The sequence below is a fragment of the Ovis canadensis genome, chromosome 1 (assembly GCF_042477335.2).
Source record: "Ovis canadensis isolate MfBH-ARS-UI-01 breed Bighorn chromosome 1, ARS-UI_OviCan_v2, whole genome shotgun sequence".
In the NCBI taxonomy this organism is placed as follows: domain Eukaryota; kingdom Metazoa; phylum Chordata; class Mammalia; order Artiodactyla; family Bovidae; genus Ovis; species Ovis canadensis.
Genome location: NC_091245.1, coordinates 126,733,139 through 127,309,854, shown reverse-complemented (window position 1 = coordinate 127,309,854; position 576,716 = coordinate 126,733,139). Strand labels below are relative to the sequence as shown.

Here is a 576,716-nt window from a genome sequence, read left to right as displayed (position 1 = left end):
AGAACACACATGTTTATGATCCAATGAGGCAAGTCTGGGCCAGGCCAGTCCTTTTAAAAAAAAAAAGACCAAGCCCAGGGTAATTCTTACTGAGTTGGTCCTCTTGTCTGCCCGAGAGGTTTTGTTCTGGAAAGCACAGGAGCTGTCATTTCTGAGGATAATAATGATGACCCTTCTTGGCTTTTGTCACTTAGCATCCTGTGGCCCTTCTCTCTGGGAAATTGGTCTATTGTTCTAGATAGTTAGTCTTTGAGAAAAAGTTTCTTTTTTTTCTCAGTCTCTAGCACAATGATCCCCATGGGGAAGAATACTCAAATATGTTGGATATCACCTGGTTAGAAAAAGATAATTCCTGTGACTTATTAATTCCTATGAATTCCTCTGATGTACTGTGAAAGTAAGGTAAGTATTGAATAGTGAGTAGGGGTGGGTGGCTGGGCGGGAGGGCTCAGACTGGGCTTTGTGAAATGGCCCGAGGCCACTTTGAATTCCCAGGGTGGGCCTTGAGTTTCCCTGATGTGCAGACATGAAGGCCAGGCCTCATTTTACTCTATTGCTTGGGGTGAGAACCGATTTGTCAAATGCCTGTGTTTAAGGTGCATTCTGATTTCTAAGCTCAAACTAAGCCATTTTGTCCTGTACTTGCAGATAGTTTCTCATGAATGATTAACAGGTGAATCCAAATGTCACTTTCATTTCAATTTAAAGAATAAAAAAAGATTGAGGGCACAGACTAAGTGAGAAGGATGATTTTTTAGTTCTGTCTTGTTTGATTGCTTACTGTTTCAGCAAGGACATGTGCATGGGATAAAGGGGAGCTGGGGGAGGGGTGGGCAGGATGCTGGAGATACTACAGGCATCTTCCCAGGAACTCTACGTATGTGGTATAGAGAGACTGCAGAGTGAGGTTCTCTGTCTTGCCATGATCAGTCTGAAAAGGTACCCTTACTGCCTAAGGAGAAACTAGGGAAAGAGGTAAGGAAATGATCACCTTTACACACACACCAAAAAAAAAAATCAGAATTTTAAAAATTGCCTATTTAGTTTAAGATAGCATTTTCCTAAACATGTTTAATCACTGTCAGCTTTTCCCTGGACAGTGTTACCCAAAACAGCTGGTAGAAAATGTTTGTATAGAAATATATTTATTTCTGGGTCATAGTAATAGAATTGTGCCAGAACTTTCAACTCCTTATTTTAATTATTGAGGCTGAGTGAACTCCAGGAGGTAGTGATGGACAGGGAGGCCTGGCATGCCGCGATTCATGGGGTTGCAAAGAGTCAGACACGACTGAGCAACTGAGCTGAACTGAACTGAACTGAAAGGAATTTCAGAAGTGTGAACATTCCCTAGTATCAAGGATGATTGTAGAATGTTCTCATGTGCCTCAGGACTATCACAATGTTTTAAAGCTCAAATTCAAAGTAGTTTCAAGAAACTGAATTAAGTAAATATTTATAACTTTAGGGGAAAAATTTTTAAAGAACTGGACTTCATGTCAAGTAAATTCCAAATTTTAGAGATGGAGAAAAACTTACAATGCAAACTGAGGGTCAGAGAAAAGACATCACCTGAGTAACTGGCAAAAGTCTGAATGTTCAACGAAAGGTAACGTTGGTGGGGCAGGGGGGCAGCACAGCTATGTTCAGTCTCTCAGTAATGTCCGACTGTTTGTGATTCCATGGACTGCAGCACACCAGGCCTCCCTGTCCATCACCAACTCCAGGAGTTCACTCAGACTCATGTCCATTGAGTCGGTGATCCATCCAGCCATCTCACCCTCTGTCGTCCCCTTCTCCTCCCACCTTCAATCCTTCCCAGCATCAGAGTGTTTTCCAATGAGTCAGCTCCTCGCATCAGGTGGCCAAAGTACTGGAGTTTCAGCTTCAACATCAGTCCTTCCAATGAACACCCAGGGCTGATCTCCTTCAGAATGAACTGATTGGACCTCCTTGCAGTCCAAGGGACTCTCAAGAGTCTTCTCCAACACCACAGTTCAAAAGCATCATTTCTTCGGCGCTCAACTTTCTTCACAGTCCAACTCTCACATCCATACATGACTACTGGAAAAACCATAGCCTTGACTAGATGGACATTTGTTGGCAAAGTAATGTCTCTGCTTTTCAATATACTGTCTAGGTTGGTCATAACTTTCTTTCCAAGGAGCAAGGGTCTTTTAATTTCACGGCTGCAATCACCATCTGCAGTGATTTGGGAGCCCAAAGAAATAAAGTCATCCACTGTTTCCATTGTTTCCCCATCTATTTGCCATGAAGTGATGGGACTGGATGCTATGATCTTAGTTTTCTGAATGTTTAGCTTTAAGCCAACTTTTTCACTCTCCTCTTCCACTTTCATCAAGAGGTTCTTTGGTTCTTCTTCACTTTCTGCCATAAGGGTGCTGTCATCTGCAACTATGTGTGTGCTCAGTAGTCAAATTGTGTCTGACCCTTTTGTGATGCCATGGACTGTTGCCCACCAGGTTTCTCTGTCCATGAGATATCCCAGGCAAAAATATTGAAATGGGTTGCCATTTCCTTCTCCAAGGGATATACCTGACCTAGGGATCAAAGCAGCATCTCCTGCTTTGCAGGTGGATTCTTTACCAGTGAGCGACCTGGGAAGCCTCATACAAGGGAATATAACACAATTACTAGAAAGAAGAAGAATTAATATTTCACTGATTCAAAGGAACATCCCTTATGCATTGCTGAGTACAAAAGGAGCAAGTTTACAAAGGAATATGTGTCATATGATCTCAATTTTGAAAACAAAACAAGAAGCAAAACTATATGTGAATAAACATGTTTTGATTTTTTTTGAGCATCAGAAAAAACCTTGAAAGTATATTTCAAACTGTTGGCACCGGATATCTAGGAATAGACAAGAATGAGTTCTTTTCTTCAGTTTTTTTCCTTTAATGTGTCTGTGTTGGTTGCTTGGGGGCACTGACTCTGTATTGCATTTGTAGATAAATGGAAAATTCAGGTAGATATTTCCTATGAAAAGCACTCAAAAAGGAAGGCCTCAAAGTGTTCCAAAAATTTTTGTTAGAAAAAACTACCAGTCTTTTTCTCCCCTTTAAGTGAGCCAGGGTGACCTGTCAACTGTCAGACAGATGAGAACTTGGGAGGTTCTTGAGTGCACTTGATTTTTCCACAGGTACTGAATCTCTTCCCTGCAATGCTATTGAGATGATTAATCAACCTATTAAGAAGGAGGTGCAAAGGTGAACCTCACTGCCGCCTAAATTACATCTAAAAAGTTGCTTGAGGTGTTTTAAATGTTAAGAATAGAAATGCTCAATCAAAAGAGCCCTTATTAGAGCAATTTTATCATGTAACCAATCTACAGTATAAAAAGTGGATCAGTTACCTGATGAAATTGCTCTAATGAGGGATCTTTTCATTGGACTGATGCTTTCAAACTGTGGTACTGGAGAAGACACTTGAGAGTCCCTTGGACAGAAAGGAAATCCAACCAGTCCAACCTAAAAGAGATCAGTCCTGGGTGTTCATTGGAAGGACTGATGTTGGAGATGAAACTCCAATACTTTGGCCACCTGATGCAAACAGCCGACCCACTGGGAAAGACCCTGATGCTGGGAAAGATTGAGGGCAGGAGGAGAAGGGGATGACAGAGGATGAGATGGTTGGATGGCATCACCGACACAATGGACATGAGTTTGAGCAAACTCCAGGAGATAGTGATGGACAGGGAGGCCTGGTGTGCTGCAATCCATGGGGTCACAAAGAGTCAGACATGACTGAGCGACGGAACAACAACAAACCGATCCACTAGGGAGCATTGCTGTCAGTCCAGAGGGAAGCCAAATCAGCACCCAGCATATTGTCATTGGTCTCTAGGGGTTTATCATGGAGATGAAAAATCTAAACGCACATAAAAATTAGAGACTGTAATGAAACAAAAAATACTCTCCTCACAGTGACGTCTACCACTCTCAGTGCTGTAGACATTCAAAGATTGAACAAATGAAAAAGACTGCCAGATTTGGATAAAGGCTACAAAGAAAATGTTTGTATAATTAGAAATAAAATATAAAATAAAAATTCACATCTTTGCAAAATGTCATGATTGCTTAAGGAAAATAATTCATTCAAATAACCAGAATATAAAGGAATTGAAATTTTTTTGAAATTGTCCTGAAGGACAGCATATGCCCTTTAACCTCCTCCTTGAATTAATTGTGATTTTGAAGGTGGTTGCAAAGGTGGCTGAGTTCTTGATTTATTTACGTGTTTTCGCAGTTTCTTCTTCTAAGGACTCTGAAGGGGACCTATTTTGTAAATCTGAAAATGAGGCTGCTGCTCCAAATATCTATTAAGGAGATGTAATGATATTTCCTTGGCAATGTTTGCATCTTCAGTGGAGCTCTCAGAAATCATCTCAAGAGCTCTGTAGGCTTGCCTTCTTTTCTGGGCAGTCTTCCAGCCAGGGAAGGAATTGAAGCATTTAGTGCTCAGCCCTTCGGACATTAGTGGTCTCCCTGCCAAGGCTGCCTAGGACTAAACTGCTTCCTGAATGTTGCAATTACCTAGAGCATCGTTATTATGAATGATGGATACTCCTGTAGTCTTCTAATTTTGCAAAGTGCTTTATAGTCATGGCGCATGCTCAGTCGTGTTCAACTCTTTGCAACCCCGTGGACCATAGCCCGCCAGGCTCCTCTGTCCATGAGCTTCTCCAGACAAGAATACTGGAGTGGGTTGCAGTTTCCTCCTCTAGGGTATCTTCCACACCCAGGGATCAAAGCCATATCTTTTGCATTGACAGGTGAATTCTTTACCTCCATGCTACCTGAGAAGCCCATGCTTTATAATTGGATTCCCTTATTATTTTTTAGATGTTAATGCCTAATTACAGTATGCTTTGGCCACGCCTTAAAAGGATTGGCTTCTGGGGTGGCGGGTCCAGTCCCTTCCCTACTGGGCTGAATGCACATGGACTCATTGGTGTCAGTTCATCACGGATACCCCTAGGCCCTGAGAATAGGAAGCAAACCAAGTAAATCCTGTCCTAGGAAAAAAGACACAGATGTGTATAACGGACTTTTGGACTCAGAGGGAGAGGGAGAGGGTTGGATGATTTGGGAGAATGGGAATTCTAACATGTATACTATCATGTAAGAATTGAATCGCCAGTCCATGTCTGACGTAGGGTGCAGCATGCTTGGGGCTGGTGCATGGGGATGACCCAGAGAGATGTTGTGGGGAGGGAGGTGGGAGGGGGGGTCATGTTTGGGAACGCATGTAAGAATTAAAGATTTTTAAATTTAAAAAAATAAATAAATAAATAAAATAAATAAAAAACAAGTAAATCCTGTCCTGATCCAGGACTGTATTCGGCCTTTTTTTTCCAGGTTACCATTTCTGCTATAAGGATTGAGTACTTATTGCTTTTCTCAGCAGCAAAGACCACCTCCTTCCCTTGAATCTGACAAACATTTCTCATTTCAGTCACTAGGAAATAATTCTATCAAAAGCATATGAATAGTTTAAAGATATTTTTAATAAGATATGGAGGCGCTTATACTGTAATGTACATTGTGTCAGTAAATATATATCTTTTTTAAAACAGTGCCATTTTTTTTCTAAACAAAAATCATGCTTCTTGTCTTATTATCTATTGGCATGAATTGTCAGGACTTCACAATCCAGTTGAGCCACTGAGTGAGCAAAATATTCCCTAAAGTTTTCAAAGCATTCTAAAGAAGTTTAGAAATATAGTTAGTTTTTTTCAGTTATGAAAGAGAAGCAATTAGCTGAATGGCTCAGAACTAGAACAAAAAATTTCACAATTCATATGGAAACAAACAAACTGGAAAAAAAAATAGCCAAAGCAGTTTTGAGAAAGGAGAATGGAGCTGGAGGAATCAACCTTCCTGACTTCAGATTATACTACAAAGCTACAGTCATCAAGACAGTATGGCACTGGCACAAAAACAGAAATATATACCAATGCAACAAGTTAGAAAGCCCAGAAATAAACCCATGCACCTATGGGTATCTTATTTTTGACAAAGGAGGCAAGAATATACAATGGGACAAAGGCAGCCTCTTTAATAAATGGTTTTGGAAACACTGGACAGCTACATGTAAAAGAATGAAATTAGAACACTTCCTAACACCACACACAAAGATAAACTCAAAATGGATTAAAGACCTAAATGGAAGACCAGACACTATAAAACTCTTAGAGGAAAACATAGGCAGAACACTCGATGACATAAATCAAAGCAAGATCCTCTGTGACCCACCTCCTAGAGTAAGGGAAATAAAAACAAAAGTAAATAAGTGGGACCTGATTAAACTTAAAAGCTTTTGCACAGCAAAGGAAAATATAAGCAAGGTGAAAAGACAACCCTCAGAATGGGAGAAAATAATAGCAAATGAAACAACTGACAAAGGATTAATTTCCAAAATATACAAACAGCTCATACAGAAAAACAAATCAAAAAGTGGGGGAAAGGCCTGAACAGACATTTCTCCAAAGAAGACATACAGATGGCTAACAAACACATGAAAACATGCCCAACATCACTCATTATTAGAGAAATGCAAATCAGAACTACAGAACTACACCTCACACCAGTCAGAATGGCCATCATTAAAAAGTCTACAAACAAATCCTGGAGAAGGTATGGAGGAAAGGGAATGCTCTTGCACTGTTGCTGGGAATGTAAATTGATACAGCCATTATGGAAGACAGTATGGAGATTCCTTAAAAAACTAGGACTAAAACCACCATAGGACCCATCAATCCCGCTCCTAGGCATATACCCTTCAGTTCAGTTCAGTCGCTCAATCGTGTCCAACTCTTTGCGACCCCATGAATCGCAGCACACCAGGCCTCCCTGTCCATTACCGACTCGCAGAGTTCACTCAGACCCACGTCCATCAAGTCAGTGATGCCATCCAGCCATCTCATCCTCGGTCATCCCCTTCTCCTCCTGCCCCCAATCCCTCCCAGCATCAGAGTCTTTCCTAATGAGTCAACTCTTCACATGAGGTGGCCAAAGTACTGGAGTTTCAGCTTTAGCATCATTCCTTCTAAAGAAATCCCAGGGTTGATCTCCTTCAGAATGGACTAGTTGGATCTCCTTGCAGTCCAAGGGACTCTCAAGAGTCATATACCCTTAGGAAACCAAAATTGAAAAAGACACATGTATCCCACTGTTCATTGCAGCACAATTTACAATAGCTAGAACATGAAAGCAACCTAGATGTCCATCGACAGATGAATGGATAAAGAAGTTGTGGTACATATACACAATGGAATACTACTCGGCCATAAAAAGGAATGTATTTGAGTCAGTTCTAATGAGGTAGATGAACCTAGAACCTATTATACAGAGTGAAGTAAGTCAGAAAGAGAAAGATAAATATCATATTCTAAGGCATATATACAGAATCTGGAAAATGGTACTGAAGAATTTATTTACAGGGCAACAGTGGAGAAACAGACATAGAGAATAGACTTATGGACATAGGGAGAAGGGAGGAGAGGGTAAGATGTATGGAAGAGTAACATGGGACCTTACATTACCATATGTAAAATAGATAGCCAATGGGAATTTGCTGTATGGATCAGGAAAGTCGAACAGGGGATCTGTATCAATCTAGAGGGGTGGGATGGGGGGGATGGGAGGGAGGTTCAAAAGGGAGGGGATATCTGTATACCTATGCCTGATTTATGTTGAAGGTTTGACAGAAAACAACAAAATCCTGTAAAGCAATTATCCTTCAATAAAAAATAAATAAAATTTTAAAAAAGGAGAAGAAGCTGGATGGCTCTAGGTTTTGATGGACCCTGGCACTGTGAGAGTCCCTCGTGGAGTCTGGGGCCTCCTAGTTCAAAGTCAAAGTCCGAGTGTTGGCCTTCCATAATGGTGTCGTTGATTAGCCTTCCATACCTGGACTGGTTAGGAACTGATGGACAATATTGCAGTTCTGGCCATCTGTAATTGTCGCATTAGTTAGGGATGCTCCCATTATGAATCTCCCTATCCCTAGTTGAAGCTAAAGGCCCCACACAACTCTCTTCACACACTTTGTTGTTGGGTGAATATGGACATTGCGACATTTCCTCCTTTCCCTGAGACCGGATCCACTTGCCGTCCTCTACTGTCCTCCCAAACTTACCTACCCAATGGCCACAGCCCAGTGGAATTGGGGTGCCCACAGCGGGTGGCTGCAGAAGGATGTGAGGAACTATCTTTAGGATCTTTCTTATTGGTTTCAATTCTAGAAGAACTAGAGCAACACGTAGAAGTGAAATGAAGTGCTATTTCCCCAATTAGGATTGACTGTGGAACAGCTGTATGTTTCTAGAATTATAATATTTAATCATGTGTTGTCATTTATTCCGTCTCATGTGTAATAGTGATATCTGTGTTTATTTTTGCACTTCTTGCAAAAGGGGAGGGCAACCAAAAGGACATTCATCTCACATCTGAAAACCATCCTTATTTTGAAGAAAGCTTAAGATAAGAGGAAGCGTGGGACTTTCCTGGTGGTCCAGAGGTTAAGGGTCTGCCTTCCAATGCAGAGGATGTGTTTCAATACCCAGTCAGGGACCTAAGATCCCACATGCTGCAGAGCAACTCAGCATGCGTGTAGCAATGAAAGATGCTACAACTAAGATCCCATATAAATAAATATCATTTAAGTAAATAAATATTAAATATATATTATTTATTTAATAATTAAATAAATATTATTAGTAAATAAATAATAATATAAATAATTATTTAAAATATAAGGAAAAAAGATCAGAGGGAGCAGGACCTTGATTCTCATTAAGGAAATTTATTTCAAGATCTTAAAAAAATATTTCTTTAAAAAAAAAAGATGTTCTTATCCCATTCCCCTAATGCAAGGTTGGGAATAAGTATCTGACCAAAGCAAAGCCTACTGTCCCTGGAGAAGGAAATGGCAACCCACTCCAGGATTCTTGCCTGAGAAATCCGAATGGACAGAGTGGGTTGCTGGGCCAGATACAACTTAGCAACTGAATAAGGACAGCAAAGTCTACTGTGTTCCTCCCTCGGGCTTTGACTCTGGGGCAGTGATACAAAGTAGAGGGGCATTCTCGAACTCATCTTGTAGTGGCTGCAGTGATTTCCACTGTCTACTGGTGGTAGGGTTAGCAGTGATGCTGGAATAACATGGCCACAATAAGGTCCTACATAGAGTTCCATTGTAATGATTTTGGCTGTGGTTCTGGCCTCCCTTCATTTTGCCCACTTTTGTGCCTGGTTGATTAGCTCTGCCTGAATCTTGCAAATCACTCCCCATCCTTAGGAAAAATTGTTTTTTGCTTTGAAGTAATCAGAGTTGGTTTCCATTATATGGAACCGAGAACCCTGAACAGTGCCATCATTCTGGGACCCAGGACATTGATAACAAAGGTTAGTAGAATCTATTTGGCCCAATATCTCTTCTTAACAATAAAAGAAAGTTTTCTTTGAATTTTGGAGTCTTTGTGTCAGTGAACATTTATATTTTCAGTTAAGTCCCTGAAGCACAGAGACCTTTAGTAACTGTATTTCTATTATTCTAATATTTTGTGCTCTTAGTGGCTAATTGTACATTCCATACAAATGTTGATGGTACAAGCTTCCTCTGAATTCTTACTGCAATGGGCTCTGATGATGACTTTTGTAGATAACCCTGCTGCAATTGCCTATGAATTCATGCTCTGATGAGAAACATTTTATAAATATTCTTGACTTTAGGAAAGAAAATAATAACTTATAGAAGAGAGTTATCCAGAGTGTATCTTCATAATTACTTAGGAAATGTATTTTTTATTTGTCTTGTCCCCAAATGTTTACCAAATTCAAGAGTTAAAAACCATCTGTGTTGCCTCCCTACAAATTTCTTGCTTGTATATTTACAAATGGAATATATTTATTTGTCATTTTGGAAACTATTTTCATAGTGCTCATTTTGTATGACAGGTTTCTCACTTCATGAATGTTATTTTGGTCTATGTGACCCAAAACTCTGGAATGGTTTTTCAGGATCAGCAGTGTGTTGGCCACCTCATGCGAAGAGTTGACTCATTGGAAAAGACTCTGATGCTGGGAAGGATTGGAGGCAGGAGGAGAAGGGGACGACAGAGGATGAGATGGCTGGATGGCACCACCGACTCGATAGACATGAGTCTGAGTGAACTCTGGGAGATGGTGATGAACAGGGAGGCCTGGTGTGCTGCAATTCATATGGTCGCAAAGAGTCAGACAGGACTGAGTGACTGAACTGAACTGAACTGAGTGTGTCTATTGTATTTCATTTGTGTATGCTGAAACTTTTGTGTATTACATAGTGATTGCTGTTGTTATTCAGTCACTCAGTCATGTCCAACTCTTTCTGAACCCATGGACTGCAGCATGCCAGGCCTCCCCGCCCATCACCAACTCCTACAGCTTGTTCAAACTCATGTCCATTGAGTCAGTGATGCCATCCAACCATCTCATCCTCTGTCATCCCCTTCTGCTCGCACCTTCAATCTTTCCCAGCATCAGGATTTTTTCCAATGAGTCAGCTCTTCACATCAGGTGGCCAAAGTATTGGAGTTTCAACTTCAGCATCAGTCCTTCCAATGAATAGTCAGGGTTGATTTCCCTTAGGATTGCCTGGCTTGATCTCTTTGCAGTCCAAGGGACTCTCAAGAGTCTTCTCCAACACCACAGTTCAAAAACATCAATTCTGCAATGCTCAGCCTTCTTTATGGTCCAATGCTCACATCCATACATGACTACTGGAAAACCCATAGCTTTGCCTATAGAGACTTTTCTTGGTGGGGTTTCCCTTTACTTACATTGCAGGTAGGAGAAGGAAATGGCAACCCACTCCAGTGGGTACTCTTGCCTCAAGAATCCCATGGAGAGAGAAGCCTGGTAGGCTACAGTCCATGGGATCGGAAAGAGTCGGACACGACTGAGCAACTTCACTCACTCACATTGCAGGTATAGAATCTGCCTGGAATTTGGGAGACCACGGTTTGATTCCAGCAAATTTGGAAAACTCAACAGTGACCACAGGACTGGAAAGGTCCATTTGCATTCCAATCTCAAAGAAAGGCAATGCCAAAGAAGGTTCAAACTACTGCATAATTGCACTCATCTCATACGCTAGCAAAGTAATGCTCAAAATTCTCCAAACTAGGCTTCAACAGTACATGAACAGAGAACTTCCAGATGTTCAACCTGGATTTAGAAAAAGCAGAGGAACCAGAACTCAAATTGCCAACATCTGTTGGATCATTGAAAAAGCAAAAGAGTTCCAGAAAAACATCTACTTCTGCTTTATAGACTATGCCAAAGCCTTTGACTGTGTAGATCACAATAAACTGTGGAAAGTTCTTCAAGAGATGGGACTACCAGACCACCTGACCTTCCTCCTGAGAAATCTGTATGCAGGTCAAGAAGCAACAGTTAGAACCAGACATAGAACAGACTGGTTCCAAATTGGGAAAGGAGTACATCAAGGCTGTATATTGTCACCTTGCCTATTTAACTTATATGCAGAGTACATCCTATGAAATATCAGGCTGGATGAAGCACAAGCTGGAATGACGATTGGTGGCAGAAATATCAGTTACCTCAGATATGCAGATGATACCACCCTTATGGCAGAAAGCAAAGTGAAACTGAAGAGCCTCTTGATGAAAGTGAAAGAGGAGAGTGAAAAAGTTGGCTTAAAACTCAACATTCAGAAAACAAAGTTGATGGCATCTGGCCCCATCACTTCATGGGAAATGGATGGGGAAACAGTGGAAACAGTGTCAGACTTTATTTTCTTGGGCTCTAAAATCACTGCAGATGGTGACTGCAGCTATGACTGCTTGCTCCTTGGAAGAAAAGCTATGACAAACCTAGACAGCATATTAAAAAGCAGAGACTTTTCTGACACAGGCCCATCTAGCAAAAGCTATGGTTTTTCCAGTAGTCATGTATGGATGTGAGAGTTGGACCATAAAGAAAGCTGAGCATCGAAGAACTAATGCTTTTGAACTGTGGTGTTGGAGAAGACTCTTGAGAGTCCCTTGGACTGCAAGGAGATAAAACCATTCAATTCCAAAGGAAATCAGTTCTGAATATTCATTGGAAGGACTGATGCTGAAGCTGAAGCTGCAATACTTGATTCGATCAAGCTCCACCTGATTCAAAAAACTGACTCATTTTGGGAAGCTTAGCATGCTGCAGTCCATGGTGTCCCAAAGAATCAGACATGACTGAGTGACTGAACTGAACTGAACTGACCTTTGTTGGCAAAGTAATGTCTCTACTTTTTAATATGCTGTCTAGGTTGGTCATAGCTTTTCTTCCAAGGAGCAAGCGTCTTTTAATTTCATGGCTACAGTCACCATCTGCAGTGATTTTGGAGCCCAAGAAAACTGTCTGTCACTGTTTCCATTTTTTCCCCATCCATTTGCCATGAAGCGATGGACCTGTGTGCCATGATATTAGTGTTTTGAATGTTAAGTTTTAAGCCAGCTTTTTCATAGTGATGTGTGCATGCAAATGCTTACTTAATATTACCATATTAAACTGTATCAAAATATCCAAAATTATGTTATGAGTTAACATACAAATGCAACATGAAATGAAAATGTAAACTAGTCTGAATAAATAAAATATTTACTCAACCACTGTTTATGGTGTCATCCTACTAAATACAAGGCCCTTTGAGGACAGCAGAAGCTGATGTGCATTCTGCCTTTGAGGAATTATCTATTTAATGACAGGAAGTCCCAGTTTCATTGGGAAGCTTATACACTGATGATAACTGTGTGTTGGTAGTCAGCCACAAGTATAAACTCCTTGTTGGTGTATGTGTGCTCCTGACCAATCTTTGGAAGCAAGCATTTGAATATGGAAAGGTCATATCCTTTAAAGGTTTCAGTCCCTATACAAAAGTCTCTGATATCCCCAACCTAATATTTTAAGGCCAACTTCTATTTTTGTAGTTATACTTAATAAGATAAGGGTAAGATTTTGAAACTCTTGAGGCCTGAAAGAAAATAAAAACAGAGAGAATATCAGAGCAGTTTAGACCTAGAATGAAGCACAGATTATCTGGCTCAACCCTTAAGTTTACTAGAAGGCTGCTGTTCAACCTCTGGATCGTTAGTATGTGAGAAACGACAAGACAACTCCCTTGATCACTTTTTCCTTCTTCTTCCATCTCCCCTCCCCAACTTATTGTATTCTTCTGGAGTACTGAAGAGACCTCCCGGGAATGTTTTCATTTTGAGCAGAAGACAGATGCCAGTGCCAATTTGAAGATATCACATGACTGAGCAACTAAGCAAAACATCATGGTTTTAGGAAGGGAATTGGGACGCAGCCTACTCCTTCATTCTGAGGCAGCCTCCTTATCCATGCTGTTCTTAATGACCATAGAGCAATGTTGGAAAACTTTTTCTGCAAAGGGTCAGAATAAACATTCTAGGTGTTGTGCTCCCTTTCGTCTCTACCCAACCTACTCTGCCCTGCCATGTAGTGTGAAAGCAGCCGTAAACAATACAAATGAGTGTGGCAGGGTTCCATTCAACTGTGCTTATAGAAACTGAAGCTGGAATTTTATACAATTTTCACAGGTTATGAAATAGTAGCTTTCTTTTAATTCTTTTCAGTCATCTGAAAACAAAAATCATGCTTAGCTCACAGGTTGTACAAAAACAGGCCATAGTCAGATGTGGCTGGTGGGCCAGTTTTTCTGTCCCTTTTGTAGGGAACGCTTATGGGATGTCCCTTATATGTATACTGATGAATCTAACCTAGTCAGAATTGATACTCAATGAAAATAAACATAAGGGGGACATAATTGCCTCAACCCTAGCTGCTGTTCTTGTTGTTGATTTTGTCACTAAGTAACGTCCAACTCTATGTGACCCCATGGGCTCTAGTCCACCAGGCCCCTCTGTCCATATGCTTCTCCAGGGAAGAATACTGGAGTGGGTTGCCTTTTTTTTCTCCAGGAGGATCTTCCCAATCCAGCGATCAAACCTGCATCTCCTGCATTGCAGGCTGATTCTTCACCACTGAGCTACCTGGGAAGCCAACCCTAGTTAGGATCCAAGAATTTTAGGGATTATTTTCCTTATCTCTCTACATTTCAAGATGATCAGGTGGTGGACCAGACACATAGGATATTGCCCACCATGATCTGGTAGTCAACCTTTGTTTTATGCTTATTCAGATACCAAGTTTTGCTGGACTGTGCCCCATATTTATTTCTTATTTATTTTCCTTTCCCCTCATCTTTGGGATTCTCCACAGGTGATGTCTGCCAGTACATATGGAAGGCAGATGCCTGTCTGTCTACTGATCCCCTTGGTAATCAAGGAAGCTTCCCAGGGAAGAAGTGTGGATAAAGCTCCATATAAAGAGGTGAGGTAGTTGTTGGGAGGGCTTCAAACTGCTGAGTCATTGCTATGTCATCATTTACAAGTTGCCATTTCTCTTACAAGGCAAATGTGAGGGTGTGTGAATTTATGTACAACTTATAACATCAAATTCAGTGAAACATTTGCCAGTAGCTTTATACAGGGTGGATCAAAGTAAAGGACAGAAGCCTAGAGACTGGAAAGAAAATGAGATTAAGATTTCATCACAGCTCCAGATTTCAGCCACACCTCAAAGGTGTTTGTTCTGTTGGCTTGTTTTAAGAACATGCTTAAATGGGTTACTGTATAATTTACTTGTCAGAGTAAGGATTTTAAATGCCGTTAAACTAAAGACATTATGAGAAAACCAATTTTCTTTCTTTTTCTTTTTTGGTATTCATCCTGAGATAAAATGCAAAGGTAAATTGTATGTACGGGGCAAATAATTTCTCTTTTATTAGGACTCTTTCTTGTCTCGTTTTTGGTTGAGATCCCCAGGTAAAAAGTCTCAAACGTTCCCACATTCCAAAGTGAGCAACTGGACCCCCTAGTCGGGACTTGTAAAGGAGAGTCAAAACCCTGTTTTGTGACTCTCAGCTGGCCACCTACTCCAGGCTGGGAAAGAGACCAAGATCATGGTATGGGCAGAAGAGCCTGAAACTTGGAGAGATTTCTTTGGGAAAAGTTGGGCTTTGAGTTTCATGTTTCACCCAAAGTCTCATATTTCTCTTCTCAATCATGTGTCATGAAATGGCTGCTTCTTTTGATGTTTTTTCAACCATTTAAGATGGCAAGGCCTTTCTTAACTTGCTGGTTGCACAAAAACAATAGTGGGCTGGACTTGCTCCTTGTGCTGTGGTTTGCAGAGCTCTGACTTGGAAACAAAAACAGGGGGAAATTAGTGGGTTTTGATCATAAAACTATTTTAAAAATGATTGTTCGTCCCTAAAATTTCGACAGGAAGAATTTTTATATGGCGATGATAGCAATTGGTGTTGTTCAATCATTCATTGATGTCTGATTCTTTGTGACCCCTTGGACTGCAGCACATAGCCTTCCCTGTCCATCACCATCTCCCAGAGTTTGCTCAAACTCACATCCATTGAGTCAGTGACACCATCCACCATCTCATCCTCTGATAGTAATGATAATAACTAATACTTTAATAGTGGTTTCTATGTGCCTAATACTTTTGAAGTACTTTCCTCTATTTACTCATTTAGTTCTCATGATACAGCAATGAGTTAAATATTCAACACTATTAAATAATTTAGCCAAATCCTCAGTTTTAGTGAAAATAGCAGGGCCTAGATGCAAATCCAAGTGACCTCATTCTAGCATGGCACACTTAACTACAAGGCTGGTTTCTCACTTACACACCCAGGGAAGCCCACTGTACTGTTTCTGCTTGAGTGTTCTCCACAAGGTCTAGACAGTTTAGCAGGGTGTTCTCATTTAGAACCTGTCTTCAAGGGGGTGTCTGGAATCAGAGGGACAGAAAAATGCTGAGCAATCTTCAATATAAGTCAACACACATTTTTCAAAATTCTTGAGTGACATAATTTTAGCAGGCAAATTGATCATCCCAGGAAGGCTTCCGAAAAGTTTTTTAAAATGAGGGTGAAGAAAGAAAGCTTTATTTGATTGGGTGTGTCCACTGGGGACATGGTGAGTCTGATTGTCCTTTGGGAACTCAATAGGCCTCCAACCAGCAGAGTGTTTTACTTTCCATCTAATCTCCAAGTCACTAATCAAAATGAGGATTGTAGCCTGTAAGGAGAAAATTCGTCATGAAGGACTCCAAGTCTGTGAAAGTTTTCTCATATATGTGGCCAATTGTAATCAGTCTCTAAAGCAAGTTATGTTTTATGTGTACGTGTGTGTTTGTTGAGAAAGGGCCACACTTCATTTGTGTGGGGAGAACAAGAAGTAATCTATAAAAGCCTGTGGATTCTGCAAGATTCTAGCTGTACCACTTTTGTACTGATTAACATCTAGCAAATTCCTTTCCCTCTCTAGCAGCCAATTACTTCTCTGAAAAAAATAAAATAGCAATGATAATATTACTAAATTCACAGGATCGTTGAAAAGATTAAGGACAATAATGTATGTGCATTGCAAACTATAAAAATACATATGTTAACATCTTTTAATAAAGCCAATGAAAAAAGACAAATCAAGCTGAATCTAAAGGAACTCTATTGCTACCTGCATCAGCAAATCAAGATAAGACAGTTGCTTTTTTTTTTTTTTCAATAATTTCGAAAGCAACTAACAGTATAACCTCTATTGCAGGTAGTTTCTAAGAAAATACAGTCAGTATCACTTTAGAAATGTCTTAGGGGATAGATTTTCCTGGAGGAGGAAATGGCAACCCACTCCAGTATTCTTGCCTGGAAAATCCCATGGACAGAGGAGCTTGGCAGGCTACACTCTATGGGTTCCCAGAGTCAGACTCAACTGAATGTGCATGCAAAAAAAAAGGAGAGGAGGTAGGGTCCTAAGATGGTGGAGGAATACGACGGGAAGACCACTTTCTCCTTCACAAATTCCTCAAAAGAACATTTCAATGCTGAGCAAACTCCACAAAACAACTTCTGTAGGCTGGCAGAGGACATCAGGCAACCAGAAAAGCATTGTCTTCAAAAACAGGTAGGAAAAAATATAAAAGACGAAAAAGGAGACAAAGGAGGTGGGGAGGGAGCTCTATCCCGGGGAGGGAGCTCTATCCCAGGAAGGGAAGCCCATCCCGGGAAGGGAATTTTAAGAAGAGAGGTTTCCAAACACCAGGAAACACTCCTTGTCGAGTCTGTGGCGAGCCTTGGAAACACAGAGGGCCACATAACAGGAAGGAAAAAGTAAATAAATAATTAAAACCAAGAGATTACAAGCCCAACAGTAACTCCCTCAGCGGAAAAGCAGCACAGACGCCTGTATCCGCCACTGGGAAGTGGGGGCAGGGCAGGGACGCGCGGGAGGCGCGGGCTGCAGTGCTTTGTAAGAATAGGGTAGGAACGCCCCACGCGCAACCAGAACGATCTAACTTGGGCTAGCAAACCAGACTGTGGGATAGCTACCACGCGAAAAGCTCGAACATAAGACACCGCCAGGACCGAGCACAGAACAAAGGACAGAACAGAAAAAGCCGGCTGCAGACCATCCCCCGCCGGGGACAGGCAGCCAGAGCTGTAAGGGCTGGAAAGGGGCAATTGCAGACCAGGAGAGACTTCACTTACCAAACTGAAAACAGGCTTCTTTGCTAAGACTTCTGGGGGTGCTGGACAGTCACCATCTGCCTCACAAGGGGCGCCAGTGGTCCACCCAGAAAACTGAGCAGCAGAGGCAGAAAAGGCGGCAAGTCACAGCGATCATGCTCGCCAAACTCCTGAGCTACTCGGACCTGGGAAGGGCACAAAACGCAGTCCCAACCAAATTTGTGCCTCTGAGGGCTACCTGAGCGCCAAACCTGAGCGGCTTAAACCGGGGAAGTGCATGCAGCCTAGGGCCGGCCTCAGACGGTTCCCAGCTGATCATCGTAGAGCCGGAGCGGTTTGTGCACCGCGAGAAGGGACAGGTCCAGCGGGGCTGAGACACTGTGTGCACACGACAGCGCTATTTGTTTGCAGCATCCCCCCTCCCCACAGTGTGACTGAACTAGTGAGCCTAAAAAACCAGCATAAAGAAGAAGTTAAACAGAGGGAACCACCTTGGAAGTGACCCCACACTGCCCACAACATCAGAGAAGGGCTAGAAATATTTTTACTATTTTTAAAATCATTTCTTTTTTTTTTCTTTTTTTTTCTTTTTTTTTCTAACTTCTTTTTTAATAGTTGTCTTCTATTTCTCCTCTAATTTTTATTTCTATAACCTATTATTACTATTCAAAAAAAAAAAAAAACAACTTCTTTTTTTTTAAGGCAAACACCATAGGTGTTTATTGGTCTTTAGGTGGTTATTGGTGTGTCTTTTTTTAAAATAATTCTTGTGGCTTTTTTTTTCTTTATTCCTTTTTCCTTCTGCTTCCTTTCTTTAATATTGTATTTTTGAAAATCCAACCTCTACTCTAGATTTTTAATCTTTGCTCTTTGGTTTTTGTTGTCAATTTTGTACATTTAAAAACCCAAACTTCACTACCCAAGTTTACCTGAGAGCGAGATTACTGGCTTGACCACTCTCTCCTCCTTTGGACTCTCCTTTTTCTCCGCCAGGTGGCCTCTGTCTCTTTTCTCCCCCATCTCTTCTCTATCCAACTCTGTGAATCTCTGTGTGTTCCAGATGGTGGAGAACACCTAAGGAACTGGTTACTGGCAGGATTTGTCTCTCTCCTTCTCATTCCTCTCTCTTATCCTCCTGGCCACCTCTGTCTACTTCCTCCCTCTCCTCTTCCCTGTATAACTCCGTAAATACTTCTGAGCAGTCCAGACTATGGAACGCACATAAGGAAGTGACTACTGGCTAGCTTGCTCTCTCCTCTTTTGATCTCACTGCATCTCATTCCAGTCACCTCTAACTACCCCCTCCCTCTTCTCTTCTCCTTGTAACTCAGTGAACCTCTCTGAGTGTCCCTCAATGTGGAGAAACTTTTCATCTTTAACCTAGATGTTTTATCATCGGTGCTGTATAGATGGAGAAATCTAGAGGCTACTGTAAAAATAAAACTGAAAAGCAGAAGCAGGAGGCTCAAGTCCAAAGCCTGAAAACATCAGAGAACTCCTGAATTCAGGGAACATTAAGCAATAGGAGCTCATCAAATGTCTCCATACCAAGCTCCACCCAAGGACCAACAAGTTCCAGGACAAGACATACCATGCAAATTCTCCAGCAACACAGGAACACACCCCTGAGCTTCAATACACAGGCAGCTCAAAGTTACTCCAAAACCTTTGACGTCTCATAACCCATTACTGGTCACTCCACTGCACTCCAGAGAGAAGAAACCCAGCTCCACCCACCAGAACTCCAACACAAGCCTCCCTAACCAGGAAACCTTGACAAGCCACTGATACAACCCCACCCACAGTGAGGAAGCTCCATAGTAAAGAGAACTCCACAAATTACCAGAATATAAAAAGGCCACCCCCAAACGCAGCAATATAATCAAGATGAAGAGACAGAGGAATACTCAGCAGGTAAAGGAACAGGAGAGTTGCCCACCAAACCAAACAAAAGAGGAAGAGGTAGGGAATCTACCTGAGAAAGAATTCCGAATATTGATAGTGCAAATGATCCAAAATCTTGAAATCAAAATGGAATCACAGATAAATAGCCTAGAGACAAGGATTGAGAAGATGCAAGAAAGGTTTAACAAGGACCTAGAAGAAATAAAAAAGAGTCAATATATAATGAATAATGCAATAAATGAGATCAGAAACACTCTGGAGGGAACAAATAGCAGAATAATGGAGGCAGAAGATAGGATTAGTGAAATAGAAGATAGAATGGTAGAAATAAATGAATCAGAGAGGAAACAACAAAAACGAATTAAAAGAAATGAGGACAATCTCAGAGACCTCCAGGATGATATGAAACGCTCCAACATTCGAATTATAGGAGTCCCAGAAGAAGAAGACAAAAAGAAAGACCATGAGAAAATCCTTGAGGAGATAATAGTTGAAAACTTTCCTAAAATGGGGAAGGAAATAATCACCCAAGTCCAAGAAACACAGAGAGTTCCAAATAGGATAAACCCAAGGCAAAACACCCCAAGACACATATTAATCAAATTAACAAAGATCAAACACAAAGAACAAATATTTAAAGCAGCAAGGGAAAAACAACAAATAACACACCAGGGGATTCCCATAAGGATAACAGCTGATCTTTCAATAGAAACTCTTCAGGCCAGGAGGGAATGGCAAGACATACTTAAAGTGATGAAAGAAAATAACCTACAGCCCAGATTACTATACCCAGCAAGGATCTCATTCAAATACGAAGGAGAAATCAAAAGCTTTACAGACAAGCAAAAGCTGAGAGAATTCAGCACCACCAAACCAGCTCTCCAACTAATTCTAAAGGATATTCTCTAGACAGGAAACACAAAAAGGGTGTATAAACCCAAACCCAAAACAATAAGGTAAATGGTAACGGGATCATACTTATCAATAATTACCTTAAATGTAAATGGGTTGAATGCCCCAACCAAAAGGCAAAGACTGGCTGAATGGATACAAAAACAAGACCCCTCTATATGCTGCTTACCCACCTCAAAACAAGGGACACATACAGACTGAAAGTGAAGGGCTGGAAAAAGATATACCATGCAAATAGAGACCAAAAGAAAGCAGGAGTGGCAATACTCATATCCGATAAAATAGACTTTAAAACAAAGGCTGTGAAAAGAGACAAAGAAGGCCACTACATAATGATCAAAGGATCAATCCAAGAAGAAGATATAACAATTATAAATATGTATGCACCCAATATAGGAGCACCGCAATATGTAAGACAAATGCTAACAAGTATGAAAGGGGAAATCAACAATAACACAATAATAGTGGGAGACTTTAATACCCCACTCACACCTATGGACAGATCATCTAAACAGAAAATCAACAAAGAAATGCAAACTTTAAATAATACATTAGACCAGTTAGACCTAATTGATATCTATAGGACATTTCACCCCAAAACAATGAATTTCACCTTTTTCTCAAGTGCTCATGGAACATTCTCCAGGATAGATCACATCCTGGGCCATAAATCTAAACTTGATAAATTCAAAAAAAATCAGAATCATTCCAAGCATCTTTTCTGACCATAATGCATTAAGATTAGATCTCAATTACAGGAGAAAAACTATTAAAAATTCCAACATATGGAGGTTGAACAACACACTTCTGAATAACCAACAAATCACAGAAGAAATCAAAAAAGAAATCAAAATATGCATAGAAACTAATGAAAATGAAAACACAACAACCCAAAACCTGTGGGACACTATAAAAGCAGTGCTAAGAGGAAAGTTCATAGCAATACAGGCATACCTCAAGAAACAAGAAAAAAGTCAAATAAATAACCTAACTCTACACCTAAAGCAACTAGAAAAGGAAGAATTGGAGAACCTCAGAGTTAGTAGAAGGAAAGAAATCTTAAAAATTAGGGCAGAAATAAATGCAAAAGAAACAAAAGAGACCATAGCAAAAATCAACAAAGCCAAAAGCTGGTTGTTCTTTGAAAGGATAAATAAAATTGACAAACCATTAGCCAGACTCATCAAGAAGCAAAGAGAGAAAAATCAAATCAATAAAATTAGAAATGAAAATGGAGAGATCACAACAGACAACACAGAAATACAAAGAATCATAAGAGACTACTATCAGCGGTTATATGCCAATAAAATGGACAACGTGGAAGAAATGGACAAATTCTTAGAAAGTACAATTTTCCAAAACTGAACCAGGAAGAAATAGAAAATCTTAACAGACCCATCACAAGCACGGAAATTGAAACTGTAATCAGAAATCTTCCAGCAAACAAAAGCCCAGGTCCAGACGGCTTCACAGCTGAATTCTACCAAAAATTTCGAGAAGAGCTAACACCTATCCTCCTCAAACTCTTCCAGAAAATTGCAGAGGAAGGTAAACTTACAAACTCATTCTATGAGGCCACCATGACCCTAATACCAAAACCTGGCAAAGATGTCACAAAAAAAGAAAACTACAGGCCAATATCACTGATGAACATAGATGTAAAAATCCTCAACAAAATTCTAGCAATCAGAATCCAACAACACATTAAAAAGATCATACACCATGACCAAGTGGGCTTTATCCCAGGGATGCAAGGATTCTTCAACATCTGCAAATCAATCAATGTAATTCACCACATTAACAAATTGAAAAATAAAAGCCATATGATTATCTCAATAGATGCAGAGAAGGCCTTTGACAAAATTCAACATCCATTTATGATAAAAAAAAAAAACTCTCCAGAAAGCAGGAATAGAAGGAACATACCTCAACATAATAAAAGCTATATATGACAAACCCACAGCAAACATTATCTTCAATGGTGAAAAATTGAAAGCATTTCCCCTAAAGTCAGGAACAAGACAAGGGTGCCCACTTTCACCACTACTATTCAACATAGTTCTGGAATTTTTGGCCACAGCAATCAAAGCAGAAAAAGAAATAAAAGGAATCCAAATTGGAAAAGAAGAAGTAAAACTCTCACTGTTTGCAGATGACAGGATCCTCTACATAGAAAACCCTAAAGACTCCACCAGAAAATTACTAGAGCTAATCAATGAATATAGTAAAGTTGCAGGATATAAAATCAACACACAGAAATCCCTTGCATTCCTATACACGAATAATGAGAAAGTAGAAAAAGAAATTAAGGAAACAATTCCATTCACCATTGCAACGAAAAGAATAAAATACTTAGGAATATATCTACCTAAAGAAACTAAAGACCTATATATAGAAAACTATAAAACTCTGATGAAAGAAATCAAAGAGGACACTAATAGATGGAGAAATATACCATGTTCATGGATGGGAAGAATCAATATAGTGAAAATGAGTATACTACCCAAAGCAATCTACAGATTCAATGCACTCCCTATCAAGCTACCAGCCATATTTTTCACAGAACTAGAACAAATAATTTCAAGATTTGTATGGAAATACAAAAAACCTCGAATAGCCAAAGCAATCTTGAGAAAGAAGAATGGAACTGGAGGAATCAACTTGCCTGACTTCAGGCTCTACTACAAAGCCACAGTCATCAAGACAGAAATATAGATCAATGGAACAAAATAGAAAGCCCAGAGATAAATCCACACACATATGGACACCTTATCTTTGACAAAGGAGGCAAGAATATACAATGGAGTAAAGACAATCTCTTAAACAAGTGGTGCTGGGAAAACTGGTCAACCACTTGTAAAAGAATGAAACTAGATCACTTTCTAACACCGCACACAAAAATAAACTCACAATGGATTAAAGATCTAAATGTAAGGCCAGAAACTATAAAACTCCTAGAGGAGAACATAGGCAAAACACTCTCAGACATAAATCACAGCAGGATCCTCTATGATCCACCTCCCAGAATACTGGAAATAAAAGCAAAACTAAACAAATGGGATCTAATTAAAATTAAAAGCTTCTGCACAACAAAGGAAAATATAAGCAAGGTGAAAAGACAGCCTTCTGAATGGGAGAAAATAATAGCAAATGAAGCAACTGACAAACAACTAATCTCAAAAATATACAAGCACCTCATGCAGCTCAATTCCAGAAAAATAAACGACCCAATCAAAAAATGGGCCAAAGAACTAAATAGACATTTCTCCAAAGAAGACATACAGATGGCTAACAAACACATGAAAAGATGCTCAACATCACTCATTACTAGAGAAATGCAAATCAAAACCACAATGAGGTACCACTTCACACCAGTCAGAATGGCTGCGATCCAAAAATCTGCAAGCAATAAATGCTGGAGAGGGTGTGGAGAAAAGGGAACCCTTCTACACTGTTGGTGGGAATGCAAACTAGTACAGCCACTATGGAGAACAGTGTGGAGATTCCTTAAAAAATTGCAAATAGAACTCCCTTATGACCCAGCAATCCCACTTCTGGGCATACACACCGAGGAAACCAGAATTGAAAGAGACACATGTACCCCAATGTTCATCGCAGCACTGTTTATAATAGCCAGGACATGGAAACAACCTAGATGTCCATCAGCAGATGAATGGATAAGAAAGCTGTGGTACATATACACAATGGAGTATTACTCAGCCGTTAAAAAGAATTCATTTGAATCAGTTCTGATGAGATGGATGAAACTGGAGCCGATTATACAGAGTGAAGTAAGCCAGAAAGAAAAACACCAATACAGTATACTAACACATATATATGGAATTTAGGAAGATGGCAATGACGACCCTGTATGCAAGACAGGGAAAGAGACACAGATGTGTATAACGGACTTTTGGACTCAGAGGGAGAGGGAGAGGGTGGGATGATTTGGGAGAATGACATTCTAACATGTATACTATCATGTGAATTGAATCACCAGTCTATGTCTGACGCAGGATGCAGCATGCTTGGGGCTGGTGCATGGGGATGACCCAGAAAGATGTTATGGGGAGGGAGGTGGGAGGGGGGTTCATGTTTGGGAATGCATGTAAGAATTAAAGATTTTAAAATTTAAAAAATAAAAAACTAAAAATAAAAATAATACATTTGAATCAGTTCTGATGAGATGGATGAAACTGGAGCCGATTATACAGAGTGAAGTAAGCCAGAAAGAAAAACACCAATACAGTATACTAACACATGTATATGGAATTTAGAAAGATGGCAATGACGACCCTGTATGCAAGACAGCAAAAAAGACACAGATGTGTATAACGGACCTTTGGACTCAGAGGGAGAGGGAGAGGGTGGGATGATTTGGGAGAATGGCATTGAAACATGTATACTATCATGTAAGAATTGAATCGCCAGTCTATCCGACGCAGGATACAGCATGCTTGGGGCTGGTGCACGGTGATGACCCAGAGAGATGTTATGGGGAGGGAGGTGGGAGGGGGGTTCGTGTTTGGGAACGCATGTACACCTGTGGTGGATTCATGTCAATGTATGGCAAAACCAATATAGTATTGTAAAGTAAAATAAAGTAAAAATAAATATTTTTTTAAAAACTCTCTTTTTTTGTCAAATTAATTCACATTTAAATACAATTCAAAGTTAAATACAACTTTGTGAAAGCCAAAAAAAAAAAAAGGAGATAGATTTTATGAAAATGTTTATTTTACCTTCCTTTTAATGAGAAGTATTTTCCCAGTTTTGGTCTAAACTTTCTATGTTTTAAAAGAAAGTCGCTCTTTTCTTGCCTAGTACAGCCATGACTCACGGTCCCAAGAAGTGTGTAGCAGCTCCAAAACGTTGGAGGCTGGACAGAGTGACTGGTGTGTTTGCCCCTCGTCCATCTACCTGGCCCCACAGGCTGAGGGAATCTTTCCCCCTAACCATTTTCTTAAGGAACAGACTTAAGTATGCCCTAACAGGAGATGAAGTAAAGAAGATTGCATGCAGTGTTTCATTAAGATGGATGGCAAAGTCTGCACTGATATAACTACCCTGCTGGTTTTATGGATGTCATCAGCACTGATAAGACTGGAGAGAATTTTCGTTTGATCTACAACACCAAGGGTCGCTTTGCTGTTCATCGTATTACACCTGAGGAGGCCAAGTGTAAACTGTACAGTAAGAAAGATCTTTGTGGGGACAAAAGGAGTCCCTCATCAGGTGATCCATGATGCTCGCACCATCCGTTACCCTGATCCCCTCCTCAAGGTGAATGACACCATCCAAATTGACTTGGAGTCTGGCAAGACCACTGATTTTGTCGAATTTGACACTGGTAACCTATGCATGGTGACTGGAGGTGCTAACCTGGGAAGAATTGGTGTGATTACCAACCAGGAGAGACATCCAGGTTCCTTTAATGTAGTTCATGTGAATGGCAACAGCTTTGCCACATGGCTCTCAAACGTCTTCCTTATTGGCAAAGGCAACAAACCATGGATCTCTCTTCCCCGTGGAAAGGGTATTTGCCTTACCACTGCTGAGGAGAGAGACAAGAGACCGGCAGCCAAACAGAGCAGGGGATAAAATGATCTCTATGTGATGTGATTGGAAAAGTCTTTGTACCTAATTAAAGATAATTCCAAGTGATTAATAAAAAGAAAAGAAAAAGAAATTCAACTACTAAAGTTAGAAATGGGTGTGGTGGCCTCTTAAGAAAAAGGCATGCTATTTGATTAAAATCTCAGCTCTTTTGATAGTTCTTAGCTTGAGTTAACTAACATTCAAGAATAAATTGATGTTTTTTTCTGTTGTGTCATTTAAAACTGCCAGTGTTATCCATTCCAAGGTTTACCTTTATTGTTATCAGCCCCCTCTTCCATCACCCAAAATTAAATTGCTGGCTTTCCTCAAATTTTTCTTATTTTTGATCAGATAAAATTTGCCTTCTTTGTGGTTTCAGGATGAATAGGGTGTACATGGCCTTTGGGCTTCATGTTGACTGAAAGTATAGCTCTCTAGCAACAAGGATCTTGCTGGCTGACTTCTGTTACATGTAAACACAAGCAAAACAAAAAGAAAAATGTGTTACACACGTGTATGTGTTAGCTCAGGCTACCATAACACAGTAACAGGAGCTGGATGGTTTAAACAACAGACTGATTTCTCATAGTTCTAAAATTGGTAAAGTCCACGATCAAGGTGCTGACTGATTTGGTTCTTGATTAGGGCTTTCCTGCTAGAGTGTAGATAGATGTATTCTTCTTATGTCCTCATGCTGAGGGGAGAAAGGGAGAGAGAGGAAGAGAGAAATAGGGAGAGGGGAGAGAGAATGGGAGAGGGAAAGAGAAGGAGAAGTAAAGGGAAAGAGGAGAAGCAAGCAAGCCCCGTCGTCTTTATAAGGGCACTAATTCCATGATGGGGGCTCCATTCTCATGACCTAAGTAGTTCCAAAGTCCCCGCCTTCTAATACCATCGCACTGGGGATTAGGGCTTCAACATATGAATTCTAGGGGGAGCAGGAATCAGTCCATAGCGCTATAGAGACAGCTTCTCTGCAGCAAATCCTCAAATGGGATTGTTCTTGCTTGCTTTGGAGACAAAGCATAAACAATTAATTATTCCAAAGCTGGCTGAACAGTAGAGGAACTAAATAGAATTTCAATCAATGACTTCTGAAAACAAAGTAGTCTTAGGACTCCCCTGGTACAAGGATGATTTGAAGAAGGAATAGCTTGTGAATACTTATAAAATCTCATTTCAATAAATTTGAGAGAGATGGAAGTGGCATTGCTACATTCCAATTATATTTAAATGAAATTATATTAGAGCACAGAGGTGGTGCTACTGGATTGAATTTGGTTTATCTAAATAAACCCGGCATTGTTTTCATGTCCTGGTTTTTCCGTTTTTTCTTCATTTTCATCTCCTTTCCTCTGCACCATGTTAAGGTACCTTCCTTAGAGATATTCTTTCCCTGACCTCTAGTTCTGACAATTTCCTCACTCTCATTTCTTTTCAACCTCCTTTACTCCTCTAGGTCCCTAATATAACAATACTGATACAGTAGAAAGCACTAATTCTGAGCCATAACCATGTTTTTATTAAGCAGATCCACTGCTATGTGGACAGGGACTTGTGAACACACTGTTCTACAGGATTTTTCATTTAAAATAATTTTCTGAAACCACATCAGCAAAGTACTGCTATGATAAACTATCCCCAAAGACATGGATGTACTTTTACTAATCACAACTTTAAATTAAAATGGCATGTAATCATGGGATTCTACTTGTAATTATTTGTTCTCATGCATTTATGAAGGTAAACTCTGAGCTAGTGTTATTTGGATGTGGATTTTATGTTTTGTCCTCACCTAACCATTGAACTGGGCCTTTATGGAGTTGCTGGATCCCTTGGCATTCCATGGCAAGGCTATTAGCCTTGGTTAGAAGGAAAATTTGTGGAAAAACACACTGCTTTATGTTAAATTAGCTATTAACTACTTCTTCAAAAATTGTACCCAGTTTCTTCTGTGATAAACTTATGATGGAGTTCATAAGATCCAAGAGGCTGAATGATATCATTCTAATAGTCTGCCATTGGTTGGCTTGATTGAAGAGGTTAATATTAGACCTTGAATAATACTCCTTGCTTCTTTTCCAAAGTCTTATAAAGTGCAACTAAGACTAAAGACACAATGCAGCTGTCTCTCTAATCTTGAATTTCAGATGAGTAATACCCAAAAGCAGGGGTCCCCAACCCCCAGGCCATGGGCTCTTACATGTCTGTAGCTTGTTAGGAACCAAGCTGTGCAGCAGGATGTGAGAAGCAGGTGAGTGAGTGAAGTTTCACCTGTGTTTACAGCCACTCCCCATCACTTGCATTGACACGTGAACTCTGCCGCCTGTCAGATCAACGATGATGTAAGAAATGCAATGCTCCAGAATCACGCCAAAACCATCGCATACACACCCCGGGTCCATGGAAAAGTTGTCTTCCACAAAATCGGTTCCTGGTGCCAAAACTGTTGAGGACCACTGCCCAAAGGGGATTGCAGCATTTTATATCTTCCTGTAGCTAGCTCCAGGATGGTTTCCTATGAAGAGAAACTTGGCTCTAGGTGGGCAGTCACTGAAATCGCTGGGATGGATTTTAGCCATGTTAGTTTAGTACAGCAACTCTTAAATGGGGTTATTTTATCCTTCTTCTCCACTGCAACCAACGGCATTTGGTGATGTGTAGAGACATTCTGGTGGCTAGAATTTGGGGGAGGTGGTGTATCTAGTGAGCAGAGGCCACAGATGGTACTCAACATGTGACAATGCCCAGGACAGTCCCATACAACAAAGAATGATCTGACCCCAAATGCTAATAGTGCTGAGACTGAGAAACCCTGGTTTCAAAAAGGAGCATGTTTGGACCTTAGCAGTTAAAAGGCAGGAGTATGGCAGCCCAAACTATGGACTATAATGCAGCTACCAAACAGTGACTTAGAGCTATGTGTCTCAATTTGTAGAGCTGTTAAAGATGTACTAAGTGGATAAAAGCAGGTTACAAGTGATGATGATAATAATTATTATTATAACCAACCTTTATTGACAAGTTACTCAGTCATTACATTAAATGCTTTAATTACATCATCCCATTAAATTCTTCCTACAGTATGGGGTATACATTATTATTAATCCTGCCTTTATATACACTGACACTGAGGCATGGAGAAATTAGGTGAAGTTGCCTAAAATCACACATGTTACAGCCTCCAGAGTTCACCTGCGTCATCATTTCTTGTGTGCTGTGTGTGGTAAGCCACTTCAGTCATGATTGACTCTTTGCGACCCCACCAGACTCCTCAGTCCATAGGATTCTCCAGGCAAGAGTACAGGAGTGGGTTGCCATTTCCTCCTCCAGGGGACCTTCCCAACCTGAGGATCGAACTCACGTCTCCTACATTTCTTGCATTGGCAGGCAGGTTCTTTACCACTAGTGGCACCTGGGAAGCATCACTTCATATATATGCACAAATACAATGATATGATACTAAAGAGTTTAACACAGCAATGGTTTCACCTCTACTCCCTTTCTAACTAGGGATGTTACTCCTCAAAGAAAAGGTCTTTTAATCATTTTTGCTTTAAATCTGTTTAACTTCACAACTCCAGATAATTACTAGACTTAAAAAAATAGAGGCAACTTACTGATTTGTTTATCTCATGTTTTATTTATCTCATGTAGCTCACTCATACTATGTGATCCCCTCTCTCCCTTCCCTCTCAGCTCTCTTAAAAAAAAAAAAATATTATCATTCTACTTCTGTTGGTCACAGCTGCAACTTTGAATAACAGTGTAGTGCTTTGCTTTTATCATTTCCTAAATTGTACCACCTAGAGCCAGACATCCTGGAATGCAGGTCAAGTGGGCCTTAGGAAGCATCACTACAAACAAAACTAGTGGAGGTGATGGAATTCCAGTTGAGCTATTTTAAATCCTAAAAGATGACACTGTGAAAGTGTTGCACCCAATATGCCAGCAAATTTGGAAAACTCAGCAGTGGACACAAGATTGGAAAAGATCAGTTTTCATTCCAATCCCAAAGAAGAGCAATGCCAAAGAAAGTTCAAACTACAGCACAATTGTACTCATCTCACATGCTAGTAAAGCAATGCTCAAAATTCTCCAAGCCAGGCTTCAACAGTACATGAACCATGAACTTCCAGATGTTCAGGTTGGGTTTAGAAAAGACAGAGGAACCAGAGATCAAATTGCCAACATCCACTGGATCATCAAAAAATCTAGAGAGTTCCAGAAAGACATCTATTTCTGCTTTATTGACTATGCCAAAGCCTTTGACCATGTGGGTCATGACAAATTGATGACAAAATTCTTCAAGAGATCGGAATACCAGACCACCTTACTTGCCTCTTGAGAAATCTGTATGCAGTTCAGGAAGCAACAGTTAGAACTGGACATGGAATAACATACTGGTTTCAAGTCGGGAAAGAAGTACATCAAGGCTATATATTGTCACCCTGCTTATTTAACTTATATGCAGAGTATGCTTATTTAACTTATATGCAGAGTACATTATGAGAAACGCTGGGCTGGATGAAGCACAAGCTGGAATGAAGATTGGTGGCAGAAATATCAATAACCTCAGATAAGCAGATGATACCACCCTTATGGCAGAAAGGGAAAAAGAACTAAAGAGCCTCCTGATGAAAGTAAAAGAGGAGAGCAAAAAAGTTAGCTTAAAACTCAACTTTCAGAAAACTAAGATCATGACATCTGGCCCCATCACTTCATGGCAAATAGGAAGTGTTTCATGGGAAACAATGACAGATTTTATTTTGGGGAGCTCCAAAATGCACATGGTGACTGCAGCCATGAAATTAAAAGATGCTTACTCCTTGGAAGGAAAGTTATGACCAATTTAAAAAGCAGAGACATTACTTTGCTATTACATAACTATGTCAAAGCTATGGTTTTTTCAGTAGTCATGTATGGATGTGAGAGTTGGACTACAAAGAAAGCTGAGTGCCGAAGAATTAATGCTTTTGAACTGTGGTGTTGGAGAAGACTCTTGAGAGTCCCTTGGACTGCAAGGAGATCCAACCATCAATCCTAAAGGAAATCAGTCCTGAATATCCAGTGGAAGGACTGATGCTGAAGCTGAAACTCCAATACTTTGGCCACCTGATGAGAAGAACTGACTCACTGGAAAAGACAATAATGCTGGGAAAGATTGAGGGCAGGAGGAGAAGGGGATGACAGAGGATGAGATGGTTGGATGGTATCACTGACTCAATGGACATGAATTTGAGAAAACTCCAGGAGTTGGTGATGGACAGGGAGGCCTGGCATGCTGCAGTCCATGGGGTCACCAAGAGTTGGACATGACTGAGCGACTGAACTGAATTTAACTGAAAGTTTATCACAACACCCTCCCTATATACTCTTTGTATTTCTCCTCTCCTCTCTTACCATTGCCATAATCTTTAACATTTATGTAGTCCTACAAACATCATCAAGTGTTCTGCAGTTGTCTTGCAGTTGATGCAAGAAGTTGAAAACTATCTGCAGGCACTTCCCTAGTAGTCCAATGGTTAAGAGTCCAACTTCCAAGGCAGGGGACATGGGTTCAATCCCTAGTCAGGGAACCAAGATCCTCCATGCAGCAGAGCAACTAAAGCCCACTCACTGCAACTACAGAGTCCACATGCTGCAACTGAAGAGCCCGTGGTCTGCAATGAAAGATCTCACATTATACAACTAGGGCACAGCAGAGTCAAACAAATAAATTAACAAATATTTTAAAAAATAAATAAATAAACATTAGCCAGAGTTTACATAGCTGTGAAGGTGGGTTATTTCTGGATCACATAGGGACTAGACTGCAGTTCCTTCTCTTCAGGACCTATATCTCCAGCCTTGAGAGGAGGTAGGTGATCAAGGTACAAGGGCCAATGAATGCTGTCGTTCTGAGTAACGACCATTCTCGAATCCCCTATTTTCAACCCATTTCTCACCCCTGTTCACTCTGCACCCAGATCTGCCGTCTCCTGACTTCCAAAGAGCCGATCTCCAACTTATTATGTAGTTGGAGAACTTCTTCACCGACTTGGTGCTTTGAAAAAATGCTACTGACATACGTATTTTATCTGTTTCTGCTGATATTTTATTTGTTCACATTTTAATTAGTTTAATGGATAACAAAGTATGGATAAGACAGCCGAGATCACGGCCTCCCAGAGGGAAATTCAGATGTCCTTTTTCTCTATGATTGATGAGCCCAGCACAGCCTCTTTCAACACGTTGGAGAGTCAGTTCCTCAGGGCCCTTTTGATCTTGGAAGAAGCCTCCTTGGAGGGTTGACAACAACACTTCTAAGGTTGCTGCTCTCGGCAACCATTAAATGAAAAGCTAGAGTATTCCCTTAAGATAGCTACATATCTCTTCAGAGCACTCCCAGGTGAAGAAAATCTGGCTCTGTACAGGAAGCCTGTGCAATGAGAGCCTGGGAGTCACTGAGCATCAGTTCTGACTGTGGACCAGCCTCCATTTAACCCATGTCCTGCCTGGGAAGTGGAAGGAAATCTCACCAGGAAAGGACTCCTGGAATCTTTCACGGGTTTAATGCTCAAAACTAGAAAGGGAGGAACTTCCCTGTTGGCGCAGTGGGTGAGACTTCACCTTCCAAAGCAGGGGGTGTGGGTTTAGCCCCTGGTCGGGGAGCTGGGATCCCACATGCCTCACCCGCCAAAAGAAAACAAAATGTAACACAGAAGCAACATTGTAACAAAGTTAATAAGGACTTTTAAAATGGACAAGTATGCACTACTCTATTTAAAACAGATAACCAGCAATGGGAGGACCTGCTGAACAGCCCAGGGAACCCTGCTTAACACTGTGTGGCAGCCTGAATGGGAAGGGGGTTTGAGGGAGAGAGGATAAATGTGTTCGTATGGCAGGGACCCTTTGCCGTCCACTTGCAACTGCCATACCATCGTTAATGGGCTATCCTCTAATACAAAATTAAAAGTCTGATTTTTTTAATGGTCCACATCTAAAGCCTTAAAAAGAAAAATAGACAGGGAGACTGGAACATTTTGGTAGGCTCTGAGGAAGGAGGCTTGAGAGTTCGGCTATCCTAAAATGGATGGTTGTGGTCACGAGAAGGGACTTTATCTGGCCAGGAGATGTTTCTGTTCCTCTTCCTCCACTCCTACTTCCAAATAATGGGCCATAATGATTCGTAGGTATTCTGTCATAATTTTCCTGATATCAGCTGGCCTTGAATAAACCCAGTTGAATGAATTTACTATTTAGAAAGATTTTCCCAAAATCTCCTAGTATATAGGAACTCTCTCTTTCCTACATGAGAGAAACTGACAATGATTCTCTCCATTAGGATATAATCCAGTGAACCAGTGAGGTTGCTCAGCCATGTCTGACTCTTTGAGACCCCAGGGACTGTAGCCTACCAGGCTCCTCCATCCATGGAATTTTCCAGGCAAGAATACTGGAGTGGGTTGCCATTTCCTTCTCCAATAATGCTGGTTTACCTACTAGTTTATTTATCTAGACAATGCATAGAAAGCTGTCACAAACAAAACCAAACACAGAGAGAAACACAAAAACAGCAGTGAAATTTGCAAACAGGGCACATGGGATGTGCCGTCTCCTGTGAGGGGTGTGAGTCCTGGGAGCAGCAGGGGAGGGACTCTTGCTGAGCTGGTGGGGGGGGGGGGCAACCACTATCTTGGGGATCTGGGAATCCTCCAAAAAGACAGACAAATATCCAAGGGCCAGGTCTTCATTAGAAACCTCAACTGCTGCTGCTGCTGCTAAGTTGCTTCAGTCGTGTCCGACTCTGTGCGACCCCACAGACAGCAGCCCACCAGGCTCCTCGGTCCCTGGGATTCTCAGCTAGGGACAGTGTATTACACCTCACACTCTGATCTCGTGCCTGGTTATTACTTGAAATGCACACCTGGAATATCCTTCCACCCTCAGAACTTTCCAGAGCCACATTTATGCACCAACCTGTCTCATCTCACTTTCACTCTACATTTTCTCTCTGCTTTGGTTCTAGAACATACTCTCTAGTCACTAAAAATCCCTCTAGTGACAGAGGAAGGGGGTAGTAAAAAGTCTCTTCTTTCAAACTTAGGTTTTGCATCATCTAATTAAAAGATCTCTTACTTCTAAAAATCATTTCTCCCAGGGTCTAAAGTCCTTTTGCTAGGTTCCTAGAAAAGGAATTTTGATAGAGGCTCAGAGCAGATAGCTGCCCTAATCTCATTGAACACTCTAAGGGGAGCTTATGAGCTTTAACTCAGATTGAGTCCTGATTCCACTTCTTAATAAGACCAACCTGGCACATTCCAAAGCAATAATTTCCTGACCTGACTACATATCGAAAGGCCTTGTCGTATTTAAAAAAAAAACTAGAATATACCCAAGACCCAGACCTACTGTATCAGAATCTCCAGCCTGTGGGGTCAGGAATCTGCATACTCTCAAATTCCCCCAAATGATCCTGAAATAGCTTCCTGGTAGAGGTGTGCTCAGGTCACTGTATTAATATATGTTAATCCCTGCTAGCAATGTGTTTATAAGTCTTCCAATATCTGGATACAATTTGATGAACTTTTGAATTCTGAGGATTGGCTTTACACTTGCAGCACCCAGTACAAAGTGAGCTCATGTGCTCATGTCATTCTTCATGCTGGTGATGAGATTTTTGTATCTGCATCAATATTATTGACCCCGGCTGCACATTTGAAAATCACCTGAGTAGCTTTTTTTTTTTTTTTTTTTTTTTTGCACGTGGGATCTTAGTTCCCTGACCAGGGATCGAACCTGTGTTCACTACATTGGAAGAGTACAGTCTTAACCACTGGACAGTCAGGGAAATCCCTCAAGGAGCTCTTGAAATGTCTGGTGCCCAAGAGCAATCACTAGAGATTCTAAAAGAAGTGGTCTGAGGTGAGGATCCAGGCATTGGCTATTTTTAACAAACTGTCTGGGCAATTATGTTGTATACTTAGGGTTGATAATCACTGATCTATGCAAAGGCTTAAGAAGTTGCTGAATGTTTTGACTTGTTGACAATGCATCAGTCAGCTATTGCTGTGTAACAGACAACCACAAAAATCCCACAATAATAAGCATCATCTTTAGGATTTTAATTAGCTCAATTGGAATTCCATCACCTCCACTAGCTTTGTTCATAGTGACACTTCCTAAGGCTCACTTGACTTCACATTTCAGGATGTCTGGCTCTAGGTAAGTGATCACACCATCATGATTATCTGGGTTGTGAAGATCTTTTTTGTACAGTTCTTCTGTGTATTCTTGCCACCTCCTCTTAATATCTTCTGCTTCTGTTAGGTCTAGACAATTTCTGTCCTTTATCAAACCCATCTTTGCATGAAATGTTCCCTTGGTATCTCTAATTTTCTTGAAGAGATCTCTAGTAGAGCTAGTGGAGGTCATGGAATTCCAGTAAGCTATTTCAAATCCTAAAAGATGATGCTGTGAAAGTGCTTCACTCAATATGCAAGCAACTTTGGAAAACTCAGCAGTGGCCACAGGACTGGAAAAGGTCAGTTTTCATTCCAATCCCAAAGAAAGGCAATGCCAAAGAATGCTCAAACTACTGCACAATTGCACTCATCTCGCACACTAGTATGGAGAAGGCAATGGCACCCCACTCCAGTACTCTTGCCTGGAAGATCCCATGGATGGAGAAGTCTGGTGGGCTGCAGTCCATGGGATCGAAAAGAGTCAGACATGACTGAGCGACTTCACTTTCACTTTTCACTTTCATGCATTGGAGAAGGAAATGGCAACCCACTCCAGTGTTCTTGCCTGGAGAATCCCAGGGACAGGGGAGCCTGGTGGGCTGCCATCTATGGGGTCACACAGAGTCGGACATGACTGAAGTGACTTAGCAGCAGCAGCAGCACACACTAGTAAAGTAATGCTCAAAATTCTCCAAGCCAGGCTTTGCAATATGTGAACCATGAACTTCCAGATGTACAAGCTGGATTTAGAAAAGGCAGAGGAACCAGAGATCAAATTGCCAACATCCGCTGGATCATTGAAAAAGCAAGAGAGTTCCAGAAAAACATGTATTTCTGCTTATTGACTATGCCAAAGCCTTTGACTGTGGGGATCACAATAAACTGTGGAAAATTCTGAAAGAGATGGGAATACCAGACCACCTGACCTGCCTCTTGAGAAATCTGTATGCAGGTCAGGAAGCAACAGTTAGAACTGGACATGGAACAGCAGACTAGTTCCAAATAGGAAAAGGAGTAAGTCAAGGCTGTATATTGTCACCCTGCTTATTTAACTTCTTTGCAGAGTACATCATGAGAAACACTGAGTTGGAGGAAACACAGCTAGAATCAAGATTGCCGGGAGAAATATCAATAACCTCAGATATGCAGATGACACCACCCTTATGGCAGAAAGTGAAGAAGAACTAAAGAGACTCTTGATGAAAATGAAAGAGGAGAGTGAAAATGTTGCCTTAAAGCTCAACATTCAGAAAACGAAGATCATGGCATCCGGTCCCATCACTTCATGACAAATAGATGAGGAAACAGTGGAAACAGTGGCTGACTTTATTTTTCTGGGCTCCAAAATCACTGTAGATGGTGATTGCAGCCATGAAATTAAAAGACGCTTACTCCTTGGAAGAAAAGATATGGCCAACCTAGACAGCATATTAAAAAGCAGAGACATTACTTTGTCAACAAAGGTCCATCTAGTCAAGGCTATGGTTTTTCCAGTAGTCATTATGGATGTGAGAGTTGGACTGTGAAGAAAGCTGAGCACTGAAGAATTGATGCTTTTGAACTGTGGTGTTGGAGAAGACTCTTGAGAGTCCCTTGGACTGCAAGGAGATCCAACCAGTCCATCCTAAGGGAAACTGGTCCTGGGTGTTCATTGGAAGGACTGATGTTAAAGCTGAAACTCCAGTATTTTGACCACCTCATGTGAAGAGCTGACTCATTGGAAAAGACCCTGATGCTGGGAAAGATTGAAGGCAGGAGGAGAAGGGGATGACAGAGGATGAGATGGTTAGATGGCATCACTGACTCAATAGACATGAGTTTGGGCAAACTCCGGGAGTTGGTGATGGACAGGGAGGCCTGGCGTGCTGCGGTTCATGGGGTTGCAAAGAGTTGGACACGACTAAGCGACTAAACTGAACTGAACTGAATGAGCATCATCTATTCATGCATTTCTGAGGGAGTCTGGGCAGCCCTAATGCTTCCACCATGGTTGGCTGAGTGTGGCTTCAGGCCATGGGTTTAGTTTATCATGGGTTCATGTGACTCTCACTCTTTTGGGACCAGCAGGTTACCTGGAGCAAGTTCTCTTCATGGCAATGATAGAACTGCAAGAAGAGTGATTGGGAGCATGTGATGTCTCTTGAGGTCTAGGCTCAGCTTATCACAATTTCACTTATTCCTGTGTTCTACAAGCCAAAGTAAGTCATATGGCCAAGTCCAGCAAGACCAGGCTCTGCAATCTAATGATGCTTTTAAGCTGCTTCCCTTGGCTCTGGTGCTCCCTGGTGGTATTTTGAGCAAAAGGACAGTTGAGCATTGCTGTCCCATGCTGCAGTTCCCTCCCACACTTAAAAACTCCAAGGTAATTTTTATTTCCTCCATCTAGTGAACCTTGTAATTTAAAAATAATCTCCCAAATCACCATCTTCCTGCAGCCATCTATTCACCCTTCTTTTTTAAAGAACATTGTTACTCTGGTGGTCCAGTGGCTAAGACTCCATGCTCAGTGTAGAGGTTCCAGGTTCAATGCTTGGTTGGGGAACTAGATCCCACAGGCGGTAACTAAGAGAGTACTTGCCCCAAGGAAGATCGAAGATTACGTGCTGCCCCCAAGACCCAGTGCAGCAAAATAAATAAATATCCAAAAAGAGAAATTTAATACATGGAACCTAGAAAAGTGGTACTGATGAGCCTGTCTGTAGGGAAGGAATGGAGATGCAGATGTATAATGGAATTATAGATACAACCAAGGAAAGAGAAAGTTGGACAAATTAAGAAAGGAGCGTTCTCTTGCATGCTGGTGACCCACCATGAAAGACCATGCTCACCCACAGACCATGAGCTTGATTGTTGCTTTAAGCCTCTGAGTTTGGGGGACCATCCTGTTAATCAGCAATATTGTGGCAAGAGCTGACTAATACCTAAGATGCCTGATTATGTGAGAAGGGCAGAGTTGCTAAAGAATGTGTGTAGTAAGCTCTCATCTAAATATAGATGTGTTTGGTTGCACATGTGTGTGCTCCTGTGTGTGTGTGCACAGCAGTCTTCGGATCAGATGTTCATGGTGGTTTTCTAAGGAGATGGGATTTTCAGAAACTGTCACAACTTTCCTTGTTGTAATGTTCTGTTGTTTTAAACCAAAAAGCCTATAATGCTCTTGTGATCACACAATAAAGACTGATTTTCTTTATAAGAAAGAAAGAAAGCAGCATTGACATATACATGATCCTGTGCTAGTAAGAAGTTGCTGTGTAACACAGGGAGCCCAGCCTGGCACTCTGTGTCTGCCTAGAGGGGTGGGGTGGGAAGAGAGAGAGCATATATGTATAATATGACTCACACTGTCGCATAGCAGAAACCAACAGAACATTGCAAGGCCATTTTCCTCCAATTAAAAAACAAATTAGAACAAAAAAGAACATTTCTGTTAACTCTCTGTTGGTATTGCCCAAAGTAAATCCTGACACAAAGGAAACAGCAGTAACACTCATCCTGTTTTTACTGAACTTTGGATATGTTGTGCAACATGAACTTTTGTATTAATTTTCACTTGTTAAAGTCTCACATTCAAATGTTTTTTATTTTGATTCCAAAGTCTTGGGCTCCCTCTTAGCTCTGGTCCTGCTCTTCACAAACATCTGCCTGAAAGACGTGGCCTGCAGGGATCTGGCCCTTCTCCCCCCTCCAGAGGATGTCCCTGGATGTACCCAAGAGCTTCCTATCCCAGTTCTTCCTACAAACTGCTTTTTAGAACAAAACTCGGAGGTCTTTTCATTTGCCAAGTTGATATGCCCATGTGATGCAGCCTCTGTTTCTGTGTTGAGGTTAGATAAGACACTGTCCCTCATTCATTCCTGGCTGACCTCCAGAAGCACTGGTGTGAGCCCACCCCTGTCTCCCAGCAGTGCTTGAACCTGGGAATCCAGAGAAGTCCTCAGTCAGCTGAACGACTTCTTCATATGTCCTTCTACAGGGCACCGGGGCATATGGTAGGTACAAATTAAACACAGTAGCAACCTGGATATCTAATTATTCCCTGAGGCAAAGAAGTCAATCGAGCATGCTGATAACTCTGGGTTATATACTTAAACACTTCATTTTAGGATATCTTCATGGAAAAAAAAGGCATCTTTTAAAAAATTTTTATTGGAGTATAATTGTTTTACAATGTTGTGTGCATTTCTGCTATACAGAAAAGTGAATCCGCTATACGCATGCATATATATCCCTTCATTTTTTGATTTCTTTCCCATTTAGGTCACCACAGAGCATTGAGTATAGTTCCCTGTGCTGTACAATCTGTTCCTGTTAGCTATCTATTTTATACATAGTATCAGTAGCGTATATATGTCAATCCTAAGGTAACCCTGAGGAAGGTGACTCTGATAAATAAAGCTGTGTAGTATAATGACATAACATGGATTTTGGAGTTAGAAAATCAAGCGTTTGTATCTTGGGTCAATCAAGTAGCAGATGCATGACTTAGAAAATTTCTCAACTTCTCTGAATCTCAATTTAGAATCAACAATGATCTTCCTCTTTGAGGTACAGGAATATTTATATATACACTTGTAGCACATAACAGTAAGAGGTACCTAAGTTTCTGACCTAGAAAAAAATATTGCTGATTTAAGCCTCAGAGCTTTTAAAACAGTGTAACCCTTTGATAGAAATTCTTAAAAATTTATTACATCATTCACTTTCCTTCTTACCTAGGATAGACTGAGTTGACTTTATCTCAGTGTGCCAAGGCCAGTAATTGGCGCAGCTGCTCCTTCCTGAGCTCTGATGAAATGCAGAAGTGCCCCAGGACCTATTGATTCATGAAGGCCAGTTTGCCCTTGTGTCCACTGCATAAAATGTCAGCGTGCTTATCTGGTGTTCATGCTCTTTGGTTTTTTCCCCTGGCTGTCACAAGTCTGCTGTCACTTCTCCTTCCTACCCTGCTTGCCTCTTTTTATCTGTGAGTCCTGATCTGTGGTGGGTTGCTAAACCAGATGGTGAGCTTAATAAAGATTGTGGTCACATAAAAAGCATGACTAGGTTGTGTAAACACCCAGGGAATCCTGTATGTGATGCATGCATCTTGTGGCATCTAGTTTACAATGAGTTTGCTTGTTGGCTGAGTCCTCAACAAAGTCATGAAATATCTGGACTTTGGAAGACTGAGGTGGAATTGTAATATTTCATATTCTTTGAATAAAGGGAAGGGCTTAAATATTTTCTTAGTGAAGAGATTTGCTTCATGACAGGTAGGACTCTGTTTTGTGTGACTTGATGTCTTTCACAACACCCAGCATATTCAGTTCAGTTGCTCAGCCGTGTCCGACTCTTTGCGACCCCATGAATCGCAGCACACCAGGCCTCCCTGTCCATCACCAGCTCCCGGAGTTCACTCAAACTCACGTCCATCAAGTCGGTGATGCCATCCAGCCATCTCATCCTCTGTCATCCCCTTCTCCTCCTGCCCCCAATCCCTCCCAGCATCAAAGTCTTTTCCAATGAGTCAGCTCTTTGCATGAGGTGGCCAAAGTATTGGAGTTTCAGCTTTAGCATCAGTCTTTCCAAAGAACACCCAGGACTGATCTCCTTCAGAATGGACTGGTTGGATCTCCTTGCAGTCCAAGGGACTCTCAAGAGTCTTCTCCAACACCACAGTTCAAAAGCATCAATTCTTCGGTGCTCAGCTTTCTTCGTAGTCCAACTCTCACATCCATAATGACTACTGGAAAAACCATAGCCTTGACTAGACGGACCTTTGTTGACAAAGTAATGTCTCTGCTTTTGAATATACTATCTAGGTTGGTCATAACTTTCCTTCCAAGGAGTAAGCATCTTTTAATTTCATGGCTGCAATCACCATCTGCACCATCTGCAGCGTATTCAGTAGGTATCATTTGGTGTTGCTCAGTCACTCAGTCATGTCCAACTCTTTGTGACCCCATGGACTGGCAGCACACCAGGCTTCCTTGTCCTTGACCATCTCCCGGAGTTTGCTCAAACTCATGTCCATTGAGTCGGTGTTGCCATCCTACCATCTCATCCTCTGTCGTCCCCTTCTCCTGCCCTCAATCTTTCCCAGCATCAGAGTCTTTTCCAAAAAGTCAGTTCTTCACATCAGGTGGCCAAAGTATTGGAGCCTCAGCTTCAGCATCAGTCCTTCCAATGAGTATCCAGGATTGATTTCCTTTAGGATTGACTGGTTTGACCTCCTTGCAGTGCAAGGGATGCTCAAGAGTCTTCTCCAAGGCCACAGTTCAAAAGCACCAATTCTTCAGTGCCCAGCTTTCTTTACAGTTCAACTCTCACATCCTTACATGACTACTGGAAAAACCATAGCCTTGACTAGACAGACCTTTGTTGACAAAGTAATGTGTCTGCTTTTTAATACGCTGTCTAGGTTGGTCATAGCTTTTCTTCCAAGAAGCAAGCGCCTTTTAATTTCATGGCTGCAGTCGCCATCTGCAGTGATTTTGGAGCCCAAGAAAATAGTCTGTCACTGAATCATAGTCACTAAATAAAAATTTGCTGAATTTAACTAGATCTCATATAATACACTTGGCTAGAAAAAAAAAAAAGTAAATGACCCAAAATCATATTAACAGTGGGTTAAAAAGAAAACCATAAGTGTTTGAAGGGGACTAGTTTCTCCTTTGGAAAAATTTTTAAGAGAATTTTCTTTGAAAAATGGTTTAAGAGAAACTCTGCTTATGAAATGACATTTAAGGATGCATAGATGCCATATTTTAACCAAGGGGCTCAGTTTGCCACTGACTGTGTTACTAATGTGGAATTGCCCCAGGCCCAGAAAATTTTGAGAGCAACAGGTTGATCAAATATCCTGACCTTAAATTACCTCTTACTTATATAGGTGAAGTGAAAGTTACTTAGTTGTGTCTGACTCTTCACAACCCCGTGCAGAGTAAGGGTAAGTAAAAGTGAAATGAGCTGTTGAGTTAGCTTGGAATTCAGGTGAAATTCTATGACTAAATTTACACTAAATATACTAAATTCTATGACTAAATATACTCTTACTCCTAGAAGAGAAACATAGTTACGAGTCATCCCAAATGGAACTACTTAAATGTCTATCAATTGTGGAATGATTAAATGATGCTATATTTGTGCAATGGATTGCTATTTAGTTATGAATGTTACCTATGACATGATTGATTTTTAAAACAAAATATTGAAGAGTTGTAACAGACAATATTCACTGTATTTGCATTCATGTCAAGATAACAGACAGGTTTATGGAAACTCTTTGCATGCTCTGACCCTCATAGCTCAGTTGGTAAAGAATCTACCTGCAATGCAGGAGACCCCTGTTCGATTTCTGGGATGAGAAGATCCCCTGGAGAAGGGATAGGCTACCCTCTCCAGTAATCTTGGGCTTCCCGTGTGGCTCAGCTGGTAATGAATCTGCCTGCAATGTGAGAGACCTGGGTTTGATCCCTGGGTTGGGAAGATCCTCTGGAGAAGGGAAAGGCTACCCACTCCAGTATTCTGGCCTGGAGAATTCCATGGATGGTATGGTCCATGGGGTCGCAAAGAGTTGGACACAACTGAGTGACTTTCAGTTTGTTTGTTTGTTTGTTTTTCAGAAGTTACTCAAGACACATAGTAGGTACTAAAGCACCACTTGTTTAATATAAGCTTTCTGGTTAACCTCCTCCCTCCCTATATTAAAGAGTAATTTAGAGATGACCATGTAGCCATTATAAAAAGGCTGCCTATATTTTTTAGCTGCATTTTGTCTTTGATACCTACTTGGAGGGTGAGGGGAAGGAAAAATGTCCTTTAATTTTTCCAGCTTATGGGTCATGAGCAACCTGATCACATTGGAATTATTTTCTACTCATTGTCATTCATTATTTTTCCTATTTTTTTAATGATGTCATGGCTCTGTTGTTGCTTTGCCTCTCCAGGCAGAGAAGCTGTGCTGAAATGTGTTTATTAGTTGTTGCACATATATCTTGCAGGTTGCTTATTCCTGTTTCCACTTCCATCCTGATTAAATTCAACAAGGACTTTGGCCTTGGGTGAAAAGAGAAGCAAATTTAGCAGTGCTCCTTGAATTTATGAGACTGAGACATGATTTGTTGGTACTGGAGATTGGACACTGCTCTGGAGAGTGGGGCTGATGAAGGAAGAAGAACTTTGCCTCTGATGTCGGCCATCACATGGGATTCACAGGCAGGACTTGGCCGGGCTTCCTCTAAAGAGGCTGCGTAATGTTCCTTGGGGGGGGGGGGGGGGGGTCAGAAGGTTCCACTAATGTGGCATCTACTCTGAGATGGAAAAGGAAGTGAATCTACATTGCCTGTCATCTATCAATCTAGTCACCAAACTAAACACTGAACAGTTTATGTCATTCGTACCGAGCACAGTGAATAGGTTTTCTTTCATTGAAGTACAATTGCTTACAATGTGTGTTAGCTTCTGCTGTACAACAAAGTGAATCAGCTATATATATACAGAAATCCCCTCCCATCCCCAGCTCCCAACTCCTCTAGGTCATCACAGAGCCCTGAGCTGAGCTCCCTGAGCTACATAGCAGCTTTCCACTAGCTATCTATACTACACATGGTAGCACATATATGTCAGCGCTACTGTCTCAATTTGTCCCACACTCCCCTTCCTCTCACCCCGTGTCCACAAGTCTGTTCTCTACATCTGTGCCTCTGTTCCTGCCCTGCAGATAGGTTTGTCAATGCCATTTTTCCTAGGTCCCATATACATGCCTTGTGTGTGTGTGGCAGTCACATTAATATACAATACCATTTTTCTGCTTCCCTCACTCTGTATGACAGACCCTAGGTTCATCCACATCACTCCAAATGACCCAATTTCATTCCTTTTTTATGGTTGAGTAATATTCCACTGTATATATGTACCACATTTTCTTTATCCATTCATTTGTCAGTGGGCATTTAGGTTGCTTTCATGTCCTGGCTATTGTAAATAGTGCTGCAATGAACACTGGGGTACATGTATCTTTTTGAATTATGGTATTCCCAGGCTATATGCCTGTGAGTGGGTTTGCTGGATCATATGGTAGTTCTATTTTTAGTTTTTTAAGGACCCTCGCTACTGTTCTCCATGTTGGGTGCATCAATTTACATTCCCATCAACAGTGCAAAGGGGCTTGTTTTGGCAATAAGGAAGCAGAAGCTCAGGGAAGCTAAATAACATGGCAAAGACCACCAGCTATAAGCAAAGAAGTAGGGTGAGATCTGGAAACCACAGGTGTGATTTCCAAGCATGGGTTATTTCAATGTAGGTACCAAGAAACCTAAAGAGAAATGTGTAAAGCAATGAAATAAAGTTTAGAATAAAGGGCAGTGGTCCAGCTAACAAAGTTGCACCATCAGTGGGGATTGCGGGCAGGTCTTACAGCCAATTAGCAAGATTAAGAGATTTTCTTCAGTGTGTCTCAGAAACCACAGCCTGGATGGAGAAATGATCTGATTGCTCAAGGGCTGGGGTCTGCATCATGAGTGTGACTAAAGTTTACAAGGTGACAAATCTGAGACTGACATGAGGGCCACGATGTATACACACTGAGTCCAGGCTGTGTGCAGAGCTGACTAACTCCAGAAGGGAGAGGGGACAGACTGGGGCCATCAGGAAGGGTCTGAAGTCAGAGGAAGGGGGGACTTGGCGGAGATGGGGAGACAGGGAAAAGAATATCAGAGATGCTCAAGGGAAAGAGTAGGTGATGTCATTAAAGAGGCCAGTTTCAGGGTCGGATACAGTACAGACAGAACCCAGTACACACCTTATTCTCCAACAAGCTGCTCCCCTCCAGCTGTCGGACTGTGGGTAAGTCTAATGAGAGGTTTCCAGGGTAATCTGTACTTAAACAGGAGCCTCTTCCTAGACAAAGAAATGGGACTTAAAAGATAAAGGATGCTTCACTGATAGAATGGCAGGCTCTACAGAAAGATGCTAACAATTGTGAAAGCTAGATTTCTGGGGAGGACATCCCTCAGTACTTCCTTCAAATCTTACTACACAAGCAAGGTCTAATCTGTACTCGCTCTGCCTAAAGCTCATCCTTAGCATGGGTTTTGTTAAAAGGGTTATAGTCCCCAGTTTGGGATTTTTTTGCCACAGCCATTGGTTTCCGAGCTCTCTCTCCTGCTTTTCTCTCCAACTTCACTCAGCACTACCACCCAGGTTTCTTCTTTGTTCCTAGAACATTCCTTTCTTACTGAAAGACTTTGCTTTTACCAAGAGGTTTCCTCTTCCATCAAAGAGGTCTTCCATGGAAGAGGTCTGGAAACCTTCCATCAACTTTCAACTTTTCAGGAGGTAGCTCCTTCTCATGGTTCAGGTCTCTGCCTAAACATCACCACCTTAAGAAACCATACCCAACCACTGACCTCAAACATATCCTCCACCACCCACCCAGTTACAGCACTTATCCAAGTGGGTAATTACTGTGCCCTTTACCTTCTGTCGCTCCAACAAGGAAAGGAAGCCCCATGCAAACAGGTGTATGCTGGTATATTCTCAACATCTAGCAAACTGCCTCAGTACAATTAGTTCAGTTCAGTTCAGTCCCTCAGTCGTGTCCAACTCTTTGTGACCCCATGAACCACACACAGCACATCAGGCCTCCCTGTCCATCACCAGCTCCCAGAGTCCACCCATACCATGTCCATTGAGTCAGTGATGCCATCCAACCATCTCATCCTCTGTTGTCCCCTTCTCCTCTTGCTCTCAGTCTTTCCCATCATCAGGGTCTTTTCAAGTGAGTCAGCTCTTTGAATCACATGGCCAAAGTGTTGGAGTTTCAGCTTCAACATCAATCCTTCCAATGAAGGACTCAGGACTCACCCAGGACTGATCTCCTTTAGGATGGACTGGTTGGATCTCCTTGCAGTCCAAGGGACTCTCCAGAGTCTTCTCCAACACCATAGTGCAAAAGCATCAATTCTTCTGCGCTCAGCTTTCTTCACAGTCCAATTCTCACATCCATACATGACCACTGGAAAAACCATAGCCTTGACTAGACGGACCTTTGTTGGCAAAGTAATGTCTCTGCTTTTTAATATGCTGTCTAGGTTGGTCATAACTTTGCTTCCAAGGAGTGAGCGTCTTTTAATTTCATGGCTGCAATCACCATCTGCAGTGATTTGGGAGCCCAGAAAAATAAAGTCAGCCACTGTTTCCACTGTTTCCCCATCTATTTCCCATGAAGTGATGGGACCAGATGCCATGATCTTCATTTTCTGAATGTTGAGCTTTAAGACAACTTTTTCACTCTCCTCTTTCACTTTCATCAAGAGCCTTTTTAGTTCTTCTTCACTGTCTGCCATAAGGTAGTACAATCAGGGACGAGGTAAATAATGTTTGGATAAACAAATGAGTAAGTGATTGGTTAGCAAGCATCTCAGAGGGGCAGAAGAGGGGTAGAGGAGAGGAAGAAGTGGTTCCATCAGCTGGGATTTGTTCCTTTCACGATGAACCTTTCAACTCTTTCCTGTTGGGCAATTCTAACCAAATTTCCCAGTGTGAAAAGCTTATATAGAAAGGGACAGAAGGAGAGGCAGGGCCTTTTGGCCTGGCCCCTCGACCACAGTCTGAGGCTGGAGGTGGGCTGAGGTGTGCCCCTCTGAGCAGCCCCTCCCTGTCCTTCCCTCTAAGGAAGGGCTGGAGGGTGGCTCAGCAGCCCAGGCCTTCTGGAGTGTCCGGAGACTCCAAGGCCTCATGCCCCTATGCCTGGTGGTATGGCCATCTTCCGTGCCACCAGCAAGATCGGGCTCGCCACACTGGCCCTGGTGGTGCAAGCAGGTCCTTACCACGGTGATGTCTGAGGGTGCTGGAATACTGTGGCAGCCGTGAAGCCCCATGGTGCAGACAAGGGCGTGGGCTGCACCTTGGCCTTCCTACCGTGGGACCTTTCCAAGGTGCCTCCAAGACTGTAGGATGTGACTGATGACCAAATCCAGATGCAGAAAATACTGCAGGAGTCGGGCCTGAAGTATGCAGCCAGGGATGCCACCACCTATGGGAGACCAGCCACTGACTGGGGCCCACACAGGGACCCTGGATGGACGAGGGCCCTCAAGGGTCATCTCCAAACAGGACTTGGGCCACTTCATGCTGCCCAGCCTCACTACCAGTGAGTACAAGGGGCACAGCACCTACCCCTCCCATGAGGGCTCTGACCTCATCCAGGAGTGCAGCATCCTGCCAAACAGAGAACAAAGGAAGGGGGGCAATAATCTGGAGCCAGAAGCTTCAAAAAAACACCTGAAGGGGACAGGGGAATTTATGATTTTCTTTGGATTCCTCTTGTCCCAGGGGTGATCCTTGGTCCTACACAGGCCACAGCCATATGAACATGATTATATGCTGAACTGTGTCCCCTCAAATTCCTAAGTTGAAGCCCTAACCCACAGTACCTCAGGATGTGATTATATTTGGAGATGGTTTCCTGACACTATTAAGGTGGTCTCTAATCCACCTGGCTAGCATATTCAAAAGCAGAGACATTACTTTGCCAACAAAGGTCCGTCTAGTCAAGGCTATGGTTTTCCCAGTAGTCATGTATGGATGTGAGAGCTGGACTATGAAGAAAGCTGAGCACTGAAGTATAGATGCTTTTGAACTGTGGTGTTGGAGAAGACTCTTGAGAGTCCCTTGGACTGCAAGGAGATCCAACCAGTCCATTCTGAAGATCAGTCCTGGGTGTTCTTTGGAAGGAATGATGCTAAAGCTGAAACTCCAGTACCTTGGCCAGCTCATGCGAAGAGTTGACTCATTGGAAAAGACTCTGATGCTGGGAGGGATTGTGGGCAGGAGGAGAAGGAGACGACCGAGGATGAGATGGCTGGATGGCATCACTGACTCGATGGACATGAGTCTGAGTGAACTCCTGGAGTTGGTGATGGATAGGGAGGCCTGGTGTGTTGCGATTCATGGGGTTGCAAAGAGTCGGAATGACTGAGTGACTGAACTGAACTGATACAATTTACCAGCACTACTTATTGAAGACATTATCTTTTCTCCATTATATATTCTTATCTCCTTTGTAGTAGATTAATTGACCATAGGTACATGAAAACAGTCAGCGTCAAGGTGTTCCTCCACCATACAGCCCCTTTGTCCACTTGCTGGAAATTTTGTCCTTCTAGTGCTTAAAATGTCACAGTTTACTGCATTTCTTCCTGCAGGATGACTCAAACATCTATAAGGAACTTTCAGGAGAAAGTAAGCTAGTCCCATTTAGAAAAATAATAATGGATTTCATAGGAGAAACTCAGGAATGAATGAATTTGTCTGAAAATAAATAAATAAAAATAGAAGACCCTACTCTAGCTCTGTGGGTAAAATTTCCTTATTTTTATGTCATTAACTTTTATACTATGAATCATTTAAACTATTAAATATAGATCACCTAGCTGCAGATTGACCTGACAGAGAATGGTTGGATGGCATCACTGATTCTATGGGCATAAGTTTGAGCAAACTCTGGGAGTTGGTGATGGACAGGGAAGCCTGATGCAGAGTACATCATGAGAAACGCTGAGCTGGAAGAAGCACAAGCTGGAATCGAGATTGCCAGGAGAAATATCAATAACCTCAGATATGCAGATGATACCACCCTTACGGCAGAAAGTAAAGAACTAAAGAGCCTCTTGATGAAAGTGAAAGAGGAGAGTGAAAACGTTGGCTTAAAGCTCGACATTCAGAAAACGAAGATCATGGCATCCGGTCCCATTACTTCATGGGAAATAGATGGGGAAACAGAGGCTGACTTCATTTTTCTGGGCTCCGAAATCACTGTAGATGGTGACTGCAGCCATGAAATTAAAAGTTCCTTGGAAGAAAAGTTATGATGAATGTAAACAGCACATTAGAGAAGGCAATGGCAACCCACTCCAGTACTCTTGCCTGGAAAATCCCATGGGTGGAGGAACCTGGTAGGCTGCAGTCTATGGGGTCGCTAAGAGTCGGACATGACTGAGCAACTTCACTTTCACTTTCCACTTTCCTGCATTGAAGAAGGAAATGGCAACCCACTCCAGTGTTCTTGCCTGGAGAATCCCAGGGACGGGAGAGCCTGGTGGGCTGCCGTCTCTGGGGTCGCACAGAGTCGGACACGACTGAAGCAACTTAGCCGCAGCAGCAGCAAACAGCACATTAAAAAGCAGAGACATTACTTTGTCAACAAAGGTCCATCTGGTCAAGGCTATGGTTTTTCCAGTGATCATGTATGGATGTGAGAGTTGGACTGTGAAGAAGGCTGAGTGCCAAAGAATTGATGCTTTCGAACTGTGGTGTTGGAGAAGACTCTTGAGAGTCCCTTGGACTGCAAGAAGATCCAACCAGTCCATCCTAAAGATCAGTCCTGGGTGTTCATTGGAAGGACTGATGTTGAAGCTGAAACTCCAATACTTTGGCCACCTGATGCAAAGGGCTGACACATTGAAAAAGACCCTGATGCTGGGAAAGATTAAGGGCAGGAGCAGAAGGGGACAACAGAGGATGAGATGGCTGGATGGCATCACCGACTCAATGGACATGAGTTTGGGTAAACTCTGGGAGCTGGTGATGGACAGGGAGGCATGGTGTGCTGCGGTTCATGGGGTCACAAAGAGTCGGACATGACTGGGTGACTGAACTGAACTGAAGATGCTGCTGACAAACGAATTCTTACTTGTAATTTTCGCGTTTTTCCAGATTTCATTCATCCTGAAATTAATGGGAAAAAAATCATCTTTCAGTTTACAACTGCAGGAATTGCTTTCCATGAGTAATTTCATATTTCTAAATGTCACTGCATTTTAATTTTTGTAAACCTACACATTTGCTGTCTTGGTGTTCTTCCCTGTGGCCTCAGTTGAGCCCACGTTATTAATGGCAGGTGATGTACTTGTACATTTATAGTCGTAAGTTGTTACAGTTGATTTGGGTGAAGGAAAGAGAGAGGAAGAGTCTTAAATGACCATTGGCATCTAGAGTGGACCAGGTGTGAGCAGTGTATACCCCCGTGTAATGAGTAAACCCCTGAGATAAACAGGAGCATAATTTTACTCACTTCTCTTTAAGTAAAATCAGCTTGGTTCCTGAAAGCTCAATTCTCGTTGGTGGTTGAAACACCTACTCTTGCCACTCAAGGTGAAATCTGTCACTGCCATTTTTAAATGCAACAATTCAAGATTTAAACTTGGTCATACCAAGCCTTTTCTCCAGCCCCTTTCTCCCTTGGGATGATTTATGACAGTGGGTAGGGTTCATTGTCTTGCTGGATGGAAGAGGCAACTAGAGTCAGCCTCCATGACTGACTTCCTCTAGATCCAACTCAGGTCTCTAGGCTCCTGAGCTCTGTCCCAGAAGGCCCCAGTCCACCTTGGACAGAGGCAGGAGGCAGACAGAAAGGAAGCAGACAACTCTCGGTGGCTTTTTCCTACCCCACTCCCGGGAGCTCTTGACTTGGGCTCTCTCGGCTCATCTGCTGGACACCTCAGCAAGTGCCTATTTGGACATTATTGAAGTAAAATACAGTGAACTAGGCTGCTGCTGCTAAGTCACTTCAGTCGTGTCCAACTCTGTGAGACCCCAGAGATGGCAGCCCACCAGGCTCCGCCGTCCCTGGGATTCTCCAGGCAAGAACACTGGAGTGGGTTGCCATTTCCTTCTCCAATGCATGAAAGTGAAAAGTGAAAGTGAAGTCGCTCAGTCATGTCCGACTCTTAGTGACCCCATGGACTGCAGCCTACCAGGCTCCTCTGTCCATAGGATTTTCCAGGCTAGAGTGCTGGAGTGGGGTGCAATTGCCTTCTCCTTCACACCAGTTGGGTGAACTTTTACTCATTTTATTGAAATATAATTTACATATAGTGCAGTTTGATTAGTTTTAACAAACGCATACACCTGTGTAAACTGTATACTTAACCTTAGAATATTCTATCACCCAGAAATTTTTCTTATGCCCCTTCCCAGTCAACCCCCACCCCCAAGAAAACACTGGTGATTTCTACCATCAAAGATCAGTTTTGTGTGTTTTAGAATTCCATATACATGAAATCATGTAGTACACACTCTTTGGGGTCTGGCTTCATTTGATATACTGTAAGTTAAATACTGAGATAAAAGGCTAAGCAGCTATTGAATGTCTGATGATAGATATTAAGGTAATGAGAGGGGGGGAAATAATTGGTTAATATATGCATAAACATTTATACCAAAGGAAGAAAAGCAGTGCTCAAATTACTGTGTTTCTATCACAACTCAGGCGGGCTTGACTGGCGTTTACAGTTTCCTTCTTCCTCTCCCCATTCTAGCTGGTCCGTCAAAGGGCACAATTTTCATAAAACACAACAAAACGGAACAAACTGCTAATGCACAAAGCAACGTGATGCTGAGCGAATGAAGCCAGACCCCAAAGAGTGTGTACTACATGCATTCACTTACATGGGATTCTAAAGCACACAAAACTAATCTTTGATGGTGGAAATCACCAGAGTGTTTTCTTGGGGGTGGGGGTTGACTGGGAAGGGGCGGCTCAGGTTAAAGCATCTGCCTGGAATGCGGGAGATCCGGGCTTGATCCCTGGGTCGGAAAAATCCCCTGGAGAAGGAAATGGCACCCCACTCCAGTACTCTTGCCTGGAGAATCCCATGGAGGGAGGTAGGCTACAGTCCATGGGGTTGCAAAGAGTCAGACACGACTGAGCAACTTCACTTTCATATCAAAGTAAGAGCATGATGCAGCTTGAAAAGAAATAACATCACCTGGAGATGGATTAAGTGACCAATGAGTCTTTGTATCCTTTAGGGGATAATATGGGTGGGCCTCATCCAATCAGTTGAAGGCCTAAGCGGAACAAAAAGACTGGCCTTTTTTGTTGAGGAACTTTTGAAAAGAGGAAATTCTCCAGCAGATTGCCTTAGGACTGGGATGGTACCATCAGCTCCCCTGGGTCTCAAGCCTGCTGACAGACTGCAGATTTTAGACTTCCTAGTATCCACAATTATGTGGGCCAATCCCTTATAATAAACCTCTATATACAAACATATATATGTATATATAATAAATCTATATATACATCTATATATTATAAGTATATTATGTATATACTTATTCAGTTCAGTTCCATTCAGTCATAAGGGTGGTGTCATCTGCATATCTGACATATACTTATTACATACATAATATATACATACACATATATTCTCCTATTGGTTCTGTTTCTTTGGAGAACCCTTACTAATACACTGACCCACTGACCAGCACTCAATCCAGGCCACCTACCAGATCCCATGGAGGCAGGAGCCTGGTAGGCTGCAGTCTATGGGGTCGCAAAGAGTCAGACACGACTGAGCAACTTCACTTTCCCTTTTCACTTTCATGCATTGGAGAAGGAAATGGCAACCCACTCCAGTGTTCTTGCCTGGAGAATCCCAGGGACGGGGGAGCCTGCTGGGCTGCCGTCTATGGGGTTGCACAGAGTCGGACATGAATGAAGCGACTTAGCAGCAGCAGCAGCAGCCATACACTCAGACAATTTTCATTGGTTATTTCATAATCATCCCAAAACTCTAAGATTTTTTTATCCTCTTCTGAGATCAGCAAGCTATACTGACTTGCCTAAACCCCTCAGTTCCCAAACAGAAGAGGCTGAAATCTGTCTGCCCCCAAGAGTCTTTGTTTTTTTTTTCTTTTATATCACATTAAGGTTCAGCATTAGTATGTGGAAAACTAATAAGATTATCAATTATGTGCAATTGCATCATTTTCAAGTATATTCTTAATGAATGCGTACTTCGTATCCTAGAACACATATCTTATTTCATGTATTAAATTAGTTCCATGGCATCAGTTATCAATGTTTTGCCTCTTCTGATCACTCCAGTCCCTTACCTTCCCACTTAATCCTCACAATAACCCTGTAAATACAGTTATTATTAATACTGAGCCTCATTCTACAGATGAGAACAATGAAAATCAGAGAGGCTGAGAAATACCTCCAGAGCCAATGTATCAAGGCTAGAACTCAAATTCTATTGTATTCCAGTGTTAAAGGCCATTCGCCATGCTCTAGGTCCCCTGGGGTTAATTTCTGCCACGGGCTGGGGCTGAGGGGTGAATTTTGTTTATTTCCCAAGATGACTCATTCTTCCTCCGACATGTTCTGATACTATTTCCTCCTTCTTCTCCCTCCAGAGGCTTCTGTAAACAGCTTCTTGTTTATTTCTATGCCAATTGCTAGTTTCAGCCTCATTTAAACATTTGGAAGACTTACCTCAACAAGGCACTGGTTGAGCAAATAAAAAGAAATCTTTTAGTATACTTAAATTGTGATGAATGACACAAAATTCCATTCAGTGCAATTTAGGTCTTCTAAGACATTTCTTTTATTTTAGCCAACCATGCACTCATAACTAGATGATTTTGCTTCTAGGTATGATAAAAATCCACAGAGGATTTCATTTTGCCTTTAAACTATAGCTGGCCATTGCTATTTGAGATGTTTAAGGCAACCTGGTATATAAATAGCCTCATCTACAATTAAGGGAAAGATTATTGTATCTTTGTAATATTAATCCTGGGATAGACACAGCCTCATCTGCTATTTGCACCAGTCACCAACAACAGCTCTAAAGCAGAAAAATAAAATGGAAGAGAATTGCTTTTCAGCTCACTGCAGGAAAAGGAGAGCTACATTAGTACATATGATTCATATAAAAAGAGAAACATACACACATACACAGTGGGAGAGAAGGAAGCTAATATTTGTTAAAGGTTTAATATATACCAAGAGCTTCACATATCTTACAAAGTCCATGTGAAATACCATTTCCTATTCTTAATTTCATATTATAAAGGAAAGAATTGATCCCAAAAAACAAACTCAGCTTGATAAATCCCTCCACCCCAAAAGTCCAGGCTTTTCTCACTAAAATACATTGACTCTGTGTAAAGTCTGATGCAAATTTCTCTTAGAAACTTAGAACTTGTTATATAAGATGTCATTTACCTTTCTGCACCTCAGAATGAAAATAAAGTCATGAATCAGAGTCATAACAGCCTCTGCTCTGGTGTTTATTACCCAGTTTGCAAGCACTCTCATGCTTTAGCCTTGACAAATTTGTTCAGAAACCCTGAAGTTTATGATGAAAGTGAATAGACAAAACTGGGCTCCCATTTGAAACACTAGAGGACTTCTAGCTATCTGGAGATGGTGTCTATCACCTCACCGATTTTGGGAGCAAAGCCTGGCCTTCCCTCCTCCCTTGGGATAGAAGTTGTCTGGGGCTGATGCTTTTGACAAAGCTGTTTATCATTCAAGGTCCCATTCCCTCCCTGGACCAAGGTGAGATACACCAAAGCCAGGTTCTCCCCACTCCTACTCAAGACTCAGATTTTGTGTGGCTGCAGCTAAGTCACATCAGTTGTGTCTGACTCTGTGCAACCCCATAGAAGGCAGCCCACCAGGCTCCCCCATCCCTGGGATTCTCCAGGCAAGAACACTGGAGTGGGTTGCCATTTCCTTCTGCAATGCATGAAAGTGAAAAGTGAAAGTGAAGTCACTCAGTCATGTCCGATTCTTTGTGACCCCATGGACTACAGCCCACCAGGCTCTTCCGTCCATGGGATTTTCCAGGCAAGAGTACTGGAGTGGGGGGCCATTGCCTTCTCTGCAGATTTTGTGCAGAGAGATTCAAAGAGAGAAAACAATTGAAACAATAGATTTAACCCAAAGATGCCCCATCAACACTGCCTATCACTTCTCCAACTCTGCTCAGAGCTTGTCCTGCTTATGACTTACTTTATCCTTTCCTCTAGTTCTGTGGGCATCCCATATCTCTCCAATACATTCCCCCTTTATTAGCTACAGTCATTTTCTGCTGCCCAGCCACCGAAGTCCCTGAAATGACAAGCCATCCTAGCCGTGAACTATGGTGTGAGGCCGCAGTCACGTTCTCCTGTCACAGCCAACACTGAGCTCCGATGCGCCTTCTCTCCCGGGTGCCGGACTCCTTTTCCCGTGTTTGCAGGTGTGCTCTTCCCGTACCGATTTGCCATTTTCAGCTGAGCCCACTGAAAAAAATGGTCATGATTCACAGTAGCTCAGATTGCATCCCCTACTGAAAGAGACGTTCATTCAGTAGGAAACCCAAGAAACTAGACAAGGAAAAGTGGGACCACACATACACTAAGGAAAAGAAAGGCAAATACCTATAGAAGACTGTTCTATAAAAACCTGTTCCAGCACAATCTATAACAATTACTTCCTGTCATGTGAACAGCATCATCCCGGACAATCTGCCCCAGAATATTGCCCTAGTTTATGAAATCTCACACCCAGGGAATCTCTCTATGTAGATTCTTAATTACTAAATATTTTTCTTAAGACTACGACAACTTAGACTTGGTCACTTCCACACTCAGATGTGCCGTGCACATGTGCTCAGTTGTATCCGACTCTTGGCGATCCCATGGACTGTAGCCCACCAGACTTCTCTGTCCGTAGGATTTCCCAGGCAAGAATACCGGACTGGGTTGCCATTTCCTCCTCCAGGGGATCTTCCTGACTCAGGGATCAAACCTGAGTCTCCTGCATCTCCTGTACTGACAGGAGATAAGCCACCTGGAAATCCACACTCAGATGTATTGGGGTTTAACTCAAATTTTTTAGAAGAAAAATCTACTAACCATCTACCCTTTCACTACTATGAGCAGGTGTTATTGCAGACTACGCAGAGAATAAATTTTTGGGATCTGAGTCCATCTGCTTTATCTCCTGCTACTGGTTATCATCTTAGCCCATAGATAGTAAAATTATAGCGAACCTCCACAACCCTCACCACCTTGCAGATGTTTCATTATTCAATTAATATCTGTCCATTTAATCTGAAGGTGAATAAAGGAGTGGAGACAGCTGTATTCCCTCAGGGGCTTCCAATTAAAAAGGATTAAGAGCATATCTATACCCTAATTGTCCCCAATTTCTGAGCATAATCTTGCTTTACTCCATCTAAATATGTCAGCTACAGAACAATCCTATAAATAGTCATGTTTTCAGAAAGACTCAAATAAGATAAGAAAATATGCATTTGCAGAGTCAGATAAAAATAGTTTAGTATCAGGACACTAAGTGTTACAGAGTCTCACTTTTGTACCTGTGAACACACACCCCCTCATCTCTGCTCAATTATACTTCCCTGTCCTTTGAGCACAAGTCATTCACTTCCTCCATGAAAGCTTCGGTGGCCCACCGACCTCCTGATATATTCCCACTCCAGGGGTCCATTCATCCTCTGAAATTTCAGGAGTCTCTCAGGGCACTTAGCATAGTTGGCCATACACATTCTGACCTCAGGGGGAGCCCAAGGCTCCTCCTCTCCCATTCAGACCCTGCTAAGGTCCAGTTCAGCTGCCCAGTCATGTCCGATTCTTTGCGACCCCATGGACTGCAGCACGCCAGGCCTCCCTGTCCATCGCCAACTCCCGAGATTTACTCAGACTCATGTCTATTGAGTCGGTGATGCCATGCAACAATCTCGGCCTCTGTTGTCTCCTTCTCCTCCTGCCCCCAATCTTTCCCAGCATCAGGGTCTTTTCAAATGAGTCAGCTCTTCACATCAGGTGGCCAAAGTAGTGGAATTTCAGCTTCAGCATCAGTCCTTCCAATGAATATTCAGGACTGATTTCCTTTAGGATGGACTGATTGGATCTCCTTGCAGTCCAAGGGACTCTCAAGAGTCTTCTCCAACACCACAGTTCAAAAGCATCAGCTCTTTGATGCTCAGCTTTCTTTATAGTCCAACTCTCACACCCATACATGACTACTGGAAAAACCATAGCTTTGACTAGACGGACCTTTGTTGGCAAAGTAATGTCTCTGCTTCTTAATATGCTATCTAGGTTGGTCATAGCTTTTCTTCCAAGGAACAAGTGTCTCTTAATTTCATGGCTGCAGTCACCATCTGCCATGATTTTGGAGCCCAAGAAAATAAAGCCCAAGGTAAGGTCCAAGGACGTAATAAAGCACTGAAGCACAGTTGGGCCACAGAGCTGATTAGGGCACAGAGAGTGATGCTTTGCTGGAGGAATAAAACTGAGGTGAGTGGGATGCTTTGAGAAGGATTTCCTTCCCACGTTTGTGGTGGGAGCTAGTAAGCCTTTGGAGCCATCTTGACCTACCTCTAGTCTGTGTCCACATTTATAAGGTATAGGGAGTTCTTGAAGCTGGGTATGTTCATTCCAGACACTCAGGGGAAGCCTGGAAAGTTTTCTTGTCTTTCCCAACTCCTAAAGGTTGCCTGCCTTCGTGGATTCGTGGCCACTTCCTCCATCTCCACAGCCAGCAGCATAGCACCATCAAATCTCTCTCACTCTGATACTCCTGACTCCCTCTCAGGAGGACACCTGTGATTGCATTTAGGGCTCACCTGAGCAATCCAAGACAGCCTTCCCATCACAGGGCCCTCAACTCAACCACAACCTCAAAGCCCCTTGTGCCATGTAAGCTTAAGTCACAGGTTGCAGGGATTCAGACATAGATATTTTGGAAGGCCATTATTCTACCTACCACACTGCCTCCTTCACCTCCTTAATGGCCTACACACACACACACAAACACACACACACACACACACACACACACACACACAAGTGGCTATGTAGCCACATCACACATTTACAAAGGGCCCCAGTGCTGAAATGGAAGGGGATTTTTTTTAGAGTATTTAGCACAGCTCCCACTACAGAGGCACTGTGAGAGCACAGGAAAACCAGCACCCCCCTGCACCTTCCAGGGAGGAGTAGGCAGAGCATCCCTGCCTTATTTTTAGGGCAGCAGCCCTCAGACAGCAGCAACCTCCTCCTGGTCTCTTATACTAGGGTTACGGCTGCAAAGCTCACTGACAGTTGAAAATGTATGAATCAAATCATCATCCGTGATAAAAGTTTGTGTGAACTCTTTGGTAAAGAAAAGAATGACTCTCAATTACTCTTTGGGGCCAATATGAGCTTTTATACAAAGGATTGCTTCAAGTTGAGTGCACTCACATTATTTTATTAAGCTTGGCATCCTGCATCCCACTCAGAAAGCTACTTAGGACTTCAGCCCCAAAAATGAAGAAGCACTGGGACTCCTCCCCAGAATTGTTTAAAATAAAGGGATTGAGGGGAACAGAGGAGACATGAAGAACAGAGGAGATGAGAGGCCAGGAAAGAAGAGAAGTATGAAAAGAGTAGAATTTTCTGATAGGGTTCCCTAGGAAACAAACGGGCAAAATTTGCAGCATGTTTACCTTGGGAATGAAGTGCATTGGCAGTCAGAGGGTGGGGGAAAGGAGAGTGGAATAGAAAACACGCCAAGTAGAAAGTGGACTTTTACTTAAATAGTCCATTCTGCTCACTGGCAGGGACCGTCTCCCAATGCTGCATGGAAACTGGGACCAAGAACCAAATGAGGAAGGGAAGGAGCACAATTTATCTGCAGGCTCATTCCTGCCTCCTGCCTCTTGTTGGTCCAAGTTCACCCACATTGTGTCACCTAGCCCCTCCAGGCAGCAAATCTCATGTCATCAGTCCCTCCTCTTAGTTCTGAAGCAACAGACCCAGAACAGAGCAGTGTCCTGCGAATCTGGTCTTGACCAGCTCCAAATCCAAACTCAGTGACCCTCTGTTTCTAGGGCCACCTTTGCAGGACAGACACGGGTCGGGGCTTGGGACCACAGACTGCCCTGGCCTAACTCTTTGGTGACTACGTTCAGGGTTTCAGCTGTTTAAGACAACTCTTTACCAGAAAAACTAGGCTGTGTCTCCATCTGGTCCCTTCTTGGGGCTGTCTCTGCATCCCTGGAGCCTGGAATCTGCCCTGGCTCTTGCTTCCATGAGCTCATTGGCGGTCACAATAGCTGTGCTCTAGAGCCACAGCCAAGGTGAGCCGGGAGCCCAGAGAGCTCTTCCCACAGAGGAAGCTGTAGTCTGAGACATACTGAAAAGAAAAAGTAAAGATACAGCACAAGGGAATCTGAAACTTAACAAATCAGAGAAAAAAAAAACACACATAAATTGGACTTGATACAAACTCTAAATTGAGGATAATTTTTACATAATTCTAAATTATAACGGGGGCTTCCCAGATGGCTCAGCAGGTAAAGAATCTGCCTGCAGTGCAGGAGACACAGGCGACGCGGGTTCAATCCCTGGGTTAGAAAGATCCCTCGGAGAAGGAAATGGCACCCCACTCCAGTATTCTTACCTGGAGAATCCCATGGATGGAGGAGCCTGGAGGGCTACTGTCGAAAGGGTTGCAAAGAGTCAGACATGACTGAGCACACAATTGTAATGTGGAGACTGAACATTTTGAGATTTCAGTGGAAGGAAAAAATCCCCAAGGCCAAGGACCAAGGGTGAGTTGAAAGTCACTCAGTTGTGTCCCACTCTTTGCAACCCCAGGGACTATACAGTCCATGGGATTCTTCAGGCCAGAATACTGGAGTGGGTAGCCTTTCCCTTCTCCAGGGGATCTTCCTGACCTAGGGATCGAACCCAGGTCTCCAGCTGAGCCACAGGGGCAGCCCATCAGCCCAAAGAGAACACCATCCAAACCTAGATGTCCATCAGCAGATGAATGGATAAGAAAGCTGTGGTACATATACACAATGGAGTATTACTCAGCGGTTAAAAAGAATTCATTTGAATCACTTCTGATGAGATGGATGAAACTGGAGCCGATTATACAGAGTGAAGTAAGCCAGAAAAAAAAACACCAATACAGTATACTAACACATATATATGGAATTTAGGAAGATGGCAATGACGACCCTGTACGCAAGACAGGGAAAGAGACACAGATGTGTATAACGGACTTTTGGACTCAGAGGGAGAGGGAGAGGGTGGGATGATTTGGGAGAATGACATTCTAACATGTATACTACCATGTGAATTGAATCGCCAGTCTGTGTCTGACGCGGGATGCAGCATGCTTGGGGCTGGTGCATGGGGATGACCCAGAAAGATGTTATGGGGAGGGAGGTGGGAGGGGGGTTCATTTTTGGGAATGCATGTAAGAATTAAAGATTTTAAAATTTAAAAAATAAAAAACTAAAATTAAAAAAAAAATAAAAAATAAAAAATAAAAACTTGGGACAAAAAAAAAAAAAAAGAAACAGTTTTCAGGCTGAGCCGTGAAGGAGAGACTATAATAACAACGACCATTGTTTTGCTAGCACATGAATGCTCCAGGCACTGTACTAGACTCTTTCTATAAGCTATTCCAGTTACCCGACTGCTTTTTCCAGGTGAGATAAGTATTGTCACCTTATTACACTAGCAAGGAAAGTGACACACAGTTAGTGAAGGGTCATTCAAAGTAGCAGAAAGAGCCTAATAAGGTAGGAGAGTAGAGAGTTCATTAAGGAGAAAAGAAAAAGATACTTTTAAGAGAATGGTAACTCCCAGACTCAGGAGGGTCTTCAGAGCCAGGCTGTAGAGTTGGGCTGTTATTTGGTAGCCCTGGGGCCAGCAGGGGAGGGCCATCTGCTGAGGAATGACCTGTGTACACGTTTTCAGAAGATAATCCTTCTGTAGCCAGGACCTCCCTGGTGGTCCAGTGGCTCACACTCGGCGCTCCCAGTTCAAGGGGACCCAGGTTCCATCCCTGGTCAGGGAACTAGATCCCACGTACCACAACTAAAGATTCCTCATGCCACAACTAAGACTTAGCACAGCCAAATGAAAATAAATAATAACAGAAGAAGGTAATCCTTCTGTGGTAATAAGAAGGGTGGTGGTGCTCAGTTGCTTCAGTCATGTCCAGCTCTTCGGGACCCTCTAGACTATAGCCTACCAAGCTCCTCTGTCCATGGGATTTTCCAGGCAAGAATACTGGAGTGGGTTGCCATGGCCTCCTCCAGGGGATCTTCCTGACCCAGGGATCAAACCTGGGTCTCCGACAGTGCGGGCGGAGTCTTTACCCACTGAGCCACCAGGGAATTCCCAATAAGAAGAGGGGCAGAGACAACAAAGAGACTGTGAGACTTCTGCAGTCCATGCGGAAGAAGGCAGGGCACTGGCAGGTTTAATACCTTGACCGTGGGGGACAAGGTGGCGGAAAGAGTGAACCACGGCCCCGAGGTTCTTCTGGGAGCAAACATAGACGGCTCAGGGCCACTGATGAGGACCTCATTCCTCAGTCACTCATCTGAGCTGACTGCGCACACACAGGGCTCTGCAAAGCTCCTGCCCCAAGACCTTACTCACCCAGATGCTGCAGACTAAGGCGAGACTTTCCATCCATGGTGAGGAAGGGGCCCATTCCCAGAGGCGGAGGGCACGTGAGGCATCAAGAGCAGCCCCGCCTTGTTATCCGCCTTCCTTTCAAGTCACAGAGTGATATCACTTGGCACTTGAATTTTCAAGGAGCACTTAGCGCTTCCCAGGTGCTCTTGCTAATTACTGCAGAACCACAGGGAACTGGGAGGAGCAGCGAGAGTGAGGATGACAAAGTCAGTGCAGGCGGCTCGGCACGAAGTGGCTGAATGAAAACAGAATGCGAGTGACCTGCTGCTCAGCCGTGTTGGCCTCACCTGCCCCAGTGCAAACAGGTGAGCTGCAGATTCTCTTTCATCCGGCGAAATGAGCAACTCTTAGGAAATGATGACAAGCCTGGGATGGGAGAAAATTTAAATTCATGATAAATGAAGCATGCAACTCTACATGCAGGTACTTACAGGAACAGCAGGCTTCTGAGCGCTGTTATTGTGTGCCAAGTCGCTTCAGTCGTGCGCAACTCTTTGCGACCCCAAGGACTGTAGCCCACCAGGCCCCTCCGTCCGTGGGATTCTCCAGGCAAGAACACTGGAGTGGGTTGCCCTACCCTCCTCCAGGGGATCTTCTCCACCCAGGGATCGAACTGGAATCTCTTACATCTCCTGCATTGGCAGACAGGTTTTTTTAGCACTCTTGTCACATGGGAGGACCTTTGCGTCATTGTAGGGACCTAAATTTTCCTGGGGACCCTGACAAGGTTATCACATGCGGTTTCTCCTTATTTGCCTGTAAGGAATGGTGTCAGGCAGTGTCTTAGGCAATTGTCTTTCAGTGCAACAGGTGACTGGATGGGTCGCTGGTAGCCTTCTTGGGACCTCAGAGGGACATGGAAAGAGATGACCCAGGGAGTGAGGGAACTAGATCAAGCCCTGAGACATCCTTGGAGCCCCTGAATCCTGCTTATCTACCCTTGAGCTTTCCAGTGAAGTGCGGGAAACATTTTCTCTTTCCGTTGAGTTGATCAACTTTCGTTTGCAACTGACGAATTCTGGACTCTAAACATCCAAGATCTGGGACTTCCTTGGTGGTCCAGTGGCTAAGACTCTGCGCTCCCAGTACAGAGGGGCCTGGGTTCGATTCCTGGTCAGGGAGCTAGATCCCACATGCTGCCACTAAAGGTCCCACAGGATGAAACTAAGACCAGTGCAGCCAAATAAATAAATAAAATTCTTTCAAAAACCCAAATCCCAAGAATATAAATAGCTGACGTCTGTGAGAACAGCCTGAAAGCCAATATTCATTTGATTAAGAATACACATCATTTTGTGGTTTTAAAATTAGACAAAGAAAAAGTGAGAGAACAAAGCCTTCATTTACCTGTGGCACAGTCTCCTGTGACTTCACACCCCAGTACAGGCTACTAAGGCACTGAGCTGTTCCATCTCTGGAGCTCAAAGTCAGTGATTAAATCTGACTCCTATCAGCATCTCTAAACCATTCCTCTAGGCTTCGGGGAAATGCTGTACAAAATAATAGTTTTGTTGACATGAGAGAGCAGAGTGTACAGAACATCGAGTTAATTAGGTAAGAACATTGCCTCGCGTCCTGCTGGAAACAGGGACCAAGCCACATTCCTCTTCCCTAGAGGAACTATCTGACCAGGCTGCAGACAAAGGTATAATGATTTTTGGGGGGTTTATACAGCACTTTATGGGCTTCCCAGCTGGCCCAGTGGTAGAGAATCTGCCGGCCAACGCAGGAGATGCAAGAGACGCAGGTTCGATCCCTGGGTCAGAAAGATTCCCTGGAGGAGGAAATGGCAACCCACTCCAGTATTCTTGCCTGGAGAATCCCGTGGACAGAGGAGCCTGGTGGGCTACAGTCCCTGGGGTTGCAAAGACTTGGACACAACTGAGCATGCATGCATACTTATAGTTCATAAATGCTTTCTCATCTACTTTGTCATTCCACATCTCTAGCGGTAGGCTGGGACAGAATGGCATCCTGCCTTGTTATAGATGAGGCAACTACGGCTTGGAAAAGGCAACAGACCAAGCAGCTCTCCTTCCAAAACAGGACTCATTCCTTTAAAGCACGACTGGTGAAGCTCACTTCTGCATGTTTGGCCTCAAAAAGAGAACAATGAAGCTTTGCCTCCACTCAGCTATCTCCCAAGTCATTTATAAAGGCCTTCTCCTTTTTTGATGGGGTTGATTACACGTATAGATGACAAGGGCAGGGGGAGAAGGGAGCAACAGAGGATGAGATGGTCGGATGGCACCATCAACTCAATGAACACTGGGTTTGAGCAAACCTTGGGAGACAGTGAGATGCATGCAATTGTGCAGTAGTTTGAGCATTCTAGTCAAGGCTATGGTTTTTCCTATGGTCATGTATGGATGTGAGAGTTGGACTGTGAAGAAGGCTGAGCACTGAAGAATTGATGCTTTTGAACTGGGGTGTTGGAGAAGACTCTTGAGAGTCCCTTGGACTGCAAGGAGATCCAACTAGACCATTCTGAAGGAGATCAGCCCTGGGATTTCTTTTTTTTTTTTTTCACATATAAAGTTTTATTTTTTTTTTTCTACAAAAAAAGGAAATAAACAGATTAGGGAACACTCTCTAAATATTTCTTTTTTTTTTTTAGCATCATTGATTTTTATTTTTATTTTTTTTTTAATTTTAAAATCTTTAATTCTTACATGCATTCCCAAACATGAACCCCCCTCCCACCTCCCTCCCCATAACATCTTTCTGGGTCATCCCCATGCACCAGCCCCAAGCATGCTGCATCCTGCGTCAGACATAGACTGGCGATTCAATTCACATGATAGTATACATGTTAGAATGTCATTCTCCCAAATCATCCCACCCTCTCCCTCTCCCTCTGAGTCCAAAAGTCCGTTATACACATCTGTGTCTCTTTCCCTGTCTTGCATACAGGGTCGTCATTGCCATCTTCCTAAATTCCATATATATGTGTTAGTATACTGTATTGGTGTTTTTCTTTCTGGCTTACTTCACTCTGTATAATCGGCTCCAGTTTCATCCATCTCATCAGAAGTGATTCAAATGAATTCTTTTTAACCGCTGAGTAATACTCCATTGTGTATATGTACCACAGCTTTCTTATCCATTCATCTGCTGATGGACATCTAGGTTGTTTCCATGTCCTGGCTATTATAAACAGTGCTGCGATGAACATTGGGGTACATGTGTCTCTTTCAATTCTGGTTTCCTCAGTGTGTATGCCCAGAAGTGGGATTGCTGGGTCATAAGGTAGTTCTATTTGCAATTTTTTAAGGAATCTCCACACTGTTCTCCATAGTGGCTGTACTAGTTTGCATTCCCACCAACAGTGTAGGAGGGTTCCCTTTTCTCCACAACCTCTCCAGCATTTATTGCTTGCAGATTTTTGGATCGCAGCCATTCTGACTGGTGTGAAGTGGTACCTCATTGTGGTTTTGATTTGCATTTCTCTAATAATGAGTGATGTTGAGCATCTTTTCATGTGTTTGTTATCCACCTCCCAGAATTCTGGAAATAAAAGAAAAAATAAACAAATGGGATCTAATTAAAATTAAAAGCTTCTGCACAACAAAGGAAAATATAAGCAAGGTGAAAAGACAGCCTTCTGAATGGGAGAAAATAATAGCAAATGAAGCAACTGACAAACAACTAATCTCAAAAATATACAAGCAACTTATGCAGCTCAATTCCAGAAAAATAAACGACCCAATCAAAAAATGAGCCCTGGGATTTCTTTGGAAGGAATGATGCTGAAGCTGAAACTCCAGTACTTTGGCCACCTCATGCAAAGAGTTGACTCATTGGAAAAGACCCTGATGCTGGGAGGGATTGGGGGCAGGAGGAGAAGGGGAAGACAGAGGATGAGCTGGCTGGATGGCATCACGGACTCGATAGACGTGAGTCTGAGTGAACTCCGGGAGTTGGTGACGGACAGGGAGGCCTGGTGTGCTGCGGTTCATGGGGTCGCAAAGAGCCGGACACGACTGAGCGACTGAACAACAGATGACAAGGGAATCATGCTGGGCCATGAGTCCATAGCTGGGAAAGGCCGCTGTCCCCAGGACCCACCATCCCAGAAACTGGAGCAAGAGAGCCTTTGATTCCATAATTAGAGATTAGCTTCTGTGAAACCTGGGCCACTGGGTGACAGCAGGCAGACCCGCACAGCCTCCTTCCCCCACCTGTACACCAAACTCCCTGCAGCTTCCTGCCTCACTCCTCCCTTTCCTTCTCCCACCTGCTCCCAGTTAAAACCCTCCTACCAGCAGGAGGGTGAGTGAGGAAGAGAATAAAGGCTACAGGGCCCCAGGGGGCTGGAGTGTCTGTGCTTTGGGGAAGGTTGGGGAAAAGGAGGAATGAGCCGGGTACCCCATAGAGCGGGGGCCGCCTTCTCGCCATCATCTCATTTAATGCTGACTCAGCTTCTTGACGGAGGGTGTCCCCCTGCACTTTGCATCTACTCAAAGCCCGTAGAGGTAACATCAGTTACCCAAAGCCACAAAACCTGGATCAAAAGTGGGTCTAACTGCAGAGCTCACGTTCGATCTGCTAGACCACGTTGCCCCACACACACAGCTCCCTCACCTCACATTAGGACCTGGGGAACACGGGTCAAGAGAATTCCCAAATATAAACATCCCTCTTTCAGCTAAGAAATGAACTCCAATCAATCCTTTCGGCTTGGTTGGTAGCACTGCTAAGTCTAACCAATTCAAAGGGAGGGAGAGGGTAGATTTTGTTACACCAGAAAAGTGAAAGTCGATCAGTCCTGTCCAACTCTTTATGGCCCGTGAACTGTATAGTCCATGGGATTCTCCAGGCCAGAATACTGGAGTGGATAGCCTTTCCCTTCTCCAGGGGATCTTCCCAACCCAGGGATCAAACCCAGGTCTCCCGCATTACAGGCGGATTCTTTACCAACTGAGCTATGAGGGAAGTCCAAGCAACATGAAAAGGCTTATCTCTGGAAGAAATTAGTGTGTTTAAGCAAAATCTTAGAGCTTTTGCAGGTGCCTCATCAGCTATTGAAGAAGGCAATGGCACTCCACTCTAGTACTCTTGCCTGGAAAGTCCCATGGGTGGAGGGGCCTGAGAGGCTGCAGTCCATGGGGTCGCGAAGAGTCAGACATGACTGAGCGACTTCACTTTCACTTTTCACTTTCATGCATTGGAGAAGGAAATGGCAACCCACTCTAGTGTTCTTGCCTGGAGAATCCCAGGGACAGGGGAGCCTGGTGGGCTGCCATCTATGGGGTCGCACAGAGTCGGACACAACTGAAGCGACTCAGCAACAGCAGCAGCAGCAGCAGCAGCAGCAGCAGCAGCAGCAGCTATGCTTGCCTTGTTTCTTCCTCCAAAGCTTCAGGCTTTCAAGTAGAGTCATTAATGTTATGCATAGAGTGTCCATCAGATGGAGGTCAGCCTGTGGGCTGCAGAGTCTCCCATGTAAGATGCCAACGAAAGACACCATTTGCTTTCCAGGCAGGTTTGCGAAGGCTGGCTGAGGAGGAGAGGTTGACACTTCAAGTTAATGAAGATCGTTGTGATAACCAATGTTCTGGGGTCATCTGTGCCAAGTTCAAGGACAGCACCATTGGATAACTGGTGTCTCCGAGTGGGGCAGAAGGGTAGAGAGGCACTCTTAGAAGTTGAAGAGCCGAAAAATGGCATTCCAGCCTCATCCTCAGGGTGACTGACTCCTGCAAAGAGAAACAGGCTGTGTCCTGAGGGGCAGAGGGTAATGAGGGCAGAAGCGGAAGTCTTTCCTGAAAGGCACTGCAGGCCGGTTGCACAGAGAGCAGTGAACACTGATCTGCAGCTCATGATCTTGTTTATGTTGATTTTTTTTAATTTACATTATAGAATATTTCCATCATACAGAATAGAAAGGACGGCACACTGAACATCTGGGACCAACCACTGGGTCAATCAAATCTTAAGTCTTCCATACTTGCTCCACATCTTTTTAAGACCCAAGTCATGAGGTTGAGGCTCCCCCCAACCCTCTCCCTCTCTTCTCTCCTTCCCCAGAAATAGCCAATATTCTGAACGTTGATGGTCATTCCCATGCATGCTCCCAACTATTATTACATGTAAATATAGCATTGTTTTGGTTTCAGATTTTGCATATGGCATTGTCTTTGCTGTTTCCCTAAACTTTAGGTTTCTGAGCTGTATCCACTTTTCATTACTGTATTCTATTGGATAATAAACCAATATGTATTTATTCACTCTTGTTTCTGGACAGCTAGATTGCTTTATGATCTTTTTTTCTACAAACAGTGTTGCAATCTCTCTCTTTAGTCACTAAGCCATGTTAGACTCTTGCAACCCCATGGACTGTAGGCTGCCAGGCTCCTCGGTCAATGGGATTCTCCAGGCAAAACTACTGGAGTGGGTTGCCATTTCTTTCTCCATTCTTATACATTTATCTCTCTGCGTATCCAATGTGTGAAGTTTCTAGGGAATATTTCAAGAAGCAGGGCTGATATTCATATCTTGAGCAAGAAACATACACCTACTGGGGACAGGAAGCCTCCATTCTGATCGGAGAAGATGCAAATTCTGATTAGTGGGTGGCTTGCCCTCTGGGATAAGTCTTTCGAGTATCATCCCTGCCTAGAAGTGGATTGATTGGGTTGAAGAGCAGAAGACCTTTAACTTTGCTAAATCATTTCAAATATCTCTCTGAAGTTACTAATGACACAGTCTTATCAGTCATGACTGATAACCCCCATTTGTCCAGATCCTTGTCAACACTTGGTATTATCAGCTTTTATTTTTTGCTCAACTGATGGCATGAAGTATTATCTCATGGTGCAAGTAATTTGTTCATCCCTCATTCCTAGTGAGGTTGAAGATCCTTTCATGTCGACTAGACATTTAGCTTTCATCTTTAGTGAATCAAACCAATTTGAAAGTTTGTCCATTTTTTAGTTTGAGTTTTTCCCTCATATTGATTTGATAATTCTATATCAGATACATATTAATATAAGATGTGTATTATGACTATATATCAATACAACATACTGCATAAATATCTTTTCCTATCTTATTGCATGGTCTTCAGCCTTTAATACCTGGTGCTTTGGTTCACTCCAGCTCCTCTTCCCCCTGGCTTTCTTGCTCTCTGAAGGGGTATCAGCAAAATTGCCACCACGGGAGACCTACAAGTGTGACCTGTGACCTCTGACACACAGTCCTGCAGCAGCCTCCTCTCAGACTATTTGTTTAGAATTACTAATATGTTGAGCTTACCTTTCACCTTGATGATAAATTTTATGAAGGCAAGAACCTGGGTATAGGACCGTGTTTTTCACAGAAATTAATGTTCTTACTTCTGACAGCTCCTAAGTGAGCAGGAAGAAGCTGATCTCCTAAAAAGCATAGTTAAAAGTTGGCGAGAATAATAATTACTGTGGTGAGAGCTGTCATCACTTATTAAACACAAACATATAAATTTAAATAATCTCTTCTCCGCAACCCCACAAGGTGATCTTTTTATCCAACTTTTTGAGATGAGAAAAAAATTTTAAAGTGTGCCCTGTGAGATCATAAATGGGAGAATTAGCATTGAAACCCAGGAAGTTGGGCCTCAAGGGTCTGCTCTTGATCTTTCATTTTATTGACTCTCTTTCTTTCTTTCTTTCTTTTTTTTTTTTTTCCCCATTCCTGTCCAAATAAAATCTTGGCACAACTGGAAAAGGTTTTCCAAAACCAAGAGAAAAGCAAAGACAGATACTGTGATTACTGCTAGTCTGAGACCCATTTCTTCTCACTCCAGCTTTGCCTCTTTATGGTTTTCTCCAAAAGCCCTTTTTTCGGACAGGGAAGCAAGCCTGGGGAAGCTGTCGGCTCTAGGCATTGCTGTCCGGGTACTCTGTTAGCCCTTGGGATTCAGAGAGAAAAGAATGGTGAAATGTTTCTGATAGAGATGGTAGATAGACAGACAGACTGAAAGATATTACACTGCTTTTATATAAAGTTGCCTGTCTTTCACTGGTTTAAGTGTTAGGGTTGTGTTAAGTTATAATACGGTACATTCAATTGGTGGGCTTCCCAGGTGGCTCACTGGGTACAGGATCCGCCTGCAATGCAGGAGACACAGGCAGAGGTGAGTTCACTCACCAGGTCAGGAAGATTCCCCTGAAAGAGGGCATGGCAACCCACTCCAGTATTCTTGCCTGGAAAATCTCATGGACAGGGGAGCCTGGTCAGACACGACTGAGCAACTGAGCCCGCGTGCATGCACACACATTCACTGGTTAGCTCCCAAGGGCAAGAACTGCGCCTTTTTTTCCTTTCATGTTCTCTCTTAACAGGGGTTTCACAATGAGTAAATGTACATGGATTCATCTGAAGTAACTCACATACCTCCATCGCCTTCAAAGCAGATTCTATTCCTGTTTTGTGCGGGGACATTTGGTCAACACGGACTCTCCAGTCCTATAGGCATAGGAGCATATGCTGCTGCTGCTGCTGCTGAGTCGCTTCAGTCGTGTCCGACTCTGTGCGACCCCAGAGACGGCAGCCCACCAGGCTCCCCCATCCCTGGGATTCTCCAGGCAAGAATACTGGAGTGGGTTGCCATTTCCTTCTCCAATGCATGAAAGTGAAAAGTGAAAGTGAAGTCGCTCAGTCATGTCCAACTCTTAGTGACCCCATGGACTGCAGCCCACCAGGCTCCTCCGTCCATTGGATTTTCCAGGCAAGAGGACTGGGGTGGGGTGCCACTGCCTTCCCCGTAAGAGCATATAGGAACAAGTAAAAAAAAAAAAAACTAATTCCTTCCTTTCCTCTACCTGTTTAAAGCTGTATTTTTTATTGCAGTAATTTTGTTGCTGCCCTATTTCAGGTGGGAGAGTCCTATACACAGTTTGCAATCAGATTATAAAGAAATGGATGAGAGTCTGCCATGCTGCAGTCCATGGGGTCACAAAGAGTCAGATACGACTTAGCCACTGAAAATCAATGACAAAATAGAGCGCATTTCAGGATGAAGGATTCTAAGCAAATGTAAATTACTGTATGTGTTCACAGAGAAAAACTGTAATTGATTGTTACCTCCACCTTTACTCTAATGTGAGTCAGCTGCTTGGTGTGATGGTTAATTTCATGTATCAGTCTCATTGGCCTAAGTGGTGTCCAGGTACAGCTGGTAAAACATTATTTCGGGGTGTGACTGTGTTTCTAGAAGAGATTTGAATTGGTGAACTGAGTAAGCAGATGGTCCTCCCTGTTATGTGCAGGCATCATCCAATCCTCAGGGGGCCTGAATAGAACAAAAAGACACAGGAAGGGCATGTTCACCCTCTCTGCTTGAGCTGGACATCCATCTTCTCCTGTCCTTGGACATCAGTGTTCCTGGTTCTCTGTCTTTGAACTTGAACTGAATTATGTCACCAGCTTTCCTGGGTCTCCAGGTTGAAAACAGTGTATCAAACAACTTCTCACCTTCCATAATTGTGTGGGAAATATACATATACTTACATAATATTATATATGTGCTTTCTCAATTCACTCAGCCACATCTGATGCTTTGCAACACCATGGACCATAGCCCGCCAGGATCTTCTGTCCATGGGATTCTCCAGGCAAGAATACTGGAGTGGGTTGCCATTCCCTTTTTGAGGGGATCTTCCCATCTTGTGTCTCCTGCATTGGCAGGTGGATTCTTTACCATTCAGCCACCTGGGAAGCCCCCATTTTATATATATATGTATACACTCTTTACCATATGAGCAACCAGAGAAGTCCATATAATATGTATATAATACTTATATGTATTATATATTTATATATGTATATGATGTATTTATAACATTTATATATGTGTGTAATATATTGATATACAACATATTATATATAATATATACAATTATTTATAAATATATATAAAATTCCTATTCATTCCATTTCTCTGGAGAACCCCAACTAATACAATTGGGATAGTAGATTGGATGCCAGATCATGGTGTCACAAAGACTAAGGCAGTAAGATTCCTAAGATGGCATTTGAAACCCTGATCAGATGCCATGAGTCCACATGGCCTTCCATGCCTGGGACAGCCGAACCCTGGGCAGAGGAGGAGACTGGCTCCAGGTCACACAGTTCAGTTCAGTTCAGTCACTCAGTCGTGTCCGACTCTTTGCAACTCCATGAATCACAGCACGCCAGGCCTCCCTGTCTATCACCAACTCCCAGAGTCCACTAAGCAGTGGACAATTCAGTTGAGACCCATTTGGTGGGCAGGATCCTCTTGCAGGTTTAAACAGCCTACGTGGGAAGGAAAAGCAGGGATAGAATTGACTAGAACAGGGAAGCCTGTCTCCCTCCTGACCCCCACCCCCAGGATATTTCGTGTCCTTAGAAACCATGGAGTCCAGGAACGTCTCTGGTGGTCCAGGGGCCAAGACTCTGCACTCCCAAAGCGGGGGGCCTGGGTTTGATCCCTGGTCCCCCAGCTAGAGCCCAGTGGACACAGCTGACCATCCCAAGCGCTGCAACCTGTCACAGCCACATAAATAAGTAACTATTAAAAAAAAATGCAGAGTCCAGGACACAAGGACCAAGTCGGTGCAAGGTCTCACTAACCAAGTGAGAATGAGGCACCTCTGCAGACAGGCAACACTTCCTTGGAACTCTAATCACCTCAGACTTAAATACTTACTCTTCCTCACACCAAGGTAATTTAGAGAACAGACGACATTTGTATTCACGACACACCTCTCCCACCCCCTAACACACACACACATCTGCTCCCTTGTTTCTCAGACTCCAGAGTTCTTTTTATTTTAGTATTTAATCACGTTCTTCTGGGCTTCCCTGGGGCTCAGCTGGTAAAGAATCCGCCTGCAATCCAGGAGACCTGGGTTGGATCCCTGGGTTGGGAAGATCCCCTGGAGAAAGGAAAGGCCACCCACTCCAGTATTCTGGCCTGGAGAATTCAGTCCATGGGGTCACAAAGGGTAGGACACAACTCAGCGACTGTCACCCACATTCTTCTACCTGATCAAATTTGAGTTTGACTGATGAAACTCCCAACTGAAATCTTAAGTGGATATGTCTCTTGAATAACTCAGGTGGAGATATGGAAAAAAACAGAAGCCTGAGTGGAAAAAAAAAAAAAAAACACTGAAAAATATTTTTTCTAAAATGATTAAAAAAAAACCCTAATTTTCAATTCACCTAATTTTGTGAATTGCTTAACAAAAGAACTTCTGGAAAGCTAGTCTCCAGGCAGAAAAAATGAGTTTGACCGATCAAATGTCAAAATCTCAGGCTTGCTAGATTTGGCAGGGGATTTTTCTAAATACCTCCCGCCGTTGCCCTCTCTAAGGCCAGGACAGTGAGAAAAAAAAACACTGAACCTCAGCGATGTGGGTGTTCCACTGTTCATATACAAAAATGAAAACCCATTTCCATCCCTAGAAGTTAGAAAATGGGATGGTTCAGTGTCTCTGCCATTCGCTTTCCCTCGAGTTTGTCACTAGGCAGAATTGTCCTTGGTCAGCAAGAGGTGAGTGTTCAGAGAATGTGATGAACACACACATCCTGCTATCACATCTGATACTGACTGACTGACATAATGGAGGTGAGGGATTAAAAAAAAAGGGAGAGGTGGTTGGAAGAAGGGGTGGAGGAAAGAAGGGAGAGAGAAAATGAGAATAAGAAGGATAATTTTTGGTCAGAACACTTCTTGAGTTTGTCTTGGACCATCAAAATATACATGGTGAAAGAGCGCCCTCGTCTGGTCAATGAAGGAAAATTCAAGAACTTTTCTCCAAAAAAGGTCTAATTTCAAAGATGGATGAATTACTACACTGAAAAAGAATTGCAATCAAAGTTTAATAAATCTGTTGTTGCGCTCTAAAATAAGCTCCATAAACTAGCAAGCTGAGCTCACAGTCAATGCCCGGAAGGTGATCAGTTCAGTTCAGTTCAGTCGCTCAGTCGTGTCCGACTCTTTGCAACCCCATGAATCACAGCATGCCAGGCCTCCCTGTCCATCACCAACTCCCGGAGTTTACCCAAACTCATATCCATCGACTCAGTGATGCCACCCAGCCATCTCATCCTCTGCCGTCCCCTTCTCCTCCTGCCCCCAATCCTTCCCAGCATCAGGGTCTTTTCCAATGAGTCAACTCTTCGCATGAGGGGGCCAAAGTACTGGAGTTTCAGCCTTAGCATCAATCCTTCCAGTGAACACTCAGCACTGATCTCCCTTAGGATGGACTGGTTGGATCTTCTTGCAGTCCAAGGGACTTTCAAGAGTCTTCTCCAATACCACAGTTCAAAAATATCAATTCTTTGGTGCTCAGCCTTCTTCACAGTCCAACTCTCACATCCATTCATGACCACTGGAAAAACCATAGCCTTGACTAGACAGATCTTAGTCGGCAAAGTAATCTCTCTGCTTTTGAATATACTATATGGGTTGGTCATAACTTTCCTTCCAAGGAGTAAGTGTCTTTTAATTTCCTGGCTGCAATCACCATCTGCAGTGATTTTAGAGCCCCAAAAAATAAAGTCTGACACTGTTTCCCCATCTATTTGCCATGAAGTGATGGGATCAGATGCCATGATCTTCGTTTTCTGAATGTTGAGCTTTAAGCCAACTTTTTCACTCTCCACTTTCACTTTCATCAAGAGGCTTTTTAGTTCCTCTTCACTTTCTGCCATAAGGGTGGTGTCATCTGCATATCTGAGGCTATTGATATTTCTCCCAGCAATCTTGATTCCAGCTTGTGCTTCTTCCAGTCCAGCATTTCTCATGATGTACTCTGCATATAAGTTAAATGGTGGCTTCCCAGGTGGCTCAAAGGGTAAAGCATCTGCCTGCACTGCGGGAGACCTGGGTTCAATCCCTGCATCGGGAAGATCCCCTGGAGAAGGAAATGGCAACCCACTCCAGTACTCTTGCCTGGAAAATCCCATGGACAGAGGAGCCTGGTAGGATATAGTCCATGGGGCCTCGAAGAGTAAGACATGACTGAGCAACTTAAGCAGGGTGACAATGTACAGCCTTGACGTACTCCTTTTCCTATTTGGAACCAGTCTGTTGTTCCATGTCCAGTTCTAACTGTCGCTTGCTGACCTGCATACAGATTTCTCAAGAGACAGGTCAGGTGGTCTGGTATTCTCATCTCTTTCAGAATTTTCCACAGTTTATAGTGATCTACACAGTCAAAGGCTTTGGCATAGTCAATAAAGCAGAAATAGATGTTTTCTGGAACTCTTGCTTTTTTGATGATCCAGTCAATATTGGCAATTTGATCTCTGTTTCCTCTGCCTTTTCTAAAACCAGCTTGAAAATCTGGAAGTTCACAGTTCACGTATTGCTGAATCCTGGCCTGGAGAATTTTGAGCATTACTTTACTAGCGTGTGAAATGAGTGCAATTGTGCGGTAGTTTGAGCATTCTTTGGCATTGCCTTTCTTTGGGATTGGAATGAAAACTGACCTTTTCCAGTCCTGTGGCCTCTGCTGAGTTCTCCAAATTTGCTGGCATATTGACTGTAGCACTTTCACAGCATCATCTTTCAGGATTTGAAACAGCTCAACTGGAATTCCATTGCATCCACTAGCTTTGTTCGTAGTGATGATTTCTAAGGCCCACTTGACTTCACATTCCAGGATGTCTGGCTCTAGGTGAGTGATCACACCATCATGATTGTCTGGGTCGTGAAGATCTTTTTTGTACAGTTCTTCTGTGTATTCTTGCCACCTCTTCTTAATATCTTCTGCTTCTGTGAGGTCGATATCATTTCTGTCCTTTATTGAGCCCATCTTTGCATGAAATGTTCCCTTGGTATCTCTAATTTTCATGAAGAGATCTCTAGTCTTTCCCATTCTATTGTTTTCCTCTATTTCTTTGCATTGATGGCTGAGGAAGCCTTTCTTATCTCTCCTTGCTGTTCTCTGGAACTCTGCACACAAATGGGTATATCTTTCCTTTTCTCCTTTGCTTTTCACTTCTCTTCTTTTCGCAGCTATTTGTAAGGCCTCCCCAGACAGCCATTTTGCTTTTTGGCATTTCTTTTTCTTGGGGATGGTCTTGCTCCCTATTTCTTGTACAATGTCACAAACCTCCATCCATAGTTCATCAGGCACTCTGTCTATCAGATCGAGTCCCTTAAATCTATTTCTCACTTCTACTGTATAATCATAAGGGATTTGATTTAGGTCATACCTGAATGGTCCAGTGGTTTTCCCTACTTTCTTCAGTTTAAGTCTAAATTTGGTAATAAGGAGTTCATGATCTGAGCCACAGTCAGCTCCTGGTCTTGTTTTTGTTGACTGTATAGAGCTTCTCCATCTTTGGCTGCAAAGAATGTAATCAATCTGATTTCAGTGTTGACCATCTGGTGATGTCCATGTGTAGAGTCTTCTCTTGTGTTGTTGGAAGAAGGTGTTTGCTATGACCAGTGTGTTCTCTTGGCAAAACTCTATTAGATTTTGCCCTGCTTCATTCCACATTCCAAGGCCAAATTTGCCTGTTACTCCAGGTGTTTCTTGACTTCCTACTTTTGCATTCCAGTCCCCTATAATGAAAAGGACATCTTTTTTGTGTGTTAGTTCTAAAAGGTCTTGTAGGTTTTCATAGAACCATTCAACTTCAGCTTCTTCAGCATTACTGGTTGGGGCATAGACTTGGATTACCATGATATTGAATGGTTTGCCTTGGATATGAACAGAGATCATTCTGTTGGTTTTGAGATTGCATCCAAGTATTGCATTTCAGACTTTTTTGTTGACCATGATGGCTACTCCATTTCTTCTAATGGATTTCTGCCCGCAGTAGTAGATATAATGGTCATCTGAGATAAATTCACCCATTCCAGTCCATTTTAGTTCACTGATTCCTAGAATGTTGACGTTCGTTCTTGCCATCTCCTGTTTGACCACTTCCAATTTGCCTTGATTCATGGATCTGACATTCCAGGTTCCTATGCAGCATTGCTCTTTATAGCATCAGACCTCGCTTCTATCAGCAGTCACATCCACAACTGGGTATTGTTTTTGCTTTGTCTCCATCCCTTCCTTCTTTCTGGAGTTATTTCTCCACTGATCTCCAGTAGCGTATTGGGCACCTACTGACCTGGGGAGTTCCTCTTTCAGTATCCTATCATTTTGCCTTTTCATACTGTTCATGGGGTTCTCAAGGCAAGAATACTGAAGTGGTTTGCCATTCTCTTCTCCAGTGGACCACATTCTGTCAGAGCTCTCCACCATGACCCACCCATCTTGGGTTGCCCTGAGGGCATGGCTTAGTTTCATTGAGTTAGACAAGGCTGTGGTCTGTGTGATCAGATTGGCTAGTTTTCTGTGATTATGGTTTCAGTGTGTCTGCATTCTGAAGCCCTCTCGCAGTCAGTGCCCAGAAGGTGATGGGGTCCAACAAATCCAATGAGAAAGCAGGCTTAGATATGATCTTGTTCACAATCTAACCCTCTTCATAGTGATCTTCCTCCTGTTAAATTACAGAAAGCCAGAACAAATTTATCATCTTACAGTAAAACAACTTTTCCAAAGCATATTTCAGGAGTAAAGACTACACTTACTGTTCCAAGTGGCCAAACATCTGAGGTCGCCAGGAAGTCATGATGGCTCACAGTTAGATTTAAGGGCTGTTTATATAAATAGGAAACTTGAGGCCAAGGCTTAACAGTCTGTTTTCCCAACTATAACATGGGCAGAGTAACCTATTCAAGGTTCTCTGAGGACTGCATGAGAGAGTTTGTGAAGCGTTAGCCAGGTAGGAAAATCTTGGCAAGGTGAGGGGCCCTGCCTGTGTGGGTGGCTATCACTGAGTAAAATACAGCTATAATTAATTAAATTGTACAGCTGACATTTGTGTATTAGCTTGTCTGCTTTTACATTTAATCTGAAAAAAAAAAAAAAACTGAAGATAAACATCTCTTTTACATTTCTTTTTTGTGTAGAGTATGGGCATCTGGTCCCATCACTTCATGGCAAGTAGATGGGGAAACAACGGAAACAGTGAAAGACTTTCTTTTCTTAGGCTCCAAAATCACTGCAGTTGCTGATTGCATCCATGAAATTAAAAGACGCTTGCTCCTTGGAAGAAAAGCTATGACCAACCTAGACATATTAAAAAGCAGAGACATTACTTTGCCAACAAAGGTCCGTCTGGTCAAAGCTGTGGTTTTTCCAGTAATCATGTATGGATATGAGAGCTGAACCATAAAGAAGGCTGAATGCTGAAGAATTGATGCTTTTAAACTGTGGTGTTGAAGAATACTCTTGAGAGTCCCTTGGACTGCCAGATCAAACCAGTCAATCCTAAAGGAAATCATTCCTGAATATTCATTTATTGGAAGGACTGATGCTGAAGCGCCAATACTTTAGCCACCTGATGTGAAGAACTGTCTCATTGGAAAAGACCCTGATGCTGAGAAAGATTGAAGGCAGGAGGAGAAGGGGATGACAGAGGATGAGATGGCTGGATGGCATCATTGACTCGATGGACATGAACTTGAGCACACTCCAGGAGATGATGAGGGACAAGGAGGCCTTGCATGCTGCAGTCCACGGGCTTGCAAAGAGTTGGACACAACTTATTGACTGAACAGCAATGGCACTACTACATTTAACTTTTTGAGAAACTGACAAACTATTTTTCACAGCATCTGCACCATTTTACATTCTTATGTGAGAGTTGGACTATAAAGAAAGCTGAGCGCCGAAGAATTGATGCTTTTGAACTGTGGTGTTGGAGAAGACTCTTGAGAGTCCCTTGGACTGCAAGGAAATCCAACCAGTCCATCCTAAAGGACATCAGCCCTGAGTGTTCATTGGGAGGACTGATGTTGAAGCTGAAACTCTAATACTTTGGCCACCTGATGCGAAGAGCTGACTCATCTGAAAAGACCCTGATGCTGGGAAAGATTGAAGGTAGAAGGAGAAGGGGATGACAGAGGATGAGACGGTTGAATGGCATCACCAACTTAATGGACATAAGTTTGAGCAAACTCTGGGAGTTGGTGATGGACAGGGAAGCCCAGCGTGCTACAGTCCACTGGGTCACAAAGAGTCAGACACAACTGAGTGACTGAACTGAACTGATCCACAGCATACAACTGTTTCACTCTACCCACGTTCTTGCTGGTTATTTTCTGTCTTTCGAGTCTCACCATGCTAGCAGGTGTGAAGTAGTATCTTGTTACGATTCTGATTTGCATTTCCGTAATAACTAAAGATGTTGAGCATCTTTTCATGTGCTAATTTCACGTGCCATTCATATATGTTTTTTGGAGAAATTTCTATTCAAGTCCTTTTTCTATTTTTAAAGTGAGGTTTATCTTTTGTTGTGGAGTTGTAGGTGTTTTTATATTCTGGATATTAAAAGTTATGATTTGCAAATATTTTCTCTCATTCTGTAGTTTGTCTTTTCACTTTCTTAATTTGCAAAAACAACTGCTTTGTTGTAGATCAAGCAAAGACTCCAAGTAGAGTCTTTTCTACTCTACATAGAGTCAGTTCTATGATGAGCTGGCGAGGCCAGCACAGGAGTTTTGGACTGTAGTGGCTGGCCTGGGCCGATTCTGCCTGGAAGCAGAGTCCCACATGTAAGACAAGAAAGCTGATGTAGGAAGTGGTAACTAAGACACTAAATTGGTTTGTTGTTGGTTTTTTGTTTGTTTGTTTGTTTGTTTGTTTTTTTCAAAATTCAAGCAACTTCCCCAGCAGTCCAGTGGTTAAGACTTGGCCTTCCAATGCAGGAGGTGCAGGTTCAATATCTGGTTGAGAAACTAAGATCCTACCTGCCTCTCAGCCAAAAAACCAAAACATAAGACAGAAGTGTTACTGTAACAAATTCAGTAAGACTTCCAAAAAAACGTGTTTTACAAAAAATGAAGTTCAAGAGAAGGACTCAGTGATGGAGTGGATGACAGATACATAATAGTTGTCCAGCCTGATCAGCCCAATAGAAGGTGATGCCATCTACTATGAGGATACACGGTGGAGGAAGATAAAGTGAGGGTGGAGATAATGAATCACTTTGGGGAACAGTTTGAGGGACTCGCAGGTCCATAGCTCAAAAGGTTTTCAGATTTTCAGGCTCAATGAGCAGCACCAAGCATCACCAGTGGGGGGCTTGTGTGCGACACCCCCCAGAAGCTGTTCTAACTCATCATCACCCCCTGATTCTCATCTCCAAGGCTCTGGTCCCCAGAAGGCCTGAGTCACTGCCTCCTACCCATGAACAATGCACCCTAGCTAAACCCACACAACTCAATTACCACGTGTGCGGGCCTGGGAAATCCACACCACTGCTCATGGCCTCAGCTCCTCATCTGTGAAATAAGAGCGGGTTAGAAAAGATGGGAGAAGGCAATGGCACCCTACTCCAGTACTCTTGCCTGGAAAATCCCATGGATGGAGGAGCCTGGTGGGCTGCAGTCCATGGAGTCGCACAGAGTCGGACACGACTGAGCGACTTCACTTTCACTTTTCACTTCCACGCACTGGAGAAGGAAATGGCAACCCTCTCCAGGGTTCTTGCCTGGAGAATCCCAGGGACGGCGGAGCCTGGTGGGCTGCCGTCTATGGGGTTGCACAGAGTCGGACACGACTGAAGCGATTTAGCAGCAGCAGCAGCAGTAGAAAAGACGGCCTCCGAGCGTCCATCATAGTTCACTGAGCTCTGCTTCCAGAGTAACACTGGGCACTTCACTAATCCATCACCAGGGGGCGCCAGATGCCACTGAGTCTAAGGTCATGCAGCTCCCTGCGCAACAGGTCGATAAATGCAGAGCCGAGCTGCTGGGGACAAGCAATGTGTGCTGTGCTTAGTCCTTCAGTCGTGTCCGACTCTTTGTGACCGCATGGACTGCAGCCCACCAGGCTCCTCTGTCCATGGATTTCCAAGGCAAGAATAGTGGAGTGAGTTGCCATGCCCGATCGTAGGCGGATTCTTTACTGTCTGAGCCACCAGGGAAGCCCAAGAATACTGGAGTGGGTAGCCTATCCCTTCTCCAGGGATCTTCCCAACCCAGGAATCAAACCAGGGTCTCCTGCATTGCAGGCAGATTCTTTACCAGCTGAGCTACCAGACTTTATTTGGAAAGTCAATAGAGCGAGAAGGTGGTGGACTAGTATCCCAAAGAACCATCTTCTCCAAGTAAGAATTCACACTCTTTTATACTAAGAGGGGAGGGTGTTAAGTCTTGCCTCCCCTCAGCCTCTGGAGGAGATGTGTTAATTTCTATTTTCTGCAGCCATTACCAGGTGGGGCTGGTCAGGTTATTTCCTGTGAGCTAAACAAAGGTATTTTAGCTTAGCGCTTATTACATGGGAGGCATGGTTCCCAGAGATGGGCCATTAGGCATAATTTAAGTTTATAGGCAACATCCTTGTAGTGATTAACTTGTAGCCAAAGCAGTGGAATACAAAGGTTAAAACAAAAGGAACAGATCCAGACTTCCCTGGTGGTGCAGTGGATAAGAATCCACCTGCCACAAAGACAGAAATATAGATCAATGGAACAAAATAGAAAGCCCAGAGATAAATCCACGCACCTATGGACTCCTTATCTTCAACAAAGGAGGCAAGAATATAAATGGGGAAAAGACAATCTCGTTAACAAGTGGTGCTGGGAAAACTGGTCAACCACTTGTAAAAGAATGAAACTAGAACATTTTCTAACACCATACACAAAAATAAACTCAAAATGGATTAAAGATCTAAATGTAAGACCAGAAACTATAGAACTCCTAGAGGAGAACATAGGCAAAACACTCTCCAACATAAATCACAGCAGGATCCTCTATGACTCACCTCCCAGAGTAATGGAAATAAAAGCAAAAATAAACAAATGGGACATAATTAAACTTAAAAGCTTTTGCACAACGAAGGAAACTATAAGCAAGGTGAAAAGACAGCCTTCAGAATGGGAGAAAATAATAGCAAACGAAGCAACTGACAAAGAATTAATCTCAAAAATATACAAGCAGCTCCTGCAGCTCAATTCCAGAAAAATAAGTGACCCAATCAAAAAATGGGCCAAAAAACTAAACAGACATTTCTCCAAAGAAGACATACAAATAGCTAACAAACACATGAAAAGATGCTCAACATCACTCATTATCAGAGAAATGCAAATCAAAACCACAATGAGGTACCATCTCACGCTGGTCAGAATGGCTCCGATCCAAGAGTCTACAAACAATAAATGCTAGAGAGGGTGTGGAGAAAAGGGAACTCTCTTACACTGTTGGTGGGAATGCAAACTAGTACAGCCACTATGGAGAACAGTTTGGAGATTCCTTAAAAAACTGGAAATAGAACTGCTATACGACTCAGCAATCCCACTGGTGGGCATACACACCAAGGAAACCAGAATTGAAAGAGACACGCGTACCCCAATGTTCATCGCAGGGCTGTTTACAATAGTCAGGACATGGAAGCAACCTAGATGTCCATCGGCAGACAAATGGATAAGAAAGCTGTGGTACATATACACAATGGAGTATTACTCAGCCATTAAAAAGAATGCATTTGAATCAGTTCTAATGAGGTGGATGAAACGAGCTTATTATACAGAGTGAAGTAAGTCAGAAAGAAAAACACCAATACAGTATATTAATGCATATATATGGAATTTAGAAAGATAGTAACGATAACCCTGTATGCGAGACAGCAAAAGAGACACAGATGTATAGAAGAGACTGTTGGACTCAGAGGGAGAGGGCGAGGGTGGGATGATGTGAGAGAATAGCAGTGAAACATGTATATTACCATATGTGAAATAGATCGCCAGTCCAGGTTCGACGCATGAGGCAGGGTGCTCAGGGCTGGTGCACCGGGATGAGCCTGAGGGATGGGATGGGAGGGAGGTGAGAGGGAGGGTCAGGATGGGGACACATGTGCACCCATGGCTGATCCATGTGAACGTATGGCAAAACCACCACAATATTGTAAAGTCATCAGCCTCCAATTAAAATAGAATTTTTAAAAATAAAAAAAAGTAAAATATAAAATACAAAAAAGAAAAAAAGAGTCTGCCTGCCAATGCTGGGAACACAGGTTCGATCCCTGCTTCAGGAAGATTCCACATGCCTCAGAGCAGCTAAGCCCATGCATCGCTACTTAGCCCGAGTTCTAGAGCCCATGAGTGGCAAATTTTGAAGCCCGTGCACATAGAACCTATGCTCCTCAACAAAAGAAGCCAGTGCAAAGAGAATGTGCACACTGCAACTAGAGATAGCCCCTCGCCCCTGCAACTAGAGAGAGCCCACTCACAATAATGAAGACTCAGTGCAGCGAAAAATAAATAAAATCATTTTTTTTTAAAGAAATTCAATAGTTTCTTTTTTTTTTTTTAAGGGCACAGATCCAATGTGGACTCAGGTTTGTTTTTCCCTATTACATGGAGAGGTGCCCTCACACAGGGCTACGATGGAAGTGCCCTCATCCAGCCAGAAGACACACAGGAGGCTGCGGTGGAGGTAAAAAGAGAACTGGAGACTTACCTGGTGGTCTAGTGGCTACGATTTCACACTCCCAATGCAAGGGGCCTGGGCTCAATCCCTGGTCAGGGAACTAGATCCCACATGCTGCAACTAAAGCATTGCAGGCGGATTCTTTACCAGCTGAGCCCCAAGGGAAACTGAAGAATACTGGAGTGGGTAACCTATCCCATCTCCAGTGGATCTTCCTGACCCAGGAATCGAACCGGGGACTACCTGCACTGCAGGCGGATTCTTTACCAGCTGAGCTACATGGGAACTCTCAACTAAGACCTGGCACAGCCAAATAAATATTTTTTTAAAAGAGAGAATTGGAACGCAGTCCTTCCACACCCTCCTTACTCAAACAAATCGTTAGCTCTAAAAAAAATGTTCAATAAACAGCACTAGCAGCCAACTTTCTATTACCTTTATCAGTTTATTAAGGTGGAAAACATTGTCCTGCTCTTCACTGCCAGAGCTTAAGTCAGTTGTGTGCTCAGTTGCGCCCAACTCTTTGTGACTGCATGGGCTGTAACCTGCCAGACTCCTCTGTGCAGGGGATTCTCTGGGCAAGAATACTGGAGGGGGTTGCATTTCCCTCTCCAGGGGATCTTCCCAGCCGGGGATTGAACTCTTCTCTTCTGCCTCCTGCATGGCACCTGGATTTACCACCAGCGCCACCTGGGAAGCCCTGGAATCTGTTAGATGTGTGCACTTTCAAAGTAATTCAGCTCCAGTAAGTTTCAGTCCAATTATGTAACAGACAAGGATAAAAGGATTCGCTTTCCTGTCTGTGGTTGATACAGAAATGTAGTTCACAGCTCCACTGTTACATTAGAATCACTGTCCATTCATGCTAAGTCGCTCCCGTCATGTCCGGCTCTTTGCAACCCTATGTACGATAGCCCACCAGGCTCCTCTGTCCATAGGATTTCCCAGGCAAGAATACTAGAGTGGGTTGCCATGCCCACTTCCAGGGGATCTTCCCAACCCAGGCATGGAACCCATGTCTCTTAGGTCTCCTGCACTGGCAGGCAGGCTCTTTACCACTAGTGGCGCCTGGAAAGCCCTAGGATGCTTTTAAACATACTGATGCCCTAATCCCAACCTAGATCAAATCCCTTATGATTATACAGTGGAAGTGAGAAATAGATTTAAGGGCCTAGATCTGATAGACAGAGTGCCTGATGAACTATGGAATGAGGTTGGTGACATTGTACAAGAGACAGGGATCAAGACTATCCCCATGGAAAAGAAATGCAAAAAAGCAAAATGGCTGTCTGGGGAGGCCTTACAAATAGCTGCGAAAAGAAGAGAGGCAAAAAGCAAAGGAGAAAAGGAAAGATATAAGCATCTGAATGCAGAGTTCCAAAGAAGAGCAAGAAGAGATAAGAAAGCCTTCTTCAGCGATCAATGCAAAGAAATAGAGGAAAACAACAGAATGGGAAAGACTAGAGATCTCTTCATGAAAATTAGAGATACCAAGGGAACATTTCATGCAAAGATGGGCTCGATCAAGGACAGAAATGGTATGGACCTCACAGAAGTAGAAGATATTAAGAAGAGGTGGCAAGAATACACAGAAGAACTATACAAAAAAGATCTTCATGACCCGGATAATCACGATGGTGTGATCACTCATCTAGAGCCAGACATCCTGGAATGTGAAGTCAAGTGGGCCTTAGAAAGTATCACTACGAACAAAGCTAGTGGAGGTGATGGCATTCCAGTGGAGCTACTTCAAATCCTGAAAGATGTTGCTGTGAAAGTGCTGCACTCAATATGCCAGCAAATTTGGAAAACTCAGCAGTGGCCACAGGACTGGAAAAGGTCAGTTTTCATTCCAATCCCAAAGAAAGGCAATGCCAAAGAATGCTCAAACTACTGCACAATTGCACTCATCTCACATGCTAGTAAAGTAATGCTCAAAATTCTCCAAGCCAGGCTTCAGCAATACGTGAACTCTGATGTTCCAGCTGGTTTTAGAAAAGGCAGAGGAACCAGAGATCAAATTGCCAACATCCGCTGGATCATAGAATAAACAAGAGAGTTCCAGAAAAACATCTATTTCTGCTTGATTGACTATGCCAAAGCCTTTGACGGTGTGGATCACAATAAACTGTGGAAAATTCTGAGAGAGATGGGAATACCAGACCACCTGACCTGCCTCTTGAGAAATCTGTATGCAGGTCAGGAAGCAACAGTTAGAACTGGACATGGAACAACAGACTGGTTCCAAATTGGAAAAGGAGTACGTCAAGGCTGTATATTGTCACCCTGCTTATTTAACTTCTATGCAGAGTACATCACGAGAAATGCTGAGGCGGAAGAAGCACAAGCTAGAATCAAGATTGCCGGGAGAAATATCAATAACCTCAGATATGCAGATGACACCACCCTTGTGGCAGAAAGTGAAGAGGAAATAAAAAGCCTCTTGATGAAAGTGAAAGAGGAGAGTGAAAAAGTTGGCTTAAAGCTCAACATTCAGAAAACAAAGATCATGGCATCCAGTCCCATCACTTCATGGGAAATAGATGGGGAAACAGTGGAACCAGTGTCAGACTTTATTTTGGGGGGCTCCAAAATCACTGCAGATGGTGACTGCAGCCATGAAATTAAAAGATGCTTACTCCTTGGAAGAAAAGTTATGATCAACCTAGATAGCATATTCAACAGCAGAGACATTACTTTGCTGACTAAGGTCCATCTAGTCAAGGCTATGGTTTTTCCAGTGGTCATGTATGGATGTGAGAGTTGGACTGTGAAGAATGTTGAGTGCCAAAGAATTATTGCTTTTGAATTGTGGTGTTGGAGGAGACTCTTGAGAGTCCCTTGGACTGCAAGGAGATCCAACCAGTCCATTCTGAAGGAGATCAGCCCTGGGTGTTCCTTGGAAGGAATGATGCTAAAGCTGAAACTCTAGTACTTTGGCCACCTCATGCAGAGTTGACTCATTGGAAAAGACTCCGATGCTGGGAGGGATTGGGGGCAGGAGGAGAAGGGGACGACAGAGGATGAGATGGCTGGATGGCATCGCTGACTCGATGGATGTGAGTCTGAGTGAACTCTGGGAGTTGGTGATGGACAGGTAGGCTTGGCGTGCTGCGATTCATGGGGTCGCAAAGAGTCAGTCACCACTGAGCGACTGAACTGAACTGAATCCCAACCCAGAGCAACAGCAACCCATTCTAAAGACACAGCTCTCCCTTCAGCTGAAAGACGAACTTGGGACACATTCCAGCTCCCTCAATCACCTCTCACTCCCCCACCCCTACCTCACTCCTTCAAACTCACAGTCTGGTTGCTAAATCAAGTTCAGCTCCTCCCTTTGTTGAGCCTACAAAAGAAAAATTTGAGACCATTCTGCAGGTCTCCAGCAGGGGGCAGTGGTGTATACATGGGACATTCAAAGCTGCTTTGGCTAAAAGGGGGTTACTATAGACCCTGTCCTGTTATCAACCTTATTAACAAGATAAACCCATAAAGAAAATGCCATTGGAGACTTTAAGAGGCTAAAACATTTTGTTTGTTCCTTTTCAAAAAGCAGGAACAGTGGCTTTGATTGCTGTAATTCTATCATTGTTATTACAGCCAGTCAATGAATTTTCTGGCTGGAAATCCATGGATTTGCCTATCTGTCTTTCTTTGTGGGTTCTAATCCTGGTCATTAACACATAACAGAAAAGCTGCTAGGGTGCAAGTCATGATTCCTTTGAGCTTTCTTTTTCACTTCTAATAAAGCAGTAAAGATATCTGCCCAAACCATCTCACAGGACTTTTTGCAAAGGTCAGGCAGAATAACTAACAAGATGCTCTGAAACATATAAAACGAATGCAAATGCCAGATGAAACTACTTTAGAGGTGAAGGTCACTTCACAATATTTTATTTACAATTAGCCAAAACATAAACAACTCAAACATCCAAAATGATCAAATTAGAGACTCTCATTTTTTCCAGCAAGTATTGGAGGGCATTAGTGGTGTGACCATTCAAAAGAGATTTTTATAACCCCTAAAAAGTATATGATGTATGTATTTTTGTTGAAGTGCAGTTCATGGACAATGTTAATTTCTGCTTATACCATAGTGACTCCGTTATATATACATACGTATACTTTTTCACGTTCTTTTCCATTACGGTTTATCGCAGAATATTGAATACAGCTCTCTGCGCTATACTGTAGGATCTTGTTTACCCATTCTGTATATACCAGTCTGCATCTGCTAACCCCAGACTCCCAACTCATCCTTCCCCCAAGCCCTCTTCCCCTTGGCAACCACCAGTCTCGTCTGCGTCTCCGAATCTGTTTCTGTTGCATACATGCATGCTTAGTAGCTGCTTTGCGACCCCATGGATGATAGCCTGCCAGGCTCCTGAGTCCACGGCAAGAATTTCCCAGGCAAATTTCCCGGGAAAGAAAATTTCCCCGGCAAGAATACTGGCGTGGATCGCCATCTGTTTCATACATAGATTCATTAGTCATAGTTTAGATTCCACGTGTAAGTTATACTTTATGGTCTTTCTCTGTCTGATTTACTTCACCTCAGTTCAATTCAGTCATCCAACTCTTTGCAGCCCCATGGACTACAGCATGCCAGGCCTCCCCACCCATCACCAACTCCCGGAGCTTACCCAAACTCATGTCCATTGAGTCGGTGATGCCATTCAACCTTCTCACCCTCTGTTGTCCCCTTCTCCTCCTGCCTTCAGTCTTTTCAAGGCTCAGGGTCTTTTCTTTTTCTTTCTTTTTTTTTTTTTTTTTTGGTTTATAACTACCCTTTGATTTTATTTTTCTTGTATTGGTTTTCCCATACATCACCATGTATCCATCACAGGTATACACATGTTCCCCATCCTGAACCCCCCTCCCTCCTCCTTCCCCGTACCATCCCTCTGGGTCGTCCCAGTGCACCAGCCCCAAGCATCCAGTATCATGCATCAAACCTGGACTGGCAACTCATTTCATATATGATATTATACATGTTTCAATGCCATTCTCCCAAATCATCCCACCCTCTCCCTCTCCCACAGAGTCCAAAAGACTGTTCTATACATCTGTGTCTCTTTTGCTGTCTCGAATACAGGGTTATCGTTACCATCAGGGTCTTTTCAAATGAGTCACTTCTTTGCATCAGGTGGCCAAACGTTTGGAGTTTCAGCTTCAGCATCAGTCCTTCCAATGAATATTCAGGACTGATTTCGTTTAGGATGGACTGGTTTGATCTCCTTGAAGTCCCAGGGACTCTCAAAAGTCTTCTCCAGCATCACAGTTCAAAAGCATCAATTCTTGGGTGCTCAGATTTCTTTGTAGTCTGACTCTCACATCCATGCATGACTACTGGAAAAACCATAGCCTTGACTAGACAGACCTTTGTCGGCAAAGTAATGTCTCTCCTTTTTTATATGCTGTATAGGTTAGTCATAACGCTTCTTCCAAGGAGCAAGCATCTTTTAATTTTATGCCTGCAGTCACCATCTGCAGTGATTTTGGAGCCCAACAAATAAAGTCTCTCACTTTCCATTTTTTTCCCCATCTATTTGCCATGAAGTGATAGGACCAGATGCCATGATCTTAGTTTTCTGAATGTTGAGCTTTAACCCAACTTTTTCACTCTCCTCTTTCATCGAGAGGCTCTTTAATTCCTCTTCACTTTCTGCCATAAGGGTGGTGTTGTCTGCATATCTGACGTTATTGATATTTCTCCCAGCAATCTTGATTCCAGCTTGTGCTCCCTCCAGCCCAGCATTTCTCATGATGTACTCTGCATATAAGTTAAATAAGCAGGGTGACAATATACAGCCTTGATGTACTCCTTTTCCAATTTGGAACCAGTCTGTTGTTCCATGTCTAGTTCTAACTGTGCCTTCCTGACCTGCATACAGGTTTCTCAGAAGATAGGTCAGGTGGTCGGATATTCCCATCTCTTTAAGAATTTTCCACAGTTTGTGGTAATCCACACGGTCAAAGGCTTTGGCATAGTCAATAAAGCAGAAGTAGATGTTTTTTGGAACTCTCTTGCTTTTTCAATGATCCAACGGATGTTGGCAATTTGATCTCTGGTTCCTCTGCCTTTTTTTAATCCAGCTTGAACATCTGGAAGTTCATGGTTCACCTACTGTTGAAGCCTGGCTTGGAGAATTTTGAGCATTACTTTGCTAGCATGTGAAATGACTGCAATTGTGCGGTACTTAGAATATTCTTTGGCATTGTTCTTCTTTGGGATTGGAATGAAAACTGACCTTTTCTAGTCCTGTGGCCACTGCTGAGTTTTCCAAATTTGCTGGCATATTGAGTGCAGCACTTTCACAGCATCATCTTTCAGGATTTTAAATAGCTCAACTGGAATTCCATCACCTCCACTAGCTTTGTTCATGGTGATACTTTCTAAGGCCCACTTGACTTTGCATTCCAGGATGTCTGGCTCTAGGTGAGTGAACACACCATCGTGGTTATCTGGGTCATGAAGATCTTTTTTGTATAGTTCTTCTGTGTATTCTTGCCAGCTCTTCTTAATATCTTCTACTTCTGTGAGGTCCATACCATTTCTGTCCTTGATCGAGCTCATGTTTGCATGACATGTTCCCTTGGTATCTCTAATTTTCTTGAAGAGATCTCTAGTCTTTCCCATTCTATTGCTTTCCTCTATTTCTTTGCACTGAACACTGAGGAAGGCTTTCTTATCTCTTCTCTGGAACTCTGCATTCAAATGAGTTTATCTTTCCTTTTCTCCTTTGCCTTTAGCGTCTCTTCTTTTTTCAGCTATCTGTAAGGCCTCCTTAGACAACCATTTTGCTTTTTTGCATTTCTTACTTCACTTAGTGTAATAATCTCTAGTTCCATCCATGTTGCTGCAAATGGCATTATTTCATTCTTTCTAATGACTAATATTCCACTGTATACATGTGCCATGTCTTTTTTACCCATTCATCTGTTCATGGACATATACGTTGTTTCCATGTCTTAGCTATTGATATAGTGCCACTATGAATATAGGGGCGCATGTACTTTTAGAACTACACTTTTGTCTGGATATATGCCCAGGAAGGAGTGGGATTGGTGGATCACATGGTAATTTTATTTTCAGATTTTAGAGGAACCTCCATACTGTTTTCTACAGTGGCTATACCAACTTACATTCCCACCAACAGTGTAGGAGAGTTCCCTTAAAAAGTATGTTAGAAGATGTACCCCAGAGTTCATTGCAGCACAATAGCCAAGACATGGAAACATCCTGAATGCCAATCAGCAGAGGAACGGATAAAGAAGACGCGGTGTGTGTGTGTGTGTGTGTGTGTATATATATATTCCATATACATATATAAGGGAATTATGTATGCTTAAGTCATGTTCCATTATATTACTTAGCCATAAAAAAGGATAAAATATTGTCATTTGGAGCAACACGGATGGACCTAAAGATTACCATACAAAGTGAAGTAAGTCAGGCAGAGAAAGACAAATATTACATGATATCATTTATATGTGGAATCTAAAAATAATACAAATGAATCTTTACAAAACAGAAACAGAGTCACAGACTTGGAAAACAAACTATGGTCACCAAAGAGGAAAGGCAGTGGGATAAATTAGGAGTGTGGGATTAACAGATACAAATTACTCTCTATATAAAATGGATAAACAACAAGGAGTGACTGTATAACACAATGAATTATATTCAGTATGTTGTAACAACCTATGCTACTGCTAAGTCACTTCAGTCATGTCCAACTCTGTGTGACCCCATAGACGGCAACAACCTATAATGGAAAATATTATTTTAAAAATGTAAAAAAAAAAACCATATATATATATATCAGTTCAGTTCAGTGGCTCAGTCATGTCTGACTCTTTGCGACCCCATGAATCTCAGCATGCCAGGCCTCCCTGTCCATCACCAACTCCTGGAGTTCACTCAGACTCACATCCATCGAGTCAGTGATGCCATCCAGCCATCTCATCCTCTGTCGTCCCCTTCTCCTCCTGCCCCCAATCCCTCCCAGCATCAGAGTCTTTTCCAATGAGTCAACTCTTCACATGAGGTGGCCAAAGTACTGGAGTTTCAGCTTTAGCATCATTCCTTCCAAAGAAATCCCAGGGCTGATCTCCTTCAGAATGGACTGGTTGGATCTCCGTGCAGTCCAAGGGACTCTCAAGAGTCTTCTCCAACACCACAATTCAAAAGCATCAATTCTTCGGTGCTCAGCCTTCTTCACAGTCCAACTCTCACATCCATACATGACCACTGGAAAAACCATAGCCTTGACTAGATGGACCTTAGTCAGCAAAGTAATGTCTCTGCTGTTGAATATGCTATCTAGGTTGATCATAACTTTTCTTCCAAGGAGTAAGCGTCTTTTAATTTCCTGGCTGCAGTCACCATCTGCAGTGATTTTGGAGCCCCCCCCAAAAAATAAAGTCTGACACTGTTTCCACTGTTTCCCCATCTATTTCCCATGAAGTGATGGGACCGCATGCCATGATCTTCATTTTCTGAATGTTCAGCTTTAGGCCAACTTTTTCACTCTCCTCTTTCACTTTCATCAAGAGGCTTTTTAGTTCCTCTTCACTTTCTGCCATAAGGGTGGTATCATCTGCATATCTGAGGTTATTGATATTTCTCCCGGCAATCTTGATTCCAGCTTGTGTTTCTTCCAGTCCAGCGTTTCTCATGATGTACTCTGCATAGAAGTTAAATAAGCAGGGTGACAATATACAGCCTTGACGTACTCCTTTTCCTATTTGGAACTATATATAGGTAACCAAATTACTTTATTGTATGCCTGAAACTAACACAATATTTTAAATGAACTATACTTCAGGTTTTAAAAAAATCAATAAATATTTGTGAAATAGATGAATTGCGTCTCTGAGGCAGGCAGTGGAATCTAGTCCCATGAGTCACTTTGTAGTCTTGATGGCGGGTGTTGTCCTTTCACTCGGGCAGCCTAAGACCCATCAACTGATGGATAGAGTTTGGGGTTATTCACACAATAAAATCCAGCAGCAGCAATGTCCAGAATGTACGACTAGGACATGCAGATGAATCTCACCAACTTCGGATGAGTGAAGGAAGCCAGCCACGAAAGAATGCACACTATCTGCTCCTGTTTACGTTATGTTCAAAAGCAAGCAGAACTAATTGATGATGACAGTCTTAGTCTGTGACAGCTTCTACAACAAAAGACCAGAGACCAGGTGGTTTAAACAATAAAAACCTGTTTCTCACAGTTCTGGAGGCTGAGCCCAAGATCAAGGTGCCAACAGATTTGGTGTCTAGTGAGGGCTCCCTGCTCTGTTTGCAGATGGCTATTTCCCTACACTGGCTTGTGGGTTCTTTACCACTGAGCCACCAGGGAAGCCCCTGTACCTCTGTAGTGAAGTATTTGTATTAGTCTTGTGCCCATTCTTTCAGCCAGACTCCAGGACACGGTGAAGGACAGGGAAGCCTGGCATGCTGCAATCCGTGGGATCACAGAGTTAGACACGACTGAAGTGACTGACATGCACACACATCTTCTTGCTGGGTCTTCAAGTGGTGGAAATGATCTAGCTCATGCCTTGTGGCACTAATAAGGGCACTAATTGTATTCATGAGGGTCCCACCCTTATGACCTAATCACCGCCCAAAGGCCCCATCTCCTAAGATCATCCCGTTGGGAACTGGGATTTCAGCATATGATTGGGTGCAGGGGGTGGGGGAGAGACACACGCAGTCCCCACAATGATGGAAGTCATAATGTTGGTGACCTGAGGAAGGAGGTAGGTTTTGACTGAAAGAGATAAAGGGAACTTTATGAGGTACAGGAAATGTTCTATATCTTGCTCTGAGTAGTGGTAAAAAAAAAAAAAAAAGTGAAAGTGTTAGTCACTCAGTCAGGCCTGATTCTTTGTGACCCCCATGGACTCTAGCCCACCAGGCACCTATGTCCAGGGAATTCTCCAGGCAAGAATACTGGAGTGGGTTGCCATTCCCTTCTGCCCATGATCTTCCCAACCCAGGGGTGGAACCCAGGTCTCTGAGCAGTGATATTGCAGGATAAATATAAGAAAATCAATGGCCAAAGGACTCACTTATGTAGTGCAATTGACTGTATATCTGCTATAGCTCAATTTTTAAAATTCACTTTAAGAACATCCCTCTCCCTCTCAGAAACTCCAAGTGTGTGTCTCTTATCTAGTTCTCAGATAATTAGTAAAGCAAAACTGTTTGTCATTCTAGAACCTAACAAAGAATGTGGCCTTTTCCAGCCTGATACGGCTTTCTTTCCACCTCCCTAAGGGAATTTTATTTTTGTAATGTCAAGATTTCTTACATATAATATTCATCAAGGTAGAGTAGGGACATTTCCTAGAGGAAAGGCATTACTGTTTACTTACTTATGAAAACAAGATCCAAGGCAGAGGGTGCAGGCACACACGAAATTCCACTCCCAGAAAAGTGTTAGTAGTTCAGTCATGTCTGACTCTTTGCAACCCCCATGGACTGTAGCCTGCCTGGTTCCTCTGTCCATTGAATTCTCCAGGTAAGAATATTGGAGTGGGATGCCATTCCCTTCGCCAGGGGATCTTCCCAACCCAGGGACTGAACCCAGTTCTCCTGCATTGCAGACGATTCCTTACCATCTCTGAGCCACTAGGGAAGATATTGCGGGAGGGTGTAAGTCTTCAGAAGACAGCTCTCCATAAACAAAACCACATCATCTTTTCCAGGTTATTAGGAATAATGAGCAGAAGTGAAGTCAACTGCAATTTTTAAGACTCGACTATCAATTATAAAGTAATAATTTCAAGAACCATCAACTGATTTGAAAATTTTGGGGGGAAAAAAGTGGGGAAGCAAAGTATCAATAAAACTATGGTAGAATTCCTAAATATGTTTCTTATAAAAATTGAGTCAAGGATAGGATTTTAACTGAGAGAAATTATATATGCCCTGGATAAGATTTAGTAAGAAAAAGAAGGGAAAACATTAGTGTGTGGAATTCTCTGCATATTTGTGTTTTAGATTTCTTCATATGTGTAGAATTATGAGTAATATAAAAGTCAAGCAGAAGAAAGATTTTAGTAAATTTTTTCCTATCCTAGATAAGACAGATTGTGCAATGGGTTTTCATTCTCTTTTAACCTTAAAATCGGGGTGTATCAGACTCAGCCATCCAAATATGAATTACTGAGTAATATAGTAAGTGGCATAGGACTTTTTTGTTTAGTTTCTAAGTTATTTGCTTCTCCAGTGGATCTTCCCATAGGTTACATCCACTAATTGCTATTTTGATCAAAGCTACTGTGTTTGTTTCAAAAATCAAGTACATAAATTAAATGCACTTTCTAGGTAGCTTTTCCAATTAAGTTCTATATTAAAACTTTCTGATACACTAGTTGATCTAAATTTACTTTCACATATTGAACAGGATGATGAATAACTTTGCAAATGAATATAAATCCCTAATAAAAACATTTTCCAGATGCTTCTCTACAAAGATCATTTTTCACTTGAATTTTTTCAAAGCACACTGGTACAAGGTCATCATCTCATTGACAAATTGATATGTACATCAGGTTGACTGAGGTCCTGGCTAAGGAGAAGGAGGAAGTAGAAAGTGACCATTAACTGAGTTACAGTAGGTATTGTTAACCCACATTAGAGAGGAAACAGACTCAGAAGTGTTTGGTGTCTTGCCCAGGATGATAGGGGTGGTAGACAAAAATATCAGGGTTCAGCACACAGGCATCTGGGCCAAAATCCATCACGTTCTATCCATCCAGCTTCCCTGGTGCTCAGTGGAAAGGGAAGAGTGAGAAAGCGTGGAGTGCCCTCTAAGATAATCCCAGTTTCTCAGGCAATTGTTTTCAATTTTTTTTCACAGCAGCTTCCCAAGACAATTTTCAAAATTCATGTAACCTATTTGACATCTAAATGTTTTCCATTATTAAATAATTTCAAAGGATGTCATTTCTGGCTACGTACATTGTTTCAGCAATGGTCCCTAATGAGTCTCACCTCCCTGGATCCAAACATTTGGGCAGATCCTTCCCAACCTGCCTCTGGATTTGGTGACATGACTTGTTTTAGCCAATGGGAAACAAGTTTGTTAGCAAACAAGTCAGGAAGGGGCTTGCAAGTGGGGCTTGGCCCCCGTGCACTTTGGAACCCTGAGGCCACCACCATATGTTATAGATTGAATGTCTATGGAGAAGGCAATGGCAACCCACTCCAGTACTCTTGCCTGGAAAACCCCATGGGCAAAGGAGCCTGGTAGGCTGCAGTCCATGGGGTCGCTAAGAGTCAGACACAACTGAGCAACTTCACTTTCACGCATTGGAGAAGGAAATGGCAACCCACTCCAGTGTTCTTGCCTGGAGAATCCCAGGGACAGAGGAGCCTGGTAGGCTGCCGTCTATGGGGTTGCACAGAGTCGGACACGACTGAAGTGACTTAGCAGCAGCAGCAGTCCCACCCTCACCCCAAGCCCCTGAAATTCATATGCTAAAGCCCTAACATCCAAAGTGATGGTATTAGTAGGTGGGGCCTTTGAGAAGTGATCAGGTTTAGATTAGTTCATGGTGGTGGGACGCTTGTGAGAGAATTAGTGCCTATTAAGGGCACTAACAGAAGAGAAACGGAGCTCCCTTTGCACATGCTTAGAGGAAAGGCCTTGTTCATTGCTCTGTTGCATCGGATTCATCTTTCTCTCTCTTGTGGTGAGAAACTCCCTGAGACTTGAAATCCACCAGTTATTGCCCCTTCCCCATTCTAAAAAACAAACAAACAAACAAAAACTTTCTTTTTCCACAGTGGCTTTTTAAAAGACATCATGATTTGTTGCGAGTGAAAAAAAATTTCATCTGGCCACCCATGCCTACCGTGATTTTCTATTCATTCCCCAAACTTAAGGAATCTTGTTCTTGGAGTTGTAACCACTTTCCATCTGCTAGAATTCATTAATGAGTTGTTCGATTCTTGTCCACTTGAGACAGAGCTTGATCCTGTGACATCTCCGTTTCAACTATTAAGTCTTATTTAAACCTAAGAAAAGGTCTATACGCCCTTGTTTCTTTCAAAATGTCATTTCATCCATTAGGATGTGCTGGGAAGAATGGATTGCCCAAGCATGTCTGTGATATAAAATTGATTTTATCACCACTATAAAAGCTCAACTTTCATTTAAATCTGGAGGTAAAACAAGCAGCAGCATGTATAGGGTGAAGGATATTTACAATTCCTGGGGTTTTGAAACGGGGAGTGCTTTGATGTTCAACTCACGTTACCCTAAATACCCCAAATCCTGTAGACTAATGACCAAATATTCCAGTAAAACTGCATGTGGGCTGGAGGAAGCAGGATGGAACACAGAGAAGGTCAAGCTCACCAGGCATATCCAGCCCAAGAATCTAAATACATGCTCAGGTGAAAAAGCCAGTTTCCCACGACAAAGCTATAGGCATTTCTGTGACAAAGAGAAGACACCACATAGGAATTAGAATTTTGATTAGAAGACTCACCAGAAGCCAAACAGGTGTACAGTGTCCTACAATTCAGAAATGTGCATCAAAACCTTTCAAATGCATATAAATGTACACAAAACTATTTCTTGGACTGTACTCTATGGACATAACCGGACTCCTGCACAAAGAATATGCAACATGAATGTTCACAGTATTTTTAGTGATAAAAACTAGAATTCTTACTGTCCTTTAGCAGGGAATTGGGTATATAAATTATAGTAAATCACAGTCCATCCGTTAAGATGAATTACTATGTAGTTAGGACTCAGAGTGATACAGATCTATTTATAATGTGATAGGAAAATGCCCACAAATTATATCATAAAAGCTAAAAATCAGATTAATTAAACAGTATGAATAAAATAGTATGAACCCACTGTGTATGTGTGTCTGCATACATGTATATATTCAATTAAGATGCTAACATCTTAATTGAAAGTGAGAGTGTAATAATTAACCAATGTCTAAAGCTCAAGGCAAGGATACCAGGCAGAAAACACCAGCACAGATTAGAACACAACACAGGATGTTCTGTTTAAGATGAAGACACTGAAATTAGAAATGAGGGAGCTCTTAGGAACAGCCCAGGAAACCCCAAACGGCTCTCAGAAAAAGAGATTAAGTCCTGAAGCTAAAGAGGATGGAGCAACTCTGTTAGGATCCCACTGGATTAAAAAACCCAACTTTGGTCTGGTCTGAGTACAGAGCACATTGAAACTACATGAAAAGTCAGGGTTATGTTCTATGGTGGTTCCTGATTTTAAAATATGAAGAATCCTGGATTTAGGTTTTTAAACATGTGCCATGCCTCCCCCGTGCTGTGCTTAGTTGCTCAGTCATGTCCGACTCTTTGTGACCCCATGGACTGTAGCCCGCCAGGCTCCTCTGTCCATGGGGATTCTCCAGGCAAGAATACTGGAGAGGGTTGCCATGTTCTCCTCCAGGGGATCTTCCCAACCCAGGGATCAAACGCAGGTCTCCCACATTGCAGGTGGGCTCTTTACCACCTGAGCCACCAGGGAAGCCCAACCTGAGAGTAACTGGCTAAACAGATGAGTGCTATGTGAGCACGTGGAGACTTGAGATGCTGAGGAACTGCAATGTTTTTTTGTTCCTGTTAAAGCTTCAGACTCCACCGACAAATATCATATGATATCACTCATATGTGGGATCTAATTTAAAAAAAAATAACACAAACGAACTTATTTACAAAGCAGACTCACAGATTTCAAAAACAAATGTATGGTTACTAAAGGGGAAATGTGACAGGGAGGGATAAATTAGGAGCTTGGGATTAACATACACACGCTAAGTGTTAGTCGCTCAGTCATGCCCAACTCTTTGCAACCCCATGGACTGCAGCCCACCAGGCTCCTCTGTCCATGAGATTTTCCAGGCAAGGATACTGGAGTGGGTTGCCATTCCCTTCTCCAGGGGAATCTTCCCGACCCAGGGATCGAAGCTAGGTCTCCTGCATTGCAGCAGATTTTTTACTGACTGAGCTACAAGGGAAGCCCATAATCATAGACAATCCACAAGGACCTAATGTAAAGCATTGGGAACTCCACTCAGTATTCTGTAATAACCTATAAGGGAAAAGCAGCTTACAAAGCATGAATATGTGTATGACTGACTCACTTTGCTGTACACTGGAAACTAACACAACATCAACTATACACCAATAAATTTTTTTTTTAAGTCTCGAGCTCTATCAACACCAAAAGATAAATGCCTTTATCATCTCACGGGTATGTGGAATCTAAAAAACAAACAAACAATAAACCAAGCTCATGGATACATAGGACAGACTGGTGGTTGCCTGAGGTCGGGTGGAAGATGGGCAAAACAGGTAAAGGACATCAAAAAGTACAACTTTCAGTTGCAAAATAAGTCATGGGGATGCACTGCACAACATGGTAACTGCAGTTGATGACATTATATTGCCTATCTGGAAGTAGCTAGGAGAGTGGGTCTTCAAGGTTTTCATCACAAGAAAAAATATTTTATAACTATAGATGGTGATGATGTTAACAACTTACTGTAGTGATCAGTCTGCAATACACATATTGTGTTCTGTACCTAAAATTAACATAAAGTTATATGTCAATTACACTTCAATTTAAACATACACTAAAAACTTAAAGGACCCCCAAGCCAGCTTTCCCTTGATGGTCATGATAATTATTTAGAAAAACAAAAAGGCATCCTTAAGTATTTTCTCCCACAAACTCCATCCATCCTTCCATCCAAAAAAGCACAGGACCGTCCACTTTTCAATATTTTTTTATTGTTTGACAGGCATTTACAACGTTCCATTCATAGACCTAAAAACATAAAAATAGACCTTCTTTCAGCTTATAAAAGAAATATATAAGAACTTTTGACATAGACACGTCATGACCTTATGTACAAGAGACAATGGCACCCTCTCCAAGCACCAGACTTTCCAGCATTTTCAGACAAACCCGTTGCACTGGGACTGGTCAGTGGGCCTATTAGAAGCCTCCGCTTCAGTTTTCCACCCAGACACAATCGAATTAGAGATGATATGGAACAATGCAGTGATACAAAGGGTATAGAAACCATTCTAAAGCTCTTTAAGAAAATCAGAAGATATAGCAAAAATTTAATAGAATAAAACTCTCAAAAGATCAAGCTCAAAGCCCTGGAAACCCGAAAGGGAAGGGACACGGTGGGGAAGCAGGTAAAGCAAGCAGGGGCACAAGAGCGTGATGTTCTGAACTCTCTATTGTCTGGAAATATAAATTCATGACTGATCTTTACAAAATATAATTCCTAAAGCTATATAAAATTCAGGTCTTTAAAGTACCTACTGATGTGTCAAACACCAAATAGATATTTTCCCCAAAAAGAAAGTTTTCATATTATTTAAACCTTTTTTAGGAAGTGGACATTGTGAAATGGGGAAAAAAAAAAAAAGCTATAAACCTTTAAAAAAAAATTTGAAAGTGCTTTAAATTGTTTTTGTTCATCCTGTTTGGAAATCTGTTTAGAACATTAGTTGTTTTCTTTTTTTTTTTAGCATGTTTACCCTGTTTGTTGGCATGAAGAAAGTGTTAAATACAAGACATGTTTTTGAAAAGGTTGTTTTGTTAAGAGGTTTGGTTATGGACTATCAGGGAAGGGGTAGGTCATCTATGGATGGAGATGTAACTATGATGGGAAAACCAACGATCACCATGGCAACCCCGTGAAAAGGAGTCTCCCCTCCCCCGCCATGTGCAACAGACACACACACTGCCCATTCCGGTGTCACGTTTAATCCAACCAAGCTCCCGTCTCAAATAGAGATTCAAACATTAAAAAAAAGAAAAAGAAAAACTGCTTCTTGGGAAAAAAGCTTCTCCTAAGCATCTTGTTGGCCTTTCATATATAAATATAAAATCACCACACCTCACTCTCTCTGCAAAAGGTAAAATCCTCATTCTTTAAACTCAGAGTTACACTAACACTGTAAAAGTCTCATCTGTTTGTGCCCCCCTGCATCTCAGATAAAATACAAAAAATAGTGTTTTTTTAAAGTGATAAATTTGGATCTCTTTTCAAGGAGTTTGGCATCTTTATAATTCTATGCAAAACTAGAACTTCCGAACACCGACATCAAGTAAGACCGGCCATAGACTAATACAGAAGAGGAAAAAACGGAAGAATTTTAAAAGGCTCATCAAAACATAAAGCTTCACCCTCACCTCACACATTCTTAAAATACACAGATATTCTCAGACATTTAAGAGGGAAAGGAGAAAGAACGCTGCGAGCTGTACAGTTGCTTTGTTTTCCCAACTAGGAAGTGGCTCCTGGATTAATTTCAGATAGAGTCCTTATTAATTTTTTGTGTGCTATCCCTTAAGCTAATCTGTTGTACATAGTTCAACTTCTGGGGTAATTTGCTTTCCAGTGCTATAGAATTTTTCTTTCTTATTTTTTTTTTAAATTCTTTTAGGCCCTGATTAATTGAGAATAAATAAAAGCCCTTAGTAATAATATACAGAAGCTCAAGCTGATTTGGAATTCTTGAACAATTCTTTCCGATGTGGTTAAAAATGATCAAGTTGGGTGGCTACATGGCTTTAGAACAAAGTCAGCTGCCAAAACTGTGCAAGAGTGCGACTTAAAGGGAGCTTTTCTCCCCCCCCCCCAACCACCCCATCGTGGGTCCCGTTGGGGGAAGGGGGGGGCGGTGGAGTTGGGGGTGGGGGGCAGGAGACGTATCTACACGGACTCGCTACGGATGGGGAGAATGTGACACAGTCAGATCTCAGTGTTCAGCTTGCGGGAGGGGGCAAAGTCTTCGCGCCTAACCCAAATGACCTCCTCGCTCGTACTTTCCGGGCCTCCGTTGATGCCCGACAGGGCGGCTTGCTTCTTGAGCTGCGTCATGCGGGACGCGTGGCTGTCCAGGGGCTTCCGGCCTCTCTCCCGCTGAGTGATGGAGGCAGCCTGAAGCCGCTCCTGCAGGTCTCTGTCCGCCGCGGCACCCTTGGCCGACTCACAGAACTCATCATCGTCACTGAGGATGTCTGTCTCCTTGATGTCATCCTGCTCCTCATACTGAGCAAGATCAAACTGTTCCTCCACCCAGCGGTCAGTGTCCCCGCCACCGGGGGTCTGCTGGGGGTCTTTCTCCGGGCTGCTGGCGGAGATGGCATCGGAATCAATGGTAAACCTGTTTCGGGCCAGTCGCCGCCTCCTCCTCCCAAGAGACTTGCTTGGGGCGGACACTGCACACACACACAAAAATATAACAATAAAACCCCCACATGCTTTACATGTGATGAAAATCCAGAAAGCAAATACAAGCTAAAGGAAAGGAAAAGACTACGAGATATGCATTTGGGGCCTGGGTATCATTTGGGGCTTAGAGTCCAGTCTGTCTCATGGGGCGGGGAGGGGGGCTTTACCTGGCACAGATGTCTGGACTTAAGAGGATATTCTAGTCACTGAATGGAGGGAAAGGAGGTTGGGGGTGGTGATAGGGACGTGGGTGGGTTGTAGGTTATGTGGAAAAGGGGATTTGACTCCCTCTGAAATAATCCAATTCTCTACCAGTGCACCTGGGAGGCAGGTAATACAGATTCCTGCTGTTGTCAAGTCCACCACTGACCCTGGGATTAATTAGCGCCCTCCTTCCTGACCATGGCCTGCGGCACAGTGCTCTGAGGATCCCCGGGGGCTGTCCTAGAGTCATTTAGCAAGGATGGAGATGCTTTCAGCATTTTACTGTCTTGAGAGAAATCACCATGTTGTACCAAGGAGGGAAAAATACTGGTCCAAGTTACATTGCTTTCTGAATGTCACATTTCCTGAGGATCTTCAGGTACCTTAAGGGCGCACCGTTGTTTCTGGAGAAACTACAGAAAAGACTGGGTCTCAGAGACGTCAAGTCCTCTTTCTGACAAAACCTCAGGTGAAACTGAGGCTAAAGCAACTTTGAGCCTTAGTCCCTTCCTGACTCTGTTTTATGTATCCCCAATTTCTCTTCCACAAAGCGATTAAACTACTAGTGCCTGAGTGGAATGAGAAAGGAATAATACAACACTCAAGCTGCTAATGAGCAAAGTGCAAAATAAAGTGACTAACAGTTAAGAAAAACAAATCTCTGTATTCTGTATTTTCACCTCACTGCCCTCTAGGAAGTCAGTATTACTAAAAACAAACAAAATACGCCACCCAGTCAAGCAAATAACCACACAGACACACAGACACACACACACACACACTAAAGACACATCCTCCACAAACAGTGAAATGTACCATGTGCTTTCCCATGGGGGTGGGGAGCCTAGACACCAATAAGGAGCTGCTTTCCTGAAATCTGTGCCCCTAAATTCATTAAGCTGCTTCAGGGCTGCAAGAAGAAAGATGACTATTCATAATTACTGACAAATATAGCCTTCACTTCAAATAAAGCAGGTGCAAGGTCAGTAAGCTGGACAATGGTCTAAATTGGCTCCCATTCTGACCATCCTCTGTCTCAGATCCCTGTGTTTCCGACATCAATCCTCTCATTCAAGGTAGGGAATGAAAAGCACTCCCGGAAAAACAGAAAACAGAAAGAATAAAAAAAATAGTACTACTCCATTGGAAAGAAGCAAAAATTATTGTTCAATTTTACCTTGATATCATCACAGTGGAGTCTGACTCTCTCCAATCACTATATTAGAACTGCCTTAATTCCAAACTGGGATACTGGAAATATTTGTCAAGGATGTGCTGGCTGAAGTATTTAGGGGTAAGGAGTGCTAATGTCTGTATTCTGAAAACGTGTCAAAAGCAAGATGAGTTGATGGATGATGGATGGATATGTGGTAATGAAAATATATAAAAACATTAATTACAGACAGCAGGTAGGAATGTGTATAATTCTTTCATTTGTTCTATATGTCTAAGAATTTCCATAAGATAATGTTGAAAAACAAAAAAATTTGTAGTTGGATCACTGGCAGACATTTGGTGAAGGGAGGCAGAATGTTTGCCTTTACTGTTCTATTCAAACAAGAGCAAAAGGAAAAATAAACTAGCTGGGTGTCGTGAATCACGACAATGAGCAAAGAAGCATAAGAATCTATCCTTTACTAAAAGAATAAATAATAACCTAGCCAGCCCTATGGGGTTCCAAGAGACAATCTTTGACTTGAGTACTGCCATTATTCACTATTAAGACTGATTAGCTAGTACAGTGCTGACCCACTCAAATACCATTTTCAAATCATCTACTGTGAATGATGAGAGTGAGGAACTTCAAAAGCAAAGTGATAAAGACTTTCTTCAGCCAAAAATGAGCCATTAGGCTCTGACATCAAGGCTTTCTCTCTTGATATTCAAGATAACAGAGTAGGTTGTAGCAACTTTGTCTTCTTTCCAAAGGGATCTCAGCGAGAGAACTCCTGAGTGTCCCACAGACTACAAATGCTTAGTTTCAAAGTGAATGGAGCTCTATCTAACTTTAGGTTCATCAATTAACAAGTAACACCTGGCCAATGACAGGTGGGTTTTCCTGAGGTTGGTACACATAGTCCCAATCCTAATTAAATATATCTGGAAAGTGAAAGAAACAAATGAGATAATTCCAAGGTGAAATTCTCTGCTATGAGCTCTAAAGGGATGAGCAAAGCTATTTAATACATGAGGACTCCAGGAGAAATCGTGGATGGGGAAGTATGGATACTGGCAAGCCCAGAAGAGTGCTAGGTGTTCACCGCACCAGGTTTCCAACAAACACTTAGCAACTGATTGAAGACTAGATGTAACCAGCCCCTTTAACATCAGCTAAACTTAAGGTACTTAGAATGTAATATACCCTGTCAAGCTAGGCAGGTTTTGTCTATGAAAACCTTCAACCATTCACAGTGCCATACCTGCCTCTTCAACACAATTGAGAACAGGCAGAAAATTCACCAGAACAGAAGGCGTTTTGGCGAATGCAAAGGAAGCCTCTTTTATTGCAATGTTCCCTGCAAAATTTTGGACTGCTTCTTAAGAAAGGAGTGATAAAAATGTTAAATCTTGATGTCTTTAATACCCAAGTGTTATGAAAATATCTTTCTTCCCAGATAGATTTTAATGCCATTTACAGGTGGTAGTATTGATCTTTACTGCTTTAAAGTGATATAATAAGTCCTAAAAGAGTATTTACTCTGGGACCATTTAAATTCCAGATTCTTCTTTTCTAATAGCAGCTCAAGGCTGCCCCAAATCAACACAGAAGCTAAAATTAAAGTTGCAGGCACAGGTGAGGGTAACATCTGACGGGTCATCTGATCTACCAAACATGGCCTCCCTACTGAGAACAAGTCTGGCTGTGTTTCTGGAGGACAAAGCCACCGTGTTCTCAGAACGGTGGGCTGTGACCTTGCTGAGACATCACACACTGCTTTTTTTTTTTTTTTTTTTGCTGGACAAAGCTGGCTGTCATGCAAAGCAGCAACTCTCATTCGGCAAGCAGGCTAAGACAGCCCCTCCAAGTAGGAGAAGGTGCTTACTTCCTAGCTCGGCGAATGAGAGGGGGAGCTCACCAGCCAGGAGGAGGAGGGCAGCCAAGGGAGAGCTTGAGGGAGGGCGAAAGGCTTAAATCAACGGAGGGAGGCAAAGGCAGGGAACCTCACACCAGGGAAGAATGTACTCCAACATTAGCCCCCACAAGGCCACATCTAAGTCTTGTTCAACAAGGACGTCAGTTCTACAGTGGAGCGGGGGTGACGGGGATTTTGAATGTCTGAATCCCCACAGTACCTGCCCTGCTCATGGCCGGCCTGGCCCCTTTCAGCGCACACAACCGCTTTCCTCCAAAAGGGACATATTGCTGGGACGAGGGAAGGCTCTCGGTCTTCAGGAGCTGTCTTCTGTGCTTATCTCGCAGGATGGAATGCACAGCCTTCAGGAAATCCTTTCGGCTCTCTGGGGAGCTATGAAAAGAAGATTTACACGTGTTGGGGAAACAGCACTTAACACATGGTGAACTTCTGATGCTATCAGGTACAGTCAAACAAACATCCCGAGGACCAAAGTTAAAGATGGGAGGCCACCACTCCAATTTCACTGCCAAGGAGCATTTTCATCGCTGGAGATAAAGAACATGTATTCCTTTCCCTTTATGCTTTGTGACTCATCTCCTGCAACCAATTTGGGACAGAGCACCCCATTACTGAATAGATTGATGGAGAGATGGATTTTATGGACAGAGTTGCCAGACTCTGCTCTCAGTACTTAAGGCAGAGCCTTTCATTCTATAGCATTTTTACAGACAAAGGAACCAAGAGATTCCTGCAGCTCTGCAGTGCCCCTGAAATAATGTCCCAACACCCTGAGCTTCCTCTAATTTGGCCTCCTTGTTAACGCATTACTGACTGGGGAATTTCTACAGAACCTAACATCTGTGGCCAGTGATTTACTAGGTTGGCCAAAAAGTTCATTCAGGTTTTTCATCGTATCTTACAGAAAACTTGAACGAACTTTTTGGCCAACTCAGTATCATGTAAGCGAAAACTGAAACAACTCCAGTCAATAACATTTGGGCAACAAAAAAGACCTATTAATACATCTCTGGTCAGTAATGTTTTAAATATATCAATGCCTCCCAGGGCACATGCCAACATGAAAATATTAAAGCTACGTTGTTAAGAACTGGAAAATCTTCCCAAGTCCCAATTCCCAAAGTACATCCTAGGTCAGTTACTTTTCTTGCTAAGATCTCCATATTTTTACCCAGGTAAGTTTTACCTGGTATTCCCTATTAACAATGAATATGGCATCTCTGGGGCAGGCTCATTGGACCCTGTTGATTTAACAACAAAAACCACAAAATCACAAGTTTGCTCATAACTTTTCTTCCAAGGAGTAAGCGTCTTTTAATTTCATGGCTGCAGTCACCATCTTCAGTGATTTTGGAGCCCCAAAAAATAAAGTCTGACACTGTTTCCCCGTCTATTTCCCATGAAGTGATGGGACCGGATGCCATGATCTTCGTCTTCTGAATGTTGAGCTTTAAGCCAACTTTTTCACTCTCCTCTTTTACTTTCATCAAGAGGCTTTTTAGTTCCTCTTCACTTTCTGCCATAAGGGTGGTGTCATCTGCATATCTGAGGTTATTGATATTTCTCCGGGCAATCTTGGTTCCAGCTAGATAATGTGGTAAGGGAGCACTACACGTGGTAAGGATGGTGCTAAACCACACACAGGTTATTTGAAAACAATTTCTGTTCTAGTTCCAGCAGGTTCCCAGGATTTGGATTTATTGTTCCCTGTCATCCAACACGGACAGGTAAAGCAGAAATATAGAATACAGGCTTTGAAGTCAAACCCACTGAGCTTGAACTCAGAGTTCATTTGCTGTAAGATTTCAGCAAAGTAGCCTCTATGAGCCTTGACACCTCATTTGTAAAAATGGAATAAATACCTCAGGCTGATTAACTGAAATAATGCAGGAAAGGTGCTTAGCCTAGTTGATGTTTGGTAAATGTGTCTTCTTACTATATCAGCAGTCACACTGTAAAATATTATTAACAACCATAAAATATTTATTCTGTAGAGAGTATGGGCTGCACTTGAGAAAAGTACAATTCTCAAATTCTCAACAGCTCAAAGAAAAGGAGGTGAAGGAGGAGCAGAGGGGAATGGGGAGGGGTGAGTAAGAATAAGAAGAAATAAGTAGAAGCCCATATCATAAGCTCAGCTTCCACTCCAGATGTGCAGGTGAATCCAAGTCACCTGTGCCAGCCTCCCTAGGCTGAACTTTCTCTGCGTGATGATGAATCCCTGTAACACTCCCCTCCTCCCCGCTGACTCCCCCACCTGTTGCATCTCAGAGACGTTACAGTACAAACTGCACCCAAACCCCAAAACCAAGCGTTATTAAGACAACCATGTCCTTCTAACCCGCCAAATGTACACAGGGGAAGGATGCCCTCATTCGAATGTTGAATATGTACGAAAATTCCAATTTCCTTTTAGAAAGATACTAAATTGACCAGGTTACTGTCTGTATTCTAATAAAATTAATTGATCCAATGACTCTTACTCAATTAAGTGTTAAGTACTTTCTCAAATGTACAGGAAAAAGGATATAGCTTCTAAGGATGCACAGGCTGGTCCAGAGAACCCAGAGGGGTTGGGGACACCAAGCACAGTCACACCCCTTCCCCTGAGCAGCACAGCCCGCACTTCACAGCTCCAGGCTCACCTGCAGCACAGGTGGAAGACCCTCTCCGGCCTCCCTTCAGACTCCGACTTCACATGGACGATTTCACACACGGCATTTGCTTCTGCATCTAGGTAAATTAAAACAAGGATGAAGGAGAGTATGTTTCAAAGAAATTTATTTGCGTTTTTATAAAAGCATCTTGCATGCTTTGGTGTCAAGATTAAACAGTGCAGAGCTGCCTAAGACCAAAGCAACTTCATTCCTGTCCTGTGATCTCAAGAGGCCAAGTGATTGAGAGCTTAATGGGTGCAAAAGAAAAGAACGCTTGGAAAATTTCCAGTTGCTAAAATCTCCCTCTGGATGGTCTAAAAGGACAATCAGTCAATCATACTGATGGAAGAACTGACCCTTTAGCTTCACCGCCTGTTTGGCTGAACTATTTTAATTAAGTAATTTGTTGTTTTGGCAACAGTTGGACGAGATGGAGCCCAAGATTCCAATGTAGGCCAGTGATAAAGAGAGGCAGGCCCTTTCCATCAGCAGGACAGCCTTCCCACTGTGAACAGGCCTGGTGCCCTGGACAGGCATGTCCTGGGAATAAATGGGGCTCTTCTCTCTCAGTCTACCCATAGAGCCCAATCTGAGTGAAGCAAAAATGGTATCTGAGACGGTAAGAATAAGCTATATTTAGCAGTAATTTCTAAGTCTTTCAGTGCCTGAATATCATATTATTTTACCATGTTATTCATTATTAGTGTTTATAAAAGAGACAGTTCATTGCAGGCCCACTGAACTCTGCACATTGTGAAGTCTCATGCTGACCTAGTGGTTCCACACCTTGGTCACAACAAACCCTCATCACACCCACGTTATTTAAACCCAACTGTTCACTTTCACTTTTCACTTTCATGCATTGGAGAAGGAAATGGCAACCCACTCCAGTGTTCTTGCCTGGAGAATCCTAGGGACCAGGGAGCCTGGTGGGCTGCCGTCTACGGGGTCGCACAGAGTCGGACACGACGGAAGTGACTTAGCAGCAACAACTTAGCAGGACCCATATAAACTAAGTTTCACAAGTTCTCCCAAATACAGACAAAAATCTAGAAATTTCCATCTTCTGATTCTCAAATCCACTGGCATGCACTTCATAAGGAGATGTGTTGGCTAGTCTTTACAACTCCATGAAAATAAGCTTTCATCTTGATGATTTTAAACTTGATTTGAGTGAAAACCCGAGGATGAGAATGGAATGTCACATTCATAAAGATGGCTTTGTTTTCCAAACTTATGATCTTCACGTACAGTCTTCAAGGAAGGCAAAATTCCTGCCTGAGATGGGCCTTTATAGTATGCTGTAAACATGGGCTTTTCCAGATATAAACCAGGCACAAGGAAACACAGGAACTAGAAAATTCACAACCTAGGGTTGCAAAGTAAGACAACACTAGTATTTAAGAGCCCAAACTTCAAAATACTATAAGAGTTGTTTGTAGACTTAAGATTTCTAGGTTCCTGAAAATTCATCTGTAAATCAATTTTACTAATCAAATCAGAGTGAAAAAGCAACAGGGTAAATCTCTGGACCAGAAGGTTTGCCAGACAAATATTCATAAGGCAAATAGTCACCCCCAATGCATTTACCAGTTGTGGTTTTTGCATGAGTTCTCTTTGTGTGATGCACAAGAGCTGTGAAGGAAGCGATTTCTAGTTTAACTTGAGTGAGTAACTGAAGGTTTACCAAATACTGCAGATGGTTTGTCCTTAATACACTGGATTAGGAAAGAGTTGGTTCTATAAGGACTGAAAGTGAAAGTGATGTCGCTCAGTCATGTCCGACTCTTTGCGACCCATGGACTGGAGCCCATCAAGCTCCTCCATCCATGGGATTCTCCAGGCAAGAGTACTGGAGTGGGTTGCCATTTCCTTCTCCGGGGGATCTTCCCAACCCAGGGATCGAAGCCAGGTCTCCCACATTGCAGGCAGATGCTTTAACCTCGGCACCACCAGGGAAGCCCTCTGTAAGGACTAGAGCCAATTTTATGGCTGATGGAGGGGACAAGCGCAAACGGGGAGAAGATGAGTGATGCCAATCAGACACAAAGAACTGTGGACTCATGTTAGATGCCAGTGTGAAATGAAAATATCTCTTGCCATGTCAATAAACAAGAAATGTCATAGCCATCAGTGATTTCTGGCCTCCAAAGGTGAACGAGGGCTCCCAAAACTGCATTCCAGAGGATGCTGCCAGCCCCTACAGTGACTGCTGAGGAGCTGAGGGAATGCAAGAAGCAAGGTGGACAGGGAAACAGGGTTGACCCCAGATAGCTGAGGCGCATAGGAAAGGAATGCATTCAGTGAGCCCAGAGGCTTGCCTCTTCCCATACACAGAATGCTAAATTCTTAACCTGATACCTGATCTTTGATGTTCAGACTGCCTGCTTCTGTGGCAAACTTGTATATAGCCTGACTTCCCCTCTTGCCTCCTTGGAGCAGGTTTCTCAGAGCTACTCAGATGCTGTCTCCTGGGCTCGGAGTCCTAAACTTTCCCACCAAATAAAGTAACTTTCTACCTTCAGGCTGTGACTATACTTTTTCATCGACACCAGCAACACCAAACAGAAGTCCAGATGACTGTGCACCTGCGGAGGTCCACTTTCTCAGCCTCTCTTCACCACCAGAGAGCTGCACCTGCTGTCCAGGTGGGACAGGGATCAGAGTGTTCCAAGAGTTTCCACTGGACTCCAAAGCTGCTCCTTCCAGGGTGCGCCTGGGAGAACCACCGCTAATTGCTCCTTCCTAACGCAGCCTCAAATGAAGCCCTGGATGGGCCCCGAGTCACAGAAACACTGCTATTCTAAGTCAGTACCATGCTGACATTCGCCTCTCTTCTCATGCACTAAAGCACCATCTAATCAAGTACTGAGTTGGCCAAAACGTTCAAGACTGTCCATAGCATCTTACTGAAAAACCTGAACAAACTATTTGGCCAACCCAATACATTCATCACTGACAACTGGCTTCACTTATATTTGGGAAATAGAAAAAGTGACATTTCATGCTTATACAAAGATAAAGATTTTTAATGCTTCAGGAAAAAAAAAAGTGTATTCAATGGCTTTTTTTTGTGCTTTGGAGGCCTTTTGGGGTCTCTCAGTTAAAAGTCCCAGTAAGTTATTTACATGGGCTTCATCTGCTCACGGTCTCAAAGATTCTTTCCAGAAGTACAAGACTCACTGCTACTTAGGTGTGTCACTGTAAAGTTATTAATATATTTAACAGACTAAATAGAATTCCTTGGAACAGCAGTAAAGGCATGACGTCCATTCACTTAGATCATTTAACAAATAGTTGGGCAAATAAGAGGCAATGAAGAGATTGAGGGAAAGGAGACATAAGCAAAGAAGAAAAAGGACGGTGGAGTGGTTGGGGCCAAGACCGTGGATTCAGAGAAACAGCTCATACATAGAAAGATGTACCCAGCCCATTTCAGAGTTTACCTGCACTTGCCAAAGCGCGAACTTGCAGAGCCTCAGTAGGAATCATGTGTCGAAATCGGAAGGGGTCCCAGTCCTCATAAATTGAAAGCCTGTGTGATCCTACCTGTACGGAGAGAAGGAACCAGGTGCATAAGATCCATGTCTCAGTCTGGACCAGACCCGCACACTTTCTAAACCAGTGACGCTGCAGACACAGAACAGCCCTGCGGTTAGGGGGTGAGGAACTAGGAGTGTAGGATTAGCAGAGGCAAACTACTATATACAGGATGGATAAACAACAAGGTCCTAGTATATAGTACAGGGAGCTGTATTCAATAGCCTGTGATAAACCATATGGGACAGAATAAAAAAAAGGAGTGTCTATATGCATATAACTGAGTCGCTTTGCTGTACAGCAGACACTGGCGCAATACTGTAAACTCAATTGTACTTCAAAAAATAATAAAACTTAAAACATTACTAAAGCTAATTTTTTTTAATTTAAAAAATTAAATTGTTTTAATTTTCAAAATAAAAACAGCAATGCTGGAATCCTGGGCTGCCACCCCTACCAGGCCCACAAGCACTTCTGTTCACCCACAGCAGCAAGCCAGAGGCCAGGTAAAAATCTGCTGAGGGTGTGCAAATGAGCTTGCTAACTAAATTCAGGCAAAAGAGAGACACAAGGAAAAGGAGGGGAGGAACCCAAAACAAGGACAGAGGGGGGACAGGAAGAACACAGAGGGGATAAAACTAGTGTTGGAAAGTTCTGGCCAAGGTAGGTTCAATAGTTATTTACTGAGTTGGCCAAAAAGTTCACTCAGCTTTCTCCATGTTATGGAAAAACCCCAACGAACTTTCTGGCTAACCCAGTATTTTATGCTCTAAATGTGAGCCGCCTACAGGATGGGCAATTTCCTCAAATGCTCAGTTAGCACCTCAAAAAAAAGAAAAAAATCATAAAACATTCAGGCCTGACACAGGTTCAGAATTATAATCACACAGAGCCAACTGAGAAGCAGATAGAAAGGGGAGATGCTTTGAAACTGTGGGTGAAAGAAAAAGTCTTACAAGTTTCTTCTTCTGTTTGGTACCATCTTTATAGACAAGGACCACGGCAGTTTTGAAGACTGGAAAACATAAAATGAAGGCGGTTATGGCACGTAAGGCGCTGGGTTTTCCCCTTCACTTCAATAACTTGTGGTAACAAACACTACAGTTATGAAGAGGACAGACAGTCCCCATGAATGAGCTCCCCTTCCACCCTCCACTCCCTCAGCACATCTGAGAGACACAAAAGCCTGTTCAGACAAAATTTTCCAGGTCCCAGATAATACAGGAAGCCTCTACAGATGGAAAAAAACCCTCCTGCCCCACTGGAAACTTTGGGGGTAAATATATCTTTCAACTACGCTCTCTCTTCAAGCTTCAAACTTCAGCTTATACACATTTAACAAAAATGTACTAGTTTAGCAGCTGAAGGAGCAATGCAAACATCAATAGTAATAATAGTGCTTAAGGTAATTTCTATTTCTATAAATCAAAATGATATTACACAGTGCTTATAATTCAGAAAATATAATTCTTTTAGACCTGAATAAATAAAAATTGGTTTACTAAGAAGAATGCAATTCTACTTCTTCCAAACAGGATGAATCATATAAACCATTTCAGGACTTCTCTAGGAGTCCAGTGGTGGAGACTTAGCCTTCCAACTCCAGGGGGTGCAGGTTCGACCCTTGGTAGGGGAGCTAAGGTTCCACATGCCTCTATGGCCAAAAAACCAAAACACAAAACAGGAACAACACTGTAACAAATTGAATAGACTTTAAAAATATGGGAAGAAGATGGATGAAACAGAGAGTAGCACTGAAATATATATATTACCATATGTAAAACAGAGAGCTAATGGGAAGCTGCTATATATCACAGGGAGCTCAACCTTGTGCTCTGTGACAACCTAGAGGGGTGGGATAGGGTGGGAGGGAAGTTTAAGACGGAGGGGACATATGTATGCCTATGGCATATACATGTTGACGTATGGCAGAAATCAACAAAACATTGTAAAGCAACTGCCCTCCAATTAAAAATAAACTTTTAAAAAAGGTTTTAAAAACGGTCCACATTAAAAAAAAAAAACAACGAAGCTGTTTTTAGAAGCTAGGAGTGTGTTGTTTTATTCTTATATTCTTTGGGGGCGAGGTGGAGGGGAGGCGGTAGAATGGTGTTATGCATAATCTTCCATAGAATACCTTAAGCAACGCCAAGCACATTTAACAGTCAGTGATTCTAACTCCTCCTGGAAGAAGAACCAGTGGCCAGCACAACAGTGGTGACCCCAGTCCATCGCTGGCTCTCTGAATCAGGGTCTCTGTCTCTCTTCGCACTCTGACCCCGAGTCACAATAGGGACCCCGTCAGTCGCACAGAGGGGGCACCCTTGGGTTCCAGAAACACAGAATTCTCAGGGACAGGCCCCCGGGCTCTCTACAGACCAACCCAATCTGTCTGGTTCCCTTTTCATCCTACCCAGTTAGGACGGGTCAGGGGTGGGAAAAGAGGGGATAGGGTACAAAGAAAGGGATCCCAGCCACTGAGTCTGGGCTGCCTAAGCACCTGACTTCATAAAAACCCCAGAGGTTAGACCATGAGGTTTCCACTGACCCCAGGAGGGCACAGCAGCTCTGACAGAGGACGTGTACTAGCGCCTGAGGAGGCCCTTGGTCCTGACCACGAAACCTTCAGAAATCACAGTGGCCAGAACAGCAGGTCCCTTTAAAAGTGAGGAAGCTCCCCTCCAGGAGAGGGCAAGGGCGCCAGTGACCTTCATCTCCAAAGACCCACCACCTCCTTGGGACCAGAGCTCAGTGAAACTGCTGCCATACTACCAGCCTGCTTCGGTCTACCTGGACCATCTAGGATCATCGTGGGAGGACCAGAGTGGACCTCAGCCCGGCCTGTGAACACCTCTGCCTTGATCCCTCCCTGATCCATGGGGTGACGCTCACTCAACCAACTCCAAGTGTTGCTCATCCCTTCAGACACAGCCTTGACCTTCAAAACTCCTGGCTGCCCTGGCCAGCCTAAAACACGCGCTCCATATCCCAAAGGATGAGCATCTAACACCCTTCCAGGGTGAAGCCTGAACAGACGATGTCTGTTCTTCTTTTAAAGGTGATGATCATCAACCCTGAGCACAAACTAGCCTTCCTGGGAGTAAAAACATCAAGGTGCTCTGTTGGCAGCCGGTCAACTTCAGTTTCAGAAGAAAAGCAGCACCATTTCCTGAGATCAGAGGTTCCAACGGAAACAAGACAACCATGCTTTAACCCCAAATCTGCCTGCTCAGTGCTAATTACTTCCCTCATAGCAACTCTTCCCTGTTTCAAAAATGCATTTCTAAGGCTCTGTTAGTTCTGCCTTGCTACTTAAAAATCACACCGAAACTGCCAACATGTCACCTTTTAAGGACTAGGAATCGTAACAAAAAAATAGCTCATTATAATGACAACAGTCTGTTTATGCGTGCTCAGTAGCTCCAGTCGTGTCTGACTCATTGTGACCATATGGACTGTAACCTGCCAGGCTCCTCTGTCCATGGGATTCTCCAGGCAAGAATACCAGAGTGGGTTGCCATGCCCTCCTTCAGAGCCAAACACACACACACTGCCCCTGACCTGGGCTTGTGTCACAAAAGCCCCAAACCTTAAAACTGGCATTTTCCTGGACCTTTTCTATCACAGATTGGCAAGCTAGGGCCCACCCGCTTCTGCTCAGCCCACCAATGTGGTGCCCATTTGTTCACATACTGTCTATGGCTGCATCTGGCTACATATGGCCTCTGGGTCTGCAAAGCCTAAAATATTTACTCTGTGGCCTTTCACAGAGTAAGTTACCAACCTCCTGGTTTCTCCCACTCATATGATTTTCTTATTCTAAATCTGTTTATTTCTAACAGCAGAAAGAAAGAAAGTGAAGCCGCTCAGTTATGCCCGACTCTTTGCGACCCCATGGATAGTGGCCTGCACCAAGCTCCTCCATCCATGGGATTTTCAAGGCAAGAGTACTGGAGTGGGTTGCCATTTCCTTCTCCAGGGAATCTTCCCGACCCAGGGATCGAATCCAGGTCTCTCACATTGTAGACAGACGCTTTACCGTCTGAGCCACCAGGGAAGTGGCTCTATCAGCAGGGAATCTGTAAAATATAGGAGATAGGTATGAAAAATTTCAATGCTAACCTCTGGTATGGTTCATCTGGGTCCAGAATCACAGACAGGGAGAGAGATGGTTTAGGTCGTTTCCTTCAGAATCCTACATCCCATAAATGACCTACTAAGAAGTATCAGAAAGCTCCCAGACCTCTCCGCACAGTGGATAAGGATCTGCCTGCCAGTGCAGGGGACACAGGTTCAATCTCTGGTCCAGGAAGATTCTACATGCCAAGGAACTCCTTAGCCCACGTGCCACAAGGATTGAGCCTTCGCTCTAGAGCCTGGGAGCTGCAGATACTGAAACCTGCACGCCCTAGAGCCCGTGCTCTGCAACAAGAGAAGCCGCCACAATGAGAAACCCACACACTGCAACTAGAGAGCAGCCCCTGCTCTCCACAGCTAGAGAGAAAGCCTGCACAGCAGCAAAGACCCAGCGCAGAAAAAAAGAAATAAACACTTTAAAAAAAAGAAAGGAAGAAACTGCCATATTAGAAACAGAACTATGAAGGATGGGAAATGAACCAAACAGTATCCCTCCCCCTGCCAGAAATACCCACTCCTATCAAAAACCGCCAGCATGTAAAACTACACCACTAACTCCTTTGACTATCATACTTAGTAACATGTTTTTCCTTTACACTTATATGCCTATTACTTTCAATTAGATGGCATCAACAGCTACAATAATGGCTCTTTGGAATTTTTAGGGATATCACTAAGGTTTTCAATGAAGGCTGAAGGATCTAATTAGGAAATGCAATTAATCTTTGTATTAGACGTTCTGATTTTAATACCACTGGGATGTTCCACTTGGGGATGAGCTGTTCACATCATACAAGAAAAGAAGAGTTCAGTTTAAAAAGCAGTAAACAGAGAGAACAAGATGGCGGAGGAGTTGGTGGATGTGGAGTTCATCCCTCTCCACGGATACATCAGGAACACACCTTTCAGACACAGAAGTGCCTGCAGAACACCAGCTGAGAGCGGCCAGGAGTACCTGACCAGCAGAAAAGAATATATAGAACCATGCAAAACTCGGTAGGAGGAAGGAACTAGGGGGAAAAACAGGAGTGTTAGAAGGACTGGACCTGCCCTTGTCGGGTGGGGGAACTGAGGCAGGGGTCCAATCCCCGCATCAGGGCAATTGTCTAAGTTGGAGGAGAAACATTTAAGGGTGAGAGTGAAACAGCTGATCTGTAGCAGCCTAAATGGAATGAGAAGCAGACACTCCTTCCACAGCCATGCATACCCCAGACAGGGACGCAGGTCCCCTGGAAGGTGCAGCAGCTGGGAGCTGGAGTTTAGGGATTGTGGAGCGATCCTGCTCTCTGTGGAGCAGGGCGAGGGCTGCTGTTGACTGCGGAGAGACAGATGGAGGGGATGTGAGGGAGGAGATTGTGGTGGGAAATGCCTGTGTAGGAAAGCCAGGCAGCCATGGAAGCAAGGCAATACTGCTGAGTCAGCGTAGGGGGTTGGCCATCACCACAGCCTCTCCCCCCCAACAGGCCAGCTGCTGAACAGAGAGGCTGGCCCATCAAATGCCTGAGGCACTGAACTAGAGAGTAGGACCCCACCAAGGGTGCCTGTTTGAGTGCCTGACACACCAAACTACAGAGTAGGACCCCAGCCCGGGGGCCCCTCTATGCGCCTGATGCACCCAACAACAGAGAAGGACCCCAGGCAAGGAAACCCTCTAAGTGCCTGAACTTGTGGAGCTATGGGGAAAGACTGGCCAAAGAAGCATTCTGATCATCAGGTACAAGAGGCTTGGGAAAGGACTCTGATAGCGCCATAACTCCTATGGCAGAGGTAGTCTGTGTTCCTGCACACTTGGCGCCACCAGGGTCCCCACAAGCCAGGCAGCTGCACCACCTTCATGCTCATCAGCTCTCACCGGGGCAGAGCTGCCACAGGCAAAAAAGTCTCGTGCCTATGCACGTAGGGTCACTCCGGTCGTGTCTAACTCTTTGTGATCCTGTAGACTGTGGCCTGCCAGGCTTCTCTGTCAGGGAGGTTCTCCAGGCAAGAATCCTAGAGCGTACTGGCCAATACTGGTTTCCACACCCTTTTAGAGCACTATATTTCCTGCTGCCCACCTGGTGCTGCCAGAACCCCTGTGAGCCAAGCAGCTGCACCACCTCCACAGCTGGCCCCCATGGGGCACACCCAAGTCTTCCAGGGCAGGAGCAAACCCCAGTGGACGACCCACATGCAGAGTTGGAAATAAAACCACAATTGAAACCCAGGGGCAGTGTGACTAAGGAAGAAGACCCAAACATTCCCACAAGCTGTACAAGCTGCAGATTAAATCCACACCATCAACTAGGCAGACTCTGTGTCTATGGAATATATAAAAGGACATTGAGAGCTCCCACAAAAGAAAACGCACTAGTTCTGATAGCTGTGGACATTGGAGGGAAGAACACACAGGAGTAGGACCAGATTAGCATCTGAGCTGCCCCCACAGCAGATCCAGAGATCAGCACAGTGCTGGAGGGCTTCCTGGGGAGGTGAGGTGGACTGGGACCCCCAGCGAGGGAAAGGACTCTGACAGCAGTGACAAGAAAAACATTTATTATTCTTCTGTTTTGACTTGTTCTATTGATTCTTTGGGATTTTTTTTCCTCTTTTTCCCCCTTCTGTTGTAGCTGTCAATTTTACTGGCACTATGAAATCTAACTAAGCTTTTGAGCCTTTTTTTTTTTTTGCCACACTTTTTCTTGTTTTTATAAACTCTGCCTCTACTTTGGGGTTTTGCAGTTCTGTGGAGTTTTCCTTTTTCTCTCTTTTTTTTAATTCTTAATTTTTTAAACCTATTATTATTTTTTCTACATTTATTCCTTTGTCTGCTTTTCCTATTGTGCTTTTCACCTTGCAGTTAATCTTTAATATATATTCAGTTCAGTTCAGTCACTCAGTTGTGTCTGATTCTTTGTGACCCCATGAACCACAGCAGGCCAGGCCTCCCTATCCATCACCAACTCCCGGGGTTCACCGAAACCCATGTCCATAGAGTTGGTGATGCCATCCAACCATCTTATCCTCTGTTGTCCCCTTCTCCTCCTGCCCTCAATCTTTCCCAGCATTGGGGTCTTTTCAAACAAGTCAGCTCTTAGCATCAGGTGGCCAAAGGGTTGGAGTTTCAGCTTCAACATCAGTCCTTCCAGTGAACACCCAGGACTGATCTCCTTTAGGATGGACTGGTTGGATCTCCTTGCAGTCCAAGGGACTCTCAAGAGTCTCCTCCAACACCACCTTTCAAAAGCATCAATTCTTCAGCACTCAGTTTTCTTTACAGTCCAACTCTCCTATCCACACATGACCACTAGAAAAACCATAGCCTTGAAGGTCCTAGACGGACCTTCTTTGGCAAAGTAATGTTTCTGCTTTTTCATAGGCTATCTAGGTTGGTCATAACTTTCCTTCCAAGGAGTAAGCGTCTTTTAATTTCATGGCTGCAATCATCATCTGCAGTGATTTTGGAGCTCAGAAAAATAAAGTCAGCCACTGTTTGTACTGTTTCCCCATCTATTTGCCATGAAGTGATGGGACCAGATGCCATGATCTATGCTGTCTAGGTTGCTGTCTAGGTTGGTCATAACTGTCCATAAATCTTCTTTATCTACCTCTATTTAACTTTGCATAGCTATTCCTTTTTTCCTTCTTTCCTTTCCTCTCAACATATTTGTTAGCTTTATTTTCATAGCTTTATTCCTCAATTGGCACCGTGCTTCAGTTTTTGTTATTAATTTTTTCCAGTTTGTGCTTTGGTTAGTTTTGTTCTTAACTGGTACATATAATTTTGGGTTTCCTGTGTTCACCAGGTCAATCTATTGCACTTTACATTTGTTGGACTGTTCTGACTTTGCTAATGGGTGTATATGTATATGTAAGTTATTATTTGCCTGATTTTGTAACTACCATTTGTTTGGGGTTCATCTTTGGTTTCTCATTTTGGGGTATCTGTTTTATCTCACTCAATGCCATAAAAAACCACTTGTGGAATCTTCATTCCTGATCAGAAATCAAGCCCTGAGCCTTTGGAGTGGGAGCACTGACTCCAAGACCCTAGATTACGAGAAAACTAACTGTAGGGAGTATCAAATAGTGAGACCTCACACAAAGGAAACCACTTGAATACAAGATCCAGCATCACCCAACCACCAGTAGCACCCTGTGCAGGACACCTCATCTAAACAACAAACAAAACAAAAATACACGTCCAATCATCAGCAGACAGGATCACCACCTCACTCAGCCTTGCACATCAGAGGGAAAACAAGCAAACAAAAAAACTCAGCACAAATCTCACCCTACAGGAAGCTTACACAAACCACTGGACCAACCTCAGGAGGGCATAAATCAAAAGGAATAAAGAATTCAACCTTGAAGCCTGGGAAAAGGAGACCTCAAACACAATAAGTTAAAAAAAAAAAGAAAAGAAAAGAAAAGGCAGAGAAATACTACACAAATGAAGGAACAAACTAGAAACACAGAAATCCAAATAAATGAACAAGAAATAGGCAAACTACCTGAAAAAGAATTCAAATAATGATAGTAAAGATGATCAAAATTCATGAAAACAAAATGGAGAAAATGTAACAATCAATTAACAAAGAATTAAAGAATAAACATACAGAGACAAACAACACAATTACTGAAATTAAAAATACTCTAAAAGGAATCTATAGTAGAATATCTGAAGCAGAAGAACGAATCAGTGGGCTGGAAGATAAAATGGTGGAAATAACTTATAAAGTAAAAAGAATGGAAAGAACTGAGGATAGTCTCAGAGACCTCTGGGACAATATCAAACACACCAATATTCGAATGCAGAAGAATGCACCTTCTTCTCAAGTGCACACGGAACATTCTCCACGATAGACAGCATCTTGGGTCACAAATCAAAGTTCAGTAAATTTAAGAAAATTGAATTCGTATCAAGCATTTTTCCTGATCACAATGCTATGAAACTAGATATCAGTTACAAGGGGAAAAAATGTAAGAAACACAAACACATGGAGATTAAACAGCATGTTTCTAGATAACCAACAGATTACTGAAGAAATCAAAAGGGAAATCAAAAAATTTCTAGAAACAAATAACAATGAAAGCATGACAACTCAAAACCTATGAGATGCAGCAAAAGCAGTCCTAAGAGGGAAGTTAATAGCAATACAATCCTACCTCAAGAAACAAGAAAAATATCAAATAGACAATCTAACTTTACACCTAAAACACCTGGAAAAAGAATTTAAAAACCCAAAAATTAGTAAAAAGAAATAAATCATAATGATCTGAGCAGAAAGAAATGAAAAAGAAATGAAAGAAACAATAGTAAAGATTAATAAAACTAAAAGCTGGTTATTTGAGAAGATAAACAAAACTGACAAACCTTTAGCCAGACTCATCAAGAAAAAGAGAGAGAAGAATCAAATAAACAAGATTAGAGATGAAAAAGGAGAGGTTACAACAGACAATGCAGAAATACAAAAGATTATAAGAGACTGCTATGAACAACTGTATGGCAATAAAATGGATATTCTAAAGAAATGGACAGATTCTTAGAAAAGTTCAATCTTCTAAGACTGAACCAGAAAGAAATAGAAATTATGAACAACCCAACTACAAGCACTGAAATGGAAGCTGTGATCAAAAATCTTCCAAAACACAAAAGCCCAGGACCAGATGGCTTCACAGGAGAATTCTATTAAAGATTTATAGAAGAGCTAATGCCTATTCTTCTAAAATTCTTTCAAAAAAATTGCAGAGGAAGGAACACTTCCAAACTCATTTTATGAGGCTACCATCACCCTGATACCAAAACCAGACAAAGACAACACAAAAAAAGAAAACTACAGGCTAACATCACTGATGAACATAGCGCAAAAATCCTCAATAAAATGTTAGCAAACAGAATTCAGCAACACATCAAAAAGCTCATACACCATGATCAAGCTGGGTTTATTCCAAGGATGCAAGGATTCTTCAATAAATGCAAATCAGTCAGTGTGATACACCATGTTAACAAATTGAAAGATAAAAACTATATAATAATTTCAATAGATGCAGAAAAAGCCTTTGACAAAATTCAGCACCCATTTATGATTAAAACTCTTCAAAAAATGGGCGTAGAAGGAACCTACCTCAACATAGTAAAGGCCATCTATGATAAACCTACAGCAAACATTTTTCTCAATGGTGAAAATCTGAAAGCATTTGCCCTAAGATCAGGAACAAGACAAGGGTGTCCACCTTCACCACTATTATTCAACATATTTCTGGAAGTCTGAAGTCCTAGCTACAGCAATCAGAGAAGAAAAAGAAATAAAAGGAATGCAGTTTGGAAAAGAAGAAGTAAAGCACTCACTGTTTACAGATGACACGATACTGTACAGAGAAAGCCCTAAAGATAGTATCAGAAAATTACTAGAGCTAATTAGTGAATTCAGCAAAGTTGCAGGATACAAAATCAATACACAGAAATCACTTGCATTTCTATATACTAACAATGAAAAATCAGAAACAGAAACTAAGGAATCAATCCCATTCACCATTGCAACAAAAAGAATTAAATATCTAGGAATAAACTTACCTAAGGAGGCAAAAGAACTGTACACAGAAAATTATTAGCCTCTGATGAAAGAAACCAAAGATGACATAAACAGATGTAGAGATATTCCAAGTTCCTGGGTAGAAGAATCAATACTGTGAAAATGACTATACTACCAAATGCAATCTACAGATTCAATGCAATCCCTATCAAATTACCAATGACATTTTTCACAGAATGAGAACAAAAAATTTCACAATTCATATGGAACCACAAAAGACCCTGAATAGCCAAAGCAGTTCTGAGAAAGAAGAATGGGGCTGGAGGAATCAACCTTCCTGACTTCAGATTATACTACAAAGCTACAGTCATCAAGACAGTATGGCACTGGCACAAAAACAAATCCAGACCAATGGAACAAGATAGAAAGCCCAGAAATAAACCCATGCACTCATGGATACCTTATTTTTGACAAAGGAAGCAAGAATATACAATGGGGCAAAGACAACCTCTTCAGTAAATGGTGCTGGGAAAACTGGACAGCTACATGTCAAAGAATGAAATCAGAACACTTCCTAACACCACACACAAAGATAAACTCAAAATGGATTAAAGACCTAAATGGAAGACCAGAAACTATTAAGACTCCTAGAGGAAAACATAGGCAGAACATTTGATGACATAAATCAAAGCAAGATCCTCTATGGTTCACCTTCTAGAGTAATGGAAATAAAAACAAAAGTAAACAAGTGAGACCTGATTAAACTTAAAAACTTTTGCACAGCAAAGGAAACTACAAGCAAAGTGAAATGACAACCCTCAGAATGGGAGAAAACAATAACAAATGAAACAGCTGACAAAGGATTAGTTTCCAAAATATACAAGCAGCTCATACAACTTAATGCTAGAAAAACAAACAACTCAATCAAATAGTGGGGAAAAAGGCCTAAACAGACATTTCTCCAAAGAAGACATACAGATGGCTAACAAACACATGAAAAGATGCTCAACATCATTCATTATTAGAGAAATGCAAATCAAAACTACAATGAGATATCACCTCACACCAGTCAGAATAGCCATCATCAAAAAGTCTACAAACAATAAATGTTGGAGAGGGTGTGGAGAAAAGGGAACACTTTTCCACTGTTGGTGGAAATGTATACTGATACAGCCATTATGGAAGACGGTATGGAAATTCCTTAAAAAACTAGGAATAAAACCACCACATGACCCAGCAATCCCACTCCTAGGTATATATCCTGAGGAAACCAAAATTGAAAAAGACACATGTATCCCATTGTTCATTGCAGCACTATTTACAACAGCTAGAACATGGAAGCAATCTAGATGCCCATCGACAGATGAATGGATAAAGAAGTTGTGGTACATATACACAATGGAATATTACTCTGCCATAAAAAGCAACACCTTTGAGTCAGTTCTGATGAGGTGGATGAACCTAGAGCCTATTATGCAGAGTTAAGTGAGTCAGAAAGACAAAGATAAATATCGTATTCTAAGGCATATATACAGAATCCAGAAAAATGGTACTGAAGAACTTATTTACAGGGCAGCAGTGGAGAAACAGACATAGAGAATAGACTTATAGACACGGGAAGAAGGGAGAAGAGGGTGAGATATATGGAAAGCGTAACATGGAAACTTACATCACCATATGTAAAATAGATAGCCAATGGGAATTTGCTGTATGGCTCAGGAAACTCAAACAGGGGCTCTGTATCAACCTAGACGGGTTGGATGAAGAGGGAGATGGAAGGGAGGGTCAAAAGGGAGGGGACACATGTATAACTATGGCTGATTCATGTTGAGGTTTGACAGAAAACAACAAAATCCTATAAAACAATTATCTTTTAATTAAAAAAAATAAAATTTAAAAAACAAAATTAAAAAAAAAGTAAACAGCAAAACTTTCCCTCTTCCATCCAAAGAAAGATAAGAGAAGGAAGGTGAATGGAAATATTAATATTTGATTTCATTTATACTATTGCTCGCCTATGAATCTTCTAGGGGGAGGCTAAGAAATGACACAGCCTAAAACAAAAGCAAGAATACTGGTCACTGATCACAGCTGATCATTTTATACTCAAGAACAACACTCATGCTATGCAAGCATTTACACACAACAATGAGCCATATTTCCTGAATTATGTACAGTGGGCTAACTCGCAGTTTTTCTCTTTCAAAAAAGCATTTTCCAGTAAAACAACATGAGAGTTCTAATTGTGGCAACTACATCCATCAGAACTAGTTTATTGACAAAATAATCCTTGACTCAGGGAACTCAAATCGAGACTCTGTGACAACCTAGAGAGGTGGAATGTGGGAGGGAGGGGACATATGTATACCTATGGCTGATTCATATTGATGGATGCAATGGACATGAACTTGGGCAAACTTTGGGAGACGGTGATGGACAGGGAGGCCTGGCGTGCTGCAGTCCACAGGGGCGCAAAGAGTCTGACACGACCAGGCAACAGTCATGAACAACAACGTGGCAGAAACCAACACAATATCATAAAGCAATCATCCTTCAATTCAAAATAAATAAAAGAAAATAATCCTTCATAATACCAGTGTGACTGACAAGCACCTTACAACTGATCAAGGCACCCAGTGGTGCCAACACAGATGAGCTGAGAACCATGCCCTGAACCCAGGCATCACAAACAGCAACACAGAGTCAGGGAGAGAACAAAAGATCTCAGACTGGGGGGCTCAGATACAGAGACAGTTTTGATGTGTTGATTTTTCTTTCATCATTTTCAAATGATATTCGGAGAAGCAGCTTAAAAAACATCTTTTCCTGCCTATGTGTCTACACCCGGGTGAGACACAACACAACACAACAGGGGGGGTCACGTTGGTTGTACTTAGCTGGAAGGTGTAATTTAGTATTGGTGACATGCTAGTGGCCACATCAAGAAGACAATGCAGATAACTTACGTGATTATACTTTAATAAACTGTGTCTTGGAAAAGAAATGTTAACTTATTTCAAAAAATAAGCCAGCCTCCCTCTGCCCCTCCAAGCCCTTTGGTGACACATACCAAACGCTGCCAATTCGGGCTCCTTTTTCCACTTGCCCAGCGAGGCAGGTGGGTTTGGCCAGATGACGGTGGTATGCAACAGCAGGTCTCCCATGCTCAGATCTGCAACCTGAAATCCAGGGCAAAGCTTACTGAGTAATGTCATAAACACTCAAGATATTCATGACATTTTAAAATTCGACAGCCTGGTGTCAATATGACTTCAAGAAAAATGCCTCTAAATAATGTCTTCCATCTGGTCATCTTTTCTCCCTTTATTCTGTGTTTGCGTATCAGAATTCCAAGAGTATGGTGGCCAAAAGATACAAATAGGGCTTCTGAAATTCACTTGCAGTAAAGCTTTCAAAGGGCTTTCCTAGTGGCTCAACAGTAAAGAATCCGCCCACACAATGCAGGAGGCTCGGTTCGATCCCTGGGTTGGGAAGATCCCCTGGAGAACAAAATGGCAACCCACTCCAGTATTCTTGCCTGGGAAATCCCATGGACAGAGGACCCTGGCAGATACAGTCCATGGGGTCGCAAGAGTTGAATACAACTTAGCAGCTCAACAACAAAAGACCTGTCAAAACTGATGAATAAAATCACAGAGGTTTGGTGTTCAAATAGATAGTTACCCAAGGGGAAACAATGGTCATCCATGACAAAGATCCAGGAAACTACAGACACTGCCACCTGTGAATTTAAGTCCCTTTGGAGCAAGGGTCTTCTGGGAAGCAGTGCAATCTTTACTTCATTTCTTCTTCTTCTGACTCATTTTAACAAAGATTTCATTTCACTTTAGAGGAGGAAAAAGAAGCCAACTGAGGTGCTGGGAGATTGTTCTTTAAGCTTCTACAATGTGAGCTCTGGGGTCCTTAGAAACCGCAAGGTCTATTCTTGCAGCCTCAAAGGTCAAATGCTAAGCCATCTCAGATGGACAAGGTCCTCTTCTCCTTAGGGAAGCGTGATAATCCTCAGATTCCACCAGTGTCCGTGCCCGACAATTGTCCTGTGTGTCTTTTTCACTGGAGCTGTTGACCACTTCCACGCCTATCAAAATCCCATCCTCCCCACTGAGCAACCTAATCACAGGTACGAGGATCATCTGGTCCCTCCATGCGGCTCCCTGTGCTAACATGCCAGAGGACGAGGCTTTGCAACAACCAGAGTCCAAGGTCCATCCACTGGGCAACCCTATCAATTGTGGGGAGGGTCTTCTCCCAGTATGCCTCCCTGGAGCCCTCGCCCACCAGCCTCTCACTTTTACTCTGTGTCCATAGCAAGCAAGCCTGAGACCTTCTCCCTCAAAGCAGCAATGTGAATATTTGAAAACTTGATGTTGAATTTCTCAAGGACAGATGGCTCTGGTTTATTTTGCTGCTTCCGATCTGACCGAGTTTCTAGATACGCCAGCCACCAAGCAGCCCTCCACCGAGCATGGCGCCATTTAATCACCACTCTGGGCCGCAATGCTGGAAATGGAGCGCCGGCAGTGTACAACAGAGTGGTACTATTGCCATTATAATGATCAAGATCATTACAGTAATAATAATTACTCTAATTACTAGTGAGCTATATGATTAGTCATATGGTCAGTGGTTAAAAACATTAAGCAATTATATTACTTTCTTCATATTAAGTAACTAGTCAACCACACCCCCAGGGCAGTATCCACTAAGGGAACAATACTGCTTTCTCTAAGTGTTGCTACAGACTTATCACTGATCTTGGCGCAGGACACACTATTTCCCCAGGACCATTCTCCCTAGGGTTTTACTTTTGTGGATTCAAGATCACTCCATCCTTTCCAGCCTGAAGACCATTCTTTTCAGTGGAGAAAAAAAAGACATCAAGTGGATTTGAGTCATTTTCTCTGGGTCATCAAATGTCTTTGCTTATGATACTTCTAGCCCCCGGTAGTGGTCTTTTTCTTTCTTATTCTTCCTATAGTGCTAAGACATAATCTTCTGTTGCTCTCTTTGCATCTTCTCCAAGCTTTCATTTTTGTGATTTTCAGACATCCTACTGTTGATATAGGACTTTCCCACCATGAAATACTGGTATGTGGTCAAAGGTCCCTCCTTCATCTTTTGCACATTTTTACCCTAACAAAATGTCTGCTCACAAGAGACTGTTCTGCATAGCGCTACATCTCTTTGTTCCCTGCTGGAAAGATTTCTTACTTAGTTGACAGAATTTCATTTTGGAGGTTGGGCAGTTCCACCAAAGCCATATGCCCTTTTATAGTCTGACTTGTGAATCATATGCAGCTTTTTGCCTAAAGTCTTTGCAATCTGCTATCCATATTACCTTCTAGTCTTTGGCATAATAGTCCTTTACTCTCAAGATCATTAAAATTCAGAAATCAATTTGGAATATAATGAAATGCACTGCAATTGTTCATTTCCATGACTCAATAAAATTCACTTCTGTCAAAATGAAATAAACTAAAGTACAGGATAGAAGCCTTATAATTCCGAAGTATTATTCATAGTCGTCAAATGAAGCCAAGAGAAGTACCTGACAATAGGAATTAAGCAAGTCATTGTTCAACCACACAGTAAAATATTACACAATCACTTCAAATGATCCTTTTGAATCATTTAAAATAATGTGAAAATTAAATAATTCTTTGTTCAACATAGAAAAACTCAAGGTACAAAATAATTTCCAAAATATTCAAGAACATATATGAAATTATATTCAATATTCAAGTACATAATAAATATATATTTTTTAAAAATAAACACCCAAACATCAAGAGGTAAATTCTGTGTTCTGAGATTGTAGGTAGTTTTAATTCTTGCCTTTTTCTGTAGCCTGCTCTTTTCTTTAATAAACATAGCGCATTTTTCTTACTATAAAATTTTACAAGAAAATGAAAACAAAATCCAGAGAGACACGTCTGTCTTTTCCACATTCTGATAGATTAAATTGTCTGCCTGGTAGACAGAGAATATTCACATACTCTTTCTGCAATACCATGGTGAATAAAAATCGTGTTTCAGTGGAAAACTGAGCAGCCTTTACAGCACACCCTCTTGGACTATCAGAGTCCAACTCCGTATCTACATGTCTTTGAACTCCTTTGCAAGGTGCAGGAAACAGATAAATGTATACATTCTCTCCAGCCTGGTAGTGACTTTAATTGATTCCTCCCGCTGTGGAAAAACCAATTTGTCTGCATTTACAAGTCATCTTGCCATTTCTTCACTTTGTACATACACCTTCTATTTTGACTGTTGGGTTCCCTCACATCATCTGAGTAAAATACACATCTTCATATTTGTTCGCTTTACATCTCTATGAGATGTCATGATTTTACCTTTTTCTGAAAATTATCTTTTTACAGTCCAACACTTCTTTTGTTTCACCAAGGACATAAATGGGAACCCATTAGAGAATAACCCTTTACACCTCCAAAGAGAAGGCTGTTTTCTTTTCCAGACTGAACAACCAGGTCTTATCCCCGCCAGCCCTCTGCCTTTCCTTCCATCCAATCACGGCAAGAGAGTTTCTCTTCATAGTTTCCTGCTGGCTTGTCGCCTTTTTTGAGGCAGGAGGGAAAATGAGGACAACACTCCAATCAAACCAGGGGGCACAGCGGCACTGGTGAGTATCATTCCGCAGCACTTCGTCTGATCCATCTCAGTACTATCTACACTGCACTCACATCAGCTCTCCTCAGTGGCTCGGACACAACTTAGAGCTCATTTTACATTTTTCTCAAGCGTATCTGCTCCTGTGACTCTTTATTCTAAGCACAGTTTCAGGCAGACTTTAAAAAAAAAAAAGATTCAGAGTCATTTGAAACTTTCACTCATTCAATAAATATTCACTGAGCGCCTACATGTCAATTAGTCTGGTCTCTGGCGATACGGCCATGACCTTTAACAGTGTTTAGAGAAAGAGTCCAAGTCATGGTCACGGAAATTCACTCTCACACTTGTTCGACCAACGTGGGAATGTACATTGGTGTAGCCACTACAGAAAACAGTTTGGAGGTTCCTTAAAAACCTAAAAATAGAATTGCCATATGGTCCAGCAAGTCCACTCCAGGCACATACCTGGAGAAAACTCTAATTTGAAAAGATATGCACCCCAATGTTCATAGCAGCACTGTTTACAAAAACCAAGACACGGAAGCAACCTAAGTGTCTACTGACAGATGAATGGTAAGAAGACATGTATACATATATATGCACATGCTGCTACTGCTGCTGAGTCGCTTCAGTCGTGTGTGATTCTGTGCGACCCCACAGACGGCCTCCTACCAGGCTCCCCCGTCCCTGGGATTCTCCAGCCAAGAACACTGGAGTGGGCTGCCATTTCCTTCTCCAGTGCATGAAAGTGAAAAGTGAAAGTGAAGTCGCTCAGTCGTCTCCAACTCTTAGCGACCTCATGGATTGCAGCCCACCAGGTTCCTCTGTCCATGGGATTTTCCAGGCAAGAGTACTGGAGTGGGGTGCCATTCCCTCTCTAATATATTCACATATATACACTCATATAATATATATACTGTTCCAGTGTATTATTACTTAGCCATAATAAAGAATGAAATAATGCAATTTGCAGCAAAAATGGATGGACCTGAGGTCATCATACTAATTGAAGTAAATCAGAGAAAGAAAAATATCATATGATATCACCTATATGTAGAATCTAAAGTATGATACAAATAAACTTATCTATGAAAGAAGAAGAGACTCAGAGACATAGAAAACAAACTTATAGTTATCAAAGCGGAAAGGGGAAGGATAAATTAGGAGTCTGAAACTAACAGATAGAAACTACTACATATGAAATAGATAAATGACAAGGTCTTACTGTACAGCACAGGGCAATATATTCAATATCTTGTAATAAACTATAATGGAAAAGAATCTGTAAAAGAATATATATATGCAAACTGCATCACTTTGCTGCACATCAGAAACTAACACAATACTGTAAATAAACTATGCTTCAATCAAAAAAAAATGCCACCAACAAAAACACTATCATTGTTACTATTTTACTTATAAATAACACCTTAAAAAGAAACAAACCAACCCAGCTCTACGGACAAGCATGCTGGGCAGAAGAGGGGTCCTTACCTCTTTTTTCTCACCAGTCTGTTCAGCGATCAGCTGGTCAAACACAGCCCCAAATTCCTCATGGATTTTCTGCATTTCATTGATATGACTTGCAACCTTGTTCATAGTCTTAATGGCCACTGGAGGAAAACAGGTCATGAAATAAATGAAAAGACCATTTAAAGGTTCTGGGAGAGATGTGAACAAGGGGCAGTTCTCAGGGGCTCTTGGCTCACCATCCAGGTGGTAGTGTTCCTCACTCTCTGCGTCAGTCAGAGCAAAAAGCTCCTTCAGCAGAAGTGGATACTTAAGGATCCTCTGGATGGGCTTGATGAGGTAAGACTCCAGGGTGGACGAGTGCTGCTGCTTTGGGTTCTGGGCGTCTAGGAATGCCTTGAAAGCTGCATCTGTCTTGGCTGAAAGAGTTTAAATACAGACTGAGCAGAACATCCAAATGACTACCTTCTCACAACCTCACTCACTAATTCCAAGGTGCCTTTTCACAGGACTGAGAGTACAGTTGAGTGGTCAGAGAAGGCCTGCCCATCAGATTTCTCTGTTTATTTAGGAGGAGTGAGCAGAGCTCCAATGAGTTAGCAGCGGTCTCCAACCTTTTTTGGCACCAGGGACTGATTTTGAGGAAGACCATTTTTCCCGAGATTGGGGAGAAGGGGATGGTTTGGGGATGATTCGAGCACATTCATTGTGCACTTTGTCTCTATGATGATTACATCAGTTCCACCTCAGATAACCCCGCGTTAGATCCCGGAGGCTGATGACCCCTGAGCTGAGGGATAACAGAGTCTGTAAGTCCTACGCACGGAGGTTTTCAAGGGTTGCTGTTGCATTGTCTTCTTAATCTGATATTTTGACATCAAAGGCCTTACAGACCCGGGACAGCCTGTCCTAGAGCGAGTCAGTCCCTACAGACAGCCCAGGAATCACCTGGAACCATGCCTTTCACACATAAACCAACCAGTCCAGAGTCTCCGCCTCCATCTCTCTTCTATGAGGCTTTTATAACTCTAGGCTGATACTGCCCCTGCCCTAAGCATCCCAGAGGCAGGTCCCAGAGAACTCAGGACAGCTCTCCCACCCCAGAGCCTGCTGAGATTACTCAACTTAGCCAATCCTAGGCCCACTTGCCCTGCTTCACCCATTCCTTCCTGCAGATGCCACAACAGAGCATCTTGCCTGTGTCTTCCCTTTACTCATTCTGCCTCCTGGTGGACCCTGGTGCTTCATCTCATGGCCCTGCATTGAGTGACCCTCTCCTCTCCTCTTGGCAACCGTGAATAACACACAATCTTTCTTTTAAATAAAAAAAAATTATTTATTTGGCTGTGCTGGGATCTTTGGTTGCAGCATACAAACTCTTAGCTGTGGCATGTGGGATCTAGACCCCTGACCAGGGATCGAACCTGCTTCCCTGCATTGGAAGTGCAGCGCCTTAGCCACTGGACCACTAGGGAAGTCCCAGAAACTTCTGATGGTAATTGTCTCCTGATCTGTTGGCCTCGCCATCTCTGAATAATACAAAAGCCTGCATCTTCCAACACTGCTTACCCCAGTTCTTCTAATCTTTCAATCATTTCATTGCTGATAGAACCTCTTTTGAGAAGAGGAAGGGAAAAAAAAGCAGCAGCAGTACCTTGCAGCTGGGTAAGTGGAGCGGTGCTGGTCTCCTGCAGGGAACGCCTTTTAAGATCTGTCCTGTGTTAATGCAGTGCTACCAGCTATCAGGATTTATCTCAGAGGGAAACATACAACCAACCTAAAGTAACACAGGCAGCAATTTCCTCACGAGCTAGGCTTTTATCTGTGTCCCAGCTAGGCTGAAAATCAGCCCTGGGGAGTTGTGGGCCCCCAGACAATCAGAAAGGTATCTGCCAGTGGACAGTCAGGAAGACACGTCCTGTCTTTCCAAAGAAATGGTGGAAAGAGAGGCTGAACTGAGAGCAAAAATGGGAAGAAGAATGGACAATATATTAAAATGGCTAACTATAGGCATATACTTTTTTAAGCTTCTGATAAAATATATTTCCATCTCCAAAAATTAGGAATGCGAGCTAAGAACAAAAGATAGGGCTTCTCTGGTGGTCCCATGGTTAAGAATCCACCCTGCAATGCAAGGGACATGGGTTTAGTCCCTGGTCAAGGAAGATCCCACATGCTAAGGGGCAACTAACCCCATGGCCACAACTTCTGAGCCCACGCACTGCAACTACTGAAGCCCTCTCACCCACAGCCTATGCTCTGCAACTCATGAAGCCGCTGCAATGAGAAGTCTGCTCACTACAACAAGAGAAAGTCCTCGCACAGCAAGGAAGACCCAGCACAGCCGAAGGAAAAGAAGAACAGAAGGGACTGTAAAAGGATATCGTGAAATCATAGAGCGAGTTCTCACTCTCTTTATTCAATTAAGAAAAACAGCAGTCGTGCGGAAAGGCCTTGTAAAGACTACCATCTTCTCAGCCATTTTAAGGCCCATCAAGAGGAATCAGATTCCATGGACCCAGCCACCAAATCCATGAAGAGAAAGGACACTGGGCATGCAGTGGTTGCAAAGCAGCCCAGGCGGGTACTTCGTGTTCTCAAAGAGGTCTCTTCATTCTACCTGCACATTGGGCCATCAGAAAAATATGGGTCATACCTAACGGTTTAAGGGATGATTTTTCAGGTGCAAAATATAATGATTTTGAATTTTTGAAAATCTACAGGGGCAGAATTTAATCAAGTGAGTAAAAATAACACAAACTGCTTTAAGGACTGTGATGAGTATATAATTTTACCAGAGAGTAAAGTGCTCTGAAATTGTTAACACTCTCATAACACAGCATTCAGTTAGAGTTTAAAAAGACATACATACACAGAACTATGTGACCAGTGCAGCTTATATAAAACCACACAGCAGGACAATTTCCTTGTCATATAGCTGGACAAGGAAATTCCCAGGTTCCCTTTAAGTTTTTATGCTGAAGCAGAACTCTTTTGCATGGACTGGAACTATCATTAAGTATGTCGTTAAGTATGTCATTATCTGGGGCAGGATCTTTTGCTATCCAGAGACCTGTGTTGTATTCATCTTTATTATAATAAGTTTTGAATTAAATCAAGCTAGTTCTCTTTGGCAGCAAACACAAATGTAAGTAAATTACTTACATATTCAGCAGTTGTTTGCATGGCAGCCACCTGGTAAGGTGTAAAAGGAAGAGCAGGCTGATTTCCAGAGATCCTTTGAAACTGAACTTTCTATAGATTCTACTGTTTACCAAGGCTATATTTCTCTAGTCCCTTAACCTATCAAAGTCACACGCAGAACTATGGAAGAGAAACAGCTTTTTAGTGACTCTCAGAACACCCACCATCTTCTTAGAACACTTAGGAACAGGAGCTTGCCAATATAGAACCTCTACTCTTCTCTGTGCAAAACAGGAGTACAGCTGGACTTTTGTAAATAATTGAAGCAATTTTAGTAGTGATGGTGGTAACTACTATCACTCACCTGGGAACAAAAATCGGTGAGGGAAAGATGAAATGACACAAAAAGGTAATGAAGTGTGGTAGGTTATTATGAAATTAATGAAAATACAAATAAAGTAGGGAATTTCTAAATCACCTATGTTTTTGCATAATTGGAAAATTGACTTATCAATTCTGGCCCTGAAGAGCTGAGTCAAAACTTTCATAATAAGAAAATTGACAACACCATTAATTCAAGATATTAATGCATTTAATTTCTCAGTGCAGTCAGCGCTCCATATCTAAGGATTCTATATCCACAGGTTCTGCATTGTGGATCCAACCAACGATGAAGAGGAAATAGTTGGGAGAAAAATTCCAGAAAGTTCCAAAAGGTAAAACTTCAATTTGCTGCATATCGACAACTATTTACTTGGCACTTATACTGTACTGGGCTTCCTGGTGGCTCAGATGGTAAAGAATCCGCCCACAATGTTGGAAACCTGGGTTTGATCCCTGGGTTGCAAAGATCCCCTGGAGGAGGGCATCGCAACCCACTTGAGTATTCTTGCCTGGAGAATCACCATGGACAGACGAGGCTGACAGGCAATAGTCCACGGGGTTGCAATGAGTCGGACACAACTGAGCGACTAAGCACAGCACACACATACTATATTAGGGCTTCCCAGGTAGCACTAGTGGTAAAGAACCCACCTGCCAATGTGGGTGGAGCAGGAAATGGCAACCCACTCCATTATTCCTGCCTGGAGAATCCCAGGGACAGAGGAGCCTGGTGGGCTGTTGTCTATGGGGTCGCACAGAGTTGCACACGATTGAAGCGACTTAGCAGCAGCAGCAGCCAGTGCAGGAGACATAAGTTCGATGCCTGCAGTGGGAAGATCCCCTGGAGGAGGACGTGGCGACCACTCCAGTATTCTTGCCTGGAGAATCCCATGGACAGAGGAGCTTGGCAGGCTATGGTCCATGGGGTCGCAAAGAGTCGGACACGACTGAAGTGACTTGGCATGCATGCACATACTGTCTTAGGTATTTCAAATAACCTAGCGATGTTTGGTGGTGCTAGTGATAAAGAGACTTGGGGGTTCGATCCCTGGGTTGGGAAGATCCCCTACAGCAGGAAATGGCTGCCTACTCCAGTATTCTTGCCTGAAAACATCCCTGGACAAAGGAGCCTGGCGGGCTACAGTTCAGGGGTTTACAAAAGATTTGGACACGACTGAACAGCTAAGCACACACACATATGGGAAAATATGCATAGGTTATGTGCAAACAGTACGCATTTTACATAAGAGACTTGAGCGTCCCGGAAATTTGGTGTCCATGGGGGACCCTAAAACCAATACCCCACAGACACCAAGAGACAAGTGTACTCTCACTTGTAGCTTGCTGGAATATCTATCTGGCACAACAACGACTCTTAGATTTCCATCCAAAAGCCCCCGACCATGGTCAGCCACACAAATGTGAATTGACAATTAACATGCCCACCTGCTCCCCGGGCCTCCTAGGCCTTACCTTTCACCAGGACCTTGGGGACCTTCGTGTGGCTGGCGCAGAAGGCACTGTAGAGCTTGAAGCGGTCAGCGTAATACAGAAAGGATCCCCCCAGAGAGAACAGCACTTTCTGGACACAGTGAGAAACAGTGCAGTTAGTTTGCGGTCCTCCTCACCCAGGAACATCAGCAGGATGGGGCCAGGGGCTCACACCTGCCCGAGTCTCCCCACAAATCGGCACCATTCGCACCTGTCACCGCCTGTCTTTGCTCACTGATGGCCTATTGGGAAGTCTATGGGCTCACCTATTCGTGTAACAGACGCTGTATTTGGCTCTCACAGTAATCACAGCCAGTGTCACTGGTTTTGCTGGCTTGTGTCTTTCAATGACCTAGAGCTGGGATGTCTGACTGTTAACGGGAAAGTAAATATGGCATTTTGGAAAAGACAGAAATCTCCTGAATTCCCTCATTAGATTCTGTTGGAATGTAGAAGTGACAAACCAAATAAAGGCAAGAAATGCATAAATCCCCCCAAATAGAAAACACCTTTCCCTGATCACTAATTCCACCCTCTCCAACACCATACTCTTCTAGCAGGAGTAGATGAGAACACAGAAACAGACTCACTTATGGGAATTAGGTAACATCTCCCAGCCCATAGCCTCTGCCTGAACCGGATCAAAACTAGGTGGAGGCCTTCCCTATTAGGGCTTCCCTGACAGCTCGATTTGTAAAGAATCTGCTTGCAATGCAGGAGACCCCGGTTTGACTTCTGAGTCAAGAAGATCCACTAAAGAAGGGACAGGCTACCCACTCCAGCATTGTTGGGCTTCTTCCCTTGTGGCTCAGCTGGGAAAGAATCCACTGCAATGCAGGAGACCTGGGTTTGATCCCTGTGTCCAGAAGATCCCCTGGAGAAGGGAAAGAAAGGCTACCCACTCTGGCCTGGAGAATTCCATGGACTATACAGTCCATGGGGTCGCAAAGAGTCGGACACAAGCGAGCGACTTTCACTTTCTTCCCTATTAGGAATTTAATATAGCTCAGCTGGGATACTTTTTATCCTACACATTTTCTATAAATATATGAAACAGGCCTTAGAAAAATATCTTCTATAGGTTTCACACTGATCTAGTCTAGTTCAGAAAGAGGTACGGCTTATTTAGGTTTAGAATTTTAAAGTTGGATCCCAAGCCAAAATAAATAAATAAATAAGACTTTGGATTCAAGTGATAAATTGGGTTCCACAGAATGCAATTTATTTTAATTAACAACGTGGAAAATTCTGATAGTCTAATTAAAAGAAAACAAAGGTTTATTATGAACCACACATAATTGGTAATTAGAGGCCTAAATTCATTTCCTACATGTTCTACTTTTCCTCCTTTACTTTTTCAGCTACACGCCTCCCCAGATCTCATCCCCCTGACCCTGTACAGACAGTCATCTTTTGAACCATATCCAAAAATTAAATGAGACAAGTTGTGCAAGAAAAAGCTCTAAATGTAACCCCTCACTTTAGCCACATCAAGTCATTCATTTGTTTAACTTGATATAAATTCACTAGGCATTTACCATATAGGAAACACAGATAGAACATTAACGTGTTCATTTATTCTTCCAGCCTTAAAAAATAATCTCAGAGCACAAATATGGCGGGTGTGCACACAAAGACTGCATTTACCCTGTGTTTCTATTCAGCAGGACCACACAGAGCCTCTCACTGGCTGACAGACCCTGCAAATTCCCAAGAGGAAATTTTACCAAAACTTATTTGATCTCAGAACCAAATTTTTTTTTTTTTTTTTTTACTAATCCTGTTGTAGGGCTAGTGTTTTATGCAACACAATTTGCACCTTTTTAACAAGCTTTTTAATTTTTGGCAAATATATCATCAGGATTTAAATGAAACAGCAATCACAGAAACCAAGAGCAACAGGCTTAGGGATGAACACCGACTGAGAAATCAACTCAAAAGTGCCAGAGAGCAGCCCCGGGGCCGAGAACATTCAGTGAGCATCAACTGTCACGTCTCACAGTCAGAATGAAGACTGTCAGATTATGCAGGAAATCAGCGAAATGAAGGTCGGAGAAGAGGGTTCCACTTAAATGCTATTTACAACAGTGACTGCTCTGGAGTGAACTTGCTCAAAGGATCATGCGCTAATCCCTCCCTAGAATAACACCTCTGCTTGTGACACCATCATGTTTGTATCACAGTTCTGATAGCTAAACACACCTAAAGGGATCAACAGAATCTAAACACAAAGAACTAATGTCACAGAAAAAGCACGCCGAATGAAGACCATGAATGTTAGGTATTGTAGATTAAAACCAAGCATTTTCAGGTCTGTATGCATCTTTATCATGTTCCACAGTAAGCAACTTTTTTGATTAACTGACAAACTACTAGCCCTTATCATGGTGTTCTAACACTGTCCTATTAATTAATTTACCAACGAGCCAAGCTGTATTTCAAATGGACAGTATCACCAATCATCCTGAGGAGAGAAAAAATGAACTAACCCAAGTAATTCCACAAAAAAAAAAAAAAACACAACTATATTTAGTAGATAAAGGGGTATTACGCCTGTAATTTACTCAAATCTTTCAGGAGAAAAAATTATACCTTTTGTACACACAGACACACACAACACAACACAACACACACACACACACACATTAGGTAGCTAGAGAAAGGATAAAGCAAATGTGGTCAAATGTTAACATTTGGAAAACGTGGGAGAAGGACAGCTTAGAATTCTTTGCGCTATTCTTGTCACCTTTCTGTAAGTCTGAAATTATATCCAAATAAAAATAGAGAACTATATATAAATATAGGCCCATAAGCTTATGTGTATGAAAGTGTATGTGCATTCTAAATGACTCCTGTTGCGGAGAGGGACTGTGAAGAGCTGACACACACAAAAATATATCGAAGGATAGTCTTCCTCTCACCCTACAAACCTATCAGGGGTACTAACATGACACAGCCGGATTTCCGCACCTGTTAGAAGACAGTCGCAGAGTACCGGGGCCACACCTGAGCGGACAACTGAGCCCAAGGCAACACAAGTGCGAAAGTTACTCAGCGGAGAAAGATCGAGAGACAGTCATTTCAAAACCCAGTGCTAGAAAATTAAATATTCATATACAAAAAACTGACTCTGATTCACCCATCACAACAGATAAGAGACTAATATATAAGTCCCCAAGTCACAAAACTTCCCTAGGAGAAAACTTTATGACCTTGCTTTAGGCAAAGATTTCATAGATAAGACACCAAAAGAATGACCCAGAAAAGAAAAAATTTGAAAAACTGGATTTCATTGAAAAACAAAAATTTCTGGGGACATCCCTGGAGATCAAGTGGTTAAGAATCCAGGCTTCCACTGCAGGGGGGTGCGGATCTGATCCCTGATTAGGGAATTAAGAGCCTGCATGCCATGCAGCATAGCCAAAAAAAAATTTTTTTTAATAAAACTTCTGTGGGGAGGAATAAATTAGGAGCTTGAGATGAACATATATATACTACTACACATAAAACAATAGCCAACAAGGACCTACTACATAGCACAGGGAACTATACCCAATATATGGTAATAACCTATAAGGGAAAAGAATCTGAAAACAATTATATGTCTATGCTACGTCGCTTCAGTCATGTCTGACTCTGTGAGACCCCAGAGACGGCAGCCTACCAGGCTGCCCCATCCCTGGGATTCTCCAGGAAAGAACACTGGAGTGGGTTGCCATTTCCTTCTCCAATGCATGAAAGTGAAAAGTGAAAGTGAAGCCGCTAAGTCGTGTCCGACTCTTAGCAACCCCATGGACTGCAGCCTACCAGGCTCCTCCGTCCATGGGATTTTCCAGGCAAGAGTATTGCAGTGGGATGCCATTGTCTTCTCCTTATATGTCTATATATAAACTAAATCTGGAGAAGGAAATGACAACCCACTCCAGTATTCTTGCCTGGAGAATTCCATGGACACAGGAGCCTGGCAGTTTGCAGTCCATGGGGTTGTAGGAGTTGGACACGACTGAGCGATTTTCACTTATAAACTAAACCACTTTGTTATATACCTGAAACTAACATAACATAAATCAACTATACTCAATTTAAAAAAAGAAATCAACTTGAAAAAAAAATCCTGCTCTTTGAGAGATATTGTATGACAAAAGAAAATATTTACAAATCATATATATGGTAATAGACTTCTACACAAAATTTTCAAAGAACTCCCAAGATTCAGTAATAAGATAACAGTCCAAGATAATAAATGGGTGAATGATATGAACAGACATTTCACCAAAGAGGCTATAATGAAAGCAAATTAGCACAAAGAAAGATATTCATCATCATATCATCAGAGAAATTAAAATAAAGCCATAAAGAAGGGTCACCACATATCTGCTAAACTGGCTAAGTTTAAAAAGAGTGACCTGACCCTGCTGAAAGGAAGAGGAGGGACAGCTGGTGGAACTGCACACTGGCACAGTCATTCTGGAAAACAGTTCCGCAGCTTCTTAAAAAGTTAAATATACACTTTCCATACGATCCAACCACTCCACTCCGAAGTATTTATTCATGAGAAATAAAAGCATATATTCATGGCTCAGCTGGTAAAGAATCTGCCTGTAGTGCGGGAATCCTGGGTTTGATCCCTGGGTTGGGAAGATCCCCTGGAGAAGGGAAAGGCTGCCCACTCCAGTATTCTGGCCTGGAGAATTCCATGGATCTCTTAATACATTAATACTAAAACTTGCACACAAATGTTCACAACAACTTTACTTGTAATTACCAAAAGCTGGAAACAACCTAAATTCCCAAGAAAGGAGAAAAGATCACAAAGTATATCAATAGTACCGATACATCCACACAATGCAACTACTACTCAGCAATTAAAGAGTATGAATTATGGGTATATGAAACAATATGGGTGGAACTCAATATAATTATGCAGTAAAAGACGCCACATAAAAAAAATGTCTGGGCTATATGATTTCATTTATATAAAATTCCAGAATGCAAACTCATCTATGGTAACAGAAAGCAGACACAGTTGCCTGTGGCTGAGAGGCCAGAAGAAAAAGAGAGGAATCACAAAAGAACAGGAAAAACAAATAGGGGGTGATAATTATGCCCATTATCCTGATTGAGGTGTACACATGTCAGATTTCATCAAACTGTACATTTTAAATATAAGCAGTGTGTTGTATGTCAATTATACCTCCATTAACCTTTTTAAATGTCTGTGAGGGTGACACATAAGCCAAAACCACTGTGCATGAATCAATGAGCTTTGTTGGTTGGAAACACAACGCAGAAAATCTCTGCAAGGGGAAACCAACCAAGGAAGAGGAAGCCTGCTGTAAGCACCCTCACTGAGTGCTCTAGTCATAAATCCTCATTAAGGCTACAGGGACGCTGTGTGCTGGAAGACTGTCTTCCTCCTGGATAACGATAAGCATTTCTATTAACCAGTTCCCCAGAACAAGATAAATTAATTTGTTTATCGGAAAACCAAGACAGCTAGTCGAATTTTGCTAACAGCAAGTGTCGAAGGCCCCCACATAAACAGAACAAAAGGTAGGTGCATCTTCCTAAATAGAAGTCAGTAGATACTCCAGTTAAATGGAAATCAATGGCACTGGTTCTACCTTAGCCAGACCAGCAAGCACAGTCCATTCCCCTCTCCGACTCCCTTTAGGAACTGACCCCACTGGATATCCAATGAAGACCCAATACCACAGCAACAATGCCTCCTGTGATATGTTTTCAGGAGATTCAACTGGACCTACAGGATACCTCACTCCTGACATTAGGAGGCAGCTTGACACTATTTCAGGAAGAGACTTACCTTAAATTGATCAACTTTCTCAAGCTTTTCCAGATCAGGTACCAATCTCACTCCATCTTCCAGAGTTTTAAGGAATTCTACTTGAAACGCTACCATTTCGGTTAAATTTCCAAAGAGCACATCAAGCTGGAAAATGCAAAACAATGTCATCAACCGCCTGTTTCACTAGTGTGTGGATCCTTCATTTGCTTCTGATTTAAGTTTTTCTACCCATATGGTAATGCTCCCACCATCAGAAGGTGAGCCAACTCTTTCCTCTTGGAGTGCATGCCAAGAGCTCGCCAGGCAATAACTTGACCTATTTATTACAACTAAATGAATTCAAAATGCTCAGTATTGTGTGAGGTCCTCAATTCTTCCCCATCACCAGGTCAAGTTACAGTTCAGATGATGGCCACCGTACCTCATCCTGGGTGAGAAACGTTTCTTTTTGAAGAGGTTTTAGGTATCTCTCCATGAGACAGTTTAAGTCCTAAGGGTTGAAAGAATATCAGATTAGCACATCTGAAAGTCTATAAAGAATCTAAAAGAAAAAAAATTATGTCCCAAAGGCTAATATTTCAGTCTTTAGGTCACTGAGGTTCACTGAAGCAGAAGTGAGCCAACCTCTTCTGAAAATATTTCAGGCTTTGTAGCCATATGGTCTCTGTCACAACTATTTAATTCTGCTGCTGCAGCAGGAAAGCAGTATAAATGATACTGGGTTGGCCAAAAAAATGGCCATGAGATGTTACAGGAAAACCCAAATGAACTTTTTGGCCAATGCGTGTGGCTGTGTTTCAATAAAACTTTATTTGTAAAAGCAGAGAGCTGGATTTGGCCCAAGGGCCATACTTGCTAACCTCTGACTTAAAGACTAAGATAGATCATTAAAAATAGATCACACAGTTGAAACATAGACTCAACATAACTAAATTATACAGAGGAATATGTATAATTATACAGAGGCATATGTATATGATCATACAATGATCATAGTTAGGTTAATTATATCATTATAGGAATATATTGCAGATTATATAGTGTTGAAATAACTTTCTAAGCCCCAGATGGAGCCTCTCTTGCCTGGGGTGCCATGTCAGTAAAGCAAAATTTAAATGATTTTTATGTCCCTGTCAATACACCACTTGACCAGAAATGTAGTATATATCTATCTAGTCAACCAATATCCAAACGCCAAGCCAATTCTGGGTCTTTCCACCCCAACCAAGGTTGACTTTGTGGCCCTAGCCAATTAAATATTTTCTACTTTTCTCTTCCTTGTTCTTGATTCTTTGTTATAAAAGCTTCTTGCCTTCTGCCCCATCTTGCAATTCTACAAAAGAAGACTGTCCAATTCATGAATAAAGTTTTAAATAAAGTTTGTTTGTATCACTTACAAGCTGTCTTCTTTAATCATTTTTAAACAACCATTGTATATATTATAAATTATATAGGAACACAAGATCTAGTTCCGAGAGTATAACTAAATGTCAGAACAAATTATAACACAAAAGAGACCTGATACCCTTCTGCCTCGACTCAAAGCAGATTGTGAAGATACCACTACTTAAATTTGTCAAAACTGAATTCAATTTTAGTATGAGCTCAACAGCCTATTTAGAAAGGTCAGAAGGTTCACTTAATATTCACCATTATCTCCTTTCAGAGTCAATCAATCAGCTATTTCCATCAATGAATTGCTGTAAGAATAGGCATGCCTCCCTAAAACACGGAAGGAAACTGTAACATTCAGAATCAAGGCCAGTTCCATAGGAGAGACAAGACACCCTTCATGGCCGTGGACTGGCTTTGTCATCAGCCGACATCCGTGTATAAACACCCAGCACGCATCCCTCAGTGACAACAGGATGCACGCAGGAGGGAGAGCGGGAGACGCACCTTCACGTAGGTGCGCTCTGTCTCCAGGAGCTCGCAGATAACCTTGCGCAGCTTATCGGCGTCCGTGAGCTGTCTCATGGCGGCCAGCTGAGGCCCAGTGGAGTCCTGGGGGGACGGGCTCGGGTCAGAGGGCTTCATCTCGTGCAGACTGCGGCAGAACGCGGCCACCTGTTCCGTGCTCTTCAGAGCACAGTTGGAAAGGCAAGACAGACGAAGTCATTCCTCACCGGAGACACTTGCCTGACACCTGTCCTTCTGACGACGTTCAGCCTGGTTAACGAACTGCCACTGATGAATCGCAGCGCCCATTTCCCCAGATTGCTCCACACATCTGAGCATTCACTGAATGCTCCAAACAACCATCATAACAACTCCTGGCATAGACTGAGTGATCATTGCCTATTAGGCACTGGTTTGATGCATTTAATCTGCTCATAAGTAAGGGCTGTGATCATACCTACTTAACAGTTGAGACAAGGGAAGTCCAGAGTAGTTAAGTAACTCATCTAAGAATGCACAGCTCAGACCTGAAACAGGCAGCATGGCTCAAAGTCTGTGTTCTTAACTACCCTGCAAGCTCACCAACCAGAGGAAGATACAGCCAAAGGCATTTCACCCAAAATACAAGGCTAATTCATTACCGGACTCTCAGTTCAGTGCGCTATACATATTTACGTTGCAAAGCTGGAAGATGATTTGATAAGCCTGGCGTCTCCCTGTCTCTATTAAAAACTGAGATGGAAGCAACTTTATACAGGCGCTTTACTGTCTGAGCCGCCAGGGAAGTCCAAGATAACCATAGATACTCGTATGTATGTATTTTAAAGCTTCCATCTCTCCAGCTTCTCCAAGGCAGAAAGATTCCACAACCAACCCCACTACTGCTACCAGCACCCCCTGCCTCCCCACTCCTCCAGCTTAAACTAAGGGGCATTGGGCCCTGAACAAGACCTCCACAGCTCAGTCCCCACCCAATTGTCCAGGATGGGTCAAGCAGAAGTTTGGGATTCTAGAATTCGAAAATTCCAAGTTTCCAAGTTAGGCAAAACAGTTCTTCAAAGCAAGGGCCGAAGACGGAGCACTGAAAACCCCAGGGCATCAGTAGCTCTCCACCTTGGCTGCTGGAGGAATCACCTGCGGAGCTCTTAAACCGCTCCCAATGCCCAGCACACCCTCCAGATCAATTCAGAGTCTCTGGGGACTTCTCTGGTGCTCCAGGGGTTAAGAATTTCGCCTGCCAAGGCAAGGGACACAGGTTTGTGCCCTGGTCTGGAAAGAGCCCACACTCCATGAGGTGACTAAGCCTGTGTGCTGCAACTACTAAATCCTGAATGCCCTGGAGTCCGTGCTCCACAACCAGACAAGCCACTGCAATGAGAGGGCCAAGCACCGCACCCAGAGAGTAGCCCCTGCTCATCGCAACTAGGGAAAGTCTGCGTGTAGCAGCGAAGACCAAGCGCAGCCAAAAATTTTGTTAAAAATCAGAATTTCTAGGATGGGATGTGCAAGTGTTTGTATCTTTTAAAGCTCTCCATGGTATTACTCTACAGGCTATTGTTTTGTAGCACAGAATCTATTGATAGTTTATTAACATTTGTTCAAAATGTACCACTCTAGAGATGTTTGATGCATATCTCTTTGAAATTGGTGGTTGCCTTCTTGGACTTCTCTTTCCTGCTTCTCTTGTCCAGTTTACCCCCAGGAAATACAAAGTATTTCCAATAGAGCAAATAAAGAATTACTTTTTCTATCACCCATCTACTCACTCCTAAGAGTGAACATTCTGAGAAGAACATGCTTCCAAAAACGACCATGGGTACACAGAGCTGAAAGTCATGGTTGGCATTTTGTGGAGAGCACAGGAGCCAAACCAAGTGTATCCCATGGAGGCAACATCACTCATTATCAGAGAAATGCAAATCAAAACCACAATGAGGTACCATCTCACGCCGGTCAGAATGGCTGCTATCCAAAAGTCTACAAACAATAAATGCTGGAGAGAATGCGGAGAAAAAGGAACCCTCTTACACTGTTGGTGGGAATGCAAACTAGTTCAGCCACTATGGAGAACAGTGTAGAGATTCCTTAAAAAACTGGAACTAGAACTGCCTTATGACCCAGCAATCCCACTGCTGGGCATACACACTGAGGAAACCAGAACTGAAAGAGACACGTGTACCACAGTGTTCATCGCAGCGCTGTTTATAATAGTGAGGACATGGAAGCAACCTAGATGCCCATCAGCAGACGAATGGATAAGAAAGCTGTGGTACATACAACACAATTGTTAAACATAGAGAAAGGCTACAGCAGCTAACATTAACCTGCCTTCCCCTCATTAGCATCCTGCCTTTGCCTCGTTAGCATACTGCCTTCCGCTTATTAGCACAGCCCAACGGGAAGGAAGCCCGAAATAAAGACAGGACAAGGACATGGGAAATCGGAACCTAACAAGGATGCATTAGTAGCAATGTCGTGACAGGAAAGGGCAGAGCCAGGACCCAACTCCACGTGATTATTGATCCAAATCTCTTAAGGTTACACAGCTTATTTATTGATAGCACAAACTCTGGTCCTACATGCCAGGATGTATCAGTCACCTGTCAAGGGCACTATTAAATGCTTCCTATGGAATCAATGTTTCCAACACTGAATATGCCCCAAAGCATTCTCCCTTTGGTGACTGATGAAAAGCTCATCAAAATGGGCTGAACTCTATGACATGTGAATTATAGTCTAATAAGGCTGTTAAAAAAAGAAAGACTACTAGTTTTTCATCAAAGCCTGTTTCAGTAGAAATAAAGTTTTATCTAGTTATGTTAGGATTTTACAAACTCAATGTCATCATTAAATATTAACTGTAAAATATGGATTTGTCTTAATAATTAAAAAGGAACGAGTAAATCCATTTTGACAAAAATGTCCACATCTTTGAGATAATCTTATGGTAACTGTAATAGGCAATTATAATAGGCATTATAACACAGACATTATGGAAGGCGGGAGGGTGCGCCTCACTAAAATGAAAATTCCATGGAAAGAGAATGATCACAGCTGACAGTTTAAGTACCATGCCCTCCAGCTGATCCCAAACTCTCCTGTGTCACTTTGATTTGTCACTGGCCAACACAACAAATGTATAACTGGCACCTTCGCTTTCACAATGCTTTTCTAACTGTCCCAGCTCTAACTGCAGCTGCCTGCTATTTACATGCAAATTAATATCCTAGCTATTATTCATGATATGTAAATCCATCACCGTATTCCCATCAGAGACATGGTAGACCTTTCTGCAGTTTAATCATTTAGACAAGTCGTCATGCAAAATCCAATGTCCTCATCAATTATACCAAGGATGCCCCAGGCCTTAAGATGCCCCATGCCAAGTTATAACCTGGGGACTCTGACACACATCAAAAACAGGACACTTCCCTTGGTACCCCCAATTCACACCATGCAGACTTGCCATTCTTAGCAATATTTGGTTATAATAACGAAAAGCATGACATGGAGTTTCTGGGTTTTCATTCCCTCCGCTTCTTCATAAATACTCAGAGGTTTTCATTTTTAGGAATGCGAGTTTAAAGGAGGGTCGGTCATCCAGGTGTTGACTGCTTTTCAGAGAGCAGAACAGCATACTTTGTCCTCACATCTGAGTTCTGTGGGGGCCCAGGTTGCTTGAATTCCTTTCTCTGCTGCTAGGAGATGGGTCAGCTTGCTCATACCAATATGGGAACTGAGAAGATGAGAGTAGAAGTGATGAGCCTGCTGCGGCTTTGCTGGTTGACGGTAGAGCTGACCGAACCCCAGGCTCCCTGGGTCCCAGGTCTGCAGACCCACTGTCAGCAGATCATCGGAAGACACACGTCTCACCATTTAGACCTTCTGTAACCTGTACCCTTGTCTCTCTTCACTTCCATCTCCCTTCTCAATCCCATGGTCCACACTCTCATGATAATCTTCTTTTCATGAAAAATTGACTTTTTTTGTGTGTGAAGTTGCTCAGTCATGTCTGACTCTTTGCGATCCCACGGACTATAGCCTACCAGGCTCCTCTGTCCATGGAATTTTCCAGGCAAGAGTACTGGAGTGGGTTGCCATTTCCTTCTCCAGGGGAATCTTCCTGACCCATGGATCGAACCCAGGTCTCCCACATTGCAGGCAGACAATTTACCATCTGAGCCACCAGGGAATTACATTGTGTTAGTTTCAGGTATACAGCAACTGATTTAATTATACATATATATGTGTGTGCATGCATGCTAAGTCGCTTCAGTCGAGTCTGACTCTTTGCAACCCTATGGACTGTAGCCCGCCAGGCTCCTCTGTCCATGGGATTCTCCAGGCAAGAATACTGGAGTGGGCTGCCATACCCTCCTTCAGGGGGTCTTCCCAACCCAGGGATTGAACCTGCTTCTTGTGCGGCTCCTGCATTGCAGGCAGATTCTTTACCGCTGAGCCACCTGGGAATCCCATAGTTCCCTGGGCTATACAATAAATTCTTGCTGTTTATTTTATATTAAAAAAAAGAAAGAGTGTGAGTAGAGGTCCTGACTTGGCCTATGTCAAGTTTACCACCTCTAAGGCTTGGTACCCTGAGTGTTAATCAAGCCCATTGGGGAAGCTCTGGTCATGTAGGCCAGGGCTTTGGTGCTCTACACCTAGCCATCTCCTACCAACATCACCTCAAACAGCCAGCTTCCTCACCTTCCTCCTGACACACCCCTCCTGAGCCAGATCCTGGGTTGTAATAGGAAAGGAAATACCTTTAGCATCCCAGAAGACACCTCCAAATTTCCTTGAGTTCTCTTCTGAGAGTTCAGAGCCTTAAGCGTCCCTTCCTTATAAGACACTTTCTTTCTATGCTAAGACAGATTTATCCACTGGAGCCTTTGAAGTTGACTGCAGGGGGGAACGGGGACAGTTTCTCCACTGGCAACCCTATTCTCTGATTCAAGGTATAAACTCTCAGGTTTCTCACAAGGAAATGGGTCAACATAGCCATACGACTCCAGGTTATCTAACTAAATAATAAGTTTAATAAAATAAACTTAAATAAGAACACATAGACTAACCAGCTATATTGTACATATGGGCTTCCCAGGTGGCAGTAGTGAGATATTGCCAAGCAGTGTTATTTATAATGCTCTTAGTGAAATTTTTGCTTGGAAACAATTATTTTCAAAGGATGTCATCAAGTTTGAGAACTCTGTTTCACTAAAATATTACCCACTCTCCAAAAAAGCCTTAGAAGGAAGTATGAAATGCAGGTTGTCTATGAAAGTGAAAGTTGCTCAGTCATGTCCGACTCTTTGCAACCCCATGGACTATACAGTCTATGGAATTCTCCAGGCCAAAATACTGGAATGGGTAACCTTTCCCTTCTCCAGGGGATCTCCCCAACCCAGGGATCGAACTCAGGTCTCCCACATTGAAGGTGGATTCTTTACCAGCTGAGCCACCGGGAAAGCCCAAGAATACTGGAGTGGGTAGCGTATCCCTTCCCTTCTCCAGTGGATCTTCCCAATCCAGGAATCAAACCGGGTTCTCCCCTATTGCAGGTCGTCTTTAGAATACCTCTAATCTAGGGATTTCTTTGGAAGGAATGATGCTAAAGCTGAAACTCCAGTACTTTGGCCACCTCATGCGAAGAGTTGACTCACTGGAAAAGACTCTGATGCTGGGAGGGATTGGGGGCAGGAGGAGAAGGGGACAACCCAGGATGAGATGGCTGGATGGCATCACTGACTCGATGGACGTGAGTCTGAGTGAACTCCAGGAGATGGTGATGGACAGGGAGGCCTGGCGTGCTGCGATTCATGGGGTCGCAAAGAGTTAGACACGACTAAGCAACTGAACTGAACTGAATCTAGGGATTTTCCACATGGTGGCCCAGCTCTTAAGTCTCCCTGTCCCCACACTGGGGTCAAACTTCTTTGCATCAAACTCTGATAGGACCTTCTCCAGAAGGTAGCTCAGCCAGGACACAGGAGGCAGGAGGAGTCGGATGCGGTGCTTTCCCTACTCCACTGCTAAGCGCTACGTGGCATCCTGATCATTTATATATCAAGCTCTACAGCCCAGAAAGAGAGCTGCCAGGTGAGGTCCTCAACACACCCCTAAAGTCCAAGTTTCCCAGAACTGGTACAAGTAGTGAAAGAATTGCTGGAAAGAAGACAGACATGGTTTCTCTGAATCCAAACCTGTCTCCCCTGCTTGAGGACTGCCACCTTAGAAACGGAAAGCTCTTCTGGGCATTTCCAAGCTGCCCGTTTAAACCTGTTAAAGGGTGGCAGAGCCATCCCCACTGTCAGGACGAAGAATTATCCACCCAAGGTACGAAGATGAACAGGACAGTGGCAGGAAGAAACGGGCTACTTTCCTGAGGTCTGCTTGAAGTGCAGTGTTTATAATATCTCTTTCTTCCTGTGGGAGATGAAAAGAAAGTACAAAAAGAGGGGGTAGGCTTTTAAGTGCACACTATCAACTTGGGCTACCCAGCTGTTAAAGCTCTTCCTGTTATGCAACCACTGAAGGCAATTTCTATCTCAGGATGAGTTCAGAGTTCTAAAACTGTCCTTTGAGTCCGCCTGATTTAACACTCCCCACAGGTTTAAAAGGGGCCAGGGTGGCCTAAAATCTTGCAGCCTTATTTAAGCTTTCGTGACAAACAAACACCAAAGTAACATACTCCATCATTTCAGAGACCATCATATACAATGATAGTCCCTCGAGTTCTCTGTTACCTCTTCCGTCTTTTGAACAAACTCTGAAGAAGAAAAATTCAAGAAGGTGAAGGCTTATTTGAGTAAAGCAGCTGTACTCACTGTCCAAGTTCACATTTCAGTACGTGACACAAAATCTAACAGTCAGTAGGCTCTGATATGAATAGTAAACTATTACCATGCTTGATCTGATTTTAAGTTATTCCTCCCCATTAACGCACCAAAACTATTTATTAAAGAGGTAAGGAAGGGTGGGATAAATTGGGAGACTGGGATTGGCATGTATATACTACTATGCATAAAACAGATAACTAATGAGAACCTACTATATTACACAGGAAACTCTACTCTGTACTGTCTTGACCTAAATGGAAGGAAATCTAAAAACCAGGGTGGATATATATGTATGTGTGTGTGTATATAACTGATTCATTTCCTATACAACAGAATTGACGTAACACTGTAAAGCAACAATACTCCAATATAAATTATATTTAGAAAAGAGGCAACAATTACCATAGGAATTGGCATACACAATATAGGTCAACTGATGTTAAATCATTAACACATACCCTGAGCCAACACCAATAAATCCACCTCCTTCTCGAGTAAGCAGAAATAGTCAAAATCGCTTAAAATTTTATAGGAGACAAACTAAACATCCATCTTCTAGAAATGCTTGCTGAATACTTAGGCTAACTTATGGGGGGCAAGGGGGGAAAGGGAGACAAACATCTTCAAACTCTCAACATCCAAAAGAAAGAGGGAGCAATTGAGATCATTACGAATAATAACAATCCATCTTTCCATCATTTAAAAATGAAAAACCAGACACACGGAAAGATTCCAGGCAAACTTGACTTCACACCAACTACTGATGCCCCACCCCCATGCTAAAATAGATAATTCTCTCTCAACAAAGGGATCTAAAGGGCAGAAGGATGAAGGATGCAGACATGGGACAAGCGTATCACCATCATTCGAACTGGGAAACAGACCAGCTAGAAAGTCGTAACATAAACAAAGGCTGGCAAGAAAGCCAGAATTCAAACAGTGCTCACCAGATGAAGCGTCCGGTATACAGAATCTCTGGACTTGCCATTGTTTTCAATCCTGGGCTTGCGCTTTATTTTCCACAATGCAGACATCATCAAGAAGGTTTTCTCATGATAATTCTACCTCCTGACACGTTCAGCAAAGAGACAGTAGTTTCTTAAACGCTTGGAGAGTACCTAGTGCCTTCGTGCTCCCGAGCAAGCATCCTTCATCCAGACAGCCCATGCCGGCTCTGCCACGAGGACCTACCTACAGCTGCATCTCTTTACAGAGGACAGCAGCAGCGCAATCCCAGCAGCAGCTCCCGCTGCCCAGCAGTGCCCTCTGGGAGGGTGACAAAGGCTACCCGATGGATAAGAAAGCTTTGATTTCACCTGGCTAAACAGCAGAAGTTCCAGAAATGGAGAGCCAAGAGGCAAGAAAACAATGGAAAAAAAAAAAAAAAGCCTCTCTGGCATGTGAGCATCTCTACTCTGCAGACTGAGATCAGCTGATTGGCCAGCAGCCTGCACTGCACAGGAATACTAAACCCGCCCGGTTCAAACAACTTCGAAGACACCCCTCGGAGAGTCAAGTCAGGAGCAGGCACTAAAACCCCAATTTATTATTTTTTTTTAAAAAATTGATGTTTTCATGTTTTCCCTGAATGCTTTGTTACAAAAGCAAACATTTCCAAGACAATCACACTGTGAGTTAAAAAGATAAAAGAAGGCTTTCCCATCGGAAATGCTCTGAAAATGAATGACTCTCATACATCAGTTACTAAATCGCAGCTGCCAGGGGTCTGGAATGCAGGACGGGACTGCCCGGAGCTAATTAGCATTCATTTCAAGGGACAAGAGTTTTTGATTAGAAGCAGGGAAAGAAGTGGGGGGCAGAGGTGGTGGTGAGGAGGCCCTTTGAGGTTGTCACCCACAGTCACAAGAGCAAGCAGGCGTCTTACAGAGAGAAAGGCCGCCAGGCTGCCCCTGCAGTGTGAAAGTCCCACTCCCCCTCCCCATGGATGTGACATTCCCCTGTTACCACCGCTCAACAACAAAACTCACAATTACCTATTTGCTCAACCCCAAAAGACCACATATAGCAATAACTGCGATCAGAAAAATGTGTAAAAACAAAACTCCAACACGCATTCTCCTTATCCTGCCCACTTTTTCATTAAGACAATTCACTTAGGAAGAGCAGCAAAAATGAATCAACAGCCTTCATGTATTCAGCCAGAATTTTCAAAAAATGATTACTTGTTTCATTTCACTTGTTCGTTTGTTTGTTTCTCTTTACTTTTCTATTCTGCACCCATTCGGGAGCATTCAAATTAAGGCGAAGTTGTCCTTCCACTTTTAGGCAGCTTACAACTTATATTTTGATGCTTTTGAATTGTGGTGTTGGAGGAAACTTTCGAGAATCCCGTGGACTGCAAGGAGATCAAAGCAGTCATTCCTAAGGAAATCACTCCGGAATATTCATTGGAAGGATGATACTGAAGCCAAAGCTCCAATACTTTGGCCACCTGATACGAAGAGCCGACTTGCTGGAAAAGACCCTGATGCTGGGCAAGACTGAGGACAGAGGATATACTGGTTGGATGGCATCACCAACTAAATGGACATGAATCTGAGCAAACTCCAGGAGACAGTTTGAAAGGGAGGGGATCCTGGCATGCTGCAGTCCATGGGGTTACAAAGAGTCAGACACGACTGAGCAACTAAACAACAACTTAAAAATGAATGTTCGCTTTTTTCTCAAGAAAAATCACACAATGATATAGGAGCTATATTAAAAGAATATTTAACCTTAATCAAGAAACTTAAAATATACACTTGCTGTTACTTTAAATCATGACAGAAGATATTCACAAAGCTTAATAAGCATTAGAAAAATACTTAAGTGGCTAATGAGTATATAGTTGACTCTTGAACAACTGAGGGGTTAGAGGTGCCAAACATCTTCAAAGTCAAAAATCTACATATAACTTACATTTCCCATCACCCCCATAAACATAGTTCTTACATATCCATATTTTTCCTCCGGGTTCTGCATCTGTAGATCAAACCCTGATTGGTAGTACTATGGACTATTGGAAAAATATCCACCTATAAACAGACTTTCCCAGTTCAACCCTGTGTTGTTCAAGGTTCAGCTGTATCTAAACTGGCTTATTAATTAATTACTTCAGCCATTAACTACTTCCTTCATTTTTTGAATCCTGGTATTTACTAGCAGACCATGCCCATCTGGCCAGGAGGTCATTTCAGCAAAGCAGTAAAAAACACAGAGCCATGTTTTGCCCTCTCAGAGCTGTGTGACCTTCAGTAAGTCGCTTAACCTTTCTGTTCCAAAATCATCATCTATCAAATAGGGGGCATAACAGTATCTCTTTCTCAGGGGTATTCTGAGGACGAGATTGGTTAATACAGAATAACACCCAATATATACAAGATAACTGTAGACGGTAGAGAATCTGCCCACAATGCAGGAGACCTGGATTTGATTCCTGGGTGGGGAAGATCGCCTGGAGAAGGGAATGGCAACCCGCTCCAGTATTCTTGCCTGGAGAATCCCATGGACAGAGGAGCCTGGCGGGCTACCGTCCATAGGGTCGCAAAAGGTCAGCACAACTGAACAACTAGCACTAATACACGTAAGTATTGTGTGTCAGCCACTCAATTGTGCCCGACTCTTTGCGATCCCATGGATTAGCTCTCATTTATTACTAATAACAAAACTGTTCAAATAAAGATAAAATCTGAAATCAACTCCACACTAGGAAGTAGTATTTTCAAGTACAGAATCATGGTGCTTCCTACACCCAACCTGGAAAAAAAGGACTATGATCCTAACCTCTGGTGTCAATGAGGCCACTGTGTGATCTTTAAAAATACTCAGATCATCACCCAAACTTGTCAATAACTTTGAAGAAATTCTCTTTTATGAGCGCTGACTGTGCCTTTCTACAGTGAACTCCAGGAATAGCATCTCCTGCTGCTTTATTTGACCCTGTCTGCTCCAGGCACGTTCCAGGGCCTTGCTCTCAGGAGAGAGAGCCATGAAGCCAGAGAGGCACCTGGGATGAGGCGACAGAGCCCTGGGCCTCTTCCTTCCTCCCTGTTGCCAGGACCTCATATTACAGAGGGTCCTGCTAAGGCCTCCGTGACTCACTGCATTTAAAACGGAAACAGTCTCTTAAAATCCACAAAGCAGGGGAACACTGGGCTACTGGAGCGAGGTAAAAGCGATCCCAGTTTAAAAGTCTTCAAAAATGAATGTCTTAGATACAGGAAAAATAACTGTATTCCCAAATCAGAGACTGAAAAGAACATGTTTAGCTTAATAACAGAATGATTTAATAAAGAGCCTTCAAAATATCTTGCATGGAAATATCTATTTCTCTCAAAGGCCATCACCCTCCCCCCACCTTCCCAAGAAAGTAGGTGAAAAGCCACATAAATAAAAAGGAACTATAAACAAGCCTTTGTCTGTGTTTTTGGCTTTAAATGAAACATATATTTCCGTTCTCTGGCTTTTTAATTAATAACTGACAACATAAAGGCTTTCAGCCTATAAATATTAAGTTTATAAATGTTACAATTACTTTCAAATACTAAAATTTACAGTGTTCGATCCTAGGATGGCAAAAGAGAAACATACAGGTAAAACAAGATACTCAAGAGAGTCAGACACAGGCACTCAAGAAAGTCCTCTATATGGATGTGGGACTTATGTATACCTATTGGGACACACGTATACTTATGGCTGATTCATGTTGAGGTTCAACAGAAAACAAGTTCTGTAAAGCAATTATCCTTCAATTAAAAAATAAATAAATTTTTTAAAAAACGAAAGTCCTACAAAGATACATGAAGACAAAAAGAGACACAAACATATGCACACAGAAATGCAGGTTTTTAAAACAATCTTTCATATTTGAAGTCTAATTCCATCAACAGTATCAGTTATATTTTTTGACCCACTGCATCATCCAGTCACTGGACAAGGGCAAGAAGCACCCTGATATTGCAGATGAGAAAAAAAAAGTATAATTTAAAGTTACATGATTTGTTCAGGTTAATGACTGGTAAACGTCAAGCAATATCAGATAAGCAAGGGAACCAACATAAATACATCAACTACATTCTCAAAAAAAAGGTGAATAAATACGGACATAATCACACACGCTTTTTGCTGCAGAGGCGTCTTTCGGCTATAGGTAATAGAGGTTTTAAAATGTGACACTGTGATGAAAAGAGGTTACTGACACATGGAACTCTTTAGGAAGTGGAAATAAAGCATGATGAATTATGGAAAACAAATTCATAGCAGCACCCAAGAGTCAGAATAAGAACATCGTCACGGTGCTCACCCAGCTGAGCACGCTGTATTTGGATGGACAAATCGATGGTCTCTTTCCCTTTAATGTAGAAGATGTTCACCCTTCACAAGAGCTAAACGGAGGCCACGCAAATGCAGTTCCTTATAGAAACCCTGAGTAGCAGGAAAGTATAACTGACCCAGTTACACTCATTTTGGATGCCTTTTCCTCAGACAGAAAGGGAGGACATAAGAAGGAAACAGGATGGACACAGACTTCAGTTCATTAAGAGTGAGCTCTGGCTTATACTGTCACATCTGGGTTTGTTCTCACGGCTTTCATTAGGATGCCATATCCTATTTAGTGACCTCTCAGAAGTAGAAACACTTCTGTCCCATGGAGGGGCCTTCCCGCCACACACAGCTGCAGAGGTGACGTGTCAGCTGTGACTCTTTAGTGGTTCGAGACATGGGATGTGAAAATGGAAATCTCTCACCTTGCTGCTGTGATCAGTATCATCTGAGGATTCCAAGTCCGGCCCTTCAGCCTCCTCCGGAGCAGCCTCAGCACTGCTGCCTTGCTCGCTGCAGAGGCTGTGGCCTGCAAGATGAAATCAGAAGGACACACGGGTCAGCACATACAGCCACCGCTACAAGGGCAAGGAAGTGTGGCATCAAGCTCACGTGTGCTCAGCGTGTTCCACTCTGCGACCCCATGGACTGCAGCTCGCCAGGCTCCTCTGTCCATGGGATTTCCCAGGCAAGAATAGGGGAGCAAGTTGCCATCTGTGGCTCCAGGGAATCTTCTGACCCATGGATGGAACCCGCATCTCCCTGGCACCAAGCCAGCTGGAGAGCCTTAAGCTTATGATGTGTCCATGCATTGTTAAACCCTCCAAGTACAGACGCCATGACCTTGGTTCATTACATGCTAGTTTAGCTATCTTTATCGTTACCACTATTATTATTACTTTATAATACATTTTTATTATTTATAATATATATTTTATAATACACAATATTTGCTACGGACTGAATGTTTATCAGCCCTGAATATTCACTGGAAGGACTGATGCTGAAGCTGAAACTCTAATACTCTAGCCACCTGATGCAAGGAACTGACTCATTGGAAAAGACCCTGATGCTGGGAAAGATTGAAGGCGGGAAGAGAAGAGGATGACAGAGGATGAGATGGCTGGATGGCGTCACCGACTCAATGGACATGAGTTTGGGTAAACTCTTGGTGATGGACAGGGAGGCCTGGCATGCTGTAGTTCATGGGGTCACAAAGAGTCGGACACGACTGAGTGACTGAACTGAACTGAACTGAATGTTTACCGCTCCACCCACCCCTGCCAAATTCATATGTAAAGCCCTAACCCTCAGTGGGACTGTATTCGGAGATGAGGCACTTGGGAGCTAAGGAAGCTTAAAGGAGGTCTTGAGAGTGGACCTCCATGATGGGATTAGTGTCATTGGAAGAGAAACCAGAACTCCCCTCCTCTCCTGTGAGGACACTGAAAATAGCCACCTGCAAGCCAGGAAGGCAGCCCTCAGCAACAAGCCTGGGCTTGGACTTCCCAGCTCCAAAACTATGAGAAATAAATGTCTGTTGTTTAAGTCACTCAGTCCAAGGTGTCTGTCACCACAGGCCCAGCTAAGACAATATAATATATACACATGCATGGTAAGCTGCTTCAGTCGTGTCTGACTCTTTGCGACCCTATGGGCTGTAGCCCAGGAGGCTCCTCTGTCCATGCGATTCTCCAGGTAAGAATACTGGAGTGGGTTGCCATGCCCTCCTCCAGGTGATCTTGCTAAACCCAGGGACAGAACCCATGTCTCCTGGAGCTCCCGCACTGCAGACGGCTTCTTTACCACTGAGCCACCGGGGAAGCCCATAACACATACAATAAAACTTAAATAAAATTAAATTAGGTGATTTGATTGATTTATAATCAACAAATTAATTGTCGGATCAATTAATTGCTAAGACAACTGAATAAAGCATTTTGAGAAGAACATTTTAAAAATAACTGTTTTGGGGCATCCCCGGTGGTTCAGTGGTTAAGAATCCACTTGCCAGTGCAGGAGATTCAGGTTCAGTCCCTGGGCTGGGAGGATCCCACGTGCTGTGGAGCGACTGAGGCCATGCGCCACAGCTACGGAACCTGCGCTCTAGAGTCTGGGAGTGGCAACTACTGAGCCCACGTGTCATAACTAATGAAGCCTGCTCGCCCTAGACCCCATGTCCTGCAACTAGAGAAGCCACCTCAATGAGGAGCCTGTGCCCTGCAATGAAGAGCAGCCCCCACAGACTGCAACTACAGAAAAGCCGTGCAGCAATGAAGACCCAACACAGCCAAAAATGAATGAACAAAATTATTTTAAAGACGAATAACTGCTTCACAGACATTATCTGGCAGACTTCAAACATAACATCCACTCTTTCCTCCATAGTCCATGCAAAAGTGCAGGCAACTTTCTTTCCTATTTTACCGAGTCCCGACTCCAGTATTCTTGCCTGGAGAATCCCATAGACAGAGGAGCCTGGCGGGTTACAGTCTATGGGGTTGCAAGAGTCGGATACAACTTAGTGACTAAACCGTTGACTACAGTGGTTGGCTATGGTAAGCCCTGTGCTGGGGAAGAGAACATTAAGATCACTTTCCTCTGGGAGGCTTCTCAAATTTAAAGAGCGTCTGAGCTGCCTGGGGATTTCTGTCATGCACATTCAAACAGAATAGGGTCAGAACTATGATTCTGCATTTCTTACACACTCCATGATACCAATCAACACTGCAGGTCCATGGACCAGACTAGGAGCAACAAGTCTCTCAGATATTTACAAACCTCTACTAGTCTGATAAGAAATTGGTTTGATGACTATTAGAATATTCCAGGCACTAGGTAAGGGACTATAGCACCACACCGTAACCAGAGAAGAGAAAAGGGAAGAAAGAAGAAACATGGGTAGAAGGAGCCACTTTCTGACTCCTGGGATGGAAGCGTCAGTCTGAAAAGAGGCTACCTTACTCCAGTGACACCATCGCAGTCATAAGCCTGTGTTGGGCATCACATTCAGATCAGATTCTAGGTTGACTGGGAAACTAAGGGAAGATGCCAATCCCTGAGCTAACCTTGCTCCAGAACTGCATCCTATGGTCCCCTTCCCTTCCTCTGGAAGGGGACACCAAGAAAGCGGAGCTTGCATGGTTTGTACGTTGCTATCTGTGCCCACCCTTCCTGCGCCTTTGCTCTGTCTCTACGATTTTCCTGCACTTCTTTTAATCACTAACTCACTATAAATCCCATGGAAGGAGGCGCCAGGGGGCTACAGTCCATTGGATCGCAAGAACTGGACACCACTTAGCAACTAAACCACCACCACTCAATAACATGGTGGAAGCTGCCAAAGAAAGAAGTTCAATTAACTTGGTGGACATCAACGATGTCATACTGTCACCACGAGAGTGGGGAAAAAATCGTGATTGAATACTTGAAACGGGGGCAATGATCTAGATGCTGGGGCTAGAGAGAAGGGGAAGATTTGAACAGCATTAAGCTCTGAAATGGCAGGAACCATGGCTCCCTGAGCAGCAAGCTGACAGTCAGGCTGTAAGACACACAAGGTCACCTTCGTGCGGCAGTCTGCACAACGGCAACCCCCATTCTGTACAGCCAGATGCCGTGACCCTGCATGCTCCCACTGCACATTATAATGCCTGGGGTCAGAGGACGCCCACAAAACAGTGGGGAAACGAATGACAGGGTTTTCACTAACACAGGCCAGCTATCCTGAAAAGGAAGCAACCCCCCACCCTAATTCTACAGAAACACTTACAAATGCTAAGTAAAATAGAACAGAATCCTTTTTATTTAATTTTTATTATTATTATTTTTTGCTCACACTGCATAGCACGTGGGCAGTTCCCCAACCAGGGATCGAACCTGTGCTCCCTGCAGTGGAAGCAGGGAGTGGTAACTACTGGACCACCAGGGAAGGCCCCTGAATCCTTTTCAAACGTAAAACTGAGCTCTAAGAAACTATAATCACTGCAGCCATGAAATTAAAAGACGCTTACTCCTTGGAAGGAAAGTGATGACCAACCTAGATAGCATATTCAAAAGCAGAGACATAACTATGCCGACTAAGGTCCGTCTAGTCAAGGCTATGGTTTTTCCTGTGGTCACATATGGATGTGAGAGTTGGACTGTGAAGAAAGCTGAGCGCCGAAGAATTGATGCTTTTGAACTGTGGTGTTGGAGAAGACTCTTGAGAGTCCCTTGGACTGAAAGGAGATCCAACCAGTCCATTCTGAAAGAGAGCAGCCCTGGGTGTTCTTTGGAAGGAATGATGCTTAAGCTGAAACTCCAGTACTTTGGCCACCTCATGTGAAGAGTTCACTCATTGGAAAAGACTCTGATGCTGGGAGGGATAGGGGGCAGGAGGAGAAGGGGACGACCGAGGATGAGATGGCTGGATGGCATCACAGACTCGATGGACGTGAGTCTGAGTGAACTCCGGGAGTTGGTGATGGACAGGGAGGCCTGGCATGCTGCAATTCATGGGGTCGCAAAGAGTCGGCCACGACTGAGTGACTGAACTGAACTGAACTGAACTGATAAGACAGAAAACAGGTACTGGGTCAGTACAAGTCAGAGAGTTAGAACTAAATCTCCCACGTTCATAGGGTTCTCTAGAAGGGCTATACTCTCACCCCGAAAAGACAGAATTGTAAGAAGTGAAGCTGAAACTCTAATACTTTGGCCACCTGATATGAAGAACCGACTCACTGGAAAAGACCCTGATGCTGGGCAAGACTGAAGGCAGAAGGAGAAGGGGACGACGGAGGATGAGACGGTTGGATGGCATCACCGACTCGATGGACATCAGCCTGAAAAAACTCTGGGAGACAGTAAAGGACAGGGAAGCCTGGCGTGCTTCAGTGCATGGGGTCGCAGAGAGTCAGACACGACTGAGCGACTGAACAACAAACAACAAATGTATGGAACAGGTACAACTGACAAGAACATACTGTATAGCACAGGAAACCCTACTTAATGCACTGTAGTGACCTGAGTGGGAAGGAGACACACAAGGGAGGGATATGTCAACATGTTTCTGGATGGCTGCTTCACTGGGCTATACAGCAGAAACTAACACAACACTGTGAAGCAACTATATTCCAACAAAAATTTAAAAATAGATAAAAAATTAAAGAAAGTGCTCACATGTGAAAGAGAAAAAAGAAAGACAAAGAGGCTGATCTAACTCTGCCTATATGCTGGGATACAAGAGCAGGGAGAGAGAGAGGCTTCTTCTTGGAGATGAGAACCACAGGCTGGCCCCAGGGGTGCTGGAGATTCAAATGTACACTATGTCCTCCATTCTGGAGACTCCGACATCTTTGTCTACTCAGGCCAGTGTAACTAAGACCGCAGACTGGGGGGCTTAAACAACAGACAGTGATTTGTCTCAGTTCTGGAGACTGGAAGTCAAAGAGCAAGGTGCCAGTGGATTCCTTCCATGGCGAGGCCCTTCCCCTGGCTGCCACCTCCCCGGTACCCACACAACCTCTCCTTGTGTGTGCAAGGTGAGAGGGGTGAGCCCTGGTCTCTCTTCCTCTTCTTACAAGGACACTAATCCCATTATGGGAGCCCCAGCCGGTAACTTCATCTGAACCTAATTACCTCCCAATGGCTCCCAACTCCTAATAAACCTCCCAATGGGGGTTAGGACTTCAATGCAGGAATTCTGGCAGAACGCAAACATTCAGTACATGATACTCAAGATGAAAAACTGCCTTAAAGTCTCTCTGAATTTGTATTCCAAGAGCATCTGGCAAAAGGCAAAAAACAAGTCTGTTCTGGAGGGAATCACCCTTAATGATGGTTTCATATTAATGGTCAGGCATAAGCTTGGTCCAACAAGAACCACAATCCATCATTACAGAACACAAGGAGAACCAGCTCCCCATGATGGAGACGCAGCAGCCACAACAAGGAGAAGGAGATTTCCTAGGAATAATACTGTAATTTTCAGATTGTCAAATGAGTATGCTTCAAAAAAAGAAAGAAAGAAAGAAAGAAAAAGGAACAACAGAAAAGAGACTTTCAAAAAAGATTAGGTAAATTTGTAAAATTTTTAGAAATAAGAGCTATAAACACTGAAATTAAGCACTCAGTGGATAAGAATAAAACTGAAGAAAGACATTTGAAAGGCCTATTTGAAGACATTACCTCACTAAAACATAGACATCCTCAAATTCTCAAACTGTCAACATAAAACTGACATAATTTCAAGTCAAAATGGTATTCAAGAAGAAAAATTTACAAGAAACATTTGACAAAGAGTGAGAAAGCTTACTAATACAGAACTTTCCTTAAAAATTCTCTAAAGGATGTATTTTGGGTGGGAAAATATGTATACACACACACGTATAATCTGGTAGACAAGGTGAAATGATAAATAAGAGCTGATATACACACAGGACATGCTCCAGGAGATGGCGAAGGGCAGGGAGGCCTGGTGTGCTGCTGTCCGCAGGGTCACAGGGAGCTGGACACGACTGAGCGGCTGAACACCACAATACAAACAGGCAAGTCACAACACTTCACACATACACCCACAAGGCATTTGTTCCAAAAACACAAGATGAAACTAAAGCAGTGGTGGGTGACTGTATTTAAATCATTTCATGATCCTTTTATGCTTCAGGAGACGTTAAAATTTTAAGGGAAAAACCAAAAATTAAGGGCAACCACTGAATAGAATATAATTAGATTGTATAAGTTGAAAGGGGAAAGTGGAATTTAGAAATTCAACCCAAAAGAGGCCTAGAAAGGGCAGGAAGGATAAACAAGATCAAGACGGCAAAATATGGTGAGAGTAATGAGCCAGATACATGGGTCTTCTAAATAAATGTGATGTAGACTAAACTCAATATTATACTTCATGTTTAGATAAAAACCGAAATAATGTCACACAAAGCCTCACCTACATGCTATACATAAGAAATAGACTAAACAAAAAAGACAAAGAAGGCTGAAAGTATCAGGGTAGAAAATCAGGCAAATGTAAAGAATGCTCTCCAAATGCCAGACAAAATAGACTTAGTCAGACTACAGAAGCGGCAAACATCAAGAATTATTGAGCCTGGCCCCCCAGTGTATTTTAAACCCTATGCACAAGAATTTGAGGATGCATGTTTTTTCCAAAGATTAGCAGTGTAGGCAAACAGGCCACATATGAGGCTATAATATAAATCTCAACAAATAGTGAGGGATCTGAATTCAGACAGACCACACTGGCAGCGTTATTTCTGGAACAAAATTTGCTATGAAAGAGCAAAAGGCCAGTAATACTAAAGACAGTTTTAGAGGGGTGGGGCGGGGAAAGAAAAAGCAAGACTGGGATACTTTCCCTACCAGATATCAGAATGCATTTAAAGTTAACAGTAATACAAAGCAGTGCAGAATTAGCAAGAAGACAGGCTAACAGAACAGAGAGTCCCAGAAACAGCCCCACCCATGTGTGGAAGTGTGATGCACAGCAGATGTGGTACTGCAGATCCGGGGGAAAAGAATGGAACATTTGACAATGTAGCTAAGACAGCAGACTACCCACGTGGGGAAACAAAGAGCAGGACCCTAACTCCCATCATTCGCAAGAATCAGTGCCAGGGAGGTATGAACCAAGAAGGGAAAAGTTCAAAATATAAATCTCTCAGCAGGAAATAACAGAAGAAAATGTTTGTTATCCAGGGGAGAGAGAGAAGGATTTCTTAAACAAGAGAGAAAAAAGCACAAATCCTAGGAAACAGAAAATCAGATTTTACTAAAATTAAAAACTTTCCCTTGTCAAAAGGCAACACGAAGGCAACAAGATACACTGTACACTGCGAAAGGTTATCTTCAACACATATAATTGGCAAAAGTATGAATATCTAGAATAGAAAAGAAGTCCTGAGACTCAATAAGTGTGGGTCTATCTGATTCTAAAACATATATTCTTTTTTACCCCGTTGGCTCTGCTTCTGCCCTTAACTGAAGATAAGAATTAATAAAAGAGGAGAAAGGCAATGGTTAGACAGTCGGCAAAGACGACAGTGATGATTCTTCCTGCTCCTTTAAGCCTGGATCTCTGTGTCTCTCTCCACACCCCATGAATTTGGGTTGTGACTTGATGTGAACAGCAGCATGCGACCCAAGTGGTGATATGTGAATTCTGAGCTAAGGTCTTACGTGGCTGTACAGTTTCGGGTCTGATCCCCCAGGAATGCTGGACCATCATACGATGAAACCCCCAAGGGAGCTTCTTGAGAATGAAAGACCTCAAAGAAAGAGGGGTCCAGCCAACCAATCACCAAATATGTCAGAAAGGCCAGTTTAACCCAGCCCCAGTCAAGCCCAAATGGCACAGCCCACGAGAGTGACTGAGGCAAGGAGAGCAGAACAACCACCCAGCTGAGCCCGGCCCAAAGTGCTGAGCGCAGTGAGCAAATTAAATGGTGGTTTCCTGCGGTTTGTTACAAGGCAGTAGATAACCAATACGTGGTTAGTGGAACTTAAGTCATCAAAGAAAGCCAGAGAGGCAGGAATTGATAGTGGTGCCCTTTAAGAGAGCTGAAGAGAGATACCAGCATGGCAGGAACAGGGAATCAGACCAGGAAAAGCCACGTTCTTGCTCCCACACTTCAAGGCTTTCTCTGAACACCTCCCAGAGGAAGAGGTTTATAGAACACCATTGTTGAGTTTCTACGCAACCCCATACAAACAGAATTTTGCAGCTTCCTACTCTAGCTTCCTTCACCACAAGAGACTTTTCCTCTAACAGCGGACACTGAAGGAATTATTTACTTTGTCCCCATTTACTTACCAGTGCACATGCAGACAGCTCCAGAGAACTGAAGATAGGCTAAGAGCGAGTTGAAGAAGCAAGAAGAACATGAAACTGCCTGTCCCACCTCCACTCTCCCCAGCACCCTGCACATCACTACATGGCACAAAGGAGATGCCAGTGATACCTGGAACCACAGAGACGGAACAGGGCCAAAACTAAAGAGACAAAGGATGAGCGGGAGTAGGCAATGGAGAATTATTCAGCTATAAAACCAAAGGACGACAGAGGATGAGACAGTTGGATGGCATCACTGACTCGATGGACATGAGTTTCAGCAAGCTTCAGGAGCTGGTGGTGGACAGGGAAGCCTGGCATGCTGCAGTCCATAGGGTCGCAAAGAGTCAGACACGACTGAGCGACTGAACCGAACTGACCTAAAAACAAAAGGAAATCTACTATTTGTATGAACATGGGTGGACCTTGAGGGCATTATGCTAAGTGAAATAAGTCAGAGAGAGAAAATACTGTACGACCTCATTTATATGTAGAATCTAAAAGCAAAAGCCCTCACAGACACAGAGAATAGATTGAAGATTGCCTGAGGTAGGGGGTGGTGGGACAGGTGGGTGAAATGGGTAAAAAGGTAACAATGCATAGTTATAAAAATAAATAAGGCATGGAGACATATAACATTTGTTGTTGTCCAGTCTCAAAGTCACGTACAACTCTTTGCAAACCCCGTGGACTACAGCCCACCAGGCTCCTCTGTCCATGGGATTTCTCAGGCGAGAGTACTGGAGTGGGTTGCCACTTCCCTCTTTAGGGGATCTTTTGGACCCAAGGGTGGAACCTACGCCTCCCATGTCTCCTGTATTGCAGACGAATTCTTTACTGCTGAGCCACCTGGCAAGCCACACACACATACACACACACTAATTAATAATACTGTATTGTATTTTAAGAAAGTAAACCTCTCTCATCATCAGGAAGAAAAAAAAGGAAGTATGTGTCCTGGTGGATGTTAACTAGACACAGTGCAGGTCATATAGCGATGCATACAAACGTAGGCTCGTCATGTTGTACTCCTGAAACTAATGTTATATGTCAATCACACCCCACTTTTTAAACACAGGATAAGCAGGGCGGGTGGCTCGGTAAAGAATCCGCCTGCAATGCAGGAGATCTGGGTCGGGAAGATCCCCTGGAGGAGGGCACGCCAACCCACTCCAGTACTCTTGCCTGGAGAATCCCATGGACAGAGGAGCCTGGCGGGCTGCGAGAGTTGGACACGACTGAGTGACCGAGCACAGGGCGGCCTCAGAGAATGGGGAACCTCAGGGCAGAGCTGAGCCCAGCAGGACAGAACCCGTAGGCCATCCCAAAAGCTGCCATAAATAACATCCAATGTCGTGAACAGGTGTGATCATTTTTCTGCTTCTTAAAATTATTTTCACATCATAATGGAACTGTTTCTGTAACCAAGGAAACCTCTGCTGCTAGCACGTCCCACTCACCATTATCAGGACAGAAAACAATGAGCTTAGGAGAAGAACAAACACATGCGTGTAAGCTTACATTTCTATTAATTTACTCGGATGAGGTACATTCACTCAGGTTCCATTCAAGACCATTAGAGACTTAACAGAGGAAGGCAAAAAAGATCTTTGCCTTATGAGATATATTAACAATGTTTGTTGAACTAAGAGATACTCCAAACATTTCCAAAGAAGAACCAATCATAACTGACTTTTGAAAAGTCTTTATTAACACCTGAGTTTCGATCTGTGAGTGAAAAACAACTGAGGGGAAGGGGAAAAGGAAAGGTTAGACATGGCCAGTAAAGACACTGGGGCTTCCCAACGCAGGAGACATGGGTTCTGTCCCTGGGTTGGGAAGATCCCCTGGAGCGGGAAATGGCAACATAGTCCAGTATTCTTGTCTGGATATTTCCATGGATGGAGAAGCCTGGTGGGCTACAGTCCATGGGTCGCAGAGTCAGATGCGACTAAGTGTGCATGTGCACCCATGCACACACGCGTGCGCACACACACACACATACACACACACATACACACACATACACACACACATACACACACACACACACACATACACACACACACACACACATACACACACACACACACACACACACAGTAAAGACACTGAGCTGGAACCCAATCCTTATGCTATGATTTTGCTTTGCTTTTCAGCCACTTTACTGTCATATAAGAATTCCATAAAAACACTCATAATATATAAGATCAACATAAATACTCACCCCTCCCTCAAGCTAAGAAAATAAAATCAAAACAATTATAAAGGGGGAAAAAAAAACCCTCAGGAGAGCTATATATACTCTATAAGGCAGGGGAGGAAAAACACTACAATTTTAACTTGAAAGACAATTTCTTTCCAACCATGTTTCACAAAATCCCAGAGTCTGTTTCTCTACACAGAACAGTTTTTTAATCCATAAAAACTGTACATATAGTTCCTCCCACCCCATCAGCTTGTTGTGAAAGTCAAACTATAATCCACTAATGTTCTTTAAAATTATACAAATGGAGGCTTTTAATCTCCGAAGCAACCCTGTTTTTCCACACTCAGGACTTGATGGTGTCATTAATCAGAACCAGCAGGAAGGCAGGACTAGGCGTTGGGGTTTCCCCAGCAGGGCCCTAGGGAGCGAGCCCTGTGCTGGGTGACAGTAAGCATCGCACACAGCAGTTTACAAAACGCACACGGTTCCACATTTTCCCAACAGACACCTAGAAGGCCACATGCACCTGGCTATCTGGGAGTCTGGAGAACGCGACCCTGCCTGTCTGCGGGAACAGGTCTGGGCAGCTCCTCTCTCTATGTGGCCCCTCCCGACTGTCTGCAGAATGGAGCTGCACACAATGTGCATGGAACGCCAACCAGAAACGGAACCTTGCGTTTCACGGGCACAGCAGGGAAGCCTGCACTGCTGGGCCAATCAAAGATCGGCTTCCCCCACTCTGACCGAGACGCCCTGACTCTCCTGGCTATCACAGAAGCCTTTCCTGCTACAGCAAAGGCTGCTTAATCTACCTCCTGCAGGTGGGCGACCGGTGCCCACCAGAGATGGCCATCTTTCCACTCAGCTTCGGACCCAGGGGGCTGACTCTCCAAACCCAAGGCTCACCCTAATTGCCTTTAATGGGTAGGGGCTAGGGCGGGCCACAGCCACTTAACCCACCCAGCTCAACTTCTGGAAAGGCCATTTTTCAAATTAGAAGCAATGGCAGCCCACTCCAATATTCTTGCCTGGAGAATCCCACGGACAGAGGAGCCTGGTGGGCTTCAGTCTACGGGGTCACAAAGGGTCGGACACGACTGTGTGACTAACACTTTTAGTTCACTGAGCTTTCATCGTAACTGTTGATTAGTCGCTTAGTAGTGTCTGATGCTTTGCAATCCCATGGACTAGAGCCTGCCAGACCCCTCTGTGTGTGGGATTCCCCAGGCAAGAATACTGGAGTGGGTTGCCATTTCCTTCTCCAGGAGATCTTCCTGACCCAGGGCTTGAACCCATGTCTCCTGCTTTGTCAGGCAGATTCTTTACCATCGAGCCCCCAGGGAAGCCCTTCATTGTAATATCATAAACTATTTGCTGATCTAAGCAAGGGCATCTGTTTTATGCCAACTGGTCAAGTGAATTTTAGGGATGATAAAGCCAAGCTGCCTCCATCACAAAAGTCAAATGTACTTGAACCTTAAGGACGGAACTTAAAGTAAGAGAGACAAACAGACGTTTTGAAGTCCTGGAAAGACATCAATTATGATTCTTATAGCTGGCATGATATCAGGGGCTTTTGTTTTATCGAAGTTATTTCAAAAATTATTTTAGCTGGCATGATATCAGGGGCTTTTGTTTTATCGAAGTTATTTCAAAAATTATTTTAGATTAGATTTGCTTTCCTATATTGATGTTCATATAATACTTCGCTGAGGAGTGAAGGTATACATTCTAATAAACCAGGCCAGTGGTTTCACCTGGAAAGATTTCACCCTGGAAGAACATTTAGCAATGTCTGAAGATTATTTTTGATTAACGCAATTTGGGGAAGAGGGTTATGAGGACTAGTTGAGAGTGGTTTGTTGGAAAACTACTAATATCAAGGCTGAGAACAGCCCACCACAACAAAGAATTTTCTGGTCCAAAATGGCAGCAGCACCAGATGAGATCATAATTCAAAATAAATCACACAGGAGCATGAGAGAGGCTTTCTGGGAAGCTCAAAGAAACTACAGTTTTGCAACTTCCTATGCCAGCCTCCCCTTTACTTCAAGGCTCTTTCTAAAATAAGAGCCACTGAAGCAACAAGCTTTCTGTCTGGACCTCCTTCCCCCATTTTTGTACCGGTATGGACCTCAACAACTGTCAAAAAAAAAAAAAAAAGATGAAGAATAGCCCCAGGCAGATTTCCACAAGGACACATGGATGGCCAATGGCCAAGAATGGAAACTGAGTCTTAGAGGGAACCCTGAGGATGGAATCTATCTTCCAGTCTCTGACATTCCAAACCAACACAGCAACCCATACTGGGAAGTGTCCTTCCCATACTGAGGAAGAGGAGGATAAAGATCACCTAGCAGGCTGTCATTACAAAAATCTCAATGAAGCAGACAACAGAAAGTTATCCACAAACACCCCAGTTATGGTCTGCATGGGACCGTACCATTCCAATCATCTTACCATTTCACCCAGACAAAAAACAGGACCAAGAACCAAGAAAAGAGCTGGTGACCTAAGAGAGCAACCTCCCATGTTGACTGCACATTAGAATCACCTGAAAGTTTTTAAGCAACCACACACCCTAAAAAATGCATACCCACGCCCTGCCCCAGACCAAGGGAATCACTATTTCTGAAAAGGGGCCCAGCGGTCTCAGCATCTAGACAGTAGAATCTACTTCTTTCTACCCAGGGAAGGAAACTGCTTTCAGTATACTTCATAAACTTAGTTCAGACAATACTCCTGGTGTAGACAGAAGTGGAGTGTAGTAGTAAGGAGAATAACACCCAGCAGCCCCTGGTTACAAGTCAGAGAACCTTCCCGTCACCGTTAAGACACTGTGCTTTGAATGCATATTCACTGAGCACCTCCTAGGACTTATTCTGAACACTTTAATTACTCAATCATTCCTCACAACAGCCTCATTTGATAGCAGCGTGGCATGATCCCCACTGTAGGCATGAGGTCACGGAGCACAGCTTAACCATAATCTGTTTAAAGTCATGAAGCTAATAAAGATCAACATGGGACTCATTCCCAAGGAACCTGGTTCCACAGCCCACTTAAGCCATTAGGCAGTGAGGTTTCTACATCAAGGAAACAAACCTCTCCATGAAAAAGGCTTCAGAAAGAATCCAGCCCTGAAAGTTAATCACATCTTTCCATCAGAACTCTCAGGGCAGGATCAGGGCCAAGCTCGAAGACTTGGACTTGCTACAAGGGGCAATTCACCGGGTAAAACCTCCTGCAGAGAGGCACCAGCCGGGGTGCCTGTGGACATGGCCAGGCCCTCTGTCCACGTGGCCTCACATTCACTATGACCACCTTAAAATGGTCTCCGCATCAAATCTCAAATCTGTCACTCAGCATGCTTCTTATTTTTAGTTACTTCTAAATTTAGACTAAGGCTATAGTCCAGCCTGCCCATTGTACACAGTTTCTCCGTTGTTTTCTATCGTCACTGCAGCTGCCTGTGGACACTGCTTTATCTCTGCTTCATTGTGGACCATCTTTCAGGTTGTTTTATCCTGTTTACTTGCCCCCTCTTTTATCTTCCACTGTCACATGTGGACAAGGAAATGGTAACAACCAGAAAGCAAACAGGCTGGGACCCAGGTGGGGGCCTGAGTGTCTTGCTTCCCTCTGGCCAAGGGGATGGAGCTACAGCTGCTGAGAGCGTTTGAGAATGCTTCTGGAACTTAATAATGTTGAAACCAATTTAGAAAACATCCAGGAAACCCACACGGTGACTTTACCTTCACGCTGTATTTCTGAACCAGGTTGATTATCTAACTTGACCAAGCACACTTGATTCTGAAGGGTTTTTGATCACTACAAAATAGTAAAAGGTGAAGCAGTTAAAAGAACAAAGAACTACACTAGAATGTTAAACCATAAGGACAGAAGCATGTCACAGTCAACAATATAACTTTCAGCAACCAGCTTAATTATTAAGAGCAAATACTTAAATGCTGATTCCAAGACATGATTTGTTTGTGTGTGTGTTAGCCACTCAGTCTTGTCCGATTCTTTGTGACCCCATGAACTGTAGCCCTCGGGGCTCCTCAGTCCATGGGATTCTCCCGGAAAGAAGACTGGAATGGACTGTCATTTCCTTCTCCAGTGGATCTTGTCAGTTCAGGGATCGGACCTGGATCTCTTGCATTGTAGCCAGATTCTTTACTCTCTGAGCCACCAGAGAAGCCCAGTTATGATTTGGAAACAAACAAATAAATCATCTAAGAATGATTCCAAAATAAAAAAGTTTTAATGGGTTTAAACAACATTTAGGTTCAGTATATTTAGCACACAGATTTCAAAGGCATCTGGTCTGAAGGAGGATGTATGGGTCAGCTGTGGACAGGGTAAGGCTGTGTACCCAGAATATACCCAGATATTCTCAAAACAGGCACCTATGTACAAACACATCTTTAAAATAAAAAAATTTTTAATGAAAAGTCTTAAAACTTCGCAAACTATGTATATGCATATACACAGAGACACACACAAATCTTTTCTCAAAAGAAAGAAATATATCAAAACAGTGACTGTGTTTAAAGGAACAAATCATGAGCAATGTCAATCACACTTTATATGAGAGGTCTGTAAAGGGCCAGATAGTATTTTCAGCTTTGCAGACCATGCATCCAGTCATAACTACTCAAATCCGCCACTGAAATGGGAAAGCAGCCAGAGGCAAAACATCAATGAATGGGTGTGATGGTGTTCCAATAAAGCTTTATTTATAAAAAGAGGCCACAGCCTGGATTTGGCCAGTGCGTCTTAATTCGCCAACCCTTAATTTATACCCATAACCTACAGGGAAAACTGAGACAGGAGAAAACATCCAAAAAATGGTTGAGCACACACTGTGATTTGTAGTATGTACACCCAGACCTTATAAAACCCTTTCAATAACCTAATGTAACCCAACATGCCTCACTTGGGTCATTTTACAGAAACCACCGTGAACCAAGTTTTATGGGGTTGAGCCTGCCATCTTGTGGTCACGTAAAAGAACAGCCTTGCTGGTATTCACTCCCTATCATTTACGCATACACAGCTCCCCGGTCAGAAATAGAAAAACAAACGCCACTTGATATCACTTATATGTGGAATCTAAAATACGATACAAACGAACCTATCTACGAAATAGAAACACAATCAGGGACAGAGAGGAGACTGGTGGTTATCTTCCACCAGGGGCGAAGGGTGGGAGAGGGTAGGAGCAGGTGTTTCAGACTAGCAGATGCAAACGGGCATATGCACAGTGGATAAACAATAAGGTCCTACTGTAGCGCACAGGGCACTATATTCCATATCCTGTGACAAGCCACAACGGGAGAGAATGTGAAAAAGAATATATATACATGCATACGTTATATACATATACACACATGTATATGTGTCTCCATATATATATGTATGTTGTTGTTCAATCACCCAGTCATACCCAACTCTTTGTGACCCCAGGAACTGCAGCACGTCAGGCCTCCTATATATTTACATTTCCCAAGTGGAGAAGGCAATGGCACCCCACTCCACTGCTCTTGCCTGGAAAATCCCACGGACAGAGGAGCCTGGAAGGCTACAGTCCATGGGGTCGATAAGAGTGGGACTCGACTGAGCAACTTCACTTTGACTTTTCACTTTCATGCATTGGAGAAGGCAATGGCACCCCACTCCAGTGTTCTTGCCTGGAGAATCCCAGGGACGGGGGAGCTTGGTGGGCTGCAGTCCATGGGGTCGCTAAGAGTCGGACACGACTGAGCAACTTCACTTTCACTTTTCACTTTCATGCATTGGAGAAGGAAATGGCAACCCACTCCAGTGTTCTTGCTTGGAGAATCCCAAGGACGGGGGAGCCTGGTGGGCTGCCATCTGTGTCGCACAGAGTCGGACACAACTAATGCGACTTAGCAGCAGCAGCAGGAGCAGCAGCAAGTGGCCCCCATGCTAAAGAATCTGCCTGCCGATGCAGGAGACATGGGTTCAGTCCCTGAGTTGGGAAGATCCCCTGAAGTAGGAAATGGCAACCCACTCTAGTATTCTTGCCTGGAAAATTCCATGGGCAGAGGAGCCTGGCAGGCTATATAGTCCATGGGGTTACAAAGAGTTGGACAGGACTAAGCACTCACACTAAATATATATATATATATCTGAGTTACTTTGCTGTATAGTGGTAAGTAACGCAACACTGTAATTCAACTATACTTCAATTAAACAAACAAAACGGGACACAGCTCCCTGGAATGCTTTCCTAAAGATATGATGGGCATATGGGTACTACAATTCATTGGGATTGATTCTCTCAAGACTCAACTTGTCGAATTCTCCCAGGGAACCACTCAATAAGAGGATGAACTATCAGCAGGCATCTGGTGTGATATATTCTTATTGACCGAGCTTCAGAAGGGACGTTGCAAAACAAGAATACTCATAGTACCTACACTCAGAAGTGGGAAAGGAAGACCTTTTTTAACCCAACTTTTAAAAATAAGTCCCCAGTCCCAGCTTACTAAAAGCCACCCCAGCTCTGGAACAGATCACGGCGAGATTAAGCAAGAGCCGTATCTATTCACCTGTGGGCTTGTTCCCAGATTCTCCTGCTGAACAAGAATGAGCACCTAAAAGTGAAGAAGCTCTTAGCCCAGTCCCGGGAAACAAACTCAGGAGATGGAGAGACGCAAGCAAGAACAGTGTTGCAGGAAGAAAGCCCACGTGAAAGATGTCTGGGGAGCCAGAGGATGGAGCTCGGTGGGGGTCCCAGAAGGCTTCCTGGGGCAGGGAGCATCCAAGCTGCTCCTTCTAGAGTGAGCATAAGGTTGTCAGAAGGAGTGGAAGGAAAGGTATAAGCAGGAAAAACAGCAGATGGAGCAGGGGAGGGGTTTCTGCCAATGGGCTCATCTCCAGACTCAAGGTCAGAAGAGCCCCAGGGAAAAGCAGACCAAACACCAGCTCTGGGCATATGTCCACTCCGGGCTTCTCAGTCCACATCCTCTCCCCTTCCACACAAGGAGACACAGGACCGGGGCGACACAGGAGATATGCCATGGAAGCAGGGGCAGGACCAAAGCCCAGCATCTTCAGTCACTCCTGGCACTTCGGCGTCTCTGCATCTCCGCCCACAGTCAAGAAATAGTGGGCTCCATCTACCTATCTTTCCCACAAAGGGCAAACAGTAGCAGCACGACAGAGCTTTCCATTGCAGCCAAGCAGCAATTCCACCAGCATGTAAGTTCCGGCCCCTTTACACCTCAACATGGGAGCTCAGTAATCTGTTCATCTTCCTCAGGCATCTCACAGGGGCAGGAAATCCACAGAAAGACGCAGGCCGCGAGGGGCAGCCCCAGGGCACCGCCATACCTGTGTCGCTGCTGAGAAAGGCGAGGGGGCTCTCGCCGAGGTCGGCCGGGCCGTCCAACCGATGGGGCGGGTTCTCCAGCAGCTCTGCTCCTCCCTCCAGCTCGGGGCAGGTCCTCACCAGGAGGCCCAGGGACGGCTGTGTGAGGAAATCTCTGAGCACAGAGGAGTTCAGGGTGCCTGCAGCCCGCTTATTGATCTCGAGAATCTCATCTCCCGCCTTCAGGCCTGCCAACGCGAGATGGAAAAATGTTTAATCTCTCACACACACATACATACATAAAAGCAGCGGCAGCGTCGAATCAGATCTCAGCAGCAGAGGAGCCCGGCTTCTAAAGGGCACACCGAGCTTGCCTGTTAGAGGTGCCGCTGCTGCACACAGGCTGGCGTGCGCCAAGGGGCTCCTCGGGTGACCACGTGGGCTTTGGTTCTGGAAGGTTCTAGACTGGGATATCACAGCAGGCCTGAGCTGCCCTGAACACACTGACCAAACAACCGTATCCTTTCTTGAATCTATGTGCTCTCCTGTCAGCCTCTCAGTCCTGTCTGACTCTCTGTGACCCCATGGTCTGTGGCCCGCCAGGCTCCTCTGTCCACGGGAGTCTTTGGGTAAGAATACTGCAGTGGGTTGCCACGCCCTTCTCCAGGGGATCTTCCCAACCCAGAGATCGAACCTGGGTCTCCTGCACGGCAAGCAGATTCTTTACCGTCTGAGCCACCGGGGAAGCCCATGTGTTCTATCCTAGCTATTGTCCCCCCATTTTGAGGGGAAACGTGGCAATGCGCCCTGATTTCAGCAATGTGTGTGCCATGTACATGCTTGTCTACTGTGGACACGTGTGCACAGTCAGCTAAAGCCTAAAAATCGTTGCTATGGAAACAAAATGCGGGCTTCTCCTCCGCTACAATCACTGAAGGTCATCTCATTCGAAATACATTCAGGGATAAGAGTTTACAGAACCAAATGCAATCATATTTGCTCCCCACACCCTGTCCCCCCCTCCAACCACCTTTTATACAGGCTTCCCAGCTGGTGCTAGTGGTAAAGAATCCACCTGCCAAAGCAGGAGATGCAAGAGACTCAGGTTCAATTCCTGGGTCGGGCAGATCCCCTGGAAGAGGAAATGGCAATCCACTCCAGTATTCTTTCTGGAGAATTCCATGGGCAGAGGAGCCTGGCAGGCTACAGTCCATGGGGTCACAAAGAGTCAGACATGACTGAGGGACTGAACCACCACCACCACCTTTTATATAAAACTACATCAGGAACTTGGGGTGAGTGGCCTTCTGAAGGTCCCAAAAGGTTCTGCTACTTTTGCAAAGCATTCTGGGGAGCTGCCAAAGCTTGGGACCCAGAGGAGTAGCCGTGAACCAGTCTAGCCTCGGAGAACAGGAACTTGTGACGGACTCGGGGCAGGTCTGCCTGACATTTAAAGAACTTTGCAGCAGTGTGAGAAAGGGAGAGGTTAGGGAAGAACGGGAGACAAAATACGGGGTCCTTTCAGCTAAGAAGAAGAAAAGAGGTTGATTCTTATTTTCTAGACTAATGTGGAAAAACAAATCTGTAAAAAGGGTGTGACCGAAGGGCAAAAAGGCAAAGGATGATCTTCACCCAGTGTGAAGCCACACAGCCCCTTAGGCGTCCGCAAGTCTCACTCTGATTCCGCAGAGAAGTTCTCACTTCCCAGCTTCCCCGGGTCACACCTCTAAGGCCAGCTTTACTCAGGTTTCCAAAACACTTGAAATCAACTCTCTGTCATAAAAATACTCGAGGAAACATCACAGGTGAGAAGGCAATGGGAGAGAAACGAAAGTTTCTCTCCATGCCAGATGTGGAATTCTAGGAGACTAACCATTCCACTTCAGGGTGAAAGATTCCGGCATGACAACATTTGAACTGAAAATACCAAACTTCCACATGTGAAAGGCAGTTGTCATCTTTGAAGTCTTCTCTTGAAGACAACTCCTTTGGTTAGGCATCAGAGGCCGTAATAGAAGGAGAAAAAGAAGAAAGGACAAAAACTACAAACATCTGCAAGTTTTGTTTTGTTTTTTAAAATGAGTCGCCAGGTTGGCTGGAATTCCCTGGTGGTCCAGTGGTTAGGACGCCACGCTCTCACTGCCAACGGCCTGGGTTCAACCCCTGGTTGGGGAACGAAAGCCCACAAGCCGTGCAGCCAAAAAATAAATTGATTTCTTTAAATAACTTTTAAAAAAGAATTTCTAGGTTTGTATGACTGTTTGAATACGAGTGTATAGTGGGTTAAAGGGCAACCCCTGAAAAAGTATGTCCGTGTTCCGGAACCTTGGAATGGGACCTTATTTGGGAACAGGATCTCTGTAGCTGTATTTCAGTAAAAGCTCTTGAGATCAGACCATGCTGGATTATCTGATGGGTCCTAAACCCAGTGACAACCATCCTTGTGGGACAGACACAAAAGAAAGACACAGAAAGTAGAGGAGAAAGGCAGGGGAGGATGGAGAGCGAGTGATGCTGCACACAGGCCAGCAGACACCAGAAGAAGGAAAAGGCAAGAAAGGGCCCTACCCACCGACGCCCCCCCCAGAGCCTCCCAGGGACCCCAGCCCTGCAGACACTCTGGCTTCAGACTCTCCTCCAGAACTGTGGCAGAAAACAGTTCTGTTTCCTGAAAAATGTGTGTTAGTCGCTCAGTTGTGTCCGACTCTTTCAACCCCATGGACTGTAGCCCGCCAGGCTCCTCTGTCCATGGGGATTCTCCAGGCAAGAATACTGGTAATGGTTTAAATGAGACTAAACGAAATAATCCATGTAGAACTCCTCATGTTGCACTTGGCATGTTGAAGATGTTCAACAGACAGTAACTCTCATTATTAATGTTTGGTAGCAGAAAGAGGAAAACTTTGTTTTTCATTTTGAACCTATTCAAAAATACTCCCCACTTGCCCATGGGTAAAAGTTGTGAAATGTCCCATCTGTCTAGAGAGTTCTAGAGCAATGCCTTCTCAGCCAGGTTCTGTCTTAATGGACATCCCTCTTGCATCGGTAGAGAAGAGCGTCACAGCAATAAAAGATGCCCGATCCCAACCTCAGAGGATTCCAAGAGCAGAACAATGGGCCCAAGATGAACAGAGACACGGGTAAACGCACTCTGATTTCAAAAGTCAATTCTACAAGGACAGTCGATGTGAGATCCAACACAGAGCAGAGGGTGAGAGAGAGAGAGAGAGAGAGAGCAGGAATATGGGAACTAATCGTCAGCCCATTCCAGGCCAAAAGCCCATGGTGGCTAACAATAATAAAGTGTAGACTCAGTGACTGACAGAATATTCAGTTCTAATTAGGCTGCAAGCCACCAACCAGACTCCCCTTGGTGTGTACCACATTCTGGACATTTTAAAAAACACTGGCATCGGGATGGTGTCCACAGGGCAATGACCAGAGTTTACTCCACCTTCTAATGAATTGTTGAAGGATCTGCAAGGGTCAAATTTGGAAAAGACTTAGCAGCTGTAACACAACAAATATCACGAACTCCTCTGGCTGGCTATAAAGAAGGAGGCTAAATGGAGAATGGAAGCTGAAGGAGAAGGATGTTTTATCATCAGAGTCTGTACAGTCCACCAGGAGCTCTCCAGCACTGGGGAGCTCTCCATCACCTTCACATAGAGGCTATGCTTTAACATCAAAAACCCCAAGTACCACAACAGCATCACTGACTCATGGGACATGAACCTGAGCAAACTCCAGGAGACAGTGAAGGACAAAGGAGCCTGGTGTGCTGCAGTCCCTGGGGTCACAAAGAGTTGGACAAAACTTCACAATTGAACACCAACACAACCCCAAATCTCTCTCCCAACACTGTCCTCTGCAGGCCGGGTATTGGGATGGTTTGTTACCCACGTGGGCGAATGGACATCCCTCTTGCATCGGTAGAGAAGAGCGTCACAGGGGAAAAGGGGGTTGCAGCACTCAACCGTTGTTTTCATCTAACACCAGGGTTCTTGGATTCAAAGGACTAAAACAGGATGTGACTGAAACCAGGGCAGAGTATTTCCCCACCCCCGCACCCAGCACAGTCACTGCAGGGCTGAAAGAGATAAAAATCAGTTTGGGGTTCAAAGGGGAATAAACCCCACCACCTCTGCTCTTAGCTGAGATACCCTCAGTGAGGGAACCAAACTGGCTGCCTCTGGTCTTGAAGAAAAATGAAGGAACAGTCACACCCGTGGCAGTTAGCAGCGGGTACATTACCTGGACTTTATTTCCCATGGGTTACACCCTTGTCATCTCTGTGCACAGCCAAGACTGCAGGGAGTGCTTCTCTGATGCTGACAACACAGGGCTAGGTCAGCAGCACAGGGGCCTTGCCAGCTGAACACCCAGAACTAAGCTGCCCCAGCACGTGGAAGGAGGGAGAAAGGTCAGTCTGCCTTCCATCCATTCCCAGCTGCTTCCTTCAGCCATCCCTGAGCAGAACTAGACACAGGTATCACGTCCAAGCAGAACTGACCGAGACACGTTTAACTTGTACATTCAGTGGGTATGAATTTGCCACTGCCTGAAAGAAGCCAAAATTCCATAGCAAGAAGAATGAAATGAAGGTGGAGTTTAAGCCCTACCTACCTGCCCAATTCATTTACAATGAGCATAGTGACTTGAAGAAAAAGCGAGAAGAAAGTCACTCTGTTGTTTCTGACTCTTTGCAATCCCATGTACTGTAGCCTACCAGGTTCCCCTGCCCAAGGAATTCTCCAGGCAAGAATCCTGGAGTGGGTTGCCATTTCCTTCTGCAGGGGGTCTTTCCGACACAGGGACTGAACCCGGGTCTCCTGCATTGCAGGCAGATGCTTTACCACTTGAGCCACCAGGGAAGCCCAAGAATGTCTCCCCAAAATGTCATGTCCACTCAGAATGTGACCTTATTTGAAAAGGGGGTCTCTGCAGGTATAATCAGGTCAGGATGAGGCCATACTAGAGTAGAGTGTGTCCTAAACCTAACGACTGGTGAATGTCATCTGAAGAAAGGGAGACACGCAGGAAAGATCACCCTGTAAGGACAGAGGAGGAAATCAGAGTGATATGGCTAGAAGCCAAGGATGCCCTGGGCTATCAGCAGCCAGCAGAATCTAGAGAGAACCATGGAAGAGACTCTTCCTGCAGGGTCTCAGAAGGAAATGACCCTCTCAATACCTGGATTTCAAACTTCTAGCCTTGTGATCTGTCTGAGAATACACTTCTGTTGTTTTGAATTACCCAGTTTGTGGTAATTTGTTCCTGCAGTCTTAGGAAACTAATATAGGAAGCCAAAAAAAAAAAAAAAAGAAAATCTAAGAAGAAAAGATTTTCTCAGTAGAAAAAGGATGGAGTGCTGGGGTTCTACAAGTAGCCTAGACAGACAGTACTACGAGCTTTTGTAGAGGGGTAGGCAGGTATAGCAGACAAGAGCTCTCTACGGAGGGCAAGAAGCCTGGATCCGGAACCCTGAGACTCTCAACTTCTACAAAGATCCCCCCATGAATGGCAGCAACAGAACATGAAGGAGCTTTGCAAGCTAAGGTGAAGATCAGTGTCAGCTTTGAGCAGTGTGCACCAAAGCACAAAGGGGTCTTCCCGAGCAGCTCCAACCAGACCCCCAAGACCTTCATTCCACCCCAGATGGTAGGGAAAGACAACCCCTTCTGATTCGAAGGGAATTTCCCACCAACCCCATGGAAATGGGCTCCGAATTAGATTGAAAATTCAGGAAGGCAACATTCCTTGCACAATTGAGCTGATGGAAAAAACACTCATATTCCCTGGAAGTGTTTTCACTGTGACAACATTTAAACACTCTTCAGAGGTGAACAGTAGGAGCTGATATTTCTCATTCACCAACCAGAGAAATCCAAAAGGGAACTGAAGACAGACAAGTCAAGACAAGATGGTTAACAACTTACCTTTCTTGGAAGCTAAGCCAGTTTCTTTTACACTATTCACATAGAGCCTTCGAACACCATCCTCTTCCACAGAAGAAAGTGAAAACCCTGGGAAACAGAGACAGCAGGGTGAGACAGCAGGTAACACTCATACCCTCTGAGTGTGGAGCAAACACAGACAGAATCTGGGGTGAGCCTGGCATGCTCACTGTTTGGGGTTATAGTCTTTCCTTGTTTGTACTGTGTCACAAAGCAGAAAAAAGTATTTTTAGACAACTCTAAACGAAGCCACAATAAAAATTAATATTACCAAGTACATCTATCTCCATATAACCAACTATCAACTCAAGTGGAAAAAAATGACCTTGTTTTTTGCCTTGCTTGATAGCTAATGCCAGTTTTGCTTTTTTTGTTACTGTTCTCTCTGCCACACAAAAGAGAAACAGTTAGCTTATCTCATTTGGGTCCCCTTGACCTTTTTTTATAGTCAATCTATGTCCCAGGACATGTCAGAACAGAACACCTGTACAGCGTGCGTTCACCTATATAGTGCCATGTGGACACTGCTTTAATTCAGTAAAATTCAGCTAGCACCAAACGGGGATAAGTAGTGACACATTTTACAAATCCTTTTCATATTGAAACTGATGGATCGCACATTCTCCTAGTGTCAGATCATAAGATTATCTTATACTCATCCAGGCTTCCAGAGCTCAGTTAGTTAATTAACCTTGGGCTTTGTGACATCCTTCAAAAAATAAGGCAGAACAAGGCCCTGAAGTTCTAAGTGTTCCCAATCCCATGGCTACAAGCCTTGGTCACTTCTGTTTCTCATATAAAACTCTTTCTGATCAATCAATGGAAAGTCCACAACCAAAACCTACTTTCCCTCAGGATAAAATACTTTGCCAGATAAGCCTAAAAGGGCAATGGAAATTAATGCAACTGTAAATATCGGACATGGTTTCTGCTCTGGGAGAAAAATAAGGCTTAGGCAGAGAAAAATATAGTGGTTTTTTAAAAAAGCAAAGAACAAAATAGAATAATTAATTAAGGGACTGGGGCCCAGGGATTCACTGAGACTTCTCAGACTGTGTCAAATGAACACATGTTTTCTTTTTGTACCATTCACAGAAGCAGGAAATAGATACCCACAGGCAGGCAAAACTGCCGAATGCCATCACCCACGGGGGGACCATAACTCCCTCAGATAGAGAATAAGACAAGCTCACCCCTGAGGACTTTGCAGAGTCTTTATTTTAGTCTCGTATTTAAATTCCATTCTTACAGCAACTTCTAACTTTCAGAAGACTCTTCAAGAAGTCCCACTCAGGGCTTCCCCGGGGGTCCAGTGGTTAAGAATCCACCGTGCAATGCAGGGGACATAGGTTCAATCTCTTCTCTGGGAAGATCCCACATGCCTCAAGGAACTAGCCCTGGGAGCCACAACTGCAGAATGCTGCTTGCCTAGAGCCCATGCTCCACAACAAGGGAAGCCCCCCAGTGAGAAGCCTGTCTATCACAACTAGAAAGTAGCCCCACGCTCCAAAACCAGAGAAAGCAGCTGAACAGCAGCAAAGACCCAACACAGCCAGAATGAAAGGGAGGAATGTTAAAAACACTAAGTTCTCCTCAAATAAAAATAATTTTAGACATGAGCCATTTAGATGACATTAGCCTTAACACAGTGGTATTTATGTGCACTTCCACACTTTTCCTTTTATCTGTAAGAATAGATACTGAATCAAGGACTGTATCAGGGAAAGGATGACTAGAACCCATTAAAATACAGGCATTTCCTGTCTAACATGCTATCATTATATAAAATGCTGAGACCAAATTTTTAAATTATACTTCTAATTCAAATTTTCTTCTATTAAATATAAAATGAACACATTGTCTAGAGGGGTGATGTGCTGAGAGCCTACAGCAAGTCACCTTAAACCAGAGTCAGAGCAGAAGGCTGAGGTATTCACTTGTGGCTTTCTTTCTTTACCACTAAAGGTGTCAAGAGTCCCAAGGAGCAGTCTCTATTTCAAGATGTCAGCAGTCTGCACACTGAGGGGTAAGTGGGCATTTTAACCATTTCCTCCAGTAAGAAATATGTGTTCATTTGCATCAGCTTTTAGATCCCACATACACGTGATATCACATTGTATTTGTCTCTCTCTCTCTGACTTATTTCACGAAGCATAATATTTTCTAGGCCCAGCCATACTGCTACCAATGGAAATAGTTCGTTCTTTTTCATGGCTGAGTATTATTTCACTGTATCTCTATCCTATTGTAAATACTGCGGCTATGAACACTGCCGTGCATGTATCTTTTTGAATCAGAGTTTTCATTTTTTTCAGATATACATAACCAGGAGTGGGATTGCTGGATCCCAGGTAGTTCAGTTGGCAAAGAATCCACGTGCAATGCAGGAGAACCTGGTTTGATTCCTGGGTCAGGAAGATTTCCTGGAGGAGATGCTACCTACTCCAGTATTCTTGGGCTTCCCTGATGGTTCAAACAGTGAAGAATCTGCCTGCAATGTGGGAGAGCAGGTTTGATTCCTGGGTTGGGAAGATCCCGCAGAGGAGGACATAGCAACCCACTCCAGTATTCCTGCCTGGAGAATCCCCATGGACGGAGGAGCCTGGCGGGCTACAGTCCGTGGGGTCGCAAAGAGTCCAACACAACTGCACAACTAAGCACAGCACAGTGCAAGGTAGTTCTATTTTTAGTTTTTATGGATAGCAACAATCTAATTCCGAGAAAACACATGTAATACCGTCTAAAACGACGGCCACAGGAAACGGAAGGAGTTAGTCCATGTAAAGCCAAAGCGCCCACCCCACCGAAAAGCTCAGAGTTACAGAGACCAGGAGGCACCATGCGTGACATATGGTCATGAAAATGAAGGGGGTGATTAAAACCAAGTGAAGAAACCAAAAAAGACAGACTCATTTCCTGAATAACCAGAAGCTTCTTCATACTGAAATTGAGGACCAAAGAAAAATCATGACAACACAGTAAACAAAACAGATGGACTCAAAACCAGATCCAGGACACAGTGAAATGGAGAAAGTGAGAAAAACACAGACTCCACTGACACAGAGAAGGGGGCTCCCGGGTGGCTCAGTGGTAAAGAACCTGCCAGACAATGCAGGAGATGTGGGTTTGACCTCCGGTTGTGAAGATCTCCTGGAGGAGGAAATGGCAAACCACTCCAGTATTCTTGCCTGGAAATCCCCATAGACAGAGGAGCCTGGTGGGCTCTAGTCCACGGGGTCTCAAAGAGCTGCATATGACTTAGCAACTGAGCAGGCATGCCTGCTGACATAGAGGGGACGCAAGACCAAAAATCTAAGTCTAAGAAGTCCCCAGAGAAAAACAAATACTCAGTTGCTGAAATGATGCATTCTTCCACTTCAAGGCTGCCTAGACGATCATGCTTAGTCTATTACAAAACTATGTGAACTGACTTCAACAACAAGGTCTGAGAGAGTCCTGAGGGCTGAGGTGGAGGGAAGGATGAGAAATTAGGCAAGTGCTAAATCTTTCCATTTGTTTCGTCAGTGGGATTATTAAGTCATATTTTCCTCCCTGAAATGTTCTACAATAGAAAGCGGTATCTGGTTTGTATGCTGATGTGTGCTAGGAACTTACATACACTGAAACTGATATATAGGAGGAAGCTGCTCTTAGATGCAAATGTCGGAGAAAGATGGGCTGACTTTAGACTCCTGAGTACCTTTAGGACCGGGGGACTCTTTAACTTCTGTGGAAACACCTAAGCCAACATGAACTGGGCACTGAGAGTAAATGGGTTAGCTGAGCTTATTAGCTATGCATCTTGAGAGTCCCTTGGGCTGCAAGAAGATCCAACCAGTCCATCCTAAAGGAGATCAGTCCTGGGTGTTCACTGGAAGGACTGATGATGAAGCTGAAACTCCAATACTCTGGCCTCCTGATGCAAAGAACTAACTCATTGGAAAAGACCCTGATGCTGGGAAAGATTGAGGGCAGGAGGAGAAGGGGACAACAGAGGATGGGATGGTTGGATGGCATCACCGACTCAATGGACATGAGTTTGAGCGAGCTCCGGGAGTTGGTGATGGACAGCGAGGCCTGGCATACTACAGTCCATGAGGTCACAAAGAGTCGGACACGACTGAGCGACTGAACTGAACTGAACTGGAGGCTGTCCAAGGTGAAGTCCAGGAATTAGTACAGACAGGATGCAACCGACAGCAACATAAGGATGGAAAGCAAGACTAAGCATCAAGAAACTCCTCGTTTGATACCACCACACCCTCCAAGCATGGGACTTTGTCATTTACAAAAGCAGGGGAGGTCCAGGACAGGACCCCTGCTTCCTTATGTCAGGTCATGTGAGAAGCACAGCTGACAATACCTTCTGGGTTGATTTCTGATGCCCTGTAGCCCCTTCAGCGTGGAAATGGAAACAGGTTCTGTAACTATTTCAGTCACTTTAATAAAAAGTATAGGGACCTCCCAGGCATTCCAGTGGTTAAGACTCTGCACTCCAACTACAAGGGGCGTGGGTTTGACCCCTGGTTGGGGAACTGAGATCCAACATGCTATGTGGCAAGGCCAAAAAAATAGAAATAACTTTAAAGAAATAAAATTTTTAAAAATATAAAAATATGGGCTGCCCTGGTGGCTCACTGGTAAAGAATCTGTCTGCCTGCACAAGAGACATGGGTTTGATCCCTGTTATGGGAAGATACCCTGGAGAAGGAAATGGCAACCCACTTCAGTATTCTTGCCTGGGAAATCTCAAAGACAGAGGAGCCTCATGGGCTATATAGTCCACGGGATAGCAAAGAGTCAGACATGACTTAGCAACTGAACAATAACATAAAAATATAGCAGTTTTAGGCCGTTTCTGTTTTGGAGGCCCCCAAACCAGTCCGTCTCGGAGTTTGACTCCAAGAACTTTGAAACTCAGATCTCTTGCTTTTTGCTATGTTCCTCTCTTACTCAAGAGAAGTCAAATAAACCAGAGAGAAAAGAGTAACTGACATGGTGCATTTCAGTTCGAAGGACCCAGACATTTATTTGTAGCACTGCTACCGATTACTGCTTTTACTACTGAGGTCACACTTCTGCTACAATAATAGGCCTTTCAGACACATTTATCCCTTGCCATCAAAAACATCTGCTAGCTTGATGATGTCTTTCGTTTTAAGGTCAAGAAGTAAAATAGCATGGAGGTATAACTCAAGTGGCCAGGGGTTGGAAGTTAGGTTTTCCTCATTAGGACAAAGTACTTGCCTAGTAAAGGGTCTATAGATTTTCAAATGCTAAAAAGCCCAATAAGTTAATTCAGAGAGAAATGGTAAGCAAGCATATGCCCAGTAAACTTTGTATCTTTTCACCAGGTATTCTGTTGTTCTTCATTGCTAAGTCCTGTCTGACTCTTTGAGACCCCATGGACTGCAGCACGCCAGGCTCTTCTGTCCTCCACCATCTCCTGGAGCTTGCTCAAACTCATGTCCACTGAGTCGGTGATGCCATTCAACCATCACATCCTCTGTCACCCCCTTCTCCTCTTGTCCTCAATCTTTCCAAGCATCGGGGTCTTTTCCAGTGAGTCAGCTCTTCGAATCATGTGGCCAAAAGTATTAGAGCTTCAGCACCAATCCTTCCAATGAATATTCAGGGTTGATCTCCTTTAGGACTGACTGGTTTGATCTCCCTGCTGTCCAAGAGACTCTCAAGAGTCTTTTGCAGGACCCCAATTCAAAAGCATCAATTCTTCAGCACTCAGCCTTCTTTATGATTTTCTAGTCCTTCTCTTTTTTAAAAAAACATGCATATCTTTCTTTGGCCACACTGGGTCTTTCTTGCAGCAGGTGGGCTCTCTAGCGGCACACAGATTTAACTGCCCTGTATGTGTGGGATCTTAGTTCCCCGTCCGAGGATCAGACCAGGGTCCCCTGCATTGCAAGGAAGATTCCTAACCACTAGGAAACTCCCCTAGTCCTCCTTCTTTCCAGCACCCTGTAGGCCTACACTTCTCTGCCTACCCACCCAATCCCTGGCTCCAGTCACTTGCTTTGAAGAGCATACTGGGAATGAGCCAGTGGCTGGTTCACCACCTCCCCTCTTTGCCTTCTGCCAAGAAACTGACAATGTCCCAGGTGGCAGCTGCTCCAGGCCTAGGTCCTGGCATGAGAACAACAGAGAGAAAGGGTCACGGCCAACCCAGAGGCGGCAGGGTGAACAGGAGAGAGAATTCCACTGTTTGGACCCAGAGGGCTTCGGTGACTGCCACTGCCTCAGCTAACCTCGCCCCGCCTGGCTAATCTACCCCGACAGAGTATGGGCTTCCCTACGTGTTATACTCAAGCAGCAACTCTTCTACGGTCCAAGTCATCAAGGGTAATGCTAAGCAGACCGGTGTTGAATCCATGGGAAATATTCCATTTTTAACAACACCAGAATCGGACAACTGAGTAGGAAAGCCCTGACGGAGAGGGCCTGACTGCTGCTCTTTGAAAAAAGGCCTGCTTACAACTTTGACTCCTGCCTGAAATCTGAGAACTTGGATTTTGGGAGGGTTCCCAACACCCTGATGGGGCTCATTGTGTCTAAAAATCTGTATAGACACTGTGGGTTATGCCGAACACCTGCTTTCCTCCTGGAAGGCTGGAATCCTGGTACATGCGAGGCAGAGGGTGCCTAAGTGACCAGCCTCCTAACCAAAATGCTGGGCACTGAATCCCTAACAAACCTCCTACTAGACAGTGTAGCTCACATGCATTGTCTCAGCTCACTGCTGAGGGGACTGTGGACTTGCCGTGTGACGGGGCTGGATTTTTGGAAGTTTGCACCTGGTGTCCGAGCACCTCGCCCCACATGCCTTCCCTCTTACTGATGTTATTTTGTAGAGTTTTGCTGTAACAAATCGTGGCCATGAACACAACCGTAGTGTGGTGAGTCTTCTCAGTGAATTGGCAAACCTAAGGGTGGTCTGGTGCTGCTGCTAAGTCGCTTCAGTCATGTCCAACTCTATGCAACCCCATAGACGGCAGCCCACCAGGCTCCCCCATCCCTGGGATTCTCCAGGCAAGGACACTGGAGGGGGTTGCCATTTCCTTCTCCAATGCATGAAAGTGAAAAGTGAAAGTGAAGTCGCTCAGTGGTATCTGACTCTTAGCGACCCCATGGTCTAGGGCACCCCAACTCACATCAAAGGAAGTTCCTTTAACATCATCTGTGAGGGATGGAGAACAAGACATTTCTGGGGGATAGAGGTGCGAAAGGATAATTTCTTCGTTACCTGTTACTGTTGTCCAGTTACTCAGTTGTGTCTAACTCTTTTGCGACCCTATGGACTGTTGCCCACTAGGCTCCTCTGTCCATGGGATTTTCCTGCCAAGAATATTGGGCTGGATTGCCATTTCCATCACCAGGGGATCTTCCTGACCCAGGGATCAAATTCATGTCTCCTATACTGGCAGGCGGATTCTTTTACCACTGAGCCACCTAGGAAGCCCTTCTTCATTACTAGGCTACATTATAATATAATCTATTCTCAATAAATCCACTCCTTTTTTATGACAGGAAAACCAAGAAGATTAAAGTTACAAAATTTAAAGCTGAAATCTTCATCATATGGAGCGTAAACATCTTTTTTATGTCCCCCCTCAGTTTGGCTGAGCTGCAAAGCACAGAAGCCAGATGGGTTATCTGTTTTAAATGGTCCCCAAAGGTTTTATTGAATTGTAAATAAGTACATGTTTATGCAGGAATTGTTTTCACGTGAACAACACCAAAGATCAAAGAAAAATAAACATACCATAATTATCACCAGCTGTATCTGACTTCTCAATCTGGATGTTCTGAGTGACTTTTGGACAAATTTCAATTTCTTTGTACAGCTGAAAATGACAAAGAGAAACCTAATTAGGACTGCATTATAAATAACTTATTAGAAACAGTCATCAATTTGTAAATCTATTTTTTCACAACTGACACTTGACATCAAATTCTCATCACATCCCAGTACTTTTCTTGAACTGACACCATTAAGACTTACCGTGGAAACTTTTAAAAACTTATATTCCCAAATTTAGCTACAGTTCCAGTTCCTTGGCATACTTTGTATATACAATTTTTTCCCACCCTATGTCTATCACAGACCTGAAAAATAATGCTAAGGTAATCAAAAATCTCCAATACTAGGGAAAAACATTAACATCAAGAAGAGGTTATAAAGATCTTGACATGGAATCCACAGAAACAGGAGAAATCCCTGTGCTTCTGTTCATATGCCACTTTTGCTCAAAAAATCCACAACATGCAGAGAAAAATTACAGCACTGAAACAGACAAAAAAATCATATAAATGACAATATTCTCCCCTAGTCACTAAATTATAGAAAAGTATTGAGAAAACTTAAGTATATAAATCAATCAAACCTCTTGGAAACCCAAGAAAAAACTGGGAAAAGAGATAAGAGAAATTGGTGGTTTATTAAGAAATTTTATTTCAATTAATTTAATTGAAACTTCCCATTTCGATGGGCTTCCCCTGATGGCTCAGCTGGTAAGGAATCCGCCTGCAATGTAGGAGACCTGGGTTTGATTTCTGAGTTGGGAAGATCCCCTGGAGAAGGGAACGGCTACCCACTCCAGTATTCTGGCCTGGAGAATTCCATGGATTATAGTCCATGGCGACACAAAGTCGCACGACTGAGCGACTTTCACTTCACTTCTTTTAAGATTGACTGGTTTGATCTCCTTGCTATCCAAGGGACTCTCAGGAGTCTTCTCCAGCATCACAGTTTGAAGGCATCACTTCTTTGGCTCTCTGCCTTCTTTAGGGTTATCTAAACCATAAATGGCTTTCCTGGCGTCTCAGATGGTAAAGAATCCACTTGCAAGGTGGAAGACCTGGGTTTGATCCCTGGCTTGGGAAGATCCCCTGGAGAAGGGAACAGCTGCCCACTCCAGTATTCTGGCCTGGAGAGTTCCGTGGACTTTATAGTCCATGGGGTCGCAAAGAGTCGCACAAGTGAACAACTTTCACTTTCACATTTCAGTGTGTGGACTTAGCATCATCATGGGCCATAACTTACGGAGGTTTTGTTTACCACGTGTTCTCACCCTTCACATGTTCTCTATGAGACAAATGTGATCCCTGTTTTACAGAGGAAGAGAAAAAGGCGCAGAGAAAGTACTTTCCTAAGACCAGAAAGCCAGCCTGGGCGGAGCTGGGATTTGAATGCAGGTTTCACTGTCTAGAACTGAGGGCAATGGCACCCCACTCCAGTACTCTTGCCTGGAAAATCCCATGGATGGAGGGGCCTGGTAGGCTGCGGTCCATGAGGTTGCTAGCAGTCGGACATGACTAACCAACTTCACTTTCACTTTTCAGTTTCATGCACTGGAAAAGGAAATGGCAACCCACCCCAGTGTTCTTGCCTGGAGAATCCCAGGGACAGGGGAGCCTGGTGGCAGGCCGTCTATGGGGTCGCACAGAGTCGGACAGGACTGAAGCAACTCAGCAGCAGCAGCGCTGAAGTGCTCCCGGCTACACTATAATGCCTCGCAGACTGCCTCCTGGTGGAACTCAGGGGTACCACAGTCAGGGGTACAAGCCTTACTTCCAGGAACGAATTGGGAGTGCAGCATTGACATATACACACTACTGTGTGTAAAACAGATAGCTGGTGGGAAGCTGCTGTGTAACACAGAGCTCAGCTCGGCGCTCTGTGATGACCTCGGCGGGTCAGAAGGGGGGTGGGTGGAGATATGTGTACACATATGGCTGATTCGCTTTGCTGCAGAGCAGAAACCAACATAACACTGTAAACCAATTATATTCCCCCATACTCCCCCCCCAAAAATCTTATTTCTTAGGTAAGCAAGTAGTTGTAGTGTTAGTCGCTCAGTGGTATCAGACTCTTTGTGACCCCATGGACTGTAGCCAGTCAGGGTTCATGGAACTCTCTAGGCAAAGATACTGGAGGGGGTTGCCATTTCCTACTCCAGGAGATCTTCCTGACCCAGGGATTGAACCTTGGTCTCCTGCACTGCAGGCAGATTCTTTACCATCTGAGCCACCAGGGAATCCCAAGGTAAGTAAGCCAAAAGGCCATCTCTGAAAATTTATGATAGAAGTTCCAAAACAAATAAATGTGTCAGAGGCTCATATGGAATTTTTAAAACTGTCATTTAATTTCCAAAGGAAAATCTCTTTTGGGCCAAAGTCAATAAGAGAAAGCTCTTCTTGAGCACTGAAGAGAAGTCTCAGTGATTATTTAAACTTGCTCCCATCTTAGTCATTTGTCCAGGAATAATTTCATTCATGCCAAGTATGAAAAAAAAAAACAAACCATAGGTTTCTTTCTGTTCACTTTCTTAGGGCAGTTGACAGGTAGGAGAGGTGAGCTGAATGCTTAGGAATCAGGAGCCTGGAAACAGGCTAAGCCAAGAGGCTGGGGTGGGAGAGGGGCTGGAAATGTTGACCCAGAGCCTCTAGAACACCCTAATTCAGTGCAACTTCCATCAACTTCCGTCTCTATACTTCAGAAAAAGTTCCATACCAATGCATTCTGCATTTAGAAGACATCAGTTCTAACAACTGATCTTTAGTTCAGAAAATACAGTCATCAAAATTACATATTACCAAATAGAATCAATGCTATGATATATTTTACAGTATCATGGAATGGTCAATAAAATGTTGTGAAATGTACTTATTACTTCAACTTCTTTGGAACCTGTTTGATTTTTTTCTATTTCCTTGAAAGCCAAACTCTCCCCCCTAGGTGGCACTATATCACCATTTGTTTTAGTCATCTCCAAAAAGTTCCAAAAGGCTTTCTACAGATCCAGTGGGAATTCAGCTTCGTAAATAAGCTTTCCTATTCTTTCATAATATTGCCTCCTAGTCTTCTTTGTAATTGGTGTGAAAATCTTTGCATTTTTTTCACCAGTCTCAGACAGTAATTTCATATAATACTAGACCCTTCACTGTGTGGTCCTTAGGCCAGGTGAACAAAAACTGGATTTTTTAAATCTCTAAAGTATGTATAATTTCAAGAAGGATCTGCACTTTAAAATACATTTTTGATGCAATTAGAATATCTGACACCAGAAATTTTGAAATCCCACAGTTTTAGCAAAAAGTATCACACACATTCCCTATGCTATTAAATCAACGATGATGCATATTATCCTTCTTTTCAAAAACCAGATTAAAGACCATCAGATGTTAAAAAATGATCTGATTACCCCGGAACTTGAGTTGTCAAGTGAATGTCACATTCATTTCTTACCAGGTCTTCTTGGGATGCCTGGTCCAAGCCACTATCGCGCATTGCCTAAACAACAGCTTACCAGCCTCCTGCTCTCCCAGCCCCTTCCCCAAGGCTCACGGGCCACAGGTTAGCCACAGTGAGCCTATTAAGACAGGAGTCAAATAAAGCCCTTGTCTCTTGGGGTTTCACCTCTCACTTGGGCCTGACAAGCCCTCCTGCTCCCCTTCTCCCTCACCTCCTGAATTCAACACCCCCTCACCACCACCCCCCCACTCACCGTCCCCACTGATGCTACTCAAACGCAGTAAACCACCTCCACCACCACCCCCTTCCCCTGCCAGGCCTTACCCGGCTTTGTTCTCTGACCCTAGATCACATTCCTCCAAAATCTCACCTCACTCACCACCCTGCTCATACATCACGTCGAAAAGGAGCAGTATGATCACTTTCAGATGTCCATTTTTCTCTATCCATTTATGTCCTAACCTTTTCTTTCCCAGCACTAAGCATCCCCGGAAAGACTACCCATTTACCTGTTTTTGTCAACATATTTACCTGTTTTTATATCTGTCTTCACAACCTGGATATACTTTCCATAAAGAGCAGAAACTTTCCTGTTGCTCTCAGTGCCTAGAACAGCTAGCAGGGTGCCAGGCACACAACAAATGCTAAATAAATATTTGCTGGATGAATCAATCAATCAATTGATCAGGGTTGTTGCAAACTCTATTCTTACTTGTCTTTTTAAGAAAAACATATTTAATTATGGGTTTTCCAAAAAAACCCAGTGCCTCCATATTCATTATCAGTCTACAGATTGGACCCAATAACCAACTAATTATGAAAAAGTAGCCAAGCAGGTACTGCTTATATTAAAACATAATTAGCAAGTGAAAGCAAAAGTCTCTCAGTTGTGTCCGACTTTATACAGTCCATGAATTCTCCAGGCCAGAATACTGGAGTGGGTAGCTGTTGTTCCTTTCTCCAGGTCATCTTCCCGACCCAGGAATTGAACTGGCGTCTCCTGCATTCTAGGTGGATTCTTTACCAGCTGAGCTACCAGGGAAGCCCACAATTAGCAAAGCAGGTAAGTATAATACATAAGTAGAGGACTGACTATTCATGGCTTTTCTTAAGCAAAGGAATCCCCAGTCCCAGAAAATAAAGCTACCAGATGCCCCCCCAAAAAAAGATCTTTAAAATATAGTGCACACTTTTGCTAATAACTATTGATCTTCTAACTCAAGAATTTTTGACAAAACAATGGCAGAGAACAAGATGTTTTGGGACAGTCATCTATGAATGAGTCACTTTTCAGGACAGGACTCTAAATGTCTGTGAGTTTCATTCATCCATGGGAAATACAATGGAGGCGGGTTATGGAAACCAATTAGCCATGAGTGGTCTGATGCTTGTTCAGTAAGGGTCGATAAATAAAATATCTGTAAAATCTCAAAAAGCATCTAGAACATCGTGTGTTCAAAAACCCTCTGCCCTGGAATGACATCCCGCCCAGCTTAATGGCCAAAAGCCAAGATTGGAAACCATGGATGTACGGATGTAATTCGAGGGGTCTGTGAACCGGGAAGCTGAAAAAGCCTGAAATTTTTATATTCACTAACCTGTAACTGAAACGTAGCATTTCCTTCAATTATTAACGAACGGAAGCAACAAACACGGCAACATGAGCAGTGTGTCTGTGACCTTGTCACAATCAGAAATCTCAGTTATTTTTACACCACATTCTAGTGGCTGCTAATATCTCAAAATATTATTTATGCTCATCACTACTTCAGAACAGTGGCAGGTGTCAGACCAACCACTGTCTGATTATTTAATGAGCTATTAAGTAAGCATGTGTATTATCTATAATTTTTAAAATATCTTTCATAACTAATTCAACACAATTAGGCCATAGGTAATCCTATGTATTCCATTTCATGGAACTGAAAACATTATTTTCTGAAATGGGATCCGCAGGCTGTACCAGGCTGCCAAAGATATCCTAAGAACGAAAAGTTTAAAATCTTGGTAAAAATAGAGCTGCCCATTAGCAGTACTCACTCGCAGTCTGAACAACAGAGTGAGTAAGAGTGGCATTTGCTTCCTCAGGAATCTCATAGCTGGAGACTTTCTGCAACTGGGCAAGAAAGAACACCATGATCTTCCTGTATTTCAGGGTTTTGTTTTTAAATGGCAATTGTAATATGTACATAGCAGTTGTGGTTAACAAACAGTAAGCTTGTTAGTCTCCTATACTGGATGAGACCACACAATGGCCAAGACTTAAAAATAATAAGGAAGTCAATATAATTTCAAAAGATATGTCTTCAGCATTCTCCTGGGTATAAGATATGAAGGACATGGAAGTTCCTTAGGCTTGATCCCTGTCATTTAGGATATAAAAGATTCATTAACTCCAAGATACAAACTACATGATCTAACAGCTATTTCAGAGTTAACAGCAAAGCACTTTCCTTTCTTAAGTAAGAAAATGGGTTTTCTTTCTTTTACTCATAGAGCACAAAGTCAGGGCTTTCCCCATGCCAGAGAAAAAAAATAAATCAGCCCCTGTTAAAAGTACCTTTCTCTGCATTAAACTTTATGATTTAAGTGATGGTTGAAAAATGGTCATTTTGTTCTTCTATTTCATAACATGGTAAGAATGCTATAAAAAGCACGCCCTCTCTTATGTTTCATTAAAAACACTTAAAGGGACACAAGGGGAATTTTTAAGATGACAGAAATATAAATTATGACTGTAGTGGTGGAAACACAACAGTCTGTATACATTTGCCAAAACTCACCAAACCATGTGCTCAGAATTGATGTTTTATTGCCGAGAAAGCAAACCTCAAGAAAAGTTGATTAGAAACACAATTCCCTACTAAAGGGACTAAATTTTAAATCACGCTTCCCTTTTTCAAAAGGAGACTTTTCAGGTCTAAATTTTCAGTCCTGTTTTCCGTGGTGAAAGGCTGTCTGAAGTCATACTGTTATCATTCACAGACCCATGGCAAGCAGTTCGGTGACCCCCAGAGAAATGACTAAGTACAGGAAAGAACAAACTCCAAGAGAAGGGGCCTGGCTCTCAAAACGTTTTTTTTTTGGAACTGAAAAAAGCACCCCTCGACTAACAAAAAAAGAACCATGACCACCGTTTATTGAGCATCTACTATGTGAACCATGATCTTTAATCTTTGCAAAATCCTACCAAGTATTAGTCACCACATTTGTTGAGGGTGGGGGGGTTGGCCAAGACCACATAATTACTAAGCAGCAGAGCCAGAATAAAAATTCAGATCCAGTTCAGAACCCAAATCCCATCATGAAACTCAAACCTATATAAGTATGCCTAAGAAGCTACAGAAATTCCAGAAGGCCAGGACATATAGTTAGCAGCTTTTTTTCACCTAACAGGATTTTACCCATCAATTTGAACATGCAGGGGGAAGTCATTCGAAATCGGAGGTAGGACTTTTTCTCTGACAACAGCCAGCTCATCTTTGAGTCACCCATTTAAAACAAAAGACTGTCAACACAGCAAGGAAAGCTAGGAACAGTAACTAAAATTCTCTCTGAGAGTCAGTTCTGGATTTCAGTTTTTCATGGTAACACAGAACTGTTCCTTGCATAAACTAAGGTGGCATTTCCACTCTGCAAAAAAAATACTGTGATAGGTTAAGGCCATCTCCACAAATATAAGAGCATGGAATGAGGCTCATTTATTTTAGAATTTGTTCCACTCCACCAACCACAATTAGCATGAGCATACATATAATTTAAAAATAGTCTCCTACAGAATGTACGTGGACAACAGTCATAAACATTACCAGCTCATAAATGTCCTCCTCAGGCTTTGGCACGTAGTACTGCATTTTGTTTTCTATTAGAAATTTCAGGCGCAGGTAATGAGCAGAATGATCCAGTTTATGTGCCTAGAACCAAAAAGACGAGAAGAGAAAATGTCTGTTCAATAGTAAATAGATATGATTAGTCCTCCACTGACATATTGTCATGTATCCCTGAGAATAACAGGGATTGATTACTGGAGGGGGAAGTAACATTTCCGTATTTATTAAAATGTTTATATCCCAAACCCAAATTATATTCATTGAACATATTAATAACATCTCATGAGTATCTTTCATTCACTGGAAATAAATGAGCCACATATTCACTTCTGCTTATCTGATTCATTCCGTTCTTCAACACCGGGTTTGCAAGAAAATGTATCAGGTCCAAAAGGCTTTTAAACATAATTTTCAATACTCATAGGTGATTAGGGGAGAAAAGGAACAAGAAAGGCCAGAGAGGATTTACCGTGACAGAAGAAAGCTGTGCCCAGGCAAAGTTGTTTTCTTAGCCACATGGGGACCCTGGGGATAGTTGTTAACAGTTCATTTGCAAGCCAGTCAGTGTATAGACAGGCATCTGGATTCAGTCTTATTTATACACACCCCAAGTGAGACTCCCTCCAGGCACTGCAGACAGGCGTGTGTCCAACTCGGGAAACACCCTGGATGACTCGCCCAAAGAAAACAATTCTAAAACAGATCGAATTTTCCAGGATCGAAATTTCCAGGCCTCCTGTACTGGTCAGAATGGGTCAAATCATTCTTCTCTACCTAGAAAGTCATTCGTGAATGAACTTTGTGAAAAAGGCAATGGTAGCTCTCTGGTTTTATAAATAACATCCTCAGTTCACATTCAAGAAGATGCGAAGGAAAAAGAGGGGGGGGGGGGAATGTTCTTCAAAAGTTACAAGGCAACATGAAAATGTATTGCTAGAGAGAAAATGCTTCCCTCAAGTCTTTCTTTTTTAAAGCATCCTTATCTTTTAGAGATTTATCTGAAAGTACTACTAGTACATAAAGATAGGATATCTGGAATTTGCTTCCCAAACCATCCAAAGCAGGGGGTGGGAGTCAGTGAGTAAATGGATGAAACATAATTTGATATTCTAGAACCCAGGAGTTAATTACATGACTGGCTACTCTTTTGTAAGTCTGAAATTTTTCATAAATACATCATCTCTTCACAACAGAAATTCAACCAAGGAGAATTCTTTCAAAGTAAGTGACATTAATTTTTCACTGGCTTAATACTCTATTTACCTTCTCCCTCAACCAAAATTTGCTGGGAAAGATTGAAGGCAGGAGGAGAAGGGGACGACACAGGATGAGTTGGTTGGATGGCCTCACCGACTCAATGGCCATGAGTTTGAGTAAGCTCCGGGGGTTGGTGACGGACAGGGAAGCCTGGCGTGCTGCAATCCATGGGGTTGCAAAGAGTCGGACACAACTGAGAGACTAAATGGAACTCAACCAAAACTTTAAGGCCAAAGTAAGAACATTTCTGATATTTATTCCAATAAATATTCAATTACACCCAACAAACTCTGAAGTGTGCCAGACACCGTGAGAAGCAATGCCAATAGGGCAATTAATAAAACATAAGTGCAGTCATCAGGAGTGTGTGAAGGGGCACGCAGAACATAGGAGGTGGGGACACTGGTGGCTTCGCTTCGTAAATAAATATACATGCAAGACATCGATCCTGCATCGTCAAGAAAGCATAGTTACAGACAGTAGGAGGGACTCTGTGCTAAACACCTAGCCAAATGTTAAAGATGTTTTCTACAGTGATGCTTGGGAACCTCCAATGTGCATCCACCTAGCCAAATGATAAAGATGTTTTCTACAGTGATGCTTGGGAACCTCCAGCATGCATCCACCTAGCCAAATGATAAAGATGTTTTCTACAGTGATGCTTGGGAACCTCCAGTGTGCATCCTCCTCCTATAATGTGATGATTTGAAACCACAGCCTGTACACGCGTACCACGGAGCCAGCACCTTCCATGTACAGGCTTTTGGGCTCTGCTGTGGGTTGTCGTTGTTTAGTCACTCAGTTGTGCCTGACTCTTCTGCAACCCCCTGGACTGTCGCCCACCCGGCTCATCCGTCCACGGGATTTCCCCAGGCAAGAATCCTGGAGTGGGTTGTGCCATTTCCTTTTCCATTGCTGTGGGTGCTGAAAAGCAAATGCTCAATGACTCCCAGACCCAGACTGTTCTTGCAAAATAACCAGGGTGGACGGGTAAACCCAGGAAACAAAGGCAGGGGAGCTTCAAAGTGTGTTAGCTACTACTTCTCAGAGAGCCACAGAGTTAAACAACAAAGTAATAATACTTAAGAAAGCTGTGATATGCAAGAAAAGTTTACCTCACAGAGACAGAAGCTGCAAATGCTTCCCATGGACCAAGACACCCACGGAAATCTTTAATTATTAATAGAAGCAAAATATTTTGCTTCACCATCTATTTCCAACTGAGGTGGGAGGGAAAGAGAAATAAAACTTCATGGGGTCTTGATCAACAGGAACAAACCCACTGGGAAATCTTACCATCATCATCAATATATATTTTGTGGACATTCCCAACAGAGCTGCCACTTAGAGAGTCTTCTGGAAACCAGACCCGAATAGCAACCTCATCCAAGACTCCTGAAACCTCAGCGTGAGAGATAGCCCACTGGCAGACACCAAAGGTCTTCAGGTGGTTTCGATGGAGACACCATTCCTTAAATACTACCATGCTGAAAACATGTATACAGTTGCACAGAGAACAATAAACAAGAGCCCACACTTTGAAGTGTTTAACAAAGAGAACAGAACGATGGTAAAAGGGTGGTTCTTACCACCTTCCCTCCTCCACCGTATTTTCAAACTTCTTTAAGTCACAATAACGTCTTGATAACTTAGAAAGATAAAAGTGAGCACGCACAACAAACACAAAAATGATAATGGTCTTACTTGTAACCCAGGAGTCTGTGGTTCGATCAGTAAATAGTTACCCTAAAAATGGGACTTTCAATCAATACACCAGTGTGTCTTCTCATTTTGGGAAATGTTTTTCAATTATGAGCCCTAGTGAGTCATGGCTGGTCTAACATCAAGAGAAAATCTTAATGAACTAAGATTATCAGCACTCTCAAGAATTTCAAGATCCTCCACTATTTGCAAGTCAATATCAAGGTGTTTTAAAAAAAAAACAAAAACTTACCGTGTTTGTAACACATCTATGTGCAAGAATTCCAAATATTAATGAATATTTTAAGACAGTAATTCTAAGATGTGGCCTGCACTATTTGTTGTTGTTTCTCTTCAGTCACTAAGCCGTGCCCTGTATTATACTCGTAAAATTTTCAAGAGAAAACTTCCTAACTTGGGAGAAATTCAGACAGGAAATAATTTAAACAGTCTGGTTTCCAGAAGACTCTCTAAGTGGCAGCTCTGTTGGGAATGTCCACAAAATATTTATTGATGATGATGATAAGATTTCCCAGTGGGTTTGTTCCTGTTGATCAAGACCCCATGAAGTTTTCCCACATTTACTTACTTAAGTTACTTAGCATGTGATTCATTTTGAGACAGTGAAACCACAAATTATACCATTATTTAGTGTAGTTGGCATACTTCTTAAAAATTTACATGTTTCTATGACTCCTCCGAAGGATGAAATATACAACATAAGGTAGGTATTTTCAATAAGTAATCTGAGCCCATTAACACAGATACCATACTCTTCAAATCCATCAACGTTTGGCTCTTTTCTGCTCATATTCTTCCATTTCAGTCAAACCTCTCCAGAAAACATAAATGCATGCAGTTAGGACATACAGAGATCCATGCACGTGCGTGCACACACACAGAGCTACTGCAGAATTTCCAAGGATATTTATTCTGCCCTTCAAGATGATCTTTCTATTTTTTTTTTAATGCCCACGTTCATTAGGAAAAAGTCACAGGTCTACATGGTAAAGGCATGAGAAAGATGCCCACGGTCACACGTGAATAGTAACAGCTGAGTATGAATGAATGAATCTCTTTGTAATTATTTGAGTGATGGCAATGATCAGAATATATTCACAACCCACAGGCCAACATGCTTCCTGCTAGATTTAGTGACAGTCACTTTCATAACATTCAAAGCATGAACTGCACATGAAATGTAGATCTTGAAACAGTTACTGTACCAGAACTGGACTGGTGCTCGGATGGCAGATGACAGACTGATGTGGAATGATGTGGATCAGACAGAATAGGAAAGAGAATGAGCTGAATGCGAGAGACAGAGGAAAAAGATTGATTATTAAATATTAGCGAGAGCACCCACCACCAACACCGAGAACAGCAATAAGGAAATAAAAGACAGACAATTCCGACAATCACCGTTGTTGTTTGGACCCTCCTCTGGTGGGGGCGGGGACATCACTCAATGTTAATTAGATCATTAATAACATGTGGCACTGTTTTCCCTGTTATCTCTTTCCGTCTGAAGAATAAAATCAGCTCCACTAACTGCAATAAAGTGTCTCCTAAAGAAGCATTCAGCTTTAGAAGGCACCTGGCTCTGGGCACACTATATAATTTACCCTACACAAATGCTTTTCTGGGGACCATCAATTTCTTGAAGTACACACCAAAGTTTTCTGTTTGTAAACTCAAGAGATGTAAGAGTGTTCCACACCATATTGCTTTTATCTCTAGTTCTATGTTTTTTTGGGGAAAAAAAAAATCTGAGGATTTAAGAAAAACAATAAAACCCTTTTATTGTTAGAGAAAGGGATATATGTCACAATGACACCATTAAAATCCCATCAAGTGATAAAACCCTTTATAAGGGCAGCTGGTCTAACTCATTAATTAAAGATGGTCTCTAAGTTGCCCTGACAGTTGTCCTTCATTCCCTTAGTTTCCATCAAAGCAAAAGCTTGAAAAGTACCTAAAATCACTATTTTCCCCACTGTTTAATTTTTCACCAATATTTATTGCTAAACTCTAACACACCCTCCAATTCCTGATGGAGTCTAATGCCAGTGCATACAGGAGGTGCCAGAGCAATGCTACTCTTTGGAAGGCCCCTCCAGAGTTCAGCTAATATGAAAAACCCAGAGTCCTACTTCTGACACCTTCAGCTGCAGTTCTGAGAATAACTCCCACAGCTCGGCAGAATATTAATGGGTCTCTAAAGAATCGTGCTAATCTATAAATAAAAGGATGCAGAAATCCTCAATAGACTAATTTTGTTAAGTAATTAAAATAAAAAATGTGAACAGAAATGCCATTATCTTTAAAAAGCTAGAATTCGTGTACATGAAGGAAGCGAAGCATGCAATGGTGTATCATTTATTTTTAACACCCATGTGGGGGCTGATTTTCAGCTTTGCCCTGAAACAAATGGTCCTTCTACTTTTCCTCCAGAGAGATGATCTGATACGCTTATTTGAGCCACAGTGTTCTATTTCTCCTTCACATGAAGCCAGATTTTTCCCTTACCAAGTCCTAGTCATTTGTACTTTTTGTTAAGTACAAAAATTGCTGATGGCAGAAGAACTGAGTTGCTAGTTGAGATAGCGAAAGTTATTCCGTATTTATAAACCACTTGTATTGATAGAGGGCTTCCCAGGTGGTGGTAGTGGTAAAGAATCTGCCTGCCAATGCAGGAGACGTAAGAGAGTTGGGTTTAGTCCCTGGGTCGGGAAGATCCCTGGAGTAGGAAATGGCAGCCCACTCCAGTATTATTGCCTGGAGAATTCCATGGACAGAGGAGCCTGGCGGGCTACAGCCCACAGGACTCTACAGTCCACAGAGTTGGACACGACTGAAGCGACTTAGCACACCCATGTTGAATGAGAAGGTTCAAAACATCATTGGATTCATCCAGCTTCTTCTAGGATAAAATTATGACAGGGTTTCCACTTTCCCTCTAGTGGTCTCAGAGAAGGCAATTTCACTCCCCTAAGAATATTCCATGGTAGCTCAGAGGTTAAAGCATCTGCCTGCAATACAGGAGAGCTGGGTTCAGTCCCTGGGTTGGGAAGATCCCCTGGAGAAGGAAATGGCAACCCACTCCAGTATTCTTGCCTGGAATATCCCATGGACAGAGGAGCCTGGTGGGCTATACTCCACAGGGTAGCAAAGAGTTGGACACGACTGAGCGACTTCACAAGAATATATTCTAGGCTCTTCCACCCCTTATGGACCATCCTTCCAGATGACTGACAGTTCTTGCAGCCATCTACTTGGCATAAAGGAAGCCATCCAAGTTTGGAGCGGCCAGATAGAGATTAAAAACCTCCTTTCCGGGCCTCCCTGGTGACTCAGTGGTAAAGAACCCACCTGCCAAAGCAGGAGACACAGGTCTGACCCCTGATCTGGGAAGAGACCACATAGGCTACGGAGCAACAAGGCTGAGGCGCCTCAGCTACTGAGCCTGTCCTCTAGCGCCTGGGAGCCGCAATCACTGGCCCAAGTGCCCGAGAGCCCCGCTCCGCAACGGGAAGCCAGTGCAATGAGAAGCGTGCACACTGCAACTAGAGAGTACTCTCCGCTTGCCGCAACTAGAGGAAAGCCCAAGGAGCAACGAAGACCCAGCACAGCCAAACAGCAAATAAACAAAAGTACTGAAAGGGGAAAAAAAAAAAGGCTTTCTGAGCCTCACCTTCTCATCTATACAATGGGGACGTACCATTTCTTCTCAGACTCGACATGACTACCAAATAAGATTATGAATGCTGCTAATTAGGTAAAAGAAAAGCCTGACATTTAAGAAAAGTCCCGTTCTTTCCTCTTTCCCTTCTCTCACTCAAGGCAATCCAGTTCATCTAGCTGTCACTCAAGGAGGATCAAAAAAAAATGAAACTGGGCTTACCGTGAAAATGATCACGAAGTTTCTATAACTTAAGGTGTAAGCAGAGGAAGGGAGTTCAATCACTTGACACTTTAAAGGAAAAAAGAGGCTAATTGTGTGTTCACAGGAAGGAGAATTTCTCATCATGGACTGCAAATTTGACATCTATTTCAATGTTTTCCTACCCTAAAGATGCCCATGGTGTATTAGAAACTGTCAAAGAGCAGGTTAAAAATAGTGTACGTAACCGAGTGTTGTGTTGATCTCTCAGTCATGTCCAGCTCTTTGCAACCTCATGGACTGTAGCCCGCCAGGCTCCTCTGTCCATGGGATTCTCCAGGCAAGAATACTGGAGAGGGTAGCCATTCCCTCCCCCAGGGGATCTTCCTGACCCAGGGACTGTACCTGGGTTTCCGCATTGCAGGCAGATTGTTTACCATCTGAGACACCTGGGAAGCCCTGTGCACATAATATGATGCCACTGAATACATGTATGTGTGCTTGTGGCAAACACCAAAATGTTCACCGAGGTGACTTGTGAATTTTGTGAGCAAGGGTGCCTTAATTTTCAGCTTTGTTCTTTACCTAAACTCTCTACAACTTGTGCGATGAGCACGTAATAGGCTTTGCACAAATCTATCAAGAACACATGTTGCAAGAAGCTACTAAGAGAATCCCTCTCCTCCTAGAGTGGAAGAATTCATGTCCATCCATTAAGCATATTATCACAAAGGGACCCAACACTACTCTGGAATGAAACGAAGGTGTTCTTTCAAGAACCCTCCCCTGCCACCCGCAGCTGAGTGTCCGTGGAGTCCTCGAACGCAAACAACCCCAAGTGGCCTCATACCTTGCAGATCAGCTCCAGGGTGTCCCGGGCCGTGTCCCCAGGCCGGACAACCGTCAGGGCTGGCTGATTGTTTGGTAGACAGAACCAGGACGGGGTGAAATACTCGTGGACCCAAATGTCACAGTCGGGATTGTGCTGGTGGACGGCGGGTAAGACCATTTCTTTCTCCCTCTAGGATAAGAAATAAAGTTAGCAGAGCAGCAAGTCAGTCTCTGGGGATCTCAGACCCCCTGACAGCACACAGGGATTATCTATTCTGAAGAAAAGGGCCCGGCGGCAGAAGTGTGGTGGCAGGAGTGAAGGATAGAGGGGACTCTCAGAGAGAGGAAGAAATTATAGAGAAAGGAGCTTTCTGGGGGTGGGCGAGATGTCTCAGGTGAGACGCAGACCTCACACCTGACCCATGGCATCCACAGGTGGGCACTGCATGACTGAGTGGGTATCAAAGTTTGGAAGAAAGAAAGAAATGGACCATCCATTCAGTTCGGCTTTCTTGCTATGATTTCTTCCACTACAAATTTAGAGCTGAGAGTCCTCTGGCAAGACTCTGTACCCTGATGAGCTATAAGTTTCAAAGGCAACCAGGAGGCTCCAAGGAAATTCTTAAAGATGGTGTTCCAACACAAGCTATTGACAACCAGCATCATTTCTGTGCTTACATTTAACCTCTGGCACAGCTCTGGGAGGGACAGAGAGCTACATTTCCCTTATGAGGTGCAGAGAACTCCACAGGTGAGCTTTCTGCCTTTTCTCAGGTGGTTGCCATCAGTCCATCTCTGAATCGGGGAATAGTATCAAGTTTCCAAGAGTGGGAGGAGCCATGCCCTACCTACATACTCAGCAGCTGGGTTATAGCTAAGCCAGCTAAACAGCTAAAGCAAAAAACATTCCACAGGTTGATGAAATATTAGGAATCTAGTCTCTCTGGAGTAAGCAAAGAAATAATTTCTTTAGATTTTAGCAAGGTAAAAATAATGCTGATGCTCAACAGGTGGTAAGAAATAAGCCTTGAATATTGGTTTATATCCATGGATTGGTAAATATGTACCCATAGATTACTGAAAATGTGCTGCCATCAGCAGATTATAAGAAGAAACAAGTTTCCGAACGGAAGCCTGAGAGGTGGTAATGTAACACCTTCTGTATGTAAAAAGATCAGATCCCAGAATAGGGGACATGTTTCTGTAAAGGCTACTAACCTAAATTCTTCAATGAAGAAGACAATTTCAGCTCTGCCTTTGAATGGCTTGGCTTTCACAGATAAATTGAACCCCAGGGAAGGCACTGTCAAAATGCAATAAACTTGCCCAAATCCCATTAATTGTAATTGGAATTTTCCCACTCTGTCCCCACGTGCCACCTTAAAGAAATGCTCTTAGCACTAGATCAGCCCAAATTTTGCATCTAAACTGCTCTTTGAGTATAGGGCATTCCAGCCAAGGAGTAAAAATAAAGGGGTATCTCGGAAAAACGAAGAGTGACAGAAATCCAATGGAACAGTTTTTGCAGTTTCTGGGATCCATGTGCCTAGGGAAAATATCCCTACATTAACAGTGCACTAATTATGATATTCAAGATGAATTACGTAACTTCAGACATGAATACATGAACACAGAAACTGTGCTTGCATTGCACGTAAGGACAGTGATTTAACTTCATGAGATTTCATCAGAAAGAGACAGCGGTTATTGATGCGTATTTCCAAGGACAGCTATCTTGATATCCACAATGACATAATCCAGGAGTAGTTAGGCATCAAAGGGAGAAAAAGGTCCCTCCGTGACCACACTTCTCCCCACTCCCCGCAGTAACAGAACCCTGATTTCAGAGGCTCGGCTCTATCTAGAACATGGGACAAGCCACTGCTTGGTTGCATGGCAACTGAAAGCTGAACTCTGTCATGTTGATTCTGAGTCAGGGAATGGAAGGATCATACCAAGGTCACATTATCAACATCAGCACTCCCACCCCTTCCCCCAACAAAGAGCCTGTTGGTATCACCATTAGGGTCTTTCAAATGAGGGGTGTCCATTCATTTAGAGGCTGAAAATAGCAGCCTAGGGGAAAAAAAAAATCAATATTCTTTATGGGCTTTCAATCAGAGCAGTTTGAAAGATCCTTTTAAAGCCAAGCACAAGGTTAAACCAAGTCTGGAGATTTATAACTGGATGCTTGTCTTGGGAGGCAAATGCACGTTTTATTTTTAAAAGAACATTCCATTAGAATAGTACTTTGAAATTAATTGAAGCAAAACAGCATGTGTGGGTAGACAGGGAGACCAGTACAAACTCACCTCTCGAGAAGGAAGTTGTTTACGAGAGGAACTTACAATGGAATAAAATATTCTGCTACCCAGAACCCCACTCTCCTCCCTTCTTCTAGATGGAAACAAACATTCAAATGATAATTACTGAAAATGTGATGTCAGCGGGTGAATGTCTTACTGTAAAGAAGTTTTCCATCTCTTCTGACCAGTTACATAATTTTAAAGGACTGATCATTTCAGTTTCTAATACTGAGTCTACTTAATTTTAGGATCCCAAGAAACCATTGCACTGTGGAATGTTGAGGTATTTGTGGTACTTTTAGAAAAGGAACATGTGTTTATTTTTACCTTGCCATCTGGAACAGTGTCATCAAATATTCCCTCTAAAGATTTCTTTACAGCCTCAGTTCCCTCACCGAACACCTGCATATACAAAAGTATCATCTTAAAAAGGAATTTGGGCAAAAGAAGCATGAGAAGGGGATGGAAATGGGCATGGCTATTAGAAAACATTACAAAAATTTCACATGCTCTCACATCAAACTCTCAAGTAGGTAAAACAATTCACAGGCTAGCAGACCATGAAAACCATTCCTCTGTTGGGATCACTCCCCAACTCTCAGATGATTTTTAAAAATTGGCTTATTAGAGCTAGATTCTTTTCTATAAATTTAGATGAATTAGCTTACAAATGCAATGTACCGGATTCTTTCACAATGAAGAATTTCAACTACAGTGCCACACACCTAATCAGATATTTACCAATAATAATTAGTTTACGTTTTAATCCTCAGAACTAAGGGGTCTTCCCTGACAGCCTAGCAGTTAAGACTCCACACTTCCAATGCAGGGGGCATGGGTTTGATCCCTGGTTTGAGATCTGAGGTCCCAAATGTCATGAGGTGTGGCCAAAGAATTTAAAAATAAACAAAGACATCAATAACAAACTTAAAAATCCACAAAACCTGAAACATACATTTAGAATTATATTACCGCAACACCATGGAAAAGTTTCTTATTTAAAAAATAGAAACTTGTCTACCCTTGGAAATTTAATGAATTCTACAAACTTAAAGATATGACTGTGAATTGGGAGATGAGGTTTGACATATATACAGTACCATGTGTGAAAATAAATAGCTAGTGGGAAGCTGGCATATAGCGCAGGGAGGTCGGTTCAGTGCTTTGTAATGACCTGGACGGGTGGGATGAGAGATGGATGGGAAGGAGGCCCAAAAGCTATACGTATGTATATAGCTCCATATGTATCTAGATGATTCACTGCACTGCACAGCAGATACTAATACACCATCGCACAGCAATTATAATCCAACTGAAAAAGATATGACTAAAACCACATCAGGGTACCTATGCCACGAGGTGGTCAAAACCTGAATACATCAACGTGAGAAATTTTATATACTGGCTCTCAACTGATGGTGTACTGTTGGTATAGAGTATATAATTAAGAAAAAGGTTTTGCTCCAAAGCAAGTGAGATACATAGACACATACAATTTTTATCTGTTTCAAAGTCCTAAATTAACAAGTCAATTTCTGTTGGTATGCTTATGGCTAAGAGGTTTTTTAAAACTCTTACGATAAGAGAGAATAACAAGAATTGGTTATATAACACCACATGATCCTTTGATTAAAAGAAATAGCTAAACTTCTTTTGGATTCGTTTAAATTCAGGCATATATTTCAGCAGCAACGGACTATAAGATAAGTGGGCACCCATAAAGGAGAAGCATACGAATGAACTAAAGCTCCTTTTTTAAGGTATTTTTTTATTTTATTTTATTTATCAGCTGCTCGTATGGCATGTGGGATCTCTGTTCCCAAATCAAGGATCAAACCCACGCCCTCTGCAGTGGAAGCACCGAGTCTTGACCGCGTCCCTGAAATAAGGCTTTTAACAGGAGAGAAATGCAACTCGAGTTGCCAACTGCAACTCCTGGCATGTATTTATAGTGATGGTCTGAGTCACCTGTAAGGCCAACAGATGCAGGTAGAACGAGGCGAGAAATGCTGACTGCTAAGGTCACCTTTTTGCACGTTTAATCAAGAGTCATCAAGTCTTATGTGTGATTTTTTTCCGCTGAAATATTGACTTTCCTCCAGTTTATTCTTCGAATTTACACAGAAGCAAGACCCCAGGCAGCCAACTTGACGCGCCTCTCTCCCCAAAGACCAGAGAACAAACAGCAGGACTGCTCAGGCTCTCCCCATCTGCTCATTGTTTCTACATCCCAGGTAGAAACGATGAGCATGGTGGGCAGCTAAGGACTTAGTATCTCGGCCTTCAGGCCTGATTTCACTTTTAAATGTCATTCCTAAGTAAACTAATGGCTGAACTAGCCAAATAAACAAGATCTTTTTTTTACTGAGTCAGTCAATGGGCCTGTCTCATTTTGCATAAGGGCTCAGAGTGAACAGGTCAAATTGGCAATACTAATCATGATCTCAAAATGCACAGTGCCTCTGCAGCTCACAGACTGGATATTCTCCTCCTCTCCTATGTCTTTCCATGCCTATCATCAAAGCGGCTCTGGGGCAACTTGTTTTCCAAAGCCAAAAAGAAATGACAATGGAAAGAGAGTTCCCCAGAAGTAACTCTGGCAGGAAAGTGGTCTTTGATAGTCAAAGTCAAAGTGATGAGGCCAGAGCATTTGGGTATTAGAGACCCACTGATGCTGCACCATAGGGGGTACCACTCAGGATGCACTGAGACAGGTTTCCCTTCAAGCCCTGCTACCTCGGGAGATGGATGTCACGGTGGTGAGTAGGCGCTCTCAGATGCCTGGTTCCTCACATTGGTAGGTACCCATTTTAACATCAACCCCAAACAGTCAAGGGCAAAGAAATAACCAGATTGCCCTGGAGGCGGCCTTTGATCCAAAGCCAGAGGAGGCATAAAAAGACCGTCAGGTGCCCACGTGGCTTCATCATCAAGCCCTGCTTTTTTCCGGAAGACTCAGAAAGAAGTGCACTTTCCGTACGTCTGTAATTAAGCAAGGCTTAGAAAGGATGCAGGTGGGGACGGCAGCTTGGTGATAGACTAATAGCAGAGTTCAGCGTTGTGGGTGTACATTATCTATTTAAAGCACCTAGCACAACTAACTTCTTTGCTTCAGCTAGCTGAAATGGTGTAACACTGGGTATCAATCAAGGAACAGCACACACGTGCATGCACATCCCAAGTGACGTGTCCGTGGAAGCAACCTACGCTTGCTTCTCATCCACCCTGGAACCCACCTGATTGATGCTTGGGCGTCCCTGCTTCTTTTTAGAGGTAGTATCCAGACCCCAAAGAGAAGAAAACCTGCTCCTTCTCTTGCTTGCGGATCGGGACATGGCCTGAGTACGTCTTCTGACTCCAGTTTCACCCGTGCGGGCGGCCACCTGAGGACGGCAAGAGGGGCCATCGACAAGAGGTAGTCAGGACCACTGACCTGTTCCCCAAAGTCCCCACTAAGCCCCACCCTCCAAGAGTCTCATGTCAGCCAACACTGAGCCCACCAACCACAGCATTCCATCCATAACTCACATATACAGGAACTGTGAGAGTCCTTTCTAGATTCAAACTATAACCGAAAGCTTGGCAAACTCGATCGCTGTCTGAAATAATCAGTTGCTGTTGCTGTTCAGTTACTAGGGCATGTCTGACTCTTTGCAGCCCCATGGACTGCAGCACACCAGGTTTCCCTGCCCTTCACTATCTTCCATACTTTGCTCAGACTTTCATCCATTGAGTCGGTGATATCCCGCTATCTCATCCTCTGTCACCCTCAATCTTTCCCAGCACCAGGGTCTTTTCCAACTGAGTCGGCTCAGTAAAAATACATAATAACAGTAACAGAATGTATACCAGGTTTCCAAGGCATCAAATATCCTTCTGGTCACAGTCCCAAACTCTAGCATCAAGTTAAACTAACCATACTTTCTTGAGATTCTCTCCAAATGATACAGAGTTGTTTCTATACCCTAACAAAAAACAGTGACCGAGTGTCAGCAAAAACAGTGAAAACAGCACATTTGGGTGCCTGTGATTTCGTACTGAATCTAAATTTACCCATCTCTTCTACTTTGTTTTCTCAGAATTACATAAAATTACATTCCTCATTAAGCAAGTGATGGTTGTCCCCCAATATTAATCATTCCTTGGCCTTAGTCAGAGAAATCTCAAAAAAAAGTTGAGCATCTGGCTGCCCCAAGTGGACTTATTTTCCTTGTAGCAGGGTGTGGGATACTGATGAAGTTCTGGTCAAAGGGAAGTAGAAAAGTGATTTATAATTTCCAGGAAGGATCCTCAAAAGGAGGGGGTTTTCCATTATCCTTCACTCCCCTCTTTCCGGAAAGGTCATGTTAGCTAGTTCAGGACATTTGGATGGAAGCATTTTCAAGGATTACAAAATAAGATGGAAGGGATCCAGGGTCCATGAAAGATGGTGAAACCACATTATAGCCTTCATGTCCTATGTTTAGGTGAAAGAGGAATAAGAGTTGTATTTCCTCAATCATGATTTTGTAAAATATTTAATTTCAAACAGGCATAGAAAAGGCTAGAAGACATTTTCCTCCTTATTTTTATAAGATATATTTTACACAGCAAAAGAGAGAAAAAAAATGTTTCCCAAAACATTAAAACTACCACTGTTAATATCTGGTTACATCCTTCCTGACTTTACTTCCAAGCAAACATGTGTATCATCTTTTTACAAAAATGGAAACATACTAAATACATTTGGCAATTCTTTCATCTACACTTAAAATATGATACTCATCTTTTTATTAAAACTAACTTTGGAGAGGAAAACGTATTTTCATTTTTATTTTTTTTTAAAAAGAAGCTAACCTCCATTGAGATGTTTGCAAGGTGCCAGCGTGCATGCTCAGTAATTCAGTTGTGTTCACTCTTTGCAACCCCTATGGACTGTAGCCCGCTGTGGCCCACCAGCCTCCTCTGTTCGTGGGATTTTTCCAAGCAATAATACTGGAGTGGCTTGCCATCTTCTCCTCCAAGGGGATCTTCCTGACCCGGGAATTGAACCTGCATCTCCTGCATTACAGGCGGACTCCTTACACTTGAGCTACCAGCCAGGAACCCAGACAAATACTTAAATGTTCAGAAAGGGGCCACACCAAACCTACATCCACTGCTGTGATCGCCTGCATCAAGCAATAGGTGCAGAAGCTCTGAGACTTTACGGATTTTAAAATCCATAAAGTCTTTGCAGGCAATCTTTTGGGCTTGAACTTTATCCCACAGGTGGTAAGCAGAGTCCCAGCAGAAGCCAGGAGGTCTCAACAGGCCACCCACGGGCCCTCCTTTCAAACAAGGGAGTGCCAGGAGGTACAGCAAGTTGGGCTTGAAATGAAACTTCCCCACCCACTCTTTGTTGCTGGAGGTAAATATCTCAGAACCTACTTGTCATAGATTCCCACACGGGCAACTCCCCATGTGATAGCTGCCAACTGGCCGCCTTCTCGCGGATGAACAATGTTGGGTAACACCCGGGGGCCCCCTCAGCAGTGAGTACACTAGCTACAAGGCACACCTTCCTGAGGTTTTCAGCATTGACAAGGTAAACACTCTGGAAGCCCCAGTGAGTATATTGGCAAAGACCCCGACGTCCATCAGAAACAAGAATCAAAACACCTTCTCTGCAACGGTATTAGGGGGAAAGTTTTGGTCCCAAACAAAAAAAAGAGGAGGGAGCTTGAAAGGTCTTGCATTTTCTCAGCTTCAGACATAAGCAAACCTAGGCAGGGGCAGGTAAAAATGTGGCACTCGACACAATGGTGGAAAAACTCCCCCAGAGAGAGCTCAAGGTGTTAGGGGAGCAAAAGTCACACAACCATAAAGGACACATTCTTATGTTAAATATGCAAACATTTCTTCTTCATTTGATCGCTTTCTAAGCTAAAGGTAAACAACTGTTGTAAAAGGAATAAGTGATAATGTGCTAACATACAAAGATGCTCACATAACTATGTCAAAATCAGCGAGGCTTATGGGCACAACATGAGGCTTAGAACCACTGAATAAATGGTATGAAAGGTAAAAATTTTAGAGAAAAAAAAGTTCACGTGGTCTCACATTTATAAAGATATATATACGGACATATACAGGCAGATACACATGTATGGACACACACAATTGTCCATCAGTATCCATGGGAAACTGGTTCTTTAGGACCCCCAAGGAACCAAAATCCTCCCATGCTCAAGAGCTTATATACAATCGCATAGTACTTTTATATATAACCTACATACCATCTCCTATGTATTTTAAATATCACTAGCTTACTTATAATACCTAACATAATGTATATTCTATGTAAACAGGTGTAAGTACAATGTAAATGCTATGGAAATAGTTGAGCAAATTTGTTTTGCTTTTTGGAACTTTCTGGAATTTACTTCTTGAATATTTCCAATCCATGGTTGGTTGAATCCCCAGATGCAGAACCTGCGGAAATGAACGGTCAAGTCTGTGTGTGTGTGTGTGTGTGTGTGTGTGTGTGTGTGTGTGTCTGTGTGTGTGTCTGTGTGTGTGTCTGTGTATGTCTGGTGTCTGTGTGTGTGTGTGTCTGTGTGTCTGTGTGTGTATGTCTGTGTGTGTGTGTGTGTATGTCTGGTGTCTGTGTGTGTCACAGCACCCATCAATATCTGAACTTTTGTGTTTATCTGGTGTTGCTGTTGAGTCGCTAAGGCATGTCCAACGTTTGTGACCCCATAAACTGTAGCCCACCAGGCTCCTCTGTCCATGGAATTTCCCAGGCCAAAATAACTAGGGTGGGGTGCCATTTCCTTCTCTAGAGGATCTTCCTGACCCAGGGATGGAACCCACGACTCTTGGGTCTCCTGCACTGCAGGCAGATCCTTTACCACCGAGACACCTGGGAAGCCCTTGTGTTTATCTGAGTGCTTAATTATTATCCATCTTTCCCACAAGAATATAAGCTCCAATGGGACAAGAACTCTGGATTTGTTTACCGCTATAACCCTAATCAGAGGACAGTACGGACATATGCCAGGCACTCACATTTATTTGTTAGCTGAATCAATAAATAAACAACAAACAAACAAGAAAAAGCAGAAGCAGAGATCCTACATAACACAGTTACAACAAGTGAACAGCAACTCTAGTTTCTAATTTTGGACAAACAGAGTCCAGAAGAAAAACCTAAATAACCATAAATGTGTTCAGTTCCCAGCTGACCAGTTGGTTTAATTCTGTTTAACAAATGGACTGTTTCATTTAAGGTTCTGATAGTAACTACTCTAAACTGTTGGGGACCTCTTAAACTGCGAAAGTTACTGCTACTCCCAAGACAATAATGACTCAAAATGAGCAAAGAGATTTAGATGGAAGGGAAAAAAAAAAAGCTGGCAAAAGAACTGTTGGACAAGAGCGCAAGAGTTTCTCAATGATCTTTGCTCACACAATGTCTCTCTTTGTGGCCCGTACCTGATTACTCTATCATTCTGTTCATCTGTGCAAACAAGAACAATGATAACCTTTCAAAGAGTACAGTGGGGACCCTTCAGTTAATTACTGAAAATCACTGAGCATGATGCGAAGTCATCCTGGTCAATGGAACTTAAATTGTGCTCGAATCTCCTCCCCTAGCCCCGTTGCCCTGACACCTCCTCCTCCCATGCTCCCCACTTAAAAGAAAGAAAGAAAAAAAAAAAGTCTGGACAAAGGCTAAATTGAAGAGTGTTTCAACCCCAAGGGAAAAGAACATTCTCTGGGGTCAAAAGACAAGGAGAGAAGGAAAAAAAGTAAGTATCCAATAAATGAGACAGTAAAAACTCCCTGCCCAGAACCTTCTATAAAACGTACAGCAACAAATAGGAAGAGATACCCAACAGGCTTGCTTAACTGGTCTGGTCCCACTGAAACCCCTCATGGAAAAGAGAAGTTTACAATGACACACAAACACCCAGATATACGAGACAGACGTAGCTAGCAAAAAAAAAAAAAAAAACAAAAAACAAAAAAGGAACCGAGACTGGCACATATGGAATTAAACATTCTCCTTTAAAATCATGGACTGAATAGAGCTAAAAGTCACTAACCCTTCCACTCCCGTTGTCAGCTGGTCAGATTCTAAAAGCCTGCCCATCAAAAGGAAAGCACACACAAATCATAGACATCGAGACAGAGGAGATTAGAAGGTCTGGAGATAAATTACGGAAGGATAATTTAGTGGTTTTTATTTCATCATCTCATTTTAGAGGGACGTTCCAGGTGGCGCTAGTGGTAAAGAATCTGCCTGACCAATGCAAGAGATGCAGGTTTGAACCCTGAGGGGGGAAGATCCCCTGGAGAAGGAAATGGCAAATTGCTCCAGCATTTTTGCCTGAAAAATTCCAAGGACAAGAGGAGCCTGGCGGGCTATAGCCCATGGAGCTGCAAAGAGTCAGAGACAGCTGAGCAACTAAGCACACACAGGAAAGGTTAGCTTCAGTGGCTTTGAAGAAAATAATAGAAACACAGAAGTTTTAGGGAGACAGCAAGCTTATTTTCTCCAAAGGTTATCAAGCCCAGGAGAAGGAAACAGCCATTTGGATGGCTTGGGATTTAGTATTGGGTTGGTTGAAAAGTTCATTAGGGTTTTTCCATAAGAACTCAAAGAAACTTTTTGGCCAGCCCAGTAATAACACTGATGCACCATCATGGGTATCAAACTTCCTACACAAGAAAGTGAAATCTAGTGTTAGTTGCTCAGTCCTGCCCCAGTCTTTGCAACCCCATGACTGTAACTCGCCAGGCTCCTCTGTCCTTGGAATTCTCCAGGCAGGAATACTGGAGTGGGTAACCATTTCCTACGCCAGAGGATCTTCCTGACACAGGGATCGAACCGAAGTCTCCAACATGCAGGCAGATTCTTTAGCGTCTGAACCACCACGGAAGCCCTTTCCTTAAAAAGACTGCTCCTTCAATTGATGACATTCTCACAGTGTGGTAAACAAGAATTTTTCTTGCAATTATTTTGCAGAACAAGCAAACTAAGATTTGGTTAAGTTACAAAGCAGGGTCCAGGTCTCACAGAAACAGACCAAGAGCCACAAACTGAAGACCGTTTGCAAAATTAATTGATCACAGCCCTTGGACCCAGTGCCACTAAAAAAATAAGACTTAATAGCTGTATGGAGAGGTGGTAGCCAGGAGACCGAGAGCTGAGCTGTAATTAGTAGAACAAATCAGGATGCCAGTTCTAATAACTCCAGAAATTGGTTTAAGACTTCTTTAAAAATGTAAATCTACCCTAATTATCTGAATGATGATGCTAATCTATTTATAAAGAACACAAACGCCTCTGAGTGAATTACAGCTCTGAATCAATTGAAGAGCACAGCTGACACAGCGAGCCCAGAGCCCCACAGGAAAGCTTCTCCAAGGCGGTTTCTGGAACCTGGGACTTAACATTCAGTTTCACAGTAAATGTGCTAAGGTGCAGTACATTTTCAGTGGGTGTTCATTTGGATAGGCAAAAACCGTGTTGCTCGCATAGCAATTTTTGAGAAGAAAGGAACCCAAAGTACATAAAGCTGTTTGCAATTTAGCAAGTACATGAAATTACAGATTGCAAACATACAACTACACAATCTGCCGCTCTGGAGGTCAGATGAAAATTCTCTTCCCCAAGCAACGACCTATGTCGGGCTGAGAAACACAGGAAGGTCTTGACCTTCTACAAAAGAATCAGGTATTTATGGTCACCCAAAACTATGATGGGGGCTTCCGTGGTGGCTCAGACAGTAGAGAATCTGCCAGCAGTGTAGAAGACCTGGGTTGGATCCCTGGGTTGGGAAGATCCCCTGGAGGAGGGCATGGCAACCCACTCCAGTATTCTTGCCTGGAGAATTCCATGGAGAGAGGAGCCTGGGGAGTCCATGGGGTCGAAAAGAGTCAGACATGACTGAGTGACTAACACTTTCACTTTCAAAACTATGATGAAAAAGTGAAAAGGAAGATTTTTAAAGAAATCTACTCAATATGTGGTGTGTGTCTTCATGTGAAAAACTGAGAGAGAAACACATTCATGTTTGAGAGAACAAGCTCTCCACTTATCATATCCACAAGAATAACAGAAAAAATACATACTGGGGTTGAAAGCATGACACCACCTAAAAATGACATGAGTTATCCACCAGGACCCCATGCAAAGAGCTCTTGAGGTAATACCTTTCATGTTTTCTTTGCACAATAATTTAGGCCCCATTTAAGACCAGCTTAGTAACAAATGTCAAAAGAGATTCAAATGAAGATTTGCATCCACGGCTGAGAGAGGACGTATCAGAAAGCCACACAGTAAAACTGGAAAACCACTTCAGAGACTCTTGTCAAGTCGTGCTCAGGATTAATAGTCAAGATGAATATTTATCAAAAACACATTAGCGTCTACTTACCAGGGCATGAAAAGATGACACAGAAAAAATTCCAAGGCGGCCCATTGCCACTTTGGTTGGTCGGCTTGCAAAGGCAAGTAACCTTTTAGGGTTGGGCAGCTCCCCACCTTGGAGGCTGGCTAGGTAACAGCGGTAGCGAAACAGGTCCATTTGGAACTGCTCAAGATTCTGCTCCCAGACAAAGATCTACAGTGGTGAAAACAGGGAAAAAGTGAAAGAAGAAAAAGCGAAGGCAAATGTTAACATTTTTATTCCACGTAAGTGTGACAAGTCCACATGTTGCAAAGGTATTAACTTTAATCCTAAAAGGTAAACAGCAGGTATCCTACGTTTCTTAGGTAATAACAAGTCCCATTTTGCTGTTGCCATAGCTGACTTGTTTTTCTGCGCGCTAACGTCATACATTCAGTATGACACACAGAACATACAGCCTTAGTTGCTCTGCTCCCTTCCATCACAGATTCTGCGTTTGCAACCGGGACAGACCATCAGCTCCAGGCTCAGAACCACAAACCTGATGGAGAAGAAGTGAAAAAGCAGAGGAATTCCAGCCCTGGAGAAGTGTATGACTTACCTAGGGGTGGTTTTTCAGAGGAAGATAGAGAAGAAGAAAGGCAAAGTGATTTCCAAATCAGAGACAAATAGGCCGAGAGTTTTGGGAGCAGGTGGGCAGTTGAAAGTACAGGATGGGACCACGGAAAATACTAATGGTGAAGATCCACATTCTGGAACACATAGTTTCAATCACAGAATAGATTCAAGATGTTTCCACATTTTTCAAAGTGGCAAAATAATACCCACCTCCTGAGGCTGATGTGATGGTTGAATAAAGTAATGAAAGAGAAAGAGTTGGAACAGGTATATTGTGAAGGCTTGGGGATCTTGGCTGTGATGTGGATATTAATCGGTGGTTGACAGCTACCTTTTTACTTCAGCTTAAAATACGGTGTTAGTATGAACACATATTCATAACACTATTCACAACAGCCAAATGATGGAAATAGCCCAAATATCTATCAAAAGATGAATGGGTAAACAAATTGTGGTATAAACACACGATGGAGTAATATTCATCCATAAAAGGAATGGAGTGTGCATACCACAACGTGGACCAGTCTGTAAGATATTACGCTAACTCAGAGACACTGACACAAAAGGTCACATATTATGCTACTCCATTTATACAAAACATCCGAAACTGGCAAACCCAGAGACAGAAGGCCAGGGGCAAAAGGAGCAACAGCTTAAAAGATACGGAGCTTCCTTTTGAGGTAGACGGTATTTGGGACTAGACAGAGAGAATGGTTACTCAAAAGGAAATGGCAACCCACTCTAGTGTTCTTGCCTGGAGAATCCCAAGGACGGGGGAGCCTGGCAGGCTGCCATCTATGGGGTCGCACAGAGTCGGACACGACTGAAGTGACTTAGCAGCAGCAGCAGCAGCAGCAGCAGCAACATTACACATTTACACTTTAAAGTGGTTAAGTTTGTGTTATGTAAATATCACCTCTGGTTAAAAAATACAAAGAACAGGGTAATCGAGGGAAAGAACAGACAGAGGGGAATTCAGAATGTCATATGCTGATCAATTATTTAAGGTAAGGTAAAGTCACTCAGTCGTGTCTGACTCTTCGCGACCCCATGGGCTGTAGCCTACCAGGCTCCTCTGTCCATGGGATTTTCCAGGCAATAGTACTGGAGTGGATTGCCATTTCCTTCTCCAGGGGATCTTCCCGACCCAGGGATCGAACCCGGGTCTTCCACATTGTAGACAGAGGCTTAACCGTCTGAGTTCACATACTTATTTCCTACATACTAGGCAAAGTTTCAAAATGTTGCTAAATGGCAATCACTTTAATTTTTTTTTTTTTTTTCCTTTTTGGCAATACCACATGGCACGTGGGATCTTAGTTCCCTGACAGGGATTGAACCAGTGCCCTCTGCATTGGAAGGGCAGAGTCTTAACGTCTGGACCCCCAGGGAAGTCTATCACTGACTTTAAAACAACTGAATAGAAGGCAAAATGTCCTCTGTTATCTCACTAAATCTTTCCTTTTTAGCATGAAATACACTTACCTGCATATACATTAATTATACACATATTGTTAAAGCACACTCTACCTTTACTAAATATAGAAATTTAACTTTATTGAGGGGTCAGGGATGAAGTTAGACCCATCACAGTTGGGCACGCAGTCAACCTGATAACACGGGGAATGAAATCGCAGACATGCCAATTACCCAGATCCCTGAGAACAGCTTGCCACTGGTGGGAGCAGGAGGGCTCCTCCATTAGACTTCTGTTTTTCCTCCAGCGTAACACTGTTCCCTTCAGCTCATAACAATCAACTGTGAACAACTGGTGAGGAGAACTGACAGCCAAAATAAAGAGCCAACAGCCTGGGCGACAGGCCGACAAGGAGGAGATAACCAAGGGTGTTTCTCGGTTCCAAGGCAGCAGAAACACCCCTTTCAAGGCCTAAGGATTGGCCCACGTCTGCACACAGGAGAACAATTACCTGATCTAATATAGTTTTCTTCTTCTTTGAATCTGTGACGGAGGACAGCTGCATTTCGCCCATTTTCTTCATCTTCTCATCCATGTCGATCTTCTGCTCCAGTTTCTTGATCTCCGACTTCAGCAGCCGGAGTGTGTCCTCTTTGTGGTGGTGTCTTGCGACAGCGGCCGCGCAAGCAGAGTGGATGGCAGTGATCCAGTTCTCTAGCTCCGTCTGGCTGGTGGTCTGTGAGGGGTGGGGCGGGGCCCGAGAAGAAACAGGCACCACGGAGGTCAGCAGAGAAGAACCGGTGTGCATTTCCAGGCAAGCCCTGGCTGGGGGGTCAAGCAGACGGCTCTACACACCCCCTGGGGAAGGCTAACCTTTCTGACCGCCTTGCTCAGAGAGCAGATAAAACAAGGGCGTCTCAGGTCAGACACCACTCCACCCAGCCCTCACTCCCAAGGGCTGTCGGGAATGAGGCCACCGTGTCAGCTCACTCATGTACTTATGGAGCTCACTTGTTGCAACGGACTGAATGGTTGTATCCAGCCCCCTGCCCTAGATTCAAACACTGAAAACCTAACCCCCAGTGTGATGGAGCTGTGCGCCCAGTCGTGTCTGACTCCTTGCGACCCCATGGACTGAAGCCCACCATGGAATGTTCCAGGCAAGAATACCAGAGTGGATTGCGATCTCCTTCTCCGAGTGTGATGGTATTAGGAGGTAATGAGGTCATGGGGGTGGAGGCTTCATACAGGGGATCGGTGCCCTTATAAAAAGAAGCCAGAGAGCTAGCTAGCTCCAGAGCTCCATAGACTGCCACCTGTGAATCAGGGAACGCGCCCAATCAGACCCCAACCATGTTCCCACCCTCATCTCACACTTGCAGCCTCCAGAATGTTTATAAAGTCACCCAGTCTGGGGTGGTTTCTGACAGCAGCCCAAACCAAAGCGCTGGCATACGTGACAATTCCATCGGCCACTGTCGTTTAATCACTAAGTCGTGCCCGCCTCTTTGTGACCCCACAGACCGCAGCATGCCAGGCTCCTCTGTCTTCCACTGTCTCCTGAAATTTGTTCCGATTCATGCCCACTGAGTCTGTGGACAGTTCTATACAGACAGCTTAGTTTGGGTTTCTTTTTTAACTTCTGATTTTTTTAAATAATGAAAGTATGATAACACATTTACGGGAGACTGGGAAGATATAGAACAAAGTGACATACAGTTCCACTATATTATTATTTTTATAAGTAGACAAATTAAGGTTTTTAGCAGGTGTTTCAGATAGCTTGGTTTCTTATTGACAGTTGCTATGAAGCAAAAGGTCAGTTCCCAGAGGGGATGGGTCAGTTCAGAGGTGACAATGAAGCCAAGGGATATTACAAGGAAAATTCGATAACCCTGTCTGCAGTGAACCACTGTGACCCCAATCCTCAGGAGCCCTGCCTGAGCCAAGAAGCCATAACATAACTAGGGCTGGGATGGAGATGCAGGAGCTAGAAGTATTACCAACTCAGGAACACAGGGGAGAGTCCAGAAATAGCGACCACCTAGGAGAACTCCAGCCACTAAGAGCGACCAGGTCAAGGGGCTTTAAAGACAATTCACACTGGCGGGAGACACCCGCCAATGAGCAGATACCTTCAAAGTGGGCTTGCTGTAACTCCGGGTGCTCTGAAAGGCAAAAGCTGGGGGTGCAGCTCATGTGTCACCATATGCTATGATTAAGTCTCTAGGAACACAATCGATGAGCATCTCCTTAGAGAAGTTTAGTAAATGCTCAGAAGTTAGCTCAGAACCCAACCATGCCTCAGCCTGAACAGAGGATCTCTTTGGCTACTTCAGTATTAAACTGGCCAACAGCATCATTTTTCAGTCACAAAACATTGTTACTTTTTTATTTTCTCTCTGATGCATCTTCCTACTTTTCTCACTCATTTGAGCCACGGTTTGAAAATATATTCTTCTAACAGGACTCCACCCACAAAACTGAAACTTAAGTGAAGGCACCACCACTAGAGTTTATGTTATTTCGGAATCTCATCAGATTCATATCCCATAAAAGAAACGGCATCAAATGTTACAGTGCCTGCCAGCAGAGACACCACACACCAGGCTAACCTAGGCAATCTGGCAGTTGTTATGTTTACAACAAAACACTTGCCTGTATCTAAGGAAGACTTCAATAAGCTAGATATTCTCGTAAAGAAACAGCACCTGATAAAGCAAATGGAATCATCTCGGTGGGAAAAGAAGAAGAGATAAAGATACTGGAAGTCAAAGGTAAATACTTATAGGTAGGGAAAGGGAAAAATGCAATGTGTGTACATGAGATTCATCTTTCTATTACCTACCTAGGACTTAACCATCTTATAAATGCAAGCTTGTAACTGACTACCTTTCTCCATTTTACTTCCCACTCCCCCCTTTAATTCTTTAAGAGTTAAAGACTGAGCTGCAAATTTTTTATCTTTAATCTCCTCTTAGAAAGCAATTACCTTCCATTTTGTCTTTATGTATCACTTTAAAGTTATTCCAGAAAAACAGAGCGTAAGATCTTCCCACATATAAAACCACCATGCTTCCCATGCCTAGCGCAAATGAAATGTTTGCTGTCTCTGGGTTTCTCAACCTCAGTGGGTAATTTGCAGGTGCAGTTATCCCCCCCACCCCACCCCTTTAAAACATTTTACTGGAGAAGGCAATGGCACCCCACTCCAGTACTCTTGCCTGGAAAATCCCATGGAAGGAGGAGCCTGGTAGGCTACAGTCCATGGGGTCGCCAAGAGTCGGACATGACTGAGCGACTTCACTTTCACTTTTCACTTTCATGCATTGGAAAAGGAAATGGCAGCCCACTCGAGTATTCTTGCTTGGAGAATCCCAGGGATGGGAGAGCCTGGTGGGCTGCCGTCTATGGGGTCGCACAGAGTCGGACAAGACTGAAGCGACTTGGCAGTAGCAGTAGCAGCAGAGACGGAATCAGTTCAGATGGGAAAACAATCAAGTAAGGATGCTTTTCGAAAAGAAACATTTCCAGGAAGAAAATACCAAGTATTGGCGAAGACATGGAGCAACCAGAATATTCTTATGAGCTGCTGGATGCTAAAGTGGTGTAACTGGCTTGGAAAACGATTTGGTGCTACCTCCTAATGTAGAAGGTCTGCACACCTTGTGACCCCCCAAAACGCACTCGTGGGGATGTTCTCAAGAGAAATGCATTCCTGTGTTCACCAAAATGTATGTCCTGAAAGGTTTACAGCAGTTCAGTTTGCAAAGGACCAAACTAAAAACTACCCCAACACCTGTCAACAGGAGAATGAAGGGAACACATGGACAATCACACAGTGACACACGACACGGGCATGAAAGACCGGTGACTACACGCTGCAATACGGGTAAAGTTCCACACGTGCTGTGCGCTTAGTCGCCCAGCCATGTCCACATCTTAGCGACCCCATGGACGCAGCCCGCCAGGCTCCTCTATCCAGGGGATTCTCCAGGCAACAACACTGGAGTGGGCTGCCATGCCCTCCTCCGGGGGATCTTCCCAACCCAGGCATCAAACCCATTGCAGGCAGATTCTTTACTGTCTGAGCCGCCAGGGTAGCCCCACATAAGATTGAGGAAAAGAAGCCAAACACGAAAGAGTTTCAAGACTCTATTTATATAAAGTACAAATGCAGGAAAACTAATGCACACTGTGAGAAGTCAGAAGATTTCTTTGATGGGAATTGGGGGGCGGAGGGGAGGTAGCACAGGATGTCTACCTACCAGGATGTTTGAAGGGAGCACAGGGTGTCTCTCGGGTGCTGGCCATATTCTGCTTCTTGATCTGGGTGACAGTTATGTGAGTATGTCACGGGTATGCCCATGAAACATCATCAAAAAGAGTCCTTTTCTGTGTATACGTTATACTTTTTAACAGAGAGATTTTAAAGGATCCTTCCCAGATATATCACCCTAATATTGCAGTCTAATTTTTCTATAACTATTCTAAAAATGTCACACTTCCAATTCTTATTTTTCAGGAAAAAGTGTCACTGGAGGGTTGTAACGGAAGTTCCCAACAGCATGACCTTTTCCAGCATCACCTTCTTTGTCCTCCAAAGTGCCTGGCAGCATCTGATGAACAGCTAGTCCCTTGAGCCAAAATATGCTTTTCCCCTTTGTACGCACAGCTCAATGGAAACAAGGAGCTTTCAGATGTGAAGGGAGCTGGCGTTTTAACCCATGTGAAAAGGATATTGTGGGGCTCTTTCAGATGGAATCCATGCAGACGTAGCACGTGTCACTGAGGAGGACAGGACATGTCTCCAGTAAAAACAGCTGGTGCATCAGTGCTCTCTGAAAGGTCAGCATCTATTCCCCCAGGACCATCTTCATCCATCTCTGCTTCCCTTCTCCCACCCCAGAGGAAGAAAAGCAAATATCTACAACCCTGACATAATACCTAATGAACAGTGAGAAACAGCTTAAAATTCCTGATACAAACTCTGCTAAATCCAGTTACAAACCTTACTTTTTAAAATAATATATTCATCCAGAAGGGGGTCTGTGGGATGATTTTACAGATGAAGAAACTCAAGCCTGGTCGAAGAAGGGATGACACAGTCATTTATCATAAACCCTGATCTCTTTCCATCCTTTTTTTTTAAAAAAAAAAAACATGCTACATACACCACTCCAGACCCCTTCAGCTCTCACCAATTGCTCTGAGAGCCTAGCTGTGGGGTCTTTGCTGTTGCGCACTTATTTTGAGCTCTCCTTAGGGACACCGGGGGGGATGGAATTTTCCTGCTGCCTTTGAAGTTAGGTGTGGTCAGGTCACTTGGCTGGATCTGAGTAGAAGTGAAAACAGTACAAGCCCCTGTGCCCTTGTCTTTTTGTTCTTTTTTGTGGTAGGTAATCGCTTTACAATATTGTGCTGGCCTCTGCCATACATCAGCATGAGTCAGCCACAGGTACACACCTGTCCCCATCCTCCTGAACCCCTCTTACCGCTCCCACCCCATCCCACCCCTCTATGTGGTCTCACAGCACTGGGCTGGGCTCCCTGTGTCGCACAGCAAATTCCCACTGGCTCTGTATTTCACACATGATAATATGCATGTTTCCACGCAACTCGGCCCACCCTCTCCAAAGTGAAGTCACTCAGAAAGAGAAAGACAATGACTGCATATTACCGCATGTTACTTCTTGGAAGAAAAGTTATGACCAACCTAGATAGCATATTCAAAAGCAGAGACATTACTTTGCCAGCAAAGGTCTGTCTAGTCAAGGCTATGGTTTCTCCTGTGGTCATGTATGGATGTGAGAGTTGGACTGTGAAGAAGGCTGAGCACCGAAGAATTGATGCTTTTGAACTGTGGTGTTGGAGACGACTCTTGAGAGTCCCTTGGACTGCAAGGAGATCCAACCAGTCCATTCTGAAGGAGATCAGCCCTGGCTGTTCTTTGGAGGGAATGATGCTGAGGCTGAGGCTCCAGTACTTTGCCCACCTCATGCGAAGAGTTGACTCATTGGAAAAGACTCTGATGCTGGGAGGGATTGGGGGCAGGAGGAGAAGGGGATGACAGAGGATGAGATGGCTGGATGGCATCACGGACTCGATGGACATGAGTCTGAGTGAACTCCGGGAGTTGGTGATGGACAGGGAGGCCTGGTGTGCTGCGATTCATGGGGTCGCAAAGAGTCGGCCACGACTGAGCAACTGAACTGAACTGAACTGATGGAATCTAGAAAGATGGTACTGACGACTCTATTTGCAGGGCAGCGATGGAGACGCAGGGCCTTCCCAGGTGGCGCCAGTGGTAAAGAATCTGCATGCTGATGCAGGAGCCTTAAGAGATGCAGGTCCAGTCCCTGGATGCGGAAGATCCCCTGGAGGAGGGCATGGCAACCCACTCCAGTATTCTTGCCTGGAGAATCCCAAGGACCGAGGAGCCTGGAGGGCTACAGTTCATAGGCTCACGAGGAGACAGACACAATGGAAGTGACTCAGCACTGTAATGGAGATGCAGAAACAGAGGCGTATCCTTGTCTTTTGAAGTAAAATGCTGACTCAAGAGTTAATGATTGGGAAAGAGGAAAATGTAGAAATAAAGAATAGCCGTTTGGCTGGGGAAACTGGTAACAATTTAGACTAAAATTCTGCCACAGGACAGAATCACCCAAACTCCCGGTTCCCTGAAATATCTAGATAAAGGCCTGACACACATTCCTAAGTTGTTTTTACAGGAAGCAGACCCTCCCTCCAGATGAAAATTGCTGACACAAAAACACAAACCCAAGACTGGCTGAAACCAGAAGACTGATGCTGCTTAAAACTTCACCTTGATATATCAACCAATCTGAGAACTGTCCACGAGCTAATCACACCCTGCTCCTTGAACACTATAAAACTCCTCCTCACTATCCCCCTCCCCACCCCAGGGTGAGTCACACAGTCTCGAGGCAATTAGCCCCCTGTGGCCCCCTTTGCCTGGCAAAGCAATAAAGGCTCCTCTTGTACTTCACCCAAAACTCTTGTTTTCCATGTTCCTATTCGGCAACAGTGAGCAGAGGCTGAGTTTCGGCAACAGAAGCAACATTGCTAGTAAACGTGTTACTAGTAAACAAAAGCCTGCTTCACCCAATTCTGGTGCCTTGGCCTACAGTCCTGGAAGTCCTGGAGGAACAAGACGCAGCTATCCGCCTGGGTGTCTAAGTGCCTAGGATGAGAACAGCGTCACAGCCAATGTCTTATCACACAGATGGCAGGAGCAAAAAGTTATGGTAAAAGATGTGAGGGTTGCTCCTTACTGCAGTATAACCTAACCTGTCCTGACTGATATACTAGCAAAGTAAGAAATTCATTTTGAAATAAGTGATGCTTTTTTTTTTTTAATTTCTTATTGGAGTTCAGTTGCTTTACAATGTTGTATTAGTTTCCACTGTACAGCAAAGTGACTCGGCTATATATCCCCTTTTTTGGATTTCCTTCACATTTAGATCACTACATATGGTAGGTTCTCATTAGTTATCTATTCTTTACATAGTATCAGTAGTGTATATATGTCAATTCCAATGCTTTTTTTAAGAGTCTGTATCATATACTCCAAGAGGAGCCATAGGTTGATATGCAGTTTTTCACTTTCTCCACTTAATGAAAAGAGAATCCCATCTTCCTTCCACATGTGAGATTCTCCATCAAGCTCAGTCAAGGGCAACACACTCCATTCTCACGTCAGAGAGTTTATGTCTGCCTCCCAGTTAAGAGGTAGAAATGAAGGAAACTGACACCAACTGATGAAGCCAAACATCCTTTGAAAGGTGTATATTTAATTCTGACAAAGCAGCTATCCTGGAATTAATTTATTTAAAAGAAAGAAGATGGTGGTTGCCAGGGGTTCAGGAAAGGGGAGTATGGAGAGTTCAGCGGGTACAGAGTTTCAGTTCTGCAAGATGAAACGAGTTCTGGAAATGGATGGTGGTAACGGTTGCAAAACACTGTGAATTACCTAATGCTGCTGAACTGGGCACTTGGAAACGGTTGGTATGTTCTGTGTATATTCTATCACAACCGAAGTGCTTTTCTAAAAAAGACAAAATTTTTAAAAAAGGGGAAAACCCTACCAAATCTCATAATCTAGAGAAAAATGTTTAGAAAATGCGATCACAGCTTTATGAAAAATTTAACAAGCAGCCCATTAAACTATTAAAAACGCTCAAGCCACCAACCGCTTTTGAAAGCTGTCAGAGATGGAAGGAAGCTCCATTAGAGAGAAATTTTGCTCCTGCTGTCCTGTCTAAATAAAACAGTGGTCTCTGCCATTCTCCATCATTAGGACAAATCAATTTCTAAGAAGGACAATCACTCAATGAGCTTTTCAGCAGAGTCTGTCCCTGGCAGTGGCATACACAAGGCTACATGCAGAGGAGAGGGTGGGCACAGACCACGCTGACCGCTCTCAACAGCAAGTTAAGTAGAGTAAGGAAATGGTTTCTGGCCATACTACAGGCTGAACATTTCTGACTTGATCACAGCAAACCACTCACTTGATCCAATGTTTTCCAGTGTGGCCACGCCAGGATCTAAACTCTGACATGCTAGAAAAACCTTTCCAAAGCTGCTCACTTTGCATCACCTTCTTGAACCAGGCAAGTTTAATCGGGGACACCAGGTCCACTTGAGAGCCCTCCATCAGAGGCAGGAAGGAGACCCTCGAGTGGTACCCTCTCAACTCCCTCCACACACATCACCTCTCATTAAACAAACGGCAGCAGACAGGTAGAGAGAGGGAATTGTGTGCTTTGAAACTTTGCCTGCTGGGGATGCTATAAATACTGTATAAAGTTCAGTGAAGGAAATAGTAGAGTTCTTGCCAAAAGAGGAATACAATCAACAAAAAAATGCATTCTGCATAAGAGCCCCGTTTGAGCACAGAGTTAAGATGAAGCTCAGGGCTTCATTATGTATTTAAAAAGATCCAGCTTCAATTATCCAACTGAATGGAGGATACTTTGTGATTTCAGATAATCAATGGTTTACGTGAGTGGCAGGAAAAGAGAAATTCATTCTAAACAAGAGAAGGACTAGAGAATATACGCCAGGTCTAGGAAACTAACATTTCACATCATTTGAGTGTATAGGAGTGCGGGAAAAACTGTAAAGTAGGTTGAACTTTTTCCACTTTAAAAGAACAAAAAGGAAAAAGAATAAAGTTACATATTTTTAAGAGGCTAATTGGGAACGAAGTTCCTGTGTGAGTTCCTAAAAAGTCTTTTTTCTCATTGATTTTTCTGTTTAACACATTTTAGAGTTTTATTATATAAGGGTTCATTAAAGTATCATTGCTAATACTTATAAAGAAAATTATAGATATCACCCCATAATTGTAACCTGAGGCTCATCTCATCTACTGGAGAAAAGTCATGTAACCGGGCAACCCTCCCACCCAAGGTGAACTCTTTAAAGAAGAAAGGCTTCAGGCCCCAGGAAACCAGACCCCAAAAGACAAAGAAACTAACTGTTTACTGCAAAACAGAGGAATACCTGCAAACCTGACCCAGTGAATGGCCACGGCAGGATCCATCTCTGGCCAACTGAGTGACCCCCAGGAAAGGCCAACAAATATTGTAACCTGGGACCCCCTTCACCAAAAGCCTCCCCGTCTGTTCATGCTGCAAAAGCCTCCAGGAGGTGTCAACATGCACCAATGAGACCCAAGTGCTTCTTTGGTACCTCGTATTTAAATGTGACCAGACAACTAAGGATCACGTGATGAAAGCCTCCAGCATGCAAGGCAGACACTGAAGCACACGGAAGGGTTCACACGGTGACTGGGACGCATGGGGCCTTGAAAGAGACAAGACTGGAGCAAAAGGACCAAGTGCTAGGGGAGGGCAGACTCCAGGGAAAAGCCCAGCATTCATCAGCTACCCAATAAACTGGAGAATTTTAAAGATACAGTGAAGTAACCAAAAAATAAGCAAATTAAGCAGAAAAAGAAAGACATTCATCAACTACAAGCAAACAAATAAATAAAATGACAGTACACTATTTGGCTCAGCAGCTAATACTATTTATATGGTCATACAGCATGGGGACGTCAAAAGAGCGTAACAGGGCGTAAAAGAGCGTAAATTCAGCGTACTGACTGAATTCTAAATTTTCATGTAAGGAGGGATAAGAAGAGAACTTCACTGTAGGTCTTTTAAGGTTAACTGAATTCTTCAAAAATATGCATTCAGAACAGAAACAGACTCACAGACAAAGAAAACAAACTCATGGTTATCAAAGGGGAAAGGCAGGATGGAGGGGAGAATAAATTAGGAGTCTAGGATACAGACTATTATATACACAAACCATCTATACCAAATAAACAACAGGTCCTACTGTGTAGAACAGAGAACTGTAGTCAATATTGTCTAATAAACTATAATGGAAAAGAATCTGGAAAAGAATACATATATATACATATGTATACCTGAATCACTTTGCTGGCACTCAAAATAAATGCAACATTGTAAATTAACTATGCTTCAAATAAATAAAGTTATCTGTTTGTATTAACTTCACACAAATTTAAAATGTTGTAAAAAGGAAGCGGAACATGGTCAGTAACACATTCCTTGGACGATACATAATAGTATACTAGGCTGCAATGGAGCTCGGTCACAACTGCACCTCTCCTCTGTGCTGTTAACATGTGGAGAAACCTCTGAACACACTAACAGCGGGGCATGCACTGTAAACAGTGGCCAGCCTGTGCACTTATTTTGCACCTCAACACCCGTACTCTGCAACAATACTCTCCTTAGAGCTGGGCCAACGGGTCCTCATGCTTTGAAAAGGGCCCCTCCCCAGGGCATAAAATGGGTAGGGTCCAGCAGGCACCCCTTCAGGGAGCTCTATGACCCTCTATCCCAAATGGAGCATTAATAAGAGGCCCTAAGGAGCAATGGCACCCCACTCCAGTACTCCTGCCTGGAGAATCCCATGGACGGAGGAGCCTGGTAGGCTGCAGTCCATGGGGTCGCTGAGGGTCAGACACAACTGAGAGACTTCACTTTCACTTTTCACTTTCATGCATTGGAGAAGGAAATGGCAACCCACTCCAGTGTTCTTGCCTGGAGAATCCCAGGGATGGTATAGCCTGGTTGGCTGCCGTCTATGGGTCGCACAGAGTCGGACACGACTGAAGTGACTTAGCAGCAGCAAGGAGCTCTTGGACATGAGTCTATGGCTCAGATCATACCTGCTATTTCTTCTTTTCACCAGATTTCATGACATTGAGCCACCAGAATAGTACTGACAAGCTTATCTGGGTTGGGTCCAATCCTTCACCGAGATTCAAAAAATTTGGCATGGGGATCCACAGATGCTAGAAGTGACCCTTTGTCACAACGAACCTATGCCAAAACCAAAGGGAAGTATTCCTAAAGTGGCTGGCTAGAGGTAGGAAAATGATCTACAGCGGTGGCAGAACAGGACTTAGCTAGAAACCAAGCCAACACTTAACGAAGACCAAACTTGGAGTCTGTCATATCTGCATATTTTAACTCAAAGTTAAGAAGGATATAAACACCACAGAAGATCAAATTAGCATCCTAGATGATTTCATTCGGAGGACAAAAACCACAAAGAATTCTGAAGAACTAAGTTTAAGTTCTGCAATTTGGAGTTTACAGAAATCTATTAAAATAAGATGACAAGGATCTTGTCACTGAGGGTTTATAGACCACAAGCTGGGTATGAGTCAACGGTTTGTTGTGGTTTCTAGTAAATTAAGGAATTGACACCAGCATCATGGAAGAAATGAGACAGCAGGGACTGAAATGCAAGAGGCACAGGGCGGGCCTCACGAGGACAGGGTGTGGGGTCCTGGGTCACAGTTAGGAGGAGAACGTTCAGGAAAGGAGCTGGACCACTGGCAGCCTGGCTTGGAAACCTCTGGTAGGGACCTAAATAGGAGACATGGCACTGGGAAATGAGAGCGGTTTTCAAGTAGTTAGACAGTTATCAGGAAGAATAAGCATGAAAGGCTTACTTAAAACTCTGGGCGAAAATATGGAATCAAACAGAATGGCAAATGTCGCCAGAAAGAATGTATCATCACAACACGATGAAGAACTTTCTAGAACGTGGAGCCAACTAACCAAATAGATGGGCGCTTCCCAGGGATGGTAGCCGTCCAGACTGGCCAGACTGGCCAGCTGTCAGGAGCCTTGTAGGAATGGTACCAGCCTTGAGAAGGGAGCTTGATGCCAATCTGCTGCTGCTAAGTCGCTTCAGTCATATCCGACTCTGTGTGACCCCAGAGACGGCAGCCGACCAGGCTCCCCCATCCCTGGGATTCTCCAGGCAAGAACACTGGAGTGGGTTGCCATTTCCTTCTCCATCTACTCAAGTCCAAATACAAAGTCCCTTCTACAGGCTCTTCTAACAAGTCCACTTGATGCTCCTGGTGAAAGGTAATTTCCAGATCATTTTCTAACGTGGTTATCCTTGTCCAGGGCATATGACACTGATCTTCACTGAGTCTGATACACAGAGTCACATGGGGCACTTGAAGGTAATTATTGCTCAGAAGCTGATCAAACTCAAAGTTTTAGTCTTTCCTCAGAGAAGCCACACTCAACTTCTGTAAAGATACTTATTTTAGAGAAGTACAAGGAACTAATCTCTTTTTCTTCTAGTTAAAATGCTAACTATAACATTTAGTGAGCATTTGCTACCTATCAGACACTTGACTTGCATTACCACATCTAATACCCAATTCAACATAAAGGTGTAAATACTATTTTTTTTAAGTCTTTTTAAACTGTGCGTGCTTTATAGGTTAGGAGTTTGGCATCAAAAAAAAATATATATATATATGCATGCTATACATGAGACACTATAAATGCTGAGAAACTTTCTATGGAAAGGCAATGCCCCCTTAGAGACAGTATTTCCCACACTTCTTTTTTTGTTCGTTCAGTTTTTGTCTGTTTGCTTTTGGCTGCGCTGGGTCCTCGCCGCACTGCACGGGCTTCTCCAATTGTGGCACATGGGCTTAGCTGCCCCTCGGCACGTGGGATCTTAGTTCCCCATAAGCGGTTGGACCCACGGCCCCTGCATCGGGAAGATCCCCTGGAAAAGGAAATGGCAACCCACCCCAGTATTCTTGCCTGGGAAATCTCGTGGACAGAGGAGCCTGGCGGGCTACCTTTCACGGGGTCACAAAGAGTCAGACACAACCGAGCAAATGAGCACCCCTGCATTGGAAGGCAGATTCTTAACCACTGGGCCACTTCTTCAGATACATAATTGGAAATGATTTTCTACCCAGTCAGGCATCATTCTTACTCTGTCTGCTAACTATGTTCCCAAGGCACTGAATACAGAAGTTGAAAACTAATATTAGGATATGTCACCATAAAAGTCACCAAGGTTTTTGGAACGGTATGCAATATCCTCCAGTAATGGATGAGGAAAGGGCCGAGAGGAGACTGTGCTTTGTATGTAGGTGATGCTGCCGATTCTGGCTTCCAGTTGGAGCGAAGAACACTAATAGAAGTATCAATAGTTGAAATTTAGAAGCTCTAGCTTCCCCTTTGTAAACAGCATAGCACCTATATAAACTCTAATGTTCATGTCCATTCCCACGCCCGTCCTGGACACAAAACCCCTTTTCTACTTCTGCTGGTAGCACGAATCTCTTTTCCATGGGCAGCAAATCTGAATAACAGCATCAGGTCAGCAGCATACAGGCTCTGGAAACTGTGTGCACTGATTTGAGCCCCGGGGCTGAAATAACCTACAAATTATTTCCATAATCATGCTCCCTCTCCCTCGCTTTTGCCTCACCCCCTGCACACAGGTTCCTTTCAAATTTAGCCCCTCCAGAGCCATGTGGATTACAATAAGTAGAAGGTGGAAAATGCCCTCATGGATCCCAAAGAGCAGTAATTTCCTCTGAAAAGGTTCATTCTGTGCTCTGTCCCACGTAAGCAGCATAAAAATTTCACCAAAAACAAGAGGACACAGTGGTTTTCATGAATAAGGTCCTATGCTGCCACAAAAGAATTTTATTCAACGTGACCTATTGAGTATTCAGATTCTAATAGCAATTTTACGGCCAGGAAAGTCCTTTCAAAGGGAATTCACATGAGAAGTGTGTAGGTAAAATAGAAGAACATCCTGAAATCAACCAAATTATCACCTAACTTGTACGGTGAGGCAAGGATGGCCAAAATGAAGTTACAACTTTCAAATATTCCAAGTAAATGGCTTAATTATAAAAAAGAAAAAAAGCCACTTTTTATCATAATCACTGATTCTCGCCCATGTTCTTCTGAGCATAAAAAGTAATAGTAATGGGATAAGTAATATGCTTAGACAACAAGGGGCTTTGGGAAACAAGAGGCTTGGTTTGAATCCAGCCCCAACACTCAGTTACTATGAACTGGCATCCAATTATCAGCCTTTGTAGCCTTAGCTTCCACAGAGGGGGTACACAATCCGTAACAACTGGTTAAAAGATGGATACTGCTGTAGGACTTAAATGGACTCACACTGTAAAACATATTCAATGTGGTGGCATACAGTAAGGGTTCAGTAAATGTTTGTTTACTGTTGTTATCATGAGAGCAGTTAAGCATTTTATCATTTGCAAGATATCCAATTAATTAATAACAAGCTATTCCAGATTTGGAAACACAATGGTTTATAAGTTATATAGGAGACTATGTTCATGGGACAGAGCATGGAAATTTTTCAATAGGATACATAAAGAACTCCCCACTAGTTCCCTTCCACCTTGAGGAATGAGACTACATTAAAATTAAAGTTTTGATTTAACAAAGAATACCTTTAAGAGAGTAGAAAGCAAGCCACAGGGAGGAAAAACGACAATTGGATGCATATAATTATGCGTTTGAACTGTGGTGTTGGAGAAGACTCTTGAGAGTCCCTTGGACTGCAAGGAGATCCAACCAGTCCTTTCTGAAGGAGATCAGCCCTGGGATTTCTTTGGAGGGAACAATGCTAAAGCTGAAACTCCAGTACTTTGGCCACCTCATGCGAAGAGTTCACTCATTGGAAAAGACTCTGATGCTGGGAGGGATTGGGGGCAGGAGGAGAAGCGGACGACAGAGGATGAGATGGCTGGATGGCATCACGGACTCGAAGGATGTGAGTCTGAGTGAACTCCGGGAGATGGTGATGGACAGGGAGGCCTGGCGTGCTGCGGTTCATGGGGTTGCAAAGAGTCGGACACGACTGAGCAACTGAACTCAACTGAAATGAATTAACAAAGAGATGATGTACAAACCACGTAACGAACTGCTGTGAATCATCACGAGGAGATGGACACCTCAGTAGAGAAGTAGGCGAGACACTTAAAAACTTCACAAAAGATGATACTGGAATGGTCATTAGACCCAGAAAAAGGTGCTCAACTTCATGCTGATAGCTTCAAAAAAGAAAAGACAGAGATCTAACAGTAACACCTGTGGACAAGGATGAGAATGAACTGGAGTTCTCCCGGGCTGCTGATGCGAGGAGGACTATTTCATTCATTTTGGAAACGGACAGTATCTAGTACACCTGACTGTGTGCACGTACCCCATGACCCAGCACTGCCGCTCCTGGGTATACACCAAAAGAAATCCAGACAAATGCATCATGAACACAGACAAAAGAGATGACGTGGGTTCGATCCCTGGGTTGGGAAAATCCCCTGGAGTAGAAAATGGTGACCGACTCCAGTATTCTTGCCTAGAAAACTCCATGGACAGAGGAGCCTGGTGGGCCCCAGGTAAAACAACCTATTACTCTCTTCCATGCCTTTATTTCAACTCTCTCTCACATGGCATATCCTCACCATCAATTTCACTGAATTCATCCCTGTTCTTCCTTTAACATTCACAGTCAAGGTTTACCACATCATAAAGTTCCGTGTATTCCAGTGTCTGCCTCCCTTATTATATGTGAACACTTTCAAGCACAGGGACTATGCTAAAATCTTCTTGGTATTTTCCATATCACTATGCATAGGACGTAGGAAGCATGGAATAAAGGCTTGAGGACTTCCTATATTATTCCTAAATTATAAAATGGAGAAAGCTTACCTAACGCACTAACACCCCAAAAAGTATATCACAACTGACCTAATTCAAAGGATTCCCTATAAAAGCAAATGTTCACCCTGAAGTGATACATAGGTTAGTATGTTTTAATACAATTAACAGTCAGAATTCGATAACTTTAAGTACAAGTTTCTGAAAAGATGAGGAAGAGAAACTGGTTGGGAAGAGACTATTTCCAGGATGTCATCGTTTTACTTTATGAGTAATATTAGAAGAGAACATATTATGATAAAAAATTTTGACAGCACAAATCAGGTCTAAATTAAGGAATTCATGATCCTTGCTCTAAAGTGCTACACAAATCATATCAAGAGTTCAGTGAAAAATCCTTCAATCTACACCCCTCCCTCGGGCTTCACGGAGGAGACCTCTAGGTGAGTTCAGTCATTCCTGGAACTCAACAGAGATGTTTATTCTGTCATTCATTATGGCGACTCAATGGACATGAGCAAACTCTGGGAGACAGTGAAAGACAGGGAGGCCTGGCGTGCTGCGGTCCATGGGGTGGTGAAGAGCACAGCACCTATTGCTTCTACAATGTGCAAAAGCTAGGACCCACCCCCCACCCCCGCCGCCACCCACAACCCAACTCAACAGGAAACAGGATGAAATACTCAGGCAGGAGAGGAAGGTATCTGACAAGCGATCTGAAACGCTCTGCAAAGGAGGAGCCACACACCTGGAAAAGGAAGGCATCGCCCAGGGAATTGCTGAGGCAGAAGACGAAGTCCTTCTTGGGGTGCTCAGGAACTGCCTGTACAATGCTGTTCTCCACCCAGACTGCGTGCTTGGGGACGCTGTTGTGGTCTATCCCCGACCTGCCGTCGCCCTCGTAGAAGAAGAGTGTGCACCCTGGGAAAACAAAGCGGCGTCTGCGTGAGTACTTGGTGCAACAGAAAGTCTGCAGTGAAAACTGTGGCTTGCGTGCTGTTACTAGGAAAGGGCTGGAAATCAGCATGGAAGAGAGGAAATAAAGAGAAGGGGGCTATGCTTGTACTAAGCCTTGGATAGGCTTGTATTAAGAGAAGATCTTTCTTTTTTTCCCCCCTAATCGAAGTATAGCTGATTTACAATGTTGTGCTAATACTTTTTTTTTCCCCCCAAGTCTTCCTGGCATTTGTTACCATATTGCTTCTGTTTCATGTTTTGGGTTTTGGCCCAGAGGTACCATGGGATTCTTAGTTCTCCGATCAGGGATGGAACCCACATCGCCTGCAATGGAAGGCAAAGTCTTAACCGCTGGGCCACCAGGAAGTCTCCCATTAAGACTCAAATCTCAGTGTCATCACACATGCCCTCCGGTTCTTCGCGATCTTACTTTCCACTTCAGAATGTTTTATTCCGGGTACCCTCAGAGGCATGCGGGGATCTGAAGGCTCCTCTGACTAGTACCATGTACCACACGCTTGGTCGCTCGGTTCTATCTGACTCTGTGGTCCCAGAGTGGCTGTAAGTTCAGCTCCATGGGTCCAAAGAGCAAGCAGTGCTGAGTGAGGCCTGGCAGTCGGGACTGTCCTGCTACAGCCTCCTCCCAATATCTCTCACGGCAAATGCAACCAGGAAACACCATCTATCGGGTTTCTTGACTGTGCCCTTGGCGAAAACAGAACACAGCACTGACTTCAGGTGCTTTCAGGATAAGGAAAGAAACGATGGACTTTTGAGTCTCAGATCTTCTCTATAAAATGCTTTCCTAGAGATGAGCCAAGTGCTCGTTCCTCCTGGAAGAACAAACACACGATACACGCATGAAGGCCTAGGGGAAGCTGGAGGCCTGGGCCACGCTTAATTAAACTACGAAACGAGTAGAAACCTGGCCGAGATTTGTGGCCAGCTGGGTTCCACAGATACCCTCCAACCATGGCCTGCAGGTCAGGTGCGCTTTATTAGTAATTACTCACTGAGGACTTACTCTCAAGTCATCAAATTCAATTTCACGGGAGGCCGGGGCCCAACTTTCTAATTCTTTTAACTTCAATATAAGCCACTTGGTCAGTTTTCAACATCCTCCTTACCACAAGCAAGGGCCACCGCTGATGTGACTCACAAAGCCCTTCCAAGTACCATCTCTTAGGCTGCAATATGAACTTCCGCAAAGCAAATTTCTAATTGACAGTGTGCAACTAGGGGGATCAATTGAAAAGTCACACGAGTGCGAACGCCGTTTTTCCTAGCCCTTAATATCTCACAGGACAGCTTTCTTGCTGGCTCAGCAGTAAAGAAATCTGTCTGCCAATGCAGGAGATGCAGGTTCCATCCCTGCGTTGAGAAGACGCCCTGGAGGAGGAAATGGCAACCCACTCCAGTATTCTTGCCTGGAAAATTCTGTGGACAGAGGAGGCTGGCGGAACACAGTCCGTGGGGTTGCCAAAGAGTCAGATACGACTGAAGAAATTAACCTAATATTTCACAAGAGCATGTAACAGCTGCTGGATGTAGTGCCTCCAGCACAAAGGCACACCACACACTGGCTGGCAAGCCCTGCTGGTTTCCCGGTGCTTCCTGTGGTACTGCCTGACCACGAGCTCAGCCAAAGAGTCTACTGCGTGGTGCTGCTGAACATCATGATTTTATAACTGTCGTCCTTCTATCCATAGTTCAAGAGTTTCAATTCTCCCTCTAACCCATTCAAGCTATATTCACCTTTCCCCCGCCCCCGCCCCGAGGATAAAGCCCTATGTTTTCTGTGACACTTATTGTTGGAAATACACAGTGTTATGTAATTTTAGTAGGGTTTTACTTTGGTTTTATGTTTTGGGGGTATAAGTTACATACATATAATTTAACTACAGACCTATTACCCCAACACTATATATATATTTTTTAATAATCCCTCTTATTTTGAAGAGCTCATGTTTTTACAGGAACACAGAGCTCACATTCAGAAACATCTGAATTTCCTCTTTCCACGTCTTAAGCTAGCATAGATTCAGAGATAGAGAAGAAATGGAAAGAAGAGGATATTTTCTTTGAAATCTGAGGTTTCCGAGGTGGGGACATTTTTGCTGAATGAGGGACCTTTGGTGAAGTCTAGAGACGTTTTTGGTTGTCACAACTTGGGGGTGGGGGACAGAAGCAGGTGGGTAATACAGGGGTCCCCAACTTCCAGGATCTAAAGCCAGATGATCTGAGGTGGAGCTGATACAATAAAAGATATAAAGAGCACCATAAATGTAATAAGCTTGAATCATCCCCAAACCATTCCCCCCACCTCCCCATGGAAAAACTGTCTTCCGTGAAACCCGGTCCCTGCTGCCAAACAGGCTGGGGACCACTGACTGGACGAGGATGCTGTCTAACATACAATGCCCAGGACAAGCCTCATGACGAAGAATTATCCGGAAAATGTCAGCAGTCCCGCTACTGAGAAACCTTACTCTAAATAATCCTTAGGACTAATATTACGCTAATGATGAACAGACTCTTAACAGAAAAGGGACAGTGCAGCTTTACTATAGTTACAACAGAAACCGAAGCCTGTGGATCATGGATGCGCAACGTCCACACACTCATGTCTCCCCAAATTGCCATTTCTATCATTTTTCAACTTAGGTTTACAATAGCCCATGACAGTGGGTGGTTGAAAATCAGCTTCTCCTCAATTATCGATGTGTTTCAACTTTAAGACTAGCATGAAACAGCAAGGCTGGGCACTATGCGCTCCCTGGTAACATCTTCTTTACCTTCATCTTGAACGTAATCTGTTTTTCAGTCATGGATGGAGACACTCCAGAGTCTAATTCTTAAACTTTTAAAAGCTTAATTATTCTGTCGAACGAGAAAGAATCTTTGAAGAATTCTCTAGCCCACAGTTTCCAAGTACCCTGCTTTTTATTTCTCCATCTCCAAGCCCGAGTCAGCAGCGAGCCCTGCCTGTGAGTGGCAGGGACAAGCCCCGAGTTTGTCAATCTATAATGGGACCCCTCATGAGCCAGAAGGAAAAGACTCGGCAGCTGTGTGTTCCCGTCTGGATCCTGACAGACTGTGTCATTCAGATCTGGGTCATCAAGGAAGTGAAGGCTCCCTCCTCTAATGGGCGTGTGGGCTGGGCTCCTGAGAGCCCACATCCTGCCTTCCTTGATCATTTATTCTCTAAAGGAGCAGCAGAAACAAAACAGCCCCCGCTTCCATGTCCCAAGTAAAAATAAAAATCACCTAATTATTTTTATCCTATGCCATTAACAGTGTTATTCTCAAATTGAGTCTAAGCATCACCTGGGAACTTTGTTTAAACCACAGATTCAGGGCCTGTCATGGGCTGAATCCTATCCGCCCAGGTTCCTAGGCTGAAGTCATAGCCTAGGGCCTCAGAACTTCGCTATATTAGGAGACAAAAGACAAGGGCTTTACCAAGGTAATTAAAATAAAAGGAGGTTGTTCAGGTGGGCACTAAGCTGCTGTGACCACTGTCTTTATAAGGAGGAGGAATTTGGACATAGACAGGTACAGAGGACACAGAGAACACCAAACCTGCTGCCACCCTGACCTCAGACTTTGAGGCTCCAGGACTGTGAGACAATCCGTTTCTTTTGTTGAAGCCACCCAGTCTGTGGCACTTGGTTACAGCAGGTCCAATACAGGGATTAACACAGGGCCCCAGCTCCAATACTTTAGCCACCTGATGTGAAGAACTGACTCACTGGAAAAGACCCTGATGCTGGGAAAGATTGAAGGTGGGAGGAGAAGGGGACAACACAGGATGAGATGGTTGGACGACATCACCGACTCAATGGACATGAGTTTGAGTAGCCTCCTGAAGTTGGCAATGGACAAGGAGGCCTGGCATGCTGCAGTCCATGGGGTTGCAAAGAGTCGAACACAACTGAGTGACTGAACTGAACTGAACCACCTTCAGACTTTGAGATTCAGCAGGTATGGATATAACCCAGGAAGCGACTCAGGCGACTGTGATGCAGGTGGTCTTCTAATCATGTTGTTAAAAACTCAACGTTAAGTAATAAAATGAAAGATAAGACAGGCTGCTAAAGGGAACAGAGGCTGCGGGGTCCAGTGCTGTGGACCTTTGGGGAGGAGAAGGAGGTGGAAGAAGGGGTCTTTCTCCCTGATGTCATCTCATCCCACCCCCCACAGCAGGACAGTGGATACGATCCAGGGCCCCTTAGACATGACCTTCAAATTAAGCCGAGGCAGGTCTCATGCGAAAAAGAACGGTAGCAGGTCTCCAAAATGCTCCCACAGGAAGAACAACTGTGTTTCACAAGCAGAACCACAACATCAAATAGCCTTTTCGCAATTCACAATGGGAAATGAAAAGCAAAGTGTGCTCTGTGTATGTGTCTGTGTGTGTGTGTCACCCAATAAAATTAGCTCAAATCCAACGTTCCTGTGTTTTGAACACAGATACTTCACATCTGTGTTCAAAATTTTATATGCACTTTATGTAGACTATAGTATGGTATCCGATTCTGCATAGACACCAAAATTCAAAGTTTAAAATCAATATTTTCTGAGGTTTTCCACAGACGATACTATGGGTACCAGAATTCCACATCTAGTCAAACTCTGAAACCACTAAGGCAGACTTTCAGAACGAGAAGAGAACATGAGAAAAGAACCCGTGGCTGACTCATGTCGGTGTGTGGCAAAAACCACCACAGTATTGTTAAGTAATTATCCTCCAATTAAAATAAAATTAATCAAAAAAGAAAAGAGGAAGAACCTGACTCTTTCCGAGACATCCTTAGTAGTGGAGCAACAAGATGTAATAACCCAACAAGTCTTAAAGACTAAGGAGCATCCTATGCTAAACATGCAGGAACATTCGACACACAAGCTCTGGGCAGAAAGGAGGGGGAAACTGCCCTGCACTGGCTGACAAGTGCAGAGACTCCTCTATGGGACAACTGGTTGTTTCCCAACATGCCCAACCTCCTTCCCTCTGCAGTAATAGCAGCCCCAGGGCTTGGCTGAGTCCATCCCTGCCTCCCTTGCAGCTAGGGTGGACTCATTTCTGGCCTATGCAGTGGAAGCAGAAGAGATTCAGTCAACTTCCAGGCTGTACTCTCAGTGCAGAGGGAATCGCCCTCCACACCTCCATATTTCCACTGGAACCGGACCTGCTGGTGAGCTCTCCTGATCGTTCAGATGAAAACAATGCTCTAGGTACAGTTAAGCAGTAAGACCAAAGGAACCCTGGCTTCTGGATGATGTCACAGAAAAGAGTCACCCCATCACCCTTAGAAGGCCTACCTCTGCTAGGTGGGAGGGAATTTAAGTCCTGGCTTGCTTGAGGCTTTGTCACTATAGGTCTCTGTGATGCGCAACAAGACCTACAGCCCAATTAATATGCTCCCTCCCTGTCTGGCCAGGTATTGAAGCAACAGTAGGCACCACAAGCAATGCAACCCAACCAAACCCTACACAAGGGTTGACCTGCACATCACTGCACAGAGCTCTAGGCTGCTGTGTGCCTCCTGGACTGGTTATTCCACACCAGCCACAGATGATAAAATCCAGTATCAGATGGTGTAATGGGTGTACCACACCAGGTAAGCTCAGGCTTCTTTCTCTGGGACCCATCCTTCATGCTTAGTAACCTCTCTAACCTCTCTGGCCATACATTAACCTGCTTCAAATCCAGCTTCTGTTAAAGATTCTAAGTGGGCTTAAGAAGTGTCTTTCCTTTGAAGACACAGAGCTCACAAATACGTTCCAATTTGTATACCATCAAGACATGCAGACATGGACAAAAACACACGCACAAACTTCCAAAATGTATGCAAACCATTCATGAACAGCAGCACATCAAAGCATTGTGCTTATCAATGAAAAGGCAGCGCATATATATACATGCATGTATACATGTACACACACACACTCAAGTATTCAAAGTGTGACTGCAGAACAGTGACTTTTTCACAAACGTAGATGGCTCAGACATCCCATTAAACACTAGGTTAAATTCTATGAAATTAACAATATTCCATCATTCTTTATGAAAAAAAAAAAAAAGTCAATTTCATAAGATTCAAACTACTGATTTTTCCCTCCAAAACAGTTACTCTGGGAGACACATTTTTGGGACGATTTCAAAAAAATATTTTCTGGAACTCAAGGCACTGAAACTGTCACCACAACGAGCTGTACATAAGAAAACAAGGCATGAGAGGCTCTAATAGCTTACATGTGAAAAAGTAAAGACTATAAAGCATTGACGGGAAAAGGAATGGGGAATGACTATCAAGCGACATAAAGTTTCAGCTCAATAAGATGTTCTAGACATGTGCTGTGCAACCGTGTGCCTTCATCAACTACACTGAAACATACACCTAAAAATGTTTTAAGAGGGTGTGTGTGTGTGTGTATATGTGTGTGTGTGTTGTGTGTGCGTGCATGCTCAGTCATGTCTAAGTCTTTGCAACCCTATGGACTACAGCCCGCCAGGCTCCTCTGTCCATGGGATTCTCCAGGCAAGAACACTGGAGTGGGTTGCCACTTTCTCCTGAAGGAGCTCTTCCCTATCCTGGGATCAAACACATGTCTCCTGTGTCTCCTGTATTGGCAGGAAGATTCTTTACCACTGTGCCACCTGGAAAGCCCAAGAGAGCAGGCCTCACGTTAAGTACTCTTACCACCATAAAATAACAATTTTGAAATTAGCATGAGATAGAAATTCCATGTAATTAAAAGCCATCACGTGTAAGGGCTACCACGGAGCACAGGGTTACCCAGCACAGCAGGAAGGATGCTCTCTTTCTCTCTCACCTTTCAAGGACACCCAGTAGTGCTTCCACTTCCTCCGCGTGGCTGACTCCACCTTCTTGTTCTTCTTGTGCACCAGGAAGTTCTTGACGGCCAGGGCGCCGGCCTTGCGCACCGTGCCCTGTGCGGCCGTGAGCAGGATGTCGGACTGGCCCGGGGAGCTCAGGGTGCCGCTGCTCTGCTCGTCGCTGTGTGCGGAGCCCGCCTCCTCCAGGCTCTCGCTGTTGGTGGTGCTCATCTCCAGCTCCCGGCGAAAATTCTCATACACCCCCTGGCGGGCCGCGTCCCCCGTGGAGCTGCTGCCGCTGTCGCTGCCCACAAAGGCACGGCCGGTGGGGGGCGAGTAGCTGGAGTTAGTGGCATTGGATTGTCGGGACAGGAGGTCCGTGTCGGTGGTGGCCCCTTCGATCCCGCTGTCGGCAAACTCGCTACCCTCACCTGCGTTAACATCCTTAGTAGCCGAAAGGGAGAAGAAAGAAGACATGCGTCACACAGAGAAGTAACCCGGGGCTCCTGTCGCTCCGGCCGGGAGCTGTGGAGCTGCTGGCGACCTGCAGTGTGTCACTGCTCCCCACCTTCCAGGGAGCAATTACCCCTCAACCTCCAACCCCTTCAAACCCAACTTGCCTGCTGAGCAGCTCAGGAAAACCATGAAGCCACCCCAGTATGAATGTCAACAATTCAGAACATTCAAAATACACACACACACAAAGCAAGAAACATTTCAAAGAACTTATCAATGATCTGACTTAGATAATTAAGTAATGGGCAAATCAGCTATTCAGAATCCCCCCCACTACCCTGCTGAGAGAACTCAGCACCCTGGTCCTCATCAGCCAGCCTGGCGCTCCAGGAAACTCTGCTGGCTGATTAGGTAGTTTATTCCAGAGGGAGGGGGTTCCAAGGGAATAATGACATCTGTGTAGCTCATACTTTCAAAAAAAAAAAGCAAATAAATAAACAAAACGCTGAGCTAGGAGTCTAATTTATGATCTGGTGACTAGAAAGATAACTAGCATACCACCCCACCCACTCACCCAGCAAGGACCCTGAGCCCAGGAGCAGGGGAGAGCCCTCATGCTCCAATCCGCTTTGTTTCTTGAAAACAAGCAGCTTCTCACTCTGCACTTGAGCTGAACAAGTCTGTGGGGCCCACGGCTCCAGTGTAGACTCTCCAATTACCCTGCGCTTTCAAAGCTGGGATGCCAGGAGCCGGAGCAAGCTACTCACTGCCCCGGGGGCCAAGTGACAGCTCGGGGCAACTGCCAAGATGTGGGGGGTATCCATCCCTCGGTTAAAAATATCTGGCCCTGCTCTCAGGCTCGACGGGACACAGACAGGTCTGTTCTTAAATCACAATCTGGATTGCTCTCAAGTGCTAAAGGCATTTCCACAAACAATAATTAAAGAAGGGTAGTCCTCAAAGGAGAATAATGAAAGCAGAATTTAACAGGACAGCTCAACAGTCTCAGGGATAAGAAATGGGACTGATTTTTCTCCAAGGGAAAGGATGGGAACGTGAAACTGACATGCACATAATACATGGTTTGGAAACCTAACCGTGTTTTAAGCCTTTAGTCTCATAAATAGTTCATTACGGATTGAAAATGTAAAAGCTAACAGGATATTCCAATTGCCATATAAATGATTTGAATGCTGTGCTTTCAAATCTCTGCTGCCAGGTAATGGGGCATAATGAACCAAGCCACAAACTATTGGGTTGGCCAAAACGTTAATTCCAGGTTTTCATACGATGCTACAGAAACACCAGAACGAACTTCTCAGCCAAGGCAATCACATTGTCCTGCATGAGGCCCAAACAGGCGCTGTGCCCTCATCTCTGCACATCTCACGTGGTCAATTCTAAGCCAAGGTCTTTAGAGTTCACCTTCATCGTGAATAGGTCCTAAGTTAGCAACTAAACGATGGGCAGGGCCAGACACGAAAACCATCATGGGATGCACAGAAAGACAGATACTGTCGGATTCACTTCTATGTGGAATGTAAAAACGCCAAACCCACAGAATCAGAGAGTGGGATGGTAGTTGACAGACTAGGGGACTAGGGGAAATGCGAGATCTTGGTCAAGACTACTCATTTTCAGTTACAAGATCAATTAAGTTCAGGGGATCTGATATACAGCCAGATGACTCTAGTTAATGATACTGTATTGTATCCTGGAAATCTGCTAGGAGGGTAGATCTTTAAGTGTTCTCACCACAAAAAAAGAAAGAAAAAAAAAGGAAGGAAGGAAGGGAGGAGGGGAGGGAGGAAGAGAGGAGTGATTACGTGAGTGATGGATGTGTCAATTAACTTGATGGTGGCAATCATTTCACAATACATACATACATTACACTCCGGGAGTTGGTGATGGACAGGAAGGCCTGGCGTGCTGCAGTCCATGGGGTCACAAAGAGTCGGACACGACTGAGCGACTGAACTGAAACCACCACAGTGTACATCTTCAAAAACACAAAAACACACACAAGGAAGTACAGTGTGCAAAGCACAGGAAGTTGACACTGGAGACACTGGCCGAGGACTATCTCAACCAAGTGCTCAAGGTTAACTGAGTGCAGGGTACACGGGGACCCTTTGTGCCATGTGGCAACATTTGCTTGATTCTAAAACTGTTCTCAAATAAAAAGTTTATTTAGAAAAAAAAAAGAAGAAACAAGGGGGCGGTGAGATGGGAAGACAGTAGCAGGAAGTTCTGAAGCAAGTTTCTAAGGACCAATAACACGTGCAATGGAGTCTAGGTCCCTGGGATACAGAGGGACTCAAGAGGGTCAAAGAAACCAGGGATACAGCTAAGATGCAGACCCTGTGACTGTCATCCTACCTGCTGGCCTGCCTGTTACCCACCACCAACGGTCATCAAGGACGCACACATGGAAGGCATGCGATATATATATTGTGCCACTGAGTGAGCATGCATACTCAGTCGCTTCAGGCACGTCCAACTCTTTGTGATTCCATGGAGCCCACCAGGCTTCTCTGCCCATGGGATTTTTTTGGCAAGAATATTGGAGTGCGTTGCCATGCCCTCCTCCAGGGGATCTTCCCAACCCAGGGATCCAGTGGGTAAAAAAAACTCCCCAGTACAAACAGGAGAGCGCTGTTACCAACCCACGTTTCTTCCTGGCAGGAACATTTACCATATGTCCCTTTTGATGATAATAAGTAAAGTCAGTCATCACCGATTATTCAAGATAACCATGGGTGGTGGGAGATGAGGAGTTTGTATGAATCTCCCCAGTATCTGGACTCGTTTTCACATTTCAGTCCTTCTCTGGGAGACGGGACAAAAATCAGCCACAAATTTGCCTCAAAAATGAAAAATGATGAGCTGCTTCTCTGTAAGACAGGGAATGACCAGCTACACAGGGGTAACCTCCCTGGGTCCTAAGAAAAAGAGTTCAGAACAAAAAAGGAGACATTGATAGCAGGCACCTGATAATTTCCAGAGCTGGGGAACAGGAAGGAACCTTGCAAAACCATCCCCTTGGTGAATGTTTGGGGATGCTAAGGCTCAGAAAGTCAACGGCCTGGTGGGTGGCAGACTGGAGGTGAGAAACCCATGCCTCCAATGCCCTCTTCTACTCTGACAAGGCGTCCCCATGGCTCAGCTGCAGGCAGCACCTGATAGGGTCCTGTCTCAGCAGTCAACACCATGCCTTCCCCTCTGTCTGCCAACAGTGTCTCTTCTAGGGTTTCCCAACAAAACTGCATGAGTGGGCATCTGTATGCCTTGACTTTCCAGCAAAGAGTTCAAACTCCAAAGTGACGGGAAGGGGAAGGGGGAGATGAAAGAATCTGAGTGGAACAAGCAGCGAATGGACAGGCATGTCTCTTATCTACTGGGCTTAGCTGCTCAGTCGTGTCTGACTCTTTGCGACCCCATGGACTGTAGACAGACAGGCTCCTCTGTCTGTGGGGTTCTCCAGGCAAGAATACTGGATGGGATTGCCACTCCCCTCTCCACTTAACATCTACTACATCCCCACAAACCATGAACCCCTACAGAACGCCTTGACATCCCTACTGGAACTGAGAGTTAAGGACTCGATAGACACTCCCCTCTTTTTCATACTTAAACACGTGCTCATGCCAACTCATGCTGCAGCTCTGCAGTGGCTCAGGCTGTGCATGTTCAACTCTGGGACAGTCACTGAACTGAGCAGTGATTTCTCCAGGTAACAGGCCTGCTGGCCCCAGATGAGCTGGCATACTTTGGGAGAGTAACCACCAGGGAATGCTCCCCATCTGTGACCCAAGGCAGCTCCACCTTGTCTCCACAAGCAGCTAAGTAGGCTCAGTGGTACACATCCCCCTTCTGATATGTGACCCAGCCTGCCCGGAAACAAATGCTGCCTGTCCAGCCCCAGCTTCTATATGACCATGAAGCATGGGATGTTCCCAGATACCCAGAAATCCTTGCTCTAGCACCGTGGAAAATGATGTCCCCCCAGCCAGAGGCATCACTCAAGACCTGAATGGTCAACAGGACTCCACGTCCCCTATACCGGCCATCTCCAACTTCAATACAATGAAGGAGTCATCTACAATGGGGCTGTTTTATCCAGCTTGCTCCCTGGAGGAAAAGCAATGACAAAACTAGACAGCATATTAAAAAGCAGAGACATTACTTTGCTGACAAAGGCCTATATATTCAAAGCTATGGTTTTTCCAGTAGTCATGTATGGATGTGAGAGTTGGACCATAAAGAAAGCTGAGCGCCAAAGAATTGATGCTTTTGAACTGTAGTGTTGGAGAAGACTCCTGAGAGTCCCTTGGACTGCAAGGAGATCCAACCAGTTAATACAAAGGAAATCAAACCTGAATATTCATTGGAAGGACTGATGCTGAAGCTAAAGCTCCAATACTTGGGCCACCAGAAGCAAAGAGCCAACTCATTGGAAAAGATCCTGATGCTAGGAAAGATTGAAGGCAGCAGGAGAAGGAGAGGACAGAGGATGTGATGGTTGGATGGCATCACCGGCTCAATGGACATGAGTTTGAGGAAGTTCCAGGAGATAGTCGACAGGGAGGCCTAGCGTGCTGCAGTCCATGGGGTTGGACACCACTTAGCAATTGAACAACGAACAACAAAGTGCCACACAACAGTTAGAAGCCTACAGGTCACAGAAGCTCTAGAAGAAACCAAAGTCAGATACACGGATACAGAGGCTCTAGGTTCACACACTGCAAGACCACTCTGAGGGTGCATCCCAAACACCCAACCTCCTCAAATGCCAGGTGCATACACTGCCCTGTGGTTTCCAATCGCACAGAAGACAGACAGCATCACTGCAATGCAAATGATCCGGGTGCATTTTTTCAAAGGGCTCCTCCTCCGACTACCTCCATCTCAAGGACACTTCATGTCTGAGAAATCTGATTCTCCCCACACTCAAAAGTGTCTGTGAACCACCCCCATTCTTTTAGTGGTCAACTTCAGGGAAGAGTTCCATGGGAGCACAAGAGTCTTTATTCCCAATGCAAGCTATGTTCCTTCTTATCTAGTTAGATGCCTTAGCATATGATCAGTGCCAGAATATCAAACCAAATGTACTGAAATTTAAAGCAAAAGTCAGAGGCGATCAAGGGAAATAGTAAGACCCTAGCTAAACAGAGAAGTAACTCTCAGCATGATGCATGATCTGGACAGAGATTTCCTGAAAATAGCTCAAAATAAACTCCTCGTGTTAGAACCACTCCACTGAAGAGGCTTCCAATTACAAATAACATTCATGGAATATAGAGGCTCTTAAGCCCTGCTCTTCCTGGATGAATCCTCCCAAGCCGGATTTTTCACTCATCAGCTTCCATTCCACCAGCCGAAATCAACGCATGCACTTTCCCACTGGAAGTACAAGTGGCCAGCTGTCGCCCAAAACATTCAACCGTGCAAGTTTTCTTAGTCATTTCAGCCAGGCAACAAAGCTTAAATGAGCTCTGGTACTAAAGCAGAGGCGGTGAGAGGCAAATTCAAAGCCTGTTTGCATGGCCTTGAAAACTAGAGGGTCCCCCAGCATGAACACGGGCTAATGACAGATTGTGGCAAAGCTCACCTCGTTTCCACCAGGGACTCAGAAATACCCAAAGGAACAGGTTTGCTGTGCTAATGATGTGTGGACACAATTCTGAAGAGGTCATTAGCCACAAAGTTCAAGGGCCCTGGGAGAAGTTTTAAGTCGAATGCAATTAGAAACTGTTATGTTGGTCACTTTCTTTAATTTCCCTGATGAATGCAGCTTTGCGTCAATACACCTGTATAGAGATGGTAAACACAGTAGAGGAGAGTTCAAGGGATTTCAGCGACGGGAGGAGATTCTGACTTGTGGTGGTGATGGAGGTTGAGTTGCTAAGTCATGTCCGACTCTTGCGACCCCATGGATTTTAGCCCACCAGGCTCTTCTCTCCTCTGTCCACAGATTTCCCAGGCAAGAGTACTGGAATGGGTTGCCATTTCCTTCTCCAGGGGATCATCCCAACTCAGGGATCAAACCCAGGTCTCCTGCATTGGCAGGCAGATTCTTTCCTGACCATATGATCAAGCGATCCCACTCCTGGGCATATATCTGTGGACCTGTGGAAGCCTTGAACTGGAACAATTTCTGACTTACTAAATTTAAAATATTCCTCCTGTGGTTTATCATCTTCTTATCCCCCAAATCTGAGTACCTCCACCCCCCAATACATGCATACACGTATACAATGTCTGTGGTTTCCAACACTCTCTCCATGGTATATCTCAGCACAGCAACTATCATGTCCAGGCATGTCATTCTGAACCAATCCATGCCTCACTTTCCTCAACTGTATAATGGGAATGGCAATAAAATCTACTTTGTAAGACACATTGTAAGATATGATATAGAGTTAACTCACTTTTCTAGAACTCTGCCCAGCACACAGCACTTGCACAGATCATGTCCATCTCAGCCCAAGGAGGGAAGTCACTGCCTGACCTCACTTCCTAGCTTCCTGCACTAATACAGAAGAAACTGTGTTGCTGAGGAATGTGGGAAAAACAAGGCCTTATGGGGAAAAAGACAGGCAGACCAAGGTTGGCGTGAGCCAATGCAATCCCTCTGAATCCTCTTCACATTCATAACACTGCATAGTAAATGAAGAAAATGATGCTCCCCATGCTGCAAGTAATTGCTAGACACTGTTACAATAATCACCTTTCTTGATTTACAGAAATACTGCAGTCTCCGTTTTCCATTATTGTAAGATTCCCCTCCCAACTCTATAAACAAATGTCCAGTGCCTTTTTGAGTTCGTGATTCAGAAGTTTGTCAATTTCAGCTCCTGGGCCTCCTTCTCTTCACCCCTTTACACCTGTCGTGGCTCCATCTGAGACATTTCTAAAAACCAGCTCCATTTCCCACTTCTTCCTTTCCCAAGGCAAAGACTCCATGCCCTTTCAAGTTTCCAGCACTCAGTCCCATCCTCGCTAATGATTCCCAACAGGGGTGACTCAAAATTTCTCTCAATTACAACCGCTGGAAGTGAATTTCTTATTGCTGCTCACAAGGGACTCAGAAGTTGTCTAATGCTTGAAATGTTGCTCCAGGTAACTTCAGACTGGAGCCAGCACTGTGCTGAGGTCAGTGAGTCATCTTCTCTCCTTTCATCTGTTTTCCTACGTGTGTGTCTCAGTCCCTGTTCTCACTCCCCACCCCCTCCCCCACCCCTCATCTCACATCTCCAGTCATCAGCTCTCTTTTCTAACTACCTTCCTCCCATAAGCCATCCTGTACAGTAAGTCTCCCAGCAACAAGGTGGAGGGCTCCTGAGGCTGTCCATCAAGGCCCTTCACTGGTGTCCAGCCTTAGCACCAGACTTTTGGAGGCACCCTGCCACCAGTGAAACTGAAGGACTCCTGCCAGTGTATGCTCCCAGCCCTTCTTGCTTCTAGGAATTCCAGGAATACTGATCCTTCGAGGCTCAGCTGGAAGCCTTCTTTTAATCTCCTTTATCCCCATGAAACTTCTCAACACCCACCCCACCACCACCCCAGCCACACTGGCCTCTTTGCTCTTTCTCAAAAGTGCAGAGCATGACCCCAGTTTCCAAATCAATGGTCGACTCCCGTCTCCCCTTCCAATCCCCACCCAAGCCTGCCCTTTCTAGGGGGCCTGCGCGATCTGGAGTTGTCACCACGTCCACCACTGCCCACTCCTCCCCATCTTGCTCTCTTTCTCCCATAGCATGTCCTGTACTTGTTGTGCTAATTGTTTGCTGCAGACACACCGGCACTTCACCCCTAAGCTCAGCAATCTTTTCTTGACACCTCCCAAGAGCCAAGAATAGTGCTTGGCATGGCATAGGCACTTTAAAAACAAACAAACAAAAAAAAAAAACCCACACTGTTGAACAACTTCACTGCTGTTCATTTTCCACCCTCCTCTCACAACAAGAAAATCATTTCTCATGGAATACACTTGAGTTTGATTTAAAGATCTAGTTATTTGCAGGCTCAGCTCACGATCAACTCCAGCTGAAGTCACAACTGGAAAGCCTGACTTCGCCACCTTCCAGCAAAGATCCGGGTTTATGATGTCTTTTATGGAGACAACCAGAGCTCATTTACATGGCTTTTTCTTTCATCTTTTTAAAAGGAGAGAAAGTGAGAAAGACATATTGGGCTATTTTATGGCCCACACTAGATATTCTGTCAACGGGAGGTTCAAAGCAAATGGGGCCCCAACCACAGAGTGAAAAGCTTGTGGGTGTTCCCTGCCCCGGGCTCCGTGGAGACGCTCCCAGGGCTGCAAGGCAGGCTGGTTGGGAGACTCCAGGCTCCCATCACAGCACTTTATCCTTCCCAGTTACACTGAGAAACCAGTAATTAATTACAGAGCATTGCAGGACACGATTTATGTTGAGGGACACCTACTCACCTCTCCTCACGGACTAAATAGAGAATGTGGTTTTCAGAGGTTTGGACCTCCCCAAGCTATATTAGCATAAATGAGCTGCTCTCTGAGTGGGGATCGGGGTTCCTTAAATAATTTCAGGGGGCTCCTAAAGCCCTCCCTTTTCCAACTACCTATTCGAAGCAAGACTTTCCCCAAATAGTCCAACAAAAGAGCATATCACAAAAGCGTGAAGGCAGAGCAGCTGCAGGACTCCAGTCTCTTCTGATAGGTTAGAAATTGTAGACAGTTGCAAAAATACAAAAAGGGACTTCCCTGGTGGTACAGTGGATAAGAATCTGCCAGCCAGTGCAGGGGACATGGGTTTGATTCCTGGTCTGGAAAGATTCCATGTGCCATGGAGCAACTGAGCTCAGGCACCACAACTGCCGAGCCCAGGAACTGCAACAAGAAAGGCCACTGCAGTGAAAAGCCCACGCACCCAACACAGTAGCCCCTGCTTGCGACAGAGAGCCTGTGCACAGTGGCAAAGACCCAGCGCCACCAAAATGAATTTAAAGCAAAGAAACAACGCCCTTCTTCTCGATCTTTCTCTTAATTTTAGAAGACAAAATTTAACAATTAAAGTTATTTATGTGAACATGTAATGCTTTATTGCTGCTATTTTAAGATGAATTAACAAGTATTTTTTACATTTCTGGTTCAATTCCTAATGTGATAAATATTTATAGATATAAACATGAATAGAAACTCCTTGGAGTCTATAATACTTTTTAAGAGTACAAAGGAGTCTGAGAACTGCTGATATAAGCCATCTCTTGGCTACCTACTCCCACTCCTCAAAAGAAGATCTTGGCAAAGGAGATGGATATTCATGTTGAAAATGGATGGGCTGTTTTTCAAAATAAATATCTCATTGCTTAACTTACGTGCCAGAAAAAGAAAGATAAAAGAAAAAAGAAGCATCAAAAAGGAGAAGTGAAGGAAGAGGTTGTTTTAAGTGGACTGTATATAAAAATATTTTGTTTCATGAAGAATTAACCTGAGGTTCTTAATCAGAAGCTTCTTGATAGATGCTGGAGGACCCATGGATTCCCTGAAATGATACACAGCGGGGTGGTTCCTGTGTTTGACCCAAAAAAATCCATTTTTTTCATCTGATTCTCAAAGGAATCTGTGACCAAAGGTTAGGAATCTATTGGAGGCTGATGCCAATTCTCAGCTAAGGGAACATATTATCTTTGAACCATTTAAGCTAAGTATAAGACAAAATCAAAATTTTAAGCATCAACACAGTTTATTATGGGAACTCAAGATCTCTTTCTGACCATGCTGCACCCTCTATCTGGCTGAAATCACCAATCCTATTACCTGTTTCTCCAAGCAAGAAAGTTTTATCAGGGATAGAGCCTTCGAAAGCCATCTTTGTCATTTCTCCAAAAAGAGACATACAGATGGGCATACAGACATACACATACAGGTATGTGAAAAGATGCTCAACACCACTAATTATTGCTGCTGCTGCTGCTAAGTCGCTTTAGTTGTGTCTGACTCTGTGCGACCCCATGGACGGCAGCCCACCAAGCTCCCCCATCACTGGGATTTTCCAGGCAAGAACACTGGAGTGGGGTCCCATTGCCTTCTCTGGCCACTAATTACTAGAGAAATGCAAATCAAAACTACGATGAGGTATGACCTCACACCAGTCAGAACGGCCATCATTAAAATGTCTACAAATAAAAAATGCTAGAGAGGGTGTGGAGAAAAGAGAACCCTCCTACACTATTGGTGGGAATGTAAGTTCATGGAAAATAGTATGGAGGTGCCTCAAAACACTAAAAATAAAGCTACCATATGACCCAGCAGCCCCTCTCCTGGGCATGTATCCGGATACAACTATGATTTGAAAAGGTACACGCACCTCTATGTTCAGAGCAGCACTATTCACAATAGCCAAGACACGGAAAACAAGCTAAATATCCACTGACAGAAGAATGCACATAGAAAACGTCGTGTATGCACAACGAAATACTGCTCAGCCGTGAAAAAGAACGAAATAACGCTACTTGCAGCAACATGGACAGACCTAGAGATTATCCAACTACGTGAAGTAAGAAGGAAAAAGACAAATGCTGTATGATATACGAGGAATCCAAAATATGGCATAAATGAACTTAACTACAAAACAGAAATAGACTCATGGACACAGAGAACAGAGTTGTAGCTGCTGGCATGGGGGGCAGGGGGCAGGGGTGGGGGGTAAGGCCTGGAGTGGGAATTAGGAGTTAGCAGTGTAGACTGTTATATATATGATGGATAAACAAAAGGTCCTACTGTGCAGCATAGGGAACTATATTCAACATCCTATGATAAACCATAATGAAAAGAATTTTAAAAAGAATGTGTATATAAATATATACACACACATAATATATAACTAATATGTGTGTGTATGTGTGTGTATATATATAACTGAATTACTTTGCTGCACACAATGGCACCCCACTCCAGTCCTCTTGCCTGGAAGATCCCATGGACGGAGCAGCCTGGTGGGCTGTAGTCCATGGGGTCTCGAAGAGTTGTACACGACTGAGCGACTTCTCTTTCACTTTTCACTTTCATGCACTGGAGAAGGAAATGGCAACCCACTCCAGTGTTCTTGCCTGGAGAATCCCAGGGACGGGGGAGCCTGGCGGGCTGCCATCTGTGGGGTCGCACAGAGTCGGACATGACTGAAGCGACTTAGCAGCAGTAGCAGCAGCAGCAGAAATTAACTGTAAATCAACTATACTTCAATTAAAAAAATATTAAAATGAAGTCATCTTTGGTGATCTCTCTCAGGAACCACTCTTTTGGGCCATGGTAGTAGAGAGTTACTTTTTTTTCTTTTCAGCCCACCACCCCTTTGGGCTTCTGTACCAGAACTGAGGGTTTGTATGTTAAACTCTGAAGGCACAGGAGCTAAAACATGGGGAGACAGTGTGGTGTCTACTGTCTACTCTGGACACCATGGGGCAAATTCACACTGAGATGTGACTTCTGCTCCTGCACATCCATGTCACAAATTCTGGGCAAATTGGAAGAGTAATGGGAGAGAATTCCTGGAAGCCATCACCATACAAGGACGGCTACTGCTGCTGCTGCTAAGTCATTTCAGTCGTGTCCAACTCTGCGCGACCCCACAGATGGCAGCCCACCAGGCTCCGCCGTCCCTGGGATTCTCCAGGCAAGAACACTGGAGTAGGTTGCCATTTCCTTCTTCAATGCATGAAAGTAAAAAGTGAAAGTGAAGTCACTCAGCGGTCTCCAACTCTTTGCAACCCCATGGACTGCAGCCCACCAAGCTCTGCCGTCCATGGGATTATCCAGGTAATAGTACTGGAGTGGGTTGCCATTGCCTTCTCTGGACAAGGATGGTTAAATACAGCCTAATTAGACACAAAATCTATCCCCCATATCCAAACTCCATTGGATGTCAGACTGGATGAAGCACAAGCTGGAATCAAGAATGCCAGGAGAAATATCAATAATCTCAGATACACAGATGACACCACCCTTATAGCAGAAAGCAAAGAAGAACTGAAGAGTCTCTTGATGAAAGTGGAAGAGGAGAGTGAAAAAGTTGGCTTAAAACTCAACACTCAGAAAACTAATAAAGTCATGGCATCTGGTCCCATCACTTCATGGCAAATAGATGGGGAAACAATGGAAACAGTGACAGACTTTATTTTGGCGGGCTCCAAAATCACTGCAGATGGTGACTGCAACCATGAAATTAAAAGATGCTTGCATCTTGTTAGAAAAGCTATGACCAACCTAGACAGCATATTAAAAAGCAGAGACATTACTTTGCTGACAAAGGTCTGTCTAGTCAAAGCTATGGTTTTTCCAGTCATACATGGATGTGAGAGTTGGACTATAAAGAAAGCTGAGTGCCGAAGAATTGATGCTTTTGAACTGTGGTGTCGGAGAAGACTCTTGAGAATCCCTTGGACTGCAAGGAGATCCAACCAGTCAATTCTAAAGGAAATCAGTCCTGAATATTCATTGGAAGGACTGATGCTGAAGCTGAAACGCCAATACTTTGGCCACCTGATACGAAGAACAGACTCATCGGAGAAGATCCTGATGCTGGGAAAGATTGAAGGCAGGAGGAGAAGGGGATGACAAAGGATAAGATGGTTGGATGGTATCACCTACTTGATGGACATCAGTTTGAGGCTCCAGGAGTTGGTGATGGACAGGGAACCTTGGCGTGCCGCAGTCTATGGGGTCGCAAAGAGACATGCCTGAGCAACTGAACTGAACTGATTAAATGCAAGACATTTTGCCAGGAGTTCTACATTCCATGTATCTAACCCTCACATTAGCCTTATTCAAGAGGCACTGAGATCCTTCTGGGTTACACAGCCAACAAGGAACAGGGTTCCAACTTGCAAGCTCAGACCTGCCAGACTTCAGAATCTCTTCTTTGCAGAACAGCAGGCTGCCCCTCCTCTATCCTTTAACCATAGAGAGTATAGTTTAGGCCAAGAAACCAAAGAGGTATTCATTAAATCAAGAGGCAATCTATTGGGATGTCACAGCAGTCAATACAAATAAACTGTTTTACATAGTCTGGGTAAATCCCCTCAACAAACGAGCAGCAGTCTGACTCTCAAGATACTGTCTTACGCACACGGCACACACACATATTCACATGTACTGAATTCAACAGGTAGAATTCCTCAGCACTTACTGGGTAGCAAACCCATGAAATGTGCCACTTTTTAAAACCGCAATGTGAACCCCACTGCCTTCAGATCCATAGCTCAGTAACATGTCCAACTACTACTCAAATACAAAAATAGGAAGAATGGCTCCAAACTCTGTTTTGATCATTTGCAAATAAAAATATGTTCTTCATGTTTGTTCAGATAAAACATTGTCCCCCAGGCTCAGAGGCCAGGCCCTTGGGCCAAATGCCTGCCAGGAACTCTTTTCTGAGGAGAAAAACTGCTGACAAGACTATTACAGATTCGACTACGTCACCAGGGCAAACAAGGAGACTGTTAATATCTATGATCCAAACTCACGGGAGAGGGCCCCTGGGTCAGAAACTTTCACCAACAAAAGAAAACGAAAAAAGAATTACTTTCAAAGAAGCCTCCACACCCACTGTCTCTTAAAATACACTGTTTGGAACATAGTGGGTTCTCAAAAAATCGCGTTGGATGAACACGCCAAACTTAAGATGAGGAAGCGTGGGTGGGTGGATAGTGTTGTGCATAATTCTGGGGTTTGTTTCAAGTCATTAAAGATCCTCACTCAACACGTAATGTTGAGACCAAAATAAGACTTCCGTTCATTTTATAGACTCTGCAGAAGGCTTCTCTGTATGGAATCCCACTTGGTTCTCCTCCTGGCCCCATCGGAGGCTGGTGTCACTCACCCTGGACAGACAAGGAGCCAGTGATGAAATGACTCACCTAAGGTCATTGGCCAATAAGGACTGAGCCAGAAGCAAATGTGCTTCTCAAGATTCCCAGTCCCCTGTACTCTGTGCTACGTTAAGCTACTGGAGTGCTTTATGAGACAGCACTCTGAGATGATCTCACTTCCATATATTAACAATTTCAGAAGGCAACAAGCCAGAGTGGAAGTGGCATGCAACAAGTACACGTGAGGACTCCCCGGGATACCAGCAGTGCCCCTCTCCTGGGGGCGGCCAAGGCTCAAAGGCTCACAGTGCCATCAGTGAGGGGTGGGGGAAGCAGGAGTCCAACTGTCCCCCAGGGTTGGAGACAGACAGCCAGAATGTCACCCAGCACCCCCCTCAAATCTTATACAGAATGGATTCTAACTTAGCATTGTTCCAGGTAAAAGTGACAGAGGCGAGGTTTCTTTTAAAAGAGTCGCGATCAATGGAGGCTGGTGAGGCTGCCAAGCCCATCTCTGCAAATCAGGCCTGCAGTGCCAATCTGATGATGTCTAAAGGACAAAGCCTGTGGTGCCTTTCAGGGGATCCTTTAACAGGACCTCCATCTCACCTGTGTCCTGACCCATCAAGTTGCCAGTGCAAGCAGAGTCCTGCCCAGGGCAGGCAGAGGGACCACAGCAGGGTTATTTCTATCATTACAATCATGCTTCAGAAAAGAGACAGGTCAGGACTCCCCCGCGGGTAGTCCAGAGCTGAAGAATCTGCCTGCCAATGCAGGGGACACGGGTTCGATCCCTAGTCCGCCAGGAAGACCCCACATGCCTTTGAGCTACTAAAGCCCAGGTATCACAACTAATGAAGCCTCCCCTCGCTGCAGCTAGAGAAAGCCTGCACACAGCAACAAAGACCCAGCACACTCAAAAGTAAATAAATTAATTAAAGATACTTTTTAAAAAGAAAAGAGATGGGTCAAAATTCAAGGAGGGCATCTGAATGCAATATCCACGCTCACCTTCTCACACCTCTGAATCAGCCTTTTTTACCATTTTGTTTCCAAGACACAAAGTTTGATACAAACACCAAACTACCTGGGGTCCTCAACTCATAGAACACCATTCAGGATACTGAAAATCACAAGTAACAGACTGTCCCTTACCAGTGGCTTCTAAAGTACCAAGCACTAGCCTTTACCTTCCATTTCCTCAAAAATCTTATTACTTTGCCCATTTGCCAGATTAAGAAACTAAGGCTTCGAGACTTAAAAAATTGTGCCCAAACTAACTCAGGTAAAAAGAGCTTGGACATCAGCCAAACTTGTCCTTCAACAAATGAATGGCTGGGGGGCGGCGAGGTGGGGGCCGCTGTTTGGGGAGAGTGAAGTGTTAGTGGAATATTATTCAGCCTGAAAAAGGAAGGAAATTCTGACACCTGCTACAACATGTGAATCCTGAGGATATCAACCTAAGTGAAATAAGTGAAAGTGAAGTTGCTCAGTCGTGTCCGACTCTTCGAAACCCCATGGACTGTAGCCCACCACGCTCCTAAGTCTGTGGGATTTTCCAGGCAAGAGTACTGGAGTGGGCTGCCATGCCCTTCTCCAGGGGATCTTCCCAACGCAGGGATCGAATCCCGGTCTCCCACACTGCAAGCAGATGCTTTACCATCTGAGCCACCAGGCAAGCCCATGAAATAGGCCTGTCACAAAAAGACTTCACTTCAGATGAGGTATCTAGAGTCAAATTCATTGAGACAGAAAATAGAACGGCAGTTGCCAGGGGCTGAGGAGAGGGTAAAAGGGGAACCACTGTTTAAGGGGGATGAAGTTTCAGTTCCACAAGAGTTCTGAAGATGAAGCACAGTGATGGCTATAGGAACCATGTGAATGTATTTTATACCCCTCAACCATGCACTGAAAAATGGTCAAGATGACCATCTGCCCATTATACTTAGACACCCTTCTTCCTAAGACAACTGAACCTCACAATACACCCTGACCAGCACGGAAGCAAGACCAGAGGCGCAACATCACCCCGCTGGCCAGGTCAGAGCACACCTGCTGATTTCCAGCTGATCTCAGTGGTATTCACTGCTCACTCTGGGGGCCAATTCACCTTTCAGGGCAAAGGAGCCCCACCTGGATTCCTGATCTGAAACGCCATCCTGTAAACTACCAACCCATCCTCAACATGAGCCAGGACTCCTGGAACCCTGCTCAAGGACCAGAAAAGGACTGACGCAGGCAGGATTACTTGACATGTCATTATCCTCATGACACTGGGTTGGTCACAAAGTTTGTACAGGGGTGACCAGACCCCCGAATGAACTTTTTGGCCCACCCAATAATTATCAGTAATGATTAGGGAATGCGAGGGCAGTCTTCGTTTCATTAGCAAGACACATTTTAAACCTTTGAAAACACTTTCACACACACACTGTCATGCCCCAGACCTTGAAGCAGGTGGGTCAAGCATCTTCACCCCAGTGTTCCGAAGAGCACCTGGAAGTCAGGGTTTTGCCCAAGGTCAGAAGCCAGTTGGCTGCAGAGCAGACCTGGAACCCACCCATGTTATTCCTTGCAACACCTCCGTCCAGAGAGAGAGGGCTGGCCAGCATCGCAAAGGAACAGGAAATTGAAATAGCTCCCGGGAAGGCAGTTAGCCTGCCAACCTCAGACAGAAGCTGACAAATGACCAGAGCCGGCCCCGAATCAAAAAAGGCTTCCTCCAAGGAGCCGCCTGCCGACTAACCTCTTCCCACCTGCGGCGCGGAAGAAATAAGCTCCAAGAGTCCACAGCCCACCATTCCCATCTGTCCAGGGAGAGAAAGCCACGTTAGGAAGGAAGCGCAGAGCCAGTGAGATGCTGCTCAGAGCTGAACTGGAGAGGCAGTTTCCCGATACGAACTTATCAGCTTCATTCCCATTCCTGTCACCTCACCCACACACACACACACACACACACATACACAGAGGCTTCTTCCTGAATTCCCACCCCTTCAGCAACAGAACTGCAAGAGGGGTGAAGCAGCAGACAGACGAATCTTCAGAGAGGCCAGCACCCACCAGGGAAAAGCTGTGGTTAACACGCAGCTGCAAGATGGGAACCTTCTAAGAGCCCAATCATGCATTTCGGGTCATGCACCAGTTTCCAAAAAACCAAAACAGATTCCAGGCACTTTACCTGAGTGGTTTTTGCTCTTCTGCCTTGCATGCTGCTGCTATGGCTAATCTGTGGGTTGGTGGCACCTTCAGAGAGACAATGAGATTTCCTACAGGGGAGTGTGTTATAATTACTGTAGGGGAGAGCCTCTTCAGCTGCAGCTGGTGGCATCTTATGGTTCGCGAGATCGGGGATGTCAGACACCAAATTCCGACAGTAGCCTGCAAGTTTGCTCCTGGGCCCCCCGTTTGCCGTCACCCCAGAGTTCTTCTGAGCGTACAAGTCCCCCAGGGAATTGGCCCGTTGACAGGCACTGAGCTGCCGCGGACTCGCCCGGGTTTCCATCGCCGGAGCCTCCTCGCAGTCTTTCTCCTCAGCGGAACCCAAGATCTCTTCGTTGCTTGTTAAGTGTTCTTGGCTCAGATCAGACAGTGAGAATTCCAGGCTGTCCTCCCGCCAGATGTCTGCGGATTTGGAGCGTTTCTTCTTAAAGCTCGCCGTCTCCATGAACGCGGGCCCATTGGAGGCATAGGGGCGCTGCCGCCTGCCGCCCTCCGCCAAGTACGTCGCGTCATCCCTGTAAAGCCGGCTGTCTTCCGAGTCTGGCATGCTCTGCACGGAGGCTGCTGTGAGGACGATGCTGCTGTCCACGCTGGGAGCGACGGAGGAATCAGTGTAAGACACGGGTCTCAAGCCCATATCCACTCGGTCCACCCAAATGGGGCTCCCGAAGTCCTCCAGGGTGCCTTCCTGGGAGAAGGGCTCCAGGCCATTTTCGGCCAGGGACTGGGGGATGCTGGGGGTGCTGCTGGACCGGGTACTCACTTCGGAGTTCCTGTGGATCACCTTGCCGGAGGAGGCGTGCCTGGTCCGCCGCGCCTTATGTGACAGGCGCAGGGATCGCGACGTGTGCTTGCGCCCCAGGACGGCGTGCTTGTCTCCATAGAACTCATGCACGACATTTTGACTTTCTGCGTTTCCCATGGTTTTATGGTCTGTAGCAAGGAAAAAAAAAAAAAAAGGAGAGGATCACTGAGTCACCCATGGGTACGGTACCTACGGAGGGCAGACAACTTGGCAGGTAACAGCCGGCGCCTATATGCACCTGGCAGGCGCTTGGACTCAACGCGGCAGCAGGTGAGAACTAACATCACCTTCTGAGACTACTCCTGCGGAGATGGGAGATAAGAACATAAATAAGGTCATGGGGGATGACAGGGGTCTCTGCCCGGGGAGGGGAGCAGCGCTCCAGGCATGGCACAGACTTGCTTCCCTAAAGCTGGCAACATCTGCTTTCTTCTCCCTAACCTCTAGAGTTGTCTATTTAAAGCTCTACGCCTCTCCACCAACTAAAAACTCTAAAAAGTACAAACCAAGGTGTCTGCTCCAAATGAGTAACGTTCTGTTTGAAATGACATATTTCAAAAAACCAGGTGAAATTCCGAGGTGCCGTGGATAAAGGCGCTTCCTCTCCATAGGTTTCCGTTTCATCCTGACTTCATCTACACTTCAAAATCAATCAAAAACCACAAAGCTCAAAAGGTGACGTCCAATCAACTCTTCCTGATAAAGTCAAAAAGAAAAGGGGCTTTTTACCTTCGATGCCACAGCTTTCTGAAAACCTTAACAGGGAAGGGGAGGCAAAGTGGGAGGGGGAGAGGGAGATGCCCAAAACAAAACAGAAACCCCACTCTCTGCCCAGCAGCAAACTAATGGGTTCATTTCTGGGAGCAAATCCAACCCAAGAACATTAATCTGGTACAGAGTGCCCTGCACACAGAAATTCACATGATGAAATCACTAAATGTGATTCAGCCTTTTGGAGCTACCCAGGTTAATTCAAGTCCTTTCCTTAACATTTTTCCGGTCTCTCTCCTTGGTCTGAGGGCTGTTACCCACAGTGAGAAATTAAAATATCCTCAAAGCTCGACAAGTATGACTCTGTTTAGCCTTATTCTCCTTGCTCTGCAGTGAGGTTTCTCTAGACCATTTCAACTGTATACACTTAGGATACACACATGAATATGGTCAGAAAGGAGAGAAGAAAAATAGAATAGCTGAGCGCATCCCCGAGTTGATGTGTACAATCATCTACACGGTCATTCATTCGGAAAATATATATACTGGGACTTCCCTGGTGGTCCAGTGGCTAAGATTCCATGCTTCCAATGCAGGGGGCCCGGGTCTGATCCCAGGTCAGGGAACTCGGTGGCTCAGATGGTAGAGAATCTACCTGGCAATGCAGGAGACACTGGTTGGATCCCTAGGTGGGGAAGATCCCTGGGAAGAGGGAATGGTAACCTACTGCAGCATTCTTGCTTGGAGAATCCCCATGGATAGAGGAGCCTGGAGGGCTACTACAGTTCATGGATGGGTCACAAAGGGTCAGACAGGACTGAACAACTAACGCTTTCACTTTCACAGGGAACTAGATCCCACAGGTGGCAACTAAGATCCCATATGCCAGTAACTAAAAGATTCAGAATGCCAAAACTGAATACCTGATGTACCCAAATAAATAAATAATTTTTTTTTAACAAAGAGGTGGGGATGGAGCCCCGATGCTCATGCAAGCTTCTGCCTTGACTGGCTGGACAATCTTGAAAACTGTTTAAAAGAAGAAAAGAAAGAAAGAAAATAAATACTGCATAGCTACCATGTTCCAGAAACCAGAAATACAGCAGAAAAAAAAAGATACACATTCTCCACTCTCATGAAACTGATACTCCAAGCCAGGGAAGGGATACAATAAACAAAAAAGCAAAAGGTACAGAGGGAAACAGGAACAAATTTACTGGACCCATTACAGTTTGAAACCCCCTGCAATATAATATATTCCTTCCCAATGCTCCAGGACCACTCTACAATCCTACTCTTCGGTCTTAAAGGCTGCTTTAACTCCTACAAGCACATCTTTACTGAAATGAAATTTGTGGCAACAAGAAGGGAAAAACCTCCATTGAATGTTCCGATGAGTTCAGAGGTAACTCATACAGACACCAGATGTGAAGCTATTCCCATACTGGAATATTCCCTACCAGGTCACACATCATATGATTCTGAGAGCAAAGTTTCCAAGAAAGAGAATCGTCCTTTTACTAGTAGCAAATATACTTCAAAGCAATAAGTTCACACCTCTCTGGCTGGTACCTTTAAGAAGCAAAAAAAAAAAAAAATAGAGACTCAACTCAGTACAGGGAAAATGGAAAGATTCATGGTCCATGTGTGACCACTTATGTGATCTATATTCCTAAGAATATCATGTGCTACATTTTTACAAGTGAAATATTTTAACAAGCATCTAAAGTAAGGCTAAATGCCATGACCAGTGTTTCAGGGTTCTTGATTTTTTAAAGGTACAGCTTTCCTGATAACTCAGTTGGTAAGGAATCCGCTTGCAATGCAGGAGACCCTGGTTCAATTCCAGGTTGGGAAGATCCCCTGGAGAAGGGAAAGGCTACCTACTCCGGTATTCTTGCCTGGGAAATCCCATGGACAGAGGAGCCTGGCGGGCTACAACCCATGGAGTTGCAAAGAGTCAGACACGACTGAGTGACTTTCACTTGAAGATACATAGATGGGGACTTTGCTGGTAGTCCAGTGGTTAAGAATCTGCCTGCCAATGCAGGGGACACGGGTTCCAGCCCTGATCCAGGAACTAAGATTCTACATGCAGCGGGGCAACGAAGCCTGCATACCACAACTACCGAAGCATGTGTGCCTTGAGTCCGGAAGAAGAGAAGCGCACCCCCCACTCAGCGCAACTAGAGAAAGCCTGAACACAGTCTAAAGAAGACCCAACATAGCTGGGAAAAAAAAAAGAAAGATACCTGAATGTGTCTATGGATCTATATGTTTTGCCAAGGAGTAATTAAAAGTTTAGAAAAAGTATTAGCCACAGTCCCATTTTAAGAATCACATAGATTTAAACTCAAAAGAGGGAAAGAATGGAGGTGACAGAAACCACAGTGTACAAAGGCAAAGCTGTCACCCCAAATATGCTCGAATGGACCCCCTCAATATGCTCGGATGGAGCCCCCCTTCTGCTGTATACAAAAGTTTGCAAATAGAAATTGACAGACATATTCTCAACAACAAATTTCTGGTTAGGCTTGTTTCTGCCAACAGAAAACTAATCAAGTTAAAAGCCTCAGGAGCAGTTTCCTAAAGCAAATGGCCCCAACCTTCAAGAATTACAGCGTTCCCTGCATCGCTCTGATGGGTCTGTTATATTAATAGCATTTTTAGTAGCAAGATTCTTTTCAGCCAGCCAAGGTAGGAAAGAAGCCATTTTTATCTTCAGAACTAGAATTTAGAGATGAATGCCAAATCTCTTAAATCCTACCAAGAGCGATTCTCAAGGGATGATCTAAGTCGAGTCAGCAGGAAGTTTGAAGCAACTCAAGTTAGGAGAAAAATGTTCCTAGGGACTGCCGAAACACCCCTTCCTTTAAGAGCTTTCCCCCAAAGGTCAGTGAGACTCATGAAGGCCCATGTGGGGGGGTCAGTGGGGGGCCCTGAAACAACACAAGCATGAAAAATGAAAATTGCTCACTGCATACAACAGACACAGTCTCCCCTTTCAGGGACAACCCCATCCCACAGGCAACCCCCAGAACACTAGTGACGTGAAATCCCTAATCCTCTCCACACACAAATGGCAGATGCCAGCTACTTTCACCATCTTCACGCTCCCCCGCTCTCTCCTACCTAACCCTTATCATTTACTTATAACAAACCAAAACAGCCCGGTTTATACTTTACATTTACACAGTCTTTCTTTCTCTGAGTCTGGAAGCAACTTTGGGCAGAAAGTAGCTTACACTTCTTTTTTGAAGCCTCTATCGAGAGGGCTTCCCTGGTAGTTCAGAAGGTAAAAGAATCTGCCTGCCTGGTAGTTCAGAAGGTAAAAGAAGACCTGGATTGGATCACTGGGTTGGGAAGATCCCCTGGAGAAGGAAATGACAACCCACTCCAATTATTATTCCCTGGGAAAATTTCATGGACAGAAGAGCCTGGCTGGGCTATAATCTGTGGGGTTGCAAAGAGTCAGACACGTCTGAGCGATGGACACTCACACTCATAGAGACTAGAAGTGTTCTATGCATAAGGAGTCAAAAAATGCTCATGCACTTTAGAAACAAAAGTACGAGGTAGTGATCAGTACTTGGCCAACAGAATCACCACACAGTCACTAGAAAAGAGGGGAAAGATTAAGCAGGGAGAGGACAGGCTGAAATGCAAAAACTGGGCTGGAAATGGACAAGCAGGGACTTCCCCTGGTGGTCCCGTGGTTAAGACTTTGCCTTCCAACACAGGGAGTGGGGTTTTGATCCTTGGTCATGGAGCTAGGATCCCACAGGCCTCTGAAGCCAGAAAACCAAAACATAAAACAGAAGAAATATCGTAACAAATTCAAGACTGTAATAAACTCAATTTGTAACAACTTAAAAAGCAGAGCCTCAGAATACAGGTTCCATGATGGCAAGCTAGAAAATGTTCCCATTTTTAAACTCATTCAACTCCCTATTGACTTCCTTATGGAAAATGTGAGTGGCCTCAAACAGCTTGTACTTGCAGAGGGTAGTTAGTGGGAGGCATATTATTAAGCAGGAGGTGGTGGGCAAGACTAATACAGGAACAACCGTCCCAATTTAAACCTCAAATCTTAAACTTTCTTTCCAGTCCTCTAAGATACAGCTTCCTGGCTTCCCCACAGCCTTTGTTCATGCTCTTTCCTTGGCCTCCAACTCTCCAACCTTCAGGCATCTACACCTGGCTCGCTCTTTCCAGATCTTACTCAAATGTCACCTTCTTAAAGAGATCTTTGCTAGCATCTCTATCCAAAATGACCCCTCAGAGCTCAACACTTACCACCCGTCTTCTTTGCTTCCCCCCGCTCCCCGGCTCCTTAACATTTGTCATCACTGTCTCAAAAAATGTTTTTCATTTACTTATTTTTTTTTATTCTATATCTTTCCCCACTAGAACCTAATTAAGCATCAGGGAGGCAGAAAGTTTGTCCAGTGTATTGCTATATTCTTGGTGCCTAAAACACTGCCTGAAAGGCACTAGGTGCTCAGTGGGGAAATACAGAATGAATGAATGACAAAATTTAACCTAGAATGTAAAGACACAGACTCACACAACTGCAAGAGAAAAGCGATGAGGGTGTTAGCATAATGTGAACTAGAGAAAAGATACACTGGCCTCAAAAATGCCCGCTCTCCTACATGAGAGTGCCTAGAAAATGCACCCGTTTCCAGTCTGTGTGCTGGTCTCCACCTGCAGACTGGTGTAGGTCCCTCAGCCCAGGCCACTGGGTTTGGGATCACCCTGATTCTGTGAGCTGAGTTGATGGGTTTGGCCTGCCCTGCTCCACTGTTCTCCCCAACCTTCAACCACCTAGGCAGAGACTCATGGCCTTGCCTTTGTCTCATTTCACTTAATTCCTACATCCCTCCTCCTTTTGGAGGTTTAGGAAAGGGGGTTGGAATTGAGAGACTACCTCTCCTCCGTGTCGGGGTGACAGCTCAGGACTGGGCAGCCTGAGATAATTCAGAGAAAATACAGGCAAAGGAGACATAGCGACATGATGGGGAGGCATCATTTGAAAGTAGAAGCGGTCCAAAAAAAAAAAAAAAAATCAAGAGATTCTTAGGGTCAGAGACCAAGGACAGGAGAGAGAGGATGAATTCTCCATTCTTCCCAACACCATGGCCTTTCTCCTTAAGTCACGAGTTAAACTTTTCATAGCAACTTCCTTTAAATCCTATCAAAGGAAATACACATCGAAAGAGTAAAAAAGTACTCCCATCAAAATAAATGCACAGTGAAAGTACTTAAAGGAACTTTATCAGGCAGTACAGGCAGCACTGTGTGCAAGAGACAAGACATGGAAGCAGGCGCAAGTTGCACTCACAGAGGAACGGATAAAGATGTGGTGGGCATGTACAATGGAACACTGCTGCTGCTGCTGCTAAGTCGCTTCAGTCGTGTCCGACCCTGTGCGACCCCACAGACGGCAGCCCACCAGGGTCCCCCGTCCCTGGGATTCTCCAGGCAAGGGTACTGGAGTGGGGTGCCATTGCCTTCTCCGACGATGGAATACTACTCAGCCATAAAAAGGAATGAAATAATGCCATTTGCAGCAACATGGACAGACCTAGAGATTATTATCCTAAAGGAAGTAAGCCAGACAAAGACAAATGTTATGTTATTGCTTATATGCTGGATCTGAAAAAAAGAACATACAAATGAACTTATTTACAAAATAGACCCACAGACACAGAAAATAAACCTATGGTTACCAAAGGGGAAAGGAGGGAAAAGATAAATTAGGAGTTTGGGATGAATATATACATACTACTATACATAAAATAGATAACCAACAAGGACCTGCTGTATAATACAGGAAACTATATTCAATATTTTGATACAACCTTTAAGGGGAAAGAATCTGAAAAGTAATATACCTTTACCACTATGCTGTACACCCTAAACTAACACAATTTAACACACACCCAAAAAAGTACAGTCATTAGGGTGGTTTGTAGATACATCAGATAGGTGATTCTCAGGGACCGCTTTTATAGATTTATTAGCCTACTAAGCCTTATGTAATAAAATGATATAGAACTATTTACACACTTTGAAAAGAAGTGTCAAATCCATGGCTTTGGTAGTTTGTGGAAATTAAGAAAGATGCAACCATTAAGGGAGGCTAGGTGAAGAGTATGCTTACTCTGTTCAATTTCACGTGGATCTATAGTTATTTCAAAATAAAAAGTTAAAGCTGTCACTCACTGGGAGTTTCTGGTTAAGGGAAATTTTTGTTTAAAAGTGACGATGCTGCCAAATGAAGCTTTTCTGAATCCTCTTTTTCAACAAATTATGCAAAAGAAAATAAGCACTCACTGGGCATTATCTAGCACAATGTCCTCAGGAAACAGACAGCAAACACAAAACAAGGGTCCAAAGAGGGATTCACTAGAGAAGTAGGGTTGATTAACTAGGGACAGGGCTTCTGTCTTTAACACAGTAGTGACCAAAACTGAAATACTATTTATAGTACCTGGTGCCAGCCAGGATGAAGTAAGACACGGTGGCTGGTCTTTCTTCCAATGGTAAAGATTTAAAAACCCTGAACCAAAGTAAAAAGCAACTACCTGAGGATTCCAAAGAGTAAGCAAAAGCAGATAAGTTGGGGATGGGAATCAAAAACAGAAGAAACAAAAGGTATTCCCTGGTGCTTCAGTGGTTAAGAATCCACCTGCCAATGCAGGGAACATGGGTTCAATACTGCTCTGGGACGATCCCACGTGCAGAGAGGCAACGAGTAAGCCCCCACTTGTGGAAACTAGCAATGAAGCCCCAGTGCAGCCAAAAATAAATAAACAAGCAAATAAAACTGAAGAAGCCACTCTAACAAGAGTGGGTTTCCCATTTCGGTTTTTATTATTCTCATTTCTCTTCCAGCCTTGCATGGAGGGTGAGCACAGAGTCCGTGCATGTATACTGGGTCACTTCAGTCGTGTCCAGCTCTTGGCAGCCCTGTGGACTGTAGCCCACCATGACCCCATGGACTGTAGCCCGCCAGGCTCCTCTGCCATGGGATTCTCCAGACAAGAATACTGGAGTGGGTGGCCATACCCTCCTCCAGGGGATCTTCCTGACTCGGGGATCGAACCTTCATCTCTCTGTCTCCCACGTTGGCAGGAAGGTCGTTTACCACTGGCGCCACCTGGGAAGCCTGAGCACACACCTCGCTGTGACAAAAGCAGCAAAAACTCACAAGACAGGCCCTGTCCTTCTGGCCAAAGACATCGAGAATAGTGATCCCTGCAGGCCAGAGTGAGGGCGAGCTCTGAGAAGACAGAGCTGGAGGGAGCAGATCAGCTAATGTCGTGTATAAATCTACCCAAGTCCCAGGCGCACTCCTCAGGTGCATGTGCCTGGGACTGCCCCAGAGGAAGACAGCAAAGGCTTGGCGAACTGAGCTGCGACATAAAACACAGCTCACCTCTCAGTCTAACTCCTAGGTGGTGCATGTGTGGACAAAGCCACAACTCTGGAGCACAGGCTTTGAAAACTGAACTGACATCAGACCTACCACCCACAGGAGGTCAGACAGAACTTGCCATCTGAACCTAGCCAGGTTGACTGCTTACTGAAATAGGAAAAAAAGAAAATTCAACATTCTTCAGATGATTTGAACAGGACCTAGATTCTCCCAATGTAATACTCCAAAGTGTCCACAACGCATTCCAAAGAACCAGGAAAATCTAATCAGTTCTCAGGGGAAAAGACAATCATAGATGCCAACCCCAAAGTGGCCCAGATGTTGGAATTATCAAGCTTTTAAAGCAACTAGTATAACTGTGTTCTCTGAGTAATGGTAAACACTCCTGAAATAAATGAAAATTTTAACTCCTTGAACATCCATGCAAGATCACCATGAACATCAATTATTGTGCATGAGTGGAGAAGGAGAATACAAATTAAAAAGACAGGTAAAATATTTTTAATTTGATCCAAAATACAAAACAAGCTGCATTTTTTAATCATCAGATGTGAAGTTTTCTTGGTATTGCATGAGAAAACATTCGAGTTAACAGAAACTCACCCATGGTCAAAGTCTCTGGGCAGAGGGAACAAAGAAAAACACTCCTATAACTACAGATTGTTCAGAGGAAAAAAGGGGGAAAGAAAGAAGATACAAGGGAAACAAGAAATAACCTCATCACTTTGCAGACTAAGGAGGTTATAATAATATTTTTATGGTTTAGGATGTCTAATCCTCTAGATGAGACCAGAAGTTCAAGCGGTACTCCAGACAGCAAAATGCCCCACCCTTTAGCTGAACAACAGGAAAGTTCCACATGATTAAAGCCCAGCCTTGTGGGTCAGCTTGCTGGGGCTTGCCCTGTTCAGAAGTAGATAATCAAAAAGATAATTATATTATTAGGGGCAATCACCTCTGGAGCAAAACTCTTATTCTTAGGAAGTAAAAACTTACATTTGAGATGCATATCCAAGATACTGGCTTTGAGGAGATTAAAATTCTAAAGATGTTAATATTTTACCTTCTTTTTCTCCCTCTCATAAACACACACACACACACACACGAAGAGGGAGGGAGGGAGAGAGAGAGACACACACACAGAGAATATATAGACCTGTGTAAAAATTTTTAAAGTTAGCATCCTAGATAGAGATTATGGGGTAATTTAATTTTCAAAAGTATACTTTGCTTTTCGTATTTTCCAAAGCTACTACACTAAAGCCGTAATTCACTGTTTTGGCCATGCTGCATGTGAGATCTTAGTTCTCTGATCAGGGATAGAACCTGCACACCTTTCGGTGGAAGCACAGAGCCTTAATCGGCTGCCAGGCAGGTCCCTTACCTAGAATTCTGTTACGGGAAAGAAAAGAATAAATGCTTTAAGTCCCCAGGTTTCTTGGATAACTCTCGGAGAGTGAGGATGGGGACACCAGGCTGACAACTGCAGCAAAAAAGCACCAAGCCCAAACTTAAAGCAGATGACTTGGGAAAATCACCCAAGATAAAGAAGAAAATAGTACAGAGCTTGGATTTAACCCTCCTTTCTCGACATTCCAATGGCACTCTGCTTGATCTCCTCCCATTCCATCTGTGGCATGGTTATTTGACACACTTATCTTTCTTTGCATGAACCCCTTCTTATTTTATTACAGTCTCCCAATGGCAGGGACCGTGCCTTACTCATTATTATATTGGCCATCTAAGTGAACTGAAGTTTTAGTACTGCTTTTTTTCAATGGGATGCTCATCTCTCAGATTGTCTATAACAAGAATATTTCAAAAATATAAAACATTAGAGCCCATAAGTGGGCACAAGATGACCCAACTTATATTCAAGTCAAAGTTAACTATTAAAACAAGGTTTCTCTTATTGGTAAGGGTGCTGTAGAATATGAACAGAAGGCATCTAATGATGTATACAAATTATAATTGTTAATAAAATTTTTCACTCCCTCCTGAGGTATTTAAGAACTTATTAAAATAAACGTAATGATTACCCTTCTATGATTTGAAAACAGACCTCCAAAATTGCAGGAGAAAGGATGAAATGTATTTATTTCAAAGTTAAATTTGAAGCAAAAATCACAAGACAACAGATTGCAAATTTAAAATTAGATTCTAGTGGGAGGGCTTGGTTTCAAGCCTGTTTTTTCGCTACTGGAGGCTGAGCCTGAAGATAGGGTAAGGGGGTTGGGGGGAGACGGGGGGAGGAAAGCTAAGATTAAACTGAGACAAAGTTCTGAAAGTTTTAGCTAAATCTTTACAAACCCATGAAAAGCGTTTTGCCAAGTCACACACAAATACCCCTAACACAGGAGACTAAACAGGAAAGTTTTGCAACAAATAAAAGATGATCTTTGATTTAGAAAGATTATTATTTTGACTGCATTTATTTTGCTTTTTAAGAGATTATCCAAACCAGAAACAAAACATATCATTGTTCTGAAGATTTTTGAAGCCGGGTTTACCTTTTGCAAACATAATCCCATCTAAAGATGGTAAAGCTTGGGAATAAATTTCAAAGATCCCTGAGAGCCATTCACAGAGGGAAAAAGACAGGTACCTGCTTTTTCTTTCCTTTTTTTTTTTTTTTTAAGTTTTAATGTTAATACGTTTGACTTGCTAGATGGGCGTAACCTTAACGCAAAAAAGGGAGTCCAAATTCTTTTTCCCACAAGCTGCATACACCATGGCAACGCCATGGTACCTGTCTCACCACCTCTGAAGCATTATGTTTAATTCATGGAGGTATACACAGGCTCAAGCACACATTCACAAACTTACCTTACAAGGCAACAAAGGTTCCCAGCCCAACTTGCCCCAAGAGCACTGTGGCATTGAGATATGGAGCCTGGTGATGATGTCAGGATGAACAGTGACGGTGGCTGGGAAGTGTCTCAGCACCTGCCCCTAGAGCTGGCCATCACAGTCTCATCTGCGTCTATGCAGCTGTGCCAAAAACCTGGAGAGGGCAGAAAAAGGAAAGCCACTATTCAGCCAGAACACAGGAAACAGGAATTTTCCATCAAAACCATTTACATAAATTCTCCAACATCCATTTCATGTGAAATAGCACACCCCAGATCAAACAACGCAACATTCAGCTACAGATCTAAAATGACAGGCATAAATCCCTAAATATAAGCATGCTTACGTTTACAGTAATAAACCACTCTATAAACTCAGTAATATTTTATCATTTTATTCTGTCTCTACAGATGAAAGTATCAGGTAACAGAAATCAATTCCAGTAGAACGATTTCATGGTTCTCTCTTCTTTTTACAGTGTTATTGGAGTACAGGTGCTTTAAAATGTTGTGTTCGTTTCTGCTGTAGAGTCATGATCAAAAATGTACACAAACAATAAATGCTGGAGAAGGCGTGGAGAAAAGGGGTGTTGGTGGGTGGAAATGCAGACTGGGGCAGCCACTGTGGAGAACAGCAAGGAGCGCCTAAAACTAGAACTTCCATACCCAGCAATCCCACTCCTGGGCAGAGACTTGGAGAAAACCGTAATTCTAAAAGGTACCTGCACCCCTACACTCGTGATTCCCTTTGAATCTTTCAAACGTCTCAACAAACAGAAATGAGTGGCAGGATATCAGGGAGTCTCAGTTACTCTCAAAGCAGAACTATAGCTATCACAGAAGTTGAAGAAGATGCTAAAAGACAGTAAAACAAAAGACCGAATTCAATATGATAGACCTTCTCATCGTATACACAGGGTATTGCTGAGAATTCATGCTCACAAATTCTCATGTTTTCAAAATAAGCTCCACGAACAGGCATTGTGAGTGGTCTTTGTTTTCCAAAACCTGGCTTCTGGTGAGACTGGAGATGCTAAGACAGGAGAGGGGCTTCTAATGTGGCTCAGCCGTAAAGAATCCACCTGTCAGTGCAGGAGATGCAGGTTCAATCCTTGGGTCCGGAAGATCTCCTGGAGAAGCAAATGGCAACCCATTCCAGTATTCTTGCCTAGAAAATTCCATGAACAGAGGAGCCTGGTGACACCTATAGTCCATGGTGTCGCAAAAGAGTCGGACACAACTTAGTGACTAAACTATAAGACAGGAGGAAGCCCTGAGGGCTTCCTGGGGGTGGCTGCCTCTCATTCCTCTCCTACAGATCATTCCTGTGGGGCTGCCCACGACTAGCACCTATAACTGGTAGCCTCATTAAGGCGGAACTCAAGATGACAAACAGCTTGCAGAGAAACACAGGGAAAAGTGCGTACTGTTGTGGAAGGTGGTCACATCAAGACAGTAAATAAATAAATATCCATATCAATATAAGATAGCATAGGAAGTGAAGTTACCGTTCACCCTATCTTGGAAAATATGCTACTCTGCCGTGAACCTGGTGACTCACGCTTGCCAGGAGAGGAACACCAGTTCTCAGCAATATGCCATTATTACCCTCCAGTACATGTCCTCGCCATAATTCCCCCAACTGCTGCTTTTCCCAGGCATCCTCCTTAAGCTGCTCTCTGCAAAGTTTAAAATTTTCAAAGCGATTCCTGAATTGCTTAGGAACTGGCAGAAATTAATAAGCAACAGCCCATTTACATTGAAATGGACTCATTACGGTGCCAGCTGCCAATAATTTGCAAGGGCTGGATTCTTGCTGGCAAACCAGGCCTGCGGGCGGCTGTCCTCCACCTGCACATAGAGGCTGATAATACATTTTTTATACTTGAAAAAAAAAAAAAAGTACATATTCTGCTACCAGAACTGAAATGTTTCTCTATTATAGTCTTCTATTCCCTGAGCAGAAAAACGCTATGGGGAAGAAAGTGAAAAGTTGTCAGGCATTGTTTAAAAAATATGTAGGAAGACAAAACCCAGTCTATCTGGGATCTGGGATCATTTTTTCTCCCCCTGATTCTGATGGAAAAACTATTTTGACCTGTGACCTGTAGAACTGACCCCATGATGTAAAACAGATGAAGAGAACATATTTGCTCTTTGTGATCAGCATATATGCTAAAGTTGCAGCGAGTCACCAAGGATTCAATCTGTATCAAGTGTTCACAGTGTACTGACTAACTCCACCATGGCCTTAGGAATATACACCACAACAACCTGAGAACCATCGGGATTCCAGATTTTCCTTAAGAGCCACAAAGAATCCACCTTCAACAGGAGGTAGACAGGCTTCCCGGGTGGCTCCGTGGTAAAGAATCTGCCTGGCAATGCAGGAGACACAGGTTTGAGCCCAGGTCTGGGAAGATTCTTCATGCCACGGAGCAACTGAGCCAGAGCGTCAAGACTTACCGAGCTCACGAGCTGCAACTACTGATGCCTGCATGCCCAAGAGAAGCCACCGCAAAGAGAAACCCGCACACTCCAAGGAGGAAGGAGCCGCTGCTCACTGCAACCAGACAAAAGCCCGCGCAGCACCAAAGACCCAGCTCAGCCTAAACAAATAAACAAGCAAGCGGCAGGGAAACAGCTAACTCAGTGATGGGAGCTTGAGCCTGGAGTCCCACTACATGCGTCACCCAGGTCAAAACTCAGCTTTGTCACTTACTTGCAAGGTGATTTGCGGCAAACACTAATTATCAGTTTACCCCTCTACAAATAGGGACAAGAACTCCTAAACCATTCTATTGAAATAAGCGTTAAATGACACCATCTATGTGACATGATTATTTCAGTGCCGACTCCTTGCTCAGCTCTCAATAAAAACACTAGATTATTAAAAACACTAGATTATTTTCACTGTTATGCAACACTTGTAAACCATAAGGAAGATGCGACAAGAAGGGCCACTATGAAGGGGAATTCCTTAAAACATGGTACCTATCTCACTGAACTGGGTCTACAGTCTAAGTTGGATGAAACCAATCGCCTCAAATGTGCCATGAGACCAAAGGGGAATTCATTAACCCAGCTGGAAGACACGATTGACTCAATTTGCCACAGTGCACGCATACACGCAAACCACGCTGACAAAATCTGGCAGGACCGGTTGGACAGCTTGCATTGCATTAAGATGACCCCCAGTGAGGTGAATGATAAGTGTGCCAAGTTTTACAGTCTCCTTCTGATTCATCTCAACTCATAAAGTCAATTTCTGCATCAGGTGTCAAATAACCAGTTTTCACAGGGAAGTGTCTGTGCTGGAGAAGGGGAGGGAATTACCAAGCTAATCCCAGGCTTCAAATACCTCAAAAATAGACAGGGCTCAGAAGTTTCATCACTCCAACCTGAGACGAAATAGGACAGCGTCAGAAATACTGTGTTCATGGCAGTTAATCCATGGCTTTCCCTAAAGTGTCTGCCACAACAGAACTTTCTTTTTCACCTCAGAAAACACTCATGAGAGGCATCCTGTCACTTTTAAGTCCTTGCAAGTTCCAGGAATCAAAGTGTACAGAGAAAAGGATATTGTACTTGCCATCAAAATACCCACATCTACACCCCAAGCTCTATCACTTACTAACTTATGTGATCTTGGGCAAGCAAACTACCCATTCCAAGACTTAATAGAAAAAAGAAGGATGCATAATATTATCTGCTTTACTTAACGTCTACCTGAAAAGGTTGTTTTAAAACAGAAATTTGAGATTCAACAGGAAACACTATAAAAGACTACAGAAGGACGTTCATTCTTACTCTGTTCATCGTGAATAAGTGCCCCCAAAGTGTTTCATAATTACTAAATGAATGAGAATCAGAATATCTCCCTTCACCCTGAAACTTAAAGTGGGAAGGGAGTAGTAGTTTTGGGTCAAAATTCTAAATGAATCAGAAATCCTGAATATTTTTTATATGCAATCAGCACTGAAAGAATGTAGATTTTAATATTGACATTTAGTCCAAAAATCAGCCTGGGGTGAATAGATGGAGAGATGAATCTAGGACACTGAAAATTTATTATTGGTTCAGAAATTACAGTTAAAGAAAATTCATCAGTCATTTTGTTTTGCTGACGGTTCTTAACTATTATCATGTTAGAGAAAAGACTTAGCAGTGACTTCCAAAGATGCATGTTCTAAAATCGAATAGGAGACATTATCACTGGAAAAATAAAAGGACCCAAAGATTGAGACAAAGTGCTAGGGAACAGAATAAGGGTAATGAACGTACCTGGGTGATCAATTTACCCAGCTGGCTCAACTGGACTGTAAAGTTTTGGTAACAGCCAATCAGATGGGTAAAAGAGTAGTTGTAAGACTCACAAGGTCCTAATCAACTGTCAGAAAAAGGACAAACATTGCAGGTGCTAAGATCAGACAGGAACTTCCACCAGTGGCCCTTTGAGACCACTGTGATACAATGAGCCATGGGTTTCGGTTTTCGGTTTTGGCTGTGCTGGGTCTTCGCTGCAGCGTGTGGGCTTTCTCCAGCTGCAGCGCCTGGGGGCTTCTCCCTGGGGGTTTCTGTTTCTCTAGAGAGCAGACTCTAGAGTTCTGGCCAGCGGGCTGAGATGCTCCCACACCCTGTGGGATCTTAATTCCCTGACCAGGGATCAAACCCTCGTCCCCTGCGTTGGAAGGCAGATTCTTAATCACTGGGCCACCAGGGAAGTCCCTGAGTCAGATTTTTAGAACCACATCCTTTCAAAGACAAACTTCATATGACTGTTTCTTGTCTTGATAATTGATTCAAGGAAAAAAAAAAAATCACAGTTCAGGGACAGAAAGGCTGAAGAGGTATGATCCTGCTAAGTTGCAGCAGCTGCTTACCAGGAAAATCTCTTGGGATGCACACTTGCTCTCCAGAGTACTGGGCTGAGGAGGGGTAACTTGAGGGAGATGGGGGCCCGTGCCCAAATGTGGCTGGTTGCTACTGCCACCTGGCCACCCCTCATCTGGCATAAAGGGACAGTTCCATCGGGGGTGAGCTTATCTGAAAACTGAGACTACGACAAGCACTCCTGAACAGAGAGGAGGAACCCACCTTCCCTATCAGGTACACCATGTGACTACTGGGTGCCTGGAGCAGGACCAGGATTCTCCATGAAAAACTAATCCCTCCACACAGATGGGAGGGCTTCCCAGGTGACACAGTGGTAAAGAATCCGCCTGCCAACGCAGGAGACCGGGGTTCGACCCCTGGGTTGGGAAGATCCCCTGTAGCAGGAAATGGCCACCCCCTCAGTATTCTTGCCTAGAGAATTCCACGGACAGAGGAGCCTGGCAGGCTAGAGTCCATGGGGTCACCAAGAGTCAGACACGGCTGAGCACACATCTCCCCCCTCATCTCAACAGAGATGAATGAATCGTGACAGGGTTTCCAAATTCCTCCTCCCTAAAGCTTGGATGAAATGGTTTTAGCCCAACCATGTTTTCCAAGGCGAGTAAAAAATAGACATCCAAATCGGCCAAACAAAATTCCTGAAAGTTCCCCTATCCAAAGACTGCCCTGATTTTGAGCAACTTCTCAGCATATCCAAATGCATCCCAAGGTAACTGGGAAAAACATGTTCATAGAATTGATATTCTTAAGCCAGCTAAGTCAGTTGGGAAATTTCCCCTGAAATGATAACTTTAATTTTAGAACAGTGAATCTTTGGCAATACTTAACCAACAGGTTCAGCTGGAACAGACATGACTGTGGTTTCCTAGGAGTCAAGGCAGTGCACTGCAAAGTGAAGTAATATATTCTCCCCCGGCTCAGGGAGATCTACCATTTATGGAATGCTTACTATCTGGCTGGCACCATGTAAGTGACTTTAGACCAAAATACTACTCTCTAAGTTTCCCTTGGTTCTTGGTATTCATCATCTTGCGACTATACTTGGACACGGACAACTGCCAATGCGTACAACTCAACTCCAGCATTGCATCACCCACTACGAAGTGTTTGGAAACCACCAGTCCCAAAGGGCAGAGTTACACAGCTGGTCATCAGATCTTTCCAAACGCCCCCACACAGCCTGGCTCTGAAAGGGGCTCCAATGAAGTCCCAGCTTACTGAAATGGATCAGCTTTTTCAGGACAGACCCCAAGAATCATGTAATTTTTCAAGATTCTAAGCAGCATCATTCCTACTCAGAAGCCATGAAGCTACTGAACCCTTGAGAATTCCACCCAACATTCCAAGAGGAGTGACCACAGGACTTGAGAGAGCTCAACTCCCGGCTCCCGGCTCAATTTCAAGTCTGAGTCACATCAAAAAAGCACGCCCAGGTCATTGTAAGAGAGCACGGAAAAAAACTGATCTCAAAAGAAAATGGGAATGGAGCTGCCTGACTGCAGCTAACTTCTACTGCTGAAATCCTTCTTTCACGACTTCACCATGTCGTGGCTTAAGAGCTCCTAGTGAGAGAAGGAGGTCATCCCATAGAAGACAGTGAGAGGGGATGGTACTCTGTTGAAACTGCTTCTGTAACTCCTGCCCAATGTATCAGACTGTTTCACCTTTAAACTGCACTCCCCAACAATCTTCTTGAAAATACATCAATGCCTGAGTTTGGAAGAGATTGCAACATACAATCGCATCACCAACAACATCTTTTCCAAGCCACTCAGCAGACATGACCCCCATATCCCCATCAGCCTCTCCAGGCACATTTCCTGAGACCCCCACACAGAGTGGGGGAGGGTAGCTACTCTTTCACCATCCAAGACAGAAGCTCAAGGGGAGAGAATCTGGTTTTCAAGGCAAAAGTTGAACCTTGAACAGAGACGGGGTGTCTCCATCTTAAAGGACACGGCCTTGGCCTTGAGTGAGCCCTGCAGAGGAAGGGCACCACCACAAGGGTAAGGATGGTTGCACCCAGCAGCGGCTGCCTGCCTCCAAAGACTCTTCCCCAGGCTCATTCAAGAGGACCCAAATGTAGGAAAACGGCCATTTCCGTGACGCTCTCCAGCCCCTAACAACCTGGCCTCTCCCTTCACCTGTTCTCCAGCAGCCAAGAAGGAAGTCTTTCAGACCAAAAGATGATCAGGACGTCAAGCAGTCCTCTTTTTCTTCATCATGAAGCAGAGTGGGACCCGATCATCCCGGCGATTTCAACCCTTCGCCACCGCACAAGCCGCCGCTGTGCGCCCAGGAGCTGCCTTTCCCACTAAGAATGGGAGGATCACTCTGTGAATCAGACAAGAGCTCCCTGGACTGAGGCCACGCATGCAGGTGGCTGGTGTGGCAACTCTGCCTGCCAGCAAGGAGGGCTGGGACTGTCTTTGTCAGAGGACAGGGGAGAGGCCACCAGGCTAGGGTGCGTCCGACTCGTGCTGCTGATCCCTGGCACTCTGAGGCTAAAGGGCCCCCAGAGGGCATCACGCCCCCTCTCCCCCGGGATGCCTGCTCCATCCTCCTTGGGTTCTGTTCCTGCCACTGTGGGATCTGTGTTGGCGGAAGGTATATGCGAGATGGCAAAATACTCCAGGAGAAAAGGTTACAGAGAGAGCTGGTAGACTGGATGCTAAGGAGGGAGAGGAAGGAAGAACAGCTAGAAACGATAAGTTTGTGCATACATGTGCCTCTTTGATAGCAAGTGGACTTAATAACTAAAAGTCAAGGAGCAAGTATGACAGCTGGAAAACAGAGCCACCAGACCTAAAAACGGAAGCTGTAATGGGGTCCCCTGCAACACTGTTGCTAGGGGGACACTAGGAACTTCAATTTCGGTATGTGTTTAGGTGGGAAGATAGGATTTGCAGGGGGGCGTGGGGGGGGCGGGGTGTGGATAACTGCTTTACAGTGTGATGTTACTTTTTGCTGTATGACAAAGTGAATCAGCTCTGTGTTTACACACATTCCCTCCCTCAAGGGCCTCCCTCCCATCCCCAACCCCCCCACCTCCTTCCTACCCATCTAGGTCATCACAGAACAACACCCAACTGAGCTCCCCTTGCTTTATAGCAGGTTCCCATCAGCTATCTATTTCACACAACAGTTCAGTACAGCCGCTCAGCCGTGTCCGACTCACATGGTAGTGTATATATCTCCCCATTCATCCCACCCTCCCCTCCCTCATTGTATCCACGTGGTACAGAGGAACCTATTTGCTGGGCAGGAAGAGAAATGCAGACAGAAAGAACACGCATGGGAAGACAGGATTTTAATCAAGTTTCAATCTTCCGCTGATAGAATCGCCCGCTTGAAAGTCAAATAAAATCATTTTTACAAAAATGTTAAAGAAATTCCTCCCAAAGATGTTCAAAACTGGGATGAATCTCTACGTGTTAAGTCCTCGTCTTTTCAAACAAAAGAGACTAAGTCTCAGTCATAAGCCAGAATGACAGCCCACGGTTCCCAAGTCAATCCCCGAGTACTTCACCCAAAACACTCCTTTACGCTCTCCTCATTTTATAACGAAAAACATCTTTTAAAGTGATCTCAGTTTTATATTTTCAAATCAATTCAAATTGTTTTCCAGTTAGGCATTCAAGACTACAGCTCTAACAGGAAAAACACAAGTCCTTATGTCGCTGACTCTAACAAATACATTTTTCATGTTGAATGTCTCTGAAGTTGACTATATCTTAATTGCAAAGGTGTGATGAAAATTAGCACCATTTTCTTTCTTGGTTGGTGGCACATAAGAGTGGTTTGTCTTAGAATGGTTAGCAAGTCATGAAAGAGAGGATATAAAAACAGATTTTTAAATAGATAGTCATAACTGCTTGGTGAATTACAGGGGTACAGCAGAGTGTCTACATAAGAACCTACTGATTGTTAACAATTCAGTTCAACTCAACTATTATTTACTGAGCACCCACTTTATGTTTGGGATAAGGAAACCAGATAGTTCTTTATATCCCCACAACCTAAGAAAATGGTGGACACTTTTCCACTCTGAGATAGGGTTGTAAAGGCTAAGCAGACTTTATTAATAGTGAATGACAGGGGAGGGGATGAATTGGATATTTGGGATTAACAGATACACTCTACTATATATAAAATAAACGAGAACCTACTACACAGCACAGGTAACTCCATTCAGTGTCTTATAATAACCTATGATGGAAAACAATCTGAAAAAGAGAGTGTGTGTGTGTAGCTGAGTCAATGTGCTGTGTGCCCGAAACATCGTAAATCAACTGTGCGCTCTGCTCAGGCATGTCCCACACTTTGCGACCCCATGCACTATAGCCCACCAGGCTCCTCTGTCCATAGGATTTTCCCAGCAAGAATACTGGAATGGGTTGCCATTTCCTCCTCCATATAAATCAACTATATGTCAATTTTAAAAATAAACAATTTTTAAAAATAGCAAATGATGGAAAGAAACAGATGAATTCTGCAAGGGGAGCTATGGGTCCAATCTGGTTCTGAAAGGTTCATTGGATTTGGCTTGCCTTGTGAGGATGGGAGGAAATGAACAGGGATAGGAGAGAGCTTGCAAAAAAAGGGCAGAATGTTCCAGGAAAAGCGCAAAGACTCAGGCATGAAAGCATTAATCCAACGTCGTACAGAAGTACATGGAAAGGGGCTGGAGGTGATGGGGCTTTTAGAAAGATAGGCTGGGGTTATGGATGCAACACAGAGAAATTAGATGTTATTAAGTGTAATGAAGTCTGTGATAGGATTTGATTAGGGGAGCCACATGATCAAATATGTTCTCCCCCAATCCCTCCCTACCCTCTGGGGTAACATGAAAGAGAAGGTGGAGGCTTGTTGCAACCAAAGCATCAGGCAGTGCCTGGAGAAAATAAGGAGTTGTTGTTCAGTCCCTAAATCATGTCTGATTCTTTGTGACCCCATGGACTGCAGCACGCCAGGCTTCCCTATCTTTCACTATAACCAGAATTTGTTCAGATTCATGTCCATTGAATCAGTGATGCTATGTAATCATCTCATTCTCTGTCGTCCCCTTCCCCTTCTGCCTTCAATCTTATCCAGCCTCAGGGTCTTTTCTAAGGAGTCCGTTCTTCGCATCAGGTGGCCAAAATATTGGCGCTTCAGCATCAGTCCTTGCAACGAATACTCAGGGTTTATTTCCTTTAGGATGGACAGGTGAGCCTTGGGATAAGAAATGAGGCTGCTCCATATCCCATTGCTCAGTCACTCTGTTCTATGAATGGAGTCACTAGGACTTGGTGACCACACATATCCCTGTGAGAAATAAGGAGGCAAGGAGAAAAAGAAGGAAGAGACACTCCTGGCATTTCTGGTCTAGTAACTGACAAAAGAGAAGATGACAATAACACCTTCCACTGTGAGAACAAATGGAACATCCAATTCAAAATTACACACTTGAAAGGCCGGAAGTCCCTGCCAGTGGTCCTACGGGAAATTCGGTGTCCATTCCACACAAGGCCTCAAGCCCAAAGGAACTGAGTTTGGAACACACCAATGCAGCCATAAAAGAAAGTAAGAAAAATATCCTCCCAAAATGCTTAGATCAGGAAGGATACCAAAACAGAGACACAAACAGTGGCCAATACTACAATCAAAGACCTTAAAATCAACAACAACAACAACAACAAAAACCACATATCTCATAACCTATGAGAGGCAACAGGTTAAAAACACTATCACACTATACTTTTATTGACCAAGCCAGGATCTGTAATAATAAATGGATTCATAGACAATTTCACACAAAAGTAAAAGCTTGATGCTTCAGGTTTGGTACCACAAAATTAAAATGTAAATCAGGTTTGAGTGCAGCCCCCAAAACTCCCTAGGGCTGCAGGAACACCCATTATGCTCCCTACTCACACCTTGGGATTGGGGTTATAGTTTAAATAAGATCACTGACTGCAACGCTGACGTTCCAAAACTGTACAAAAACCACAGTGGAATGTGCCTGGACTGTATAAATAAGTGTGGCTGAGCACCACTTCCAAGAAAGGTAGCATTTAAGGACAATCCCTTCACCTTTCTGTGAGTGAGTGAGATGAGAAGCTGACAGCTATGAACATCAGGTAGATTTCAGGTGAGGTTCCAAGTTACTTACGCTCTGCTAGTGACCATGATAAAGATGGCGCAAGTAGGGCACATGGCAAAGGGGACAGAGGGATGGCAGGAAAGACAGACACTAATTTGTTGTTCAGTCACTAAGTCATGTCCATTTTTTTGAGACGCCATGGACTGCAGCACGCCAGGCTTCTCAATCCTTCACTGTCTCCCAGAGTTTGCTCAAACTCATATACATTGAATTGGTGATGCCATCCAACCATCCCATCCTCTGGCACCCCTTCTCCTCCTGCCTTCAACCTTTCCCAGCATCAAATTCTTTTCCAATGAGCCAGCTCTTTGCATCAGGTGGCCAAAGTACTGGAGCTTCAGCTTGAGCATCAGTCCTTCCAATGAACTGTGGGGCTACTAACTTTAGAACTCGATCCGACTTTACTAAGAGGATCATTCAGAAGTTTTTACGGTCCCTATACTTAAAAAGAACTGCACAAGTCTTTAAGTTGCTTAAGTCAAAATCCATAAATATCATAATGGGAATCATCAAGAGATTTTCTCTGCTGGGCATTCTTTTTACAGTAAATAGGTGATTCAATTAAGGCAACAAGTACCAGTGAGACAAACTCCAGAAATTCAAGATGGAAAACAAATCCTTACTTTATCTTCTTTTTAAGGCTTATTTACTAGTTTGTTTTTGGTCATGGTGGCTCTTCATTGCTGCACGCAGGCTTTCTCTAGTCTTGACAAGCGAGGGCTACTCTCCAATCGCACTATGTGGGCTTCTCAATGTACTGGTTTCTACCCCACTCCAGCATTCCTGCCTGGAGAATCCCAGGGACGGAGGAGCCTGGTGGGCTGCAGTCCATGGGGTCGCGAAGAGTCGGACACAACTGAGCAACTTCACTTTCCCTTTTCACTTTCATGCATTGGAGAAGGAAATGGCAACCCACTCCAGTGTTCTGGCCTGGAGAATCCCAGGGACGGGGGAGCCTGGCGGGCTGCCGTCTATGGGGTCGCACAGAGTCAGACACGACTGAAGCGACTCAGCAGCAGCAGCAGCAGCAGCTCAAGGGCCTGAGGGCTTCAACAGCTGTGGCTGGTGGGCTCTAGAGCATTGGCTCAGCAGCTGTGGTGCAAAGGCTTAGTTGCCTTGTAGCAAATGGGACCTTCCCAGACTAGGGACTGAACCTACATCCCTTGCATTGCAAGGCGGATTCTTAGCCACTGGACAAGCAGGGAAGCCCCCTAATTCTGAGTTTAAAGGCTGACTCAAGATCTTTTTGGCTGAATAATGACTAATATTCATCCCAGCCAAATAACAAATTGGAAGCGAAATATAAAGCAGCCAAAGTCATTGCACACTGGATTTCTGAAAGCAGAAGAAAAAGAATTTAAAAAAAGCATGTACGCCCCTCCCTGAAGTCATAAGAGGATAATCAACATAAAGACGGTTCCTGGGAGGTCATGAGAACATTTCTAAAACAATGATACATCAAAGTCCCCAGAAAAAGCCGATACACACAATCACAAAGTGAATCTGTTCCCTGTATGACAGCAACCAGCTTAAAAAGCTTGACAGTCACCGCCAAGTAATATCTATGAGACCACACACAAGGCGAGTGAGACACACACCAGGCCGCGCCTTGTAAGAATTAATGAGGACGCTCCTATCCAGGGCTGCTGCTGCTGCTGCTAAGTCGCTTCAGTCGTGCCCAACTCTGTGCGACCCCATAGACGGCAGCCCACCAGGCTCCCCCGTCCCTGGGATTCTCCAGGCAAGAACACTGGAGTGGGTTGCCATTTCCTTCTCCAATGCAGGAAAGTGAAGAGTGAAAGTGAAGTCGAGTCCAACTCTTAGGGACCCCATGGACTGCAGCCCACCAGGCTCCTCCGTCCATGGGATTTTCCAGGCAGGAGCACTGGAGTGGGGTGCCACTGCCTTCTCCCCTATCCAGGGCACTAACGTGTAAAAGGTCTAATGGGAATCCTCATCCAGTGAAACCATTCCGACCACGCCCCCCCAAAACAGAGTGAGTGTGTGTCGTCACTTATTTAATCAACACATAAATTACATGTATGTGCTCTTGTGCAAATACGTTATGCACATTTTAAGTTTCTATGTATGTTTATCATTTTCCTCATTTATTTGAACTTAAGTACACAGAAATTGAAATGCATAACAGAGAAATTCTGAAATTCCCTTCCTACGCCCTCAGGAAATCATCTTGCAAATATACCCAGTAGCAAAGACCACTGTTGTGGGACAGGGAAAGCCGATCTGGAAACTAAGAAAAAATAAGGAAAGACAGTGGAAAACGCATAGGGATGCCTCCTGAACTTTACCGACATCTCAGGCTTACTGTGAAGCAGTAGTATAGCAGTGTCAAAACCTCCCAGAATCTTCAAGAAGGGAATGCAACCATTCAGAAGACCAAGTCAGTAGACACATAGGGAAAACTGATGCCTGCTCTGAACTTGTCTGCTGACAGCACCAGCTCTACACGACCCATTAAATTGTGTTTTCACAATCAAGACAGTTAACAATATCCCTTCACTAGTCATCAATAAAACAATGTCATGTGCAGAAAAAGAGAATGATATAAAAAGGAAGATCTCATTTTTGCAACTTCCTCATCCCCAATCCCTGGAAGACAATATAACGATGGGCCAAGAAGCAGTAAGCAAAAACACATTTGCAACCATCACTGCATTGTTCAGTGTGAGTAATCTCAGACACAGCCAGGGTAAGGAGCCAAGAAATTTCAGTTATATAGTCTGGAAGAATAAAGGCTAGCAATAACACATGCAAAGGAAAATTATTTTAAAAAAGGTTTTGGTGAGTCTGTTTCTATTTTGTAAATAAATTCATATGTATCACTTCTTTTTAGATTCTGCACAAAAGGGAAGTCATATGATACTTCTTCTCTGTCTGACACACTTCACTCAGTATGACAACCTCTAGGTCCATCCACGTTGCTGCAATTGGCAGCGTTTCATTCTTTTCAAGGGCTGAGTAATATTCCTTTGTATATCAAACGTATGGTTGCCAGGGGGAGAAGGGATACACGTACTGGCAGTTTCAGATCAACAGGCAGACACTGCTATATTTAAATGGACAACCAACAAGGCCCTACTGTACAGCACAGAGAACTCTGCTCAGCGTTATGTGGCAGCCTGGATGGGAGAGGAGTTTGGGGGAGAATGGATACATGTCTACGCATGGCTGAGTCCCTGTGCTGTCCACCTGAAACTATCACAACACTGTTAATCTGTTGTACTCCACTATAAAGAGTTTAAAAAAGAAATGAATGAATGAATTGTTGAAAATATTTTTAAACAAAATTTTCATCCTGAAGTGGGAAATGCAGGTTTCCTCTTCTGGGAGAAATTCTCTCTCTCTAGCTTCCAATACAAGTAACAAAAGGAGTTCTCACTGGGGGCCCTTCATCAGCATTAGACCTTGCTGATTTCTTCCCCTAAAAAATTAAAAAAAAAATAAAAACCATGCTGTCCACCTGCAACTATCACAACACTGTTAATCTGTTGTACTCCATTATAAAGAGCTTAAAAAAGAAATGAATGAATGAATGTTTGAAAATATTTTTAAGCAAAATTTTCCTCCTGAAGTGGGAAATGAAAGTTTCCTCTTCTGGGAGAAATCCTCTCTCTCTCTAGCTTCCAATACAAGTAAAAAAAGGAGTTCTCACTGGGGGCCCTTCATCAGCATTTAACCTCGCTGATTTCGTCCCCTAAAAAATTAAAAAATTAAAAAAATTTTAAAAAGTAAAAACCATGCTCCCTCCCCGTGGATTCCCTTATATAGTTCTCACATGTCCTCCTCACCCCAACTGTAGTTTCTACCCTCAGCCTTCTACCTAACTCTCCAGACCAAGTACTTTCCTCTTTAACAGACTTCTTTACTTCCTTCCACAGTGTCGTCTACCTTCATCTCCATTTTAGTACAAATCCCTCTTCCTAAGCCCCTCTGGACACCTCCATAGGGTGAGCCTGTTGGATGAGCCATAGGGTGAGCTCAAATCTAACACACCATTTAGGGTCAAAACTTTCCACACTGACGATCCCTCCCAAAAGGCAGCAAGATTCATAAATGTAACAGAGTTGAGATGCAGTCAGAACCAGCCTTCATCTGCTCATTAACGTCCCCACGACCTTGAATGAAACAATAAACATCCCCATGGACCACCTTCTCCAACTGCAAAATAGGAAATCTACCTTGTAGGTCTGTGCTGGGGACGAAATGAGGCCATGAGAGACATCCTTCTGTCGTATTTACTTGCGCTCCCCTTGTGGCTCAGCTGGTAAAGAATCTGCCTGCAATGCGGGAGACCTGGGTTCAATTCCTGGGTTAGGAAGATCCCCTGGAGAAGGGAAAGGCTACCTACTCCAGTATTCTGGCCTGGAGAATTCCAAGGACTGTACTCCGTGGAGTTCCATGGGGTTGCAAAGAGTCGGATACGAGTTGTACTTACTTAGGGCTTCATACATGTTCATCTCTGGACTTGCCTGGTGGCACAGTGAGTAAGAATCCACCTGCCAATGCAGGGGACATGGGTTCGATCCCTGGTCCAGGAAGATTCCACGTGCCATGGAGCAAGTAAGCCCATGAGCCACACCTACTGAGCCTGTGTGCCCAAGGGCCAGACACTGCAGATACTGAGCCTGGGTGCTACAACCATGAAAGCCCACACACAAGACACAATCAGTGTCCCTCAAGAACACCACTGCATCGGTCCTGCACTGCTAAATGACATGCACACACCCCTGGCACACCCAGCAGACACGAACCAAAGGACTAAAGAACAACAGGCACAAGAGTCGGTTTTACTCAAAGATCTACTCAGGAGGTTAGGGAGAACAGGAGCGTTGGGGTAGATTAATAATGGAATACAGACTGTTAATGTGCGTGATTTTCTATAGGAAAAAAATAGACTGGGAAAGACTAGAGATCTCTTCAAGAAAATTAGAGATGGCAAGGGAACATTTCATGCAACAAAGTGCAAAATAAAGGACAGAAATGGCATGGACCTAAGAAAAGCAGGAGATGTTAAGAAGAGGTGGCAAGAATACACAGAAGAACTATACAAAAAAAGATCTTCATGACCCAGATAACCACGAAGGTGTGATCACTCACCTAGAGTCAGACATCCTGGAATGCAAAGTCACGTGGGCCTTAGGAAGCATCACTACGAACAAAGCTAGGAGAGGTGATGGAATTCCAGTTGAGCTGTTTCAAATCCTGAAAGATGATGCTGTGAAAGGGCTACACTCAATATGCCAGCAAATTTGGAAAACTCAGCAGTGGCCACAGGACTGGAAAAGGTCAGTTCTTATTCCAATCCCAAAGAAAGGCAATGCCAAAGAATGTTCAAATTACTGCACAACTGCATTCATCTCACACACTAGCAAAGTAATGCCCCAAATTCTCCAAGCCAGGCTTCAACAGTACGTGAATCATGAACTTCCAAATGCTCAAGCTGGATTTAGAAAAGGCAGAGGAAAGCTGAGATCAAATTGCCAACATCCACTGGATCATCAAAAAAGCAAGAGAATTCCAGGAAAACATCTACTTTTGCGTTGACTACACCAAAGCCTTTGACTGTGTAGATCCCAACAAACTGTGGAAAACTCTTAAAGAGATGGGAATATCAGACCACCTGACCTGCCTCCTATATCCAGGTCAAGAAGCAACAATTAGAACCAGACATGGCACAACAGACTGGTTCCAAATTGGTAAAGGAGTACGACAAGGCTGTATACTGTCACCCTGCTTATTGAACTTATATGCAGATACATCATGAGAAATGCCAGGCTGGATGAAGCACACGCTGGAATCAAGATTGCCGGGAGAAATATCAATAACCTCAGATACGCAGATGATACCACCCTTATGACAGAAAGCAAAGAGGAACTAAAGAGCCTCTTGATGGAAGTCAAAGAGGAGGGTGAAAAAGCTGCCTTAAAACTCGACATTCAAATAACTAAGATAATGGCATCTGGTCCCATCATTTCAAAGCAAATAGACAGAGAAACAATGGAAACAATGACAGATTTTATTTTCTTGGGCTCCAAAATCACTGCAGATGGTGACTGCAGCCATGAAATTAAAAGACACTTGCTGCTTGGAAGAAAAGCTATGACCAACCTAGACAGCATATTAAGAAGCATACACATTACTTTGCCGACAAAGGTCCATCTAGTCAAGGCTATGGTTTTTCCAGTGATCATGTATGGATGTGAGAGTTGGACTATAAAGAAAGCTAAGTGCAGAGGAATTGATGCTTTTGAACTGTGGTGTTGGAGAAGACTCTTGAGGAGTCCCTTGGACTGCAAGGAGATCCAACCAGTCCATCCTGAAGGACATCAGTCCTGGGTGTTCATTGGAAGGACTGATGTTGAAGCTGAAACTCCAATACTTTGGCCACGTGATGTGAAGAGCTGACTCATTGGAAAAGAGCCTGATGCTGGGAAAGATTGAAGGCAGGAGAGGGGACGACAGAGGATGAGATGGTTAGATAGCATCACCAACTCAATGGACATGAGTTTCAGCAAACTCTGAGAGTTAGTGATGAACAGGGAAGCCTGGGATGCTGCAGTTCATGGGGTAGCAAAGAGTCAGACACAACTGAGCAACTGAACTAAACTGAACTGATGATTTTCTAAAACGAAATACCCGTCTTTCTCCCAAAATAAAATGGCACATGGAGTGGTTAGAAATCAATTCTCTTTTTGTGGAGCATTTTATTGCAAAATTTTGCAAAGCTCTGTTCTTTCAAGATATGCTTCATCAGTCTTCTCCTCTGAATCCCTGTAGTAATCAGTTATTTGAAAACTTGTCTTAATCCTCTCCTCTATTAGGATGGGAGAAGGCAATGGCACCCCACTCCAGTACTCTTGCCTGGAAAATCCCACGGACAGAGGAGCCTGGAAGGCTGCAGTCCATGGGGTCGCTAGGAGTCAGACACTACTGAACGACTTCACTTTCACTTTTCAGTTTCATGCATTGGAGAAGGAAATGGCAACCCACTCCAGTGGTCTTGCCTGGAGAGTCCCAGGGACAAGGGAGCCTGGTGGGCTGCCATCTATCGGGTTGCACAGAGTCGGACATGACCCAGGAGAAGAATCCTTTCATTTTAGAGGACCTCAGTCTACTTTTAAGGTCTTCAAGTGATTGGATAAGGCCCACCCACATTATGGAGGATAACCTGCTTTACTCAATGTCTGATTTAAATGCTAAACCACATTTTTTAAAATGCCTGGTAAAAGAAAACAGTGAGGAAAGAAGGAAAAGAAAGAACAAACCACCATATGATCCTAAAATCCCACCCCCGGGGATGAAGAAACTATACTTCAAAAAGACACACGCACCCAATGTTCAGTGCAGCACTGTTCAAATAGCCAAGGCTTGGAAGCAGCCTCAGGGTCCATCGGGCCTCCCTCGTGGCTCAGACAGTAAAGAACCACCTGCAGTGCAGGGAACGTGGGTTCCATCCCTGGGTTGGGAAGATCCCCTGGAGGAGGGAATGACTCCCCACCCCAGCATTTGTGCCTGGAGAATCCCATGGACAGAGGAGCCTGGTGGGCTACAGTTCACGGGGTCACAAGGAGTCAGACACGACTGAGTGACTAGCACATTAGCTCCTTTCAAGGAGTCACCAACACAAGAATGATGCGGTACACGTAGAAAATGGGGTACTACTCAACCATTAAAAACAGCAAAATAATGCCATCCGCAACACGAATAAACCTACAGATCGTCATACTGAGTGAAGTTAGACTGAGAAAGACAAATGTCATATAGCACCAGTTACATGTGGAATCTTAAAAAAAAAAAAGTACTCACGAGCGTATTTACAAAACAGAGACAGCGTGCCAGATGTAAAAACCAAAATTGCGGTTGCCAGTGGGGAAAGAAGCGGAAGGGATACATTTAGAGCTTGGGATTGACATATACACACTCCTATATGTAAGAGAGGTAAGTAATGAGGACCTACTATACCGCACAGAGAACTCAACTCAGTACTCTGCAGTGCCTTACAAGGGAAAAGCATCTACAAAAGAGTGGTGTGTGTACATGGATCACTGATCCACTTCGCTGCATGCCTGAAAGGAACACAATATGATAACGCAACTACATGCCAATAAAAACTGTTTATCAAAAAAAGCACATGAAGAATGCCTGGCGTACAAAACAAACAGACCTCGCAGCAAACTGTGAGGTATTTAACCAAATAACTGGGCACCACAGCCAAGTTCACATATAATATTAACCACCCCGTGTCCCGGGAGAGTTTTTCTCTAGTACCTAGTAATGGCATCAATACCAGCCAAAGGAACAAAAGGAATAAAACATGTTGCCACACAGAATGTTTACAACAGAATATCCAGCAGGTGTTTAGACAATCCAGTCTACAATTCTACTTGATTTCAGCCCTAGGGGAAAAAAAAAAGGTCTTCTTGGGGTGTTAGTGGTAACTGCAGGCTCTGGGGGCATCAAGGGGTCATGGAGAGAGTGGTCTGACTTTCCAGATGTCATCTTTACCACTTATTTCTCGGGGAAAGCACCCCTCCAAGCTTAGGTTTCCTAGCAGCCAACATCATCAAGAGTTGTGGCTCTCTTTTACGTTATGGAAAACAGCGTCAAAATACATTTGAAGATTGGACAATACAGGTACAGCAGCCGCCCCCCCACCCAGCGTTAGTCCTCCCCCACCCCTCACACATATACACAAATAAGGCATCCTAGGCACACAAGCGTCCCTGTGGCGACATTTCTGCTCTAGCCCTGGATCTGAAATTACCACCCTCTCCCACCTCTGAGCCAAGATTTCAAGCACACAGCAGGGTGGGGGTGGGGGGAATGTCCCCAGCAAGTCCTCAGTTCCGATGCAGCTGGGCTTAAAATTAAGCTTGCAAGCCCAGGGATGGAGCGGGGAGGGCAGAGTGATTGTTCAACACCCTCCTACACTCAGCTCATGACTAACGCATCACAATGGGAAAGCAATTCCTCCCAGCTAGCTGGAAGCGACAAGTTCACATTTAAACCAAACCAGCCCCCGGAAGGCTCAGTGCAGCCTTCCCAAGCCCAAAGTGTACCCCTTTCTGAAAATATTCACCTTGACAAAAAACAAACAGAGAGATGAGGCTTAGGAGTTCTAATTCTGAATGCTTCCCTTCAGCACTTGTTGGTGTTCAGTCGCTAAGTCATGTCCGACTCTGGAACCCATGGACTGCAGCACCCCAGACTTCCCTGTCCTTCACTATCTCCCGGAGTTTGCTCAAACTCATGTCCATTGGATGCTATCTAATCATCTCATCTTCTGCCGCCCCCTTCACCTTCTGCCAGGGAGCTTGAATTTCCAAGGACAAAATCAAAAAACATGCCCACTAGGGAAGCCATAGGTATTCCCCTTTGAGCTCCCTGAAAACCTGTTAACTCGGGAGCAAATCACTTCATTTCTCTGTGGTTTCAGATTCTTCCTCAGTAAAATTCAGCACGTAGTCAGCACTTTCAAAAGGTAGAAAACAAGAGCCCAAAGTTAGGTGTGGTATGTCACAGGGAGAAAAAAGGTACTGTGTACATCATCGATGCAGGGATTTGATATCCTATTCAAAATAGCATCCAGGAGAAGGAGGAGGAGCACTAACCAAGTGTATTCACTAAACAGAGCTCAGTGATCAAAATAACATCAGCCTTCTGCTTCTGCTGATGCCTCGCTCACACGAGCACAGCAAAGTGTGGCCCGAGCTGGCGCTGACGACAGGGTGCCAGCTCCCGAGCCACCTGTTTGCTCTGCTTCACTCCGTCCCCACACTCTCAGGAACAGGGTGCCATCTGTGCTGTGCCAGCTCAGCCTGGCTCTCCATAAAGGTAAATAAGATCCTGACGTTGTGTTTCATCTAAAAATTAAAAAATCCCTTCAATTTTGGCTTCCAGACCTCACTCTCAATTTAACTCAACCCAGCTCAACTTCAGTGTGTGCAGAGCACCTTCTCGGTGGCTGGCTCCACCCAAGATTCCAAGAGGATTCTAAGACAGGGAAGGCTCAAGGCACCGTAAAGAGTCTTAAGGATCTTGGAGGTGGGGATTTAAGATGAGACCAGGACCCCCAAAGATGTACTAAAAGACCCAAGAGTGACCAGGCATCGATGATGAGCTCAGAGGGGTATGAAATGAAGGGTGCAAGTCAATGAAAATTTAATGCTAAAGCCTGCTGACACAGCTAATACTCTTTACAATGAAAAATATGCTCTTAACAGGGCAAAGGCAAAAATATACATTTAGATGACAAGAATATGCATAGCAGGACAAGATGGCAGATTAATTTGACTATGATTTTTTTAAGCCATGCTTACTCAGGGAAAAAGTATAATGACCGTTTCGGCACCATTTAATGGGGATTAATAATGGGTATTTGAAAATAATTTTGTATAAAATCATGGTATAGAAGAGAATGTTCACTCTAACAAACTCATGCATTCCAAAGGCTTTATTTAAATAAAAACAGGTCATTTCAAATTTTAGGCTATTTAATTTTGAAATACATGCTATTTTTCATCCTAAAAGTTACAGGGGATTTCCCCAAAAGAGCCTCATATCAAGAGCCACCATTTTAAGACAAGTAGAAATGATGAAATATTAAGTTTAAAAATGTGCATAAATCTAGATAATAAAGATATAATACCTAGGTGTTGGAACTCATGCCTCTCATATTTCAAACACTGATTTAAGAAGCAACAAAGGGCTCTCTGCTTGTCAGCGAGAGCCCTGGGTCACTTTAGTTCTTATCTGAGGACGGACAAGATTCTTTTCCTAAGCTTTTAAAAATGTATTTATCTTCAAGTTTTATTAAGATATAACTGACACACAGCACTGTATAAGTTTAAGGTATATGGCATAAGGATCTGACTTATATACCGCATGAAATGGTCACAGTAAGTTTAGTGAACATCCATTGTCTCATACAGATACAAAATTAAAGAAACAGAAAAAATTTTTCCCTCGTGACGAGAACTCTGAGGATTTACTCTACACAGTTTCCTTATATAAGTGCAACGCTGTTAATTATATTCATCATGTTAATTATATTTAGTACTTATTGATCTTATAACTAGAAATGTGTACCTTTTGATTGCTTCAAGGATGGAATAGACTCCTGATCAGCTTTTCTTAAAGGCACATCCTTAGAAGACCCTCTCCTAAAATTCTGGGTGCTGCCTAGCACCAGGGGCACTTCCCTGGCAGCCCAGCGGTTAAGACTCCACGCTTCCACCGCAGGGGGCACAGGTCCGATCCCTGGTCAGGGAACTAAGACCCCATTTGATGCATGGGGCAGCCACGTGATTCATGCTGATGTATGGCAGAAACCAAGAGAACACTGTAAAGCGCTTATCCTCCAAGTTAAAACAAACAAACAAAATGGCATCAAGGGTGAGTGAATTAGGAAAATAAATTCTCACATCATAAAAAAAAAAAATCAGAGGATATGCCTGAAGATACTATGCTAAGTCAAACAGGACAATACTGTATGATTCCACTTACATGAGGTACCTACAATAGCCATTGAGAGAGAAAGTTGCCCGGTGGTTGCCAGGGGCTGGGGGAAAAGGACGAGGTGACGTTTCAGTTTGGAAAGAAACAAGACAGAAGTTCTGGAGATGGACGTTGGCAATAATTGCAAAACAATGTACAGAACATGGCAAAACATTAGCCATTAGCAATATACTTAATGGCACTGAACTGTACACCTAAAAATGGTTAAAATGATAAATTTTATGTTATATATATAATATCACAATTTTTAAAGTAGAGGCTTCATTTAATATTTCTGGAGTGCTTCAAATCTGAAAAGCATCTCTGTGTGCATTAGATCATTTGAAGATCACAGCACCTTGGAAGAAAGCTACGTGTATAAACTCTTATACTTGTTTCTAAGTGCCATGCTTGTTGTCTAGTGGGTGGACGAGTGGCTTGATCCAAACCCAGTCCTACATTCTTCATGTATGCGTGCTAAGTCGCTTCAGCGGTGTCTGATTCTTTGTGACCCTATAGACTGTAGCCCACCAGCCTCCTCTGTCCGTGGGGATTCTCCAGGCAAGAATACTGGAGTGGGTTGCCCTTCTCCAGGGGATCGTCCCGACCCAGGGATCGAACCTGTGTCTCTTAATCTCCTGTATTGGCAAGCGGGTTCTTGACCACTAGCGTCACCACTCCCCCACATCCTTCATACATGTACTCAATTCTCAACCCCACGTTGTATTCCACTATTTGTACACATTCCGGAAATACACAGGGAATATTTATAGATGCTTTAAGTTGGAAACTCCAACTCTTTCAGTCAAGAAGTGGATTTCATTTCATATATGACATGTTTCAATGCCATTCTCCCAAATCAGCCCACCCTCTCCCTCTCCCACAGAGTCCAAAAGATTGTTCTATACATCTGTGTCTCTTTTGCTGTCTCGCATACAGGGTTATCATTACCATCTTTCTAAATTCTATATATATGTGTTAGTATACTGTATTGGTGTTTTTCTTTCCGGCTTACTTCACTCCGTATAATAGGCTCCAGTTCCATCCACCTCATTAGAACTGATTCAAATGTATAATATCTTATATGAAATGAATCGCCAGTCCAGGTTCGATGCATGATACTGGATGCTTGGGGCTGGTGCACTGAGACGACCCAGAGGGATGGTACGGGGAGGGAGGAGGGAGGGGAGTTCAGGATGGGGAACATGTGTACACCTGTGGCGGATTCATGTTGACGTATGGCAAAACCAATACAATATTGTAAAGTAATTAACCTCCAATTAAAATAAATATATATTTTTTAAAAAGAAGTGGATTTCACTTTATTTAACCCAGTGTTTCCCAACTTTCTTAATCGTGCAACTTTATTTTGCAGAATATCTGTGCGTAACCTGTGAGAAAGTGAGTATTTGATGTGTTACTACTGTATGAACTCACCTAATGAAATGCACTCATTTATATCGTATTCAGCCGCCTCACAGAAGAAAGAGCCAAGTAATCAAGCTGTTTACTTAACTGGCAATTCCAAGTATCAATATCATCACCAGCAGTATCCTCATCTCATAATGCCCCCTCTCTAATTTTTTATCTTCCCTCATCCAGATCTTTCCATTAACCATAAAAGTACAACAAAGACCATGAGAACGAGAATAATGACTGACTGAGCACTGTCCTTGGCTCTCAGACTTCCTACTCACTGGGCCCGGATCAGAACAGCATGGACCCATTTGAAGGTCATGTATAAGTGTATGAGGGGTGGTGTGTATAGGCATACATGTCTATGTGTATACATGATAACTGGAATGCAAGCTTCAAAAAATTAAAACTATAATGATATACATATACCCAGCCCCAATTCTTCTTTATAAGTTCTGGTATAAATGAGTCATACAAAGAGACAAACAGCCACTTTACATGCAATACGGTTTTATATTTTATACAGCAACAATACTTCAACTTGGAGTTTAATGTACCACATGAGTGGTTTCTTCCCATTCATTAAAACAAAAACATCAACAACCACGAACCAAAATCTCCAATCATAGGTTTGGTGTTTCTATTGTGTTTTTAACACAGAACTTCCTCAAATCTTTAATAGTAACGAATTGTTCAAAATTAACTTGTAATATGTTATGCATATTTAATTCTCAGAAAGAGGTCACTATCTCCCTCTGGGATGCAATCAAAACTAAATCTCCTCCATGCCTTTCAAAATGGAGGAAAATACAGCCAGGCTTTTAAGGAGTAAACCTGGTCACGTGACCACAACACCACCACCACCTCCCCCACTCCCATGATATTTCTGAGAATGCAATTAACCACTGACACTGACCCAGGCTTCCACAGAGCAAATGCTAAGCCTGCTGACTGTCAGTTCTTGTTGGGGCTTGTGCAGTGTGTTACGTAGGTTCAATTTATAATGGGAGTTCGTCAGCTTCTTTTGGTTGAACTTGACACAATGGGAAAAGCCCTTAAGGGTTAATTAATTAATCTCACAATGAAATCTGAAACAGATAATGAATAGGTCTTGAGCAACTGTGAACGTCACGCAACAGCATCAGCCAAAATAAGGGCTGTTCCCAGATCAGACTCACCTCAAACTCAACTGCATTTCATTGTTTCATTTGCCATCAAATGGCTAGGACTCAGAGATTAGGGCTCTGAGTGCTGGAGCCAGACAGAGCTGGGTGGGAATTTTGCTCCTGCTACTGAATACCCAAATCACCAGTAAAGTTACTGCACATCACATAGACACAGTGTGCTCACTGGTGAAAATGGGAATAACACCAGTAAATGGAACAATCCACTGGAAACCAGGCACGTTTCCAACTAACCAAACTGTCTGAGCCAAGGAAATGATCAATAAAGTATACCCTCAGGGACAGACTTCAGACAACACTACAAAGCTACAGTAATCAAAACAGTATGGTATTGGCACCAAAACAGACATACGGGTCAGCAGAACAGAATAAAGAGCCCAGAAATAAACCCACACACCTACAATCAATTAATCCTTATCAAAGGAGACAAGATTATACAATGGAAAAAAAGAGTCTCTTCAGCAAATGATGTTGAGAAAGCTGGACAGTGGAATGTAAATTGACAACGTTAGAACACTCTCTCACAACCTATACAAAAATAAACTCAAAATGGCTTAAAGACTTAAACAAGAGACATCACACCATAAATGATTCCCTGGGGGGAAAAATATGGGATCTTTCATTGCATCTAAGTATTGATTAGTAATTACAATCTCCAGGATTGTGTATCACTATTAGAAGCTTTCCCAAAAAAGTAAGAAAAATAAAATTAGTGAAATCAGTGCTTGAATTTATGAAATTTCTTTTCTTATTGAACATGTATGATGCCTTCACATGGAGTAGGAAGGCACAACTTATAAGGGCAGTATCCCTGTTGGGGGCATCTGGTACCTTCCTTCAATGATAAAGTATAAGGATGAGAAGTGACAACTCAAAAGACCATCGCTTTGTAAAATAATACACCCACTCTCTTCCTCTTGTATGCCTTTGCAAGCTTTTCGAAAAGATTATTGTTCACAGCAAATGTACCTTCTAAATATAAGTAACCATGTTGATTAAAGATAACCAGAGGCAACACTTTCAATATCTGGGAAAGAACACTGCCAATGGTAAAACATTATTTATTACCCCAGAACCTGTCAGGAAGGCACGAAGCAAATCAGACTTACTGAATAAAAATACAATGAAGTATAGATATACTATTTAGATTTAAAAGATCACAGTTTTGAGGGATAAAAACCAAATACCTGTTATCTCATGGTAGGAGGTGCCAATAATAAAATGTGTTGGCTGCTAAACTGACTCAGAAAAGCCAGCACCAAAAGTATGACTCACATGTTTGAGTAGAAACTCTTGAGTTATGGTTGGAAGTAACAATAAGGTAAGATCTGCGTTGTGAATTTTAGAGCAGAGTTCATCTAGAGAGTGAGATTATACAGCAAGATCACTGTTTGTTAACAAGCGTAAACAGAAGTTATTACATCTGAGACACTCCATGGTTAGCACTTAGGGTTGGGAAGAGGTTGGGGTGTCCGATGAACTCTGACCCCCATGAGCCCAGGCCTGGAAATGAATGTCCTGTTTCCACAAGGCCTCAAGAGCTACACTAATTCAGTGGAATTTAACACGACATAATAAAACCCCTGGGTTCAATTTCTTATTCTTCTCCAGACTCTTACTATACAACCCTTAAAACTATGGAATACAGAAAAGGGCCTTAACCCAGGACACTGTTAGAACTGAGAAGCATAAAAAGGAAGATCAGATAAGAATTATCCTCTAGGTAAATTCATCAAAGTATGCCAGACATATATAGTTGATCTGTTCTTGCTATCCAGGCAGGATAGTAGGCTCAGAGAACAAAAACACTGTTATTTAACAAACAGTTGAGATGTCAAATAGCTCGCAAAACTCTCCATACTCAATTTTAAGTGACTCCTGGATTGCAGAGCAGCATGCCACAGTCGTCCCAGTTATTAGCATCAAAATGATTTATAATTGTTAAAACAAAAAAACGGCCTTAAAAAAACACTCTCTGAGGAAGAATGACTAGAATAAAGCCAAAAGCAAATGATATAGTGAATATATCTGACACTCTATCCCAAGGTACGACTCACCAAGAGCAATGAAATGTAAGACTTCTGTATGGTGGGATTCCTGAGAGTTTTGACCTCTATTTGACTGTGAAAACTACAGATGCGTTCATGTACTCTATATACTCCTCTAAAGCAAAGAAAATGTCCTTTTTTCCATTTCCTCAGAAACTCTAAGCCAACCTAAAGGTCTCTTATCTAAGTTATTAGTATGAGAAATGGTAAAAAGCAACCATGGAGATAATAGCAGGCTGTGGAGTGAAGGAAAACAGAGAAGACGAAAAAAGAAGAAGAGAAATCTCGGAAACTTAGGGCTCAAAAGGAATCAGGATACACCGACTAAATCCCAGTCTTAAGTTTCAAATGTTCTTTGTTTCTGGGAAGCCATCAGGAGAATTTATTTTTAAGAAACTTACCAGCCTGAAAACTGGGTTGTAACTCAGCCAAACGATTACCATAGGTTAAAGGCAAGAATGATGTTCTAAAATGAGAATAAAGAAATGATTTAATGGGGGTGTGGTCACTGAAAATTAAAAAGGACCAAGACTTCTCCAGTCCTAGCAGATTTTAATAACAGATTGGAAGATGATATCTAATAGTCCAATAATTAATATAAAGTATATCCCTGACATGTTGTGAATTTACCCAACTCCTGCCACAGGTAAGTATCTTTCATCACACTGGGGTGTGTGTGTGTGTGCACACACATGCACGTGGATTAAACAGGGGAGGGGGGAGGCAGAGAAGACATTCATAAAATAAACAGTATAAATTTTAAATATTTTACGTAACAAGGAGGTGCAACTGAACATGTGCACACTAATCATCATTTCATTAAAATCTCGCTTTAAAACAGACAATTTTTAAAAATTAAACTCGGGGCCAAGCATTTTAGTTGATGATTCTGAGAGTGGAAAGTTCAAGGAAGTCATACAGAGAAGTGGCAACAAGTGAGTGAGTGGATCTCCAGCTGAGGGCAGGACTGGGCAGTGTGGTTGAAGACAGCAAAGTGGAGGAGAGCTCAGGAAGGTGAGATGAGCACAGACCATTTAAAAAAAAAAAAGAGGTTCTCATTCTTTCCCCTTCCTTCCATAACCTTGCGTGCATGTGAGCTCAGTCCATTCGGTCACATTCCACTCTTTTCAGGCCCATGGGCTATAGCCCACCAGGCTCCTCTGTCCATGGGATTCTCCAGGCAAGGATACTAGAGTGGGTTGCCAGGCCCTCTTGCAGGAGATCTTCCTGACGCCGGGATCGAACCTGGATCTCCGGCACTGCAGACACATTCCTGACCCGCTGAGCCACGTGGGAAGCCCCTCCAGTACCATATGTAACAGGTTCCTCTGTGAGCTGCCACAAACCTCCTTGAGAAGCTGCCCTTCTATCACCTTGGAAGTCCTATCAACACTCGGTAGTGCAGAAAAAAATGATAACAGTTTCAAACTTGGGTTTTTAACATGACTGAACTGCTCCTGCGTCTTTCAATAATTTGTATAAGAATGTGCCTGGAGGCACGGAAGCTCCCCTTCCACGCCAGCTAAAATACTCAGGCCCCACTGGGATTTTTTGCAGTTTAGAAACAAAACCAATTCTCCCCTGAAACGTTCATCTAAATGTCTATAGTATATCAGCCCCAAGTTAACCTGAGAGAGATGTGATATTATCTGATATTTGTCTTTTCCCGTACTTCACTTAGTGTGATAATCTCTAGGTCCATCCTTGTTGCTGCAGAGGGCATTATTTCATTCCTTTTAATGACTGAAGAGTATCCCACCGTACATGTGCACCACATCTTCTTCATCCATGTCTTAATCGATGAACATCTGGTTTGTTTCCATGTCTTAGCTACTGTAAATAGTGTAAATGAACACAGGGGTGCATGCAGCTTTTTGAATTATAGTTCTGTCTGGGTAAATGCCCAAGAGTGGGATTGCTGGATCATATGGTAACTCTATTTTTAGTTTTTTTGAGGAACTTCCATTCTGTTTTCCATAGTGGCTGCACCAATTTACATACCCACAAACAGTGTAGGAGGGTTCCCTTTTCTCCATACCCTCTTTGGAAATATACTTTAAAAAAAAAAAGAATTAAAAAAAGAAAAGATATCGACTCATGGGAGTGGCCTGGCACGGGGGGGTTTTAGAGACCATGCAGGTCAAGTCGGGGGACAACAACAGAAAGAAGCATCCAGGGTGTCTCAGAGTCCAGCCAGAGTGAGAAAGGGGACATAAGAGCACAGAGGAGCACCTCTTGGAGGGACCCCGACAGATCCAACCAGGGAAGACCTGAATATCAACATAAAGACCACCACTAACAGATTACCAGTGTTAGTCCCTCAGGCGTCTCCGACTCTGTGACCCCATGGACTGGAGCCCGCCAGCCCCCTTGTCCATGGGATTCTCCAGGCCAGAATACTGGGCTGGGTAGCCATTCCCTCCTCCAGGGGATTTTTCCAACCCAGGAATCGAACCTGGGTTTCCCACCTTGTAGGCAGATTCCTTACCATCTGAGCTACCAGGGAAGCCTAACAGATTATAACCACTGACTAAAATAGGAAACCATGAGTCCTTGTAAATATAAATAAACTCAAAGATTGATGAGAAATGGGGAATCTACATCAAAGGACCTCTCTATAAAATACTAATTACAAAAGGGAAAAAAGGGAAAAGAATCACTTCCCAGGAGGGAAGGCTGGCAGGAGCCATCTAAACCAAGGGACCAAATGAGTGAGCATCATCAGAAATGGGACGGGGTCGCACCAGGAGGTCTCAGCGAAGACACAGTGGGAGGCTCACGCCACCACCATTGCGGGTGTCTGCTGATGACTCGGAATGTGGATCCGATCTCAAGAACGCACCAAGGAAAGCCACACTGAGGGACACTCAACAAAACAATGGCCTGGGTTCTTCCAAAGAGTCAGGGTTGTGACTCTTGATGGGCGGCTGTTTCTGAACGAAGAAATCTGAAGACACATGACAACTCAGAGCAACACGTGCGGCTTGCTGGAAACACCTGTTATTTGAAATGGAGCTAGGGACAAGTGACAAGAGAGTGGGAGAGGGTGTGAGAAGGAGCTGGTGGTAAGGCATCATGATTTTGAGCCCTGTAGAGCGGTTTCGTAGAAGACTGTCTTTGTTTATGGGGGAAAAAACCCACTCATGCCTGAGGGCAATAGTAATTTACTCTCAAATGACTTAGAGAAAACAATCTTCTTTGTACTATAGGGCCAACTTCTCCAGAAGTTTGTGACAATTTCAGATTAAAAACTAAATTTGTGGCCTGCTCATTTCTTTATTCTAAGTTACATACACAGGTGCAGAACCATTATGGATAACATGTACAAGGAGACATCCTTTAGCAAGTGACTCCCTATATCAAATATGAGAATTCATAAAAGAATAGATAAAATTTGCTAGTTTCAGCTTAGGGGTAAAAAAACACAAAAATCAAACAAAATCCCTTAAGCCACACGCGTACAAGGGCCCTTCTGGACTCACCAGAATCCGTGACTCCTCAGTCAGCAGGCTGTGTGAGCTCGAGCCCTGCTCGGTGTTTCCATGCCAAGCCGCCCCTACGACTGTTTCCACCACTCCGAGCACACGGTACACTCAGAAACACATCCCGCCAGCCAGCACCCCGCCAGGAGCTAAGCAACCAGACCGAAATAACTGCACACGTGTCTGCTTTCAGAGTCCACATCACCAGAGACTCAGGAAAACAACGGTTCTCGTCTCAGATCCTCGCTCAGCTCTGTGATGCAACCACACCGGGCCTCGGCTTTGCCACGTGGAAAACGGGGAGACGGCACGACCGTCTCTAACGCTGATGGGTTCCACCAGCATTTAACACGGGCCTCCCCAGCCCTGGCCCCAGCCTCAAGGAGCTCCAATAGAGGGGTGCGGGAAGGAGGGTGTTGGACAGATGGAAGGGGTAATGACCTCATTTCTGAGCACAGATTTCACTCTGTTCAGGAAAGGGACAGTATGACACAGGGGCATGTCACAGGACGATGTTGAGTCTCCACTGCATTTTAAGCAGAGAAATGAGGGACTATCCCGAGTAGAATGAGTGGCTGGAGAGGGGATTTACACCCATGACAGTCTGGCCGCTTGTCAACACTGCACAATGGGTAGCTGTGGCACCCCCAAGCTGTGTGACTTTGGCCAGCTTACATACCCTCTGCATCTCCCTTCCCCATTTGTTAAAGGGAGAGGAGAACAATTACCCAGCCTGTCCTTGAGACGGTTAAATGCTTTAATGTAGCCATATGCCCATAAAGTTATAGCTAATAATAATAATTAACTTAATTACACTTAAATACACTTGGGCTTCCCTGGTGGCTCAGACGGTCAAGAATCTGCCTGCAATGCAGGAGATCCCAGTTCAATTCCTCGATTGGGAACATGCTCCGGAGAAGGGATAGGCTACCCACTCCAGTATTCATGGGCTTCTCTTATGGTTCAGCTGGTAAAGAATCCGCCTGCAGTGTGGGAGACCTGGGTTTGATCCCTGGGTTGGGAAGATCCCTTGGAGGAGGGCATGACCACCTACTCCAGCATTCTTCCCTGGAGAAACCCCACAGACAGAGGAACCTAGCCAGCGACAGTCCATGGGGTCGCAAAGAGTCGGAAACAACTGAGCGAATAAGCACAGCATGATTATTAAAATATTAATATGTGACATGTCATGTGTGTGTGCTCGGTCACGTCCAACTCCTTCTGACCCCCCAGGACTGTAGCCCACCAGGCTCCTCTGCATGGAATTTTCCAGAATACTGAATTTCCCAACAATACCCGAGTGGGTTGCCATTTCCTACTCCAGGGGATCTTCCTGATCCAGGAATCTAACCCATATCTCTCGCACCTCCTGCATTGGCAGGCGGGTTCTTTACCACTGTGCCACTTAGAAAGCCCATGTGATATGTAATAGTATATAGTAATAATAGCTATTTTAAATATTTAATATTTTTATCTATATTTTGCATACTCTAAATGCTTTGGTTCCTTGGAGGGTTTAACACTTTAATATATTCTACAAAAGACCGTGGCACATAAGTACTCAATTAACTTTCACTGATATTTATTATGATTATATGATTTATGAAGATTATGACTTGGTGTGGCTCAGAAAGAGGGTGCAGTGTGCTCTGTGATGAAGGTGGGGTTGCTGCAATTTGTGCAACCAGCTAGGACCAGATGAGCCGGCTGCCAAAGACTGTAGACGGTGAGATGAGGAGTTTGAACTTGACTCTCTGAATAGTGGGAGTCTCTCTGTTGTAGTCCTCATTAAGAATCTATTGATTCTCAATTTAACACGCTCAGTTATCCGGCTTGACAGCCAATAGTAAACTAAAGGCAGAGAGTCTGTGAGGAGGAGGAAGGAGGGACAGAAAAACACACCAGATGTGCCGGGAGGAAATGAAAGCAACTATGAGAAAAACGGAGAGGTTAGCTCCACGGCCTCACCTTTCTGGGCCTTCCAACCTCAATTAACTTCTAACTGACCGAATCCCACTTAGGAGAAAAAAAAAATTTTTGACTAAAAAGATCCAACCATGTTCAACATACTGTGTTGAAGATGCTGGGGAAAGTATGAAATGTTTTAAATGCTTCCAAAATTATTATTAAAGATGAAAGCTTTGGGATTTATAGGGGGAAAGATCTCCTAGAAGGAAAAACTGCATGACTGCAATTCTACACCCTTGGACAGGAAAGTCTGACCGGAGTCCTCCTGAATCCAAGAGACCTGCTTCTCAAAGGAGGAAACACGACAATGTGGCCTTCTAACCCTGAAAACTCAGGGCAAAGTGAGGTACAAACATGGACGTCAGGGAATCTTGAAGTCAGCACAGATCCACAGAGGAACCATCTAAAACACCCAAGTCTGATTATAACTAGATTGCACCGTGCATGTTTTCTTTGTTTAATTGCTCAGTCGTGTCCAACTCTTTGGGACCCTATGGACTGTAGCCCTCCAGGCTCCTCTGTCCGTGGGATTTCCCATGCAAGAATACTGGAGCGGGTTGCCATGCCCTTCTCCAGGGGATCTTCCTAACCCAGGGATCGAACCCACATCTGTACTGCAGGAGGTTTTTTTTTCACCACTGAGCCACGAGGGGGACATGCATCAGGCATGACCAGACATTAATTCTGGATCTTTAGGTAGGCTATAAATACATCATCAGGCAAAAAAGGAAAAGTACCCAGTGCAGCACTTCTTTTAAAAAAAAATTCCCTTCTTTGCCATTTGTGGGAAACTCGTGAACCCTAAGGTAAAAATGAACCTAGAATTCAGAACAAATACCTAGCTACCAAGTCAATCCCCTGTCAAGGTCCTCCTAATAGACACACTCACCTTCAGAACCCTTAAGATTAAGCTTATAATATGCAACTGTGGCAGAGACGTTACATGGGTTCCTTTCTCACATGGGAAGTTAGGAAATGTAGCTTTTCAGCCCAGTCACACCTATATGGGGGCCCCATGCCTGTGTCACCACCAATAGAATACAAATGCTGGCCACTTCCAGAATCTAGCCCTGACACGTTCGTGGAGACCCTCCTGTCCTCCCCCTTCTCTTCCCTACACACCAAGTGCAGAGAAGCCTGAAGACAAGCAGGTTGAGCAGCCCTGGGTCCTTGAATGATCTTGTAGAGAAAGAGAACCTACAGGAGACTGACAAGGGCAATCGTAAACCTCCCAGTACACGCAGCTGCTTAAATCTGGGGTTGTACATGAAAGGGGTGAGCCTATCTCGATGAAAAACTGCATTGGGTTAAAGAACTTTGGGGAGAATCTTCTGGAGGGTCACAAAGCCACCAGCTCCAAAAAACCCAAAAATCTTGGAAACTTACCATCATGGAGGTTAAATTAATTTCACAGGCTTACAATCGAGACGTACTGGATTCCTGAAGACCCAGACTCATCAGCTACCTTTCAGAATTGGAAGTTAACCACTTCCACATGGAAACTCCAAGCGACTGCATTCTCTCCTTACAATTTCAGTTCAGTTCAGTTCAGCCGCTCAATTGTGTCTGACTTTTTGCAATCCCATGGACCGCAGCACGCCAGGCCTCCCTGTCCATCACCAAACCCATGTCCATTGAGTCGGTGATGCCATCCAAAGATCTCATCCTCTGTCGTCCCCTTAGCCTCCTGCCCTCAATCTTTCCCAGCATCAGGATCTTCTCCAATGAGTCAGCTCTTCGCATCAGGTGGCCAAGGTATTGGAGCTTCAGCTTCAACATCAGTCCTTCCAATGAACACCCAGGACTGACTCCTTTAGGATGGATTGGTTGGATCTCCTTGCAGTCCAGGAGACTCTCAAGAGTCTTCTCCAACACCACAGTTCAAAAGCATCAGTTCTTCGGCACTCAGCTTTCTTTACAGACAATTTAGTTGACACCAAAATGACAAAGCCAAAGAAAGTGATATCATGAGCACAGCCAACAACCTTAAAGCAAGGGCTACCCAACAATGTAGGGTGTGAGATGGAAGGAGAATGATATTCACTGAAAGAAAAACCTGATAAAGGCAGTATGTCAAACTGTTTTACTTCTACAGCAAAGTGAAATCTGCATTTTCATACACTGACATGTAGCTTGGTGACTGGCACAGCTCGATCCCTCTGACAAAGGGGAGCATTCCAACCTTTCTTTAGAGCAAGACTTAACATGTCTTCACAAGTCAGCAACACCTGCATCAGCTTGGCAGGCCGCTCAGCATATGTAAATAATGAACCGCCATACGCTGAGGCTGGAACCAAGGAGGAAAACCTGGATGTTTGCAATGTTGGGAAATGTTTTCAGACACTGCTTTGTTGACACAGTAAGAGGAACAGCATCAAAAATTGCTCACTCTCGGGAATTAGCATCCTCCAGCATGAGACAGGAGGTCCTGAATTGAATTGCCAGTTTCTTAAAATGGGGAAGGACCTCACCAAGAGAAACGACAATATTAGTAAGAAATTCTTTTCTCTGATTGTCTAACGACACTACCCAGTAAAAGATGGAAGCTTTAAACACGGAAATTAAATCATTCCAAAAATGCCCACCAGGATTCCCTGGGGACTTGAGATGGCAATTTTGGCCCAAACAGCCACCGGAGGTGGTTAACCATGACCTTTCACCCAACTTGGTGAGTAATTTCTTAAAAGACTCATCCTCCCACACCTGGGTCTATGCGCCTGTTTCATAACAGGTCCATTTCCACTGTATTGGAATGTATCAGTATTTGAAGGACAGTCCTTGACTGGGAAGGTAGGAGAGACACCGTACTCTTGACCAAGCAGTCTAAAGAGCTCAGTCCATCTCTTCATGCAGAAAGAGAGGACTGAACAGTGATTGAGAAGTTAGGTTCAAGGGCCAGGAAGACTATGGACTGATTCTCATAACACCATGGAATTTCAAGTTTCCATCTGTGAATGAAGCTAAACTACCATCCCATCCCCAAGTGAGCGATGATGATTCAATGTAATAAACGCAAAAGCACATATTAGGCTTAGAACATAAAAAATGATCAATAAAAGTTATCATCACTAGCATCTACCACTCAGCATGTAATGTCAGAGACCCTGCAAATAGTAGGGAAACTGAGAAATTTCCAGGTGGTACAGTGGTAAAGAATCTGCCTGCCAATGCAGGAGACACAAGAGATGCAGATTGGATCCCTGGGTAGGAAGATTCCTGTGGATGAACTGGCAACCCACTCCAGTATTCTTGCCTGGGAATTCCCTTAGCAGGCTCCATACAGTCCATGGGGTTGCAAAGGGTCAAACACAACTGGGCATGCATGCACACAATGAGATTTCAGGGCTTCCAAGAAGACCCTCCTTGTTCACAAAATATATTTCCTACCCAGCTGAATAATAATAACAACAACAAAAATCTACAGTTAGTTGCTGACTTTTAATTATTTCTCTGCAACACATACCTTTCAGGGAAGTAAGCTTATCAGTATAAAGTGCTCACTGAAGCCACAGATAAGAGACCCCTTTTAAAAACAACAAACCAAAGCTCAGAGAGGTCAACGTTGTTGCCCAAATTCCTGAAAGTAGCTGAGTGGCAATGCCAACGTAGGTCCATTTGACACTAGAGATGTCTTTTCCTATAGAATTCTGCCAGATACTAGTAACTGCATTCCTTCTGACAGGAAAGTTTTTATTGCTAGAGAGAGTGAAAGGAAGAAAAGAGAATGTGAAAACATTATGTAAATAGAAGGAATGAACAGGGCAGGGTATGGAAGAGAAAGCAGAGTCAGGAAGCATTTTAATGACGATAGGCTGCCCTATAAGAGACAGCTCAGCAATCCTCACAAACCCACATCACGCACAACCTTTAAATTACAGCAGCTACTCACCGACCTGGTGCCAAAAAGAGTATTTATATGCATAGAGTATGTCCTATATATTATTTTAAAAGACACCACAAGGTTTAATTTGAATCTCCTCACACTACTCTAAGAGTGGTAGAGAAGCAAGATTTTCATGCATGAATTATCTCTTCTAAGAATTTGAATACATTTATTTGCTTTGAGTATTGCTGATAATTCTGGAAATTCAATAAACTTCTTTAAGATTAACACAATACCTACAAAAGTACTTCTGAGGGGGAAAAACACCAGGAAAATCACTTAGCTCTTCTTGTGAATTTTTTTTCTTTTTACCACATTTACTTTATAACAGAATCTGGCAATTGAGTTTTAATAGTATTCTGAGTTTTCGTGGAGACTCCATCTGGGTTCCAAAAAAATCAACATATGCAACATTTGTAAGTGAACAGAATGTTGATTCAAAATATAAAGAAAGAGGGATTGTTCTCTTAATGTTATTTATGATGAGAGGGGGCTAAATAATTTATACCACAAAATGGAGTTAAATAGACTAGATTTAAAAAAAAAAAAAAAAAAAAAGATTAGATAGACGCTTCTGAAACAAGAATATTACCACACCCAGAGCACTCTTCTGCTTAGTAAATGTAGCCTGAATGGACTGATTCTAAGAAATTCTAAGAGAAGTATAAAAAATAATTCCCTTACAGTACACCAACAATTCAACAAGACTTCTGAGAGTCCCTTGGACTGCAAGGAGACCCAACCAGTCCATCCTAAAGCAGATCAGTCCTGGGTGTTCATTGGAAGGACTGATGTTGAAGCTGAAGCTCCAATAACATTGGCCACCTTGATGCGAAGAGATGACCCATTTGAAAACACCCTGATGCTGGGAAAGATTGAGGGCAGGAGAAGAAGGGGATGACAGAGGATGAGATGGTAGATGTCATCACCGACTCAATAGACATGGGTTTGGGTGGACTCTGCCAGTTGGTGATGGACAGGGAGGCCTGGTGTGCTGCAGTTCATGGCGTCACAAAGAGTCAGACACGACTGAGTAACTGAACTGAACTGAACGATTTAAGCTATGCATTCTATCTATGTAAACTCATAACCTTCCCAACAATCCTAGAAGAAGGAAATTATCATTATCCGGATCATTTCACAGATGAGAAAACCAAGTTTAAGGAATGTTGTCTAAAAGTAGAGATGTGGTGGCCTGGTGGGGATCACACTGATTTTTACTTATCTGGAAAGGAGGAAAATTAAATATAAAGAAAAATCATGAGAGCCTTCAAGAGCCAGATTTAAGTTTATTTTCACAACTGTGAATAAGTGATGACTTGGGATAGACTGTTAAGACATTAAAATGTTAGTGGAACCAGTGGACTCTTGGACCATTTTTTAATAAGGAAGAAAAAGGGCCAACACAGTCAAAACAGACCATGAAAAGAAAGCATGCATTTCTTTAAATTGCTCCCACTGCCCTAAATATAAAGTAAAACAAGCAGAGCAGACATCAGTTTTCTCAAACAGGGACCCATATTTTTCATCTCAACTCAGTATATGGACATATAGCCTGGTTTCTTTTCCATTCCATTCCATTGGTTTGATAATGCTGGCTCCAAACTACTAACATTATTTCATAAATCCCAAAAGGGTCTCAACCCTCAGTTAAAAATCACTGCCCAGATGGAAATTATAAGTTTCCACATGAAGTTATTTGTATAGTTTTTAAACATTCATGCTTGTAAAGGGCAGGGGACATACAGTCTTGCTCACTTTAGCAATTTCACATAGGCCCTGGGAGTAGACCCAATACAAAGGTGCTCAGCATAGGGTCCCTGGAGAACTTTCAAAGGTCTTAGAACCTTCTGGAATTAGAGACAAAAGTGGGTACACAGGCACACCTGCATTTGTGTAAAAAGCAGTTCTGTGGCTTTTTCCAGTAGTCATGCATGGATGTAAGAGTTGAACCATAAAGAAAGCTGAGCGCCAAAGAACTGATGCTTTTGAACTGTGGTGCTGGAGAAGATTCCAGAGCCCCTTGAACTGCAAGGAGATCCAACCAGTCAATCCTAAAGGAAATCAGTCCCGAATATTCACTGGAAGGTGTGATGCTAAAGCTGAAGCGCCAATACTTTGACCACCTGATGCAAAGAACCGGCTCACTGGAAAAGACCCTGACGCTAAGAAAGATTGAAGGCGGGAGGAGAAGGGGTCGACAGAGGATGCGATGGTTGGATGGTATCGCTGACTCAATGGACATGAGTTAGGGTAAACTCCTGGTGAGCCTGGTGAAGGACAGGGAAGCCTGGCGTGCTGCAGTCCCTGGGGTCGCAAAAAATCGCACAAGACTGAGAGACTGAACAATGGCTTTTTTACCAGCTTTTCAAATGAGTGGGACCTACAGAAGTTTGTATACGAATACATTTATTCTGTGAAGGTCACCAAACTTGGCAACAAAATTATATACAGTTTCTCCCATTAATAAATAAAATGTACATACCAGCAGAGCAGATCATCGCCACCGAGACGGCCACGAAATGCGTCACAACACACAGTAGCCACTCAGCAGAATATATATTTCATTCATTTATTCCACAAACTGAGTGCCTACCAAGGAAGATTAACCATATTAAGATTCTGAGTCTTAATTTAGGAGAGGGGGTGAAACTAGAGGGGCTCTGATCCCCCCTGGTGGTGTCCTGGTGCTGAGACACTAAGATTCTAAAAATTTACAAAATTAAAGACTGTCACCTACATAAGGAGGGAGACCCAGGGTCGATCCCTGGGTTGGAAAGATCCCCTGGAGTAAAAAATAGCAACCGACGCCAGTATTCTTGCCTAGAGAAGCCCAGGGACAGAGTCTGGCACAGGGTCACAGAGTCAGAAATGGCTGAGCATGCTCGCTTGCACGCACGAACACGTGCACTTACCTACATTTCCTGTCCAACAGACAACCGACGGGATGTTAAGCTAGTTACTTTCAAAATCACTGGCTTTATCATTGCTCATTGCTAGTTTAAAAGCCAAAGTACTTTTAGAAAAGGTTTGCACTGATTTAGACAACCGTGAAGTGTAGCCGCTCTCAGATGAAAAGGGGTGTCCACATTTCACAAAGGGGGGTATTTTATGGGGAGTAAACATCTAAATGCCTATTAAATAGACATAAACATGGCCTTCTATTCACCGTATGGTAGGGGCCAGAATTCACCATCTTGCTGAAAAATGAATCAAGACTCTGAGTGGCTCATTTTACCAGATCAAAGGTTGTAAAAGAAATGTGTTCTGGAACAACAATAGCATTCAGCTTGACGGAGCATGTGGGCCACATCCCTGGAGAGGATCTGTGTACAGTAAGCCACAGAAAAACCCCTGGCTTTGCTGACCGCTCGGACCGCTCTGGCAGGGGCAGAGTCACTCACTGGGTTTGGGGGAATGAGCCCCGCAGGCTTAACTCAAGTCTGTCTCTTCTCTCTCTCTCTTGGAATCTTCCAGGCCCATGGAGAACCCAAGGTCTGACCCGCTCTGGATCATGTAGCAGGTAATTTTAGTAGAGAGGATGCCTACTGGTGTCCAGGGCTGGGTCTGCATAGGGGGGCGAGTCGTGCCAACCTGATCAGACAACTGTACCACATATTCCTGTTCTCAAGCAGCTCCCAGCCAGCAGTGAAACCAAAACCTGGAACCACTAACCCAGTTTCAGAAAGGATTTCAGAGAGAAGGTCCGTTTCTTTGGGTTAATGCCCAGTCACAAAACAAATGCCAAGGCTGCACAGTGGAGTTAAACCGGAACTTGAGCTGTTAACAGCTCCTAGGTCTTTGTAGAGTGTACTTCATTCTATAATTCAAAGTGAATTTCCGGAACAACAAGTATTCAAGTGTGAGTATTCTGATGTACCCACTAAAGCTTTAAGTTCAGGATGAATTATCAATGGCTAATAGGTGGTCAAGAGACTCAACCCTGGGACTATGGAATAAATATCCATGAACTCAACTGTTCTAAGCAGATTTTCTATTCTCAACTGTGATTAGCAAGACCTATCAATTTCGTTATGGAACATTTAAAAAAATTTAATACTTGGGAAATAAATCTCTGGGGCTCCGGGGCTGGAAGAAAAATGTTCTGTAGATGAATCTTCTTGACATTATTTTATCATTATCTCGACAATGTTTTTAGACAGAAGAAATCTGACTCAGCGTGGATTCTCCTTCAAAATGTTTCCTTTGTGTCTTGATGTTACAAGATGGCCTCCGTGGCTGAGCCAAACTTTCCGTGTCTCTAGGGCTTCGGTTTCAATTAACATGGCTTGCATTACGTGGGTGGGATTTTTTCTGGAGTTCTAATTTCTGCTCATTTACATACTAAATGCCCAGATGGCAACATAAATAAATCATCCTTAGCAAAGATTAATTGATACACAATAGTAACAACATATATTCAAAGGAAGCTCAGTTGGTATACGAGTATGTGTTTGTATGAGTCCCTATTTTCAAATTCTTGGGACACATACCTAGGAGCGGAATTGCTGAATCATATGATAATTTTATGCTTAACAATTTGAGGATGCATCAAACATTTTTCCACAGCAGGTGCACCATTTTGTATTCTCAAGAGCAATGCACAAGGTTCCAATTTTTCCACATGGTTCCAATTTCTCCATATACTCATCCTATTTTCCTTTTTTCTCTCCCCAATTATAGCTACTCTAGTGGGTGGGCAGTGATCTCACTGTGGTTTTGATATACATTTCCCAAATGACTAATGATGCTGAGTATCTTTTCATGAGCTTACTGGTCACATGTAAGTCGTCGTCAGAGAAATGTCTCTGTCTTTTTTTGTCATCAGGTTTTTTGTTGTTGTCATTGAGTTGTATTTTGATTCAATGCTTAAAGCAAGACTATTCACAACAGTCAAAAGGTGGAAATATAAATGTCCACAGGCAGATTAATGGATAAACAAAATGTAGTATGTAGAATATATATATACTGAAATATTATTCAGTTAAAAAAAAAAAAGAATTTCTGATGCATGCTACAACAGGAATGAACCTTGGAAACATTATGCCAAGTAAAGTATACCAGTCACAAAAGGACAAATATTTCACTTACATGAAGGGCTGACTATCTGGAATAAGCAAATTTATACAGACAGAACATAAAATAGAAGTTGGGGGTGGGGTATTATTACTTAATAGGTATAAAGTTTCTGATTGGGATGATGCAAAAGCTTTGGGAAAAGATGATGGTGGAGGTGGTGCTTTCCCTGATAGCTCAGTTGGTAAAGAATCCGCCTGCAATGCAGGAAACCCCGGTTTGAATCCTGGGTTGGGGAAGATCCTCTGGAGAAGGGATAGGCCACCACTCCAGTATTCTTGGGCTTCCCTTGTGGCTCAGCTGGTAAAGAATGCACCTTCAGTGTGGGAGACCTGGGTTTGATTCCTGGCTTGGGAAGATCCCCTGGAGACGGGAAAGGTTACCCACTCCACTATTCTGGCCTGGAGAATTCCATGGACCGTATAGTTCATAGGGTCGGAAAGAGTCGGACACGACTGAGCAACTTTTATATAACATCATAAATATACTCAACTTGGCTAAATTGTTCACTTTAAAATAGTAACTCTTTTGTTAGATATATTTTACCACACACACACAAAATCAGCTCAATTTTGTTCACCTCATGTGTCCAAATATAATTTGGAAAAAAAGGAAAAAGTCAAGACATAAAAGAAGGGTAGTTTTAGGTGAGGATGGTGGAGCCAGAGGGTCCTGAGGCACTTGGGAAGAAGAAACAGCATTCAGGTTAGGCGGTATCAAGCTCGTAACACTTACAGCTCTACCCTGATCCATGCGCTATGGTGTGTGAATCCTTCAGCCTCTCAGAGCCTCCTTAGTTACACAATCAAAGGCGAGGGAGTGGTGGGCATTAACCTCAGATGGTTACTGCAGGGATACAGGAAGAAGTGGAGCTAGTGGTGAAGAATCCACTTGCCGGTGCAGGAGATGCAAGAGACACGGGTGCCATCCCTGGGTCAGGAAGATCCCCTGGAGAAGGAACGGCAACCCAGTCCAGTATTCTTGCCTGGAGAATCCCATGGACAGAGGATCCTGGAGGGCTACAGCCCACGGGATCCCAAAGAGTCGGGCACGACTCAGCGCCGAACACCCAGGCAACTATTTGCCTGAGGGCCCAGTGCAGGGACAGACCTCGGGAATACTCAGTAGGTTCAGCAGGCTGCACCCCCCCGCCCAAGACTGCAGTCTTCTCCACATGACTGGAGCCCACTCCAGACACTGCCCTCTCCATGTTATTCTCTGTGCTCTTCTGTGTCTTTTAAATATTTCATGACAGAATTTTAAAAGCAAGTAAAAATTGCTCCTTATATAACACACTGATGTAACCAAATTGATGGAATTAAGTGTAGGGAAACATTAACCCTCCCTGACATTCTTCAAAAAATCCACTCAGCAGAAGAGGAGAAAAGAAGTCTCAAAGGAAATAAGCTACATGCTAACCGTGGGTACCTCTGAAAGCAGGTCAAGGGGTAGGTTTTGATTGTTCTCTTTTTGACTGTCTATATACTACTATTTTTCTGTAATAAATGTGCAAGGAAAAGAGAATAAAAGCCTGGCTCAGAGTTCAACTTCTCTCAAGTCTTCCTTGCCCCTTCCTCCCCTCTGCCACCAGAGGCCATCACTCACATTCTGTGTATTCCATCTTCCTTATCATGATACAGACTTCCCTCGTGGCTCCATCAGTGAAGAATTTGCCTACAGTGGAGGAGACCTGGTTTCAATCTATGGGTCGGGATCCCCTGGAGAAGGGAATGGCTACCACTCCAGTATTCTTGCCTGGAGACAGAGGAGCCTGGCAGGCTACAGTCCACAGGGTCACAAAGAGTCAGACACGACTGAGCAATTAACACATCATGATGTGGAGAACGGTCCTAGCTCACATTTGCAGGAATTGTACCAGGGCTGGGCCCTCCTCTGAATCCTGACACATGTCAACCAATTCACTACTTGCAATAACTGGAGTTGGTGGGTACCATGATCCCCCATCTTACAGGGGAAGAAACTGAAGCCCCAAGATCACAATAATTTGCCCATAGTCACTCCCATCATCTGTGATGAAGTTGGTTCCGCACCCAAACAGCATGGTTCCTGAAACCACACTCTGCCTCGACACTCTGCCCTCTCCTAGGTGTATTCCTAGGGCGGTCACTGCCTTTCTCGTTGTCTACAAGCAATGACCTTCCTGTCTCCTCTGCCACACTGAAACAGGAGCTACGTCCGATGAATCTCGACCTACAATATCCATGCCCTACTTGGTTCTACTGTTGAACCATCAGCTGAACTTGTCAGTCTTCGATGCCACATCCCAAACCAAATGGAATTTTTAGGCTATTTACATATAACACATACACCGCTACTCCTATTTAGATGAGGGTGGTGAGCATCACTGATAATAAGAGCAAAGCGTGACTCATCTGTCCCCTCACATGATCCCCTCGGCCAGGAAGCAGTTAGCCAAATTTCTCTTCAGGAAACTTGGGTTCCCCAGTAAAGCTCACGTTTGATTGCTAGGTGCACTTCTGACCCTCACAGCCAAAGGTAAGAAACACGAGCCTAGTCGTAGGGAAGATATGAAAGGTAATGCTACAGACGCATCACGAGAGAAGGCGGAAAACAGGGGCCCCGTGGAGACTTCACCCCTCGTGATATCCACCTACTGCAGCTAATGAAGCTCCACAGGCAGGAAACTGAGGGAACTGGCTTAGAAATGGTTAAGTCCAACACAGGTTTAGTAGGAGAGAAAAACAGAAATCTTTTTAAAACCCCAACATTACTCATTTAGTTCCAGGCTCAAAGCAGAGAAATGATGGCAACAATAAAGTTGATAATTTGGAGAGACCAATCATAACTCTGGGCTTCCCTTGTAGCTCAGTTGGTAAAGAATCTGCCTGCAATGCAGGAGACCCAGGCTCGATCCCTGGATTGGGACGATCCCCTGGAGAAGGAAATGGCAACCCGTTCCAGTATTCTTGCCTAGAGAATCCCATGGACAGAGGAGCCTGGCAGGCTACAGTCCATGGGATTGCAAGAGTCGGACGCAACTTAAGAGACTAAACCACCAACACCAACCATAACTCAGACGGTAAAGAATCTGCCTGCAGTGCGGGAAACCATAGGTTTGATCACTGGGTCAGGAAGATCTCCTGAAGGAGGGATGTGTTCTTGCCTGGAAAATTCCATGGACAAAGGAGTATGGCGGGCTACAGTCCATGGGGTCACAGAAGAGTCAGACACGACTGAGCAATGAAGGACCACCAAAACTCAGAGGTTTCCCAGGGGGTACTAATGGTAAAGAACCCACCTGCCAATGCAGGAGACACAGGAGACGGGGATTTGATCGCTGGGAAGGTTCCCTGGAGGAGGAAATGGCAACCCACTCCAGTATTCCTGCCTGGAATTCCCATGGACAGAGGAGCCTGCTGGACTCTGGAGTCCATAGGGTACAAAGAGTTGGACATGACTGAGCATCTGAGCACAACCGTAACTCAGACCCTGGAGAAATATGGCGGTTTAGTTGCTAAGTCACGTCCGACTCTTGTGATCCCATGGACTGTAGCCTGCTAAGCTCCCCTGACCGTGGGACTGTCCACGCAAGAATACTGGAGTGGGCTGCCATTTCCCTCTCCAGGGGAATCTTCCCGACCCAGGAATCAAACCCAAGTTTCCTGCACTGCAGGCAGACTCTTTACCAACTGAGCTATGAGGGAAGCCTATTACCCCTCTTAACAGGTTTAGAAGGAAAGTACTTACCCCCAATTAAATGAAGCAATCCAAAGCACAGAGATTTTAAATGACTTATCCAAGGTCACAAGCCAGTAAATGGTAGAACTGTGATTTTTATTCTGAGTGTATCCTTCTTTTCTCTCTCTTTCAGACAGCTACCTCAGAATTCTAGGATTCCATCCACAGGGCTCTTGACATGGCCAGCAAAGAGATTAACTATCCAACTTGAAAGTGTGATTTTTAGACTGAAGGCAAAGATTTTTGCTTATTTTGGCTTCTAAGCAATCAAGTGGATTTATAAGCCATTTCTCTGCTAAAATTACGTATGCATTTAAAAAATATTCCAGTAATGTCGACACCAACTAGAGCTCCCACAGCACATGGAAATCCCAAAACCCCATATTAAGAATGGATGATCTTTCCATTACTGCTCCACCAAAGTAAACAAAGACTATACCAACACTTCAACAATTAAAGGAAAGAACACAAGCATTTTTGATAGTTCAAAAGGATTCAAAGACAATCATGGAAACACATGTTCTTTTAGAGGGCGTGCTTTCTGAATTTACTCCAAAGGACCTTCATCTACAATAATACAAACGTTTATCTCTTACCTATGAATGGGTCTTTCTAATTTTTTGATCATAAAAATGGAAAGAAACCAGGAATCAGTGGGTTGGAGGTATCACATGGAGGGGACATTCAAAGAACACACACTTCTCAATATTTTTCCATCATATTGTTTATTTCCACATGCAATTCTAAATAAGGCAAGAATACTGGAGTGGGTATCCATCCCCTTCTCCAGGGGATTGTCCCTAACCCAGGGATAGAACCCACGTCTCCTGTATTGTAGGCAGATTCTTTACTATCTGAGCCATTAGGGAAGCCACATAAGGCAACATTACATTATAAAATTAATAACATATACTTTTTATTGGCATTTTAGGGAAGGAAATGGCAACCCACTACAGTTTTCTTGCCTGGAGAATCCTAGGAACGGAGGAGTCTGGTGGGCTACAGTCCATGGGGTCGCACAGAGTCAGACATGACTGAAGCGACTTAGCAGCAGCAGTAGCAGCAGATTCGCATTTGGGAATCTTTAAAAATAGAGCCAAAGTCTCTTTTTAAAATAAAAAGGACCAGTATATCCAGACAAAACTCTAACCCAAAAAGACACATGTACCCCTGTGTTCACAGCAGCACTATTTATAAAAGCCAAGATATGGACACAATCTAAAAGTCCATAGACAGATGAATGGACTAAAAAAGATGTATACATGCACACAATGGAATACCACTCAGCCACAAAAAGAACAAAATAATGCCATGTGCAGCGACGCGGATGCCACTAGAGATTATCATCCTAAGTGAGATAAATCAGAAAGACAAATGCCACTCAATTATCACTCACACACGGAATCTAAACTACGACACAAACGAGCCGATCTAGGAAACAGACACAGAACTGCAGACGTAGAGAACAGACTGGTGGTTGCAAAGGGGAGGACGCTGGGGTGGAAGGCTGAAGTCCGCAGACGTGAGCTTTATATAGACAGTGGATGAACAGCAAGCTCCTACTGTACAGCACGGAGAACTGTCCGCAGCACTCTGTGAAAACCATCATGGAAAAGATGATTTTTTTAAAAAGAACACACAAACATACACACACACACACACACAAACACACACACACACATATGCAGCAGAAATTAATACAACATTGTTAACCAATCACACTTCAATTTTTTTTAATCAAAAAACAAAGATAAAAATAAAATAACTCCCCTCCCTCTGCCTGTGCATCTCACAGCACTCTCATGTGCTGTCAAGGCTTGCCTTTTCCACCTGCCATGCAGCATCCCCTCGTGGAATGACCCCTTCTCTGGCTGTGCCTATGAACACCCTGATCTTGGCAAGAGCCAGATCTCTGCTTCCCTCCTACAGGTCAGCAGCTAAATTCCCCACCCATCGATGACATGACCTTAACAGGCTCCCATTTGGGTTTTCTGTTGTTGTTCTGTTCCATCTTTTAAACCAATGTCCTCATTCATCAGGAATGAACTAAAGCAGCTTTTTCTGGAGAAAGACATGGCTCTCTCCACTGCCCTTCTGTTAACCCAACTCACTTGGGAAACTTTCCGGAGGAAGAAGGTAAAGGTGAGGGGGAATGTCCCAGGCTCCTAAATGAGAATTAGGCTCCTAAATGAGAATTACCCATTACCCACTTGGAAGGCAGCTGACATTGAAAAACGAAGTCGAGTGAAGTGCAAGTCGCTCAATCGTATGTAACTCTTTGCAAGCCCATGGACTAGACATTCCATGGAATTATCCAGGCCAGAATACCGGAGTGGGTAGCCTTTCCTTTCTCCAGGGGATCTTCCCAAGCCAGGGATCGAACCCAGGTCTCCTGCATTGCAGGCAGATTCTTTACCAGCTGAGCCACCAGGGAAGCCCAAGAATACTGGAGTGGGTTGCCCATCCCTTCTCCAGGAGATCTTCCCAACCCAGGAATCAAACCAGGGTCTCCTGCATTGCAGGCGGATTCTTTACCAACTGGGCTATGAGGGAAAGCACCACCTTTACCACCATCTTTTCCCAAAGCTATCAGGGAAGCCATTGATAAGGAAACTCCCTATCTATTAGAATACCAAACCAAAAAGATGCGAAGAAAAGCAGACAGCCTTATCAGTCAACTCTGCTTCAGTCCACACTGTGAGATTCCAGACAACACCTGAACTAGGATAAAGGTCCTCTGAAAAGACAGTACTGAAAAGCTAGGGCAGATTCCCCACAGCCCCCTCCCTGGAGAAGTGCATGACAATACACTGCCCACCAGGTAATACTTGCCAAGGATTCAAGATGCTAGAGGAAAGGCATTCAGGAAATGCAAAATGCCTGTGATTGTGTTGGGCCCAGAGGCTGTCCCTCTAAGTTCTCTGCAGAGGTGGCTCAAACCGCAACCTCCGCCCCTTCCCTACCTAATGTGCACCTGTGGTTTTAAGGTCCCTAAATGAAAAAGGACCAGATGTGAAAGTTATTACCATTCTGTTCAAAGTACACGAGTAAACTAACTGTGGACAAGTTCAAGTTCACCACATGCCACTTGAAATGGACTAACAAGGTCCAATAACAAAAAATTAGGGTGGGATTTTTAAAAGAGATCCTCCAATGTGTTTTGGGCCATGAAGAGGAAGGTAATACACAGGACAAGTGGTTCACCTTTTTAAGACCCAAAACATGATCAGACCGAACCAAAAAGGGGTGTGTGAACTGCAAAGGCGAGTCGAACCTGATTACAGGCAAGAAAGGCGCTCGCAGAGCAAAACAAGAGCTAAAGCAGGGAGGAGGAGTCTTCTGTTTTGGAGGGAAATGGATCAGACTGCAGAGAACCCTAAATGATCCTCGAACATTTCTCGGGCACTCTAGAACTCATCGTGGAATTCATCAGCTAACTATCCTGGCACGATGAAAATCCATTTTCTCATCGACTATAAAGAAAAATATCTGCACCTAGAGAAGCAGAAAAAAAATTTATTAATAGAGACCCAACAGCACCAGTGGGATCAGGGACTGTGTGAGCCGTTACAAAGTCTAAGCACTGTTCAGATATCAGGATTATTGGCCACAAGGGTGAAAAGAAGGCTCCTGACTCAGCCTCAACGCTGCAGGCAGAAGGAGCCTTTTAAACCTCCATCAGGGACAACCACTATGGCGGTCCAGCGGCTAAGACTCCCAACTCCCAATGCAGGAAGCCTGGGTTTGATCCCTCATCCAGGTACGAGATCCCACATGCCACAACTAAGAGTCTGCTTGTCACAACAAAGATCTGCTGCAGCCAAACAAACAACACATACTTTTAAATAAAAAACCTCAATCGGATCATGTCTCCCACACACTATCTCTCAAAGGCCTCCCATCTCAGTAAGTCCTACCAGCTCCTCCCCTGATCATACTCACCCCCTGGAGTCTCCCTGCTTGCTCTCTCCAGCCAGGCCCCAGGGGCCTGGGCGCTCGACCTAGATCACTCCCCACCTCTTAACAAAAGATCTCACCCTCACCTCCTCAACATCTTTGTTCCAAAGCCAGCCGTGCACGGAATTCCCCGGCTGCCCAGGGGCTAGGATTCTGCACATCCACCGCAGGGGACACAGATACAATCCCTGGTCTGGAAACTAAGACTTCGCACGGCATGTGACACAGCCCAATTAAAACAAAACAAAGTCACCCATGCAGTTGTTGTTATTTAGTTGCTAAGTCATATCTGACTCTTTTGTGACCCCACGGACTGGAGCCCACCAGGCTCCTCTTTCCATGGGATTTCCCAGGCAAGAATACTGGAGTGGATTGCCACTTCCTTCTCCAGGGGCTCTTCCAGAACGAGGGATGGAACCCATGTCTCCTGCCTGGCAGGCAGATTCTTTACCACTGAGCCACGTGAAATGTACAGTGTCATGTAATTGCCATTAAAATGATCATAGCGAATAGTTTCACCGCCCTTAAAATTCTATGCTTTACCGATCCGTCAATGCCTCCCTTCCCCAAGCTCCTAGCAACCAACAGTCCTTTTATTGTCTCCACAGTTTTGCCTTTTTCAGCAAGTTATACAGTTGGACTCATACAGTATGGAACTTTTTTAGATTAGCTTCTTTCACTTGGTAACATGCATTGAAGCTTCCTCCATGTCCTTCATGGCTTGAAAGATAGTTTTTAGCCCTGAATAATATCCCATTGTCTAGATACTCCACGGTTTATTTACCCATTCACCTACTGAAGGACATCTTGGTGGCTTCCAAGTTTTGGTAATCGTGAATAAAGCTGCCACAGACGTCCATGTGCAGAGATTTTGTGTGGATGCTTGTATGGTTTTAATAGCATCTTACGAGGAGAGAAAAGTAAAGTATAACCTTCATGAGCTGAAGACAAAATAGGCTTCACACTCTCTAAGAAAGTCCTTCTTTCTAAGAATATTTCTGAGAAGCTAAATTTGTCAAAGAAGGCTGGTTTTAGTTTTATAAACACATGAATCCAATTCCAACACTATGGTTTTTTTCATGCACTTCAAATGGATCATAAACTCTGAAACATTTTGAATATTTTCTCTTGTTCCTATTAATAACGCTTCTCCGTGGGATTTTGTCATCGATTCCATTACACTTAGCCCACTACCCACAACTGGTACCACCAGCCCCTGAGTTCTGTTGGAGCATCTACCATACCCGAAGCACCCATCCATGCCTGAATCCCGTGAGCCTGTCACCAAGACACATAGCAGGTGCTGAGAAGAACTGTTAACTGGAAAATGCATTTGAACATCCAACCAAGCATTCAACCAGGACTGTGACAAATTTCAAGACAAAGACTCATAAAAGTCCCCTGGGACTTCCCGGGCAGTCCGGTGGTTAAGACTCCAAGCTTCCAACGCAGGGAACACGAGTTTGATCCCTGATTGGGGAACCAAGATCCCACACACTGAGTGGCGTGGCCAAAAAATGGAAGAGAAAAAAGACCCATGACAGTCCCTGGACCACAGATACAGAAAGAAAGTGGACGAGCATTATTCACTCAACCATGTCAAAATCGACACACGGACTGTTACACAAAAACGAGAGGAAGGGGGACACCTCAAGTCAGAGACCCACCTCTTTAGAAAAGGGGAGCTCCCCACCTCCAAACAGACCGCATGCAAGCTCAACAGCCCTCGGGGCTCGAAGGCCCACCAGTCACAGCAGGGTGAAGGGGAAACATGAGGAAAGATGATGCCCAAGCGCCCAAACGTGTTTCAAGCCATGAAACACTAGAAACCATTTCTATAGTCAAAATCCATTCTCAACAATTTCTAAAATCAAAATGTCTCCCTAGTATGGAAAACCCCACACAACCATACCACTCAGGACTGAAATCCTGGACTGTGTCGCACCAGGTTTAAAAGCTCAAACTGAAGGGCATCCCTGGTGGTCCAGTGGCTAAGACTCCAAGGTCCCAATGCAACAGGCCAAGATGCAATCCCTGGTCAGGGAACTAGATCCCACAGGCCACAACTAAGACTTGGCACTGCCAAATAAATATTTCAAAATTTATTTAAATAAATTTAACTAACTTAATTTTAAATTTAAAAAAATTCAAACAGAACTACAAGGTATTTCAGAAGGCCATCCATCTCACATTTGTAAATGCAGACGTTTACAAAATGTCTACTCAAGGCTGACATTCTGCACACGAGTTCCCCACATCCCGTATTTACCACATTCGAAGTATTGTTGGTCCCTCACACCCACTACCACTCCTGACCTAAAAAGAGAACCAGAGAGGAGTCCAGGTGGATAAACAGACAGGGGTCACCTGAACTAAGGTGAAAATTTTCAGTCTGATTTCAATTATAGACGTAGAGAAGGCTGGCGATTTGAGTTTAAATGCCAACTTGATGTGTTCTTGAAAAGACAGAAATATTGAACATTTCGATCTGCTTTTTTTTTGCTTTCTGTTAAACCATAAAGTCCCAGTGAAAAAGTAATCCATGTACAATATATCCATTTACTTGGAAAAAATAGGCAAGCACTCCCATGTTCCCTTGATCTAACAACAAAATGGTGCCCTTTCCCATTTTGGTTAATTTCTCCACCGCTGAAAATTATTTCCAGGTCCAATCTCTTCTTTAGTTTTCATTTTCATCCTATATGGAACCCCCTAGAGAAAAAGACAGAAGAGAACACACAACCAGAAGATAACACAATACTTTAAACACCAAAATCGTAAAATCCAGCTGTAGCATCTGGGTCTAAACAAAAAATGTCTAAATAAATAATGCAGTTGCTGCTGCTGCTAAGTCACTTCAGTCATGTCCGATTCTATATCCGATTCTGTGCGACCCCATGGAATCCCAGGCTCCACCGTCCCTGGGATTCTCCAGGCAAGAAAGAACACTGGAGTGGGTCACCATTTCCTTCTCCAACGCATGAAAGTGAAAAGGGAAAGTAAAGTCACTCGGTCGTGTCCCGACTCTTCACGACCCCATGCACTGAAGCCTACCAGGTTCCTCCATCCATGGGATTTTCCAGGCAAGAGTACTGGAGTGGGCTGCCACTGTCTTCTCCTAAATAATGCAGTAATATGAAGCTAAAAGTTGAATCTTGATACATAATACCTCTAGTATAGGTCTTTATAGTCAAAGCTATGGTTTTTCCAGTAGTCATATATGGATATGAGAGTTGGACCATAAAGAAGGCTGAGTGCCAAACAATTGATGCTTTCCAACTATGGTGTTGAAGAAGACTCTTGAGAGTCCCTTGGACAGCAAGGAGATCCAACTAGTCAATCCTAAAGGAAATCAACCCTGAATATTCACTGGAAGGACTGATGCTGAAGCTAAAGTTCCAATACTTTGGCCACCTGATGTGAAGAACTGATTCATTGGAAAAGACTCTGATGCTGGAAAAGATTGAGGGCAGGAGGAGAAGGGGACTTAACAGAGGATGAGATGGTTGGATGGCATCACCGACTCTATGGACATGACTTTAAGCAAGCTCTGGGAGATGGTGAAGGACAGGGAAGCCTGGTGTGCTGCAGCCTATGAGGTCGCAAGAGTCGGACACAACTGAGCAACTGAACAACAATATAGACAGAAACTTCTGTACATCACAAGGAACCCCAAGGGTAGAATGTGCTGCCCCAAGCAACTGGCTCGCTCACCTAATGTCCAAGAGACAGGGAGCGCTTAAGTAAAGAAGACTTGGGTCTCTTCACCTCTAACCCAGTGTTCCTTTCATATTTTATTGAATGAACACTAGCAAATAACAATGATAATCATTTTGTTTAAACACAAATTATTGAGCTTATTTACCTCCCTCACCTAGTTTTTTTTTTAAAATTAAAATGACCATTGATTTTTAAGGGCCCAAAGAGAAAACTCGCTAGACCCTAGCAGGAGATCATTGTTAGCAATGTCAACACTGACACTGAAACCATCCAGAGAAAACTTTCGAACCACGACCAAGAAGCTGAGTAATAAAAACTCCCACATTCATACTCACGCTCTTTATACGATAATTAGAATCACCCTCCAAAGGACCTAAAACATCAGTAGGGTAGGTCTGTTCGTGACTAAATGACCCATCAGGCATTCACACTAAACTAGATGCCTCTAAATACTGAAAAGAGTGGAGCAGAAACCAAGTGGCCAAATTGGTTGTCTGCCGCTGACTCTTAGAAATATGGAAGACTGTTGCAGAGACACGGAAAGTCAGAACTGGGAAGAACCACAGAGGCTTGGGAGAGTCAGGCATGCAGGCTGCCCGTGTGTCCGCCTGGACTTGCTGTGCATAGCTGTGTCCCTCTCTGTCTCTTTGCCTCATTTTCCTCACCCGTAAAGCTGGGCTTTCCTAGTAGCTCAGATGGTAAAGAATCTGCCTGCAATGCAAGAGACCCAGGTTCAATCCCTGGGTCAGGAAGATTCCCTGAAGAAGGAAATGGCAATCCACTCCAGCATTCTTGCTTGGAGAATTCCACGGACAGAGGAGCCTGGCGGGCTATAGTCCATGGGGTCGCAAAAGATCCAGACACGACTGAGCGACTAACACACACACAAAACCAGGATGATAATAGATCACTGGGTTATCGGACAGATTAAAGGCAAGAGTCCATGTTAAGCGTTTAAAACTGAGCCAGGCACGTGATATCCCTGGTGGTCCACAAGTTACAACTCCACACTCCCAATGCAGGGGCACTGCTTTCATCCCTCGCTGGGTAATTAAGATCCTGGATGCAACATGACGTGGCCAAAAATAACACTGTGCCAGGCAGAGAGTAAATACTTAATGTGCGTGTGTGCAAGTCACTGCAGTTGAGCCCACCTCCTCTGACCCAGTGGACTGCAGCCCACCAGGCTCCTCTGTCCATGGACTGAGTGGGTTGCCATTTCCTTCTCCAAAGGATCCTCCCAACCCAGGGATCGAACTCAGGTCTCCTGCATTACAAACAGATTCTTTTACTCTCTGAGCCACCAGGGAAGTTGGGAATTGTATAAATGCATTAGAAAAATAAATAACAACAGTTATAACCTAGAGGCTAGAACAGGAAAAGCTTTCAAACAACCCTTGTGGCTTTTGCCTTTTCCACTCGGATTGAACTCCATGCTTGGTTTGCATGTAGGCAACTGTAATTACCTCCACTGTTCCTTCCAAAATTAAAACCATGAAGATCTGTCGACCCTTGATTTTCCTTCCAGGCGTGACTCTGCGGCCTCATGGCCTCCCTGTCTGGGGGTATCTTTGTTACCGCGCTTCCCGTTTCCATCAAAGCCTTCAGTCCTCATCACACAGATTGATGCTGTTTGACCAGCAAAGAGTCCCACGGGTAACAGGGCCCCAACTGCTCCATCTGGACTCCCCTGGAATTTCAGAGACTTTCACCTGCACCTCTAGCAAAAGATAACCCAGGTCTCTGGAATGAACTTCTAGTTCTGAAAGTAATTAACTGCAATCTTCTCTCTCTCTTCAGCACCGCATTCCCACCCCACTCCATTCCCATTCTCATATTAAAACGGAACTCCGCTGAGCATCAATTAGGAGCAGAGGGAAAATCCTGTGCTTCACTGGTTTCTTCCCAAACTAAACACACTTCTGTAAACCTGACTCGGTTGCGGTCCAGCCTGCACACGTCTCAGGGCACCCAGTGCTTCCGGAGTTGAGCTTTTGTTTACCCACTGTTAAGTGGGTATTTCCCAGCCCACCTCTCCTCCCATGGAGACTAGTGGCAACCACCCGGACCCCCCACTCAGGCAACCAAATGTGACATCAAAGGAGCCCCCGAGTGGCCATCTGTCCCTGCCACGCCAATGTTTATGCAATGTGGGCAGGAGAGGGACAGGACGATCAAAGAATCCAGGGCATCCGGCTCCAACAAACCCAAGGCAGCAACACCCCAGGCCATGTGAGCTACCGAACAGGACAGTGGTGAGAAAGCCCCCCGTCTAGCTACAGAGGCTCCTTCTTCTTAAAAAGATGGCTGCAACTACCTTTTTAATGGTTACTTTTTTTTTTTAATCGACAGATAGTTGCTTTACAATACTGTGCTGGTTTCTGCCATACATCAACATGAATGAGTCTGCAACTGTTTGACTTTCTTTCCTGATGGTGTGCAAGAAACGAGCTGGATACATCTCACCTGTGGGCAGGCAGCTAAAAATAAAATCAGCTCCCTAATTTGGCAGTAATTTTGTGATATTTTTCAAATATTACGCATCCTGCCAGAAAGTTTCACTTCAGTATGGTATCTCACGCTGTGCTGACATTACCAGACTCATGAATGGTGAAGTGCTAAGGGGAACTGGCTAAGGCTGAAATGCAGAGATCAGACACCAACCTGGGAGTTTCAGAATTCTAGAATCCTCATCTAAGTTAAGTTAAGTAGCTCGGTCGTGTCTGACTCTTTGCGACCCCATAGACTGTAGCCCACCAGGCTCCTCCGTCCGTGGGATTCTCCAGGCAAGAGTAACGCCTCTGCTTTTATCTAGAATGGCAGGTCAAGACGCATGGGAGCAGCCACAGATGTAAAAGTCAGACAAAGCACAGTTCAAGTCCAAGGTCACCATGTCAGGGTGAGTTTGGTGAAATCACATGGGTGCCATCAGCTGGACTTGGTCAGGATGCCACATCCAAGGAGGTACTGAGGTTCGATCATGGACTCTGTTGAGAGCACTGAGCAGAAAGCAAGGCACACAGCACATGCTCGATGTATGTGGACCCTTCTCTGCAGCATCTTCGGTTCCAGCCCCGTCCTCTCTCTGGGACCTTGAGGTGAGACACACCCAGGAGGCAAAGCATGTCTGAATCTCTTTGCCAAAACGGAGAGGTCACTGTGAACAGTGGGGCTGACCACCAGCTCAAACTGAACATACAAACTCTGCTGAAGCACATCATTATTATCCTTCAAATGGGGGAGAAAGCACGTCAAGCGCTTTCACCTACCATTTTCATGAAGTCTGTCAAACCACATCCCAAGAATTGGAAGAGAGACCACATTATTCATCACATAAATCTGCTTCCATTCCCCCAGGGGGGGAAGACGGCTAACCACCGTGACTGAAGCCAAGAGATGATCCATCCACCCTGTGATTCAGCTTGAACAGCTGCAGCGTGAAAACGCAACACGAGCTCACCCAAAAGTGGGCTGACGATTTTTACATTTGCCCCTCACTTGTCTTATTTTTTTCAAGTCTGTTCCTTGACCTCAACTTCCCTTCATTCATAGAACCGGGAAACAACCGTGGCATTTCTCTGGACAGCGTGGGCCAGGTTATGATACATCCCCGAAGAATCAGGTCAGCACACGCTTACTCTGTGGTTCCCGGCACCATCGCAGCACTCAAGGATTTACAGTTGAGTTGGGAGGAAAAACAGATTAAAAAGGCAACATCTGACTAGCAATATGGGGCTCTGAGGGGGGAAAAATGACTCAGGGTTGGAAGAGACTGGAAAGGCAGCAAGGAGGAGGTGGGCTGACACTGATTCTGAAAGAGCTGGTGGGAGGTCACCGGAGGGGGAGATAGAATGGACACTCGCCTGGAGACAGGACTTGGTAAGGCTGTTTAGAGGTTAGCTGGGCCGATAAGCCACTCATCAAACAAGGATTTACACAACAGCCTGTGGCAGTCCAGAGAAGGCAACGGCACCCCACTCCAGTCCTCTTGCCTGGAAAATCCCAGGGACGGAGGAAAATCCCAGGTGGGCTGCAGTCCATGGGGTCGCTGAGAGTCGGACACGACTGAGCGACTTCACTTTCACTTTTCACGTTCATGCACTGGAGAAGGAAATGGCAACCCACTCCAGTGTTCTTGCCTGGAGAATCCCAGGGGCAGGGGAGCCTGGTGGGCTGCCGTCTATGGGGTCGCACAGGGTTGGACACGACTGAAGCGACTTAGCAGCAGCAGCAGCAGCAGCAGCTGTGGCAGTCACTCTAACCCACAATGAGGCAAATATACAGAAGAGGACGATCGGCCCTACCTTGGAGAGATACACAGGAGCCTTCGGGGAATCGGGCAGCTGCGGTTCAAATCCTTTCTCCTCCTTTCCTAATGCTGTCACTCGGAACAAGTTCCTTAACCCAGAGATAAGAACTCACGCTTAAGTTACTTAGTGGAAGCAGTTTCACAGAAAACCAGTTGGGGAGTGGGAGAAAGAGGCCACCAGAGCTCTCTGGAGACAGGACAGGGAAAACCTCAAGAGTCTGCCTGAAATACCCACACCCAGCTCTGGCTAAGGATTGCCTCAAGGGACAAGGACTCCATGGTCAAAGGAGCCTCAAGACTCGAGGCTGGCTCGCCAACAAAGAGAAGGGAATGCTGGCCTATGGGGTGAAAGCAGGTGGGGGGAAGCTGATTTGCATGGAAGACAACGTGGATCCAAACAGACAGGACAGGGCACAGGCGGCATGTGCCTCAGGGGGTTCAATGTTGTTTTCATTATTGTTGTTCATATTATTTACCCCTTAATAAAAAGCCAGCAACCCAACCAAGACAATGCAATGGGATTCAAAAGAGAGAAAGAGCCCTGTGCTAAGGCGGCTCGTCTGGATCCAGGTGTGGCCAGAACAGGTAGGACAGGAAGAACAGGTCATAGCAAGACCTGCATAGGAGGTGCTGGTGGGGAGTAAACTGCAGGGATCAGGAGGCAAAAGTGCACAGCCATTACAAAAGAAGGAAACAGAACGAGCAGAGGATCCAGCAACCCCACATCTGGGTATTTACCCAAAATAAATGAAAGCAGGATCCCAAAGAGGCATGTTTACTGCAGCATTGCTCACAGTAGCCAAGATGGGGACACCACCCAAAGGGCCAACAATGGAGGAAGGCGGGGAAAAGGCAGTAAACACACATGTGCACATGTGCATGGGCGCAGGCGCACGCACACACACACACACACACACGAATATTATTCAGCCTTAAAAAAGAAGGAAACCCTGCATATGCAACACCACGCTGTGTGAAATAAGCCAGTCCCAGAAACACAAGTGTTCCATGCTTCCACTTACATGAGGTTACCTAAAATAGTGAAACTCGTCATGAAAGCAAAGGCTAGAATGGGGGTTGCCAGGGGCTGGAGGGAGGGGGGATGAGGAGGTGCAAATCAACGGGTATTAAATCTCAGGTATGCCAGATGAGCAAGTTCTAGAGACTCGCTGTAAAATACCGCACCTACTGCTAATACTGTACTGAACACTTAAAAATCTGATCAGAGGGTGGATTGCGTGCTGTGTTCTTATTACAGTAAAAAAAGAGAAAAAAAATTTTTTTAATTGCAGGGATCATGCCTCAGGAAGCATCGGTGATTCAGCCTCTCCATCAAGCTGGAAATCCCTTATTTGTTCAGATCCTAGATCAACTGGCATAGGACCCAAATCTGATCACTGTTAAATGGTAGAGCATTATGTCACTTATTAACAAGGCTTGAGTGGCTATATTCATGGGAGGAAAGCAAGCTTGTTTGCTTGTTGTTTCTTGTGTTTGTTTGTTGTTGGCCATGCCATGCGGCATGTGGGATCTTAGTTCCCCAACCCAGAATCGAACCCAAGCCCCTGCCATGGCAGCATGGAGTCTTAACCCCTGGACTGCCAGGGAAGTCCCTGGAAGAAGGCAAGCATGGAAAGAATAACTATACTTGTATAGTTAGAAAGCCCCCTTTGGTCCAAACCATCCTCGCCCAGTGACGTTAAGTGGGAGATGTTGCTCAGGGCAGACAACACTGTCCCCACGTGGCAGAGGAACTTTAGAGCCACAAGTCCCCTTTCGCTGGACTTCCTAGAAGAGTCTCAGGCCACACATGGGAGGCAGGAAATTCTGTTCCACGGATTTCTTTTCTCCGAGTGCCTGTTAACCAGACACTCTTCCCACCTGGATCCTTCCAGCAGGAAGCCCCTTGCCTCTCAAGCGATGATGGGACCCCATCTGGGCACAGCAGTGAAGGCCACGTGAAGTACCCCACTGCAACCGAACCTACTTCCCAGTTCAGGCAAAGAGTCAACCTCCCTGTTCCAAGGAACCTGATCTCATGTACAACAGCCCCAGAAAAAACCCATCTGCTACCAAGCTTCCCCCGCTGCTCTCCAAATCGATTCTTTCTTCCCCTTTTCTGGTGTCACGAGGGCAGGCAAAAGAAAAGTCAGGAAAACAAAGGTAGGAAGGCTATCTCGGAAAGTCTCTAAAATGATGTAATCTGAAAATCAGTGGGAACCTTCTTCCTCACGACTCAAGGTGGAAGGAATCAGTGCATATGTATGGAGGCTCCCAAAGGGCAGACCCACCCAGCTCACGGTGGCCCTGACTTGGGGTGCACCCCACCACCTCCTCATCAAGCCCGAAAGATTGGCCTGTCCATGCGGACGACCCAAGAAGAAAGGGCCCCTAAGTGTCCCAGACAGTAAAGAATCTGCCTGCAATGCAGGAGACCCAGGTTCAGTCCCTGGGTCAGGAAGATCCCTTGGAGAAGGGAATGGCAAACCACTCCAGGATTCTTGCCTGAAGAATCCTGTGGACAGAGGACCCTGGCAAGCTACAGTCCAGGGGTCCTTGAGTCGCCAAGAGTAGGACACGACTGAGCGATTAACCCTTTCACATTCAAGCATCAGAAAGTTCCCAGGAAATCGGTTTCAAAGACTCAGTTTCTGAGCAGGTAGAATCAGAAGCCCTCTTCTCATCAAAACAGTCACAGATAATGAAACTTCTGTTGTCCTGAATAGCGGGATTTAAACGGATCCTAAGACAAGAAGGACTTTAAAGGCTGGCCTCCTCACGTCCCAGCCTTCTGCAAACACTCCACTTACCCCATCCCAAACAGAAGAGGCTTCTCAAGATCTCCAAACGTGCCATCCACAGGGGCAGCTCACGTCCTAGGTGAGAGGCTAGGACCCAGAGCCATCACACCCCAAGGAACCAGCCCCCCTGCTCCTGGCTTTGGGTCTAGAGGGTGGGGTTCAGTCCACTGAGGTTCTACCCACAAGAGCAAGGGGTTTTTTGCTCACCTTTCATATTCTTTTAGAGGTTACGAGATCCTCCTCGGAAACCTCACTGTGATAACTTAGGAAAAGTACCTCATATGTTGTAGACAGGCTTCCCTCATAGCTCGGTCGGCAAAGAATCTTCCTGCAATGCAGGAGACCCGGGTTCGATTCCTGGGCTGGGAAGATCCCTTGGAGAAGGAAATGGCAACCCACTCCAGTGTCCTTGCCTGAAGAATCCCATTAGCAGAGGAGCCTGGCAGGCTGCGGTCCATGGGGCTGCAAGGGTCAGACTTGGCAACTAAACCACCACCACCACCGTGTTATAGATACTCAATAAATCAGTATTTAGTATTCATAATCTAACTAGCAATTTGTATTTGAATAATCAAAGAAGCATCTGCGTGTATGCTAAGTCACTTCAGTTGTGTCCAACTCTGTGCAACACTATGGACTGTAGCCCACCAGGCTCCTCTGTCCAAGGAATTCTCCAGGCAAGAATACCGGAGCAGGTTGCCATGCCCTCCTCCAGATCTTCCCAACCCAGGGGTCGAACCTTCATTTCATACGTCCCCTGCACTGGCAGGCAGATTCTTTACCATTAGCACCACCTTCGCTTACCAGGCCCTTATACCACTATGATGCTGCTGCTAAGTCACTTCAGTCGTGTCCGATTCTGTGCGACCCCATAGACGGCAGCCCACCAGGCTCCCCCGTCCCTGGGATTCTCCAGGCAAGAACACTGGAGTGGGCTGTCACTGCCTTCTCCAATGCGTGGAAGTGAAGTCGCTCAGTCGTGTCCGACTCTTAGCGACCCCATGGACTGCAGCCTACCAGGCTCCTCCGCCCATGGGATTTTCCAGGCAAGAGGACTGGAGCGGGTGCCATCGCCTTCTCCGTCATACCACTATGGCTTCATACAAAGCCCTTTGGCCATGGTTATTCTTGCCCACCAAAATCTCATAATTTATGAAAGCCTGAATTGTCAAACACCAGAGCAAACGAGTCCAAGGTACCACATGAGGTGCTATGACCTAGCTCAAGATCTTACAAATCCATCCAGAACAATTCAAAAAGACACTTTCCAAAAGTGACGACCTCTCACCCTCAAGTTTCACCAATGAATGGTATGCTAATACTTTGTTTTCAAGCAAAGGAATCAAAATAAACTAGGGAAGCAGTACTGCAAAACACTTAGGAAGACTATGGGCCCTCTTGTTCTCCATTCTCATAAAAACACCAACTAAAACAAACAGCAGCTCCGGTGCTATTACTCAGCCCTCGGGGTCATAGCAGACAGGCCAGGTCAAGGGCAGCTGGTTAATCAATCTGCTGACTTGAAAAATAACCCCATGGTGAAGGCCAATTCACTCCGCAAAATGTAAACCGAGACTCGCTCCTTGGGCAGAATAGCAAATGATGTTGGCACCACACCATAAAGCCTTTCTCCAGCTCACAATTCTCCATGCCCAGCTCAGCCCATCGCAACACTGGATGCCTAAATAAATCTTAACTAGTTATGCCACAGATTCTCCCAGGATCTATTCAGAGGAGAAACCCCAGGGAGAACAAACAGCTTGAGTTTGGAGACTTCAATAATGCTACAGTCCTTTGTGCAGGAATATTACCCAGCCAACCTCCTCCGCCCTTTGCTCTTCATTTCCCTTCTTGGTTAAGAGGTCAGCAGTAGCACTCAACGATCCCTATCTCCCCACAAAGCATGGACAAACTCCAAGCCCAGGAAGAGGATGCCCAGAAAATGCGGTGGAAAAAAGAAATCAATGTGGCAATCAATCCCAAGCATCTCCCAGCTAAATTCTGTAGTAAATAAAGTTAATAAACTTTGCCTTCAAAGGAGCAACCCCACTGACTTACATCCCAAGTTCTGAGCTTTGTACCCATTTCAATTGTACCCTGTGTGTGTTAGTCGCTTAGTCGTGTCTGACTCTTTGTGACCCCATGGAGTGTAGCCCGCCAGGTTCCTCTGTCCATGGGATTCTCCAGGCAAAAATACTGGAATGGGTTGCCATTTCCTCCTCCAGAGGATCTTCGCAACCCAAGGATCAAACCCAGGTCTCCTGTACTGCAGGCAGATTCTTTACCATCTGAGCTACCAGGGAAGCCCCGATGTGTACCCTAAAGACAGCCCAAAAAAGGCAAGAAAGAAAGGGAGGGAATTAGAAGAGAGCAGTGAAACTCTCAAGGGGGTGAAATGAACTGAAGGCAAACATACAATAATCCCAGGAAGGTGGCGATTGTGAGAGCTGCACAATGTGTGTGCACTTGGGGCCGCTAAACAGTGCCCGTGTGGCACGCTAAGTTGCTTCAGTCTGTCTGACTCTTTACGACCCTCAGAGATTATAGCCTGCCAGGTTCCTTTATCCATGGGATTCTCCAGGGAACAATACTGGAGCAAGCTGCCATGTCCTCCACCAGGGAATCTTCCTGACCCAGGGAGAGAACCAGAGTCGCTTACGTCTCCTGCACTGGCAGGAGGGTTCTTTACCACTAGTGCCACCTTATAGTATAGATATCAGAAACTGTGGTGGAAATACAAAATCAGTGTAGGGTTCATCAGCCCCAACCATCTCCCACCATATTAAAGGAGTATGTTGTAGATTATGTCACTTTTTTCACAACTAAAAAAAATTTTTTTAATTAAAAAAAAAAAGTGGAGGGGGAAATGTACAGTCAGTTTACCATCAATTCACTGGGATAAGATGAAAATATGGGAAGGGACTCTGGTAATTCCACTTGCCTGGAATTTTAAAAAAAAAAAAAAAATGACAGAAGTGGTTTTGTTTCATGCTACTGCAATACCCGTTCACATTTCTGGAAGGAAGGCACCGGCAAAACTGTGACCTTGCACAACGGGAGCAGAGGAAAACACTCCACGGACTACAACTGACTACCTACTGTGTGCCAAACCACGAGATGGGTCCCTCACATGAAAACCCAGAGAGATCTCACGAAGGCCCCCCGAAGTAGTTTTCATACCTCTGTCTCACAGTAGGGGACCCACAGGCTCAGAGAGGTTATGCAATTTCCCCAGGGCCACACAGCTAAAACTGAGAGCAGGAATTCAAACCCAGCTCTTTCTGACTCCAAAGTTATTGCTCTTACACCACCACCACATACTCAGAACGGTTTTCTGAGGAAACTCTAAAATGCTAAGACTCATGCATTAAATATGAACCAAACCGAAACATTTTTCCTCAGTTATTACAACAAATTTGCTCTGTCTCAGTACAAAGTAAACCTGTATTGTTAAGTGGGTTGAAATCACCTTCAATTCACATTAAATTATCAGTAAGTCTTGGGTGAATTCTAGTAAGATGTTTCCAAAACAATTTCACAGGGTGTGTCCCAGTGAATATGCAAAACCCCCCCACAACAATTTGCTCCAACAGGTATGATACTCAAGAACACAAGGAATGTTTTAATAAAACTGGAAAACATTACGTCAGACACAAACATACACAGTATCTTCCTCCATACAACTAAGAGACTCAGTTATTTAGTTTTAAAGGCTCTTGAAATCTTTTTTGACAGAGTTCCATAGGGCACAATTTTTTAAATGCATGTAAACTTATAAGAAGTTGTTTGTTTATGCTTCATTTAAAATATAAACAAAACCAAAGTTAGGTCTTTCAAAAATGAATAAAACTGATAATACATTAGCAAGGTTGATCCAAAAGAAAAAAGGCACAAATAACCAATTCCAGAAATGAAAAAGGAAACACTTCTACAGATGCTATACTCTTGAAAAATATTATGAAAGGATATGTGTAACTTTATATAAGTAAGTTTAAGATGAAATGGGAAAATCTCTATTAAAAAGAAAACAAAACTAGTTAACTAAAAATAAGATCATCTTAATAGCCTTACTTCTACAGAATAAACTGAACTTGTGATAATAAAAAAATAAAATCCAAGGACTCCAAGGAAGTCGATTAAGACTCCACAGTACCAATGAAAGAGGGGCAGGTTCAATCCCTGGTCAGAGAACTGAGATCCCACATGCCCAAACAATATAAACAAATAAATAAAGAAGATAAAATTCAAATATCCAGAGCCCATCCAGGTTACTTATGGGTGAGGTATACAGACCACAAGAAAACAATGATACAGAACAATGATACAGAAGTTGTAACGCCTACAAGGTCATATAGCATAATCAACACACGTTTCAAATAGCTTCATGATGATGTCCCCTGGGAGTCCCATGTGACAGTGTCTAGGAACCTTTCTGAATAATATATTCCCCTTCCCTAGCCGAGGATTACTGTTCCATAAAACTCCACAAACAAGGGTCTATTAGTCAGTTCTAGCAGCACTATCACGAGATCGAGTCTGGTGTCTTTCCTGTTGAGTAAGTTACTAAAGGCTCCTTGGCGGGGTAGGAGGAATCAGCATCAAGTTCATCCCACCTGCATGTTCTTCCTTGAGCCCACAACAAGCGAGAAAGCAGGGCTCCAGCAGCCCAGACCATGCCTCCAGTTGATTTTCCCTGGCACGTGTGCGTGATCATGCCTGGTAGCTAAGTCATGACTGACTTTCAACTCCGTGGACTGTAGCCCTCTGTAGCCAGGCTCCTCTGTCCGTGGGATTCTCCAGGCAAGAATGCTGGAGTGGGTTGCCATTTCCTCCTCCAGGGGAATCTTCTCCACCCAGGGACTGAATCCCAGGTCTCCTGCATTAGCAGGTGGGTTCTTTACCACTGAGCCGCCTAGGAAGCCCAGCATGTGTCTAGAATGGTTTAAAAGTAATTTCATTCTACTTCTGTATCATAAACTTCGAGCAAGCTAGAGGGTGAAAGTAAACGAAGGCTAAGACTGTGGGGACAGCATCCCATCCCCCAAGCCCCAAAGTTCTGATGGAAGGTGGGCTAGGGAAGTCAGGCTGGTCCATTCTGGCATTAGGAGAACAACAGAATCAGCTGCTAACATCCTCCCAAGTCACACCCACCCCAGAACTTGGAGAAGCCCTTACAAAATAAAACTTGGTTTTCTATAAATATAATAAGATCCACACATTCATTCGCCTTCACTTCTGGCCCAGAGAGTAGGACGATTCTCTAAAAATTCTTACAAAAGATCGGCTTACAACACACACACACACACACCTCCCCACTGCTCTGTGCAAACCTGTTGATCAGATATGAAATAGATGACACAGATAACAGTTAACCCCCAGGCCTCCACCTAACCAACCCCACAGTAAGGAACCGCTGCTGCTGCTGCTGCTGCTGCTGCTGCTGCTGCTGCTAAGTCACTCGTGTCTGACTCTGCGCGACCTACACAGGTCAAAATAAAGCTCCCTGCGAGGCTCAAAATAAAACCTAAAGAATGCCCACATTTGTCCAAGTTTATCCTCTGCTGAGACAAGTGAAGCGTCTCTTGCAATCAACCCAACCTCATGCCACCCTCCACCCAAACTTCCTCTCCCCACCCCACCCGAAATCGACTTGGGCAATCAGTCTAAAAACAAGTCAGCTGCCACAGAAAACTAACATTTTTCAAGGAAAAAAGTTCCACATAAATAAACAGCACCTCAATAGCCAGAAACCCTGGAACTGTACTCACTCAATCAGACAGAATTAATGAGAAACGTAGACTTCCCAGGCTTCACTCCAGAATTCCCACCCAGGAGCCTGTTAGCACCACAGCTTCGGAATATTCCTTCGGAAGTTTTTGTCACTTAAAATCCCGAGACTTTCACGGGGTTCGTTTTCAAAGACGTGGACACTGAACGTGCGGCAGGGCAGCCTGAGACACGGCGCATCTTTGGTGGATAACAGGATGCCACCATCTCCTTCCAGAGCCCAGATTCAGTGAGATCCTTGGTATACAGAAGCGGCGCGCTCGGAAGGAGTTAGGGGATGAAGCGTTTTCAAAACCCCGAACCCCTTTCCCCACGAACCAGCACCCACTTGGGTGGTGTCCCCGGGCAGCCCCAGCGCAGCGCGGAGACGCGCCCCGCCGATCCCGGGCGCACAGGTCCCCGCGCGGGAGCTGCGGAGCCCGGGCTCCCATCCCGCCTCTCGCCGCCCAGGGCTGGCCCACACCTCCCAACACAAAGAAATTTGCCGGTGAAAAGAACCGGGTTTGAAATTCAAGCTCACCGCCGCTCAGCGAGGCACACATGCCGCTCGCGTCTTGCTTCCCATCTCTCAGAACTTCCAGTAACAGAAATGAGGAAGCAGCCAGCCTTCCCCGGGCTCCAGGCGGTGGGAGTGGGCGTTACCTTGTGAAGTTTCGCGCTGGGATGAATCTGGTCATTTGGGTGTGTGTGGCTCCTCCCCGCACACCGTCGCCTCCCTCCTCTCCGCCTCCTCCAATTCAAGTCTCCCGTTTGGTGTGCGCAACGCCGTGGACTCCCCAGCGCCCAGCTCCTCGCATCCTTCAGTTCAGTTCAGTCGCTCAGTCGTGTGCGACTCTTTGCAACCCCATGAATCGCAGCACGCCAGGCCTCCCTGTCCATCACCATCTCCCGGAGTTCACTCAGACTCACGTCCATCCAGTCAGTGATGCCATCCAGCCATCTCATCTTCTGTCGTCCCCTTCTCCTCCTGCCCCCAATCCCTCCCAGCATCAGTCTTTTCCAATGAGTCAACTTAGGGGAAATAAATTCCTAACAGGTTTTACCCATTTTACAGACGAACCTGGTCGCCCTGCAGAGTCTATTTTTTCGAAAGCACGTGGCAAAAAAGCAGTGCCTCTTTTAGGATTTAAGAGGCTATAAATCTTAAATAACTGCGCAGTACCCGCTCTTCCCCCGCAGGAATATGGGTAGTTCAGCAAGTGGAGACCTAATTTTACGAGTATCTAGTTTAAAAGAGCCGAGGACAGGAAAAGAAAAAAAAAAAAAAAAAAACACTTTCGGCTGCTTATTTTTCCTTTAAAGCCTATTACAAAATATTTCAGGTATACAAAAACATATTTGAAAATAATATAATGAACCAGACAACTTAAAAAAATTAAAATTCCCAATCTTGTTGAAGCCATCTGTAAACTCCTCCCTGAAATGCACACCCCCCCCCGCCCCTCCTCTTTGAAATAGAACTGCTGTAAATTTGATCTCCCATGAGCAACTTCTACATCACAGTTTCTAAAAATTCTAAAGGACACAAGCCAACAAAGTTCACGTGAAAGCAGTCCAGTGGTATCTTTCAGCTGAGCTTGTTCTTGGTTCCCAAACAAAAGTTCGCTTAAATAAAACTTTAAAAGGACCACACATGAAATGAAGCCTCAGGTGGCCAGTTAAAGAGAAGGAAAGAAATCACAGTATAAGAAAATAGGATATCTGGAATGACAAGCAAGAGGCCCTATCTGAAAGAGTTGAAGCATTCATGGATGAAATTGATAGATTAATAGCATATTATCATTTTACAAGGTTAAGAGCTGTGTTAAAAGCCAAGGATACTGACCCCCGCTGCAAGGGACTTTTTTCAAACAAACAGGCTACAGAAATAGAAACACAACATTCATCATTAAAGAGGTCCTAATGGCTCAAGTGCCTGTCAGAGATACCGGCTGGGAGCAATACTCAGAAAAGGGAATTTTCAAGATAATCATGATAAAAATCAAAATGGTAAAAACCACGATCCATTCAAAACTGATTCAAACATTAGTAAGAAGTAGATGCCTAGTTGATGTATATGTTCCCAGTACCTTGCTGAGAAGCTAGCATAAGTAAACACTGAAAGACTGTCTGATACATGAAGCAACCAACCAAGAGAATGCTCACGTAGACTTCTGAAGGAGCAGAATGAGAAAGGAAGGCAGTGGTCCTGGATAGGGGATAGTGGTTTTGGTCCTGAATTTGGATAATGGTCTTTAACAAAAGGTGACTTTGCCTTGAGGGGATGTTTAGCAGTACCGGAGACACAACTTGGGGGTGCAACGAGCGTCGAATAGGTGACAGGGATGCTGCTGAGCACCCTAAAATGCACAGGAAAGCCCCCTTCAACAAAGGGTTCTGCAGCCCAAGAAAACAGCAGTGCCGCTAGTGAGATACTCTGACAGCGGTCCTGCTATCCACTGTCACTTAACGGACATTCCATCTATGATCACCGATATTATAAAGAGACTCTCCTGGGACTTATGACAATGCAGAACAGCATTTCTCCTTCCTTCCCATTGTGCAGCATCTGATGACCGATGGCCGTCGCGTGAGCTCAGAGGAAAATGGGCACTGGGGTCAGATCGGGAAAAAAGTTTACCGATTTGGGGTTCATGCAACTCACAAAACCAACTTCTGTTGAACCTGGATGAAGATAATCAAGAGAGGGTTGAGAGGAAGATGACAGAAAGCCAGGGAATTCTCAGCCTGAGAATCTCTGCATGGCTGGGCAAGGAGGCATCGGGCGCAAAGTGAAAGAGTTGTGAAAGACACACAGGGTCGGGCTTATCCGGGTCACATCGGTCATCTCTCTATAGGCAGTCAGTAGCTGGAGACACTCCACCGAGAACAGGAAGCATGTTTAATCTCATTACAGCTTACCGAAAAGCAAGTTACAAGTCACTTACAGGAAAAAGAATGCAAGCATCACAAAGTCTACATCTTTCCTACAGGGTTTTCTGGTCTCATCATTACCTAAGAAGTATTGAACACTTCTTTTAACAAGGATGCCGTGTGTATTTTTTCTCCTTTCTTGAATAAGAAAGAGATTCGTTGTCGTTGTTCAGAGGGGTAAGGGGCGGGTGCGAGGGGGCAGCGGGTTTGCTCATTTTGAACCCCCCTTAAAACCGACCAGATGGTAGGTTCTCAATAAACGGACGTGGGATTAAACTGAAGGAGTCCCCACTTTACTACCGACCTCTCAGGTCAGAAAAGAGAGTCCCCTATAGTTGCTTCTGGCAGAAATCCACAGGGCTCCAGGGGGTTCAAGAGTTTGAATGATCTGACAGCACATGAAAACTCTGCTGCTTGCATTCAGTGGCTGACAGATTGCCAAAAACAGGCGACAAGGGCTAGCCTGGACCAAGATCAGAAACCAGGCGGCTCCCAAGCGGCGGCCACTGGCCTCACAGAGAGACGTCTCTTTGAACCAAAGCGCTTACTCCCATAACAGAAGGAAGAGTGCCCAGCTGTGGGTCCCCTCCACAAGCCACGTGACAGACTGATGACAAGGAAGACACTTGAGCCCTCCTTAAGGTACCAACTTCTGAACCTGCAGTTTCTAACGACATGAATTTAGGAAAAGGACAAGTCAGCACGGTTATGAGCCCTGCCACAAGCAATGAACTCAGGCATCAACATGCAACACTTCTGTAATGGAGAAATACAACCAGTAGAGGGCACACAACTGACTTTTGTTTGCACCAGTCATCTGGGATCAGGATAAACCTGGAGACGATATTAAATGAAACAAGTTAATCAGAGTAATCCTCCACTACCACAAGTGGGAAAAAAGAAAGATTTACCTGAAAACCAGTTTGAAAAAAATCTACAAGCCATGACACCCTTATATGGTGTTTATACTGCTTATGGATATTTATACAAGAGGTAGCTAAACCGACATAATTATAATTAATTAATCAGTTAATACATGTTGGGAACAATATTTGATATGTGGGGAAGAAAGCCACAAAGGGTTAAATGTCTCTCTTCTTTGTCAGCTGAATTTACATTCAGAAAAAAACTAATTTTTTCTTAATTTTCCCCAAAGATTTTCCTAGGTCTTTATCTTGCTATTTCGCTTATTAGACCTATAATAGCTGGCTTTTAAAATTCCTTTGAAATTGTGTTCTCAACAACATAAATGCCCTTCTTAAACAAGATTCTTCTGGATGACCTATTCATCCAGAAAGGTCTTCAAAACCAACTTACTCAGGAATCAAAGCAGCTTAACCCCAAATCATTGTAATCAGCTGAGCTGAAAAGATCTGCAAAGTTGATATTAGTGGCTGCAGTGAGCCCCCTGCTACTCTCCCCACTCTAAATCTGGAGCTAGGAAGCAGGGCTAAGGTACCAAGTGCTCACACCAACATGCCGTCACCTGTATCACCCTGAGTCAGCAACAAAGCTGGGGAGAAAGTGCTCCTTAAGTGAGGTGAAGCCCAACTGGGGTGTTAATTAACACCGTCAAATATTCTGAATCCAAATAAAACGATTCCCCAGCATAGGTACAGATCTAAACACGGATCCAGTTAATCCTATGATGTCACTAGGGAAATTGAGAACCTTATTCACAAATACATTTCGCAGTTGACTGCCATCTGATTGCCAAAATCAATTTTTTATGTTCGAAACTGGTTGAAAGTCTAAATATGGATCCATCTCACCCAGCCCGCTTGGTGATCTGAGGATGTGTTCAGGGACACTGACATGTTTGAAAACCCTTGACTCAGCCCTGGACGAGCAAGGCCTTCCTTCTCTCTGAGAAGAAACCAAAGCCCACCCTTTCAATGCCTTGTCTTGTCTTGATGTGCAAGTGAAAGTGAAAAGTGTTAGTCGCCCAGTTGACTCTGTAGCCCACCAGGCTCCTCTGTCCATGGGATTCTCTAGGCAAGAACACTGGAGTGGGTCACCATGGCCTCCTCCAGGGGATCTTCCCAACCCAGGGATGGAACCCGGGTCTCCTGCATTGCAGACAGATTCTTTACCGTCTGACCCACCAGGGCAGCCCATGATGTGCAAAGCCCTCATTACACTTGATTTGATAAAAGAATGTTTTATGACTTTACACTTTGCACCAACCAAACTTTGAGCCTCTTTCTTTCCTTTTAGTCTTTCTTGAAGTGCTTACATTGTTGTTGTTGTTTAGTTGCTAAATCATGTCCAACTCTTTTGCAACCCCATAGACCCACCAGGCTCCTCTGTCCATGGGACACTCGAATGGGTTGCTATTTCCTTCCCCAGAAAAACTCTTAGCATAGTTTTCGCTATTTGAAAATGAATGCAAAATCAATAAGCGGAAATATTCCTGAAAAATACACCATCTTCTGAAAGAGGCCATGCAAACTCTAATAGCCTTTAAAGGCCACCTCCAGTGTGGCAAGTTCCTTGAAATCCAAAGGCTTCATTTTCCTCAACCATATAAATGATGGTGTTCAAATTAATTTTCTCTGACTTCCCAGCTCTAGCTTCCAATTGTATGTTTCCATGACTTTAAAATTCCCATTGGCTTTCATTGCCCCAAATTACGTTTCTTTACAGAACCACTTTTATCTCACACGCTCAGGACTCCAGTGGTGATTGACGTAACTGAACCTGGACTTGTGACTGGAAGGGTGAAGGGGAAAGGGGAGGAAGGGCAGCCAGCGGAAAGAGGTAACAAGGAAGACAGAGGATGAGCCCATGAACTCTCAGCCCCTATTAGCGTCACCCACATGGAGCCCAATGCTGTCCCGCCCCGACACACACTGTGAGGCAGTTGGTTCCAAGGTCTCCAAGCGCCTTGCACAAGATATGCATGTGGTTCGTGGGGGCGAGAGCATCTGGGTTCTCACTGGTGTGGGATCTTTTAGGCATCTCTCTGCTCAATAGCAATAAACAATAACAATTATTATTGGCACAAAGAGTCACATCACGGCTGAGTAACGAATGTAGCAAGACAAGAAGTCAAGCTGTAATTTCAGTCCTGCTATCTTTCCAAAGAACATGCAGCCAAGATAACCTTACCATTCAGTACGATAGCCTCCTGCAAAAGCTGGGGCAGGGAGTGTTCTCACTGGGGAGGCCTCCTTTGCTCACAGGAGGTGCAAAAAATAGGCAATAAGAAGACCTACTTCAAGTCCAGGCTCCACTAACAAGCAGGTAAGTGACTTAAAGCAAACCCTCCAGTTTCTTCGGTAAAATGGGAAGTTGACATGGATGCCTTTGACAATGGGTGGGATGGGCTAACAGGCTTTGTACAAGCACATGCCTAATATTTTCCCTAAACGGTACAGGACACAACACAGGTCAAGATATGTCAGTCAGGAAATAAGCCAAGCCTGCTTCTCAAGCTATTTTAGTGTTTAGAATGTTTTCGATGTTTTTCTGTTGATACTGTTATTTTGGTCATGGATATAGATAGTGCAGTTGAGACATGAGCTTCCCTGGTGACTCAGCAGTAAAGAATCCACCTGCCAACGCAGGAGACACAGGTTCGATCCCTGGGCAGGAAAGATCCCCTGGAGAAGGGAATGGCAACCCACTCTAGTATTCTTGCCTGAGAAATCCCATAGACAGAGGAGCCTGGCGGGCTACAGTCCAGGGGTTACAAAAGAATCAGATACGCCTCAGTGACTAAACAACAACCAGCTGAGACTAGTCACATGCTGAATGAGACAGTGGGGCCCCTTCCAAGAGCCCAGGTCCACAGAGACCCCTCTTGAGCCCTTCCTATCGAGCCCCTATTACGAGGAAGCAGCACGTCCCCTCATGAGGGTCACCGCAGTGAGTCACAGCAGCCTTGGGTGCTCACCAAGGACAGCCAATAAAGTAGTATTAGGTTTCGTTTTCCATAGGGAAGAGGAGCTTTTAGCTTTATTTGACATTACAGGAGAATGGTAAATGTCATTTCACAATTTCTGCATTACCCAGAACATATCCAGGTGAAGCTGGGGAGAAGGACACACCTGGCACTTGGGTACAATGGCAAAGAGAGAAGGACCACACCCATAGGTACCTTCCTAACCCCTGACATCTGACAGAGTTCTCTGCTAGTGAAAGGAACATAATCAATTCAAATCAGGGGACCTGTAATGCCAGGAACTTGCTAATGGGAATCCGCTCCTTTCGCTTTCCCTTCCAAGCACACAAGCATTGGATTTTATGGTCTCTAAGACCACACAGGGCCATCTTCCCTAGACACAGATCCAACATGCAAAGATTACTTTCAATCAGGAAATGCAACAAGCTTATATATCAGAAGAGTAAGTGGCCTGAGGTAAGGCAACAGACTCATGAAGAGTCACAGACCAATGTATATAAGAGCCGAAACAAGGGTGGCGATCTTGCAGGTCAGAAAGGTTAAGGGACCTGCTCAGGCTCACAGAATAAAATGATAGCAGATTCAGCCTAGACGCCAGATTGATTGAAACCTGCTGTACGTTCCACCAACTTAGCTATTACCTCCTTAAAATAATTCCCTAAAATAAACATTAAAGGCAGCATAAAGTGAAAGTCGCTCAGCTGTGTCCCACTCTTTGTGACTCCATGGACTGTAGCCTGCCAAGTGCCTCTGTCCATGTAATTCTCCAGGCAAGAATACTGGAGAAGGTAGCCGTTCCCTTCTCCAGGGGATCCTCCCAACCCAGGGATCAAACCCAGGTCTCCAAATTGCAGGCAGATTCTTTACTGTCTGAGCCACCAGGGAAGCCCAAGAATACTGGAGTGGGTAGCCTATCCCTTCTCGAAGGGATCTTCCTGACCCAGGAATCGAACCAGGGTATCCTGTATTGCAGGTGGATTCTTTACCAGCTGAGCTACCAGGGAAGCCAGGTACCCCAACACAGTACAAAAGGCATATATAAATTAAAAAATGATATACATTGATCCCATCTACAACTAATAGCAAACCATAATAACTGGATGCACAAGAAACTTCTAGCAAACAAGAGGCTCAGAAACTTAGGATGGAAGGATGCAATTAAGCCAGGATGGCTGAAGGCAGGCTGATTCACCAGCAGCCAGCATCCTCCCAAACAAATTACAGTGGTAAGCTTGGCAAGAAAATGGGGGAAGCCTGGTAAAGACATGGGACACTCATACATGCCCAAGGGTCAAGAGGGCACCCTGGTCAGAGACAAGGATCCCCCAGTTTGAAAAGTCCTACACGTAGAGTCCCAAGAAATTAAAATATATCTCCACAGATGATACAAAATGGCATCATTGCTAACTTGCACATGAATATTCAATAGAGTATTATTCACAATAGGCAAAAAGTGAAAACATCCGAGGTGTCCATCAGCAAGTGAATGGATAAACAGGGTGCCGTCTGATAAACACAGTGGAATATTACTCAGCCATTAAAAGGAATGGAGGATGATACTTGCCACATATGGATGAACCTTGAAACTGTCAGGTTATAGTGACAAGGTCAAAGCCCACTCACATGAAACACCCTGACTAGGCAAATTCATGGATAGAAAGAGAGAGCGGAGGTTACCAGGTGCTGAAAAGCAGGGGAAAAGAGGATTTACTGCTTAATGGGTACAGTGTTTCTTGGAGGTGATGAAAACGTTTGGGACATAGACAGTGATGGTCATTGCACAATCTTGTCAATGTAATTAGTATTACTGAATTGTAAACACAAAAATGGTTAAAATGACAAGTTTTATGTTACATTTTTTACCACAATTTTTTTTTAAGATTCAAAAAGAGAATTTATTGCTTTCTAACTATTGGTTCAGGTACATGTAGCTTTTCACAATACCACTGTTAAAAAGTCATCAAAACTTTAAGTGTGTTAACTAAGCTTTAATGTGTGTCCATTCTCCCTGTCACATCACCATGACCTCGACCTAGCAGCATTTTTCTCTGACTGTAAGTGGTAAAATACGATTGTCCAATCTGTAAAACTAAACCTCTTGTAATCACGAAGATAAAACGAGGCACACCTTTGCACATCAAGAGCTTCCACGGGAGCCAGGAGTCACACCTGTAGGGAACGTCTCACTCCATGGCTCCACTTCCACCAACCCATCCCAGTCCCAAATTTCACAGCAGAACATGAAGCCAGAAAGGGTGGGATCTGAGCCCAGAACAGTAAGAGGAGAAAACAACTCAAATTCAAATTATCAAATGAAAATACTAAATGGCACACTGTGTTTTTGAGAGTGATAAACAGTCTTTTATTGGGTTTGGTTCAGTTCTAGGATGAAAGAAAATATAGCCATGGAAAATGTGTTATATTCCTAGTGTTCACTGTTTCACATTTCTATTTAATTGAATATTGGCTGTTTTTTATTATTGAAACTTTATATTCTTCTTCTTCTCTACTGCTTTATTAATATGCCTTTTAATTTTTACAAAGCATGTTTTATGCATTTATCCCACATAGCAGACCTAGACTGGCCAGGAATTCCTTTTCTAGTCACAGGCCTACTTTCTAATTTTTGTAAAGCCTCAGTTCCCCATCTGTAAAACAGGTTATAATGTGGGTTGGCCAAAAGTTCCTTCGGGTTTCTCTGCAACATCTTACAGAAAAGATGGACGAAACCCACACAATATTTCACTCGTGACGCAATGGGAGGCCGGGGGCACAGAGAAAATTTATGAAGACCTCCGTCAAAAGCAAAGGACTGGGGTCTGTTCATCAATCTTCGTACCTGGTCCTCATACAGCGCAACAAAGTGCTAGACCCATTTAACCAATAAAGAGACTTGAGGCGCACATGGGTTACGTGAATTGCACAAAGCTGTTCAACAGGAGGAGGCAGGGCTGAAATTCTAACTTGGTCTCACAGAGGCTGGGAGCCTGGCTCTTCCCAACCTCAATGCTACACTTGGCCTGTAGCCTTGTCATTCATCGTTGACCTGGGCAGCCTCACGTGCACGGCATTTGTTTCTACTGTCCTCATCACCTCCAGAAGTCACTGGTTCTCATCGCCTCACAAAGTCACAGAGCTGAGTCTGATTCCTGAAGCCTGTGCTTACTCACAGGACACCTTGCCTCCTTCCCAAGACCAAATGGAGCGGCAAGCCACATACTTCAGGGTCTGACATGAAGTCGCTGGAAGATAATCATCACTCTATCTGAGAAAGATGACCGAACAAGGTATCTAAGGTGAGCAAGTTCAACGGGGCAACAGTCAAAGAATGTGCATAACCCACATGAAGAAAATTCATCAGTTCAGGTCAGTCGCTCAGTCGTGTCCGACTCTTTGCGACCCCATGGGCTGCAGCACTCCAGGCCTCCCTGTCCATCACCAACTCCCAGAATTTACTCAAACTTGTGTCCAAAGAGTCAGTGATGCCATCCAACCATCTCATCCTCTGTGGTCCCCTTCTCCTCCCGCCTTCAACCTTTCCCAGCATCAGGGTCTTTTCAAACGAGTCAGTTCTTCAGATCAGATGGCCAAAGTACTGGCATTTCAGCTTCAGCATCAGTCCTTCCAATGAATATTCAGGACTGATTTCCTTTAGGATTCAAAGTGTCCTTTTGCAGAACCAAGGTCCCCTGCCAGAGGCAAGTTCTAGGTCCAGGTTGAGATAGTTAACCATTGGGTGGGTATTTTATACTAACCTATTTGCAGTGTTGGTTCCCAGTCAAAAGAAATACATGATGAACAGAATCTTGCTGGCGCTCAACCAGCTCACACTCTCCCAGACTTCCCACTAAAGCACAGCAGGTGAGTCACAGGATGACACACGGCTCTTGGCGTAGGTGCCAAGAGTTACCCGTGCCTCCTGGTCAGAGTGGAGGAGGCTTCTCTGCAAGCGGCCTGACCAAGGCCTCACCAGACAGCTTGGCTACTGAGAAAAGGGACTTCTCAGCATCGGATTACGACAACGCCCAACCTGCCATGCTTTGAGATCTTTGCAGAAGGCTGGTGATGACCAAGATAAGCCATCTCAGCTTCAATGGGTTCACACACTTTGCTCAAGCTTGGGTTTATGACTCAGACTCCTCCCTCCTCCCAAAGCCCTGTGCCCTGACAGCCTTTGTTCTTCTCTGCTGGCCACAGATGAACTCAGCCCATTGGAGAACAGCTGTAATCCCTTCCCTGCTGAACTTTCCATCAGCAAAAATTAGTCAGGTCGGCTGGGTGTGAGGTCAGCTGTTTCCTGAAGGAACACCCACCAGAGAGTTCCCTTTCCCACTCAAAAAGAAAATCAAATATAGCTCTTAACCAGCCTTAGAGATGCTACTGGCACATACATGTAGCCTACTCGACTTCAATAACCAAAAACAATATTCTTGGCTTTTGGCATTAGCATGGGATTTTGTTTTCATGGGAACATGGTGCCAGCTCATGCTATTTGCTCCGGTGGGAGCGTGCATTCATTCTGAGTATACATGGACCCTAGATTTGAGCCCTTTATTCAAGGTACCTTCTCTGGGAGGTCCTTTCCCCTCCCTCATCTTCTTTCCCACTTCCCTGCTTTATTTCTTCCTCCTTTATACACACAGAATATGTTAACACACAGGCACTACATCAACAAGAAAAAGACCAACAACCAAATAGAAAAAAGTCAAGTGATTTAAACAGGTCGTTCACAAAAGAAGATATTCCAAATGGCCAAGAAACCCATGAGCAGGCATTTAGCCTTCATTAGGAAAATATAAATTAAATGCAGAAAATCCCCTTATTACCAGAACAGCTAGAATGAAAATGAGTGATAATGCCAGGGGTCCCCGAGAACACGAAACATCAGGAACACTTTTACATTCTCAGGGAGAGTGGAACTGGCTCAACTTCCTTCTTTATTAAAGATGAAAAATCAGCAATTCCACTCCCAGAGATAAACCCAAGAAATGCATGCAAGGTGCACTCAGGAAGCTGTCCGCAGACATTCTCTGCAGCATTACTCAGAGCAGCCAAATGTTAGAACCAACCCATTTTTCACCAGCACTAGAATGGTTGGATCAGTTACACTCTGCTTATAAAATGAAACTGTGAAACAGTACAAATGGACAAATTAGACCTACACACAAGAGAGATGAATCTCATTGTTTAAAAAGTGAGGAAATGAAACCATACCTAAAATAGTAAATAAAGAATGGTGGCTCAGATAGTAAAGAACTGCCTGCAATGTGGAAGACCTGGGTTGGATCCCTGAGTTGGGAAGATCCCCAGGAGGAGGGAAAGGCTACCCACTCGTCTTCTTGCCTGGAGTCATGGACAGAGGAGCCTGGCGGGCTACAGTCTGTGGGGTCTCAAGGAGTCGGACACAGCTGAGTGAATTTCACTTTAACTTGAGCTTCCCTGGTGGCTCAGCTGGTAAAGAATCCGCCTGCAAAGAGGGAGACCTAGATTCCATCCCTGGATTGGGAAGGCCCCCTGGAGATAGGAATAGCTACCCACTGCAGTATTCTGGCCTGGAGAATTCCATGGACTGTATAGTCCCTGAGGTCATGACTGAGCCACTAACACTTTTCACTTTCTGCTCATATAAGATTCAAAACTAAACTACAGTGCTCGAAGAGACATAATTGAGTAATAAAGCTGAAAAAAAGCACAACCATGATTGCATAGAAGTCCGGCCCACTGGTTATCTTCAGGAGGTGGGAGGAGATCGTGATTGACCACAGAGGTCTTCTGGCAGAGCTGACAACGTTCCATTTCTTGAGCTGGTGATGACCACACCCACCTTAGAGTGTACATTCAAGTGTGCTACTCCAAACGCGGGGCCCGTTTCACAATTCAAAAAGAGTTTAGAAACCCCCTCCACCAAGAAAATCCACATGAAAACTATCTTGGAGAAAAATATCTTTCGTCAAATATTAAACCCCTTCCCAAATAAGAAAGCCTCATATTTTTAGGCTACAGATATAAAATACTATATAAATAGTGGTGCTTCATAAAAAAAATAATCTCTGAAAGAAAGTTCAATGACTAAGACAGTTAATGACACATAAGATAACATTCTTGTTCTAAAGGGAATATTTAGTGCATGAAGCCATTCTTCTCTACTAGCCATTTAAATTAAATTAAATCTACTAGCCATTTAAAATACTAGTAGGTCACATGGACATAGATTCCAGTAACTCTTTTCTTTGAGGACTATTGTCATAAGTGTGACTGATTAGAAAAAGACCCTGATGCTGGGAAGGATGGAAGGCAAAAGAAGAAGGGAGTGGCAGAGGATGAGATGGTTAGAAAGCATAGACAAGAATTTGAGCAAACTCTGTGAGATAGTGGAGGACAGAGAAGCCTGGTGTGCTGCAGTCCATGATGTCAAAAAGAGTCAGACACAACTTAGGGACTGAATGATAACAACAGATAAGATCTTCCCAACCCAAGGATCGAACCCAGGTCTCCCACATTGCAGGCAGGTTCTTTATCATCTGAGACACTAGGGAAGCCCAAGATATAGACAGACAGACAGATATGATGTATATATTATTATGTACACATATACGTACATGTTTATGGATTATAGCTCAGTCAGTAAAGAATCTGCCTGCAGTGCAGGAGACCTGGGTTCAATGCCTGGATTGGGACGATCCCCTGGAGAAGGAAATGGCAACCCACTCCAGTATCCTTGCCTAGAAAATCTCATGGACAGAGGAGCCTGGTGGGCTGCAGTCCATGGGTTCACACAACTGAGCGACTAACACTTACTTACTTACTTACTTATGTATTATATACAGCCAGCATAAGAATATGCCATTCGATATGCACTCAATATGCCAGCAAATCTGGAAAACTCAGCAGTGACCAAGGGACTGGAAAAGGTCAGTTTTCATTCCAATTGTTTTATTGAAGAATTGATGCTTTTGAACTGTGATGTTGGAGAAGACTCTTGAGAGTCCCTTGGACTGCAAGGAGATCCAACCAGTCCATCCTAAAGGAAATCAGTCCTGAATATTCATTGGAAGGACTAATGTTGAAGCTGAAACTCCAATACTTTTGCCACCTGATGTAAAGAGTTGACATTTGGAAAGAGCCTGATGCTGGGAAAGATCGAAGGCGGGAGGCTGGATGGCATCACTGAATCGATGGGCATGAGTTTGAGTAAACTCCAGGAGTTGGTGATGGACAGGGAGGCCTGGCGTGCTGCAGTCCATGGGCTCGCAAAGAATCGGACACGACTGAGTGACTTAACTGAAGCATAAGAATACACCTCTTGTGAGGACTTTAAGATGAAAGAAGCATGCAACAGTGGGCTCAGCACACTGACTCTCTTCCCTACTTCTTCTAGGGAGTCACTGGAGGTATGGACCTCATGCTTACAACGTGGAAGCCCCAGAAAGAAAGCACAGAAGATGCAGTGGCCAGCCCCTCACTGATCCCAGAGACTCAAGCCATTCACCCAGTAGGGTTTGCCCTTGTCCTCATGATGAATCATGGAACCATTATCCTTGAATGTGCTATAATTTTTTATTTTTAAGAAATGCCCAAATGACCATTCATCTCTTAGAGCACTCTTTCTTACCCACACCATGAAAAAGTTAATTTCTTTATGTTCTGACAAGTAGCCAACCTATAAACAGGAACATCAAGCTCTGTGATGTCTTTTTTGCCGAGGAGTAGCTGCAGAGACCACTCCTTTCCTCCTTTATTTGTTACTATTTTTCTCTACATGCTTCACCCTTTCTTCTTCCTCCATCCCCAGACACAAAGGGTGGAATAATCATTAAACCCCAAGCCCATGAACACAGTCATTGGCCCAGAGGTGGGTTGACCATCTATATTAACCAACCAGAGAACTTCCTTGGGAATAATTTTTTTAAACTGAGGAAGTCAGCCTAGAGCTCCTGGCAGCCAAGTCTCTGCTATGTTCAAGCTAGACAGAGAAAAATCTAATTCAACTCAGGGAAAAATGGGGATGAAAGACAGAGACCCCTGATGTGCTGACGCCCCTGGGTCTAACTGTCCCCCAAACACAGCTTCACCCTGCTCCTTACAGGGTCCAATATTTCCATTTTGACCTTCTTTAAATCAACTTGTGTTGTTAGTCACTCAGTCGTGTCTGACTCGTGATCTCATGGACTGTAGCCCAACCAGGCTCCTCTGTTCATGGAATTCTCCAGGTAAGAATACTGGAGTGGGTTGCCATTTCCTTCTCCAGGGAATCTTCCCCACCCAGGGATTGAACCTGGGTCTCCCACATTGTAGGCAGACTCTATACCAAGTGAGCCACCAGGGAATCAACTTGAGTTTCTAAACCTTGCAACACAAAATTCTAATATTACTGGGATCTCATTTTTCTTTCTAAATGGTTTTATTGTTGATGTTGCTACTTTACTGATGGAAGATGCAGAAATCTGCCCCAATGACCTACAGCACACCTCCATACCACACATGTGTGAAAAAATCATTTGTGGGTCCCTAAGCTTACTCTCTTTTTTTTAAACTTTTATTTTATATTGGAATAGAGTTGATTAACAATGTTGTATTAGTTTCAGGAATACAGCAAAGTGATTCTGTTATACATATACATTTATCTATTCTTTTTTAAATTATTTTCCCATTTACATAATACTGAGCAGAGTTTTCCCTGCTATACAGTAGGTCCTTGTTGGGTGTGAGTGTGTGCGTATGTGTGTGTGCTCGCCAGCACTCACGAATGCGCTAAGTCGCTTCAGTATACGGGCTGTAGCCTGCCAAGCTCCTCTGTCCATGGGACTCTGAAGGCAAGGATACAGCCGTGGGTTGCCATGCCCTCCTCCAGATCTCCCCAACCCAGGGACCAAACCTCAGTCCCTGATGTCTCCTGCACTGGCAGGCAGGTACTTCACCGTAAGTGTCGCCTAGGAAGCCCCCTTGTTGGTTTTCCACTTTAACTGTAGCAGTGTGTGTCCATGTCCATCCCGAACTCCCTAACTATCCCTTCTCCCCACCCTTCCCTCCGGGTAACTAAGTTCCCTCTCTGAGTCTGTGAGTCTGTTTCTGTTTTGTAAACGTTTGCTATATGCAGAATCTAACTGTCTCTTTTTACTTCTTTTAAAACTATACCCTGGATATGTTCTTCTCCCTATTTTATTTATTTCTTATTTAATCTTGATTTTTTTTTTCTTTTCCCAATGTTGAACGAAACGTGGCGAATATCTTGGATTTTTCTCTGTTCCGTGAGAAGGGTGACTGCCCCCAAATTAAGACCTGAAAATGGAGCTGCGGCTGTAGATGCTTTTGCAGCATCCAGATTACAATCTTAGAACTCTTCCCAAAGAAACCTCTGTAGCTCTGAGGAAACTCCACGCTTGGGGCAACCAAAGGAAGTGCCTTTGCAACCACACAACATGCAATGGAACCACAGAAAGGAAAAAAAAAAAAGCCACTTCCGGTATATTTTCTGAAGCATTTCGCTTAAAAGGAGATCAAGAAAGAAACGAGGAAAAACACAGGGCAAAACAGCTCCTTGACAACAGAGGAGACTGTTCAGGGCTGCAGGGGTAATTTGCATGGACTTCATACACGTCTCCATTATCCTGATAATAAAGGACATAATTTCAGCATTTTCTAAGAGGGCAAAAATGCATTCCTCCTTTCCCCAGCCAACAGCTTTCTGAAGTAATTCCACGGTGGGCTCATAGGACACCCCCACCCCCGCCCCTGCCCTCGCCCTGCTTCCTGGGGATGGATTAAAGGCCCCAGCACTGCATAGTTTTACATTTCTCTGAACCACAAAAAAATTTAAAAGGATCCCAGGTGGAGTAAGCTTGTTCAGCAAAGAACCACGTAAAAGTGAAATCGCTTCTAGAGAGCTCTCTCAGAGCTTAATGAATGGGACTCCATTTCACAATCGAAAATTCTGATCAAATGGGAAGCCCTTCAGAGATTCCTGCTGAAAACCCACTCTGCTGGCCTTGCAACCAGGAGCTGGAGTGGAGTATTGGGGAGCAGAGGAAGCTATGTTTGACAATGGAATAGTGGAACTGAGAAAAAAATGGAATATGAGCCACAGATGGAGAGTAAAGCACAGCTCAACCTACAGGAATTGCTGATATGAGTTGGGCTTATTGGTAAAGAATCCGCCTGCAATGCAGCCGACCCAGGTTCAATCCCTGGGTCGGAAGATCTCCTGGAGAAGGGAATGGCTACCCATAAGTACTCTTGCCTGGAGAATCCCACGGACAGAGGAGCTTGGCAGGCTACAGTCCATGGGGTCAAAGAGAGTCAGCCTGAACGATTAACACTTTCCAATTCAATACCATCTATGCTCTATAAACGTATCTTGGAGCAGCTAATACCATGGTGGCCGAAAACCCCCATGGGTGGATGGATGGATGGATGGTTGGACAGACTAAGAAGAGGATGGCGACAATTACAACCACCAAGTGAGTGTATACTGATGGAGGGGAGAAGGAGGACAGGCAGATCACATCAAAATCGCTGAGCAACGGCCTGGACCAGAGTGGGCAGGCTTTTTCTATGAACAGCAGATAGTTTTTTAGGCTTTACAGATGTTATAGGCTTACCTCAGTTCAGTTCAGTCGCTCAGTCGTGTCCAACTCTTTGCGACCCCATGAACCGCAGCACGCCAGGCCTCCCTGTCCATCACCAACTCCCGGAGTTTACCCAAACTCATGTCCACTGAGTTGGTGATGCCATCCAACCATCTGATCCTCTGTCGTCCCCTTCTCCTCCTGCCTTCAATCTTTCCCAGCATCAGGGTCTTTTCAAATGAGTTAGCTCTTCGCATCAGGTGGCCAAATTATTGGAGTTTCAGCTTCAACATCAGTCCTTCTAGTGAACATTCAGGACTGACTTCCTTTAGGGTGGGTTTACCTGGATCTCCCAAAATTCCTACGTTCTAACACTGGGCTTCCCAGGTGGTGCTAGTGGTAAAGAATTAGCCTGCCAATGCAAGAGACTCAAGAGATACAGGCTTAATCCCCACATTGGGAAGATCCCCTGAGGAGGACATGGCAACCCACTTCAGTATTTTTGCCTGAAGAACCCCATGGACAGAGAAGCTTGGCAGGTTATGGTCCATAGGGTTACAAAGAGTCAGACACAACTGAGCAACGGAGCAGACAACCCTCGTACCTCAGAACACGACAGAATATGACAGTATTTGCAGACAGGATCTTTAATGAGGTAATTAAGTTAAAATTAGCTCAAACCAGGAATTCCCTGGCAGTCCAGTGGTTAAAGCTCCATGCTTCCCCTGCAGCGGGTATGGGTTCAATCACTGGTCAGGGAAATAAGATCCCACATACCGTGCTTCACGCCAAAAAAAAAAGAGCTCAGATGGGTGGGCCCTAATCCAATAGGACTGGCATGCTTATAAGAAGAGGAAATTAGGACATAAAGCGTCACAAAAGGCAAAGCCCGTGAGGACACAGGGCAAAGACGTTCATCTACAAGCCAACCAGAGAGGCCTCAGAAAGAATCAACTCTGCCAACGCCTTGACCTCAGACCGCCTACTTCCAGAACTTAAACAAGGAAGAAGGAGAGACAAGGAGGGAAAAAGGAAGAGATGAGTGGCAGGAAGGAGGACCCCAACTGCGTACGTCAAGCTGGTTCAGCCCACCTACCCCACCCCTGATGAAGAGACTCAACAGAACTGGGGGCTGTAAGCGCTAGAAACAGCACAGAGGGGCACAGAGCTTAAAGACCAGGACATCCCTTCTCTACTTCAAGGTCGGTCAGTTAACTGCTAGATTTAAAATCAAGTCACAGTAAGACTTAGTTTCCTAGTCAGCAGAATGGAACTAGATGTACCAGGCAGACAGATTTAAATAGCAGAATACATTTTTTTTTTAAATTCACTAGCTACTCATTTTAAATGGCTTTGTATTCTTTTTCTTTGTGGAGAAATCTCCATAGCAACAAAACCTGAATACCTCGGGTATTCAACCCAAGCTTACCCGCCCAGTGAATTTGGCAAGAACGGTTTCTTCTCACTAAAGGCACAAAACAATTAAGGGTAGCTAGAAAATCTGACAGACCTCATGTATGCTTCTTGGAGCCAGGAACAGACAACCAAGAGACATCCTCTCGCTTCTCAACCAAGGTGGCAACGTTCAGACTCCTCATGGTGCAGCAACAAAAGCGTTGATCACCGTGCTCCGAAAGACCAGCTCACTGTTCACGTTATTTACACATGTGTCCTTGTGCTGGTTTCTGCATCCTTGTGGGCCACTATAATATTTTACTTTAAATGACATCTTATTTGGAATCATATGATCAATATAACTTTATCAGTCATTGCCTTTTCTGAACTGCTTCAACACCACAAATGAAGGGGGCCTAAAGAACAAGATCAGATGCCAAGTTCCAAGTAATCAATCTGCTAAACCCCTCAAACAGGCCACCTATAAATTACCACAGAAAGTTCATCTCAGTTTAGACACTTCATGCAAATATTCATATTATAAGAATTAACTTTGAAACACTTTTTTCTGAATTCAAACTTAGCCATACGTATTAACGTTCAAGGAACTTGTACCAACCTGATGGTCAGCTGGCAAAAGAAATCCACCGATTATTTTAACTTCACGGAAGATTTTCAGGGAAAACATGTAAGGCATATTAATAACTCCCTATTTTGTATCTTAGGCTCCATTCTTAAAAGACCTTTATTATTTCAAAATAATTGGTTTTAAGCTTTCCAAATAACCTTTCCTAAAAATCCAAGTGAATCGCTTCCGCAGTTTATTACTGTTTGTAGCGCAACAGATTACTCACTCGAGCTGAGCCATACACATACCATTTTTAATTAGCGTGTCACAGTGTGCCTTGATTTCAAATCCAAAATATTCTAATCCAAAGTGATTTTTGTAGGCTTCCTATTTGCTGCCAGGAGCTTGAAAAGTTAAAAATAGCAACCAAGTTTTCACATCTTAAGGCAGCACAGAGCATTTCAGGAAAGCATACAGGCTTCAAACAGGTCTACAAAGAGATCCCAAATGCCAGCTATCGGTTGGTAAGACCTTAGATCTGATTATCCTCCCCTACACTCATAAGGAAAAAAGGAAGCTGGGCAGACACTGAATAGCATCCTACTGCTAGAAGGAAAACCTTATAAAGCAGGAACTTGTAGTTTAAACTCTTCAGTAGCAGGAGAAAAATAAGGCAAGACTGCTAAAAATACAAGTATATAGACTCTTCGATACTATAAAACTGAAGATGCTGGCTTTGCACGCAAATTTTGAACAAATCCGTAAGGACTCAGCCAGCAAACTCCAGAAAATGGGAAACCTGACAGGTCAAAGACTTAAGTCACTTTTTTTAAAGTTTATTTACTGGAGTCTAGCTGCTCTGCAATGTCGCATCAGTTTCTGCTGTACAGCAAAGTGATTCAGTTATGCACATGTGCCCTATATTTTGCATTTCCTTCCCATTTAGGTCACTCAGAGACTTAAGTCACTTTAATTCATAACATGAAAGGGACAAAAAGAAAGCAAGAGAGAATAGAGGGGAACTTATTGATCACATGACACGTAAGACATTATCCATCAGTGGTAACATAGGCGTGCAATTTGGATCCTGATGTAAAAAGATAAGACATTCAAAAACTATGAGCCAGGAGGATAAATTTGAAAACTGACTAGATATTGGATAGTGTTAATGAGTTACAGTCAGCATGGTTTTTCATGTTATCTTTTTTGCAACATATATTGATATATTTACAGAGGAGACGTTATGGTATCTGGGATTTGCATCAGAATAATCCAAGATCTGCATGTGTGTGTGTGTGTCTGTGTATGGCAACTGTAGAGGAAAGCAGGTTGGCCATAAATTGCCAATCCCTGAAGCTAGGCAAAACAGCTTGTAGGGGGCCCAATATACTATTCTCTTGTGAATGCTTGAAATTGTCAATTTAAAAAAATATAGTATATACAAGAAATACTGTGGTCTGAATGCCCAGAAAATGCCTCTGGGTGGCCTGAGGGTGTGTGTGGCCTAAAGACATATTTTGTTTGAATTGCGGGACTGTTTTTCAAAAAAATTTTTCTTTTTTCTTTTCCTTTTTGATCCAACATTTAAAAATGAGAAGACTTCAGGATTTCCAACTTCTCTGAAAACACAGGAACGATCTGGCAACCCGGGGCCACAGCAGCAAGGCCTGGAGTGTGGCCCGTGCCGCCCCCGTCTCCCTGGCACTCATGGACTGGTAACAGCCTCCCCTGGTCTGCGATCAACAGAGACAGATCCCACGCACAGTGCTCTTCAGAGCCTTGACACAGCACCAACCTGAGGCCCAGGGCCTTCAGAATTTACATGTTCCACCGATCTGCCCAAACCACTCGAGTTCTGTTTTCTGACCAGTAATCAAAAGGCCCTGACAATAACTTCAAGACAAGCGCCTGGAGAGTTTCAGTTTATATTGCACAAAGCCATGATTGGAAACATATGGACAGTCAGGATGCTGTGAAAAAATAACTCTGGAGTTCTTAGTCGATTGGGTTTGGGGACTGCCCCCCTAGCCAGCTCAGCCGGCCTGCCCTATGCTGAGGACAAAGGCCTGGCTGCTGTCTTGCTCCCCAGGCCCCCAGGAAGGAGTTCCTTACTTCCCCCCTCATTTTACAGCTGAGGGTGCAGCCAACAGAGGGTGAGTCATTCACCCAACTCTTTTCCAAAGGGTCATCAGAGGGAAAGGATGGGGAATGAAAAGGTCCTCGAGAGACACACTGCAGAGTTCCTGGATGACTGTTTGTTCCTGCATGTTTTGAGTCCCTTTAAAATATTTTCCCAATGTGGTATATAGAATGGATAAACAACAGGTCTTATGATATCTCACTGTATTCAATATCCTGTCATAACCATACGGGGAAAGAATATGAAAAAGAATGCATGCACGTGTATAACTGGATCCCTTTGCTGTAAAGGCAGAAATCAACCACATTGGACATCAGCTATACTTCAGTAAAAATACAAAATACTAAAGAAGAATACAAAAATAAAAATTTATTTCCATGGTGACAATGGAATAAGTACAATGTTTCCTTGTGGGGGCAGGGGAGGAAAAAAGAAAAGACCTTGAACCTTGAAAAGAACCAAAGATTGAATCACCTGGGTTCTGGCCATGCCTGTTTAACCAGCCTACGAGGGATGATCGTTAACAAGATCTCCGAGCAACTGACAGACATTCCTCACTTGTCTTCTCATCTGGCAACAAAACAAATACGGTAAGTCCTTCCAACTCTTCAGGTTCTCTGAAGACTCAGATCCCAGATTCTCTGTGAAACAGGCTTTCAGATTCATTCACCGCTTGGGCCCAGCTTACCACGCTGAGTCAAAGGCAGCTCCCAAGGCCCAGACAGTGACTGTCATATTTTCAGATCCAGCCATCTGTGACCTTGGGTTCTTCCCAAAGTAAGCTTCCCAGTTAACAATAGACTCTTCTCAAAATTTGACTAATTCAACTGCTGACATCAAAAGCAAGAAAATCAAAACAACCTGGGGAGATATGTACATGAGTTATGACTGTGGTGGACAAGGAACTCTCCCAGCTGTCTAAGGAGGGGATCCCGTCATCCTTTAGTAATACCCCGTAGGTGTTTGTTCACTTTGTTCACCATCTCGTAACTTCCAACATACCTAAAGGTAGCAACTCTTTGTTCCCCATTGAAAATGCAGGAAACACCATCTGGTGTTGCCATCTGAGGTCAAAAGGCGCCGCAGCAATCACTGGCTGGGGTTCCTTGGCATCTGAGCATGAAGACTTGAGGAAATCCTTTAGGACACATGATCAGTGGTTCTATGACATGAGTCTGATAAACACACAGGTTACAACACATCCTTTGCTCACCACCCCTGTAAGAAAGGTCTGAACTCAACCCAGTGAAACATGGAGGTTTGGGGGATTTAACGGGTCATCTGTTGCTAACCCCTGCTTGACCGGAACTTGAGAGTCACGGAGGGTGGTGGAAGAACGTCCATGGCAATCGGTCTGGCAAGAAAAGGCAAAAGTCTAAACTGGGACAGAAGCCACAGAGATGAAGAGAAGGGCTGAAGGGAAGAAGGAAGGAGAAGGGGAGGAGAAGGGCTTGAGAAATTAGGTAGCTAGAGACGCTTCAAACCAAGACAACAGAAAGAGAGAACCAACCTTTATTTTATTCAGATAGTAAATATTTATTGAGCACCTCGTCTGTACTGTGCAAAACACTGAAGATACCACAGGGAGCAGAATAGAATAAGTAGGGAATGTAGAAAGAGAAGCAGGAGGATGTCTGGGTCTTTTTTTTTTTTTTTTTTGAAAGGGAAAAGCAGAGATGAGAATGTCAGCTCATTCAGAGAGATGTTACATTTGAGGCAAAGTCTAACAGGCTGAAATGACTTGGGTTAATTCAAGGAAATGACTGACTTTAGACATTCACTTCATAAACATGTTTACTATTATTCTCCAACCTTCTAAAGTAAAAGCCCCAGGACTTTCCTGATGGTCCCATAGTTAAAACTTTGCCTCCCAATACAGGAGGTGTGAGTTTGACCCCTGCTTAAGATCCCACACACCTCGGGGCCAAAAAAAGATCAAAACATAAAAGCAAGACTGCAACAAATTCGATAAAGACTTTAAAAATGGTGCAATCAAAAAAAAAAACTTTAAAAAAGTAAAGTAAAAAACCCTTATCTGGTGCTACAAACCCCTCTGGCTATTGCCCAAACCCTGCCCGTGACAGCCACGGTCACAGAAGTAACAGGTCCCTCCGGATGGTCTTTCTCTCCTCACTCTTGCTTATTCCAAGCCAAGGTCACCAGACACACACCCAGTGGTCCCTCTGAAGGGTCTTCACCTTCCCCAACAGCTGCAGAGCACCTGAGAGCATCAGGAAAGCCTCTTTACATCAATTCCGCAGCAATTACAGAAAACTCAGTGTGAGCTTCAGGCCCAATCAGATCAGCACTGCGAAGCATACCAACGCTGGGAGTAGCATCCCTTCCTCCCCAAATTACACAGTTAGTGTCCCATTGTGGCGCCCTAAATGGAAAATCTTAAAAAGAAGGGCTAGCTTTGCGGCTGGAAATTAAGATGGCGCCTGGCAGAAGAGATAGGGGCGTGGTCTATGTTTGTCAAAGTTTTTGATTGGCTCTCTTGATTTCCATACACGTGGACAGCACGTGATCACCATAGACTCCTGTTATAATGAAGGCACATGACGATTTGACCTTTAATGTGATTGGTGCAACTATGGAAAGTCCCCCGCAAACCACCCCCGCCCCGCCCCCGCTTGCCTATATAAGCCAAGAGCTTGTGGCAATAAAGGGGAACTGCTTAGATGGAACCCCTGTTGCGTCTGATTGTCTCTTGCTCGCCGAGGGGCTGGGTTGGCGGACAGCAGGCTCACCTCTCCTCAGGACCCCTCGGCGTTGCTGAGGGAAGTTCCATTGCCTCTCTCTTTCTGCGGAGCGCCCCCCGCATCCCATGAGCAGGGCTGGCTCCCCCAAACCATGTGCTGGGTGCTGGTCTGAAGAAGGTGGGAAATGAACAGTGCGTAGACAATCAGAAACTGTCCACTATAGTGTCTGTGCTTTCCCTCCAAAGCTCGGACAATTTCTTCTCCAGCTTCTCTTAGCTTCCTTTCTCTGTACAGCTAGGTATACAGAGTATTCTCTATGCATACATCTACATGCCCATTGGAAGCCTCTCTTTTCTTGCCACACTGATAGCATCTGGGGAACTTTCAGGACCTCACACGTACACTCCATTCCATACTGAGAAGGCAGAGATGGACGAGGACAGAGATGGGGAAAGGACGCTGTGTGTCTTGAGACTCCCAAGGACATTCTGATCCAGGATCTGCATGTCCCAGCACCCCTCTGCCTCTGATAAGAAGCCCATCCTGTCAAAGCACTGCTGCCCAGGAAGGAAAACACTAAGTTCCCAGCAAGGAGAAGACGTTCCCAAAGTTACGGAGGACAATAGCTGATTCCTGCAGTGTATTTATTCAACTTTAAGACCAAAGCCACAATGAAACAGCTGACTGTTTTGGAAAATACTCATAAAAGAAAAACAACTACTCATGATTCCTCTTCTCCTTTAGCTATTTTAAATATATTTATGCTTCCCCCACCCCCACAAAGACTGAAACTGTTTGGAACCATTAAAAATTTTCTTTGACCTAGGTTTAAGTGGCAAGGGAACAAGAAGAAATTTAGCAACAAATGCCAGAGAAAGGGTGAAATTTCAGGTCTTCAGAAAATCACGGTTTATACTTTATTAAAACTGGCATAATAAATGTTTTAGTTTTCAACCTTGAACCAGAACTCTATGCTTTCTACACAAGCAAAGAAATGTGCCTGCTTTTGAACCATTAATTTGGGCTCTTTATTCTTTACTATTAATAACATCTTTAGAAACATCCATTTTGGGGTTGAATTTAACCAGTATTTCAGATAAATAAAATATCAAAAGCTCAATATTTAACAGAAAAGGTGACTTCAAATTACTACCAACATATTAAAAGTCACTAAAATAGCATAATCACCTATATCCAGGTAGTTGAGGTGATTGTGTGAAAAATGGATAACATTTCTGTGTGTATATGTACATATCAATATATTACATGTGTGTATGCCCACATAATAAAGAGAATACAAAAAATATCACACTATAAGCATGATTGATATGGGTGGGAATAGACAATTATTTCCCCTTCCTCATATTTTTCTGCCTTTTCAAACTTTCTACCATAATCACTCATAAATATATAAAAGAAAAAATAACTTCGTCACATACATGAAGATATATGTATTTACAACATACACTTATCTCCTTAGATCAAAAAATCCAGGCACTAAATTTCCCAAGTTTCACAAACCCTCTGGCTCCAAATTAACCCACACACTTAGAAAAAAGAAAAGAAAAACTCAGCTTCATTTCTAAAGTAAATCTGTTCACTGAGCAAAAGAAACGATAGCCCTTTTGTATCAATATTGCTATCTGTATCCTTCAAGCGCCTTTCAATTTCACAGCTGAATGTTAATTCTCTATCTCATAAACCGAATGCCACATCCCTCCCTTTGCTTTTTTTAGCGCTCTTGTTCTGTTTCCTTAATTGTGCTTCCCCCGCAGAGTTGATAAACGCAGCACACTCACACGTGCCTGCAGACACACACCTGCGAGCACGCCCAGTCCCGCATCAATCCTCACATACGAGTCTGAGTCTCTGATCATCACGGGGATCAGCAAGAGAAGGCTTCTCCCCGAAGCACAGGGCTCCCTCAGAATGCCAGGCCTTTCCCGCAGCCCGTGATGTGCAGGCGAAAGCAAGCCTCCAGCAGCATCCTCTCTATTTCACTTTTTCACCTGAAAGTCCATACAGTGTTGAAAGCAAACTCCTGATTATGCACCCTGATGAACACAAACACTGATGTAGATGCATGCTCAGCTCAAGATATCCCTAACTGCATTTTGCCTAGACTACCATCAGAATCAGTTAGTGTTCCCCCAAAACACATGTGCAGCAAAAGGAGGATACAATGACTAGAAGAATTTCTAGGTGATGGAGAAGCTGACTGAAATACAAAACAGGCCTCACATAATGTAAGCAGAAAAAAAAAACGTTTCATATTCGCAACCCTGAGTTGTGCACGTAAAAAACAACATAGACCAAGTATGTTTCTCACACAACTACCATCTACATACTACATTTCCATGTCGCCCAAAGTTACTGCCTGAATGCTGACTAACGTCATGATCAAATAGTATCAAAAGTGCAGAGGAAACTTAGAATGCCATCTATAGATATAGTATCCTGAGTGGAAGCAATACAGGCACATCTAGAAAGCACAAAATTATAGCCACTCCTTACTTTGTGTCTAAATTTTTTTCTTTGGTGGACTTAAAAGATGCCTCTCTGTAACTCCTATCTGCTGGAGACACCAAACGAAATTTCTATCTTTTGTGTATGCTAATATTTCAAGCAGCAGAAGGAAGGAAGTCTTGTCTCCTTTTTACTGTTTCCGCCAGCCACGTGTGCTTCTCTGACTTCATTATCTCAAAGGTGTCCTTCCAATGCTGGTCAAGGAGCAGCTGACCTGATGAGCAACCATGGGCCCACAACATGCCATTTCCCTTGGCCCATGACGAGGTCATTCATAGCTAGTAACCACATCACCCTCCCCGACACACACGGTTACAAGTCCTGGCTTCCCTGTCGCATCTGTGTACAAGAGTGTCTTCTACTTTCTTCTTTCCCCTAAACCCAGGGAAGGACACCACATGTCCTGTAAATGCTTTTTTAAATGATTTCTCACAGGTTCTACCTGCCACCCTGGGCTGCTTAATTTATTCAGAGTTCGTACTGAAGACCCTACAGGTCTTCTGTCTAGATGTAATATTCAGGTTCAGAACCTAGCGGCAGTCAGGTTTTAGCCATGTCAACTCAGGAACAAGACAAAAATACTTTCCAGGTAGTACAGTGGTAAAGAATCCACCTGCAAATGCAGAAAGCAAAGACCTAGGTTGGATCCCTGCGTTGGGAAGATCCCATGGAGAATGAAATGGCAACTGGCTCCAGTATTTTGCCTGGAAAACTCCATGGACAGAGAAGCCTGGTGGGCTACAGTCCATGGGGTTGCAAAGAGTTAGAGTCAACTGAACACACACATACACACAGGAGAGAAAAAAAGACACAGATTAGCAAAAACAAGGGAAACCAAGTGGGCCAGGGAGTCTAGAATCCTAATGACGTTCACAATGGATATAATCCCTAGACATAAACACAACTACCAAATAGTCTAGGAGGTACCCTGTGTCTTCACAACACCCATCTCCTTAAGAAACCAACACAAAACAAACTTATGTCATCTTGAGTTGATTTCTGTTACTTACTAACATGAGTCCTAGCTAACAAAGCGGCTTCCCTGGTGGCTCAGACAGTAAAGAATCTGCCTGCAATGTGGGAGACCTGGGTTCAATCCCTAGGCTTGGAAGATCCCCTGGAGGAGGGCATGGCAACCCACTTCAGTATTCTTGCCTGGAGAATCCTTATGGACAGAGAAGCCTGGCGGACTATAGTCCATGGGGTCACAAAGAGTCAGACATGATTGAGCAACTAAGCACAGAACGGTACAGCTAACAAAGAAACTGTATTCTCATACAACAAGTGAGCATCCCATGTAAGTTACCATGCCAGGTATTTTTCAGGTATTGAGCAACTTGTGGTATAAACTACAGACATCCTCCCAGTACAATGATGATTCATTAAGGAACATTTTAGTGTGTTCCAAGCAGCTTCAAATCCAGCCCACATGTATCCCATGCTCTACCCAGAACACCTGAACTTTTAACCCTCACAGCTTTGTAACTGTTTTAGTCTCATCTTCAGCTGGCTTCTGCTAGTCGGTGAGACTTCTCCTTCTCCCACGCATGTTTTCATCCATACAACCTGGCTAATAAGTTGAGGGTAAATGAAGTAATGAATAATTTCTGTTTCCAAAACACCACGCCATGCCCTTGGCCAAAGAATCACCCAAAGCCGGACTTTAGACAAGTTAGATGCAACTCAAGAGGCAATTCTAAATTAATAATAGTAAAAGAGGCAGGAAAAACGTCAACCCCAGCACAGGTGTGACTTACCTTAGAAGAACACACACACACAGATCTATATTTAAGTCTGTTTCACATGAAAAGACGCACACTCAGCATTAGCCGTTAAGGGAGCAAAAATCAAAACCACAATAAGATATCACTCCACACACTCGAGAACGCCTGCAGTGAAAAATGTAGATAATAATAAGTGTTAGCAAGGTTGTAAAGAAGCTTCATATGTCGTTGATGGAAATGGAAAATGGTTCAGCTGCTTTGGGAAATAGTCTGGTAGTTCCCAAAAACAATAAAAGAGTTACCATCATTGTCGCTGTTCAGTCACTAAGTCCTGTCCGACTCCTTGTGACTCCATGGACTGCAGCAGGCCAGGCTTCCCTGTCCTTCACTATCTCCTGGAGTTTGCTCAGATTCATGTACATTGAGCTGGTGGTGCCATCCAACCATCTCATCCTCTGCTGCCCCTTCTCCTTTTGCCTTCAACCTTTCCCAGCATCAGGGTCTTTTCCAATGAGTCAGCTCTTCACATCAAGTGCCCAAAGTATCAATCACATCAGGAGCATCAGCATCAATCCTTTAAATGAACAGTCAGTGTTGACTTCCTTTCTGATTGACTGGTTCAATCTCCTTGCTCTCCAAGGGACTCTCAAGAGTCTTCTCCAGCACCACAGTTCAAAAGCATTAATTCTTTGGCACTCAGACTTCCTTGTGGTCCAGCTCTCACATCCATACATGACTACTGGAAAAAACCACAGCTTTGACTATACTGACCTTTGTCAGCAAAATGAAGTCTCTGCTTTTTAATATGCTGTTGGTAAATGATAACATATGTCCTCATAAAAGCTTGTGCATGAATGTGTCACACTAGCTAAAGAGCAGAAATAACCCAAGTGTCCATCAGTTGATGAAAGGATAAATAAAACATATGAGTCCATACAATGTAATATTACTTGGCAATAAAAAGTAATGAAGTGCTGATACATGCCACAACATAGATGAAACTTGAAAACATTATGCTAAGTGAAAGAAGCCAGACACAAAAGACCGTACATTATACGATTCCATTTATTCGAAATGTCCAGAGCAGGCAAATCTGGAGACAAATTAGGTTAATGGCTGCCTGGGGCTGGAGACGGGTTGGGAACACTTGGGGGAAGTGAGGAGCAACTGGTAATGGTACAGAGTTTCTTTTGTTCTAAAAATGACTGTGGGAATGGTTGTAAAACTCTGTGAATATACTGAAGGCTACTGAAGTGTACACTTTAAATGGATCAATTGTATGGTGTGTAAATTCAATTCAGTTCACTTCAGTTCAGTCGCTCAGTTGTGCCCGACTCTTTGCGACCCCATGAATCGCAGCACGCCAGGCCTCCCTGTCCATCACCAACTCCCGGAGTTCACTCAGACTCACGTCCATCCAGTCAGTGATGCCATCCAGCCATCTCATCCTCTGTCGTCCCCTTCTCCTCCTGCCTCCAATCCCTCCCAGCATCAGAGTCTTTTCCAATGAGTCAACTCTTCGCATGAGGTGGCCAAAGGACTGGAGTTTCAGCTTTAGAATCATTCCTTCCAGAGAAATCCCAGGGTTGATTTCCTTGCAGTCCAAGGGACTCTCAAGAGTCTTCTCCAACACCACAGTTCAAAAGCATCAATTCCTCGGCGCTCAGCCTTCTTCACAGTCCAACTCTCACATCCATACATGACCACCGGAAAAACCATAGCCTTGACTAGAAGGACCTTAGTGGGCAAAGTAATGTCTCTGCTTTTGAATATACTATCTAGGTTGGTCATAACTTTTCTTCCAAGGAGTACATGTCTTTTAATTTCATGGCTGCAGTCACCATCTACAGTGATTTTGAAGCCCCCAAAATAAAGTCTGACACTGTTTCCACTGTTTCCCCATCTATTTCCCATGAAGTGATGGGACCAGATGCCATGATCTTCGTTTTCTGAATGTTGAGCTTTAAGCCAACATTTTCGCTCTCCTCTTTAACTTTCATCAAGAGGCTTTTTAGTTCCTCTTCACTTTCTGCCATAAGGGTGGTGTCATCTGCATATCTGAGGTTATTGATATTTCTCCCGGCAATCTTGATTCCAGCTTGTGTTTCTTCCAGTCCAGTGTTTCTCATGATGTACTCTGCATAGAAGTTAAATAGGCAGGGTGACAGAATACAGCCTTGATGTACTCCTTTTCCTATTTGGAACCAGTCTGTTGTTCCATGTCCAGTTCTAACTGTTGCTTCCTGACCTGCATACAGGTTTCTCATGAAGCAGGTTAGCTGGTCTGGTATTCCCATCTCTTTCAGAATTTTCCACAGTTTATTGTGATCCACACAGTCAAAGGCTTTGGCATAGTCAATAAAGCAGAAATAGATGTGTTTCTGGAACTCTCTTGCTTTTTCCATGATCCAGCGGATGTTGGCAATTTGATCTCTGGTTCCTCTGCCTTTTCTAAAACCAGCTTGAACATCAGGGAGTTCACAGTTCACGTATTGCTGAAGCTTGGCTTGGAGAATTTTGAGCATTAGTTTACTAGCATGTGAGAGGAGTACAATTGTGCAGTAGTTTGAGCATTCTTTTACATTTCTTTTCTTTGAAATTAGAATGAAAATTGACCTTTTCCAGTCTTGTGGCCACTGCTGAGTTTTCCAAATTTTCTGGCATATTGAGTGCAGCACTTTCACAGCATCATCTTTCAGGATTTGAAACAGCTCAACTGGAATTCCATCACCTCCACTACCTTTGTTCGTAGTGATGCTTTCTAAGGCCCACTTGCTTTCACTTTCCAAGATATCTGGCAGAGCGTGGTCCACTGGAGAAGGGAATGGCAAACCACTTCAGTATTCCTGCCTTGAGAACCCCGTGAACAGTACTAAAAGGAAAAATGATAGGATATCAAAAGAGGAACTCCCCAGGTCATTAGGTGCCCAATATGCTACTGGACATCAATGGAGAAATAACTCCAGAAAGAATGAAGGGATGGAGCCAAAGCAAAAACAATACCCAGTTGTGGATGTGACTGGTGATAGAAGCAAGATCCGATGCTGTAAAGAGCAATATTGCATAGGGACCTGGAATATTAGGTCCATGAATCAAGGCAAACTGGAAGTGGTCAAACAATAGATGGCAAGGGTGAACGTTGATATTCTAGGAATCAGCGAACTAAAATGGACTGGAATGGGTGAATTTAATTCAAATGACCATTATATCTACTACTGCGGGCAGGAATCCCTTAGAAGAAACAGAGTAGCCATCATGGTCAACAAAACAGTCCAAAATGCAGTACTTGGATGCAATCTCAAAAACGACAGAATGATCTCTGTTCATCTCCAAGGCAAACCATTCAAATCACAGTTATCCAAGTCTATGCCCCAACCAGTAACACTGAAGAAGCTGAAGTTGAACGGTTTTATGAAGACCTACAAGACCTTTTAGAACTAACACCCAGAAAAGATGTCCTTTTCATTATAGGGGACTGGAATGCAAAAGTAGGAAGTCAAGAAATACCTGGAGTAACAGGCAAATTTGGCCTTGGAATGCGGAATGAAGCAGGGCAAAGACTATAAGAGTTTTGCCAAGAAAATGCACTGGTCATAGCAAACACCTGCTTCCAACAACACAAGAGAAGATTCTACACAGGGACATCACCAGATGGTCAACACCGAAATCAGATTGATTATATTCTTTGCAGCCAAAGATGGAGACGCTCTATACAGTCAACAAAAACAAGACCAGGAGCTGACTATGGCTCAGATCATGAACTCCTTATTACCAAATTTAGACTCAAACTGAAGAAAGTAGGGAAAACCACTAAACCATTAAGGTATGACCTAAATCAAATCCCTTATGATTATACTGGAAGTGAGAAATAGATTTAAGGGCCTAGATCTGAAAGATAGAGTGCCTGATGAACTATGGAATAAGGTTCGTGACATTGTACAGGAGACAGGGTTCAAGACCATCCCCGTGGAAAAGAAATGCAAAAAAGCAAAATGGCTGTCTGAGGAGGTCTTACAAATAGCTGTGAAAAGAAGAGAAGCGAAAAGCCAAGGAGAAAAGGAAAGATATAAGCATCTGAATGCAGTGTTCCAAAGAATAGCAAGAAGAGATAAGAAAGCCTTCTTCAGTGACCAATGCAAAGAAATAGAGGAAAACAACAGAATGGGAAAGACTAGAGATCTATTCAAGAAAATTAGAGATACCAAGGGAACATTTCATGCAAAGACGGGCTCGATAAAGGACAGAAATGGTATGGACCTAACAGAAGCAGAAGATATTAAGAAGAGGTGGCAAGAATACACGGAAGAACTGTACAAAAAAGATCTTCACGACCCAGATAATCATAATGATGTGATCACTCATCTAGAGCCAGACATCTTGGAAAGTGAAGTCAAGTGGGTATGTAAATTACAGCTCACTAAAGTTGTTTAAAAGAAAAAGTCCATTAGAAGGTAATCCATCCCATTACCAGTCATGATATAAAGAAAAGGAATGTTCTTGGTGCCATAGCTTTTCTAGCTCATTAAAATGGTCCAGATACTAAAATTAACATATACATTGTTTTCATAAAACAGGCTATGCATTAAATTTAAAACATCTCGCATTATATCAGATTGGGTAGGAACAGGGGCTTTGGAATCAGAACTAGTGTGTCTCTCAACTCCACCACCACTCAAAAGCTGATTGACCTTCAATGCTCCACTTAACCTCTCCAAGCCACAGTTTCCCTACATGTAATGAAGGAAGTAATAGCGCCTCTCCCACTGGGTTATTGTGAAAGATAAATAACTCATATAAATTTCTAAGCAAGGAACTGGCATAGGGTACCTCTCTAAAACCAGCTTTATAAATACACAAATACAAAAAACCTAACAACAAAACCCACAAGCTCTTATGCGCCATGTGCCAAGCCTTTCAAGGGGACAAAGATAACATAGTCCCCTTCTTCGATTATGATACCAAGCAGCCCAATAAAACTCTATGAGATGAGATTTGTGCAGGAGACATTGAAACTAGGTAATTGCAAACTCCTGACTCAGAGAGTAAAAGGGAGGAAGGAAAAGAACAAAACGGTAAGCATCTCTCACAGGCAACGCTTTTGTGAGCTCAAACGCAAACACCGGAGACCCACACGGCTGGAAACCTCAGCACTCATCAGTAAACTACGTGTCTGTATGCAGAGCCACAAGCAAGCGTGAAAGCCACTGGCTGAAAGCACAAAAGACACAGAGCGTGACTGTGCAGGCTCATACCCGTCCAGTGCCAACCTAACAGCGGGAGGAGATGAACAGCAGAAAGATCAACTATATATTCTGACAAAGTCACACTGGTGAATCAGATGCATAAAATTTCCAATCTCAACATTTCCGACCTCTAGCTATCAGGCTGGTCTGTATCTCATTAAAGAAATTTTAAAAAGAAAATAAATTGTCACAAACTTTAACAGCCTCCTGACGGCTCTGTGGCTTCTTTTTTCCCGATTACAATATAACTCCGAAGGGTAGCCAATGAAAAGAATGTAGTATGCAGAATGACACAGACTTGAAGCATCTTTTCATGCTATACAAAACAAAATCTTTAAAAACTGGCAGTCCATTGATGATACTTAAAATGAGATAATAAAAATTAAGGTATTTCCCTATGACTTCACTGGTGAATTCCACCAAGTATTTAAAGAATGAATGTTAACTCATCCCAAACTTTCAAAATATTGAAGAGGAGGAAACACTTCCAAACTCATGAGACCAAAATTACCCTGATACCAAAGTCAGATAAGGACACTGCAAGAGAATTACAGACCAATATCCCTGATGAAACACATAAAAGTCATCATCAAAATACTAGCAAACCAAATTCAATAGCACATTAAAAGTTTCAAAAAACATAATCAGGAGAATTTATCCCTGGACATAAGTACAATTCAACATATGCACATATGTGATATACCACATTAACAGAATGAAGGGGAAAAAACTTACAATCATCTCAACAGATGAAGGAAAAGCATTTGACAGAATTCAATATCAGTTCAGTTCAGTTCAGTTCAGTTCAGTTCAGTCGCTCAGGCATGTCCGACTTCTTTGCGACCCCATGAATGGCAGCACGCCAAGCCTCCCTGTCCATCACCAACTCCAGACTCACGTTCATTGAGTCAGTGATGCCATCCAGCCATCTCATCCTCTGTCATCCCCTTCTCCTCCTGCCCCCAATCCCTCCCAGCATCACAGTCTTTTCCAGTGAGTCAACTCTTCACATGAGGTAGCCAAAGTACTGGAGTTTCAGCTTTAGCATCATTCCTTCCAAAGAAATCCCAGGGTTGATCTCCTTCAAAATGGACTGGCGACTTCATGATAAAAACTTTCAATGATTTAGGCACAGATGGATATCTGACAAGCCCTCAGCTAACATCATTTTCAACAGTGAGAAACTGAAAGCTTTTCCTCTAAGACCATGAACAAGACAAAGATGCCCATTCTTACCAGCTCTATTCAACACATTACTGGAAATCACACACAAAGCAATTAGGTAAGAAAAATAAATAAAAAGTATCCAAATCAGAAGAGAAGCAGCTAAATCCGCTCTACGGATGAAATGATCTTATATACAGAAAACTCTAAAAACTCAACAACAACAAAAATGTGTTAGAACTACACACATAAAAATCACTTGCATTTCTATAAACTAACAATAAGCTATCCAAAGTAGAAATTAAGAAGAAAACAATCCCATTTATAATAGCACTAAAAGGAATAAACTCCTTAGAAATAAATTTAAGCAAGGAGGTGAAAGGTCTGTACTTGAAGGCTACAAAGTCTCGATGGAAGAAACTGAAGAAACAAATAAATGGAAAAATATCCTATGTTTTAGTAGAATTAATACTGTTAAAATGTCCCATAACTATTCGATACAATCTACACCCTCAGCGCAATCCCTTTGAAAATTCCAGAATTCTAGGCATTTTTCACAGAAATAGGGGAGAAGAATCTAAAATTCATATGGAACCACAAAGGATTCCAAATAAACAAAGCAATCTTGAGCATAAAAGAATAAAACTGAAGACATCACATGTCCTGATTTTAAAATATTTTACAAAGCTACAGTAATCAAAACAGTATGATATTTGCATTAAAAGTGGACATATAGGCCACTGGAACAAAATAGAGGGCCCAGAAATAAACCCATGTATGTGTGGTTAATTAATTTATGACAAAGGAGCCAAGAATATACAATGAACAAAGAATAGTCTCTTCAATAAATGATTTGAGGAAAACTAGATATCCACATTCAGAAGAATGAAACTGGACCCTTATCTCACACCATATATAAAAATCAACTCAAAACTGATTAACAACTTACATATAAGACCTGCAACTGGAAAACTCAAAGAAGAAAACATGGGGAAAAAACTTCCTTACCTTGGTCTGGGCAATGATTTTTTTGGTCTGACACAGCTAAGACAAGAAAAAATAAATAAGTGGGATCACATCAAACTAAAAAGGTTCTGTGTAACAAAGGAAACCATCACTAGAGTAAAGAGATGACCTATGAAGTTTTAAGAAAATATTTAAAAATCATTAGCAGAGGTTAATATTCAAAATATATAAAAAACTCAATACCAAACAAACAGAAGATATCCAAAATTTAAAGTGAGCAAAGCACCGGAATAGTTATTCTCAAAAGAAGACATACATAGGGTCAACATTCATATGAAAAGGGCTTAATATCACTCGTTATCTGAGAAATGGAAATCAAAATCACAATGACTTATCGCCTCACTTGTTAGACTGGCTATTATCTAAAAGACAAAAGATAACAAGTGTTGGAAAGGATGCAGAAAAAAGGGAACCCATGCATTCCAAGTGAGAATTTGTAAAGCCATTATGGAAAACACTGGGGATATTTCACAACAAATTAAAAACAGAAGTACCCTATGAGTTAGTAATCCCACTTCTGGTTATACATCCAAAGAAAACGAAAGCTGGGCCTTAAAGAGATGTGCATACTCCCAAGTTCACTGCAGCATTATTCAAAATAGCCAAGATACGGAAATATGGAACACCCTAAGTGTCCAGCAGCAGATGACTGGATAAAGGAAATCAGGTTTTATATATGCGAGAAGGGAATGGCTGGCCACTCCAGTATTCCTGCCTGAGAATTCCATGGACAGAGAAGCCAGAAGGTGTATGGGCTTCTCCAGTGGTGCTAGTGGTCAAGAACCCACGGCCTTTGAAGGAAATGTAAGAGATACGGGTTCAACCACTGGGTCAAGAAGAGCCTATGCAGGAGGGCATGGCAACCCACTCCAGTATTCTTGCCTGGAGAAAATCTTGTGGACAGTGGAGGCTGGCGGGCTAGTCCATAGGGTTGCAAAGAGTCAGACACAAGCAATTTAGCATTGCACAAATGGTATTCAGCCTTGAAAAAGAAGGGAGCTTGGTCTTGAAAAGAAGGCAGTTGTATCCTTTGCAACAACATGGATGAACTTGGGGACGTTTATATGCTAAACTGAAAAAGCCAGGCACGGAAAGACAAATACTGCATGATCTCACTTATGTGGAATCTACACGAGCTCAACTCAAAAGAACAGTAGAATGACGGTTGCTGGAGCAGGGGTGGCGAATACGGGGAGATGTTGGTCAAAGAGTAAAGTTTCAGTTATACGGTATGGTAAGATTTGGATATCTAACATACAACACAGTGACATAGTTAATAATATTGCATTGTATACTTGAAATTTGCTAAGAGAGCAGATCTTAAGTATCTGCACCACCATCAAAAAAGAAAAAGAGGTTCCTATGTTAGGTGATCTATGGTAATCGTTTCACAATGTAGACATAATATATATCAAAACACCATGTTGTATACCTTAAATATATACAATTCTTATTGGTCAATTATATCTCAGTGAAGCTGGGGAAAAACAAAAAGACAAGGTATTTGCAATAAAAAGCATAGGAAATAAACTTGAAAATTAATAAAAGTGTATGATTCAAAATAATGTAAAATAGTAAAATAGTGATCCATGCAACATCTTCAGTTCAAGAATTATGCTTCTGTCTCTTCAATACAGAAAACTAATCATTTTCACCTTTGTGAAGTATTATAGTACACTGTGTACCTAAGCCATATTTCTCGTATCATAAACATCTTTAAAAAGTGTGGATAACCAACAGGGACCTACTGTATAGCAGAAGGAATTCTGCTCAATATTTTGTAACAACCTAGCTGGGAAAAGAATTTGATAAAGAATAGATACACGTATATGTAAAACGGAATCACTTTGTTGTACACCTCTGACTAACACAGTTAAGCAACTATACTCCAATACAAAATTAAAAGTTTAAAAATACGTAACAACCTTTTCAATAAACTTACAGAGTAAAATGTTTGTTTCTTTGTTTTTTCAATAAGATGTTTTAATCCTAGCCTGCCAATCAAAACATATAGTGATTCTAAGAGCCATCAAGAGCCACTGAGGAGTACAAAGACTTTGCAGAACGACGTTTAGTGAACACCTATTTTGTGCCTGAGGCTGGGGTATATGTAACTCCTCAGGAACTCAAAAAATTGGTAAGTGCACCCTGTATCCACACCTCTTCACACACCCAGTTTTCTCACTCTGCCTTGCAAACAAGCTCCAAATGTGTGTTCACAGATCCCCCCAGCTGACCTTGGACCTGTCTGGATTCATCCCTTCCTAGTTCAGGCTGTCCTTCCCACTGGCAGCTCCAGGTATGCCGAGGGAAACAGCAGTTCTTATATCCACATTTGATTGCATGCATCATATTGGATGTGTGTGTCTACATCGTAAAGTTACACACCAACAAGCTGTATCCCTGCAAACAAGGAATGCATGTAAACTAGACAACTCAGAGAACGTGACATCATTTGGGGCCTCTGACTTTGTTAAGACCAGCTTAACTCACTGGAAGTTTGCATTTCCCAGAATGGAAATCGGGAACGGAAAATGAAAAGATGTTCCAAGGTTATGCTGTAAAACCTCAGAAAGATCTGGGTCAGTGGACAGACAGGTTTCCTGATCTGACAGCTGCTCCTCTATCTGCTGGGACCTGCCATTTCAAAATTATCATCTGCAGTTGAATGCCTAAAGAGCAAGCTCACCAGGGATCGTACATCCTGGTGTGTTCACAGACGTGCCCTCAGCCTCTAGCACAGCACAGCACTAGACACAGGAATTCCGAGTTGAATGAATGGACCAAACTGTTACGATACTCAAGGAAACAGAGAACATCCAAAGAGGCTTGGGAAATAAAAATAATCAAAGAGACGCATCAGCAAATGAAAAAAGTGTCCAAGATTAAGAGGGAAGAAGGTGCTTACTTTTTTTTGTTTTTTTTTGTTTGTTTGTTTATTTGTTTGTTTCCTAACTTTCTCAAGTTATTCTAGATCTTATTTTGTACTTCAGGGCTATTTGAGTTTGTTTTAAATATAAAAATCAGAATCAGCAAAAGTCCATCTCGACTGCTCACTTGGATAGTTGCCGGTGTCTCTTATGCCTCAATCTCTTTACCTATAAAATGAAGATAATAATTGTATCTACATCACAGAGTTATTAAAGGTTAAGTAAACTGGAAACCAGGGAGCACTATATAAGTGTTATCCATCAATATAATCAAACATCCATTCATTCATGTATTAGAGAAAAGGAGATGGAAGGAGGGGCATGGGCCGCCGGCAGCATGTACCTGCTCCCACTAAGCAGGGCTCAGCAAATACTTTCTGCAAAGGGACAGAGAGTAAATATTTTAGGCTTTCCAGGACATATGGTCTCTGTCACACCTACTCAACTCTGCCACTGCAGCGTGAAAGCTGCCAGAGGCAATACATGAATGAAAAAGCATGGCCGCATTCCAATAAAACTTTATTCATGGACACTGAAACTTGAATTTCATACAGTTTTCTCCCACAGCACAGTATTATTCTCCTTATGATTTTTTTCCGGCCAGTTGAAAAAACATAAAACACACTCTTAGCTTAAGGGACTAACAAAAGTGGCAGTAGCCGAGATGTGGACTTTGGGTCCTCGTTTGCTTACCCCTGTACTAAGCACGAGGCATACACACTTTGCCCAACTGCATTTTATAGTCATCTGAACCAGCCACTGACGATCAAAGTCCCTTGCCGTGGACGACAGACATTTAATCTCTTATTTCCAACCTGCAGAGAGAAAGAGAGATTTGAACCAAGATTTGATGAACTGTCCAACCTACTTAATGAGAACAAGCTTCAGTTTATCTATGTTAGCGCTGGTGTTCCTCTTTATAAATCAATTCTTAAAGTACACATTTATAACCATAAACGTCAGGCCTCCACTCTGAGTTTCGGGCTCTTCATTCTGTGCCCCACCACGCACTACATCCAACATGACAAATTTATTTCATTACTCTGGTAGTTAGGAATACTTCTAGCAGTGGGGGTGGTGGCGGGGGGCGGAGAAACCCTGGAACAGATCTCTTTTCTGTACAAGCTTCCTCATCTTAGATCCTTTTTATTATCTTATCAGAAACATTTTTTTAGAAGTTTCCCTGTCAGTCCAGTGTTTAAGACTTTGTGCTTCCACTGAAGGGGACATGACTTCAATGGCTGGTCAAGGAACTGAGATCCCACAAGCCGTACAACACGGCCAAATTTTTTTTTTTTTTTAACTCAGAACAAGAGAAATTACTTTATAGTCTTTGAAACAAACACTTTGCAAAGCAAGAGAGAGAGAACTGGTGAGTGAGTCCTCTGGTCTTGGTGGGAAGTCACATTACCCAATCTGAGTACCCAGCTCTCTACATACAGTATTCAGTTCAGTTCAGTCGCTCAGTCGTGTCCGACTCTGCAACCCCATGGACTGCAGCAAGCCAGGCCTCCCTGTCCATCACCAACTCCTGGAGTTTACTCAAACTCATGTTCATTGAGTTGGTGATGCCATCCAACCATCTCATCCTCTGTCATCCCCTTCTCCTCCCACCCTCAATCTTTCCCAGCATCAGGGTCTTTTCCAAATAAATGAGTCAGCTCTTCCCATCAGGTGGCCAAAGTGTTGGAGTTTCAGTTCAGCATCAGTCCTTCCAATGAATATTCAGGACTGATTTCCTTTAGGATAGACTGGTTGGATTTCCTTGCAGTCCAAGGGACTCTCAAGAGTCTTCTCCAACACCACAGTTCAAAAGCATCAATTCTTCGGCACTTAGCTTTCTTTATAGTCCAACTCTCACATCCATACATGACTATTGGAAAAACCACAGCTTTAACTAGATGGACCTTTGTTGGCAAACTAATGTCTCTGCTTTTAATGGACACTATATTTTCCATCTTGATTAAATAACTCATGATGTAAAAGCAAAGCACTGCTTTAATACACTCGAATCACCAGGAGAACAGCACCGTCCACATATTGCCAAAGTATTTTGAGACCTTCACTAATTTTGTAAAACCTTTATACTATTATTACCAAAAATGACAAACTCTTCACTCTTCTACTTTTTAGAAACACCCCTTCCAGTTTAAACTTGACCTTGATTTTGACTATTCCTGTGTACTGAAATGAGCTCATCTCATGAGAATCCTCTTCAAAGCAAGAATTAAGAACATGGGAACATCTACACAATCACAGATGTTGCGAGCATTAAGAATACCATTAAGAAGATTCCTGGAGGTGAATCATTACATTAGCTCAAAGGAAACTGTAATCCCTGGGATCCAATGCCACGAGTTAGTTTTTAGGCAACAACTTCATTACAGTTCCTGAAAAGTGAAAAAAAAAAAAAAGACAAAAAACAAAGCAAAAAGACTTCCATCAATGTCTACTGCAGTATCTGATCAAGTCTAGAGCTATTTAAAAGAGACTCTGCTGGGATACAATGACAACCACCTGATAATAACAACTTTTGAACTGCATGCTGCCAAGTTCCAATGAATTTAAAAGTGGGTGCTTCTCAGTCTACTTTCATTACGTGAAAAGTGATGGCTAACTTTTAGGAGAGGACAGAGGATGAGATGGCTGGATGGCATCACCGACTCAATGGACATGAGTTTGAGTAAGCTCTAGGAGTTGGTGATGGACAGGGAGGCCTGGCGTGCTGCAGTCCATAGGGTTGAAAAGAGGCGAACACAACTGAGCAACCAAACTGAACCAGACTTTTCTAAGATCAAAAGCAAAGTGCAAAGACTCCAGTAGCAAAGATTCTGGATCCTTTTTTCCAGAATCATCTCTAATACCAGGCAAAGGGCCAGACGTGGGTACTCACATCAGAGGGCCTCCTCTGACCTCCATCGGCAGCCATGGATGGATGCCAGTCCCAGCCCTCTCCAGAACACACCCAGTTACCCGGGCCCTACTGCAAATCCCCTTTGAAGACTTTCCTACTCCTGTCCCACCCAGGGTGGGGGCAGAGACTGTGTGCTCTACAGGGCACACAGCAGAGCAGGGCAGCCATCCACGCGGTTTGCAGAGGGAGCATGTTTATGTAGGTTGTGATGGCCACGGTCCAAGAAGGAGCCGGGGTGGGAAGGTAATGATGGGCCATGGGCCGGAGGCTGGCTGCTCCTCACCTCCAGGATTCCCCCCGGTATGTCAAGGAGTCGAATCTTTCTAAATCTGAACCCAAGTTTCCTAGATCATTATGAAAGCTTATTTGTCAAGGGAGGAGACTAAAACATCTTTTATTTTATAATTTATTAGCATGACTTACAACTTTTTATAAATTTCTATACTTAGACATAGGTTATACAAGCCTTCAGAGAAGGCAATAGCAACCCACTCCAGTACTCTTGCCTGGAGAATCCCATGGACGGAGGAGCCTGGTAGGCTGCAGTCCATGGGGTTGCTAAGACAGGAGTGAGCGACTTAGCAACAGCAGCAGCAGCATCCAAGCCTTCACGTGTCCTCTTGCTATGGACCAGCTCTTTCACAAAATGGAACAATAGATATTTAAATTTTTTAAAAAGTGGCTAGGTATATAGGCCCACTCACAGAAATCATGAAAAGATCGTTTTTAGTTGACTTATGGTTTGTTTGCCTTGCTAAAAATGAATAACGAGGGAATCCCCTGGCAGCCCAGTGGTTAGGGCTCTGTGCTTTCACTGCCGAGGGTCCAGGTTCAATACCTGGCCGGGGACTAAGATCCCACATCCCACAAGCTGTGTGGTGCCGTCCAAACAAGAAAAAGAATAATGAGGGCAGATTAAAAAGAGATGATTTGTGCACACGTGCGCGTGCACGCGCGCGCGCGCGCACACACACACACACACACACACACACACACACACACTGGAATATTACTCAGCCATGAAAAAGAATGAAGTCGTGCAACATATAATATCACTTAAACATGGGATCTAAAATACAACACAAATCTACAAAACAGAAACAGACTCACAGACAGAACAGATTTGTGACTGCCAAAGGGGAGGGGGGTTGGCAGGGGCATGGGTTGGGAGTTTGGGATTAGCAGTTTATATATATACACACACACATATTTAGGCTGACCCGGTGGCTCAGCAGCAAAGAATCCACCTGCAATGCAGAAGACACAGGTTCGAACACTGGGTCAGGAAGATCCCCTGGAGGAGGGCATGGCAGCCCACTCCAGTATTCTTGCTTGGAAAATCCCATGGACAGAGGAGCCTGGAGGCTTCATTTAGAACATTCACGAGAAACCTGTGAATGTTCTTTAAAATATATATATATAAAGAGGACAACGAAAAGCAATAGGATGCCTGGGTCAACTTATATCCTCTTCTGGAGCTGCTATTCAGGTGTGGCTACTCCACGAGCCCTCACCTCGCCAGCAGCAGCCACTACTCCAGCCAGGAGATACCCAGGAGAGACACACGCTCCTACCACCCCAACAGTGACATCAGGCTTTATAAAACATGCATGCAGCCAATCCCCTGGGTTCCACATGGATGATTCCCCTTCACCAGCCCTAAGGTCATGGCTAACGCATATCTGGATTCTTTACAGGGGAGAATTTCAGTACCTGAAGATCAGCTGCTCAAGGGACTTCCAAATCAGCATTCTACAGAGCTGACAGTGTTTGTTTGAATGTTGATTATCATAAAAAGTCAGCTTGAGAAGCAATTTTCATGGAAACTGAGCCAGCATTTAGAATGCCCCTATCTTGCCTGTCTTTACCACTATTTAGTATAAAATTACCATGTGTCCTACATTTTCCAAGATGGCTCCAATCTCATGTGTTTTATTATATTAAATTAATAAATGGGCTTGTACTGAATTTTTAAATTTTTCTTCTTTTTTTGATATTTTTCAAATGGTATACCATCAAGCACCTCAGAAAAAATAAAACTTCCTTTAACATATATCAAGATATGTATATATTACATCCACATAAAAATCTGCTCATGAATGTTTCTGGCATCTTTATTCATAATTGCCAAACCCTGGAAGTAACCAAGACATTCTTTACTATGTGACTGGATAAATAAACTAGGGTACACCATACAATAGAATATCATTCAGCGCTAAAGTGAAATGAGCTATCAAACCACAAAAAGACACAGAAGAGCCTGAAATGCATAAAGCAAGATGATAGGAAAAGGCTACATACCACATGATTCCAATTATATGACATTCTCAACGTGAATGTGAAGTCGCTCAGTAGTGTCCGACTCTTTCTGACCCCATGGACTGTAGCCTACCAGGCTCCTCTGTCCATGGGATTTTCCAGGCAACAGTGCAGGAGTGGATTGCCATTTCCTTCTCCAAGGGATCTTCCCAACCCAGGGATCGAACCCAGGTCTCCCACATCATAGACAGACGCTTTACCATCTGCGCCACCAGGGAAGTCCATATGACATTCTGGAAAAAGCAAAACTACAGGGTCAATAAAAAGACAGAGATGGCCAGGGACTGGGGAGGAGACGGGTAGTTAGGTGGAGCACAGAGGACATTCAGGGCAATGAAACTCGCCTGCAGGATACCATAACATTCTGCTGGATACAGAACATTACACACTTGTCCAAACTCCCAGAATGTGGAACACAAAGAATGTACAACAATGGACTCTGCGTGATAACGACGTGTTGAAACAGGTTCACAGATTCGGGTTCACAAATGTACCACTCTGGGGCGGGGCATGGAGGGGAGGTGTTGATGTGTTGATGATGAAAAAGGCTGGGGATTAGGGCAGCGATGAGGGGCAAGAGGTGTGTGGAACTCTCTGAGCTTTCTGTTTAGTTTTGCTGTGACCCCAAAACCACTGTGAAGAAATGCAGTTCATTCACACACACACGAGTCGATTCAGGGCTCACCGTGTCAATGACTGGGCCGCCAGCACTGGGCAATCACCCCTCCACATCCTCACTTTGTAAGCCTTGGGTTTCTTCTTCCATGGTGTGGAGTGATCCCAGTTCTTACCCACCAGCTACAGACCTTATTTGCAAACAAATAAGACTGAGCTGTCTGTCTGGAGATGGCCCTACTTCCAGCGAAGTAACAATCCAACACAGATCACCGTTCACCTCCAGAGCGAAGCTGGTCCCTGGGGCAGGGATGCAGGTGATGTGTCGGTAAGAAGGGCTTTCTCAAGAACAGCAGGGAGAGGCAGGGGTTATCCAAACATGGCAAGTCACCCAAGATGCCAAAGAGGCAGACAGGAGATCCTTCCTTGTATTTTCTAGGACAGGAGAAGTGACTCTTCAACCCAACTGAAAAAGCAAATGTGATAACATCTCTCTACATAAATGAACTTACCGAGAGGATAAGAGGGTAGTAAAAGGTGGTAGACAGGAGAATAAATACTGACTGAGACATCCACCTTGGGGAGGGGACACGCGTTCCCTTGGTTGTCAGCTGAAAATGTTTGCTATCCGAATTTGAGAGGCTACCAAAAGGACGCGGGATGCACAGAATTCATTAACAGCTATCTGTGAGAGGATGTCCTAATTAGAAAAACAACATGTTACATGCCTGCATCAGCTTGCCAGCAAAGAGGGCCTGGGCAGAGGCGGGGAGCCTTATAAACTGAAGGAAAATTAGACAGACGAGTGGAGTGCAAATAGATGGAGCATTCTCCCCTCTGTATTTAAAATTCAACAGCAATATGCCTTTTTTTCCCCCCTCTCCTTAACGGCTGTGAAATTGATTGGGATACAGGCTAATAGAGGTCCCCAAGGTGCTAAGTGAAATTAGAGGAAGTCCTATAATTACAGCTAGCAGTTAATTATTATATGATGGGAATTGTAATCAAAGTAACAGATACACTATTATTTTCCATCTTCTCTGCAAAACACGACTAACGGAGTCTCTTTAGAGGAGGAGAGAAGCCAGTTTTGTACTTAAAGTATGTCGCTTACTGTCAAACACAAATAAAATCCAAGCAAGAAGTTCCCGCAGGTGACGGGCCCGTGGCCTCAACCTCTATTCTTCCACGCCTTTCCCACACAAGCGCTTCTAGTCCTTCAACCCATTGCTAGTTCCCTATGCCCTGAGTGGAGGTAACTAAGCCCAGGCACCAGAGAGAAGCCTGCAGACAGCAAACAGGAAAAGCCTGCACACCACAAGAAAGACCAAGACCACCAAGAAAGAAAAAAAAGATCGATATAAAATCAGGCAGGGTCTGTGTTCCATCCAGCTAAAGATCTGTGACGCTACAAGGAAAGGGTGATAAATGGAAGCTAGGATCGTTGGGGTATCTTCCATGCACTAGGCGGAGTGTTTGCCTTTTAAGAGATATTATCGCTCAACAAAGCACTATCATGCTTGCTTCTAAATGTCATTTAATATGACAAAAACTAAGGCAGGGAAGTTGGCTTGGCCAAAGCCACACAGACAGGACCAAGTTCTTACACAGGTCTTTTTGCATCAAAAAGCACTGTTAAGAGGATGTGGAAGAAAGGGAACCTCACACACTGTTGATGGGTATGTAAGTTGTAGCTGATGTGGAAAACAGTACAGAGATTTCTCAAAGAAGCAAAAACAGAGCCACCATATGATCCAGCAGTCCCATTCCTAGATACATGTAAAAAAAAGAAAAGAAAAAAAGAAACACACACACACCCCCAAAACACTAATACAAAAAGATACCTGCACTCCAATGCACGTGGCAGCATTATCTACAATAGCCAAGATACAGAAGCAACCCAAGTGTCCACCAAGAGATGAATAACTGAGCAGACGCGGTACATATTCACAACGGAACATTACTCAGCCCTAAGAAAGAATGAAATCTCACCGTGTGCAACAACAGGGGTGGACTGAGGAGCATTATAGTAACGGAAGTAAATCAGACAGTTTTAGGAAAACAAATACTGGATGACATCACTGATAGGCTGGGCCTAAAAAATACAACTAACAAATATAATAATAAAAAGGAAAAAGACTCACAGATGTAGAGAACAAACGTGGTTACCAATGGGATCAAGAAAGTGAGGAGGAGCAAGACAGGGATGGGGAATTAGGAGGAACAAACTATTATGGATAAAATAAGATATAAGGATACACTGTACAACACAGGGAATATGGCCAATATTTTATAATAACTATAAGTGGAGTATAAACTTTAAAATTGTGAATCTCTATATTGTACACTTGCAACTTACGTAATACTACACATCAACTATAGTCAACAAAAAGTTAAAATAATTTGTAAAGCATTGTTAATGGTCCATGCATTAATTTTTTTTTTTTGCTTTCTTTCTCTCTTCTGTTTTCCTCCCCCTTTTTTCCTTTCTTTTGGAAAAAAGAAGTAAAGATCAATATATAAACATCTTTATACCTGCCACCTGAAATGAACACATTACATTTTGTCAGATTTGCTTCAATTAGCTTTTTTTTAAAACTAGAAATTAAGTCGCTCAGTCGTGTCCAACTCTTTGCGACCTCGTGGACTATGGAGTCCATGAAATTCTCCAGGCCAGAATATAGGAGTAGGTAGCCATTCCCTTCTCCAGGGGATATTCCCAAGCCAGGGATACAACCCAGGTCTCCCACATTGCAGGTGGATTCTTTACCAGCTGAGCCACCAGGGAAACCCAAGAATACTGGAGTGGGTAGCCTATCCCTTCTCCAGCAGATCTTTCTGACCCAGGAATGGAACCGGGCTCTCCTGCATTGCAGGCGGATTCTTTACCAGCTGAGCTACCACTGAAGCCCAAAAATTGCCCAGAAAGCTCAATGTCATTTCCTCTAAAATAAATCAGAAATCATATTAACCTATCCTCTTTGTCAATGTTTAGACAAACAAAAGGTCAGCAAGCGGTCTTACCACTTGTAAAACTATACCAATGTAAAAATTTAAAGCACTCCTTAGCAGCAATCTGGACTCATTATTCCTACTCTTCAGAACACCGTGTGAACTACCCGAATACCTTCGGCTCATACTGTAGATCTCGACACAGTGTCTCGAATGTAAAGTAGTTTGATCACATGGACCAGAGTAGCTTTGGGTTTCCCAGAATGTCCAACATCCCCTGCCAGCAGTGAGGTGACAGGACCAAGACTCGATGAAACCTCGTTCGAATTACAATTTATGACTCTTGCATGGCTGGGCGCCAACACTCCACGTTCTAAATCTGTTGAGGGAAGTCTGACCCGTCAAAGGCAGCTCTGTGTAAAACAAACCTCTCCCTACAGAAAGAAACTCTTTCATTCCACTCCAGAAGTCAGAATGTGAAGATGCCGGGGCTGCTTTCTGGCAGGGAGAGTGAAAATCTCTTGGAAGGAAAGGACCCGAGAGGTAGATCAGAAGAGGCAGAGGCAACAGGTTTCAACAGACTCTGACTCGGAACAAAGGGAAGGCAGGCTTTTTTCACTGCTGACTTGCAGAGTAAAAGCACCAGAAAGTTCCTGATAAACCTCTAAGCAAGCTCCAGCCAGTGTGCAGATGGAAACATATTCTGAGCCCCTCCTATTGGCCTGGGAGAGCAGTCACCAATGTCTCTTCTTGCCCCGCCATCCCCCCACCAATCCCACCCCCACCTAATGCCCAGAAAGGGGACCCAGGGTCACAGGAAGTGCCCAATCTCTGCAAGCGAATGTCAATTTTCAGGGAAAAGAGAACGTCTTTGTTCTTTAAAACCAGGGTGGAAACTGGGTTGAAATGACAACATACATTCACTCATTTGAGCCCACAAAGGAAGCACCTGTTTTCACGATGGCCTGGAAATGTTCTAAACAATCTTACTTTTTAACGCTGTCCTTCTGAATGAGTAACTATTGGGGGAGGTGGGCCTCCGAGAGTCTGGGGCTGCCTTCCCACTCAGGGGGAATGGTTTACGTGACTGGTGGAAACGTGCAGATTCTTTAAATAAACCAGCATGTAATTTTAATCCACTTAAAAAATGAAAACAAATACAGCCCTAGGAAGAAGTCTACATGCTTCCGATTCTCTCTCACATCCAAACACCTAAGCCTGTGGCCGGCACACAGGTAAATGGTGGAAGTGTCCTCACTGCTAAATTTTTGCTGCATGTGTGCGTGGCGTGCTGAATCGCTTCACTCATGTACGCCTTTTTGCAACCCTATGGACTGTAGCCCGCTAGGCTCCCATGTCCATGGGATTCTCCAGGCAAGAATACTGGAATGGGTCACCATGCCCTTCTCCAGGGGAAACTCCTGACCCAGGGATCATACCTACATCTCTTATGCCCCCTGCATTGGTATGCAGATTCTTTACAACTAGGGCCACCTGTGGGCGTGCTCACTCACTTCAGTCGTGTCTGACTCTTTGCGACCCCATGGACTGTAGCCTGCCAGGCTCCTCTGTCCATGGGATTCTCCAGGCAAGAATACTGGAGTGGGTTGCCATTCACTTCTCCAGGGAGTCTTCCTGACCCAGGGGTTGAACCTGGGTCTTCTATATTGCAGGCAGATTCCTTATCCCTGAGCCACTGGAGAAGCCCAGATTCTTGCTGAGGCAACTTCCAAGCAACATTCACTGTTCCTAGGTCTGAAGATTACTTGGTGTTGCCTCAGTGTAGGAGAAAAGTTGTACCAATTACAATAACCAGGGCATTAGCCATTTGGGATAACTCGGTGTGATGTGAAACTATGGAGCTGATCACTTACCCCATGTCACTGACAAAGAAAAACAGAATCAGAAACATCAGCATGTCTTGTCCCCAAGCTCCATCTTTTCTCCAACAATTAAAGACACTCTGCTAGTCATTGCGAAGAACTAGCAAAGCCAACATTAATTCCACGAGTTGGAAGTGGATGCTCTCCTCATTAATACTTTCTCACTTCCCCATTAATACTAAGTCTGCTAATAAGTACTTCTTGATGTCGTTGAGTCACTAAGTTGTGTCCGACTCTTCTGCAACAGCATGGACTACCTCCCACGAGGCTTCTCTGTCCATGGGCTTTCCCAGACTAGAACAATGGAATGGGTTGCCATTTTTGTCTCCAGGGGATCTTCCTGACCCAGGGATAGAACCGAGTCTCCTGCATTGGCAGATGGATTCTTTACCACTGAGCCACCAGGGAAGCCCAATAAAAAGTACTAACTTTCTATTATTATAGATCTTTTAACATTTTAGACATGACATTGATATGATATGTCTATAAAACAATGAAATTATTTTTTATACTGGCTTAGATAAGAACTGTCTTTAAAATTTCAACCAGCATATCCTTAAATTCTTTGTACCATTTCAAACTAGAGTGGATTTAGGGTATATAACAAAATGCAAAACAAAGAATAAATTAAAGTTTAGGTCAACTAGATGAAATCATTGTATCCAATATATTATTGCTTCAAATCCCAAGGCAAAGAAAGGAAATTGCTTCCTCTGACAGGGAGAATGACTTATTTGGATCCACTAGGGGAAAGAAAATATTTCCTTCCATCTAAATCAGCCTGCATCCAAAAGTTTCTATTTCCCATAACAAAGGTTGCAAAATGTGAAAGTCTTAAAAAATAGAGGATTTTTATGTCTTGAGAATGTGCTACACAGCCCAAGAGAAGAGTAAAGCACAGCAATTAAAAAGAGGTGTTATCTGAAATTGTCCAAACTTAAATTCACCATGACATTCAGGGTTATTAAAAGCCATTATGATACTTAACTTTGATTTTATAAAAATAAAGTGAGTTGCCCCCTGCACAAGTAGGAATGTTCTTTCCCTGGGTCATCAAAGACAAGATACCTGCTCATAAAGGTCTCTCACAAATTTTATTTATCCCCTGAACTCAAAGAAAGCTCATTTAACTTTTCCCTTGAAATACAGACCTTTATCAATACATGCAGACACATTTCATTGACTTTTAATGGCTTTTGATCATGTTCTCACATACGTATGCATTCAAATACCCTGGTTTACAAAAGACAGGTAAGTCCACATGCCTGCCACACAGTATTATTTGTAATACGAATTGGAAATTCCAAATGTTTAGAGAATTGGAAAAAAGGTAAGGAAACCACTCTTTTTTGACTTCTAAATTAGAGAAGTGACAGCAGGTACTAAAATATAAGCTCCAAGGGGCAAGATCTCAATGAATTTCACTCATCTATCCTGAGTGCCTAAAAGTAAAAGTGAAGTTGCTCAGTCGTGTCCAACTCTTTGCGACCCCATGGACTGTAGCCTTCCAGGCTCCTCAGTCCATGGAAATTTTCCAGGCAAGTGTACTGGAGTGGGTTGCCATTTCCTCCTCCAGGGTATCTCCTGACCCAGGGATTGAACCCAGGTCTCCCACATTGCAGGCAGACGCTTTACAGGCTGAGCCACCAGGGAAGCCCACAAATACCTTTCAAATAATATAATAATACTGGATGATATAAAATTCAGTTTAATTCAGTATAATTCTACTTCTGCTTTATTGACTACACCAAAGCCTTTGACTGTGTGGATCACAACAGACTGTGGAAAATTCTGAGAGAGATGGGAATACCAGACCACCTGACCTGCCTCTTGAGAAATCTGTATGCAGGTGAAGAAGCAACAGTTAGAACTGGGCATGGAACAACAAACTGGTTCCAAATCGGGAAAGGAGTATGTCAAGGCTGTATACTGTCACCCTACTTATTTAACTTATATGCAGAGTACATCATGCCAAATGCCAGGCTGGATGAAGCACAAGCTGGAATCAAGATTGCTGGGAGAAATATCAATAACCTCAAATACACACATAACAACACCCTTATAGCAGAAACTGGAGAAGAACTAAAAGGCCTCCTGATGAAAGTGAAAGAGGAGAGTGAAAAAATTGACTTAAAACTCAACATTAAGAAAACTAAGATCATGGCATCCAGTCTCATCACTTCACGGCACATAGATGGGCAAACAATGCAAACAGTGACAAGCTTTATTTGGGGTGGGGGGCCTCCAAAATCACTGCAGATGGTGACTGCAGCCATGAAATTAAAAGACACTTGCTCCTTGGAAGAAAAGCTATGACCAACCTAGACAGCATATTAAGAAGCAGAGACTACTTTGTCAACAAAGGTCCGTCTAGTCAAGGCTATGGTTTTTCCAGTAGTCAATTTATGGATGTGAGAGTTAGACTATAAGGAAAGCTGAGCGCAGAAGGATTGATGCTTTTGAACTGTGGTGTTGGAGAAGACTCTTGAGAGTCCCTTGGACTGCAAGGAGATCCAACCAGTCCATCCTAAAGGAGATCAGTCCTGAATATTCATTGGAAGGACTGATGCTGAAGCTGAAACTCCAATACTTTGGCCACCTGATGTGAAGAACTGACTCATTAGAAAAGACCGTGATGCTGGGAATGATTGAAGGCAGGAGGAGAAGGGGACGACAGAGGATAAGATGGTTGGATGGCATCAGCAACTTGATGGACATGAGTTTGAGTAAACTCCTGGAGTTGGTGATGGACAGGGAGGCCTGGCGTGCTGTGGTCCATGGGGTTGCAAAGAGTCGGACATGACTGTGCAACTGAACTAAATTCAGTATCAATTTGATATCAAATTTCATGATATAAAATTCAATGAGATGTTATATTGAATAATATAGATATGTTCAATATGTTATATTGAACATTAAAAGATGGATGTTTTTCTTACTCCATTTTACAGATAAAGAAACTGAGCTTCAGAGAACCAAGTTACCAAGGTCATGCAGCTAGTTAGTGGGGAAATGTGGCCTTCCAGCCTTTGCCCTCCCCTTTTCTCCTTCTTGCCATTCTGTCGCTGTACCCTTGCCGTCCAAAGACCTCAACAATCGAAGTTCTTGGCCCTAGAACTGGAATCGCTGAACAATCAGTATGAATTTTTTTTCAAGTCTAAGTTAGGAAAACAAAAAGTAAAAAAGGGCATATAGAAAGTCAAATTCAAATGCATTCATTTCATTCAAAGGCATGAATTAAAATACTTCTTAAGGTAAATATTGATTGGCCAGGTATCCAACTAGCCCTGGTTTTAATTAGTGTTACAACCAGCTCTTCATTACCTACAGACAAACTAGCATTTCTGTGCCTCTTCCTCAGTCGGCTGCCTCGACCTGAAACTTCAACTGGGAAAAGCTGGAGGCTAAGACAAGTCCAAAAAGGTATGGGCTCTACTTTCATAATGCAACAGAGAGCCAAACAGATACAATGGTGAATTGTTCCTTGATTGGGATATGGTAGCCCTGCCAATCCCTGCCTCCCACCAACTCCACCTTCTAGAGAGCCTGCCTGGGCGTGTCCTGGGCCACCCAAAGCACAAATGATCCCAGCATCCCAGCAAGAGCCAGGTAGACCAGAGGTGCAAACATGACCCCACATGGCCCAACAGACTCCAACTTAAAAACCTGGAATTGAGACACTGGGAGAGTCTGCAAAGCCCTGAACGGGAGCAACACTGTATTAAGCCAAGGCCGTATGACTGTCAGTAAACCTGAGAATCAGAGCAACCAGATCAAGCAAGGAAGTCACTCTGCTAGTAGAGGTTTAAAATAAAAAAAAACAGCAGAGCCTCGTAGAGAAAAGCAAAAATTACAGACTACATGGGCCTCTGAAGAATGTGAGACTGGCATCCCTTCCTGACTTTTCTACCACCTTCCTTGGCTACCCCGTGGCATCTTCTCATAGCTCTGCAGTAACACCAGTTTCTTTGAGAACTTTCCATTTCATTATAAGCAAATGACCCCCAGGGGCTTTCCTGGTGACTCAGACCATAAAGACTCTGCCTGCCGGAGACGCAAGTTTGATCCCTGGGTCGGGAAGATCCCCTGGAGAAGGGAATGCTACCCACTCCACTGTTCTTGCCTGGAGAATCCTATGGACAGAGGAGCCTGTCCTCTGGTGGGCTACAGTTCATGGGTTCACAAAGAGTCGGACATGACTGAGCAGCTAACAGTTCCTCTTCAATGACCCACAAGACATAGTACTTTGCCTCACACTTGCTGCCCATTTAGGAAAGGTGACTGAAAACCTTATTTTTCCATAGGTCTCAAAGAACACAAGGCTCCACAGCCTTGGAAAAGCCAGAGCCACAGACCCCTGCCAACTCCTTTTAAAAGCCCGACTCCCAGAGTCAGTCAGAAGAATTTTAAACAATTTCCCCAGGTGTTAACAGTGAAGCACAAAAGATGAGTACACTTTTTCGAAAATCTTTCTACTATAGGGGAAAAAACAAACAAAACTTTCCACTGCTTTCTTGAAGAAAAACAAAACATCAATGGAGCTCTCAGGCAGTTTTCATGCTGTCCCAAGAGAAGTTAGGCCAGTCTGACTCATGATGGCCCCAAATTACACAATAATCTATCAAGGATTTAGCCTTACGGGTTTCAAATGTACATACATGCAAACAGATGGATGCATGGAGAAAGAAATGAGACTGGAATGAGGAATAGTCTGGAAGCTGCTAGAGGCAGAGGAATACAGATCCCCCATGCTCTAAGCATTTTGCTTGTTCTGGGGAGGAAAAGTCAAAAAATGTGTGCAGTGCTTATTCAGTTTGCCACCCCTTGGACTGTAGCCTGCTAGGCTCCTCTGTCCAGGCAAGAATATTAGAGTGAGGGGCCCTTTCCTCCTCCAGGGGATCTTCCCGACCCAGGGATCAAACCCGCACCTCTTGCATCTCTTGCATTGGCAGGCGGATTGTTTACCTCTGGCGTCACCCGGGAAGCCCCCATATTAGACAGTCCCTGACGGCAAAGAATTCCTAGTCTAGTTGCGAAGACAGGCACCTCCACAAACAGCTCAGATCTGGGCAGATAGTGTCAGAGGCTAATTGGATTCTCAACAAAGCGTGATGGGATCACGGAGGCAAAAGCACTTAATCACAGCCAGCAGACAGTTGACATTTAGCCCCAGCCTCATCCGGGGCTGTCATCTGAAAAGTAAATCCACTCTAACAGTTATCATGAAATTGCATCCATGATCTTTGAGTCCCATCAGTCCATACATTTTATCTGATTAACCAATCTCTCCCCCACCTTACCAGAGATGACAACATCTGTTTATCATTCACTTCAGGAGCTCTTCATATGACACAATGACCTTGAACTATCCTTTATCTCTAGAAAATATCCTGCCTCTGTAAAGACAACAAAAAATGAAGCTAATATCCCCCCAAAGAGTTCAAGACCATAAATGAGAATAACCAAATGACTTGGTTCTTATTCCAACACTCAGCTGCTGGAATTCACATTCCATTCAACTGTTTGCTGAGTTAACAACACTTTAGGCGAACAGCGTTCAACTAAAAAGCATGTGTCTATAAAATATTTATTACAGTCTTAGTCAGAGGTTCTCCAGCCTAGCAAGAAACACTGGTCAAATTATATACACTAAGTCCCAACAACAACAACAAGAAAAACCAGTACACATAAAAGCTAATGAAATCCCAGTATGGTCTGTAGTTTTGCTGATTGTATAGGGCCAAAATCAACTTCCTGGTTTGGATAATCCACTGTAGTTAAGTGAGACATCACCAGTGGGTGGTAGGTACACAGGACCACTCTGTATTATTTTTCAGTTTCCTGTGGGTCTGTAACTATATGGGTTAAAAAGAAAAGCCATTTATCACATTAACAGTGAGTTTTGCAGGGCTTTGCCCATATGAAAAGTTTCCTTTTCTTCCTGGCTTCCAACACTCTAATATTAAGACTCAAAACTTGCAGATGCAATTCGGAGAACATGTGGCCCCAGTCCTGGCAGTGGCAGCCAGCAAGGGGAGGCCCCACTGGAGTTTGTGCTCTCTTCAAGAAATCCAAGAAAGTTAACTTCCTCAGCCTAACCCCACCATGTACTAGCTCCCTACCGACCTCCTGGCTTTGCTCTGCCACTAACATCCGCTCCCCAGACTACTCTCTCCAACACACACACACACACACACACACACACACGCATACATGTGGGCGCGCACACAGACACACACACACACACACACAATAGAGGGACAACTAGAAAATGATTAAGAAAAGTAAAACCAGCAACATTTCTCACCCACAAAATTGATCTCCATCCTCCCAAGACTGAACCTGAATGAGCCTCAGCTAGTTTGGCTCTAAGAGTCTAAAGAACTGACTCTGATGAAATTCAAAACACAAGAAGCACTCAAAGAGCCTGTCATCCTAAACTCTTCTCCAAGGTACACACAAGCACCCCCTAGAGATCACCGCCTTAGGAGCTATTTACATAGCTCATTTTCTACCTCCAGCCCACCTCAAAGTGTCAGGTAACACAAATTGAGCTCCCTGGCTTAAGACTTACAATCTTGCATGAAAAGTTTATGGCCTCTAATACTGACATTCTTGAGCAGTTTCCAAGACAAAATACAGGCATCTCTATAATGGGGCAGATGGTAAAGAACTCACCTGCCAATGCAGGAGGCATTAGAGATGCGGATTTTATGCAGGGGTTGGGGAGATTCCCTGGAGGAGGGCATGGCAACTCACCCCAGTATTCTTGCCTGGAGAATCCCATGGACAGAGGGGCCTGGTGGGCTACAGTCCACCGGGTCGCAATGAGTAGGACACAACTGAAGTGACTTGGCATGCACGCAATATAATCAATTAGATTTGTGAGAACTTTAGTTCTGGGTCTTCAATCCAACGATTAAGAACAAAGAACTGGATGTTGAAGATCCCTGTAGCATCTCCCCGGATGCATGTCCTACCATTTACCACCCAAATAACCTCCAGCAAGTTACTGAAAATTTTCTGTGGCAGGTTCCATCTGGAAAATGGAGATAGTAATAGGATTAGAATCCTGCCACATGAGATTCTCTTGAGGATTCAAATCAGTTAATACATATCAAGGGTTCAGAACAGTGCCTGCCATATAGCAAGCACCCTTCCAGGGTGTTCTGTTATTATTGTTGTCATTGTTGCTGCTGCAATAATTTTATACTGAGCGCCTAAGTCCCAAACGTTACGAATCTAAGCTAAAAAGAAGGCGCTACTATTATTCTGCAAGGATCATATATTACCAAATATGGGGACATAGAAGGATGAGACCTTGCAGGTGTTCCCAGTTCAAAGAAACACCTTTCTTGGCTTTTAGGCTGAGTGCTACCTACAGAACCCATGAGTCACAGATGGTGAAGGCCCAAGATTGAGAAATTAAAAGCTCTGGACAAATCCCAGAAGGGCAGACTTGTGAAAATCATGGGGGTATGTACCACCATGCCCTTCCCTTGTTCACCTTTCACCTTAAAATCAACAAATTTCCTCAAATGGTGCACAGTCTCTCATAAAACCTGGGCTGTCAGACAAGTTCTTCAGGTTCTGAAGATGATTTTCTTAAAACACACCCCTAGAACACTGAAAGACCTAGTCATGCTTTTTCCAACTTGGCCCTCTTCCTCAGAGGACACATTTATGGTCCTCCACCATCAGCGTCCCTGTGATGGAGAGACATTCCTCATAAAGGAAGGTCTCACATGGGGCAGAGTTCGGACCCATACGGGCAGGGTTTGCACGACACAATTCTGAGAAGCAGGGATCCCCAGGGTTTCTGACACATTGCAAATCACATAAAGGAAGGCTGATGTATGATTTTCAAGCTGGTTTTATGAAAAGAACAATTACAAATCCCTAAGTGTGCGAAGACAAAATTGTAAATACTTGCTAAAATCCCTGGAGCTGTCTCATATTATTTATTATGATTCTTCCTGGCACCTCAAAAGTGGGCTCACAGAGCCCCTGATTAATTTACACACCATCAATGGGGTTCACAGATGGTGAGACCCACACATGAAAAGACTGAGAGCCTTGGCCGAAATCCTAACAACGTGTAAATAAATACAGCTTGGAAGGACCCAGAATGTTACTCAGTCACAAGCTGTATTGCTACCACCAGGGCTGAGGCAGGACCAGGCGAATACCCAGGGTAAATTCAAAAGTCAATGGACTGAGTCATGAAGAAGCAGGCTCCAATTCTAAGGTCAAGGTTTTCAATGCCTTCCTTTTCAAGGGAGTCACCTGCACTCAAATTAATTCTCATAAGGGCTTATAAGGACTCAGTGGGTGACAGATCCATCTAATGTGAACAAAGAAGGAATTAAGAGATCTTCTCAAAGTTGCACATTTGCTTTTCAAAAGGCTTCTGGCAGTTTTGATATGTCCCTCCCTTAAAGAAAGTAGATCCTAATTTAGGCCACACACATCAGTTCTTTTAAAGACCTAGAGTCTCCACCGAACGTGAGGATCATTTTAACAGTGCTAACTGAACAAATAAGAATAGAGAATGATTGCTACCCTGTAATATGCCAACCTTTAACAAAATAATTATAATTTTTAGTACCTGCAATAAAAATTTTTTGTTAACTTTTATATGATCTTGAGGCTGAGCTTTTATATCTTCATGGTGATACTCAACTGCAAAATTTGCTTCTAATGAAAACTGATTTTAAACATTTGGGACTCAGCCAAAATGTATATTAGATTCATTTCCGAGATTATACAGAAAACTTGCAGCACGGTGAAGCTACATGAAGTACAAAGGAAATGTATCTGTGGGTCAGAGTGAAGGATGCAATTTTACTGAATTCCCAATAAATTATCCTCAGCTCAGGAGAAAAAAAAAAAGGGGGGGGGGGGGGCCTAGAGTTTATTCCAGAACAATCCAGGGTATTTTTGAAGCATACAGCTATACTGTTTTTTATGTATCTGATGGTTTAGCGCTTTTTTCTTTATATTTTAGATGTCTTTACACTTGTGTACAAATCTTATACCAAGTATGTTATATTCAAAATTTTAAAAAAAGAAATGAGAGTCTGTCAACTGAAAATGTGGTCCTACTGACACCCAATGGTCTTCCTGATATTGAGACGACAAAACCAGACAGTGAAAGAAGAGAGCCACTCAGACCCTAGAATTACCTTCTTTTATAAATAAAAGTTCACATGAGGCACTCTCTTTACTGAGTCAGCTAAAAGGATTCAAAATTAGAAAGAGCCAAAACTCAGTTTTGAAACACTCTTCCTGTTTATAGTGAATATATTCCCCAAATGCAGAGAGGAATTAGATTTTAATGAAAGTCTCTACTAGCATGTTCTTGCTCAATAGCATTTTGGCAAAACTAGCTTAACTCTTCCTAGAATTCAGTTCTGACACAATGATCAACCAGATGGGGACAAGCTACTGTGCTTAAGATACAATCAGCTTTATTTTCCATCTTATAATCATATCTTAGTTTAGTTCTATTCTGTAGATACTAACAGAATTCAATGGGAACTATTGAAACAGAGACAGACTTTATTTTGGGGGGCTCCAAAATCACTGCAGATGGTGACTACAGCCATGAAATTAAAAGACACTTGCTCCTTGGAAGAAAAGCCATGACAAACCTAGACAGCATATTAAAAAGCAGAGTCATCACTTGGCAGACAAAGATCCATCTAGTCAAACCTATGCTTTTTCCAGTAGTCATGTATGGATGTGAGAGTTGGACTATAAACAGAGCTGAGTGCCGAAGAACTGATGCTTTTGAACTGTGGTGTTGGAGAAGACTCAAGAGTCCCTTAGACTCCAAGGAGATCCAACCAGTCCATCCTAAAGGAGATCCGTCCTGAATATTTATTGGAAGGACTGATGCTGAAGCTGAAGCTCCCAATACTCTGGCCACCTGATGGGAAGAACTGACTCATTGAAAAAGACCCTGACGCTGGGAAAGATTGAAGGCAGGAGGAAAAGAGGATGACAAAGGATAATATGGTTGGATGGCATCACCAACTTGACGACAGGAGTTTGAGCAAGCTCCGGGAGATGCTGATGGACAGGGAAGCCTAGCATGCTGCAGTCCACGGGGTTGCAAAGAGTCAGACACGACTGCGTGACTGGACTGAACTGAACAGATCTCACCATGTCTTCCACACTTAAGCCAGCAGTTCTCCACGTGTGGTTTCCAGAACCACAGCAGCAGTATCACCTGAGAATATGTTCTCTTTTTCTTTAAAGGAAAGGGAGCTATTTTTTAAGTTATAATTTTATTTACTTATTTATACTTTGGCTGTGCTTGGTCTTCATCACTGCACGGGCTTTGCTCTAGCGGCAGCGAGCTGGGGCTATTCTCTAGGTGCACGGGCGTCTCACTGCAGCGGATTCTCTTGTCTCAGAGCATGGGCTCTAGGGCACATGAGCTTCAGTAGTTGCAGCTCCTGGGCTCTATAGCACAGGCTTAGTAGCTGTGGTGCAAGGGCGCAGCTGCCCCCGCAGCATATGGGATCTTCCCAGATCAGGGATTGAACTCCTGTCTCCTTCAATGGCAGGCGGAGTCTTTACCACCAAGCCACCAGGGAAGTCCTGGGAACTTGTTAAAAATGAAAATGCTTGAGCCTCCACTGGAAACCTGTTGCTGTTGTTCAGTTGCTCGGTCATGTCCGACTCTTTGCAACTCCATGGACTGCCGCACTCTCCTGCCCATCACCAACTCCCAGAGTTTGCTCAAACTCATAGCCATCGAGTCAGTGATGCCATCCAACCACCTCTTCCTCTGTCATCCCCTTCTCCTCCTGCCCTCAATCATTCCCCGCATCAGGGTCTTTTCTAATGAGTTGGAAAAGTGTTTGGCCACATCAGGTGCAAAGTATTGGAGCTTCAGCTTTAGTCCTTCCAACGAATATTCAGGACTGATTTCCTTTAGGATTGACTGCTTTGATCAATTCTTCAGCGCTCAGCTTTCTTTATGGTCCCACTCTCACATCCATACATGACTGGAAAAACCACAGCTTTGACTAGACGGACCTCTGTCAGCAAAGTAATGTCTCCATTTTTTAATGTGCTGTCTAGGTTGCTCACAGATTTTCTTCCAAGGAGCAGGTGTCTTTTAATTTCATGGCTGCAGTCACCATCTACAGTGACTTTGGAGCCCAAGAAAATAAAGTCTGTCACTGTTTCCATTGTTTCCCTATCTATTTGCCATGAAGTGATGGGACCAGATGCCACGATCTTAGTTTTCTGAGTGTTGAGTTTTAAGCCAGCTTTTCCACTCTCCTCTTTCACCTTCATCAAGAGGCTCTTGAGTTCTTCTTTGCTTTCTGCCATAAGGGTGGTCCACTGGAGAAGGGAATGGCAAACCACTTCAGTATTCTTGACTTGAGAACCCCATGAACAGTATGAAAAGACAAAAAGATATGACACTGAAAGACGGACTCCCCAGTCAGTAGATGCCCAATATGCTACTGAGAAGAGTGGAGAAATGGCTCCAGAAGGAATGGAGAGGCTGGGCCAAAGGGAAAACAACACCCGGTTGTGGATGTGTCTGGTGGTGAAAGCAAAGTCAGATGCTGTAAAGAGCAATATTGCACAAGAACCTGGAATGTTATGCCCATGAGTCTCGGTAAATTGGAAGCAGTCAAACAGGAGCTGGCAAGACTGAACATCGACATTTTAGGAATCAGTGAACTAAAATGGACCAGAACGGGCAAATTTAACTCAGATGACCATTATACCTACTACTGTGGGCAAGAATCCCTTAGAAGAAATGGAGTAGCCCTAATAGTCAACAAAGGAGTCCAAAATGCCGGACTTAGGAGCAATCTCAAAAATGACAGAATGATCTCTGTTCGTTTCCAAGGCAAACCATCCACTATCACAGTGATCCAAGTCTATGCCCCGACCAGCAATGCCGAAGAAGCTGAGCGGTTCTATGAAGAGCTCTAAGACCTTCTAGAACTAACACCAAAAAATGACATCCTTCTCATTATAGGGGACTGGAATGCAAAAGTAGGAAGTCAAGGAATAACAGGCAAGTTTGGCCTGGGAGTACAAAATGAAGCAGGGCAAAGGCTAACAGTATTTTGTTAAGAGAACACACTGGTCACAATAAACGCTGGAAACCTACTGAATCAGAAACGCTAGGTGGGAGGGGGGGTTCATGTTTGGGAACGCATGTAAGAATTAAAGATTTTAAAATTTAAAAAATAAAAAACTAAAAAAATAAAAAATAAAAAAGAAACGCTAGGGGCAGGGTGGTCTTGGGTTTAACAAGGTGATTCTGCCCCATGCGCAAGTTCGAGTACCAGTGCTTCAGGCCATGGAAACCCCCTTGTATGTGTCACTCAAACAGCCCCTAGGCTTCAGCAGGGTGGTGGTCCTAAGGATGTCTCAGACATGTCACCACCCCACTCACCCACGTCCATCACCCTCCTTGCAAATGGCAGAAACTCAGACTGTCCCCTCTCTTAGGTCTCTCTGGAAGTCTCAAAATTGGTTGCCTCTCACAGACCACCTCTGCGCCAGCTGCTACTCCCCATCTCTGTGGGATGATGGAGGTCCCACAGGCCACCATCACTCTGCACTGACTCTGTATGCTACTCAGATACCGAGCACAGTGGTCCTCTACCTGTGGGCCACCATCACATCCCACTCTGAGCGCAACAGTCCTTTTTTTGAGAGTGCTAAGCTGCTCAGTCGTGTCTTACCGTTTGCAGCTCCCTAGCCCATAGCCGGACATGCTCCTCTGTCCATGGAACCTCCAAGCAAGAATACTGGAGTGGGCTGCCATGCCCTCCTCCAGGGGATCTTCCTGACCCAGGGATCGAACCCACATCTCTTATGTCTCCCTCACTGGCAGGCACATTCTTTACCGCCAGCGCCACTGGAGCTGCTCACTCCATCCTGCAGTCACACCTCTGCCCCGTGCCATCTCTGAGAGCCTTGCTGCTGTCATGGGCCAGAGGAGACAGCCACCCTCACCAGGCCTCCTTCTCCAGCAGGGGCGCCCCTGCTAGCTTCCTACCGCTGAAAATAATAAACCAGGTGCCAGAAGCCAAGAGGGCCAGCTGGGGGAAGATGAAGAGGTAGGAAAAGTTTTCTTTTCTTTTTTTTTAAAAGCAGGATTAACAAAGGCTAGTGGCACCCCACTCCAGTACTCTTGCTTGGAAAATCCCATGGACGGAGGAGCTTGGTAGGCCGCAGTCCATGGGGTCGCGAAGAGTCGGACACGACTGAGCGACTTCACTTTCACTTTTCACTTTCATGCACTGGAGAAGGAAATGGCAACCCACTCCAGTGTTCTTGCCTGGAGAATCCCAGGGATGGGGGAGCCTGGTGGGCTGCCGTCTATGGGGTCGCACAGAGTTGGACACGACTGAAGCGACTTAGCAGCAGTGATTCCTGTGAGACAAAAAAGGAGATGCAAGTCTTCTCCAGCACTACACAAGTACGAGAAATGAGGAACATCCTGTCCTGGGAATTGACTGAAGCAGAGTCTTTAGAGTCACAGAGAGGAACACTGAGGGTGTAGGCGTGAATATGTGTGCACAGGGGAGACAGAGAGAAAAACTGAGACAGAGAGAGAGGAGACGGGCTGGGGCTCTTCCCTGGTGGTCCAATGGCTAAGACTCAGAGCTCCCAATGCAGGGGGCTCAGGTTCGATCCCTGGGGAACTAGATATCGTATGTTTGCGAGGAAGATGGAAGATCACACTGCGACTAAGACCTGGAGCAGCCAAACAGATAAATAATTTGTAAATGCAAAAATAAATAAATAATAAATAAATGTTACCTCTTTGGAGAGAAGAAAGAAACAGACGTAGTCCAAATGAGTTCCCCCTGTCACTGGCAGGCAGAAAAGTTACCAGATGGTCTCCTGTGTCTGATGGTAACTTACACAAAAAGCATGAAAGCAGCAGGAGCAGAGAACAGTAAGAATCACCTCACCCCTGAGAGAGGGCACCAAGACCCCGTGGAAAACTTTCAGCCGCAAACAAAAACAAAAACCAGGTAGGTATACAGGTCTCAAAATGAGGGTGCTCTGGACACAGAGCTGGGCAGTCCTACAGTCTGGGGGCTGTTTCAAACCATTTCCTGCCCTAGCACCACAGTGATGGCTCCCAACTGCAAAAGCTCCTCCCACCCCATAATTTCAAATATGTTCAGGAGGAAAACAGCACCCCACCGATGCTCTAAGTAATCTAAGAGCTAAGGGGAGAGGAAACCTGTGAAGTACAGGGAGGCCTGGCATGCTGCAGTCCATGGGGTCACAAAGAGTCGGCACGACTGAGCAACTGAACGCAACAAGACGAGAGGGGCAAGGAGGAGCTATGAGTTGAACTGAAAATAGTAAAAAGCAGCAAAAGTCAAAAACGAGAGATTTTAAATACAGGGCGATGTCTTACATTTTTCTGTCTAGATAAAGGTGGATAAAGAACAAAGTTCAGCAACTTTCTATAAGAAAACAGGATGGAAATCTTTCAAGCTTTGGGGTCCATTTCTTCCATCAATTCTGCCATAAAAAGCACACATGCAGCTGCTGAAATGAAGGAATGGGCATGGCCATGTTCCAATAAATTTAATTTACGAAAACACGTAGTAGGTCAGATTTGGCCTGCCAAGTATCAAGTGTATGTATGTACATGTGGAATGCTGAATTGGGCAGCATTAAAAAGTGTGTTTCATTTGCCCCTTTTAAAAAATAAGATGATGATCAAGACCATAATATTCCTTCCTCAGACAGTCCTGTGTTTGGCTGGTACAGCTTGCCCTCATACACTAATCTGTGCCCTTCATTTGCACACTCATCATTCTCCCTTGCATCAAGCCCTCATCTCTGTGCCCCTGAGAAAATTGTGCACATGTTCAGTCATGTTCAGCTCTTTTGTGACCCCCATGAACTGTACGTAGCCCACCAGTTCCCCCGATCCATGGGATTCTCCAGGCAAGAATGCTGGAGTGGGTAGCCATTTCCTCCTCCAAGGGATCTTCCCCACCCAGGGACTGAACCTATGTCTCCTTCATTGCAGGCAGCCCTTGAGAAAGGGATATTATAAAACAGATTATCATCCTGCTTCTTCAAAATAAGCTGATGAAACGTACTGTCTGGAGCTGGCAAGTTCCCTCATCACACGTGCTTACACTTGACGCCAGGTCCAGAGATCGTTTTCAGGGACGGCACGGGCTAAAAACCAACAGACCAGGCAGCACCATCTCCCTCCACAAGGTTCCTGCCTCTAAATGCAGTGGAGACTGAATCCCAAAGTCATGAGCATGACTCGGCCGCCTCCCCGCCCCGCCCCGCCCCCACAACACCAGCTGCGGTTACATCACCTGCCTAAGGTCAACATCTGGAAATCCACAGAAGGACCCTGGTGGGATGGATGGAAGCAGGGATCAGGGAGCCCTCTTCCAAGTTCATGGGGACTGGAAACAAAACACTGGACAGATGGCAAGGCCTCAAACAAGAGCTCTGATCTGGCTGCTCACCTCCACCCTTCAGCCCATATCAGCTACCTCCTCTCCAGGGCAAAGGTCCCAGGAGCCCACGGACAAGAGAGAAAATTCCAGAGCCGCAAAGGAAAAACTCTGACAAGCCTCAAAAATGGTCAGGATTCATTTGCTTGGTAACATTAGGAGGTGTGATCTGAGAATCCCAAGGTTCAGGCTCCCTTCTTCATATGGATTTCCTTAGCAGCCAGGGGAACTCGTGAGTGTCCATAAGAAAAGCATAAATCGACCGCCGATGTACACATGTTTGGCTCAGATGGTTTTCATCAGACTTAAAAGAGAAGCTGTCCTTTTTCTTCTCAAATCCAACAGTGAAGAAGCCCGAGGGACATGAAAAGGTCTCAGAATGAATCACCCACACACAGGAAACGCTTCCTAACAGGACCAGTTACAGGCGGACAGAGGTGGGGAGAAACAGCTCTTCCTAGGCGTCCAGAAGAAGCATCTTTGGGACACACAGCCTAAAAGAGCAGCCCAGGTCAGCCAGGGACCCTCCCCCGCCTCCTCCTGTCTCTTGTCCAACTTGATGACTTCCAGAACTAGGATATAAAACATCTCTGCGGCAGGAAGCGACACCACGCAGAACAATACAAGCCTCCGAAGGACAGGTGTCCTCGCAGTTGGACCTGAACCACAGAAAAGAGAAATTCTCTCTTCTCTTGCCACCAGTGCAGATGGATGGGATCTGAGGATCATTTCCTCAGCAGGCAAAAGCCCAGGGAAGAGGAACTGGGAAAGGTCACGTCCAAACAAATCTATCAACTGGACTGAGAGGGCCCCGGAATGTGCAAGCGGACACGCGCATCGCCCCCGAAAGGAGGAGAGAGTGAACCCTGGCATGCAGGGGCCATCTCCTCCAGGGAGCCTTCCTGCAAGGGAGAGAAAAGCCCGACTCGGTCAGCTAGTTTCACAGACAGCTCAATGAAGGCAGAAAGCCATAAGAAGGGGTGTAGCCCCCGCGAGATGGGGAATGTCCTGGGTGACTCTGCCAGCCACGAGTGACTCCCTCCATCCGTGAAACTAAAACTCATGTGAAATTAACACGTGATATGAAACACGTGGGAGAGCTTCAGTGTTACAAGGTCTTTCTGATTCAGAAGCGTGTTACAAGGAGTGAGAATCCTGTTTCATCGAAGACATCTCCTTGTAACACGCTTCTGAATAAGCAGAAACCTGGGAACTGTTAGCAAAGTTTGCTAGAATTTATGCCATATTACAGTTATGATTATCATATTAACAACACCAGTACTAATATTTGTGGTTGCCGCCAAAGCATGCGTTCTTCCCAGAGATGAACACTCATTCATGGTTAAGCAAACCCATTGAATTAGTCAACAAATAACTTTCGAGGCACACCGGTCGGTGCCGGGGGCTTGAGAGGCAGGCGCGTGGGTCGGGCAGTGAGGAGTGAAGACGGGAGTTAATGTTTAATGGGGACAGAGTCTCAGTTTCGGAAGGCGAAAAATTCGGGAGACGGATGATGGTGAGAATTGCACACAATGCGGATGTACTTAGTGCCGCTAAACTGTACAATTAAATATGGTTAAAATAGCATGTGTTTTATTATGTGACTTTTACCACAATAAAAAAAGAAATTTTTAATCACTTACTGCAATCATATCCATTGAAGATATTTTCTCAAAGTCCACACACCTATGTGTAAAAATTGGAATTTATCCTGGTCAGTACCCCTGCATCCTCCCCTCTGCAGAGATCTCTTGAGGAGCTGCCCCCTTCACACCCAGATTTTAAGTTATGACACGCCCACTCTCCTGTCAACCTTCTCACCCTCAGTCTGTGACCCAACAAGCCCCCTTCCGCAACACCAGCCGTGGGGTTTTCCTTTCCTGCCCTCACCTGCAAGCAAGATGAAGAGGAGCTGTGTGACTTTGGACCAGTGGCTTCTCCTTTCTGAGCCTCAGTTTTTCATCTACACAGTGGGAGTAGTGGGGATGTGCGGGTGAAGGATGACTACGGAAGAGGGCAGGCCAGAACCTGGCCCATTCACAAGGTTCCAGTTCTGATACTGAAAATCACATATCCACCCACATATGACAGGACTTCCCTGTAGCTCAGATGGTAAAGAATCTCCCTGCAAAGCAGGAGATCCAGGTTCAATCCCTGGGTCAGGAAGATCCTCTGGAGAATGGCATGGCAATCCACAGCAGTATTCTTGCCTGGAGAATCCCATGGACAGAGGACCCTGGCAGGCTACAGTCCATGGGGTCAGAGAGTTGGACCAACTGAGTCACTAACACTATTACCCATGTGTTACCCTGAACTGCAAGCCACTGCTTACTCCAGCGGTGAGTGAAAGTTGCTCAGTCGTGTCCGACTTTTTGGGAGCCCATGGACTGTCCATGGAATTCTCCAGGCCAGAATACTGCAGTGGGTGGCCTTTCCCTTCTCCAGGGGATCTTCCCAACCCAGGGATCGAACCCAGGTCTCCCGCATTGCAGGCGGATTCTTTACCATCTGAGCCACAAGGACTCCGGCGGTACATTTTGTCAATAAAGAGTCACTGACAGGTTTAAAAAAAGTTTCTAATCCAGGAATGAGGGATGTGGATGATCAGTTATTAATGCTAGAAACCAGTGTAGCTAGAATGCACCACCTTGCCCACTCCCAGGTTGCTTTTCTTGGTACCAAGACCTTCCCTCTTCCATCACACGGGGAAATGATGGGATTGCCACAGGCTCTTCTGGGTTAGACATTCTCAGTGTCTCCTCCATGTTCTCCACGTTGCTTTCCTTTCAAGGGCTCTGTGACTCGTTTTACTGCCCGTGAAAGGGAATTTGGTGTCTTAAGCTCCTGAGTGATTTAGGGAGAATGTCAGCCTCTGGCTTTGGCCACGACCAACAGGATGCTATCTTCACATCGCCTCTCCCACCCATCCTGTCCATGTCTGGCCCTTGGCCACCGCCCAGGCCAAGCTCACCTCCCACCGAGCTCCTAACAAGCCTCCGTTGTCACTCAGACCTTCAATGGCCAACCAGCCTTCCAAGCACTACTCGAGGGATTTCTCTACAAGACGGATGATGAGTGTCATTCTCCCCTCCTGAGTGACTCGCTGGAGGTTTTTATTTTCTGCTAGTACTATTCAAACTCCTTGAGAGTGAAAGTGAAAGTCACTTAGTCATGTCCAGCTCTTTGCCACCCCACGGACTATACAGTCCATGCAATTCTCTAGGCCAGAAGACTGCAGTGGGTAGCCATTCCCTTCTCTAGGGAATCTTCCCATCCCAGGGATGGAACCCAGGTCTCCCGCATTGCAGGCAGATTCTTTACCAGCTGAGCCACCAGGGAAGCCCAAGAATATTGGAGTGGGTAGCCTATCCCTTCTCCAATGGATCTTCCCAACCCAGGAATCAAACCGGGGTCTCCCGCATTGTAGGCGGACTCTTTACCAACTGAGCGATGAGAGAAGCCCTTGCCATCTTTAAAAGGCCTCCACAACATGATCCCCCTCTGAACTTTCCCTTTCCCCTCCACACTGGCGCCCACAAACCCTGTCCACTAACTGCACAGGACAAGTCCCCCCCTCTCCACTGAGGCCTGCAGCTCACAGTCCATCACTGCCCCGGCGCTGTGCCCCCCAACCCTTGCTCATCTTCTACTCACCCCACAGGATCCACATCAAGGGCTGTGCCTCCCACAAAGGGATCTTTAGTCCCCAGAAAAAAGGGGGCCCCTGCTCAGGGCTTCTGCCCCACTTTGCCTATACTTTGATGCAGATTCATTATGTTATAATAACTGATCATCACATTCATCTTCTTTGGCAGATTATAAACCCCTTGACGCAGGGATCATCCCCAGGAGGCACAGCACCCACTCTGCTGCTTCACAGTAAACGAGCAATGGACACAGGCCAAGATCGGAAACGCAATTAAACCACTGGGGAAGGGACTTCCCTGGCAGTCCAGGGGTTAAGAGTCCATGCTCGCAATGCATGGGACACAGATTTGATCCCTGGCTGTAGAACTAAGACTCCACATGCTGCACAGCACAATTAAAAAAAAAAAAATTTTTTTTCAAAAAAATGTTTTTTTAAACACTGGGAAGAACAGGGAGTCTAAATGCACCCTCCACTTTACCTTGGAACCTGATCAGACCCACTGTAAACAGCTGCTTGGAGCAGTAAGGATTTTCTTAGCCATCCACCAGCCCCTGGGATTCATAAAGCAATGTTCTCATTCGATTTGACACCTGGACTCCTGAACCAAGGAGTACTAACCTTCTGAGGGTTTGCAAGGCTTAGAGATTTTCCATAAAGCCGAGATAAACTGAGGGATTTATTTAATACGTGTCTCACCACTAGCCATCACTAATTAGTTAAATTCCTACAAGCGGACTTAACAGCTTGAGTGGGTCTCACAGCTGAAACTGGAGGGCTCTCCGGACATGACTGGAACTTGGGGGACTAGTTGGCAACAGCTGGCAGTGGCCTCCAAAGTGAAGCATTAAACATTAAATATGACCCAAGCAAAGGCTCCAATCAGGGGCAAAATCGCCACAACAGATTGAAATTGTGGAATGGCCTGAAACTCAAGAATGAAACAGGAATGGTCTCTAAAAGAGACTCTGCCAAAACCTGCAAGACAGCCTCCTGCCATCAAAGAAGCCAGGAACAGGCGCATCTGTGCCAAAACCCACGCAGGTTGGTCCACCTCCACTCCCTGTGGACAGTGCAGACGCTGCCAACACTCTCAGCCACGTTCTGCCTACAGAGTCAGAGATGCGGGGGACACACTCACGATGGTTTTCAATGGGCTCAACTGGGATAAGAGTCTCACTGAAAAGGAGATGCAACAGACCCACATCCGCAGGGCTGGAGGGCACCCCATGTGGTTACTAGGGGACGAGGACTCCACGGAGAGAGAACAGCCCGGATGAGGGCTTTGAGGCAGGGGTTTGCCTGGCATGTCTGAGCCATGACCGGAGTGGAGGAAGCTACGGGAGAACCACAGAGGGAGAGGGTCGCTCCTGCCAGGCCCTGAAACCCCTGCAAACACTTTGGTTTTGATACCTCGCAGGTTGCGGGGTGGGGGTGCTGAAAAGCACAGGAAGGTTTTGAGCAGAGCATCTGATCTAACACCTGCCCGCTGGATACTATTTGGGGGCAGATCCTGGTGGCTCAGTGGTAGAGAATCCACCTGCAATGAGGAAACACTGGAGACGCAGGTTCGATTCCTGGGTAGCGAAGATCCCTTGGAGAAGGAAATGGCAACCCACTCCAGTGTTCTTGCCTGGAGAATCCCACGGACAGAGGAAGCAGGCGGGCTGCAGTCCAAGGACTGCCCTATGGTCGCTAAGAGTCGGATACGACTGAGCACGCATGCTAAGGTGGGAGGGCAGAGAGGCCAGTTCTAGAAAAGTCTCCACAGCATCTTTGCACGGACCATACAGCTGTCATCTTGAGTGAGGGGTTTTGCACCAGCTACCAACATGGATTTAGGAACAGCCAGGGGTGTCCCCCTCCCCCACCCCAGCGGCTCCAGACAGAAGCACCAGCACGGCCCTGGCGAGGGAGAGCGCGAGACTGTGGATGAAAGGAGAGGTCCCCGCAGCCCTCTGTGCATCACACGGCAGCTCCAAGCCGAAAGGAGGGCCGTGAACTCGGTGCAGCTTTAAACCCGGAGAGCTGGAGAGGTCACCCCACATGAAAAGGAAACCGAGACCAACCTTTTTACGGGAGCTCGCCTGGAAACATGGAGAACATACACACCGCCAGGGAAGAAAGGCAGCCGCCAGTCCGACGGCACAGGACTCCACTCAGAACTCGGTCTCAAAGAGCAGACATTCGGAGAGAGCTGTACAGCGAGACCTCTTAGAACTGGCCCTTCTTTTCCTGCAGCTGAACAAAAGAAAGGGGATCAAGGTTACACACTCAGGTGCCTTTGAAGTCCAGCTGTCTCCCAGGCCTCCCGCCTCTCCACAAACTCACAGCTGAAGGTACAAGCAAAGCGCGCTCTGCACCTTCTCCCGTGGTCTCCCCCAGACTCAGCTGGTACCCACGGCATTCCCTCCAGGACTTGCCCTAACCCTGCAACCAGCTCAGCCCCAATCACATCAGAGTCCTCCAGCAAGTCACTGAATGCCTCTGGCCCTCTCCTTCTTCCCCTCTATGAGAGTTCAGTCAGTTCAGTCGCTCAGTCGTGTCTGACTCTTTGCAACCCCATGGACCGCAGCCTGCCAGGCCTCCCTGTCCATCATCAACTCCCGGAGTTTACTCAGACTCACGTCCAGTGAGTCGGTGATGCCATCCAACCATCTCATCCTCTGTTGTTCTCTTCTCCTCCCACCTTCAATCTTTCCCAGCATCAGGGTCTTTTCCAATGAATCAGTATTTGGATCATGTGGCCAGAGTATTGGAGTTTCAGCTTCAGCATCAGTCCTTCCAATGAACACCCAGGACTGATCTCCTTTAGGATGGACTGGTTGGATCTCCTTGCAGTCCAAGGGACTCTCAAGAGTCTTCTCCAACACCACACTTCAAAAGCATCAGTTCTTTGGCGCTCAGCTTTCTTTATAGTCCAACTCTCACAATCCATATGTGACCACTGGAAAAACCACAGCTTTGACTAGACGGACCTTAAGTAAGTAAGATCACTCATACAAAGAGCAGACTCATTGGAAAAGACCCTGATGCTGGCAAAGATTGAGAGCAGAAGAAGAGGGCGATAGAGGACGAGACGGCTGGATGAAAAGCACAGATGAGATGGACATGAACTTGGGCAAACTCCGGGAGACGGTGTGAGGGAGAGAGAAGACTGGCATGGGGCAGTACATGGAGTCGTGAAGAGTCGGACACACTAGGCGACTAAACAGCAGCAAAGATCATTCATGAACGCAACCTGTACCTGGATGGCACAAATAGGAAGAATCATTCTTGGGGTTACTTTTGCTAATTCTCTTAACCTGTCCATGCATACATGACAAATTTATTTATTGGCCAACTCTGTGTGACCCCATAGACGGTAGCCCACCAGACTCCCCCATCCCTGGGATTCTCCAGGCAAGAACACTGGAGTGGGTTGCCATTTCCTTCTCCAATGCATGAAAGTGAAAAGTGAAAGTGAAGTCGCTCAGTCGTGTCTGACTCTTAGCGACCCCATGGACTGCAGCCCACCAGGCTCCTCTGTCCATGGGATTTTCCAGGCAAGAGTATTAGAGGTAAAACAATGAGAAGATCCAAATAAGCTGGCACCAATAAGAAAGAGATGTACAGAATGGGACTTTCCTGGTGGTCCAGTGGCTAAAACTCCATGCTCCCAATACAGGGGGCCTGGGTTCGATTCCTGGTCAGAGAACCAGATCCCACTTGCTGCAACCAAGGCCCACAACTAATTAAATAAACATTTTTTAAAAACAGGATGGTAACACATCTTATGTAGTAATGTGATCTGCTTACTTGCTCAGTTGTAAACAACTCGTTGCAACCCATGGACTGTAGGCTCCTCCCCCTAGGCTCCTCTGTCCATGGGACTTTCCAGGCAAGAATACTGGAGTAAGTTGCCATTCCCTTCTCACAGGTCTCCTGCATTGCAGGCAGACTGTTTACCATCTGAACCACCAGGCTGTTGATGGGCCCATGTATATACTGAAAGGAAGACCCACCTTCCACAAGATCTTGACCCTTAATAAACGGATAAACGTCATCTGTACTTGCAAGGAAACTGTTAGAATGAGCACACTTAGACACTGATATAACAGCATTTAAAACACTCCTTCCGGACACAAATGCAGCAATAAAATGCATTAGACGCATTTAAAAGTTCACACCCTTGGACGCAGTAAATCTGTGTCTAGATTTTTTAATCTAGAGGTATAATAAAAGATGCAAAGATTTACACATAAGGAAGTTCACAGATCCTGCAACTCAAAGTCAGAAACTGGAAAACTAAAAGTGGAACCAGAAGAAACAAGTTAAAGCAGGTCACAGCCTTAAAAGAAAGAAAATAGGCAAATTTTAAAAGGGTGACTTTAGGAAAAACATCTACAGGGAAGCTTGAGCTCCCTGAGAATGTGGTAAATGGATTAGAATGGATTAGAAGCACACACTTGACTTTGTCACGTAACAATACATCATGGTACAGAAAACAGGCTTTGAAAGGAAAAAAATTCCTTGCAGTCAAAAGCACAGTCCAGGCTAGTGACATCAGCCACTGTCCTTGGACAGACCCCGGGGTTAGTTCCTCCTACTTTGCTGACACCCTCTCTGGATGCCAGTGAACTCAAGCTCCAAAAATCTCTAGCAACTGAGTGCGAAAAACAGTTAGTTCAGGGAGGCTTACTAAAGGGGTATTTGTGAAAGAATTTTCCAGCATCCTATATGCAAGTCAACTTAAAGATTATGAAGATAAACAAACCCAACATGGGCTCTCAGTAAAGCATGCAAGGCTGTTTACATGTTGCACCAAAATGCTGCACCAATTTAGAATTGAAGTGACCACCTGGCTTGTTTTGTTGTTGTTGTTACTGTTATTGGTGGAAGTGCATTTGACCAAATTGTGACCAAATACTTCTCAAATCTTTGACAATGCAGAATTGCCTTCACGACACAAACTTCTATCTAGTTAGTTACATGGTGTCCCTGAAAATTCACAACCACCTAATTATGTCCACATAACTCCAAAAAGTGATCTTATTAGGGCAGGGTCTTTGCAGATGTTATAAAGTTAAGATGAGGTCACGTTGGAGTAGAATGACCCTAAATCCAATGACTGGTAACATTAAAAGAAGAGAAGACACACAGAGAATAAGGTCATGTAAAGACAGAAGCAGAAACTGGTTGGTGCAGCTACAAACTAAGGAATGCTAGAGACTGCCAGAAGAAACCAGAAGCTAGGAAAATACAAGGAGGGGTTCTTCCCTAGAACCTTCAGAAGAAACATGACTCAGCCAACACCTAGATTTTGGACTTCTGGCCTCCAGAAATGCAAGAGAATGAAATTCTGTTGTAAACCATTAAATCAGTGGTAGTTTTTTCATTTGTTAAGACAGCCCTAGTACTCTAATACAGTGTACAAGCATAAGTCCGAAAGACAACAGAAGATAAACACACAAAGAAAGGATTGCTATGGAATGAAAATAGTCATTATTTGTTGTATCCAACTGTTTGGGACCCCATGGATTGCAGAATGCCAGGCTTCCCTGTCTTCTCTATCTCCCAGAGTTTGCTCAAATTCATGTTCTTTGAATCAATGATGCCATCCAACCAGCTCATCCTCTATGCCCACCTCTCCTTTGGCTCGCAATCTTTCTCAGCATCAGGGTCTTCACATCAGGTAGCCAAAGTATTAAAGCTTCAGCATCAGTTCTTCCAATGAATATTCAGGGTTGATTTCCAGGATGGACTAGTTTGACTCCTTGCAGTCCAAGGGACTCTCAAGAGTCTTCTCCAATACCAAAGTTCAAAAGCATCAGTTCTTCAGCACCCAGCTTTCTTTATGATCCAACTCTCACATCCATACACGACTACTGGAAAAGCGATAGCTATGACTTTAGGAGCTTTGTCAGCAAAGTAATGTCTCTGCTTTTTAATATGCCATCTAGGTTTGTTGTAGCTTTTCTTTCAAGGAGCAAGTGCCTTTTAATTTCATGGTTGCAGTCACCATCTGCAGTGATTTTGGAGCCCAACTAAAGAAAGTCTGTCACTGTCTCGAAGCACTAATCCCCAGTGTGTTGTTATTTGAAGGTGAGCATTTGGGAAGGTGATTAGGTCATAAGGGTGGAGTCCCATGAATGGGATTAGTGCCCTTATAAGAAGAGTAATGTGAGAATCTCTCTGCCATCAGCAGATACAACAGAAGATGTCCCTCTCTAAGTCAGGAAGGTGACTCTCACCAGTGCCTTGACTTTGGACTTCCCAGGCATCAGAACTGTAAGAAATAAATATGTCTTGTTTAAATCACCCAGTCTTTGATGCTTTTGTTATAGCTGCTCAAGCTGACTAAGACAGGATCAACAGAAGGAAAGTGTTCTTAGGACATACATTACTTCACAGCTCCATCCTCCTGGGCATAGGAGCTGGGGGATAGTTATGAAGAAAACTTTATGAGCAGTTATCTTGTTTCTCAGAGCAGTGATCCCTAAGCATCTGTGTGCATAAGCATTACCCAGCAAGAACATTAGAGTGCAGATTCCTCAGTCCCCTACCCCAGACCCTGATGCAACTAATCTTGCACTTGCCTGGTAGGTTCAGGTGGTAAAGAATCTGCCTGCAATGCAGAAGACCTGGGTCGGATCCCTAGCTCAGGTAGATCCCCTGCAGAAGGGAATGGCAACCCACTCCAGTGGTCTTGCCTGGAGACTTCCATGAACAGAAGAGCCTGGGGGTCTACAGTCCTTGGGGGCTGCAAAGAGTCAGACCCAACTGAGCAACTTTCACTTTTCACTCACATTCTGACAAAGCTGGATTCCTGATCATACTTAGAAAGACTGCCAGGATTCAACATGACATGTAACAGAAACATCCTCTCTGGAGCTTCCCATCCACCTACCTCTCCAGCCTGGCATCTCAAGTCTCTCTCCAACAACCCAAGAGCACAGGAATCCTTTAAGTCTGAGCTCACACCATCCATGACTGCTGCCAGGAATGTCCTGTACCTCCATCTGCATCCACCTTTGCCAGGCTACTCCTGCACAGCACAGACCTGAAGGTCTCCAGGAACTCTTCCTGACCAGGAAGTGACCACTCGCTCATTCCTTCACCGTTCTCTAGAGCTTATGAAGAACCAATGTTCTTGGTACCAAGAAAAATGAGCTCAACATTATTGATCTTCTTATTGGTAAAGACACAGCACACACATAATGGCTAGGAGCTGGTCTCTGGAGCCAGACTGCCTAGCCCAAAATCCTAGGACAAGCTGTAGCCCCCCTTGGGGCTGCTGCCAGGGTTCAGCCAGTGGGTACTTGCAAGAGTGCAATAAAAGATCATTTCTATTCGATAAACAAGATAAGTTCAGATTCAGATACATACAGTGATAAGCAGGGTACCTTGGCAGAGTGACGTGGTGCTCTACCATGGGGTGGACACCATGGGGTTAGGGAGGATGATTTGGGGTAAACCTTGAAGACACTGTGTCATGAGGCTTGGCCAGTCTCAGGGATCTGACAGGTTCATTTCCAGGTGACGAAAGTCTCAGATGTCAGAGAGCCGTTCTCCAGCATCTCTGCATGCAACATGCCCCTTGGCAAGGACTTAGCTATTCTCACCATAAGATTCGAGTAAAACAGTTCTTCAAGCAGATATTAGAGCACGTGACTGATAGATGAAAGCACAGCAAGATAAGAAGCACAAGGCAGACACTCGTGTGACCAATCATGATCAGCCTTGGATCCATTAGACGCCATCCTTTGAGAATCCACGGAAATTCTGAGAGATGCCACAGGCAAGAGCTCCACAAGCCCAGGTAGGAACAAGGATGACAATGGTCATTATCAATTCCAAGACAACTGCACGGAATCCCCATGCGGGGGATGCCTGCTGATGCCTGAACTCTTAAGTCTGCCGCCCTGGGCCACCTCCCTGATTATGGTGCAGGGCACTCCAGCGTGGAGATGCAGTCGCTGAATGCACACAAGCTACAGCTACCAGCGTGCAATAAATGCAGTGATGGATGAATAAAGGATTGCATCTCTTTGCACCGATTGCCTCAGTGGTCCTGGATAAGAATGCATTCAAACATAACACAGTTGGGACCTCCCTGGTGGTCCAGAGGTTAAGAATCCGCCTTTCAATGCAGGGAACACAGGTTATCTCTGGTTCATAATTAAGATCCCACGTGGCACAGAGCAAGCAAGCCCTGGCAACGCAACTAGAGAGAAGCTGTGCGCTGCAGTGAAAGAGCCCATGTACCACAGCTAAAACCTGGCACAGCTAAATAAATACATAAAGAAACACTTATTTTAAAAATATAACACAATATGTGCTTGAAACTAATACTGTAAATCAACTTTACTACAATAAAAACATGCACTATGATGGTTAGATTGCCTGGAAATGATTAAACGGCTGGACCTTACATGGCACAACATTTTTGATCACCGTGTAGAATCCTAGATATCAAGGTAGGTGATGTATGATGAAACAGGCCCTAAAGCTATGATGGACTGGCCTATAGTCTCACATCTATTTACCAGGCATGACAGGTACTATCCATAAATGGCAGCTCACAGAATCCCTCTCCACCTATAGTTTGGGCCCAGAAAAACTTTATGCCCTGCAGCTGATGGCTCCACTCAACTTCTTCCTGCCTGTCTCCCAACTTGCTATGTTCCCATGTCCCGGTGAAGTTAAACGAGCGGCTTGATCCTTCACTACTTTCAAAGCTCTGGGGCCTTCAGCACCAACACTGCAGAGGAGACAGCTTCCTGCAGAGGATTCTGGTGCTATCTAGCAAAGCCACTGGAGGATATGCCACCTTGTGCTGAGTCACATTTAGGAGAGGGATGCAGTGGCTGCCCCAAATGGGGGTGAAGGTCCTCTGAACCAAAGGATGCAAACCTGAGACCTGTAGGATAAAGCTGCTAACATTTGCTTCACAACCCTCCCTGCCTCCTTCCTTCAGCTGGTCCCCACACCATAGCCACACCAGGCTCCTTGACGCCCCATTCCCGAAGAACACTCCCAGTATCTTTACATGTTCGCTCATGACCTCTGCTCAGAATGTCCTTTCCCTCCACGCACATGGAGCCTCCCAAAGACATTTAACTCGTCTCTCAGAATTCCATTCAAGCATCACTGCTGCTGCTGCTAAGTCGCTTCAGTTGTGTCCGACTCTGTGCGACCCCATAAACGGCAGCCCACCAGGCTCCCCCGTCCCTGGAATTCTCCAGGCAAGAACACTGGAGTGGGTTGCCATTTCCTTTTCCAATGCATGAAAGTGAAGGCACTCAGTCATGTCTGACTCTTAGCAACCCCATGGACTGCAGTCCACCAGGCCCCTCCGTCCATGGGATTTTCCCGTCAAGAGTGCTGGAGTGGGTGCCATCGCCGTCTCTGTCAAGCATCACAGTGGCTCCCTAAAGAGTCCCTTGAATGCTTTGGGGAGGTCCACCCAAGCTCCAGCACCCACAGTCCAGACTCTGAACCATCCATCAGCGTGGTTGGCCATCTGCCCTGTGATAGGGTAAGCTTCTCAAGGACACAAACGGGGTCTCATTTTCTACCACAGCATCATCACCAACAGTCACATAGTAGACCCTGACAGGAAGGATGCCCCCTGTGAGCTCTGTGGACAGAAACCATCCTGAAGATGAGGGCATTGAGTCAGAGCTCCCCTCACCTTCTACCCAGTATACCCTCCAAAGCACCTGAAGTTTCTCCAGTACAGAACCCAGTACTTTGTGATTAACATCTGTGTTGAAATTCATTTAATGCCCATCTAGCCCACAAGACAGAATGCTCTTTAGAGCCAGGGGATATGTTGGGTATTTCGTGCTGTGTCTTCAGCCCCAGTCTGACAGCTGGCTCTTGGCATGAGGAGAAATATGATGGCGATAATAAATGAACCCCTCACATGTGAGATTAGTTGACACCTTGGAAAGCTACACACAAAGTTTGCAAACGTTACGCTGGGTGATGCTAGTCACAAAAGGTCACATATTTATGATCCCACTTATATGAAACATCCAGAATAGGCAAATCCACAGAGACAGAAATAGATTAGTGATTGTCTAAGCTGAAATGGGGGCTGGTCGGGGGCAGGCTGGAGGGAAATGGGTGGTAACTGCTGATGGGTACAGGGGTTCTTTGGAGGATGACAAAAATGTTTGGAAATTGACCATTGCACAACCTTGAGAACATGGGGGGGGAAACACAAGTTTATACACTTTATGTGGTAAATCAAACAGTATACAAATTATATCTCAATCAGTTCAGTTCAGTTCAGTCACTCAGGCGTGTCCAACTCTTTGCAACCCCATGAACTGCAGCATGCCAGGCCTCCCTGTCTATCACCAACTCCCAGAGTTTACCCAAACTCATGTCCATCGAGTCAGTGATGCCATCCAGCCATCTCATCCTCTGTTGTCCCCTTCTCTTCCTGCCCCCAATCCCTCCCAACAGCAGGGTCTTTTCCAATGAGTCAACTCTTCGCATGAGGTGGCCAAAGTACTGGAGTTTCAGCTTCAGCATCATTCCTTCCAAAGAACACCCAGGGCTGATCTCCTTCAGAATGGACTGGTTAGATCTCCTTGCAGTCCAAGGGACTCTCAAGAGTCTTCTCCAACACCACAGTTCAAAAGCATCAGTTCTTCGGCACTCAGCTTTCTTCACAGTCCAACTCTCACATCCATACATGACCACAGGAAAAACCATAGCCTTGACTAGATGGACCTTTGTTAGCAAATGTCTCTGCTTTTTAATATGCTATCTAGGTTGGTCATAACTTTCCTTCCAAGGAGTAAGCATCTTTACAATGTTGCGCTGGTTTCCTGCTGTGGAGCAGAGTGAATCAGCCATACGTATACAGGTGCCCTTCTTTCTCGGGGTCACCACAGAGCACTGATCAGAGCTCCTGTACTATGCAGTGGGTTCTCATCAGTTACCTATTTTATACAGAGTCGTGTGTGCGTGCCAGTACCAATCTCCCTACTCACCCCACTCCCCTTCCCGCCTTGGTATCTCTGCATCTGCGTCTCTATTTCCGGAAAGCATCTGAATCCCTTACTTTTAAAGTACGGGAAACTGAGATGCAGAAATTCAGTAATCTGTCTAAGATCTCACATCCAGCTTGTAGTAACTGGAGGTCCAAACTCAATCACAGCAGCATCAACCCAAAGATGGAAGCAACCCAAGGGTCCAAGGATGGATGACTGGTTAAATAACCAGTGATACATACATACAAAGGGATGTCACTCAGCCTTCAAAAGGAAAGAACCATGCCACGCGCTACAGCCGGAATGGACTTGGAGACATGACGCCAGGAGAAAGAAGTCGGACACAGAAGAGCAAATACTGTATGATTCTGCTTACGTGAGGAACCGAGGATACTTAAATCTATAGAAATAGAAAGTAGAATGGTATTTATTGAAAGCTGGGGGAGGAAAAACTGCGGAACTGTTGTTTGATGGGTACAGATTCAGTTTTGCAAGATAGAAAGGGTTCTATAAACTGATCACACAACAATATGAAGGTACTAGGGCTTCTCCGGCGGCTCAGTGGTAAAGAATCCGCCTGCAATGAAGGAGCTGCAGGAGATTTGGCTTCCATCTTGGGTCGGGAAGACCCCCTGGAAGAGGGCATGGCAATCCACTCCGTGTTCTTGCCCAGAGAATCCCATGGACAGAGGAGAGGAGTGTGGCGGGCAACAGTCCATGGGGTCACAAAGAGTCAGACACGACTGAAGCCACGTAGCAGGCACGCACATATCTTATCACAAATTTACAATTTTTTTTTTTAAGAGAGAGCTCCAACCTCAAGTTTGCCAACACTTATCCTAACCACACCCTGCAGCATGGCGCTCTCAGACCCAGCAGAATGACTGGATGAAAAGTAGAAAAAGCCCATTCTGATCCATCAGACTTCACAACGGAGAAATGAAAGTCAATCTCTCCAAGAGACTGCTTCCGAGGAACTTCAGGAATTTTAACAAACCTCGGCAGCTCCAATCAATACACAGATCAATAAAATAGAGTCCACTCCACAGGTCTGAGTGTTCCCCAGAACAAAGCCCTGCCAGAAGGTAAGCTGGTGATGGCAGAGCAAATCAAACAGCATTCTCCAGGACAGGGTGTCTCAGACCAAACTGAGCATAGAATCAACCAGAGACCTTGTGAAAATGCCGGCTCCAGTTCACCGGGGTGAGGCCTGAGAATCTGCATTTGTAATAGGTGCCCAGATGACCGGAGTATGATGCTGGTCCCAGGGAGCACTCTTTCCCACTTGGAGTGGCCAGAATGCAGATGAAACTCCACACCACATTCCTCTCCCCAGACAAGAAGCTATCTTGGTGGGCTGAAGGCTCCATGGTAACACTCCACCTTCAGCGGAAGTACGTACCCCCATCACAAGCCAATACATTTCACTTCATTTCAGTCTGAGTTAGAAAACCCACGTATTTTGTGGTTTCTGAAAATGCAGGTTTGATTTACACTCAAACTGAGTCAGTGGGTTGACTGCTTGATTGTTGGTAGCATGGGAAAGAAACGAACTGTGGTCCATTCTTTAAAGGGAATATCAAATATGACTTAAAATTCCAAAGTCAATGCAATGTGGTCTAATATCTGATTCATAAACGTGCCTTGGTAAACCATACTGGAAAAAGCCACAACACAGAGAGAGCTCAAACATTCTGTTCTACACAGGGTCATAGACAACAGTGGGTTTGTTTTTGTTTTTCTTAAGTTTTTTAAATTTTTATTTATTTATTGACAGCTGTGCCAGGTCTCTGTTGCTGCACAGGCCTTCTTCTAGCTGTGGCGAGAAGAGGCTGCTCTACTTGCAGTGACTGGGCTTCTCACTGTGGTGGCTCCGCTTGTTGCAGAGCACGGGCTCTAGAACGCTCGGGCTGCAGTAACTGTGCCACAGGGGCTCAGCAGCTGTGCGAGACGGGTTTAGTTGATCCCCGCAGCATGCGGGATCTTCCCAGATTAGGGATTGAACCCATGTCTCTTGCATTGCCAGGCAGATTCTTTACCACTGAGCCACAAGGGAAGCCCTACAGCATGGTTTTTTAACCTTGATGTTCATGAAGTTTTGATTTTCCTGCCAGTTCCCAGTAGAAATGGACAAGGAAGGAAACTCATCTACATAGAGACAAGAGGTCTGTAAGGACCGGAGCCTATAAACATGAGGACATATGTTACAAGCGCAAGACAAGAACCAACAGAAATGAAAATGACAGATGATGTTTTCAGGATTAGAGGTTACCAATTAAAACTTAAAGTGTTCTTACAGAATACGTCTCTTAAAAAGAGAAGGCAAAAAATTGACTCCTTGCAATCAGAAACTGTCCCAAAATACTCTACAGCAAGTCTGAGACATGACTTCTGAGAACTTTGCAATTTGACACCAAATGAGCTTCTAAGGTTCACTGGCCTTGCTAATACCCATTTCAATACCCCTGTTTCAACTAATTAACCCTTTCACTTTATTGCTGTTACAATTAGAAGTCCCCAAAACAGGAGAGGGTGGTTTACCTATTACTCACAAGATCTACTAAGTGATTCAACCTTGAGAGACCCAACTGTCACTAGTCTTTATTTATTGCCAAGTCATTCAAACTTAAAAAAAAAAAAAAAGAAAAGTTCATCTGAAAGGACAGCTATAAACAATTCAAATGAAAACCTCAAGACATTAAAGGAGAAAGAATACAGTAGTCAGGATAGGCCGCAGAGCAGTCAGAGAAGACGCTTCATCCGCTGTCCTGCTGGTGTCCCCGGTACAATCTTATTGTGTAAACTGGCAACATATGCTCTCTACAATGTTTAGACTTTTTAACCTAACGATTCCTCTTTTGATAATCTATTGTCAAGAAATACTCCAAAATACAGAAAAAGCACCGGATGGATATAAAGACATCCTCTTGAGTACTTCGTCACAACAGAATGAGCACCAGAGATGAGCACTGGGAGGCATGAGCCCTGTCGCTGGAGCTAAGCAGGACCTACACTTCCCAGATTCCACTCTCCTAGGAACGACTTGTTTAGAATCAGCCATGAGGGGAGTTTCCTAAGGCTCTGAAAGCCCATTTCAAAGACATTTGAAATGACATTACTTTGAAAGACATTACTTTGCCAACAAAGGTCCATCTAGTCAAAGCTATGCTTTTTCCAGTGGTCATGTATGGATGTGAGAGTTGGACTGTGAAGAAAGCTGAGCACCGAAGAATTGATGCTTTTGAACTGTGGTGTTGGAGAAGACTCTTGAGAGTCCCTTGGACTGCAAGGAGACCCAACCAGTCCATCCTAAAGGAGATCAGTCCTGAATATTCATTGAAAGGACTGATGCTGAAGCTGAAACTCCAATACTTTGGCCACCTGATGCAAAGAACAGACTCATTGGAAAAGACCCTGATGCTGGGAAAGATTGAAGGAGGGAGGAGAAGGGGACTGCAGAGGATGAGATGGCTGGGTGGCATCACCGACTTGATGGACATGAGTTTGAGTAAACTCCAGGAGTTTGTGATGGACAGGGAGGCCTGGTGAGCTGCAGCTCATGGGGTTGCAAAGAGTCAGACGTGACTGAGCGACTGAACTGAACTGAACTGAACTGAACTTGAAAGCCCAAGTGGAGAAGCAGGTAGGGTCAGGGTGGGGAGCTCTGTATGGCACGGCAGTGGGGACAGACCCTGGAGCTCCTGAGCCAGACAAACATGCAGCACCGAGGTCAGGGGCAAGCCTCTTCTGCAAGTCACCCCGTGTCATCATCAAGGTGGGAGGCAGGGAAAAACTTGGGCCTCAGTGTGTCCTGGCTCTTCCTCCTACTCCTGCGGCTGTTTTTCCTGAACAGCCTTTAGTAGACTTCCTCCAGTGCCCACAAATACACGGAGTCAACTTCCCATGAGGAACCCCTATTTCACACCCATCATTGTGATGGTTAACTTTATCTGTCTACATGACCAGGCAAACAGATGCCTAGAGAGTCGGTAAAAGATTATTTCTGGATATGTCGGTGAGGGTTTTTCTGGATGAGATGAGCATTTGAATCAACAGACTGAGTAAAAACTGATCATCATCTCTAATATAAGTAGGCATCACCCAATTCACTGAAGACCTGAATACAACAAAAAGGTGGAGGAAGGGAACTCTCTCTCTCTCTCTCTCTCTCTCTCTCTCTCTCTCAGCTGATAAATCCATCTTCTCCTGCCCTGGGACACCGGCACTCCTGATTCGCAGCTTCAGATTCGGACTGAACCACACAGCTGCTCTCCTAGGTCTCCAACCTGCAGACAGTAGGCAGCACAAGGGAATTCTCTGGAATCATAATTGCATGAACCAAATTTCAACAATAAATTTCAGTGCCCACAGGCCCTTTCACATAGACATGTGTGTGTGTGTGTGTGTGTGTGTGTGTGTGTTAGTTGCTCAGTCATGTCTGTCTTTGCAACCCCATGAACGACAGCCCACCAAGCTCCTCTGTCCATGCAAGAATTCATCAGGCAACAATACTGAAGTGGACTGCCATTTCCTTCTCCAGGATATCATCCTGACCCAGGGATCGAACTCGTGTCTCCCACATTGCAGGCAGATGTTTTACCACCTGAGCCATCAGGAAAGCGATCCAGGTAGACAGACAAATAGATAAATAGATAGATTCTATTGGCTTGTTCTTTTTCTCTGGAGAACCCTAATACACTCACCAAACCTTAACTGGTAAATACTCAGTGCATGCAAATGAGATTCCAGTAAACCTCAGAGCAACATTCCATAGAATGCTAAACATTTGCTAAAACAGGTATTTACAAAGTACTTAAGCATATTTGCAACACAAGGATTTTTCCCAGTAAATGAGAAGAAATAACATGCTAGAATCTAAATTAATTTATTACACATACTATAAATAACAAACAAACACAAGACAGAGAAAAATACTACATCAAAATACAACTGAAAGGTAAAGAGTTCAATCTAGGTTGTATTAGAAACTGGCCTTTGTTTCTTTTTTAAGCCTTCTATGGGTTTTCTCTATTTCTTTAGAATTAAAATTAAAATTGTGTGGAGAAACAAAAGACCCAAGATAGCCAAAGTCACATGGAAGAAGTAGAAAAAAGTTGGAGAATTAACACTACCCAATTCAAGACTTTCTACATTACAGTCATCAAAAAGGTGTGGTATCTGCAAAAGAAATCACATAAACATCAGTGAAACAAGATAAGAGAGTCCAGAAACAGATCTGAATAAACAGACAGAATGGATCCTTGACAAAGGAGGAAAGAAATACAACCGAGAAAATGTAGTCTTTTCAACAAATGGTGCTGAAACAGCTGGCTCAGTCCAGTTCAGTTCAGTCACTCAGTCGTGCCCGACTCTTTGCGACCCGATGAATCGCAGCACACCAGGCCTCCCTGTCCATCACCAACTCCCAGACCAGAGTCCACCCAAACGCATGTCCACTGAGTCGGTGATGCCATCCAGCCATCTCATCCTCTGTTGTCCCCTTCTCCTCCTGCCCCCAATCCCTCCCAGCATCAGAGTCTTTTCCAAGGAGTCAACTCTTCGCATGAGGTGGCCAAAGTACTGGAGTTTCAGCTTTAGCATCCTTCGTTGCAAAGAAATCCCAGGGTTGATCTCCTTCAGAACGGACTGGTTGGATCTCCTTGCAGTCCAAGGGACTCTCAGGAGTCTTCTCCAACACCACAGTTCAAAAGCATCAATTCTTCAGCGCTCAGCTTTCTTCACAGTCCAACTCTCACATCCATACATGACTACTGGAAAAACCATAGCCTGACTAGACGGACTTTTGTTGGCAAAGTAATGTGTCTGCTTTTGAATAAGCTGTCTAGGTTGGTCATAACTTTCCTTCCAAGGAGCAAGTGTCTTTCAATTTCATGGCCACAGTCACCACGTGCAATTTTTCTTCCTAAAATTGGGAAAGGAATACATAATGCAAAATGCCTGGCTGGATGACTCAAGCTGGAATCAAGATATCCACACACAAAAAGAAGTATCTAGATACACACCTTATGCCCTTTACAAAAATTAACTCAAAATGGATCACAGACCTAAATGTATACTTGTAACTAAAAAAATGAAACTACAAAAGATAACATACAAAAATATTTAGATGACCTGGCCTACCACAATGACTTTTTGATACAACACCAGAAGCATTATCCATGAAAGAAAGAACTGATAAGATGGACTTCATTAAAATTAAAAACTTCTCTTTTACATAGCACAATTTCAAGAGAATGAAAACACAAGTCAGGAGCTGGGAGAAACCACTTACAAAAGACACATCTGATAAATGGCTATTACCTAAAATATACAAAGAACTCTTAAAACTCAATGATAGGAACACTATAAGAAGAACTCTTAAAACTCAATGGTAAGAACACAAACCACCCAGTTAAAACATGGGCCAAAGGCCTTAATAGGAACCTCAACAAAAAAGATACATGGATAGTAAATTAGTATGTGAAGAAAGGTTCCACATCAGATGTCTTCAGAGAAATGAAAACCAAAACATCAGTGAGATAGCACTACACACCTATTTGAATGGCCAAAATCCATAATGACGACAATACCAAATGTAGACAAGACTGTGAAGCAACAGGAATTCTCATTCGTCATTGCTGGGAATGCAAAACAGTACAGACACTGTGAAAGAACAAATACTGTGGAACATTCCTAAAGAGACAGGCATACCAGACCACCTGACCTGCCTCTTGAGAAGCCTGCACACAGGTCAGGAAGCAACAGTTAGAACCGGTCCTGGATCGATGGACTGGTTCAAAATTGGGAAAGCAATACATAATGCAAAATGCCTGGCTGGATGACTCAAGCTGGACTCAAGATCGCCAGGAGAAATATCAATTACCTCAAATACGCAGATGACACCACCCTAATGGCAGAGAGTGAAGAGGAACCAAAGAGCCTCTTGAGGTGAAAGAGGAGAGTGAAAAAGCTGGCTTAAAACTCAACATCAAAAAACAAAGATCACAGCATCCAGTCGCATCACCTCTTAGCAAATAGATGGGGGGGAAATGGAAACAGTGGCAGATTTTATTTTCATAGGCTCCAAAATCACTGTGGACAGTGACTGCAGCCATGAAGACACTTGCTCCTTGGAAGAGAAACTATGACCAACCTAGACAGCATATTAAAAAGCAGAGACATCATTTTGTCAACAAAGGCCCATACAGTCAAAGCTGTGGTTTTCCCGGTACTCATGTATGGATGTGAGAGTTGGACAAAGAAGGCTGGGCACTGAAGAATCGATGTTTTCAAACTGTGGTGCTGGAGAAGACCCTTGAGAATCCCTTGCATAGCAAGATGATCAAACCAGTCAATCCTAAAGGAAATCAACCCTGAATATTCCTTGGAAGGACTGTTGCTGAAGTTCCAATACTTTGATTACCTGATGTAAAGAGCCAATTTGCTGAAAAAGATCGTGATGCAGGGAAAGACTGAGGGCAGGAGGAGAAGGGGGCAACAGAGGATGAGATGGTTGGATGGCATCACAGACTCAAAGGACATGAGTTTGAGCAAACTCCAGGAGATAGTGAAGGACAGGGAGGCCTGGTGTGCAGCAATCTATAGGGTTGCAAACAGTTGAACACGAATTAGCAACTAAACAACAGCCACTGTGGGAGACAATTTGGTAGTTTCTTACAAAACGAAACATACACTTACCATAAAATTCAGTAACCACACTCCTTGGTATTTATCCAAAGGAGCTGAAAGCTTACATACACACAGAAACTAGTACATAGTTATCAACAGCAGTTTTACTCATAACTGCCAAAACTTAGAAGTTCAAGATGTCCTTCAGCAGGTGAACAGACAGATAAAACTATGGTACACTCAGACAAGGAAACAATATTCAATTCTATAAAGAAATGAGCTATCAAACCAAAGACATGGAGAATTAGAAAGATGGCAATGACGACCCCGTATGCAAGACAGCAAAAAAGACACAGATGTGTATAACGGATTTTTGGACTCAGAGGGAGAGGGAGAGGGTGGGATGATTTGGGAGAATGGCATTGAAACATGTATACTATCATGTAAGAATCGAATCACCAGTCTATGTCTGACGCAGGATACAGCATGCTTGGGGCTGCTGCACGGTGATGACCCAGAGAGATGTTATGGGGAGGGGGGTGGGAGGGGGATTCATGTTTGGGAATGCATGTACACCCATGGTGGATTCATGTCAATGTATGGCAAAACCAATACAGTATTGTAAAGTAAAATAAAGTTAAAAAATAATAATAATAAAATTAAAATTAAATAAAATTAAAACAAAAGAAAGACATGGAGAAACCTTCAATGCCTCTTGCCTGGAGAATCCCAGGGGCGGGGGAGCCTGGTGGGCTGCCGTCTATAGGGTCACATGGAGTCGGACACAACTGAAGCGACTTAGCAGCAGCAGCAAGGCAAAGAAACCAGCCTGCAAATGCTACATACCGTACCATTCCAGCTATACAACATTCCAGAAAAGGAAAAACTATGGAGATAGTGAAAGAAACACTGGTTGGCAGGAGCTTGTAAGAGGGAAGCAAGATAATCAGAGGATTTTCAGGTCAGTGAAATGACTCTGTATGATAATTACAGTGGTAAAAACATGTCATTATAAGTGGATCCAAACCCATAAAATGTACAGGACCAAAAGTGAACCCTAACATAAGTAGGGGCTTTAGATAATAATGATATGTTAATGTATGTTTGCCAATTGTAACATATGTACCCATCTAGTTGTGAATGCTAATGAAGGGAAAGGGGATATATGTGCGCAGGCCATGCGTACATGGGAAAATCTCTGAACCCTCTGCTCAATATTGCTATAAACCTAAAACCGCTGTTTAAAAAAAAAGGCTATTACACTTTTTAATTAAGAATCATTAATAATAAAAATAGTAAAAATTAAATTCTGAATTCTTTATATTCTTCCTCCTTTCTGCTCAGCTTATGTTTCAAACACATCACAAAAAATGTTTTTTCTAATTTGTAAAGGGCTCTGTTACTCTGTATATATTCAACAGAATTGCAAACCTGCTCTTATTTCACTTCACTGCCACAAAACCATTCAGTTATTTTCCAGGAGAAAAGCCAAACTTCTCAGCAAGATCTGGCCACTGATCTCACCAGCTTAGCTCATCTTCTGACCCTGATATAAGAATAATAGTCATAAGGACACAATGACAATAATAATTGTGATCCCAGGAGGGGACCAAGTCCTTCGATTGCTCTGCACTTTTGCACCTGGTTCTTGTTCAGTCGCTAAGTCATCGCTGACTCTTTGCAATTCCATGGACTGCAGCCCACCAGTCTTCCCTGTCCTTCACCATCTCGAGCCTCTCAAACTCACATCCGTTGAGTCAGTGATGCCATCCAACCAGCTCATCCTCTGTCACCCCCTTCTCCTTCTGCACTCAATCTTTCCCAGTATCAGGGTCTTTTCCAGTGGGTCAGCTCTTTGCATCAGGTGGCCAAAGTACTGGAGCTTCAGCTTCAGCATCAGTCCTTTCAGTGAATATTCAGGATTGATTTCCTTTAGGATTGACTAGGTAGACCTCCTCCACGTCCAAGGGACTCTCAAGCGTCCTCTCAAAACCATCATTTCTTTATGGTCCATCCAACTCTCACATTCATACATGACTACAGGAAAAACCATAGCTTTGACTATGTGGACTTTTGTCAGCAAAGTGATGTCTCCGCTTTTTAACATGCTATCTGGGTTTGTCATAGCTCTTCTTCCAAGGGGCAAGCATCTTTTAATTTTTTGACTGCAGTCACCATCCACAGTGATTCTGGAGTCAAAGAAAATAAAATCTGTCACTCTTTCCACTTTTTCCTCATCTATTTGCCATGAAGTGATGGGATCAGATGCATTACCTTACTAGCATACGGAAGGAGTCCAACTGTGCAGGAGTTTGAACATTCTCTGGCATTGCCCTTCTTTGGGACTGGAATGAAAACTGACCTTTTCCAGTCCTGCGGCCATTGCTGAGTTTCCCAAATGTGCTGGCATACTGAGTGCAGCACACTCACAGCATCTTTTTCAGAATCTGAAATAGCTCAGCTGGAATTCCATTGCCTCCACTAGCTTTGCTCGTGGTGATGCATGTGGCTTTCTTGATAATGCTCTTCTTCTGGCCTTTATTCATCTCAAGAACAACCACTCAACGATTAAGACTTCACTCGAACATCATTCATCTAAAGGCCTATCTAACTCTCCAAAGGCATTAATTCTAACTCCCCAGTTACTCTTTGATACACGCAATGTGCTTTCAGGGACGACAACCAGACTGTGGTGAAAATAGCCTCCCTTCAGCTTCAAGGGGAGCTTGGTGGGCTGTCGTCTCTGGGGTCACACAGAGTCGGACACGACTGAAGCGACTCAGCAGCAGGAGCAGCAGCTGGAGAGTTTACTAAAATTTACATTGTTAGGCCCGGCCCCCAGAGTGTTGATTCAGCAGGACTGAGTTAGGGCCCAGGAATGAGCATTTCTAACAAGCCCAGATGGTGATGATGCTGCTCATCTGAGGACCACACTGTGAGAGCAGCTGAGTTAGCACTATGAGACCCCTTGATGGTAGGGCCTATGATTTATTCACCCTTGCATCGCAAAGGCTCAAACACAGTCCCTGGTACATAGCCGTGTTTGGACTTGGAGGGCACGGCAACCCAATCCAGTGTTCTTGCCTGGAAAATCCCATGGACAGAGGAGCTCCAGTCCCTTGGGTCGCACTGAGTCAGACACGACTGAAGCAAGCTAGCACACACGCAACCTTATTTATTTTACATTTTTAAATAAAGAAAACCCTGATACAGAGAACAAACTAGTGGGGAGAAGGAAGCAGGGAGGGGCAACATAGGGGTAAGGGAGTAAAAGGGACAAACAATTATTAAGTATTAAATAAGTTATAAGGATATACTGTACAACACAGGAAACATAACCAACATTTGATAATAAGTGGGGTATAATCTCTGTAAATTGTGAATTGTTATATTGTACACCTGTGACTCATATATAAATAACATTATAGATCAATGAAATTTCAACAAAAATAAAGAAATAAAAATACACCTTTCCCCTACACGTGGCTAACCTCACTAACATGCGATCGGACATGACGTGCAGTTGTTACATAGAATCTGATGACTATTTTTTGTTTATACCTTTGTGAAATCTGGAAACCTTAACAAATACAAGGTGAAAATGTGAAAAATCCAAGATTTTTTTTCCCCCATACACACTCTTTGTGAAAAGCTCTCCACATTTTACATGACCACTGTAATTTCTCTGTTACTCCAGGCAACAGGAAATGAAGCCAGAAACAGGAGGAGATGGACAGAAGATACTTGGCTACTCTTTGGCTCCCAAGTTTTCAGTGTTAAAAGACGAGATCATTTTCCCTTCAGGCCTGTTAACTCTCTCTCTCCTATCCACACAATGACAGGCTGGCCTGGCAGTGCTAAACCCAGGAGCAGTACCTGGGTCACCTGACCTTCAAGGCTTACTCATGACCTTCCTGGAACAGTGACCATCACCTTCCCAGGCACACCCTCAAACCAGTTGGTGAGAACGTTATTGGAATCCAGGCAGGAGAAGAAGCAATTCCACATGTCAAGGTTGGGAAGATGTCCCAACACACATGATTTGGGAGGGCAGGGTGCAGGGAGAAAGAATCTCCAGGGCAACAAGGGAAGCAAACACACAGAGGTATTAAAATACACAGCATGTCCCAGCGACAGTGAGAGCCCAACAGGAAGAACATAACGTGTGATGGAGATATACCCGGAGGAGACTCTGGGGTCTGAAACACCACGTCACAAAGATGGGTCTGTAACGTGGACACAGTAACTCCTGTCACAGGGGAGTGACAGTGATCAGATCTACATGTTGGGTACCCATTCTGGTGGCTGAATGAATGATAAGGAGATGCTAGTGTGGGGAGGGGGCTTCCTTGGCGGTCCAGTGGTTAAGACTCCGTACTTCCATTGCAAGGGGCACAGGTTCAATTCCTGGTTGGGGACATAAGATCCCACATGTCACATGGCACAGTTAAAAATGTTTTTCTCTTACTAAAATAATAAACAAAAAAGGAGGCGCTGGAGGAGATGTGCTCTGTGTTACTGATACGCAGAGAAATGTCAACTGAACCTGCAAAGGAAACATGAAGCAAACTGCAATTTAAACACCAGTATGCACGATGGTGTGATCACTTACCTAGAGCCAGACATCCTGCAATGTGAAGTCAAGTGGGCCTTAGGAAGCATCACTACGAACAAAGCTAGTGGAGGTGATGGAATTCCAGTGGAGCTATTTCAAATCCTGAAAGATGATGCTGTGAAAGTGCTGCACTCAATATGCCAGCAAATTTGGAAAACTCAGCAATGGCCACAGGACTGGAAAAGGTCAGTTTTCATTCCAATTCCAAAGAAAGGCAATGACAAAGAATGCTCAAACTACCGCACAATTGCGCTCATCTCACATGCTAGTAAAGTCATGCTCAAAATTCTCCAAGCCAGGCTTCAGCAATACATGAACTGTGAACTTCCAGATGTTCAAGCTGGTTTTAGAAAAGGCAGAGGAACCAGAGATCAAATTGCCAACATGCGCTGGATCATGGAAAAAGCAAGAGAGTTCCAGAGAAACATCTATTTCTGCTTTATTGACTATGCCAAAGCCTTTGACTGTGTGGATCACAATAAACTGTGGAAAATTCTGGAAGAGATGGGAATACCAGACCACCTGACCTGCCTCTTGAAAAACGTATATGCAGGTCAGGAAGCAACAGTTAGAACTTGACATGGAACAGACTGGTTCCAAATAGGAAAAGGAGGACATCAAAGCTATATATTGTCGCCCTGCTTATTTAACTTCTATGCAGAGTACATCATGACAAATGCTGAGCTGGAAGAAGCACAAGCTGGAATCAAGATTGCTGGGAGAAATATCAATAACCTCAGATATGCAGATGACACCACCCATATGGCAGAAAGTGAAGAGGAACTAAAAAGCCTCTTGATGAAAGTGAAAGAGGAGAGTGAAAAAGTTGGCTTAAAGCTCAACATTCAGAAAACGAAGATCATGGCATCCAGTCCCATCACTTCATGGGAAATAGATGGGGAAACAGTGGAAACAGTGTCAGACTTTATTTTTGGGGGCTCCAAAATCACTGTAGATGGTGACTGCAGCCATGAAATTAAGAGACGCTTACTCCTTGGAAGGAAAATTATGACCAACCTAGATAGCATATTCAAAAGCAGAGACATTACTTTGCCAACAGAGGTCCATCTAGTGAAGGCTATGGTTTTTCCTGTGGTCATGTATGGACGTAAGAGTTGGACTGTGAAGAAAGCTGAGCGCAGAAGAATTGATGCTTTTGAACTGTGGTGTTGGAGAAGACTCTTGAGAGTCCCTTGGACTGCAAGGAGATCCAACCAGTCCATCCTAAAGGAGATCAGTCCTGGGTGTACTTTGGAAGGACTGATGCTGAAGCTGAAACTCCAATACTTTGGCCACCTCAGGCGTGACTCATTGGAAAAGACCCTGCTGCTGAGAGGGATTGGGGGCAGGAGGAGAAGGGGACGACAGAGGATGAGATGGCTGGATGGCATCACTGACTCGACGGACATGAGTTTGTGTAAAGTCCAGGAGTTGGTGATGGACAGGGAGGCCTGGAATGCTTCGATTCTTGGGGTCGCAAAGAGTTGGACACGACTGAGCAACTGAACTGAACTGAACTGAACTGAACTGATGCCTTTCTTGATCCAACTGTGAAGTAGAGGCTTTTTATATTATCTTTCCATTCTATCTCTCATTTCAGAAATAACTTAAGGCAGGTAAATAAGTAATTGAAGCAATAAGGACCAAAGAAATCAAAAGCTAGATCTCTTCAGATCAAGGGAGCCAGACAGTGTTCGGAGGTTTGATGCTGACCTTTAAAGGTAAGAGAGCCTTCACCAGGAGGAGCAGTGCCATTTATAGTTATTGGGGTCATGAAGCCTTTGCAGAAGAGCTCAATTTACAGTGCTCTTTAACAGCCAAAATCTTCTGAAATGCACTTTAATCCCAAATTAACAATATACAAGGGATTAGCCTGAGCAAACTGAGTAGAAAGAGAATGAACACACGCATCGGTTATGCCACAGATAACCTCAACCTCTGAAAACAGATCAAGTAATGTGATATCCGGGTTTCCCTGGTGGCTCAGTGACAAAGAATCCACCTGCCAATGCAGATGTGGGTTCCACCCCTGAGTGGGGAAAACCCCCTAGGGAAGGGAATGGCAACCCACTCCAGGGTTCTTGCCTAGGAAATCCCATGGACAGAGGAGCCTGGCGGGCTACAGTCCATGAGGTTGCAAAGAGTCGGACACGACTGTACGGCTGAACAACAACAACGATTTGGTATCTATTTCAACTGAGATTAGGTTTTACAGTCCGTACTTTGAGTTCGAAGAAACAATTCCTACTAAACTTTCAAAACTCAAGCCTTTCAATAAGAACACTTTCTCAACACATAGGAAAAAGAGGCAGCAAATTAAAAGAAAGAAATTGATCCCCAAATGGCTTAGAAGAGAGGTTTTAATTATGCTTTAAGATGATGGTGATATAGTGAATAAATGTATGGACACCAAAAGTGGGGAAAGGGAGGGTGGAATAAATTGGGAGATTAGGATTGACATATATACACTCCTGATTCTATGTTTAAAATAGATAACTAATGAGGACCTACAGTATAGCACAGGGAAGGAAATCCAAAAAAGAGGGGCTATGTGTATACGTAGGGCTGATTCACACTGGTGAACAGTGGAAAGTAACACAACATTGTATAGCAGTTATACTCCAATAAAAATTTAAAATAAAAAAATATGAGGAAGATAACTGGCTTCTATGCTGATCTATCGTAAGTCCAAGATCATACATAGAAACAAATTAATTATCAACCAAGATTGAAAGGGAACATGCTACTCCACATATGTGAATTGTCTCTGTTAACTGAAGCTTAATGTTTTTAAATAAGCAAAGTTATTTTAATTTCTTAAAATCTATTTTGAAAGGGAAGGAAAGCATTGTTAACTGTTACACAACTTCTACATCCAGCCAAGATGAAATAACAGACCAGATCTATAAACCCAAATGAAACCATTTTTTTAAACTGAAGTATAGTTGATTTTCAGTATTGAGCTCATTTCAGGTGCATAGTACAGTGATTCCGTTTTACATATATTTTTTTCAGTTTCTTTTCCCTTACAGGTTATTACAAAATACTGAGTATAGTTTCCTATGCTATAAAGTAGGTCCTTATTGGTTATCTATTTTATATATAGTAGTTTATATATATTAATCCCAACCTCTTGACCGGTCCTTCTGGACCTCTCTTTCTCCTTTGGTAACCATAAATTTGTTTTCTATGTCGGTGAGTCTATTTCTGTTTTGGAAATAAGTTCGTTTGTATCTTACTTTTTAGGTTGCACATAAAAATGGTATCATGCACTTTGTATGAGAATCTCTAGGTCCATCCATACTGCTGCAAATGACATTACTTCATTCTTTTTTCACAGCTAAGTAGTATTACACACACACACACACACACACACACACACATATATATCACTTAGGTTGCTTTCATGTCTTGGTTATTGCAGGTGTGCGGCTATGAACAGGACCAATGGGTGCATGTATCTTTCCGAATTATACTTTTCTCTGGATATATGTCCAGAAGTGGGACTGCACAGTCATATGATAACTCTATTTTACCCATTCTTAAAAATGGACAAAATATATGAAACCATGGTTCTGAGACCTGGGACAGCAGCAGCTCCATCAGGCTGCAAACAGAGAAGGTGAACCCAACGACTCCCAGGAGAGGGAGCCCAGGAGGAGCCCAAGGTCTCCCAGGGTGGAGGAGAGGAGCTGAAATAGATTACATGCCACGCTGCCATCTGAAACGAGCGTGGCAAAGAGTTTCCCGAATGCAGAACCATTCGTTTTCTTGATGACCAATGCTCACCCATTATTATGTTGTGAAGACTGTGAAGACCATGGTTAGGAGCTAGAAATATCTCTTCTCAGCACCACTAAAGTCTTTAAATTCAGGCATGCTCTTGTACTGGATCTGCTCTCTTCCTAACAGGTTGCTAACACCCCTAACACCAGCCCTCAGATGATGCACTTTCGTTGAGGTTATAGTTCACTGCACCTTCCATTCTTATGATTCCCAAACCCCAAAGTCCCCAGCGGCGGGGTCTGTCCCACATCCACAGCGATCCTCCAGAATGAAGCCAGGAGCACTGGCGCAGGGACTGCTGTGGTGTCTGGGTGAGCAGTTTGGTCTCTCGGATGGTCTGTGTTCTGGGTGGTACTGTTTGCCAGACAGGTGACCGCCACCTAGTCCCCAGTGAAGAACTGCTGGATTCATCTGTTCATTCATTCATTAGCAAATGAATGACTCACCAGGGTTAAAAGTCTCAAGTACCTTCTTTTCCAAATTTCTAATCTATTCATGATTAGATCAGCCTAACCAGACCAGTCAGACATCCTTCTCTACCAAGCAGATTACTTTTTTGCTTCCGAAGAGCAATCTCCAACGTTCATTACTGGGCCCCTCTCACTATACTGAATCCATTGCTAGAGGAACAATGGAATCCATGGTTCCACAGTGACGATTTCAGATTTCAATCTGAAAACAATCTCAGTGTCTAAAACTAACATCCAACTTCATTCAAGTCAGCCTCTGAAAGGCCCTTAGTCCAAGAGTTTAAAGCAACCAGGTACGGTTCTTTTATGGTCCTAGGAATGTAAACGTTACTCTAAACATATGTGCCTCTAAGGCCAAAAAATGCCTTGTCGAGCAATGTAAACAAATTGTAATTAACTCATGGAAAATGACCCATCTAACTGTCATATAAAAAGGACCAATGGGAAGAAAGCCCTGAGTCACATACTTCTGCTCTAAGTAGCATCACAATTTTATTAAACCCATAATAATAACTTTCATTCACACACCAACTTACAGATTATGGGACAGAACTGCTCAGCAACTCCCATTCCTCATTCAGAAGTAATTTTATGAAACAGATGGACTTATCTACCAAATCAGAAATAGAGATACAGAAACAGAAACCTTACAGTTACCAGGAGGGAAAAGGGGGGCAATACATTGGGAGATTGAAATTGACATATAAACACTACCATATATAAAACAGATAATTAATAAAGACCTACTGTATAGCAAAGGGAACCCTTACTCAGGGCTCTGTGGTGACCTAATGGGAAGGAAATCCAAAAAGAGGGGATATATGTACATGTGAAACTGATTCACTGTGCTGTAGAGCAGATATAACTTTATAAAGCAACTATACTCCAATAAAAAAAAATTTTTTTTTTTAATTTTAAATCTGGTCTGGTGTTTCTCAGCCCTTCTTTACCTCATAAACTCCTACCATGGCATCAAGATCTTCTCACATGCCACCTCCTCACTGAAGCCTTCCTTCCTATCTATTCTGCCTGCTATTGTCCCAGAGAACTCTATTTCCATCCCCACATCAGCACCTACACCACTACAGTGCAAGGCAGCCATTCATTTCCTGGCCTCTGATATGTCTAGCACCATCTCTGGTGGTAGCAGTCACTTGATAAATAACCTTTATCTCAAATGATGTATTCAATTATTTTAAACACAGAAACTTCTAAATACTTGCAGCCAACTTTAAAATATGTACACTGAATCCACCTGCCAATACGGGAAATATGGGTTCAATCCCTGGGTCAGAAGATCCCCAGGAGGACATGGGAACCCACTCCAGTATTCTTGCCTGGAAAATCCCATGGACAAAGGAGTCTGGTGGGCTACAGTCTATGGGGTCACAAAGAGTCAGACACGACTTAGCGACTAAATAACACCAAGCACAAGCCTACCTTAAGCTTACGTGTCAAGCTGTAAATGCTTTCTCTCCTTTTCTTCCAGATATCTTACTCTCTCTCTCCCAAGTTCTCGTCTATAAACTACATCTTACCCCTGACTAACTGTTCAGAAATCCTCCAAAGATCAAGCCAGGGCTTCTCCAGGGAAGTCTGGCATGCTGCAGTTCAAGGGGTTGCAGAGAGTTGGACATGACTTAGCGACTGAACAACCACCAGCACCACTTTGGCACCGCTGGCCTTGGAGCTGGGTTAAGTCTTTGTCATGCGGGGTGGAGGGGTTCCGTGCATTGTAGGATACTGAATTTAGCAGCATCCCTCACCTCTACGCACTAGATGCCAGCAGCAAACCACATATTGGGAGAACGAAAAATAACACCAAACAATGCCAAATGTCTCCTGGAGAACGACTCACTCTCCAGCTGAGAACTGATGACCTAAATCAATCATTTAGTTACTTGATAACAAAGGCAGGCTCATGGTCACCCAGAGTTGAAACCTAAGCGTCAACTAATTCGTTATGATCAATTGGAAGTACTTGGTTGATGTCATACCCCCCGGACAGTGCCACATTGTTTAGGGATGTCCGCCACCAACTGGGAAAGGGCAATTTGCCATCTTCAGTAACTCACCAGAAGCAGCTGGACAGAAGGAAGTAATGGGCGCCGTGTTTAAACCTGGACTTGGCTACAGAGAGATCGGATGTCATCTTCCCTTGACTCCATAAAAGGAGTAACAGAAAGCTTAAAGGCATTCTATTCTTTCTCTTGATGTATTACTATTTTTTAATTTTGGCTGCACTGAATCTCCAACGTGGCACACGGGCTTTCTCCAGATGTGAAGCACCGGCTTCTCTTGCTGCATCAGGTTAGCATGAGTTAGTTGCCTCGCAGCATGTGGGATCTGAAGACCCTGACCAGGGATGGAACCCACGTCCCCTGTGTTGGAAAGCAGATTCCCAACAACCGGAGCACCACGGAAGTCCCTCTATTCTTTCCAATGCATCTGACTGGTAATGTTCTCTGAAATGACCCATCAAAGAATTTATAGTTGGCCAGTCATTAATATTTATAAGCTTCTTCTGCTATCTGAGCACACTGTACACCATCGAAGGCTGGAAAGAAATAGAGCTGACTGCATCCACAGTCTCAAAAAGCTGGCAGTACTGAATGCTAACCCAGAAACCATAATTTTCATGAAAGGAAATGGAACCACTCGCTTCTGTACCATATAATCTATGTGTAAAAAGAAAGAGAAGAGTAGGCTTTCTCCAAAAACCACTGGTTGTTCAAGAATATAATGGCTAGTGCAGAACAAACCAGGCTGAGAATGAACAAAACCATGGATTACGTCTCCTTCTGATTATCAACAGGTTTTGATTACCCACAATGTAACTTCAAACGATTACTGAACCACCATATGCCTTAGTTTCTGTTTCCTGCATCTGGTAAAACCTCCTCGTGTTGTTAGGGTGAGGAAATAAGATCACAACAAAGGCCATATACTAAGGTTTTCTTAGTTGATATTGCTTGGGGTGTGTGTGTGTGTGCACGCATGCATTCAGTCATGTCCAGCTCACAGTGATCCTCTTAGACTGTAGCCCACCAGGCTCTAGTGTCCACAGGATTCTCCAGGCAAGAATACTGGAGTGGGTTGCCATTTCCTCCTCCACGGGATCTTCCCGACCCATGGACCGAACTTGCATCTCTTCTTTCTCCTGCACTGACAGGTGGATTCTTTATCACCTGTGCCACCTAAGAAGTCTGATATCATTTTCAGTATTGAATTCAAACTAGAAGGTAGCCACTAGCCTCTCTCATATTTGCCTGTAACTTAGCAACTGATGATGTTGAGAAATTAGAAACCTCAAAAAGTACTACCCAAAGCCTTTGTACTCACAATCCAGTTTCTCTTTACAATTGCAACTTGCTCAAAGCATATCTCATGCAGATCCAAATGTCTCTTCTCACTCCACTAACTGGGCGGAGTTAAGTAAAACTGATCACTATGCTTTCTTTCCCTAACCCCATGTCTGCTTTTAGTATAATTTATGACATAAAATAAACCCAAATCCTTGGTCTTTTTAAAACTCACAACATAAAGGACCAAGTCAAGAGCAGACCCTGTCAGAGTTTTCATGGTCCCAGTCTAATCAGAAGAGATTAGGACAACCCTAATGTCCATCTAGTCAAGGCTATGGTTTTTCCAGTGGTCATGTATGGGTGTGAGAGTTGGACTATAAAGAAAGCTGAGCGCCGAAGAACTGATGCTTTTGAACTGTGGTGTTGGAGGAGACTCTTACGAGTCCCTTGGACTGCAAGGAGATCCAACCAGTCCATCCTAAAGGAAATCAATCCTGGGTGTTCACTGGAAGGACTTACGCTGAAGCTGAAACTCCAATACTTTGGCCACCTGATGTGAAGAGCTGACTCACTGGAAAAAACCCTGATGCTGGGAAAGATTGAAGACAGGAGGAGAAGGGGACGACAGAGAATGAGGTGGTTGGATGGCATCCTCGATTCAATGGACATGAGTTTGAGTGAACTCCAGGAGTTGGTGATGGACAGGGAGGCCTGGCATGGTGCAGTCCATGGGGTCACAAAGAGTCAGACACAACTGAGCAAATGAACTGAACTGAAACAAATGTCTTCAGTGGGTTTAAAGAGACAAGCCATCCACTGTCGCTAGCTCATAAGGAAAGCAGGCATAGCTCTTGCACTCTGCATTCTGGTCCCCAGCACCCCATTATCTAAGGGGCTTGTTGTTGTCTAGTCGCTAAGTCATGTCAAACTCTTGGGACTCCATGGACTGTAGCCCACCAGGCTCCTCTGTCCATGGGATTTCCTAGGCAAGAATACTGCTGTGGGTTGCCATTTCCTCCTCCAGGGGCTCTTCCCAAAACAGGGAGCGAACCCTGCATTGGCAGGCAAGTTCTTTATCACCGAGCCACCTGGGAACTCCCATGTAATAAAGTATTACAGGGAAACACCCTGGTGTGTTCCATGAAGCGGAAGAGCTGCAACAAGATGTTTGTGGGGCCACTGGGAAGAAGGGATGACAAAATCAGTTGATCTGAACAGGTCAACATGCATTTCCAAACCTAGAATACAGGCAGAAAAATCGATTACTATTGTTCAACTCCCCTTTTCACTTGCTTGCATTTATTTTTTTGGCCTTGTAAAAAGGAAAAAAAAAACTCTTCTCCCATGAAAACTCTTCTCCCAGCACAAGAGAAGCATAGACTATCAGGGCTGGGGAACATTTAGCAACAATTGTAGAAAGCATTTCTCAAAGTGTGATCCAAGTATCCCCCTACATCAGAATTACATGCAAAGTGTTTAAAATGCAGATTCATGGGTTGTCGTTCCATAAATTCATTCTCTTTCCCTCAGGCTTATATTGCCTCTGGTTTATATTGCTCTCCTTGGAAGAGAAATGTGACCATGTGACTTGATCCTAGCCAGTGGAACGTGAGTGAGTGAAGAGATGAGCCTTCAGGCTTTTTGCCCTTCCATGACTTGACTCAGGTGACAATGTGGAAGGTACTGATGGAGACAGCACAGCCACAATAAGGAAGGAGCCAGGGTCTTAGCTAAGGCAAAGAGTTCCCTCTTAGACATTAACAGGATGAGAATCCAGAACCTTGTTAAAGAAAAAGTTTATTCTGACACTTTTTACAACAGTAAGAAAGACCTAATTCAAGACTATTATGGTAAGGGTATAATAACAGAAGACAGAGATCAAGTTCAATCCTGAATGCAAGGAGGACAAGTGGGGATTTATGGCCAGGGTGTAGGGTGAGGAAGTCCAGTGGATATAAAATTACTAAGAGGAAATATCAAGAGTAGGGGGATTCTTGCCAAACTTGCCTAACAGGATTCTTGCTAAAGACAGGCCAAGGATACAGACATCAAAGGTAGGGGATGAGGAATTTGATCAGATATCAAGAGTGGTCAGATATCAAGGGTAGGGGATAAATGAGCAGGATATTTCGCTAAGACTGGGCCCAGCTGGCCAAAAAGAGAACCAGAGGCCAAAGACGATTCCTAGCTGAAAAGAGGGCTCAGAGGAGCCTGACTAAACTTTGGTCAAGGAGAGAGGCTTTGTCAATGGAAGGTCTTGGAATTCTGCACTTTACCAATCTCAGAAAATAAGCCACAGGAGAGATACTCTGCACCAGGCCATACAGGCAAATACTGGAAAGAGCCAGGACTAGAAGTCTCCAAGAGATCTGTCTCCAGGTTTGATCCTGTGTTTCAATGAAATAATAACTAAATAACAAGTTCAAAGGTATCTCTATACATATACTTTATCCAAGATTGAAACAAACTTTTAATGATCCTGGAGCAATGTAAACAGAAAGCATCCCTGCCTAAAATAGAGAAAATACAGTCTCTCATCTTTCCTTTCACAGCTCAAACTCTGAAAAACTAAAGAAAAAAAGGCTGGGAAGGAATGGGTTACCGAAAAGCCTAACGAGGGGCATGGCCAGGCCTGTCAGATTCCCCAGCTGCCTGCAGTCATTGGGAATAATTAAGACCTGCTAGCTAGTAACAGGCAAGAAATAATGAAGAGAGAACTCAGGGCCAATTCCCCAGACATTATAAAACTACAGGAAGAGGGGTAGGCAAACTTTTCCCCAAAAAACAACTGCCTTAGAGATGCAAAGATGTCCCCATGGTCCCAAACACTGTTTAGAACTGGGTTCAGAGTCTATTCACGCTTAAACAAAGGACCTGGTTATTCGGAAAGAGATTTTTTAAAAAATAATCCGGCAGGACTTCCCTAGGGGCCCGGTGGTGGAGAATGCCCCTGCCAACGCAGGAGACACAGATTCGAACACTGGTCCGGGAAGATATCACATACCACGGCAACTAAGCCCACGTGCCGCAAGGACTGAAGCCTGCACCATGCAGCTGTTGAAGCCCACATATCCGAGAGCCCATGCTCTGCAACTGGGGAAACCACCGCAGTGAGACGCTCCCACACTGCGACTAGACAGCAACCCCCGGCTTCCACAACTAGAGAAAGCCCACACGCAGCAACCGAGACCCAGAGGGGTCAAATTGATGTATGGCAAAACCAATACAGTACTGTAAAGTAAAAAAAAATAAAATAGTGTTGAAGCAAAAAGAAAAAATTCTTCCAATCTGAAAAATTCTGAAAACAAACAAACAAACAAACTCAAGGCAGGGTTTAGTTAATATTCCTTCAGTTCACTCCTTCGTCTAGCCTCTCTTGCCTGACCTGGCAAATCTGCTTCTTGAAGCCCTACTTGATCATCAAGCCCCATTCAAATGCCCCCTTGGAAGAAATCTCACTTTCCCCACTGGCCCAATTGTTGGAATAAAATCCCCAGATCTGAGATGCCTGTGGTCCAAGCTGTGAATCTCTTTTAGCATCTGAAGTATCATTTCTGATATGTTTATTTGGAATCAAAAGAATCATATTTTATAAACATGGTTTTACGACCCTTGAATTATTCTGGTTTTCCAAGTCTTCGATCTCAAGTCAGCTAAGAGGATCCCCACCCCTCTGGCAAATCCCAGTTTGGATTGCATTGCAGGCAACATAAACCTGACCAGTTATGTAACACAGAACATCAGATAGCGCCAACTCCCATGCCAGTCATTTAGAGCATATTTCATAAGAGCTGGACTTCATGGAGTGCAGCCTCCCTACAGACAAAGAGAAGGCACAGTCCATAACTTCCTCATCCCTGGACCCTCCTCAGTCGCAAACTTAAATACCTGGAAGGATAGAAATTGATGAGATTTCATTAAGTGAAAAATTTCATGAAAGTCAATTCTAACCTCTTTAGCTCCCAGCAGTGGGGCCTGTGTTTATAAGGACAGCACTGAAGACAAGCTCTCCCAAGAAAATGACAACAGGAGTGATCAAACAACTTTTCACACTCTCTGAAAAACAGGCTATGATTTAGAGTTTGCATTGGCTTTCCCGTCACTGAAAAGCATCGTGCTGAGTCAGCCTGCTCATAGGCAGCTAAGGAATATACAGCTGCCTGACTTACAAATATTAATAAAGGTAGGTTTCCACTAACTTCCTTATTGCATTAAATTTCAGAGGATGAATGGAAGTATCTACAATGCCACAATGGTTTTAAAAGCATGAGGGATTTGGATTAATGAATTTATTTCATGCTTATGTTCTGGGAATTTACAAGGGAAAAATTCAGAATAGATGACTAATTGCTGCAATATTAATTTCATATTTACATTCCCCAAACGCACAGAAGTGAAATTTGTCAGCTGGAGGAAAAAGAGGCTGGGCTATTTATCAAGACCTCGGATAAATGATGATCTAATATCTGAATGAACTGGAGACTGCCATTAAAAATGCAACAATAAAAGAAATATGTCAGCAATCCTTTCTAAGAATAAGAGGATGCAAACACAACTACCGCTTCTGCTGTAGACAATTTTATTGACAGTAAACAGGTATCATTTCCATGGGAAATGTCACGCGGCATATGGGATGTAACACCAAACAAATGTCACAGGCTAAAGTGAGAGACGGTCTACGGTGATGATGGTGATGAATGAATCTTTGAGCAAAACACTTAATCCAGGGCCTCAGTTTCTTAATCTGTATCCAGAAAAGCTTGAGTTCATTTTACCGCTATACCCTGCTGGATTTCACATTCTGTAACACCATGATAAACTTTACTCCGGGTAGTACAAGTCTTCTAGAAGGTTCTTTAACCACAGTTCTTTCTTACTACATTTGGGTTTTGCTGAAGGAGGTACAGTGCTCACTCCAAAAAGACTCCTTCGTGCAACATTAAGTTTTGTGGAAAATAATCTGACAAATCAAGACGTAAAGCTTCCCCCTTGTCATTCCGGAAGTTGGCTACATTCGCAATTAAAAGAAACTCAGGCCCTTAGCAACTGCACAGAATTCTGGCTATTGTCACAAAGGCTGCCCCACCACAGCCTACCTGGCTAAGATCTCAGACACTCAAACTCCTGGCAACGTCTGAAAGCCTGTTCTCTTCAGAGGAGACATAGGATATCCCAGATTCTTGTAAACTCCAAGAATTAATTTAAGACTACCATCCATTGCTTCCTGAGTCAGAATACACCCACTGAGAATTTATCATCTAGCCCTCCTGATACAGGGAGAGGAACACAGTCTTAGGGAAGCTGGGAAGAAAGGGGAGACTGGGGGTTTTGTTAGTTGCACTTCTAGTTGGGGTTTGGGGGAGGGTGGTTTGGGTGCAGTGCGTATTATTTAACTCAGCCTTTAGCAGAAATTTCTGCAGCTGACAATTAGAAGCAACCTCTGGTGCTATTATCTACTGAAAACCACTATGTGAGGTCTGGCTCTACCATCTCTCATGATGCAGACGCCCGTTCAAAGGGCAGAGGTGACATGCCCCACTTCTGTCCCATGCTCACTCTCAGAGAGCTCACCAGGCCTCTGGTCTGCACCCTGGCTTTCATGGTGCACAAGGGCCACACAGGACTGCAACTGTCTGGGTATTACTGGGTGAAGACCAGGGCATAAAGAAGTATGAATCAGAAAGGTGCCAAGAAGGCAAAGGAAACGGCAAAGAAATGCAGAGCAGCCCAGCGGAGCAATGGGAGGCCATCACTGCCCACAGTCGGGAAATGAGACAGCGGAGCAATGGGAGGCCGTCCCTGACCACAATCGGGTAATGAGACAGTGAAGGGCCCCACGGCGGCATCCCGGCCACTCTCCACCAGTGCACAAGCCTTTTCAACCCAAACTACAACCAGTGCTCGTCTTCAATGAGAACAAACACAAGGAACGGAAAAGCGGCAAACCCTGCAGTAAAATCAAAGCAAAACAGTTCCGTTCGAAAGGAAACCATTTATTCAGCATAAAACCTGATGTTTAAAAAAAAACTAGATTTAATTTAAAGAAAAAGAAAAAAGACAGGGTGGCTGGAGACATTCTTGGAAATTCCAGACTGGACTTGAGAGACTGGTGGATTTGTTTGTTATGAAGAATTTCATGTTAAAACTAAAGATATCAATACTGCCCTGGACCTCACGAACCACGGTTCTTCAGGTCATTTTGGATCCTAGCTAGGATAACAGTAAGAAGGGAAAGCAAGGAGTGGGGAGGAAAGAAGAGACAATGATTGGGAAAAGGCAGAGAAAAGGAAGAACGTAGACCAAGGCAGAAGAAGTTCTCCTTAAGTCAGTGAAAAATTACTGGGAAAGGAGGAAGACTGTAAGAAGGAGCTGCCTGTGTTAAAAACTGAGCTGTGAGTTCAGAGATAAAGAACAAAGGAAACCAAACAGAAGTAAAGACTACGGCTCAGACAGGAGCTGTAGCCAGATGGCTGCTGATCTGACAAGTACGGAGACAGGCAGAGACCCGGGTCGGGCACTTATGTCGGGCCGAGTTCCCGAGAGACGCAGGAAGAACACACACACACACACTCACACACACACACACACACACACTCACACACACATATATGCCTCTGGCAAACGAAGCAGATGTTAAGCTTCCCTTTGCCTTTCTGGAAGTTGTCTATATTTACAATTAAAGGAAACCCAGACCCTCAGCAACTGCAGTGTCTCTACAGACAGATACACAGAGAGACACACAGGGAGACTGTGTGAGGAACTGGTCCACCTGCAATTGTGAAAGCTGACAACTGCAAGGTCTGCAAGCGGCAAGCTGAAGACCAAAGAGCGCTGAGGGTATAGCTCCGGCCCAAGGTCAAAGGCAGACGGGGAGGCCAGTGTCCCAGCGCGGTGGCAAAGCCAAGCAGGAGGCATTCTCCCTTTATGGCGAGAGCATCAGCTTGCTGGTACATTTAGGCCTTTGACTGGTTAGACAAGGCCCACCCACACTGGGTAGAGCAGTCTGCTTCATTCAGAAACATCCTCAGAGGGAATTCCCTGGTGGTCCAATGGTTAGGACTGCGCATTCTCACTGCCAAGGGCCTGGGTTCAGTCCTTGCCTGGGGAACTAAAATCCCACAAACCATGCAGCATGGCTGAAAAAAAAAAAAAAAAAAAGGACTTCCCTGGTGATCCAGAGGTTGAGAATCCTCCTGCCAATGCAGGGGACACAGGTTCACTCCCCAGTCAGGGACGATTCCATCTGTGGCAGGGCAGCTGAGCCCATGGGCTGCAACTACTGAAGCTTGCGTGCCCTAGAGCCCGTGTTCCACAACAAGAGAAGGCACCACAATGGAGGCCTGTGCAGCACAACTAGAGAGTGGGCCCCACTGCTGCCCACACCTACAGCAGTGAAGACCCAGCACAGCCCAAAAGAAATGGCCCCACTGCTGCAACTAGAGAAAGCCCACACCTACAACAGTGAAGACCCAGCAGAGCCCAAAATAAATAAATAAATAAATAAATAAATAAATAAACATGTAGCCCAGTCAAGATGTCACATAAGAGTAACCATCGCAACACTCAAGTGTCAACAGGATCCAACATAAACCCATGAGAAACACTGGTAACTCCTAAAACATCGACGCTGGCCAAGATTCAAGGACAGAATCTAAGCTAGAAATGCAAAGTGGAGAAGCCCCAAAACAGGGGCCAATGGTGGAGGTGTTTTATAAACTCACCCTCAACTCCGCCTCTGACCTCAGTCTGCAACTTCCGTGTGGCCCAGGAATCTGAGAAGACACGGACACCTTCTACAAGAGGGGCTGGACACCCAAGTTTTGGGCACGAGTTTTCCAGCTCTACCCAGGTAAGTCCCCTGACTTTTACTCTGAAAAACCCCTGTGACCAAGGTACGTGACCTCACCTGGCCTTGGTTTTTCCATCTGTAATAGCAAGTGAGCCAAGAGCATTCACCTGCCCAGACTGTTCTGAACACTCCAGGAAGCAATGATGTTAAGGACTCAGTCCAAGGCTGGACATAGTAGGTTTTAAAAAAGTAGTAGCTGTTATTTTGCTTTGCTTCTTAATTGACTGCTAGTTCCCTCCACAACAATTCCACAGAAAAATACCAGCTACCTCCACCGTGAAAACTGCCAGGCAGTTGTTACAACACAACTCCCTTTTCTTTCTTCGGTAGTACTGGGTTTGGCATCAGGGCAACCTACTATATAAAAGTACCAGAAGCGCTCCCTGCCAACTGACCAAGACTGGGCAAAAGATGCCCACACCCGGGCATAATTGGATTAGGCAGAAAAGCAAATATCTGGCGGGCTGTAAAAAAAGAGAGGGAATGTGCATGGGGCCCGGGACTCCCTCTGCGCCACCAGTCTGGAATCAGGCAGCAACCACACAACCAGCCTGCTCCCTCCGAAGAATTTATGAGATGATGAGAGGAGATGCCCGTGGGGAAAGCCGCTGTGGAAGGCAGGACGCCCTGGCCCGCGGGGAGCAACACTGCCCTTTTGCCCACTGGCGGTGGAGGAGGAGGGAAGGCGGAGGACGCGACTCCCTCCCTCCCAGAATATAAACCCAACTCCATATCCAACCCAACGAACTGGAATCCTCCCAGACCACCTCCTTTCAAAGAGGCACATACAGGCCTTCCCTAACACAAGCAACCAGAGCCTCTCTCCTATTCCAGAAAAGCGAGTCCAAGATACTCCTCCCACGTGTCTCCTGGGTCCCCACGTAACCACGGAGGTCCTTCCTCTAGACCCCCTGTTAGGAAGAGTGGCTTTTTCTCACAGGCACCCTACTTGCCGCCCAGATCTAAGTTTCTTCAAGGCAGGACTGGTGCTTTCTCTCTGCATGTTGCTTCCCAGGGCTTAAGAATGTGTGCAGAGCACAGAGCAGACAAAAGACCCTAACAAAGAAGAGTGTTGACCCACAGCAGGACCAGGGGGAGAGGACTATCTCTTCCCCTTAGAGAGTCCATCAAAAGAGTCCTGGTGGGCCTCAGACATCGTTGAACAGCACCTAATCCATCCAGCAGTCAATTAAGTTAAGAAGCCAAACTGAGAAGTTAAGAGGAAAAAAGTTCCCACAAGATGGATAGGGCTGAGGCCCCACAAGCTAAGACAGGCCTTGTCATCTGTGTTATACCACACGGTGATTTGTAGCTCCGAGGTAAGCATAAATCAGGCCTGGAGCAGCAGGCGCAGCCAGTCGACTGGGCCACAGGCATCCTGGCGCTGCCCATGCATCATGCCTGCTGATATCTGGGGTACCCAACCCCAGGCGGAGCCAGCCAAAGGGACAGGCGCACCCGGTGACTGCCAAACAGACAGCATGCATGATTTAATAGAGCATATTTTTCTCATGCAGTTTTAAATTCAGATAATTCACCCCACATTACTTTAATAAAAAATATATATATGCTCTGTGAACAGGGACCTTTGCCAAATCTATCCATAGTTGACTAATCCAATTCAAGTGACCTTGAGGAATCCGACACAAAGCCGGGGTGGTAAACACTAGGCATTAAGTAGGGCTCAGAGAAAGGAGTGATCGGGGGGCTCGTGGCTGTGGGGCAAACGGGTGAGGTGGAATCTGTTTGAAAAGAATGGAAAAGGGGAGCTGAGGACATTATAAGAGGGACAGACACACTCTGAATGCACAGGGTGAAAACAAGACAGACATCCTCAGAAAATGAGACAGCGAAGCAACTTGCTCTTCAGGAACACGTTGGACAATTAGGCATACACCAGACTCTATGAGAAATGAAATACCAGAGAGAGAGAGAGAGAGAGAGAGTGTGTGTGTGTGTGTGTGTGTGTGTGAGTGTGTGTGTGTGTGTGTGTGTGTGTCACAGACACAGAGGGAGAAATGAAAAGGACAAAGAAAAAGAGGTGTCAGTGTTAACACTCAGACTGAAAATCGGTGGCTGGGAGACTAGTGCCCACACTAACAGTTACCTGCAAAATGGTGAGTTCTGGCTTCGGGGAGAACTTTCCTCACAGTGAGGCCCCAAACACCCTCACCCCTGTGCCAGCCCCTCCCCTCCACTGTGGGCGGAGCCTGTAACTGGACTTTGACCAATGGAATATGAGAGCAAAGGTGCTGGGATGCCCCCCACTGACGACAGTTCATTCCGAAGACCTTAGCAGGCTGGGCCTTTGAGAAGAAAGCTCTCCAGGTTTCGAGCTGCCTGAGGAGGGGGCCGCATGGTGGGGACAGAGGGCAACCCCTGGGCACTGAGTGACCTCCAGCTGACGCCTGTAGCAATGCAGGCTGCTCCATCCCACAATTGAGAGGAAATAAACGAATTCTGCAGCACAGGGAAGAGCTCGGGGCAGTTTCTTCCCCATCTTAGATGAGAGTGCAGCCTTGATGCCAGCCTTGCCAAACTGTGCTCGCCACTCGGTCGCATCCGACTCTTTGCCGCCTCATGGACTGTAGCCGGCCAGGCTCCTCTGTCCATGGGATTCTCCAGGCAAGAATACGGGAGCCAGTGAAGCTGCTCAGTCGTGTCCGACTCTGCGATCCCATGGACTGTAGCCTACCAGGCTCCTCCATCCATGGAATTTTCCCAGAGTACTGGAGTGGGTAGCAATTCCCTTCTCCAAGGGATTTTCCCAACCCAGGGATCAAAAGCGGGTCTCGTGCATTGCAGGCAGACTCTACCACCTGAGCCACCAGGGAATAGCCTTGTAAGACCCACTCAAGTGCACGTTGACTCCTGACTCACAGGACTGTGAGAACACAAGTGTGTATTAAGACCCTAAATTTGTGGGGGTTTGTTGTGAATGCCCCGGAAACTGGAGCAACTGGGCTGAAGATCAGTAGAGAGATCAGGTGTGGACATAAGTCCATCACAGGGTGGATAAGAGCCCACGTGCTTGTACCAAATGGCCTGGGGCTGAGCCCCACCTCTTCCTAGCTCTGTGATTTCTGTATTCACTCTGTATTTCAATTTCCTCATTCATAAAGTTTAAAAAAGAAATAAGAGTACCTATCATCCAAGGTTGCTACTTATGATTAAATTAATAACTGTTCAGCACTTAGAATAATACCTGCTCCAGGGTAAGCACTACTGGGGGAGGGCAGGTGGATAAAATTCTCAAAGGCAGAAAGTGCTAAGAAAGGCGAAGCAAAAACCAATAAGCAAGCAGGGGAAAACAGATGGACCGGGGCAAGTGAAAGCAGAGTCAGACAGGAAGTGGCCAGGTGGAGGAACAAAATCATAGTCCAAAATCTCTCTCCTCACTCCTCAGGACAGCAGAACTTCGATGGGGAACGTCAAGACATATAACAAAAGGGGGGACCAAGGAAAAGTCTTCAAGTGAAAGAGCGATAGCAGAATGCAGACATTTCCATCAAGGGTGCATTTGGAGTCTCTGAGTTTTAATTTAGAATATTACAAAGTCCAAGTATCATAAATGGCTTTCAGATTTGGAGTTTAAAATATAGCTGTAGAAGTGGGTTTGATTCTTTTAGACGTCTCATAAAATGAAACTTGGTATATGCTAATGTATTGATGTAATAAAACTGAAACAAGATTACTCTCCATTTGAAATTTTTGGAGAGCTTAAAAATGCTTCCATATTTTTTGCTCATCTTGTGGCACTGCAGAACTTTAGTGCAGAGCTTATATTTAGCTGAATTGTTACGTTAATTAAGAAGTGCATAAATCTTTTATTCTTAATAATTGTAATTCTAAATAAACAGACTATGAAAATATATATACATTTTTTAAAGGGGTCCACTCAAAAAACAGGAGGGGGACATTAACTGGCCTACAAAGACTGAGTGCCCTGGCCCCCGGGCCTCCCTGCTCAGACTCACAGGGTTACCCCCTCCTCAAAGCCTTGGCACTGGTTCTTATTATTTCTTCCAGAATGTTCTAGACACACACTTCCTTTCAGTGTTTGCCCAAAAGCCCCTTCTCATCAAACAAGTCCTGACCAACGTATTTTAGACGGTACCCCAATGACCTTGCACGCTGCTTTTACCTATAGTGTTTATCCCCTTCTAACATTCTATAAGGTTTAGTGTTTCTTACGTTTACTGTCTTTCTGTCTCCCCTGCTAGAAGCTCCAAAAAGACAGATTTTCATCTCTACTTTTTCCTGATATACATTTCCAGAGTTTAGAACAAGACATAGCTCAGAACAGGCACTCGGAAACATGACAACAGAATGCAACATCTCATTTGGAATTAGATGCTTTGGCTTATAAAGGATACTATGAGAACAAGAGCAAAAAAAAAAATTGATTGGAAGGTGGGGTGGAGGAAATAAAATTATTTCAGGCTAAACTCCCAACTTTCTGAGACTGCTTTAAAAAAAATTTGCATTTTAAAAAATTAAAGAGATAAAACTCTAACATGCTGGTAATAACCCCAAAAGACCAAAAGGATCCTCATCATTTTATTATAAATGTTAAGTATTTCTGCAGATTAACTTACTTACAAAACCGAAAGAAACTCCCAGACTTGGAAAATGAAGTTTTGGTTGCCAGGGCGAACAGACAGTTAGGGAGTGTGGGAAGGTCATGTACACGCTGCTGTATTTAAAATGGATAACCATCAAGGACCTACTGTATAACACATGCAACTCCGTTCAATATTATGTGGCAGCCTGGATGGGAGGGAGGGTTTGGGGGAGAATGGATACATGTACATGTGTGGCTGGGTGCCGTCACTGTTTCCCTGAAACTATCACAACACTGTTAATCAGCAATATCCCAGTACAAAATAAAAAGTCCCAAAGAAGCAAATAAGTATTTATACATTTCTGGAAAAGGTGATGAAGTCAATGAAATGGGAAAGAGTGAAGGACAAGAACGTTCATTTCTATTAACACTCCGCATGGCTTTTACAAAGAGCATATGTTACTTACATAATATTTTAATAGTGAAATGTACATGGGGAAAAAAAAATAAGCTGGCCCACAGACCATTTCTGGGAGGGAGCAGGAGGGATGGAGGGACAATCAGGGAGGAAGGCCCTTGGGTTTCCTTCCCAGAGGCACCACAGCTCCCCAGGGACACTGCAGGGTCTCTGCTGGCACACAGAAGGGGGGGACCTGGTGGAGTCCAGCAGCCCAGTGCCCACAGAAAGGCAGCCTGCCAGCCCAACTGCTAAGGACAACTCCCCCCAGCGCCCCTTCCCACAGCTCAGCAAACTAGAGAGAGCCTGCAGGGCTCAGAAGACACTCCCGAAGGTAAGATGTTCAAATAACACATGGTTCATGCTATTTATAGTTTTTGTCATTGCAAAGAAGTTAATAATTTGCTGAAATCGATCAACCTGCCATTTAACTTACTATGGAAAGTTGTCTTATGAGGACATCATCCCCATGGACCCATAATCCAATTGAACTATTCAATCTTATTTATACACACACACACACACACACACACACAGAGTTAGTCCATTCAAATCAACATACAAGCAGGATCCACACACTGCAGTGGGTTGACTGAATTCTTTGGTTCCTTCATCAGGAATTCCCCTTTTCTTCCTCTTTTTATTTCCTTTACGCTGTTTTTCTCACCATTTTCCCATTTCCATTCAATGGCCACACCGTTTAAAGCACTCCTCTGTCCGCCCTTTCTCTGACCTCCACCCCCTAATTTCCTCCTGGTTCACTCTTTTTTAATTGAAGGATAATTGCTTTACAGAATTTTGTTGTTTTCTGTCAAACCTCATGAATCACCATGAATCAGCCTTAGGTAAACATATGTCCCCTCCCTTTTGAACCTCCCTTCCATCTCCCCCCATCCCACCCCTCTAGGTTGATACAGAGCCCCTGTTTGAGTTTCCTGAGCCATACAGTAAATTCCCAGTGGCTATCTATTTTACATATGGTAATGTAAGTTTCCATGTTACTCTTTCCATACATCTCACCCTCTCCTCCCTTCTCCCATTGTCCATAATTCTATTTTCTATGTCTGTTTCTCCATTGCTACCCTGTAAATAAATTCTTCAGAACCATTTTCCTACTGGATCACTTTTTAAATTTATTTATCTGACTGTGCCTCGACATGGTTGAAGGATGCAGGATCTAGTTCCCTGACCAGGGAAATAACCAGGGCTCCCTGCCAAGCTCTCTGACCAGCCTAGGACAGACGCACTACGTTCAGGCTCCAGCAGGGAGCTCACAGGAGAGATAGGAGCCCCTAGAGAACTCTGCCTGGAGAAGGCAATGGCACCCCACTCCAGTACTCTTGCCTGGAAAATCCCATGGCCGGAGGAGCCTGTTGGGCTGCAGTCCATGACGCGACTGAGCACCTTCACTTTCACCTTTCACTTGCATGCATTGGAGAAAGAAATGGCAACCCACTCCAGTGTTCTTGCCTGGAGAATCCCAGGGACGGGGGAGCCTGGTGGGCTGATGTCTATGGGATCAAACACAGCCGACATGACTGAAGCGACTTAGCGGCCCCCTATCTAAGCCTCCATGATTCGGATCACACCAACACACAAGATCTGATATGGAGGGATTTCCCTGATGGTCCAGCAGCTAAGAACTCTCATTCCCAGTGCAGGGGATCCTGGTTTAGATCCCTGGTCAAGGAACTAGATCCCACATGCCTCAACTAAAAGCCAGTGCAGTCAAATAAATAAATAAATAGTTTTTTAATTTTTTCTTTTAAGATTGGATAAGGAAGCTGTCTTGGTTTAGTTTGGTCACTGAGATAGGACAGAACACATCTTTCTGAATCTCAAATATTCCCTCAATGTAGTCACCTTGGAAAACTATTTATAAGACACTCTCTACCTGAAGAATCCCCCTGCATAGCAGACTCGTCTCTGAATGAGGGGTATGGCAGTCTCTGACTGAGGTCATGGGCCACCGGTGACCTTGGGAAGGACAGGTAAAGAACGCGCCAGTGAATGAAAAAATTCTGAGGGCCCTCATTCTATCATGAGACCAGAGCAGTGAGACAGGGGTTGCTGATGGAATGGGCAAAGTATATAACGAGGGGCTGCTACTTCATATTCAATTCTCAGGGAGGCTTGCTCAGGAAGGCAACATTTGAATCTTTACTGAAAAAAAAATTTTTAATAAGAAAAAGCATTTTTAAGAAAGAATTTTAATAAAAACTAAAGCCATCCAAATAAAGGGAAAAAGAGCTATTGATGAAGATATTTCAAACAATACACTCCAGACTCTAAAAGCTATTTTCAAAAACCAGTGAACCAGTGAAGTTGCTCAGTCATGTCCAACTCTTTGCGACCCCATGGACTGTAGCCTACCAGGCTCCTCCATCCATGGAATTTTCCAGGCAAGAGTACTGGGTGCCATTTCCTTCTCCAAGGGTCTTCCCGACCCAGGGATCAAACCCAGGTCTCCCGCATTACAGGCAGACGCTTTACCGTCTGGGCTACCAGGGAAGACCCAAATGTCTGAACAGCAGGAGTCCCCTTCAAATTAAGTATACTGGGCAGTGCTGCCCCCTCAGACCCGTACCTCCAAGGTAACTCTTTCAAAAGATGAGCTCTGGGGTGACTGTTTTGACCTCAGCCTCTTTACAGAGCTAACCTCTCCCAACAAGCTGGGCCTCAGGTATTCAGCACCAAGTGCGGTGAACAGCACCCACCACCACCACAGGTCTGAGAAGAAGCCTAGATATGGCGGGAAAGGAGGAGCAAATAAAAGCTTAGCTCTAGCAGAGAACAGATTTGTAGTTGCCAAGGGGGACTCGAGTGGGAGTTGGGGATTGTTGTTGCTGTTTAGTCCCTAAGTGGTATTTGAGTCTTTGCGACCCCATGGACTGAAGCACACCAGGCTTTCCTGTCCTTCACCATCTCCTGGAGTTTGCTCAAACTCATGTCCACTGAGTAGGTGATGCCATCCAACCATCTCATCCTCTGTCATCCCCTTCTCTTCCTGCCCTTCAACCTTTCCCAGCGTCAGGGTCTTTTCCAATGAGTCAGCTCTTTGCATCAGGTGGCCAGAGTATTGGAGTTTCAGCTTCAACATCAGTCCTTTCAATTAATATTCAGGACTGATTTCCTTTAGGATGGACTGGTTGGATCTCCTTGCAGTCCAAGGGACTCTCAAGAGTCTTCTCCAGCACCATAATTGGAAAACATCAACTCTTTGACACTCAGCCTTCTTTATGGTTCAACTCTCACATCCATCTGGGATTAGCAGATATAAAATTACATATAGGATGAATAAACAGCAAGGGCCTTCCTATCATATAGCACAGAGAACTCTAGTCAATATCTTGTGATAAATCATCATAGAAAAGAATATTTTAAAAAAGAATGTCTATTTGTGTATAGCTGAGTCACTGTGCTGGACAGTTTGCCCTACAGCAAGGATTGGCACAACATTGTAAATCAACTGTACTTCAATAAAAATAAATAAATTTTAAAAGCTCAGGTCTGCCTGGAATGTTCTCTCCCAATGCCCTTATTTCAGTCTTTGTATGATCTCATCTCCCAATCCTCGGGGAACTAACTGCCCAGCCACAGGGAAACTGAGGTCTAGGCTCTGAGTCTGGGAATCCAACACCTTCCCCTATTTTTCCTGGTGGTGCTTCCTCTTGGACTCATCTCTGGCCATCTCAGCAATACGACCCTCCAGGCCACATTAGGGGATGGTTCTAGAAAAGCTAAGGAGGTTTCTCAGCCTTATTGAAACATAAACCCCAGGCCAACCATCCTGGGGTTAGTGGCAGGTCCACCACCTGGGCAAAAAGGTCCTCTACCTGGTCTATATCAACTCCCCAGGAAAGTACCCTGTGATCTGAGCTAAAGCCACAGCCCATATTAAAGAGTTTCTCTCTCCTCTTCTCCCTAATCAACAAGGCAGTAGGAGGCTTATGGTAAAGCATTAGAGGACTCTCTGTCCTAACCCTTCCTCTAGTAAGTATCTCTCTCTACCACACACACACACACACACAGCACTTAAAAAGGCAGGCAAGATGCTACAATCTGCACAGATTCAGAAGTGCTATTGTAGGAACTAATTCAGATATCACCACTTCCTAAAAGGTTCCCTGCCCACCCAAGCTTAAGCTTCACACTTCAAAGAAGGATTGATAATTACACATTATGATACCAATTATTTCCAAATGTATTATGAAACAGGAGTTATGCTAAGCAATTTTATTGTTTTAATTCTTTTCTTCATTTTTAATAATTACACTCTGGTTTTTAATATGTTAAGATGAAATGAAGGGGAAAAAAAAACTCCTTTGTATTTTAAATCTATTTCCTTTTTTTTTTTTTACACAAAGAATTTCAAAGCCATCCGTAATAATGTAGCATACAATATAGCCAAAACACAAAAGGAATAGCTTAGAGAGGCAACTTTGAGCTCACCAAGTAGACAACATGAGCAAAGCTCGCCCTCCCCACTTGAAGAAACTTATGGACAAGAAGTTATCAGTGAAATTAAATGGTGGCAGACATGCCCAAGGAATATTGTGAGGATTTGATCCCTTTATGTATCTTGTGATAGATGACTGTGTGGAGATGGCCAATAGTGAGCAACAGAGCAATAATGAGTGGTGGCAATAGGAGGAGATAGAGTCTTCACGTTAGAAGCCCTGGAATGAGTGTGGACCATGGCTGTGTTCACCAGAGAAATCAATTACTTTCATGCATCACCTCTCCATATTTTACTATGATGAAAAATGGGTGGCGTACATTCTTACTGAACTTTTTTGTTAAATAAATTCTTATAATCATCAAAAAAAAAGGAATAGCTTAGATAAAACTAGCTGAGTTCCATTTAAGGGAAAAAATGCAAGTCTACTTATTTTGAAAACTTTTAACATGAGACATTTGCTGAAAGGATACAGAATTCTTCCTCATACAAAGGCAAAACAAACCACAAAAGAGTACATTGGTAGAAGAGAAAGCTTTATACTAGCTAAGGAAGAAAGAAAGAAAGCATAACAAATCAAGAGTCAAATGCTGAATGCAGAGATTATTAATAATCAATTATCTACCCGGTAAAATCACACCACTCTTTAATGCAAACCCACCCATGTTGAATTAGATTTCCAAATAAGTAGAAGGATGATGTCATCTAACGGTTAGAAAAATGAACAAAAAAAAATAAAATTATTTTAACCACTTAAAATCTGTGAGCCATGGAATTTCACATTCACAGGTACTAAGGCTGAGTGACATTTCAGTGATGAGGAATTATTTTTGTTTGATCCATAGGCTAAAGCCTTCTCCTCTGCTTTCCTTCCAGCCCAGAGGTCAGCAAACTTTCTTTTTGTAAAGGGCCAAACAGTAAATAGTTCAAGCTTTGTTCAGGCCAATGCTCAACGCTGCCGTTGCAGCACTAAAGCAAATACCAACAATCCATTAAAAAACAGGCATGGCTGTGTTCCAGCACAATTTATTTACAAAAACAGTATCGCGGGCTGTGATTTCACCTCCTCCTGTTGTCATCCTCATTGCGCTATAAGAAAGGGGGGTGAGACAGAGCACGCTTAAGGCGCTCTTGTAAGAAACGGCAGGAAGGGACTTCCCTGGTGGTCCAGTGGCCAAGACTTCACACTCCCAATGCAGGGGCCTGGGTTCCATCCCTGGTCAGGGAACTAGAGATCACGTGCTGCAAATGAGTTCGTACGTCGCAGCTGAAGATCCCGCACACTGCACAACTAAGGCATGGTGTAGTCAAATAAGTAAAATAAATAAATATTTTTTTAAAAAAAGAAAGAAAGAAATGGCAGGAATAATTAAAGACAGCAGGTAGATCTGAAACTACCCACCAAGACATTGAGCACAGCCCCTCATACTCAAGAGTATTTTCAAGACCAAATTCAAATCTCGATACACGAGGTAGGAATCTCTCAGCAACCCTTGTTCTCAAGCTACAAGAGTTCCCCCCTCACTGAATTAGCTTCTACCCTACCATACGGCTGGTCTTCCAAAATGGGTGACAGAATATGTTATGCTATCATGTATCAACTATTCTGGACCCAAAATTTGAACCTAAATCTGAGCAAGGCTTTAGTTTACAGGACACTTTGGGGACAATGAAACATGTTAAATGACAACACCAGAATGGGGGCAATAAAATCTACACTGTAAGAAGCCACATAGATCCAGATTCAAAAGACTCAAAAGATCTAGCTGCTTTGACCAAATATATCACAAGACAGGACAAGAGAGGGACACGAAACCTGAGTATTAAAAGAGACTTCAAGGACTTCCTGGTGGTCCAGTGGTTAAGAATTCACATTCCAAAGGAGGGGACAAGGGTTCGATCCATGGTCAAGGAACTAAGATCCCACAAGCCTTGGAGCAACTAAGCTGGCTCACCACAACTAGAGAAACACCTGCCGCAATGAAGACCTAGCATAGCCAAAAGAGAGAGAGAGATTTAAGAGACATCAACCAAATGCACTCTGTGGACTTTGTTTAAATCCCTCGGTTGCTCTAAGGTATTTTTAACTAACTGTGAAAAGATATTTCTTAGACAATCAGAGAAATCTGAACATGAATATTCAGTGATATTAAGAAATGAGTCACTGTTCATTTTTTATGTGTAATAATAGTATTGTGTTGCTTTTTAACAAAAAGAATTCCTATCTTTTCGGAGAGTCATATTGAAATATGTATAAATAAATCTGATTCTCCTTTTAAATCCTCATCCTGAAATTCTTCTTTCACAAATCTGGTTGTTTTGATCCTGCAGAAGTCACTGCTTTTCAAATATACCCATGAATGGAGTGATGGAGAAAGAAAAGAGGGTGAAAATCAATACATATGAGAGACAGACTTAGGGCTAAATGATAGGTAAATTTAAAAGACTAATATATTTATGTATCCTTAATGGACCTAGAAGGTCCTTCAGAGCATATATACCATGTGGAGGTCAGGCTTCTGATAATGTTAACATCTGGAAAGCAGCTATCAATCTAGAAATTTTAAAAAAAGACTTCTGAGTGATAAATAGCTTTCACAAAGCCCATGCATTTTATTCCATGAGAGAAAAAGAAGCACATCATTTATAAAACTGTATCAAACAAGGCATCAGAAAGAGCTAACTCCAAAGAAAAGAAGCAAGAGACTTAGAAGAGAAGAAGCGGGGCAGTGCAAGAGTTCATAAGACAAAGACAGAGTCCACACAGCAAAACCCCAGGGCATCAGCCTATCGTAGCCTTCTACAAGGAACCATACCCCAGAGTTGGCAGTGCAGGCTCATACAGGTTCAGAGTCCTGCTAAAGAAAGCAAGAAGGGCAACATAGACACTGCTTAAAATTACCTTCATTAAGATGGTTCAATTTAAGAAGCTAAACTATTCACTTAATGGAGAGATCAGGTTTTACAAAAAGGCAGAATTGAGGTCAATGAGTAAAAGCGAAGACAGACTTTGAGCCTGAAATGGAGGCAGAGCTTCTCAACAATGAAAACCAGCCCCCAAGGGAGTGAATCGGGCTCCTCGATTGCTGTCTGGAGGTGCTGAACCCCTCAAAGTGAGCTCCCTGTGGGTCTCGACACTGGGTGAGGTTGGACCAGAGGTCCTTCAGATGATCCGGAGCAATTTCAAGCGTTTCTAGTGGGTAAAGTTTAAGAAAAAAAACTACTCTGATGCTTGTTAAAATGGTAAGACAGACTTTTTTCAGAGCTATTGTAAAATAGGAGGGAGATGAGGCTCAACTCAGAATGTAACAAAGACAGCTGAGGATTCACAGCAAACAGAGCGAGGTGGTCAGTAGTCAGAAAATTACTAAGAGGAGACATCCAGGTAGGGAGATGCCCATTAAACAAACAAGCCATAGGATTTTTTGCTGAAGGCAGCCCTGGGTGACCAGATATTGAGGATGATCTCACACCAAAGCGGGGCGGGTGGCCCCACGTTCCTTTGTAGACTGACTTCAGATTCTTGCTAAAATGGGACTAGGCAGACAAAAGACAGGACAGGGACCAAGGTCCAGATCCAGACAAAAACAGAACTCGGAGGAGCCAAGTCTGCTCTTTAATCCCAGACTGCCCAGATCCAAGCTTGGTGACATCACTTACACCCACAGCCTCATAACAATGCATGACACTTTTTAATTTCGCAGTTGCTTCTTCATATAATCTCTCTGCTTGTCAACTCCAGAAATGCTCATTTCTATACATCAAGCTATCTTAAGATAGGGGGAAACTACCTTCAAAAATAATGCCTCGTGAGTAATTGATAGGCAATCCTCTGTGACGCTGAAGCAGACTGCTTCATCATCATGAGGCAAAATAAGCCTTTTAAAGCAGCCTTGAGGGCTACAGTCCATGGGGTTGCAAAGAGTCAGACATTCACTCTCTGTAATAACAGGCATACAAATAAAATAGAGGAAAAATAAATGACTGCATTTCAAAGCATCTGAAAAGAGCAGGAAGCTTCCAATCCCTAACAGGATTACAAAACCTCCATAGCACGAGCTCAGCAATTTTCCAAGATGCCCAATCCCCAGGGAGAGTGTTCACGGATGACAGAGCCACTTCCTGCTCTCTCGAAAGTACCATCTACAGGGTAAGTTATTTACCAGGTGTAAAACAGATAGCTAGGAGGAACCTGCTATAAAGCACAGGGTGCTCTGTGATGACCTAGATTAATGGGATGAGGGTGGGGGTTGGAGGGAGGTCCAAGAGGCAGAGTATATACGTATCATTTCAGTTCAGTTCAGTCGCTCAGTCGTGTCCGACTCTTTGCAACCCCATGAATCGCAGCACGCCAGGCCTCCCTGTCCATCAACAACTCCTGGAGTTCACTCAGACTCACGTCCATCGAGTCAGTGATGCCATCCAGCCATCTCATCCTCTGTCGTCCCCTTCTCCTCCTGCCCTCAATCCCTCCCAGCATCAGGGTCTTTTCAAATGAGAGTGTCAGCTTCAACATCAGTCCTTCCAGTGAACACCCAGGAATGGTCTCCTTTAGGATGGACTGGTTAGATCTCCTTGCAGTCCAAGGAATTCTGAAGAGTTTTCTCCAACACCACAGTTCAAAAGCATCAATTCTTCGGCGCTCAGCCTTCTTCACAGTCCAACTCTCACATCCATAAATGACCACAGGAAAAACCATAGCCTTGTCTAGAAGGACCTTAGTTGGCAAAGTAATGCCTCTGCTTTTGAATATGCTATCTAGGTTGGTCATAACTTTTCTTCCAAAGAGTAAGCGTCTTTTAATTTCATGGCTGCAGTCACCATCTGCAGTGATTTTGGAGCCCAAAAAAATAAAGTCTGACACTGTTTCCACTGTTTCCCCATCTATTTCCCATGAAGTGATGGGACCGGATGCCATGATCTTTGTTTTCTGAATGTTGAATTTTAAGCCACCTTTTTCACTCTCCTCTTTCACTTTCATCAAGAGGCTTTTTAGCTCCTCTTCACTTTCTGCCATAAGGATGGTGTCATCTGCATATCTGAGGTTGACATTTCTCCCAGCAATCTTGATTCCAGCTTGTGCTTCTTCCAGCCCAGCGTCTCTCATGATGTATCTGCATAGAAGTTACATAAGCAGGGTGACAATATACAGCCTTGACATACTCCTTTTCCTATTTGGAACCAGTCTGTTGTTCCATGTCCGGTTCTAACTGTTGCTTCCTGACCTGCATACAGGTTTCTCAAGAGGCAGGTCAGGTGGTCTGGTATTCCCATCTCTTTCAGAATCTTCCACAGTTTATTGTGATCCACACAGTCATGTATACATACAGCTTATTCCTTCAGTTGTACAGCAGAAGCTGACACAACCTTGTAAAGCCATCATACTCTAATTTAAAAAAAAAAATCTGAAGGGCAACAAACTAAATATCCTCTGGTTACCCTTTATATTACTCCCCATCTTCTTCCACTCGTTCTGTGTCCTAAGAGTAAAGTGAGGTGAAAGCCTTAGTTGCGTCTGGCTCTTTGTGACCCCGTGGACCATCACCCACAGGCTCCTCTGTCTAGGGGATTTTTTCAGGCAAGAATATGGGAGTGGGTTGCCATTCTCTTCTCCAGGGAGATCTTCCCAACCCAGGGATCGAACCCGGGTCTCCTGCATTGCAGGTGGATTCTTTACCACCCAAGCCACCCGGGAAGACTGGGGTGACCTCGATGACAGGCATCAGCCAGGCTCCCGGGCCCTCTGGCCCCTTGGGAGGTACCAGGAGAGCAGGTGCCAGGAGAGAGAAGGAAGGAAGGGGCATTCATCCCCTGGTTTCTTCCCTGCGGGGTCACCTGGAGGCCTCCCCAGCACAGGCCACTGCTTCTCCCGGTGGCAGTCTGCTTCTACCCTGACCTCCAGGGGTTGCAGCGTGCCACAGACTTCCTGTTGTTGTTCAGTTGCTCCGCCACATCCAGCTCTTTGCGACCCCACAGACTACAGCCCACCAGGCTCCTCTGTCCTTCACTATCTCCCGGAGTTTGCTCAAAGTCATGTCCACTGAGTTGGTGATGCTATCTGACCATCTCACCCTCTGCCACCCTCATCTCCTAATGCCTCTTGCCTTCAGCCTTTCACCACAGACCATACTCTCGAAAATTCATAACGTGAATTCTGTTATGCATTCAAGGCACCAAGCCAGAGGGGTTCCTCTCTCCTCACAGTGTTCTTTCTGCCCCGTTCTTCTCCTCAACACCCTGACACACCTTTATTAAACTCTCTCTGTCATGATTTTGAGTATGATGTGCATTGGGTTGGCCAAAAACCTCATTTGTGTGTTTTGTAATATAACAATACCCAAACAAAATTGTTGGCCAACCCAATATTTCCCAACCTCGTTCCAACTAACAATGGAATGAGAAGGAGCAGAGAATCAAAATTTTCAGTGTCCATATTTACCCTCAACTGGGGGTAGGGGAGGGGCTCAAATTTTAAGCTAGATTTCACAATGTATGTATGTTCAAGGAGGCTCTGCATATACGAGTCAGAAGTTTAGTACAGAACTTTGTAGACGTGGACATTTTTTTCCGAAAAGAGAAATCCAGAAAGCAAAGGGTCAAATTTTTAATTGTATTCTACAAACTGAAGTGAAGTAAACTCGCTCAGTCATGTCCGACTCTTTGTGACCCCGTGGACTGTAGCCTGCCAGGCTCCTCTATCCATGGAATTCTCCAGGCAAGAACACTGGAGTGGGTAGCCATTCCCTTCTCCAAGTGATCTTTCCAATCCAGGGATCAAACCAAGTCTCCAGCATTGCAAGCAGACTCTTTACCGTCTAAGCCACGAGAGAAGCCTGAATTCTCCAAAACTGACCTAAAAATGGAAAGTCAATGCTCTAAGAGAAAAACAGCACAGAAACTGCCACCCAGGAGAAGAAAAATGACCAGGCTGACGGCACGTACCCATGCCAGCTATGGGAGCAGGGCGCAGTCTCTGAGTGGCCGGGCTGGAGAAGGGACCCCCACCTCCCCTGCGCCCAGCATCACCCACCCCACCCCAGGCAGCTGGGATGGCGTGTTCCTGAGAATCACTCACAGCTCCCTCCCAATAGTCAAGTGAAATTTCAAAAGCTCATTAGCTCAGCAGGTGCTTGGATGCAATAGCAATAGCAAAAAAAAAAAAAACACCAGTTCCAGGCTATGGAAAATCCTGTCCTGCTGTTCTGAGAAGCTCGGAGTATGGAAGCCAGAAAAGCGTGGAAGCAAAGTGTGTGCGACAGAACAGTAGCAGAGAGAGGGGCAGAGGAGCTGAGCCGACCCCACAGGAGATGCCCCAGAGCTGGGCAGGGCTGACCCCCACTGCGCTGTCAGCCCCTTACTTCACACACGCGCATTGCAAGCCCTGAGCCCAGCGCTGCCCCTCACCTGCTGTGCAGCTGAGGATATGTGCTCACCCTCTCTGCGCCTCACAAACTTTCCCCCTTTACCCTTCAGAACAGGGAAGCCCGGTGGCTCTTGGTAAACAACCCGCCTGCCAACGTAGAAGATATAAGTTTGATCCCTGGGTAGGGAAGGTCCCATGGAAAAGGAAATGGCAACCCACTCCAGTATCCCTGCCTGGGAAATCCCCTGGACGGAGGAACCTGGGGGGCTAAAGTTCACAGGGTCACAAAAGAGTCAGACACAACTGAGTCACTAAACAAAAACAAACAAACAAAAAAATGCATTTCATAGAGGTGCTGTGGGGCTCAAAAAGAAAATTCCTCTTAAACCCAGGAAATGCCTTCCAGGGTATATTATGCCTTCTGGGTAGGGTTTAGGATTCACACCAGAGCTCTTATCCGTTTCCTTGACTGAGGAGGTGATCTCACCTACAAACAAACAGAAGCATATAAAGGACTGATTAAAAAAAAGAAAAATCAACTTCAGATTCCATAACAGGACAGGTGCCAAAAGGGAGTGACGATCACTCGGGCAAGGGCGCCTGAGAGCATCCAGAGCCTCCACCCCGTACAAAGCCCGTGAGTATCCATTTCCTCTCCCGGCTGTGCCAGGGGCCTTAGCGCAGAGGAAGAGCCCAGAGACCGCTTCAGCCAGCGCTCAGCCTTGCCATGTACTGCCTGGGGGACCGTGGGCAAGTGAGACTACCCCACTGACTCAGCTTCCTCATCTAAAAATCAGGAATGACCATAGTCAGAGCACCCATCTTTCTGTGAGCATTTTAAAAACTCACGTAAACTTCTTAGAACAGGGTATGGCACACAGTTGTTGCTCAGTGGCTCAGCCGCATCCGACTCTTTGTGGCCCATGGACCGCAGCACACCAGGCTTCCATGTCCCTCACTATCTCCCAAAGCTTGCTCAAACTCATGTCCATTGAGTCCGTGATGCCATCCAACTATCTCATCCTCTGTCGTCCCTTTCTCCTCCAGCCTTCAATCCTTCCTAGATTCAGGGTCTTTTCCAATAAGTCGGCTCTTCCCATCAGGTGGCCAAAGTATTGGAGCTTCAGCCTCTGCATCAGTCCTTCCAATGAACATTCAGGGTTGGTACACAGTGGTCACGCAATAAAGGCTGGCTGTAGTGTCGCCCTGTACATTTCAGCTTGTTACCAGGCCCGTCTCATAAGAAGGCACCTGTGCTCTGAAGAGCAGTCAGACACGACCACCACCAGGGCCCACGAGCCACATACATCCTTGATTCCAAGAGGAGTTGTGTATTTTAGCAATCCCAACATCACAATATACATGTACTGTAGTGGATTTTCTCATCTGAAAAATAGGAATAGCAACAGCACCCAGCTAATAGTATGTGTAAAATGCTTTAAATAGGGCTTGGCATCAGAAATTGTTCTCTAAAGGTATTACCCTCAGTATTATTTTTTATTTAGTATTTTTTTATTTGGCTGCCTCAGGTCTTGGTGGAGGCATGTGGGATCTAGTTTCCTGACCAGGGATGGAACCCAGGCCCCCTGCATTGGGAGCACAGTCTTAGCCACTGAACCACAGGCAAGTTCCCCTTGGCATAACATTAATGATCTGACCTGGACTGCAGCCACCAGGCTCCTCTGTCCATGGGATTCTCCAGGCAAGAGTACTGGAGAGAGTTGCCCTTTCCTTCTCCAGAGGATCTTCCCGACCCAGGGATCTTCCCAGCTTTCCCACATTGCAGGAAGACTCTTTACGGACTGAGCCACCCACTTGAGGTGGGGTGGGGCCCTAATAAACCCAAAGGACACGCAGAATTTCAGGTAGGTGCTTGATTTTTACCATCCCCTCAGCTTCATACATCTGATTACTTACACAGCATCGTTAAGAAGTTGCTGAGTGTGGTTCTGGGTTTATTGAGGCTCCTTTCTTTTGCCCGTTGAGTAAGGTGCAGGTCAGAGTGTGGACCTGGGGTCTCGGAAGGGCCCCTACTCTCTCATTCAGCATGTAACTAGCATCTCAACTATGTTGTTGTTGTTGTTGAGTCACTAAGTCATGTCTGGTGTGCAACCCCATGGACTGTAGACCGCCAGGCTCCTCTGTCAATGGGATTTTCCAGGCAAGAATACTGGAGTGGGTTGCCATGCCCATCTCCAGGGATTGAACCTGCATCTCGAACGTTCTCCTGACCCAGGGATCAAACCTGCATCTCCTGTGTTGGCAGGCAGGCTCTTTACCACTGAGCCAGGAGGGAAGCCTTGGGGTGGACTACCGGGAATCAGATCCTGACGCCCCCAGTCATTAGCTGTGTGGCGCTGGACCAGTGCCCTAGCCACTCTGGGCCTCAGTTTCTTCATCTGTAAGATGAGGACGGCAGTAGCTAAGAGGAGAGTGAGGCTGACAGGAATTACGAGTACACGCGAAGCTCCTGGAAACATGCTGGGCCCACAACAAGCACCCACAGACCGCGAGCCACCATCGCTCTATGGTATCTGAGCCCTAGGAGCCATACCGGGGGGAACCCGGTTCAGTGAAACTGGGGTATCAGGGTGGGGGCGTCTTTGCCAGCTCCCCGCACCAGTGAAGGGCTTCCCTGGTGGCTCAGACAGTAAAGAATCTGCCTGCAATGCAGATTGACCTGGGTTCGATCCCTGGGTTGGAAAGATCCCCTGGAGGAGGGCATGGCAACCTACTCCAGTATTCCTGCCTGGAGAATCCCATGGACACAGGAGCCTGGAGGGCTACAGTCCCTGGGGTCACAAAGAGTTGGACACGACTGAGCGACTAAGCACAGCACACAGCACCAGTGAAATGGAAAGCCGGCTGGAGACAAACAGAACAGGACTCCAGCAGCAGCCACCCCACGTACAAAGTGATATTCTCTGAACCTCAGCATGCCCACCAGATACACGGGGTTTAGCTTCCTCAGCTCTCAGGGTTTTGTAAGAAATGAGAACACAGTGTGTAGGCACCAAATAAATGGTACTTCTTGTCATCTCTCCCCCTTCCCTGGAGAGTGAAGAAGGCAGCGGAAGCCAACACTGAGACCCCGTGGTCGGGACAGTGAGTGAGGTTTTCCTACCAACAAAGCCAGACATTTCCTTGCACCCCACTTAGGTCGCCCACCTCCCAGCACTAAGAGGTCAGCCATTTCCCACCAAAGGCCGAGAGAGCAGGATTCAGGGCCAGTAAAACCCTGCAGAGAGGACTTCCCTGGTGGTTCAGAGGATGAGGATCCGCCTGCCAATGCAGGAGACGCGGGTTCAATCCCTGATCCGGGATGATGCCACGTGCTGCGGAGCAACTGAGCCCGGGCACCATAACCACTGAGCCTGATCTCCAGGGTCCGTGCTCCGCAGCAAGAAGTCTGCTATGTGCAACTAGAGAGAGCCCTCACAGCAACAAAGAATCATGGAAACCAAAAAGACTTTTTTTTTTTTTTTAATCCCTGCAGGAAAGGGGGAAAAGGCCTAGGTTTTGGAAGTCCTCCTCAGGGAAAAACCTCTCACCAAAGGTTACAGGGGCTATTTGACAGCTACATCAGCCTGAATCATTAAGCAAGGGCTAGAAACATCTGAGAGATAGGGTGTAGATAAATGTCAGAAAACAACGCCCAAAATGGTTGCATGCTACTTGCTTACGCAGCTTTTTCCTTCTTCAGACAAATGATGAAACATCCACGTCTGAATATAAATCAGCTTCAATTAAGACACGGCTGTTGGAAAGCACTTTTGGCAGGACACACGAAATATTTGCCACCGTTCTCCGACTTGGAGTTTTCAAGGTTGGCAGGGCGATTTATTTTTGTTGATTAAACAAAATACCAATGGAAAGGACCTAAAAATTGATTCGCCAATTAAACTCAATGATTCTGAACAATGAAATGTGCTCTGTTCACTTTGCCAGAGTGATAAAAATGCCTCCCAGCTTTCCTGCCGCTTCCAAGATTTACACCCTTGATGTTTGTGCTGACAGAAAGATTAAGGAAGGGCTGCATGATGCAAAAATGTGTCTTCTCTTTCACTGGAACGGAAGGGAGAGAAACGATGAAGGGCCTGGGTCATTTCAGAAAGAGCATCTGCCCGGCAACCGTAATTCTTGAAAAAGTGATTTGGGTTGAGTGAGGGAGCCATTGTCATAAGGTTGTGTGTGCTTCTTTGGCAAATTACAGAGTCACTAATAGGGGACAATTGGTTGAGATGAAAACAATCACGAAGATCCAAATTCTTCATTTTCTTTCACTTTCCCAAGGGATGAGAGTTCTGATAGGCAGCCAACCAAATGATGAGTGTGCTGGAAGCTTCTGAAAAAAAACAGACCCATGCACAGAGGAGCGCCAGAAGCCAATTTCAATCCAGTACAAAATTTTTCTAAACTGCAACCAGGAGATCCAGGTTACAGCTGCCATCAGTTCACACACAGTAGCCAGAAAGCCAGGCCAGCAGAACACTCACACTTCCTGGTGGTCCAGAGCATGGATGTCACAGGCGGCTATGCATTTTTAAACTTGATTGTACATAATTGTTCATCACTGACCCATTCTCCAACCCTCCTGGGCTGGAACGGGTTGCTAGGCAACCAATTTTGCTCTAGATACATTCCGAAGGCTAGTGAGGCAACAACCAAGTATCAATTAAGTGATAGTGATGCTGCTGCTGTTGCTGCTAAGTCACTTCGGCTTCAAATAAAACAGGATGTCTGGGTTCTTGAAAGCACGTCCATCTCATGCTCTTTTCCTTATGTAGACACCTATTTCCCATATCTTCCAACTCATCAAATAAGCTTTCTTAGGTTGAATTGGATGAAATTGTGCTTTTGGTGGGTAGCTCAATTTGGCGATTCATTTGGTTCAACCTAGAAACTTAAAAGAATTTCATGTAGTCTGTAAAACAGAGGAGCCATAATCCTCGGCTATTATAATCACAATTGTGCTCTGGATAGGAAACATATCATTTACCTAGTCCTCACATCTCTGGAAACTGCTTTTATGGGAGACAGCTGGGAGAGGCAGCCTGCACCGCAAATGCCTGAAAAAGCAATCATATTTCTTTTTCCATTTTAGGCTATTTCAAACTGATCTGACGATCTCTCGTACAATAATCCACACATTCCCTGACTTTTCCAGTGCTCGGGGCACTGATTTGGGACTCAATTTATTTTTCCTAATTTGAGATCAGATATACCAGGGGACATCCTAAAGGACAGAACTGACAACTACAGAAGAGAAGTTACTTTAAGGGGAAAGAAATGGGAAGGCAGGATCACTGGTATCACAGAACAAGATGCTGCTCCAGGAAACTCAGTGAAATAATAACCGGTGTGTGTGCTAAGTCGCTTCAATCGCTGTGTGACCCCATGGACTGTAGCCCGCCAGGCTCCTCTGTCCATGAGATTCTCCAGGCAAGAAGACTGGAGTGGGGTGCCGTGCCCTCCTCCAGGGGATCTTCCCAACCAAGGGACTGAATCCCAGTCTCGTGTCTCCTGCATTGGCAGGCGGTTCTTTACCACTAGCACCACCTGGGAAGCAATAATAAACGGTACAGAAACATACATATGAAGGTAAAGGTGGGAAGTTTTCTCCTTAAGTCATAACTGCCCTCATTTTCACTGCCCGAAGGGAAGTGCCAATTTGTTTACATGTATGTATGGTGGCGGGAAGCAGCGGGTGCCCGCTCACTTCCTGAGTCGTGTCCGACTCTTTGCGACCCCATGGACTGCAGCCAGCCAGGCTTCTCTGTCCATGGGATTTCCCAGGCAAGAATCCTGGAATGGGTCGCCATTTGCTCCTACAAGAAATCTTCCTTATCCAAGAATCGAACCCGTGTCTCCTGTGTCTCCTGCATTGATAGGCAGTTTCTTGATCGCTGCGCCACCTGGGAAGCCCACTTGTTTACTTGCTTTTAACAAAAGTGGCATCCTGGACACATCCCAACATCTTAGATTTTTCACTCAACATTACAACATAAAAAGCAAGTTCTAAACAGAGTCCTCTGGAGTATTCAACTCACCAGACCATCTGTCCGCAGTTTCAAAATAAAGCTTCTCAGATACTAAGAGTCAGCCTTCCTCACTCAGAGCTGACAATTCAAAGACCAGCAAGGAATACAGCCAATATTTTATAATAACTATAAATGGAATATAACCTTTAAAAATTGTGAACCATTATGTTGTATACCTGAAACTTACATAATATTGTACACCAACTACATCTCATTAAAAAGAAAGAAAATAGAGACCATCAAAGCAGTATCAATTATTTATTTCCTAAAATCTCCAAGACAGACTTCGAGAAGCCCAGGAAAGAGGGAAAAGCTTTTCAGATCTGTAGCTATCTCACCGGAAATTCAGCCCAACACAAAGGGGGCTCCCAAGAAGAGTCTGGTTGGCACCACAAATGGGGGCCTTGAGTTGGAGTCTCCAAGGAGGTGTCTTGATCACAAAAACAGAGAGACAAGTGAAACCCAGCAACATCAAAGACTGAATAAGTACCAAGATCCAACTACTAAATTAAATTCTGAAGCCCACTGCTACAAACGGGAAGAAGACTGCTCCAACGGGGACATTCTGAACCACCTGCGAAGGAAGTTGTGAACCTGCTAAGAACCAGCAACTGTTGAGACAAGAAGCAACAAAAACAGTTTCATGAGCAATAGGACTGTCACAGAAAAGTACAGAGGGACAGAACTCGGCTGTGTGCATCAGGAATTCCACGTTGTCCCAACTCAGGAACTACCCAGTCACATCTGAGATTATGAAGCAGGGCAAAGGCTAACGGAGTTTTGCCAAGAGAACACAGTGCTCATAGCAAACACCCTCTTCCAACAACACAAGAGAAGACTCTACACATGGACATCACCAGATGGTCAACACCGAAATCAGACTGATTATATTCTTTGCAGCCAAAGATGGAGAAGCTCTATCCAGTCAGCAAAAACAAGATCAGGAGCGGACTGCGGCTGAGATCATGAACTCCTTATTGCCAAATTCAAACTTAAATTCAAGAAAGTAGGGAAAACCACTAGACCATTCAGGTATGACATAAATCAAATCCCTTATGATTATACAGTGGAAGTGAGAAATAGATTTAAGGGACTAGATCTGACAGAGTGCCTGATGAACTATGGACAGAGGTTCAAAACATTGGGATCAAGATCATCTCCATGGAAAAGAAATGCAAAAAAGCAAAATGGCTGTCTGAGGAGGCCTTACAAATAGCTGTGAAAAGAGGAGAAGCGAAAATCAACGGAGAAAAGGAAAGATATAAGCATCTGAATGCAGAGTTCCAAAGAATAGCAAGAAGAGATAAGAAAGCCTTCTTCAGCGATCAATGCAAAGAAATAGAGGAAAACAACAGAATGGGAAACACAAGAGATCTCTTCAAGAAAATTAGAGATACCAAGCAAATATTTCATGAAAAGATGGGCTCAATAAAGGACAGAAATGGTATGGACCTCACAGAAGCAGAAGATGTTAAGAAGAGGTGGCAAGAATACACAGAAGAACTGTACAAAAAAGATCTTCACGACCAAGATAATCACGATGGTGTGATCACTCACCTAGAGCCAGACATCCTGGAATGTGAAGTCAAGTGGGCCTTAGAAAGCATCACTACGAACAAAGCTAGTGGAGGTGATGGAATTCCAGTGGAGCTATTTCAAATCCTGAAAGATGATGCTGTGAAAGTGCTGCACTCAGTATGCCAGCAACTTTGGAAAACTCAGCAGTGGCCACAGGACTGGAAAAGATCAGTTTTCATTCCAACCCCAAAGAAAGGCAATGCCAAAGAATGCTCAAACTACCACACAATTGCACTCATCTCACACGCTAGTAAAGTAATGCTCAAAATTCTCCAAGCCAGGCTTCAGCAATACATGAACTGTAAACTTCCAGATGTTCAAGCTGGTTTTAGAAAAGGTAGAGGAACCAGAGATCAAATTGCCAACATCCGCTGGATCATGGAAACAGCAAGAGAGTTCCAGAAAAACATCTATTTCTGCTTTATTGACTATGCCAAAGACTTCGACTGTGTGGATCACAATAAACTGTGGAAAATTCTGAAAGAGATAGGAATACCAGACCACCTGACCTGCCTCTTGAGAAACCTGTATGCAGGTCAGGAAGCAACAGTAAGAACTGGACATGAAATAGACTGGTTCCAAATAGGAAAAGGAGGACATCAAGGCTGTATGTTGTCACCCTGCTTATTTAACTTCTATGCAGAGTACATCATGAGAAACACTGAGCTGGAAGAAGTACAAGCTGGAATCAAGATTGCTGGGAGAAATATCAACAACATCAGATATGCAGATGACACCACCCTTATGGCAGAAAGTGAAGGGAACTAAAAAGCCTCTTGATGAAAGTGAAAGAGGAGAGTAAAAAATTTGGCTTAAAGCTCAACATTCAGAAAACGAAGATCATGGTATTTGATCCCATCACTTCATGGGAAATAGATGGAGAAACAGTGGAAACTGTCAAACTTTATTTTGGGGGGCTCCAAAATCACTGCAGATGGTGATTGCAGCCATGAAATTAAAAGACACTGACTCCTTGGAAGGAAACTTATGACCAACTTAGATAGCATATTGAAAAAGCAGAGACATTATTTTGCCAACAAAGGTCCATCTAGTCAAGGCTATGGTTTTTCCTGTGGTCATGTATGGATGTGAGAGTTGGACTGTGAAGAAGGCTGAGTGCCAAAGAATTGATGCATTTGAACTGTGGTGTTGGAGAAGACTCTTGAGAGTCCCTTGGACTGAAAGGAGATCCAACCAGTCCATTCTGAAGGAGATCAGCCTTGGGATTTCTTTGGAGGGAATGATGCTAAAGCTGAAACTCCAGTACTTTGGCCACCTCATGCGAAGAGTGGACTCACTGGAAAAGACTCTGATGCTGGGAGGGATTGGGGGCAGGAGGAGAAGGGGACGACCGAGGATGAGATGGCTGGATGGCATCACGGACTCAACGGACATGAGTCTGAGTGAACTCCGGGAGCTGGTGATGGACAGAGAGGCCTGGTGTGCTGCAATTCATGGGGTCGCAAAAAATCTGACACGACTGAGCGACTGAACTGAACTGAACTGAACTGATCTGAAATTATATTTTCTTTACTTAAGGAAGCAGATGCAGACTCAAATTCTGAAGCCAACTGTCTTAACCTCAATTTTACAAGTCAACTTTAAGAAAGTCTATTCCTCTCTCCAGGTATCAGTTTCTTGTCCTTACAATGAGAAGACCTGACTAAGGGAACTCAGAAATCTTTAACATGACTTATTCTGATGATTCTGTTTGGTTAAACTGTGTTTGTGGATGGATGGATGGAAGAATGAATGAATGGACAGATGGATGGATGGACAGAAAATGGAGGGATAAATGGGTAGATGGGTGGTTGTGCAGGTGGAAGGACAGATAGATGGATGAATGGATAGATGGGTGGATGGACATTGAGTGGATGGATGGATGAATAAATAAAAAGGATGGGTGGATGATGGGTGTATTAATGAATGGATGGATGATAGATGGATGGATCATTGATGAATGAATGATGGGTGATAAATTGATAATGAATGGAAGGAAAGCAGTTCTCTACTGAGTGGGACTTTACAGGCTTCTAACTAATTGTTACAAACTTTTCTAAGTCTGTGGGCCAACTGAGGTTCTATTGATAGTTTGGAGTCAGTCACAGCGGGATTATTTACACCAAGGAAATTGGCAAACGTTACAAAGTAGGCCTTCTCATTCACCCCTGAATTCTCTTTACCAAAACACAAAACACTAAAGGAGTAGACAGAGGAAGGAAAATAAGAGGAAAAAGGAGACAACAGAGCAGTTCCTGTGTGTACACTGCTTCCCAAGTGGGCTGTCCCCCCACTCTCTCCATGTTGATACACTTAATTTCTTCACCTCCACTCAGCTTTGCCTTAATACCTGGAGCTTGCCCAAAGCTCAGCTCAAGCATCACCTCTTTTGGGCGTGAGGATGCTTTAAGGAAAGGCACTGCCCTACCCCTGCAAGTTCTCCCCAGATGCTGGAATGGCCTCCCTCTGCCATCACAGGGAAGACCTACAATACAGAGACAGCATCACAGACTCAATGGACAAGATCTGAGCAAACTCCAGGAGACACTGTAGAATAGATGAGCCTGGTGGGCTGTAGTCCGTGGGGTTGCAAAGAGTCGGCCATGACTGAGGGACTGAACAACAACACTGTCCATTTAGCCAGAAAGAGAATTCCAGAAAAACATCTGTTTCTGCTTTATGAACAACACCAAAGCCTTTGACTGGGGATCACAACAAACTGAAAAATTCTTGAAGAGATGGGAATATCATACCATCTAAGATGGTATGAGAAATCCGTAGGCAGGTCAAGAAGCAACAGTTAGAACCAGACATGGAACAATGGACTGGTTCCAAATTGGCAAAGGAGTACATCAAGGCTGTATATTCTCACCTTGCTTATTAAGGGGTGACATATATGCAGAGTACATCATGTGACATGCCAGGCAGGATGAACCACAAGCTGGAATTAAGACTGCTGGGAGAAATATCAACAACCTCAGATATGCAGATGACACCACCCTTATGGCAGAAAGTGAAGAAGAACTAAAGAGCCTTTTGATGAAAGTGAAAGAGCAGAGTGAAAAAGCTGGCTTAAAGCTCAACATTCAAAAAACAAAGATCATGGCATCTGGTCCCATCAGTTCATGGAAAATAGATGGGGAAACAGTGGAAACAGTGAGAGATTTTATTTTCTTGGGCTCCAAAATCACCACAGATGGTAACTACAGTCATGAAACTAAAAGTCGCTTGCTCCTTGGAAGAAAAGCTATGACAAACCTACACATATTAAAAAGCAGAGACATTACTTTGCTGACAAAGGTCCATCTAGTCAAGGCTATGGTTTTTCCAGTGGTCATGTATGGATGTGAGAGTTGGGCTATAAAGAAGGCTGAGCACTGAAGAACTGATGCTTTTGAACTGTGGTGTTGGAGAAGACTCTTGAGAGTCCCTTGGACTAAAAGGTGAGCAGACCAGTCAATCCTAAAGGAAATCAGTTCTGAATATTCATTGGAAGGACTGATGCTGAAGCTGAAGCTCCAATACTTTGGCCACCTGATTCGAAGAACTGACTCATTGGAAAAGACCCTCATGCTGGGAAAGATTGAAGGCAGGAGAAGGGGATGACAGAGGATGAGATGGTTGAATGGCATCAAGATTCAATGGACATGAGTATGAAGAAACTCAAACTTGAGTTGATGCTGGACAGGGAGGCCTGGTGTGCTGCACTCCATGGGGTCTCAAAGAGTTGGACATGACTGAGCAACTGAACTGAACTGAACTGTCAGCTAATTCAGAACAATGACTATGCATTGTAGTCCCTGGTGTTCAGTGCCCAGCACAAACCAGGCACACAGTCACCATCCAATGAGTACATTCTAAACTAAAGCAGCAGCTATAATCACAAGGCAGAGCAAAAGTGTCTGCTGTAAAAGGTTTTAGCCTCAAAAAGCTGCACTTACTCTCTCCCAGTCATAATTGGATAATTGGAAATATTTCAAGGATTTAAGCTTTTCAAGTCCACTTTTCCCTAGATTGTGGTTTTCCATTAAATCAGTTAACCTACATTTATCACAAAACAGTGCAGTGTGTCACTGACCCACTTTGTTTCATTTCTTTGCTAGTCAATGACATCCACATGTCACTATGAATTGCATTTTTAAATAAAGATTTAAGTATATTTGCCCTGGATTTACCCAACCAAGCTCTGAGAGCATTGGGATTCACCCTAGGGCCCCACTGCCTAATCTACTAAAGTGGCTTCCAGCAAACTGTGTAAGCTTTCTCATCCTTAGCTACCCAATCCATTAACTGGAGACAGAAGACTAAATATAACACAGACCAGAAGCTACCACCTGCCCTATGACACCATAAAGGCAGGCTCACCAACCCTGACCTCAGCGATGGCCAAGAGTACTGCAAGCGGAACTACACACAGCTGTCACCATCAGAAGAAAGGAAGTGAAGCGAACTGAAATTTGGTCCGTCATGTCAGACTCTTTGCTATCCCATGGAAAAGTCCATCGAATTCTCCAGGCCAGAACACTGGAATGGGTAGCCATTCCCTTCTCCAGGGGATCTTCCCAAACCAGGGATCGAACCCAGGTTTCCCGCATCTCATGCAAATTCTTACCAGATTCTTACAAGCCCAACGTGAAAGTGAAAGGCACTCAGTCATGTCTGATTCTTTGTGACCTCACAGACTAGAGAGGCCATGGAATTCTCCAGGCCAGAATCCTAGTGTGGGTAGCCTTGCCCTTCTTCAGGGGATCTTCCCAACCCAGGGTTTGAACACAGGTCTCTCGCATTGCGCGTGGATTCTTTGCCAGCTGAGCCACAGGAGAAGCACAAGCGTCTTCATCTGCCTGCTCAGACACTCAGTCGTGTCTGACTCTGTGTGGCCCGATGGACTGCAGCCCGCCAGGCTCCTCTGTCCATGGGGTTCTCCATGCAAGAGTACTGCAGCGGGATGCCATTTGCTACTCCAGGGGATCCTCCCCACCCAGGGATCGAACCCACATCTCTTATGTCTCCTGCACTGGCAGGCAGATTCTTGACCACCAGTGCCACCTTGAAAGCCACTTCATCTGCTTGGGTTGCCATAATAAGGCACCATAGGTTGGGTGACCTAACAACAGTAATGTATGGTCTCACACTTCTGGAGGCTGAAGTCCAAGATCAAGGTGCCAGCAGGGTACACAGACAGAGAGGACAGAGCTCTGGCGGCTGTTCCCCATGTTATAAGGACATTATCCCCTATTGGATTAGGGCCCTACTCTTTGGGTCTCATTCAACCTTAATTATCTTCTTAAAGGGGCTTCCCTACTGGTAGCTCAGTGGTAAAGAATCTTCCTGCAGTGCAGGAGACCCAGGTTTGATTCCTGGGTCAGGAAGATCCCCTGGAGAAGGAAATGGCAGCCCACTCCAGTATTCTTGCCTGGAAAATCCCATGGACAGAGGAGCCTGGTGGGCTACAGCCCATGGGGTCACAAAGAGTCGGACACGACTGAGTGACTTAGCACACACACAAAGGGAACTAAACCCCACATGCCGCAATTAAAGACCCTTCATGCTGTAACAAAGATCCCATGAGCCATAGCTAAGACTCAGCCCAGTCAAAGAAGTAAATAAAATGAAGATTTTTCTTAAAAATACTATTCTTCACAAAGGAAAGAATCTTTCTTCACTCTCCTGGAATGAAAAAAAAAAAAAAAAATCAACCTCCATTCTGGGTTGAACTATGTTTCCCACCCAAATTCACACGTGAAAGTCCTGACCCCCAAAACCTCATAACATGATCTTATTTGGGAATAGGGTCACTGCAGATGATATCACTTAAGATCACGCTGCAGTACGGTGGCCCCTAATCCTTATGAGAGAGTTAATTCTTCAGTTCAGTTCAGTTCAGTCGCTCAGTCACATCTGACTCTTTGCGACCCCATGGACTGCAGCGCGCCATGCTTCCCTGTCCATCATCAACTCCCGGAGTTTATTCAGACTCACGTCCATCGAGTCAGTGATGCCATCCAGCCATCTCATCCTCTGTCGTCCCCTTCTCCTCCTGCCCTCAATCCCTCCCAGCATCAGGGTCTTTTCCAATGAGAGTGTCAGCTTCAACATCAGTCCTTCCAGTTAACAACCAGCACTGGTCTCCTTTAGGATGGACTGGTTGGATCTCCTTGAAGTCCAAGGGATTCTAAAGAGTCTTCTCCAACACCACAGTTCAAAAGCATCAATTCTTCTGCGCTCAGCTTTCTTTATAATCCAACTGTCACATCCATACATCACTACTGGAAACACCACAGGCTTGACTAGACGGACCTTTGTTAGCAAAGTAATGTCTCTGCTTTTTAATGTGCTTTTTAATTCTTAGGTAGGTTGATAAGGAGTCCAGGGTCCTCAAGAAGAAAGGGATCCAGGGCTCTCAAGGAAGATAAAAGGACAAACTTTTTTTCTATATTGCTTTGTCTTAGACACATAAGATTTTTTTTTTTTTAACTCTGAGAGCTGTTATGACAACAATGTCTAAGACTAACTTTCTTTAAGCTTAGAGCTAATGATTATACAACAAAACAACTCATCTTCCTCAAGGGGATGTTTTTCCTTAAGCTCTAATAAGCAGTGACTCAGACGGTAAAGCATCTGTCTACAATGCGGGAGACCTGGGTTCGATCCCTGGGTCAGGAAGACTCCCTGGAGAAGGAAATGGCAACTCACTCCAGTACTCTTGCCAGGAAAATCCCATGGATGGAGGAGCTTGGTGCAGGCTACTGCCCATGGGGTTGCAAAGAGTCAGGCATGACTCAGCGACTTCACTTTCTGTACTAATGATCTGCAGATGGTGACTGCAGCCATGAAATTAAAAGACGCTTCTCCTTGGAAGAAAAGTTATGACCAACCTAGATAGTATATTCAAAAGCAGAGACATTACTTTGCCAACTAAGGTCCGTCTAGTCAAGGCTATGGTTTTTCCTGTGGTCATGTACGGATGTGAGAGTTGAACTGTGAAGAAGGCTGAGCGCTGAAGAATTGATGCATTTGAACTGTGGTGTTGGAGAAGACTCTTGAGAGTCCCTTGGACTGCAAGGAGATCCAACCAGTCCATTCTGAAGGAGATCAGCCCTGGGATTTCTTTGAAAGGAATGATGCTAAAGCTGAAGTTCCAGTACTTTGGACACCTCATGCGCAGAGTTGACTCATTGGAAAAGACTCTGATGCTGGGAGGGATTGGGGGCAGGAGGAGAAGGGGACGACAGAGGATGAGATGGCTGGATGGCATCACTGACTCGATGGACCTGAGTCTGAGTGAACTCCGGGAGATGGTGATGGACAGGGAGGCCTGGCGTGCTGCGATTCATGGGGTTGCAGAGTCGGACATGACTGAGCGACTGAACTGATTATATAACAACAATGTATCTTGCTCAAGGACATGTTTCTCCTTCTTAAGAAGAAACTTCTAACTAATCCTGTTACTTGAGAGGCATGTTGTGGGAGTGGGTATGGTGAAAGTATATAAGTCCTTGATAAGACTAGCAAGTGGGGCCCTCTCTGTCCCCCTTCTGATGTCTACGTCAGAAGCTTTCTCACTGTCCTTTTTCACTTCAATAAAAATTCTGCCATACAAAAGCTCTGAGCAATCAAGCATGGTCCCTGATCCAGAAGCTAAGTCTTCTTCAGAGATCACAAATCCGACACCACCCACTGTAAGCTGTCACTTCTAAAAAGGGGGATTTTGGACACAGACAAACACACTGGGAGGACATCATGTAAAGATGAAGGCAGAGATCGAAGTGACAATTCCACAAACCAAGGAACACACGGTGGTTGCTCGGAAACTGCCAAAACCTGGGGAAGAAACCATGAAACGGGTTCTCCTTTGCAGCATTCAGGAGAAAACTTGACCTTGGGCTTTTGGCTTCTGCAACTATGAGACAACAAATTTCTGTTGTTTCAGCTACCCAGCTTGATATGCTTTGCTATGGCAGCCGTAGGAAACTAATACAAGCTCCTTCCACATCCCCTAACTCGTTCCTCCCCCAAAAGAAGAGGACTCTGGCAGACTGGGCTGGGCTATGCATGTGCGCAGTCCCCCAGTCACGCCTGACTCTCTGCAACCCCTTGGACTGTAGTGTTCCAGGCACCTCTGTCCATGGGATTCTCCAGACAAAAATACTAGAGTGGGTTGCCATTTCCTCCTCCAGGGAATCTTCCCAACCCAGGGACCGAACCTGTGTCTTCCTGGGTCTCCTGCACTGGCAGGAAGGTTCTTTGTTGCTAAGACATCAGGTAGACTGGGAGAAGATACGAAACACATGATGCTTGACGCCTTCTGGACTCTGTCTTCTGGAACTGATCACTTTCAGGACATACCACTTTCTTCTCTGTCCTGTTCTCACGGTTGACCAGCCCTGCAAGGGAAGTGAGCAAGTTCATTAGGCCCTCACCTCTAAACCAATTCTCAAACCAGCTTTCTCCTGTAATAATGCTGATGTCCTGACCTCCCTTTTGTCTGAATTCTCTTTTCTACTCATCAACTGGTGCTAAACACTGGGGTGAGAAGGGGGGCTATTAATTACCATCCTTCAAGCCTTGACAGTGCCCTTCACAGAGCTCCATCTCCGAATTCTCATGACACCCTACTCTCTTACAAACAAAGGAAGCAGCTGAGACTCGTGAAGGTTTCTTTTCTGGACCATAGTTCCAGGACTACTAGGTAGGTAGGGAGCCAGGAGTCCAACCCACATCTTCTGACAGCAGAGCCCAGAATGGGTTTCAATAAGAACCCATTTTTGGACTCATTACAGCAAAGCAAGTATTCAACAGCAAGAAGAAAAAAAGTAGAAGTCTTTGCTAAAGATCTTAAGAAAAAGAGAAGAGAAAATCCAGTTGGTTACCAATGAGAACTAATAAAAATGACTAGGCCTGGGTTCTTGTAGCCAAACAGTATTTAGTCACCTACTAACGTACCCAAGAGGAACATCTTTTCCATGCTGAGGGGAAACTGACAATTTTAGGCTTATTAGTAAGACTGGTTCAAGTATAGTTCCACTTAAATATCAAGCCAGAATTACTTGAACACAATGTTGGCCTGTGCACTCCAATGAGCTGCCATTATTAAACACTCATACACACACATTTAGAGAAGAACCAACACCTATCCTTCTGAAACTATTCCAAAACATTTCAGAGGAAGGAATATTCCCAAAGGCATTCTATGAGACCACCATCACCCTGATACCAAAATTAGACAAAGATACCACAAAAAAAGAAAATTACAGACCAATATCACAGAGGAACACAGATGCAAAAATCCTCAACAAAATACTAGCAAATGAAATCCAACGACATATTAAAAAGGATCATAGACCATGATCAACAGGCTTCCCTGGTGGCTCACCAACTCAATGGACTTGAGTTTGAGTAACTCCAGGAGATAGTGAAGGACAGAGAAGCCTGGAGTGCAGCAGTCCATGGGGTCACAAACAGTCAGACACCACTTAGCAACTAAACAGTAACAACTGGTGGCTCAGTCAGTTAAGAATCTGCCCACAATGCAGGAGACCACATGCAATGCAGGAGACACGGGTTCAATCCCTCAGAAAAGGGAATGGCTACCCACTCCAGTATTCTTGCCTGGAGAATCCCAGAGAGGAGCCTAGCAGGCTACAATCCATGAGGTCACAGGAATCGGACATGACTTAGCAACTAAGCCACCAGAGACCGTGATCAAGTGGGATTTATCCCAGGGATACAAGGATTTTTCAATATCTGCAAATCAATCCATGTGATACACCACATTAACAAACCGAAGAACAAAAACCATATGATCACCTCAACAGATTCAGGAAAAGCTTGTGACAAAATTCAACACCTACGTATGATAAAAATTTTAAAAACTTCTCCAGAAAGGGGGCATAGAAGGAACATACCTCAACATAAAAAAAGACCATATATGACAAATCCATGGCTAAAATCATATTCAATGGTCAAAAGCTGAAAACATTTCAAATAAATCTGATTCCACAACCATCTAGAAAACAGAAAGCTCAAGGAGATGACTGTGTCATGTGGCTGCAATTAAAGCTAGGAAGGGGGCACCTCCCTAAGCAGTCCAGTGCTTTAGACTCCACGCTTCCACTGCAGAGGCTGGGGGTCGATTCCTGGTCAGGGAACTAAGATTCCACATGCCGGTTGGTGCAGCTAAGGTTAAAAAAATGGTAAGCTCTGGTGTGAGTGTTTTGACATCAACCTCTTTACAGAGCTAACTTCCCCCAAAAGGCTGGGGCTCAGACCAAAAAAAAAAAAAAAGTTTTTTAACTTTTTTTTAAAAAGTTAGGAAAACTTATAAGGAAGAAGGTTCTTGATCAAAGTTCAGTTGGAAGAACGGATCAGCTCTAGAAAACCCAACTCACTTCAAGGAGGTCTTTGATAGTCTGGAGAACAACCCAGAAAAGACAGTAGAAAGAATCCTGTGTGGCCTAAAAACAAAGCCCAAGGGATGAGAGTGACAGGAAAAGGCAAAGTTTAACTGGAAAGAGAGATAAAAGGAAAGACACAGCAATAGTCTTCAGATCCTTGAGGGCTCTCATGCCAGGTGAAGGCATCGGAAGAGGGTATTTCAGCTCAATATAACTAAAATTAGAGATGCCTCCCCAAAACACAGAGACTGTTCAGTGACAGAATTTTGATCTCTAGTAACATTCAGGGGACAGAGAGACACTCACAGATCACAGATGTTCTAAAAGCAGACCCTCCGATAAGACTGGGGCTTCCCTAGTGGCTCAGACAGTAAAGAATCTGCCTACAACGTGGGAGACCTCAGTTCGATCTCTGGGTTGGGAAGATCCCCTGGAGAAGGGAATGGCAACCCACTCTAATATTCTGGCTTGGAGAACTCCATGGATTTAAAGGAACTTGGCAGGCTACAGTCCACGGTGTTGCAAAGAGTCGGACAAGACCGAGAGAGTAACCATTAAGACAAAAGTGAGTTTGGATGACCACCACTGTCCTTCTCAGCTCAACAATAAAATCCAACCCAGACCCCAGGGCGATACTTGTTTGCTCGTTCTTATTTTTGGCTGCAGTGGGTCTTCGTTGCCACCCAAGGGCTCTCTCTAGTTGCAGGGAGTGGGGGCTGCTCGCCAGTAGTGGCTCAGGGGCTTCCCACCATGGCGCTTCTGTCGCGGCGCACAGGCTCTAAGGCACGTGGGCTTAGTAGCTGTGGCAAATGGGCTTCGTTCCTCCACAGCATGTGGGATCTTCCCAGAGAAGGGATCGAACCCACAGCTCCGGCACTGGCTGGCATATGCTTAACCACTGGAGCACCAGGAAAGCCCCCAGGCACTGTTGATACCTCCAACTTCAGCCATAAGCTCCTTGTTGGGGGACCTCCTGGTTAATCACGCACCTGGACTTGCATGCAAACCTAAAGATATGTCCTTCCAGTCACCTGGGGTGTACGTGGCATGAGGAAATCAAAAAAGAGATTCTTTTTAAGAACCTATACTCTCAAGTCTCGTTTCTATCTGGTGATGCTGGGAGCTAGGAGAAACAAGTGCAGGCAGGAACACAGAAGCGCCTCGTAGGCTGACATTCGGGGACTCACCCACCTGCCAGCCCGAGTTCATCTGGCCAAGTTCATTTCAGGCTCACCAGTCCCTAACCAAATCAGAAACAACCCCAGGCAAGACCACCCTAGGGCTGAAAACATTGTGGGAGACCTCGGCAGTGACTCAGTGCAAGGTAAGGACTATACCATTAAATTATAATAATAATGGATATCATTTATCAAGCGACTGCAGTGCCAGTCTCGCTGCAGGTATAATCTATAATCATCAGTGTCAAACCAGTAAAGAAGGTGACGTACCAATATTAAAATGAGGGTACAAAAGCTCAGAAGCTAAGTGGTCTGCCAAAGTCAGGCCGTTAGTTAATAAAGAGAGATATGAGGGCTTCCCTGGTGGTACAGAGGCTGACTCCATGCTTCCAATGCAAGGAGCCTGGGATCGATCCCTGGTCAAGGAACTAGATCCCCATGCCACAACTAAGAGTTCGCATACTGCAAGGAAGATTAAAGATGCCATGTGCTGCAACTAAGATTCAGAGCAGCCAAATAAATAAATATTAAAAAAAATAATAATAAAGAAAAGCTATGAACCCATATGTATCTGGCTCCAAGGCCATGCATGGTCCTGACCTCACACCAGACCATGTTGTCTCTTATGCCAGCTCCTTTCATTAAGTTTTTAGACTTACATTTAGACAAAAGTCCTTTTATAAACATAAATGAAGATAAGAAATGGAAAAGAAATGCAAAAAAGCAAAATGGCTGTCTGAGGAGGCCTTACAAATAGCTGTGCAAAGAAGAGAAGCGAAAATCAACAGAGAAAAGGAAAGATATAAGCATCTGAATGCAGAGTTCCAAAGAAGAGCAAGAAGAGATAAGAAAGCCTTCTTCAGCGATCAATGCAAAGAAATAGAGGAAAACAACAGAATGGGAAAGACTAGAGATCTCTTCAAGAAAATTAGAGATCCCAAGGGAACATTTCATGAAAAGATGGGCTCGATAAAGGACAGACATGGTATGGACCTAACAGAAGCAGAAGATATTAAGAAGAGGTGGCAAGAATACACAGAAGAACTGTACAAAAAACATCTTCACGACCCAGATAATCATGATGGTGTGATCACTCACCTAGAGCCAGACATCCTGCAATGTGAAGTCAAGTGGGCCTTAGAAAGCATCACTACGAACAAAGCTAGTGGAGGTGATGGAATTCCAGTGGAGCTATTTCAAATCCTGAAATATGATGCTGTGAAAGTGCTGCACTCAATACGCCAGCAACTTTGGAAAACTCAGCAGTGGCCACAGGACTGGAAAAGGTCAGTTTTCATTCTAATCCCAAAGAAAGGCAATGCCAAAGAATGCTCAAACTACCGCACAATTGCACTCATCTCACATGCTAGTAAAGAAATGCTCAAAATTCTGCAAGCCAGGCTTCAGCAATACATGAACTGTGAACTTCCAGATGTTCAAGCTGGTTTTAGAAAAGGCAGAGGAACCAGAGATCAAATTGCCAACATCCGCTGGATCGTGGAAACAGCAAGAGAGTTCCAGAGAAACATCTATTTCTGCTTTATCGACTACGCCAAAGCCTTCGACTGTGTGGATCACAATAAACTGTGGAAAATTCTCAAGAGATGGGAATACCAGAGCACTTGACCGGCCTCTTCAGAAACCTATATGCATGTCAGGAAGCAAGAGTTAGAACTGGACATGGAACAACAGACTGGTTTCAAATAGGAAAAGGAATACATCAAGGCTGTATATTGTCACCCTGCTTATTTAACTTATATGCAGAATACATCATGAGAAATGCTGGGCTGGAAGAAGCATAAGCTGGAATCAAGATTGCGGGGAGAAATATCAATAACCTCAGGTATGCAGATGAGACCACCCTTATGCCAGAAAGTGAAGAGGAACTAAAAAGCCTCTTGATGAAAGTGAAAGAGGAGAGTGAAAAAGTTGGCTTAAAACTCAACATTCAGAAAACGAAGATCATGGCATCTGGTCCCATCACTTCATGGGAAATAGATGGGGAAACAGTGGAAACAGTGGCTGACTTTATTTTGGGGGGCTCCAAAATCACTGCAGATGGCGATTGCAGCCATGAAATTAAAAGACGCTTACTCCTTGGAAGAAAAGTTATGACCAACCTAGACAGCATATTGAAGAGCAGAGACATTACTTTGCCAACAAAGGTCCATCTAGTGAAGGCTATGGTTTTTCCAGTGGTCATGTATGGATGTGAGAGTTGGACTGTGAAGAAGGCTGAGCACCGAAGAATTGATGCTTTTGAACTGTGGTGTTGGAGAAGACTCTTGAGAGTCCCTTGGACTGCAAGGAGATCAGTCCATCCTAAAGGACATCAGTCCTGGGTGTTCTTTGGAAGGACTGATGCTGAAGCTGAAACTCCAATACTTTGGCCACCTCATGCAAAGAGTTGACTTATTGGAAAAGACCCTGATGCTGCGAGGGATTGGGGGCAGGAGGAGAAGGGGACGACAGAGGATGAGATGGCTGGATGGCATCACTGACTCGATGGACATGAGTCTGAGTGAACTCCCGGAGTTGGTGATGGACAGCGAGGCCTGGCGTGCTGCGATTCTTGGGGTCGCAAAGAGTTGGACACGACTGAGCGACTGAACTGAACTGAACTAAAGATAAGGAGGAGTTTGCTGACGGTCCAGCTGTCCAGACTTGGCATTTTCACCACCATCACCCCAGGTTCAATCCCTGGATGGGAAACTAAGATACTGTAAGCCTTGAGGTGTGGGCAGAAAATAAAAAGAAATGAGGTAGACGAAAGGGATTCCCGGGTGGCGACTGAAGCAACTTAGCATGCACACACACAAACAGACCAAAGCCAGTTAAATCCAAAGCAAACGGCACTGCAGACCCCATCACCCTGGGGGCAAACACCATCCCTCTCCACTGTGGATGAAGCCGGAGGTCTTGAAAAGACACACACGTCACTACACCACATGTTTCCACCCGCAAGAGTCAGCGTGTAAGTGGTGGAGTGGGTCTGGTGCCAAGAAGCAGGAGCTGGTTTATTTTAGTCTCAGTGTTAAGACAGCCAGCACCAGGTTGAGGCTGAGAAATGCTCCTTCTAATTAAAACTTTATTTTCAAACACATGTCACAGTTGCAACATGGTGAGACTCATTTCTGGCTTTGTGGACGCCTCCGAGGAGAAGCAGCTTCCCTGTGACAGCCTCTAGCACTCGTTCGGGAAGGCCAGAGCAGACCCGGGGGCAAAGGCTCCCGGTGACACCCAGGGCACTGGCACAGGGGACCCTTCCATTACTCAAGAGGGTGGCAAAATCAAGAACGGGCAGAGGCGACTGTAAACTAGTCAGCAGTGCGAGAGTCTGCACGCCCCGCCGAGGAGCAGCCCGACAAACACGCACGGAGAACCAGAATCAGTCTCCTTGAGTCCCCAGCAGGCGGGCAAGCTGAGTCCAGCTGGAGAACTTCCAAGCAGAACTGGGGCGGCCGTGGACAACGGGAGTGAAGCAGCTGTTACAGACCCTTGATTCCTGTTGAAAAAGGAGTTAGGAAACCCCGCAAGCACACTGCATCCCAACCCCCGGGGTTTCCTGGTGGCTCAGCAGTAAAGAACCCACTTGCGGTGCGGGAGTGCTAAGTGCTAAGTCACTTGAGTTCATGTCCGACTCTTTGTGACCCTATGAACCATAGCCCACCAGGCTCCTCTGTCCACCGGATTTTCTAGGCAAGATTACTCGAGAGGGTTGCCATTTCCTTCTCCAGGGGATCTTCCCAACCAAGGGATCGAACCCACATCTCTTGTTTCCTGCATTGGCAGGCGGGTTCATTACCACTAGCACCATCTGGGAAGATGGCTTGCAGGAGATGCAAATTCAATCGCTGGATCAGGGAGATCCCCTGGAGGAGGAAATGGCAACCCACGCCAGTATTCTTGCCGGGGAAATCCCATGGACAGAGGAGCCTGCAGGGCAGGCTCCAGCCCACGAGGTCGCAGAGTCGGACACGATGGAGGGACTAACGGCAGCAGCAGCATCCCAACCACCTAACTCTCTCCATGGCCCCACAGACTCCAGCAGGAAGCTGCCAGGGCAGGGACAGGGCCTGCTTTAGTTCCTGTTCCATCCACGGGCACATACCCAACAGGTATGAGCCTGATACGTTAAGACTTCAATACCTGCTTACTGAAGTGACACTGCAGAGCGGGCATCGTGGGTGGCCTCCAAACCCAGCTGCTTCTGACCGAGGACCGTCCGTGTACAGTAGCTCCTCTGAATCAGTGTGAAAATCAGGGAGAGGAACAGAAAGAAAGAATTCGCAGAAGTCTGGAGGTTTCAAATCCTTCATCCACTGCTTTCGACATGGGATTCCCTGGTAGCTCAGGTGGTAAAGAATCTGCCTGCAATGCAGGAGACCCAGGTTCAATCCCTGGGTCAGGAAGATTCCCTGGAGAAGGGAATGGTTACTCACTCCAGTATTCTTGCCTGGAGAATCCCATGGACAGAGGAGCCTGGCGAGTTATAATCCCGGGGGTCGCAAAATTGGACATGATTGAGTGATTAACACAAACCCACTCAAGGCCCAGCTATCAGTCACACCATGAAGCTCACAGCGCTGTGTGTCCTGAAATTTCAGATTTCCACTCACCCAGGATGGGGACCATACAGGCCATGGAGGACCCTGACACCAGCCAGGAGCCAAGGCCTTCTCAGGAACAGCCAGGTCAAGAGCTAGAAAATGATGCTTCACTTTTCATGTATGGCAGCCCCAGAACAGAGCCTGCAGGTAAGACCATTTCCACAAGCTAGAGAAGAGACTACAAGGCAGGCTGTGTGCCTTGAAGGCCTCCCTTGGGGTGAAAAAGCCACAGAGAAACAGAGAGTCAGGACCAAGTCTAGGACACCAGGCTGCCTTCCCAGCCTTCCTTTGTAACCCACGGGTATTGCCACTGGTCCCAGGAGAGCAGCCCCAGGTGTTTCTCAGACCGGGTCATTCCAATCCTCACATCACTTATGCTGAGACCATGCCAGGATTCAGACGCCAAGAGGTTGTGCTGTTGAGTGAACATTTCACAGCTCATTGAGGCATCTTCTAGGAGCCTATGAAATTCAGATGGAAATCTCGAGACAAAGAAGCAGAAGTGTTCAATATCACTGTTGCCTGACAGTATGGAAATGGGAGACCGGGGGAAGCCAAAAGGCTAACTGTGGAATTACAAGTCAAAATTGAGATCTCAAGATGTGAAGAGAAGGGAACCCTTGTACATTATTGGTAAGAATGCAAATTGGTGCCGCCATGATAGAGAACAGTAGAGACTTTTCTCTAAAAACAGAACTATCATATGACCCAACAACTCCACTCCTGGGTATATATTCCAAATTTAAAAAAACACATTAATTCAAAAAGATACATGCACCCCAATGTTCACAGCGGCACTGTTTACAACTGCCAAGATACGGAAGCAACCTAAGTGGCCATCGGCAGGTGAATGCATAAGAAGATGTGGTATATACTGTGGAATGTTACTTCGTCGTGAAAAAGAACAACATTTTGCCATTTGCAGCAGCATGGATGGACTTGGAGGGCCTGAGTGTGAAGGGCTCACAGATTCCAGTGAAATAAGTCTGACCGAGAAAGACAAATACTGTATGATATCACTTATGTGTGGATTCAAAAAAAAAAAAAAGATACTAGTGAATAAAACCGAAAAGAAACAATAGAGAAGGAACTGTTAGCGACGGGATAGGGCTGTACCCGGACACAGGACTGCGGAAGGAGGAGGGACAAACCACTGGGTGTAAGACAGGCTTAAGGATGTATTGTGCAACACAAGGGATATAGCCACTATTTTGTAATAACTGTAAATGGAAAGTAACTTACAATAATTGTATAAAAACACCCCACTGACCCCCTGAAGGCCATCTGTGTCACTATCAATCCACCACTGAACTGGGAACCACAGATGGGTGGAAGGACACCCTTCAGGGTCAAGACAAGAGGGACCGAGGAAGCACCCACACCGAGATGTGCCGAGCACTGCACGGATGCTTGACAAACACTGGGTCCCAACCTCTACCCTGCGCTCAGCAGTGTGCTTGAACCCTGCAGCGTTCCATTAGACAGCTCTTCGTGATTGCACTCAGCAGTCTGGCCAGGCTCTGGGCGGAGAAGGGGATGGGTTGGCTCCCTTCCTGGGAGTTCCAGGACCATCAGAGCCGGATGGTCTTTGATCTGGAGGAGTTTGGGAGCAGCAGCCCCGTGAGCAAAGGTGCCTTGCCCACAGCCTGGGACAGAATGGGAGCCACATCACTGCTGGGGGGACCTTCCTGCTGTGTGGTCCTTCACCCAGTGATCCGGGGGTGGGGGGGTGGGGGGAGGGGGCCAGGCATCTCGACCTGGAGCTCAGAAAGGACAGTGAGAGAGTTAAAGCTGAGCCAGTCCAGACCCCTTTAGGGAGGAGGTGAACATTTTAGCTCATGCTTTCCTGAAGCCATGTGCAACAATCCTGCCTGAGAACTGGCCTTTCTTAAGGAGCTAATGACCACACAGCACAATGTCTTACTCACGGAAATGCTTTGCTTAGACTCCATGTTAATAATTATTATAACTGTAACAAATCTTGCCTGGGAACCTATTTCTCAAGACTTGTACCCCTGATTACATAGCAACAGTATATCTCACCCAGAGCTGGCGCCCTGGAACCGTTCTCCCTGGCTAATCTTGTGCTGGAGTTATCTCAGGATGTATGCCTTGGGAAAGGGTCTGGCGGCACTTTTACAAACCCTGAGGTATTCTTTGTATCTATTTTCAGCAGCCAGCAGAAAAGTACACAATGCCCTGCTTAAACTAGTGAGGAGGGGTACCCTCCTACCCTCTTCTGATGTCTATGTCCGAAGCTTTTTCTGTCACGTTCACTTTAAATAAAAATCTACCCAAAGCTCTGAGCGACTGAGACTGTCTTTGGTCCCAGAGTTAAAGCTTCTTGAGACCACGAATCCAGCAGCACCGTTCACCAAATGCCGTAAGCTCTCACCAGGCAACCAGAGGGCACAGCCAGGGGCAGGTCGTTCCTCCGATTCCAAGACTGCTGGATCTTGCAGCTTCAAACCAAATGCATAAGAGCTGTTCGGAGACTGAGGAAGGAGGCAGGCAAACCCTGTGCCCGACCTTCACGGCTGCACATCCTGGTAGCCCATCAGTTTTGTTCCAGGTGCCCATGGGCAGTCCCAGGTGACAAATCCTGAGCAGTCAGCCCAGTGGGTCTCAACCCAAGGCGATTCTGACGGTGCCTGGGGCTGCGGGGAGGGATACTACAGCCTCCCCTGCAAGGCAGGAGACAGCCTCTCACCGCAAAGATATATCAAGCCTGAAGGTCAATAGTGCCAAGGTTAAGAAACCCTGCTCTATGCTACCCAGTACATCCTATCTTCCTTTGCCAGAAACTACGGTTTTCAGCCCTGTTTTACAGTCCCAGTAGTCTGGGTTTTGTGGAAAGGTGTGATGGCATTTGATCACTGAGATAAAAAGGAACTTCAGCCAAAAGACATTAACACCAGCACCAGACTGAGTGCTTCTCGGAGATCTTTACAATGAGTCATCAAATAACCATCGTCCCCTTTTACAGACCAGGAAACTGAGGCACATAGAGATCACACACTGTTCAGTCAAGGCCTGTGGTCCAATCAGTTCAATCCCAGACAGTCTGTTAACCAGGGAAAAAGTATAACATTGTTTATCTGTATTCTGGGTGATCCTCTTTATGTGCTGATTTTTAAAGGGGTAGGGGAGGGGTGGAAAGAGAGGAAGGAGGGAGACAGGACAGAGATGTATGAGCAAAAGGACCGAAATGTCAACAGCAGCTCTTTCTACGAAAGTGATGAAACTCGGCCGACTTCTTTCCTTCTGTTAGTGGTGGTGTCATTCAGGAGCCCAGTCGTGCCCGGTTCTTTGTGACCCCGTGGACTGCAGCACACCAGGCTTCCCTGTCCCCCACCGTCTCCCAGAGTCTGCCCAAGTTCATGTCCACTGCATCGGTGATGCCATGTAGTCATCTCATCCTCTGATGCCCTCCTTCTCTGTACCTTCCTGCATTTCCACATTCTCTACCACAAAAATGCCTTTAAAGGCAGAAAAGAAACAACAAGGAAAACAAAAACTCCAGCCACGTATACATGTCAAGATGGCCGGCAGCACCAAGTTCACGCCCATCCATAAGGTAACAATCCCTGCGCTCAGGGAAAAGACGCAGACCCCCGCCTGGCGGGACGTGTGGGCACACCCTGGGTCGCTTGGGCCCACGGCAGCCTTGATGACAACCTGTACGGGGAAGCCATGCCCCAGAGGCCTTGCACACGCACACCTGCAAGGGATCCGGCACCCTGAGTCTGAGACAGCTTGTCAGCTCCTCATCCATCTCAGAGTGGAAAGGGCCCAGAGATAGTGAGCCAGGGACCACCAGGTCAGATCCCCCTCCGCCACGCCTGACTGTCTCCATGCTCGAAATACTCAAAGACAGCTTCGGGAAAAACAAGCTTTCCAGATCATTAAAACTTCCATTCAACAGTTTTATTAACTGGTAGGAATGAGAGAAAAAGAGGATCTTTTTTTTTTTTTTAAAAACCTAGGGCCTAATGTGAAAGATTGTGAAAGCCTGTTTTAGGGGGGGAAAAAGGGAAAGAATCCTAAGGAGCACTGAAAAGTTCATTTTTCCTATTTTTTTCCCATAGAATTTGTATGCACATTATCTTAAAGTCCCTTTCCACCATAAAAAGCCTACACAGCGCACAGATGCCCAGTATCTACTGCGTGTTTTTGTTATCCTTGGTTGTTGATCACTCAGTCGTGTCTGACTCTTTGTGACCCCATGAACTGGAGCGGGTTGCCAGCCATTCCCTTCTCCAGGAGATCTTCCTGACCCAGAGATCAAACCCAGGTCTCCCTCATTGCAGGCAGACTCTTTACCAGCTGAGCCACAAGGGAAGCCCAAACATACTGGAATGGGTGGCATTTCCTTTCTCCAGGGGATCTTCCCGACCCAGGGGGAATCGAACCAGGGTCTCCGGCACTGCAGGGAGATTCTTTACCAGCTGAGCTACTAGGGAAGCCCCTGATAGCCTTACTGTTATCTTATCCTTGCTATCCTTGAAGTGAAGTGAAGTCGCTCAGTAGTGTCTGACTCTTTGCGATGCCATGGACTCCATCCATGAGATTTTCCAGGCAAGAATACTGGAGTGAGTTGCCATTTCCTTCTCCAGAGGATCTTCCCAACCCAGGGATCGAACCCTGGGTTTCCCGCATTGCAGGCAGATGCTTTATCGTCTGAACCACCTTGTTATCCTTACTGTTAACTAAAAAAAAGGCTGGTTATTCTATCCCCTCTCATGATAACACAGGGATAATCATGAGGCTCTTTCTAACTCCACCTTGTGTAAAATGATTAAGTAGTTCGATAGCCATAAAAAGATCTTACATATCACCTAAATTTTCATGAAGATATCACACTCCAAATGCAGAGATTCAACACATCCAAATGTCACCATTGGGAAAGACAAGAAGTAATTTTTAAGGCCATCAGCAGGCCTAACTCTATCTTTAAAAATTAATAATAATAAATCCTTAGTTGCTATCCCAAGAACCACGGCTGGGTGCCTCCCTCCTGGCCAACAGAGCACCAGCTGCTCAAGGTCACCATTCTCAGGCCACTTGGACTGAAGAATAGCTTTCTCCAGCCTGAAATAGGCCTGACATGAAGCAGTCAGGTGCATCCTACTCCTCCTTGCCTGTGATTGGGTTAAAGCAAGACATGTGACCCAGCTGTAGCCAACAGAACAAAAGGTGACATCAGCAGATCGGGGAAGTTTTCATTTCCTACGGGAAAAAAGGAAGCTGGAGGCAATGCCTATCATTTTTTACCAAGGACTGCTGTGCTTACTTACCATGTTGCAACTCCAGATGCCACCCCTGCTACTGTTTAGAAATAAGCCCTGCTACTGTTCGACTCCATAGATGGCAGCCCACCAGGCTCCACCATCCCTGGCATTCTCCACGCAAGAACACTGGAGTGGGTTGCCATTTCCTTCTCCAATGCATGAAAGTGGAAAAGTGAAAGTGAAGTCACCGAGTCATGTCCAACTCTCAGTGACCCCATGGACTGCAGCCTACCAGGCTCCTCCGTCCATCGGATTTTCCAGGCAAGAGTACTGGAGTGGGGTGCCATTGCCTTCTCTGAGAAATAAGCCCAGGATCAAGCAAATAAAGCAGGTAAAGAACCTGCTTGCCAGTGCAGGAGACACGGGTTCCATCCCTGGGTTGGGAAGATCTCCTGGAGGAGGGCATGGCAACCCACTGCAGTATTCTTGCTTGGAGAATCCCCACGAACAGAGGAGCCTGGCTGGCCACAGCCCATGGGGTCACAAAGAGTCAGACATGACTGAACAGTCAACTTAGCATGCACACACAAGCAAATACACTGAGGATAGTGAAGCAGGAAAATGGAACCAAAGAACTCAATTCTGAGGCCAGCACTGAATTGCTGAATTAACCTTGAAACCATCATGTGAAATACTAACCCCCGTATTGGTTTTTTTGTATGTTGTTTGCTTGATTCTTTTCTTTGGAGTATAACTGCTTTACAAGGCAATTATATTTCTGCTATACAACAAAGTGAAACAGCTACAGGAGAAGGCAATGGCAACCCACTCCAGCACTCTTGCCTGGAAAATCCCATGGATGGAGGAGCCACTTGTAGGCTGCAGTCCACGGGGTCGCTAAGAGTCGGGCACGACTGAGCGACTTCACTTTCACTTTTCACTTTCATGCATTCGAAAAGGAAATGGCAACCCACTCCAGTGTTCTTGCCTGGAGAATCCCAGGGATGGGGGAGCCTGGCGGGCTGCCCTCTCTGGGGTCGCAGAGAGTCGGACACAACTGAAGCGACTTAGCAGCAGCAGCATACATATATGCCCTCCCTCTTGAGCTTCCCTCCACCCTCCCCTTCCAAGTTTCAGTTGCCTTTTGTTTCTAACAATCAAAAACATCCTCACTGATAGATGCCTACACCAAGGCTCACTAAGAGTTTGAGGTCCTACCAATTCCTCGAAGCTGAAAGAGAATGTGTCCAGTGGTAGGGATGAGATCCACAGCAAGACATTGGGAGGACATGTGACTGGAACCTTTATAATGACTTCTTGTCAATTACCAATCCGTGTCCCAGCTCTGCTCCCTCTGCACCCTGACTGTAACTCACCGCAGCAGAAAGTTAAGCAGCTGATATCCTTTGAGACATACTCAAGAGGTAGATAATGGGTGCGCTAGGATGAGAGGAGTAAGGAAAGTGCGGATTTGAACGCATTTATCTCCTCTGCTCTGCTTTAGCAATTCACAAAGTACCAGCTGTTAAAAGGCTTCTCCAAATTTAGACTTTAAATAAACTGACTCATGAATCTTTAAGACTTGCGGAAAAGAAAACTTAACAAGGCAATTTTTTTCAGGAATGGAGGCTGGTGAGAGGCATAAGCCATAGATAATAGTACTTAAATCATCTTGTTCAAGATGTGAATTTCATGTGAGGTTTTCTATTCTCAGAAAACAGACATATAATAAACGATAACACCATCTCATTAGACAGAAGGTCTCTCTTCTATCTGCCTGCAGGTTTATTCTTCAAGAACTTGTTTCCTGTAGGCATTAAAAATAATTACCTTTAAATGTATAATATGAAATGTTAAGTGAAAAAAATCCATGCATCACATTACATATATACTGATTCCAAAAACAGTGCACGAGTGCTCAGTGAGAAGACAAGCAGTGACTTTGGGAAGATAAAGATCCTTAAGATGTGTTTTAATGAAGTTGCCTTTTGTATGAAGTTAAGTAGCTGGTGAATATGTGTATATTTTTAATGAAGTTTTTACGTTGTTAATGAACATATGAACATCCTCAGACATCCATAATTACAATTTTTTAATTTTTCTCTTTTTTGGCCACACCAAAAGGCTTGCAGGATCTCCGTTCCTCAACCAGGGATTGAATCCGAGCAGTGAAAGGCCAGAATCCTAACCCCTGGGCCAGCAGTGAATGCCTCTCTGCAATTGTAAGTTTACCAATACCACTCAGGGACCTTTTTCCTTTAAAGAAGGAAGATCAGTCCTGCAAATATCTGAAAGCCAACTGCATGCCAGGTGCGGTGTAGGTCTGAGGAGAATTCAGCTAGGTTTCGGATAGAGCCCAGGTGACCCTGAATTCTTTGTAGAACATGGAAAGTGAGAGATGGGAAGGAGGATGAAGTGAACCTGTTAAGAATGTGTAATCTAATCAGAAAGAGAGAGGAGTATAAGAGGGGTAAAAACACAATTATATAAAGCACACAACCAATGATGAGAAAGAGATATGAAAAAAAAAAGAGATAAAATGACAGAAGTCTTTAAAAAAAAAAAGAGATCTTATTGAGTTGAGAATTTCAAGAAAGGCTTCTCAAGAGAGGTGTCACTACAAGGGGCTCTTTAAGAATGAAGAATTAGGTAGATGGGATTTTCAGATAGTTGGAACAGCTTAAGCAAAACCAAAAAGAAAAAAAAAAAAACTCCAAGAATTCCAAACTGGGCTGAAATGACAGGTGCATGAGTGCTCAGGCGTGTTCGACTCTTTGCGACCCCATGGACTGTAGCCTGCCAGGCTCCTCTGTCCATGGGACTTCCCAGGCAAGGATACTAGAGTGGGTTGCCATTTCCTGCTCCAGGGGATCTTCCCAACCTGGGGATGGAACTTGCATCTCTTGTATTGGCAGGCAGATTCTTTACCACTGAGCCATGTGGAAAGTCAGAAATACAGGGTATGCACAGACCAATCACGAGTTAACAAACGAAAAATGGACAGTGAGACCTGGTGGGGCTTGACGCCAGGCTGACGCACCTGCCTTGGTCTAACAGGCAAGGGACGGTGGGGTGAAGTAGGGTTTGGCAGTGACACACTGGAGGTGCACTTTAGAAAAACAAATCCGACAGCCCTGGGCAAAGAGGTCTGGACCTAGGAGAAGGTCGAGTGAAGACCTCTGCACTAACTCGGGGCAGAAGCACAGTGTATAGCCCGAGGACTGGCAGCATGCCTGCGTGGAGTGGGCAGCTCCACAAATCTCTGTTAAACTGAATTAGACCTCTTCGAAGGGATCAGATAGGTCTGGTGTTTTTCTGAGCTTTTGACACTCTCCTAACGCACATTTAGGCATTAAATAATGATGCCAACTGTCCCCTAAATGAGGCTCCCCCTGCCTCTGTCTTCTGCTACAAGTGATCCAGTCCAAGGAAAGAGAGATAAAGCACCAAAGATCAAGAGAAACACTCTCATCTTCCCATTCCCGATAAAGAATGTTCTCTGTCCCAGAGCAAACATTAGGAAAGCACAGTGGTCCCTCGGCTTCCACGGGGGACTGGCTCCACGACTCCTACAGACAGCAAAATTCACAACACTCAGGTCGCTCACGTGAAACACCACAACACACTCAGCCTGCCACATCCAGGTTGGGCATCCTTGGAGTCAACCAGCTGCACATTAGATTGGTTGAACCAGCAGATGAAGAACCTGTGGATATGGAGGACCAATTCTACAAAAGATCAGTACAAACTACAGGAAAGGCAGAGTGGGGAAGAGCTACAAATCCAAGAAAGAACACCTCATGGGCACAATATGAAACAACATGCTTTATCCTCCTACACTCCGACTGGCCCTAAAAATTAACAAAAACGTATGCCCATATAATCAACCAAAAAATCAGACGTGGAGAAAAGTGCAGTTAAAAGTACAAAGTGATTCTCAGAATAGATGGTTCTCAGAGTATACGAAAGGGTACCTGCATTATTAGGGAGGACACATTGGATGTTGAGGCAAAGAGACAGGATGCTTCCAACAGACTCTCAAATGGATCACGAAAAAAGTGTGCGTGTGTGTGTGTATAAAAGTGCTTAGGTATATACATGTATATATGATAAATGTGTGCAGATGTAAACGTGTGAAAAGATATACACATGGAGAGAGAATTATAAAAGCAAATGGGGCAGAATGCAAATCAGTGCTAAATTTTGGTGAAGGACCAATGAAAGTTTCTTATACCATTCTTGCAACTTTTCTGTAACTTTGAAGGAACATCAAGACAAATAGCTGTTTATATGCGTGTATGTGTGTGTGTGGGTGGTCAGTCGTGTCCAACTCTTTGCAACCCCATGAACTACAGCCTGCCAGGCTCCTCTGTCCGTGGAATTTTCCAGGCAAGAACACTGGAGTGGGGTGCCATTTCCTCCTCCATATAAAAAGTCCATGTTGCCCAGCATTCAGGACCTTACTTCCCAGACCAGGAATCAAACCTGTGCTGTCTGCACTGGGAGTGTGGCATCTTACCCACTGGACCACCAGGGAAGTCCCTCGCTCTTGCTGATCATAAGCTTTTGGCCTCTTCCATCAACTGGGAAGTTCCTGCAGAATACAGGACCCAGATGTCTGGGCCCAAACACAGCTGCCCAGGGCCAACCTCATCCTCCCCTGGGTAAGGAGGATCCTGACCCCTGGCCAAGGTGCTTGTCATTTGCACTCCAGGGATGCCAGGGGCCCTCTTAAGGGACTCACACAATACAGGAACTGCTGTCTGATCCAGTGATTGGAACTCAAGAACCAAGAAGTGGATAGAAATGTCCTGCCCACGCAGGGTGTCCAGAGAAGTCCAGGTCCCAGCTGGGAGTTTTCTGAGAAAGTTATCTTATAAACAGCACACCCACCAATTGCCCCAGGGTTCAAGTTAGGAAGAGCATGTCAGGCAGGCACTGTGATGTGTATTTTATCTTCTCAGTTGAAGTTTATTCTCCCCAAAGCCCTGGGAGGTAGAAAATTTTCCCTGTCTGTTTTAGTTGAGGAATGAGACTCAGAGACATGAACACACAGCCAGTAACAGGCAGGGCAGGGGTTCACATCCAGATGTCTTTCTCAAGTCACTGAAGATTTTTTTGTCATAAAGTGTTTTTACATTTTACTCTGGTCAGGCTAAATATCAATAACGTCAGATATTCAGATGACACCACACTTATAGCAGAAAGCAAAGAACTAAAGAGCCTCTTGATGAAAGTGAAAGAGAAGAGTGGAAAAGTTGGCTTAAAGCTCAACATTTAGAAAATTAAGATCATGGCATCTGGTCCCATCATTTCATGGCAAATAGATGGGGAACCAGTGGAAACAGTGACAGACTTTATTTTTTTGGGCTCCAAAATCACTGCAGATGGTGACTGCAGCCATGAAATAAAAAGACACTCCTTAGAAGAAAAGTTATGACCAACCTAGACAGCATATTAAAAAGCAGAGACATTACTTTGCCAACAAAGGTCCGTCTAGTCAAGGCTATGGTTTTTCCAGTGGTCATGTATGGATGTGAGAGTTGGACTATAGAGAAAGCTGAGCGCCAAAGAATTAATGCTTTTGAAATGTGATGTTGGAGAAGACTCTTGAGAGTCCCTTAGACTGTAAGGAGATCCAACCAGTCCATCCTAAAGGAAATCAGTTCTGAATATTCATTGGAAGGACTGATGCTGAACCTGAAGCTCCATTACTTTGGCCACCTGATGGGAAGAACTGACTCACTGGAAAAGACCCTGATGCTGGGAAAGACTGAAGGCAGAAGGAGGAGGGGACGACAGAGGATCAGATGGTTGGATGGCATCACCGACTCAATGGACATGGGTTTGGGTAGACTCTGGGAGTTGGTGATGGACAGGGAGGCCTGACATGCTGCAGTCCATGGGGTCGCAAAGGGTCGGACACGACTGACCCACTGAACTGAACTGAACTGACTTGGCCAGGCTTCCCTGGTGGCCCAGTGGTGAAGAATCCGCCTGCCAATGCAGGAGACACAGGTTTGATCCCTGGGCCAGTAAAACCTCACTTGCCGCGGAGCAGCTAAGCCTGTGTGCCACTCTCGAGCCTGTCCTTTAGAGCCTGGGAGCTGCAACGACTGAGCCCCCGTGCCGCAGGGCCCGTGCTCGCAGCAAGAGGAGCAACTGCAACGTGAGCCCACGCAACGCAGCCAGAGAGGAGCCTGCACACAGCAACAAAGACCCACACAGCCAGAAGTGAAGGAATAAATAACATTTTTAAATTTACTTTTGTCAAAGTAATACACAGAGCTAAACAAGCACCAGGTACCCCTGAAAGTTTCTACAAGACAGTGGCCGTGTTAGCTTCCCCTGGGAGGGGAGTGAACTAGCTGGGAAAAGACACTGCACAATAACTCCTTTCAAATTCTGGCCCATATGAACATACTAGCTATTTTAAAATAACTAAATAAAATCACTCTAAATGTAGATTAAAAGTTGCAAGAAAGAGGAAATTATATATTGATAAGATCTTTGAAATCCACTGTTAAATGAGAAAAAAAAAAAAAAGACCCAGAATGGGATAAATGGAATGTTACCATTTGTATAAAAGGCAGCGAGGAGAAAGGGGAAGGGGAGAGAAATATATAGATTATAGACATAGACGGGCTTCCCTGCTCACTCAGATGATAAAGAATCTGCCTGCAGTGCAGGAGACTTGGGTTCGACTCCTGGGTTGGGAAGATTCCTGGAGGAGGGAATGGCAACCCAGTCCAGTATTCTTGCCTGGAGAATTCCATGGACAGAGGAGCCCGACAGACCACAGTCCACGGGGTCTCAAAGAGTCAGACAGGACTGAGCAACTAACACACACGTGTAGACACAGATAGATATGGATATGCACACATATGTGTAGCTATCTCTACATATCTGCACTGACATATAAGAACTGGAAACATTTGGAGCTTCTCTGCAGGAGGAATACGGTAAAGGGAAGTTCACATTATAAACTCACGTATTTTTAATTTTGAACTATGTGAATATATTACCTATTCAAATATATAAATAAACAAAATACAAGTGCCTTTTAAAAAGATGCTAAAGGAAAATAATAGGCCAAGCATATGGTTTGGGGTAGCTCAGAGCAGAGGGACACAGAAAATGGAATAAAGACCACCTGGCAGGGTGCTGCCCAGATGCAACCCCACAGGCCGCTGTGCTTGGAGAGCTGCCTGTTTAGAAAGGAGTTGTTCCAGACCAGCAGAGCTGGGGGCTTGGAAAGCACGTGCTATCAAGTTGCAGCCTAAATTGGATAGGAATTTCCCCTAAAATAAACTATGTAATTTACTTCCAACAGACAATTCCCCATTGCCCTGTTCTGCACATTGATACTGCTCATTCTAATATTTAATTATCTGGCACACAGTCCATCTGTCCGGCATCTGACCACCACAGCCTGCAAAGCCCTGGTGAACAGCTCCAGCAGCTGACAGAAACCCGCTGCTCAGCAGGACGTGACCAAATATAAGCAACATCCCACCACCTTCATCCGCAAGGCGCCCGCCCTTGGAGATAATGCCTACAAGGCATTCACAGGTTGTGTCACTGGAAGGAAAGGCAGTCTGGTTTGGGGGGTTTTGTTTTTATTTTTTTTTAATGGTAAAATACACAGAACCTAAAACTTACCATCTTAACCATATTTAAGTGTACAGTTCAGTACCAAGTGGTGCTGGGAAAGATTGAAGGCGGGAGGAGAAGGGGACGACAGAGGATGAGATGGTTGAATGAGATGGTTGGCTGGTTGGAGACTCAGTGGACATGAGTTTGGGTAAACCCCAAGAGTTGGTGATGGACAGGGAGGCCTGGCGTGCTGCAGTCCGTGGGGTCACAAAGAGTCGGACACAACTGAGCAACTGAACTGAACTGACACTCACATTGTTGTGTTACCAACCTTGTAAACTCTTCATTCTGCAAAAGTGAAACCCTGTCTGTCCCCACTAAACAACTCTCACGCCCCAAACCCAAGCAACTACTATTCTACTTCCTGGCCTATGAATCTGACGCCTCTAGACACCTCTCCTGAGTATAATCACACAATATTTGTCCTCTTGTGTCTGGCCTATTTCATTTAGTGAAATGTCCTCAAGGTTCATCCATGTTCTAGCCTCTGCCAGGACATCTGTTCTTTTCAAGACTAAAGAACATTCCACCGTACATGTATACCAGGTTTTGCTGAGCCATTCGTCTGCTGAGGGACACTTGGGTGGTTTCCGCTTTCTGGCTCTCGTAAGGCTCTTAAGAACATGACGCCTCTTTGAGAACCTGTGAAAAGATTCTTGCACCTATGCGATATTTTTAAGACTTTCCAAGGTGCTCATCTAAGACTGCAGAGGACAGCAATTCAGAACAGGGAAATGGAGCTTCCTACCTGTCTAGACTCAGCCCCTGTTAAACTTCATGGGGACTGAGCGAGTTCTCAGACAACAGCAGAAAGATAACAACCTCTAGGGAAGCCAGAAAAAGAAGGTACCTTCCAGAGCTCACCTGACTTTCTGGCTATCAGAACACCAGGCAGGGGACCCCTGGGCACTTCTATCTCCCTTAAGGAAACACACAGTTGCTCTCAGAGCCAAGACCTCGGCTCCACTATCCATTCAGTCTCTAGTACGGGGGCGGGGTGGGGTCGGGGGTTAGCATTTAGGCGGGCACATCTATTTTTGCTGCTTGTGTCTGAAACTGCCACACGAACTGTGATGAGAAATGTAACAGATACTTGCATCTGAAGGGAAATAGTAAGAAAATAGGACAGGGCTTCCCTGGTGGCTCCTGGGAAAGAATCCAGCTGCCGATGCACGAGTCACAGGTTCCATCCCTGGTCTGGGAAGATCTCACGTGCCATCCGGCAACTCAGTCCCTGAGCCACAGCTACTGAGCCTGTGTCCAGTGGCGCCAACTACTGAGCCTTACAGGCCCTAGAGCCTGAAGTCTGCAACAAGGGAATCCAGCGCCATGAGAACTCCACGCAACACGACTCGTGAGTAGCCTCTGCAGTTGGCAACTAAAGAAAAGCCTACTGCTGCTGCTGCTGCTGAGTCGCTTCAGTTGTGTCCGACTCTGTGCGACCCCATAGACGGCAGCCCATCAGACTCCCCCCGTCCCTGGGATTCTCCAGGCAAGAATACTGGAGTGGGTTGCCATTTCCTTCTCCAATGCATGAGAGTGAAGAGTCAAAGTGAAGTCGCTCAGTCGTGTCCAACTCTGTGCGACCTCATGGACTGCAGTCCACCAGGCTCCTCCGTCCATGGGATTTTCCAGGCAAGAGTACTGGAGTGGGGTGCCACTGCCTTCTCCAAAAGAAAAACCTACGCAGCATCAAAGTCCCAGGAAACCCAAAATAAATTTTAAAAAGAAATTTTTTTAAGCAGGACACAAGTGGAGTTAAAGATCGTTCTGCCCCAGAACTTTAAAGATAATGGACTAAGGAACTCCCAGTCTAATGGAGGGAAACGAACTCTTATTACAAATAACGCAAAGACACACATATCCGTCCACCTGGAGCCCTACTTCTGTGTCTTAAGAAGGCATGTCCACATGTAGGTGATCACCACTAACTAAAACGGGCACACTGTTAATCAATTATGCTCAAAAATAAAAAGGTAAACAAAGGCAGGTGGAAAGAAGGCAGTTAAACACAGCACATGGGAAGAGCACCTGGCTGCCAGAAACCTGGATTTCAGCCCAGCACTCCTTGACAAGCTTGTAGGTGACTGGGCCGGTAACATCTTCTGAGACTCAGTTTCCTCATCCATAAAACGGAAAAAACTACACCTACCTGCAGAACTGAGCTCACAGTGAAATTAACTTCACAGGTGAAACTGAAAGTGCCTCACAGCGCCTACCATGGGAACAGACCCCTGGCCGACAAAGCTTTCCTCTCCTTCTGTTCACATCAGACTCAACACACAAAGCTTTGGTTTGGGGAGGGTGGGCTTCCCTGGTGGCTCAGACAGTAAAGAATCCTCCTGCAGTGCAGGAGACCTAGGTTCAATCCCTGGGTGGGGAACATCCCCTGGAGAAAAGAACGGCTACCCAATTCAGGATTCTTGCTTGGAGAATCCCATGGACAGAGGAGCCTGGTGGGCTACAGTCCATGAGGGTGCAAAGAGTCAGACACAACTGAGCGACTAACAATTTCCAAAAAGGGTATGTTGTTTTCAGAGGTGGGAATAATGTGTGTACAAGCTGGGAACACCAAGGAGGACAACGGGCTTGGGATGAGGCACGGAGCAGATTGTCCCAAAGAGCCCCTTGGGACACCCACCTTGGAATTCTAGCCTCCAGATGGATGAGAGAATAAATGGTGTCTTAAGTCACCTAGTTTTGTTACTTTGTTGCAACAGCCCCAGGAAAGGAAAGTTATCCTCCTTCCCTCCATCCTCTTAAAGGAAAAATGAAATTTCTGACTTGCCGGAAGAAGTAGGACACTTTTAAAATAAAAATAACATCCCAGGAAAGGTACTTTTTGGTAAAAAGCCTCTGCAGAAGAAGGAGAAATACGAGAAATTCAGAGGCGTCTTACTGGTCTTCCTTCTCTTTTGCCTCCCCTTCCTCTCTGCCCGCTCCTTCTGGGAGCAGCCACCATTTGGGGTTCCTCATTCTTCCCAGAGGGATGAAGACACACTAAGAATGACCTTCTAACACAGTCCAGAAGGTCAGAGCGATGAACCCTCACCACTGCACAGGCAGGGTCACACCCCACATACTTTCCACCTCCCCAGAGACCTTGAAACACGCCCCCTCAATAAGACTGGGGACCATGTTTTGTGGCAAAGAGGAGGAGTGCCTGGATTTTTTTTTTTTTTAATACAATCTGCTGGCAGTCGACCACAGGGATGGAAAGAAGACAAAGACGAGTCAAACCAAAGCAGCAAATCACTTTCTAAATGCCTACGTAGGGATTTCCCCGGCAGTCCAGTGGTTAGGATTCTGTGCTCCTGATGCAGGGGGCACGGGTTTGATCCCTGGTCAGAGAAGTAGGATCCCGCACTCCACATGGGGCAGAAAAAAATCTTTTTTTTTTTTAACATTTAAAATAAAATTTTTAAAGTCTATGTAGCTAGAAGGAATAGAAATGATGCCCGAGTCTGGCTTAACCAACCCACGTTAGCCAAGCGCAACCCCCTCTTTGGTCTTTCCTCGCTACGTGTGGTCTGACCGTCTGCGTCACCTCAAAATTCATCGTGAAATCCTAATGCCTAAGAGGGTGATGTTAGAAGACAGGGCCTTTTGAGAGGTGCTTAGATCATGGGGGTGGAGCTCTCCTGAGGGGGATTAGTGCCCTATAGAGACCCCCACGGAGCTCCCTTGGCCCTTCCATTAGAGGACACAGCAAGGCGCTGGCAACTTTGCAGCCCAGAAGAGGAGCCTCACCAGAACCCCGAACCCAGACTTCCAGGCTCCAGAACTGTGAGAAATACATATCCATTGTTCTGAAGATACCCAGTCTCTCGTATTTCTCTACAGCTGCCCAAATGGACTGAGACAACCCTACTATTCCATTAACACCAATGGTATTCTCGCTGGAATCCACAAAATCCATTCTGTGGTTTGAACCAGGAACAAAGAAGCCATGTGTTCGGATATGGGCGTCCAAACTCCCATAACTGGCTACAGGCACGGTTATCAGCCATCTGATAAAATTCAACCGGAGTGAAACTAGGAGCGGGCTCAGCTCTGACCATTGTTTCTCTTCTTCTCCCTTCTCTGTTCCACCAGATTTTCTAGCTTTCCCCTAGCTGTCCTGAGGGCTTAGGGGAAGTTTCCAGTGTCAAGGAATGAAACTGCAGTAAGTAATGACTCCATAGTGCTGGTTCTAATAAGGTCACCAAACCAGTCCACCAAGTGGCATGTCTTAGAACAGTGAAGGGAGAAATACCAGATGGGACACTCTGGGACCCACAACCCCAGCCAGGAAGCAAGAAAGAGGCACTGATTTCTTCCTCAGCCACCAGACTGGCACCACCTGAATCCAGGGCAGCACCAAGCGCGAGGGCAGGAGGCAGAACGAGGGGTAGCGTTCCCGCTGGGGGAAAGAGGAAACCATGATGCTGAGATAGCGAGTCAGGTGAGAGGAGACTCTGCTCAGTTCAGGAAGCTGCCTTACGATGCTTCTCACCCAGATCATCGTCTTCGGTTTCCCGGTTCACCCGGGCGTGCACCTCTGATGCATTTCATAGCTTCCCTTTACACTCAGATCTTAATTATTCAAGGGTTGCTAATCCAGGTGGCAGAAATCTCCAGCTCTGGCTGCCTGCCATTTCTCTGCTAGGGAGCATCTCCACGTGAGGGAGGGCAAAGGAAGCTTAAGGAAAAGCAATCAGTCAAGCAAGGAATCCTCATATTCAAACCCCTTAGTGGAGTTAGGATGATGAATTTGCCTTGGCAGGAACCAATTCAAAATGGGGGGGGGGGGAGGGGTAGGATTTGAAAGAAGAAAAGAAAGATCTCCAAAAGAAAATTCCAAGAATCTTACAACCTGAATATTGCCTTGCTAGAGATGATCCTGGACTCTATACTTGTTCATAAGAGACACGCGTTCGATTCCTGAGTTGGGATGATCCCCTGGAGAAGGAAATGACAACCCACCCCTGTATTCTTGCCTGGAGAATCCCATGGACAGAGGAGCCTGGCGGGCTACAGTCCATGGGGTCACAGAGAGTCAGACACGACTGAAGCACACACGCAGAGACAAGAGCTCTGGCACTGAAAATGACCTCAAGTCGCAAAAACGGTTCCTGTTGGCCTTCCCCGGTGGTCCAGTGGCTGAGAGTCCGCTTGCCAGTGCAGGGGGCATGGGATTCAACCCCTAGTCCAGGAAGGTCCCACAGGCCATAGGGCAACCAAGCCCATGAGCTGTAACAAGAGAAGCTACCACAACTAGAGAGGAGGCCCAGATTGCCACAACTAAAGAAAGCCAGAACGCAGCAAAGAAGCCTTAGTGCAGCCAAGAAAATAAAATGTTCCTGCTCAGCGACTGATCAGGCCTCCTTCCCCCAGCAGGCCACTCCGTACACTGCTCCACCTGCGAGGTGAACATACAGGTATGACAGGAGGCCTGCTCACAACTCAGGACCAAACTCATGTAAGGTGAGTCTTTAAAAGACAAAACAAAAATCGGAAGAGGCTTTGCTAGCTGTGGTCCACTGTGTGAGTACGGGAGCCAGGTCCTGATTACATGCATTCAGGGAGGGGGGCAATGAGGTCAGTTATACTGCAGAGTCTAACACTGAGCTTTGAGAGATCAGACAGGCCCAGTGCCCATGGTCCCGGCAGAGGCACAGACCTTGTCTTGAGGGTTCACACCCCAAGGCTATGCCCTCACACCACCAACCTCCACCAGGCTTGCTCTGCAGAGTCTTGAATGAACAACTCCACACATCACCCTAAGAGGACCAATCCCAGGCTCTGGGCAAGATACCAAGATCCACTGAGCATGAAGCAGATGTGAACAGTGACCCAGGGGTCTCTATGGGTGATGACCTGCAGCTTAGTCCTTTATCATTTGAATCTTATGCGTATGCCTCTTGCTTGACCACCACTCCAAGTTTCTAGAAAGCTGTCTTTCCATCTCAGTGGCCTCACTCCAGGACAGATGGCCCATAACCTCAGGGAGTGCTCGCTCCAATCTACTCCCATGATAGAACTTGTCTCGGTCAAACTGCCGGAGAGCTGATGTTTTGTCAACTATCAAATGTGAAAGCTGAAGTGGCCCCTTCCATCTCTAAAACACTCATGACGGTTCAATGCACCAAGTGCTCCAGGTATTCCGATGAAGGAGTTTGGATCAGCCCACCCATTTCCCAGAGCAGATCTCTGATTAATGCCTACCATGTATCATTTGCAAATGGATAAAAGATTCAGTGTCTCTCCTCTTGATCATGCCCAATCCAACAGCAAACAAGAATCTGAATCTTCCAAAGGGAGCTTGACTTTGTTCCAGGTGAGGTCTGAGCAAGCTGATGGTTGGCCTGCTGTCTGTCTTGACTTGCCAGGGGAGTTACAGGTCCCTGCTTGCCTACCAAGGCAAGACAGGGCAACCTGGAATATCAGCATACAACTGTGTTTGAGAAACCGATCAGCCTGAGATTAGTTGTGTTTCACATACGTGCCCAGTCATATCCAACTCTTTGAGACCTCACGGACTGTTGCCTGCCAGGTTCTTCTGTCCATGATATTCTCCTGACGAGAAAACTGCAATGGGTTGCCATTTCCTTCTCCAGGGGATCTTCCTGACCCAAGGACCCAACTCTCTTCTCCAGCATTTGCAGGCAGATTCCTTACCACTGAGCCATCTGGCTCAGTTGCATGAGTTGCATCTGCAGGCAAAGGAAGAGCTTGATTTAATCTTCACTGAGAAGATTAAACCAGCACATCCGGAAGAGTGGGCAGGTCAGCTGAGAGCAAAGAATCCACTCCTTTGGGGTAACTCACATTCTTATACTTTCCAAGGATGGGCTATATTTTGGCAAAGAGAAGACGGCTCCGAGCAGGCAAGATCTCTACCAGAAGCCGCCACACTAAGAACAAGCCCCATCCCTCCACGTTCAAAAATGCTGGTTTGAGAAAAGAAAGCAATATGGGTGGCTAACTTATATGCAGAGTACATCATGCAAAATGCCAGGCTGGATGAAGCACAAGCTGGAATCAAGATTGCTGGGAGAAATATCAATAACCTCAGATGACACCACCCTTATGGCACAAGGTGCCATAGAAGGTAGCTTCTCTTCTCCCCAGAAGCTAAGAACCTGACTACTGCATTCCGCTCAGCACAAGAGCTATTCCTTCCCTGACACAGTGAGACAGAAATGATTCTTCTTTTTTTTTTTTTTTTTTTTTCGTGGAGCTGTACAGCTTATAGGATCCTAAGTTCCTTGACCCTAACCCTAGTTCCCTGACCAGAGATCAAAATTCAGGCCCCAAGTAAGAAAGTGCTGCTGTCCTGCTGACTAACCACTGGCCTGCCAAGGAATTCCCAGGAATGATTCCTCTTAAAGAAACTAGAAAGTACCTTCTAAAAACTTCTGTTAGGTACTGACAGGCCTGTACTAGAGACCTCAGAAGGACCAAAACACAAAGATAATGGCCCTGCCATCCAGGGACCTGGGACACAGAAGGGCTGGACCAGCCTAGCGCAGTGGGCATGGCATGCACACAGCTCAGAACAAGCCAGGGGCAGTCACAGCGCAGCCACTGCCCCGCTGGGCAACCGCGAGCCCAAACAAGCTCCTTCACCTCTCACTTCCCATTATCCACAAAACAGCAACCACGAGTCCGCGTCACAGTGCTGACATAAGGTTCCGATGACTGAATCCATACAAAAAGCGTAGCTATATACAGGAGTTACTATGATCAGCATAAGTTATTAGAATCCAAGAAAACCAAGAACTACAAATGTTCAAATAAAGATAAAAGGCCAAGGAAATTTTGGGGGGGGTGTTTATTCATTTTTAAAAATTTCTCTTGGAGTTTAGTTGATTTACAATGTTGTGTTAGTTTCACGTGTACAGCAAAGTGAATGTTAGACATATACATATATCCCCTCTTTTCTAGATTCTTTTCCCATATAGGTCATAAGAGAGTACTGAGTAGAGTTTCTTGTGCTAAAGGGAAGCAAAAGACTTAGTCGCTCAGTCGTGTACGACTCTGCAACACCACGGGCTCTGCAACGCTCCTCGGTCCACAGAATTCTCCAGGCAACAATACTAGAGCGGGCTGCCATTCCCATCTCCAGGGGATCTTCCCAACCTAGAGATGGAACGTGGGTCTCCTGCATTGCAGGTGGATTCTTTACCGATGAGCCACCAGGGTCCTTATTAGCTATCTATTTTATATATAGTAGTGTGTACATGTCAATCCCAAACTTCCAATTTATCTCTCCTCTCAGAGGTCTCCCCCCTGGTAACCATAAGTTTGTTTTCTACATCTGTGAAGGAAAATGTTAAAACTAGGCAACATGAAACCTGGATTGGAGAGAAGAAAAACTCAGAAAAAATTAAAGGTGTTCTTAACCAAATGAAATGATGACATTAAAAAAACCGGAGATTCTTGACCAAAACATGATTCCTTCAAACTCGCTGTCTGAAGCCAGTAGGGTCCGAAGAGCCCCCATCGAGTGTAGACATTGCAGAGAATTGTGAAGTAAGGGAAAAAAAAAAAAATGAGTGACTCAGTGATACCTTGTTAGATGCTTCAAAACTCTGAAGTTTTCTGAGCTGGAAAGATGCGCAGAGGTTACTGTGCCAGCTCCCTTTCAAAGCAGATGCCCACAATGGGAAACGATTGATTTGCTCAAAAATCCCACAGCTAGCTGGAGACAGAGCTCTGATTACAACCACAGGCATTGATAACTACCCAGACGCTTTCCCCTCAGTCCAGCTTTTCCTCTCAATGGGCATTCACCAGCCCCTCTGGCTGCTTTCCCATTCATCTCTCCCTTCCTTTCCTCTGGAACATTCTTCAAACCCACTCACTCTTTCACACACACAATCCATGCACAGAAATGTGGTTTGATTTGGGCTGTTTAACGGGTTTGTTTTTCTTTTTTTTTCCATCCTTCCATAACATTTTGCACATGTGCAGGTGTGATAAGCTACACAGAACATTATGTATCAGGACTGTCCTGGGGGTCCAGCGGCTAAGAATCTGCCTACCAATGCAGGGACACGGGTTCGATCCCTGGTTGGGGAAGATCCCACGTGCCTTGAGGGCAACTAAGCCTGTGCACCACAACTACTAAGCCTGTGCTCGAGAGCCCACAAGCCCAACGACTGAAGCCCTGGAGACTGTGCTTCACAAGAGAAGCCACCACAATGAGAAGCCCACGAACCACATCGAAGAGTAGCCCCTGCTCACCGCACCTACAGAAAGCTCGGACGCAGCAACGAAGACCCAGAGCAGCCAAAAATCAGCCAACACTAAAAAATGTAGCACCTTCACCAATGTTTTATTTCATTTTTCATTCACTGGGTTTTTTGGAGGGGGGCTGTGCTGGGTCTCCCCAGCTGTGCAGGCTTTTCTCTGGTTGCCGGGAGCAGGGGCTACGCTCCGTTGCCACACACTGGATGCTCACAGCAGGGGCTCTTCTTGCTGTGGACCAGGGGCTCCTCTTGCTGTGGACCAGGGGCTCTAGGCACGGGGCCTCCAGTAGCTGCGGCACCTGGGCTCAGTAGTTGCAGCTCGAGGGCCCTAGAGCATGGCCTCAGTAGTTGTGGCACACAGGCTTAGTTGCTCTGAGGCATGTGGGATCTTGCTGAACCAAGGATCGATCTCGGGACAAAGGTTACAATCATTCATGAACTAAAGTTGTGGTCCCTTGTCTTGATAGGGGACCAGTCTAGTGGGACAGACAGGAATCAGATCTTGGACAAATATCTGTATTTCTCCCGAGGTGAGTACCATGCAGGATCTTTGGAGAATGTGTATGTCCTCCAGAAAGGCACAAAACTGAAATGTCCAGACAGAAGTGTGCTTTTATCAGAGGCTTGACGAAGCAAAGAATAACAACAAGAGACATTTAGCAGGGAAGAGTAGGACAAGGGAGTAGGGGAGAGACACAATCAAAACAGTGATCTGGGGGACTCCTGTGGCCGCCCAGTGGTTAAGTCTCCAGGCTTCCACAGCAGGGGTCCGGGTTCAGTCCTTGGTTGAGGACCTAAGATCCCACATGCCACAAGGTATGGCCAAATTAAAAAACAGAAAGAATTAGGTCAAACAAAGAGGGAACAAACAGACAATAATAAAATCGATGCAGGCAGCCGTGCCCCTAACATCAATCAAATGGGAAGGCATTTCAGGATGGCAATGCAACGGGAGTGGTGGGGGGGTGTGGAGGGTCCAGTTGTGTCCCCCGCAATATATGCTTAAGTCCTAACCCTGGTACCTAGGAATATGATCTTATTTGGAAATAGGGACTTTGCAGATGATGACATCAATCTGCAAACTGTGGAAAATTTTTAAAGAGATGGGAATACCAGACCGCCTGATCCGCCTCCTGAGAAACCTGTATGCAGGTCAGGAAGCAACAGTTAGAACTGGACCTGGAACAACAGACTCATTGCAGATCGGAAAAGGAGTACGTCAAGGCTGTATATTGTCACCCTGCTTATGTAACTTACATGCATAGTACATCATGAGAAATGCCGGGATGGATGGAGCACAGGCTGGCATCAAGATTGCCGGGCGTAATATCAATAACCTCAGATATGCAGATGACACCACACTTACGGTAGAAAGCAAAGAAGAACTAAAGAGCCTCTTGATGAAAGTGAAAGAGAAGAGTGGAAAAGTTGGCTTAAAACTCAACATTCAGAAAACTAAGATCACGGCATCTGTTCCCATTACTTCATGGCAAATAGATGGGGAAACAATGAAACAGTGAGAGACTATTTTGGGGGGAGGTTCAAAATCACTGCAGAGGGTGACTGCAGCCATGAAATTAAAAGGCGCTTGCTCCTTGGAAGAAAAGTTATAACCAATCTAGACAGCATATTGAAAAGCAGAGACATTACTTTGCTGACAAAGGTCGGTCTAGTCAAGGCTATGGTTTTCCCCGTAGTCACGTATGGATGTGAGAGTTGGACTATAAAGACAGCTGAGCACCGAAGAACTGATGCTTTTGAACTGTGGTGTTGGAGAAGACTCTCGAGAGTCCCTTGGACTGCAAGGAGACCCAACCAGTCCATCCTAAAGGAAATCAGTCCTGAATATTCATTGGAAGGACTGATGCTAAAGCTGAAAGTCCAATACTTTGGCCACCTGATGTGAAGAACTGACTTGTTGGAAAACACCCTGATGCTGGGACAGATTGAAGGCGGGAGAAGGAGGGGACAACAGAGGATGAGATGGCTGGACAGCATCACCGACTCAACGGAAACGAGTTTGAGTAAGCTCCCGGAGTTGGTGATGGACAGGGCGGCCCGGCGTGCTGCAGTCCATGGGGTCACAAAGAGTCGGACACGACTGAGAGAATGAACTGAACTGAACCCAAAACTAGGAAGAAGCTACGGTGGATTCTTTCCTAGGGCCTCCAGAGGGAGCATAATTCTGCCAACACCTTGATCTCAGACTTCTTAGCCTTCTGAACTGTGAGAATAAATCTGTACACTGTTTTAAGCCCCCCAGTTCAAGATAGCTTCTTACTGCAGCCCCTGGAAACTAATACAGGGCAGAATGTGGAAAAAGCCCCAGACTGGAATTATTGTGTGTCTTTTCTTGGGATGTGGAGGGGAGAGAAAGAAAAATAAAGAGGTAAACTTTCATCTCGAAATTCCTATCCAAGTACCCAGTTATGATCCAGGCCTGCTTACCTTAATCTCAGTTTCCAAATCTGATGGATAAGTAGGTGCCTGCGTTTCAATACCCCAGGGTAGGGGGCGGGACCTCTTCCAACCACTTCACCAGGGGCGATTCCAGAGTCTAAATACCAGAGGGAACAGGGACACTCCTGGCATGCTCCAGGTATGACATGCTGAGGAAGGGTTAGCAAACAGGGTGAGTTTGATCACTCCCCTCTCCCTCCAAGGTCTGGAACACATATTTCTAGTGGAGTCAGGTGCTGAGCTGAGCCCCACCTGGTGTTCCAGATGGTACTCCAATCTTCCCAAGCTTTATGTCTGAATACACTTGGGGTATATTTGATGGAGATCGCAGGGATGGAGAGCACTCCCCACTACAGTTTCCAAGTACAGTTCAGTCACTCAGTCCTGTCTGACTCTTTGAGACCCCATGGACTGCAGCACGCCAGGCCTCCCTGTCCATCACCAACTCCGGGAGCTTACTCAAACTCATGTCCATCCAGTCAGTGATGCCATCCAAACATCTCATCCTCTGTCAGCCCCTTCTCCTCCCACCTTCCATCTTTCCCAGCATCAGGGTCTTTTCCAGTCAGTTCTTCCCATGAGATGGCCAAAGTATTGGAGTTTCAGCTTCAGCATCAGTCCTTCCAATGAATAATCAGGATTGATCTCCTTTAGGATGGACTGGTTGGATCTCCTTGCAGTCCAAGGGATTCTCAAGAGTCTTCTCCAAAACCACAGTTCAAAAGCATCAATTCTTTGGCGCTCAGCTTTCTTTATAGACTGACTTTCAGGACCGCCACGAAGGCTTGCCTGCAAAGACAGGAGTGCCCGCAAAGAGAGTCTCCTTGGGGAGCCACGGAAGAGCAGCAGGCAGCGCCCCTTCGTGCGACACGGAGGATGCTATGGGATCCCCAGCCCGGAGGAGCACTTCCGGTTCTGCCACCGTCCTGCTGGGCCCCCAGGGCCACGTGAGCGCCAAGTCACCTGCCAGGCACGGGCACCACCTCCCACCCGCTCCACCAGCGCCCAAGTGTTCCAAGCACCCGTCATCGCGCCTCCTCTGCCACTGTCAACACAAACGCCCACACCCAGGAAGGAAGCAAAAAAAATAACCAGGCGTCTCAGAGCGATGCCTCATCCCCTTCCCCAGGGGAGCTGAGAGCCTCTCCCATCCCCTGGAGGGCCTGAGACTCCACAGAGCGGGGAGGAGGGGAGCAGAGGGGAGGGGAGGGGCCGGGACAAGGGGAGGAGCGCCAAGGAGGGGCGGGGCCGGGAGGGAGCGCCAGGTCCACGCCCAGGGCTTTGTCCGCGGAGTCAAAGGCAGAGCATCTTTGGAAGGGATAAAGTTGGAGGCTTTTCGAAATCAGTGAAGGCGGCCCTGTGTGTCCCTCTCCCAGGAGACCTAGGCTGACAGCTCCTGCCACTAGCAAGTTCCCAGGTGCCTCTAAAGCCCGCAAACTTGGAGGATGAGTCAGACAGCCTCTGCCTTCTGCCTCCAGGGCCCTCCCCTGCACAAGAGGCGTGTTTATTTCTCTCAGGCAGATATATCAGTGCTGAGCTGGAAAGAAGCCAAAAGCTGCCTTTCCATATAATCCAAGCGCAGAACTAGCATCCTAAGGTAAAGAGTCTCCCTGCAATGCAGGAGGCCTGGGTTCGATCCCTGGGTCAGGAAGATCTCCTGGAGAAGGGAATGGCTACCCACTCCAGTCATCTTGCCTGGAGAATCCCATGGAAAGAGGAGCCTGAAGAGCTACAGTCCACGGGGTCACAAAGAGTCAGACATGACTGAGTGACTAACCCTGGCATTGTGGGTTCAACTGTGCCTCCCAAAAGTATGCTGAAGTCTTAAGCCTCATGCCTGTGAATATGACTGTATCTGTCCTCTAAGGCTGTCATAATAAAGAACCATAAGCTGTGGGGCTTAAATGGCATAAATTTATTTTCTCACAGTTCTGGAGGCTGGAGGTCTGAGCTCCAGATGTCGGCAGGGCTGGTTTCCCCACGGCTTGTCAATGGCCACCTTCCCACCGTGTCTTCCTGTGTCCATGCATCTCTGATGTAAATGTGTCCAAATCGCCTTTTCTCAGAAGGACACCAGTCAGACTGAATTAGGCCCCACCTAAGGGCCTCATGTTAACTTTATTACCTCGAACTTGGGTAAGATCCCTGGGTCGGGAAAATCCCCTGGAGGAGAAAGTGGCAACCCACTCCAGCTGAGCTACCAGGGAAACCCAAAGGTGGGGGACACACAACCCCAATCCAGCCCGTAACAGTGACCTTATCTGTAAATCATTTACATTTTACAGTTGGGTCTCTGCAGCAGTAGTGAATTAAGATGAGGACATACTGGAGGAGAGCAGGTTCCTAACCAGTGTGATTGGGGTCCTTCCAACAGAGGCAGAGTTTGGAGTGACGGACCGACAAGCCAAGGGACACCAAGGACTGTCGGCAACTTTGCATCTAGGAGAAAGGAAGAGATTACCTAGACCCTTCAGTAGGAGCAAAGCCCTGCTGACCCCTTGACTTTGAACCTGTAGCCTCCAGAACTGTGGGAAAATAAATCTCAGGGCTTTTGGGGGGGGGGTCAGGGGGCAGTTCATGAAGTTTATTTTAAAGCACAGAAGCTTTCTCTATTTTTTTAAATTTATTACTTTGTTTTTGGCTGTACCGGGTCATTGTGGCAGTGCCTGGGCTCTTCGTCGCTGGCTCGGCCTTTCTCTGGTTTCGGTGTGCGGGCCTCTCATTGTGGCAGCGTCTCTGGAGCATCAGCTCTACGGCACTCAGGCTTCAGGAGTTGCTGCTGACAGGCTTAGTTGCATGTGAGATGTGGCACGTGGGATCTTAGTGCCTCCACCAGGGATCAAACCTGTGTCCCCTGCATTGGTAGGTGGATTCTTAACCACCAGACCACCAGGGAAGTCCCCTCAATCTGAGTTCTTTGAAGTCACCCAGTCTGTGGTACTTTGTTAGGGCAATCATAGGAACTAAAGCATAGGAGCCCCCGCTGGCACTGAAGGTTTAGACCTCTGAAGCCACTTAGCAATAAAGAGAAAGCCTCAACTGAAATTATTAACTTTCTAAATCAACTAAACTTCAGTTCAAACAATTAGCTTTAAGAGCTTTCCCGGTGGCGCTCGTGGTAAAGAACCCACCTGCCAATGCATGAGACTTAAGAGACATGGGATCAATCCCTAGGTCGGGAAGATCCCCTGGAGGAGGAAATGCAATCCACTCCAGTATTCTTGCCTGGAGAATCCCATGGACAGAGGGGCCTGGTGGGCTACAGTCCATAGGGTCACACAGAGTCAAACACAATGAAGCAACTTAGCATGCATGCAGCCCACCAGGCTCCCCCGTCCCTGGGACTCTCCAGGCAAGAACGCTGAAGTGGGTTGCCATTTCCTTTCCAAAGCATGAAAGTGAAAAGTGAAAGTGAAGTCGCTCAGTCGTGTCCGACTCTCACAACCCCATGGACTGCAGCCTACCAGGCTCCTCCATCCATGGGATTTTCCAGGCAAGAGTACTGGAGTGGGGTGTCATTGCCTTCTCCGAATCAGTTCAGTCAGTCACGTCCAACTCTTTGCGACCCGATGGACTGCAGCACACCAGGCTTCCCTGTCCATCACCAATTTCTGGAACCTACTCAAACTCATGTCCACTGAGTTGGTGATGCCATCCAACCATCTCATCTTCTGGCGTCCCCTTCTCCTCCTGCCTTCAATCTTTCCCAGCATCACTGTCTTTTCCAAAAAGTCGGTTCTTTGCATCAGGTAGCCAAAGTACTGGAGTTTCAGCTTCAGTATCAGTCCTTCCAATGAATATTCAGGACTGATTTCCTTTAGGATTGACTGTTTGGATCTCCTTGTACAAGTTAGCTTCAAATAAAATTCAAAAATTGATTTACAATCAGCAGAGTGACTGTCAGCACTGTCTCTATAGCCAGAATGCTTGAACTTAGATCCCTGCCCTGTCACTTACCAGGACTCAACCTTGGCCAAGTCATACCCTTGGGGCCTCAGTTTTCCTCATCTGTAGAAAGGGAATGATGGTGATGATATCATCTAGTTTGTACTATTATGAAAATCAAATCAGTCAATATTTATAAAGTATAATATGCCTGGTACAGACTCAAAGCTGTAAAAAGGTTTGATGGATCCTCACAAATAGTTATGCCACCAAAACTTCTCTCAGTTGTGTGTGACAGTCCTAAAACTCTTGGATCAGGCCTCCCGGACCCTGGACTGATCACATGCAACATCAAAAGTCACCAAAGTTCCAGGAAGAGAAGAGCAAAATGGAAAAACTTAACACTAAGGAAAAGAAAAAATTCGAAAGTATTAAAACCCTAAACTTAACATCTGGTTGCTAGGACAAGGAGAAACTATTTTAAGAAAATCTCATTTGAGAAACCATGCGAAACTGAGGGGCAGTTCAAGCCGACTGGCAGAAATAGACACGAGACACCGTGCTGGCAGGTGCAGACAAAGGAGGACCGTGAGTTGGGGTCTAATGGGAAACCCGGCCCGCCCGGGCATGCAGCACAAACAATGTCTCACACAACGCCGACTCCATCAGGTGGGCTGCACTGAAACTGCTTTTTCTACTTCAGTTCTTTAATGTCATCACAACTGTCTTAAATAAACCAACAAATACTCTATAACCCACTGTCGGGAAACCATAGCAACAACCCTCTGCAAGAGTCTTCCGGCGCTTTCTTTTCCCACACTATTTAACGTCAGGGACTAGATTCTGAGGAAACCTCCTAGTGCCTTCTTTGCTTTTCCAAAGTCTAAGATAATCACAGAGAAAACATGAATGTTCTAGAACAAACTACAGAAAAAACTGGACGTTGCTTTAATGGAGTTTCAGCTTCAGCATCAGTCCTTCCAATGAATAGCCTGCAGAGTTTCGAGCGGGCTACGAGCTCTGTGCTAAAAAGTCAGAAAAGTGTATCGTTAACTTTTTTCAACACTATTCTTATGTCCTAGAGAGCAATTTACTGTAATAAACATTTATACACATGTGCCATATACATGTTCCATACATACACGAGCGCTTCCCTGTGGCTCAGCGGTAAAGAATCCACCTGCAATGCAGGAAACCTGGGTTTGATCCCTGGGTGGGGAAGATCCCCTGGAGGAGGGCATGGCAACCCACTCTAGCACTCTTGCCTAAAGAATCCCACGGACAGAGGAGCCTGGCAGGCTGTAGCCCATAGGGTCGCACAGAGTTGGACACAACTTAAGGAGCTAGGCAGCAGCAGCAGCATACATACACATGTACCAGGCACCAGACACTATTTTAAGCTCTTCACAAATAACTCATTTAACCTCTATGATTATCCTGTGAGATAGATGTGTATTATACCCATTTTACAGATGAGGAAACTAAGGCCTGAGCTGTCACTTAACTTTGGACATGTGATTTCTCAGGTTCTTAGAGCTGGAATTCAAACCCAGGCAACTGACGTCCTCACTCTTCCCCACTAGACCATGCAGTTCAGATTGCTCTCCTCATCAGTTTTCTCACCACTTCAGTTGCCCGTGTTCATCATTAAGCAGATTGCTTTTTGAGTTTCAATGCTACCATCTTGCAAAAGGCTAACTTGCTTTACTCATTTTTAGTTGAAGATGGCATCATCAACTTAGGCTTCCCTGATGGCTCAGACGGTAAAGCATCTGCCTGCAATGCAGGAGACCCAGGTTCGATCCCTGGGTCAGGAAGATCCCCTGGAGAAGGAAATGGCAACCGACTCCAATATTCTTGCCTGTAAAATCCAATAGACAGAGGAGCCTGGTAGGTCCATGGGATCGCAAAGAGTTGAAAACACGACTGAGTGATTTCACACGGTCACCAACTCAATAGACATGAGTTTGAGCAAACTCCAGAAGATAGTGAAGGACAGGGAAGCCTGGCATGCTGCAGTCCACCGGATTCAAAGAGTCAGACACAACTCAGCAACTGAACAGCAAACAATTGAGACATAATTGAATACAACTTTATTATATTAGTTTCAGGTGTATATCTTTAATTCCGTGTATGTGTATATTGCAAATGATCCCCACAACATCCATCACCACCATGCAAACTCTGAATCACTACAGCTCAGCCACCAAGAGGGCAGGTGACCCACAAACTGTCACCCTCTCGGTACTAGTCATTCCTTCCATGTTTTTTAACAGTGGAATCAGACTGTCAAAATAAGCTCCTTAGAAACCCGGACACACCTTTCTTGAAAAAGTTAAATTCTGAATTTGTTTTAAAGGCGTCTGTCTCTTATACAGGGATCATGCCTGTCAGGTACTATCTTTACATCAAACCAGATCTGCTTGTAAAAACAATGTTCCAGCACACTCCCCCAAAGGTCTGCAACAGAGGGACATTACTGGGGGGTGGTGGGGGGAGGGGTGTATGTAGTGGGGAGGATGTGAATCCCCTTGTATCTCAAAAGCTGTTCTGACAGCCCCCTTCTTTCACCCCATCCCCCAATTCCTTCCACCTCATAATCAGAGAGCAGAAATGAAAAACCGACTCCCCCCTCCCCGCCACTGTAGAATCAAAGATGTCTGCCCCCAAACATAATACAAACCCAGGTCTCAAGAAAGTAAAAACTGCTTTCAACCGAGAAGGCAATTATCCAACCAAACAGGTTAAACAAGGAACTTTGCAAATTCCAGGTTCTTGCTTCTGGGGTTCTAAAGGTGAGCTACCAATACACAGGGTCAGGAATGCAGACTGAAAGTGTTACAAGGTAGAAAGAAAGTAAAAAGATTCAGTCTTGATGCAACCACAGTCCCGGAACCCTCCAGGATGTGAAATGCATAGCCCTTGCCTGTAGGTCTCGGTGTGGTCCCCACCCCCAGGGCTGAGCTGCCCACTCTGAAAGAAACAGGCCTCCTGGGGCCTGAAGCTGGCAGGGGGTTGGGGGGGAATCACAGAACAAAGCTGATTTTGTTCAAGTGGAAAGCTTGTGTCCCATGTCGGGAGAGATGGAAAGCGAGATACAGCCACATCATTTCTTGCTTCCAACCCTCATTACTCGTATCACACGTGTACCTGCAGAGCCTCCAAACCCATTTCGAGATACTGACACAGAAGTGGATGGAATGACCTCGTCAGGTTTGCCAACAGGCACTTAGCTTTCCGCAGACATGACTGCACTTTTACAGAAACGTAAGATCCCTGTGCCCTCGAACAAAGAAAAAAAAAAGACCCTTCAAGGGGTCTACGCTGGCTCCAAGGGCACAGGAATTTGTTTTCAGTCTTTGCATCTTCATGCCTCACCCACGGGCCACCCTTCCAAAATCATGACCTGGCATTCCATTCCCTACCCTGCCACACACACCGCGCTTCCCTGGAATGCCCCCTCTTCTTTTCTCCATCTAGGAAAATCCAACCCATCCTTCAAAGGCCAGCTGAACTCCTTCCACCTCTGGGAAGCCCTGCTGACCTCCAAGCTGAGTTAGACGGTCTGTCATCCATGACTCCCATGCACAGTGGTTCTCAAAGTGTGGTCCCTGGATCAGCAGCATCAATATCAAAATTCTTGCCCTCCACCCCAGACCTGCTAAATCACAGTCTCTGAGCCAGCAATCTGCTTTAACAAGGTCTCTTATTAAATCAGGCTCGATGCCCATTCAACCTTGGCTTCCACTGCTGTAGATTACGATCAACGCTTTATTCCACCTCTACACACTTAGCACTTCTGGAGAAGGCGATGGCACCCAACTCCAGTACTCTTGCCTGGAAAATCCCATGGACGGAGGAGCCTGGTAGGCTGCAGTCCATGGGGTCGCCAAGAGTCGGACACGACTGAGCGACTTCACTTTCACTTTTCACTTTCATGCACTGGAGAAGGAAATGGCAGCCCACTCCAGTGTTCTTGCTTGGAGAATCCCAGGGACGGGGGAGTCTGGTGGGCTGCCGTCTATTGGGTCGCACAGAGTCAGACACAACTGAAGTGACTTAGCAGTAGCAGGCACTTAGCTTAGGAGTTCCATTGGCAAGCCCCCCAGAGCCTGGCATGCAATAAACACCCGCTTGTTCAATTAACCTAGGGAACCGCTTCTAAAATCAGAAGAGACAGTGTGAAATCAGCAACTCTACAGGCTATCAAACCTCCGCCACTGCATACATTCAGGCACGTAATGCGAGCAGCGCCCATTCCTACAGAGTAAAACTAGAACTGGAACTGGGAAAATCTCCATGAAGCAAGTGATTTAAGAAAAAATGAACATTGAGCTCCCAATCATGGCCACAATCCAAGGTAAGCTTCACTGAGCAGGGGAAAGCATATTCAGGAATGCTGGGAAAGACACGGGTTTGTGTCCCACAAGAGGTCTTCACTGGCTCCACTGAAAAGTCCCCGTGGGTGTCAAAGGAAGGGAACTACTAATACCCAGGTGTGATTAACCCATGTCTGACATCGTGTCCTCTTGTCTCATCAGAGCTATGGATCCCAAGCTCAACCCTGCAAAACTCAACACACTATTGGTGCCAACATAACTTAAGTCCTCCGTGATTGAAAAAGAAGAAGAAAAGATGGACAGGGCTTCCCTGGTGGCTTAGTGGTAAAGAATCCGCCTGCCAATGCAGGGGGCAAGGGTTCAATCCCTGATCCAGGAAGATCCCACAAACCGTGGAGCAACTGAGCCCACGTGCCCCCCAACTACTGGGCCTGTGCTCCAGAGCCTGGGTGCCGCAACTGCTGAGCACGCAGGCTGCAGCTACTGAAGTCCGCGAGCCCTAAAGCCTGTGCCCTGCAACAAGAGAAGCCACTGCAATGAGAAGGCCACGCACCCCACCAGAGTAGCCCCCGATCATCACAACTAGAGAAAAAGCCTGGGCAGCACGAAGACCCAGCCCAGCCAACAACAAATTAATTATTATTTTTTTTATAAAGAGGGGTTATTAGAATAAAACTGAATGAGAGACAGCAGAGTGTAGCAGAAAATTACTGGAAATACAGTAAGCTATCAGGTACTGGGCTCCTGTCTTCTGCCAGGTACTACGCCAGAGGCTGAAATAGTCACAGGGTGGGGGTTAAGGCCACAACTGTTCCCTGACCCACCCTGTGATCTCAGATGACCCGTGTAAGAAACTTTAAGACAGTCCCAATCACACAAAATCACTGGTGGAGAATACCGTTACTATTTTTGCTGATTGTGGAAGGCTAAAAAATGTCCCCTTAGACAGTCCCAAACCCTAATCTCCAAAACCTGTGAATATTACCTTACATGTCAAGAGATATAGTTGAGGGTCTTAACCAAAATGCAGTCATGGTAATCCTAAAAATATGGAAACTCATAGGGAGATTCGTAGCTGCAAGAAGAGAGAGTACACAGAAGCAAAGATAGGAGTGATATGGCCACAAGCCAAGGAATTCGGGCAGTCACCTGAAGTTGGGAGAAGTGAGGTACCGGTTCTCCCCTAGAGTCTTAGAGAAAGCGTGCCCAGGACCAACAATCTTGAATTTTACCCAGTGAGCCTGATTTTGGATTTCTGGTTCCCAGAACTGGGAGGGAGATTGGTGATGTTTTAAACCACCAAATTTGTGGCTTAAGAAAGTAATCCACTGATTAATCAGTTCTCTCCTTTGCCCCCACAACAGTGCATGCTAGCAGATATTATCCCCATGTTATGGATGAGGAAACCTGGGCGTGGTGGTGTGGGACAGTCACAGGGAAGGAGCAGGGCCAGCTGCAAACTCCATCAGTCTGATCTTCCCAGCATGCCTTACATGTGAATTGACATGTGGGTTCCCTGGTCCTTAGGGATGGCCTGGGAAAGGCAACCCCAGAACATTGTCTCTATAAAAAATGCTCTAAAGATTCCAAAGAAAATACAAAAGGAAGTTTAGACCCACAGGAGAGAAGGGTGTGCTCACCCCACAAACACTATTCTCTATTTAGAAATCAAGGCAATCCAATTAACCTGTTCATTGAAGGGTCCGAGTTATGAGGTCAGACACATCACAGACAGGCTGTCTGCAAACCTTCCAGGCATCTGGATCGAAGGAAAAATTAAAACTTGTCCTAAGACCCCTTCCACTGCAAAATAAACCTCAGAGCCTTCACTTGGAATCCAGAAGAACATTTACCATGTGCAGGGGCCCGTGGTCCTACTGACAGATAGCTGCTAACATTCCAGTGATCTTGGCTTTCCTAAGGAGAAGAGTTTGGGGTGGTGAAAATCATCACGAAATACAGCACTAACTGGGTGGGTGTGCACTTTTGCTGCAAGTCTAGACCTATTGATGATGACACTTGGTGGAAAATACAGAGTATTTCAAACATAGTTTTGCACAGACTCTGATGACACTCTGGGGGAAAAAAAGAGAAATGCCAAAGTAAACACTTGGAAGGATAAACACTAACAATAATATTGTCAAATACTAATAATATTGTGAACACTAACAACACATGAACATATGCTCAACATCACTGATTGTTAGGGAAACACACATCAAAATTACAATGAGATATCACTTCAGAAATCAGACGCCTTGCGCGCTGCTGATGGGAATGTAAATTAGCGCAGCCGTCGTGGAAAACAATGTGGAGTTCCTCAAAACATTAAACAGAGAATTACCATGAATGATCCAGCAATTCAGTTCTGAGTACCTATCTACTCAAAAGGACTGAAAGTAGGGACTCAGACAGGTATGTGTACAGATATGTGTACATAATGTTCGTACCAGCGTTCGGCACGCACAGGAGTCAAGATATGAAAACAAACTGTCTATCATCAGATGAATAGGTAAACAAAATGTGATATACACATACAATGAAATATTATTCAGCCCTGAAGGAAGGAAATGATGACACACGCTACAACACAGATGTAATCATGCTAAGTGAAAGCCAGTCACAAAAAGACACGTGCTATGCAATTCCACTTACATGAAGTATCGAGAACAGTCAAGCTCATAGATACAGAGAATAAAACGGTAGTTGCCAGGGACTAGGGGGCAGGAGAAATGCAGAGCTATGGTTTAAGGGGTATGCAGTTTCCGTTTGGGAAGATGAAAAAGTTTTAGAGATGGATGGTGGTGCCGGATGCACGACAGTGTGAATGGAAAAGGTTAGAAAGAGTTAACACGGTAAATGTCACATCATTATACAACACCAAATAAAAGAAGAAAGAAACACTAGCAAAAGCTATTTAAGAATAATGAGTTTGGACTTCTCTGGTGGTTCAGTGGATAAGAATCTGCCTGCCAATGCAGGAGACACAGGTTCAAACCCTGGTCTGGGAAGATCCCACGTGCTATGGAGCAACTAAGCCTACGGGCCACAGCGACTGACGCCTGCACCCTCGAGGGCGTGTGCACCACAAGAGAAGCCGCTGCAATGAGAGGCCCAAGTACCACAGCAAAGAACAGCCCCTGCGTGCGGCAACAAAGACCCAGCCCAGCCGAAAGAAAATAAGTAAATAAAATCAATTATTTTTTTAAAAATCAAGTCAAAAAAAGAATGAGTTTAATACATAACTTTATCACTTTGCTGAAACATTGGAAATCAAATATACTTCAATTAAAAAAAAAAGAATGATGAGTTTGTGGGTGAAGTTTTATTTCGTCTTTCTTTTGATTTTGACCTTTTCATTCATGAAATTTTTCTTTAAAAAAAGGTATGCGTGGTATTAAATATCAAAAAAAGAAGAAAATGTGACCATCCTAGGGCAAGCCAACTCATTTCGGACCCACCACTTAGGGGGTTTTGTGGAATTCCCGTGGGAATGACCTTTCCCACTTCTGGAATATGAATGATCACAACGAGAAAATCCAAATCCCTACCCGTGTTTGTGAAAGCCATTCCTTTCAGAGAGCTGAAGCGACAGAGCGAGCCAAAAGCACTTCCCAGCCGTCCAACTAGAGATTTATATTGCACATAGACATAAAGAAACATTATGTAACATAAGCTGTGGGGCAGGAGAGAGAACTCTGGTCTTGGAACCAGAAGATGAATTCAAGATCTGCTTCACTCACCAACTCCCTGCACTGGACCAATTAAAAAGTCCCCAGGCTCCTGCTGCCTTTTGCATGCCTGAAGGAACACCTGCTTCATCATGAGACAATAAATCCTGGAAAGGACCCACACGGTACTAACACCAGGGGTGAACACACAGGATGAGAGAGAACACAGCCCACCACAGAGCAGGCGCTTAATAAACGATGCATGCCTGCTTCCTCTCCTTCCCAAACTACACGAGCGCACACATCAAAAGGCTTCATGCTTGCTTACTCCTGAACTTCTTAGGGCTCTTCTACCTCACTTCTGCCACCATCTCTGAAAAAGAAACACTCGTTCTAAAATTATTACTGAGGCTGGCTTTCTATTTTATGGTCAGATAACCAGAAATAAGACAAAGTTAGCAAAATACCAAGCTGGAAGTCTTAGTCTAAATTAGCCCCTTTTCCCACCCCCACAAAAAAAAAAAAAAAAAAAAAAACCGTTTCTAGAGTTTTTCTTAAAGTTCATATTCTGGAATTCCAGAAAATAGAAGGCTCCAGTACTCAGTTCTGTGTGACCTTGGGCAAATTACCTGCCCTCTGTGAGCCTTGGCTTTCACATCCCAAAGCATGAGCATGATGTGAAATACAAAGGGAAAAAAAAAGCAAAACAACAAAAAAAGAAACACAAAGGGCAACTGAGCCTCTAAGAATTAAAGGTGAGTAAGAACTCTAATTGTTAAGAAATTAATCATTTAACTCTAATTGTTCAGAAATTACTATTTAACTCTAATTGTTAAGAAATTAATCAGTTTCACAATTGCTATAATTCCCCATCCATCTGTAGAACAAATTTTAAAATTTTAGCACATACTTGATCATTCTCAGTAGACCATCACCATTTAGGGTTTATACAGCATTGTCCTGGCGCCCAACATCATCTTTCTGAACAGCAGTAACTCCTCTGCAAAGTAAGGGTTTCCTTTTCAACTTTTCTCACCCTACCAAAAGGACCAACCAAGGGAACTAAATCAAATAAAACATCTGTTATATTTATTTTCTTTCTACAAATGTAATCAAACAACAGGACTACAGCACCAAGACATAAAAAAGGGCACCCTCAAACTTTCACAGGTGCAATTTTCACTAAGTATAGCTTAATGAACTGAATGGTTCATGAACTTTTGCAGAAAAAATTCTAAATGGTGCAATTAAGAGACGTTTACAGGAACACAATGCATTTCTTCTCAGCTAAGGACAAGTCACATGAACCATCCAGTTAGACTCCTTCAAGGAAAATATCTGAACTTTGAAAATGAGGGGGAAAGACCATTATTTCACAGCAAGGGCATGAAGGACTCTGGGACAACCCTGGACACAGTCCAAAGAGCTTCTAGGCTAACTGTGTGACTGTGGGCAAATCTCTGAACCTCTCTGTTCACCAATAAAACAGAGACAGTAATACATACGCAGCTTCCCATCCTGGCATCCTAATTCCCATTGCTCAGATGAAAAAACCTAAGACTCAGGGTCAAAGTCCATGGCAAGTCAATACCGGAACCAGGACTCAAAAGTCGACTCTGTCCACCTCCACAGCCCAGTGCTCTTCCCTTGCTACACGGCAATGAGGGCCAAGATTTCCCTCCTTTCGCTGGTGATGGGTTTGATTCTGAGAGCTTTCCAATAGGAAAATGGATAATCCAGTGTAAAATCATGAAATAAAATCAGAGTTCATTCTCTGCCAAGATTAACAAGCAAACGGTCTAAAATGCATTGAGCCCACACTCTGCCCAAGTGTTTTATACTCCATTTGATCCTGTAATGCCCTTTTAGGTAATTCATTAGAGCAAAAACTTACGCACCACTTAAGGTCCGTATCTGGGAGGAGTCATTTACTCCCCCCAACAATCCTATTTTACAGATGAGCCAACTGAGGCAGAGTCAAATGACCTGCCCCAAATCACACAGCTCGCAGTCATGGCGCGAATTCAAACCTGGGCAGCTTGGTCCCAGAGCTGTGCTCTTAATCCCGACTCCCGACACCAGGGACTCATCACCACCCATCTTCCTGATGAAGACAGAATCTGAGGGGTGGGATGGTAAACAGCTCACCCAAGTGATCCTGGTGGGCCTGACCTCATCACCTGGTAACTCTGAACCTGGTCTGCCTGACCTCATCACCTGGGCCCTGACCACCAAGCTGAGCTTTTAGGCCCAGCTGGCAGAGGTGACGCCCACGTGCTACCACTGGGCCCAGGCAGGTGAGTTACCAAACAGGACCAGATCCGTGTTCTCGCAGCAACAGGCTGAAGGAGGAAGGATGGGAAGCCCCTGGTGGCAGAGCAGAGCAGGGAGCACAACCAAATGAGCTCAAAGGCCCAATCAGCTGTTTCACTGACTCTGCTGAATGCACGGGGTATCACAGAAACTTCTAGAACCTTCTAGACCAGCCGACAGTTAACTATTTTGTCTGTGGTAGGGGGCTCTAAGAGCCGAGTTCATTTAGCAAAATAAAGACCTTCTGAGCCTGTTAAGTCAACGGGAATAGAGACAGAACTGCTTACTAGACCACCTGGCAAGGAAGTCCTCCAGGGAAGGCCCATGACTGCCCTTCCTTCTCAGACAATCTGATGACGCTTCTCAGACCTCGAGGCCATAGGACGGAATCCTTCCGATGAGTCTGGGGGTCACAGAGCTCATCGTGTGCTTCACCTTCACAGCATCTCTGTGGGGATCTCAAAAGCTTTGTGGTCTCCGCATCTCTTGATCTTGACCTTCCATCAAGCCTTTAAGAATTTCCAAAGATGTCCAGGCCACCCGTTCAGGAGGAGACACCTGAGAAGCAGGCTTCCGCGCAGAGAATCCATTTGACACACTCCAGCTCAGATGAAGTCACCCTGGAAGAACCTCAAGCTCGAAGCTCTCCCCAGCAATACACACCCACCCCCTAAATTCCTCACACCTCCTGCTCTTGTTAACCCGGAAGTCTGGTGTCCCTGGCCTCACTTTCAACTGAGACTCCTCTTACACCCACTGGGATGATCTTGTGCTGACAGAGGCATTTTCTAGAAAGCCAAGTCTTCCTAAAGGGAGGGTGGGTGTAACCTAAATTATAAGCCTCTTTCGGAAGGCTACCTGCCTCTCAACGTTGGCAAGAAACTTACGCCATATTTACAACCTCTAGTGGAAAGTTTTAAAACTAAAGGGTCTTGATGAACTCCTGGCAGAGGCAATTTAAAGCTACAGTTTATTATTTAAATAACAAACAGTTATTGAGAAACTACTAAGAGCAAGACAAAGAGGAACAAAGCATTCCAAGAGCACGCAGTGTACACATTGCTGTATTTGAAAGAGAGAACCAACACAGACCTGCTGCATAACACAGGGGACTCCGCTCAGTACTCTGCAGTAACCTAAATGGGAAAAGAAATTTGAAAAGGAATAGATCTATGTATAACTGAATCATTTTGCTGTACACCTGAAACTAACACTTCATGGGCTATGCTCCAATACAAAAGTTTAAAACTAAATTAAAAAATAAAAACAAAAAGCATGCAGATCTCATAAGCAAACAGCAAGCATTTCTGCCATTTCCCCCTTTACCCTGATGGATCTCAGAGCTGACTCGCCCAAACCTTAGTCATTGACTCCTGGGCAAGTGCAGACACTCCCAGAAGGAAACCACTTTGTCAGTGACCTATCCCCACCACTGCCCCACCCTGCCCCTTATCACAAAGCCTGAGGATACCAAAATGACCTCAGAGGTCACCAAGCCAAATCCCAAACTGAAATCTCCCCTGTCCGGCATCTCCCAGTTTCCACCCTCTTAAGCTCCTGGTGGTCCACACTCTCCCATTGCCCAAGTCTCTGACCAAACCCATCACAATCCTTCAGAAAGAAATCCTCCCCCAAGGAAATGTCTCCATCGCCTGTACAAACAGAGTTGAAGCTCCTCTCTGTTCATTCAACAGCCAGGGGGGCTGTGGTTGATAGACACACGGCAGGACTAATCTAGCAGAGACGGGGCAGCCCCAGAGACAACGAAGCTTCCCAGCACACAAGGAACTCTGCGTTCAAACGGGTATACCGTTCCTTTTCTCCTTTGCCTTTAGCTTCTCTTCTTTTCGCAGCTATTTTCCCTAGACAACCTTTTTGCATTTCTTTTCCTTGGGGATGGTCTTGATCACTGCCTCCTGTACAATGTCAGGAACCTCTGTCTATAGTTCTTCAGACATTCTGTCTATCAGATCTAATCCCTTGAATCTATTTGTCACTTCCACTGTATAATCGTAAAGGATTTGATTTAGGTCATACTTGAATGGTCGAGTGATTTTCCCTACTTTCTTCAATTTAAGTCTGAATTTGGCAATAAGGAGTTCACGATCTGAGCTACGGTCAGCTCCTGGCCTTATTTTTGCTGACTGTATAGAGCTTCACCATCTTTGGCTGCAAAGAATATAATCAATCTGATTTCAGTATGAACTATCTGGTGATATCCATGTGTAGAGTCTTCTCTTGTGTTGTTGGAAGAGGGTGTTTGCTATGACCAGTGTGTTCTCTTGGCAAAACTCTGTAAGCAAACCCTGCTTCATTTTGTACTCCAAAGCCAAATTTCATGGCTCAGATAACCATGATGGTATGATCACTCACCTAGAGCCAGAATGTGAAGTCAAGTGGGCCTTAGGAAGCATCACTATGAACAAAGCTAGTGGAGGTGATGGAATTCCAGTTGAGATATTTCAAATCCTCAAAGATGATGCTGTGAAAGTGCTGCACTCAATATGCCAGCAAATTTAGAAAACTCAGCAATGGCCACAGGACTAGAAAAGGTCAGTTTTCATTCCAACCCCAAAGAAAGGTGATGCCAAAGAATATTCCAACTACCACACAATTGCACTCATCTTACACACTAGCAAAGTAATGCTCAAAATTCTCCAACCCAGGCTTCAACAGTACGTGAACCGCGAACTTCCAGATGTTCAAGCTGGATTTAGTAAAGGCAAAGGAACCAGAAACCAAATTGCCAACATCTCCTGAATCACTGAAAAAGCAAGAGAGTTTCAGAAAAATATCTACTTCTGCTTTATTTACTATGCCAAAGCCTTTCACTGTGTAGATCACAGCAAACTGTGGAAAATTCTTCAAGAGACGGGAATACCAGACCACCTGACCTGCCTCCTGAGAAACCTATATGCAGGTCAGGAAGCAACAGTTAGAACCGGGCATGAACAACAGACTGGTTCCAAGTCGGGAAAGGAGTACGTCAAGGCGGTATATTGTCACCCTGCTTATTTAACTTATATGCAGAGTACATCATGTGAAATGCTGGGCTGGATGAAGCACAAGGTGGAATCAAGATTGCCAGGAAAAATATTAATAAACTCAGATACGCAGATGACACCACCCTTATGGCAGAAAGTAAAGAGGAACTGAAGAACCTCTTAATGAAAGTGAAAAAAGTGAAAAATCTGGCTTAACACTCCACATTCAAAAAACTAAGATGACGGCATCTGGTCCCATCACTTCATGGCAAATAGATGAGGAAACAGTGGAAACAGTGACAGACTTTTTCTTGGAGGGGGACTCCAAAATCACTGCAGATGGTGACTGCAGCCATGATATTAAAAGATACTTCTTGGAAGGAAGGTTATGACCAACCTAGACAGCATATTAAAAAGCAGAGACATTACTTTGCCAACAAAGGTCCGTCTAGTCAAGGCTATGGTTTTTCCAGTCGTCATGTATGGATGTGAGAGTTGGACTATACAGAAAGCTGAGCACCAAAGAATTGATGCTTTTGAACCGTGGTGTTGGAGAAGACTCTTGAGAGTCCCTTGCACTGCAAAGAGATCCAACCAGTGATCCTGAAAGAAATCAGTCCTGAATATTCACTGATGTTCAAGCTGGTTTTAGAAAAGGCAGAGGAACCAGAGATCAAATTGCCAACATCCGCTGGATCATGGAAAAGGCAAGAGAGTTCCAGAAAAACACCTGGAGGCTGAAGCTGAAACTCCAATACTTTGGCCACCTGATGGTGAAGAACTGAGGCACTGCAAAAGACCCTGACACTGGGAAAGATTGAAGCCGGGAAGAGAAGGAGACGACAGAGGACAAGATGGCTGGATGGCATCACCGACGCATGACTTGAGTTTGGGTGGACTCCGGGAGTTGGTGATGGACAAGAAACCCTGGAGTGCTGCGGTCCATGGGGTCGCAGAGTCGGACACGGCTGAGCGACTGAACTGAGCACACAAAGGGGTGGATGAGGCCTCAGTATTTAGACACCAACAGTCATTCACTCCAAGAAATAGGTAACTAGGGAGAGTAGGGATTGAAGGGGGAGGTGGAATGAGCAATGATCAATAAAGATATTTTCTCCAGAGTTGGCAGGAATAACAATGCAATAAGTATATCAACTTTTAGTTAAGATATTTCTTCAGATAAAATGTCAGTAATATTCTGGGAATTTCCTGGTGGTCCAGTGGCTAAAGATTCCACACTTCCACTTCAGGGAGCATTTGTTTCATCTCTGGTCGGGGAACTAGAACCCCACAAGCCCCGCAACTACACACACACACACACACACACACACACACAGAAAAAGTTATATTTATCATGTCATTTTGGGAAACAGGAAGAATATGCATTATGGAAATTAAACTCCTCTTTAACTCTTCAGCCAGGTATTTATTGAGTCCAATCATGGTGGAAAATAGTCTTGAACTCTGTTCTCGAAGGGTCCTCAGGATTAGAATTAGGGAGAGAAAACAAATGCACATAAAACAATTAGAGATCAATTATAGGCTACTTGGAGTTCCAAGGGTAAGATTTCAGAACCTGAAGGAGTGTGGTCCAGTCACCAGCTCATCAGTACCTTGACTAGAGCCCGAGTCAGGCAGAGGAGGAAGCTGTCAGCAAAACATTCTCTTCTTTATCTCACAGTGTATCTTCTCTATCAGCAAATGGATTTCCTTTCAGCCGGTCTAAGACGTTGTGGGTCAGGGCCACCTGCCCAGTTCAGGCCAGAAGGAAACAGAGGAAACAAATTAGGTCACCCATCCAACAATGTTCCTCTCCCCGGAATAGTTCCTCTTTAAAGGACAGAGTAACAGGCATTGCAAAACCGCTCTGCGGACGTGTTTATAAACTCTACACCTATAGCCTCCAACCTGGTCACCTTTCCTCCTGCAATTCCATGGAAAGCCTCTTCTGGGCCTCTTCCTTCTCAAGGGAGCACCCACCAGAGCCAGGGCAAGACGCTCTCAGAGGGCAGATTCGACCCTCTGCGGCCCCAGGCAGTTTCACACACCCCCGTCATCATTTACTGGTCAGCATTTTTGCTTAAGTAAGGACCTGTCACTGCCTTCGTAAACCCCCAACAAACGTTTATTTACTCTAGTATGTCGGAAGGCAAGAAGATAATTTGGCAATGAAGCAACCATATCAGAAAACTCAACTGTGAACCTCCATCCTGTGTCATGCTGGGAAAGGCTGAGGGCAAGAGGAGAAGGGGGCAAAAGACGAGGAGACGGGTGGATGGCATCATCAACTCAATGGACATGAGTTTGAGCAAACTCAGGAAGACAGTGAAGGACAGGGAAGCCTGGCGTGCTGCAGTCCATGGGGTCACAAAGATTTCAGACACGACGTAGCAACTGAACAAGTCCTGCGTCGGCCCCACTGGGCCTGATGTCACCATTTCTATCCCAGTTCTTGTCTGGGTCAGTGCCATCTCCCTGGGCACCCTCACCTGCTGGGGTCGCCTCTGAACTCCTAATAAAGAGGTTCTGAAGATGATCTATGCTTAGTTCAGGGACACTAAAGACTTTCGCAGCTGAAGTCCACTCCCAAGCAAAGGTCTCTATCTACATCTCTTTAACCTTCTGGGGCCGTTTTGCAGATAAGGAATTTGAGGCTGAGAAATGAAACAACTTGGCCAAAATCACAGAGACGTGAACAGACATCTCACTTCCCAGATCGCTGCTCTTTACCCTCGAGGCAATCCTGTTTTCCACCATAAGAGTGTAGTTTGGGGGGCTTCCCTGGCGGTTAATATAATCTGTACTTCCGCTGCAGGGGGCTTGGTTGGGTTCAATCCCTGGTCGGAAAACTAAGATCCCACGTTTTTTAAAAAAATGAGTGCAGGTTTTCAAACTGGCAAATGGAAGTCGGCTCAGAGAACTAAAGCATCTGTGTGTGATTACAGGGCTCCTAGGAAGCAGCAGGGCCATGAAGGCTGGAGAACCATAAACCTACTAACCGTCGGGTACCCCAGAGACCGACCGCAGGATCCCTCCTGGTGGACACACACCCAGAAGCAGGGCACGTCTTGATCCACACTGAGCAGGCAGCTGCCCCCACCAGCTGGTCAGCCACACTCCAGTTCCCAGACCCAGCCTCCAAGATCTTGGACCCCTGGCCACCCTCGGGGTCCAGGGCGTAATAAAATGGAAGCAGATGGGCAAAGCAGTTTGGAGGAATACCCTTCTTATCAGTTTACCTTTAAGGCTGAGCCTTATAAACACAGCAGGACTGGCCCGACCCCTGAGTCATAAATTCAGGGGTTAAAAAAATAAACGATTACTACTATCAAGAACAAGAAACAGAACTTCACAGTTCTGGCTCCAAGTCAATTACCACGCCACTGACTTACGCCCCACAGAGCGTGCTTCCAATGGCTAATTTCTCTCCAGATGGCGGCTTGTACTTTTCCAGGCAGAATCTCATCTCCCCAAGCCTGGCCTCACCTTTCCACGGCTCCGTGTGTTTTCCCAACGTCCTCTGTGTGCAGAGGGCTTTGCAACACCTCCAGGTTTGCCACCACCTCCAGATTTAATTAGCGGACTGTTTACTCCCCCTTCACTGTTTGGAATATCTTAAGTAAAACCAGGCCTCCATTGAGCCCGTGGGGACTCCACCCCGGGCCTCCTTCCAGTCAGCTCCCTGGTGCATTACTGCTTGCCCAGCTCCAAGCCTGGGTCTGGCCCTTGTCCAAGGCTGTGCTGTGAGCCAGCCACTGGGTACCACGTGAGTGCCTTCCAGCCCTGGGGGCTGCCTTAGCGCCAGGAGGCTATGCAGAAGGAAGGGCAGAGGTGGTCAAATAAAAAATAAATAAAGTGACACTCAGTGAAGGCGAGGCTTTATTGTTTTGTGTGTGTGTGTGTGTGTGTGTGTGTTTTAAGGTGCAGACAGGCCATCTGAACACACATTTTTTTAGGACTTCTCCATGTGACCTATACCTTAGAAGAAGAAAAAAAAGCGAGGAGAGAAAGGGTGAAAGAAATGGAGAGGGCAGGGCCAGAAGGGGAAACACAGACGAGAAGCCAAAAGAATGATCTGCCTTTTTTTTTTTTTAATGAACCACTACCTATAGCCATTAACAAACTGAATATGTATTTTCTGTTCAACAACACAGGATTTAAACATGTAAAACGAGGTCTCTCCTTGCAAGGATTTTGGCATCCATCAGAGGAAACAAATCAGCAACGGGCAGCAAGGGAAACAAACATGAAACCAATGGCAGGCCATGTAAACAGGCATGAAGTTCATTTTCTAAATGCGGTTTAATGGTGCAAGGACGAACCAATTATTCTGGCGATGGAGCAGGGGCAGAGATGAGAGAAACATCTCTCTGGACCAGCTACAACCAGGCACAGCCCAGGAGGCCCCCCGCACGAACAGCCTGATACTGATGGACCATTACGGTTACAACAAAGCGACGCATGAGATCTCATCTCCCCACGCTGTACCCCCCTTCCTTTTCTACCGCTTCCAGGCTCTTGATTAGTTTTTCTGAAACTATTTTAGGGTTCCTGTGATTACTCTTCTTTACTCTTAAGCTTTTAGAAGGAAGTCAGGCAATTAAATGTGCAGAGCTATTATTATTCATAAGAGGTGCTGGTATCGTGTCTACCTGATCATCTGTATTTGCCTTAACTAATCCTGCCACTGAGAAAATTCCTCTGTCCTTCTAGGGAGCTGGTTATGAAAATGCACTGTTTGTAAGTCACTCTCCCTTCAAACTGTCATTTTCCCCACACCCTGGCTGCAAAGCACACTTCAGACAGCCCATCAGCACTAAGAGATTCCTTAAATAAGAGAGACTCCACTTACCCTGGGCTTCCCTGGCAACTCAGTAGGTAAAGAATCTGCCTGCAATGCAGAAAACCTGGGTTTGATCCCTGGGTCAGGAAGATCCCCTGGAGACGGAAATGGCAACCCACCCCGGTATTCTTGCCTGGAAAATCCCATGGACAGAGGAGCCTGGCAGGTGCATGGGGTCGCAAGAGTCAGACACAGCTTAGCAACTAAACCACCACCACCAACACCTATTCCAGCAGGTGGTCCTGGAAGATAAAGGAGAACCCATTCCTTCCACCAGGGCTACTCAATAAAACACATGATTTTAAATTCTCTAGTAGCTACATTTTTAAAAAGTAAAAAGGTTAAACATATGATAGTCTCCAGGTCCATCCATGTTGCTGCAAATGGCATTATTTCATTTCTTTTGATGGCTGAGCAGTACTCCATTGAACAGATATACCACCTCTCTTTATCCATTCATCTCTTGATGGACATTTAGGTTTTTCCCATGTCTTGGCTATTGTCAATAGTGCTGCTGTGAACATAAGGGTGCGTGTATCTTTTCAGAATTAGAGTTTGAGGGTTAGAGTCTGGGTATATGTCCAGGAGTGGGATGGCTAGATCATACATGGCAACTCCAGTTTTCTGAGGAACCTTCATACTGTTTTCACAGTGGCTGTACCAATTTATATTCCCACCAACAGTGTAGGAGAGTTCCCGTTTCTCCACACACTCTCCAGTATTCGTTATTTGTAGGTTTTCTGATGATGACTGTTCTGACCAGTGTGAGGCGGTACCTCACTGTAGTTTTGATCTGCATTTCTCTAAAAATTAGTGATGTTGAGCATCTTTTTCATGTACCTGTTGGCTATCTGTCTGTCTTCTTGGGAGACATCAGTTCAGCTCAGTCCAGTTCAGTTGCTTAGTCATGTCCAACTCTTTGCGACCCCATGAATCACAGCACACCAGGCCTCCCTGTCCATCACCAACTCCAGGAGTTTACTCAAACTCATGTCCATCAAGTCAGTGGACATGATGCCATCCAGCCATCCAGCCATCTCATCCTCTGTCGTCCCCTTCTCCTCCTGCCCCCAATCCCTCCCAGCATCAGAGTCTTTTCCAATGAGTCAACTCTTCTCATGAGGTGGCCAAAGTACCGGAGTTTCAGCTTTAGCATCAGTCCTTCCAAAGAAATCCCAGGGTTGATCTCCTTCAGAATGGACTGGTTCGATCTCCTTGCAGTCCAAGGGACTCTCAAGAGTCTTCTCCAACACCACAGATCAAAAGCATCAATTCTTCGGTGCTCAGACTTCTTCACAGTCCAACTCTCACATCCATACATGACCACTGGAAAAACCATAGCCTTGACTAGACGGACCTTTGTTGGCAAAGGTTGGTCTCTGCTTTTGAATATGCTATCTAGGTTGGTCATAACTTTCCTTCCAAGGAGTAAGGGTCTTTTAATTTCATGGCTGCAGTCACCATCAGACTACCCATGCTTCAAGAGCAGTAGCCCCAGTGGCTAGTGGCCACCAGAGTGGGCAGTCCAGCTATAGATGCTCTATGTGTGCCCAACTGGGAATGAGGTTTAGATAAAAAATTTCTGAAGTATAAAGAATTCCTGATCTCTTAAATGCCTAATCACAGGATATGCTGAACTTTTCTTTCACACAGCCCCCATTCAAGGGCAGACATACCCTTTGTTCTATCAGAAATAGCCACCCAGAACCAGGAGAACCTCTCCAGGATCCTGGATTTCATATCCACAAACCTAACACCCCTCAATAGAACAGAAAACTCAAGGTATTTATTGAGTACCCCTAGCTACCGAAAGCACAGTAGGGGCTAAAACAAAACATGTCCAAACTCGCTATTAACTTCTAAGCACAACAGGCAGGCCAGGAGGTTTTTTCCTTTGTGGATCTCCAGGCCTTATTAAAAAGTCATTAAATCCTGCATTGAGAGAAAGCAAGCATCTTTAACTACAGGAAATTGAGCCCCCTGTGTTAATAACCAGCTCTGTTGTAAATTCCAGGACAACACAAAGTATCCAGAATCAGTAGTTAGTAATCTTAATTTCTGTCTGCCCATCACTGAGTCTTCACCATCCAAAGAATCTTAAAAGAACAATCGCTGTCAGGGCATCTGCAGTGCATGACACTTTCTCAGGGTAGTTTCTGCTTTAAGTTACTGTAGGAAGTTCTTCTTGACCCAATTTTTTTTATATCATCTTAAAACTGAAGCATATTTAAATTAGTTTTGATTCCTTAAAATTCCTGAAAGGTATGAGTGCCAAAAAATTGATGCTTTTGAACTGTGGTGGTGGAGAAGGCTCTTGAGAGTCCCTTGGACTGCAAGATCAAACCAGTCAATCCAAAAGGAAATCAACCCTGAATATTCATCGGAAGAACTGATGCTGAAGTTGAAGCATCAGTACCTGGCCACCTGATGCATAGAGTCGCCTCACTGGAAAAGACGCTGATGCTGGGAAAGATTGAAGGCAGGAGGAGGAGGGGACGACAGAGGAGATGGGTTGGATGGCATCACTGACTCAATGGACATGAGTTTGAGCAAACTCTGGGAGATAGTGAAAGACAGGGAAGCCTGGCGTGTTGCAGATCATGGGGTCACAAAGAGTCGGATGCGACTGAGCAGCTGAACAACGACTGCAAGCTTCAGGGAGCTTCGTGGGAAGATGACCCTATTTGAGGACCTGTGAGGCCGGGAATGAGCCTGGCCCACCCACTGAGAGACCTGGGTCCCTGCTCACCCCAGCTGCCACTATCACCCAGGTCAGCATCACAGGGTGGCCAAACCCTCAAGCATCCCATGGCCAGTTCTTCAGTGGAATGCTGTACAAACAACCCACGGGAAGCAGGACTTCGCTGGTGGTCCAGGGGTTAAGACGCCCCCCAGCCACCGCAGGGGGCACGGGTTTGATCCCAGGTCAGTTAGGGAATCAAGATTCCACAGGCTGTGCAGCATGCCCCCCACAAAAATGTAGGAGGAACAAGATAGACAGCCCAGAAATAAACCCATGCACCTATGGGTGCCTCATTTTTGACCAAGGAGGCAAGAATATACAATGGGGCAAAGATATCCTCTTCAATCAATGGTGCTGGGAACACTGGACAGCTACATGCAAAAGAGTGAAATTAGAACATTTCCTAACACCATATACAAAGATAAACTCAAAATGGATTAAAGACCTAAATGGAAGACCAGACACTATAAAACTCTTAGAGGAAAACATAGGCAGAACACTCGATGACATAAATCAAAGCAAGATCCTCTGTGACCTACCTCTTGGAGGAACGGAAAAACAAAAGTAAACAAGTGGGACCTGATTAAACATAAAAACTTTTGCACAGCAAAGGAAACTATAAGCAAGGTGAAAAGACAACCCTCAGAATGGGAGAAAATAATAGCAAATGAAATAACTGACAAAGGATTAATTTCCAAAATATACAAGCAGCTCATACAGAAAAACAAATCAAAAAGTGGGGAAAAGACCTAAACAGACATTTCTCCAAAGAAGACATACAGATGGCTAACAAACAAAGACATGAAAAGATGCTCAACATCGCTCATTATTAGAGAAATGCAAATCAAAACCACAATGAGGTATCATCTCACACTGGTCAGAATGGCCCTTATCAAAAAGTCTACAAACAAATGCTGGAGACGGTGAGGAGAAAAGAGAACAGTCTTGCACTGTTGACGGGAATGCAAATTGATACAGCCACTATGGAAGACAGTATGGAGATTCCTTAAAAAACCGGGAATAAAACCACCATATGATCCATCAAGCCCACTCCCAGGCATATACCCTGAGGAAACCAAAATTGAAAAAGACACACATTTCCCAATGTTCATTGCAGCACTATTTACAATAGCTAGAACATGGGAGCAACCTAGACGTCCATCGACAGATGAGTAGATAAAGAAGCTGTGGTACATATACACAATGGAATACTACTCGGCCATAAAAAGGAATGCATTTGAGTCAGTTCTGATGAGGTGGATGAACCTGGAACCTATTATACAGAATGAAGTAAGTCAGAAAGAGAAAGATAAATATCATATTCTAATGCATATATACGGAATCTAGAAAAATGGTTCTAAAGAATTTATTTACAGGGCAGCAATGGAGAAACAGACATGGAGAAGGGACTCATGGACGTGGGGAGAGGGGAGGAGGGTGAGATGTATGGAGAGAGTAACATGGAAACTTACATCACCGTATGTAAAATAGATAGCCAACAGGAATTTGCTGCATGGCTCAGGAAACTCCAACATGGGCTCTGTATCAATCTGGAGGGGTAGGGTGGGGAGGGAGATGGGAGGGAGGTTCAAGAGGGAGGGAATGTATGTATACCTATGCCTGATTCATACTGAGGTTTGACAGAAAACAACAAAACTCTGTAAAGCAATCATCCTTCAATAAAAAACTAAATTTAAAAAAAAACAGAAGCAATATTATTAAAAAATTCAATAAAGACTCTAAAAATGAAAAAAAAAAAAATGTAGAGAGCACTTCCAGAGCATGAATTCCCCTTTTCCAACATTCTATTTGACGTTTCCCCTTTTGCCCATTTTTCTCTATGTCCCAATTTTCAAGGAGTTGGACTCCTCGTAAGATGCACAGTCATGAAGAGCTGTTCATACGGACAACCACTGACAGCACGTATGCCCACCCAACCCAGGTGCAAAGTACCCAGGACACTCCACCTTCCTCACTCAATGAGCCCTGCAAGGAACCAGCCACAATATGCAGACTTCGGGACAAAATGTTTCTCTTTCCCACCAATTTCTTACAGCCACCCAGCCATTACTCATCACCTGAGCGCTGCAGTCCAGTGTGACCATCAGAGCTCCTGATGATTAATGCATATAAGGCAGTCATTTTAAAAACTCAAGCCAACATAATAAAAGTTCGTTTTGGGGGAGGGTTTTTAATTTAAAAGTAAATAAAAATAGGAATTTTTCCGGTGGTCCAGTGGTTAGCATTCTGTGCTTCACTGCTGAAGACTTGGATTTGACCTCTGGTCATGGAACTAAGATTCCACAAGCACGGCAGCTTGGCCAAAAACACACAAAAAAAATGAAGACCCAGGTCTCTGAGATCCCACAGGAGCTTTGGGATGGTGGCAAGTCGCAGGCTGGTTCTCTACCCAGATTCTTCCTCCTTCCCATCACCCTGATCTCACTAGAACTTAGATGCTCCCTGCACCTTCTCATGGGCAGGTAAGGTGCCCAGGCAAGGATTTTCAGCTGGCATGAGAGTCTGAAGTCCAGCCCTGGCACAATCCAGTGTGTGACACTCAGTTCAGTTCAGCCGCTCAGTCGTGTCTGACTCTGTGACCCCATGAATGGCAGCACGCCAGGCCTCCCTGTCTATCACCAACTCCTGGAGTCTACCCAAACTCATGTCCCCTTCAGGTCGGTGATGCCATCCAGCCATCTCATCCTCTGTCATCCCCTTCTCTTGCCACCAATCCCTCCCACCATCAGGGTCTTTTCCAATGAGTCAACTCTTTGCATGAGGTGGCCTAAGTATTGGAGTTTCAGCTTCAGCATCAGTCCTTCCAATGAACACCCAGGACTGATCTCCTTTAGGATGGACTGGTTGGACCTCCTTGCAGTCCAAGGGACTCTCAAGAGTCTTCTCCAACACCACAGTTCAAAAGCATCAATTCTTCGGCGCTCAGCTTTCTTCACAGTCCAACTCTCACATCCATATATGACCACTGGAAAAACCATAGCCTTAGACTAAAGTAATGTCTCTGCTTTTGAATATGCTGTCTAGGTTGGTCATAACTTTCCTTCCAAGGAGTGAGTGTCTTAATTTCATGGCTGCAATCACCATCTGCAGTGATTTTGGAGCCCCCCAAAAAATAAAATCTGACACTCTTTCCACTGTTTCCCCATTTATTTCCCATGAAGTGATGGGACCAGAGGCCATGATCTTAGTTTTCTGAACATTGAGTTTTAAGCCAACTTTTTAACTCTCCTCTTTCATTTGCATCAAGAGGCTTTTTAGTTCCTCTTCACTTTCTGCCATAAGGGTGGTGTCATCTGCATATCTGAGGTTATTGATATTTCTCCCGGCAATCTTGATTCCAGCTTGTGCTTCCTCCAGCCCAGCATTTCTCATGATTACTCTGCATAAAAGTTAAATAAGCAGGGTGACAATATACAGCCTTGACATACTCCTTTTCCTATTCGGAACCAGTCTGTTGTGAAACTCAGGGAGACTGTCAAATCATTACTCATTGTTTTCCCGAGAAAGCGCCAAACTGAAGACTTCGAGGTGCCAGCCCCCATGCTAGGAACAGGGATGACCAAGGTCTGCACTGGACCCGCCCTCAAGAACTCCATAGCCTCAACATAGACACACAAACAGATGAACAGAACACGATGGATTATTATGCAAGCAGAGAAGATCCCAGAAGGCTTTCTAGAGATGGTGATGCCTGCTTTGAGCCTTAAAAAGTCAGCAAGAAGAGAGCAGGAGAGAAATCCAGCTCAGCAAAAAGTTTTTTGAGCTTTTATTAAAGGCTAGGCCCCCTGGCTTTCAAATTGCGGTTTTGGAGAAGACTCTTGAGAGTCCCTTGGATAGCAAGGAGATCAAACCAGATATCTCTAGGAGATCAATCCTAAAGGAAATCAGCCCTCAATATTCATTGGAAGGACTGGTGCAGAAGCTGAAGCTCCAATATTTGGGCCACCTGATGCGAAGAACTGACTCATTAGAAAAGACCCTGATGCTGGGAAAGACTCAAGACAGGAGGAGGCTGGGCAGCAGAGGATGACATCATGGACTCAACGGACATGAGTTTGAGCAAACTCTGGGAGATAGTGCAGGACAGGGAAGCCTGGCATGCTGCAGTCCATGGGGTTGCAAAGACAGGCAGGGAAGCCTGGCATGCTGCAGTCCATGGGGTCGCAAAGAGTCGGGGATGCCTGGGCAACTGAGCAACGAAAAGAAGTCAGAATGGGGTACTGTCTTTTGAAACAGTACACAATTTAGAATACACACCTTTCTTTACCTAAATACAGAAATCTGCAAGGACTCATAAGAAACCAAGAAAAGTAGTTAGCTGACAGTGTAGGAAGAAGGGAACAGGACGTACATGGTAGTCCAGCGGTTAAGACTCTGCCTGCCAGTGCAAGGGACACGGGATCGATCCCTGGGCCAGGAAGATCCCATACACTGCATAGCAACACAGCCCAAATGCCAGAACTGCTGAGCCCATGCTCCAGAGCCCATGCTCCACAACTGGAGAGTAGCCCTCACTTGCCACAACTAGAGGAGGCCTGCACACAGCAACAAAGGCCCAGCACAGCCAAAGGGAAGAAAGAAAGAAGCAGGTGAACAGAGGCAGGGCAAGAACACGCCTTCTTCCTGTACCCTTCACTATGCTCTACGGGTTAGAAACCGCCTGGACTGAAGTGCTGTTAGAGGGGTGCTGACAGGAAGGGGCCTGAGGATGGTTTTGGGGTCTCAACACATTCTGACCCTGGATCTGAATGCTGGCTATACAGGTGTGTTGTTTGTAAGAACTCATCAAGCTAGACACTTAACATGATGTACATTTTTCGACATACGCATTACATTTCAATTTTTACACTTTTGGAAATAGCACTTACTTTTCAAATGCACAAATGTTGTTAAACAGCTTCCTATCTGTTCAAGGGAGCAGAGATCACCCAGTGTACAGCAGTTTTCCTGGCTCGATGATAACGATAATTCTAAGAGAGATGACACAGAAAGCCATTCCAGACAAATCTAATGTCATGGAATTTCACCGGATAAAGTCCACATAATGTGCTTTATTTATTTTTTTAATATAAATTTATTTAATTGGAGGCTAATTACTTTACAATATTGTATTGGCTTTGTAATGTGCTTTAAAAATCATCCTTTTTTTTTCCCTAAAACCAATGTGAAGACAATGTTTTCACTAGTGCTTTCTTTGCTTCAAAAGGGAAGCAAAAGGGTCCCCTTCGTCAAAGGCTGAAAGGTTGGGGAGGGGAGCGGTGAGGAGGAGGGTCTCTGAAAATATTTTTATGCTTTTCTCACTGAAACAAAACACCAAGAATGGATTTTCCATGAGAAGTGGCAGGAGAAAGGGCATCGGCCTAAGCTTAGGAGCTGCAGAGAGCCCCTGCCTGGCCACCAGCTCCAACCACCTACCAGGCCCCCGAGTAATGGAAACACCAGATTTAAACAGGTGTCACAACACTGACAGGGCCCCGTAAATGGGAAATGCAGAAGGCTGGAGGAGCTGCACAGCTGGCGCGGGGGTGAGACTTAACAACACCGCGTGGTCCCCAGGCGCCCAGAGTCTGCGGTCCTTCATCTCACACACACTTAAATGTCCAAATGCCTCCGCGAGCACACACACAGCACCTACATAAAACCTCTGCACAGGAAATCTCTGCCATTCTTAAATGGTCTGGCCCAAATAAACCACCTCTGACAGAGTGCTCTGAGCGACTGGATTGCATTAAATGAGAGGAAAAAACGAAAGTGGGGTTGGTGATTCCACAATCAACAGTCTGCTCGGTGGAGCAGGTCACGTGGGCACCCTGGCTTCTCCGAGGAGGGGGCTGGGGGATGTGGCGGACTTGATAGAGGAAGAATTTTGGGGTGAGGGGGTGGAGTCAGCCTATTTCCACCCCCGTAACCACCCAGATGTTGTCACTGGCTGATGACCACAGATATCCGTGGATCCGTGAAATCTGCATCGCCTGGCCTCGCTCACGTCATCTCCCTCTGCTTCCGGACTTTCTGATCTGCCAAATGGGAGGGCAATACCCACCTTGCAAGGATTCTTTTCCTTTATTACTATTATTTGTTTAAATTTTTATTTTATATGGGAAAGACTGAAGGCAGGAGAAGAAGGGGACAGCAGAGGATGAGACGGTTGGATGGCACCACCGACTCCATGGATATGAGTTTGAGTGAGGTCCGGGAGTTGGTGATGGACAGGGAGGCCTGACGTTCTGCAGTCAATGGGATCGCAAAGAGTCAGGCATGACTGTGCAACTGAACAATAGCTGATTTAGAATGTTGGGTTAGTTTCGGGTGTACAGCAAAGTGATTCAGTTATACAGACATGTGTCTATTTTTCAAATTCTTTTCTCATTTCGGTTTTTACAGAATAGAGGGACTTCCTGGTAGTCCAGTGGTAGGGACTCCACGCTTCCACTTCGGGGGCATGGATTCACTCCCTGGTCGGGGAACTTAGGATCTTATATGCATGCAGCGTGGCAAAAACAAAAAGAAAAAAAAAAACAAAACAGAATATTGAGAGTTCGCTGTTATAATCAGTAGGTCCTTGCTGGTAAGGGTTTCTTAAGGTGGTGTGTAAAGCAGCAAAAAGGCCCAGCACAAAGGTAATGATCTATCAAAGGTAGCCAGTCTAAAGGTCATCATCCTAAACACACTTACAAAACTCTTCCCTGCAAAAAAGTGACTCTTTGTTCTTTGCCCAGAAGAAAGTATAAGATAGTGCTCGCTTCGGCAGCACATATACTAAAATTGGAACGATACAGAGAAGATTAGCATGGCCCCTGCGCAAGGATGATACGCAAATTCGTGAAGCGTTCCATATTTTTTAAGAATTAAAGATTTTAAAATTAAAAAAATAAATAAATTTTTTAAAAAAATTAAAAAAAAAAACTATTAAAAAAAAAAAAAGAAAGTATAAGATAAAGGACAACATTCAGTCTGAAAGTTTCATTAATTCCCCAAAGGAGCTCAATACGGAAAGTGTAGAGGGGCTGCAGGAAGACTCTGAAAATGCAAAGAGGCGGGAAGACCAGGGTACAACTGAACTCTCAGGCTGCCGTAACAAAGCGCCACAGGCTGGATGGCTTCAACAACAGAAATGCACTTACTCACAGGCTGGGGAGGCTGAGATCAAGGTGCTGACAGGTTAGCTCTCCTGAGGCCTCTCTCCCAAGCTTGCAGACGGCTGCCTGCTTGCTGTGGGCTTGCCTGTCCTTCCTGTGTGCTCACCTGCCCTTCCCGTGGGCTTGCCTGCCCTTCCCGTGTGCTCACCTGCCCTTCCCTGTGTGCTCACCTGTCCTTCCCGTGGGCTCGCCTGCCCTTCCCGTGTGCTCACCTGCCCTCCCTGTGTGCTCACCTGCCCTTCCTGTCAGCTCAGGTACCCCTGGCGTCTCTGTTTGTGTCCACACTTCCTTTTCTTAAGGGACACCAGTCCGACTGGACTAGGGGCCACCCTAAGGACTTCATTTTAACTTATTTCCTTATAGGCAGTCACATTCTGAGGTCCTGGGGGTCAGGGCCTCAATATATGAACCTGGGGGGACAAAATTAAACCCATAACACTTCCTTATACCATAATCTGAAATGCTGAATTGGGTGTTCACAGAACTAAAGAATCCATGTGATGAAAAGAACTCAAGGGGCCGTCAACAGACAAACGGATTAAAATGATGTGAGCTACATACCATATAGATATATCTATAGGTATATATAGATATACAGATATCACATATATCATGAAATATTACTCAGCCATAAAGAAGAATGAAATATTGATATGTGCAGCAACGTGCACAGACCTAGAGAATATTATACTTGGTGAAGTCAGACAAAGACAAACATTATATGATATCACTTACACGTGGAATCTAAAAAATAAAATAAATGAATCTATTACATAAAACAGAAACAGACTCAGATCAAGAAAACAAACTTATGGTTCCCAAAGAGGAAAAGGAGGGGAGGAAGGATAAGTTAGGAGTATGATAGATGCTAACATACACACACTACTATACATAAGAGACAAGGAAAGGACCTACTGTATAGCACAGGGCACTATACTCAGTATCTCATAATAACCTATCATGGAAAATAACCTGAATGTATGCATGTAAATGAATCACTTTGCTATACACCTGAAACTAACACAATACTGTAAATTAACTATATTTCAGTAAAGAGGAAAAATGAGGTGAAAACAGAAAAGTCTTCCTATTTTTTGTTAAACTGACTTCTCTCTACTAAAAAACACTTATGTTTAGATGAGGAGGAGGAGAATCCATGTGATATGAGGGACACAAGAAGAAGCAAAGAATTTTTCTTGGAAAGAGTTTCTGCAGTGAGGTGGGGGGAGGCATACAGCCAACCGCAAATGGTTATGGGCCAGAGGGGGCTGACTTTATGCCCCAAAGACAGTGCTGGCATCAACGGGAGGAAGTTTCAGGACGGCAGACCTCCATTCCCTGCAGGGAACAACTTTCTCACAATTCACTTGCTCAACCAAGGACCAGACTGACTGCCTGATGCACCTTCTTTTGGTGTTAGCAAAGGCCACCCCATATGAACCCTGTAATGTGGGAGCAGGCACGACTTCGCATCACTCCACACAGAGACCGCCAGTCTCAGAAAGGGCAAGTGACTCAGCTAATCCAAGTCGGTGCCGGGACTGGAACCCAGACCCTTGGCCTCTGAGCCTTCTGTTCTGTCAGCCCCATAATGACAACTGCAACAAAGGCTCATGTGCCATTCCTCAGCCAGGGTGTCACAGAGAAGATTCCTGGGTTGGGAAGCCTTCATCAATCCCTCTGACTCTAAAATCCCAATCTAGAGGTGATCCCAGTAGAAGCCAGGGAATGAAAGGAAAGACTCCTGAGCAATGACTCTTAACAGTGACATCAGCCTCCTCAAAACCAGCCAGAGCTCAACTACATGATATACTGGAAAAGGAAAGTCTATGGCAATAATAATAAGATCAGTTGTTGCCAGGGGCTGGGGGAAAGAGAGATGAAAAGAGAGCACAGGGGATTTTTAGGGTATTGAAACTACTATACGATACTGTACTACACGTAGGTACACATCACTCAGCTCAGTTCAGTCGCTCAGTCATGTCCGACTCTTTGCAACCCATGAACTGCAGCATGCCAGGCCTCCCTGTCCATCACCAACTCCAGGAGTTTACCCAAACTCATGTCCACTGAGTGGGTGATGCCATCCAACCATCTCATCCTCTGTCGTCCCGTTCTCATCCCACCTTCAATCTTTCGCATCATCAGGGTCTTTTCCAGTGAGTCAGCTCTTCACATCAAGTGGCCAAAGTACTGGAGTTGCAGCTGCAACATCAGTCCCTTAATGAACACTCAGGACTGATCAATGAACACTCAGTCCATCAATGAACACTCAGGACTGATCTCCTTTAGAATGGACTGGTTGGATCTCCTTGCAGTTCAAGGGACTCTCAAGAGTCTTCTGCAACACCACGGTTCAAAAGCATCAATTCTTCGGTGCTCAGCTTTCTTTACAGTCCAACTCTCACATCCATACATGACTGCTGGAAAAACCATAGCCTTGACTAGACAGACCTTTGTTGGCAAAGTAATGTTTATGCAACAACCAGCGGCAAGCCCTAATGTAAACAGTGGAATCTGAGTGATGATGAGTCCGTGTAGGTTCATTGATTGTAACCAACACACCACTCTGGTGGGAGCTGTTGACCATGTGGGGCTGTGCACATGTGGGAAGAGAGGACACATGAAAACTCTCTGAGCTTTCAGCTCCATTTTGCTATGAACTAAAACTGCTCTATAAACTGAAACCTCTTAACAAAAAGCCAAAAACAAGCCACAACAGGTCATCTACAGCCAGTTCATCAGTCCATGTATCAGAACACTTAATGTTGTATCCCATTCACCCTTTAAACTTTGCATTCATCAACTCTAAGCTATGGACATTGAAAAGGCTAGAAATGCCCTCAGAACAATTTGTTTCTACCTCAATATCTCACAGATGAGGAAGTCAAAAAAGTTTTTTCTCATTCTATCTTATTTTTCTCCAGGGAATGTAAAGGATTTAAGAGATAAGGCAATAATTGTGTTTTCTAAAAGCTTGAAATAATGTTCAAAATGATAGACACAAAAAGTTCGGTCTACCTGAAAAGCAAAGAGAGAGAGACAGATTCTTTATGATTGTAATAACAATAACAAAATTAAATTAAATAATTAAGACCCAGAGCAGATCAGTCATGGTGAGGTCAATACATTCATACATAAGAACTGATCAAGACTTTTTAAAGCAGGTTGGCAATTCAAAGCAAGAACTTTTTTTAATGTCATATTTGAAGCAGATATCACATTCTGAGAATTTAGCCTGAGAAAAGCAAGTTTAAAAAAATAGTAAAAAAGCAAAATATGCATCAAGAACTTCAAAGGAATCTTAAAATAATGGTTAAAAAAGAAACACAACAAATACTCAGTTACAGGAGGGTGGTTATATAAGTGGTCAGCTCACTGGAACATGTGACCACCATACACAAGCATGGGCATGATAAGGCTGCTTTATTTTTTAATAGATAAACTTACTTTAAAAATGAAAAGAAAAAGTCTTGAAACAGATACCACACAGTTATTATCTGGTCTCCCTACTGATCTACAGAGGTATTTAAGGAAGGGAACTAGATTAAAAACAAAGATTAACCCCAATAGATACATTAACATGTCGCTTTACAAATCTGATTTGCAGGAAAACTGGTTGGTTACCTAGTTTTGTTGGTGGTTTTGTTTTTGCTTTTTGCTGATTCTTTTTTTATTTATCAATTTGCAGATACATTGGAGAAGGCAATGGCACCCAACTCTAGTACTCTTGCCTGGAAAATCCCATGGACGGAGGAGCCTGGTGGGCTGCAGTCCATGGGGTTGCTAAGAGTCAGACACGACTGAGAGACTTCCCTTTCACTTTTCACTTTCATGCATTGGAGAAGGAAATGGCAACCCACTCCACTGTTGTTGCCTGGAGAATCCCAGGGACAGGGGAGCCTGGGGGGCTGCCGTCTATGGGGTCGCACAGAGTTGGACACGACTGAAGTGACTTAGCAGCAGCAGCAGATACACTGCTGCCCTAGTAACCTTTAGTGGCAACCAGTGAGGTTTGTCATGAAATTCTACATATCTGGTATGATTCAATGAATTGTATTATAACTAATGTTCTTTTCTGAAGTCTAACTTTTCCCACTAGTATTTTTTTTTAATTTTATTGAAGTACAATAATTGATTTACAATGTTGTCTTTAATTGCTACACAGCAAAGTAACTCAGTTATACACATATATATATATTCTTTTTCGTATTCTTTACCATTATGTTATCACAGGATACTGAATATAGTTCCCTGTACTATATAGTATGATTTTGTTGTTTGGCCTAGTTTTCAAACTAATCACAAAATCCATTTTCTTAATGGTCCAGACATTTTGCCAATTCTTCCAGCTCAAAAGAAGTTCCACTGATCTCCCATTTACTGCAAACAACAAATCTCACTTCAGTTTATCTCCACTGGGAGTTTGTACCGGTGGACCCACAGTTCTTTTTACCTTTGTCCATATAGTTACTTTATAGAACTGATGTAATGTCAAAGAAAAGAAGATACAAATCTGTAGCTCTGCAAGAATTACAAATAAGTTAAAAGGGCATGAAAAGATGGATAAGAAAGAACAAAGAAAAGCCAGAAGCAACAATGTGCTCCTATAGTAGCAACATGCAGAATATTTCTTTTTAAATATACTTGATTGTTCTTACAATACATAGTTGGGAGGTGAAACCAACTATAGTCAGTTTCAACTATGGCTTGTTTCTTACAACAAATAAGCAGTAAATAAAAATATACTTTAAAGAGTAAGTTGATCCATGCAACGCAAAGTTCCTTTAATAGCCTCGTGCATGCTAAGTCGCTTCAGTCATGTCCGACTCTGTACAACACCATGGACTGTAACCCTCCAGGCTCCTCTGTCCGTGGGATTCTCCAGGCAAGAATATTGGAGTGGGTTGCCATTTCCTACGCCATTTATTAGCCTCTGCTGCCCTCAGCTAGGGCTTCCCTGGTGGCCTGGTGGTAAAGAACACGCCTGCCAGTGCAGGAGATGTTGATTCAGTCCCTGGTCTGGGAAGATCCCCTGGAGAAGGAAAAGGCCACCCACTCCAGTATTCTCGCCTGGAGAACTCCATGAACAGAGCAGCCACGGTCCATGAGACTGCAAAGAATACAAGGCCTCAACTAGCAAATAGTTTAGAAATGCCATAGCAGAGACTTGGACCCTTATCTAATCTCAACCAGCAACTTGCGACTGACTGCACTTTCCCTAGAGCCAGTGGCCTTCATCCCTCGCTCTGCGGTCATCTGCAATTAATGCTCCGGTCTCAACACTGCACCTCCCACATGCTACAAGTCATCCATCAAGGAATATGCTTGTCCCTAGTCTCTCCTGAGTCCAGACCTTTCACCTTGGGTTTCTCATCCCTTAGCGACAGCCCACCATCTTGGCAAAGAGCAGAACACCATGCTTGTATACTGATTGTGGAATGTTATAAGTTGGGGGCAAATGTATCCTAACATTCATCAAGTTCCTCCACAGAGATGCTGTGGGCAAAACCAATATCAGTTTGGCTGAGATCCTTACTTCAAGAAGGATGGGTCCTTCCATGAAGAACCTCTTTCCCATGAGGTCCCTCCCATTGTGGGCTGGTTTCACCTCCCAACTACAGTGCATTCTCCTGAGAGCACGGAACTTCCACCTCCTGCTATTTCTACCAGCCCACATCCCTCACTAGACAGTGAAGGACAGGGAAGCCTGGGGTGCTACAGTCCATGGCATCACAAAGTCAGACAAAACTTAGCGACCGAACAACAACAAGCCCCTCACTGTCACTCTTGGGCTCTTTCATTATTTCCTGCACAGTGTCCAGGTATAAATTCCTGCCCTGTCCATCTGCAGGCTGCATCCTGGGCTGCTTTGCCCCAAGCCCCCAGGAGCCTTTACAAAGTCCAGGTGCAGAAAAGCCCACCTCAGCATTAAAGACATATTGGGGCAATGCTCATGGACTTTTTCTTTGTTTTCTGGTTCCTGTTTATCTGCTGGCTCCAAACTGTGTGCCTGACTGTACATTTATCACTATGGACTGAATATCTGTATCCTCCAAAAACTCATACAGTGAAGCCCTAACCTTTGATGTGTTGGGGGTAGGGTGGGCAGGAAGGGAGGTAATTAGATTTAGATGAGGTCAAGACAGTGGAGGCCACATGATGAAATTAACATCCTTATAAAAGGAGGACCAGATGAGAGTGCTCTGTGTACGCATGCACCAAGGAAAAGCCCTATGAAATCAAAACAGGAAGAAGGTTCTCCGACAGAACCTGACCATTCTGAGCACCCTGATCTCAGGACTTCCGGCCTCCAGAATGGTGAGAAGTAGATGTTAGCTGTATAATCCACCTGCTCAAACTAAGACACCCACCCATCTCCCCCCTCTGAGGGCAAGCTGTCTCACTTTGGCTAATGCTATAGCACCAACTCCATTCTGGCTGAAGGCTGCTCCCAGCCAGTGGGGTCCTTAGGGAATATGCTTGTCCCGAGTCTCTCCTGAGTCCAGACCTTTACCACCTTAGGTTTCTCATCCCTTAGCGACAGCCCACCGTCTTGGCAAAGAGCAGAACACCATGCTTGTACACTGACTGTGGAATGTTATAAGTTGGGGGCAAGTGTATCCTAACGTACAATGAGCTCCTCCACAGAGGTGCTATGGGCAAAACCACGATCCATTTGGCTGAGATCCTAACTGCAAAGTGTCTGCAATCTAGGGTCAACCCTACCTTCATGCCCTCTCCGTATATCCCAGAATCCATACATTTTCCCAGGAAAACTAGGCAACTGTTCTGTCTTTGGGGCTTCTCTACTGGGAATGCATGACGACCTCTGATTTCCAGCACCATGCTAACAGCTTGCCATTTGGAGCCTGAAGACTTAGTGAGATTTCCAGCTGGGCCTCCCCACTCGGTTTCCTTGGGCTAATCATGAACCTTTCCAAGCCATGGCTTTCCTTGGCTATAGTGCACTTAGGAGCACCTTTCTTGAAGTGACTGTGAAATCCAAATGACATTAAAGTTTTGAGAAGACTTCCGGGGGGGGGGGGGGGAATAGTGCCTACAGTCTAGGGAACAACGTGAGTCAAACTATGATAACACTCCCATATAAAAAGCCATTAAGGACTTCCCTGGTGGCGCAGTGGCTACGAATGGACTGCAGGGGTCCAGCTACAACCTCTGGTCAGGGATCTAAGATCCTGCAAGTCTCACAGCACAGCCAAAAAATAAAAATAAAGCACCGCTAAACACTAAAACATCGAGGAAATGACATAAAGATGGCTGATTTCGACCAGTCCTGGAAGAAGGGCTAGCAAAAATAGGAACAGTCCATAGCTAGAGACAGTGTGGTCGCTAAGAGTCGGACACGACTGAGCGACTTCACTTTCACTCTTCACTTTCATGCACTGGAGAAGGAAATGGCAACCCACTCCAATGTTCTTGCCTGGAGAATCCCAGGGACCGGGGAGCCTGGTGGGCTGCAGTCCATGGGGTCGCACAGAGTCAGACACAACTGAAGCGACTTAGCAGCAGCAACAGCAGAGACCGTGTAACCATATACAAGAGAGAATGGGATATATTCCAGAGCAAAGAGGACTCCTGTGTTACTGGCTCTAAGCCTTTGAGAAAGGAACCCTGAGAGATGAAGTGGGAAAGCAGGGCTGGGGCCAAAGGGCTAGACAGAGTCTAAAGCACATGGTCATATCAGGGAAGCTCTAAGAAAGTCACGCTTCTTAGCAGTAAGTACACACCTGTGTTACGCATTCTCAACTGATTGTAGCAGGCAGTCTAATGGAGTGGTCGGCCGCACACACTTGTGGGCTGAGTGGTGTCCCCCCAGAATATATGTTTAAGCTTTGATCTGTAGTAACTATGACTATGATCTTAATTGGAAATTCGATCTTGGCAGATATAACCAAGTTAGGGTGACATTAAATAGGACTAAGATGGACCCTACATCCAATAGCTAGTGCCTTGACGAGAGGAGGAGATTCAGAAACAAACACACAGCCACAAAAGACGACCATGAGGAGGAGGCTGAGACTGCAGTGAGGATGTCAGAAGCCCAGGAATGCCGAGAGCCAGCACAGGCTGGAAGAGGCAAGAAAACATTCTACCCTGGAACCTTTGGAGGGAACGTGGCCCTGCTGCCTTCTTGATTTTGAACTTCTAGCATCCAGAACTACGAGAGAATCAGTGTGTCTTGTCTTAGGTCATCCATCCGAGGCACCTTTTACTAGTAACCCTAGAAAATGAATGCAAATATGAATTAAACTGGACTTAGAAATAATCAAGATTCTAGGACCTTCAGAGAAGATGGGATAGTACGTGAACTAGGAGGTGATCCTAGAGAAACACTGAGATCACGAGACACAGCCATGACTGGAAGTGGGTGTAAGAACACCGCCTAAGGGGAAAGGAGTATAAAGAAAAGGACGCAGTCAACCCTCGAAGGTCAACCACTTTCTGATAATTGAAGGTCTGGGTTCAATCCCATCCTGAAAAGATCAGTCAACAATGGGGCTAATCCATCCATTGACATTTAATCACTGGACTTCTTGGCTGCCCCCCGAGGGCTTTCTCATCTTTGTTCATTCCAGGCCAGAATCCACAGTCCTGCAGTTCTTACTTTTCAGAGGGCACTTTGCTCTTTAATCCCCATGTTTAAGTGGATTACAAAAAAGTACAACTTGGGAGATGAAGCTTCTACTAGTCACCACCTACCCAAAGATGAATGTGGATTTAATCAATATAATTTTTCTGATTATACAAGTAACCCCTAACGATTATAAAATCTTTCAGTTTGAGAAAATTATGCCTAAGAAAATAAGATTCCCCCTAACTTCAACACTAAAAGACATTCATTGTTGCTATTTGGCTATATTTACCTGATGTAATTAAGAGAAATACTTTATAATTAAAGAAAAAAAATTGAGGATGGGTTATTTGGGAAGAATCATCCAGATAAAGAAAATGTGAGGGAAAAGAACCCCACAGAACATCTGAGAAAAATCAACAGTGAGCCACGTAATCAAAGGCCATTAGCCATTTTAACACTGCTAGAGGTCAGAGCGGAGAAGGCAATGGCACCCCACTCCAGTACTCTTGCCTGGAAAATCCCATGGACAGAGGAGCCTGGTGGGCTGCAGTCCATGGGTCACTAAGAGTCGGACACGACTGAGCGACTTCACTTTCATTTTTTACTTTCATGCATTGGAGAAGGAAATGGCAACCCACTCCAGTGTTCTTGCCTGGAGAATCCCAGGGACGGGGAAGCCTGGTGGGCTGCCGTCTATAGGGTCGCATAGAGTCGGACACAACTGAAGCGACTTAGCAGCAGCAGCAGCAGAAGTCGGAGAGATCTGATTCAAATAAAAAGAGGAAATTCAGAAACATGACTCTCACAGCATCCTTAAGTTAGTTATAATGTTCAAGGCATTAAACTATTCAACTTGACTCCTTATTAAGCTCTTCAGTTCAAAAATCTACCAAATAACTTTTCCAAGATGGAAACCTTAATGTTTAAGGTACATTAAGATCTTTTTGCAAGAGTTCCATTTTTTTCCCAAGTTAGGGTTTCCTAGCAACCATAACACAGCAACCAAGAACTATATCTTATGGCCTTGGTACCAGTCTCCTCAAGGCCTATACGTATAGGCCTGTACATGTAACCCTTGGCTATCTCAGCTATGGCTGGGCTTTGGAATGCCGGAGGGGCTGGGTCCATATGCTATAATAGACACTATACACTGCTGGTTGCTAGCAGGCCCATAAACTCACTTATCCTGACGTAGATGGGATTCAGAACTGCTGTATCACAGGCTAAGAAAGCAGAGATTAACATTAAAATTAAATTAATTAAAATTAAAATTTAGAGGCTATATGTAAGGAATCATTTTAGCCCTCCTCACTCACATAAGCTCTGTTAACTAGTTTCAGTTTCAAGAAAGGCTTGGATTTCTAAAGATTCAGAGGTCCTAAGACTAACCTAACAACATCAAGAAGTCCAACTGGTTTTGACCTCATTTCTTCCAAGAAAGAGGAGGTCATTTGGGTGCTTTCTTATTTGAGCTGAAATCATGCCGCAGGCACCCACAAACCTTTTCTTTAAAGTAATTTAAATGGTTTGATACAATTGGTGAGAGGTCACAGGACCAAAGTTGCAGGCATTCAGTCCCCAAATTAAAGCAATTAACTGTCACGGAAGTGAAAAAAAGAAAAAAAAAAGGAAAAACAAAACCACTGGGTGAATTTTTAAAATCTACTTTAAAATTGTTAAATTGTTTGGTTAAGTGAAAACCATAGTTGGGAGGCTGTAATTTTTCAAATGACAATGAAATGTTAAAGTTCAATTGATATAATTGTAGAACTGAAATTATTTCTAATCATAAAGATTTCAAAGTGAGATGATTCCAACATTCATAAGACTTTTCTATAATAAAACTGTACAGTAGATCTTGCACTGCACTTGGAACATTTTTTTCTAAAAATTTTTCATGCTCAATAAATTACTTACGAAGAGTAACATTATAATGATCAGCCTGCAAATATTTTTCCTCCCATAACATGAAGCACAGCAGAATTCAGGATACAGTCATTAGCAACATCCGGAAGTCATTAAAAAGATGAACCTAAGCACAGAGAAGCCCCAAATGCCTGAAATTGTTATCCAATATCTTAAAACTCTCTATCCAAAAAAAAAAAAGAAAGATACTCAAATCTAATTTTCGCTAAAATAGGACCAAAATGTTTTAAATAACCAAAATAATCTGATGTCTCAAGATAGTTCACTTGCAAATACCTAAACAACACAGGCAACTATCCTAAGTAAAGAAACTTAAATGTGTGGCTCTAATAATACTTGTGTCTTTTGAATGCAGTGTCACTCAACCTCAGCACCATGGACTATGGACCAGAAATTCTTTGTCTGAGGGACTGACCCCTGCGTTGCAGGATGTTAGCAACATCCTTGGCTTGTGCCACCCAGATGCCAGATATCTCCTTGTGTCTAGGTAGATGCTCAATACTTCCCCAGTGCTGCACTTAGTCGCTCAGTCGTGTCCAGTTCTTTGCGACCCCACGGACTGTAGCCCACCAGGCTCCCCTGTCCATGGGAGTTCTCCAGGCAAGAGTGCTAGAGTGGTTGCCATTTCCTTCTCCAGGGGATCTTCCCAACCCAGGAATAGAACCCATGTCTCCTGCATTGCAGGCAGATTCTTTACTGTCTGAGCCACCTGGGAAGCTAGGTAGATACTAGATACTTCTCCAGTAGAACAACCTAAAATATCTCCAGACATTTCCAAAAGTCACCCGGTGGACAAAACTGGCCCCAGTTCTTAACTAATATAAGAACCTAATATAATACAGTGATAAATATTTCAACCAGCAAAAAAAAATGTATGACCCAAAAGTTGACACCCAAGACAGCTCCCTTCAAATTACTTTGCAAAAATATACCCTTCTGCAACTTTGGTAAATAAATAACTGAGTCATTCACACAGTTTTTAAAGTAAATGAAAAAATTGCTCTTTTTTAATATTAAAAGTGTTCCCAGTATTTCTTTTCTCAATCTATCAGTTAAGGCATTCCAGTATAACTACAGAAAATATACAACCTGGAGTACAAACTTGACTTACTGTCAGAGTCATAACTGAGCAAACATCTTTACTGACCTTCGGCTTTTCCAAAGCAAACCATATGTAAAAGATGCCGTCAGAAGAGTGAAATGACAACTCACCGAATGAAGACAATGTTTACAAATCATGTATCTAATAAGGTACTTTTATCGAGAATATGCAAAGAATCCTTATGATTTAATAAAGAGACAGAAACCAAATTTTAAAATGAGCAAAGGGTCTAAACAGACATTTCTCCAATGTCTATTTCTCCAATGTTCAATTGTCCAATACACAATTCACCAATGAGCACTTGAAAAAATGCTCAACATTATTACGTATCAGGGAAATACAAATCAAAATCAAAAGGCGGTATTTCCTCTCACCCACAAAGATGACTAAAATCAAAAAAATTAATAATAAATGCTGGCAAGGATAGGAGAAATTAGAATTCTCATTCATTCACTGCTGATAGGAATGTACCACTCCTAGGTATATACCAAATTCCAATCAGTATTTGTACACTAATGTTTACAGCAGTAACTATGCACAATAGTTATGAGGTAGAAACAACCCAAATGCCCATCAACTGATGAATGGATGTAAATAAAGTGTGATACATCCATACAAAGAAACATTATTCATCAATAAAAAAGATGGAAATGCTGGGACTTTCCTGGTAGTCCAGGGGCTAAGACTCCAGGCTCCCACAGCAGGAGCCCAAGTTCAATTTCTGGTCAGGGAACTAGTCCCACATGCCGCAACTAAGATCTCACGGGCTTCAGCTAAGATCTGGTGTAGCCAAATTAAATAAATAAATATTTTTTAAAAAACAGAATGAAGTACAGACATGCCACAACCTGGAAGACCCTTGAAAACAATATGCTAACTGAAAGAAGACAATCACAGAAGACCATACATTATATGACCCTGTTTATACGTAATGTGCAGAGTAAGCAAGTCTATAGAGATGAGCACAATAAAGGACAGAAACGGTATGGACCTAACAGAAGCAGAAGATATTAAGAAGAGGTGGCAAGAATCCACAGGAGAACTGTACTAAACAGATCTTCATGACCCAAATAACCATGATGGTGTGGTCACTCACCTAGAGCCAGACATCCTGCAACGTGAAGTCAAGTGGGCCTTAGAAAGCATCACTACGAACAAAGCTAGTGGAGGTGATGGAATTCCAGCTGAGATATTTCAAATCCTCAAAGATGATGCTGTGAAAGTGCTGCACTCAATATGCTACATATTTGGAAAACTCAGCAGTGGCCACAGGACTGGAAAAGGTCAGTTTTCATTCCAGTCCCAAAGAAAGGGGATGCCAAAGAATGCTCAAACTACCGCACAACTGCGCTCATCTCACATGCTAGGAAAGTAATGCTCAAAATTCTCCAAGCCAGGCTTCAACAGTACATGAACTGTGAACTTCCAGATGTTCAAGTTGGATTTAGAAAAAGTAGAGGAACCAGAGATTAAATTGCCAACATCCGTTGGAGCACAGAAAAAGCAAGAGAATTCCAGAACATCTACTTCTGCTTCACTGACTATGCCAAAGCCTTTGACTTTGTGGATCACAACAAACTGGAAAATTCTTAAAGAGACGGGAACAGCAGACCACCTGAACTGCCTCCTAAGAAATCTGTATGCAGGTCAAGAAGCAACAGTTAGAACCAGACATGGAACAATGGACTGGTTCAAAATTAGGAAAGGAGTACATCAAGGCTGTATATTGTCACTCTGCTTATTTAACTTATATGCAGAGTACATCATGTGAAATGCCAAGCTGGATAAAGCACAAGCTGTAATCAAGACTGCCAGATGACACCACCCTTATGGCAGAAAACAAAGAACTAAAGAGCCTCTTAATGAAAGTGAAAGAGGAGAGTGAAAAAGTTAACTTAAAACTCAACATTCAGAAAACTAAGATCATGACATCCAGCCCCATCACTTCATGGCTAATCGATGGGGAAACAATGAAAACAGTGACAGATTTTATTTTCTTGGGCTGAAAAATCACTGCAGATGGTGACTGAAGCCATGAAATTAAAAGACGCTTGCTGCTTGGAAGAAAAGATATGACCAACCTAGACAGCATATTAAAAACCAGAGACATTACTTTGCCAACAAAGGTCCATATAGTCAAAGCTATGGTTTTTCCAGTAGTCACGAGTGGATGTAAGAGTTGGCCCATTAAGAAGGCTGAGCACCAAAGAACTGATGTTTTTGAACTGTGGTGTTGGAAAATACTCTTGAGAGTCCCTTGGACTGCAAAGAGATCCTACCAGTCCATCCTAAAGGAAATCAATCCTTAATATTCATTGGAAGGACTGATGTTGAAGCTGAAGCTCCAATACTTTGGCCACCTGATGTGAAGAGCTGACTCATTGGAAAAGACCCTGATGCAGGAAAAGACTGAAGCCAGAGGATATGGGAACGACAGAGGATGAAATGGTTGGATGACATCATCGACTATACGGACAAGAGTTTGAGCAAACTCTGGGAAATGGTGAAGGACAAGGAAGCCTGGCGTGTTGCAGTCCATGGAGTCACAAAGAGCCAGACATGACTGAGCGACTGAACAACAACAACAAACAGAGACAGAAAATACATCAGTGGTTCCTGGAGACTGGCTGGATGGGTGGGGAAGGGAGGTAAGTAGTAACAGGAATGGGTTTCTTTTGGAGGTAATGAAAATGTTCAAAAATTGATGTCTGCTCAGTTCTGCAAGTATACCAAAAACCACTCGATTGCATACTTTAAAGAACTGAATTGTTTGGTATGTATTATTGTTGTTCCATCGCTAAGTCGTGTCCAACTCTTCGCGACCCCATGGGCTATAGCCTGTCCATGGGATTCTCCAGGCAAGAATCCTGGAGTGGGTTACCATTTCCTTCTCTAAGGGGATCTTCCCGACCCAGGAATCAAACACACACCTCCTGCATTGGCAGGCGAGTTCTTTAGCTCTGAGCCACCCGGGAAGTACGTATTGGTTGGCCCAAAAGTTTGTTTGGGTTTTTCCATAAAATGTTACAGAAAAACCCAAATGACCTTTTTGGCCAACCCAATAAATCATATCTTAATAAATCTGTTATCAATAAAAAAATAGAGAAAGCACAGAAAACTTCATCATCCTTATCATGCTTACAGAACTGTCTTATCCACCCTGACATCTGACAGAAGCTAGAGGTAAAACAGGAAGAGGAGTTGAGAGGAAAGGCAGGTCAGGACACTGACATCCTCATTTCACAAAGGGAAAGGAGGCAAAGGGCACTGCCATTGGTTGATGGAACTAAATTAGTCTATACAAGCAACAGAAAGATGGAACCATAAATATAAGCATCAAAAATCTAGAGAAGAAAGGAAATAAGACACAGTAAGTAAGCTAAACTGTCTTTTATCATAACAGCCAGTCAAATGAAAATGGCATAAGCAGATTATATAGCAATATAATTAGTAGAGGAACTGAAAACAAAAATGAACAAAAGTGATTTATTTCTGGAGAGTACAGGAGTGGGTGGGGAAAAAAACAAAACAGAACATGTTTTTCACAACAAGCTCATCTTTTCCCCTAGGTTGCTAATACGACAGGGGATTATCATTTTGCACATCGTTTTTAGAAACAAATCGAACCTGGCATTACTTGAACAGAAGAATCCACGTGAAAGAAGGAGTGTGCTTGGCATCAGGAAGGATACTGTGGTTGATCACCATCAGTGAGTGAAACTGACTCAAGTTTTATAGCCAAAGACTGCATCCTTAGTTAGGCAATTTGGAAATGTAACATGTTAGACCCTCAAGAGAATAAGAAGCACACACAGAGTCCCTACCCTCTCTGCGACAGTTAAGAAGCATGATTAGGTCAAAGCTTCACCACAGCAAGAGTATTTTAAAAGCCCTAACAACTTCTGGATTACCCGATAATTCAAACAGTAAGAGTCTGCCTGCAATTGCGGGACCCCTGGGTTCGATCCCTGCATTGGGAAGATCCCCTGAAGAAGGAAATGAGAACCCACTCCAGTACTCTTGCCTGGAAAATCCCATGGATGGAAGAGCCTGGCAGGCTACAGTTCGTGGGGTTGCAAAGAGTCAGACACGACTGAGCAACTTCACTTTCAACAACTTCTGGATCCAAAGACATCTTAGGTGAGAGAAGGCACGTGGGGCATTATTCTCCCTGCACAGCTTGAAGGCACTTATTTAGTTTTTTAAATGGAGTATAGTTGCTTTACAATGTTGCGTTTGTTTCTGCTATACATTAAAATGAATCAGCTGTATCTCCCTCCTTCTTGGACCTCCCTCTCCCTCTAGGTCATCACAGAGCACCTGCATTGTGCTAGCTGTCTGTTTTACACATGGCAGTGAAGGCATTTTAAAAACCAAAAGGTGAGTATGGAGGCTGATGCCACCAGAATAGAGCAGGATTTGCCATCTGGGAAGTACAATCCACAGTTACTTAAACATACTCACGGTGACAACTCTTGACGCTTGGGACTCTGGATTCCAGGCAGCCACTCCGGGGCACTTTTGAGAATGGCAGGTGGCAGAATCAGCCATGACGCCAGGGACCAGGCATGACCAAGAGTGACCAGGGTACCCAAGCAATCTAGGGGCCTTATAGGCATAGAAAGCGACGCTGTGGTTATCAGATCCCAGCGGGCTACAGCACGAGCAAGAATTTGACCCCCATGTTCCCACTCCAAGGATAACCTTGTGTATGTGAGAAGATCAGGAGGTACATTTCAGGGACTCCCGTGGTGGCCCAGGGGTTAGGACACCACCCTGTCACTGCTGAGGACCCAGGTTCAACCCCTGGTCAGGGAACTAAGATTCCACAAGCCATTCCTGGTAGCCAGAAAAAAAAAAAAAAGAAAAACTAACACATTAGCTCAGTAGTTGGGTCAGACTCCTGTTAAGTCCAAAAATGAAATGCACATCTGAATGTCATGATGAGACTAAGCCCACAGTTCTCACCTTCTCAAACACTGTCCTAAAAGCAAGTGGGAACCAGCTAACGAGGTCCTGACTGTTCTAGACGGTCCAGCTTGAAATCTTGTGCCCGGAATGCGAAGAGCTCCCTCCCCACCACAGGAGAGCCATCTGGGTCAAGAGAGATCTTGTCAAGAGACAGCCTGAGATGGTCAGGCTTTGGGCTGGAATCTCTCTCCCAAAGACCTCTGGGGGTGCGGTGGGAAGCTGGGGCAAGGCAGACTCCCCCCCCCCACCGCCCCCGTTAAAGGCCCTTCAGGCTCAACCTGCAGACCTCAGGCCCATCTCCTCTTCGGAAAAGCAAGCACTGGGGACTTCCCTGATGGACCACTGGCTGAGACTCTGTGCTCCCAAGGCAAGCTGCCCAAGTTCGATCCCTACCAGGCAACTGAGATTCCCATGCACCACAAGTGAAGATCCGCATGCTGCAACTAAAACCCAGTGCAGATAAATAATAAATATTTTAAAAAAGAAAAGAAAAGCGAGCATCAGATAGAAAAAACCCCCACACACTCCATTTCTGTGGTCCTGACAACTCAACAGGGAAGATTCCCAGACTCAGGACTCCCCTTGACTTCCTCTCCTCTGGGGCCGACCTGGTGACTTTTTCTAGCTCATCATCCCTGCCATAGATGGCAGAGGAAGCCAGGAGCAGGAACCAGAATGAATCTGAGTTTAAAAGGTTAGCCCCTCCTGGCCCAGGAGGCGGGTACTCGGGCGACAGAAGGGCAGCCACTGAGAAGGCAGGATATCCTGCCTCCTCCCATGGCACAGAGAACAGTGTTTGGGCTTTTTAAGGACAAGCAACTGAATCTCCTTCACCTAATTCCCCATCCACTCCTCACCCATCCCAAGCCACACTCGGTCCCAGGTCCACAGTCTCCCAATCACTTACCTCCTCACTCATCTGTTTATTCATCGATATACTTATCCTTTAGTCTGTAATAAAATTCTGCTGTAGAAGCTGGAAATATATAATCGGGGCCGGGGGCGGGGGTGGCGTGCGTTGTTTCGTATTTTAACCAAAGACAATGCCCCCCTCCCTTTCATCTCTCCTCCTTCAAAACGGCAGAGCCAGCACACACGTGGCACCTTCCTGCTTGGCTCCGAACTGCTACACCCAAATCTCTGTATGGAAAGAAACCCTGTGACGGCGCCAAAACTCGGAGGGCCTTGGGCTATTCAGACAGTGCTCCACTAAAAGCACCTTTCCTCCCACAGGGCTGCTCACTGAATCATCACTCTTTGTTCAGCATCCTTCGGATGTACACAACTGACTGGCTCTTAGACTGTGCCAGGGTTTTGTTCTGGTTGTGTGTTGTTTTTCTCCTTTCTTGCTGCTATTTCAATGAACTGACGCCCCACTTGCAGCCAAATGCCAGGCTCTAAACTCAGCCTCAGCCCACTGAGGGAAGAATCTCTCTCTACCTAGCAAGAGCTCCGACGCCTCCTAGAAGAATCTCACACGAGTCTGGGAGGAATCTCTGTATACCCACAGTCTAGGCCTTTACGGATGGCTTAATGAGCTCCCTGGAGACCATAGGAACAGCAAAAGTCTTGTGCTGGAGGGGTGTGGAGGTTGGGAAGGGGATGGAAGGGAAAAACCCGCCTGCTAATATTTTGTACCTTTTACACTAGAGCATTGTTTTCTTTTCCAAAAATTCTGTTCCTGCCTGAGTACTGCTTTATTTTTTGAATGCCTCCTTTATTTACTTTTTTAAAAGTTTGTTTAAAAGTGATTGGCCTACAATGATGACAGAAAAAACACTTTAATAGGAATTACTAATTACATAAAACCAGATATTTAGAGATGAAATGTGAATCGTGAAAAACCGAAGGATTTATGCTGGGGACCTTGCAAATCTGTTTTTCTCTCATCCTATATGGAGGCGGGAAAAAAGGGAGGACGTAATTCAGAACCATTCTACCCATTTGCTAAATTTAGAGAAGAAAATGAGTATGTATATATGCGTGTATGTAATACATACACACACACATAGCCAGTGAAACACTGTTTTACATACAGCAGTCCACACTGACATATATACACTATCATGTGTAAAATAAATAACTAATAGGAAGCTGCTGTAAAAAACAGGGAGGCCAGCGTGGTGCTCTGTGATGACCTGGAGATGAGGGATGGGAGAGGGGAGGGGGGATGGGAGAGGGGAGGGAGGCTCAAGAAAGAGGGGATTTATTTATAATTATGACCCATTCACGTTGTCATGGGGCAGAAAAAAACATTGCAAAGCAATTATACTCCAATTTTAAAAATTTTTAATAATATTTTTAAAAAAAGATACAGGAGTCCAAACGACTGGACAGAGTGAAAACAAGGATCTTTCTCAACCACAAGCCCAAATCTGTTGGGATTCAGGAATTCCACAGGACTCTGCACACTGCTCACAGGAACCAAATTCTCTCTCTGTCTGCTCACCCTCGTGCCTTGCGTACTCTCAGGCAGACGTTCCCCTCCATCACTGGCTTTTCGGCAAGAATTGGATGGGATTCCCACCGGGCGCTCTTACCTGCTTCTTCATTTGGGAAAGCACAGGTTTGAACTTCACCATCTATTCAAGTGCTGTCTCATAGGCAGTAAGCAAGCTCCTCGCAATGCGGAAAAGGGAGAGGGGCTAACAGGCACAGCTAGCTGGCGCTCAGCAAAGCTCAGGGGATAAATTCCTGCCCCAGCGCTCCAGAAGGCCTGAGGTTCCATCTGCTTGTCCACAGAACTGCAAGAATTTGCGGGGGGATGGAGGGGGGCTTAGGCCAGCACCAAGACTCCTTTCTGGTTGGGGTGGGGGGCACTGGGAAGAGTGGGGAGCAGGGAGAGACAACTGCAGGGGACAGGAGAGGAAGTCTTTGTCCTAACTCTTTGGATGCACATGAGAGTGAAGTTGAATTGTCAGCTAATGAGATTTCCTAACCACGTGTTCCCTTTAAAGTCTAGGCCCCCCACTGATTTGATCCCCAGACAGCAGCAGGGGGCAAAGCTGCCTTCATGCATCCCTAAGGGCCAGAGAATTCCCAGAACGAGTGCAAGAAGGGTCAGAATCATTTCTGCAAGTGGAATTTCAAATGGGTTATAACATTTATGCCTTGGCATCTAGCAATAATGCCACACTCCTACATCTGCTTAGGGTGACGGAGGCAGGTCCAGGGGGCAGAGGTTGTGAGGAACATTCCATGTGGGCTTCTGCCCCCACTGGACAACCTGCAAGTCCCTCTCCCCCTTAGTTTTTGTTTGTTGTTTGCTTGCTTGCTTGTAATGGCCCCTGGGATCTACATTCAAATGAGGTGTTATGGCACCCAGCTCAATAATTTGCCCCAGCAGGCGAAAGTGTGTTGAAACCAGAAGCATTTTTTTTTTCCATTATCTTATTCTGTAGCCAAACCCGAGATTGTTTTCTTCAAACTATTCATTCATCTGATTATGGACAGGTTTTCCCTTGTTTTTGTTTTTCCCATACACAGCGGCTTGTCTCTTTGCCTGGAGGAAATCAGCAGAGCTCAGCTGGTGGACCAGAGGAAAACAAGTCAAAACACATTGACAGCATTTTGCAGATACTCAATGAAATCAGTTCTCCTCTTCCACATTCCCAAGTCAGGCAACAGCCTCCTCCTAAGGCAGGTATATTTCTCTTCCATGCAAAGATAATTACCTAGCAACTTCGGTGTTTACCCCTCCAAGACAACCTGACTGGCAGAATTCTTTACAGCAGGGTACAAAAGAGCATGCTCCAGAAACTAGCCGTTTACCAAACTTCTGCTACAAGACTCCGCTCAAATTTCACTTCTACCAGGAAGTGTTCCTCCCTGCCTCCAGGTATCTCTTTGTTCAAACCTCCCTCCATCCGGGTATTATAAACTTTGCACAGCGGCCATTGGTTTAGCAGCAGACACTTCCCACTTGGTCAAGGTTTCCTCCTCCAAACACAGGCCTGGGTCTCAGCATAGCCTCAAGGAAGAAGGAAAGAAGAAGAAACAAGTAAAAGCTAATGGAAAAAAATTTTAAAAGAAAACCTAATGGAAATGCAAAAAAAAAAAAAAAGCCCTAAGGGATTAGATAAGTAGAGTGAAATCTAAGGTCAAGTAGAATAAGCCCTGTTTGAAGCTCAAAACGGCAATCCTACATACTTTTAAAAATAAAATAGGAGTTGGAAGAATGGAAAACTGAAGCAAGGGTGAGAGATGCGGGGCCGTCCTCTGCAGTAGAATCCCTCTAATAGGGACAATGTTTCCAGTGTCTCCTCTGTGGCCGTAACTGCCAGTTGATTTATACTGTCCTTTAATCCTCACCCCACAAACGTGGACACTCATTATCCCCATTCTACAGACCTGGAAACTGAGACGCAAGGAGACTAAAGACGCTCGGTCTGGAACAGATCACCCTGCTCGTGGGTGATGCTGAGCAGGCACTGGAAGCCAGGTTTTTTGTTTTGTTTTGTTTTTTAACCTCGGTGCTCAGGCTCTCAATCTCTGCTCCAGCTCAAACAAAGTGGATGCCAAGTCAGCACGCGTGGGTAACCCGATCCGGACTGCTATGACATAAGAATGCCCCACAGCTGCTCCGCGGGGCCGCGTGGGTACCACTGAAACGGGCACCAATTGGCCAGCGTCCCCAAGGGCTCGCGCGTCCTTCAAGATTTGCCAACATGCAGGAAGAGGGAGACTCAGAATCAACCTGGGCCGGCTCGGGGATGAAGCCAGAGGATGCTACTGGAAGGGAAGGTGAGCTTGGCTCCATCAGCGCCCCGACGGAGGCCAAACTGAGAGGGCCTCTGGTGTAAGGGGGCCTGGGAGCGCCGTGCGCAGCGGGGACAGGGCATGAAGGCGCCGTCTGGCGTTTATTCCCCCGCAGCATCTCGCCCAGGAGGCCTGAGGAGGGGGCGTCACCGGACAGCATGCACCAACTTCTAGCTCGGAGGGGGCGCGCGGCAGCCGCCGAGGCCGGGGGAGCGCTGCGCGCAGCTCTGGCCCAATAGCGAGGTCTGTAAACAAAAGCGGGGCCCCACGCGGGTCCCCCAGCTGGGCGATGAGCCGCTCGGCGCAGCAGCATCCGAACGACCGGGCCCGCAGGGGAGCGTGACGGGACCGCGATCCCGAGCGGGCACCCGATGCACAGACCCCAGGATCCCGCGCCCGGATCCGTCATTGTCTGCGCGCGCGCAGAAGGCCGCTGTAAATGTCTGCTCCCGGGTCCGCCGGGGGTCCCCGGCCCTGTATGCCCATCCCCCAGGCTCTCCGCCCCGCGAGTCGGGTCCCGAGCGTAGCAGCGATCGCCAAGGTGAGCGCCCAGTCAGCGTCGCGGAAAACCCAGGCCTGGCGGGGTGCACGAGTCAGGGACGCAAACACACACACGAGACACACGCAAGCACACGCACGCCCTCCCCGAAGTTGATTTAAAAAAAAAAAATCAGCCGACACATACAAAGTGCCGTCGTTGCCGCAGGTCAGCGCTGACCTCCCGCTGCCGGGAAGACCGAATGCCAACGCCTGGATACTGTCACTTCCATTCGGCGCCAGGCACCTGGGCGCCACTGCCCGTCTCCCTCCGGACTGCTCCCTCGAGCGATAGATGTCTCCCTTGCTTCCCTCTCCAGTCCCCACCTCCCTCTCCGAGTACGGGAAACGTGAAAACAATACGAGCAAAGCCCGATCCGAGGGGGAGCTAGGACCCGCCGGGAGCCCCAATGTGCGGGGGGGAGACTGGGGTCAGGACGTGCCCGTCACGGGCAGAGGGGCTCCGGGCGTCCTCATCGCCGTTCCCTCCCGGTTAGCTCCAGCCAGCCAGCCAGCCAGCTCTCCCTCCCCAGGCTCGCGGTACTCACCCCCCGACGCTCGTCCCGGATCTCGGCCACGGGGCCAGGGACAATGCGGGGCCGCCGGGCTCCGGGGGGCTGCGAGCGCGCCGAGGCGTTCGCCGCGCTGCAGAGCTGCGCGCCCGACGGCGGCGGCGCTGCGAGAGCCCAGCCGCGCTCGGAGCGGGCCCCCCTGCTCCGTCCGCCAATGGGAGCCGTTACAGTGCCTCGGCCGGCGGCTTCGGGGGGCGGGGCCACGGGATGCCCGTGGGAAACCAGGCTCCGATTGGGCCGCCTGACAATCGCTCCGCCTCCAGCCGGCCAATCAGAGGCGGCGGATACAGGAGCGGGGCGTTCGGAGTTGGGCTCCAGCGCTCCAGCAGGCGCACGCTGGGTACCCGGGCGGCATCGCCTCCCCTCCGCGCGCGCGCGCGCGCGCGCGCGCAGCTTGACGAGATGCTCGCACCAGCGCGCGCGCGCGGTAGCTGCCTTCCCACCAGGCTCCGGCGGAGCGACCCGAGGAGGGAAGGGGAAGGCCAGCGGAGGCGCGAAGGAGGGGGCCAGGGAACGGCGAGGAAGCCCCTAACAAAGCAGCCCTGGGAGGGCCGAGAGGCCTCCGCCTCCTTCCTCCATAGGTCCGCGATGCTGCGTGTTACTGTGCGTAGGTGGAGGTGGCCAATGACGTGGAGAGAAGGCGCTCGGGTTGGCGGGCGCGCGCGCGGCTCGCCATCGGTGGGATTGGTCCGAGGTAAAGGCTTTTCCTGCCACCTAAGGCGGAGAGGAAAGAGGAACAGGGGAGGGGAAGAGCCCACTCCCCCAGAAAAAAAGAAAGAAAGTTGTACCTGCGACACGTGGTCTGGCCTAGGAGGCGTGTGCCTGACTCATGGAGGAGACGGGAACTTTTATACTAGAGGAAGAAAAGAAACCCTAACGTAATCCCTTCCTGTGGATGCTGGAGGTGTTAGACGCTAACCAAGCTCCAGGTAGGGCACGGTGGGCTTAACCGAATCCTGGGGAGTGCAGGACTCTGACCGGGTTGACTCACCTTGGCCAGCAAGTACACTTGAAATCACGGGCTCACAATCACCTATTGTGAAGTACGCGACTCTAAAGCTAAGTTCACACACTCCTGGTCTCTTCTGTAAAATCCGGAAACGACATTTGCCCTGTACCTTTCTCAAGGTTGTGAGGAAAGACAACACCCGGACGCCAGCAGTCTAAGGAAATGTCTTCCCCACTCCCGCCAGTGCTTCCTCCTTATCTTAAGAGCTTTGGACACCGCCGTTAAGAACAAAGACCGGAGCTGAATATTCCTTACTACCTGGTTCAGAGTACCCATTTGCCCTGAGGGAGTAGGGAGGCCTGTGCTCCCGGGGTTATCTAGTTGAAGATAGAAGGAAACAGCAAAAAAGAATTGCCTGTGTCCTAGAAGGCTTCCCTGGTGGCTCAGAAGGTTAAAGTGTCTGCCTGCAATGCAGGAGACCTAGGTTCCATCCCTGGGTCGGGAAGAGCCCCTGGAGAAGGAAATGGCAACCCACTCCAGTATCCTTGCCTGGAAAATTCCATGGTTGGAGGAGCCTGGTCGGCTACAGTCCATGGGGTCACAAAGAGTCCGACAAGACTGAACAACTTCACTTTAACTTCACTTTAACTTCACTTTAGAAGGCAAAACCGAACTGGAAAACTCAAAAGTTATTGGTTTCTTCTCCCTCCTTCTTCCATCTGTTCTGTGTGCTCAGCCACTCAGTCCTGTCCAACTTTGCAACCCCATGGACTGTAGCCTTCCAGGCTCCTCTGTCCAAGGAATTCTCCAAGCAAGTGGGTAGTCATGTCATTCTCTTCTGCAGGGGATCTTCCCGACCCAGGGATTGAACCCAAGTCTCCCACACTGCAGGTGGATTCTTTACCATCTGAGCCACCAGGGAAGCCCAGCTGTGTGTATATATACACACACACACATATATATACACACACTTATATACTAAAACCAAGACTATTGTATGTCAGAGAAAGACATTTTTGTTTTATCGTGTCTTTGACACTTGGGTCTCTGGTACAGAAGCTGAAATTATATTTAAATAATATAGTGAGTTTCTGTTTCTTGCAATCCCCTCCCCCTGCAAAATTATTTCTTCTCCGCCTCACTAAGGTCTACTGCCATCGTGGCCCTCCTGTTAAGGAGGTAACATGGTTGTAAGATGAGCCTCAGAGTCCTCAGAGAGGCCATAAGATTGTCCTGGGCATAGCTCTTTCTGCTCCTAAGAAATCCCAAAAGCAGTGGAGAGGCAGAACCCTGGAGTTAGACTGCCTGGTTTGAATCCAGGTTCCACCGCTTTCCACCTCCAGAGCCTTGTGCAAGTTGTTTAATCTTTTGCAAGCCTCACTTTTTCACTCTGTGAAACAGGAGTAATACCATCTAATCCACAAGGATTAAAAAGAGGTCACACACAGCACCTACTATGCACTCATAAAAGTTAGCTATTGGATTTAGCCAAGTTAACTAAACTCTGAGTCACATTTGCCTCATTTTGAAAATGGGATAGCATTTCATTAAGTGGTTAAAAACCCTGAATGAGCCAGTAGAAGAGAAATGCTTAGCCCTGCCCATAAAGGGAAGATGGCTACATAGGAAACCACCATTGGGGTCTTTTTGTAAATCATTCTCTCCAGCAGCCCCACCTACATCACCTCATTAGGACTCTGCCTCGCAGAATCGGCTTGGAACTGACTGTGACAGGTTTTGCTTCCATAATCATGGTGGTACCACAGAAGTTGGAATTGGGCTGACCTAGCCTTTGGGTACGTTTCTTGTCCTTGAAATCCTGCAAAGTTACTACAGGTTTCTCTATTATTTCTTGTTTCTGGTCAGCACAAAATGCTGCTGCTTCACACCGTGGCAAAGAGAACAGGGCGTTTTGATTAAAATACAGACAAATGCCATCTGGCGTCCCATCTCCTGAAGGCACTGTTGACATCTGAGAAGAACACAGCACTGGCAATAAAGAAAAAAAAAAAAAATGGAGTGGTCAAAGGCAGACTTGAGGGTTTAGGATAAAAGAACCCACAGAAATTATGTTCCAAGTTCATGGCCCTGATTTCCGCTACAAGTCAACATTCTCTTCCCCATCACTTACTGAAAGCCTCACTAATAGCTTAGCAAGGCTATATATGTGTGACACAGCTAAGTCACAGCAAGTAATCTTCCCCCTATGTTGTGTTGTTCAGTCACTCAGTGGTGTCCGACTCTTTGTGACCCCACGGACTGCAGCACGCCAGGCTTCCCTGTCCTTCACTATCTCCCTGAGTTTGCTCAAACTCATGTCCATGGAGTCAGTGATACCATCCAGCCATCTCATCCTCTGTCATCCCCTTCTCCTCCTGCCCTCAATCTTTCCCAGCATCAGGGTCTTTTCCAATGAGTCAGCTCTTCACGTCAGGTGGCCAAAAGAATTGGAGCTTCAGCTTCAGCATCAGTCCTTCCAATGAATATTCAGGACTGATCTCCTTTAGGATGGACTGGTTGGATCTCCTTGCAGTCCAAGGGACTCTCACGAGTCTTCTCCAGCGCCACTGTCTCCCCCTGTCTAAACCAGAGAGATGAGCCCGTGCCTTCCTCTCTAGGCAGCCCTACGTAGCCGTTTCTACCTCCCCATTCCATTCAAACAGCTGTTCCCAGAGGGCAGAGCTGAGGTCTGTTTTGCTTCCTCCTGCAATTCTGGTGTCTAGAACTGTGTTTGGCACCAAGTAATCACTTGGTAACTATTTACAGAATGAATGAATTAGCCTCCTGTGTTCCCTACTATGATGAGTTTGACACTTACTTTCTTTTCTGTCATCTATTTGTGAGTGGCCTCTTTTAAAAGAATGTGAAGCAGTTTATTAAACACTCGCATGTCTTGGGAATTCCGTGGTGGTCCAGTGGTTAAGACTCCGTGCTTCAAAAGCAGGGGCATGGATTCGACCCCTGGTCAGAGAACTGAGATTCCTCGTGCTACACACCACAGTAAAAAACTGAATAAATAATGATTTTTTAGAAAATTTAAGAAATATTATCCACAAAACAACTTACTGGTTGACTTATCATTTACTTGAGGAGCAACCAGGGGAAAGAGGTGACTGGTTTTCCAAAGCAGCTGTTGATGAGTTTGCTCTGAGTCACCCTCAATCTCTTACCAAGGACTCCCTTGACCCAATAGATTGCCTCAAAGATTAGCAGACAGTCTGAGTTGAAAACTAGTATCAGAAAATTCTAGTTAGTCATATCTTACTGGCAGGGACATCTGTTTTTTATCTTCCTGAGCTTTTCTCTAGCCAGTCAGCCAGGTCACAAATGAATACCGAGGTGCTGACAATAGGGTCAGACAAAGCAGAATCTCTGCCTCCAAGTAAGCCATTCTCGGGATGATTTTCTTTTGAAAGTCACTCTTCTAGAGCTTTATGGTGTATTCTGAAAAACAGCTGGAAAACCACTTTAAAATCCAAACTGAGTGTTTACAGGGACCTCCTAACGTTGGACTGCCATCCAACCCCCAACCACAGCAGCAGCCTTAGGAAACAGGATTCTGACTGTAGCCATTGGTGCAACAAAATTTTTAAAGTGACATAAGAAAATGAAAACATTGATTTTTAAAGATATAGGAATCCCATATTCACTGTAGCATTATTCACAACAGCCAAGATACGGAGGCAAACTAAATGTCCATCAATAGATGAATGTTTAAAGAAGATGTGGTATCTGTATACAATGGAATACTACTCAGCTGAAAAAAATTAAATCTCAGCATTTGCAACAACAAGGATGGACCTAAAGGATATTATACTAAGTGAAATAAGACAAAGAAAGACAATTACTGTATGATCTTGTTCATATGTCTAAAAACCAAAGCAAATAAAATAGAAAGAGACTCAGAGAGAGCAGACAGGTGGCTCCCATAGAGGAGAGGTTGGGTAAGATAGATGAGGGGGATCAAGAGGTACAGACTTCCAGTTACAAAATAAATAAGTCATGGGGATGTAATATACCACACAGGGAATATGGTCAATAAAATTGTAATGATTTTGTATGGGGACAGAAGTTTACTAGACTTACCAGGGCGATTTATTTGTATGTCATTTGTATACATTCCAAATGACTACATTGTACACTTGAAACTAATATCATATTGTATGTCAACCATGTGCTAAGTCGCTTCAGTCGTGTCTGACACTTTGCGACCCCGTGGACTGTAGCCCGCTAGGTTCCTCTGTCCATGGGATTCTCCAGGCAAAGATACTGTAGTGGGTACGTCAATAAAAAATAAAAGGAAAAATGAAATGACATAAAAATGACACAAACTGGTTTAATTTATAATTATCTGTGGAATGACACATATAGTGGATGGTGATCACATTATCTCACTGAAAGTGGTATGATTTTGTAACCTGTCTTGTAGGAAGGAAAGAAAGGGGGAAAAGGCGAGAAAAAAGGAAGGGGGGGGGGGGCGGAAAAGGAGGAAGGGAGTGGGGAAAGAAGAGAATGAAAAAGAAAAAGAGAAGCACGAGTCAGTACCCCCGCATTTCCATCTGGCCGCTAAGCTGACTCTCCCTCCCTTCCTTCCACCATACCGCTTCCTTCCCCAACACCCAGGAGCAGCTTCATGGGCATATGACCTGTGCTCTCCCACAGCGTCCTGCACTCAGAAGGCCCCCATACTTAGTTTATTGCTCTGCTATTGCTGTCTTGAAAAATCTAAATTTTTGAGCAATGAAACTGAAACTTTCTTTTTTTTGCTCTTGGCCCCACATATTAAGTAGCCTGTCCCTTCCATACCCCTGCCACCCCAGGGTGTCTTGCCCTGGGTCCTCCCTGAACCTCAGCTTACACCTTTCCCACAGAAGGCACTCAGTATAATGAAATAACGAGGCTGCGCATAAATGTAAAAGTAGTGTTTGTCCTTTCTCTGTCAGAATGCATGGGACCTGGCCAGGTATTAATATTATGTAGAGAGATGCCCTTGAGAGCTTAGAGAGGCAGTGCAGCAATGAACACTCAGCTCACAAGCAGATCTGCTTGGCTCTTCTCATTAGAGAATTCCAAGAAGATGAGCCAGGTCGGCCCAGGGACTGTGAAGACCCCAGAGGAGGACACACACTCCCATCCTATGAACTATGGGAGTGCCCAGACAGTTAGCCAAACATCACTCTAGGTGTGTCTGGGAGGGTGTTTTTGGGTGAGATGCACGCTTGGATCACTAGACTAAGGAAGGTAGACTGCCCCTGCTAATGCTGGTGGGCCTCGCTCATGCAGCTGAAGGCCCGAGCAGACCCAGAAGGCTGACCCTTCTGAGAGGAAGAGGGAATTCCTCCTGCCTGACGAGGCTGTTGAGACATCGGTCTTCTCCTGCCTTTAGACTCAAACTGAAACCTCAGCTATCCTTGGGCCTGAGCCTGCTGGCCTTCAGACGGACACCAGCACAGTCAGCCCTCCCGGGCCTCCAGCTTGCCAATTACAAATCTGGGGGCTTCTCAGCCTCCATAATCACACGGGCCACTTTCTTACCATAAAACTCTTCATGCATCTGTGGGCTTCCCAGGTGGTGCTAGTGGTAAAGAAGCTACCTGCTGGTGCTGGAGACGTAAGGCATGAAGGTTCCATCCCTGGGTCTGGAAGATGCCCAGGCGGAGGCCGTGGCAACCCACTCCAGTCTTCTTGCCTGGAGAATCCCATGGACAGAGGAGCCAGGAAGGCTATAGTCCATGGGGTCGTCTGAGTACGTCCGTATCTAGTTACCCCCGTTGGTTTGCTTCTTTGGAGAACCCTGGCTAATGCCCATCCCAGTAGAGTCCCTTGCAAACATTCGTTGTTCCTGTACAGCCTGTCTACTCAGAGTGTGGCCAACCAACCAGCAGCAACATCAGAAATGCAGGGTCTCGGGGGGCCCCCATCCCAGACACACTGAACCCGAAAATACAGCCCAGTAAAAGCTTCAGGTGATTCGTGTGCACAGTGTCTAGGAAACATCAGCCCTGTGGGAAAATGCATCACCTGGGAGGAATGACAATATGTAAAGTAACTTCTTAGTAAAAGAATTTGTTTAACCAAGGCTCTCTTCCCTGAGGACAGATGTCGGGAGGAGGGTGAAAAGGGGTTCGGAAGAGGACTTAGGAAGCCAGGACATTTTCCCAGTCATGACAAGCCACCAGTTACAGAAAAAAAAAAAACCCAAGGAAGTTTCAATATGCAAACTAACCAGCCCAACCAACACAAGGAAACTCAAGGTCAGAGAGGCAGGGCCAGGCAAATCCGGCCTCATCACAGCCTCCCCTTTGTAACGTGCTTGATTGCATTTTATTTTCCATGTTTTCACTGCAATGGCAGTTTGCGGAGAAACCCTTGCATTTGGCTGCGGACAGGCTCTGAGCAGCAAGAACGCTTCTGCAAAACTGGCAGGTGGGAAGGGACTGTGGAGCATTTCAGAAACTTCAAGGCAAGGGGACAACCGAAGGGGGAAAAAAGACCTCCTCCAAATGAGGGGCAAGAGCTGAGAATTAAGAACAATGAGCAGGACAGAACAGAATCGTGGACCTAGAGAACATCTTACTGGTTGCCAAGGGGGAGGGGTTTGGGAGAGGGATGGAGCGGAGGTTGGGGTTAGCAGGTGTAAGCTTTTACATATAGAATGGATAAGCAACAAGGTCTTTCTGTAGAGCTTAGAGAACTATATTCAATATCCTATGATAAACTATAGTGAAAAAAAATTTTAAAGAATGTGTTTGTATACATGCATAACCAAATCACTTTGCAGTACAGCAGAAATTACCACAACATTGCAAATCAGCTATACTTCAAATCAGTAAATAAAACTGTTACCAGCGATGCACCCTCAGGTCTCCAAATAAAAGTCAACTTGATTTTTTTTCCACCTCCACCTGCCCCAGCCTGATTTTTTTCTTTTTTCTTTTTTTTTTTGGCCATGCATCATGTGGGATCTTAGTTCCCCAACCAGGGACTGAACCCACGCCCCTTGCAGTGGAAGACCAGAGTCTTAACCACTGGACCTCCAAGACAAGTCCCCCCAGCCTGATCTTTAATTCGTCTACTGGATAAGATGTTAGGGAAAAACCTGAATGAATTTTTGGCCAACCCAAGACATGGGAAAGAAGAAAGGCACTTCTTGAAACAAACTACCCCGACTGTGTGGTGGTGGGTCTCTGGATGATTTACCAGACCGAAGCTTATTGGGAGTCTCTCCCCACTTACCGACAATGCTCATGGTTGCTGCCACCGGTGAGGGTGGGGGTGGGGTGGGAGGGTGCTGGGGGTGTGGGTTGGGGAGCGGCAGCGCCTTTCCCGCCCCTCCAGGACCTGGGCAACGTGCCATAGACAGAACACGCTGGAGCCTGTGTGTGCAGCTCCGCCCGCCTCAGACCACGCGTCTCTTCTCCATTCTGCAGAAGTCTCACTGAAGGGTATGCGGAGATGCTTGGAGCTTGGCCATGCAGCCTCAGCATAATAGTCACCAGGGCCTCACGGGATGGCAGACTGGTGCAGTGGGGTCCCAGAAATCAACCTCTCCCCTCAGAATAAGATGTCTCCATCCACATGACGGTGATGCCCTCCTGCCCTCCGTCCCCCTGCACGCACACACTGCCTAGAGAGGCAGCAGTTAAAGCCATAGTCGAGTGGTTAAAAGCAGAGGTTCTGCCCTAAGACAAATCCTGCCTCTGTTCCTTGACAGCTGTGTGACCTTGGGCAAGTTACTTAATGTATCTGTGCTTAGTTCCCGTTGTATTAGTCATCCTGGGCTGCCATTAACAGAATAGTATAGATGGGGTAACTGACGTTTATTTTCACTTAAAATAGATGAAAGAAATTCATTTTCTTCCAGTTCTGGAGACTAGAAGTTCAAGATCAATGTGCTGCCTGGGTTGGTTTCTGATGAGAACTCTCTTGCTGATATCTGTCTTCTCACTGTGATTTCACACAACCTTTCCTCTGCGTGCACACTGAGAGAGATCTCTGATATCTCTTCCTCTTTTTTTTTTTTGGCCACACCACGTGGCACGTGGGATCTTAGTTCCCTGATCAGGGATCAAACCCGAGGCCCGTTCACTTGGAATGTGGAGTCTTAACCACTGGACTGCCAGGGAAGCCCATTTTCCTCTTCTTAGAGGACAACACGGAGAAGGCAATGGCAACCCACTCCAGTATTCCCGCCTGGAGAATCCCATGGACAGAAGAGCCTGGTGGGCTATGGTCCATAGGGTTGCAAAGAGTCCACAGGGGTCACAAAGAGTCAGACACAACTGAGTGACTGAGTACCTGATTCAACCAGCATTTAAAACTGCCTCCTCTGTGCTGTGTTACATCTGGGGTTGAAGGCGCTTCCCCGGGCTTCCAAGGTGCACAGTGAAAGAGGCAAAGGGGTCGAGCAAGAATTAAATACTGCCCACCAGGCTGGAAGGACAGTGCTGGCGATTCAGTGGTAAAGAATGTGACCGCCAATGCAGGAGATGCGGGTTTGATCCCTGGATCCAGAAGATCCCCTGTGGAAGGAAATGGCAACCCACACTAGTATTCCGGCTTGGGAAATCCCAAGGAGAAAGGAGCCTGGTAGGCTACAGTCCATGAGGTCACAAAGAGTCAGACACGACTTAGGGACTAAACAACAACGAGCCTGCGGCAGGAGCCAGCAGCCGGCTTCCAGGCTGGAACCCAAGAACCCCTTCGGGGGCTGCTGCGAAGTCACAACGGTGGTGTCTCCGATAGGGTTTTAGAGTCTGGCTTCCCAAGTGTGCACTGTATTCGTGCTGTATTCATTTCTGGGGCTGCCCTAACCGGGCACCGCAGACTGGCTGGCTGACCCAGTGGAAATGGATTCTCTCTGCTGTTCTGGAGGCTGGAAGTCTAAGATCAAGGTGTGGGCAGCCTGTCCTCTGAGACCTCTTTTGGCTTGCAGGGAGCTGCCTTCTCACCGTGTGCTCACGTGGTCTTTCCTGTGTGTGTGAGCATTCCTGGCGCCTTGCGCTCTGACCTAACCTCCTCTTCTCGTAAGGACGCTCTCCTATGGGATTAGGGCCCACACTAAGGAGCCCCTTTCAGGGGCTGGTGCAGTGGGGCCCCAGAAATTAACCTCTCCCCTCGGAATAAGATGTCTCCATCCACATGACGGTGATGCCCTCCCGCCCCCCGCCCCCCTACACACACACACTGCCTAGAGAGGCAGCAGTTAAAGCTGGAGTCTAGTGGTTGAAAGCAGAGATTCTGCCCTAAGACGGAATCACCTCTTTAAAGGCCCCGTCTCCAGAGTCATGAGGTCCACAGTGTGAGAACTTCAACACGGGCAGGTGGTGGGGGAGCAGTTTGCACAATTCAGTCCATAGCAATTACCAGCTTCACACCACCTCTTCTAAAAGGTGAAGAATAAACACAACAGCTGGGGATTAAAAATCATCATCCGACACCCTTTGCTCATTGTGTTTGGCTGAGTCTTCTTAGCTGAGCCACCCTTTGTTGGATTGAATTGGATTCTTTGGTTGGTTCCAAGGGTCACTGAAAAGGTGTCTTCTTCCCCTCTGAAGCCTTTCCTTTCTTTTGAAAAGAAAGGGGAAAACGTGTCATGAAGACGTCCAAAAGTGTTTCTTTTAAAAGCATAAGAGTAAAGGGCAATCATGATTATACAGCTTTAGAATCAAAAACGTGTAGGAGCCCCAGGGAGGGTGAGGAAGCCCCAGGCAGGAGGCAGACATGTCTTGGCTTGGAAAAAGTCCCCTTTTCTCACAGAGTTCTAACTATTCCGAATTATTCCTTGGCTGTGACTCAGCTCTGTCTATCGGTTCCTTTCCATAGCTACACTATTCATTCGTTTCAGCATTTACATTATTCTTTTTTTCTTTCTGAAACAACTGTTGCTTTGATCATCTCAAAACTTGTGGTATGTAGGAAGCAACATTCCAGGCTCTCAGAATACCTGTCATTGCAAATGATTTTCCCAAATGTCTTTCCTCATATATTTCCTTATTACATCTATATTATTTCTTTGGACAGCTGATGGAAATATAAAAGGTTCGCAACTATTTTTCCCCTAGTCACCACTCTAAGATAATTCTCGATTGGAAATAAAGAGCTTGGACATTATCATTAAGTTGTTTCTTCACTGTGAATGATTTTATTTTTATTTTTAATTGGAGGATAACTGCTTTACAATGTTGTACTGGTTTCTGCTGTACAGCAACATGAATCCGCTATAAACATACATATATTCCCCTCCCTCATGGGCCTCCTTTCCACCCCACTCCTGTAAGTAATTTCTCATAGCCATCTAATAAAAAACAAAATAATCTCTCCTGGTAAAAAAAAAAAACAACAGAAATAATTGTTTCATATAATAAACACTAGCTTTTATCCCAAAGATAAAACGTACACAAAACAGCAAAATATATGAGCATAAAACAGTATGCCGACCTGGATGGTACTTGGATGCAATCTCAAAAACAACAGAATGATCTCTGTTTGTTTCCAAAGCAAACCATTCAATATCACAGTAATCCTAGTCTATGCCCTGACCAATAATGCTGAAGAAGCTGAAGTTGAACAGTTCTATCAAAACCTGCAAGACCTTCTAGAACTAACACCCAAAAAAAATATCCTTTTCATTACAGGGGACTGGAATGCAAAAGTAGGAAGTCAAGAGCTACCTAGAGTAACAGGCAAATTTGGCCTTGGAGTACAAAATGAAGTAGGTCAAAGGCTAATAGAGTTTTGCCAAGAGAATGCACTGGTCATAGCAAACATCCTTTTCCAACAACTCTAGGTATGATGACTCACCTAAAGCCAGACATCCTGGAATGTGAAGTCAAGTGGGCCTTAGCAAGCATTACACGAACAAAGCTAGTGGAGGTGATGGAATTCCAGCTGAGCTGTTTCAAACCCTATAACATGATGCTGTGAAAGTGTGGCACTCAATATGCCAGCAAATTTGGAAAACTCAGCAGTGGCCACAGGACTAGAAAAGGTCAGTTTTCGTTCCAACCCCAAAGAAAGGCAATGCTAAAGAATGTTCAAACTACCACACAATTGCACTCATCTCACATGCTAGCAAAGTAATGCTCAAAATTCTCCAAGCCAGGCTTCAACAGTACATGAACCGTGAACTTCCAGATCTTTAAGCTGGATTTAGAAAAGACAGAGGAACCAGAGATCAAATAGCCAAGATCAAACGCAAGAGAGTTCCAGAAAAACATCTTTCTGCTTTTTGACTATGCCAAAGCCTTTGACTGTGTGGATCACAACAAACTGTGGAAAATTCTTCAAGAGTTAGGAATACCAGACCACCTGACCTGCCTCCTGAGAAATCTGTATGCAGGTCAAGAAGCAACAGTTAGAACTGGACATGGAACAACAGTTCGGTTCAATCGCTCAGTCATGTCCAACTCTTTGCGACCCCATGGATTGCAGCACACCAGGCCTCCCTGTCCATCACCAACTTCCGGAGTTCACTCAAACTTACGTCCATTCAGTCAGTGATGCCATCCAAGCATCTCATCCTCTGTCGTCCCCTTCTCCCCCTGCCTTCAATCTTTTCCAGTGTCAGGATGTTTTCAAATGAGTCAGTTCTTCGCCATCAGGTGGGCAAAATATTGGAGCTTCAGGTTCAGCATCAGTCCTTCCAATGAATATTCAGGACTGATTTCCTTTACCATTGACTGGTTTGATCTCCTTGCAGACAAAGGGACTCTTAAGAGTCTTCTCCAACACCACAGTTCAAAACCATTAATTCTTCGGCGTTCAGCTTTCTTTATAGTCCAACTCTCACATCCATACATGACTACTGGAAAAACCACAGCTTTGACTAGACGGACCTTTGTTGGCAAAGTAACGGCTCTGCCTTTTAATAAGCTGCCTAGGTTGGCCATAATTTTTTTTCCAAAGAGCAAGTGTCATCTCCTGGCTGCAGTCACCATCTGCAGTGATTTTGGAGCCCCCACAATGAAGTCTACCACTATTTCCACTGTTTCTCCATCTATTTGCCATGAAGTAATGGGACCAGATGCCATGATCTTAGTTTTCTGAATGTTGAGTTTTAAGCTAACTTTTTCACTCTCCTCTTTCACTTTCATCAAGAAGCTCTTTAGTTCTTCTTCACTTTCTGCCATAAGGGTGGTGTCATCTGCATATCTGAGGTTATTGATATTTCTCCCGGCAATCTTGATTCCAGCTTGTGCGTCTTCCAGTCCAGCATTTCGAATGATGTACTCTGCATAGAAGTTAAATAAGTAGGGTGACAGTATACAGCCTTGACGCACTTCTTTCCCGATTTGGAACCAGTAACTAAAAATATTTTTAAAAAAAAAAAAGCTTCTAAACAATATACCAACTACACAACTTGCTTGGCAGTCCAGGGGTTAGGACTCCATGCTTCCACCGCAGGGGGCACTGGGTCCATCCTTAGCTGGGGAACTAAGATCCCACATGCCACGTGTCGTGGCCAAAAATGAAAAAAAAAAAAAAAAAAGGTAAAATACACTTAATTGGGACACAGAAAGGGGACAGAGAGGAGTTAAGGGTCACGGGGCATCTTCCAGGGGAGGCAGGAGCTGCAGTAAGGATTAGCCTGCAGGGAGAGCCCTGGGGATCAGGAGCCTCTGGGGAGGAGATGGCCTGGATGACGTGGGGGCTGCGATCTTGCTGCTGTGGAGTCTCAAGGAAGGGCCCAGCCCACCCTGGGGGAGCTCAGAGCTGGGCTGGCCCTTCAGGACAAAGCAGGGTGCGGGGAATCGGGGTGGGGAAGGCTCACTGGATGCCAGCTGCCTGGAGAATTGGATGGATCTTGTGGAGACCACTTTCTGGAGTGAAATCAGCTTCTGAAGAAGGCTTGTAGCTGTGAGCTGTCAGTGGACAACTTCCAGCAACTGGCGGAGAAAATTCTCCCGTCCTGAAGGGGAACCCAGGGTCTACCTGAGCTTCCGCTCACCTGGGGAAGCCACTAGCATCTCAGTGAAGGAGAGCACCCCGAGTCCTGTCCTTTCTGCCCTGAGCTTCCATGATCTCACCTCTCAAAGGAGAGGTCCTCTTGATGTGGGAAAGGAGCAGCCCTCTCACCGAATCAGGCCCCTGAGTGGGTAGCCATACCCTTCTCCAGGGGATCTTCCTGACCCAGGGATGGAACCACGTCTCCTGCGGATTCTTTACCACTGAGTCACCAGGGACGCCCTCAGTCCCTGTTTTGGTGGTGGTGTTTTCGCTTAATCATGTCAAACACACTGATCTGAGTCTCCGCCTGGTGGTTCCATGCTGAAGTTTCAGGAGGGTTAAACTTTTTGTTTGTCTGTTGTTCTTTGCCATTACCGGATTTTGGTTGTGAGTGTGTCCCCGGCAGAAATCTTGGGCAGCTTAGGTCTGAAGTCGTATTCTTCTCGTTTTGCATGTGTTTATCTCAGGGGCTCCAGAGAGAGTCACCTAGAACCACATTTTTACACTGACATCTGGATGTTGTTCTTCTTGTTCTTGTCGTTTGCTAAGTTGGGTCCGAC

General features: G+C 44.4%; 1 protein-coding gene, 2 non-coding genes and 2 pseudogenes across 7 annotated transcripts; 4 read left to right on the top strand and 1 right to left on the bottom strand.

The window, feature by feature from the left end:
* The first annotated feature begins 25,282 nt into the window (after positions 1-25,282).
* Positions 25,283-26,052, top strand: LOC138430222 (small ribosomal subunit protein eS4, X isoform-like; annotated as a pseudogene).
* Positions 26,053-98,804: 72,752 nt separating this feature from the next.
* Positions 98,805-562,812, bottom strand: TIAM1 (TIAM Rac1 associated GEF 1). Of its 5 annotated transcripts, none has more exons than XM_069549445.1 (28): positions 562,236-562,812; positions 406,050-406,221; positions 269,420-269,597; positions 257,593-258,566; positions 240,107-240,554; positions 233,061-233,233; positions 216,781-217,005; positions 214,262-214,447; positions 207,092-207,238; positions 204,183-204,257; positions 201,569-201,739; positions 193,857-193,961; positions 186,556-186,637; positions 178,761-178,847; positions 172,845-173,069; positions 154,869-154,972; positions 142,283-142,462; positions 140,805-140,873; positions 140,402-140,527; positions 134,560-134,668; positions 129,798-129,977; positions 129,583-129,701; positions 124,508-124,616; positions 111,745-111,803; positions 110,695-110,797; positions 107,237-107,324; positions 104,791-104,963; positions 98,805-101,279 (listed from the first exon to the last, which is right to left on the bottom strand). In XM_069549445.1, the coding sequence occupies exons 4-28, from the start codon at positions 258,553-258,555 to the stop codon at positions 100,810-100,812; spliced, it is 4,776 nt and encodes a 1,591-aa protein (XP_069405546.1). In that variant the 5' UTR covers positions 258,556-258,566; positions 269,420-269,597; positions 406,050-406,221; positions 562,236-562,812; the 3' UTR covers positions 98,805-100,809. The 5 variants fall into 5 exon arrangements, with proteins under 5 accessions (XP_069405546.1, XP_069405562.1, XP_069405538.1 ...); XM_069549461.1 differs by lacking the exons at positions 406,050-406,221; positions 562,236-562,812 and adding an exon at positions 335,872-335,964 and having other exon boundaries at positions 257,593-258,223; positions 258,397-258,566; XM_069549437.1 differs by lacking the exons at positions 406,050-406,221; positions 562,236-562,812 and adding an exon at positions 335,872-336,051.
* Positions 452,111-452,334, top strand: LOC138418321 (small nuclear ribonucleoprotein G pseudogene; annotated as a pseudogene).
* TRNAC-GCA (transfer RNA cysteine (anticodon GCA)) lies at positions 513,486-513,558 on the top strand. The gene has a single exon. It is a non-coding gene; the product is annotated as a tRNA-Cys (tRNA).
* LOC138431181 (U6 spliceosomal RNA) lies at positions 539,391-539,497 on the top strand. The gene has a single exon (XR_011253587.1). It is a non-coding gene; the product is annotated as a U6 spliceosomal RNA (small nuclear RNA).
* Positions 562,813-576,716: the final 13,904 nt, after the last annotated feature.

Coding starts and splice junctions, on each gene's coding strand:
- TIAM1 (XM_069549445.1), bottom strand. CDS start 258,555: ATGGGAAACGCAGAAAGTCAAAATGTCGTGCATGAGTTCTATGGAGAC. Junction 217,006..233,060: donor GCGATGCCTTCCTTTTCCAG/GTGTGTGGCTCC, acceptor CACCCCTCACAG/ACCACCAGCCAGACGGAGCT. Junction 124,617..129,582: donor AGACTGGTGAGAAAAAAGAG/GTAAGGACCCCT, acceptor CCTGGATTTCAG/GTTGCAGATCTGAGCATGGG.